This window comes from Bactrocera oleae, chromosome 6 (genome assembly GCF_042242935.1).
Source record: "Bactrocera oleae isolate idBacOlea1 chromosome 6, idBacOlea1, whole genome shotgun sequence".
NCBI classification, from domain to species: domain Eukaryota; kingdom Metazoa; phylum Arthropoda; class Insecta; order Diptera; family Tephritidae; genus Bactrocera; species Bactrocera oleae.
The window spans coordinates 37,349,664-37,862,078 of record NC_091540.1 but is presented as its reverse complement, the minus strand read 5'-3'; the positions used below and the strand labels follow the sequence as shown (position 1 = coordinate 37,862,078).

The 512,415-nt window shown below is 35.7% G+C and overlaps 11 protein-coding genes, 4 long non-coding RNA genes and 1 other non-coding gene across 32 annotated transcripts; 8 read left to right on the top strand and 8 right to left on the bottom strand.

The window, feature by feature from the left end:
* Window positions 1–15,761: 15,761 nt before the first annotated feature.
* On the top strand, window positions 15,762–22,843 carry LOC106619228 (uncharacterized). The gene is made up of 2 exons (XM_014237246.3): window positions 15,762–17,013; window positions 22,131–22,843. Exons 1-2 carry the CDS (start codon window positions 16,023–16,025, stop codon window positions 22,664–22,666), a joined length of 1,527 nt encoding a protein of 508 aa, XP_014092721.2. The 5' UTR covers window positions 15,762–16,022; the 3' UTR covers window positions 22,667–22,843.
* Window positions 17,852–18,007, top strand: LOC118681698 (U1 spliceosomal RNA). The gene has a single exon (XR_011397221.1). It is a non-coding gene; the product is annotated as a U1 spliceosomal RNA (small nuclear RNA).
* A 24,007-nt stretch (window positions 22,844–46,850) lies between the features above and the next one.
* Window positions 46,851–277,166, bottom strand: RhoGEF64C (Rho guanine nucleotide exchange factor at 64C). 5 transcript variants are annotated; one of them, XM_070112194.1, is made up of 9 exons: window positions 275,698–277,166; window positions 234,903–234,952; window positions 194,974–195,081; window positions 102,294–102,390; window positions 98,772–101,922; window positions 52,765–56,564; window positions 52,049–52,444; window positions 49,207–49,434; window positions 46,851–47,909 (listed from the first exon to the last, which is right to left on the bottom strand). In XM_070112194.1, exons 5-9 carry the CDS (start codon window positions 101,911–101,913, stop codon window positions 47,778–47,780), a joined length of 7,698 nt encoding a protein of 2,565 aa, XP_069968295.1. In that variant the 5' UTR covers window positions 101,914–101,922; window positions 102,294–102,390; window positions 194,974–195,081; window positions 234,903–234,952; window positions 275,698–277,166; the 3' UTR covers window positions 46,851–47,777. The 5 variants fall into 5 exon arrangements, with proteins under 5 accessions (XP_069968295.1, XP_069968294.1, XP_036220514.2 ...); XM_070112193.1 differs by lacking the exon at window positions 234,903–234,952 and adding an exon at window positions 138,564–138,612; XM_036364621.2 differs by lacking the exon at window positions 234,903–234,952.
* On the bottom strand, window positions 240,005–241,165 carry LOC138857804 (uncharacterized). Its single transcript, XR_011396999.1, has 4 exons — window positions 240,718–241,165; window positions 240,580–240,654; window positions 240,346–240,517; window positions 240,005–240,267 (listed from the first exon to the last, which is right to left on the bottom strand). It is a non-coding gene; the product is annotated as an uncharacterized lncRNA (long non-coding RNA).
* LOC138857815 (uncharacterized) lies at window positions 242,194–243,235 on the top strand. Its single transcript, XR_011397012.1, has 2 exons — window positions 242,194–242,564; window positions 242,626–243,235. It is a non-coding gene; the product is annotated as an uncharacterized lncRNA (long non-coding RNA).
* On the top strand, window positions 269,039–269,812 carry LOC106619234 (uncharacterized). Its single transcript, XM_014237252.3, has one exon. The coding sequence runs from the start codon at window positions 269,240–269,242 to the stop codon at window positions 269,615–269,617; it is 378 nt and encodes a 125-aa protein (XP_014092727.2). The 5' UTR covers window positions 269,039–269,239; the 3' UTR covers window positions 269,618–269,812.
* A 24,850-nt stretch (window positions 277,167–302,016) lies between the features above and the next one.
* Window positions 302,017–445,303, top strand: axo (axotactin). Of its 9 annotated transcripts, none has more exons than XM_036364562.2 (20): window positions 302,017–302,241; window positions 340,552–341,193; window positions 341,280–341,532; window positions 345,584–345,803; window positions 349,846–349,981; window positions 352,020–352,304; window positions 357,056–357,586; window positions 358,833–359,029; window positions 375,729–376,594; window positions 384,771–384,985; window positions 385,152–385,551; window positions 399,970–400,217; window positions 400,318–400,788; window positions 401,596–401,796; window positions 404,588–405,199; window positions 416,684–416,865; window positions 417,195–417,485; window positions 417,560–418,043; window positions 419,785–419,954; window positions 444,429–445,303. In XM_036364562.2, exons 2-20 carry the CDS (start codon window positions 340,569–340,571, stop codon window positions 444,969–444,971), a joined length of 6,930 nt encoding a protein of 2,309 aa, XP_036220455.2. In that variant the 5' UTR covers window positions 302,017–302,241; window positions 340,552–340,568; the 3' UTR covers window positions 444,972–445,303. The 9 variants fall into 9 exon arrangements, with proteins under 9 accessions (XP_036220455.2, XP_036220450.2, XP_069967249.1 ...); XM_036364557.2 differs by having other exon boundaries at window positions 302,017–302,420; XM_070111148.1 differs by having other exon boundaries at window positions 302,017–302,688.
* On the bottom strand, window positions 372,907–373,692 carry LOC106622846 (uncharacterized). Its single transcript, XR_001330968.3, has 3 exons — window positions 373,496–373,692; window positions 373,222–373,438; window positions 372,907–373,150 (listed from the first exon to the last, which is right to left on the bottom strand). It is a non-coding gene; the product is annotated as an uncharacterized lncRNA (long non-coding RNA).
* A 989-nt stretch (window positions 445,304–446,292) lies between the features above and the next one.
* HDAC1 (histone deacetylase 1) lies at window positions 446,293–449,265 on the bottom strand. Its single transcript, XM_014237061.3, has 5 exons — window positions 449,089–449,265; window positions 448,396–448,508; window positions 447,402–448,333; window positions 447,042–447,343; window positions 446,293–446,983 (listed from the first exon to the last, which is right to left on the bottom strand). The coding sequence occupies exons 1-5, from the start codon at window positions 449,129–449,131 to the stop codon at window positions 446,919–446,921; spliced, it is 1,455 nt and encodes a 484-aa protein (XP_014092536.1). The 5' UTR covers window positions 449,132–449,265; the 3' UTR covers window positions 446,293–446,918.
* Window positions 449,266–451,819: 2,554 nt separating this feature from the next.
* On the bottom strand, window positions 451,820–466,864 carry LOC106619071 (uncharacterized). 3 transcript variants are annotated; one of them, XM_036364468.2, is made up of 5 exons: window positions 465,220–466,864; window positions 464,943–465,086; window positions 464,699–464,884; window positions 462,226–462,401; window positions 451,820–459,546 (listed from the first exon to the last, which is right to left on the bottom strand). In XM_036364468.2, exon 5 carries the CDS (start codon window positions 459,473–459,475, stop codon window positions 458,021–458,023), a length of 1,455 nt encoding a protein of 484 aa, XP_036220361.2. In that variant the 5' UTR covers window positions 459,476–459,546; window positions 462,226–462,401; window positions 464,699–464,884; window positions 464,943–465,086; window positions 465,220–466,864; the 3' UTR covers window positions 451,820–458,020. The 3 variants fall into 3 exon arrangements, with proteins under 3 accessions (XP_036220361.2, XP_036220354.2, XP_036220344.2); XM_036364461.2 differs by having other exon boundaries at window positions 464,947–465,086; XM_036364451.2 differs by lacking the exons at window positions 462,226–462,401; window positions 464,699–464,884; window positions 464,943–465,086; window positions 465,220–466,864 and adding an exon at window positions 459,699–462,193.
* dre4 (SPT16 homolog, facilitates chromatin remodeling subunit dre4) lies at window positions 451,863–456,413 on the top strand. 2 transcript variants are annotated; one of them, XM_014237057.3, is made up of 9 exons: window positions 451,863–452,003; window positions 452,132–452,395; window positions 452,463–452,762; window positions 452,819–453,996; window positions 454,063–454,929; window positions 454,999–455,267; window positions 455,331–455,478; window positions 455,691–455,804; window positions 455,995–456,413. In XM_014237057.3, the coding sequence occupies exons 1-9, from the start codon at window positions 451,935–451,937 to the stop codon at window positions 456,167–456,169; spliced, it is 3,384 nt and encodes a 1,127-aa protein (XP_014092532.1). In that variant the 5' UTR covers window positions 451,863–451,934; the 3' UTR covers window positions 456,170–456,413. The 2 variants fall into 2 exon arrangements, with proteins under 2 accessions (XP_014092532.1, XP_014092531.1); XM_014237056.3 differs by lacking the exon at window positions 455,691–455,804.
* A 409-nt stretch (window positions 466,865–467,273) lies between the features above and the next one.
* Window positions 467,274–490,909, bottom strand: LOC106619078 (transmembrane protein 134). 2 transcript variants are annotated; one of them, XR_004976772.2, is made up of 3 exons: window positions 490,159–490,909; window positions 468,284–470,286; window positions 467,274–468,223 (listed from the first exon to the last, which is right to left on the bottom strand). XR_004976772.2 is itself a non-coding variant. In XM_014237058.3 (2 exons), exons 1-2 carry the CDS (start codon window positions 490,335–490,337, stop codon window positions 469,935–469,937), a joined length of 531 nt encoding a protein of 176 aa, XP_014092533.1. In that variant the 5' UTR covers window positions 490,338–490,909; the 3' UTR covers window positions 467,274–469,934. The 2 variants fall into 2 exon arrangements, 1 of the variants encoding a protein (XP_014092533.1); XM_014237058.3 differs by having other exon boundaries at window positions 467,274–470,286.
* Window positions 474,100–477,723, bottom strand: LOC138857781 (uncharacterized). Its single transcript, XR_011396960.1, has 2 exons — window positions 474,613–477,723; window positions 474,100–474,394 (listed from the first exon to the last, which is right to left on the bottom strand). It is a non-coding gene; the product is annotated as an uncharacterized lncRNA (long non-coding RNA).
* A 653-nt stretch (window positions 490,910–491,562) lies between the features above and the next one.
* HBS1 (translation elongation factor EF-1alpha (GTPase) HBS1) lies at window positions 491,563–494,118 on the top strand. The gene is made up of 5 exons (XM_036364430.2): window positions 491,563–491,661; window positions 491,744–491,847; window positions 491,915–492,676; window positions 492,755–492,907; window positions 492,967–494,118. The coding sequence occupies exons 2-5, from the start codon at window positions 491,796–491,798 to the stop codon at window positions 494,049–494,051; spliced, it is 2,052 nt and encodes a 683-aa protein (XP_036220323.2). The 5' UTR covers window positions 491,563–491,661; window positions 491,744–491,795; the 3' UTR covers window positions 494,052–494,118.
* Window positions 494,119–494,604: 486 nt separating this feature from the next.
* Window positions 494,605–496,820, top strand: Rap1 (RAS oncogene family member Rap1). The gene is made up of 2 exons (XM_070111554.1): window positions 494,605–495,218; window positions 495,304–496,820. Exon 2 carries the CDS (start codon window positions 495,692–495,694, stop codon window positions 496,244–496,246), a length of 555 nt encoding a protein of 184 aa, XP_069967655.1. The 5' UTR covers window positions 494,605–495,218; window positions 495,304–495,691; the 3' UTR covers window positions 496,247–496,820.
* Window positions 496,821–497,837: 1,017 nt separating this feature from the next.
* LOC106619068 (CUE domain-containing protein 1) lies at window positions 497,838–503,552 on the bottom strand. The gene has a single exon (XM_036364481.2). The coding sequence runs from the start codon at window positions 503,289–503,291 to the stop codon at window positions 502,410–502,412; it is 882 nt and encodes a 293-aa protein (XP_036220374.1). The 5' UTR covers window positions 503,292–503,552; the 3' UTR covers window positions 497,838–502,409.
* Window positions 503,553–512,415: the final 8,863 nt, after the last annotated feature.

Sequence of the window (512,415 nt, the reverse complement as noted above, 5' to 3'; positions counted from 1 at the left end):
GAAACAAACTAACTGATATACATATTTATAAAATCAGTTTTGTTTGATAAGGATACATCAAGTAAACATAAAGAAAAAAACATTCTGTATTACGAGCGTCTAAAACCGGTTGGAACCATTAATGGGTAACGCTGCCGGTCATAAAAGCAGAAAACAGCGCAGTAGAGTATCACAAATTGGCTTGAATTATTTTTGGACACCATGCCAGCACAGGTCTATTGGGATGGGTTTAGATGCGAATACCTTGAATAATACTACAAGTATTCATGTTTTTTTTTTTTAAATAAACGTTCAAATTTTGGAAAAAAACCCGCATGTCAATTATTCTATGTCGACTGTTCAATGATGTCACAAACAAGCGTTATGTAAACAGTTAAAGAGAGAGGGAGAGGGAGGAGAAACAACTCCTCCCTGTCCTGGAGTACTCAGCGGGAGCCGGTGCTTTGCAACAATTTTTTGCAGATTTTTTTTCAACAATTGTTGACAATATGAATAACTATCATTTCATAGCAACAATTGCTTTTAATATTATAATTTAAAATTATGCTCTTGCAGACTTTTCTGCCATCAACATCAACTAAATGAGAACATTTTTTAGATTCGCATCAATGATTCTCCGGATGCTTTATTAGATCAATATCAAGTTATCACATATGTATACGAGCTGATTTAACATAAAAAATATACAAATTTAGTAAAATGAAACTAATTTTTTCCCAAAAACAAAAACAAACAAAATATAAATAAATAAATTGATGGATTATGGGGTCCGCAGCCTATATCCTCCCCGGGCCTCGGTTTTTTCTACGGCCCTGTATGTAATTAAATATATTTAGTAGTTTTGCTGTACAAAATATAATTTAAAGAGTATAGAAATAAAATAGAGAAATGATTTAAAAGTGTAAAAAGAATATGGTATTTATGTAATATATTATATTAATGATTTCTGGACTTTGACTCCAGTGCCTACCGTGCATGACATTTATTTTACTTTTTGTTTCCTTGTATGATGATGAAAGTATTGTATTGACTAATAAAAATATTTTCATTAAACGCTGTGGTAATTGAATACATGAGTAAATATGTGCGTGATATAAAAATGTTGAATGTTGTCAGTTGCTGCTGAACATATGCATATGTATCTAAGTATGTGATTCGTGTATACATATGTATATGTGTGTAATATTAATGATTTTTAAAAAACTTTTCAATAAACATATTTACATAAACTATATGAATGCCAATTAAATACCTTATATCTTGGGTTGCAGCTATTTTGTCGAAGATATATACATATGTACAAATTTGTATATATATCGTGACTCAAAGCCTTAATTTCTCATTACCGCCCATTTATACATACAAGTACATATATATATACATATGTACATATGTACATACAGACCAGAAGCTGATCTATTATTGATAAGTGGGGTTAAAGATTATTGCATACAGTATGATATAAGGAAAAAAGCCATGGCCAATGCAAAGATATGTTCAAATTTTATTTCTAAAATTCATCACAATCAACTCCACCAAAATATTTTCTGTGATTTCATGTATTTTATTTTTATTCTCTTGCCACAATAATTTATTCTATAAAACCTCAAAACAACCCCAATAGAATACATTTTTTATTACCTCAAAGAGATGATGATGTTCGGTAGCAAAATAACATACAGTACCCCGTTTCACTCACAACAAACAATAACAAATATTCTGTATTATTACCGGAAGATCCCAGTCTACAATGGCGCCAGCTAAATATTACATCAGCGAAGTTTATAAATGTCCACGTCGAGAAAAAAGCAATGGCGGTTCCTGCCCTCAAACTTATACACAATTATGGCCATGTGCAAACAAATATACTTGCATATACGTGCATATCATATTAAATATACTCGTATACTCAAGTGTATGTACATTTGTGCCAGTGGCTGTAAGTATATGATCACATAAAAATTTGTGGGCATATTTATTCACATAACCATATGTAAGTGCGGGTGTATGTCTGAATATTTGGGAGCGTGTTAATCCTGCGCATGTACCACCTCGCAGTTGCGCTTGAATATACATACATACATATGTACTGCATACGTATAAAAAGCCTACCCCTATGAAGTTATGCTAAAGTATGTGTGAATGTTGAATATGTAGAAGAGAAGATATTAAAATCTGTGGAAATTCACCACACTTTCATTGTGTTCCAACTTTTTTACTCTCATAAAGAGAAACAGTCACATACACCAATACATATATACTACATATATTAAGACTAGAAAGTTTCCGGAAATTGTTGGCCCACAATTCCGCACAAACGCCTCAAAATGCTCATATAACTTTTTTCCTTTTGCTACAGAGTATAATGAACGGCTTTAAGACCAAAACCTCGTTCAATTCCATCATTCAACCACCGTCTTTACCGGATTTGGCATCATGCGACTTTTTATTGTTTCCAAAACTCAAGTTACCACTCCGTGGAACCCGTTTCGAATCGAATGATGCCGTAATTCGCAGAGGAAACTGAAGGCGATCCCGGACCCGGACACGGACCTACAAGACATGTTTCGATGATTAGAAAAAGAGGGGACATATGTGTATCGCTTCATATTTTAAAGGCGACAAAATAAATATTGATGAAGATTAAAAATTTTTCGTTTTATTTGCAAACTTGGAAACTTTCTGGCCTTAATGTATGTACAATATAATTTGTGCCCTCTAGAGAATATTATATGAGAAAGTCGAAATGGTCGAAAACTTTTATATACAGCCCTTCTAGTTTTCAACATTATTAACACAATTTTTCAAAGTAAATTACATAGTATTTATTATAATATATGTAAATAAACGATTACTAATTGCTAATAATTTAACTCAGTAAAATTAGTAATTTCTGATATTACTTAACGAGAATAGTTAGATCAGTTTTTACTACTTATTTCAATAACATCTTGTCCGTTCGAAATATCAGAGTTCTCCACTCCCAAACTTTATTTTATAAATATATTCACTTAATTAGCCCAAATTTTATTTTTTTTATATATAAATCACACCCTATCGCACTTTGGAAAAACAGAAATTTTTTATTTTCTCACAGGGGACGCAATGTTTTTATATTCTTCAGGTGTATGCATCAGTAGCGGTGCTCTATTTTAAGTTTGCTATGTGATTAATAGGGTTCTATCTGCCAGAAAATTGTTGTCTAAAGCTTTTGCCAACATATGAAACACCCTATAAGTTTTAAATCAAAATTCTCTTGCTCAAAAGCCTTAGGATATATTTTATAAGAGCTGTCTTCGATTCGTCAAGCGTTGGAGGCTATCGTATACAAGCATTCAAAGTAAACGGACAGCACTTGTGGTGCAACTCTGCACTATTTCTTTTGATGCATTCGCAACTATGTTACGATTCTTTCTTGGAAGAATTACTCCTTTCCGTGTCTAAAAACTTTTGTTTTGCCTTTAGTTTTCAAATCAAAAAGAAAAATGTGTATATTTTTATTTCTGACAATAATTTGTACTTGGAGCATTTCAAAACCAGATAAGCTAAATCCAGTAAAACTGATCTAAAATATGTAAAACAAAACTTGGTAGCACTGAAAATAGCGAGTACATCACTTTAATGAGATATCCGGATATTCTCTTGTAAAAATTCAACTCGATAATTTTTTGGTTGCTTTAACACATACATTTTTTGATAAGAGAGCAGCGAGGACGATAGCGAGCAGAAAATTGGCGAATCGAAGATAGCTAATAATTAATTGTAGAACTTTTTAGAAGAGTTCTCCTTGAGTTTGTACTCGAAGAATTTTTTTAATACGGCACTGTAAATTTACTTACGTTGTACATACATACATGTCAAAGTATATATCCATGGTATTTGCGGTAGCTGTATGTATACATATATATAGGTATATAATATATGTATAAACGTATATACTAGTGCATATGTATTGCTAACTTAGTGGATGAAGCGAAAAATGTGAGCTAATTTAAGAGAAACCAAAACAACTTTGGTGGAGATTGTAGATGTGACTAGAATTTTTAGAGAATTTCAAATTCCTTCTTAGCCCAGTATAAAAGTAAACTAAGCTAAAATTAGCATGATCTTTCATTGAGTAAAAAAAAATTCGTACAGTAATGAATTTGTAAAAAGATCGGAGAGTCTCCACTGAAATTGCATTATTTGAATTAAAAAGTATTTTCACAACCAAAAGGAAAATCCTTGAACGCTTATTAAAAGTGTATCGTGAAAGACTTGATGTATTTATACACAATTTCCCTTTGAAGAAGAAAAAAATTTTGAGTCTTACTTTGAGTATCATTCGAAATTTCTAAACTTAAAAACATAATTAACTGTTACTATATTATCAGAGATGTGAAAAGAGTCTGATAACTAGTTTTATCGAAATTCATCTGAAACTCAGTTCGTATGTACATTTTCAAATGGTCAAACATATTCCACATTCTTTTAAAATATCTCCCCAATAATACTTACACATATAAATTAATTTTATATGTGTAAGTATATGCATACGTGCTCTTGTCAAAATTTGTACGACTAATCTTTAAAAAGAATAAATCCGGATTACTCTTTTAAGGATACAATCAATTACAATTAGATATTAAATAGTCCCAAATGAATATCTTAAGGGTATAATTGGAAATAGATAAGCTAAATCTTTTTTCAACTGAATGTTACCATATAAATACAAGAAATTGATCTTTTTGTAGGATTTTATTTTCATATTTTGTAGGCTGTCGAATTCAAAAGGGTAAAAATACTCTCTTCATAGGACAGCTCGAACAGAAGGGAGAAGCTGCTACCATATGAAAAGATCTATAATGCTATTGGTTACTTTGGTTACTTTGTGACTAATCACAGACTGATCCCGGACCTATCGCATTTTTTGCAGGGTATGCCTTTGTCGTGGATATTATCACAAACCATACGACTAAATGACGAACGCCAAAATACCTTCAGCGCTCCATGCATTGTGTCTTGGAACTCTTGAAATCCAAATCAAGAGCTAAACACCCCTAATATTTGTGGGTACATTAACACTAATGATGATTGAAATGTGCTCGATGGCGTTCTGCACCTTCCACAAAGTCCGCCATGCTATGTGGCACGCATACATGACTTTAAATATACAATAGAATGAGTGTGTGTATGGGTATGAAAAAGGTGAGAGCAAGTTTTGGATGTGTATATACTTTTATACTCGAATAAATTTAAGTAGCTACCTACATATAAGTATATCTATTTTTTCAGCTTTTTTAATGTAAACTTAAATTTCTATTTACGATCTTATATATAATATAATTATCTTATCCAAGAGTTAAATTATGAATAAGCTTTATGGAATGTAGGGAGAAAATAACGCACAATAACCAAAGTGATCTGGTTTCTGAGGGTAACTATTTCTTGAGTAAAATTAATGAATCTGAGGGGGGATGTATTTTAAGAGTTCCCTGATGTAAAAACTTTTCATAAAAGTGGTTCTCTTACTTAAATATGATCAATGCATCCGCTCTGACGCGAGAAGTTATCTCGAAATACTTGAGCAAACACGCCGAGGCATCATATAACCCTTGGGATCATCTTCTCATAGTAACCTAAGGATTACCTTTATAAGAAGCAGGAAAAAGTGTTGGGAATCATTTAGTGAACATACAAGTATAAAAGCAATTCACTTCCAATTTCTTTTCTTAACTTTTATAAAAGCTACCCATACCATTATATACGTCCGTATAACGGTGTTATACAAAATCGACAAAGGACAGTTATTTCAAAAGGTAATCAGACGGTTTCTAATTCAACACGTTACGAACATGAAAACTGTTCATAAAAACCAAATTATCCGTTGACCAAACCAAAGTTCTCCACAAATGTTTGACACTTACCATTTTTATACAATTTACATTTCTTGATTTAATTTAATAACGGTTGATGAATTTCATAAAAGGCTTATCAGATCAGAAGTCTTTCCAGTTGCCTATTTACAACCGAAGCTTCCGCTTGCAAATATATTTCTAAAACAACCTTATTTCAATTCCGCGCAGGAGACACCAGACAGGTTTAGTTAAATTTTTTATTTGGAAATATCAGATGTCCATTATCTTATTGGATCCAGTTTAGTACAGAAGCGATTGAATTTAGGACTGTCCATATTGCAGTCATACCTATATTGTATTGTAGCTACAAGTACGGCTGCGACATCCATCAGTCTTCAACCACTACTTGGCATATTCAATGTCTCATCTCATCAAAGTTGACCCGGACTGTCAAAAAACTACATTTTGACATATTTTCATACAAATATTTATTATCACCCTCAAAATAGACTCCTGAGCCAATACAAGCGTACCAACGCTCGATCCAATTTTCAATATAGTTGCTTTATACCTCGGCTGAGATGGCCATGATCGATTTTTTCGATTTATTTTTGGCGCACCATTCTCTAGATTGTTGGACAATTTCATCGTCATATTCATAAACCTACGTCTCGTCACCAGTTTGTAATAGTTTGCTGAATTTAGGGTCTTTTTTGAGCTAAGTTTTCAAAAACTTCACGAGCTTCATTGAATGTTTTGTGACACTCAAATACTTCTGTACTTCGTCTCTATAAAAAACTTCTGCATCATTTAAAATGTTTTTGTGTAGGCCTAATTCGGAAAGACAAAATTTCAATCAAACTTCACAAGAACAAAAAAGAGGTTACACCCGTCAAGGAAAATAAATTATGAATTCGGGTTGCGCGCGCAGTTTATATGGATCAGTCTGGGTCAATTTTGCATAAGAATGATATACGTATGTGTACGTATTTCACATTATTCGCCCTTAGTCAAAACACCGCTATCACTAATGTGTCTGAATACTCTTGTTTGTCAGTGTACATTAACTGTTATTAGCTCGTTTATTAAGACTTCAAATAAGAGTAAAACATTGTTATAATGTTAATTTTATAATTTTGTACATACTTACTTACAACTAATAATTGTGGCTCACATCAAACACTTTTTGAATGTGTGGGTGGAGCTTAACGGCATATTGTTATGCATTTTTGCACGTATTTATTATAATTACATACATACACACATACTTGTATATGTAATTACATTTTACGGTTAATCATAATTTCATGGCTTTCGCTTTGCGGCCGCCATATTATTGCGATATTATTATATACCGTTATTGCTATATTTATAGTGAATCGCTTGTGTGCGAAGTAAATGAGCGAGAAAACATGAAACAACAATTACAAATATGCTTGCGTTTGTTGTATTTGTCCGAACTCGACAATGGTGGTGGCTCTTGTGTACACAAATTTTTCAAGGGAAATGGCGGCTGCGACGCCAGTGTGTAGGTGTGGTGGTGGTGGGTGGTAAAAACTGCCACCATGGACAAGCATGTACATATGTATGTAAGCTTTTGACCGGTGCAGCACTGGCATATGCTGGTGGGTGGTGGTGAAAATCCCCGTCATGATTATGATGTTATTTATCATCCTGTGTATATATGTATGTACAAGTATGTGCTGGCATTATTGGAATCCCTTGCAGCAGCGAGGGGTGCAAATTTTGTGGCACATCTAAATGGCTCGAACACTGAGATTTGCCGATGGCCAATTTTAGAACTCAGTCGAAAAGGATATCCAGCTGTGTTAAGATGTGCGGTAGTCGTGAAGGAGATTAAGGGATATTTTAGTCAATTAGAAATTCATTTGAAAATGCCGACGGAAAAATATAACTGATGTGAAATGTATTATATGTGATATAATCCTTGCTATGTGAAGACAGCTAGAAATAAAAAATTAAGAAAAATTGACAAAAACGGATATACCAAAGACAGCGTACTGGATTATAAATATACTTCTTTGTATTAGAAAGTTTTCACATTTCATAAATTTGTGGAAACGCGTTGCTTTGAGCAAATAAAAGCGTTTAATTGGCCGTGGTGAGTGTTTTGACAGTGAAATAAAATTTGGAAATTACTGAAAATGCAGATTTTGAAAATGTATCGCTTGATTGCTCAAGCAAAATAGCATTTACATATACCCATTTAAGATATTGATATTATATTTATTTCAAAACTTGTTCGCAGTGCAATTGTTAGCGACTTTTTAGACTATACAACATCAAGTTATCAGTTCCCACTATTCCGTGGTGGTATGCCAGGTATTCACCGAAATGTTTGCCTATTTTATTTGCTTATTTTATTTGGAAATTGTGATGTTGAACTGTAGATTCCTGACTGAATGAGGTAGGGTTGGTAGGAATGACTGAGTTCGGGTGTAACCAAACATTTCATAATTTTGCAACTTGCAATGAAAAAAGGTGGGGGAACACCTTCAGCGTTTATATCAAACTAAGGAAAGTATCGCCGTGATACACTGTTGTTAGAAAAATATTCTTTCTGAATTTCAAGTATATAGGGGCTAAGGAAAATGTAGACCTGATTTTACTTATTTTTGGCTCAAGTTATAGTATGATTTCGACAATTTGTGGACGTTAAATGAAATGCCTTGAGGGCAATATTTGTACAAAGTTTTATTCTGAAATCTTTATTGATGTTTGATTTGTATACTGTAAAGTGAAAGAATCAGACGGAATTTTAAAGTCTGTTATATAGGAATTAGACGTGGTTGTCATCCGATTTCGCCTATTTTTGCAGTCTAATAGGAATGTTTGGGTAACCTCACATACCACATTTGGTTGAAATCGGTCAATTAGTTTCTCAGATATAGAATTTCACCTAAAGGCCAGATCCTAAATAGCCCTCCTCTAACATCCTGGTTGTGAAATTAAATGATTGTGGCTCATTTATTCAGTGAGTTTTAGTACTTTTAGCAGTTTTCAACATAACCGTTATATGGGGAGTGGGCGTGGTTAATATCCGATTTTCCCATTTTCACAGAGTTTAAAGGGGTGACAAAATTACTTCTTCTCAGGAAGCTTTGTTGATATTTCTTAAGCGGTTTGAAAGATATGTACATTACACCCTTTAGGGGGCGAAGTCAAGCCCACTTTTAAAAACTTTTAGCCCACAGGTGTCCCTGACTATACATAACTCCATATCTAACTCGATTAGTTTTAGGTTATACAAGCAATTGTTAGGTGAACAAAACTATTATACTCTGCAAAAACATGTTGCAAGAGTATATTGTAAAAATCACCATTCTTCACTAATTTTTTCGATTGGAGGATGTTAAAATTTGTATTGTCACATTCTACGAAAAAAATAATATATAGTGTCTACCAATAGGGATGACGTTATTTTGACAGCTCGTGGCGGCCAAGTTTGTTTCGATACTCATCGAAAAATCATCTTCTCAGATCAAGCTCATTTTTGGATTAATTTCTACAAAAAAAAAAAAAATTGTTGCTATTAGTGAGTCAAATCTCCGTGTGGTTCGAAAACGCAAATGCAACTCCAAAAATTGACCTTTTGGTTCAGATTGTGGTATGACGGCATCATCGGACCTAATTTTTTTCGAAATGAGGCAGGAAATGCCGTTATCATCACCTACAAGTATTGTAACACTATGCTTACCGACTTTTTTCCCGGAATTTGATGAAATTTGCGCGGACGATCTCCATTTCCAACAAGATGGTGCGCCGCTTCATGTTTCACGTCTAAACATGGACAAATTGCGTAGAAAGTTTGGCGACTCGTTAATTTCTCTGAGGTTTACGTCTCTGCTCTACAAAAATTGTCTATATAATTTTTCGATTGAGTTAAGCATTTACGAGAAACCCGTTTACGGAAAACCCGTCAGAGATCATTTTGTAAAGAAATATGTTTTCAAATAGTTGGAACCGAGATATGAATTTTCGTCTCCGAGCATAGGGAAAAAATTGACAACGGTGAAGCGGAGGACCTTCCCGTTACCATTAAAAGCTGTTACTTGAAGAGCCATTCTTAGAGGTGTCTACCAACCATTTTTTCGGAGTACCAAACGGATAAAAATCGTTTCTTTATACCACCTTAATGTATATGTTTAGTAACATGGATGTACGGTGTCAATAAGAAGAGCTGTTTATATAAACACAAGTGTACATACATTAGAGTATAAATATATATTAATATAATTGACCATCTTAGTGACATTATATTAAGCACTAGTTTACATTTGGTCAGACCAAGGTGAACGTGTCAGACATCTTCATTTGTCCAATTCCTGCACTGAATGAAATCCCATTCATACATTCACTTATTTACTTATTCACTTAGTCATTTATTCTCTGCACATTACCGGTCACTTCATAATGGGATTTAATTACAATTGCAGGCTTGCAAACTCGAGTGCCACATAAGCCGAAAGGTATTTGCACCTCGACAAATAACTTCCTTCAAGACGTACTCGTATTAGGCGAACATATGGGTACAAAAGACATGTGTTGCTGGCACATAGTACATATACTCGTACAATGTACTCCTACATATATACATGTATTTATAAATATATATGTATGTATGCATTTGCTTGTTAGTGTAAGAGTCGTCTTAGATATTGAGGAACTAAGAGTCGCATCTTCAAGCAACTTGTGTTTGTGTTAGTGCACTTGATGTTCTCTATGTATGTTGTATACTATATGTGACTTTAAGACTTATTTACACTTGGTCATTGAAGAATAGTAGAAGCTTTTTATTAAAAATTTAGTTTCGCTTTAATTATTTTAGTCTTTATTCCAGTTTAAGATTATCCGTAGTGCGACGACCGCTTGAGAAAAATAAGTTTATAATATTAAACTTGACATTGTTTGGTGCTTGAGTTCAAACCCACTTGATGTTAGTAATCCATTAGTAATAGATATGCGTTCCAAGCTTAAGTCCGATACGAACCTAATGCAAGGAAAGATAGCTAGTTAAAGAGGGCATGTTATTAAACTTAAATCGTCAAAACTGTGTGGTCTTGAAGTTTAGATTGTTAGTTATTATTATTATAAAAATATGGGGACAATTTTTAAATTTGTTGCATGTGTATTTGGCGGTGATTTAAGTCCATTATGAGAGGTAGGCGTAGCGAATGTTGAATTTTACATAAAGGGTTTTATAAATCAGATTACTCAACAGAATAGAGATTTTATCTGTTAAACAATAAGTCGGGTTTTATTCTCAGGAGCGCAAAATTAATATTGAAATATTTTTTTCAATATGGAGCTATAACACCGGCGGTGATGGATGAACTAGTGAGAGAATTACGAGAAAAGTTCGTAGTTGGTAGGATTATCTGTTCGGGCCTCATCGGGAAAACCTTTTTTTCTTCTAGCTTTCAAAGAAGTTCGCTGTGATTGAGGTGTTACAAATCGGATATGTACATATATTATTATATTATAAAAAGTTCAAGCCTCAGCATTAGAAATCTACCATAAAGCATGAAATAGGTTTAATTATGGTATGACCTGCTTATTTGTTTAAGATTTCAAACATGAGTTGGAGTCGAAACATTAGTGTTTTAGGGTGGACGTCTCAATCGGCCATCCTCAACCCCAGCAAAAATATCTGTATATTTTACACCGAAGAATTAAACAGATCCTTAAATAAATAAACACAGAATTTTTCATTGCATTCAGGTTGCTTGGAACAATATGTCCAAGGATTAAATTGAACGCATTAAAGTTTCTGTGCCTCGTTTCTGATTTCGACAATAACGGATATGCTGTAGATTATTAATTTTATTTAACAGTTTTTGATTGTAACTTGAAAAAATGTAGAAAACGGTTGGCCTCAAGGGCCTGCAACTTCCCTCTAATTTCATACGCTAACGTTCAAATTTCGCTTTTTTCACTGCTTTTGAGCTCTTCTAAATTTTTCGTTTTCGATATCTAGCAAGTAAATCAACCGATTTCGACCCGGTTTGCGGCAAACGATGTGTTTCTTCAAGGTTTAGAACTGATTAGTTTTTGGTGTCGAGCGGTCAAGTCGTTTGGAAAAAATTCGAAAAAAACGATTTTTAAAAATTTTTATTTTTGAGATTTCTCGAAATCTACTGGTCCGATTGGGTCCAAACTTACACGAAATTCAAGTGCAATGAACCCTTTGGAATGCCGTTTAGCTTATTCAAATCGGTTGAGCAGTTTAATAGTTATAAGAGGGTCACATACATCCACACACACACACATACATACAGACATACGGACATCATCGTAGAAATCTTCGGGGAAGCTTCCTCGACCCTCAGAACGTCGAGATCTGTTGAGAACTCGATTTTTGCAAAATGGGGTGAAACCAATATCTTCCCGATTTTTAGAAAATTTTCCATTTTCTTAGCGGGTTAACAAGAAAGGTAAATAGTATACTCGTTTGAGATTTCTTTGTGGATTGACTGATATTTTCGGTAGAAGGTCAACTATAGGCACTGGGGTCCACATATTTAGTACTTAGGGGCTTGAGCAGTTTTGGTTCGATTTAGACAATTTTTAGTCACAAGGTGGCATACTTTAATCGCATTATTCACGCAAAGTTTTAACCCGATACAGTCATTGTTGCCTGATTTGCATAGTGGAAAGTGAAAGATTCAGATGGAATTTAAAATGGTGTTATATGGGAAGTAGGCGTGGTTGTAGTCCAATTTTGCCCATTTTCGCACTATGACATAGAAATATGAAAAGAACGTATATACCGAATTTGGTTGAAATCGGTTAAGCAGATCTCAAGAAATGGGTTTTCATCTAAAAGTGGGCTGTGCCACGCCCACGGTCTAATTTTGAACACGGTTCCTATAAAGTCATCTCATACCATCCCAGAGATAAAATTTAATGTCTCTGGCGTGTTTAGTGCTTGATTTATCGCGCTTTTAGTACTTTTTAACAGTATCGTTATATGGAAAGTGGGCGGAGTTGCCACCCGATTTCACCCATTTTCACACTGTAGGTAGAGGTTCTAAAAATATTTGCTTCCAGTGAATTTTGTTATTATTGCATTAGCGGTTTAGGAGATATGCACATTAAACCTATTAGGGGCGGGACCACGCCTACTTTAAAAAAAAATTTTAACTGCAGATGTCCCTCCCCATAGTGATCCTGTATACCAAATAAGAGTCTTGTATCTTGTTGTGGAGCTTAGTTAATGCAATTTATTTGTTTTATTAAGAAACATGTCTACCAAGTTTCATAAAGATATCTTAATTTTTACTCAAGTTACAGCTTGCACGGCGGACAGACGGACAGACGGACGGACGGACAGATTTCAACTCGTCTCTTCATCCTGATCGTACATAACTAAGTCGAAAATAAAGATACAAAACTGTAATTTGCTGCTGTGGTTTGGAAATCTTTTAAAAGAGGGTTATGTTAAAAACTACGAAAAGTGCGATAAATCAATAACTAAATAAATGAGTCAGAGACATTCAACAAACAGGATGGTTCAAGAGAGCTTTATAAGAGCCGGTGGCAAAATTGGACGATGGGCGGGGCACCGCCGATCTTTAGGGGAAATCACATATTCCCTACTTAACCAATATCAATAAAATTTGGTACGTCCCAATATCCTGACATTCCTATGTTACAGTGCAAAAAGGGGTGAAAGCGGGCAACAACCACGCTTAGTTCCTATATAACACAACTTAAAATTCTATCTAATTCTTTCACTTTCCATTATACAAATAAAGCACCAATGAATATATTATAACTAAACTTTGCACAAATAGTGCTTTTAACGTATGCCATCTCAAGTCTAAAAATTGTCAAGATAGGACCAAAACTGTTCAAGCCCCAATATACCGAATATGTGGACCCAAGTGCCTTTTAACGGAAATATCGGCCAATGTGTGAGCTATATAAATTAAATTGAGAGATCGAGAGTTCCTTATAACAGTCTATCTTTTTGCCTTCCTTGTTTCTTATAACAGTATTCTTTCTGTGTAATCGGGTGAAAACTGGCCTTAGCATTATACTTTACACCTCATGTATTGGTCAATATGTGAAGGTATAATAATGAAACTCAGAGAGCATATCTTTCTGGTAATGATATATTGTTATTATGTGGAAACAAGAAAAAACGTTAACTTTGGTTGCACGGAAGCTATAATACCATTTACAAATACAAAGGCTCCTTACAAAAACTTGATTCCGATCGCTCAATTGGCCATCATATAAGGCAGCTATATGACTATACCACTTTATACCGATCGTTCAGTTAATATGGCAGCTATATGATTTAATGGTCCGATATCGTTCCGACAAACGAGCAACTTCTTAGTGAAAAAAGAACAGGTGCAAAATTTCAGATCGATATCTTAAAAACTGAGGGACTTGTTTATATATATACAGACATCGGACATAGTTATGTCTGTTCCGTCTGTCTGTGTATATACGAACTACTTCAGCAGTTTTAAAGCTATCCTTCTGAAATTTTGCACCTGTTCTTTCCTCACTAGGACCCCTATAGCATATAACTGCCATACAAACTGTACAATCAGAATCAAGCGCTTGTATGGAAAACTCTTTCATTTGACGAGGTATTTTCACAAAATTAGGCATGCATTGTTGCCTTAGGCAACAATTCGGTGCAACCGAAATTACCGTTTTTTCTTGTTTAGTATGAAGTTTTTTTCAGCATTGCAAGAGTATTAAATGTTAAGTTACACCCGAACTTAGCACTTTCTTACTTGTTTTAAATTTAATTTTCTTTATTTGTTTTAAAAGTTTTTAAGTGTTAAAAATTCAAAATGTTTAACCAAAGGAAATTTCGGGCTATAGACTCAAAATCTATTTTGACTTGGACTGGTCCCTTTTTGGTTGGATTGCTAAAACACTTTTTTATGCTCGTGGGAAGTTTTTCTGATCTGTCAATTATGTTTTGCAGCTGACACGTTGTACCAGTTTGTAGTTTGACCTTGAGTGTATGTATTAAAAACATCAGATAATAAGAAAAAATAGAAAACTGTGAGACGGAGGAACTTCCTGTTACAATTAAGAGCTCATACTTGGAGATCCATTTTTCGAGGCGTCTAAGAATCTAGTTTTCATTGTACGAAGCGAAAAAAAATTAATCGTTTTTATTGACTCACCCTAGTGTATTATTATATAAATGCGTAAACTCCACTCTCTTCATTTAGCCAAGTGTATTATGTTAATTCCCTTTACGTTTCTGTGCAAAGCAATTACACGTTTGTGCACTATTGTGAAAAAATTCATTCATAAAACACTTCGATGCGCCTGGCTTAATTTGGAATAGTCGTATTTTATTTACTTTAACCTCAAACGGTGTTAAGTTTCAACATTTGTTTAATAGAAGAGAGAATCTTAGTTCAAATCTTCTGGCAATACGAGGGTAGATCTAGAAAACACAAATTTGGTTGCTAAAAATATTTTTGCATTAAATACGTACATATGAATATTAAATTTATAAAGTAAAGTGGAGTTAATTGTTTTGTTTTTACTTTGTTTGTTTTATTTACTTTGCGTTTATAAAAATTAAAGCAAATAAGTATATTTAAAATTTTTAATCGTCTTGATTATTGGAGTTGATTGAATTATTAAGAAAGATAATATTATATTAAGGTTATATTAAAATAATATTTTTTTTGATTTTTTTAGCAAAGTTTCTGAAGCAAAGCCATCTTCATTTATCCAAAGTCGATTTAAGCTCATAAAAGAGAACCACTAATGTGTACTTCAATATATATACTCATATTGATACATACATATTACATATCATATTACTATAGCTCTTTAATCGTGCAACACCGCTATAACATTTTTCATTCACTAAATTTCACTAGGCTTTTTCTTTTGTTTCGTTTTGCGCCTAGGTTCAGTCTGCCATTTGTTTTACAGCCGCCAAGTGCATTGACCACAAAGCTATACTGTGACACAAGAGAGACAAAAACGCATTTTTGCATAGCGACACATCTGCCACTTCGTCTACGCACGTGTACAATCTCAGTGGGCTCTGCGAGGTCCGGCATAATTGCTGCGTTCAAACGCAAATGTGTCGTTGAAGTGGCAGCAACAACGTTTCAGAATAGGGCAACTCCAAGTAGCTTTCAGGTGTTTGGCATTCATAATAACAGCATGTTGCAGAATCCTTCGAAATATCACCCAAATCCGTTTTCCCACTTATTGGCATTGCATAGTTCTCAGGCTGTGGCAAATAGCAACATCAGCACCCATCAAGCGCATTTGGCCGCGCTACCGCCAGTCTTTGCAACGCAGAGCCAACTTCAACTCCAACATCAGCAACAGCAGCTACAGCAACAACAACAGCAACACTATAATAACATTCACTCGACAATGACGGGTACTAATCAACAGCACAACAATGCATTTCTGCTACAAAATCATCCACCACGTGAACAACAGCAACAACAACACACAAACTACCCACTGCTAAATCCAACGCAAAGACGAACTCAAGAGCTGTTGGACACGACGAATACCTCCCTCGATATGGGCAAGTCATTCACGATTGCCGCCATTTTGGGCTTGCAGAAGAGCGCAATGGAGAACAGTTGCAAAGACTACAACAATGCAATCAATTTATCGCTGAACAGCAATGACGATGACGTCGGCAAAGAGTCTAGCGTTGGGCGATCGGCGCAAAGCACTCAAAGCAAACATTTCAGCGACGAGGAGGTGGACAATAGCGAGCAACAATCACAACAGTTGCAAGCGACCAATGACGCAAACAATGCCACCAAGTCGCTTAAGTGCGAGAGGATTACCAATAATATGTTTCATCGAAACGCCGGCCACTTCGATTGCAATGGCAACGCTGGTGCAGCGCTGATTCACCGTTATTTGCCTATTCCAGTCTCGTCTAAGCAAACAACGGCAGCAACATCGTCGTTTGTGGCTGCAGCGGCGGCAGCAACACAACACCAGCATCAACATCAACAGCAGCAGCAACAACAAAATATTTTACTGTCGCATGTCCGTTCAGTGGCATCAGCCGCTGCCGCAGCATCAGGTGGCACATCGTCCGCGCTTCAGAGCTTGCAGCAGCTGCATCAACATCACGCTCAGCAAAGCTCACTGAATCTCCAACGCGAAAAGCATAAATCAGGTAAATAGTCGTAGCTTTTTATTTGAGTTGGTTTTTGACTATAGAACTGCATTTACCACCTTTTACGGTTTTTACTTTTTGTTCACGAATTTTATGTTCGTACTATTATTATTATGACTAATAATAATAACATTGATGGCCGGTCAAATCCTTTGAAAAGAAATATAAAACTTGTCACAGATAGTCGAAAGCGATTTATGATTTTTAGATCCCGAAATTTTCTTATTGAGTTCAGAAAAGGTTGCGTTAAACGTTTAACGCGCAGTGGTTAGGGTGTATGACGCATCCACTATTGAGCAAAGAGAAATAAAGAGAGAGAGAGCTATACGGAAAGTGTTGATGGCTAAGTGAGTGATAGCTTAAACACAATACGGGCGACGACGAATATTCGTCGTACTCGGCGACGCCGTCGGTGATTAGAACACACGCCTGTATATGAAAATTAACACAATGCGCGACGTCGGAGAATTTCGCCCACCATGACCATTTTTGAGATAGAGCTATTTCTAATTTTATCGTCGTTCGCGGTGGCAAAAACGGCATAACCATATCAAAGAAAGATTATTTTCAGTAATAATCTTAATAATTTTCAAAAACAATTTAAGAAAATGTCTATTTAATGTTGTGTTTAAGATATAAAGTATCACACACATACCATACCTATCAACAAAATTATCAAGCGCTTTTGTTCAACCGTGTTTAGCGCAGCATAGCAAGAAATTCCGAATCATTACTAAGATTTTCGTTCCGCTCTTCTATTAATATCTCGTTATTCTAAAATTCTCAGCTACTTTAAACAAGTTATAGTATAAGAGGCTGCTTGTGTGATGAACAAAGCATACTTACCTGGCGTAGAGTAATCATGAAGGCGATTCTTCCGGATCGAGGCTTACCATTACACTTCGGTTGAGTTGACCTTTGCGATTATTCCTAATGTGAATAACTCGTTCGTGTAATTTTTAGTAGCCGGCAATAGCGTTCGCGCCGTCCCGACTTATTAATACAATTTGTATGGTTTTGGAAGAATTTGGCGAGTTTTTTCAACTAGAGAAATTAGTGCGGTATACCAAATTTATTGATTTTTATATAAAAGTAAACAATATTTCAAGAAGAACCTAAAAGAATTTATTAACAAATGCAAAATTCATAATCGTACACCCCTAAGTGAAACATATGGCATAAATATAAAAAAATAAAAAATTTGGGACTTATGTGCAGTAGATAGCAAATTCAACCCCAACGTTAACAATAGTACCAAAGGAAAAGAAAACGATAACAAAAGAAAGAATAGTAAAAATATATGTTTTAATAGCTATTTATCTATCACCAAATACTTCATATCAAATTATTCAACGGAAAAGCTTTGTTGCCATTATCGAATTTGGGTTCACAAGCTCCGGACGAGGTTATTGGTGAACGTATAGAATATTATGAACAGCCGGTAATTTTTGTGAGTGATTTTAATGTAAATTTTTCATTGCCGGAAGCTGCGCCATCACAATTCCTCAAAGATAAATTCTCTTTAGAAATGATTAATGATAGGAATAATCCAACGACAAAAGGGGAACCACTATTGATGAAGTTTTCGGCAGATAAATTAATAAAATAGAAATTAAACATTTCTTCCTTATTTTAGCTATTATATTGTTTGTCAAGAAAAAAAAAAATTTGTATTTGCCAAATTTGCAAATATTGTGTCAAATAACATTGATATCAATCTTTTCATGCTTCCAATGTGCCATCCTGAAGTTTCACTTCTTCCGCGCGGAGGGACTCCAAGCATCCTGTTATTTTTATGTACAGCACATTTTTGCAACAAACCGTCCTAAGTAACCCTCTGCCTTTAAAACATGATCCACATATTTTCTCCATATGTGATTTGAGTGCAAACTCAATGCTGGCCACCCTAGTCCGAGAATTTTTCAGTCGCTAAAAATCCCTGATGACCTGTGCCATATGACCAGTCACCGCTATAAATATCAGGACAAATAAATAAGGAAGCAAACGGCATAGTACCATCAAGGTCCCAGTGCTTAAAACTCTATACTTAAAATAGATATATATTAAATCCAACATATGGTGAAATATTTCAGAATTTACCAAAATTTACAGAATGTATTTCAAACAGTAAAAAAATAGAAGCAATGCAACTAGAACTATTGGATTCAAATTCTGATATCAGCAGACTTCGTTAATTATAATATAACAAATCTTTAGGGTCAACAATGTTGTATTATTTTTTTTGGGGTCGGAATATTTACCTTTACGAGTTTAAAAGCTTTCATTGGCTATTTTTCTGCTGCTTGTATTGGAATTATTTTAGGACGGATAATAACTTTCATATTATTGTATCTAAAAAGTTACTGCGCGAAATCCTAATGCATTGAAAATTTGTATAAATATTTATTATAAAAACTACATGTTTTTAAACTGGTTTGAAGACATCGTCGTTTGTTCAGAAGTGAAAACATTTTCATATAAATATTTTTCGGAGAGCTCTTTTATAACAATTTTTTTAATAAAAACGAAGAAAAAAAACTCTGTTTTGTGCAATTTGAAATTATTCTTTTTCCTTGTCTTGACGACATTTATTAACGATTTTTTTTAGTGTGGTTTTCAATGAAGTAATATTTTTGTCTTTTTGACATCTGTTACTTGTTTCATGGTCAATTTGATTTGCCATTTCATAATGAACAGACTTACTCCGGAACAACGTTTGAAAATCTTGCAAATACAATATTACCAAAATAATTGTTCGGTTCGCTCGACAAATCGCGCGTTGTTACCAACATTCGAACGACATAAACGCTCAGCAGAGTCTCTAATTTGAGCAACCACGGTTTTGTATCATGTTTACTCTAATGGATAATACTCATTCTAAGAGACGCCGTACAGTACGCTCCGTAGACCCCATTGCTGCCGTAGAGCAGAGTAACGAAGAAGACCTAAATGAGATGGCCAAAACGAGATGACTACCGATAACGTTTTTAACATGAAAATTTTGTTCAACGATTATAATCAACAAGCTATTGTTGAGGAGCCGTTACATCCTCAAAAAGTCTCTGTTGTGCTCTATAGGCAGAGGGAATCATATTTTTTCAAAAAATTAAGCCATAATGTTACAGTCAATGGGGAATGCTATAAAGCCATGATGAATGTCTTTTTTGTATCTTAATTGGAGGATGTTGATGTGGACAATCTTTGGTTCCAACAAAACGGCGCTACAGCTATTGAAGTAATTAATTTATTGGAGGAAATGGTGGGGAGCGCATAATCTCGAGTCAAGGTTCTGTAGCCCTAGACTTTTAACGCATTAGAAGAGATTAGATAATGCTCCGGTTATTGCTGACATACGGTCCCAATTGCTGTAAAAAGTGGGCGAAAGTTTACCCTTGTCCGAAATCATTTTTAAAAGATAATGGCAAACCTTTATCTTTATAATAAAGCTAAAGTCTTGGCCATATCAACACCATCAATTACAGGTTGGTTGAAAAGTGTCTGCTCTCACCAAGAAAAAGCACTACTAGCTGCAAATATATTTTTTCTCAAGTTGGTACATCTGTCGTGAGAACACATGCAAAGTTACAAGTCATTCTAGCAATTAATTCTTTGTTTACAAGTCATTTGAAGTTGACGTGTCAGAGTATTTTTTAATATGGAAAAATTGAATATCGCGAAGTCATTATATTCTTTGTTTTGAAAGGTTTAAATGCAAAGGAAATTTGTGAACAATTGTTAGAAGTGTATAAGGAGTCTTCATTTTCCAAACGCACCGTTGAATTTTGGGCTGGTGAATTTAAACATGGCTATGCTAGGCTTGAAGACGATCCACTCGAAAGACGACCAAAAATCGCAACCACACAAGAAATCATTGAGTTCATAATATTGTAAGTGAAGATCCAAGTTTGACTAAGCGGGAAATTGCTAATGCATATTTTACATGGAGAATTACAAATTAAAAGGCTGTTTGGAAAGTTTTTCTAAGCCTATGTGGAGCGTTTTAAGTAGAATAAAAACGATTTCTTGCGTCGTTTTATAACTATGGATGAGACTTGGATCTACCACCATGATCCAAAATTGAAATAAGAACGTTTACAGTGGACTGAAGCTGGTTGTTCAGCTCCAAAGTAGGTAAAATCACAACGATCAGCAAAAAAGCTTATGGCATCAGTTGGGATACAAAAGGAATTTCGTTGATTGATTATCTGCAGAGAGGTAAAAATATAAACACTGAACATTATTGCAGCCTTTTGGATCAGCTGGATGAAAGAATTCGTGAGAAAAGACCTGGTAATTTTTCATCAAGACAATGCACCTGCTCACAAAGGTGTTCTAGCAATGACAAAATTCAACAAATTAAAGTACGAATTGCTTAAGCATCCATCGTATTCACCAGATTTGGCTCGTAGTGACTACTACCTCTTCAGAAACCTGAAACAATTCCTTCGTGGAAGGCGTATTTCGTATTTCATCTAGAAGACGCTATTACAGCCGTAGACGGGTATTTTGCATAGCTTCCGGAAAGTCATTATAGGGATGTCATAAAATTATTGTAGGATCATTGGAATAAATGTATTGAAGTTAAGGGAGATTATATTGAATTAAAAAAAATATTTCGTACCAAAAACAGTATATTTTCATTTTGAGCGCAGACACCCCATGCCTAAAAAACATTATTTATAAGTTAATTGCTTTAAATATTATACGTTATTTATATGGCAGAAAAGATTCGCATTTCAAAAAAGTACTTTTTTTTTGTTTATGATCTTAAATTCTAGTGGTCCAAGAAACCAGTCCGAGTGCTTTTGTTATTAAAAGCTGATGATGAATTTTGAATTTATTTTTATTACTTTTCTAGAAGTTTATGCCCCCGTGCTTGATTCAAATAAAATTTGGTTCCTGGCATTCCAAATAACTTGCGGTTTGGTACCTTCAATACATTTATTAATGTTAATGAGTTTACATTTCCATCTCGAGAATCATAGATAATCTTCATATGTTGGTGAAAACATAATTTTATATTAATTTTTTTCAATCCCGACTTTTTTTTTGCATATTCGTATAAACTGTTAATTTTTTAACCGAGATATCTTACCACCTTTTCGTTATAATTGCAGAGAGTAATGGAAAAAAATCTTCTATGAAAAACAAGCGTGTTCGCACAATATTCACTCCCGAACAGCTTGAGCGATTAGAAGCTGAATTCGAGCGGCAACAGTATATGGTCGGTCCGGAGCGACTTTACCTAGCACACACTCTACAGCTGACAGAAGCACAGGTGAAGGTGTGGTTCCAGAATCGACGCATTAAGTGGCGAAAACATCATTTGGAAATCACACAACAACGACTCGCTCTCCTACGGCAAACGCAATTGCCGGGTACAGCGGAGAACTTGAGCGCTGGTATTGCTGTTGGGACACCTATATTGGCCAATAGTGGCATTCCGAATGCCAACACCATGAATTCAGCCAACGATGCGCGAACTTCGTCTCCGATTAGTTGTGGTGTTGAAGATCCCGATGAGCTTAGTAAGCAAGGTGAGGAATTTCATTCTTTAAGCCGTGGAAGTCACTCAAGTTCGGAATCGGATCTCTCGATATGTAATGATTCCATTGATGCCGGCAGTGCGGTGGGAGGTATAGAGGATACATAAGACATGTGATTCGGCACCCGTTGGAGGCTGTATATATTAACTATTAAATATTGAATTACCCGTATAGCTTAGAATATAAAATATGTATGCATAATGCTCGTATTTAAAGGTTTGCGAAAATGTAGTGAAACTGTTGTGTTGTTTTGTTTTTCTAAAACATTTTCGAATGGATATTAAATAAATAAACATATATTTTGTAAATAAAGTAATTTAATGAAAGCAGAATATACTTAAAAAAATAATTATAATGTATGATATTATGTATAGAATTATAAAATAGAATAACATATCGAAAGCAAACAGATATCAAATATAATATTATTCATATCTTAATTGCAAAATAGGTATTTATAAATCAGCACGATACGACCACCTCGTGAATTTAATTTTCAGTAATTTAACAAGTTTTGGCTTTGAAAATAGGCTGTATACTTCGATATTTGATTGATTGATTGATTAATTTTGAGGTATGCACCGCGACCTACGGTCTATTGTGCCCTCCCCTAAGTCATATCGTGTCATCTAGGCCCAGCATATTGATAAATTCCAAAATTCTGCTGGGTGCTAGTGAGGCGATACAATCCCTGTGTGGAAACATGGATCCCAGGGCCTTGATTCTGCGTCTGCAGACTGCTGTGCAGTTCATCAGCAGATGTTCGGGGGTTTCCGGCTCTATGTCGCAGAACCGGCAGTTTGCAGAAGAGGCTATGCCCATGTTAAAGAGATGCTTCTTGAGCCTGCAGTGGCCGGTGTAGAACGCTACCAGTAGCCGGAATTTGTTTCTTGGGAGATTAATTATGGCATTGAACCGCTTGAGGTCGTAACCCCCCATTAGCAGTCTGGCATGGTGCATGCCCTGGAGTTGTTGCCAGTGTATCTCCCTGTCTGATCTTTCCTCCCTGCGGAGGAACTCTTTGATGGTATGTGGACCAACCGCTAAGTATGGTTCCGGCCCTACCATTCTTGTAGAGGCTGCAGAGCTAGCTAACTCGTCGGCTAATTCGTTCCCAGCTATACCCCTATGGCCAGGCACCCAAATAAGGTGCACTCGGTTGTGCTCAGATAGGCTGTTCAGCCGTTCTATACACTCCATCACTAGGAGAGATCTGACCTCATAGGCATTGATCGCTCTTAGTGCCGACTGACTATCGCTGAGTATAGCGATACTTTTATTGCGATAGTTGCGCTGGAGATTTATTCCTACACACCGACTTATAGCATAGACCTCGGCTTGGAATATGCTAGGGAAACTTCCCATGGGAATGGAGAGTTTGGTGTTTGGCCCAGCGACCCCTGCACCAATCCCCTCCTCCGTTTTCGACCCGTCGGTGTACCACTTGATGGTGCAACCCTTTAGCAGCAGGTCTAGTGCAGAGTCCTTCCACTCAGATTTGCTGCCAAGGGTTACTTGGAACTTCCTGCTGAAGTTTATTCCTTTGGTAATGCTATCCCTTGGGAGAAGGGCTAGTGGTATTTCCTCACTTAGCTCTTTCATCTGCTGGGATGAGATTACCTTCCCTTTGCCAGCTCCTTCTGCTGTCATTTGGAGCAGAGTTCGTTTGGCTGTCTGTTTGATTACCAGGTGTAGCGGTGAAAGTTCTAGCATGACCTCCAGTGCTGCGGTCGGACACGTTCGCATTGCTCCCGACGCGCAGATGCAGGCAAGTCTTTGCAGCTTCGACAGTTTAAGTCCTACCGAAGTCTGCGATGCTTTCGAACCCCACGATACCGCTCCATACGTGATAATCGGTCTCACAATCATGGTGTACATCCACCTGATAGTCCTTGGGGAGCACCCCCAGGATTTTCCAGCAAGTCGGTTGCACACCATGAGTGCTTTTGTAGCTTTGGTTAGGGTCTGGTCCACGTGCTGATTCCATCGCAGTGTGGAATCCAGCGTGAGTCCCAGATACTTGACCGTGCTGGACATCTCAACCACTCTGCCGTCCAGGGATATATTCCTGAGGCCTGGCAGTGACCTCCGTCTGGTGAAGGGAATGATTGTAGTTTTAGCGGGGTTGATGTTTAAGCCAACCCCCCTACACCACCCCTTTGCCAGTCCCAATCCCCTCTGAACGATATCGCAGAGTGTGTCTTCAAATTTTCCCCTAGCTAAGATAACAATGTCATCCGCATATCCCTGACAGCGGATTCCATTGCTAGTCAGCCGCTCAAGGAGGTCGTCTACAACTAGGCTCCAAAGTAGGGGGGCAGTAGCACCTGCTCCACCTGTTGCAGAAAAGCTGGAAGGATTCCATCCGCACCCGGTGACTTGTATTTTTCAAAAGAGGCCAGAGCCCACTTGATGGAGTCTGCAGTGAAGAGCTGTTTAGCGACTGTCCAGTCCAAGCGTGACGGCCTTCGTTCGACCATAGGTCGAGTCTGGTCTTCATGAATCGTCTCCGGGAAATGCGTTAGTAGAAGAGCGTAGCTCTTTCTTCTGCGCTGGACGTATAGGTCCCATCAGATCGTTTGATCGCTAGTACTGTGTCCGTCTTGCCTCTAGCCAGAGCCTTATGCAGTCTAGCTGCCTCTGGGGTAGAGGAGACGCTCTCACAGAACTTCCTAAAGCTCTTCTGTTTCGCGGTCCTAAATTGCTTATTGTAGGTAGTTAGGCTGCATCTGTATTCCTCCCAGTTTCCGGTGCGCTTAGCCTTATTGAATAGCTTGCGCACCGTTTTTCTCAGTACTGAGAGTCTACTTGACCACCAGGAGCAGTTACTGCTCTTGGCGACTGTCTTTAGGGGGCAGCTGCTGTGATAGGCTTCTGTGATGGATTGGTTTAGGGCAGACAGTCTGTTCTCCAATCCAAAAGCCGTTGCGCTTATATCCAGCTGCTCCCTACTGCTAACATTTGTTTTAAGCGAGTCCCTGAAAGCGGCCCAGTCCGTGTTCCTAGGGTTACGCTTGGGAGGGAGTTGCCCGACACCCATCCCGAGCACGAATCTTATGATACGGTGATCCGACATGGAGGGTTCCGATGATACCCTCCATTGTGAGATCAGCCCCATCTCAGACTCGCTGCTGAGAGTGATGTCAAGCACCTCCCTTCTGGCACTAGTTACAAAGGTGGGTTCGCACCCCACGTTTGCTATACTTAAATTATTACTAACTATAAACTCGATAAGAGACTCACCCCGTGTGTTGCAGTCCGTGCTGCCCCATTCGATGTGGTGAGCATTCGCATCGCAGCCCATGATGAGGGGCAGTTTATTCCGCCTGCAGTGCTCTACCAGGTTGCCGATTGCCTCTGGGGGTGCTATCGGAGTCTCCCCCGGAAAATAGGCCGCTGCCACGACGAAGTCCGCTCCTTCGTCGTTCGTGGCTTGTACAGCGACCAGGTCCTGTGTAAGGAACTCTGAAATACAGAAATAATCAATATCGTTCCTAAGTACTATGCAGGTTCTGGGTCTCGCACTTGAGAGGTCCCAAATTACCTTGTTTGACTTCATTTTGAGGCCCCTGACCTCTCCTTTTCTGACCCATGGCTCCTGGATCAGTAGTATGCCCAGCCCATCGATCGGAAACCTGCTCGCGATAACCGCCGAGGCTGACGCCGCGTGGTGCAGGTTTACCTGGGCAACTTCTATTCGCGGACCCACTACAGGATCGGCTCCATGAGGAACTGGTCCTCATTCTCACCGTCCTCCGCGATGTCTCCCGCCAGGTTCGTGAGCCCCTCCAGAAGCTCCTGAGTGGAGGGTAGCGCCCCCCCTTGCTCGCCCGTCTTCTCGGAGGGGACCTTCACCAATGTCTCGGCAGTTGCCGCCTGCTTTGACGTGCTTGCGCAGGGATGAGTCGCAACCTCATCCACCTGCATTTTTTCCCCTGCATCGCACACGGTGGTCGGCTTAGGCCTAAATGGCCTCAGGACCACCGAGCTGAACTTGTAGTTCAGACGGAAGCTCACCTTCCTGACGAATTTGTACGATTCGTCATCTATGGAGAGGTTGAGCCTCCACCCTGAATCCTCCTCAGTGCTGCTGGTCACCCGCCAGGCCGATGTATTGAGGCCATTGTTCTGGTTGCGGATGAGCCCGAGAGCAAATTCGTAAGGCTTGCCTGCGTATCTGGGGAGGAATACCGTCATGCTATGCATGGGCGGAATTTCGTCCCCCTTTTTCGCGCAGAGGATGGGTCCATTCCAGCCTGCCAGCTTGGGAGCGATCTCCCGCAGCCAACAAGCCGACCTTTCATCCTTGCAGTCAACCTGCAATATGCCTCCCTTGAAATAAACCCCATGGAAGGAGGCTTTGTATCCAGCCCCCTGAATACCTCCTCCATGAGCAAATCCATACGAATGCCTTTGAGGGCATCCGCATACCTGCGCTGTCCCTCCGCTACCCGGGGGGGATTTGGGGCGGAGCGGTTGCCACCAGTCGCATGAGCCACGTTGCCCCTCTGCCGCTTGGTGTTGGGCGGCTCCTGTGGCGTCAGCTGTCCACTTTTTCGCTTCGCCGCTTGGGTGGTCGAGGGAGCTGCCCTTTCGCAACCTCGGCCTGCGGGCTGAGTTGCGTTTACTGGGCAGTGGCCTCGATTGTTGCCATTGCGTTTCCTAGTGGCCGCAGTATTTCCACCCTTTTGTTTTCCGGAAGCCGGGGAAGTGCTGTCACCTCTCACCCTGTTCCGCGCTAGGTCTTCTGCTACCTCCGGAGTTCTTCCCTCCTGGAGGTGCCTCAGGTACCACTTCATGCTGGCAGCGCTCATACCTTTTCTCCTGGGATCGTCCTGTCCTCCCGGACATCCCGTTGGTGGCAGGGGGGGTAGTCTGCCTCCCCTCTTCCTTTTCCGTTTAAGAGCCCGTTGCGACTCCTCTGCATCCGAGCAGTTGCTCCTGCTCGAGAGAGTCTCCGTGGGGTTCTCTTTTGCTTTTTCCGCAGCGGTCGCAGTCGAAATCGCCTGCTGAACGCCGCTGCACGAGGGCATGTCATCGTCGTCGTCCCTGGCATGCTCCTCGAACAGCGCTCGCTCCTCTGGCGAAAGGGCGTCCAGGAAGCTGAACTTTCGTTTAGCCCCTGATTCGCCCTTACCTGCACCGCTGCCCTTGTCGTTGCCGTTTTCCATGGTCGTTAGCTGTTGTTGTTGCCGAGATCCGTTTGATTTTGTTGTTGTATGGTTTTTATTTTTGTTGTTCATCTTGTTCGTCGACGAGGCGAGCCGTCGGGTCAGGTTTCTGTATGGGGAACAAAGAGTCCGCCGCGCCAGAGCCCCTTGACGCGGTAAGGCCACCGTTACTTCCCAATGCGGCCCGGTGTTGCAGCTCTTGGTTGTCGCACGCATACGGCCTCTGACAACCAGTGTGAGGGTGCAAGCACCGCTCGCACCAGTTGGGAGATGCCGAGGATGCCTGCGACTTAAGCCCCTGCACCACGGCAAGGTGCCTGCCATTCGCAGAGGTCGATATTAGTGCGTTGATACTAGCATTGAGCTAGACATTTATTACGGAATCTAATCTTACTATCAGTGGCAAGTATTTAATTTATGATTAGACTAGTTTGGTTGTTAGGTTATAGCGGGATTGCAGGAAATTGTAATGCTGATTAGTTTTGCAAGGATAGGGAACATGCATGAGCGTCGCTGTCTCCTTGCGGTTTACTACTGCGGTCACTGGTCGACTGCGTAAGTATGCAAGATCCTTTTTTTTTTTTTAGAAAGTTCACAAAAGGTCTAGTGAGCTTCTCCCCTCAACAAGGTTCATATGTCCACTATTTTAGGGGTTCTAGCTCGACATTGTGTAATAGGAGCTAAAGCGATAAGATTAAAAATATCATTGGATGCCTTTTGTTTTTTGAAAGAATACGAGTTAGAATTATTTTAACACCTCCTTCTTGAGTGTCACGATTTTGCGAGATCAAGGCTAAAAATACCTTCCGACATTTAGTTTAATTAGTGAGAAATAAAATACCTAAGCAGATTTGTAATCTGCTCAAGACTCTTAATTGAGATTTAATATCATATTATAGGGGATTTTCTGGTTTTTCAATGAACTATCCATCCTTAACAATACAAATCTGATCCTCAATTCTTTGGGAACAGATAGCACCTAATCTAAGCAGCTAAGCTTTCTTTAGAAAATCAAGTAGTCATTTGGTAAGATTGAAAATTTTACCGTATGCCAGTGCAAAGGTTGCTTAAAAGAGGATAAAAAAGTACCATCATCACAATACATTCTTCTCGAATGTTTCGTCTTTGCTAGATTAAGTCTAAAATAATTAAATATTAAACATTAGATATCCCGACGAAATAGCGGAATAAAGTACCTAATCATATTTAAGATAGGTTCAAGGCGCTTTGTCGAGAGTTAATATCCAAATACAAGAGCTTTTATCTTCACAAAAACTTCACTCAGCAGTCAAAGTGTAATCACCCAAAATCTTGGGGAATCAGCCATTTGACCTAGCTTAACGAAATCGAATAATAATGGTATAAGATACTAGGGAAATCAGTTGACGATTTAGACCATATGGAATATCTAATTTATATGCAACATCAGTAATACAGCTTTTCAAACACTCGCAGCTCTCTTGTCAAAAAATTTACAGTGAAAGCAACAACAAAGTTTTCGAATTGTGTTTAACACAAGATAGTAAGCGAATACCTTTTGAAAGTTGTATAATAGCTTTCCTCAAATACCACAACGGTTTGCTTCACATATTTTATACCAGTTTTACTATTGTGAATGGCTCAAATAACAAGAATTCATATTAAACATATGTGTATGTATATCAAAAGACTTTTATTTTATAGTAATCGTGAGACGAAAACAGTAAATTATGTCAAGAGAAATGGATATGTCGATCAGATCAATATGAAGACTTATTCGATATGATCTCCACATGAACGCCTAACGTCGGTCCACTGGTTATTTTCTGACAACGTGCTTGAAGCAAATTAGGCTCAACAGATTCAATCAGTTTCTTTAGTGGTACGCGGTCAATGTCCCTTTTAAAAATGAAAAAATTTACGAAAAAACTTTCAAAGGCACAAAAGTGTTCTTTCAGGGGTTGAACGTGGTCACCATCCAGTTGCTGTAATTATTTGGTGGGGAGTCTCCTGTAAAGGATGCAGAGAATTGGATCTTCCAGCAATATTCTTCCACAAAAATCTGAAGAGTCTCAAAAAACCGAGCAGCAGTTTGAGCAGCGTCGGATCATAAGTTGGTATACCTCAAGGTAAAAGTTGTATCCGGACACATTGATTCATTCTTGATTTGTATACTGGAATCAGATGGAATTTAAAATTGTTTTACTTGAAAAGTAGGCGTAATTGTAGTCCGATTTCGCAAATGTTTGCACTAGAACATAGGAATTTTAGGATATATAGCATACGTTCAAAATTTGGTCGATATCGGTCGAGTAGATCCCGATCTAAATGTGAGTAGCGTCACGCCCATCTGCTGCTCCTATAAAGCCTTTTGGTATCATCCTATATTGATATTGATTTATCGCGCTTTTAGTGTTTTTTAACAAAACCGTTATATGGGGAGAGAGCAGGGTTATAATCCGATTGCATCTATTTTTGCACTGTCGATAGAAGTTCTTAAAATATTTCTGCTAAGTGAATTTGGTTATTGTAGCCTCAGTGGTTTAGGAGATATGTACATTTAACCTTTTAGAGTGCGGGGTCACGCCAATTATTTCAAAATGTTTAGCCCACAGGTGCCCTATGCTACTGCAACCTTCTGTAGATAATTACAGTTTTATATCTTAATTTAGTGATTAGTTATGGCATTTTATATGTTTTCGATTAATGGCGTTTTGTGTGCGTGGCTGTGGTCCGATTAACACCATCTACGGATGTTCCTTTTTTGCCAAGGAGCACGTATACCAAGTCATTAAGATATCTTAATTTTTACTCAAGTTATTGCTTGCACAGACGGACGGACGGACAGATAGATTTCAACTCGTCTCGTCATTCTGATCATTTGTATACCAAATGTATCCCTACATCTTACTCGATTATTTTTAGGTGATACAAACAACCTATAGCTGAAAAAACTCAATAGCAACATGTTGCAAGAGTATAAAAAGGTTTTGTACTTTGTAGCTTTTAATGTGGCTTTGTATAAGGAAAATGCTAAGCAGTGGTGCATGCCGAAGTAACAACAGTTTTGTAAGGGTTACACAAGCACTGTTCTGAGAATTAACGAAGAATGCGAAAAGCGTACATTTCCTTTGTTATATTTGGAAGCTTTCCTAATAAATAAGTTGGTGTAGCTTTAAGCTCATGCTTTATATGCTAAAAAAGCTGTTGCCCAAAAGGGTTTTATGACTCATATTGGATTCTTTCCGGAAAAGTATTTAGGACTGGGAAAATATACCATAGGTATTATAAATATATGGCTATAGAAGAAAATTTTCTATAATAAAGAAATATTGGGGGACTTATTGAAAGTGTGTCAATGCTACATCAACTGTGGTTGCTGGCCTCGATAATTCTGATTTCTTCTGCAATATAAATCAATTAATGCAGTGGGTACAATTTGTTCGATTAACAAATATACCATATATAACCAGCCAGTCTAGCCTAACTTAACCTAAATATGTATAAATTTCAATATATACATATATAGACTAAAAACACTGTACACTGCATAAGAACAGTGTGTTAATTTTATACTCCCGCAACGTGCAAAGTGAATAAGGTTAGATTTTGAATATCAAAAATATTGTAATGACCAAACTTGTCATAGAGATAGAGCGTATATTTATGGAATTTGAGTATTGCAATGCCTCAACAAGAAAAAACATTAATTTTGGTTGCACATACTACTAGATAGCTATAATACCCTTCGGATGTAAAAAAGTTTCCTTACAAATATTTGATTCTGATCGTTCAGTTTATAGGGTAGGTATATGCTATAGTGATCTGATCGAACAGTTTCTTCGGAATTTTCATTATTGTCTTAGATAATAATCTATGCCGAATTTTGTGAAGATATCAATAACGGCCACACTACTGAAGATATCAAGCTAAAATCACACCTCCTAACCATCAGCTAGCAACGTTTTTCATTACCAGTGCAATCATTTCGTAACTATTATTTCGTTACTTTCTATATTTATTAATTAAATATTATCCGAAATGAGTGCCGATGAGGACACACCACGCCTACCGAAAGCTTCCATATTCCTGAGAAACAATTCCAGCCCTGCGACAATACGTGTTCCAAGCTTCAACCAAGACAGACCAGCCCTCCCAACTAGAATCACAGTTCCGCAATCACAACGTCACGAACGAAGTGGACAAATTCGACCACACAATCCCGTTGATTGACATTTTAAGTCCACCAACCGATAAGCCATATCAACGTTTAAAGACCGCACTAATTGCTTGCTACTCAAAGTTGAGAGAAACAAAAATCCTACAACTTCTGGACGGTGAGTGTCTCGGCGACAGAACGCGCTTCCAACATCTTCGAAGTTTAGTTCCAGACGTAGAGCAACAACTCGCTCACATCGCGAAATATCTTCAGAAGATTTTGGACATCCATCAAACCACTGGACGAAGAACGTACACATAATATCAACAAAAGCAGATCGGTTTCTCTTACCATGTAAACCAGCAACACCTGCTAGTACCACAAACAGTTGGACAACCTGGTTGCAAACAAGCGGCAAAGAAAACAGAGAGACGTTAGCGGCGGAAAGCGCCTCTCTTCCACCATCGTACCGCCTCTTCATCACGGACCGCAACTTACACACGCAGTTTCTAGTGCACACAGGTTCCGAAGTTTCAGTTTACCCTCACAGACGAGCAACAAATACGAAAGTGGCGACCGGCTACGAACTCATCGCAGTTAACGGAACACCGGTTAATATTTACGGTGTCGTAACAATTATTTTAAATATCGGCCTTCGCAGAGCGCTAACATGTCGCTTCATACTGGGCGATGTATCCAACCAATCATTGGTGCCGATTTACGCTTACATTACGGCATCCTCGTCGATCTCGAAAATCAACGACTCATCGACGAAACCACTTGACCACAACAACCAGAAGCGTTTTGGGTTTGGCAGCTGCTTGCCGAATACCCTAAGATTACACGTCCCGATGGTGAACGCAAACAAACTTCTTACACAACGCGGCATCACAAAAAGACAACTCCTATCAGACAGCCCTTGATCATCACCTCTACATCTCGCGCTCAAACAGAATGGCGAATGGCGCCCATGCGGCGATCTTCAACATATACCAGATCTGTACCCAGTTCGATGCTTAGTAGATTTTACCGCAAATTTACACAAATAACATTTGCGTATCGTCTTTCAGCGCCTTCAGCACTAAGGATTATTCATCAACAAAGCAGAAACATGCCTAGGTCTCAAAGATCTCGAGTTGCTAGGGCATACTATTTCCGCCCATGGTATAAAACAACTTGCAGAACGAGTCAAAGTCATCATCGACTACATTCGTCCTTCAACAATCACCAAGCTACGCAACTTCATTGGTACAATAAATTTCTACCTCAAATTTATCAAGCACGCAGCAAACGTACTCGCGCCACTCAACAAGCTACTCGAAGAACCTAAAATTAATGGAAAAACTCCAATAAATTGGACCACATCGTACATATCGGACATTCTATATACTGTGACATATCCACAGGTACTGCAAGTCCGTTCGTTCCACAACAACTAAGACGGCGAATCTTCGAGACTCCTCATTCAGTCGCACACCCAGGTCGTCGAGCTACAAGACGCCTCATCATAAAAATATACGTTTGACCATGAATCAAGAAGGATTGCATTACCTGAACCAAAGCATGCATTCAATGTCAACACAATAAAATGTCACGCCATACAATTTCCCTCATCGCAACATTCCAACCACCTTCGCGTCGATTTTAACGCATTCATATAGACTTGGTTACACTCCCGCTTTCAAAAGGACACACCAAATGTCTTACAATAATTGACCGATTCACACGCTATCCAGCAGCTGCACCACTTATTGGCGGCAGAGTCGACAGAGTAGCACATGCACTCATGCAAACTTGGATATCCTACTTTGGAGTTCCACTGCGAATAACAACAGATCTTGGAGTACAATTCGAGTCAGACCTTTTCAGGAAACTCGCTAATCTCCTCGCTTTCAAACATTAACGAACAACGAGTTATCACCCACAATCAAACGGACTTATCGAACGCTTTCACCGACAGGTTAAATCATCTGTTCTCTGCCACAACGACAGTTCTCTTAAGACTACAAGCTGCGTTTAAAGAATACATCTAAGCCACACCAGAAGAAATAGTTTCAGGTGAGCTAGTCCGACTCTCGGGATATCGAAAATTCAACACACGTTTTCATTCGAAACGACAAAGTCAAACAATCATTTTCATCACCATACGACCGACCTTTCCCAGTCATCGAGCGATACAAAAAATCTTACAAAGTGCTACTATATGGAAAACATGCACACATATCCATCGATCGGTTAAGCCCAGGTTATCTATGTAGTGACGATATCGAACATCTACCGTCTGGATAAAACTTCTACAATACAGCTATCAGCAACACTAATCCAGATCCTTGTACTGCAATTCATAGAAGTCAAAAAAGAGTGCGTTTTAAAAATTCTTCAAAAAACAAAGAAATCATACAGTAATTTTCTATTTTCTCCCGCAGGGGAGATATGTGACGACATTCACATTAAACATATCTTTAAATTTATGCAATTCATGCATTCACAGGTTAAGATTAAGTTCATTAATATTTGTATAACTAAGGGTTAAGTTATCCTACATTCTACTCTACATTGTTATCCTAAGAGTTACACTTTTGTTATCTCTCTTACATACATTAATTAAGCATTACATATTGAGCGCATCATTACTTGATGTGCGTTGAATTCACCGTTACCTAAAACGCATATAAGATATTAAATTCTAAGCTAAACATGTCAGTTGGATTCATTGTATAAATCTACAAGTAACCAATCCTAAGATTTTCACTAATACACATGCAAAAATATCCCATTTGGTACGGGTTGCCGCAAATATTCTACTATATAAGTCACTCTACTAATATTCTAATAGTATTATACAATGGTTGGATTTTGGCTATCACGTCGCCAAGGCGTGTATTAATCAACGAATATACCACGTATATACAACAAAATCGGTTCTTCGATATTATATTGTTTAGTTGGTGAAATCGATCTCTAAATTACCCGAGGTCCTCTATACTCTTTATAGTGATTTTCGAAATTATCGTGTGCATACTTCAATATAAAAAAAAATTAAATCAGTTCATGCCTCCACTTATATATATACTCAATCGTTCATATCAGTTAATGCCTTTGATATTTTATTGAAATTAAGCATATCTTTATAACTTTTTGTTACATAAGTACAATTTTAAATGTGTTGACTTCATTCCTTAAGGCTGAGTTTTTATCGGATATATCGGTGATCGTATTTATCGATCAATATGTTAGATATCGTAGCAAAATTAAGTGGACATAATACTTTAGGTATATACTATAGTTTGAAACCAAAAATGGGTTTTTCCTCGGAATTCGATGAAATCAACGCAGACTATCTCTATCTCCAACAAGACGGTGGGCCGATTGATGTTTCACGTCTAAACATGGGCACATTGCGTGCAAAGTTTGGCTACTCGTTAATTTCGAGAAATAGCCCAGTCAAAGTACCGCGAAGATCGTGCGAATTAACCCCTCTAGATAATTTTCTCTGGAGTATGTTAAATCAAAGATTTACATCAATCAACCAGCAACGCTCAAGGAGCTCGAAGACAACATTCAGCGCACTTTAGCCAAAATTCCAGCCGAAATGCTGCGCCGTGGTGGCTAATTGGTCGACATTTTGTTCAAATGGCATAAAATCTGCATAAAAAAAACAGAACCCATTCTGAAAAAATTTTGAGTGTTTTATTTCATTTTAACTGTTCTTGTTGCGATATGCTGTATGATTCATTTATATATGTGATTATGATCTTATTTCATTTCTACTTTGGTTACGATATCTTTATGGGAGATATACGTTTCTTCGAAAGCATATTCATACTTATTTTTTATTCAAAACATTTAAGTTCACATATTTATATCCTTACCCACCGTAATCCTGTGCCGAATTTGAGTTTTAATCAATTGAAAGCTTTGTGGCGCATATCTGAACCTTTGCCTATTTCCTTTTAGCTTTGCAAGCACGAAAAATGAAATTCGGCAAACTTTTATACATAGACAAGTTTTTATTTCAGGGGAAAAGCTTAAAGATGGAGCTTAAACTGTTACTGAGAACTTTTGTCCAGCCCCAGGGAAAGTTGCCGCTGCTATCACTTAGACTCAACAAATCTCATTTCACCCTATTTTCTGGGTGCTTGTATTGCGACTTAATACTCTTGAGTGCTTTACCTTGAAATCATTGACTTCACACGCATGTCCTTTACTTGTGACTCTTTATTCCGCACATTTGCTCAGAATATACATATATATGTGAAGAGAGAAAACAGGAGGGGGTTTACACGAATACGAATGACATACTGAACTCGTCAAGCGGACTTGTTTCGTAAAGAGTTTCGCGTCAACAGACGTATAAGTGCAAGCGCATAATTGTGCCATGCCTCAGTCCTCTAGATAAATCCGCGAAATGACATCGCAAAGCTCTGGTCATGCAATGATGGCACTACCAGCGGTAGTCACGTGCTGTGTTGACCGTGGCGAAGCAGCAGCAGTACGAGCGAACATGACCTTACTTAACCCAGAATGCAAATGGGCGCCGTTGGCGTTGCTAACAAAATGAAGATAAGCGGATGGGGGTTAGTTGGGGCGAGCTGTAGCGTGGGAGCAGCAATACCGTTGTTTTAAATGAACTTATAGATATACCACTCTATATACAAAAATATGTTGTATTTAAAGGGTTCGTGAGCAAACTTTATGCGCCGGAATTGGGGTTGGTGGGACCTGTGTGTTTTTGCGGCTTTGTAGCGGCGCTGCGTCGTGTTTCCTTTGTGGGTACTGGCGAGTTGGCATGGTATAAATCGGAGCTGTGATGTGTAAAATATGCGCGACATGTAATCAAATCAATGCAGAAAGGCAGCGGCATGTCACACATAATGTGTGACAGACAATCAGCGAATTGTCTGAATGAGTGACTGACAAAATGACAAGAATGAAGAGAGATGCACGCATATGTCAACATTCGTACGAGGCGGGGGATTGGGAATATCTTTTGGAATAAAAATACTTTTTTGCTGCAGGGGATTTGTTGAATTAGCGCAGTGTAATTTCGATTATTGAAACAAATAATCAATTATTAACGTAGTAATGTAAGTAGGTTAACGGTTTTTTCTATTGTTGAAGGGCATTATTGATATATCTCTGTATTACGGAATTTCACTTATTTTATGATAGTACCGTATTGAATATTGAAAACGGAAAGAAGTCAGCTGACTATCCTAGCAAAATATATATTTGTTCTAATGCTTTCCCTATCAGTCTGGTGGTTAAATAAAACCTCATAAAGTCATGATAATTTTATATTTATGAATAGATTTGTACAAATTTGCTCTTTTAAGTTTCAGTACATTTCTTACAATGATTTAAATATTGCACAAAGTATTTCGCAGCGCCTGTATTGTGGATCAAGATATCGTAAACGCACTGTCAAACTTTCACAATAGCAGTAAACAATGCCTTTCTCTCTTTTCATACATAGAAATTTCTTTCCGGTATCTCTTTTTAAGCATTTATATTTGTCTATAATTTTGAAATTTTGAATTGGCTTTGGAACTACGACTCATCGCCTGATATGTTTGTTTTATGAGAAAAAGAAAGTTTTTAGTGAAAAATAATTTCATAGTTAAAAATGTTAATTAATTTGACTTTATCCTTACGAATTTCCTTTTGGTTTCTTACTTTTTAGTTGAAGTGCTGTAATTATTAGAAATTAAACAAGTAAGGAACAATCTGTTGTAACCGAACATTTAATAGTCTTGCAAAAAATTAAAGAATGTTGCGAAAGAATTAAATGTTCATTGTTCAATGAAATCGTGAATAAATTACAATCAAATTTGGTATCTCCTTGACTTATATTGAAGGCTATTACCTTAGACTCAGTTTTATTGCTATATATTAGTTCGTGTCAGCCAAAATTATATTAAAAACACAATGAAATATATATATATATATATGTGATATTAACCCGATCGAAGAGGCTAAATTTAATATATTGAGTAGATGTGGAAAACCTCAACCAGAGGACCAGAATTCATTATGTTAGGGATATGAAGATTATACCAAGGTATAGACCAATTCCATTCTAATTCAGCGCTAAAGCACATACTTTTTAAGAAAACTTGTCCACTTAATTTCACTAAAATATCACACATTTTGAACAACCTAAACGGTTGAAAGACAGGTGGAAAGACGGAAATTTTATGGGGTATAAAAAAATACTCACTGACATATTTGGCATAAAACTTAAAAGAATAACGAAAATCATTATAAGAAGTATATGGGTGTTGGGTTTAGTATTGAACCATTGTACCAATTTTTGCTAATAGCACATATTACTAACGTGCCACCGACCAATAAAATGCTCCCAGGGTTTCATTAAAGTACTTCATATACCAATCCCAATCATATGGAGTGAAGTCAGCCGGATGTTCGAAAACCCAGATATTAGTTATATGGAGATTGCCCAATTTTATAAATTTTAGGCCCAAAGATACATTGAAATGAGTAAAACACGCTCTTAAAATTTTATTGAAATAACTCACTTATTAACCGATATATGCAATACAAAGTCACCCGGAAGTTCGTTTGTCTTTATATAAGGAAGTATAGACCAGATTCAAACTATTATCAGGAAAGAATTCTCTCCGAAATTCAATTATATATCTCAGACATTGACAGATATTTTCGGTAAAATCGGCAGGATATCAAGACTCCCAATAATCCGAAATGGAAATTGTTTAGTGATCCTTAAGGAGTAAGAATTTAGTTATAGCACTACGAGAGGATTTTTGAAAATCAAATTTTTACAAAATGGTGGTTTCGTTATTTCCTTGTCGTTTTGCCGTTCAGAAGTTTTTAAAAATATAAAAAAGAGTTTTTTAAAAAAATCCTCTCATAGTGCGATAGTATAATATATTTCAAGTAAATCGATTGAGTAGAACTTAAGATATCATGCACACCGTTTCTAAAAAAGTAGTTCAGAGAAAAACGATTTTAAAGCTCGCGCCGAGCTGCCAGTCGATTTTGTTGGCGCATCACAAAATGAGCTGAAACTCCGAAAATAATTGAAATTTCAAAAAATCTTTTGCAAAAGTATGAAATGTTTGTTTACATCTAAACTCAGCCCTTCTTTACTTGTTAACAGTACCGTTATATGGGGTGTGAGCGGGGCTATCATCAGATTTCATCCATTTATAGTCGGTAGGAGTGCTTAAGGAATTTGTTCTGAGCAAATTTGGTTATTTTAGCTTAAATGGCTTAAGAGATATGAACATTAATCCTATTAGTTGGCGGGGTCACCCCCATTTTTTCGAAATTTTTAGCCCATAGGTGCCTCTTGCTACTACAATCCCTTGTGCCAAGTTACACTTGTATATCTTAATTTAGTGCTTAGTTGTGGCACTTTATAGGTTTTCGATAATTGTATTTTGTGAGCGTGACAGCGGACCGATTACGCCCATTACGAACTCGTCCTCAGTTTTTTGCCAAGGAACACGTGAACCAAGTTTCATAACGATATCTTAATTGCTCAAAAAGTAAAAGTGGAATTCATAAAGAGAGAAAATCTTCATTATAAAAAAAATTAAAGCAAGTAACTTTTGAGTTCATTGTTAAAGCCTCTTTTCGGATGGTAAATTCTCATCTCGAGAGTTTTTTGATGTAACAAAATAAGCTCCAGTTTTCGGACTTTCAACCACGTGGTTGGTGCTTGTTAATTTGTGCTCAGAGAGTGAATACGAGTTTTGGTTCCGTTCTTTGGCGAGAAAATCACTGCCTTAACTATGGTCAACGGTTAGCAAGACTGAGACGTGACAGAAGAGGTTTTGTGAACCTGAACGATCTGATCATTCGGTAATGTAAATAATGTTTTTGGTCGTGAAAGAACCGCATACAAAAGTGTGTTCCATATATAACTAATGATAATGTTTGATGTATGTTATAATAATTTAAGACGTTAGGCCAGTTTAGAGGCGAAAAAATGCTAAACTTTAATCAGTTATTATAGGAGTAATAAAAAAGGAATACATTTTTTTCTTTCAGGCTTCACCTCACTGCGGTCAGCTTTTACAAGACGGCTTGTACTGGTAATTATGGGAACTCGTGCTATCTCTCACGAATTGAAAAAACGAGCTCATAATGTATCTACTGATGATAATTAACTTAAATGCTTCGACGATACAGCAAACTAGACACTATTCTTCCAATTGAATAATGTTTAAGACCCTTTGGTGTATTTAAAGCCGAAAAAAATTGTTTACATTTTGAAAATTCTAGGCTGGCTTAACGCCTGACAAAAATCGACTTTACAGTAATTTTATATAAATCGGCACAGGTTTGCAGCGATCTAGTTTTCTTGCACAAAAGTGATTCCTCTAAATCCTCCAAGATTTTGCGATTATTTGTAGTACTAAATAATTTTTTTAAATATAGTAAGTGTAAAAGACTAACCTTGTCACAAGAGTTTTTAAATTAACCTTTTGAACCGCAGCACTGTTACTCGACATTTTACAGTTATAGGAATAGCTGTCTGTATGTTTATGCTGCTTGGCAGTAACTTCGAGAGCACAAATTCGACACAGCTTCAACGTATTTGGTACGTTTTATTTTATCTGGCACAGTTTCAATTCCTCTTTGTTTGCCCCCATTTCGACTATTCTCCCAAAATGTTCAAGATGGTTGAACAGTAGAAATTGTATGAATTTCGAGTATTTTTTCTTCGATAGCAACACGATTACAACTTTTGTTTGTCTCATGTCCGAGCAGATTGTGATCGCTTTGAACAAGTGAGCATAACGGTACAGGGCGAAGGGCGAATGGTTGCTATGGGTGCATGAAACGAGCAGCAGTTTGAACAGCCAACAACAACAACATGAGGCCCCACAGTTGTAATGCAGCGTGGTGCCTTTAGTTTTTTAGCAAGAGGTTGGGCATTTTTAGGCACTTCAGAATTGCTGACATTCAATGTGCAACGGTATTGGTGTGGCCTTCCGGGTATGGTGTTCGCATTGGTAACTACACTAGTTAAATACCGTAATGAAGTCTGCTTGTACAATATAATGTTCCATGTTTGCCTTACGTGCCTGGGATGTGTTATTTTCATTTCAAATTCATGCAACTGGCGCTCCTGGCTGCTACCAATGGCGTTTTATGCAGTTTTTTGGTATCGCGTTCCAGTTTTTCTTTGGATTTCCGGTTGAGTTTCTTCTTCTATATCTTGGTTCTCGGTCTTGCTTGGATCTTAAGTCACCAGATGCTTGTGCATATGTTCATTTGGATGCATTCACGTTTTGTTCGCCAACGTGTATGTGCTTAGGTTTTCATTTTCTCTCTACTAGTGTAACACCGCAAAAAAGGCGAAGGAAAAAATGGAATAGTAGAACATAGGAAATTATAAAAGTCGAAGTAGGTATAAAAATCAGTATAAATAAGCTAATATTCGTATAACATAATTGCATTCAAGATACTTAGTTTTTATTTGCGAAATTTGACCGAGTTGGAATTTTTCCTCGTCATCCTCCTGTGTAGTAAATACGTAAATATGTATGCACATATGAAGTTTTATTTATTAACAGTCTCCTTGAAAAGTGCTCTAAATTATATATTTACTGATTGAGTTGTTGTAGAAGTCAAACGGAAAAGATAAAGTACAATATACTCATAGTAATTCAACATCTATATAGATCTAGAGCGAGACCATCTAAGTGACAACTTATTTTTGATTGATTTAGACTATATTACAACAACTACAACATACAACATACATATAGAAATTTAGACCAAAAACTATATCGCACAAAAAAATCGATAATTTTGAATTACTATTTATACTAAATTAGATCAACTAAATTTTTAAACGGTGCGGTTCTCTTCATTTTACTTTATAGTTAATCCCTTTAAAGGATTTTGTTTGGCAGACACTGTTTCTTAATCTTGATTACTTATATAGATGGGAGTGGGATGCCAAAAAAATTCCCTGCCAAGAAATTTCAAGTCAATAAAAGTTTTAAATTAAAATCTACTGAGATTCGTGGCATTCTATTTAATTGCTTGCTCTTGTCTAAATATCCGATAAAAGATAAGTGCTGCGCCGTTTTTTGTGATCCGTATGTTGGCAGTGGCAAGACCATTACTGTAAGTTGCAAATGTCACCATTTTCCCTTTGGAATTTTTTTACATTTTATTTTCGCGTCGTTGTCAACACAAATGTTCCGTTGAAATGTCCATTTTGTGTAGAGCTCACAACAAAACGAAGCCAGCAACAGATCCAGCAGCTGTCCAGGTAGGCAACTAACAAGCAAAGAGCCTTGCTGATGACAGCCGGTGTTGACAGGAGCAACCGTAATACATACAAAAACAAACACCGAGAGTGTGAGCAACAGTTGTGAGCGACAATGTTTGCATTTTCATTTGTTGTAGCTTTTAGCTTTTACGGCAAGTGCAACAATTTGTTATGACGCCTGAAAATGTGCAACGTGTTAAATGACATTTATGAATGTTCAAGTGAAAAAGACTAGGGAGTGCCGACCATTCGTTTGGTTGTTAATACCCTCAGTGGTGATGCAGCTACACTCGGTGCCCCGCTCTGGATTACCATGGATGATGTGAGCTTGTTTAGCTGGTTTCGGTAAACAAATCATTTGGATAAATAAAAAAGTCAATAACACAGGCTGTTCACAATTCGGAGATACACTCGTTATTTTCAAACTTTTACGGGAATTCAAAATTCGTTGCATGTTTTGTCATGCACATACTGTATTATTTATGATTGTAACCGATGAGCTACGGTGGGTTAGTATTTAAGCGTTTTATAGCACGTACAAACATGAAAGTTAATTTAATGGCATAAGAACTCTATTTATAAACAAGTAAGGAAGAACCATATTCTGGTGTATCCGAACAAGCAATACTCTTGCTTCTATTTCTTGGGGAAATACTTCAGGTGTTGGTAAAACTTTATTTTCAAAATGGTGGCTGGAATTGTTTTGGTCTGATTTTGGCAATTGCTGGTCATAAGGTGGCACACCTCAAGGCCCTATTCGTGCAAAGTTTTATTTGGATTACCTTATGGTTACATGGGGAGTAGGTGGGGTTATAAACCGATTTCACCAACTTTCACAGGATGGGTAGAGATGTCAAAAAGATTAGCCTTGAGAAAATTTGGTTATTATAGCTTGAATGGTTTAGGAAGTATGTACATTCAACTTTTTAGAGGGCGGGGCCCCGGGCTTTTAAACAATTTTTTTTTTCAACCAATAACAGCCTTGTATTTTATTGCGGAGCTTAGTTATGGTACTTACAAAATCGTGTTGGGAATGGTAGTAAATATTTATGCATACTATATACACAAACCATTTACATGCAAAGTTAATGATTTACTGCTACATTAAGGAGTTAGGAGTACTCAGAGTTTTTCAAAAATAATTTTTTTTTTAACTTTTTTGTAAATATCTTGTCTTAGAAATATTTTTTGAAATTAATCCGAAAAATAATTTCCAGGTTATTCGATAATTAGCAAAGAGTTCTTTGGCGCTCTGGAACGTTCGGAAATCTTGAAACAATTTTCCTGAAACTCCCATTTTATTAATTTAAAAAAAAGCCTTTAATCATGCTTTAAATTATTTATTAATAAAACTAATGGTTTTTGTTGATTTTAAATGAATCTCCAAGGATTAGGATTGTAACCGCAAGGAGCTCTGGTTGAAATTGGATCAACCCAAACAGCTATTACTTATAATTAATTTTTTTTTTAATTTTCAAGTCGAAACCTTATTTAACGATGCTATGTTTTTACTATTATAAAAGAAAATAATTTACTGGGACAAAAAGAATTTTTAAAATTGTATCTTTTTTATCTCTCTCCCTTAAATTCAGAAGATGTACTTTGACTTTACTTTATTTATTTATCATGTAGCAAATTTTGGTATACGCTCACTTTTCTTTCGAGAATCCACGATACCACTGATATCCCTTATTCCCAATTAAAGTTAAATTTTGGAAAATTCAAAGAGTCTAAACTTTATATACGGTATAAGGTGGAATCTCTTTAGATTAATTAGATTAACTTTGTACTAAGTGTGAAGAATATTGTTATCAGACCATTTTATGTAAAAGTAAATTGCATCCATAATTACTATTTAGAGACTCTTTTAGAAACTCTTTTAATTTCTCGAAATGCGAGTAGACTTTGTTATACGATAATATACATATTTCACTGTGATCGGATGCACACATACATAAATATCTTTTCTTGGCAAATAATAAAGCAAATGCACATAAGATTTATAACGAGAACGAACTACATTAAGTTTAACGAAGTAGACGAGGAAATGGAAGTGAGCGTCAAATTTTAGAAAAATACAAGTAAAACGGAGCAACGAATAATGTATTTTGCATTGAGAAGGCCAGGAGCTAAATTACAGGAGCAGAATAGGAAAGGGAGTACAGAGTACAAAAATAACTTGAAGAAATTTAGAAAAAAGCATTAATATTAAAAACCGGTAAGGAAGGGGTAAGTGCGGGTGTAGCTGAACATTTTATACACATGAAACTTGCAAGGATAAAATCCTGAGAAATTCCTTCAATTAATTAATTTTATAAATATCGGGTTTTCCAATAGGGATGATATGATTTCAAAGTAGATTTTAACCTCAAAATTGATATTAACCAAACAAAACAATCCTGATGAACACAATCTATGAGCAGTCATTAAAGCATAAGAACCACAAATCCCTCAAGAAGTTAAAGTGGTATCCGTCTTAGTGGTGCGGTAAACTAACAAAACTGTCGATTCTTGTGCGAAGAAAATCCACAAATTATTCATGAACAACCATTATATTCACCTATATTAACAGTTTGGTGTGGTTTTTGGTCTGGTAAATTCATTGGTTCGTACTTTTTTCGAAATTAAGTTGGTTACTGTCAATGGAGAGCGGTATAGATCGATGATAACTAACTTTTTATGGTTGCAATTGGAAGAAGTTGATCTTAACAAAATCTGATTCCAACAAGACAAGGCTACTTGCCCCACATCACTTGCAACAACCGAATTATTGCGAGAAAAGTTTGGAAATTCGAACTTGTGATTTAACACCATTCGACTACTTCTTGTGGAGTCATTTGAAGTCATTGGCCTTTAGCAATAAACCAGAATCTCTTCAAGCTTTAGGAATCAATATTGAATATGCTATTCATGATATACTACTTTATTTAGTGGAAGAGTACTCGAAAATAGGGTTTATCGAATTCGTTTCTGCAAAAGAAGTCGTATACGCCATTGGAATGATGTTACGTTCAAAACTTAATTGTATCGATTGTACTTCGTATTGAATAAAAAAACATTTGAGTTTCCTTCACTCTTATTAGAAAACCCTTTTATATAACTCATATACTGGCCGACATATTGAGCATTGGGTTTTTTAGATAACGCAAATCATTGTATGTGGTATATGAGAGTTTGCATAATTTGTATACCAATATCACATATTTTCGGCATTAAATTATATTATGTACAATATTATCCTTTTAGTTAATTTTGTTAAGATATCAATAATATTGACCGATATATACGGTATAAAGTCAATCAGAAGTTTGAAAATCTTATATTTGGTATATGAGAGATAGGGATAGTGTTGAACTGCTTTTATGCATTTTTGCCATTACCACAGAAAAAGCTGATCACTGAGTTTCATTAAAGTATTTCACATACACATATTGACATCAGATAAATATTCTCTCTGAGTTTCTATAATATGGTATATTCCACAGATTGACAGATATTTTCGATAAAAAGTTCGCAATAGTAATTGGGGTCCATATATTCGGTACCTGGAGGCCTGAACAGTTTTGCTTCGATTCAGATAATTTTAGGTCATAAGCTGGCAGACTTCAAAGTCAGTATTCGTGCAAAGTTTTATTCCAATACATTAACTGGGTCTTAATTTGTATACTGCAAAGTGAAAAAACCAGATAGAATTTAAAATTGTATAATATGGGAAGTAGGCGTGGTCTCCCATTTTCATACTGGGGCATTAGAATGTCAAAATAATGCCACCTACCGAATTATCATCCGATTTAATCCTTTTTTACAATGTCAATAGTGGTGCTTAAGCGATTTATACTGAGCGAATTTGGTTATTATATCTATATTGATTTAGGAGATATGTACATTAAACCTCTTAGACAGTGGGGCCACGCCCATTTTTTTTTTAATTTCAACCCACAGGTGCCTCTTGCTACTGCGATTTCTTGTGCCAAATAACAGTTCGTTATCTTAATTAAGTGCTTATGTTTTCGATTAATGACGTTTTGTGGGCAAGTTTCATTGCAATATTTCAATTTTACTCAAGTTACAGCTTGCACAGACAGACAGACGGACGGACGGACAGACAGTCACTCGGAATTCAACTCGTCTAGTCATCCTTATCATTTATATATGTCTAATCCTGTATATCCATCTCGATTAGTATAATATTAGGTGATACAAACAACCGTTAGGTTAACTGTAAACCACGTATAAACTTTAGTATGACTCATACAACCATCATCATAAGTTTTTAATTAATTTGTGTGTCTCAGCCCTTTCGTTTCTGAGATATCGCTCTAAAATTGTGAACATGTCCCTTTCTTACAAAGAAGCTGCTCATTTGTCGGAACCGCTATCGGGCAAATTATCAAAATTAAAACTACTTCTGTACATTGTTAAGGGTATTATTGTTCCTTTTTTAGAATGTCTGTAATTTTAACATCTGTTATCCGATTTACATGAAGTTAGGTGCAGTTATAACGGTCGGAAGGCCACGAAGCTTCACACTATCGAACCAGTATCGAAAAGTTTTAAAACCTTTTTAAGAACTGCAGTTGGAGATCATCCTCCATATTATTAAAGGATTAAGTCATAATTTCATTAAAAACGTTTTTTCGTTGTAAGACGATTATAATAATGTTGGCAATGCTTCAACTTCTATAAATAATTCGCTTAAAAACACCTTATTTTTTATATTTGACGGTTTTAAATCATTTTATTGTTTCGTCATACAGGTTATATATAGTGTGTGTGTGTATGTGTTCTGGAATATTTTTATATTTTTGCGTAGAGAATAATATAATGTTAGTTTGTTTTAGTATATGTATGTATATGTAAGTAAATGTATATATATACATATATATATAAATATAGTATCAGCTTTTATATGCATGCAGTTACATAGTTATAACGGTTTATTTTAATACAATGTTTCGTTAAATTACAGTTCAATTTTAATTTATTATTGCTTCTGTAACATATGAAGTAGAATGTACATACATCCTCGTAAATATCCATTATTCTTAATATACACAACGGGAAAATCGAAATTTTGCAAATCTAAAACCAAAATTTCTAAACAATATCTTAAAACTTTGTAATCACTAACGTCTTTACGTACAGAAACACACAAACAATATTCAACAAAATTGATTAATATATGCATATTTACATATTTATTGTCGCATACTAGATTCCCCTAACGCGGCTGGCTACTAGAACTATAAGAGATGTGAGAAATGCTGAACGCACATTCTATTTAAAATAGCTAATAACTTTTAGTCTACAAGTACATATTTCATAACACATCATTAATTTTTTGAAAAACAAAAAATGCATCCGCATTACCTAAAACACAAAAAATCGACTTATCAACTTCTTTCAAAATAAATTTACCATATTAACAATTTTTGAGTTGTAATTTTCGTATTTTGTTTTGCTCTATTTTTTATATTTTAATTTTTTAAATTTAACGGTTTTTATCAGCATTGAAATTGCTTCGTTTTTAATCTTTCGTTGGAAAATCGCGTTTTTCCTCGTACATTCTAAGCTGGTTTTCCCTCAATGCTGGGCTGCTAGTGAAGTGTTGCTGTTGTTGCCACTCCATCGGCTTAGTTGCGCGCCAACATACCGTTAATCATAATGTTGGCCAGTGCATTGCGTCGTTTGCGCCATGCGCCCATCCCCTGTGCGTGGAACTGCAACTGTGTGTACCATTGCTTCGTGCGAACACCATCCTCGGCCTGAAAGTACGCAGCAAATTAGTTGAGTGGTAGTTTGTGTGCGACATACATATAAGATATGTAGGTTAAGGAGGTACTAATAATTAGTTACTAATTTTTATAATAAATATAATACATTTGTGTTTTTATTGCTATTCTGAAATTGAAAAAATTTAATAAAAACTTCTTAATTGGATTCGATTGATTGGGAACTTAGATTTTGCTTTAGAAAAAGGTTGGACTAATAAAGTAACTGCATTTTTAGTCATTTTGCAGAGGTTTAATAAAGTAGAGAGAGTCATTCTTAAGACTATATCCTTGTCGCTGCTTAGTAGAGCAAACACAGCTAAAAGTTGTTTTTCGGTAGATATGTGGTTTTGATGCCGAAATAAAATGCATATAATATATTTTTGCAGCAAATGGGAACGTGTGTCAGCAATAACGGGCCGGTATTTTCTTCCAAGGCGTCTATCGTCTAGAGCTTATCTGCGTAGACAAGTGTAGACCGCCGATTCAGGCACATAAAAGTAATCAATCATTGCTTTAAAGCGTTTCCTATTGACTCTAACAATATGGCCGGCTTAATTTTTTAAGAAATATGTACCGCGAATTTCCTCTGCCCATACAGCACACCAAACAGTGACTTTTCCAGGATGTAACATTGTCTCAACAATGGCTTGTCATTACCCCAAATGCGACCATTTTGTTTATTAACAATCCCATTCTACTACAAGTAAGCTTCATCGCTAAATACATATTCTTATGAAAATCTTCTTGCACCAGTTGGATTTTGTAAGTCCTCAAACTAAGATCATTTCGCAAATTCTCCCATAAAGTGTATGGATACAGCTCCGATTGTTACGCGCGTTGGCGGACTCATTCGGGTCTTCTTCGATACTCTGCACGGCGCACGGCTGATGCGGAATTACCAACTCTGCTGGGCAAAATATAATAGAAAATAGCAAACCAAATTGAGTATAAATCAGGTACAGCAGTCAAAAAGACCAACTCCGAAAAAAGTATTGCCTCATTGAAAACCACAAGTCTGAAAAGAACACCCGTTATATTTTTATTCTAGTCACTTTACATAATAACGCTAATATATAAAATTATATGCAGCACAAAGGAGTCGTGTAATACAATATTATTCTTGACGTCATAAATTCCTCGTTCTTTACTGCCGCTCTTCGTATCTCTTGTACTTATACTGTATCTATACATTTTTGTTATTTAACTTTTCAACTTTTTGTGCTAAGCATTTATAACAGCTTTATATATATTTACATCACCCATATATTGTATTTATTTGAGTACTTACTTTAAATATGAAAGTGTCCTTCGATGAGATTTCCTGTATCTCGAAATATTCATCCCAATCCGCTTCGCTGCACACAACGCATCTATCCAGATACAATGGCTCACGTACCAACGTGTAACGTCCGCATTTTTCCTTTACCACCAGCAATGAGGCCTCTCGTATGCCGGTGTGTTTCGGGAAATTCAGTTTATCTGACATAACTTTTTCTGCCTTGTAATTGGCACTTGGCTGCGGGCATTGACGGCACGTTGGTGGAAGGTGGGCAGACATTACGTGGCATATGGGGAATGCAGTGTCGACATTTCGACCAGGGGACATGTGGTAAAAATGAGAGAGAAAAGAAAAAAAATCGAAAATAGTGAAAATCCTGTAAAATTTTATTTCAAAACAAAGGCAAAGAGTGAACTTTAGAACTCGCCACACACATACGCCTATTGCACACAAGACATGAAGGCGTTGGTTTTGGGCGCTAATACAACTGCAGTTCGGAGCTGTTGGCTTTTGTAAATTTTAAAACATGCTCTCAATGCGTGAGTTACACACTCCAACGTCGCGACAACCGAACTAAAGGAATTCGCTGGTCTCCACACTCATAGAAAATGGTGGATGGTAGGTGTGGAACGCGCGTTTCTCCACTTCATTCGGTCTACTATGCTGCATGTGGATTTATATACTTGCGCACTTTTGAGACTAGTTTGGTCCATATATCCTTGTACTCATGTAAAAATTTGCATACCATCGCAATACGTGAGGGAGGGGACTGTGTTCATTTATGTAGCTATTGTATACCTATGGCTGTTGGCAGAGCTGACATTTGTTAAGCCATTCGCGTTTGTTACTAAAATCAATTCACAGGATTGTCGGTCTGATATTTGAAAAGCGGCTTTGTAATAAAATTCATTTCCGCTGCTTATCTTTGAAATTTTATAGTTGTATAAATGAGTTGTTCGAACAGTCGAATGAGCACACCAGTTTGACGTTGAGCGTGGTTGATGTCGTTACGAGCGTACGTGCTCATGCAAATAAAGCTTTTGTCAGACTTTCGACACGTTTAACGGATGTGAAAGTTTGGCTTTTGGCGTGCAATTGTTGCTTTGTATTTTTTGGGCTTTTAGTTGAAATGAAAAAGGATAACAAGGTTTTGCTTTCAGTTATGTTTGTAGATAATTTTGAAACGATTAATTCTAACTGTTTCATGAAAGAATTGTACCAGAAGTTCTGACCAGCTCTGTAAAATTTGTTCACACTTAGTTGCTGTTTTATTTCCCTTGGCTTGTGGGTTGGTACTTATTCCATGAAATAATATAATCTTAGCAAACCTTACAGCATCAGCTGAAGAGATTGAAACAATTAGTTGCATTAAAGCTGTTTCTAATGGCTTTAATAGTAAAGCATAAATACTGAAATTCGAAATGAAGTGCTTTTATATTTTAAGAATTCGAGAATGTACTCTGTTAATTATAGTTTTGATGGTTTATTTTATTCCGCTATTATATTTGGACATTATTTCTACGCTGTAATCGATAATAAAAAGTCGACTTTTCCGATTCAATTTGTAATCTCATGCAGTAACTTTAAAACTGTTCATATGTTTTCAAAACTGTGTTTATCACGAAATAATATTAGCTCAAGGAATAGTAAAGCAACTTTATTTCTCATGTTGCACTAATCAGAAATTATTTGGCTTAATGAGTAGTTTGCATAACTTTTACAGTTTCAGCAGTAAAAATAGAATTTCATGTGGGAAAGAGAGAGAGAGGGAGAGCTCTGGAGATTTCGGCCGTCGGATGGGCTCACAAAGATTTAATACTGATATTTTATAATGGTTAAATCGAAGTCCTACGGAATTTCAATAGAAAATTGTGGTCTCAACGCCCGGCTAACATTATTTTGTTCTTTAAAGCTGTATAGACTTTCTAGATCGGTTATTTGGTTACCGAAAGAGGTCTGAAAGCTCTGAAATCGTATTAAAATGTTCAATCAGAATACATTAAAATTAAATTATACTATATCTTTGGTCCGGGTATTAATGGTGGTAAGACCAAAAGGCAAGGACCTCATGAAGATATCTCGTCAAATAAAAAAGTTTTCCATGCAAGCACTTTTCCAGTTAATATGGCAGCTATATTATATAGTCATTCGATCTATACAGTTCCTACCGATATTGCATTATTGCCTTAAATAATAATCCATGTACAATTTCGTGAAGATAACTCGTTTAATGAAAAAGTTGTCCATACTAAAAACTGAGGGATATATACAGACAGACGGACAGACGGACGGACGGACAGACAGACGGACATGGCTAAATCAACTCAGCTCATCATGCTGATCACTTATGTATATATTTTATAGGGTCGCCGACGTTTCCTTCTGGGTGTTACAAACTTCGTGGCAAATTTAATATACCCTGTTCAGAGTATAAAAATGAACAAAGACTGGCACTGGCAACAAACTCTTAATTTCTCTTATATTTTTTTAAAATGTGGAGGTATAAAATGTTAATTTTCTCCCTAATTTACAGTAACCTTATTGACTTAGTTATATAATCACTTTCTTTACCTACCCTCAAAGGCAAATTATTAACTGGGGTTGTAGCGAAACTGTAATACCCTACACAAATAAACAAGTTTTCTATACAAATATTTGATTTTGATCGTACAGTCTCCGACATTTCAAATTCAAATTGATATTGCTTATGATAATGGGTCAATTGCGTTAAACAGAGCCAACTCAATTCACACGCATACACACATACAATTATTGAGCTTGGTTTAAGGGTTAGTTGACAGAACGCAGGTGGCTGGGGATTGATAGGAACAATGCATTTAGCTATTCTCACCTTGCCATTCGTAACGAGTAATGCATTAACTGGCGTCAGTTTGATGGTGCGAGCCTTCTTCCAATTACTATCTGTAGGTTGTGTGTACAACAGTTTGCCCTCCATGGCAAAACGTACTTCATCATGATTCCATTCGAGAATATCGATGGCCATTTTCCGTAGTTTTATATTGATCATATCGATTTCGCTGGAAGCACGTCGATTAGGACTCGATGACGATATGCGGCGCCATAGTTTGGTTGGTATATCTTTGGCTTCCTGGTTGATATGGTTAAGGTGCAGTTCGATTTTCTCTTGTGCCTGCTTTAGTTGGTCACGTCCTTCGAGATGAGCCGGTGTGACTTTGTAGAGGCGAGCGAGTAAGAGCGGATATTTAGTCACACGTTGTACGGGCACCTAGACAAAGATGAATGCAATCGATAAACGTGATCGTGAATATATTTTTGTTTGCGCACACACAAAGGTGTATGGGAAAAATAGAAAAAGAAATACATGTTTCTGAAATATGCTTGGAAATGTGGTAAGATAGTTTATATGAACAATGAACACGTGTGGTGTATACCATGCACAAATCGGTCACAGCTTAATTGATTTAGGACTGGTGTAAATATTATGGTTAATATTCAACTAAAAATTTTAACTAAGAAAACCAAAACACAAGTAAAATGTAAAGTGAAAATGCTAAGAATATTTAAGTAGTAATCTTTCCCACTTACCATGAGGAACGAATTAAGATTCATGCGACGTAAGACGGCGTTCTCCATTTGAGAGACCTTGAGGAATATGCGGAGTAGCTCCTTTTCCTTTTCAAGATTGGCCAGCAGCAAACTGGCGCCCGCCTGTCGCACACAGTAGCTCTCGAAGGCGTGCAACATCTGCGTGAAATCGAGGAATATCTTACCGATGTTCACTGTCAGCAGATCGTCGTCGCCTTGCTCGAGAGCAATGTCGAGTGCGTCGCGCATACGCTCCGCCAGTGTTTGATTGTTCTCGAGCAATTCTTCGGTATTCAAGAAGATTGCAGAGAGCTGCTCCTGTGTCAGTAGACCGGCGACCAGCATGGGGTGACAAAACTCCTCTAAAATAATTTGTAAATCACGTCCATACTTCTCCTCTGTTTCGACAATTTCTGTTATAATCTCTTTGCGTTCCACACGCTTTTTGCCGCATTTACGACAAACGAGTGGCGCAAACATAATGCCAGAGTCGGTGACTTGTGTCTCAACAGGACCATCGCAGTCCTCACACAGGTGTACGGGGCAGTCTTTGGAAAGCTGTGCATTAACTGTCGGCAGAGGGTTTTGATATTTACTACGTGAGCTTTTGCTAGTCTCTGAGCCGACGCCAGAATCGTTGCGTTCAATATCGCTGGAGGCGCCTTTGTTGCGTTGCAAAAGACTTGGATGACTGCCGTTGCCACAAATGAAGTTGTTGGTTGGCGGAGAGAGCGAGCTCATCGTACTTTGTGCATCTTCGCTCGAATCGCTCAAGATTGAGGCGCGTGAACTGAGATCGCGCATTGTTTGACGTTTACCGAGCTCGCTGAGTGTGTCACAGGCTTCTTCTTCTATAATTATGGGATTAGAACAACTCAGCGGATATTCGAAAGTTTCTTCACGTACTACACCACGTTCTTTAGCATCCACAAGGTATGAGAGTATATCATATTTTGATGCCCCTTCGAAGATTGAACGCGCTGCCTTCTTCTCCAAATCGGTATCGTTGAGTGGCGGTGCGCTTAATGGCAAGGGTGGCGGTACATCATTGATTTCCTCATAAATGGGATCGGCGTTATTGCGTATGGACTCGTAGTGATGACTCCCTATATCTTCATCCAAATTGGTAGACATTTCTATTTCTGCTAGTGTGGCATCGACCAGCATCTGATAGAATTTTGAACGCGTATTTGCGGAGCTTATATCATCATCGCCTGGCGTTGTGATTTCGCTAGAGCAGCTCTGATAGCAGTCGGACTCGTTAGCGTCGAAGTCAAACATTTCATAGTTATTGGCCGAGGCAAAACTGTTCGCAGAGCTAATGCTGCCACGATTTGACATGCCATCTTCATCTTTGGTGGGTACAGTGAGGTGGGTATTGTTGGGTGTGGAAGGCACATTCGCTGCTTGCGGTGCAGATATCACGGAATGCTGTCGCTCTTCCTTGATTTTCTGCAGCGATATATTGATTAGGCGATTCATGTCATCATTATCTTTGGTACCAGTCATATCTACTGTGCTACGTGATTCTTGCAGTCGTCTCAACGAGTTTTCGATAAGCTCGGCAACGGTTTCGGTTTCTAAACCGTCGGCAACCTGACTAAGCATTGGATCTTCAAGCAATTTCGTAATGAACGAAGTTTTATTTTGTGTTGTAGATGAAAACATTGTTTTCGGCGTATTTGTCTCGCCAGGATTGTCATTCAACAAAATTGCTTTGTCAGTTGTAGCTTTGGTGTCTTTCTCGACAACAACCTGCTTGGCAAGATTTTTCATTTTTTTATTTCTTACGGCATCTCGCGTAGTTGACGCTTCGTTACGACCGCAAATATGTGGCACCAGATTTCTTTTCACAGCCTCAACCGGATTACGCAAAATTTTTAATAACTCCTCTTCGTGTGATAGTGATTCGCCAATATTTGCCTTGCTGGCATCAGCCTCAGGAGTTTTCACACTAACTTCAATATCCGAACACAACTCTGTTTGCTGTTGTTGCGGAAGGTTTGTCGCCTTTTCTGGCTCGTAATCCAATTTAATTAAAGTTCGTTCGTGTTTCGGTATTGAACCATTACTTCCGCCGCCACTACCACTGCTGCTCAAGCTGGTGATCGAGCTAGTCGATGTTGAGGATGTCGAAGATGCTGAGCGTTGAAGGTTTACTTCTGTAGAGCTCTTAATTGGTATAATAGCCCGTCCATTGCCGTTTTCAGCTTGTCGACTCAACATCGTATTGATTTTATTGTGCTGATAAATCAACTCCTCTGCGACACTGCGAGGACTACTGACATTGATAGTGACTGTGTTTGATGTGGTCGTAACTCTAAGTCCACCATAATTGCTGCCAAGTGCAAAATCATTTGCCGTGTCCCTCGTGATCGTTTTGGCACTGTAGTCAGCCACCACCACTGAAGATTGATAGAGTGGTGTGCTGGCATCGTCGCAACTTAGATTCATCGTTGAGTAGCAGTCATCACCGTTAATTAAAATTGAAGTTTTCTTCTGTGCAGTAGACATAGTGAGGTCAGCCGCTTCACCGGCGAACGTTGAACCATTCGTACCATTATACTGGAAGCTGTAGTGCGGTGATGTGGGCGACTGATGTGATTGGCCTGCCCAAAGGTGTGGTTGTATACTAAATACATCGTCGTTGTCGGTGTGACTTATTTTGAGACGATGAACTTCCGAAGTGGTTTTGGTTTTGTTGAACGGTGCAAGGCGTACAACAGTGCGTTGGTGTGGCGAGGTATTAGCGGTAATGTAGGCACTGCTGCTACGCGGTGTTGTTATCGTGCGAACTGTGCTCTCCCAGGCGTTAGGAACATATTGCTTTTGTTGTTCTTGCTGTGCTTTTGTTTCACGACTATTTTGTGTTACCATTTGCTGCATGCCACATTGTGCGTTATCTGAGAGGCTTTCAAATGCCAGCTGCGTTTGAGTTTTTGCACACACTTCTTGTTCTTGCTGCTGCTCCTCTAATCCGTTTGTGCTGACTTTGGAGAATCGTGAATTTTTTTCTGCGCCTGGTGCATTATTTGCTTTGTTGCCCGTCGGCTGCTGGCTTGTTGCAGGCACAAGCGATAGCGTCGAAATATTTGCTTGGCAGTTTTGTGTCGACTCCGCGGTAATTGTGGACGTCTCCGTCGCCATTAGTGCAATGGCTGGCATGCCGTCTTTTGTGGCTGGTATAACTGCGGCCTTGTTATTGCCAGCTCTGTTGTCGTTTGTGGTGGCGGTCGAGGTCGTTTGAGGAGCAGCTGTTGCTGGTGCATCAGCTACATGGCTGCTGGCCGTGCTGGATGTGGGTGTGGGTGGCGGAGGTGGTGGCTCGCGCGGACGTGCAAATAAATCTCGGCTATCGTTGCGGTGCAGCTTGCCGCGCAATGCCATGGTATCTTTAAAACTCAAAATGGCCTCTTCGCGGTAACTTTCAGTTTTGTTGTTTTTATGACTGTTGTTGCTGTACTTGCGTTCCTTGCTTGCGTTGCTCCTTCCGGCACAAGTGTCTGCCGCAAAACGCAGGTCACAATTTGTTGTGTGGTCTTCTAGTTGATAGTCGTTGTTGTTGATATTGTTGGTGTTTTTCCCGCTGGCATTGTCAGCGCGTATTATTGCTTGTGTAGTAGCACGTGGGTGGCGTTCGCTTTGTGAACGTCTGATGTGGGGATCTCGCAATTGTGTCGCTTGTGGCTGCTCAGCTTTGTTGGCGCTTTTCTTGCTATTGTTGAGCTCCCCATCTTCAACCAGGTTAGCGTAATGGGCAGTTTCCCTGGCGGGTACTTTTGCCGTTGCAACATTGGCGCCTGAAAGTATACAAAACAAAGTAGACGTTGAGCAATGACTGGCGGAAGAGTGAGCAGATGGAAAATTATAAACCTTCCAATGCTTGTAAGATAAAAAATAAAAAGTATTTCTCAAGAAGGATATATAAATGTGTTAAAAGCACCATATTTCGCCGAATATTCGTGATAAATTTAATGTTTCAAGCTCAAGTGGCGTTTTTCGCAGATATTCCTAACATTATTTCCCATTTATGCGCGACCTTGCGTTCAACGTTGAAGCGTCGGCGCCTAAGCACAAAAGATGCAGATTTATTTGTTATCACGAAATTTTGCAGTAACGGCGCCAAAAGACAAGCTATCCACATTCTCTTCTCATACAGATACTTTCTCTGCGCAGAGCAGACCCGCATTTCGGCTGGCCTGCGTATGTTTTCTTGTTGACAGTCGCTTTATGATCGTTTCATAGCGATAAGGTGTTTTGCGGTATACAAGTATGTGATGGTTTCCTTGATATTACTGTATGTGTATTGCAAGTGATATCCGCTTACTTTCACACTATGTGCCGACTATTATGTGCATGAAATAGGGTGATTTACGTCGAGACCGATAAGAGACCAACGCATTAGACGTAAAACTAAATATATATACATAAACCTTGAATAAAAATATTTATTTATTCAATATTTAAGAGTATGTAAAGTATACACGCATTTATATTGTGAAGAAAGTCAATGACGTATTTCCGATTATAATTTGAATTCATATTATTGTGACAATTTTAGTTATGGTAGCATCATGTTGTCGTCTCAATACCCTCATTTCTCATATCGGCCATAAGTGCCTTGGTTACCCGGTCGGCATTGGAGAATGTCGCCAGGAACAAGCATCGAGAAAAAGGAGGTAGTAGCTGAGATTGCCAAGAGTTTGTATAGCTGTCCTTCGGAAACATGACCGACAAAGATAAACTCATGCGGTGTCTCTACGACGATCTGTACAGTAGTATGGCAAGGAAGGTCAAACTTCTATGAAACAATTTATCGGGTTGCAAAATTACAAAAATCAAGTGTAAAGCTGTAGATCTGAAATGCACGAAGTTCCTACTGACATTCGATAATAAGAACTGTAGGAATGATCACTGGTCACAGCCTGGTGGCAGCGCGCGCATGCAGAAAGGGGCTGAGTGATCGAAAAAATTGTAGAAAATGTCAAGAGCAATGCACCAGGGAAACAATGGACCATGTATGGGTTAAAGGAAGATTGAAAAAACCCAGATATCAAGAGTACTAGACTTGCGTTTCGGTGCCTTTGCTTATACTTGATTTATTGATTTAAGTTTCAAATAACTTCATGGGATCCAAAATGACGATGTATGGCAAGGAGGGGTACTTAGACAGCGTTCTGAAGAAGTCTCTGAGGTATAATTTTTATACCCTGAACAAGGTATAGTAAGTTTGCTACAAAGTTTGTAACATCCAGAGGGAAATGTCGGATACCTTATAATATGTATATATAAAGGATCGGCGCGACGAACTGAGTCGATTTAGCCATGTCCGCCTGTCTGTCTATAAACTGAACGATCAAAATCATGTCCCTAATCATCAAAATCAAATTATTGTATGGAATGTTCTGGGAAGGGTATTATAGCTTCGGTGCAACCGAAGTTAACGTTTTTTCATGTGTGATTTCAAGCGTGACACTGCTCATTTTCCAATTTTTTAACTATTCATATTGAGGTTACTCAGTGAAATGCAAACAGTCTTCTAGGGTTAATTTAAATGGCTCTTATATAAGATATATGAATTAAAGCTGTCGGGAGTCTGGCCCACATAAGCTCCTCCCTTAAGTTACTCCTTGTGCCATATGCCATTTTAATGGTTTAATTCGTATGCTTTAGTTCTGTGTATTCGCTTCCACATTTAACTATTTCTTGCTAATTTCGATGAGTTGGCTCCAAAGGTGATATTACACATTCAGACGTAGAATGATGTCCGCATTCTGCTTCTAGGTATGTATGTACGTGAGTGTGCTTGTGTGGGTGCAGCATACCATACTTTACGTGTATTCTCGTTGTTTGCTTCATTTTCCTTTTTTGCTTTTATTTTCCTCGCTATTTGACTACTTTAAGACGAGCAGTCACGTGCTGATGCCGAAAATCTTTTATGATCCTTTCAAAAATTCAACACAGCAAATAAACTTTTAAGTTCACTCGAAATCTTTGCACTGCTCCGGTGTTAGCGTAGCATTTGTATGTTTGTTTCTTTCACTTTTCTAAGCAACTTTGGAGGTAGCACATCCAGTTGCAATATCGCTGCCACCTGCTGTACTATTGCTCTTAGCAATCGTCATCACCGGTGGTGTTACAGAAATTCATATTTGCATAGTAAAAATTTAATCTTATCTGGAAATTGTAATGTCAATATTTCCACGAAATTTTTTATTTGTCAATAAAAAGCGAACGGATTGCTAAATATCTTGCTTCTTTAATAACATTTGATTGTGAAGTGTGGAAAGGAAGTGGGGTGCATAAGTGGGAACGGGAAAACGATAAATGGGTAAATGAAATTGCGAGTTCACTCATATCGCATTACACTTGTATTTTTTGTTTTTGTAGTACACGGGAGCGGAATAGTAAAACTTTGATTTTCTTAGCGTTGTAGATAAGTATAGTGAGCGATGAAGAGGGATGAAAAGTTGTTGCAAGAAAAAATAAAAGATAAGCTGAAAACTTTAGAAAATTTCTATTGAATTTTTGATCCATTTGAAGGTTTTTTCGAGTTAGAATTTCTTTATGCACCCGAAGTTTGTTTATCAACGATAACGAGTTAAAAAAAAATTATTAAAAAATTCGTGATTCTAACAACACCATTAGAGCTTTTCTTCTTTTTTTTTGGGGTAGGCGTCTTAATGCAGTTTGAGGACTTCTATTAGAGGTAAATTTTCGAACACCCTCGCTTACCTTATGCAAACAATATTAATTGACATAAATCGTTGACTCGTATCGTGCGGACTAAACTTAAATGCTAGAAAGACGGAGCTAGTATTGTTCACTAAAAAACACTGTACTTCTAAAGTTATGTCGCCATTTTTTTAGGAAGATTTCATGGATACCAAACTTGGACGCCAGGGTGAAGAATGCAGCTAACGCACTTTACACCTGCAAAAGTATGGTGGGGTCCAATCGGGGATTAACGCTTCCGGTAGATCATTGGTTTTATACAGTATTTGTAAGACCGATTATGACATACGGTATATTGGTATGGTGGCTAATAATGGAACCGAAATACGCGGTGAGGCCTATGGAAAGCATGCAAAAAGCAGCTAGTATATGCATCAGTGGAGCTCTTAAAACAACGCCAAGTCAGGCACTAAACATCATTTTACATTTACTGCCAATAGACTTGTTTTGTAAGCAACCTGCAGCGAAGTCAGCTCTTAGACTGAGGGAATATTTTTAAATAGTCGCCTGTAATAAGGGGCATTCTAAGGTACTTACTAAGTTACCATTTCTACCCACTACCACAGATTCTGAAATCAATAAAATTGAAACCAAATTCGGTCCCCAATATTGCCTTACCTTCTAGAGAAGAGTGGGAAAGAGGCGAGGTGGATAGGGACGCATCTATACGGATGGGTCCAAACTAGATAAGCGAGTGGGAGGTGGTGTCTTTTCAGCAAAATTAGAAACCAAAATCGTATTCCGTTTATCAGACCCCTGTAGTGTCTTTGAAGCGAAGATCAGAGCAATCGTCGGAAAGCCTTGTTGTTCTGACAAGAAGTGTGCTCACAACAAGGAGTATATTTATATATATGGATAGCCAAGCGGCTTTGAAATCACTAAAGTTTCCTAAGGTTTCATCAAAGATAGTGAAAGAATGTCTTGATCTCTTAGTGGACCTAACATCCTATTTTACGATAAGCCCGCAATGTTATCCAGGGCATAGTGATATCCCTGGTAACTGCGAAGCAGATAAACTAGCCAGAACAGGCACCACTCTACAATTAGACTCACTTATATATTATATATTTATTGACGAACATGTTATAAATTGACTGACTTGCTCAACGAGCAGGCAAACGTGGCATGAATGGAACATGGGCCGCATATGCCGACTATTAAAATTCATTATTAAATACATAAGAACTTTAGTAGGAGTGCTAACAGGTCACTGTCTAATTGCCAGCAGACTAGGTGCACCATATAATAGCTATTGTAGAAGCTATCAGGAGGTTACTATAAAATATTCTCTATGCGAAAACAGGAAAAGAATTGCAACTATCGGTCGAGAGTTTCTTGACGACGTGTCAGAGGTTGCACAAATAAAACTATTTGTACTGATGAACTTCATCAGAAGCACGGGGTGGTTCAGAGAGGAGAAAATATAATGAGGGAAGAACGTTAGTCTCGGTGGTATCACAATTGGGCTACTATAGGCATAGATGCGTCGTCAGACAGCCACTCTACCTACCTACTTACTTATCTAGTTTTAGGTTTATTATTGCAAACTGTAACGCCTTATATAATCTCTTATACTTGCCGAATCTCGTTTTGAAGTTTTTTTTTCTATTCTTGTTGCAACAAACCAGAGCGTACCGCGCTTAAATTTGCCTGTAGACAAAGCGCTTTAACTCAACTAACCTCCCATTTATTCAGCGCTCAGGTTATTCGTGCCACAATTCGCACGAACATGTTTTCCCTCAACGTGCAACACTTTAAACCATTTTCGCGGATAGCGGCTATCTAATAGTATATATACATGCGACGCTACATACATTACCTGTGCATATGTATGTGTGTAGATGCACCACATCATCTGGTCGTTCACCAGGTCGCGTCCTCTCATTTCGGCCTTAAGCAGGCACTTAGTGGCCGACATAAATCTGTGCACCAAATCCAAGCAATTAAATGTGTCGTAATTCAGGAAAGGATAGTCCCACAAAAGCAACACAAATTGTAACACAAGAACCAACAACAAAAGCAGTCTATGTACACGGTCCAGAGAAGTAATAATAATAAGAACATAAACAACAACAAAACATTTAAGCATTAGCAACGTTGACGTGCCCTCCACGATGATGTTAGTATTTACTACCACAACCTCAGCTTTCTATACGTTCTCTTTTCAACGTGGCTTGTAGGAGTCGTTTTTAATGTTCAATAAAATTATCTACTAATACTCAAATATAAAATAGAAGCACGAGTGTACGTAGGAAGGTTTGTCTCCTTATAGGTATATATAAGGGTGGGTCAATAAATCGATTGTTGAGTTTTCATTTTATACTCTAAGATATTGGTTGTTAGACACTTAAAAAAAGGTCCTCCGCTTTTCGGGTTCCTATTTTTTCCTTATTCATGAGAAGAAAATCCATATATCAGTTTCTACTATTTCAAAAAATATATAGTTTTTAAAAAAAAAAACATTTTTCTTACGAAAAAAATCTATGATATAATTTTTGTAGAGAATTCAATCTCCTACAGACATACGAAACGAGATATTTTTCTTCAAATATAATTGTAGTTAACGAAATATGGATTTTCTTCACAATAATAAGGAAGAAATAGAAAACTGAAAAGTGCAGAACCTTCTTATTAATATTATTAATTTTTTAGAGTATGAAGTAAAAATTTAATCGTTTTTTTTTACCCACCTTAATATTAGGTCAAGTAAAAAGTTCGTTCGGTTTACTAGTGTTACGTGTCGCATCATGTCATACTATACGGCGCTGAAAACGTTAATCGCGCTAAAAGTTTGTCTTTGACAGTTTGTCGATTGAATTACTCAGTTCGTTGTGAGCGCTCGTCAAAGATGGACACCAACAAAAAGAAAATTCGCTATATTTTACAATTTTTCTTCGATCAAAGCGAATGAGCAGCCAAAGCGACTGAAAACATTAATTTAGTTTATGGGCCCGATACTGTAAACGAACGTGTAGCACAAAAGTGATTTGCTAGGTTCCGTTCAGGTAATTTCGATGTCAAAGATGCACCACGCGTCGGGAGGCCTGTCGTCGAGAATTGCGATAAAATCATGGAAATAGTGGAAACAGACCGTCACGTGAGCACCTATTTAATTGCTGAGGAACTAAAGATAAGCCAGAAAACCGTTTGGAACCATTTGCATAAGCTTGGATTCAAAAATAAGCTCGATGTTTGGGTGTCACACGAACTAACGCAAAAAACATGATGGACCAAATTTCCATCTGCAAATCGCTGCAGAATCGCAACAAAATCGACCCGTTTCTGAAGCGGATTGTGACTGGCGATGAAAAATGGGTCACTTATGACAACATAGAGCGCAAACGGTCATGGTCAAAGCTCGGGGAAGCGGCCCAGATGGTGGCCAAGACCTGATTGACGGCCAGGAAGGTTTTGCTGTGTGTTTGGTGGGACGGGCAAGGAATCATCTACTGCGAGCTGCTCCCCTATGGCCAAACGCTCAATTCGGCCCTCTACTGCCAACAACTGGACCGCTTGAAGGCAGCACTCATCCAGAAGAGGCCATCTTTGATCAACAGAGGCCGAATTGTGTTCGATCAGGACAAGGCCAGGTCACACACGTCTTTGGTGACTCGCCAGAAGCTCCTGGAGCCCGGTTGGGAGGTTCTAATGCACCCACCTTATATTCCGGACCTGGCACCAAGTGATTACCATCTTTTACTGCTCATGGCGAACGCGCTTAATGGTGAGAAGTTGGCCTCAAGAGAGGCCTGTGAAAATTGGCTCTCCGAGTTTTTTGGCAATAGGGACGCAGTCTTCTACGAGAGGGGTATAATGAAGTAGGCATCTCGTTGGCAATAAGTTTACGAACAAAACGGCACATATTCGACTTAAATCGGACAAATGCACACAAAGTTATCATCTTTTGAAAAATCAATAAAAAAACGAACGAACTTTTTACTTTACCTAATATTATATTATATATACGAATAAATATTAGATTTGCATAAATAAATAGAAATTTAAATGTTAATAAATACATTTAGCTGTTCGTTTGATTAAAATAAAGCAAGCGAAGGGAGCGGCGATTATTGCAACAATAAAACAACCAGAAGAGAATCCATAGAAATCCGTTTAATTATTAAAAAGATTTACATGTGGAGGCAGCAACAAACTAAGCGAGTTGAATTCGATACAAGAGAGCATGCGTATACTTGTATAATGTGGTAGAACCGCTAAAACTCCACGGATTAAACTTTCGTTCGGGGGCAGCTTAAAAACTTGAGTTAGTACAAGCAATAAATACTCTACTGTTCCTTATGAAGTGATTGTTTACCAGAAAATAAAACTTCCTTACCAGAACGGAAACCCATTCCCAGCGTTGCTAAGCTCTATGGTCAGATAACTCGGTAAGTGCAATGAAAGAGCTTGTTGAAGTTCAGAACATCTCTTGATCGGAAGCAAAAACTATCCTATGTTCAATATGATCACAGAGATTATACTCCTAAGTTCTACACTCGCCAAATTTTAAAAATATAATATATGTAACGCGTGTTTCTTTCGAGGTATAGAACTTTAAGTTGGCATTACTGTTCAAGATGGCGACCGACTTAACAGCTGTAAAGTGATTTATGCTCAGTTTGGTTTGGCAATTCATCACGAATAGACTCACGCCTGAACAACGCTTGCAAACAATGCATTTTTATTTCGAAAATAACGGTTCTGTGCGGAATACGTATCGCGCACTACGTTCATTTTATCGTATGAAGCGATGAAGCGCACTTCTGGTTGAATGGCTACGTCAACAAACTTCCGCATTTAGAGTGAAGCTAATCCTCAAGTGTATGTCAAAACACCGTTACATCCAGAAAAATTTACTGTTTGGTGAGCTTTATGGGCTGGTGGAATCATTGGTCTGTACTTCTTCAAAAACGATGATGGCCAGAAGGTTACAGTCAATGGTGATCGGTATAGAGCCATGATTACTAACTTTTTCATTCCTGAATTGAACAACCATGATGTCCAGGAGTTGTGGTTCCAACAAGACGTAATTTAACGTTTATCTATCGGATAAATAAAATTCATGTCAATCGAATAATCAATCGTTGTTTTATTGGAATTTAATGTTCTATACCTCTAAAAAACACCCTTTATATACTCCTTAAAGCTCTAACAACGCCTTAGGTTATATGAAAAAGAAATTCAAATCCATATACTACGAGTATATTTAAAATAAAACTAGAATTACAAATGCCATTACAATTAATTTAATTTTCCCACACATCACTTGCGTGAACTTCGGAGCATTGGGAATTACCATTGCCAAACATTCTTGTGAACTGGAGTAGAAGTTTTAAATGGAAAAATGGAATTGCCTGAGCAGAAGTCGGTGCTATGTTCAGCTTTACAAATTTATTTACGGTAAAGTTTTGTATTAAGTTTGTAGCACAATTTAACGGTGCCTACAAATTATTATGCCACTGCAAACGAAATAAATTTCGGCACTGTACGCACCCCAAGCTGCTTAGTTGAAGGCTAATGAATTTGTCTTGGCGAGAGAGTGTGAAATGTAAGCAACAACAGCTAAGCATTTCCACATACCAGCAGGGTATAATGATTAAGAAATACTCAGCAGTTGGGAAAGGATAAAACGAATTCGGTGAATAATATCAACATACGTATTTAAATATGTATTTTTGTTGGATCTACACGGGTTGCAATAGAGAAGTCTAAATAATTTTATATTAATTCCAGTGGAAATTCTAATGTTTATGCTGGTCAACTTGCACCCGTTCACACATGAATATTCACTGAAACGTGTGAGAGTGAAAGTGTGAAAATATTTTTGCCTCAGCAAGAACTGCGCTAGCGTGTAAAATATTAATTGGCTTTAAAACACTGTCATGTTGGTTAGTAGATTTTGAAAGGATCATAAGTGTTCTTTCCCATTTGTAGCCGGCTTATTCTTGACCAGCGGCAGCCAGTTAACGAGCGTTTGAAATATATTGCTGTAATGGCCAGACAGTAGTGAATGGCATTGTGTGAGCACATTCTCATGCTAGATGGGTAAAGCATTAGTATAGAATAAACGAAAACTAGTGTGAAAGTATCTAGAATATAATGTGTTTTAGTTAAATGTGGATAAAATAGATGAGAAGTGGTTTTAAAAAGTACCTTAATATCTTTCTTAAGTTTAATATATCCAAGATAGTAGTGAAATATTAAATGGAAATGTATAACTAAATCTAAATCGTTAATATACGACGTGGTAGTCTAGCCGAGCGGGTCACCGTTCACCAAGCAATTTTTTTCTAATACATAAATTTTTAAGTTCGTGATATCTGTCGAATGGAACGTCCGAATCAAATAATTCAAAACGTTATATAAAGATATTGAATCAGTCTTGTTAATTTTGATAAGGATTAAACTTAGGTACAAAAAAAAGCTTTAAAGAGGCTGCATTTTAATTTTTTGAACAACAGAACACTTATTGTGACATAACTATAACAGTTAGACATATGCTGTCACGACATTTATTGTAGATAATTATATGTTCTGCACAGTCGTAGTACTTTATTTTGTTCTATAACCAATAGTATTCGCAGCGTACATTATTGGCGCTTTACTAAGTATCCCTAAATGATTTGAAATATATGTTCACCAGAGAGAATGTAGATTTCCAGCGGTAAATAAATCAGATCCGTCAAGTAGTTTCGGAGCCTATTCAATTCAAACAAACAAACAATCAAATTTCCTCATTATACTCTTCGTATAGATAAAGTCAATTAGATGCGTGAAACCTATAATGTTGGGTATACTAGCAGGAGAAAGAGGTTTGATCTGATTTCATCCATTTTTAGTACTAAATTTTATTGCGACCAAGAATCTCACTGCTGTGGGGCAAAAATTATTATTAATTTATCTAATGCAAAGCAAAACAGATAATATCATATAATATATTCCGTGGGTGTGGTTGTAATCCGATTTTAACCATTGTATAGAGGAGACATAAACCATATTTGTTTTAAAATGCTGAGAGATGAATGCCGAAGTTAAGTTTTGTGAACTATGTAGTTTTAGAAGAGAAGGCGATGTGAGTTCACTACATAAGCGTCTACTCGCGTCGAAGAGCTTCCACTGTCGGGAACACATTTACTATATGAAAATATCCAGACACATGCATATACAATATACAAGTATCAGAAGTTTGTGTGTGCTGCTGACTAACAAAATGCAAACGGAAATTCAATGCTCGAGGGGCATGGCTTATGGCTAGAGGGGTGCGTCTTTTTGGACAGTTTGCCAGATTTGCGGAATATTTAAAGGTTGGTGCGATTGTATGGATGCTTATGAGTAAGTGTGTGTGTGGTCGTTGTGTAAATTGCTGGTTGTGGTTTTGAAAACTACCAAACACTGTATGCGTTGTTTTGGGGTGTTTGTTCTCGAAGCCTTTGTTCTATGTTTCAGCAGCGTTAAATAACAGTGTTAATGACGTTGAAGCTTCCAACTAAAATTCAGGCGTTCCTTCAAACATTTTATCCTTGTCATATTTGTATACTTACATATATGGCTTAGAACGCATGTGTGTGAATATGCTATGGCTTAGTGCTTAGCATGGACGGCAGTTTTTGTTCCGCTACAGTGGTAGTGGAATGGAGCAAAGCTTCCCATATTTGACGCCTATTTGTCTTAGAAATTTGTACTTTCACTTTTCATGCACACACAAGCATATATATATGTATGTGTTTATATGTATATGTATGTATATGTAAGGTGGATCAAAAAAACGAATGCTTCTTTTCGCTTGGTACTCTGAAAAATTGTTTGATAGACACTTCTTAGAAAGTTGAGCTCTTAATTGTAAGAAATTTACTACTCTACAAAGACGGTATCTTTTTATACTCTTGCAACATGTTGCTACAGAGTATAACAGTTTTGTTCACCTAACGGTTGTCTGCATCACCTTAAACTAATCGAGACAGATATGGAGTTATATATACATATATGAATGTATAAATGATATGGATGACGCTACGAGTTGAAATCTGGGTGACTGTCTGTTCATTCGACTATACGTCTGTCCGTCCGTGCAAGCGTTAACTTGCTTAAAATTTGAGATATCTTGATGAAACTTGGTACATATGTTCCTTAGCACCCAAGGTAGGTTAGTGTTGTAGATGAGTATAATAATCCGACCACTGCCACGCCCACAAAATGCATAAACAAAAACTTATAAAGTGCTATATTTGAGCTGCAAATTAAGATACAACACTGTAATTTGATCCAGAAAATTTATAAGTAGGAACTCCACTTGACGCCTTAACACGAGGTTTAGATGTTTATGATTTTCCGTTTTTGAACCTTTGACCCAAGCTTCTTTTTTTAGGAAGGGAATGTTGGCTCCTATTGGAAATAGAATGCCCCTTTCCGTTTCTTTGCTTCGGTCCAATATCCATTATTGCTAGTCGGGGTTCTTTCACTCAATCAAGTTCGATAGCCTGCTATTGATACTTTTGGGTTTGAACCGAGTCACTCGTAGATTCGATAGGACGCATGGAATATTGATTCTTTGAATGATAAAAATATTTTGCATGAATTTTGAATATCATTTTCCTATTAAAGTGCTGAGCCTACTAGAAATTGTTGTCAATCAATGCCTTTTTTGCAAGGGTTTTAAATTCGAAGACCTGCATGACCTGTTTTAATATAATATTTATCTCTCAACTTGGTTGCAAGAGCTTTATTTATTCACCGAAAAAATGCAGATTTTGATCTGAAGAAAACATAAAAAATGAAGTTTATAAATCACATGTATGATATAATTATCTATATTTATTTTAATATATATTTAAACTAATATATATTGATTTGTATTCCATTTTGTCAGTTCGCAAAGCTCGGTGACCGGAGTACGTACTCATTATACCCTAAAAGGGGTATATTAAATTTGCCTCGAAGTTTATAATACCCACAATGAAACGTTGAACCGTCTTTTGATCTTATTTTTATTTTGGACCCTTATAAGATATAGTTGCCATACAAACTGAACGATCGGAATCAAGTTCTTGTAACGAAACCTTTTTATTTGATGAGACATCTTCACGAAATTTGGCATGAAGATACATTTTTTGGTTCTTACATATAAAGTTTTGCGTTGAAAGCAAACCGTTATGCATATATGGTAGTTGCTATAAGAAATACATCTGTGAAGCGTATTATAGCTTTGGTGCAACTGAACTTAACGTTTATTTTTTTGTTTTTAAAATTCACTTGACAGCTCCAGTCAACTTAACTGAAATGAAATGGTTCCAGGAGCATAATATAAATCCTCTGACTGTATTTCAGCCATAAAAATATGCTTCGAAGCGAGCAATTCGGTTTGGTAGGTAGGTGAATGGTGATTAAATTTGTTGGGTCCAGCAAATAAATATACCATAAATGACGGTTGATTGTCACTATATTCAAAGAAGGGAACGTTAAAGTGCATTGCAATGCAAAGGAAACGAAATAAAGGGGTTTGATAATTAAAATAAAACAATGACAAGCCAGAGAGCATATAGCTATATTTTTATTATATATGTATACATTTATATTGTTTCAAAAAGTATATGTATGTGTTAAACTATGTAATTTTTTTATTTATTTATTTATTTATTTCCCAATTAAATATACAGTTGAACTACATATTAAACCCTATAGAGACAAAAAACAATTGCCTGTTTATAGGGTAGGGAAAAGATAAGCCTAGGCCTATCGTACATGTATAATATTACTATAAGTATATGAATATATGAATGTATAAATGTATAATGTCACTCCCTTTTGAGTGTTTTAAATAGTTTTTCATTTTTAGTTTCTTATAATTAAAACTTTATTTTAAATGACTCTGTGTATCCAATAACCACTGTTTCAATTTAAATTTATTCGGCTTATTTATAACATTGAGGTTCTTATATTCAGTCGGCATTAGATTGTAATATTTCAAAGCTACATAATACGAATTTTTACTATATTTGTTTTGTTGACTTTACACAGTTTTATATTTTTATGCCTTGATCTTCCCTCATAGTTGATATACAATATTTTACATGCATTATAGAAGTACAATAAACTATTTATTACAAAGGTTTGTTTAATGTTTAAAGGTGAATTTTGTCCTAAGTCAAGTTTTTTTAGTATTCTTTGTTGCATGGTCAAGAGTGGCTGAATTACATTTCTGTAAGCACCCCCCCACGCTATGATGCCATAGTTTATTATGCTTTCAAATAATGCATGGTATAACATTTTTAAGGTCTTACTTTCCATGATTTGTTTTAATTTATGAATTATAAATTCGAAATATCTGACTTTTTTAATTACTTCTTTTACATGCATATCCCATTTCATTAGGTAATCGATGTTTATTCCTAGATACTTATAACTGTTCACTCTTTTTATTTCTTTGTTGTTTATATTTAATATTAATTTATCTGGGATATTACGTTTGTTACCACAGAAAGTTATATATACTGTTTTATCAACGTTCAGAGATAGTTGATTATTTCTTAGCCATTTACAAATATTTGATAATCTAATATTCATCTTTGTTTTAACATCATCCCAGTTTTTATCAGTACATAATATAGCAGTGTCGTCCGCATATGAAATAATTGACCCTTTTTCTACATATTTAAATATATCATTAATATACAATACAAAAAATAGTGGACCTAAGATTGTACCTTGAGGCACACCTATTTTTAAATATTTATCACTACTTACACTATCTCTATATCTAGTTACTTGAGTTCTTTCACTCAGATAATCTTTTATTAAGTCAAGTGCTATCCCTCTTATACCATACTTTTCTAATTTACCTAGTAGTATCTTGTGGTTCACTGTGTCGAACGCTTTGGCTAGGTCTAGGAAAGCTATTGCAGTTTTATTATTTTCATTAAAATTTTCATATATGTAGTTAGTAATATAAGAGTGAGCATCTGCTGTACTTTTGTTCTTTAGGAAACCGTATTGCTTATCTGAGAAAATATTGCACTTCTCCATGAAATCGTATATTCTTTTATGCATCAGCTTTTCGAACAGTTTAGCTATATTAGATATCAAAGAGATCGGTCTATAGTTACTAGGATTATCCTTTTTACCTGCTTTGAAAATCGGTACTATCAGCGCTGATTTCAGGGCTTTTGGCCAAATTCCTTTAGAAATACATAGATTAAAAATGTATTCGAGAGGCTGACTAACCCAGAGATCTAAGTTTTTTATTATCTTAGTACTAATCTCATCTCTTCCACCCGCTTTGTCTTTCATTTTATTTATAGCTTTTAAGATTTCATTCACAGTTATCGGTTGTATAAAAATCGATTTACTATTATGTGGAATGCTATTTGACGCATTGTTTATTATATTTTTATCTAACCCTATATTATTAGCTAATTTGATGCCTACTTCACTAAAAAATTCATTCAATGTATTTGCAATATCTTCCGTAGTCGTTACTATTTTATCGTTTATATTTAGACATTCAATTTTAGTCTCAGTTTTTTCATTTCTACCTAACTTTATATTTAAGTATTGCCACAGTTTTTTACTATTATGCATATTTGAGCTTATTAAATTTTTTTCATATTTTATTTTAGCACATTTAATGACGTTGTTTAGCATTTTACAATATTGATTATATTCTTTTTTAGTATTTACGTTATTCTTATCTAACTTCCATATATTATATAAAGTTTCTTTTTTATTACAAGATATAATTATACCCTTCGTTATCCAGTTTTTTCTTGGAATATCGTCTTTCTTTTTGTTTTTGCCGCTATTTTTTACTATAGCTTTATTTGTTAAATTCTTTATTTCATGTATCAATGTTTCCAAGGCTTGATTTGGATCGTGTATTTCTAATATATTTGTCAAATCAGTACTATGGCTTAGTGTATTTAGTTTTTTATAATCTATAGTCTTCTTGTAATTAGTTTTTCTTTGTTCGCTTTTCCAATCTATTGATATCAGGATTGGATAATGGTCTGTAAAGATATTCGTATATGTATAAGATTTTATATTCATTATTGACGATTTAACAAATATATTGTCTATACAGGAGCCTTCCATGTTTTTAGAACTAGGTCTGGTAATTCCACTAAAGTAAGGAATATAACCTGCTTCTAATAGATTTGTTAAAAATGTAGTAGAATTATTATCAGATTTCAGTATATCAATATTAAAATCTCCAACTATACAGTGGTTTTTTATTTTTTTACTACGGACTAAATAATTGTAGAAATCTTTAATAAAATTTTCTTTTGTTATATCATGACTTCTGTATAATCCTGATATTTTAATATATGAATCGTTTACAGTTTTAATAGTAGTTGTTAGTATTTTACAGGATCCTATCTCCTCTGTCTTAGTTTCTTGCATCAGAGACGATTTTACGTAGATAACCACTCCATCGGCTTTGTTGATACTTCCTTTATTATAGTATGTTTTATACATGTCTATGTTATATAAATGATGGAACTCTAGATTCCATGTTTCAGAGCATACAATTACATCTGGTTTAATATCCATATTTTTAATCAACACTTCAACATTACTATGGTTAGATTTTAACCCTCTGACATTTAGGTGTATTATATGCATATCACTTGGCAACAATATTTTATTCAACTCTTGCACACTATTCACTTGTCTTTCTATATTATTTGCTCCTTTATATTCACTAAATTCTTCCATTTAAGTCGCTCAATAAAAATTATTTCCTGATTGCGCTTGAGGATAAAATAAGTACTTGACCCGGTATTTTACCTAGATATTTAGGTATTTTTGGTAAAGTAGGGTAATCTGTTTCTTTCATGAGTTTTTGAATTTTATGCTTGATATACTCACAGCCTGATGTATCATTTGGGTGATGATTTGTGCATTTGTTTTGCTTATACTTCTTATTATAGAAGTCACAATTTAGACATTTCAGTGTATTTGAATTACAGGCACTTGTTAGGTGGTCACCAGCACATTTTAGACACTTAGGTTCATTTTTGCATTTTTTGCTGTTGTGGTTGATCTGTCCACATTTGAAACATAGGCTTATGTTAACAATGTCATACACCTTACAACATTGGAAACCGACAAATAATTTGTAATTATTTTTGACAATGTTTTCATAAATCCCAGGGGAGACTTCCATTATTATATTTCTCTGTTTTCTAGCGTTTCTGTAGTCAGATATTAAGGAGAAACTATCACTAAGCATAAATGAATTTCTGTTTTTTATGTCCTCTTCTATTTCTTGTATACTCATGTCATTTTATACATCATGTATTTTCACTCTAGGTAGATTGACTGTTTTTGCATTTATATTATAGTCCTTATCCATTTTTTCACTTAATAGAGTAGTAGTTCTTGTTACATCTATTTTATTTTGGCATTTAATCGTTACTTCTCCATTCTTGTTAGCAAAAATTTTTTTAATTGGAACTGCAATATCAACTAGAATCTTATTTCTTACATGTTCCATAGTTTTAGTATTATTATTATTTTTGGCTTTTACAATGATATCAGGAATAACCTCTCTAGTGCTGCTCTTATCTGTTTTAACTTTATCAGCATAACTGGTTACATCTTGGTGCATTATATTATTATTTTTGCATGCAAGTAATTCCTGTAGAAGCGCATTTTTATCTTGTATTTCTTGATTGAGCTGCTTTAATAGCTCATTTTCTACTCTTAGCAGAGCTAGATCATCTTCGATTACTGTGTTGTCCAACAATAATGTATCCTTGGTAAGACTTGAGGTAATGCTTTTGTTAATATCTTCCTTACATTTTTCTTTTTCGTATAACTTTATTCCTGTAATTAACACTCTCGCCTCCTCGCTCAATTCAATGTTTACATTATCTGTGTCTGAGGTTATGTTACCATGGTGCTCTGGACATACTACGAACATTTCACTTATAAATTTGCCTTTTCCCTTGGACAACCGAATAAAGTCATTAACATGATATACATTTTCGCATACTAGACAGATTACTATTTTAGGTACTCTCAAATTTGAGTGACATTTAAAAACTTTACCGCTCTCATCCGCGATGTCAGTGTCGCCCGCCATAATGTTGGTAAATCTGATGTATAATGCACTGTTAACAAATTCTCACAACGTCGATTCGCTGAGTTTCACACCGTTCAAACTCCTTCTTAACACCTCTTTAACGCGGTCTTTGCTTTGTGTACAAATTTCTATACATACGATTCTACTCGCGCAAAACCTGAATTCACATACGAGACATAGTTTCGAACCGATGCAAAGTACGAGGAAATTTGACAATTCGACAACGAAGAATAATGTTATAAAGATAGACGAAAGAACGTAGTCTTTTTGCCTATTTGAAAATTTCTTTTAATTGAGTTTACGTGCAAATTATTGCAGATTTCCACTTAATTCAATTGTACAATGTCACTTTCAAGTTTATTCAGCACCTTCTTATGATTTCACAGCACGTTTGACCATAATTCAATGGTATTTAGCAAAAGATCTCGTCTCATGAGCGAACATGTGGCCGACTTGCTTGCTTGCTTGCTTGTATATATGCGAAAGCATAGTTTCAGATTTAATGCTTTTACTTAGCAATTCTTCTAGAACTATTGGTACATGTTAAAGGAAGTATTCATATACTAACATTCAAGGCTGATAGAGACATTAATGCATCAAGTGAACTGATTTGTAAAAACTTTTCAAACACTATAGAGACTAGAACTCAAAGTTAGTTTTACCCGAAAAGTGGCAATTCTAACTAAACTTAGCTTTTACTAGCCTAATCTAGCGTACAGTCCTACACGGAAAGAAGTCTCTTGTACAAGTATAATTGCTTATAGAAGTAATACCAGTGAAGAATCAAGTGCGTTACATTACCAATAAATATAGTAATTTGAACTAACTGGGTAAATTACATATTTTTAAGTTAACCCGGATTATTTCACCAATAATAACATTCAATGCTTTTATACTCTCTTCTTCGTCTTGGTACTTATCCTGATACCAGTACTTTATGCTAGTATTACGTTCATCATTTTACCATTTTTCTTGCCTTCATATCCTTGTATTTATTTACGCACCTTAACTGCATATGGTCATACTCGTAAACTTCATCAATTACTCTTAAGCATAATATATGTTTGTCACTTTTAGTGAATTTAACACTCAAACAAGCGGACACGCATGCAACATATCCTTATACACCACATTCATACACACATACAGCGAACCAAAAATAAACTTGTTAAGAGAAATGTTTTGACTTTGAAAATACTTTTGTCTTAAACTATATTAGCTTTTAAGCTGCAACTAAGAGTAACAATATGAGAATCTTATGAATTTTTCGTATTTTTATACAAATTTTGATAATAAATAAATTTTGATGTTAACGTTTGCAAAAAATTTACATATCTAATTCTTAAGCAGCCAAAAAAAACTTGAAGACTTATGTTGGCAGCACTTAAAATGCAGTTATCAAGTAGGTACCGTTATTTTTGTCTGGTGATGGAAGAAAAAATTATGAATAATGTTTGTTCAAGCAATATTTAAAAAAAAACCCATACTCTTGTTCAGTAAATTGTTGGTAAATTCAAAAAGACTGGTGAAGTTGGAAGACATGATGGTAGTGGAACGCCCCGGATGAAAGAAAAGTTGCACGGAGTATCAAGGAATATCCCAAAATATCCGATTTCAAAACTCCACACTCAAACAATTTGGAACTTCTTGATTTTACCCGATTTTAGAGCCTATACACCAGAAACAACCCCAATTATCGACAATTAATAGTGCGAAACATTTACTATATTTCCAAGAGTATATCCAACGTGATAACGATTACCTAGGAGTCCAAATTTAATATATTAACATAAGTTTGTCGGCAGGTAGGAGGCTGCATTGGGTGGTGTGTGGTGCGATGGGGGCAAAAGCGGTATAGTGAGAGCAAATGGCGTCGGTAACCTTGTTTACATCGAAGGGATTATGTAAAGAATGGAATATTAAGTAATATTTCAAAATAATTTGGCTCCATCCGCAGCTCAACTGAATTTTAATGGTGGCTACGGCTTTATTCAGGATAACGACCTGAAGTATTCTGCTTTAGTGGAATGGTTGTTGTATAACGAGAAAAAAGATGCTGCCACACCCTCCTCGGAGTCAAAACTTCAATCACATTGAACACCTGTGGGTCTATATGGAGAGAAACTTACGAGAGCGCACAGCTAATAGCAAAATTGAGGTTAAGGCTGCTCTTCAGGAAATATGGGCAAATGTACCTCCAGAACTTACACAAAATTTGGTGCAAGGAACAAGGTATTTATTTTACTGTGTGTTGAAATGCCAATTTATGAAAAATTTACAAGTTTTTGTTTTTGTTTTCGAAAATGGAGTTATTTTGGATTTTGTAATATTTTGGAGAAAACTGAATTTTTAAAAATAAGTTTCAATTACATTATGAAAACTAATAAACCGCCTTTTTTCATGCAACTCATTGCATTTGGATGCAACTCAAAAGTTTTAATAGTTTAGGAGATAAGTCACTTCAAAGTCAAACAATCTCCCTATACAAGTTTTTTTGGTTCACTGTATGTACATACATACACTTGGTATACTCGTATGTCATGCACTGCAAGCACAATTGGCGTATGCTCCAGTAAAAGCTTATGTATATATTATATTAAGACATTTTTTTTTATTGCTGTAAGCTTACTTTTCTGTCCTATTAATAGCATTATGCTCTAATACATTCTTTCTTCATTCCTTTTCTCTCTTTTGCAGGACTCTGACACACGCCTCCTGCGTTTTATGTGCCATTAATGTCGGCTCGAATCATTGTTTTATCGCGTGAATGACCTTTAAGCATATATTTTTTTGTACATACATACCTAGCGTGCATGTATATTTGATACGTGGATGTTATTTTGAACTATTCTTTTACTGCAGACAGCAATACAATAGGGAAGTGTGGTATGGACTAGTTCCAAACGCTACGTTGATGTGTTATATTTCCTCCTTCCTGAAGAGTGCGAATACACATGACGGCGGTCCGATTAGCAATCAGTTTGCAAAAGAAAAGCGAACATTTTGGAACAAACGCGTTTATTGCTCAACATGGTCTTCTTTTAATTTGAAGATTTGATCCAGTTATTGCCCAACTTCCAGTCTGAAAAATCGTTGGCTTTTAAGGCGGTAATGACCTTCTCATTTGACTGAAAATTCTGTCAGGTGTGTCACTTTTGCAAGCTTGAAAATAAATCAAAGTCGCATGACGAATACCTGAAGAGTACATTAAATCGGACAACAGTTCGTACCTAATTCGACTAATTTTGTCTACAATTGTATGTAAGAAATAGCAATTCCTCTACCCTGAGCAGGGTACATTAAATTTTCCATGAAGTTTGTAACGCCTTAAATCTATAAATAAAGGCGGCAGAGACATAAAATTGGTACGAAAAGTCTTCATGGGAACCGATATCAAATTCGGTAGATAATATAAGCCGGACATTCTTACGTTACGGTGCGAAAATGGGAGAAATCAGACCAAAATCACGTCTACTTTCCCACGTAACACAATTTTAAATTCCATCTTTTTCTTTTACTTTCCAGTATACAAATCAATAACCAATCTATGTTTCCAGATATAACATTGCCTGAATAGTGCCTTTGAGGTGTGTCCCCTTATAACTAAAAATTGCCCAAATCGATACAAATTTATTCGAGCGCCAGATACCGAATATGTGGACCACAGTTCCAACTGCGAAATATATCGAAAATATCGGTAAATCTGTGATATATATTATATAAATTCGGAGATAGCCCTTTTAAGATAAAAGTATATCATGTCTATCAAAAATGTGTTAAATCGTATCGATAATTCCTTAAGTCCTCATATACCTAATAAAAATATTTTTGAACTTCCGGTCGACTTTATACCGCATATATCGACAAATATGTGAGTCATCTTAATAAAATTGAGAGAGTTATACCATATATTTATAAAATTGCTTAAAAATATGTCTTCGATTATACCTGAGTAATGTCAAAAGTCTGTGCAATCAGCGCAGACCTCGTCTACCCCCAATATACCTTATACAGTGATTTGCGGTTTCCCGCTTTGATCTTAGCAAGTTGCAAGAGTGTAAAATGTTTATTTAGACCCGAACATAGCCCTTTCTGACTTCTTTATATTTCATTCATACTCATGTAGAGTTCCCTCATTAACATAAATAACAACGTTATAATTCTTATATGTGTATTAGTAACATTCAAATATGGACTGGCCCTCTGTTTGCCGAAAAAGCTTTTCATTTGTAAACTTGTTTTGTTATTCCTGAGGAGAATTTGTACATTTTACAAACATCTACTTATCTCTGTGAGTGAATGTAAATACAAATATATGTGTACAAATATTAGGGTACGGTTTAAATTAAAAATAAGCTTATTTACGTAAGATAAAATTTTCTAGGTCAAAAACTGAAGCTTTAGGAGGCGTTTGCCAAAAGAAATCAACTTGGGAATTAACGGACATCCTAATGAGTATATGTTGTTGATTGTGCGCTCACCTAGGAAATTAATAGCCATATGCATTTTATGCTGCGCTATATAAATCATGCAACACTGAAGTGTGTCTAAAAACCTGACCGTAAATTTACGTTTCATTCAGTAATATACTCGCACGCAAATATAAACCATTTCTAACACGAACACACACAGACGCATGTGTTGAAAAGGAAAGCGTTTTGTTAATGCAGTTGAAATGAATGTTTTAGTGGGTACTTTATATTTTATTTAAATACATATTTATATACCTATTGTTGTTTACATTTAATTTCAAACTCATATTTTATTTAAACTCACTGAAGAGAGCTTTCATCAAAGCGCGCGAAATCAAAGCGCGTTACCACAAATCGCCCAATATTGATTTCTCTTTTATTTGAGCTGCAGTTTACATTGTTGGAATATAAAGTTCGCATAAACAATTGAAAAAAATTCTCGTCAATTCAAATTTGGGAATTTGTAGGCGGCGCCTGCGGTTGCGATAACAATTGACTAATAGTCAATGTACAACAAATTTTCAAATTTTGAAAATCCAAATGGCTCGCTTGTAGACCACAAGCCACAAGAACAATTTCGTATTTGAAAATAAATGCACGAGTAATCCGCTAACGCCTCGTCGGCACTGAATTTTTAACTATATTATGGGACCGTATATATTAAAAGCTTATATGCGATATTTGACCGATTAAAAGCCAAGAGTTATTTTAGTAAATTTTATTTTTTTTTATTTGAAAAATTTATGTAAAAAGATATACAGGTTTATAAACTACTATATGGGAAAATCATTGAAAATATAGATTTTTTGTTCTTCAGTTTACAGGGATTTTGTTGCACTGAAGCTCATGGTGTTTAAACGCATAGTTGCCACTTTAACCCAACTATTTGATATTAAATACCTTAAAATAATTGCTGCTGGTTAATTTTGAATGAAATAATCCTTTCAAAACATAGCGACAGTACCTAATTGGAACGATTCCGCCGAAGTGCTTTTATCAATCTCATATCTCCTTTAAATGGCGCACAGGTAAATACAAAATGATGATAAAAATCAATCTCATTCATCTAAAACAAACAACTAAACAATATTCAAAGGATCAATAAATGAATTATCTGCGAATTCATTACGGAATCATTTTTTTATTTCAAACCCGACTCCACTACAGTTTCGGAAATCGCGATGTTCTGCTTCATTTAAAGTAGTGTTGAAGCTAGAGATAACGAAGCAAGCCTTTGACTTCCACTGTTTTTTGAGAGTTAGATCGACATGGACATTCCATAGGACTCTTAGTTGGATTTGGCAGAACCCTGGGGTGATGGTAGAGGTATTCTGTCATCTATGTATGGACACTCTGAAGAAATGGCTGGCAGGTTAATAATTAGGCCGCCATAGCTTTGTAACTCAGATAACCTTGAGTCCAAAAAAGGCGAATATTTATCCGGGAGGTGGCTAGCAGCTGTGAGTGGGGCCCAAACAATTACAAATAGGAATAACAACAAAAACGATGTAAAATCAGACGAGGGAGAAGTAAGTCGAGACCGAGCTTCATAAAATTGGAGAGTGTAACCTGACCTAAGGGTTAGGAACCTCTATATTCGCTTTAGTGTCTTATTTATACTAGTTGCAAAAGATCGTTGCAATTTGGTTGAGAACTAGGTTAGTTATTTTTAATGAACACATAATTACATAAAATATAAACAAAGATAGATTAGATTTAGAGGTATGCACCGCGACCTATGGTCTATTGTGCCCTCCCCTAAGTCATATCGACTCATCTAGCACCAGCATGTTGATAAACTCCAATATTCTGCTGGGCGTCAGGGAAGCAATGCGATCCCTGTTTGGAAACATGGATAAATGGGCCTTAATTCTGCGTCTGCAGACTGCTGTGCAGTCCACTAGCAGGTATTTTGGGATTTCCATGTTGCGGTGATGCTCATTGAGCCAGCAAAAATATATTACGAGGTGAGGCTACTAAATAACGAGACTGCTTACAAAAAATGGTTTAATTACAAAAATTATGGTACAATCGAACTTTCCCCCGCAATATACTCCTTTTCCCTCGCCACACACTGCTCCATCCTTTTTTTCCACTGCTTAAAGCAGTGTTCGAATTCGTTATTTGTTAGGCCTTTCAGAAGCTTCGCCGTTTTCCTTTTCACCTCTTCCATCGACTCGAATCGGCTTCCCTTTAGTGCGGACTTGATTTTCGGAAACAGGTAGAAGTCGCAGGGTGCTAGATCAGGGGAGTAAGGAGGGTGCTCCAGCAATGGAGTACCCCTAGCGGCCAAATAACGCTTAACAGAAAGTGCGTTGTGCGCAGATGCGTTGTCCTGGTGCAGAATCCACGACTAGTTTTTCCACAACGCCGGCCGTTTCTTACGAACTTGTTCGCGCAGTGTTGCCAGAACTGTCAAATAGTATTGTTGGTTCACCGTCTGCCCCTCTGGAACTCATATTTTAAATAAAAAATATGTAATGTTTTTAGGATATAAAAGGGTAAGTTTATACCAAATTGCATAAACATTTTTGTTTGTAAAAGATATATGGTACATAGAAACCTCAAAATTTGGTTATTTAAATTTTTTACATAAACTTAAGATTATGTGAAAAAGGTGTAAATGGACTCGTAGTTTTACCGAAAATCGAGATTAAAACACTTTTACTCTTAAAAATTCAACCACCCCATCTTCCCTTCAACTTCCCGACCACATATTGCCTGTAAATTATTTATCCTTTCATAACTATAATCTTATCTTCCTGTTCCAATGGCCTTCATCATATTATGATTTTGCATTTACTTTAAAAAATTATCGACCCTGGCCTACATGGTTTCCCATGAGCAAAAATGATTCACAATAATCCATACAAACTGAACAATCGGAATCAAGTGTTTGTATGGAAAACTTTTTCATTTGATGATGCAGGAAACTATTTTACCTAATCATTTATCTAGTTTAAAAGCCTAGGTTTGTTTTTCAGAAGCAAAATTCGATTTGGTTTTCTAATGAGAATACATCCGACGAACTCGTTTAGGCATTTTCGAAGAGAAAATAGATTTCTGCATTATTTCTGTTATCAGTTCTGAATTTAGGTAGGCAAAACAACAAATTAGCGTAAATACCCGAAAAGGCTCGTAGCAGTCATTATTTTATAAGAATATACTTGTATATTATGATGATATTTCGAAATTTCCCAGATTTGGGTCGAGTATAACATATGAGTTTGGTGTATCCTAGTAATTCTATGCATATGTAATTTACGGCACATAATTTCTGCATCGAATATTTTAACGATTTGAGATAAAATTTGGTCCAAGAGATTCCGAACAGTCTGCTTTCCAATAATGACAGTAGCGAACGAACAAAACCTCTCCTACCAACTGTCAGCAGTCATAGTGCAACACTCGAATATTATATTTTATTCTCTATCCTAACATGCACATTTGAGAATAGGAATGAGTTGTTGCATGTCGTGCAATACTTGTTGATAGGTGCCGTTTCAGACAGGGATGCAAAAGAGTCTGATCTTTTTCAAATTTTCTTTTGGTGTCGCTCTGGGCATTCACACGGTCAAAAAGAGTCCAGCAACTCGAGTCTAGTTTTTCTGCATTCCTTTTCACAAAATGTTCGTAAATATTTGTGCGGTTCGACTGCGCAACACCGCGCAACACTGCATGCTGCGTATTTCATTTGTATGTTGAGATGATGGTCACACATTTTGCTTGCAATGAATTACCATGAATATGGTAGAACAATATGCATAATACAAGTACCTACCCGCTAAATAGTTTCAAAAAAATACTAAAGACGGGAATTCCCTAATCCACAAGAATGTATTGAATATCCGCAACTAATATTTTCAAGGCCAAATTTATAATAGCAATTTCCTAATCTTTAAGTATTAAAAACTCATAATTTCTTTACTGCGTATTAAAAATTCATAATTTCTTTACTCCATAATCTATATCTTAATTTTCTCCTTATTTACAATTTGTCATAATATTTCTATTATTCTATGCATACATATTTACATATTACATACAAAAATAGATAACAGAACTCAAATTTGCGATCGAATTCATTTGAAACCGAGCGCTCTTGCAACCATTCAAAGGATTTGAAAGTGAAAAGGAATGCTGAAAAGGGTAGCAGCGAGCTGTTACGAACAAGAACACAAAGCGTGTCACCCGAACACGAGTGGCACGGTCCCTTCGTCTTTCCTCGTCGTCCCCTCACCCACAATAAACTGGTTTGAGACTCTTTTGCGTCCCTGTCTGAAACGGCACTAGTTGCGGTGACGCATTCGAAGTATGGGGCAGCTCAGTTTTTCATTCACATAAACGCATACATTTGTATATATATATAGATGTAATAGTGCTACAAATAGCTCAGTGCAACGGAAAATGCCAGTGCTTGTTGCAAGTATTATTGGATTTGACAATGTGGAAAGCGCATATGAAATGCTAAGACTATTTGGATGCCGGTTGCCACCAAATGGCTTTGCTGTGTGGTTGCACAGATAGGAGTGTACCTATATTTATATGGTAAAACATACTTTTATGTGTGGATGTGCATTAGTTTGTACGTCGTTAGACGTACGTGAGCGATTGTTTTTCTATTATTGTTGACAGGCTATTTTATTGAGGCTTTAAAAGTCTACCCGTTACTGGCCATATGTTGTTAAGCCGCGATTTCAATCGCCTCGCATAAACATTTTCGTAAAAAAATAGAAAACGCTGAAAAGGGAAAATGTGAATTTTTTTATTTCAAATGTAAAGATTCGAGCGTAGTGTTTAACAAATACCTCACATGATGTGCTACATGTTAATGGGAAGTACTTGGAAATGCCTATAAATGTCAATCCCATGGCTTACCTCAGTTAACTTTGAGTTTAGGAGTTACAAAGCACCAAAATATTTTAAATTCCCTCAGAAAGTGTTCTATTATAATTTTTTAAGGCTATATCAGCAAAGAATCAACTTTCAAAACTTTTAAAATTTTCTTTTGTCTTTATCTCGGCTTATAATAATGTTGGGTTTTTAATTGACTTTACTTGTACAAAGATGGATAAGTGAACAAATCATTTTCTCAATATAGATATAGTAAGGCAAATAAGGTTCACCAAGCGACTTTAATTTCAATATAGAAACATATTATTCATGAACTTTTTCTTAAATGATGGACGTCTTAGTAAGCTCTTAGTTTTCTCTTTCAAGCTTTATTTAACATGTATTTGAATAAAAAAAATGTGTATTGAAATTTTGATATAAAACGGTGGCTACTGGCCCTCGATTGGCGATTTTAGGAACTCATGCGATAAATATAGAACGGGATCTTAGTCGATCTTAGTCTACTTAAGATTCCCGAGTATCATTTATATACATATGTGTTCCATATATTAGGGTGGGCCACAAATCGAATGTTTGTTTCTGGCTTCGTACTCTGAAAAATTCGTTCATAGACACCTCTAAGAAAGGCTCTGCAATGAGCTCTTAATTGTAACGAGAAGGTCCTCCGCCTAACGGTTTTTCATTTTGTTCTTATTAACAGATAGAAAAATTCTTATCTCGCTTCCAACTACTTGAATAATATCTCGTTCCATAAATTCTGCAGTAAATTGAATTTCGTATATAGGATCTCTGACGTTTCTTTTTGGGTATTGTAAACATTAATCTAACACTATTCTCTGAAATTTAAAATACTTTAAATCGAAAAACTGTGTGAAGGGTATATTCACAATGAAAGACACATCGCAACGCGCAAAAAATGAATTTAATGCTTCAAACGGTGCTTTAGCTGCACAGCTGACGCCTTCCGTTGCAGCGAGATACTACAAAGTGGCTGTGAAATTCCAGCGTGCGAATGTGCCACATGCGATGAATGACGGTTCAAGTGGCATGATTTCAGCCAACACAGTGCTGCATTGGCAGCAGCAACAGTAACAGCAACTACAACAGCAGCAGCAGCCGCATCAACGACAATGTCATTCACAAAAATGATGTTATTAAAGTAATTTGAATGCTAAACACAGCAAATGATGAGACGCGCGCGGTAAACCATGTGCTGCCACATGACACTTTTTGTTGTTGCTGGTATTCGGTGTTAGCTGGTTTTGTTTTGGTTTTTGGCATTTGGCTTTCATCCTCAACTGCGGGCATATTTGGCAATTTGTTTGTTGTCGGTATTTTGTTTTGTATAGCATGTTTTTGTTGCAAGAAAATAATACCATTTCAATTGCACAAATTCGCTTTTTGCGAAAATAAAATAAAAGAGGAGAAAAATACCAGCGGAGGGAAATAATATCGAATGCTAAGCGATTGCAACGCTTTGTAGCTCGCCGACTGTTCGCTGATTATAAAATTCCAGCACATTTTGCCCTTTGCTTTATGGCACTGCTATGGCAATTACGAACTGCCAAAGCGTTTGCTCACTCTTATCCCTCTAACGATATCCTCTAATGTGTGTACGAGTACAAGTATGTACATATGCATGTATGTAAATATGTGTTGGTTGGAATTTGACCTTTTGACATATGCAAATTAATGCGAACCACAGCAGCAGTCAATCTGCGAATGTTCACGATAGCTGTAAGCTGTTACCTATGAGCTGAGTTTTTTCAATTTATTTCTCCTAATAGCCCCCTGGTCAAAAGGATGTGTTGCGGTCAATGCTGGATTTTTCATTTTCTTTCACACAGCTCCTAGTTACAACGTCACCACAAAAGCTATTCCTTTTGATATATACCTATTTGTTCTATTTGCTATATCTTCCATATGAATTCCCCCCTCCACTTTGCTATGCATTGAAATTGATTTTGTTGCCTTCTGCGGCATCATTGATATGAATTGGTCACTTTGCAAGACATTTGTGATTCCCACATTATCTGCTTACGACTGACCAACAAAACAAAATATGCGCAAACGCAGCCGCAGGCAGCAATTATATATTCGAAAATGTTACCGCAAGCAAAGTGAAATAAGAATAATTGCAAACTGTAGACAAATACAAAGTAAATCGAAAACTCAATTTTTTATCATGCCACTTGTTGTTGCCACAATTTTCACTTAGCCTCATGTGCCTGTGGAAAGTGCCGACAAAGTTTAACAATACTACGCAGCGCTGCAGAAATTGGTTTACTTTTTAGTTGCAATATTTACAGTTTCCTACTCAGTTCTTGAACTCGAAATGGATCGGTGTGCATGAGATTTATTTTAGTTCTAGTTAGTATGGCAAACAGGAAAAGAAAATGTTGTTTTTGGCAAAAAAATACAGGTTTTTGAATGGTCAGATCAGTAAAAGCCGAAATCGATTTGCCAAAAAGACAAGACATACATATATGTCAAATAACTATATTTGAAACGACGATTACAAGGAGAAGGTTCGTTTTATAAGGGTAGGTAAGAGAACATGATTTCGTTCCTTCCCAAAATTAAAGAATTACTTCGCACTGGGAGTCACAACTTTCTACACTTATTAAACTCAAGAGGTTTAGCAAGACCTTGATGACGTTGTGTCTGATCTGTTTGAAATACCCTAACAGGCCATGAACAATTATGGCTGATTCATTCTAATGGCAGATTCTCAAACTGTCACCATCTCATAAAGGTTCGTCAATGAAAGAACTCGATGTTATACCAGAAAGTGCTCTGAGTATTGGAAGAAATAGAAAGTTATATCTGCGAAAGGTAACTTTGAAAGAGGCTATAAATTAATTTATTATTCAATTCATTAACACAACTGTAATTAGTTAACAAGGGTTGCTTTTGAAATTTAGAACTATTCAAAATTTATTCAATTAGAATTAGACAAGAAAAACGTTAATTACGGCTGAACTGAAGCTAAATTACTTCTTACCAAATAAAAAAGTTTTCCATATATTGTAAAAACCAGAACATGTTAAATTTTGTGAAAATATCTTGTCAAAAAAAAGCTTTCCACACAAGAATTTGATTTGATGGTATTTCAAAAACTGAGGAACTATTTCGCGTATATACAGACTGACGGGCATGACTAAATCGACTCAGTTCGTCATGCTGATCATACATATATTTTATATCGGGTCTCCGATGTTTCCTTCTGGGTGCTACAAACTTCATGGCATACTTAATATACCCTGTTTTGGGTATACAAAATATACAAATTAAGAAATATGCGAACTGGTAAAATATTTGGCTTCATTTACTGCAATAATTTTGAGTCGGAAACATTTCTCGATCAATAATTTCCTTACTGGTTTTCTTTCCCCGCCATCATGTCAAGCTTACTTGCAACAAGTAATTTCAGATGCTGTAGAAGAGATAACAATAACATCAAACTAGGACTGCGTTTTTCATTGCGCCACAACAAAGTTTACAATCAATCTACATTTTTTTTTCTGTTGCATTGAATTAAGGGATTCTGAAAGGGCGGAAACAAGAGTCTGAAATGAAAATTGTTTGCCGGTAGACCAAAGTCGGTAACAGTCATTGACATAATCATATACACATGTATCAATATGAGCACATACATGCATACATACGTGCTTACAAATATTTATGTATTGTATTTATATATAATTGCTCTTGTGCTGTGCTTATGCTCTTTTTGCACTATTCACGTCAGGGATTGGGCAGTTGGAGAACAAGTAATAAGCGGTCGGCTTGAATATCAATGTATTTCACGGGTGGCGTGTGGCGCAACTAAAAGTAGAGGCCGAAGGTTACTTTCAGGGTTTTTGCAGTAACTTCACTCAGCTACTGTTTTAGTATTTGTTTTTTGTTGGAAATTTACAAGTTTCGTGGTGCTTGTTGATTCCTTTCAGATCTGTTGTTTTCTCCTATTTGTTCTTGTTGGTGCTTGTGCAAGTGATGTGCTGCACGTTGATGCCATGTTAAGGAATGCAATTTTCATATGAATATCCAGTGTGCAGTGAGCCTTGCAACACAATCACTGTTGTATGAGAATTGCAATGCAAATGCAACAATGCAACAATGTCCAACTTACCAACAACACCAACTTACCATGAGAAGCGCTCGTTATCAATTTGAAGGGAATGAATTTATCGTAAAACAAGTAACAACGTTAACTTTGGTTGCGCCGAAGCTAGAATACCCTTTAGAAATAAAAAAGTTTAGAATACAAGAACTTGGTTTTGATCGATCAGTTTATATGACAGCTATATGTTATAGTGCTACGATGTGAAAAATTTATTCGGATATAGAAGTATTGCCTCGGAAAATAATCCATGCGAAATCTTGTCAATTGGAAAAGTTTTCCAAGCAGGTTTTTTGATAGTTCAGTTTGTATGGCAGCTATATGCAACTGAGGTGCGATGTCTACGGATCCGACAAATAAGCAGCTTCTTGACGAGAAAAGGGCTTGTGAAATATTAAAGAGCGATATCTCAAAAGCTGAGGGACTAGTATATTGATATATACATATTACGACCTTTCCTTCTGGATAATAAACATTTAATATAGCCTGTTCAGGGTATACAAATTCCCTATTGGAATTTATTTTTTGTCACGATACTGCAAAATAGTACCTTATTATTCTTTAGAATTGTACAAGGCTAGCCAAAGCAGGTTTTTCAAATTTCATAAAACTTAATTTATAACCTAAACAGAGTTTAAAATTCTTGGCTAAAACTTATTTACTATACGTGGTTAAATCTGAGCTTCGGGTGTGGACCATTCCGACTATTTAGCAATCGTGAGGAATATATCTGTGTGCAGTGTTGCACTAAAAATAGGCGTACTTGTGCTTCAATTTCGATCATTTACAAACAGTACCACGGAAAATTATAAGAATATTATAAACCAATGGAATCGGTCTAGTAGAATATCATGTTTACGGTAGAATTCAAGCTTTAGGTTATGGAATAATTTGCAGAAGACCTCGTTTTCGGGACCACTTCGAAAAGAAATTGACGGATAATTCAAGAATTAAATGTCAAAAGTCAACGGTATTTTTTTTGATATTTATAGAACAGGTTTAAATGCAAAGTGCAAAGGTTTACATTTACCAAACGAAGCATGTTCATATTTTTCATTCTTTACTTTGTAATATTTTTTAAAAGAAACCAACCAATCCAGTTATTGGTGCTTAATTTCGTAATTCCTTTTCGAATGTTATTTCACTCATTATTTGCTTTGGTTTTTGTTTTTTTTTTTTGTGTACAAAATCTCTTTGTATGCAAATCTCTAGTGCTGTTCTGGTATTAACTTTGTGATTCAGATTTAACGCTGCCGAAAGCCAATTAACGCAGCACGCAGAGTTCTGGCAGAGTTTTTATTATTCATTTGTGTTTTTTATTTATATTGATATTGCGTTTAATTTTGTTAATCCCCAATAGTGTGTTCTGTTCTGCGGGGTTAAAGCGGTTGCATTATAAATAGCGCATCAGCACCGATGTGCCGCTTTCGAAGTGATGGCCCAAAGCGTGGTACAGGCCGTTAAGGAGACTTTGCATACATTGAGTTAAGGGAAATTAATACTTTTGTATTTGTTATGTGCATACAAATATATTATTAGTATACGCCATATGTACTTAATGATCTTGTTAATTAATATGCACTAAAATATGCGCTAATTTGTGTCAATGTGTTCTGCAGCCTAATCGGTTACTATGAGATCATTATACCATGACAAAATATCAAGATAGATTGGTAGGTAGATAGGAGGGCAGCCACCATGGGCACCCGATGGATTCCAAGTGTTTCATATCTGTGATAAAGCTGCGCATTCACAGATAAAGTGAAAACTGTTTTTTTATGTTAGTTTGCAGCTGCGACAAATATTGTTTAGGGCAGAACGATTTTTAGCGCCTGTTCTCCAAATGGACAATGCGCAGTTTTTGTAACTTTAAATGTGTATATACATTTCCTCGACCTTATTAACTCAGGCCTTATCTACTTCGCTATCTTGCATTTGGTTATAAATTTCCTTCTGTTCTGATCTATTTGTTCATATTGTGCATACAGCTGTCTTTTGATCGTTCGTAGCGGATATGGTATTAACTCTGCGTTGGATTCGTTTAGAGAGGCTCCTGCCTTGACCAACGACAAGGCCAGCAATACCGCCTGAATATCTGACTAGGTATATGGTTGCTTTTGCATCCTGTTTTAGTTATTCAATAGAGATCCATAGGCCTTCTCAATGCCTATTATTTCCGCTTGGAAATACTTGTTGAAATACTGGCTGGGTTTGGTAGACGAATAGAGAAAGTGAGACATTTTCGACCCGTCGATATAGATTGAGATAATATTCTCCTCTCTTATTAACACTCTTTTCTATTCATGTCCAGAGGATATCCACACCTGGAAATAAGTGTTGAAATCCAACCATGGGATGGAAATAAGATGCTCCAATAAGTTCATGCCACCTGCTTAACCTATATGTTTTATAAAAGTTATACGAAGGCCTCAAATATTAGGTAAAAGACTAATGTTAGATGTTTAAAAAATGGGTTAATGTTAGATGTTTAAAAAAAATAAAAAGTAGTTATAAAGCAACAGAAAGAAACTATGCCTATGTATTGTATTTATAATTCTTGCCTAAAGGCAATTATATTCCTGCTCGAGAAGAAAGTTTAAAATACGTTGTGTTCAATAATTTGTGGTACTAAAACTATTTCCAATTATATAGATGATATGATTAGGATCATCTAAGGAGTACTTTTTCAAGTAGGGTGCAATCTTTTTACAGAATTTTGTGCAGGCTATATTCGGACACATAAATGGATGTTTGTGTATTCGTAAAAATGAGTAATAAAAATGCCCCCTTGAAGTTGTACTAAACTGTAACGGATTTCTTATTAACACATTTCATTTTGGTGTGTTGGTAATAAATAAAATTATTTTTAGTTTTACAAACTCTTATGCATGCAGTTATTGTGATGCTTCTGATGCTGTTATGGTTGAATTTCAGCATTTATGTCAGTTTTGGTTACATGAATTTGTTCGTTTTAATGCAATTTGTTTTGTATAAACACTTTTCCATCAACATGCTAAACGCTTTGCTAGTTTTCTGGAATAGTTTTCGAAGGTTTAGTGAGTGAATGAAAATTATAAAAAAATAAGGATTTGCAGCACTTGATGTTGATATGCTGCGACACATTTATTTTTGGAAGTTTTTGTGGAAAATAGTAGATATTGTATAAAAAAAGGTGTTGCATAAAATATTTTAATCTCATACATAGTGAATAGCACTTTCTTTACAGCAGTGGAGCTCTCACACAACAAAATATTGCGCCACCACGTCACCACGCCAGAAACAATTTGGCTATAAATGCGGTGAATTAGAAAATATTATATGTGAGACATTTTTGATGGCTCAGCTAATTCTACAAAAACTACTATAATTTATAAAGAATACTATTTGATTAAGGCAAGGTCACTGGTCCAGATATTTCATTTTACGGTTTTATTATCTTTATACGCTGAACAGGGAACGTTACGTTTTTTACGAAGTTTGTAACACCCAGAAGGAAACATCGGAGACCACTCTATAATAATATATTATATTATATATGTATATAATCAGCGCGACGAACCGAGTTTATTTAGACTGGTCCTCGAACAAGTCCCTCAGTTTTTGGGATATCGCTCTGAAATTTTGCGTCATTTTCTCTCCAAGAAGCTGCTCATTTTGGAGTCGCCTAAATCGGATCAATATAGCATATAGCTGCCATACAAACTGAACGATCGGAATCAATCTCCGATCAAAATGAAGTTTTTGTATTGAAAACATTTTTATTTGACGATTATTTGCAAAAGCAACTTGTATGAAAACTTCTTTATTTTTGAAGGGTATCGGTACAACCGAAGTTAATTCAGTTTTCGTTTTTTCTTGTTTCATTGTTAAATATATAATGTCAAAACCCACCATTGGATCACTGCGTTGCAGATGCTATTCGTGGTGGCTTTTTCTTTACTCACATACCGACGAGGGATATGTGGATGGAAGGAGTCGCTGGAGAAGAGGCGCAGTAAGCTTTCTCACGGATGGATCGAAGATAGGAGGGAAGGATAGAGAGGGAGTTTTCTATAAGGAGCTCTCCGTTCATTTTATCGCAAGAGTAGGAGTTCTTACTGTGAACATTGTAGACATTCATGCGGTAAAGCTAAAATCTATCTTGTCGGAGGTTGTTGTACAGAGAAAGGCGAGCCTAGGCGAGGCTGTGGTTGAAACGTATCGGCAGCCTTGTTTTCGGAGAACCAGAAGACTTTGCTAAAACTGACATTAGCCAGCTTAACAAATATGTGATAGGCTTAAAGCACTTGGCGATTTCTGAGGGTCTTATGATCAATTATGTAGGAGTTTTAAGTACCACAACGGACCGGAGTTCTAAGCTGTCCAAGTGAGATTCCAGTTTCGGATTGACCTCTTAACTTAACCTAAGTAATCATTAAACAGGTATAAGCTACTAAAAACTTTTGTTCTAACCAATTTCTAAATGTCTTAAAGAGAATTCATCAAAACTAACAGTTCACAGATATCACACAAAAGCTGGGGGTATATTTTAAAATCACTCATTTTATTTTCTTCCTGCGAAGCAAATGCTGGCACAGAAATAAGACGTGGTCAGATTGCAAATGTAGGTGAAGTAGAAATGTAGCAGATAATATCGAGGGCAATCTTGGGCGCAACAACGGAGTAACAGTAAGGAGAAAACATTGTAAATAAGCGCCATTACATTATGAAGAATTGCAAAATACAGTGCATTTAGAAAAAATCTAGTACGAAATGATATCTATATGGACAAATGTGAAACGGGGGGAGTGGGAGCGTTAAATGCAGGCAACCGCAGTAGGGACGGCAGCGACTTAATGTTGCTGTGCAACAATGTTTGCTGTTGTATTCGCAACGGTAACTGCGAACTGCTGGTCGGATGCTTCTGCACTGGTCAGTTGGTTGCGGTCCAGTGGTCAGTGGCTGGAATAAATGAAGAGAGCATGCATAGGAACCCTTGGCCTTATTTTCGTTGCCACTTGTAACTCTTTTTTATTTTTTATTTTAATTTTTATCTTCACAAACTTTTCATATACTTTTTCATGCACATGTGACTGTATCAGTGCGTGGGTAATTCATTTTGAGAGAATATTTAAATGGCTGCACAGCGCTCTTCTGCTCGAAGTTATTTCCAGAGCGATTTTTTGCTGTCTGTTGGCATCCTTTTAATGCACATATGTACATAAATATGAGTACTTGATGCGATTATGGTAATTTTATTATTTTATATTATGAATAAAATATGCAAATATAAATAAATCGGAGAAAGGGAAACGGGAAACGTTGAGTACAGTTGAGGTGCGGAGCGTGGAGTGCAGTAAAGATTTAAGAGCAAAAGGGGCCACAAAGAAACAAAAACTTAAATTGGGAGCAACCATAATGGGTTAGCAATAAAAGTGTGCCAAAGTGTAGAAGTTGGAGTATCCAAAAATTAAGTTTTGTTTATGGACACGCCCATGCCATGTAAAGAGGAGTGCAATTCCATGTAAATGAACTACCTGGGAATTGTGTCCGCCGGGAAACAGTGTATATGACATATATGGAAGTTATATACATACATATGTTACATGTGCATAAGAGCGCATTTGGAAAGTGTGACAGTATTTTATTAGTTTTATTTTTTTTCAATGGTAACAGATGCAGGACTAAAGAGAAAACTGAGCGTGGAGACGTGAATTGGACGCCCTAACTCTATTTAAGGTCCACAATTTATTGCAGCAATTTTAATGCAATGAATGCCCTTCTCACGTTCACAGTTTTAAACTAAAAGTAGAAGTTAGTTGTAATGCATTTTATGACATTTCAAAAGTAGTTTAGTTTTGTTTAAATTAACTTACACTAGAGAACAAAGAACCTGTAGGGATTGCAATAACGAATTTATTCTAATATTCAAATATATAAAAGTGGGTTGAGGATGAGCTGCTTGCGCTTGAAATTTGACTTTTGTGTAAGCAGTATCCGCAGCAGCGGTTTAACTTCCACGAAATCGCGAATGGACTATCATCAAATTCGGTATTTAATTGAGTTATATTATAGGTCATATATTCAGTTCGTTTTATTGCTGTATTTTTTTCCTCGTCAGTGAAAATGATATTAAAATCATCCTCAAATGAAATATGTGATATAAACTCAACCGAATAGGCTCAGTTAAATATATTGAATTGAAGTGAAAAATTAATTAATTTTATTAAAAATCACACATTTTGACCAACCTAAACGATTTAAAGCCAGGTGGAAAGTCGGAAATCATTATGTGGAAATATATGTATGCATTAATTTTTGACATTGCTCTGGTATATTTGAGAACTTATTTTCAATCAATTTCATAAATATTTATATGTAGCAACGTCAGCCGGACGTTTTAAGATCTTGCCTGTTATACTTGTATGAAGACTAAGGCAGGTTTTTGCCTGATTTTATCCGTTTTAGGCTGAAAGATACACTGTTATTAAAAAATCATGCTCTATCAATTTCAAATCTAGCACAATGGCCGAAATATGTGGTAAAAAGTCAACTGCGGTACGAAAATCTTTTATAAGGTATATGGGGGATAAGGGAAGTATTGACCCGATTCAATCAATTTTTGAATAAGAGTATATTATTATCAAAGAAACATTTTCACCGATATTTTCGGCAAAAAGTCAGTCATACACACAAGGGTCCACAGATTCTGTATGTGGGTGCTTGAACAGTTATGAACCGATTTTGACAATTTCAGACTTGAGACTGCATACCTCAAAGGCACTATTTTTCCAAAGTTTTATTCGAATATATTAATTGGTGCTCGTTTTGTGTACTGGAGTCTGAATGAATGATGAAATTGTGGGATTTTCTTTGATTTCACCTATTTTCCCACTGTAACGTAGGCATTTTGGCATATCACATATCGAATTTGGTTGAAATCGGTTGAATGACTTACTCGAAAGATTTTCCCTTAAAGGCGGGCGGTGCCACGCCAATCGTCCAAACTTTACACCGGCTCCTACAAAGTCCTCTTGAACCATCTCGGGTGTAAAGTTGTATGTCGCTGAAGCATTTAGTTATTGATTTTTCACGCATTTAGCAGTTTTTGAAAAACTTTTGTATGGGGAAAGGGAGGGGGCGAAAAAACCAAAATTTGCTGACACACATCCCAGCTGAGGTTTATAATAAGTGTAGAAGTGAAGTATAACATACAACTTGTTTGCTTATACTTAAACACTTGGTGTTTAAGTCTTTACGTTTTCATGTCAAACACATGTGTTTATGCTGAAATCTGATTTGAGAGTTGTGAGCAAAGGAAATTCAATACCTCTTAAAAGCACCCTATAAACATACATATAAGCTGTTTTATTTTGGCCCCATCAATATTATTGGTTACTTCCTTGCCCTGTCCACATTTGGCGCTTACCCATCCGTTATCCGAATAACTGCTCCTTTTGCAAAAAATATAAGTGGTGTTAATTGTGCAACTAATTTCATAAACTGCATAACTTTTATTGAATTAAGTATGAATGCGTGACTATGCACCTTCTGACTGTTTCCGACATTTGCTCCAACTGTCAACACCGGCAGATTTGTAGCCTTTGCCAGCAAACAATCATGCAAGCAATTAAGTGTGTGTGGCTTGTGGCATGTACTGTGCGTCGGCATGTGGCAACTCCTTGAATCTATATATGTACATATGTGCTTGTGATCACGCGCAGTATGAATGCAAAGTTTCGGCTTGTGCAACAATTAATGTATACGCGCATGCCGCACGCTGCACAAACAGTTCAAAGCTTATGAAGTGGCTTCGTCTATTGTAGAACCAACTTTTTAATTTAATTAAATTTCAAGTATGAAAGTCTAGAGAATAGACACCAACTATTTTCTTTGGCGGTACAGAATGCGCAACATTACCCACACAATTAGGAAAGCGGCTATGAGGCACAATGCCATGGGGCACAAATCAGCATAATTGACTCAATACATAGCTCTTTCTCATATACTCGTACGCCTGTATGTGTGTGAGTCTGCACATGAGGAAGGAAATTCCATAGTTGCTAACCAATTGTAAACTACTCACACGCATACTCGTATGTGGCATCGGGACAAAGTTCGCGTAGTCGCATACGTATAAACACAATTTGCACATTTGCAATACATAATGCGATTATATTACGTCTTAGGGCATGCAACAATACCTCCGTGTGTGCACACAGCGCGTGCTTGTCAGTTTTGGCTTGCCTTTGCGCGTGTGGAAATTGTCAACCACTGCCAAATAGATGGTAAATTGCAACGTGTTGTGGCGCCTCCATTCGCACTTGGATAACCGCTCAGTACTGCTGGCAATTTCGATGCGTACGCATTGTATGAGGTTGCTACAAACACTTGCGCATACACACGTAAACACATATACAAGTACATACTCTTATACAATATTTATACATATGTAAGTAATATGCTTGTTCGCCTACTCTTATTTCTTTGTTCTTTTTTTTCTATGGCGTAAATCGGTGCCCAAAGTTGCTCATTTGTTTTTGTTGCTTTGCTATAAATGCATCATTGGAGACTTTTAAAACGACTTGATTTTTACTACAACCAAATTGTTCTTATTTTCATTGTTTTTACTACACAAAGGTATTGGTCTAAGCTTTAGCCTAATTTAGATTATAAACAAGAAAAAACGTTAGTATACATTTATAAAACTATAATACCCTTCACAGGTTCAAGTTTTTCTTACAAGATCTTAATTTCGATTGATCCGTTTGCATGGCAGTTATATGCTTTAGTGGGCCGATATCGACGGTTCCGACAAATGAGCAGCTTCCGTGAAGAAAAGGCCAGAGAGTTTTTTAAGTGTTGAGCTCTAAAACTGCTCCGCTACAGAAAAAAAAATTTCAACAGCTAAGGTTTATAGTTACGATTGTAAATTGTTACATTTTCATTTATTAAGAGAAAACAATAAAGTCTTTTAAATTTTGAAAAGTGATCAGATAAGTCAAATGTGCTGGAATGAGAATTAAAATCATGACATACCTATACGTAGGAATAATTCGTTTAGTTCAAAATTTGATTTACAGAATTTTAACTCTAAAGTTCTAAACTGCCTCGAAAAGCGAACCGGGATATTACATTTAATTTCACCAAGTATTTCCCTACGACTAGAAAGTGTAGGTAGATTTATAAGTTTTAAACGACTAGTGTATGAAGGTAGACTTACCCTACATGGCTAAATACAAGGTGCGTTCCAAAGTAAACAGTAATAAGTAAGGAAGAGCTAAGTTCGGATGTAACCGAACATTTTATACTCTCACAAAGTCAAATGGTATACTCGTTTGAGATTTCTTTGTGGATTGACTGATATTTTCGGTAGAAGGTCAACTATAGGCACTGGGGTCCACATATTTAGTACTTAGGGGCTTGAACAGTTTTGGTTCGATTTAGACAATTTTTAGTCACAAGGTGGCATACTTTAATCGCATTATTCACGCAAACCCGATACAGTCATTGTTGCCTGATTTGCATAGTGAAAGATTCAGATGGAATTTAAAATGGTGTTATATGGGAAGTAGGCGTGGTTGTAGTCCAATTTTGCCCATTTTCGCAATATGACATAGAAATATGAAAAGAACGTATGTACCGAATTTGGTTGAAATTGGTTAAGCAGATCTCAAGAAATGGGTTTTCATCTAAAAGTGGGCGGTGCCACTCCCACTGACAAAGTTTGAACGCGGTTCCTATAAAGTCATCTCATACCATGCCAGATATAAAATTTAATGTCTCTGGCGTGTTTAGTATGGGGAATGGGCGGAGTTGCCACCCGATTTCAACTATTTTCACACTGTAGGTAGAAGTTCTAAAAACATTTGCTTCCAGTGAACTTCGTTATTATAGCATTAGCGGTTTAGGAGATATGCACATTAAACCTATTAGGGGCGGGACCAAGCCCACTTTAAAAAAATTTTTTAACTGCAGATGCCCCTTCCTAATGTGATACTTTGTACCAAATAACAGTCTTGTATCTTATTGCGGAGCTTAGTTATGGCAATTTATTTGTTTTTGATTAATGGCGTTTTGTGGGTGTGGCAGTGGTCCGATTACGCTCATCTGCAATACCAACCATCTCACGGTACCAAGAAACATGTCTACCAAGTTTCATAAATATATCTTAATTTTTACTCAAGTTAGAGCTTGCACGGACGGACGGACGGACGGACAGACAGTCACCCGGATTTCAATTCGTCTCTTCATCCTGATCATTTATATATATATAACCCTATATCTAATTCGATTAGTTTTAGGTAATACAAACAACCGTAAGGTGAACAAAACTATTATACTCTGTAGCAACAGGTTGCGAGAGTATAAAAAGTAACAAAGTAAACTCTATTGGCGCCATCTATATGTCGACTAGTGCCTTAGAATCTGCTATCTTTTATCGACATCCAGTAAAAATTTCATGACATTTCATCTATTGGAAGTGAAGTTATTGCATTTTAAGTGTCAGTATGTTTTTGTCATCGGTGCGAAAATGAGCTTCGAACAAAGAGCCAACATTGGATCGCTATAACTGATGAACCGTATCTTCTTGCAAAGTCATACTGACTCTTATATGATCTGTTAAATTTCTTGAAGCATTTTTTGTTTGGTAAACGACAAGACTCGCTTTAAAAATGAAAGGACTGACTCGACTATTAAATCTATGGGTCTATCTACATATATGCTCTACTGAAAGCTTTGCATCAAAACTAGTAGATTATAGAAATTTCTAATTTTGTTAAAGGTCGGATCAGAGTAAAGGGGAAAAGTAGTGGTTCTTAATAGTCGCTAACATAGACATATTTTTGATGATTATTTCGCTGATATACAACCAATTTGCTTTCATATAAAATATCTTCACATTGACACCAACTTTGTTAATTCGTTACTCGTTATTCGACACCCTTTTACGTGCATTTTGTTTTTGTAAAATTAACAGATTATCGTTCTACCGAGGAACGAAGTACCAGTGTCACAAGTTTGATAATATTTTCGTTACTTGGAAACATCAAATCAGCTGTTGCTTTTGCGTCGTTGCATACAAATTTCATTTGATTCATTGCGAAAAAGTACATTTGCTACTCGCTATAAAATAATATTAGACAACTTTTTTCAAAAGTAAGTATTTAATAAAGTGGGATCCTGATTAACATGTTCGGTGTGAATACCCCTTATACTTTTCTTAGCAATTCTTCCTTCGCCAAGTTCTTTAATCCGAAAAAATAGTTTAACGCTATGTACTTCTTTTGATATTGTACATTCATACATGTGGCAAATAAAGACGTTTGCATTATATGCACCAGCGGTTGAAAATAAACTAGTGTGTAGCGATTCACTTTGAAGTTTTACTATCTCGATAAAAAATCGGAAGCTTTGCGTGAATGTCATCAACTTTAGCAAAACAAACAACACAAACACAAAGCAACCATTCTTCCGCAACTAAGTCGCACATATTGGTCACTTCCGCTGCTGTGCGCAATATTCAATTCGCGGCATGCCACACCGCACGGCGCATTTATGCCATTCATGTGTTCACTTATGTATATAGCAAGTAAGAGTGTGCTTGTTTTGTTGTTGCTTTTTTATAAGCCCCAAATTACGTTTACAGCCGAGAACAAAGTCAGCCGGCCTAGCGTGCTAGAGGAAGGCGCTGATGCTGGCAAACTTTATATCCATAATTAAAAGCTAACAAAGCGGTGAACATAAAAATAAATGAACTCACCGAGCTCCGCTTTTAGCACATCATCAGTGGCAGTGGATGCCGTGGCTGTGGTCAAAGCCACTGTACTGCCCAACATAATGCTGTTCATATCGTCGTCAGCGCTGTCGTCGTGCGCATCCTCGTACACATCCTCGTCGCTGCTCTCGTTATCGTTGTTGTTGTTGCCCTTATTGACGGCGTCCGGCTGGCCAACATCGCCATCAGCGTTAGCAGCATCATCATAATCATTATTTTTGTCACTGCGAATGACATGTGACACGGCGGCAGCTGCTTGCACTGTTGCTGCGGCAAGTGATTGATCGTTTGTGGCTTTTGTTGTTGGCGGTAATGTTGTCGATGATGTCGACGCTACCGTTGCTGCCTTTATTGCTGGTGATGAATGCGTCGACCTGCCGGCATTTTGTTGAGTAAGCAACATTTTCGTGCCACTAAATGACATAGTTTTCTCGTCGGCGTTGCAACTTTGTTGTTGACTGCCGCCGCTGGTGCTGTTTTTATTATTGGTAGCGTAACTGCTAGCAGTGGTGGGGCCATCGCTGCCTTCGCCACTAGTTATGGGACTTAAATCCTCATAATGCATTGAGTCTGTTGCACTGCTGGAGGCTGCAGCACGCTTTTCAATGGCTGGCTCATCAAAATTATAGCCATCATAATCGTGCACAGTATTCGCAGCGCTTTTGTTGTTGCTGTTAATGTAGCTATTGCTTGCTTGAGCAATCACTTGCGTTACAAAATCGGAATATTGCTGCAATTCCGCTAGCAATGCATCCTGTTTTGGCAGCGTTAGTGACAACGGCGTCGATTGCCCGGGGGGATGTGTTCTTTCGGCTTCGGAAGTATTTTTCAAACGTTGTAAGCGTTGTTGTTCGCGTTTTCGATTGTAGTACTCGTAATTGGTCGTGGGTCTGGGCGATTGATGGCTTGTATCATCCAACTCTTTGCCATCCTCTTTGTCAGATGAAATCTCCTGCATTTCAGCAACCTCAGTGGCTTCATCACTGCTCGCCATGTCACAGTCTAGCGCATGTACGATGCGCTCTTCTTCACGAAACTGCACTTTTTTTCGTGTCTGTGGAAGTGGAATGTAAAATTGCGATTTGGTCGTGGGCGAGGGGATCACTGTGGCTATGTGGCGCTGATTACTAGGTGTCATTGCTTTTGCGCCAATGCTGGAAGCGCCAACGGGTAATAATGTTTGCTGATCCTTGGCAATTGGCGAGTCGGCACCGCTCTCCGCGGTATTGGATGTGGGACGCTTCAGTATCGACTTGATGTTTTGGTTTGGCGTGAATGTCAATACCATAACACGTTCGCCATCTGGTGCGAGAGCAGATGATTTACTAGCTTCATTCTTTGTTCGGCTGTGTTCTGCTTCGCTTTCAGCACTTTCACTCGATTCAGATTTGCGTAGACGTGGCGGTTGACTTGGTTGTGTGGGTGTTGGCGTAGTGGAGGAATCTTGTGATTTTCTCTGCATTTCATTTCGTTTGAACTGCTGTTTGCTCGTAGATTCTTTCGTCGTATCAGCGACTATAATGCTCTCATATCTGCGTCCATCCTCGTTTTGTTTGATTAATGATTTGGTTGTAGATTTGCCACCCAAGCTAATGCGTTGCCCGGCAATTGCTTGAACATTATTGTAGTTGCGTTTACCATGCATTTCTTCGTCATATGAGCTGCTACCATCTTCCTCGCTGATGTTTACACACGTATTTGGCGCGGCACCTATGCGGCTCTCACGTCGCAATACCGTTGTTTTATTTTCTGCCTTTGATTTTGAAGCGCGTAGCGTTTTAGCTGCTTGATTATTGCTGGTGTCAGTCATGCGTGAAACGCCAACTACCAGGTTGGAGGCAAATGGTGGTGCTTCCTCGGAGAGTGCCGCATCTGCCACATTAAAGTCGTCATTTGGTGGCATGAACTCATTATGTGAGGCAGATTTGGCGCTGGAGCTGGCAGTTAGGGTGGATGGCTTACAGCGTGTTGGCGTTGTGATTGTTGTTGTGCCACTACTAGAAGATTGGTTGTGTGAGATCAGATCATATGGATTTACATTGCAGCGTAATATGGAACGCCGAGTGGCATTACCCTCGCTACTGATTGCCCCGGAGGCATTTAAAAGCGTATCTGTGTCCTCCACCAGCCAACAATCGGGTTCCTCCCGTATACCACCATTGGACACATTCTGCTTATGGTACAACGTTGGCAACTGACCACGTTTACGGCTACGTCCACGTACGGGACTTGCACTTTTGCCACGACTACGCAGTTTATCTTTATCTCGTGTGCTACCCGTCGTATCGCGTCCACCACCACTGGTGCTACTGTTGCCCGGCTCGGGTGATAGCAGACGCGTTCGTCGCATTAAATCATACGGATCTTTTTGCGGGTCAAGTATAGTGGGACGTGCTTTTTTCGAAGTGCTTACTACGCGGACGGTGGCAGCTCCACTGCTACGCATTTTTGTAGTGGAAAGCATACCGCCAGCTGCGAGACGCATAGTGCCACCGATGGGCGTCAAGGGTAGGCGTGAACCTTTACACTTTTTACATACGCTCGCCTTCTTCACATCGCGTTTAGTGCCGTTCAAGTACTCGGGGCACGAACAAATGACCACCGCCAATGGTTGCATGTAATTGCCTGGTGACGATGATGCCTGTGGCATAAAGTGGTGGTATGAAGGGCGCGCGGGTATTCCGCGGACGGTGCCATAGATCCATGGCTCTGCGTATTTCATGGAGCGTGAGAGAGAGCTTGGTAAATACTCATAGCCGCCATTGACACCGCCAATACCGCCGCCGCCACTGACGCTGACCCCACCATTGCCGATGTGATAATCACTAAGTTGAAGTGTTGGTAAATGCATAGTTGTTGCTACTGTCTGATATTGCTGTACGTGTACTTGGTGGCGACCAAAATTATTTGCATTATATGCTGAATCTTGTGTTATTTTCGTTTTTGTTATTGTTGGTCTTGCTGTGCCTGACGCAGCGGCTATGTTCTCCAATTGATGTAAGCCTGTCACCGTCGCGCTAGACTCCGTGAATGTGCTTGCGGTTGTTGCTGATGTGGCGTTACTGCTCTCTGTGGTTTTCGTAATTTTGAGCCGTTGACTCCAGGTTTTCTTTGATTTGTCGTACATCGGCAAATACTGAAAAATACAAGAGAAAGAAAAAAACAGAACGAAAGTGAAATATCAAGATTTTGTGATTGCATTATTAAGGGTTCGGTGTAAGAGGCTTTGCATTGCCAAGTAATTGGCTGCCATTAATTTGTAGAATAACTCTTATTTATTTGGCATAAGGTAGTTGTTTCGTACTTTGTTTGCAATTTTGTACGTGCCGAAGGTTCAGTACGTGGAAGTGTTACAGCAAAAGTGGCGAGAGTATGACTGAGGTGTATATGGTTGGCCCCAAGGGCAGGCATTGCGAGTAAGTTGCGGCCGTGCCAGATTTTCTTTCTGCCGCCTCGGTTGCAACGGCTCAGCTGCCAATTGCTTGAATGAAGATTACCCTAGCTTACCTTGTTGTTTTTGCACACATAATCTCAATTGGAAGGGTTCTTGCAACTTTTCCCCGAGTTGTTGCATTCAAGTAAATCACAATCCAATAACAGTGAACTGAAAATGAGATAACCAAAACAAAAAACTTTAATAATACAGGAAAGATATTGAAAAGTAAGCTTGCAATAACAGAAAAGGAATGTGATTAAAGATTTTTCTTTTGTCTACAGAATTGTAATTTGCAACATTGTAAAATTATATTAATATAATATAGTACTTGCGCTTCCAATAAGCGGCTCAGCCGTACAGTCAAGGTAGTCAAGGTAAAATTACTAGAATACGGAAGAGAACGAGTAGAACGTCACTTCCGCAATCTGGGAAATTTTATATTCCCTGTGTAAAGCTAATATTTTGTAAATGCAAATATAATCAAGTTGCGATTATTAAGAAAAAGTTTTAGAAATATGATACTAGGTGCAGATATTTTACTTGAATGCTGGAACGACGCATATTGAATTGGCACAATCGGTTATAGGCAAGTTTCTTATTAAAGTAATAATACACAGTTATTTTTGCAGTTAATTTTTTGTTTCTTGACTAGCACATTGCTAACATTCTTCTGAAAAGGTTTATTTACTTGATCACAAAAGGGTATTTTAATATGAGTAAAAATATAACTGTATCTCACATCGTCTAACCCAGTAAAAAAAAAATGTTATACTAGATTAAACTTTCTTTTTATCTGTTTAACTGTTTAACTGTTTATATTATTTCAAGAAAACAGGAAAATAAAAACAAAACAAATATACATTCTGGAAATAAATGATTTATTGGTAAATATCTGTGACAGTAAAATTTAAGAAGCTGTTAGTGTTATCAAAAGTTTATTGGACCATTGATTAGCCCTCTAAAAGGCTGAAAGACGACACTAAAACCCCGAATTTCGATTTTTGTTCCGTAAATTAAATATATTGTAGAAATTATTAGTATATTAAAAGCATTTTTACTAAATGAGTTGCCGATATAGGGTTATACCGAAAGCTGGTATAATACCTTCGGTAAAAAAGATTTCGCTTATTATACTTTCGCAACATGTTGCTACAGAGTATAACAGTTGTTCACCTAACGGTTATTTGTATCTCCTAAAACTAATCGAGACAGCAACATGTTGCTACATAGTATAATAGGGTTTGATCCCCTAACGGTTATTTGTATCACCTTAACCTAATCGAGAGAGATATGGAGTTATTTATGTATATATAAATGATCAGGATGACAAAACGAGTTGAATTCCGAGTGACTGTCTGTCCGTCCGTCTATCCGTGCAAGCGATAACTTGAGTTTAAATTAAGATCTTGATGAAATCGTTGACGTGTTCCCTGGCACTCAAGAGAGGTTGATACTGTAGATGGACGGATCCATTGCCCCACCCACATAACGTCATTTATCGAAAACCTATAAATATCTAATATAAATAAAATACCACAGAGGTGTCACAGAGGTGAGGCGCGCATGTGGGCTACGGATTTTTAAAAGTTGTTGTGACTCCACCTCCTGATAAGTTTAATGTATGGTATACTTATATGCCAAGCCATTCAAGCTATATCACTAAAATTTGCACAGGAAAAATGTTTCGACTCTACATTACTACTGTGTAAAAATAGGTGAAATCGGCTAATAACCACGCCCACTCCCTATATAACGGTTAAGAAATACGTCAGAGGCATAAAATATTACATGCAGGATGGCAAAAGAGGGCTGTAGCCCTCACTTTGGTGAAATCACATATCTCCAGACCTACTCAACCAATTTCAACCAAATTTGATAGGTGCCATTATAAGCTCATTCCTATGTTACAGTGCGAAAATGCAAGTAAAATCATTCGCAGACTATAAGGTGGCTGCATAAGAATCTCCGAACCAAGCTTCCGGACCTTCTGGTGACTCACTATCGAGGTGATCTTCGTTATCCTGAGGGAACACAATTCCTCTCGTATTGGCCAAGGCCAGCCGATTCTGGGTTATAACTTGCTTCAGACAATCCTCTTATTCATAGTATATCTCAAGTCAATCACATCAATTAGATAGCAAAACCATCCTGACCGTCAATCCTGGCTTGGGCGCCGTTTGCGTCGGCTCATTGCGATTCGACCAAGACCGTTCCCATTTGATGGTGTGGTAAGTGACCCTGTTTTCGTCATCAGTAACAATACGCTTCAGAGATTGATCGACTTTCTTCCGATTCAGAAGCGATGTGCAGGTGGAAGTTTGGTCCTTTTTCCGTTAACTCATGTGAAACCCATACATCGATTTTTTTGTGCCATGTTTATCTCCGAAACAGTGCTTAAATGCCGCTTAAAATGAAATTGAGGCAGTTATAGCGGTTTCCATTCTCGATGAAAATGTTGCCTCATAGAAAGGCGAGAATGTAATGTTCCTTTAATTTTCGCTGTGCCCAGTAGTTGATTATTGTTTGATGTTGGCACTTTTACACTACATGTAAAATACGATGTTCAGACACAACATTAAAAAAAAATTTAATTTTATTTATAACAGGTAGAATATCCGTGTTCCAGTATTGCTCGTCACTGTATGTGATATAAATTCAATCGAAGAGGCTAAATTTAGTATATTAAGTTGATGTGAACTTTAACTTTATAAATTTTATGAAAACGTGCTCACTTAATTTCATTAAATATCATACATTTTGACCAACCTAAACGGTATAAAGTCAGGTGGAAAGTCGGAAATCATTATATAGGGTATATTGGGGACAGAGAAATGAAAGGGCTGATTGCATTAATTTTTGGCATTGTTCAGGTAAACTTGAAAACTTATTTTCCAAAAATTTTATAAATATATCAATATGAGCATATACATATATGGAGTAAAGTTAGTCGGATGTTTCAAAATCCTGGATATCAGCTATGTGGACGCTAATGCAAATTTTCTTCCGATTTAATCCATTTTTGACACAAACTGTTCTTAGTAAAATACACACTCTCAATTTCATTAAAATAACTAGCAGATTCGTCCACATACATACATATAATATATACACCTGCGGCCAAGTACAACTTACGATTCAAAATTTTCAAGTGTTAAGCATATTATACCAGTCCATTTTGCGGTATAGAATTTTTTTTATTTAGAAATAAGTGACAAGGCACTATTTATCAAAAATATTAAAAATTAAATACAAACATAACATAAAATCGAACGCTTTTGTATAAGCAAAGAAAATATATTTTGTGTTTTATTGATTACGCGAAATTATTATTTTCATTAGGTAAAATCCTGAAAGAACGAAAAATCCGAATAAAATTTAAAAAAAGCATAGGTGTAATATTAAGTCAAGTCAAGTAAATTTCGAAAATCTTTATATTAGGTATATGGTGGCTAAGGGAAGCTTTGACCCGATCAACCCATTTTCGACGCAATGTTATATTATTATCAAAACAAACATTTTCCCAGAAATTCTGGGGTCCGTTTTGGCAACCTAGGAGGCATTATTTATGCAAAGTTTCATCTGAATATATTCATTTCTGCTCTATTTATGTCCTGGAAAGTGAAAGAATCCAATTGCGCTCATTTTCGCAATGTAACATAGGATCGTCAGAATAAAATTATTTACTAAATTTTGTTGAAACTGGTCGAATAGGTCCGGAGATAAGTTATTTCACCAAAATGCCACACCCTTCGACCAATTTTCCCCCCGGCTCCTATAAAGCCATAATGTATCATCCTTTGTGTAAAATTAAACGTCCATGGCGCGTTTAGTTATGGATTTATCGCGCTTTTAGTAGTTTTTAACAACACCGTTATATGGGAAGAGAGCAGGGTTATAATTAAATTACATCCATTATCACACTGTCAGTAGAGGAATTAGAGTTGTCCTATTTTGTTATTGTAGCTTTAATGGTTTAGGAGATATGTACATTAAGCCTATTAGAGGGCGGAGCCACAAGCATTTTTTCTCTGTACCAAATTAGAGGTTCTTGTCTTAATTTAGTGCGTAGTTACGGCATTATATATGTTTTCGATGGCGATCGAATGGCGTTTTGTGCGTGCCAGGGGTCCGAATACGCCCATCTACGAACTGGTCCTCATTTGTACAAAGTTTCATTAAGAAATATTAATTTTTACTCAAGTTATCGCTTACACAGCCGGACAGACGGACGAACATACAGACAATCACTCAGATTTCAACCCCTCTCTTCATGCTGATCATTTATATATGTATAACCCTAATAGGTGAAAAAAACGATTATACTTTGTAGCAACATGTTGCAAGAGTGTAAAAATAACTATCAAAAACGAAAATAAACATCGCCTCGGTAACTCCCACCCTTTTGTTTTGTGAAGGGCAGAAAATATTGAACTTTTTTCACGCTAGAAGGTAACATTCTAAGAAAAGAACACGAAACTTTGAAATTTTCTCCCCAAGAATCTGCTCGTTTGTCGGAACGGCCGATATCAGACCACTATAGCATATAGCTGCAACACAAATTGAACGATCCAAATTAAGTTCTTGTAGGAAAAACTTTTTTACTGGACGAGATATCTTCACGAAATTTTACATGGATTATTTCTTACAGTAACGCTACAATATCTCAAGAAATTGTCCAGATCGAATCAATATAGTATATAGCTGCCATACAAACTGATCGCTTAAAATCGAGTTCTTATATCGAAACGTTTGTCTTTGTGAAGGGTATTATAGTTTCGGTGCAACCGAAGTTACGTTTTTACTGGTTTTGATATAAAATTGTGGTTGTTCTAGTATTTCTTTGTCTGAATAGGAGTGACAAAATATTCACTCACCACTCATTTGCAGCACCATCGCCTATAAAAGGAAACGCATGTCTAGCAGATATATAACGGAATCAATTCACCTTAATCAGATAAAATAAATACATACAACTCTAAATCTATCGAAACTGCTTTATGGCCTATTCTAATATAATATTTTTTTGTTAATTTAAATTTATTCGGAAAATAATCTACAATAAATCGTGTTTTTCGCCTACAAATTGTATTAAGTGATGGGCTAAAGGCATGCAGCAACATGAACTTGTATTTCTGAAGTGTTGTGGTATAAACTCGAACATATATTCAACAATGCAGCGAGGAGAGCTAAAAAAATTAATAAACAAGAAAACACGTTAACTTCGGTTGCACCGAAGCTATAATACCCTTCACAGATGCAAATGTTCCTTCCAATAACTTGATTCAGATTTAATTTCGTGAATCGGTAATAAAAAATAATATTTTTTTCCATGCAGGCACTTTACTTCGATCGTTCAGTTTTAATAGATTATATTCTCTTCAATTTTATAAGATTATATTCTTGCTTTAGAAAATAACTCATGCCAAATGTCGTGAAGATATAATGTCAAATAGAAAAGTTTCCCATACAAGCACTTGATTCCGATTGTTCAGTTTGTATGGCAGCTATATGCTATAGTGGTCCGATATTGGGCGTTCCGACAAATGAGCAGCTCTTAGTGAGAAAAGGGCAGGTACAAAATTTCAGATCGATAGCTTAAAAACTGAGGGACTAGCTCGTATATATACAGACGGACGGACGGACAGACGGACATGGCTAAATCAACTCAGCTCATCATGCTGATCATTAATATATATATTTTATAGGATCTCTGACGTTTCCTTCTGGGTGTTACAAACTTCGTGGCAAACTTAATATACCCTGTTCAGGGTATAAATAGTGGAGGTGTAACGGTGATATTAGCAATAAGAGAAATAGTAAACTAAGCTGCAGCAACTGCAACAATGGTACGCAGCTTTTAACAAAGTTTTTGAAGTGTTGCATGTAGAATGTACTGTATAAAAAGAAGAAGAAAAAAAAAATAAATGTAGCGTGCTACTACAAACAACAAGCAACATAATAAATGTTGCAGCGATTCAAAATGAGCAGGGAAATTGTATTACACGATGCGGGGTCGCGGTACAACAGCATCAAAACTACAGAGCCCACACTACCAACATACTAACAATAAAAACACCAAAAAAACGGTGAGCTTTGCCTAAGTGTAAATGACAACGAAGCGAATAAAAGAGATAGAAAGGAATCCGACAAAGAGAGCAGAAATTGGTAAAAATTATATGAAGCAAATAGAATAAGGGAGTGAAGACGAACGAATAAGCAAAGTTGCGTATCCTGCATTTTGATTAATATCCGGCACACAGCTGCAAGCGCGTACCAGCTTCCGAGTGAGTGAGCCTTAAGTGGGCGACTGCTGGAGCATTGACAACAGACGGCAACCATAGCGGTCACCCACTATAGCATACAGCGCGCTCACAATGGCCAAAGCGTGACCAACAGTATCTTGTTGCATTGTATACACACAAACAACAAAAGCAACCAGATGCACACACAGCCACCTCTTCCTAGACGGGCTACGCGGCTATAGAGTGAACCCAATATGCCATTCATACGCAAACAAAAGAAAACAAAAAACAGTGCGAAGAATACTTGTTGCCAGCGGTCATTCGTGGAACTTTATTGTGGCAGCAAACTTGGTAAGTACAACGACAACAGCACTACTTTGATGTGGGAGTCGTTGAATAGAAAAATGACGGAGCATGCATATATACCTATAAATTGCTATTAAAAGACGTGTTGTAAGAGCAGAAAAACATAACTGAACATTGCTCCCAATTCTGGGCCAACATGTAGCTACGTGTGCTCCGGCAGTTGTTTACCAAGTTTGCGCCGTCATGTAAGCGTCCAAGGAAGTTTTTAAATAAAAGAGAATAGAGAAGGATCGAAATAAAAAACTTTTCGTTTGTATTGAATGCTGTCGAATTCGAAGCAAGAGGGAGGAGAAGTGTGAGCGAAAAGTAAGTACAATGAAATTCGTAGAAAAATTGTAATAAATCGAAAGTCCAATTTCAGCAACTGCAGCAGCGGCTCTCTCAGCTTCTATATTTGTTATGAGGCTATCGTTATTGTTGTTGTTCAACACTTTCAGTTCAACGTTATGCATGCGTGGCACATGAACAAGCGAAATTTATCAACGAGTTGCGGTGTTGTTATCAAAGTGGTCAAACTTTTGGGGAAGGGCAGCGAAGAGAAAGTAAATAAGATGAACTATAAATATAACGAAACCAAGTCTAATTTTTTGCATTTCTAGGTCGGAACTATTAGTCTTAAGAGCAATAGTGTAACTAGTTCCACTTGAAATATGATATTTATATGTCTATATTGAGAGTCTAAAAGTTTTTTCATTAGAACTATGGGTTACATACAGTTACAATTTTCAAAAAATCGATTTTGTAAAATTTTATTTTCGTAATGAACATATATTTAGAATACACATATATCAAATATTCATATCGTTCCGGTAAATATTTTCGAAGTGACACGCAAATTTGAAAAGACGTTTCAGAGTGCTTGGAAGTACAGAGTCCAAACTTTAAACTCGTTTTTCTCAAAATGGTGTTTTTAAACTCGGTGACCAACATTCTTAAATATATGTTTTAGTAATTAATCGAGTATTTTTTTACTGCTATAAATGTTTTTGTTTTTATAAACAATTTAAGGCCGAAATTTCGGTGAAAAATCGATTTATTTTATTTATTTTTTATTTTATTTTTTTTACTAATTACTAGATTTAACATTACTTTAACGAAATCTGCCACCGCAAAACGTCTTTTTTGAGAGGAGCTCCTAGAGATCAGCTGTAGCTCTTTCCCAAATAAATATTTTTACTGGTACTAAGTATTAAAATATAGTTAAAAGATACCATAATATGTGTATACATATTTAGATCAAATTATTTCAGGATTTTATCAGAAAAACTTCTGGAAAATTCACTTTTTTTCGGTCTTCTAAATGTATATAACCCCATAAAGAAAACACTTTTAAACAAAAAAGCCAAAGATAAACTAACATAGTGTTCCGAATGATTTGATTTGGATCGTTCAGTTTGGTCGGTGAGCTATATGGTATAGTGGTTGACAGCGGTTCTGAAAAAATGTGCAGCTCTTCGAAGAAAAAAGAACGTGTGCAAAATTTTAGATCGGTATTTCACAAATTAAGGGCCTATTTCAAGTATATACAGACTAACGGACATGGCTAAATCAACTCAGTTTGTCATACTGATCATTTAAATATATATATGTACATATATTTTAAAGGGTCCTTGTCGTTTCCTTCTGGGTGTTACAAAGTTCGTGTCAAACTTAATATACCCTGTTCAGGGTATAATAATCAAAAGTGAGATATCAACGACTAAAACGCATAAACAAGGAGTACAAGAGTACCCAGATCCTTCTGGGTTCTACGGTTTGAAAATTAGTAATGATTCACGACATACAAGTAAGTTATCTATTTCAGGGCAGCAAACTTCTACAAAAATCGATGCGGTTTGGTAGTTCGATCCACTCAGAAAATACTTTTACCAGTTCAAGAACTGGTTTATGATTATCTCTGAACTGCGGTTCGGTTCGGTTCCACTGGTTAATTTTTTATACTAATTGATATGAAAATACCCATGTATACATATCCATATATACGTACCAAAATAAACGGCTTCGTAATTGAGAACAAATTCGTATAAAATATATATTTATTACACCTTTTTGCGTTAATTCAAAACGTAGTATGGAAGGTACCAATAGTTATTATTATATAGTACATATTCATATGTAGCATGACTAAATGTAGACTGCCAATGCAAAAAAATTTAATGTAGAGTTCTGGAATCTCTTCTTCGAAATTTCACGAACTTTTTCTGAAACTTTAAATCTTTAATCACTTTAAAAATATGCCAAGCTTCTGAGAACACAAACGCGATTATTTGAAATTACAGTGATAAATGACATCTCATGGCGTTGCATGCAAGCAAATTTGTGGCAGCTTTTCATAAGGGTTGTATTTGTAAACATGTCATGTATTATTTAACTTAAAAATGCTTACTAGGGACTTTTATTTTGAACCGAATCATTTTTTGAGTCATTTCCGGTTCAGTTTTCCCATTTTAAAATAAAAGGGGTTTGGTTCGTGGTTCTATTCAAGGCCAGTAAAAAGAGGCGGTTCGGTTCGGATTAATCGTTAATTAGGAACAGGGTTCGCCATCACTTCTTATTGAATGTTAATATTAAATAACTCAGAGAAAATCGTTTTTTATTTTCAAGATAATTTTATTAATTTGCTTCTACTATTCTTTGAATACAACATTTTTTTTTTTAAGTAGGGGGAAGCATCGAAAGCCGAAGTGCGGAACTTTAATCCGCTAAACCTAACCTACTCCCAACTCTAGAGTCTCCCACGGAACCACCTGATTAGGTATTGCTTCGTGGGAGTGATAAGACATTTAAGTCTCCTCCATGGTACGGACTGACGGACGCCTAATATGTTCCATATGTCTTAGCTTTGACATGATTGAGGCTGCCGCTTCGCTGACAGCTTTGCAATTCTCATTGGACTGACACATAAGTGTCGTCAAGTTTTCCACCATAAAACTACCACCGAGTGAAGTTTTAAGTTTTTACCTTGTACTCGAAAAGCGAGGGCAATAAAATAATACATGCTCAGGTCTTCTATGCACTCTGTACACATCGGACAATTCGGACTAAAATCATGATGGAATCTGTACAGGTAGCTTCTAAAGCACCCATGTCCACTTAGTATTTGGGTAAGGTGGAAATCCAGGTCCCCATGTCGTCTAGCTATCCACGGGTGGATATCCGGTATAAGTCTGTGGGTCCACCGTCCTTTGAGTGAGGTTTGCCACCGCTGCTGAGATATTGATAAGCTTTTGACTCTCTCTGCTCTTTTGACTCCTATAGACGACTCTGGTAACATGTATACACGCGCGAATTCGTCACCCTGGATGTCAATGGGCATCATACTTGCTATTACTTCAGCAGCCTCGCTGGATATCGTTCGGAAAGCACTGATTACTCTTAGTGTCGACAGCCGGTGCACTGTGTTTATTTGTTTGGCATATGCTTTAATGTTTAACGTCTGGATCCATATTGGGGCCGCATATAATAAAACCGATCTCATTACATGTGCAAGTAAAAATCGCCGACTGGAACGCACGCAGCGTTTATTTGCCATCATTCTTGATAAGGCGTTGAGGGTTTTCCTTGCTTTACCCGAGGTGTATTCTAAATGCTCCCTTAATTTAAGCTTTGAGTCTATTATTACTCCCAGATACTTTAGATGTGGCTGTGATTGAATTTCACAATCCCCTATGGTGAGAGATATTCGTTCCTCCACTTTCCTAGTACTTATTAGCAGGACTTCTGTCTTGTGCTCAGCCAGTACTAAACTCCTAGAGGAGAACCATTGCCGCAGACTATTGACGCATTCATTGCATTTGCTCCGGAGGTCATCAAGATGTTTAGCCACTGCTACCACTATAAGATCATCCGCGTATGCGATTAATTTTACGGCTTCCGGTTGGTTTATTCTTAGCACCCAATCATACATCACAATGAATATAACATGCATAGTTGCCACATTACTGACCAATGCAAAATTACATCTGCTTAATGCGTTATCCATTACTTTTTCGATTATTTCGGATGGTAGACGATTACTGTCTTTTTTGTTCACATAGGTAGATATCGACTTCCACCGATTTTTTTGTTATGTTTAAAAAAATATGTCCCAATGATGGTTTTTTATTAGCGCTATGTTAATGAGTATTTTTCATGCCGTAGTACTAAAATATTAAAAAAAAAATTATTTTCTATTTCAAAAAAAAATATTTGCTGAATAAAAAAGTACGTAGACTAAAGCTGTAAAACAATCATTAGATATTCAGTCAGAAACGAAAACTGATATTTTAACAACAAGTAAGGAAGGGTTAAGTTCGGGTGTACATATGTAATAATTATCATAAAGATATCTAAATTTTTACTCAAGTTATCATTTGCACTGATAGACGGACGGAGAGACAGTTAACCGGATTTCAACTCGCCTCGTCACCCTGATGATTTATATACGTATATATCTCATCTTATAACTGCATATTTATTTCAATTACTTTTAGGTGATACAAACAACCGTTAGGTGAACAAAACTATTATACTCTGTGCAACTTGTTGCGCGATTACAAAAATTGACGTTTATACATGTTTAAATGATTTTCTCGTTGCTTTGATGTAGTGGTTGGAACTGCGCCTTACAAATCCGCGGGTTTTGGGTTCTGTTTTTAATAAATAATTTCGAGTAAAACCCATTAGCTATTCGGAGTCTTTGTAGAACTTGAAGTCCTCCTTAGAATAAAGCAGGATATGATTATGGTATTTCTCCACCTGCATATGTCACATAGCCCGATTGCAGGATGAAACTTACTTTCCTGGCCATAAATTAGAAAAGATCGATTATTACTTGAAAAATTCTGTGTATTTTCGAGGCACCAACGCGATAAGAAAAATCCTATTGAGGTCCATAATTATTAACCTAAAACCTTTTTAACTAAAAACACAACTTTCATATCTCAAACTTTGGTGGCTTCAACTTGTCCCCCTGCGTTTCACTGTATCGTTACGAGCAAAAGTGTGCGCTGAAGTTTTATAGAAGAACATGCAACAACAGTATTCCACCACACCTATAGGTCAGCGAAGGATAAGAAGCACATACACAACTACAAAAAAATTGTGTGCGGAAAATGCTCTTCGTTAGTAGTGGCGTCACGCCCAACTCCCCGCAGCATTGTATTACGTATTGTATTGTATTATGTATAGGAATCTGCTGCCACTGGTCACTTGCTTTTCACTGGCAACCACTTACTATTTGCTGCTTGGCACCTTTTGCGCAATTGAGCTAAATACAATTTGTCATTGTTAATTCACGTTTATTCTGGAGTATTGGTGTGGCACGAAAACTTTCTCAAGCTCTCACAAGTGAACAAATAAGCTGACAGCATTGCCATCTCTGCAGGCAGGTAGCAAATTGTATATATATATGAAAGTGTGAGTCTATGTCAATGCAGTACTTGCAACTGCCTGCTGATATCAACTTTTACTAAAGTTTGGGCGCTCTACAAGGGTGTTCACACTTAAAACACAAATTTTCTGTATGCTTAATTTGTCACTTGATTTTTTACTTGACCTTGTTGTTCCACACGTCGGTAATAGCTACTTGAATGGCTGGGATATCATCATAAAATGATCCTTTTATTTTGGTTTTCAGTTTTGGAAATATAAAATAGTCACATGGTGATAGATCAGGTTAATACGAAAGGTGATTGATGAGAGGAATCCGTTTTTTAATCCAAAACTCGTTCACTTTTTTGGACTGCATTTGACTCATGTGAAACAAAACGCGCACGCGCCTTCTTTTACCCAAATCTTCAGTTAAAATATTCCAAATAGTGTTTTTATTCGCATTTGATCTCTTAGCCAACATTCTTGTAGTAAAATTTGCATCGTGACCAATAATTTCACGGAATTTTTCTACACATTTAGCATGATTACTAACTTCTTGACCACCCGGCCTTTGGTCGTCATTCAATTCCATATGACCATTCTAAAATACTGTAATCCACATATGCACTTGAATACGACTCATACAATCATTTTTATATATACATATATAAACATTTTTTATATGAATTCGTATGTTTCTGCGAATTTTTATACCCTGAAAGGGGTGTATACTCGTATTAAGATTGCCACGAAGTTTGTAACACCAGAAGGAAGCGTCGTGGACTCTACAAAATATATTTATGGTATAAATGATCAGCATGACGTCCAACGGTTTGTACTAGTCCCACATTATTTGAGATATCGATCTGAAATTTTCGACATGTTCTTTTCTCACCAAGAAGCTGCTAATTCGTCGAAATCGCCGTATCGGACTACTATAGCAAATAGCTAACCGATCAAAATCAAGTTCATGTATGTAATCTTTTGTATTTGGTAGGTTATTTTAGCTTTGCTGGAACGGAAGGTAACGTTTTTTCTTGTTTTTTTTTCCAAATTCAACACAATTTTTTATATTTGCTCTGTATAAAAATTGAACAATTGCACACTTTTATCGAAATTGCTGTAACATGAACATCTGTCAGCCGCTTTACTTGAAGTCAAGTGCATTTGAAAGTGGATTAATGTACCGTTTTAATGCTGTTGTATGTTGTATTATTTAAATATAAAATTCGGTTATTTTTGGGACACATCTTGTATACAATAAGAGACAGCAACAATCCACCGAGCGAATTTCTGATGTGAGAAAAGCTCTTGAGCCATCCAATAGCAGCTTTTTCATTCATTATTTGGATTGTTGTGGCCTAACTATAGCAAAACTACAGAAAAGGAATTGGTTGCTGAAACGTGATGAATAATAAAAAAAACTTTGTTTTTGAAAATTTCATATCGGTCAGCTCTAATGGCTTAAATTCAAGATTTCTATTGTTGCTTATGCTAATGTTAAACTCATTGTTGTTCCTACATTTTTGTTGCTAAAGTTTCTACAAGATCAACAATTTCAATAAATAAATATACTTGTTTTCCGCATTTGGATGCAGCATGGCGAGGAGACAATGCTCTAATTGTTGCTGATTTCATTGCGCCTATGCTTTTAGCTGCTATCAAATTCTGTTCTGTCCGTCGTTGCGTGCAAGGCAAATATGTATTTTCTCTGTTGTTATTGTTGTTCTTGCTATAGCACACACCGCTGTCATGTCACTAATGACTGTTGCGTTGCAAAGAATATCGCATTCAGTTGCAGGAAAGAAGAAGGCAACTTTGTTGTTGCTGCTCTTAAAGATGTTGCCGATGCGCTCGTTAGCATAGCCTGCGGCGCCAGTGCATATTACACATACATACTTACCATACAGACGGACAAGTAAGAATGAATTTGAAAATAAGAATTGCCATCAGCTCACTCCTTGTGCCCATTAATTTGCAGCGCTGTGGCAACTTACGTAAAAAAGGACGAACTGGCAGCATGTTGCATGCGGTTTGTAGCAGTTCCCTGTCAGTGTTGCCACCATCGCGGTGTGCCGCAACCGCAATAATAACGCTGTGTTGGTGTTTGTGAATCCGCTAGCATGCGTATAGGTTTAGGTGCGTTTGTGTGGTAGGGCTTGTTTGCTTGCCAACTTATTTATTTGCTTCTTTTGCATTTCTTCCTTTTCAATTGCTCCTACTTTTGAGTTGCAGCAGTTGCCACTCTTGTTGTTGTGTTTTATAGTAGCTCATACTTATGCAAGCGTACTCGCACGGCCCATAATGCAACAAAGTTTAACTTGCAATCAACGTAGCGTATTTGCGTAGGTATGTATGGGCAAAAAATTATGTCTTTAATTAGTTTGGAAAGTGGTTGCATCACTGCAGCGTCACTCTAGAAGGAGCACAGTGTATTGCAATTGATGAAATTTCAAAAAGTAGATTAGTAAAATATGGTTACTCTAATTGCGAAACAATACTACTTTCGCCTGAACAGTCGATTTAGTCATTTCCGTTCGTCCTACTAGTCGTCTCTCTTGATATATGCAAACTAGTCAATCAGTTTTCAGTTCAGATTGAACCAGTATAGAATATAGCTATAATTCAAAATGACCGATCAAAATCTAGATAGGGTCTTCATAAAAAATCGTTTTTCCTTATTAAGTAACCTTAATGCGACTTAAAGGTAGTTTATACCAAACAACGTGTCTAGAAAAAACTAACAAACCGATTTCCAGATTTAGTTATATTATATATATAGCTGCTATAAGAAATGTACCTGCGAAATGTATTATAACTTCGATGCAGTCGAAGTTAACCTTTTTACTTTACAATCTTCTTCTTTACAATTTTACTTACATAAATTTATGAAACTATTCAGTCGGAGTTATCTCTATAACCGGTCGGCAGAAAACCCCCACTGAACCCTCCCCGAGGGTGCCGACTGGTAATAGATACCACAGTTTCACGAAGTAAGCGGGGACGAGCTGGTAACAGAGCGCCCCTGCCGTAGACGTGAGGAATCTAGCTAGGGTCAGACTTCTTACCTGCGTGTTCGATGTTCCTCAATAGCACAGCATACAGGTAAGGAGCCTTACCATGGTCCGGGGTACTATAAAGGGCTGGATCAAGGTGTCATGCGACACGCGCCAAGGATCAACCTGGCTTGGGGCCCTTAAATAGCCCAATCTCAAACGGAGCTTACGGATACCTGGCGCCCTCCGTAATATGATAGCCTTACTTGCGTAGCGGGGGCTATGCGCAAGCGGACACACTTTCCCCCACATTCGTGGGACCATTTATGAACCTAAATCTAACAAAAACAAAAACAAACATACAGGGGAGCCCGGATCTCTACCAAAAAATCCGGAGGTAGCTAGTTGCTCCCATAAAGGAGCAGCGTTTGCAATGAGCTCGGCAACAATCAGCAAGAGGACAGGAGCGAAGCTTGGTCCCGCAGATAAGGTAGGCACAAACAAGGGGGCAGAAGCTAAAGCTGGCCCCAAGAAAGTAGTAGCGCCGCAGGCAGCCAGGCCCAAACCCTGCAGTCAAAACACGACTGTGAAGTGAGGGGAGGGGGGAGATGCCAAACGAGGCTGCTGCTGGAAGTGCATCTGCCAGAGAGGGGCTCGCATTCAATGTTCAGGACCCGGCAAAGGCAAGGTATGCGGAGAGACGACGCGCCGCATACCTATTGAGGTTAGTAGAGTGGCAACCGCCAACCAAAGAGGAGCTAACCAAGGAGCTCCTAGCATCAATTGACTGCGCGAGGGCGGTCATACCTAATTTTAAGCTGGAACCTCCAGTAAAGGCAAAAAGCGACAGAGGTCAGCTGAAGAGGCTAAGGCGAGGGCGGTCATACCTAATTTTAAGCTGGAACCTCCAGTAAAGGCAAAAAGCGACAGAGGTCAGCTGAAGAGGCTAAGCCGTCAGCCAAACGACCGAAAACAAAGGGTGTGACGCCCGCAAAAACATTTGCAGAAGTGGCCCGGAACCGAATTGTCATTGGCGTTCTGGATGAGGGGGACCCCGAAGGAAGAATCCCCAGAGCCCAATGGAAATGGGTGCAGGGTGCGCTGACAAATGTGGCGCTGGAAGTGCTAATAAGCAATCCAGGTCCGCCACCGTCATGCACAGACGCCGGCTGGTACCAAGGCCAGATTAAAATGATTGCATGCGATGACGAGAGATCGGTCGCACTATACAAAGCTCCTATAGCCAAGGTAGGGGAGGTATACCCGGGCGCAAAACTGATAGCAGTAGATAAAAAAAGACATACCATCCAGACCAAGGGCAAGGGTATGGATCCCGGCTACACCATCACAGCCGGATCAGATTATGCAGCTCTTAAGAGCCTGCAACCCGAGTCTGCCCACGGAGGGGTGGAAGCTCGTCAAGGCATTTGACGATAGCGTAGCAGAATCTGACATGGATACCAAAAGGGCCACGATGCAGATTGTGCTATTACTAACAAAAGAATCCATCAAAACGCTGGCGAAAAGTGGCGGGGAGATAAACTACGGATTCACGAAAGTGAGGATTACACCGTACAAGTCTGACGCCGACGCTGCAGACCATCTAGCATCGGAAAGCGAGACATGCGAAGTAGAGGAAGATCCTATGGAGTTCTCGAGCGATGTAGAAAGTATAGAGCAAGGTAAGTGTTCTTCTGAGTCTGAGCTTGCTGCCAGACTCTTAAACTTGTATACTGAGAGAGAGCTTTTAAGCGACTCTCAGGAAGACTACTAGCTTTAGCAGCCCTAATTAACCGCGTGGCAATAGAACAGCCTGAGTTTGTCCTCATTCAGGAGCCATGGGTTAATGGAGGACGTATTTGCGGACTGAGGACACCGAGCTATAATTTATTTATGGCTAATAGTCAAGGTAAAATCAGAACCTGCATAATGAAATACAAAGAAAAACCTTAACGTTTTTATATTACATCATTACAGCAACAACAACACAGTAGCAGTTAGCTGGAAAACGAGCACATGCAGTTATCGGCTGGTGTCGTGCTATATGCCGTACGAGGAAGAGCTGGTGCCCCCTCTGATGGTAAAAGAGGTGGTAATTCAGTGCATGATCATACTTGGATGCGACTCAAACGCGCATCACACAGTCTGGGGCTGCTCAGATGTCAACGACAGAGGTGAGTGTCTCTCCAATTACCTACTAGGCACTAAGCTACTGTTGTGTAATAAGGAAAGTACGCCAACATTTATTACAAGAAACCGACAAGAAGTACTGGATATCACACTTGTGTCGGAAGTACTATTTGACAGGGTAACCCAATGGAGAGTCCTCGAAGAACATTCCTTTTCGGATCACCGATATATTGAATGTACATTAGAAGAAAGGGCCGATAGAGGCATGGACTTCAGGAATCATAGGAAAACGAACTGGCAGGTGCACATGCAAACGCTGGAAAAACGTATCCCTATGATTCCGCCGTTTCAGCCTAATAGTAAGGAGGATCTCGACATCCTCGCTGATCAATTCACTGAATCTTGCCGGAAAGCACTAGAAGTGGCTTGTCCAATAACACGAAGTAGAGGTAGAATTAGGCCACCCTGGTGGTCTCTCGAACTTAAAAAGTTACAGAAAGAATACAGAAAGCAGTTCAATTTAGCTAAGCAATCCCAAGGCGAGTCAGCCTGGGATTATTACTACAACCTCCTTAGGTCATACAAGGAGGAAGTTAGGAGAGTTGTAATAACATCGAGAACACGGCGGAAGCGTCTCGACTAAGGAAAATAATGGCAGAGTCTGTGCATAGTATCGGTTATCTTCAGAAGCCAGACGGCAGTTGGACGGTATCCAGTGAAGAGTCACTGGAACTACTAATAGATACCCACTTCCCAGGTAGCTCTGAAAGCCAATTCAGTGCATGATCATACTTGGATGCGACTCAAACGCGCATCACACAGTCTGGGGCTGCTCAGATGTCAACGACAGAGGTGAGTGTCTCTCCAATTACCTACTAGGCACTAAGCTACTGTTATGTAATAAGGAAAGTACGCCAACATTTATTACAAGAAACCGACAAGAAGTACTGGATATCACACTTGTTTCGGAAGTACTATTTGACAGGGTAACCCAATGGAGAGTCCTCGAAGAACATTCCTTTTCGGATCACCGATATATTGAATGTACATTAGAAGAAAGGGCCGATAGAGGCATGGACTTCAGGAATCATAGGAAAACGAACTGGCAGGTGCACATGCAAACGCTGGAAAAACGTATCCCTATGATTCCGCCGTTTCAGCCTAATAGTAAGGAGGATCTCGACATCCTCGCTGATCAATTCCCTGAATCTTGCCGGAAAGCACTAGAAGTGGCTTGTCCAATAACACGAAGTAGAGGTAGAATTAGGCCACCCTGGTGGTCTCTCGAACTTAAAAAGTTACAGAAAGAATACAGAAAGCAGTTCAATTTAGCTAAGCAATCCCAAGGCGAGTCAGCCTGGGATTATTACTACAACCTCCTTAGGTCATACAAGGAGGAAGTTAGGAGAGTTGTAATAACATCGAGAACACGGCGGAAGCGTCTCGACTAAGGAAAATAATGGCAGAGTCTGTGCATAGTATCGGTTATCTTCAGAAGCCAGACGGCAGTTGGACGGTATCCAGTGAAGAGTCACTGGAACTACTAATGGATACCCACTTCCCAGGTAGCTCTGAAAGCCATACTGTTGAATATACTCAAGACAGTGGAGCAGAAATAGACTCCACTCTTATAAACATAGTATCAGAAAGCAACGTACGCTGGGCAAAAATAGCTTCAAGCCCTTCAAGTCGCTCTGATCAGGTCACTGTCTAATTGGTAGACATGCCAGCAGGCTAGGTGTACCTTACAACGAATATTGTAGAAGCTGAAGAAGAGGACACAGTAAAACATCTTCTATGCGAATGTAAAGCTCTATACAGGAAAAGAATCGCAACTATCGGTCGTGGATTTCTTGACGACGTTTCAGAAGTTGCTAATATAAAATTGTTTATACTGATGGGCTTCATAAGGAGCACAGGTTGGTTCAGAGAGGAGACGATAGAGTGAGGGAGCAGTAGTCCCGGTGGTATCACAATGGGCCTCCCATAGGCAGCCACTCTACCTACCTACCTACCTCTCTCTATAACCTGAAATATTTAATGTAAATCAGTTGACATTCCATTGTTGAAATCAAATACGAAGTATTCCATGCTCACTATAATATTTTTAATGAGTTCTCCATCTATTTAAATAGTCAACACTAACTTGAAACTAAATGTGATGTCAAGAAGTTGGCGCTATTGATCAAAAAGCCGATCAATATAATACAAGCAATTTTCAATACAGTGATAATATTATTTAGGAATAAAGGCAAACACGTTATTGCCTGTATAAGAATCTGAAGGATTGTACTTAAGGCTTCATTTTGAGAATGATTCATACAAATATTTGTCAATGGAAAAAATACTTTTCCATTTGGACTTTTACTCAAAGTTATAATAATGTAATGTAGATGGGCGTAACCGAACAACTGCTATGCCCACAAAACGCCATTAATCGAAAAGCTAAAAATTACGATAATTAAGCCGCTAATTAAGATACAAATCCGCAATCTGGTACAACGAATCACAATAAGGAGGGGCATCTGTAGTTTGAACATTTTTTTAAAATTGGGCGTGGCCCCGACTCTAATAGGTTAAATGTATATATCTCCCAACCTTTTCAAGTTACATCACCCAAATTTGTACAGAATATATCATAAAGATTTTCGAACTTCCAGTTGACTTTATATTACGTATACCGGCCAATGTGTTAGGTATTTTAATGAAATTGAGAAACCGTTGAACACGAAAAACTTTCTTTAGCCTCCTGATATTCAAGATTTTGAAACGTCCGGCCGACTTTACATATGTATATGTTCATATTTATATACCTATTTATAAAATTGCTTGAAAATGAGTTCTCAATTATACCTGAGCAATGTCAAAAATTAATGCAATCAGCCCTTCCATTTCTATGCCCCCATTAGTTTTAGTACAGTTTTAGCTGACGGGAAGTAAAATATATGTACGCGCATTTATGTATAAGTGAGTCTATGAGCTGTAAAATAAGATAATATGGTATCAAGTTTGATTGTAATCCATTCACCATTTCGTCGAAGTTGAACCTATCGCTACATTTCGTAATATAAAATTTTGCCAACACCTGTAGGTATTTCCCCGGCTCCGATCCTTGCAAGTTTCGAGAGTATGCAGAGCTCAGTTACACCCGAACTTAGCCCTTCTTAGTTGTTACAACTGATACTTCAACAAGAAAACTGGATTTTTCAAAATATCTCCACAGAATTTTGGAGTTTTTGTTTATCGATGCAAATATTCTCTTTTACTTTAGGGCGGTAATATTGTTTTCATAGGCGGATTTAATCTTATTAATACAAGTATTTTAGGGTTATACCCACTGTATTATTTTCTACTTCTGGCTCCTTTATTGTTGTTGTATGGTAACATGTTTTTGATATTGCTAGTATGTCATTTAAGTTTGTCGCAACCAATGCTGCAGGGATCATAGTTAAGAGCGCGAGGCTTTAGAAAAGAGAGAACTGTGAACCCTGTTGACAATGGAGCGTGAGAGATAGTTCAGCCAGTGTAGCTTGGTGACAACAGCCACAGCGGTAGCATAATTGCTTCAGCTTATTGCTTGCGAGTACTTCAGCTTTTTAATTTGCTGCTCTCTAGATATTTCTTATGTGAGTGAATGCAAATATGTCTCATTTTAAAGCCGGCGTAAATAATTTGGAACACAAGCGTGGTAGTTGTTAAGGGATTTATTGCCGGAAAGCACTCGTTTACATAATTTATATAACCGACTACCATTTTCTATTAGCCGCTGCCTATACATAAGTATTTAAACAGAGATATGTATATATGTACAATGTATACATATATTCTATATATGAGAAAGATATATGAACACACAACTCGCACATACAGCATTTTAGTATTTCGTAATGTGTAAAGAGAACGAAGTTTATATAATATCAAATAAAACGAAAAAATATATAACAAGTAAGGAAGGGCTAACTTCGGATGTAACCGAACATTTTATACTCCACATATTCAGTACCCAGGAGCTTGAACAGTTTTGGTTCGATTTAGACAATTTTTGGTCACAAGGTGGCACACACAAACTTGTACCCCGATATAATCATTGTTGCTTGATTTGCATACTGGAAAGTCATCTCACTCGCGTGATTTATCGCGTTTTTAGTATTTTTTAATAGTACCATTATATGGGGAGTGGACGGGGTTGCCACCCGATTTCACCGATTTTCACACTGTAGGCAGAGGTGCTAAAACCATTTGCTTCTAGTGAAAAAGGGCGCGGGACCACGCCCACATAAAAAAAAAATTTAACTGCAGATGATGTGATCCTGTGGCCCAAATAACAGTCTTGTATCTTATTGCGGAGCTTTGTTATGGCAATTTATTTGTTTTTGATTAATGGCGTTTTGTGGGCGTGAAAGTGGTCCGATTAGGCCCATCTGCAATACCGACCGTCTGACGGTACCAAGAAACATGTGTACCAAGTTTCATAATGATATCTCAATTTTTACTCAAGTTACAGCTTTCACAGACGAACGGACGGACAGACAGTCACCCGGTTTTCAACTCGTCTCCTCATCCTGATAATTTATATATGTATATATAACCATATATAATATTTAACTCGATTAATTTGAGGTTATACAAACAACCGTCAGGCGAACAAAACTATTATACTCTGTAGCAACAAGTGGCGAGAGTATAAAAAGTCGTCAGAGTCATTGACAAGTGACACCCAGCAGAAACCTCGGAGACTCTACAAAATTCACATATGTATATATAAATAATCAGCTTGAAGCCGGTTTACTACACTTACGAAATTTGACAAAGATTATTGACAAAGGTAACGCTAACGAACCGCTGTAGCATATAGCTGTCATAAAAACTAATTGATCAAACTCCCGTCCTTGTATGGAAAACTTTTTTCCTTGACGAGACATCTTAACGAAATTTAGCATGAACTTTGCCAAAGACATCGCTACAGTCTCTGAATAGTTCTTGGTTTATTTCTGATAGCAAAACCGATTAAATTGGTTTTCATGAAACCGAAGCTCAATAAAAATTCAGTTCAGTTGGAGAAACCGAAAAGAAAACTTAATCTAAACTCTCCGCTGGATTGTTTCAAATACATCCCATAGCTATTGTGTTCAACGGAAGTTCTTTATTGGATTGCCAAGGCAATGTGGTTCTGTTCGCAAGAAATGTTTTAAAATTTTTTGCTTATAATGGTCACCTTATACAATATTTAAAATAAAAACCCATCCATCTTGAGCTTTCAATCCAAAAAGAGACCCCCAAAATATGCATACCCTGTTATATGTATAATTCAGTATTAATTATATTAATTATAATATTTCACTTAACATCTTTAACCTGAATTTATTTCTTTCCAAGCCATATATTATGTTTTTAATATTTCTGGATAATAAACCACATACCGTGCTCAAAGCAGGTTTGGATTGCAACTATGTGACTTAATATTTTCCCATGTATGCGCATTTATTTATAAATTACGTTTATGAAAAACTGTTGCAGATGAAAAATCACACGGTTTTATATGATTGGGGGGTCTCTTTCCTGTGGCAAACTTTTCATACTCGCGTCGTTTTTTTTCTTTGCGTTAGGGTTACCAACATGAAATTTTATGCATACCAAAGCTATAATTTCAGGTACCGGTGGTGCACTTCCCCTGGTTCACTTGAATTTGATTATAACCGACCAACCAAATATACTTAAAACATGCAAAGTGGTGCGATCAAAGTGCGGGAAAAGTAACGAAAATGCTCTTAGCCTTACGCTAAATTTGGAGAAAGCACAATTTACCTACCCGATTTTGAACGTTCATATAAATAATAAAAATTGTTGTTGATTTTCTTTTTTTTATAAAAGGCAAAATATTTCGGAAAACATAACCTGCCCTAATGTCATCGCTTTGAGTGAATTCGATCTGCTGTTGCACACTGCAGGAATGTCAAGTGCTGTATTAATATTTCAACGCTGCGATGCATGTTGTGCATTAATGTGATTTAAAGCTGTAGTGTGGCATGCCGCACAACACATATGACCAATTCAATATAATGTTTTTTTCATAAATTACTTTACCTCGGTGCGCGTTGGTGGTACGCTGATCTCATTGGCTGGCCCACAAATCAGAAAATTTAAATATGACTCTTTCACAAATATTTATATACCTACATATGGTATAGTAGGGTGGGTTTTACAAAACTAATTTTTTTTCAGCTGGTATAGGTTATTATTCACCTCCAAGAAAATCTCTCCAAATACGAGCATTTAATTGTTCTTTTTGAGTTTCATCCTCATCTTATTGCTAGTTAAGGAATACACAAGTATAAAGTGGCGGGCGGTCGGTTGTGTTTACTGTTATTCAGAAGAGTATAATATCAATTTGTAAAGTAGGTGCAGTTTGGTTTTATACATACATATATAATTAGGAAAATATTCGCACTTCTGCTGGTACTGCTACTAAGTTCATATGTACATATGGCAACTATGTGCTATAGTGGTCCAATTTGATAAATTGTTCCGAGATTATGCCATGGATGATGACTTGTAAAATAAAAAAGTTTTTGATACAAGAACTTGATTTTCATGATCAGTTTATATGGCAGCTATGTATATCCTATAAAGGTTCGATATCGGCGGTATCTTTTTTCCTAAAAAAGAGCATCTTCTTGGGGAGAAAAAGGCGTGTGGAAAACACGGATCATATACTCAAAAAGTGTGGGAGTACTTTACGTACATATAGACAGACGGATAGACGGACAGACAGACATGGCTAAATCGGCTCAGCTCGTCTAGCTGATAATTTATATATACCCTTTATAGAGTCTCCGATGTTTCCTTTTATGTTTTACAAACTTCTCAACAAAACTAATATACCGTGTTCAAAAGAGATATAGAATGAATTGAAAAAGTCAACGAGCTACAATATTTGAACCTATTCTAAGAGGAAAAAGAGTTATATGAATATTATCATGGAAAGGATTCCAAACATTTTCTTACGCTTTTGTTATCCTAGGTTTTATTTATATATTATATGGGTACATGTACATATATATATTTATATAAATAATTTGTGCTTAAACTTTGTTAGATATTTCGTCGAGTTTCATCTCTTATTTTATGCGTTAGGTCGCCACCAACCGGTTAATTGTTTCCTTTTTATTCTTTTTTTCGGAGAAATGCTCGGGGATATTCGCTGTTGCTTGTCAAATTAGAAAACACTTTTTTGGTAATGGCCAGAGTTAGGATCGATACCGACCTATAAGCAGTATACCCCCTAACGGTTATATGCATGTAAGCAATTATCCCAGGAGCTCGAAATAATACGGAAACAGGACCAAGGCGACTTTTAATAAATTCATAAATTAAAAAAAAAAAACTGTAAGCTATATATACCATGACACGCTTTAAACAATTGTTAATGGTTGCTGAAATATTACACAGTTCGCTATAAGGCTTTAATTAACTGCATTGTTGATTCTGCACATTTTAGTAATTTCGAAACATTATTTCTATCTCGACTATTTTATGACTCATTCTCATCCAACTTTTGCTTGGCATTTTTTCAGATATTTGCTTTGATAGGAAAGTTCGATGCATGCTTTTATATGAGTGTGTTCATATTGAGGCGAGGAGCAGCAAAGCGAAGAAAAATGTTGGCCAACTCTCATCCTTTTACGCTTTGCCAAGCAACAGTCACAAGAGATGCAAGCATTCATTCGGACATACCATGCTTTCTTCGCTTCGTTGTTAAAGTATTAATTGTCAAGAAAAACGAGGAAAGTTGTATGTGAATGGGTACCGTAATGACCAATCGAATTCGAAACAATCCTTAGGGTTACATAACTATTGTGTCCTGTGTAATATTTTGATTAAGTATCCACTAACATCACTTAACTAAGGACTTAGCTGATTTACCTTAATTACGAAATTTACTATAAAATTAATAAATATTATACCCAACAACGTGTGCTGATTGCCTTTAAGCTTATTTCAGCATTATATTGATCAATACAACTACTTGTCGTCTGCAAATGTTTCTAGTATATAACCAACGTTACGTATACAAACTTATATATGAATATATAAAATATTTTGGACAATTAGAGTCTCTGGAATTTCTAAATTTGCCTTGCAGCTCAGCATTGTGAGTTTTGATAGTTGGATAGGCTTAAATATTTTTATTCGAAATTTGCTAATTTTGCATATACAATGAGCAAATTTGTGTAAATAAATAGCAATTAATGTTGTAAATAGCAATTTGGCAGGGTCAAATATCTAACAATAATTTATGCAAATCGAAAATAACAATGAACGAATTGGTGTTCATGCGGCATTTTGATGTGGCATTGAAAAGCGATATAATAGATACAATGTTCACGAGGGAATGCGAAACGTACATACATATGTATGTATATGTAACGTATAAGTATATATATATGTATGTATATGCCATGCTCTGAATGTCAATATAACAATACATACTTATACGTATATATATATATATCAATTTGGCATATTAAGAGAACTTCGCACATCGTAGAGAGGTCAAATGTCAGATTCAAGACTTTTGTGGCTTCACAAATTTAATAACAAACGATATTACTGTTAGAACTTTGACAGGCATTTGGCCGTCTTGTCGTCACAGCGGTGTACCCCTAAATTAATCAATGAATACGAGTGTGTGGGTATAAATTGCAACATTTGTTGAATAAATAATTAAATGATTAATTCATTTACAGCAACAAAATACATACATTTATGAGTACTATCGAAAATCTAAGGCAATTTGTTACCTTTTGGAAAAAAATGCTTGCACGATTATATTGCGTCAATGCGGGATTCTTATCTAGTCATAAGCAGTGACCCAGCCTTTAAACTTGAATATTATTCATTGGACCTTTGGTTGGAGGAGTCTCCCACTTAATAATTTGCAATAGTTCCTTAATTTAAACCCAGAAAATTTAATTGTTCATCCGTAGTTTAATAATTTGAACTTATTCTCTCTTGTGAAAACACCCTGTTATTGCAAAATGTATGAGTATTTTGACAAAACTCTGAAACACCTGTTGGATAATGGTTTAGACTAATCACGTCCCTCGATATCGGACAATTATATCACATACCTCCCATACAAACTGAACAATCAAAATCCAATTCTTGTATGGAAAACTTTTTAATTTAACAAGGCATCTTCACGAAATTTGGCATAGATTAATACCATCGCTACAATCTCCTAGCATATTCTTCAGATCGGACCAGTATAGCATTAAGCTGCCATTTAAACTGACCGACCAAAATCAAGAAAAAAATTTTTTATACTCTTTTATGCTATAATAATGCACCTCTGTATTATAGCTTAAGTGCAGCCGAAGTTGACGTTTTCTCTTGTTCTGTGATTATTTTCACATGCTAAAAGAACTATTTCTAAAATTTTGCTTCGATATTTTTATTGATTGTTTGGTGTATATAATGTTTTCAATTAGATAAACCGAAATTATTATCACTATTGCAAATGCAATTATCGTGATATATGCGTTTATATTGAAGTCACTTGGACAACAACACTTTAAACTGTGTACGAGTATCTGAGAGCTTCGCCAAAGTGTTTAGAAAAAATGTGATTTAATGTCAACTCGAGCGGGCGCCTGTCGCATAAAGCATAGATGCAGATTTGTATTTGTAGGCATAGAAAATTTGTGATATAAAAATAACACGACACAAATGTAAAAGACAAGCAAATTTATCGCATGCTCGACTTAGGGCACAAGCACTTAACGTCTTTGCAAACTTAGAGTAAACAAAGTGTTAATTACTTGCCAACCAGATATGAGTACAGTCACACATGTATCGTACGCTTTTTGCAACTTTGCATTTGCACGGCCGCATGATGTGTGTTTGCTTTGTCAACCAGCGTGTAGCGAGCATTAGCCGAAAGACGGTGTGAGTTCACCACACATCTCAGACAAGTTCAACAAGCTTTAAGCCCCGTTAAGAGGAACGACGCGACGCGCAATGACACAAACTTGAAATTTGTCTCGCTGGTCACTGCCGTCACCTGTCACCTCACTGTCACCGTTCGTTGCGGTTTTTGTGCGTCATAATAAATAATACATGTGAAAATAGCACCTGTAATTTAGTCTCAGGCTGGGATAAATATGCTTTAATATTAGAAGTTTGTGTAAGATATGTGCGATGTAAAGGAAAAGTTGCAAATTTCCATATCTAAACGCTATGGATCTTGGGTGCTTTTCAGCATTGTGGAGCAATCTGTCGCAATATTTGTCAATGTCAATGACAGCAGTGAAAACAACACAAATTTATGAAGATAACTTACACAATAACGAATAACGAAATCATAAGGGAGCTGTGGTAACTCGTGGACCGATTTCACACCATTTCGGTAATATTGACCAATATGTAAGGTATAAAGTAAACCGGATGTTTGAAAATCCTTATATGTATAGGTGAGTCCGAGCGTGAATCCGGGGGCTTGAAAAGTTTAGATTTGATTCTGACAATTTATATGTGATACTGAATTTATACAATATGTGTTGCTGAGGCGAAGGGTTTTCCTAAAGGTGTCACGCCATATGTTAGTATGTGAAATTTAATGCTTCTTATGTAATTATTTAGTGAGTTATCATACATTTAGTAGTTTTCAACATAACCGTTATAAGCGTAGTAAGTAGCGTAGGAAGTTATTCTAGAAGTTCTTGTTCTCATTTAGTTTGGTTTATAAGGCTTTAGATTTATACAATTAACTCATTACCCACCATTTCTTAAGATTGATGACGTAGACTTTTCAGAATGGATGTACGGTTACTTGCATGTCGATGAAACAAGCAGACACAGTATAAGCTTTCTAAGTTTAGTTCCTTTGAGGGGTTATCTGTCAACATATCTTTTGGATCTAATGAACTACCAATTAGAGAAGAAGCATTCTCCTGCGAGAAGTTATATTTTGGCAAAAACACTGCTTTTGACCGATTGTACAAGTTTAATTACATAATTTGTTTTATGTTGAAAAATTGCTTTCTGTCATTTCGACCCAGTTCTTGTGAAATCCATTAATTTCAAAGCTTTGCAAAACTGGCAGCGGATTTAAACTGTAAAGTACCATTACTGCTACTTAAAATTGCCCGTAATCGGAAATATCTGCCTGTTTTAAATATCGCCATTCCTTTTTCTTCAGCTTCGTAGTTTGTCACTAAAACTTTTCCAACCTCAAGCAATATCCAACGTTATTGTTGCGGTGTGGGGCAAGTCATCAGAGAGTGGCGCTGCGAAAGTGGGCTGTTAAATAGACCAGCGGCCAACGCCAAAATGTTTAATGCACTTTTCTTTCGAACGGTGACTCAATCGCGCTTCAATCGCTGCAATCACTGTTGTCATAACTTCGATTTTTGGATTTTTTGCGCAGCTGCTCGTGCTGTGCAAAGTCAATCGAGCCAGAGGGAAAAGTTGATAACGCGAAGTAGGGTAAGCGGCGCGACTAGTGAAGCGTGGAAAGGAAAGCGCAGCGTTAACATTTTAAAGTAGTATGTATGTTTTCGTCGTCAAATGTTTTTCTTTCAAAATTTGCTGCTTTGATTTTCACTTTTTCTAACATTTTACCGCGGCTCGAAGTTGTTCGGATGAAACTTTAGCTAACAGCTAGTTCGTCGTACATACAAACTAAAAGAAATTAGTTTGTGCCATAAAGGTTACCGGTCGATTTTCTAGATGTCTTCATAACAATAGATTTTCGCCATAGTTTGTGAAACGTTGAAAGACGCTGTTAGTGTATTGGTGCATCGCGTATACGCCCTGGATTACAATATGCTCATTCAAACATTTTAAAGTTTTCTCCGGTGAATATAAGGAATGAAAAAAGTATGTTTGTTTCACGAATTATTTTAAAATTCTTAAATGCGTTTGAAACTGCAGTTAAACATAAAAATGATCCCTTTCCTAGTATATCAAGTTTACCAATAGGAATGATATGACTTCTAAGTGTCGTTTCGGTCTTTTTAATATGTTATGATCTGTAATATTATTTATTACATTCGGTTATGTCTACAATTCCATCATATAAAGATAAACACAAGAATACCGTTTACAAATTATTCACTTTTATTATCAAAATAATCGTTCTCCAATTGCAACTTTTCGTGCGCTTTTGCCGTTTTATGGTCGTCTGAGCGGTGAGGTAAGTAAACAAAACTGTCGATTCTGGAGGGAAATTGATAATTTGGTGTGGTTTTTGGTCTGGTAGAATCATCGGTCCGTACTTCTTTCGAAATGAAGCTGGTTATTGTCAATGGAGAGCGGTATAGATCGATGATAACTAACTTTTTATGGTCGCAATCGGAAGAAGTTGATCTTGACAAAATCTGCGAGAAAAGCTTGGAGATTCGATAATTTCAAGAAATTGTGACATTGAATGGCCTTCAAGAAGTAGTGATTTAACCCATGACTACTTCTTGTGACGTTATTTGAAGTCATTGGTCTTTAGCAATAAACCAGAATCTTTTCAAGCTTTTGAAGTCAATATTGAACGTGATGTTCATTACATACGACTTTATTTAGTGGAAAAGTACTCGAAAATAGGGTTCATCGAATTCGTTCCAACAAGAAACAAAGAAGTCGTGGAGGCCAGTTGAATGATGTTATGTTCAGAACTTAATTGTATCGACTGTACTTCACATTAAATAAAAACATTTGATCTATAGATTCAGAATGCTTTTGAGAGCTGCGAGGGCCCTTTTGATAATGCCTTCCATGAATTTGATAATGCCTTATATGAAATTAGGTGCACGTCTTTTTCTCGCGGATATCGGACCACTACAGGATATAGCTACCATACAAACTGAACAATTAGAATCGAGTTATTATATATATATATATTTTTTTTTATTATTAAAACACCCCTTTGCGGAATTTATTTTATAGCAATTTAGTAAATTAATACTAATAAACTATTTGTTTCTGACTTAAATTTATACGGTTTTAAAATTACAAAATGCTTATCCTATGATATTCATTTCAGATGTGTAAATTTATACATATGTATGTATTATAGTCACTATTTTGGTGAGACCTGAACAATGATTATTTTATTTATATTTTATTTTATTTCATTTTTTTTATACAAGTCTCGCTACAGTACTCGCTTTAATCTTCTGGTAAGGCCCTCATTATTAAGAAGCTGGAGAGCCTCAATGTTGATATGTTGTTGGAGTCGTTGTTCATGACTTTGAGCATACTTTTTGATGCCGTTGTACAGTTTCTACATTCAGATCCATATGCAAGTTGTCATTACGAATGTATCAGGGTACAATAACAATACCACGAGGTTCCAAGTTAGTATAGGGAAAACTTTTTTATTTGACAACGTATCTTCACGAAATTTTGCATGGATTATTGTCCAAAGCAACGGTACAATCTTCGAAGTAACTGTTTGTATTTGTTTTACAAATTGGCCGATCAAAATCAAGTTCGGTGCAACTAAAGTTAACGTTTATTTTTTTATAATTTTTCCCCTAAATTATAATTATCAGCCTAGAGCTCTGAACTTATGGTATATGGCAGCTGGCTGACCCGAACATTGAACCCTGCATATCCTAACATGCACCTTCCATCTAACAGGAGTTTTTCAATTTTTAATGAGTCCATTATTGTAATGCAAAAGGTGGGAATAAATCATAAAGTTCTGTTCTGATTAGCTGTTTTATTTTCACCCATTTTTATTCATAATTTGCTTAATATTCTACGCATCTATGCTTTATTAACTGTCTTTTCACTTTATATATATAATATGTATGTAGCGCTTCAATCTATTTTTCGTCATTCAGAGACAATTCACTTTTATGCGTTTGCTATGGAAATGTGGCACACCATCACCAGCTCAATTAGAAATGAAAGTCTCCTAACTGCACAATATCCTTCAGCTAATTCGTGCTCAATGGCACAGCAATCAACGGTGAAAGAAATGAAAATTAGTTAAAGTATTTCTTAGTTTTCACTTAGTTGCATGATTCGCATAATTCCTATACTGGAAATTACATTCTCATTCAGTGTAAAGGAAATGAAGATTTTCTTGTTGTTTTAGCGGCAATAAAAACAACAACAGGATGCGAATCGACAACGCTCACGCCACACACCCCGATTCCGCACTTTCTGCTTGGCAGCGTTTTACTTTGTGCACGCTCAAATCTTGAGCTTTGCATACTGATTGAAGTCGTCCCGGATGAGCGGCATTTGTGGCAAGCAGCGCTAGAGATAGGCGCCAACCTCTGGGGCATGGCATTGTCTATGCTGCAGAGAGTGCTTCTACGAAAACAAACGAAAAAAGCTCAAATTTAGTTATTAATTTTGAATAACTTTTTCAAGTGGCCAAATGAAGCTCGTCGGCTGCTTGGCTCTTGGCTTCATCAGTGGTCTGTCTTCGGCGTATGTATATATAGAGCGTGACATGGTGGAGTGGCGCTCGGCTCGTGCTGCTACCGCTGCATAACAAATGTGGAAAGTTTTTAAAATTAAACAGCGTTTGCTGCTGCAGTTTAAAACTTTGTCCTTTAACGTACACAAAAGTTTGCGAATCAGAAAAGTAATTTGAAAATTTGTCGCCTCCACAATGCGCATTCCATCGAACATTCCGGCGCTGTCGCTTCTGTCACGTTTATGCCACTGCGCTCTCCAACGCCGCACTGGTTGGGTTGTCGAGTGAAAAGAGGAAATGCATTTCGTAAGTCAAATTGTCGTCATTGCGCAGGCCGCACTTCCTCCTTCGACAGCCTGTTTGGACAATGTGGGTAGGTGTGGCATTCATACTGATTGCAATATTTTAACTTGTTTGCGGTTGAGTGCATAATTTGGTTCTATTTGATGCAACAAACAAGACGTGACACACGATATTGGTCAATGCACAGCGACCAGCGTGAAAGAAGACCGTTTACACCGTTAATTTATTTGAGTAATTGTCATTATGCCTATGGAGCTCACAAGATATTACAAGCTACTATAATTTAGCATTGAAAGAGTGTTTTTTTTATTGAGCAGTTTTCCTCAAACTTGATCGAAATTCATATGTATTGAAAAGCAGATGGTCTATAGTTCTCAAAATAAGCCTAAGTTTTACATTTAATTTTGTGAGTGAGGAGTGTATTTGAATGTACGGAATAAATTATTTTAACATTTATACACAAGATTGCATTTACTGGTTCAATCTTCTGTTCGAAAGGGGGTCGACGGGAGAATTTTTTTTACAAAAAGAGGAGAACTAAATTATTTATGAATAAAAAGTTGCAAAAATGTCAAAAAAAAAATACTAAATAATGTTACTGTGAAGTTACAGTTAAAATTTTATTATGGATACATGTGATGGTCTTCGAGTGCTATCGTCGCCCAATTAAAAAAAAAACCGTTTTGAGAAAAGTTTAACGGATTGAACCAGAGAGACATTTCTTCACTACTAAATAATATTTATCTCATTTTGAAATGTTTTTTAAACCAAAAAATGGGAGTCGAAAAAGTAAGAATCGATTTTCGTTTTGAATTCTAGTCTAGACTTATCTTTTTATCAGGAAGGCAAAATCGCCCGCTGAACCCTTCACGAGCGTGCCGACTGATAATAGTTACCAGAGTATCGCGATTGCGACAGAGGCTGACAGAAAACAGTTAAAGGGTGTTCGTTGCTCCTCAATAGCACAACATTCAGATATAAAGTCTTACCATGGTAGCGGGTACAAAAAGGGCGGGATGAAGGAGTCATGTGACCCGTCAATATGTTACTGATTTTAAGTAAATTTTTTGGTAGAATAGAGCTTTCATTTTAGTGAAATTAATAATGGTTTAAGAAAATATTGCAAAAAAAGATATGAATAGCTCGTTGCTCGGCCGCCCTCTCTCGTTCTTTGCCTGTAGCGATATACATATGTATGTACTTCAGTTTATTCAAATCGTGTGGCAAATATAGTAAATGGTTTTTGGTAAACAATTATTTGAAAAATAATTTTCTGACTTCGACAATTCTACTTGTAAATTGCCAAATTCAACTAAATATATTTAGTGATTTCAGTGTAAAATATTTTTTGATTAAAAGTGTTCTTAAATGTATATATATATTTTTCAAACACTCTTCGTTCATTATTTAATCTCCATTCACTATTACTGTTAAAGCAAAATGTAGCAAAATCGGTACATGTACACATCCATTTTTTGCTTATGTAGTAAAAAAAATAAATACGATCATTAAATTAAATAAAGTGGCAGGTGTGGCATGCAAGTAACAATACATTCTGCCTCGAGCGACGTCGTTTTTTCAAATCAGTTGCAACCTTAAGCAATGCTAAATCGTCAAATATTTTATTCGAATTGCCGGAAGATAAGCGAGTTCGGTGTGGCTGCGCAATAAATGCCACGGAATTGACTTGCGAGCTCGTAAAATAGCAAAAGTCGAAGAACAGTAAATGTTAGAGAAAAATTTAAAAGGAAAAGTTGACTTCAGAGCGACAACGAAAACAACAAAAACAACAATGATCAACAAAAGCAACGTGCATCGTAACATGCAACGCAAGACGTTCAGTCGATGGCGAGGCAGAAGGCTTACGCGGTAAATGCGGCAAAGCCGCAGACAGCAGTCAAATAGTGTGACGTTGCAGCAGCTGTGGTTGATTTGCGGATTTAGTTTTCGTTGCACTTGAACGATTGCGACAACAACGACAACGACAAATTTGTATATGGTGTAGTGGTGAGTGCAATCGCCGTGCCTGCAGTGGTGTTGGTGGCCGCGGAAGAGTGTTGCAACAATGGGTTCCGGGCTGTTGCATTTGTTGATGCAATGAAAATACCAACAGAAAGACAAAGCCCAAAATCCTCGATAACTAAGGGGTGTAAAAGGGAAATAAGAAATAGAATCCGCTGGGCAGAGGAATGTGCAACGCGGAAAAAAATCGAAAATCAATGTAACACGATGACTGAAAAACAGGAAAACAAAATAAATAAATTCGCAATGTTACAACTTTTCAACGGAGTGAGCTCGAGTGCCGATAGCAAATCGTTTATATCCTCACAATGGCATATATTTTTCTGAAAAATTCGCATTGAATAGGAACGTGCTACATACGTGCATACAAATAGGTAAGCGTACTCACACAACCCCAAAGCTCATTCATATACATATCTTTGTGTGTGTGCATATTTATGTATTTTGATATGAGATCAGCAATCTGTGATGTTTAAAATTGTTGCTCTTCATTTAGCATGACAGCTTGCAACAAATAGTGGCCGCGTCTATCGATAAACTTCCACCATTCACATTCGCTGCACTCGAAACTCGTATCTTTTATCGTTCTGCCATTACATATTAAGCACTTTTTATGGCACATCAGCCGCTGCAACACTGCTCAGTTGCGTTGCATTTCGGCATGGCGTTTCCAGCCGTTTAAATTGCTTATCGGATTTAAAGGCTTTTTTCTGGTGCGGTTTCCATGGCTCGTTAATTTTTCAGTTAGGCCGTTGGGTGGCCGCGCTGAGTTTGCTACAATTATGGACTCGTAAATTTGAAATAAATGCAAAGTGTGCAGCAGCAGTAAAGGAAGTGTGCAGTTATTAAACTGATAATTGGAATAATCAACAATTTGGCTTGCTAGCTGAGTCTGAGCTGGGTAATATATCTGACACACTTCGAAAAATAGAAATGTGCATCGGAGAGGTTTATTAATAACTAACATCAATAATTTGCAACTACAGTGAAACCTCGATACTTTGAACTGTAAGTAGACTTATATAACGATGGTCTTCTAATTTCCTTGGAGAAGTGAACTTATGGTGGCTGGCTCGAATTCTAACCGAAAGGCCCAATTTTCGACCACTTTTTGTAGGGCGTCAAACGTCTCGGGCTTCTCTGAGTAGACAATTGACTTCACATAAACCCCCAGTGGTGTTAAAGTTTTTTTTGGATCAATGATTCCTTCTACGCATATGGCACACCAAATAATGGCTTTTTGAAAATGTAACGACGTCTCGTTAATATACTCATTCAATCAAAAGTGAGCTTCGGAATCGGAATTGTTAGGCGCGTTGGTAGATGGACTCATTCTGGTCTGATTCGATAAGTCCACAAGCAATAGCGTCTTTGGTGCACACTGTACGGCGTCTCTGAGGATGCGCATCAGCTACTAGAGTAAACGTGTTGTGAAACTGATCCATGGTTGAACGAATTACCGACTCTACTTGCAAACGCTATTCCGGAGTAAGTCTGTTCATTATCAAATGGCAAACAAAACTGAGTATGATCCATATAACAGTTGTCAAAAAGATCAACGAAAATATCGAAAAAAGTATTGTCTTATTGTAAACCACACTCTTAAATTACTTCACTTTATTTTGTTGATTAACGAGCGTTCTTATTTTCATACTATATGCCTTTTATTACCAGGAACACGATTATAACGAATGATTGAAGAGCATTATTCAAAATCAGGAAAATATTATGTACTTGTGGTATTTACACACCTAAAAGGACTAATCGTCGTGGAGGCCTGACTGTGCTGTTTTCTTCATTAAATGCTGTGTTTATTTTCTGCAATTAGTTTGACTTTAATTGCAACACTTAAAATAAAATAATCAAAGCACTGCAGCGTTATAACTTTCGGAATCTTTAGTTAATGCTGTTGGTGAAAACTCGGCAGCCATAAATCACTTTCATTCTGCAATGAATATGAGAAGCACTTAATTTAATGTTGATGAAAGCCAAGTCCGTTGTGGCACCTAAAACTCATATATATTTGATCATAAGACACTCATAAATCGACAAAGTGCTTTGAGCAAATTTGTTGAGTTAGCTAATGTCAGTTTTTGCTATGTCTCCTAGTTCGCCGAAAGTTCGACTGCCGAGGTGTTTCAACCTAGGTCTTGCAGAGGCTGGGGAATGGAGGAGAATGTGTCTCGATGTTTCCACAGAACAGACATACTGAGAATTTCGAAACCTATTTTAAAGGGGTTCCCGCTTTTTTAGTGAGATTATGGAGGTAATTAATCAGCTGTTAAATTAAGAGTTTTTAAAGACCATGATTTGTTCAAAAAGTTCGTCATGTCGATATATATCGCAAAGATTCTGTCTTTTAACTTAATTTTTGCAAACTTCTTCAGTAAACATCGTCAATGGCCGATATATTAAAAGCTCTCCTCTTGAATCACGTCTTCCTATGTAATTGTTTCAGTACAAAGAATATATAGTATATTGTTGCATATATATCTGACAAACCTCTTTATATGACTCATGTTTAGAGTTGGTTGTTTCCGCAAATGCTCACCTAAAATGAGAAAATTTAGAGAATTTAATAAAGCAGATCCTTTAGGATGTCTTAATATGTTGCAAAAAATATTGAGTATCTGTTTCATCATATAAGTTAAAAAGGTTAAACAAAACCTTCATTATTTGGATTAATAATATTACAGACTTTTGAGTAAGATATCTTACGTTCATCTCTATAAAAAATCATTGATCCGGCTGATATTATTGTAAGAGAAGGCTTGCAATCCTTGCGGTCAACAGAGGATGGTGATGAGTCGATACATCGAATTTCACTCATACTTTCTGACTGTAACAGAGAGAGAAATGTATTTTATATTTATATATTTATCTAACGGGAGAAAACACGAATAATGCCAACGAAAGTTTAAAGTCGAATATAGCACAAATTAACCCGACTATTAAGATAAATTAATTTAACGCAAAAAGTATACTTCAAAAGCCGGTTGAATTAAATTGAAATTCGCATGGCGAACGCACAATTGGCTATTCAACTTGAACTCATTGAAAACATGAATAAACAAGCTTTCGCATCGGTCAAAAGCTCATTTCGGGCGCAAGAGCATCCGGTTTTCGATCAGCCTCGGGCACGTAACGAGTAATTTGCAATCGTTATTGTGATTTTGCCAATGGCGGTAAATAAACATTCAAATATATAATACAGATACATATATGATGCGGGGGAAATTTTGCGCCAGTAAGTGTCATGTATGAAATAATTATATGAAATATTGATATTACATAGATTAATACATAGGTATGTAAGATTACATAGATTAATACATACGTACATAGATTAATACATATGTAAGTATATAAGTGACATAATATTGTATACATAAATTTACATAATGCGCGATGTTCTTCAATCTTCAAACTCAATCCACCAAATTTAGAAGTGAAAAATAAACGAACTAGAAGCGTATTCAAGTATTATGTCATCCCGGGGTTCGATCTAGATTCCGACCAAAAGCAGAAAAATTGTTTTAACAGTGGTCATCTTTGGCAAGCAAGCCTCCGAGCGTATCTATGCTACAAACGAGTTTGTAAGAAAACCAATTACCCGCCAGGAGCTGACTTAAAAATTGTAGGTTTTATTATTTGTCCCCACAATGGTGTATACAGTGTATGGAAGAAGCTCTGGCAACCCTAGGGGTGACATATGTTTTCTTTAAAACTAAAGGATTTTAATTTATATAGCAGGCGTTTTTTTAGACGTGTGGTTATCAATGAGGCAATATTTATTTCGAAGTTGGTCGTTTTGATAGCTGTTACTTGATTTATACTCAGTTTGGTTTACCAATCGACATATTCGCCTAGCAGGGTCGGTAAGTCGAGCAACCGTGAATTGGTTTCACACAGAGTTTACGCTAGTGGATAATGCGCATCATCGCGCCCAACATTTGGAGCTGTGTCACTCCACTTTATGAAAGATTTGGCGGGCTTAAAAAATCCAATTCGTGCAAGAATTGAAGCCGAGCGACTATCAAGCAGGTCGCACGTTCGGTAAATGGGCCAAAAGGAATGGCCACCGATCACGATTTTCACCAGAAAGCTCACTTTTGGTTAAATGGTTTTGTTAATAAACAAAATTGTCGCATTTGGATTGATAATAATCAAAGAACGTGCAATTTAACACCGCCGGACTATTTTTTGTAGAGATATGTAAAGTCGCTTGTTTACGCAGAGAAGACCAAGACGATTGACTCCTTCGAAAATAATATTCGGCGCGTTATTGGTGACATATGACCCTAAATGCTGTAAATAGTGGTCGAAATTTTGGCTGCTTGTCTGGAATTTATTTGCGACGGTCACTTGTCCGAAATCATTTTTAAATCATAATGACAAACTCTTCTCCTAAAAAAAAATAAATTCTTGGCCATAACATAAAATTATGCTTTTTTATTTATTTTTGAAAATCACATGTCTATAAAAATGCCCTTTATATAGTTGGTTTAATTGCCGAAATCTACGTAATTGGTGGCCATTTTTATTCTGTTTGCTATAAATATAGATAGTCTAGCTGTACTAATTAACAAAATTAAATAAAATGAAAAAACAAATGATTAGCCTAAGACGCCTTTACACTAAACTAAATTATTTTTTAGTTGAATTTTTAAATGGTCTTTTATTTATGAGAAAGAGACGTATTTTCTAAGAATAATTTATACCGAATAGTCTTAAATTTAAAGTGATCATGACGTCTAGTACTTTTTTTTGTTGGTTAGCTTGTTTAGAAAAATCAAAAGAGTTAAATAAATATTTAGTTAAGAATTAAAAAAGAGTCGACCGGTTAGAAGGGATTTGTCTTTGACAGTTCAGGAGAGATCAAGAAAGATCAAAGCTGCCCACAGTTTACTCTCCTATATATATTATATTTTGGAGTTGTGCATTCTTATCCGCGGTGTGTTTATTATAATATTTGTTGAATGAAGATATTATGTATCAGTTTTCTAGACTGAATCCTCAAAAAACCCATGATAACATGCTTACTCCCTGTAAATTTGGTTACCCGGTTCTCCCACGAGCTCTTATAATGAAAACTCGTTTCAGCTAATCTGAGCTTAGACTTTTTTCTTTTTTTTTACAAATAGAATCTCTCGTATGTGTTTTCCGCGTAGGGGCATATCTTTCTTTGTTGGCCGCCGTCAACGGTGCCACCTATTATTATGCCATAATATTGCAGTAAAATGTAAGATGATCACACACAAAATTGCACACCACACATTTTACCTACCGACTAGATTATTTTATTGCAAATTTAATCATCATCGCTATCTTGAACTGGTTGTAGTCATTGCTATTATAACCACATTTAGATAGTTTTATAAGCCGGTCTATCGGTCAGTAGCACTATACAGTGGGCAACCACACAACGAATTATAATAAACTACAACAACGACGTTTAAACTGGTTAAGTATTGTGCGAAAAGAAAAAAACGAAAACGCAGCGTGCAGCAACAGCAAAAAGCACTGCCGTTCAAACAAATTGACGCACGGCTGCATCGGCAGCTCGAAATGCTACGCATGCCCCTTGGCTTGGTGTCGGTCAGTGAGACAAGGCTGGCAGCTGGCAGATCAGATAGCCCGTTAAACGTGTGGCGGCAAAGTAACAACCAAACATATTCGTAACTATCATATATATGTGTGTTTATGTATGTGTATGACATTGTATATACGCATTTGTACAAACACATTCACATTGTTTAAGCCGTTTACGATTTTAACAGCAGTTTTTGGTCATTTGCAACATTTTGTTGAATCGCTCATTTTTCCAGCGGCAACGTTTCGACAATCTAGTTTAACCGCAATTTAAGAGCATCATCAATACCGCTGCCATTCTATTATTCTCAGTATTATTTTCAGCATATTACTTTGAACTTCAGCTCACTGCTAAATGCACGTACGCACACGTAAGTTGTAATGTTTTTGTTGCTATTTTGTTTTTCTGAAATTCAATTAAATATATTTTGCGCTTCATTATCGCACATTCCTACATGATTTGGCATTTCAATTATAGTCCATGGAGTTCTTTTTTTGCCGCTACTTTATGTACTAATTGAACGTGTGTACTAGTGAGCAAGTGAGCAGGTTCCTTCATCTCTTTTTTGTGTTTGTTCAGCTGTTAATGTGGTCATTCCCCACATGATACTGCTATTCATGGTCCTTTTAGTTCATGGTGCTTTGTGAAATTAATTTTATAAAATTTACACGATTTGGAACACTTCTAGTACTATTGGTTTGTGCACACATATTTTTTAAATGGTTTATAATGCACCGTCCTGTTGCGGGTTTCACAAGTTAGCCATAACCTTCAATAGTTTGACTAATTTGTGTAATAATATTTCTATATGTTTGTGTTGTTGAGAAGGCGCGAATCTACATGTTATGTTCTCCATCTTATGTTCTCCATTTTCAGATCCTGATTAGGCTCTATACAACTGTGTTATGAACTGATTTTCCTAAAACTCGGTACTATAACTCTGAAAAAAATAGTGTAACTCGCCAGATGGCGCTGAAGTCGCGATATTTCTGAATTCGAATGAAAATTGTGATTAATCTACTGGATGCTTTGTAAAACAACTACTATTTGTTGGGCAGAATCCGAATCCATAGATCTACAAAACGGGCTAAAAGACAATATTTATACCTTTTATAAAGTGCGGCTTAGAAACTACGATAGCAGGCGATATGACAACTTACGAGTGTTATAAAATTTTGGTGGAGTTGGAAGTACTAGTAATCAATTAACCAACGCAATTCTAGAGTTCGATCGTTATGCCAAAATAAAGAAGTGAAGGGAGCAAATGACCGATGGCCGTGGATTCAAACGTTCGAAAATTTACCGTTTCTGATGTACTTCTTCAGCAAGTTTATGTGAGAATGCCAAGCTATGAAATTTTATGTGGAAAATTATTGCGATAGATGTTGCCATAATTTTAATTCTTATACAACCACGAAAGCGATCACAATTAGATGGTTTAGGATTAGCTGACCATTCGTCCCGGTTGGTTGGGACAATTCCGACAATTACGGATTACGAGTTAAGCGTCCCGGCCGTCCCGTATATTAAATTTTCAATGTTCAATGTTTTACTTTTCTGTTCAAGCAAAACATACCATTCGTTGAGCATTCAGAGATCGTTGAATATGCTCTGACACTACCAAAAACATCGGCACCAGTGGAACACATATTTCCCACCATTAACAGAATGTGGACATACGGAAAGACTCGCCTACAAGTCAGCACCGTGAAATCTATTTTATTTGTGAAGAATAATTTAAAATTTTCTTGTTTGGAATTTTTCACTCACTTAAAATCGCATCCAGAGCTTCTTCGAAAAATCAGTCAACAAGAGAAATAAGTCAGACCGAAGACTTCTTCAACGATTTCAGAAACACTGTCCACTTCATCAACTGAATCTTTTAATAATGTTTACTACTACTTTACTTTCTCTTTTACCATTTCCATTCTTTTTGATTAAAATTGTCTTACTCTCTCACCTATTATATGTCAAAAATTTCAGTGAATAATAATATGGAAAAAATCGATGAAACCAGAACACCACTCATAGTTGAATATTAAATCTCGATATTGGGCACCTTGAACGTGTCGCAAATCTGCTTCAGAGTTCTATTTTTATTTCTGCTAACATTCGTGAATGTCTAAATATATGAAAGCAAGGGTTGTGTGATATCGCAAATACGGTGCAGCACGGGACAGGGCGAGAAAAATATAATTACTTTGCCAGAATATATTGGGACTATAACTATATGATATTCGTTCGGTTTGACAAGAGATAGTCTAACTTGACTATTATTTCATTGTTTTAATATTCCAAACATGTGTTTGAAACCTCTGTCTGTCCTTGCTTTGTGTTTTTGCGGGAAGTTCTTCCCCATTACTTTAATATGAAGAAAACCTCAACCGATCATCGTATTTTGGCAAGGAAATTTGATGCCATAAGAAGTTGAAAAACGATTTTGCATATCAGAGATGCTGCTTGACCGCTACAAAAATAAGTAGGACTACGGTTTATGGTACATCGGAAAGGGTTATCAATAATTGGTTTGATTTATGCCGGCGCAGTTCTTTTGGGATGGAGTCCACAAATTGCCCGAATGATGAGAAATTGTTATGGTTTTAGATGAAAAAAACTTAGCTAATGCTAGTTATATATAATATAAGATTCTGTGTTATGTAGTTTTATGCTTTTAGCGTTATATTAGATTTGGTTTGTTATATTTTTTTTATCAAAATTGACTTCACATTGGTGTTAAAGTAAATTTTTTAATATCTGGTGGCTTTTAAAATCTTTAACAAGGTTTAGTTGTTTTACTCGTTCATTCTGCTTATTTTGTTTTGCGCTCACCATTTAATAACTGAGAACACTGCTGCCAGCGAAAACATTCTCTTTTGCTGTTATTTACGGTGTTTTCACCTGAAATTGCAGTGTCAAGAACACCTGTTCGCCTCAATTGTTCGCTGTCCGTGCAGTTTTTGTTCTTTTCAAAAACGATTTTTTTACAAAAGCGTGCACAGAATTCGCTTTGAAAGTGTTTGCAAAATTTGCAGTTTACGCACACTCCGTCTGTGTGTGTTTTTGTTCTGCTTCTACAACTAACATGGTTGCATGTGCGAATATCTGTAACATATACATTTGCAGTGAAAAATTTTTTGCAAACAGGAAATGCATCAGTTTACAGCTAGAAATTGATTTAAAGAAATCTAACAGATCAGAAAAACGCCGTGCTTTGACTTATTTTATAATTACTTTCTAATAATTTATTTTACTACACTAGTGGATTTGTGTTGTAATCCACCGTGGATTGCTTTGCTTTTTTCTTAAACTGATACGATCGTTGTCTTATATGTACTTGAAGTTGCTTAAATGGAAAAGAGGCAGTCGGTTGATTAGTTGTACCCGTTTTTTTAAATCGGTTACAAAGTGATCTGTAACTAGTTTTATTTACTGCTGGGATACATACACACAGAGTGTTTCACTTGGCTTTGTATTTACTTAAACCCTTTTCTATTACAATTCCATCGCTTCATTACTCTCCTGCTGCCAATGTTTGTTAACTGTTGTTGGTGTTAAATGAGTTAATGCTGTGTTGTTGTCTTAGCAAAATTTTTTTTAAGGACCTTCATGGCTTTGTGCGGTAAAATTCTGCCGTTCTATAGTTTTTGGCTCTCTGGCAAGCGAAATATCAGAACTTAGTGTTCATTCTCCCCACTTTTTTGGCATAGAAAACATGCAGAAATTCTAGGGAAATAGTCATAGTCATGCAAGTATTAGTATTTGTTTTGTGTAGCGAGTGTGTTCAGAAAAATGTGGTTGTTTGGACAAAATAGCCGTGGGATACACTTTGCTATTGAGGTGCAGAAACAAATAACAAAGCGGTATAATTGAATGGGAAAGTTGAGGAATGTTCTGCCTTTGCCTATTTAACTGTACTGAAAATTGGTGCTTTTTGGAAAAAACAGAAAATAAGTAGTTTTATGATTACACCATACGGCAAATTCGACTTTTTTGGGTATTGGGTCAAACCAATTTTTACGAAAGATTGAGTTATGAGTAAAAGAGTTCCATTATTTGAAGTTAGCCTCTAAATATGTAGAACCGTTATAATAAGTTACAAAAATGGTGTAATCGATCAGTTGATGTCTGTGAAAGTTTGTGGTTGAAGAGACATCTTTCGAGCGCAGGTGATAAAAAAGAAGTAGATTTTCACCATATGCTGTTCCACTGGATGACACCTTCAGAGGCGTAAACTCAAATGTCAAGATAACAGATACATACACTTATATGTATGCAATAGAATGAAGATCATAACACTGATGAGAAAAATAGCATCTAACATATATGTATATCACTGATTATTTTTACCATCATAAAATTTTAATAAACGAACTTGTAATGTAAAAGTGGGTCGAAATTATTATCAATGGTGAATAGATATCTTGTAAAATTAAGGGATTTGTTCAGGTCATGGAACAAAATTTAAATTTGAAATTTAAAAATTTAAAAATTAAAAAACAAAGTTTAAATTATGAAATTGGAATTTTTGATACCAAGTCAGAATTAAAATTGATAAAATGGTTTTTAGTTAAAAATTGGAGAATTAGAACTCGAAGCACGCAAGTGTGATATAATTTAAACTTAAAAAACACATTTTAGTTTAATTTTAATTATAAACTCGGAATAAACTTTTTTTCAATCCGGTATTTGGTATTAGAAATTAAAAATTATTTTTTATTAAGATTGTCAAGATTACAAAGAAAGATAAATAATTGTTTAAATGTCAATTCTTAATGTCCATGCGACTTCTGATTCCGCGACATTTTGCAACTAATCACACAACGCACAACATCATACAACACATAACAACACAATGCTACACCATACACCACCTACACCACCTACAACACACCATATCACCCACCAACACAACCACATACCACCCCTACATACAACCACCCAAATTATCAAAAGGGACTAGTCAGACCGGGATGGGCTTTATTTTCGATTTCAACCATGACCTATAAGGTTCGCCATTTATTCGTTCCCGCAACGTGGTTTTCGCCGTATAAAAGATTTAAAAAACAAAAAGTTGTTTCATTTCAGTGCAAGTGAGTATAACACCGCACGCAAGGTGAAAAACAATAAGTGAGATCACCACTTAACTTACTTTAAAACTTTATTCAGCTGATAGCATAGTGAAAAAATGTTTCCCTTGGTTAAAACGTTATGTCAAAGATTCGTGTAAGTCGCATTTGCATTGCATTTTTCAACCCGGACGACGACCATGGTACACGGAGTTTATTTCACGTATTCCCTTGAAATTTTACTCGTGGTATATGTACGCGTCAATAAGTTAATGAAACGTCAAACTGAAATTTTGCGCTCTTCTTTGCAAGAAGCTACTCATTTGTCGTAACCGTCGGACCACTATAGCACTATACAAACTGATCGTTCAAAATCAAGTCCTCATATGAAACAATTTTTTATTTGACGAGATATCTCGGAGTGGATTATTGCCCAAGGCAGCGTTACAGAAGATAAATATCTACATAATATATATTTCTTCCTATTAAGTAACCTTAATGCCGTTGATGCGTTGCATTTTTAGATTTAGTTAAACACATAGTTATTAGAAGAAATTAATATATTTTCCTGTTGGTTTTTTGTTTTCTTGTGGATATCACGATTTTGAAAAAGGGTGGGAGTAGTACACACTCAATGCTTAATAAAGCTTGAAAGAGAGAAATTTGGATATTTTTTCCTTGTTCCCATAATAAATAATCAAAGTTAGGTTATTTTTATGGGCTTAGAAGCAAGAAACATGACAACATTTTTTCACAGAATATATATTCTTGATTTGTTATAATGTTTAAATAGTTAAGAATTTGAATTACTAAGGCCACCTTTCTTGCCATAAAATGCTATCCAATTGTTTAAGAAAGAAGTAGAGTCTTTAATTATTTTTAAAATTTTTGTTTGTATGGGAATATATTTCACGAACGATGTGTCTAAATATCCATTTAAAAAAAAAAAATTTAAAAAACAAAACTACCTTGCCATATTTTATAATATTTCTCCATGAAAATTTAATAGAATACTCCTTAAATTTCGTACCATAACGTCCCATTGGTTTTTAAATATGGATTTTAAATATTTCTTTAAAAAACTCATAAAAATGAGCCTTAAGCAGACACTATTTAAAATTATTGCATTGTTTAATAATATTAAATAAAAGTGCGATTTAGAGAAAAACACCAACCAGACAACATTCACTACACAAAGTGCTTTCAACACAACCACATTTTTCAGCTGCCACAAAGCTTATACATATACTTATCTACGAGAGGGTGAGTTATAAGCCTTGTGAACATAAGGGGCCTTTAAGGCGCAGCCGTCAAGCCGCTTTGTTCATAAGTCATACCATCTCACCACCAAGCAGCAAAATTTAATAAAAAAAAGTGTAGTAATAACGCCAAATAACACAGCGTCTGCGGATTTAGGTGCGCGGCAGCTTCCCACACAATTAAGTGGCGGGGCAAAGCATTGTCCTTTCGCTGTCACTTACTGCATACCAGTTCGATCGTTCGCGGTGTCATATGTCTCTTTAGTTGTTGTTGTAGTGTGCTTGATTGTGTATATGCATGCGTCGTAATAGCACTTGCTTCATTTTGTTGTACAATTACTCGAGGCAACAGCGGTGGCGCATAATTGGTGCATTATGAGTCATACGTGGAGCGGCAGTCGAATTTGTAGTTGCAGTCTGCAGTCTGCTGTCTAGTAAACGAGAAACATGCCGATAAGTAAAATTTAATGCGAAAGAGAAACATGTTAATATTAAGTGTGTCTAAGTGGCTCGTCTTTTATTTATATTTCGGCGAAGTATGGCAGCGCGGTTTGTGGTTTTTGTTTGTTACCATTTCTATTCTCGGAACAGGGTTAAGTTTGTCACAAAGTTTGTAACACCCAGAAGAAAATGTCGGAGACCCTATAAAGTATAAATAAATGATCAGTGTGACGAGCAGAGTAAATTTAGTATTGTCCGACTGTCTGTATATAGGCGAACTAGTATCTCGGTTTTTGAAATATCGATCGATCTGAAATTTTGCATACGTCCTTTTTTCCCAAAGAAGCTGCTCTTTTGTCGGACCATTATATCATATAGCTGCCATACAAACATTATTATTCAAAACAACGGCATAATCTTAGAAGAAATTGTTCAGAACGGATCACTATAGCATATAGCTCCCATACAAACTGATCGATCCAAGTTAAAGCTTGTATGGACATTTTTTTACTTGTTGTTAGTTAACGTTTTTTTTTTTGTTTAGTTGTATTTTGATTAAAGCTTTGTTGGTACAAAGCTTTTTTTTGTATTAAAATGTTTACTTTTTGAAGTCTTTACTTTGTTTAGGCAAACTGCCACATTGCCACATATGTTGTTTTTGCTCATTAAATTTGCCAATTATCTTACAAGAGTAAATCACATACATATCTACCATACTTACATAGTATATGTACTAATACATAAATGTGTATAAGTATATGCACATACTTTACAGTTGTATGACCGTTCAATTGCAGCTTACAACAAGTGTTGCATGCCACTTGTGTTGTTGCTGTTCTCGTATTATTTAATTCGCGTTTTCATCATGAAAAATGTGAGTAAACATTTTGAACTGGTTTTGCCTTTACTCTCCCATAGACGCTATACTGCATTTCGTTGAGTTTTTCTTTTGCGTTTACCATACATACATATGTACATTTGTGTATATTACATGGGTGGCACTGCTGTGAAAGGAAAAGTGCGCACTTGTTTATTTTAATTTCGCTGGCGTCACTCTAATCGTGTGGTATCACATGTCTGCAAGTGTCTCTAAGCAGTCTGCGTCAGCCGTGGGTAAGCAACGGCCTGCCCACCTGTCGCAGACACTGCGTCCCCTCTGGCGGCTGGCCACAGCCAACCACCAGCCAAGCGATTGTCCAATATTGCAGCGATCGATATGTTGCATCCAAACTGGGTTAATGACACTAGCTGGCGAAAATGGCCAATTCAAAATTCACTTTCATTGAAAATACGCTTGCTGTAATAGCGCTGAGCGCTGATTGCCCGGGCTGAAAGTGAAATTGTTTGTATGAAATGCGGTTATATTAAAATTTTGTATTGCATAGGTAATATGTGTTATTGGAGAAACAGCGTCATAACAATCGGGTTTTCATTTTTTAGTTGCGTGAAATATTACTTGCTATACATGCTACATGGGTAAACATTTATTTATACCGTTTCGCATTTAGGGGCGCGGTTGCATTTGCAGCGTTTTAGAATCGCTCAAAAATTCCATTTAAATTTCGAAAAAATATATTTTGTTTTTGCATATTTCAACAGTTTATATCTTTAAAAATAACATTCGAAGTTCTAAAAGAATATCTCAAATCTTTTTTTTTAATTTACAGCTTTCTGAATCAGCTTATTTTCAAATTTTTCAAATGGGCTGCAGTTGCAACTCAAACACAAATCATCCGGTTGTCCAAGCTCATTTTAAAAATTTTTGTTGTAGATGGTTCACCATCCCATTCACTTCCATCAGTAAACTGTACCGATATCTGGGTATTTGGCGACTTATTATTTTTAAGTAGTCCATGCCAATTACTTTTGAAACTCAAAGGGAGATTTTCATTCAGTAAAATAGGACTGTAAGTTTTGTCTCCACGTTTGATTTAATAAAAAAATATTTGATAAAAAAATTGATATACTTTAAAATCTTCCTCATAATTTTTCGTAAATTTGCGGTAAGGAGAGTGAGGATCACGTGATGTTTGTATACGCGAAAAAAAGGCACAGAACCCTAATCATGACTGGAAAAATAAATTTTTATACTAAAAAGCCGCCTTATGATCAAAATAAAAAAACTACAAATATCTTAAAAACAAGAGCACATTCAATACTTTCATGATGAGATTCGTAATCTGGATATATATATATATCGTTTGTAGAGCTATTATTTATAACAAAACAGACAGTAGCAATTTAGAATTTTCAGATAATCAGCTTACATTTAAATTTTTTTTTAATAAAAGGTAAGTTCGGATGTAACCGAACATTTTATACTCTCGCAAAGTCAAATGGTATACTCGTTTGAGATTTCTTTGTGGATTGACTGATATTTTCGGTAGAAGGTCAACTATAGGCACTGGGGTCCATATATTTAGTACTTAGGGGTTTGAACAGTTTTGGTTCGATTTAGACAATTTTTGGCCGCAAGGTGGCATACTTTAATTGCATTATTCACGCAAAGTTTTACCCCGATATAATCATTGTTACCTGATTTGCATAGTGGAAAGTGAAAGAATCAGATGGAATTGAAAATGGTGTAACATGGGAAGTAAGCGTGGTTGTAGTCCGATTTCGCCCATTTTCGCACTATGACATAGAAACATGAAAAGAACGTTATGCACCGAATTTGGTTGAAATCGGTTGAGCAGATCTCAAGATATGGGGTTTCACCTAAAAGTGGGCTGCGCCACGCCCACAGACTAATTTTGAACGCGGTTCCTATAAAGCCAATTTATACCATCTCAGAGATAAAATTTAATGTCTCTGGCCTGTTTAGTGCTTGATTTATCGCGCTTTTAGGAGTTTTTAACAGTACCGTTATATGGGGAGTGGGCGGAGTTGCCACCCGATTTCAACTATTTTCACACCGTCAATAGAAGTGCTAAAAACATTTGCTTTTTTGTTATTATAGCATTAGCGGTTTAGGAGATATGCACATTAAACCTATTAGAGGCGGGACCACGCCCACTTTTTAAAAAAAAAGTTTTAACTGCAGATGACCCTCTCTAATGTGATCTTGTGTACCAAATAACAGTCTTGTATCTTATTGCGGAGCTTAGTTATGGCAAGTAATTTGTTTTTGATTAATGGCGTTTTGTGGGCGTGGCAGTGGTCCGATTACGCCCATCTGCAATACCAACCGTCTCACGGTACCAAAAAACATGGCTACCAAGTTTCATAAAGATATCTCAATTTTTACTCAAGTTAGAGCTTGCACGGACGGACGGACGGACGGACAGACAGTCACCCGGATTTCAATTCGTCTCTTCATCCTGATCATTTATATATATATAACCCTATATCTAATTCGATTAGTTTTAGGTAATACAAACAACCGTAAGGTGAACAAAACTATTATACTCTGTAGCAACAGGTTGCGAGAGTATAAAAATCACAAAATGTTTACTCTAATTTAACTAACTCAATATTCACTTATATTTCGCCTTTAGCCCTTAAGCTTATCTTAATCTCTTATCAGCATTACTTTACACGGTCAATTGGCAACTAGTTTGCTAAACAATTTTACTTTCAGCAATTTTTCGATCAGCCTTAATTACATACAACATAATCGCCTCAGTTCTCGATCTTGGTCTCCCTTTTTTGTCTAACATTCATATCTGACATTCTGACGCCGCATTATTAATATTTTTGCTTACATTGTGTAAACAGCGATAGACATTATTAACTGATATTTAACTATTTGGCCTTGATTCCTAAGCTCAGTCGATGTTATGAACCAAGGCTTATCATTCTAATGTAAATTTACTTTATGCTAAGATCAACATAATATAAATTCCATTAAATTATCTATGTGATCCCTTAAATTATTTTGGAGTAAACTACAATACTAAAACAGGGCATTGGCGCATTGAATAAGGAAGCAAAGGAAGAACAAAATATACAAATGCAAGCTATTTTTATACTCTCGCAACCTGTTGCTACAGAGTATAATAGTTTTGTTCACCTAACGGTTGTTTGTATCACCTAAAACTAATCGAGTTAGATATAGGGTTATATATATATAAATGATCAGGATGAAGAGACGAGTTGAAATCCGGGTGACTTTCTGTCCGTCCGTCCGTCTGTCCGTCCGTCCGTCTGTCCGTCCGTCCGTCTGTCCGTCCGTCCGTGCAAGCTCTAACTTGAGTAAAAATTGAGATATCTTTATGAAACTTGGTAGACATGTTTCATGGTACCGTGAGGTTGGTATTGCAGATGGGCGTAATCGGACCACTGCCACGCCCACAAATCGCCATTAATCAAAAACAAATAAATTGGTATAACTAAGCTCCGCAATAAGATACAAGACTGTTGTTTGGTACACAGGATCACATTAGGGAGGGGCATCTGCAGTTAAAACTTTTTTTAAAAAGTGGGCATGGTCCCGCCTCTAATATGTTTAATGTGCATATCTCCTAAACCGCTAATGCTATAACAACGAAATTCACTAGAAGCAAATGTTTTTAGCACTTCTATTGACGGTGTGAAAATAGTTGAAATCGGGTGGCAACTCCGCCCACTCCCCATATAACGGTACTGTTAAAAACTACTAAAAGCGCGATAAATCAAGCACGAAACAGGCCAGAGACATTAAATTTTATCTCTGAGATGGTATAAATTGGCTTTATAGGAACCGCGTTCAAAATTAGTCAGTGGGCGTGGCACAGCCCACTTTTAGGTGAAAACCCATATCTTGAGATCTGCTCAACCGATTTCAACCAAATTCGGTGCATAACGTTCTTTTCATGTTTCTATGTCATAGTGCGAAAATGGGCGAAATCGGACTACAACCACGCTTACTTCCCATGTAACACCATTTTTAATTCCATCTGATTCTTTCACTTTCCACTATGCAAATCAGGTAACAATGATTATATCGGGGTAAAACTTTGCGTGAATAATGCAATTAAAGTATGCCACCTTGCGGCCAAAAATTGTCTAAATCGAACCAAAACTGTTCAAAGCCCTAAGTACTAAATATGTGGACCCCAGTGCCTATAGTTGACCTTCTACCGAAAATATCAGTCAATCCACAAAGAAATCTCAAACGAGTATACCATTTGACTTTGCGAGAGTATAAAATGTTCGGTTACATCCGAACTTAGCCCTTCATTACTTGTTACAGCTATTTAAATTCCCTGCTGTTGCTGTTGTAACACTCAGAAGGAAACGTTGGAGACACTATAAAGTAGATCAGTGTGATGAGCTCAGTCGATTTAGATATGTCCATCTGAGCATTAGTCTTTTAATACGCGAACTGGTGCAGCCGAAGTTAACGTGTTTTTTAAGAAGAAGAACTTTCAAGAAGCTGTTTTGTCAAAAGTCTTCAGATACAAATCTACTTGTATATATTGTAATAAACAAATTAAATAAGTAAGCAATATGCTTTCCCAACCTTCAAAAAAAAAATTTATTTAATGATGTTGCCACTTGCCTCTACTACAAATATTTTTGTGGCTGCAAGTACTTCAAATATAACTTAGAGCATGGAGCCACTCTTAAAACAAAATATTTTTTTAATAAAAAAGTTTAATGTGATACGAGTATTAAAACTAGTATGTGATATGTGTTATGGCCAATATACGATTATGAAAAATAAACTCATGTGACGTTGCCACCTGGTATAAAATATATTTTATATTATATATATTTTATATATATACATGTACAAATTTAAAATAAATGAGTAACAATTAGCATAACGCTATATAATCCTGAAATATAAATGGTTTATTAATATTCTTCAAACGCCTTCAACTTCCGAGAGGATCAGTCATTGAGTTCCTTTTGAACTTAGTTCTTCCTATTAGCCCTTCGCGCTGTTTAGCATTTTTAATATCATTTGAATAATATTGCCATATTTCTAATATTCCATTTGATGAGTTCATATTTTGCAATTCGTATTTCCACTTTTAATTTCGCTTTTATTTGAATTTTTTTATCTTGCAGGATAGTATTGATATTTGCATAAGTCGGTTGTGCGTTGCTCAATTTGCCAACCAAACTTTGACATCCTTACAAGCCTTTAGCTCAGTTGTTAATTGCAGTTGTTAATTTGAATTAAAAGCAATTTGTCTGAGGAATTCAAATTTGTGTGCGATTAAAGCACATTTCCCAAGCGGCGTGACGCGGATGAGAGTGGCGGCAAGTCCACTAAAGTTGCAGAAACACTAAACCGTTAAAATAGAATTCCCCAGCAGATAAAACAATGGGCAACGACCAACTCGTACGGCAAACTTAATTAAGCAAAAGTGCTACAAATAGAAATAGTCGTATGAAACAAGCTGTGCAACGGAGCAGAAAAGCACTAAATGCAGAAAATACATCAACGCTGAAACTTTTTCCACTTGAACTTCTTTCGTTTTGCCTTTTCGGTGTCTTCGGCAAATTGTAGCGTTTCAACGCAATGCAACGCTGGCACTCGCTCCTATGTGTGTGTGTAAGGAAGTTGCTGCAATCCGAAATTCATTTTTATTACAGTTACAATAGCTACCTGCCTACTCACACGCACATACACACAAATCAAGTTGATGGAGAATATGCGTAACAGTTAAGTGCCCGACAGCTTTACGACGGCAGTTTGGCGCCCTCGGCGGCATATCTTTATGTGTGTGTTACTATGTAAAAGCAACTGTTGAATACTTACGCTTGCAAAGGATTAGTCAAGAACTTTTAAGCAATCGCAAATGCTAAATGAAACAGCTCAGCAAAAAGGTTGACAATTACCTGTAAGTAAAAAGAAAGGAATAAGAACCAGAGATGACTAAGAGACAAAGTAAAAAACTATGATGAGCATGAAGTTCGTCCTAAGACTGCAGTTGCAAAGACAGACCTTACATGTATACTTAAAAGTAGGAATGTTGCATTCGAGTGAAGAGCAAGCGCCACAAGAAGCATACCAATATGCGCGTATTTATGTATTTGTGCTTATGAAATCTGCGTGATTCGTATTTCAAGGCATTAGGCTTATAAAAGCGTCGTTAAGTAAGCCAGCAAACAAAGCGAGAAAATGCAGGATGTTACAACAGAACTCATATTTGAAGTTTAGTAAGAGCTTAGCCGCTTGCTTAAAGGCGTATCTTTACATACGAGTATCAAAAAGTATACGTGTGATTCGTTGAGATATTGCTAATATTATGTAAATTATATGGTATAGTGGGAGTATCGTTCACGTGAAAGTACATAAAGTTTTTGAAAATGATGACACAGTTTAATCCTTATCATAATAATTATTTACAATAAAAAAAAAATTATTTATGAAAAAACCAGACAATACTTTAACTTCGATTGTACCGAAGTTATAATACCCTTCACAGATTCAATTGATTTTGATCGGTCAGTTTGAATGACAGCTATATTCTATACTGGTTTGATCAATACAATATATGTGATGGCATCGATACTAATATTTGCCAAATAAAAAAGTGTTTTAAACAAGGACTTGAGTTGGATCGGTAGCTGTTTGTTATTGTTGTCCTATATTGGCGGTTCCGACAAATGAACAGCTTCTTGATGATAAAAGGACGTGTGCCAAACTCGAAATTCGAATTCATGTCGATATCTCAGAAACTGAGGGACTCGTTCGCGTGTGTTCGCGTCCAATGAATATTTATATATATATACTTTATAGGTGTTACAGACATCATGGCAAACTTTATATACCCTGTTCAGGGTATAAAGTTAAAAAATTTCGTTGACAAAATTCAACGCTTGGTACAAAAGTCATACTGTATACCATGTATGCTACTTTACCGTTATCAGTTTTATTCTTTCTTTTTGACTGCAATAACTCCACGAAAGAAAATATCAATTCATTTAAATTCATCCGTTGATAAAGGATAGAAAGGTGAAGAAAGAATTTGGTCAAAATTCAAAAATTTTAAACTAAGGTTGAACAACAGTACAGAATATTGTAAAAAACTTCATTACCATGCTACAGAGCGGCAACATGATTCAGGGGCGAGGACAAGGGAACGCTACTGACCACATGGTCACCAGAAGAAGATTCAGGATGCGAAAGCATCCCAGCAGAAACGACTTGTAGGGGAACCATCTCATAGGATAATCAACATCAACTTTCGAAAATACGTCGACGAGATACTTAACACTCCTCTGGTAGCACACTTTTAAAGTTTCTCTTCATTGTACCTGCCCAAAACAATTGAAATATTTTTCTAAATATTTTGTCAAACTCCTTTATTTGTCGTCGATTCCATTTAAGAACTTGTTTATATGAATCGAGAGATGATGCGCCGGTTGAAGCATTACACCGTTTTATCAATATACAACAATTTTTTTTAGCCGTTAGTAATTTAGGAAGTTATCAATATCTGTCAACCCCTTTGATTTTCGATACAATTTTACTATACACTTCTGAGAAGAATTCTGACTTCATAGTGAATTAATTTGCGTTGCTAGTCGAAAGATCAATTTACTTCGGGTGTCAAGAATTTTGTATGCCCATATTTCTAGAGATATCGTTATAAGTGCAATGAAAATTTCGGCAACCGATTTCTTCTAACTAAAACGTAGAAAAATATTAAAAGTTAGTGTTTAGAAGCGCAATAAAGACGATGTTAAATAAAATATTAATGTCTTTGAAAAGCTGATTTCTGCCTTTGTTGTCAGTTGTATAATTATGTGGAAGTAATGCAGAAATAAATGTTTTTACAACTAACGATGTCCAAATTAAAACTGGCCCAGTGGCTTTTGCCTGTTCTCAAACAAATCACCGAAGCAGAAACTTATTTTGAAGCAAAACTCAAACTGAAACGGAGAAACAAAAACGAAAAAAAGAAAATTTCCTTAAAACGAAACGAACTTTTCGGCTTGTCCCATTAATCACAACTAAAACCAACTTTTGAAATAAGCATACCCTTGAAGGTGTGCATTGAAACCATGGATGTAGCTCAAAACACCGTTTTTGTTATTGGTCGGAACATTGATCGAAGGAACGTCCTATGTACTATTATAATTTAAGTAAATCTTACAATATTTGCAACTTGTGTAGGCCGTTAGGGCACATAGCGTGATTTAAAATAATTTATTACATAAAATTTTAACAATTAGCGAAATGTGGTTATTTGTAAATCTATATTATTCCATTCACCTAAACGCCACATTCAGTTGTTGTAAACAGAATATGGACTATATACATATGTGTGGCTGTAAGACAGGTTTGTATGTAAGCGCCACAACTATTTTAATTTTTGTTACCACATTTCAGTGAAATTTAATTAAATTTAAATTGATTACAGCATTCTTTAAAACACATACTTACCGATATTTATAAACACATGCACAACATTGCCTATAAGCGCAAGTAATTTGATTTCATGAGGTAAGGTGTATTAATAACTCAACTACATTGTAATTATATACATATACTTATCAGTATGTATTTATTCGTAAATGTACAGTTACATATGGAAGTATATTTACATATAGCTGTGCATTAATGTGTTACGCGTCGATAACAACTTAATTACTCTACAAACACATGTCACTTCAATTTATCGAACAACAGGAGTCCATTGTGAAATTAATGAGTGCACCGGTAAATAAGTTAAAAGTTTGAAAAATGTGAGTAAAATAAATAGTCAAAGGATGTATTGTAGCTATAGTTATACATACGTGCTGTATTTACTTAAGTATGTATTTTCTGTAAATTAATTATTCACGTAAAATATTTAAAAAAAATATTACTTGTAAAACCAAGAAAAAACTTTAACTTCGTTTGCACCGAAGCTATAATCCCCTTCACAGTTGCATTTTTATAGCATAAAAGTATATACAAGGTATTTATTCGGATTTGGATTGGTTAGTTTAAATGGCAGCTATAAGCTATAATAGTCGGATCCAAACAATATGTTTGGAAATTTCACCAATGCCTTGGATAATTGCCTACGTCGACTGATATCTCAAAAATTTAGAGACTAGTTCGCGTATATACAGACAGACGGACAGTGCTAAATCGACTCAGCTCGTGGTGCTGATCCTCAATATATGTTTATACTTGTATAGGATCTATGTACTAACAAGAACGAGCTGGTGTTAAAATGAAATAAAACACTCAAATATGCCATTTATGATTTGAACAAAACAGCAAAGTGGCCATCACGGCTTGGCATACTCCCACCTGTTAACGCCTTCGGTATTACGGCTGGAATTTCGGCTATAGTATCTTCGAGCTCATTGAGCGCTGCTGGTTGATTGGCGTAAACCCTTGAGTTAACATACTCCCTGAGAAAATGATCTAGATGAGTTAAATTGCAAGATCTTGGCGGCCATTTGACTAGGCTATTGTTGGAAATAGAGATCGTCCGCGTCGATTTAATCAAATTCTGGGAAAAAAAGTCGGTCAACATCGTGTTATTTCCTGAAAGAAATACGGCCGATGATGCCGCCATACCACAATCCGCACCAAAACGTCATTATTTGGGGATGCAATTGCCTCACCCCAATAGCGACTATTTTGGTTGTTGACGAAGCCATTAAGCCAGAAATGGGCCACATCTCAGAAGATGATCTTTCGATGAACGTTTTTTTCGAGAACGTTAATTTGCGTAATAATCTTGGATAATTTCCAAGGGTTGTGCCACGAGCTGTCAAAATCACGTCATCACTATTGGTAGACAATGGACTTTATATGTTCTCTGATTTCTCATTCTAAAGAAATATAACAACTCATAAATTAAATATTTACATTAGGTACTTTTGCTATCTATGCCAGTTGCTTTACTATATACTCGTAAATGTATAGAGCGAAAGTATTTTTGAATTCTGTCTGTTGTTTATGGATGATCGATTTTAAAAATTTTAAGAATGTTTTTATTAGAGATTTTTGGTCAGCCAATAGATTAGGTTTAGTTAAGCCCAACAGGGATCTCACTTGATCATCTAAGAACGCTGGTCCATTGTGGTACCTAAAACTCTTTTTTAATTGATAATAAAACCCGCCCTCGACAAAGAACTTTGAGGCTATCACAAATTTGTTGTGACGGCTAATGTCAGTTTCGGCTATATCTGCTGGTTCACTGACGGTAAGACTGCTGAGATGTTTCAACATCAGTCTTATAAAGGCTGGACGATTAAGGAGAAAGGGCCTGAGTGTTTCCACTTCGCCTTTCTCCGTACAACTTGCCTTAGGGTGCCTGCAGAGTGGACGCTCAAAGCCGAGCCGAGCGCATTTACGCATTACGCGAATTTGTGCTCTGTTCGGCTTTCAGCGTCCATTCTGCAGGTACCCTTACTGCATGAATGCATATTGAACAATTTCCAGTTAGAACTCCTACTCTAGCGGCAAGACGAACTTTGCTAAGGGCAAGGACATCTCTCAGCTCTCAATATTAGTCTTACATAGATATTTGATTTTATAAGTAGAGGTGGCAAAGTTTTATCGATTCTAGTGAACAAAAGATGACACTTTGTATTGGTGAGAAGAATACAGTGAGTTATGTACACTTTTTCTGAAATATAATATGTAAAATACAAATCGTATATCATTCATAGAAGAATCTTCCACGACTCAAAGCTGCATTGTGGAGTACAATAGGTTCTTTTTACAGTTGTGGACTCAGACTTTGTTGCAATGTTTTTTTTTTTAAATTTATCTCTTAATCGTTCACCTTTATATAAATTGTTATAATTATAATTTATATAAATTTTCAATAAACAAAACCAGGAAATCAGAAATAAAAGAAAAATATTTTATATAACGTCTTATGGCAATGGGAAAATGAAAAATAATTGCCATACAACTCCATTTTACGGGGCTATTGGCTTTATAACTCAATAATTTGTGAATTATTAAAATTATTTTCACGTTGACCATAAAGATGCCACAACCTTTGAGAAGGTGTTTATGTTCAAACAGTCCGGATTGTACTATATAGCTTTGTTTCGAGATAGGCCCAAACCCAGCCCTTTTGCATATATTTCCATTTTCTCCACAGGCACGATAAGGAACACTTAGTTTTAAAAGGCCACTGGTAAGCTAAGTATTGATAACACTAGGTTTCATTAGTAATTTCTCAATAATGTTTTCTCTTTCATGAAAAATATCGCTTATAGTTTAATATAAAAACCTAACGATTGCTCTCCTCTCGACAAACCGACGCGAGGGGCGTAATGTGCATACGAGACCTAAAATTGCTCAGCTACAGAAACAAAAATTTCAACAGCTAAGATTTAAAATTTAGTTATAAAAATATGTTCTGATTATATTTATGAAGAGAAAGCAAGCATATGCGTTTTAATTTTGAAAATTGAGCCAGAGAAATTGATACAGAATTTGAGAATGAAAATTAAAATCTTGACAAAATATTTAAATTCGTATAGTTAGAAAAACTATATTGTTTATGGTCTTATACTGATTTCGCTGGGTGTATACGGCGGAAAAATTCATTTAGTTCAAAACTTGACATACAAGATTTTGACCGAAAAGGATATTAAATTGAAAAGCGAACGGGGATATTAAATTTCATTTCTGACAAGAGACAATAACTGCAAACTGAATGACATATGAAAGTTTTAAAAGTTTTAAACGACTGGTGTATGGATGTACCCATCGGAAATTCCCTATGGCGAAAATATTTATTTACCAACTTTTTTTCCACAACTACAATTTTATCTTTCATGAAATACATCGAAAAGCTTTAATTGAAGGTTTTTTAATTTCTCTCACATTCAACGCGCGAAGGATGCCTAATTGTTCTGGCTTCATTTATATATTTACATCGATCTGGAATTTTTCCAACAACTATTTTTGTTGCTCGTTTAAAAAATATTTACCGATTTACACGCGTTCAACATAAGTAATATAAGTAAGTGGGAATGTATGTGAGCGTTGACAAATATTGCTTTTTCACGAAAATTCCGATAAAACTTCAACAATACACCCAGGGCCTCATCAGCTGTAATTATGCGAATGTGTGGGTGAAAATGATTAAAGTGACGGCAGGTGACACGGCAAGAGGCCGAGAAATGTCACATTTTCCGCCATTGTTGGCAGGCGAACAGAAGTCAGTTGCCTGCAGCATGTGATTTATGCACGGGTTGCGGTGGCACCACGCACAACTATACACACACGCACACATGTACTTTGACATGCACGCCGGCGTGGCAGTTGCGAAGAGCAAGCGTAAAATCAACGCGTTGGAACATCCTCACGCGTGTTTAATTTAATGAGAATTTCTTCTCTTCATTCACACGCGTAGATGCATTTATAAATTAACCTTTAACAGCATTTTTTCATCAATTTTTTCGCACAAATGTGCACATTTGTTGTTGCAATTTCATTGACGAATCATTTGGAAATTTCAACATTATGTTTAATATATGTACGTATATATTTGCATATATAAATGTTCGACATACTTCTGCATACGGCTGCATAGATGCAGGTAACATATGTAAGTGTTGCATATAGCAGCTGGTGTCCATCATGGCTGCCAGGCTACAAGTTGGCCGAGAGTGAAAATTTCCTGGCAGGAGTCAAAAACATGCAGATCATTGCGTTGCAATCAGGATATTAAATAACTCAATGCAGAAGCTTGTCGGTCAGCTGGCTAGTGCGTTCGTTCATTCTTTATGTTGCGGTAATGTTGCCATGAATGCCATTGACAGCGAACATTACGAACAGTTGATGGTCGACGCGGCTGGAAATGACCTTTGGCGTCACTAAAAACAGCCGTAAATAATGGTTCGGTTCACACAACTGCGCCGATTGCAAATAGTTATAAAATTAAAACACTCATATAAATTATTGTAAATATGTGAGTATACACGTGAAATCACTCTGAGCAGCGGGTAATTAATTGCAGATGTTTAAAGTTTTATACATTTACTTGAATTTTAATTTTGTAGCAATAAATTCAGTTAAATAATTGTTTCTGGAAGAACTGCATAAATATAAATATAAAATCGTATACACATATTTGTGTATAAAAACTTTAAAGTGCCAGCACATTTACTTATACACACATACTTGTATATGTTAAAGTATTGTATGTGGGGTTGAACCGCTCTGAATAATTTTTTGGTAAGAAAGGTTTTCGAGTAGTTTCGCACGAGACAATGCGAACTAAAGCTGACGAGTTTGCTTTAGATCGTGCATCCGTTGGAATTTTATCACCAAGACTATGGGAGAAGTGTTTTTCAAAATAAACTACATTTGGAAATATTTAAGCTATTTATTTTTATTAATATGCTTTTATTAGCTTGGGTTGTTTGTATGTAATGGAATCTTAGAGCTCAATTTGCACCGGTTTCCAGAAGTCTGATCAACTTGAAACTTTGCAGACGTGTCAAGGACCGATGACCATGCAATAATTTGATAACAGTTTCTCATTACTTTAAAGGTGGGCGTAACCCCGCCCCTAAATGTTTAATGTATGTATCTTAGCGGTTCAGAGCTAAAGCCAACTCAACCAAATTTGACAACACTGAGAGGTAGTTCTTTTAGCCCTTTTTCATACGCTGTGAAAATGGCAAAATCAGATAATAACCACGCCTACTCCCCACATAACAATTATGTTAAAATGTACTAAAATTGCGATAACATTGCATTAATTTTCACAAACAAGATGGTAGGGAAGAGCTTTATAGGAGGAGGTTTAAAAATTCCTTTAAAGCGTGTTTTTTTAGATTCTTAAATTATAATTTATTTAAACTATTTACTTTATAGTTTTTAAATCAACAATATCTCTGTAAACCACAACCTATTTAAAATATGTACGTATTTTTTCGATGTAAAATTAATTATACACTTATATGTTTTACTTTTATATCCACTAACACTTCACTAATTCGTGTTTAGACATTTATTTTATATCATATGATGCAAAAATAGCTTTAATTCAATATTTAAATCATCGTTCAATTCTATTAATTTCGACAATAACAAAAAGTTTGTAAATATCAAAATCCATTGTTGCCATACAAATATATTTTGCAAACATGATTAAGCCTCGAAAGCGTGTGACGGTATTCTAAAGTTTTCCCGAGTTTGCTAAATAGCCAGACGATGCCAAATCAGGCGAATATGGTGTTTGCTGAACATTATGAGTCGTGTTTTGGCAAAAAAGTTGTGAAAAACCAATGTAGTATGATAAGGTGCATTTGAGCGTTTTTGGCATCAATCGAGATTTGACGCGTTTGAGACTAAAAACATTCTTCAAAATGGTTTGGGCTGAAGCAAATGATATTCCAACACTAGCGAGGTCTCAAAGTATCAATGTCTGATTTTAAAGCACCAATTCTTTGATTTTTTATATGATCCTCGTCGGTCGTCCAGAGCACGGCTCATCTTTAATGCGATCTTGGCCAGCTTTGAACTCAATGTACCATTTCTAAATGGTCTTTGTTATATAGTTTGATCACCAAAGGCCTTCCGCAACATTTTGAACTTGTCTGTACAAAAATATTGGTTTCACATACAAAATTTGATGCAAGTCCTTTGCTCAACAAAATCAACCATTGTTAAAATCGAGAAATCACGTGTAACTCGGATATAAACAAATCTTTTGACACAGAGACCTTTGGCAAATGTTATAGACAGTCCAATCAACCAAACAAAAAAATGTATCTGCCGTTCTGTTACGCGGAAATTTTAAATGACAATTTCTACTTACTCTTTGATTACATTAGTTCATATGAGCCCAGAATAGATTTAATTCGAATTTGGAGAAGCAGCAAGCATAATCAATCCATATCGACTTGAGTACGCCTAACGAGGCAACAAACGATCTCGAATGAAGTTCAAGGCTTGTTACGACAAAGCTTATATTCGTTGAATACGATGGCTTAAGGGGCACACCTAGTGTGACAGCCTTTTGAGAATTAAAAAACACTGTATCGATTGTTTTAAAATTTGGAGGATATTTTTGCCACTTATCATTTTTATTACAATATTCACTATATATATTCACTTTTTCATTTATAGGCAATGAACTACCGAACTGGTAATGTTTCCGGCTTTCTCCGTGAATGAAATCTACAAACAACATTCTCTACTAGAAGATTTTGTCCCTACAATGACTGTTGAAAACAACACAAAATTTACAAAATGGCGGCATTTCTTATTTTAAGAAAAACGTTTTTAGGGCAACCTAAACTGATGAAGCTGATTAAAATGAAGGACTACACTTTAGAAGATTATAATTCAAAAACTATTTGAGGCTTTTTTTGTTGTCCTAGATATCTTAACAAATTTTTAGTGTCCATACCACGAACTTATTCATGAAAATATTGAATGTGCTCTTGTTTTTAAGATATTTGCATTTCGTATGTTGTGATCAATTATCGGCTCATTAGTAATAAAATTTATTTTTCCAGTCATGATTAGGGTTCTGCGCTCTTTCTCGCGCTTATAAACATCATGTGAAACCCCACTCTTAGGCTATTTAGCGAAAATATGCGAAAAATTGTGCGGTTTAAAAAAAATTAGACGTGAAGATATTTAAATCTACAGTCTACTAAATATCTACTTTTACTGAATGAAAATCTCCAAAAGTATTGTAGTTCGCATGCTCTCAGAAACAATTGATAGACGAAATTTTCTTAGGTACCATAAAGCACCAAATTATGAAGAAATTCTTCAAAATATGCCGACAAACTTTAAAATTGTAAGAGCAAATATGAGTATCAAGTTTGACGACCACTATATCTGCAATCTGCACTATATCTGCAATCTAGACAAATTTTCGGGCAATTTAGGAATTTATACTGAGAAACAGAGAGAAAGGTTCCACTAGAATATAAAATGATGGACGAAAGGTATCAAGGTCGATGGTATCGTCCCATCGTGGCATTATATGAATATTGCTGCTCCTTAGAAAGAGGCTGTCAACTGAAAAATTTAAAAAAATACTCATAAAAGGCTTATAATTGAAATGTAATATATGTTATTGACATTTGCCTCTGTTTACTTCGACGTATCCTTGTTTTGTAAAAGAAAACTGATGGTACAAATACATATCTGCTATTTTGTTTCATGTTTCCTGATGTTTGTAATGTAAAACAAGAAAAAACTTTAACTCCGGTTGCACCGAAGCTATAATACCCTTCACAGAACTTGATTTCGATCGTCTAATTTGTATGGCAGCTATATGATATAGTGATCTAATCTGAACAATTTCTTCGGAGATTCCATAATTGCCTTAGAAAATATCTCATGCTACATTTTGTGAAGATATCTCGTAGATAAAAAAGTTTCCCATGCAAGAACTTGATTCCAATTGTTCGGTTTTAATTGCAGCTATATGTTATAGTGGTCCAATATCGGCCGTTACGACAAGTAAGCAGTTTCTTAGTGAGAAAAGGACAGGTGCAAAATTTCAGATCGATAACTTAAAACTTATTAACTAGTTTGTATATATACAGACAGACGGACAGACAGAAATGATTAAGTTTGCCACAAAGTTTGTAACACCCAGAAACGTCGGAGACCCTATGAAATATATAATGTCTGTCTGTATATACGGCGTAAAATTAACAAAATATATTAATTTGCATGCCCGAATACAAAATAAGTTTATAGCTTTCGCTGCAGCCAATATACTCCATATAATATCTGCCGAAAATTATCCGAACATTTTTATTGATTTTTTTGATAATTAGTAGGATTTATTATTTCAATTAATCGAACTAATTGTAGATAGAATAATGCGAATATAATAAAATTTTGGACGCTACTCCATAAAACCTTACTGTTGCTTAAAACTTAAAAGATATTGATTGCCTATTGTACTTGTATTAGATCGAAGTCAGGAGGTGCTTTATACTTAAAGAGTTCCAGTTGTATCACTCACTGAACGTGTTTCTACGCAATTTTATGAAAATAACTCACACAAAAACGAAAATCATTAAATGTAGTGCACGTAGACCGATTTTACAGATTTTCGAAAATGAACTATAGTATATCCATTATTATAAATTCACCGAGCTTTACTGAGATATTGATCGAAATATGTGGTATAAAGTGGGTATATTGGGGCGGTGTAAAGTACTCACAGGATTTTACTTATTTTTAATATAAGGCAAATTTAAATTGGAAAAAGTTGCTATCTAAATTTCAATAATATACTATTTTATATATCACATATTGAAAAATTAAATTTTATTTTCATTTCTCATTAGAGCCATTCACAATAGTAAAACTGATGTAAAATATGCAAAACAATGCTTGGTAGCATTATCTCTTAAGCGAATTCAACTCGATAACTTTGTTGTTAATTTTACATAGAGATAGCGATTAGAGAAATGGTGAATCGAAGGCAGCTAAAAGCAAATTAATTACGAAGTTTGAGCGAACCTTATGTATATAACTAAAAATATTAACGGTTTTCTATTACATATTACTTATTACTTAAATGGTACTCTCACAACATATTACTAGTATAATAGTTTCTTTATGTAACTGTTGTATGTAAAACCTTAAAATAGCGTCTGATTAGCACAGCTGTAATATGCATAATTCAATACGTATTATAAATTTGAAGCCAAACGTCATATCATTCCCGTTGCGAGACTCTAATCCACCGCAGTAATTAAGCAATCATTTACCCAGGGTTCCTACTAAATAGACTAATCAATGTGCGTGTTGAGTTATTGACGCCATCATTTTCACGTTTAATTTGGAAATATTAAAATTTGATAACAACTACAAATTGATTATCTAGCTGACTACTAATTTATTATATAATAAGTTTTATTAAATAGAGACCAGCACTTACTTTTTTTATATCTTATAATTTAGGCATGTCCGTCTGTATATACTAGAACTAGTCAAGTTTTTGAGATATCGATCTTTCTAGCTGCAATACAAATTGTTCGATCAAGTCCTTGTATGGAAGATTTTTTTATTTGAAAAGATATCTTCATGAAATTTAGTACATATTCTTACCCAAGGCAGCGCTACAATTCCGATCTGACCACTATAGCATTTAGCTGCAATATAAACTGACCAATCAAAAGTAAGAAAAAGTCCTTTTTATACCCTTTAATGCTATAAGAAATGCCTCTGTGAAGGGTATTATAGCTTCGGTACAGCCGAAGTCAATGTTTTATTCTTGAGGGACGTAATACATATTATTTCGTAAACCAAATGGCAATTTGATTCAGCAAACAAAATAATGATAATGCGAAAAGCCTTCAAACACATAAACAAACGTAATTAAATATGTTTTCACTACCTAATTTTCACACTTATAAATATCAAATAATATTTATGCAAATATTTTAAAAAGACATTACATATGTATATGTAGGTACATACATACTCGTATGTAAGTATAGTATGTATGTACGTATGTGTCAGCGAACACAAAAGCAGCAACAACAACAACAAAAGTGTTATGAAATATGGAAAAATTAACGGCAATTGCATTGTGATGCCTGCTAAGATAAGCGCTGACATTAATTTCCGTCCGACATAGCATAACGTCAGCATCCGCTCGTCCGCCCAGCTTTCATGTCGCCAGCGCTTTGCTGGCCAAAGCAAAGGTACAAAGTTTCACGTACACAATTTGCCGTTTCGGTTGCTTTGCTCATTATGTACCTGACGTTGACTAAAATTCATCGCTGACATGCGAGCAAGTTCACGTTGTGTGGCAGCTAATCGCTGGCATAGTGTTTTTGTTATAGTTAATACAGTGCGCTGTTCTTGTTGTTATTGTTTGTTCGTGTCGCGGCCAATAAAGTGATTAGCCGTCGCCAAGCAGCGCAAAATGGCGCTATCGCACAGCGTGCTGCAGAACGGCGGCAGCGTTATAGCATTAAGAGCAATTTCCAATTCAAATGCCCACACATACGCATGCACATATACATAAAATACTTATTGTGCGACTACCGCTGCTTACGTGCTGTGGCTAGTATGTCGCATCATCGCCTTCAGTGTTGTTGTTGTGTATTATTCGAATAATGCAGAATCAGTCATCAAAGTGACAACACATTCACACACACATGTGTGTGGATGCATTCACGGCAGCGGTAGTTATTGGCCGCACACCAGGGGCCATTATCTATTGCGTGCTAATGCATATGCTTCTATCGCATGCGCACATTAAACGCCACATAATACGACAATATGCTACATATGCGTCGACCATTGTGTCACACACACACATCCATACATATGTACATACATACATGAAAATGTAATTTCAAATTGCGTTGACTGCGGAACCTCGAAAATGTGCACAATGCGAACATGAATTAAAAATTCGCAAATCTTGCCATTAAAATACATAGTCCATTATCCATGCATCGCACAGAAGTTTACACGACAGGTGAGCTTTGGCTGTGGCAGCGGCACAGTGGGCCATTTACACATTTCACTATTTAAAATAGTTAAGGATAGGGGGCAATCTCTGTTTAAACAATAACTGGTTATGTCTGACACTAAGAAGAAATTTTGTTTATAACAAGGGACTCCATTCAAACAATGCCGCGCATATGGGTGTAAGAAATCTACAACTAAATGAAATGTAAAACATAATATCTGAATATACCTATTTAACAGATATATTATATATCTATATCTCGTACATATACATGTATATCTACGTCAACCTGTTTAGGTTAAGAGCATCTTGAACTTATTAGCATAAATCGTATACAAGCTGAAATAACAATAGAGATAGAGTGTTTTATGACTATAGAAACAGCTTTTATAGCAATATGAAGATATTTACAGATATATTCAGTTAAAATGTGGTTTATTAAGTCTCGATAGAAATTTATTCCCACATTTTTTGTTTTAGAGCTTTATCACTCCTCAGTGCATCGATAGCTCTGCAGAATATGATCTTGAGTGGTAGTTACTTTTTCATACTCCTATATTTGGATAGAGCTGATGGACTGCAAGTTAAAGATCTGTGGAAGGGTATAAAAGCAATAAAACCCTATTTCTGCGATTTCCGCTAGCGGACAAGATATTTATTATAACTGATCCTTCTAATATACAATATTTATTGAAACAGCCTGATATCTTTCCTTCTAGAAATATTTATGGCTAAATTTCATGACTGAACATATTGATATATGATTATAATACCTGCGCCTTAAGATACAATCAAAACTGTTAACTACACCAAGTTCAACACTCTGTTAAATTGACAAACAAAACCACAGTAGTTCGATATTTGTATTTGACTTTATTTACTAATACAATAAAAATGTAGTCATACCCTATAGGCATATAGGAATTGGTCGAAAAATGCTAGACTTCCGGATCCGGTATCCACCAAAGTATAGCGACATTGTCCGTCGTTTACCATTCTACATTTGCAACGACGTACAGTCGGTTAAATGTATTCATACGCGAGTTCCAGTTTTTGGAATTAAGGCTAAAGTAACATTTTTTTTAAAAGATTGGTAAAATTTAATTGTAGACAAATTTTTAAAAATTTTATTTAACTTTGTACAAAAGAAAAAAAAAACAAGTAGAAATGTTAACTTCGGTTGCACAGAAGTTTCCGCACAGGGTCTTGATTTTGTTCGTTCAGTTTGTATGACAGCTACATGCTACAGTGGTTCGATACCGGCAGTTCCACCGTTTGCACAATTTCAGATCGATATCGAAAACAGAGTTAATAGTTCGGGTATATTCATACAACGGACGGGCGTACAGACAGACGGACATGGCTAAATCGACACAGCTCTTCATGCTGATCACTTATATATTTGTATATTTTATAGGGTATCCGAAGCTTTCTTCTGTGCGTTACAAACTTCGAGGCAACTTAACATTTCCAATTTGCTACACTTTACTTTCCCTTTATCTACTATCTTATTTCTGACTACCTTAAGCCGATTCACTGCTATTTCCTGCAGGGAATGCATAAACGTGAGTGTATAAATTAATATTAGCATGTGAACAGTTTGCTGTGAAATTATTGCTGAAATGACTTGGGCAATAATTTTGTAAATATTGTTGCCGGATTTGCCATTATTTTTGCATTTATTATGCTTTTCGCCTTGTTTTTATAATACCGTTTCAACTCAGTTTTTTCCTTTGTAGTTCGCACTGACGTCGGAAGCGAGACGACGATTGTTGTGTTTAGCACACGAGGCTTTCGCTTTTAATTTAACTCTGTTTGTACCAATGTTGTTGTGTTTCTTTTATGTCTTAAATGTGTCTTCCTTGTATTACTTTTCGTTGTTGTCGTTCACGAGCGATGCAAAGTTTTTGACATTTGCCTAACTTCCCACAACATTGCCACCTGCTTCACTTCATATTTGTTTTCCACTTTTGTTTGCTGCAGCAGTTTTTAAATTAATAAATTTTGTAAATAAATAAATATTTTTAATATATTTAATTTTTATTTATTTGGGTGTAATTTGGCACAAATATTTTTAACTGTATGTAGCAATAATCCAGAGGCCTGTCTGTCAACATGTTTCTCGTTCATAAATATTTATGTTTATGCTTTTTATTAAAAATTAATTTTTTGTAGTATCTGCATTGTTGTTATAATTGCCGCCGTCAACATTAATGCTCAATTTCGGTTGCTTGTTATTCGGTTGCCGGCATGGCGTGTTAACGGCGTAATGAAAGAAAAATCGCAATAACTTCCCACGCGCCTGATTTTGTATAAAAGCGCCGTTACACATGTCCATGTGCTTATATGTACATATGTATGTGCGTGTGTGTGTAGATTCATACTTGTAGCTTTATAATTGATTTCGCAGTCATGGCACATATTTTCACAGCTCAATTTCGCTTTCAACCGCCATACAAGTGCGGCTGTGTGTTTGTAAAAGTTTTTGTACAATTATTGCGTAACTTGCTAGACACAAGAGGAATATTTTCTTTGTTTTTGGTGATGAGTGCTTTCTACACTTTTCTGTTTTCGTTTGAATGATTTGTTCGTTTTGATCATCCAACGTTCCTTTATTATATGGGGCAGACTGCTAGATGTTTCGCCAATCTTTTAGTTTTAGTTTAGATGCTATCCGATCAAGAGGGGTTCCAATTTAAGCTTTATATTCCAAAAATAATTTTTTTTTTGCATAAATGTACATAGTACATATATTGTATGTACGTATCTATATTATTTTGACTTGGTGTATTATAAAATCAGTTTCCGAAACTCTGAACTCGCTTTTCTCGAAACGTGTTTTCAGAGTGTGTGAGAAAAATCTCAACCAAAGGGCTAGAACGATCGTTTTGAAAATTTTTTACAACTTTCTTAGATATACATATTTGTCAGATAATGATAGAAGGAATAGACTTTTTATAATAATCCCGTTTTTTTAAGTGTAAAAACGATTATACCGACATTTTGTCAAAAATTAAAATTTTGACTAGTTCTTCGACTAGGTGATTCATCTACAGTAATAATGTATTTTTTGTTTGTTTTTGAATTTGAGATAATTTTAAGCAGACAAATTTTCCTCACCGCCAGATACCAGTTTTCGGAGGTCCTTTAGATCGGCTACTGGATCAAAGAAATCCAAAATGTTTCAAAATGAATTACCGATTATTAAAGTTCATTAAATTATGTAAATGGGCATTATTTTCATTTATTTAATAAATAAAATGTCACTAAACCAAAATCACGAAAAAAAACTTTTTTCTGTCGTGCAAATGGATATAACACATTTAGACGACTTTGTATGGAAGAAATTCACTTGGCGGATTGTAGTTAACTGCAGGGTGGAAGTGGTTATACAAGGTGCGTTCCAAAGTAAACAGGACTGTAAAAAAAATATAGAACAAATGTTTTTATCGGCAAAATCAATTAATTTTATTCAAAATAGTCTCCTTCTGCTTAAATACAGCTTTTTGCACGGTCCAAAAGCATGTCGAACGAGTGTTTTAGCTCGTTGCCCGGTATGACCGCCAGTATGCCGGGGCAAGCCTTTTGAATGGCCTCCACGTCTGCATAACGCTTTCCTTTTATCGTCAAATGCATTTTTACGAAAACGAGAAGTCGCACGGTGCCATATAAGGTGAATACGGAGAGTGGTTGATTGTTAAAATGTGATTTTTGGTCAAATAATCGGCCACAAGCGTCGATCGATGAGACGGCGCATTATCGTGCAACAAACGCCAACTTCCATCTTCGCGATATTCAGCCCGAACACGTCGAATATGGCGCACCAAACGCTTCAAAACTTCCAGGTAGAATACCGCATTAACGTTTTGGCCTGGTGAAACAAATTCTTTGTGGACAATATCCTTGGAATCATAAAAACAAATCGGCATTGTCTTCACTTTTGACTTCTCCAGGCGCGATTTTTTGGGGTTCGGCTCATTTCTCATTTATGTTCTTACATCCACTTTGAAAACGTTGAAACCAGTCATGCACTCTCCTACGGAATAGAGAATCATCGCCATAAACTTGTTTCATCAATTAAAATGTTTCGGTAAAAGTTTTACCAATTTTAAAACAAAATTTAATGTTGACGCCAGTACAGTTTACTTTGTGACTTTTTTACTGTTTACTTTGGAACGCACCTTGTATTAAAGAACTATTGTGATAGTACTTTTTTGGGTTTTTAACTCACTACCCATCGAGTTGAGGGCTAGAATTCAATACAGTACAGTTACTTCGCCTGGGAAATCTTTAAATATGAAAATATTTAAATTTGATAAGCAAAAAATGTTATAGTATTAAATATGGTTTACAGACATGAATATACTTAAAACCACCATTTTTTAAATTGGAAATAGTATAGTGATGCACTAAGCACAACATGTTGCTGCAGAGTATAATAGTTTTATTCACTTAACGGTTGTTTATATCACCTAAAAATAACCGAGTTAGATATCGAGTTATATTATATATATATATATATATATATATAAATGATCAGCATGACGAGACGAGTTCAATTCTCAGCGATTGTCTGTCCGTCTGACTGTCTGCGCCAGCTGTTACCTGAGTTAAAATTAAGATATCGTAATGAAACTTTGTACACGTGGCAAAAAAGAAAGGACGAGTTTGTAGATGTGCCCTAATGACAATGCGAAAATGGATGAAGTGGGACTATAACTCCGCCCTCTCTCCATATAACAATATTGGTGAATGCTACTAAAAGAGCAAAAAATCAGTAACTAAATGCTACAGAGAGGTGAACTTTTACACCCGGGATGCTAAGAACGGGTTTTATAGGCACCGCCAACATTTAGATGAAAATCCATATGTAATATTATCGGGGAAAATGTTTGTTTAATCACACACAATATACCCTTTTGTCAAAAATGGTTTAAACCGGGTGGATTTTCGAACTTGCAGTTGACTTTGTTCCACATATATCCGCCAATGCGCTAGTTAATTCAATGAAATTGAGAGACCGTGTTTTTCTACTAACAGTGTATATTTGTGCCTAAAATGGGTAACTTGGGCAAAAATTTGCCTTAGCTACCATATAACTGATATTCACGAATTTGAAACGTCCCGCTGACTTTACTTCATATATAATATACCATATATTTTAATTTATATATTTATAAAATTGCTTGAAAATAAGTTCTCAAGTGTAATCAGCCCTTTCTTTTCTCTGTCGATAATGATTTTAATATAAATTTCGTTAACAAGAACTAAAATATAGTAATAAAGCTATGTGAGTCTATGACCTTCAAAATAAGTTAATATAATACCAAATTTGATTGCAATCCATTCATGATTTCGTCGAACAATGAAGTTGAATCCTTTCGAACTTAGCCCTTCCTTACTTGTTAGAATTAAAATAATTGCGATCCGCTGTTGAAGCTAACAAAAAAATTAATTCCCAAGGTAACCTACTACAATTCGCCATTCGATATTATACACTAATGTCAGTGCTTCTTCCAATCATCAAAACACTTCGCAAACTTTATTTTTGAGATAGCTTTTAGCTCTTTCAGCGATTTACATCAATTTTTTAAAACAACGGTCTTTTAAGGTTCTCTTTACTTTTTGAAATAGAAAAAAGTCACACGGAATCATGTCTGGCGAATATGGAGGCTGCGGTGTGATTACAGCATTGTTTTTGGCCAATAATTTACGAACAAATTATTTGATCCATCGCCAAGCTGATGAAAACACTTCGTCTTTGACATGATTTTAGTAAATCTTGGAATTTTTTAAATAGCATACCAATTAAATAAAATCCTTCAGTTTCTTTTTACTCAAAGATAGTTTTGGACTCTTGGTTGTGTTTCGACACAAGAGAAGTAAGTGTCTTATTCTAAAGCAGATAATTATACCTAGACGATCTTGTACAAAAAATAACATTGTTAAAACATGGAGTTATTTTAGTAATTGTTTATGATCAGAGGGGAGAATGAAGGCCCGATTATTTAACGAAGCATAATGATAAAAAAAACCTATATATGTGAGAATAATATATATATATTTTATATGAAATATTTTGCGTTTTTAATATTCAAAAGTGGAGTTCTTAGCAGCATGTAGCTTATTGTCATTAAAAAAAGAAAGTTTGCGCTATGTAAGATACATATTTTTCGAAGTCTTGTTAAACAATAATTTGCTAACATCACAAATTTTCTGCAAGAGAAAAAAAGTTCGCGGCCAGTGAAATACTGACAATTATTTTCAGTCACAACTTATGTGGCACAGTCATTTTGCGCAGCAAATACAGTTGCGATTCTTGATTGATTTCGCATTAACTGTTTTAGTTGATAATTGCCTATTTTGTCCAATTACAAGGCAAATATGGGTCGTAGCTCAGGCTTCCACAGTGTACAAAAAACTAATAAATGTGAAAATAATTACCTCGAGAACCGTTGGTTGGAGAGACAGAGGAAGGCAAAGTGGTCTTAATAATTGAAGCACTTCCATTACTGAGTCATTGGCTGTTATGGTAGGTTTGGCAGATCGATGAAGAAGTATGGAAAGAGATTATAATAAAAAATATTAACTTTGTTTTAATGTGCGGAAATGAGCGAAAAGGGCATTAAACGCTGACAAATAAGAACCACGAAAACACAAATGTTACAGTCAAGAAACTTATCGGGTGTAACGAACTCTGAAATATCTATTTCTAATTCGATGAGGAGGCAAGCACTTCAGTTGCCGCCGAAGATGTGCGGAAGATGCTTTTTTGCTTTGTTTTGACATGCTTAAGCGCTTAGTAATTATTGCCCACACTCATCCAAAACCATACAAATGTATATAGAAAGAGATTTAAGGTTTCTTATAACCATATTTAACTCCATATTTATGTAGAACTTAATTGCCGCATTGCATGTGGTATGCTTCCGAACAAATATATTTAAATGTGTACATACATATGTACATATGTAGATAAGTATGTGTAATTTTACGTTTGAAATGACGCTGCCGTGCCATGAGTTTTTAGTTTTGCCTCTTTCTTGAATGAACTTCCCCCAGTAGGCGAATAAAAGGCGCTCTATGCCCAAAAGAAGTGACACGAAGACTGAAGATTGATAGCGAGCGCCGAGTGTTTTATTACATGCAAATTGAATTTTTGGCTAAATAAAGCGCAAGACGAAGTAAAGGAACTGCAAAGTGCACAAATTCAATTTAAATGCGCCACAGCTTCCAGAAAAAAGCCGTGAGAAATGCTCGTAATGCGGATAGACGTAGCGCATACGCGAGCAGCTGACGACAACTTACAAGTTGTCTGCCACACACACACACACACACGAGAAGCTGCATAGAGCTACATGCAGCTGAAGGATATCCACTATATATGCAAGAGCTCTGGCCTCCATGCGCCACCATCAAGCGCCAAATAGACAACATTGCTGCAGCGCCACCGCCGCTTATGTCACGGAGTCAAGCGCGACGCATTTAACCCTTTACCCTGCCATTCATATTTTTAACGCCAGCATCCAAGCATGCAACACACGCCGGCACTAAAGCTTCTGCAGCTAAATGAAAGCGTAAAAGTAGCCGAATTTCAGCAATTGAATAAGCAGCTTGCAGCTAGCCTGGCCGGCTGGTTAAATCTGTTGTTAGCAGGCCTTAGCGGCATTACCTCGTTCATTTTATTGGTCTGGAAGCGCAAAGCTCATAAGTGCCAGCAAAGATTTATTATACAAATGCGAACTCTTCTGCGTTAAAGGATGAAGCTCTGGACTGCCGGAACTAAATTACTCATAAGGTTATCAAATTTGCAAATTTTTAACTGCTAAATAATATATAATTTATTAACAAATTATGTACAGCATCTGCGTATCAATTTAGATGAACTATTAAGATTCATATCTTGTTTTAGGGAACTAGATATAAATGCAGGTTTATAATAATCCTAGAAAGATTCGGAAGTGAAAAAGAATCATAATTAAATGCCGTTTAAGTTAAAAGTTAAGAAAACTGCATAATAATTCATTCAGCTGATCACTGGTGGAAGCTATAATAACCAGACCACCGCAGCTAGGTGTAATACCCACTGGTGCATTTTTTTTTAACATAAACGAGTATAAAAAGATCTTTATTCTGATTTTGATCCATCATGTTGAATATCAGCTATAAGCTATAGTGGTCCACTGTAAGCAATATGTTCGGATATTGTAGCGATGCTTTGGATAATAATCCATGCCAAATTTTGTGAATACAGCTTGACAAATAAAAGAGTTTTCTATACAAGGGACTAGATGTTATATTGTCCCGATATCGGCGGTTTCTACAAATCTGCAGCTTCTTTTGGAAAACAGTACGTGTGCAAAATTTTAGGTGCATATTTTAAAAACTGCTAGTCTCTCAGTTTCGCGTATACACAGACAAACTAACATACATGTTTAAATCGATTCAGCTCTTCACTCCTGTCATTAATACCATGTATGTTACGTATGTATAAACTTTGTCGGGTCTCCAACGTTTCTTCTGTTCAGGCTATAATTATATTTCAAGCGAAACTAGTTCACTGTTAGTCATTTTGTGGGCTCGTCTTTGTTTATTAATTTGATATCAAACCATTTAAATGATGGCGCAAACTTTGTTTAGATTGAAACTCAACTCGACTTTGTATTGGCTGACCATAGACCACTCAGATGAAAGGTCTCTATAATCTAACGATTACAGATTTTTTATACACATAATCTCGTACTTTATCAAATACCAGTGATAAAGGTAAAGTACTGCAGTCACCTCCTTCATCTGTATCGTAAAGCTTGTATCACATATCGTCGGTCTTCAAACATAGAGGCGACACACAGTCACAACAACAAAAATGCTATACAACTGCATATTTAACTACAATAACATCCCACACGTACTTTTAGCATGCAAATAACTTACTCGGCTCCAGTTCAACGCCATTCGCCATCTCTGCCAACCGAACGCAACGCATTGGCCCCGCAGTGACTCGTAAATTTGTTTTAGTACCATTTTGCTTGCTCTATTTTTGCATCTACTTAAACTCCCAGACACTTCCCATTCTCATTCGCTTCCATTTCCCTTTACTGGTGTGTTTTTTTACTTTTTACTCATATTCCGCTGCATCGGTTCATCCTACGTGGTTGTGGTCCATCGGTTCATCCTTTTCGCGTCGCATATCGTTCGTCAGACTTTTAGCAACATCTAATTTGATGTGGTATATGAAAATTACCGACGTGCACTTCTTTTCGCACCCGCCCATGTCGATTGCCCTTTTGTGGCTTTTGAGTAAGTGAAAAATTTCCACGACATGAAAATTTGCAACGCAAATGTTGCGCGTTCCCAAGCGAAGCTAGCCTTTGCAACATTAGTTTCCTCCTTGTTCGTACCTCAAAAGAACGGCCCACCTGGCAACCCACTATACTGTTGGCTAAATACTAAGATTTAATGTAAGCAAATAGGCATCAGGAGAATCGTTGGCAAATTCATGGCTCCACTTATTATATTGCGTTCTTATATAAATTGCAAGAACTGTTGCTTGGTGCTTCTGATAAGGACATCAATTATGAGACTGATGTTGATATCTCAGTACTAGTAGTTTTATTGTTTTTGTAACCAGAACCCTATTAAGTATATATTTGTATCATTGATCTTCTAGATGAGCTGTGTCGATTTAGTAATTTCACTCTGTCTGTCCATCTGTATATACGTGAACTAGTCCCTCAATTTTTGAGATATCGATCTGAAATAATGCACACGTTATTTTCTTCCCAAGAAGCTGTTTTTTTGTCGGAACTACCGATATCGGGCCTTTATAGCATATATGTATGGAAAACTTTTTTATTTGACTAGGTACCTTCCCGAAATTCGGCATAGACTATTTTCCAAGGCAACGTTACAATTACCATACAAGTTCTTAAGATCGGACGATTGTAACATATAGCTCTATTCACAGTTATCAAACAAAATTAAGATTAAGATAACTTTAAAAAAAGCACCAATCCTCGATAAGCTTAGAGCGAAAAAGGTATCATGATATATTTGTAAAATAACCAGGACATGCTACTAATACGGGAGAGATACACTTAATACTTTCAAATACACTCCAAACTATTTAAAAATTGCTTAACCACACTATTGATTGTATCGAACTAATTCTTTGGGTGACGTGTTATAGTGAAATTAAGCTGCAGCGTGCTTCTTGTTTGAGGTGAAAGTTAGGAGGTTTCAAATGCTCTCTGCGGTCCGTTACAATCATGAGTTAAAAACAATCTTTCTTCTAAAATTTTTCGTTTCCACGAAACTAAGAAGAAGAACCTGTTTTTTTATTTCTCCCATCATCCAGATAAATTTATGAAAATTTCTTAACATATTTTTGGGATGCTCAAGTAGTTTATTCAAAATAATTGTGATCTCTAGATTTAAAAAAGATAATTAAAAAATCGCTGTTTTATAAATAATCAACCAGACTTGTTAAAAACTGTCGCACTAAGACACCCAATAAGGCATCTAAAGCTGCCGGAGCTGGTTTTCACGAGAAAAAAGATAAAGAAGTTATGGTTGACCTTAGCAGTCAGAACTACACATATCAATACTCGTATATATACATATATGATCTAAAATATGTATTGAAATCAAGCCCTGTTATCTTGAAAGTATTAAAACGGTACCCACAGGTGGGAGAGGAGAAATCAGGTGTGGACGATGAATTGAAAACTGGGCTGAACTCCATTTTAATTCTTAGCGCGAATTGGCGCTTACTTCCGAAGCAGTGGAACAGCTCTCGCGCCATACTGGAAGAAACTGAATGTACGGTTATATGGTTCATCATGAAGAGCAAGATAATAGATAATTCAAACAGAGTTGCTGTAACAATTTTTTTACGTGTTGTCAAATATTACCACAAGTATCTTATCAATAGTTGTTCATTTATTTTACAAATATATGCATATATTTCTCCAATCACATAACCAAAGGCGCTAAAATATATCTGAATTTGCATTTCCACTATTCCATGCAAATTATTACGCACATAACTGATTTCTGCGATTTACATAATACACACATAGTATGTACATTGAACTAAATTATATACAGGTAAAACGCTGACAGGACGTGCATTCAACCGAAAGATTGCCTTACAGTTAGTGCAACAGCTGTTGCCAACTGCTTGCAGCGACTACGACCGACAACCCGTAACTTGCCTTATTGAAAATACTTGCAACACTTTAATAACAACAACATCAAAAACATTATCACCATCGACTGGGGAAGGCTGAACTAGTACAAGCAACTCTAAATCCAGCCTGTGACCAAGTATTAACTAGTACTATGCAGTTTGCGTACTTCATTTCACCGCAGAGCAGCTTCTAGTTGTAAAAAGCGCGAAAAAACGGCAAAATGGAAAACCAGTTTACGACCTTTCCCTCCATTTACATGCATTCCCTTATTGACGGTGGTCAGGTCAGCCACTCTTGTGCAGCGCGGAATAGTTTAATGTGGCAACACCCGGCGTTTTCTTGTCGCACCTTGGCGAGCACCGCAAGCTCGTTGTCGTCGCTGTTGCCGCCGTTTTTATTGCCATTTACTCTTTCGTGTTTTTGCTCAAATCTGTTGTGCTGTTCCTGTGCCGGCTTGTATTTTTGTAATATATGCTAAAACCGCATAAAAATACGGTTCAATGAAAAATTGCCACCGGATCGGTTGCATTCGATTTTTCCGCTTCGCTTTACTCATTTGTTGCTTCACTATCAACAGCCCAGCCCGACCAGCTCTGCTCGTTTGCAACGCTCTATTGGTACATATTTGCATGTGATTTTTTATGCGCTGTCGGCTTTATCGCCTTCCTCGCGGAGCTTCGTTTGTAACAGAGTGTGCGTTAGTGTTAGATAAAAAGTGTTCAGTGTTTTAAGTGTTCGAAAATGTGCACGCGGAGTTTTAATACTCGTGTATTATTATCTTTCATTAAAAATAATGCTAAAGTTTTGAAGCAAAATTGTACAGATTGAGGCAATGCAATAGCTAGTATATAAACGCACATATTTACCATGGAGCAGTAAACCATTCTAGGATTTTTAATGAATTTATTTGCTGTTTTTTGGCTTAACCTATTTTCTTCCTCATTACGTATACGCATCGTCGTCTTTTAAACAAATTTTATTTGCCGTGTACATTTTAATCAACGTTTGACAATTTTAAGTGCCATTCAAAATTTGTCTGACAAACATGTGTCTACATATCCAAGTGTGGGTATCAGTGTTTTGTAGGGGTTTAAGATATAGACTGAGTGAAAGCCTAAGGTTATACCTTCTGAAAAAGATATTCTCGGAATACTTCACACACACGGCACATAGAATGTTTTTAAAAGTAACTCAGTTTTTGAGATTATTTCTCCACAAGAAGCTGCTCATTTGTCGGAACCGCTGATATCGGACCACTGTAGCATGTTGCTGTCATACAAACTGAATGATCGGAATGATTAAGTCCTTGTATGAAAAAATGTTTTATTTGACGAGAATCTTCACGACATTTTTGAATGGATTATTGTCCAAAGCAGCGGTACAATTTCGAAAGAAACCACTTTAGCCTGTAGCTGCCATACAAATTGATCAATCAAACTCAAACCCTTGTATGGAAAACTTTTCGATTTCACAATATATCTTCATAAAATTCGGTATGGACTATTGTCCAAGTCAACGGTACAATCTGCGTACAGCTTATTCAGATCACATCACTATAGCATTTACATAGCTATAATACAATCGATCGATCCGAAATTGGCACGGATTATTGTCCAAGGCAATGGTATAATTTCCGAAGAAATTGAACTGACGATTCAAAATTGAGATAAACATATTTTTATACCCTCCAAACGACTTCTGCAAGCTATTTTGGGAAAAGTCTTGAGTTAAGCGGCGGACAGTTTTTTTGCATTCAATCTTAAATAAAAAGCTTATGCTGGCTTTATCTTGTCACCTCTTTGGAATTCTGGCCTGGCTTTTACCGAGCCCACCTCATTTTTTTTTGTGTATAAAATATGTAGTGACTAAAAAGGCTCAAACTCACATCTGCCTATATACTTGTACTTCAAGCTTTTAAAGTGAGCATATCGATTTACATGCACGCATTAATTTTTAGTGCACACTACTGTAAATACATACATACAGTATATGATATACACATATTTATTTTTTTGGACCACTTAACACCTTACCTTTGTTGGATCTTTTCACTTTTATTTGCTTGTTTTATCAAGACACACAAATAGACTTTAAAGGTCAACTTCCTTTCACTTTGCGGCGTGTCGTTCCAGCGCTGTAGGCACAGCAAAATGAAAAGAAAAGCACGAAAATAAAAAAAATCATGCAGTAACAACAATAACAAATCAAGATAAGACGACACGATGGCAACAAATTAAAATGTGACAAGTTTTCGTTTCGTTCCATTTCGTTTCAGTTTAAGTGCAAATTGCAGTTAGCTTTAATATTGGAGCTTTTTATCTTTACTTAGCTGACTGACTTGTTCGTTGACTTATTTAAAATGTATTGTAACTTTTATTTCCATTTGGGACTGCTTGTGGCTTAAATGTAGACTCTTACAAGCCGCTTATATCCGCCCTCTGTTTGTTTGCGGCTTCGCTTTTGGTTGTTGTCTTCAATTGCAGTTGGCAGCTCGAATGGAGTAGCCGCTCAGCAACGGCAAGTGTTAACTGCACTTTCGTATGTGATAAAGCGGACTTGCTCTATATTTATATAGCCTTGTATGTGTGTGTATATATTCTATATACATATACAGTTATTATATATGTATGATATGTGTGAGCGCATAGAATATGACTTGAATAAGTACATTGCTTGACATTCTTTTCTTGGTGGCGCGTAAACGCCTCCAAAGAAATTCCAGATCAACTAGCTCCGTTTGCTAGAAAAGTTGTCCGATTCAAGCTGCTGCAAGTTAAGGTAAAGGTTACCTGTAAATAGTAATTACCTCGAAGTAAGTATTAAGAAGAAATAATGTGTCCCAGCCGAACTCTTTGAGCTGTTGTTATTAGTTCTCCAATGTTTTTGTTTTTAGCAGCTACAAGCATTTAAGCAGGCTACTTAAAATGGTTGATATATGATTTAAATTAATTTTACCATTTCAAATACATGATTTAAATTCAAGTCCATACGCAGGAATGGATATTTTGTTCGACTTTGTTTTTATATTATCGGAGGTTCCCTCTTTCCTCTCTATACGGTCTACTACTTCCCTTGAAATTAAAGCATATAATTATAGCTGAGTCGCATTTGATTCATTACAAAATTTGAGGTTTGACAAGCGATTACCGGTGTTAGGAAAACAATTGCTTTATTATATCATGAACAGGGTATATTTAGTTTGCCACGATACTTGTAACACCCACAAGTAAACGTCGGAGCCACCTGCATCGGACTGCTATAGCATATACATAGCTGCCATCCAAATTGAATTATTATTCTAAGGTTTTGGTCCAACAAAAAGTTCCATCGTTGTTTGGGAAGAGGCAAGGTGGAAACTTCTAGACACTTTCTCAACAAATTTGTGACAGGTTTTGTCAACTGATAAGAGTCTTAATGATCAACACTTAGAAGTTCTTGGCGTCACAAAGTATCGACGACTTTAGCTGTCGAAGCGGGATCGATAGCGGTACATGTCCAGTTAAAAATATTAATATTCTCAATGTGAGTGCTCTTAAACATACATTTTCTAGGAAAATCATAAATGAGCGAGCTGTTTTTAATATTTCGTGTATATTTATATTTAATTTTTGTAGTCAAGTACTACGGTTAAGAAAAAAGTAACTATTTTATTATTTATACAGCAAACAAATTCATAGGCTTCATAACTACTCGAGCTGATTTATTTTGTATGTAATCATTAATTGGCTTTCAATATATTGAAAATAAGCAAAATCGATTTGCTGGCATCGCTGACAAATAGTGATAAATCATGTGTAAAATACTAAAAAATCACAAACATAATGAACGTTATTTACCGTTATATTAAATTCAATTGACATCCAATCAAGTCTGCACTTCTCCTTTATCAATTGTCAACCTATGCATTAACGCTTTAATTTAATACTCTTTTCAGATCAAAGCCAATGTCACAGGTGTTTTTTCCAGTCTTTTGTAGTTTCAATCATCTCCTCGATTGGCGAGATTTTATTAAACTCGTACTTACATACTTATATATGAACATAAATACATATATGTATACATACATTGTTGTTGTTATGTTGATGTGTATGTATATACTCATTATAAAGAATCCTTGTTGGAATGCGATTTCGATAAGAGTAGAATATTATCGACATCCTAGCAGTGAAATTACTAGTAACAAATTATTTTACATTTTAACTAGTTTATCTAAATACAAGTCCAACTAGCCTACTGATTATCTTATCTATCATACAAGAAGCTGTGTAATATTTGATGAGTAGATATTCTACGACGTATATGAACTCTTCCTCCATAAAAGCCTCTTTGCGAGATCGCCAAGGTTTTAAAGAATATCCGACGCAAGGTGAACCTAACAGAAGCAGAATTAAGATCAAAGGGATCCGCAAAACAAGAGTCGGACCGATATTACTAGAACTGGAAAGAGGGAAAACTACAAGGGCCAGCTTCTGCGAGGTACTCAAAACCATCCTTCAAGAATCTGCAATAGTGGCTGACCTTAAACCAAAGGCTACTATTGAAGTCAGAGACCTCGACTCTCTCACAACAGAGGAGGAAGTCGAAAAGGCTGTAAAAGAGTTACGACGAGTTATTGCTGACATACGGCCCCAATTGCTGCAAAGAGTGGTCGAAATTTTCTCCTTTCAGCAGGAATTTATCAAATCATTTCTAAAACATAACGGCAAATCCTTATGTTTAAAATAAAGCTTAAATTATATGCGTTTTATTTCTTCTTGAAAACCACATGTCTAAAAAACACACCCTTTAGTTAATTTCTATAAGAATTATGTATGTATGTATATACATATGTAAATATAAAAGTAATAAATATGTATTTTGCATGACATTAATTGGCAACAGTTACTTTGAAGCTGTAACTAATTGTTGTTTTGAGCGAAACGCAATGGCACTTTTGTTTTTATTGTAATTTCTAATATTTTTTAAGCAAGTCGTTGTTTTTATTTTTTATCATTGTCAAGTTGATCAATGCGTTTTTGTTTTCGTATTTTGTGTGGTTGCTGACTTTTATTGCGTAAGCTTTTTGACAACCTTGAGTGACAAATTGATACGGCGATTGCAAAGAGTATTTACAACGCACCGCCCAAAACACTATGTCACTATGAGCGAATAAATTAGTGCAAATAAATGTGCGTATAAAGTGGAAATAGATTCAAATAAAAACAGAGAAACGAAAATAATGAACATGTAAGCTTTCAAAAAGCAAGCAAAGTGCTGATATCGGCAAGCAAATGGATTGAGGGCTGCACTTTTTGACAGTTAACAATTGACACGAGTAATTTACTAACGTTTTTTATTCACACTGATTTAATGGGTTTGTCATTGTCGGTGTAATTGAAGAGATTTTCAGACTTGGAACACTTGTCTTTAATGTGTAATCTTCTATCAACATTGAAAACCTCAATTTTCATCCGTTTTCAAGTCGCTGCTTTGACATTATCGATTGATTGACTCATAAGTAAAATATGTATTCGGATTTACACATTTTTTTGAAAGTTGGTTTCTTTTCATAATTTATACATGAGTAAACATTAAACTGTTCGTATACTAGACTGACAAAGAGCAAACTAGATGACCAGAACCATGTTAAAACTTGAGCGTTCTACCACTATTCGCCACGACTATTCAGCGCTTAAAATGATTTTCAAAATAATCCATACTGATAGAAACTCGGCTCAGTAGTCAAAAGGAATCAAAAGCATATATAACTCGTACTCACTTAAAAGCATTTGGTAAGAACTTAAAATATTATGCACCAGGTTTCATGATATCAGTTTGAAGTACGCAAAGCTACCAGAAAGGATTATAACAACTAACGGAGAAAGAGAAACGGATGTCACCTGTAGGCATTTGGATTAATGACGAAGATGATGTCGCTTGGCGCCCGCAAGGAAGCAGAATCACGGCCGACCAAATATAATAGGGCCACAACCCTCAATCATGTGAGATAGAGGCTCTATGCTCTACAGAGAAGTAGTATTGGTTAGGTTTGTAAATATGCTGATTTTTTGTGAGGCGAATAATCCCACTTGGACAGCTAGAGACACCTGTCCATTGTGATGCCCAGAACTCTTAGGTATGGATAAAAAAAAGCCGTCGCATATATATAAAGCGCCTAGAGTCAGCCACAAATTTATTGAGCCAGCTAATATCTACTCCATACAATTTACCGGGTTCGTAGAAAGTATGGCAACCAAGATGTTTCAACCTTAGTCTGGCGAAAGCTGGATAGTGGAGGAGAAAGCGTCTAGATGTTTTTACCTCATCTTCATCACTGCACACTGTCAGTGAGCTCAAGGCGTGTATCCGCAATGGTTCAAGTTATCAGGGATGCAATTAAAGTGAGGGAGAATTTGGAATGCCCCTCTCTGGAACTCTTAATGCGCCAAAGAGAAGTAAAAAGGAAAAATTATGGTGCCTAACAGTTTTCATTTTTGGAAAGGCTCGAAACTTTGAAAATTCCCAATAGTTCTTAAATTTATCGCGTAAATAGCAATTTTGAAAAGATCATAGGGTTGTTTTTTATATATATGAAATTATTATGAAAACAACACCAAGCATCATATAACATTTTTCAAAGTATTGCCAAGACTGAATATAGGGAAGTCCCCAATGCTCTAATACTGACGCCGATATCGGCAATGGCACCGAATATACCCGCTGTAATATATATTTTATACTCTTGCAACTTGTTGCTACAGAGTATAGTAGTTTTGTTCACCTAACGGTTGTTTGTATCACCTAAAACTAATCGAGATAGGATATAGGGTTATATAAACATATATAAATGACGAGACGAGGTGAAATCCGGATGTCTGTCTGTGCAAGCTGTAACTTGAGTAAAAATTAAGATATCGTAATGAAACTTGGTACACGTGTTCCTTGGTAAAACAGTAGGAACGAGTAGGTGGGCTTTTCAAGAGCACTGCCACACCACAAAACGTCGTTAATCGAAAACCTGCCATAAATAAGCAATAAATTAAGATGTAATTGTAATTTGATACAGGAGATAGCAGTAGCCAGGAGCACCTGTCGAGTAAAAATTTTGAAAAAGTGGGCGTGAGATCGCCCTCTAATAGGTAAACCATTAAAGCTACAATAACTAAGGACAATTCCTATTCCCCCACCGAAAGTGTGAAAATGGATAAAATCGAATTATAATCCTGCCCTCTCCCCATGTAACAGGTTTATTAAAATTTACTAAAAGTGGGATAAATCAATAACTAAATACGTCATAGACGTTAAATTTTGCATCCAGGATGGCACAAGAAGGCGTTTTAGTAGTCGGTGTCAAAATTGGATGATAAACGTGGCATCGTCCACATTTAGGTGAAATCACATATCTCCGGACCTACTCTACCAATTTCAACCGAATTCGGTACATACCATTATCTTGATTATCCTATTTTACATTGTGGAAATGGCATATAGCACAATTTTAAATTCAATATGATCCTTTCACTTTCCAGTATACAAATCAAACAACAATGAATATATTCGGATTAAACTTTCCACAAATAATGCCTTTGAGATAGTCCATCTCGAGTCTATCGGACTATAACTATTCAATTCCCCACATACCGGAAATGTGAACCACAGAACCTATGGCTGAATTTATGAAAAAATATCGGTCAATCTGTGAGATATGTTGTTGAAACGCAAATGCTTTTTGGCACTAATCTATCTTTTTGTCTAAAATAGGTTGAATCCGATTAATACTTCCTAGCTTATATAAAGATTTTCGAACTTCCATTTGACTTTATATCATATATATCGGCCAATGTGAGAGTTCTTGTTATGAAATTGAGAAAACGTGTTTTTTAATAACAGTGTATTTTGTGCCTAAAATTGTGCGAAAACGAATAGAGTGAGACCACATATAACTGATATTCAGGATTTTTAAATATTCGGCTCACTTTACTCCATATATGGTATGTTTATATTCATAAAATTGCTTGAAAATAAGTTCTCAAGTATATCCTTTCATTTCTCTGCACCCAATATATTCTATATAATGATTTCCAAATTTCCACTTCAAACCGTTTAGGTTGATCAAAGTGTGTGATATTTTAATGAAATGAAGTGGACACGTTTTCTTAAAAGTTATAAAATTATATTAAATGTTTGGCGCACAATATACATGAAATTGGTATTAGTCTAAGCCTCATATACCTAATATAATGTATTTCGATTGTTTGGTTGACATTTTTTACATCAACTCAATATATTAAATTTAGCCTCTTGTGTTTATACCACATACTTATATCTCATTTCAGTACGACGTTTAAAATAAGTTAATATTATACCAAATTTGATTGTAAGCCATTCGCGATTTCGTCGAACAATGAAGTTGAACCATTTCGCTACATTTCTTAATATTGCCAACACCTGAAGATATTTAGCCGGCTTTGATCCTTGCAAACTGTGAACACTTAATTTTCTGCTTTTTTGATTCTAGTACCTTTTATATTGGCATTTCATTTATTGTTCTTCAAAATGTCCAAGAGAACGGATTTTTTACCCACAAATCGAAGCCTAAAACCTTTTTCTAATTTGCTTGATTTTAAATCCACCGAAAGAGGAATTTATGAAATATGTACTAACTTACATACATACTTGTGGCTGTTGCCTTTGGTCCATAAACACTTCCACGCTTTCTTTTTTAATCACAACAAAGAAATTATACAATGGTTTGGTTTGAGAAATTTACGACTTTAATTTTAATTAATTACGATTTTATTGCTTCGCTAAGAGATGCTGTGGCAAAAAACATAACCTTTAAATAACTGAGTCAGTAGCAAACCAGTTTCAGGCTGTGCGAATAGTTGCGGAGAAGTCGTGTTTCATCGACCGGATTGGCAGGCATGACAACAAATTGGTGGAATGACCTTCTGATACAAATCACTGTTAGTGTGTGTGTGAGTGTGGGCATCATTGTACCGTTAACGCTTTCATTATATAACATAAATTTATGCCAACAACTTGTGACGTCTGTTTTATTCTTGTTATTATTAATGTGTCTAGTCTCGAACGCTGCAGGGAGGGAGGGCTTTAAGTAATATTTTACCTAACGATCTCTAAGGCTAGATATTAAAGCATTAAAGAAGAATTCGAAATTAACATTATTAAAAGTTATATATATATATATACTATAAAATAAATAAAAAATATTATTGCAATAACAAGAAGCGCTAAGCACTTTACAATAAACAAACAATTTTTTTATATTATTGTAAATTATGAGGTACGGATACCATTTAATTTGCTTGCAATTAAAAGGCAAATTACTTTGTACAGCAATTTTCCAAAAAAAAATTAATAACTCAAGTACTTTTATTAAAATCATACGTTGTCATATTTAATCGCCAATGATTTCCTCAATTACGCAAAGGATACGCTTCGAATGCTGAGGTGTATGCCAAGGCAGGATGTAAATAATTGCACTTTTTTACTGTCAATTAAATTATAAATATGGAATATTCGCAATGGGTGAAGGAAATTATAACCGAACGACGTTACATACTAACGAAATGATATATATATATATACATATATATATGTATATATGTTGATTATCGGCAGTTTTTAGTACCATTCCGCTATTTGTATTAAGGAAGTAAGGTCATTCACACATATTTGTATCTGCTTATATAATGGAAAGGTCTTGTTAAAAAAAATTGTATTGTATTTATAAAATATAATGAAATGATGAAAATTTATTAGCATTTTTTTGTGTAACAAAGTTTCGAGAGGCTTTTTAATTTCACTCACTTTTTGCTTAAACTCAAGTGTACTCAATATATGCATGTACAATACATTGACAAGAATAATTAATTTATTCTCGGATCATTGTGATCCGCTTGCTTTAATTAAAGACTACCCGAATATTGAAGCTTAGTTTAACTCAGCATAGTTGTTATTGAGCTTGGTATGTTGCAATAGAAATGTAGCCGCCAGCATCTCTTTGAAATCGTAAAAATTTCGAACCAAATTGTAACTGGCAAACAGAGGATTTTCAATGAGCTTGTTTTTGGGGCTTTTAGTTAACAATAGCTTCCTCTAATACCTAATTACATTCAGAAAAATATACTTTTATATATTATAATTTCTTACTCTACAATGAGTTTGTTTAGGGCACCAGATATTCGTTCCGGATTCAGTAAACACTAGCGCCTTATACAGAGTGATAAAACGATATAACTTTTATTTTGTTCGTTAGAAAACAGAAGCTATGTAATATTATATAAGGACTTATAATAATGCCATCTTTTTTAAGTATAATTCTAAAAAGCTAAAGAAATACTTCGTTGGAACTTATGGTTTTTAGTACTTCTAGAGAGTTTACAGTAAATATATTTCTGGAAAAGGTAAGAGATTACAAAGGACGGCTGATAAATAACTAAATTTTTGAGGGAGATTGCTAGCGGGAGATTGAGTCTCCATTTTTAAGACTCCTGGCAATGTTAAATTTAAAGAAGAAAAAACGTTAATTTCGGTAGTGCTGAAGCTAAAATACCATTCACAAATAGAAGTTTCCAGAACTTCATTTTGATCGGTCAGTTTATATCCCAGCTATATGCTGGATTAATCCGATCTAAGCAACGTGTTCGGCTTTTCTTAGATATCTTGACAACTAAGACATTTTCATACACAAACTTCATTTCGATCGTTCAGTTTGTATGGCAGCTATATGCTATAGTGGTCCAATACGGGCGGTTCCGACAAATGAGCAACTTCTTGCGGAGAAAAGGACGTGAACAAAATTTCAGATCGATATCTCAAAAACTATAGGACTAATTCGCGTATATATAGACATATGGATAGACAGACTGACATGGCTTAATCGACTCGGCACGTCACGCTGTTCATTTGGATATATATTTTACAGGGTGCAAACTTAATATACCCTGTGTAGGGTATAAAAATAAATATAATTAAATACGCTATTAATAAACGTTTACGAGATAAGCATCTCAATGTCAATCCAAATAGACGCCAAAATCGATCTGTGTAAGAGGAAAGAAGAACGATATAAACGCTAATGGCTTAAAACGGCAATTTGTGCGGCCTCATCAGCACCACAATATCATTTACTTCATCCACGGTTAACTTAACTACATACAAAGGAGACTTAGTTATAATTGAAATGAGAAATAACCAATAACAAAAACAATAGCCTTGGCTATAAATACTTTCATTTTTGTTCATAATTAATGATGAAATCGTTACCAGCGGAGCTTGTGAGAAGAACAAGATCAATATAACAGCTGAAAACAGTGAAAAATACAAAATAAATGCCCGATGACCCTCGCCTTCGAACCGTGCGCCGACTGTGCCTTACAGTGCACGATACTCTTAAAAAATGCCCGCCCGTAATCGCACATTCGGAACAAAAAAAGTTGCTGGCAAACAGTTATTACGACTGTCTGTCAGTCAAAGTATTTATCAACCCGAGTATCCCTGACTATTTGACCGCTTGCCTCAGATAGTTGCTTTTACTTTTAGTTAGCTCTTTCTGGCCTTTTGGCGCCGTGAGCTCTTGACGAAACATTACCGAAGTGCTTTGATTAGTCATATCGCACCGTTATATATATATATACTCATAATTGATATAGTAAGCTACAATTTATTCATATTTTGTGGAAGATATGATTGTTTTTATTTTTGTAACGACTCGACACCCACACTTCATTTCGCTCGCATCGTAGTGAGAAAAGTAGTGCACTATATAAAATACATATATGTAAATATATAAGTACTATATAAATATATTTACATATGCATGTACGACAATTCGTGTATGCTTATATCTTATATAAATATATATGGCTTATAACGGAAGAATATACAAATATTTGCGATACTTAAATAAGTAAGGTTGTTTATGCACAAGGGCATTTATACATACACAGTATGTTGCTCACAGTATGGTTGTTTTGTTCCTCTAACTTTTATTTGTAACATCTTTAACTAATCAAGATATATAATATATAAAATGAATTATGTATATCAAGTGATAGATAAAAAGAGAAGTTGAATTTTGGATCTCTGTCCGACCTTACGTGTGTCCATGTATATGGTATATGTATGTGAATGTCTCACAAACTATGAAAGCCATATGAACCGAACTTATTGCGGACACATCTTGATACCACGTGAGAATGAGAAGGCAAGTTTGCTAACTCGTTAAAGAATCACGTCAAAAGCATTAAATTTTATGGTAAAGGTGGTATGGAAAGATATAAGGGTGAGTCGATATAAAAAAATTACAATGGGCGTGACATCGGTTAGTTTTAGCTGAAATTCTTTATCTCAGCAACTACTCGACCAATTTCAATCAAATTTGTTGCATAAAATGGCTGATTTTGACAGAAAAAATCAATTAATCTTAAAATATATTGGTAAAGTAAAAAGTTCGTTCGGTTTTTTATTGATTTTTCAAACGATGATAACTTTGTGTACATTTATCCGATACGCGCAGTTTTGTTCGTAAACTTGTTGTCAACGAGATGCCAACTTCATTATACCCCTCTCGTAGAAGACTGCGTCCCTATTGCCAAAAAACTCGGAGAGCCAATTTTCACAGGCCTCTCTTGGGGCCAACTTCTCACCATTAAGCGCGTTCGCCATGGACAGGAAAAGATGGTAATCACTTGGTGCCAGGTCCGGACTATAAGGTGGGTGCATTAGAACCTCCCATCCGAGCTCCAGGAGTTTCTCTCTTTGATCAAAGATGGCCTCTTCTGGATGAGTGCTGCCTTCAAGCGGTCCAGTTGTTGGCAGTAGAGGGCCGAATTGAGCGTTTGGCCATAGTCATAGCTCGTGGTAGATGATTCCTTGCCAATCCCACCAAACACATAGCAAAACCTTCCTGGCCGTCAATCAGGTCTTGGCCACCATCTGGGCCGCTTCGCCGAGCTTTGACCACGACCGTTTGCGCTCGATGTTGTCATAAGTGACCCAGTTTTTATCGCCAGTCACAATCCGCTTCAGAAACGGGTCGATTTTGTTGCGATTCGGTCCATTCGGTTTTGGAAATTCGGTCCATCATGTTTTTTGTGATAGTTCGTGTGACACCCAAACATCGAGCTTATTTTTGAATCCAAGCTTATGCAAATGGTTCCAAACGGTTTTCTGGCTTATCTTTAGTTCCTCAGCAATTAAATAAGTGCTCACGTGACGGTCTGTTTCCACTATTTCCATGATTTTATCGCAATTTTCGACGACAGGCCTCCCGACGCGTGGTGCATCTTTGACATCGAAATTACCGGAACGGAACCTAGCAAATCACTTTTGTGCTACACGTTCGTTTACAGTATCGGGCCCATAAACTAAATTAATGTTTTCAGCCGCTTTGGCTGCTTTTTCGCTTTGATCGAAGAAAAATTGTAAAATATATATATAATATATATAGAATGTAAAAAGATATTAGGTATGGATATTCTCAATCTTTTACTCTAAACTCTTTACAATCGTATCGTAGTTTTATCGATTGAATGGGGTCTATACTGGTAAATTTTAGTAAAGTCATCACACCTAAACTTCACAAGTCTTTCTAGAAGATTCTTAAGTTTTAAAAACTATATATAGGTGTTTTATTTTGAGCGTTAATTCAGCTCTCTATATGCCTACACCTAATCAGGGCCGTAAAGAGGAAACCGGGCACAGGGTTGATCATAGTACAGTATTGAAAAAAAAGTCTGAAAAAATTGTTGCAGAACATCGGGTCCCCCCGGTGCACCTAATATATAATATTATATATGTATATAATACATACATTTATATTTGACCTCTCAACCAAATTCATTCAAAATGGTGTTTTTAAAAGTTATACAATTATATATAAAAATACATGTATATTCTTCCAGAAGAATCAACCCACACTGGTAAAAAATGATTACTACCTGTGTATTATAAAGCCTCCCAAAGACAAAACATTTCCAGCGGACAGGTATCTCGATTTTAACATAAAATATATTGTTATACCGAACTAAGTAAACACCTGCAGGTAGATATTCAACACATCCTAACTGAGCGTGTCGAGCATATAAATTGAAAGGATTTTGAGTCCCAGTTATCAGTAGTTCCTTAGCTTTCAAAGTGCTTTACTCAAATCGAAAATATGACGATAAAAACAGAAGGAAAGAAAAAAGTAAAATGTTCACTGGAGTGTCGTATTCATTCCTATAGACAATCTCTGAAAAAGTTTACTGTGAACGCCACCAATTTAATTCAGAGCAAATTGTGCCTTACAAAACATTTATTTAAATATAATGCTAAACATTCAGGAATTATCGATTTTCAAATGGTGAACGAAATAAGGCGAGAAGCGGAATATATGAATAAGTTAAAAATTGAAGTCCAACACCTAAAGGTTAAACAGGCGAAAAAACAGCTGAAGAAACTCGAGAAAAAGAAGCTTACGATCATGGAGGCCGCATACCTATAATATTGCGATTAAAGCGACTTAGCTCTGAGAACTATATATTTTAGGAGACAATAGTTTTTACTGTACATATAAAGTATTTCACTAAAATATAGTACTAATTTATATTTAGGGTTATGATAAAATTATCTATTAGAATAGGTATTAGAGACAACTGCGGAAATTAAAATCAAAGCAATCTAACATATTCGAGTATTTTTTATTACAGTACATGGAATAATTTATTGAAATCAAATGAAAGATTGCGGAGACAATTTTTATGCGTTACAAAGATAATACTCTAAAAGGTGAAAATTACTTAACAAACATTAAAAGCATTGTAAAACAGCTCCAAACGAGCCGTTGGGAGTTTCTGTCATGTCTTCGAAGGAATTTTTCAAAAATCAATAAATATTTTTTTGGTTTTTAAAAGATTTAACTCTTCAAAACCACGATTTGGTTACTCAAGTTTACTTGTAAGTTCAAAAGTTTGTAATATTATATATTCTGTATCCACATCGTGCGTTAACTTTTGTTCATAATGCGTATAAATTTCCATTCACTTACCTTTCAGTTTCTCAACGCGGCTTTGCCTTCTTTCTCAGCTCACTTTTCGTTTCACTTATTTTTGGTTTATTGTAATACCGAGTTATGAAGTATGAAACTAATTATTTGCTGCAAAGAGAATGTAAAAATAAATAGATAATGAGTTGAAATGATGTTATAAGAAAGCAATAAATATATACTTGCATGTATATAATTGAGGAGTTAATTTCGTAAAATAGACTCCATGTATTTTCTGTCATAAATACAGGTTGGTTGAAAAGTTTCTGCGCTAAAAATGAAAAAATAACTTCAATAAACTTATTCCAATGATCCTCTAATAATATTTTGCAATCCCTATAATGATTTCTGGAAGCTATGCAAAATACCCGTCTACGGCTGTAATTCGACGAAAAACGCTTTCCACGAAGGAATTACTTCAGGTTTCTGAAGAGGTAATAGTCGCTGGGAGCCAAATCTGAATACGGTGGGTGCTCAAGCAATTCGTACTTTAATTCGATGAATTTTGTCATTGTTAAAACTTCTTTGTAAGCAGGTGCATAGATGAAAAATTATTTTTTTGCTGCTAACTAGGTCTTTTCTCACCAATTTTTTCATCCAACTGATCCAAAAGGCTGCAATGATATTCAGAGTTTATTGTTTTACATCCCAAAAAACTAGTGCCATAACCTTCTTTGCTGATCCTTGTGACTTCACCTACTTTGGAGCTGAACAACTAGCTTCAGTCCACTGTAAACGTTCTTTGTTTAATTTAGAATCATGGTAGTAGATTCAAGTCTTATCCATAGTTATAAAACGACGCAAGAAATCGTTTTTATTCTGCTTAAAATGCTCAAAATTATTCTGAGAAATTTCTTTTCCATCCAGGTTTTGTTGAATTGTTAACGTGTGCGGCACTAACTCTCCAAACAGCCTTTTAATTTGAAATTCTCCATGTAAGATATGAAGTACTCGTTCGTCTAAGATGCCTATGGCATCAGCGATTTCAAGCTTAATCAAACATGGATCTTCACTAACAATATTATGAACTTGCTCAATGATTTCTGGTGTGGCTGAGCTTTTTGATCGTCCTTCGTTCCTTCAAGCCTAGTACGACCACGTTTAAATTCATAATTCCCAAAATTCAACGGTGCATTTTAAAGGTGAGGATTTCTTATACATTTCTAACAATTGATCATAAATTTTCTTTGCTTCTAAACCTTTCAAAACAAAGAATCTAATCACTGCGCGATATTTAATGTATTCCATATTAAAAAAATTCTCTGAAACGTCAAATACCAACTTGAGAAAAAACAAGTAAGGAAGGGCTAAGTTCGGATGTAACCGAACATTTTATACTCTCGCAAAGTCAAATGGTATACTCGTTTTAGATTTCTTTGTGGATCTTGCCGCCTAGTTCTATGTTGACCGATATTTTCGGTAAAAAGTCAGCTATAGGCACTGGGGTCCACATATTCATTACCTAGGGGCTTGAACAGTTTTGACCCGATTTAGACAATTTTTGGTCACAAGATGGCATACTTTAATCGCATTATTCACGCAAAGTTTTACCAAGATACAATCATTGTTGCTTGATATGCATAGTGGAAAGGGAAAGAATCAGATGGAATTTAAAATGGTGTTATATGGGAAGTAGACGTGGTTGTAGTCCGATTTCGCCCATTTTCGCACTATGACATAGAAACATGAAAAGAACGTTATGCACCGAATTTGATTGAAATCGGTTAAGCAGATCTCAAGATATGCGTTTTCACCTAAAAGTGGTCTGTGCCACGCCCACTGTCTAATTTTGAACGCGGTTCCTATAAAGTCATCTCATACCATCCCAGAGATAAAATTTAATGTCTCTGGCGTGTTTAGTGTTTGATTTATCGCGCTTTTAGTTTTTTAACAGTACCGTTATATGGGGAGTGGGCGGAGTTGCCACCCGATTTCAACTATGTTCACACCATCAATAGAAGTGCTAAAAACATTTGCTTCCAGTGAATTTTGTTATTATAGCATTAGCGGTTTAGGAGATATGCACATTAAACCTATTAGAGGCGGGACCACGCCCACTTTAAAAAAAGTTTTACCTGCAGATGCCCCTCCCTAATGTGATCCTGTGTACCAAGTAACAGTCTTGTATCTTATTGCGGAGCTTAGTTATGGCAAGTTATTTGTTTTTGATTAATGGCGTTTTGTGGGCGTGGCAGTGGTCCGACTACGCCCATCTGCAATACCAACCGTCTCACGGTACCAAGAAACATGTCTACCAAGTTTCATAAAGATATCTCAATTTTTACTCAAGTTAGAGCTTGCACGGACGGACGGACGGACGGACGGACAGACAGTCACCCGGAAACAACAACCGTTAGGTGAACAAAACTATTAAACTCGTTTTTATATCCACACCTGCAGCTGTGGTTGTTACGGAGCATAAAACAGCTCTTAGCCTATTTTTAAGAATGTTTCATTTACGAAATCGCTCATCAGATCTCTTTATTCACTTTCCAGGTTTTAAAACATTTTGTGAGTGGATGACACTTCTTGTAGAAATTTTGATTTCTTCCTTCCTTCCGATTTGCAACTTTTTGACCCCAAATATTTTCACTTTTTATACTCTCCCACATAACAGCATTTTAAATTCCATCTGATGTTTTCACTTTTCAGTATGCAAATCAAGCAACAATGATTATATCGGCGTAAAACTTTGCGTGAATAATACGTTTAAAGTATGCCACTTTGTGACAAAAAATTTTCCAAATCGAACCAAAACTGTTCAAGCCCCTAGGTACTGAATATGTGGCCCCAGTGCCTATAGTTGGCCTTCTACCGAAAATATCGGCCAATCCACAAAGAAATCTCAACGAGTATACCATTTGACTTTGCGAGAGTATAATATGTTCGGTTACATCCGAACTTAGCCCTTCCTTACTTGTTTCCATTTAAGTTATCTATAATTTTCATTATTTTTCTTAATTATTCACTGTCAGTACGGGAAATTTCAAGTAGTACATATATGATGAGTGAAATATAAAATGGTAATTTATCGGTGTCAAATTTGCTTTATGTTGGTTTATTACACAAAGGTGGCTGCTTAATTTTGCATTTTTCGCTTAACTACAAAATAGAAAAACTAACCGTGCATCGTGCAGTGGTAATAATTCCATATTCTTAAGTAAAGTTTTGTGTAATAAATAATTAAAATAAACCAGTTTCCTCTAAGTAATTATTTATTATCTTACATTTAACTGAAATCAATTTGACACAGGACCTGAAGCAATTCGGAATGAAAACATTGGCGCATTAAAAGTGTGACTTTTTTTATTTTTCTTATAATAATATAATAAATCTTATATATTAAACCACATTTAATGACAAACGTTGAATTTCGTTTATTAATTTACTTTAAGTTACGTCACTGCAAGAGTCGTAAACAGAGTTATGAAGTCGCCAAATATTAAAGTCGAAACCGGGAGCTTGGGCGACTCAGGCCATTGGCGACAAATTATATGTGAATGGTTTAAAGTTAATATACTAGACCAAAGCAAAGTCATATATTTTATAGAGGTGTTATTTCGAAAATTTTTAGAGCAAACAGACCTTAAACAACAGAGATCGATAAATTAAAAGGGCATTCTTCAGCAGCGATGTATGAAGCCTCCGTTCAGTTGAAGCTAATTTTCTCTGCTCGTTACAAGTTAGTCGAAAGCGTGACGAAATCACACAGAGCATAAATAAACGGCATTAGAATTTCCATTGTGTGAGTGACAGAATTTTCACTTCACCCGACCACCACTTAGCGTCGCGTTGACAAGTACAAGTACGTCAGTTCGTAAATTCGGTAAATTGCGAAAGCCACCAGTGGCAAATGCTAATTGTGCGCCCCACTGACACCAAATCGTACGACCCAGTTGCGTTCGGCAAATGCTTGTAAATTCGCATGTGTGTTTTTGTATAACTACACTACTACTTAAGACAAACAGACCAATGAAACTATCCAAATAAATAATGATAAACCGCAAAATAGAAAACTCACAAAGAGACACGGGAAAATCAGTGACAAAAGCGTAGCTGCCTCAATATTGCGTTGAAAAGCGGAAAATGCCATAAAAATCGAAGTGAATTATCGTCACTGCGTGTGGGCTCCAATGACTAATACTACTTACACATACGTCATCTATTCCCGCGAACCACATTCTGTGTCCGCTCATATAAGACCACAATGCAGCTTTTCCGGTTACGCCAGCTGCCAGGAGCGTTCATTGGTGACTTAATGTCAATATGCACATGCATAAGTTACTCAGAAGTAGATTTGTTGGCGCGAAAACCGGGAAGCAAAACGAGAGCCCGGTTATAACTTAGTAGTTTATTAAATATATTTCGTTAAAATTATATGCGTAAGGTTTCTAACCCAAAATGTATGATAATGCTTTCAATAGAGGGGCGTAAATAAGAATATAAAAAATAAAAAGAGGACTGGTACACCCCACATAAGCCAAACGAACTGTCAAACTTTAGTAGTAATTGCAAACAAAGCTTTCCCTTACTTTCGTCTATGATGTCACAAATCAATGTATTTTCTTGTAGAACACTCACAACAAAAAAACATGATGTGTAATGTGAAGAAACTGTCGTAAACCTTATTTATATAATTATTGAGTCAAAGGCAAGAGATTCCATTTTCAGATATTTATACGAAAGCGTTTATCTAACTTAATAACGCGTCTTGAAACCTGGTAGATTTACAAGGTATTCAACAGGTAAGAAGGCATCGAAGTTATAATACCCTCCACAAATACAAAAACTTCCATACAAGAACTAGATTTTGATTGATCAGTGACTATATGCTATAGTGGTCCGATGTGAAAAACTTATTTTGAAATTTCGGTATTGCCTTGAACAGTAATACATGATTAATTTCGTGAAAATATCTTGCCAAATAAAAAAGTTTCCACATAGGGACTTTTGGTCCTTCAACTTGTATAGAAGCTATATACTATAGTGATCCGATATCGGCGGTACCAACAAATATGCGGCTTCTTTGGGAGAAAAGATATCTCAAAAATTGCGAGACTAGTTCGCGTATATATAGACAGACCGGCGGAGATGTGTATAACTTAATATATCCTGTTCAGGATATAAATATAGGTGCCCAGATTGTCTATATACATATGAGATCTTTGCAAATCTCTCCCGGATAAATGAAGATCAACTGTGAACGTTTTCAATGGGCTACTAGTTAGAGAACCGTAGGAAGAGCGAGGTCCCCTCTTTATCAAGAGCAAAGCTTAAGAAAACTAAAATGCTTCGGAGTTATGCATTTCACCATGCATAAAGTGCAAAAAGAAGCAAGTTGATGTGTGTTTCATCTAGCAGCAACACTCTTTAAGCAAACGTTTTTTACGCCGCATCTCCACAGCCAATGTACATCGCTAACCATCTGTCAAATGCATTGCCATTGAGGTTGGCAATGTTCTTATGTGAGCGTTTGCTATCATGAAATACTCTCGAAATGGCGTCGGGTAGGTACATATGTTAGAGGTGATATAGCGCTTGTTTGAGCTCTAGAACGTTTTTTTTTTGGATAACAAAATTTTTGAGGATGACAAAAATTCTAAAATCTACCTTTTTCTGTAAATGTGTAATATGTAGATTTCACATTTTAAGACTTAAGTAATTGTTGCGTAAAGTTATTTACCAATTCAAGAATTAAATATTATGATATGCTAACAATTATCATTGCAATATTAACCATACATATGTATGTATTTAATTACTATTTTCCATGTTTTGTTAAAATTTAAGTTTTGAATACATATTACTTTGCTAAATTGCAGTTTACGCAACAAAACATAAAACATTGGCATTTCATCTTTGCTGGCATAATGCCACCGAAGCTATGCATGTACATGTTGGCTCTTTAAAATTTGTGTGAAAATGAAAACAGCCCTGTCAAACCACAAAAATGACAGTTCATTGCTAGCAATGTATGGCATGAAATGTCTCCATTGGCAATATTGCCAGCAATTCAGAGTTTTAGCAATATTTAATTGCCTGTCGAGATGCCCCTTTAAGCAGTTTGTTATTTTTCCAACAGGGCTCCTACTCCACCTAATACATGCACACACACACACAAGTAAAAACAAATAGAAAAGCAAACGAGACACTTCTGTCGCTTGTTCTTTTGTGCCATTTTACGTTGTGTTAGGCCAAGCTTTGCACAGCCAACGGTCGCTACGTTATGCGGTTTAGTCGGCTGTGCGCCTGGTCCAGCCAGCGTGTATCTAACAAAAATCCAAACTGGTCGGCTTTGTCTATGTGTGCGCATACGTTTTCTATTCTTTTCAATTGAGCTCTCAAGTGGGTGTGTGGATGTGTGTGGCTGTTCAGAGTTGTCGAAGTATAAGTAAATGCAGACAAATGGCTGTTAATAATGCTAGTTAGCTAGTTAGCTGTGCTATGAAACGCGTGTTGACTCACATACAAGCATACTCATAATGTGCATGAATGTATATATGTATATATAGGTATAAATATGCCGGTATTTATGTGCTTATATAAGTTCTGCCGTCATTCTTCCGTCGCTATTTATTAGAAAGCCAACTAAAGTCGCTAGGCCGGTTTTGGCTTCTACAAAAGTTCACAAATGTTAAATTTGACATTTGCTTTGTTAGTGTGCGCCTATTATTCTAAGTATGTGTATGTTGTATGTGTAAAAATTTGCACACAATTCATAAAATATTAAATTACTCAATCGCTGCCTGGAGCATTAATGAATTTTGAGCTTAAGTCGGAATTAGCTCCGAAATGCACTTGTTGGAGTTTGTTGGTCTACTAATACCAAGTAAAACGAATTTTCTTAATATACTAGGCCTTGAAGGGTATTAAGCGAACACATAAAATTGCGCACTTGCATAATATTGTGTTTTAATTGCGAAAACGAATTTGATTAATATTCTCAAATCACTAATTACAGTTAAGAAAACGCAGAAACCCCGAGTCATCAATTAAGCTGTAGCCTTAGCTTCATCTGGAGCGTCGCAGTTGGCAAAAGCAAAAAGATTTTGAAAGCCAGCGTTTCGTCAGCGCGGCACTTGTCATTGACTCACGCGTTGTCAATCGCCGTCGATTCGCTACATTTTAATAATTTGCATACAAAAACAATTTATAAAAAAAGAAACAAGCACATGCGCGCTTAAAGCTACTTCTTGATTTTTGAGGTCTATGATAATGCGCGCTGGCTGCCGTTTTAGCTGACTGCAGCTAGTCCCGCTTACAAAAGCCTGCACTCCGCTGCCAGCGTTCAATCAAAACTGCTAAATATTGTCAAATCGAGTTGACCAACTCGTGAAGGTGTACCAGCTGCCATGGCACCGCAAGATTAAGTTCAGCTACACAAAAAAGATGAAGAAGAAAAATTATAAAAAAATATATGACCTACATCGGGTTTCTTTAAGTTGATAACTTACGCTCGGCGTCTAGCATACGCAAATGCTGCTGGCGGCCTCTCCCACACCGCGCATGCTGACCAAAAACTCTGTTGCGCGACTACACTTATTTAGGCTTGGTTTTCTGATCAATGACGCGGTCTGAAATTGACCAAGCAGAGCGTTTTTATTTTAGGTGTGAACCCGCGACTTGGCTGTAACTTTCAACCTCTTCATAACTAGTTTATGTCATGGGTATATAAATTTTGTGGTTAGTTTGCTTTCAGAGCGGTCGATTGATTGGACGCCTACGCGCTGTAGTTTTATGATTCACACGCTGCCATGCGCTTTGGAGTAGCGTCAATTCACGTCCACTCATACACAGACACACGCACATACATAAGAGGCGCAGCCATACAAATATGGAATGTGAATGGTCCAGCGATGCAAATGCACCTAAATGTCCAAACAGCTGTGAAGGTCTTCCAAGTTGTTGTGGCATTAAATGAAGTTGAAGTATTTATGGACTTGTTTTGTGATCTTTTCGATCATAAAAACTGTATTGAATGCATTGTGTGCGCACTTGCGGTGTTGCTGCGTGTGGTTCGTCGCTTAAGTCTTTTGTTTCCCTTAAAGACAAGTGCATACGAGTATACATATGTATGTATGTAAACTTATTTATAATAATACACACTTATATACTGGGCGTCTTTATTGTGTGTGGGACTTAAATGCAAATACAACTGTTTCACAAAACTTGAGTTTCATTAAATAGAGAATAAGTAACTGAATGTTGAATCTGGAATGTTGTGCCCTGCAAGACGATGTGAGATTTATGCATAAGAAGTACAAAGTTTGTGTATTAATAAATTCATATAATTCCAACATGAGCCCAAAACATTTGATTATTTATAATTATTTATAATCAAATTTTTAACTTCCCGCTAAGAAAATTGAAAATTTTCTAAAAATCGGGAAGTTATTGGTTTCACCCCATTTTGCAAAAATCGAGTTCTCAACAGATCTCGACGTTCTGAGGGTCGAGGAAGCTTCCCCGAACATTTCTACGATGATGTCCGTATGTCTGTATGTATGTGTGGATGTATGTAAGCCTCTTATAACTTTTAAAAGGTTCAACCGATTGAATAAACTAAGCGGCATTCCAAAGGGTTTCATTGCACTTGAATTTCGTGTAAGTTTGGACCAAATCGGACCAGTAGATTTCGAGAAATTTCAAATCTTTTTTTCGAATTAATTCCAAACGACTCGACCGACCGATACCAAAAACGAATCAGTTCTAAACCTTGAAGAAACACATCGCAAATCGGGTCAAAATCAGTTGATTTACTTGCGAGATATCGAAAACGAAAGAAATCACCAAAATTGATTAGTCTTTGAGAAATTTGGGAAATAGTTTTATATTAAACTCCCATTAAACTTTTGAGCTCGAAGATCGGGAAGTTGCGGGGATGGCCCTTAAGGCCAACCGTTTTCCACATTTTTTTTTATCAGTTTGCTCTGTTGTTGGTTTATGAAATATTTATATGCAGATCGTTGAGTGAAAGATCGGAAACTGAAATTTTGAAATTTTGCGAGTTTTTTTATATATTTGTTTTATTTTTCATATTTTCAGTAATGTCAAATGCGGATTCTGTAATGCTTAATGATATAATGCCAAAGGAAGTTAAAAAGGAGAGGCTAAATTCGGGTGTAACCGAATATTTTATGCTCTTGCAACTTGCTAAGATTAAAGCCGGGAAAATACCTTTAGGCGCTGACACAAATTCATTTTAAAAATTTTGCGAAATAATGCAAAGTTAATTGTTCGATAAAATCGTGAATTGATTACAATCAATTTTGTATCTTATTAACTATTATTATTTAAGTCATAGGTTAAATTAGTTTTGTAATTTTTTTAAATTCATCCTCAAATAAGACATACCTGACACAAACTCAATCGGCGAGTCTAATTTAATATATTAAGATGATGTGCAGAACGTCAACCAGAGGATCGGAATTAATTATATTAGAGATATGAGGTTTGGACCAAGGCCTGAACCAATTCTATTCATGTTTAGCGTTTAACCACATAATTTTTAAGAAAGCTTGTCCAATTAGTTTTACAAAAAAACATCACATATTTTGACCAACCTAAACGGTTTAACGACAGGTGGGATGTTTGCACAAACTTCTGACAGTATTCAGCTATACTCGAGAATGTATATTCGAGAAATTTTATAAATATATAACTCATACATAAGGCTCCTAGAAAGCCCTCTTGTACTATCTATCTATATACATATTTATCGTAGTTTTAGTAGTTTTTAACAAAACCGTTACAAGAGGAGTGGGGGTAGGGATATCAAAAGGATTTGTCTTGAGTAAATATGGTTATTATAGCTTAAATGGTTTAGGAGATATCTACGTCAAACTTATTAAACGGCGAGGCCACGCCCATTTAAAAAAATACCTTTGAACATTCCTCATTCCTGCACATTTGAAAATAAAATAAACTAAATTTCTTTCTCTTTATAAATAAAATCGTAAAAATTTATTATAACGTAGTTTTAAATTTTAGCTTTTGAAATTTTTGTTATCGAATAACATTTTTGGGCGAAATTTGATGTAATCATTCATTAGTTGCTATCTAAGGTATAAAGATACCGATTATACCCATTTTAATTTTTTTTAGTACCATTTTTGTAAAATCAATGATATTTTAATTCAAAATAGGTCTAAGTTACTACTTCCTTGCCACTAAATGTCTTTCTAGAAGAATAGAATGGATATAAAAATAATTTTTCCATAGCTCTTACTGAATGTAATACTTGTTTCTTGAAGGTTAGGTTTAGCTTCAAACGATATGTGTATGACACACCCTATCCAGCCTACCTAGACATGTGCAAAATTTCGGAGTGACATCTCGAAAACAGAAGGACTAGTACGCGTGTATACAGACAGACAGACAAATAGATGGACATGGATGGCTCAATCGACTCAGCTCGTCACGCTGATCATTTATATATGTATGTATATAGTAATATACCCTGTTCAGGATATTAAACGCATTTATGCTGCTTAGAAAATATGTAAACAGTTAATTAGAGAAGTTTAAAGTCATATCTCACGTTCCTAGGAGCTTATATTTCAAAATTTTGACAATTATATTAAAAACTCCATATAAGCCAAAATGTCTTCAAATGTTATCAAACCCAGTTATAGAAATATTTTTTTGAAAATTCTCAACTTTATACCTATCTTAAAATAGAATTTCACTTCGGATAAGCCTACTAAGTACATATGTATGTAGCGGATTCAATTACAAATATATACAAAAATCCGTAAGTGTGTACCAAGAACCTAAAAAACGGGACATCCACCTAAATGTTTAGTAGTGATATCTGTATTGCTGTTAAGATTTATTCTTCTCTCTCATAAATTCACTCAATTCCTACTTTTGATAAAATATAATACCGTTAAGTCATGAACTCTGAGTTTCTTTTGTGCACAGTCATTTCCTTCTAGTTAGCACAACAAACATGGACAAACAAAATCTAAAACGCTGACGCTGAACAAAATGCAATCAGCTCTTGTGTCATTTAACTTAGTTTGCCGAGTTATTTAAAGGTTTCATTGGCTTTTTGCCTCTGCTGCTCCATTATGTTTCGTATTTTGATTTCCACTCATTTTGTGTCTATTCTATTTACAGTTTCTTTGAGTTAACTGTGGCTTGCATTCAATATCCGCTATGCCATTCAGCTATTCGTCACTGGCAATCATCGCTCACCGCCAAGTTTTCAACGACCTGAAAGCTGTGGTACGTTTCAAATCTTTTTTTCCACATTTTACTGTTTCTTATTTTCTTTTTCACTACTTTTCTTACTCACTATTGGCCTGTTTTTATTATATTTTCCTTTATATTATTATTTTTTAGGTAATTGATGATGTTTGAAAACTTCTAAACTTTAGTCCATTCTCCCCGCAGTCATTTTGTATTTTTTTACTTCTCACATTATTCAATGTTTCCTGTAGCGCGCTACTATAATGTAGCGTAATGTAAAGTTTTTGTATTTTTTAAGCTAATTATTGTTTAGTCTAAAGAAATGCACCGTTGCACATTTGCAGCGCTTGTGGTCCATTAATTTGGCGAGAAACAAAAGATGTTAGCAATATTTTCCCGACAACAGCGCCCCGTACCCCGTTACCACTACTCACGCACTCAATTGGTAGACATTTCCTCAATGCACTGATAATGACTTTTAATAAACACTTTGGTAATAAACCAAAGGCAGTAACAACTTTAGTTGGTGTGCGCCGAATGCTTGGCACCGTTAGCTGCCCGTTCAGCGGCAACAACAATTCAAGAATTCATTAAACACGCTTGTGTACTATAAATCATTCTTGAGGTCATCACTCTGCGCCGATGCAAAAAAAATTCAAAATAATCAAAATAGTTTTGAAAATTAAAATCATCAATGGCAGCGAGTGCATTGTGTGCAATTAAAGTAACAGCGTTGTGAATTGTGAATTGGTTTTGCTTGATGAATTTCGAGAGCCGCCGTTTCGTTGAGTTGTTAATTTGTGATATCGGATTTCTTTATATTTACACGTACATACATATGTATATGTGTCGGTACATAAGGTAAAAGCTCAAATAAGCATATTTAGATACGCATTTGCATGCTGCTACTGTGTTTCCCTACACTTTTATATTTTATATGAATATGTCACTGTTATGTGCAATGCCGAGCAATGGCAGGGTCTTTATGGCCTGTCATTGTTTTATTTTAATTATCAAACTTCTTCATTTCATTTTATTTGCATTGCAATGCACTTTAACTTTCCCTTCTTCGTTTACGGTGACAATCAGTAGTCATTTACACTTGTTTGCTGCGCTCAACTAATTTCTTCACAATTCGCCTACCCACCAAGCGAAATTGTTTGCTTCGAAAAATGTTCGATGGTATCCATATCAGAAATGCAGGTAAAATATTAATATTTCAGTTCAGTTAAGTGGAATATAAATGTATAAGTGAACTTCCAAAATAAAACTGTAAAAGCAACGATACAAAGATATAATTTTTTTAGCTGCAAGACCTCTACAACCACGAGGTGTACACGAGTTCTTTGCAATGTTGTTAGCGATTGTTTGCTGGGTTCAATGCATTTCCATTTCATTCGTACATTTTGTGTGTGCAATATTGTAGGGAATGATATGAAGTTATAGGCGTGTATATAAATACATAAGTGCATATGTCTTTGCATACATAATTATTTTTAATTTTTACGTTTGTTTACAATCCACCAAGAGTGAAATGTCACACAGTTTACGTGACTTCGATTTGCTGACATAGTTTTTCCCTTTCTTGGTGCATTTATTCGCATAATAATGACAATACTAGCGACCGCCATCAAAACATCATAAACATTACAATGCAGTTACAATACTAGAAACATAATGCGCAAGAAAGAAGTACGTTTTTAATAAAAAATATCGTTTTGTGTGTTTCAATTAAAATATCGATGGTAATGCTGAAAAAATCTTTAGCATACTTGAGGCCGTTTCTCAAGTAACCTCTGAAATCATCGTCACATTAATGCCATAATGAAAGCTTCTTCTTCTAGAAACATCGGGGAGTTGTTACTCAACTGATACACTTTTTAAACATGAACCCTTCTTTGAATTCGGCATTATCAACTTAAAGATTTGAATTTTTTACTAAAATTCAGAGGCTGTTTTCAAGTGGTCTTGGAAAGTTGCTTCATATTGCATGTTGATGGGGATCCTAATAAAGTTTTGTATCACTCGCTTTATAAGCGACAGAAAAACAGTTAATCGAAATTTTTGTCAATATCAGAAAGCTAAAACTCGTTGAAATTATTTGCACAAAAAATTGGAAAAATTATGTATATTTCTGTTTTCACACAGTTTGTCAGAGTTCTAAGCATAACGGTATCTTAAAAAAATTGTACCAAAACAACATTTAATGTCTATCTATAAATTTAGCTGGTTTTAGTGGTTTTAGCACCAAAAAAAATTCAAGTTTTGACCAGGAAAGCTAATCGCTTGCCAAATCATAACTTCCAATGCGAAAGTTTCAAAATCTTAATGGCGTCAGTACTTTCTTGAATTTATCAATATTATGATATGACGAATTTGATTGTTGTCGCATAAATAAGGGCAAAATTAAATCTCATGGGAGAACTATTCCCTATCTACTTATAATAATGGCCAATTAATTTAGAATAGGAATTTTTTATCTCGGTACATGCTGTCCAGCCGGTATATTGTCAGCCCTTGTCGTTGGAAAACGATGTATAAGAGAGGAATTTTCATAATAACTGTTGGGAACGTTCTCTCCAATGCTCATAAAAAGATAAAATATCTTCGAATAAAAACATATTTGTTATTGGCAATTACGGACGAAAATCGATTATTTCAAGTCGGTTTTTCTCACATGGCATCACTTTTATGTCTATGTATTTTTTTGGTTTCGCTTGGCTGTCAGCAGATGGACCTATGTTCTTCATAATGGTGTTTAAATTTTTTGTCTGTATCTTACCGTTAGACCCTGGTTAGGATTGTTCAACCCGCAACTCTAAAGTTTTTAGCACCCAGAAGAAAACGTGGACGACGCAATAAAATAGATATAACAAGTAAGGAAGGGCTAAGTTCGGATGTAACCGAACATTTTATACTCTCGCAAAGTCAAATAGTATACTCGTTTGAGATTTATTTGTGGATTGACTGATATTTTCGGTAGAAGGTCAACTATAGGCACTGGGGTCCACATATTTAGTACTTAGGGGCTTAAACAGTTTTGGTTCGATTTAGACAATTTTTGGCCACAAGGTGGCATACTTTAATCGCATTATTCGGGCAAAGCTTTATCCCGATACAGTCATTGTTGCCTGATTTGCATAGTGGAAAGTGAAAGAATCAGATGGAATTTAAAATGGTGTTATATGGGAAGTAGGCGTGGTTGTAGTCTGGTTTCGCCCATTTTCGCACTATGACATAGAAACATGAAAAGAACGGTTTGCACAAAATTTAATGTCCCTGGTGTATTTAGCTATTGATTTATCGCGCTTTTAGTAGTTTTTAACAGTACCGTTATATGCGGAGTGAGCGGAATTGCCACCCGATTTCAACTATTTTCACACCGTCAATAGAAGTGCTAAAAAGATTTGTGAATTTTGTTATTATAGCATTAACGGTTTAGGAGATATGCACATTAAACCTATTAGAGGCGGGACCACGCCCACTTAAAAAAAAAATTTAACTGCAGATGCCCCTCCCTAATGTGATCCTGTGTACCAAATAACAGTCTTGTATCTTATTGCGGAGCTTAGTTATGGCAATTTATTTGTTTTTAATTAATGGCGTTTTGTGGGCGTGGCAGTGGTCCGATTACGCCCATCTGCAATACCAACCGTCTCACGGTACCAAGAAACATGTCTACCAAGTTTCATAAAGATATCTCAATTTTTACTCAAGTTACAGCTTGCACGGGCGGACGGACAGACGGACAGACAGTCACCCGGATTTCAACTCGTCTCTTCATCCTGATCATTTATATATATATAACCCTATATCTAACTCGATTAGTTTTAGGTGATACAAACAACCGTTAGGTGAACAAAACTATTATACTCTGTAGCAACAGGTTGCGAGAGTATAAAAATGATCAGCGTTATGAACGGAGTCGATTTAGCCATGTCCGTCTGGCAGTCCGTCTATCTGTATGAATATATGCGAACTAGTCCATAAGTTTTTGAGATATTGATCTGAAATTTTGCACACGTGCTTTTTGCTCCAATAAACTGCTAATTTTTCGGAACCGCAGATATTGAAACACAATAGCTTATAGCTGGCATAAAAACTGACCGATCAAAATCAAGTTCTTGTATCTAAACTTTTATTTGTGGAGGGTGTGATAGCTTCGGCGCAACCAAAGTTAACGCTTTTCCTTTTTAATATTTTATTATTATTCATTCATTAATGCTAAATCTGGAGAAAATTTCAGTTGCTTAAAAAATCATAACGTTTTAGTAAGGTAAGCCGTTACTAAGAAATATTTAAATACATCATATATAAATATCACTTAACAACTTAAATGTATGTGTATAAAGATAAGTGGAATGAAATGGCGTCAAATGAATATGAAGACAAAAAGAAGCACTCCATGCATGTCCAGTATGTGTATGTGCAATTCAACAATTAAAATGTATAAAATGTTGAATGCGATGTTTTGTCTACATATGTGCAATTGCCCAGTTGTGTATGACCTAACTCGAAAATAGCGACGAATTAAATATGTTTGCGTATGCTCGGCCGCATTTAACTAGTGTGTCAGTGTTTGAGTACAAACAATTCCAGTTAAACAATTATGAGCGCGATAATATAACCAACTCCAGGCAGCCTGGTCCAAAAGCTTTTATTTTATACAGCAACAACCATCATAACAACATTCATCATGTATGTTGCTTTTCACTGCTTGCGCCAAGACACGCCATGCATTTGTTGTTGCTTTATTATTATTGTTTTAATGACCATCTTCGTTAATGGAACCAATGTTTTAGCCACTAAAGAGCGAGCGCCGCAAGAAAGTTAACAACGCGCCGACACACACTCGCTGACAGCGGCGGGCGGCCACTGGTTACTTGTGTCGCTGAGTTCACAAACAAGAGATGGACGAAAGACGAAACAACATAAACAAAATTAAATTAACATCAGAAATTTGAAAAATTGACGATAGCGAAAATAAAAGTTAAACAACACCGAGAAACGCGTAAACGCCCACGAGCCGAGATGCGCGCACGCGCTTTCTATGTTACAACAAAAGCATTTAAAAAGCAACAAAAACACTGCGAGTGTTGACAAGTTCTCCGTTGACGTGCCTTGTTTGAGCATTTCTAGCGCGTTAACACACAAAAACAAAAAGAAGAACCTACCCACACACACACACCAATACACATACGCCGCGTTGTGCTTTACAACGCCTTCCATATTCCACAAACTCGTACGCACAGTTGGTGTCCGATGGGCTTAAGCGCGTCGCCTGACGTTCGCTCTAATCACGAACGTAAACGGTAGCTCATTAACGGACGCCTACTTCGGGCAAGCAGGCGTTTACAAACCAAGCCGCATATCTACGTGTATGTCTGTATGTATGTGTGTAGACAACTGCGTCAGTTCCAAAATACCCATGCGAGTATTCCCACTCTGCGTCGCGGTTAGTGGCACTCAAGCATTTCTACATATGTATGTGTATAAGTGTGTACTCGTCTGCGAGTATGCCAAAGTGCCTGCATTGGTCTGTCTGGCTTTTAAGACGCAAGCCAGCCGCTTATTTGCCATCAAATCTCAATTGAATTTTCACTTTCGGTTGATTTTCGAACTCTTTGTCTGTCCATCAGCAATGTGTTGGCATGTTTATAATGAGGATAAAGTCAGCGATAAGAGCCACAATAACAAACCGTTATTACGATAAAAATACATACAAGTATGTACAGACCGACATACTTAGGTACCCAAACATGTAAGTGGTCTGGTTCAGGCGTGTCTATTACAGACGTGTGGTTTTTGTGAGACTTCGTCGTTAACACACTTCTGACCTAGTTTAATAACGCCCACATAGCAGTGCGTTCACATGTGCTCAGACAAACGCACACGAGTTAATTAAAATTATATAGAGCATAGTAAAAATGTTTGATGGCTTAAAATAAAAAAGCCAGCCTACCTTTCAATAGTTTATGTTTTTTTCACCGGCGCTTGCTTCTTTTACCTAAGCTTTTTTGTGAAATGGATTCTTGCTAGAGCTTATAGATTATGGTCGGATAAAAAAGTATTTTTTTTATCAATTTATTGAATAGGAAATTACATACCGCTGCTGTATAGATTCAGTTCTAAGTTGTGTTGAGCTGATCAAAATCCAGCCCTGGATGGAAAACTTTATTATGTGACAAAATTTCTTAATTTTTCATGGGTTATTGTCGAAAACAATGGTAAAATCCCCGAACAAATTGTTCAGATCGAACCACCATAGCATATATCTGCCATATTGTAAAAAAAACTTTTTATTTGTGAAGGGTATTAAAGCTTCGGAGTTTTTCTTTTTTTAAAACATGTGAATTCAATTCTGCGGTTCTAGATTGCCTGGCAAGACCAAGTCACACTAATATATAATATTAAATACCTACAAGGAGAACCAAATCTAAGAAATCAGCTTTCAGTGTATAACACTTCTTCAAAGTTGGGTAGCACCAACAGATAAAGGAAATGCCGGTTTTGCATAAATTACAGAGCAGCTAGCAAGAATATGTATATTCTTGGATTTCTAGTTTATCACTCTACTGTCTTCTATTTTCACACTTCGGTATATTATAGTGTTAAATGTTGCAACGCTGCAACTGTGGATCTATACATATTTATTGGTATAATTGACTGTGCCTTTCGGCGCTCTCATTCAGTGCAGCAACAATGCAAAAGAAGCGCTCGGTTTGTTGCGCTTGCGCTTTGTGCGCGTTTCGCAGTAAGACTCCAAGCTACGCGTAGTCTTTTTGCGCTGAAAAATAAAGGAAAAGTAATTGAATGATAAAAAGTGCAATTTCTTTCCATCATTTTGTTTTTGTAGAATTTAACTTGAGCTGTTTTGCTTGAAGCCGATTATACTATTTCACTTTTAATATTGCCGCGACACGTTCTCTTTTCCATTTGCTGCATTCTCGGCGCGTTTTCCTCCAATACTTTGCACCATTTCAAATATTAATGTACGTGTGTGTGTGTGTGTGTGTGCGACTGCAGCAGTAGGAAAAGGAGAAACAAACTCATGTAAACTGCATACAATGGCGCATATAACAAATTCCTTTCTTTTTCATCAAGTCAACTTTGGGCTGCTGTCTATTCCACATACACGTACCATTGTCATTGTCAATGGCATTGATTTAAATTCTCCATCTCGATTTTCTTGATTTCCTCTTTGTGCTCGTAATGACATCGGTGTTTGTAGGCAAGCAGAATTCATTATTCTACAGCGTTGTTGACTTTCGCTTTACATTCTTCCATGCCAGCATGTTTATTTATTCGTTGTTTTTGTTGTTGAGATAAAGCGGATATTTTATTGGGTCCTTCGTCGCAGAAAATCAAATTAGAAGAGTTATTGAATTGATTTTATTGAAACTAAATTCCCACACACTCTCTTTACAATTCTATTTTACTCTCAGAGAGTAAGCTCTTGAAGGAAACGATAAATTGTTTATGTTGAATGTTGTGAATGTTCACAAACGTCGTATTGAGATATTATAAAACAATTGCTTCAATGGAAGTAATATTATTTTGTTGTTTTAAAAAGAAAAGCCATCCAAAAGTAAGGTTATGTTTAATACGTGATATGCTGACAACTATTATATTTGATGTCAGTTCTAGAAAGATACCATCAAGTTCTTCAACTGTTTTATAGTCTAATAGCTAAAGACACACTTGCACGTAATATTAACAAGTAAAGAATTTAACGAAGTGCCTGATTTTAAGTCCGAAGAAAGTCGTAGTGTTGTTAGGTAGGGAATGATCAGATGGATCCTTAATATTCGAATTGTTTATAGTAATATCCAATTTCTTTATTTTTTATCTCAATCATAATACTTTTGTTAACATGCCAGAGCAGAAGAAGGAATGTTGAAACAAACCCAAAATTTTCTTAAACAAATACCAAAAATATTGACTAAAGCATAAAAATATTGACAAACCGCATGAGTTTATTCGTCGTTTTGTAACTAGTTATCGAAACATGGATCCACATAATTGGGCCATAGGCGATAAGTTTCTATACTTCAACTAGTAATCAAAGCTTGTTAGGTCATATGTATCAGATCGATTAAACATTAAAACAAGAAAAAACGTTAAATTTGGTTGCACTGAGACAATACTCGTAATACCCTTCACAAATATAAAAGATTTCATACTAGAACTTGATTTTGATCGGGCAGTTTGTATGGCAGCTATACGCTATAGTGATCCGATATGAACAATTTCTTCAGAGATTAAATCGTTGCCTTAAGCAATTATCGAGCCATTTATTGTGAAGATATCCCGTGAAATAAAAAAGTTTTCCACACCATTTTGTTCGTTCAGGCTGTATGGCAGCTATATGTTAAAGTGGCTCGATATTGGCAGTTTCGACAAATCAGGGAAAAGAACGTGTGCAAAATTTCAGATCGATATTTCAAAAACTGAGTTACTAGTAAACTAAACGTACAATTATGGCTATATCGAGTCAGCTTTTCATGCTGATCATTTATATTTATACACAATAGATATCGTGGCAAACTTAATATACTCTACTCAGAGTATACAAATGGATAAACCTTTCACAATTCGACCACTGCTTAATAATTTTAAGACAGCTGACATTTAATGGTAATGATGTTATATTTCCAATACCCTTTTACCGCACAATTCGCGAAAAGATCATCTATTAATGAACTTATTAGCGCTGATTATGGCTTCCCGCTTCGCAAACTGTATATGAGCGGTAAATATTTCATGTCACAAAAATATTATTTTACTACTGCTAATTTGCACTACTTTATTTCCATTTTAATTTTAAGTTTTTCATTTGTTATTTCCTTCTGAAGTGGAGACTGTAAGCTCTCCTTTTTATCGCTTTCCTTTTGAGCACACTGTTATTAGTTTGTTTACATTGTCCGGCGAAATTGTTGTTGTTAACCTTTCCAATACTAATATTTCAACTGTAAATGTGTTAAAGCAATAATACTGCTATTTTGTTGTGGCTGTTGCTGTTATTGTCGCTGTCAAGCCGTGACGTTGACCAGTCAACGACAACAGCGCCCTCGAACCTTTCGCCGATCCAGCTTTATGTGCGAACGTTTTTAAGCCTAATTAACTTTCTTACATTTCGTGCCAGCCTTTACTAGTTAGCGTTCTCGGCCATTCGCGCATTGTTTGTGTTTCCACTTGACCGTTGCCGGCAAACGCTGTGCGCAATGGTGTCGACCGAGGCGGCATTGGCGGCTACGGATGTGGCACCGTGGCTGTGCAGCTTTCATTGTTATTATTTGACGTTTTTACTTCTTCCACACAAATTCACCTAAGCTACGGGCACGTCAGCGGTGGAAGCCACCATATGGTGGTGTAGTGGGGCTGGCAGTAATAACAACTGTCGACAGCACCGACTGCACCAACAGCGCACAGTAATCTCGGCGTGAGCAGCAAAAATAACAACACCGTTAAAAACATCAGCGCAAAGCGATAACAACAGCCATGAACAGTGGCGTTAGCAACGTCAGCAGTATTGACGTGATGGGCACCGGCTAACAAGGTGAAAAGTAGGTGAATGCTAAAGCAGCAACAATGCCAGCATACGACAGCAAGCTCAACAGCAAGTAAAGCAGTAAGTACTTGGTGTGGCAGTTATGGAGAGTGTGTGTGATTGTTGTTTGTTTGTTTGTAATATGCGTCAAGTCAGTGGCAATAAACAAGCCAAGAACAGAATGCACAAATACTGGCAGGGAAAACAAAATACAAGTAAAGCAGCAATGAAGCAAAACTTGCAGGAGGCTGTCACAAATCGGCGGCAGCAGCAGACACTCTTACAGCAGCAAAAACAATGATAGCACAAATAAAATAACAGAGATCTTGGCGCATAAACAACCGATATGAATATGATAATGAACAGTGTTATTTGTGGCATGCACCGGCCATACCTGATAAATATGTATGATGATAAAAATGATCATAATGTTGATAATAATGCTGACGATGTGGCTGACGTTGCGAAGTTGCTGCTACGAATGCCATTGAAATGCTTGAGACTGCTGCCGTTGTTTTATTTGGCTTCTACACACAGTCATACACACACACAAATCGGGCACTAGCTACCGGAACTTGCTGCATAAGAGAAAATAAATTGAACACCTGTAATAAGCTACCCGTTCCGAAGGGCCACGAAGCTAATGATTATACCGGAAGAAGAAATAATTGTCTATGAATGAAAAGCAGTAAAAAATGAAAAAAGGTACAGCTAAGTTTATCTTTTGCCTTGACTTACAAAATGAGACCTTGATCAAAATTTAAACGTACAATAGTAAGTCAAATTTCAGATTGACTACTTAGACAATTGGCAGAGGCTAAGTTAACATGGTTGACAGCAAGAACGTGCTCGTTTTCTACCAGAAATAATGATAAGTAGACTTTGTGGCTAATATTCAGAGGGTATCAATGGCTGTATGGGGAGAACAATAAAAACAGAGAGAAAAGCACGTACCTGACTCTAGAGTCGATGATAATTAAAACTGTGTCTTCTCCGGGTACAGTTGACGGATGTTTACTGACTGAGCTATTGAATCTCTAGTATGTTTCACATTGACAAGAAGTGTATAAGAAACATGTGGTCGGAACACTGAAAAAGCAAAACATTTGCATTTTCCTCTCAAAAAAACACTTTAAACCGTATCTTAAAGCTAAAAAAGTTTAAAGTTATAACTTTACAGCTGAAGAGAATTGTGTCTACTGCATAAACATGAAACAATGTTAGCCTATAAAATCCAATACATGAACCCATTTGCGAAGCCATGTTACCTTTGGCAGTATAGAAAATTTAGAAGTAAAGTGCTCTCCCGATGAGCAAAACTGAGATTTTTTATTAGAGGCTTAAAATGTGATGAAATTAGAGATAGCGAGGAAGGCATAAGATGGAATGGTGAGCTGTTTCACCTTTATTATATTCGAGTGGAGACGGAGTCTATATTTCCGAAAGTATATAATAAAGGCCAGATGGGGTTGGTAGAGGAAGAAAAACAGAGAAAGCAAAGAGTCGACTGGTATTCTCTTGTAAATGAGACATACGGCCCAAAGTGCTTTGTGCTAAGAGTGGCAATAAATAGGAAGAATATTTTAAAATCGGCAATTCCTACCGATGCCGATCAACGTCAACCGAATTCTAACTATTGACAAGTACGTCTTTTCTTGAAGCGGTTAAACTACTTTGCTTGAAATTTAAATATCTTTCGCTGGGACGTTTGAGAGTTATGGAGTCTCTTTGGAGTAAAAAATTAAGCACTTAAATTAAAAATAAAAAAGTCCAACGCAAACCTGTCAAGGTTGAATTTGTGAGAATTTTATGATTGTTATATTATTACGTCTACTTAATAAATATAGCTGTGAAGTCATTCCACTAAAACGGAAGCCACAAAGTACGAGTGTTATAACAAAATACAAACAGACGTCATGACTCTACTTTTATGCCACTAAGGCTTCCATCTATGCTAACCTCGTGATTAGCTGTTGGCAAGTTAATTAAGCAATCCCTTATTTTGGGAATATCTTAAACCAAGCAGACTAGCCTCGAGCATGTCTTCACGTATATCTGTTTGTACTCTTGTCTGAGTATTTAATAATGCGCCGCATTTTATACTGGTGACGGACGAAGAGTAGAAATAAAAGTAGTTAAGTGCTAACAAAGTTAAAAAGTAATGTCAAATAAACCTCGTTTCCGGGCGTTAGTTATCTAATGTTTTGAATATTCCCAAAATTTGTTTTATAAGCGACCTAGTAAAAATTACGAATTCGCTTTAAAAAAGAGTTATTAATTTAATTTGTTTAAGAAAAACCGAAAAGTTTTACGTCGGTGCCAAAAAGCCAAATGAAAACATATTTCAGTTGACTTCTGCTGTGTTGTCGTTTTCATTAAGCCGGAAATCTGTGTCAACTGGGGCGGAAATAAGCGTTCAAATTTTTTCTGATTGTTAATGTGTGTGTAGCTGACGGCTTGCAGATCTAAATTATTTACATAATTCCATTTTGTTTATTTCAAAATTTGCTTGTGCTTTGAACTCGATCCACGCCCGCACTTATGCCATGCAACATATAAAATATTATTTATATATGCAGGTGAATGTTTGCCAAGGCTCTTAAATTGTAATACAGCATTATTTATTGCTTTTATAGGAACATTTCGGCTTGCGGGATCACTATTTTCGAAGGTTTTGCTACTCTTTTTAGCAGATTTTAACAGGTTTAAGATTGAAATATTTGTATGTTGTTTCTCCAATATATTGACTTTAGTAAATAATTTCAACAAAAGCAGCAATACTGCTTTTTTCCATTAGGTAATGATTTAGAAGAAGGTTTACTTGCTGAATAGTTTCAGAATTTCTACTGAAATTAAATATGTATGAGTGAAAGGCCTTAAGTTGTTTTAAAGCGGTTAAAAACTCGAATTACTCGTATTTAGTGGAATCTTATTAGCGCTGATAATTACAGTTTATAAAACATACTTCGCTTCTGAATACAAAATTACAATGTTTGTTTGTATATTAGTGTACTTGCTAATACAAGTAATAGCTGACCCTCCATCAAATCGCTATCTACATAGGCCAGTCAAGCAGCTACAATCAATAGTTATTGTTGCTCGTTTATTTTCTTTAATTTTAACTTTAAGTATTTAACGGTCATAAGACTTCCTAATTGAAGAAATATTTATCAGAATTTTTAATGAATTTCACCAAACAAAACAAACGTTAGCGAAAAATATTTAAATAAATGTAAACTGCGAAACTCTCTGTCTAGAAGGGAGCTTCCAGCAAGTCATGCAACCATGCAACGCTCTAATATAAGGTGCCTGCTGGGATTTGAGGTGCTGGAGCGGTGGTGAGTTCCGATTAGGCTTTTAGTTGCACAAACGTTCGTAAGCGACGAATCACGAACTGCTAGCAGTAAGCCTTTGGTGTGTAATTGTAAGCTTTAATAAAATATAAAAATGTTTTATGTAATTGGCTATATAAGCAGTCACATGAGCTTAACACAAGCCAGACGCTCATCAACTGGCACGTGACATCGAGCTTCTTTCGTTACCTTCATTTATTCGGCGCATACTTGTATGTATATGTATATGTGGGTTACCTTTGCACAATTAAATTCATATTCTTATAAAGAATGTGTATCTGTAGAATGCCGCTTTTGTTCCTTTTGTCATTAACTCACGCACGCCAAACAAGAAATCAAGAAATTTATAAGAACAAAGAAAACACCAGCGTAGGCAGCTGGCATAGCTCCGACAACTAGTTTCCACCGACAACTTGTATTTGTTCAAGGGAAAAGTACAAGTTCTACAATACATAATTATAAATTTAGTTTCCTGTGCCTCTTCTTGCTGCTTGCTCACTTAGCTTTTACTTCGTATAACTTTTGCTTTTCCATTGCTTTGTTATTTAATTAAAAGTTCAGTATTGCATGTGTGGTGGTTTCACACATTGTGGCACACACTTGTACGAGCTTATGGAACCAGTTAAACGCGTGTTTCAAATTCCCCATATCAATGCAAATAAATACAAAAACTTAAAACTGCATATCTCACTTAAATACAGTTTTAACTCCGTATATAAACACATACATGTATGCATGCGGTTGAGTGTGTTTGCAGAAATACTTGTATGGAAATGTGAAGGCCTTTTCGTCAATGCAAATTGCTCAGCGCGAAGCAAGTATAGTATACTAAATGTCACTTATACATAAGTCTAATTCTAACTTTGAAGTTAGCGTTCTATGGTTTCTATCCCTTCAAAGTGTCGTCAAAACATTAAACCACGAAGATAGATATTTTAGAAACTTACCCTATACTGTTCTGGTTTTTCCACAAGAATTTTATTTTTTACAGTTATGTGGGTCTTCACTTAGAGCGAGACTAAAAGAAAATTCCAAACAAAAGATCCCGTCTGTATATATACGTATATACTTGTATAATAAATTTGTAATACATAAGAGGAGATTTCGTATACACTTACAAACAAATTATATATCAACTAAAAATCGAAGCTTATTCTTCACAAATTACAAAGTTGATCAGCTACAAGGAGCGTTCCAAAGTAAACAGGACTTTAAAAAAAAAGACAGAACAAATGGTTGTATCGGCAAAATCAATTAATTTTATTCAAAATAGTCTCCTTCTGCTTTAATAAAGCTTTTTGCACGGTCCAAAGCATGTCGAACGAGTGTTTTAGCTCGTTGCCCGGTATGGCCGCCAGTATGCCGGTGCAAGCCTTTTGAATGGCCTCATGGCATTTTTCCGAAAAGGTAGAAATCGCACGGTGCCATATCAGGTGAATACGGGGAGTGGTTGATTGTTAAAATGTGTCAAATAATCGGCCACAAGCGTCGATCGATGAGACAGCGCCTCATCGTGCAACAAACGCCAACTTCCATCTTCGCGATATTCGGGCCGAACACGTCGAATATGGCGCTCCAAACGGTTCAAAACTCCAAGGTAGAATACCGCATTAACGTTTTGGCCGGGTGGAAAACCATTCACTTTTGACTTCTCCAGGCGCGATTTTTTGGGTTTCGGCTCATTTCTCATTTATGTCCTCACGACCACTTTGAAAACGTTGAAACCACTCGTGCACTCTGCTACGGAATAGACAATCATCGCCATAAACTTGTTTCATCAATTAAAATGTTTCGGTAAAAGTTTTACCAATTTTAAAACAAAATTTAATGTTGGCTCTTTCTTCGAAGCTCATTTTCGCATCGATGACAAAAACATACTGACACTTAAAACGCAATAACTTCACTTCCAATAAATGAAATGTCATGAAATTTTTACTGAAAGTCGATAAAGGATAGCAGATTCTAACGCACTAGTCGACATATAGATGGCGCCAGTATAGTTTACTTTGTGAGTTTTTTACTGTTTACTTTGGAACGCACCTTGTATATAGGTACTATAGTGGTCGGTGGTTCCAACAAACGAGCATATTCTTAAAAAGAAAAGGACGAGTGAAAAGTTTCAGATCGATGTCTTAAAAACTGAGAGACTAGTTCTCCTGTATACAGACGGACGGACATATTTTACCACTTTGTCAAAAAGTTTTCCATACAAAAACTATTTTCTATAGTGATATAAAAAAATTGTTCGAACCATTTTCTTAATAAAAATAAAAAAGTTTTCCTTCTTTCTTTCTCTAAACTTGATTTGGACACACACAGGAACAGGTGGTAATCACTTGGCGCTACGTCCGGGCTATATGGTGGATGCGATAAAACCTCCCATCCGAGCTCCCGTAGCTTCTGACGAGTCATCAACGAAGTGTTTGGTCTGGCGTTGTCCTAGTGGAACACTACACCCTTCCTGTTGGCCAATTCTGGACGCTTCTGGTCGATCGCCTGCTTCAAGCAATCCAGTTGTTCGCAGTAGATGGTAGAATTAAGCGTCTGGCCATATGGGAGCAGCTCATAGTGGCTCTGAATCATCGAAACCATTCCTCCGCGGTTCGAAGGGATAGAGTACCATCCCCCAAAACACCATTAATCTCACGGAACGTTTCTCTAGCGGATTTGCCTTTAACGAAGGAAAACTTTAAAATATCGCGAATTTCGGCGTTAGTAAACTCCATGTTTACACGTCTATAACTGTTGAACGCAATATCCAAACTAATCATGCATAGCGTTGTTTTGTAGGTTATGTCAAGACCTTTCAAATTATGTATAGTGTTGCCAGATACGAGCTCTGTAGCGCCTTGTACATAGCCGCGAAATTCAAAAGACAAAAAAGCGGAAGGGAGATATTTGACAACCTTATATATTATATATAGACAGACAGACGGACATGGCCAAATCGACTCAGCTCACTCGGCTCATATTTTATACATGTATATATTTCATACGGTGTCCCACGTTTTTTTCTGATAATTCCCCCAAAAAACTCAAAAGGCGAATATTTTCAATACGTTTTTTTTATACCAAAAGAAAAAAGGAATAATACAAAACCATGTTTAAAAGTCATCTATTTCATATCAGTTTTTACAATAACTTACGATTAGGGCTATATTTTAATCACGTGAGTTTTCCTATCATAATTTAAAAATATTCGTCCATAACCTCGAATGCTTTTGAAAAATAAGCATTAAGCGCAAATTAAACAAATGTGTAGAGTGAGAGAAACAATCATTAAAAGCAAGCTACATATTGCAGCTGTAATGCACTAAAGATTAAACATTTAACTCATTGTAAACTTATTTTATATTGCATAATTCTAAACCATTTTCAAAATCAAATAAGGAAGTTCTAACTTCGGGTGTAACCGAACATTTTATACTCTCCCAACTAGCAAGGCTCAAATACCGGGGAAATGCCTTCATGTGTTGACAAAATTTTATATTTAAGGAAGTATTGATACGATTCCACCCATTCTTGACACAAAAACATACTATTATCGAGAGTTTCATTTATTTAGTTTATTATATGAATTTCAATTATATATCTTACATATTGCCCGATATATTCGGTAAAATGTTAACTATAGGCACTGGGGTACACATAATCAGTACCTAGGGGCTTTAACAGTTTTGGTTAGGTTTAGAGGTCACAAGTTAGCGCACTTTTAACGCATTATTCACGCAAAGTTTTACTCCGATATAATCATTGTTGCTTTATTTGGATAGCGGAAAGTGAAAGAATCAGATGGAATTTAAAATGGTGTTATATGGGAAATAGGCGTGGTTGTAATCCGATTTCGTCCATTTTCGCACTGTAACATAGAAATATGAGAAGAATGCCACATACCGAATGTGGTATGAATCGGTGAAGCAGATCCCAAGATATTGGCTTTCACCTAAAAGTTGGCGGTGCCACGCCCACTTTATAATTTTTAACGCGGTTCCTATAAAGTCATCTCATACCATCCCAGAGATAACATTTAATGTCTCTGGCGTGTTTAGTGCTTGATTTATGGCGCTTTTAGTAGTTTTTAATAGTGCCGTTATATGGAGAGTGGGCCCCGATTCTCACCCGATTTCATCTATTTTAACATTGTCGATAGAAGTGCTAAAATCACTTGCTCTCAGTGTACTTTGATATTATAACTTTAGCGGCTTAGGAGATATGCACATTAAACCTTTAAGGGCACGGGACCACGTCCACTTTTTAAAGCAAAATTTAACTGCAGATGCTCCTGTGATTATGTATACCAAATAACAGTCTTGTTCCTTATTGAGAATCATAGTTATGGCAATTTATTTGATTTTGATTAATGTCGGTTTGTGGGCGTGGCAGTGGTCCAATTACGCCCATCTGCAATACCAAGCGTCTTACGCTACCAAGAAACATGTGTACCAAGTTTCATAAAGATATCTCAATATATCAACTTGATAGCAGCGCAACCTACAAAGGTACCAGGTATTAACTTGAAAAAGATATAAAGTGTGGTAAAATCAATTATTTTTGCGTTATCATAGTTAGAATTATCAGATTTACATAAAATATGCAACATTTTCTTCGATAACTTGTTGGAATTTTGAAAGTCATTTCATAGTGTCACTTTATTTACTTTCTTGAAACGGAATTTTTCACCAGTAAAATCATTCGCCATAGAAAGGAGCAGGTACTAATTACTTGTCGTTAGGACCAAAATATAAGGTCGATGCACAAAAATATTCCAACCAACCGCCCGGAGCTTCTGGAAAGTACTTATCGATGTGTGTGACTTCAAGTTGTTGTAGTGGAACACAATTTCTCACCTATTGCCCAAAGCTGCTCACTTATGGACGATAGCTTTCTTCAGACGGCCTACTTTTGCACAGTAGACGTTTGAAATAACATAATGACTATAGGGGAGAACTAGGGTGAGCTCATCACCAACGACCGTTTTCAATTGACGTTGTCGTAAGTGACCCTCTTTTCACCACCAGTGGTTATCCGATTTAGAAATCGATCGATTTTTGTTGAGATTTAGCAGCGATTCGCAGATAAAAATTCGGTATATGAGATTATTTGTATTAGTTCGTGGGACACCTATAAATCGAGCTTCCTTCTATATCCAGCCTTAGTTAGGTAAGTGCCACCATCTCTTCTGACATGTTTAGCTCCAGAACAATTTGAAACAGTGCTTACATGACTATTGAACTCAACGATTTCTATGGTTTTATCGATATTTTCGACAATTGATCTTCCAGTGCGTGGTGCATCTTTGAAATCAAAATTACCGAAACCAAAATTGCGCTGGATTGATTCCTAATATAATATTCTTATCTTTCTAACTCCATATTGCGTAACCTACAACGCGAGAAACAGTTTACTAAAGTCATCTATTGGAAAATTAATGAATTTATTTTTACTATACTTAATATTTTAAAAATTATTCATATTAAAATTGCATTGTATCACGGTTTACATTTTAAATAAACTCTTACAACTTATATTAAAACGTATTAAACCAACTTAAGTATAAGTAACTTGGTCCATTGAATAACAGTTCTCTCAATAATTGTATATTTAGAATCGTTTCCTGAACGCGACATCGGCAATAAATGCTTTGCATTACATGTTTATAAAAACTAATTGACTTTGAAACTTTATATCCTCAGAACTGTGCTTTATTCATCGCTTAGTACCTAAATTACCATAGAAATCTAATTGTAATAAAAAGTAAATAAAAATAGTGATGTCGATGCTATCAATTTTCCTTTGATAAAATTACTAACAAAGTGCACCCACAAAGTTGTCAATATAAATTAATAATTAAAAATATGAATTCTGTTGATTTATTGAGACGTTTTATCATAAACTAACTAGTTTAAGGGTAGTGTATATTGCCATATCTATTTTAAATCATCCCATAAAAGCAATGATCTTTTTGAGTACGAGTATATTGTTCTTGTCAGCAATTCATAATCTTTTTTATTCTAATTCTGAGCTCAAACCTACTGTTAGACAGACACGACAATGTACGTCGGGCAATGCAATATAATATATATTTTTCTACCTTGAACAGGGTATATTAAGTAACACATACATACAACATAAGGAAACGTCGGAGACCCTATAAAGTATATATATGTATATAAATGATCAGCGTGACGAGCTGAGTAGATTTCGTCATCTCCGTCTGTTTACCTGTATATATATACGCGAACTAGTCCCTGAGTTTTGAGATATCAATCTGAAATTTTGCAAGTATGCTTCCTTCAAAAAGCTGCACATTTGTCGGAACCGATATCGGAAAACTAAAGCATATGGCTGCCATACAAACTGATCGATCAAAATCAAGATGCTGTATGGAAAACTTTTTTATTTAAAAATATATCGTCACAAAATTCGGCATCGACTATTTTCCAAGGCAACGATACAATATCCGAACAAATTATAGAAATCGGCTTACTATATCATATAGCTGTCATACATACTGACCGACCAAAAGAAAGTTCTTGTAAGGAAACTTTTTTCTTTGTGATAAGTATAGGTTGTAACCGAAGTTAACTTTTAGCATACAATGTATTCTAAACATTTTTCACCTACACCCACTATTACAGGTCGAAAATGAGCCACAAAAATTCCTGCTATGGAAATTTCCCGTTCGATACCTTTTTATGATTTTTGGGAGAAGCAACAATTTTTTTAGTTGTCACCTTGTCATTTAATCCAAACGATTGTAAAATTCCCTTTGCTAATACGCCATGTGCTGCCGACCGTCGAACGAAAGTCAACAATTAAACAAAAAAGTAACTAGCCAACGGTTAGTGGAACATAAAGTAGTAAATTCGAGATATAACAATACATTTTAGCCAGTAAAACGAATTTTGTGCCATCATATTCCAATACTAACACCTAACGACATATTAAGTGGGTCACACATAACTGGGGAGAGGATTAGCATGTAGTGTTGTAACGGTTGCGTACAATTTATGCAGCTTAGCTCTAAACCAACAAGCTACTCAGGCAACCAGTCTACATATGTATTTATAAGTATTATTATCTGTATTGAAATGTATGTGCGTGTGTGTGTGTACGATGACATGCAGCCATGCAACCTAAACGCTCACTTATAAGGTCAATTAACAGGATGCTTGTGGTATGTATAATGGTGTCGTTGTTGAGTTGCTGATGGTAGGGCAGTGGGCTCTGCGGTCTTAATATGTAGCGGTATTAAGTGGAGCAAGAGCAGCGCTTAGCTGCTGACAGGCAACAGCTGGCTGCGAAAGTTCAAGCAATTGATGATTAGAAGGAGCTTTTCACGCGCTTAATTGCAAATTTATTTAGCTGCGTTTGTATATGTGCAATATGTGAGTCCTTGTTAGTCCCAAGAGTGGTAAATCTGCGGTAAGCGCTTAATAGACTTGTTTACACGTGTAACACTATGCTGGTAAGTCAACACGTAATCGCTATAGATTGCGCGGGGCATCAACACAATACGAAAATGGTTGTATGGATCCATAGTTCAGCGTTATGTGATTTTGTGCACCTTAATTTCCTTTAATTTGAAACTGTTTCGATAGGGAAAATGGTTGAGGAATTAATAAGCAAGAAAATATACATTCTTATAGCAACTACATATATATAACTAGATCTGAAAACGTAACCAGCCGACGGTTTGCATGCAACAAAAATATATTTGCTTGGTCCTTCTAACCACGTTGCTATGAACAACAAATTGTATGAAAGTTTTGATCGGTAAATTTGAAAGAAGCTATGTGCTATAGTGGTTAGATCTGAACAATTTGTCGGATATAGTAGCGTTGTCTTGGATAATAATCTATGCCAAGTTTCATGAAAATATCCCGTCAATGAAAACGTTTACTTTCTATATAAGAACTTAATTTTTATCGATTAATTTGTATGACAGTTATATGCTATAGTGTTCCGATATCAGCGATATCGGCAAATTAGCAGCTTCGTTGGAAGAAAAGGACAAGTGAAGAATTTCAAATCGTTATCACAAAAATTGAAGGACTAGTTTACCTATAAATGGACCGACAGACGGACGGACATGGTTAAATCGACTCAGCTCGACACGCTGATTATTTAAAGATATACTTTATAGGGTCTCCAACGTTCCCTTACTTACAAACTTCGTGGCAAACTTAATATACTATGCTCAGCGTATAAAAAAATAAAATAAGTATACACGCTTAATAATACTACAACTAAACTGCCGCATGCAAATCGAGATTTCTATAGAAAATACCTTAAAAATTTATTTGAAGCTAAAACAATGTCAAACTCGAAATATTAATATCTGGAACAAATTATACTGCAAACGTAAAATGTTATAAAACGTACGAAGAGGAGGATATTCTTATAGTAGGGTTGATAAATAAAGGAAGTAGAATAGAAATACCTCCGCCAAGCCTTGTCACCTTTAGTTACCTTATATATGTAAATATATAAATAATTATTTCAAATCTTAAGTTTTGGAAATAAAAAAAAATATTTTTAGGTGAAACCTGTTAATTCAACTCGCTTATTTTGTTGTTGCCTTCACATGTAATGTTTTTGAGACACAGAGATGTCAGAGCAGAGAAATGGCGAATTTAAGGCAGCAGTTAGAAATGACAACACTCAATTTGCTTTAGATTCTATACTTAAGAATATATCTGAATTTCGATGATTAGACTAATATGAAGCATCATACAACTTCTGTAGAAGGTTCCGAAAGTCAAATGTTAAAAAGTTTGTATCGTTTCAGTAACGTCGTCTAAAATTAAGCACTGACAGGTGGATTCTGTTGTACGACCGAAGAAATATAAAACAGTAGAAAAGATCTAAAGAAATTTAGAAAAAAATTCCATCATAAAATTAATTACTTAATTCTTCTAAATTTAATTAATAGGCAATTCACAAGCTTTGTATTATGTCTTAGGTCGTATTTCAATGGTCTTTAAAATACGACACTTGTGAGCACCCCTTACTCGTTTTATGTCATATTGTGTAATATTTCTACACTTCACCAGCTGATAGTGAAAAATTAAGATTGCATATATGCAAATAATATTGTACAAAAATAAAATCAAAGCTTCTTTATGTGAAAACTTTCTTTATGTTGGCTTTAGACATTTAAAAGTTAACAATTAAAAAAGTAAACAGATACAGCTGATAAAACCATATAAGATAGCACACTCAAAAAATATACCTCGCAGTGTTGTATTTTTCGTATTTTAATTTTCCATGGGAAACAACAACAGTGTTGATATGACAGTCATAAAAAAATAAGACAATACGACGATATGGCACAATATGACACCTTGTAAATACCCGAATAATATAACACAGATATTTTAGAAAAAACTGATTAAGGATAAAAATTAGCCAATCAAAAATATTTTTGTGCACCGCGTACATACAGAGTACAAGAATTTGAGAATGCGATACAAAATAAAAGGCAGAAAATTGTCCTACTCAAGTTGTTGCACTCGTGTAGCTCGTGTGAACGCAATGGGCGACACCTAAAAAGAATTTGCCGATAATTAGCGACAACAGGAGACCTCTCCTGAACGCATTCTATGTATAAAAATATACATAATACAATAGAAGTCATTTAGAGTACAAGAATTAGAGAGTAAATTAATTAATGTTAATTTCCAACTGCTGGGTGAGAACTGGTTTATCAGCTTAGACCATTAGTTTCACATACACGTCGCACAAAAAGTCATATCAGATGTCTGACCCCTTTTTTTAAACGAATCGGTTATAATAGTTCCTCAAGATAAAATGATGGGTTTTGGGTATGTCCGTTCCCGAAATTATCTTATCAGTGGTTCATCCACACGCTCAGTGTAAGCTTGTACTGGATTAATAGATTGATTGATTGTCAATGTATGTTAAATATATATTTATCATACATGTGGATTCCGCCCATTAGACACCTCAATACAGAAGAGATATTTTAATGCCAGTACTGTCTAGTACTGCAAACCGATTTTATATTCGTTAGTGGTACCTGACTTCTACAATCCGTTTAGTCTTTGTCCAAACCTTATGATCCTTTTCTGGAAAAATGAAGTAAATGACGTACTGACACATATTCATTTGTAGTAATGTGCGTGCCTTCAACTAATCAGTAAAAGCATGCAAAAGTACAGCGAATTTAACGGCATGCGCGACATATGGAAGTGGCATGAATGCCTCGAGGTACAGTTATTCATTTTTGAAACAATGGCTTTGGTGGCAGTGCAATCCGTAACTCTTGGAGGGGTTCGCAGGGAATATGGCAAAAAAAAAACGAACGTTAAGGTGTAAAAAAGGTAAAATAAATCGCCAAAAACAAGCATTTTAAGCGCCATATATTGCTTGGAAATTTTTTGTGATATTCAAATTTGATGTTCGGTTAACGCTGCACACGCACACCTCGCCGTTATGATTGCTGTTCCAATTGCGTGATTTTATGATGAACAACTTTAAGATTTATTACATTATTTTCTTGTTTTTGCACAAATGACCGACAAGACATGACAAGCAACGGATGTAACACTTACATGTGTGTATGCTATATGCCTTATGCAATGTTTTAAAAGATGAGCAACAAATGGTGAACGCACAGACCATGGAGTACATAATTAAAATTAAGCAGAAAATGGCAACGGTTGAAATAGTGCGGGAATAGAAAAGATTTTGAAGAAGGCATCATGTGGTATCGCGTGCCAAAATAAAGGTAACTTTTGCCGTAATACAACTAATTTAGCATAACAACGAATATAATCCAATGCAAACGAGCGTGCGCAATCATAGTAGTGAATATACAGCCATGGGCATTGATATAGCGCACCTCTTTGGAAGGCCGCTATTATTGTTTGAGATTTTAACTTTATTTTAGTGATAGTGATAGCACATTCATTTTTAACTTAAAGACAAAAAAAACCGTTAAATTTGGCTGCACCGAAGCTATATAATCCATTTCTTATAGCGTAAAAGAGAATAAAAAGATCTTATCTTGATTTCGATCGGTCAGTTTGTATGGCAGCTTTATGCTAATCCTATCCGATTTCTTGGGAAGAAAAAGATGTGTGTATATCTTCAGATCGATATCTCAAAAGCTGAGGGACTAATTCACGTATATCTGCCAGCGTACAGACAGAAGAACATCGGTAAATCGACACTGCTCGATACGTTGATCATGTGTATATATTTTTTATAGATATTCCGAGATTTTCTTCTGGGTGTTACAAACTTCGGGACAAACATAATATAACTGTTCAGGATAGAAATATGTCTATATGAAGGATTGATAAGTTTAAGTTTTCGTATTTCCACAAAAAAATGGATTTTCAGCTTCCTAATGTTTTTACTAAATTCCATTGGGTTTCAAATCTTTCACCCTAACTTTTCCTATTAAATCGTTCAAAAAATTATCTATGTGAATAAGGTTGAAGTTTGGTGCCGGAATGGAATTTCATATTTAAAAATGAAGAAATAATAGCTCTAAATCAGTTAATAATTATTATTTTTGCAGTCTCATAGAAAAAAATTTAGCTGCATTAAATCTAATGAACATGAATCTATTGTATTCCGACATAAAATCAAGAAAACGATCCTCAATATTTCAAGCTAACTTTATCGCATCAGTATGTTTCAAATTACTGCCTTATACAGTATTAAATTATTTGCACGAAAACGCCATTCAACTTTGACCTCTACTACTAGCTTCATTCTATATTTATGTTTATTGAGAGTGTTCAAGAGCACTTAAACGGATCAAGTAAACAAGTAATTTCTTGGAAAGGTCGGGTTTTCTTTTCTACAATAAAAATTTCATTGGAATTAATTATATTTAAAAACAAAGGACAGGAAGGTCTAAGTTCGGGAGTAACCGAACATGTTATACTCTCGCAAGGTTCGGAAGCTCAAAAATATTTATATTAGGTATTTGGGCTAAGGGAAGTATTAACCCGAATTTACCCATTTTTGGCACAAGGGCACAAAAATATTCTCCCCGAATTTCAATACTAGAATTCATAACCTAACCGATATGTTCGATAAAAAATCAGCCATATTTACTGTTGTCCACATATTTAGTGTATGGATCCTTAAAAAGCTATAGTCTGATTTCGACAATATGGGCGTTAGTTTAAATACTCTGAGGGCACTATTTGTGCAAAGTTTTACCCTATTAACTGCATGATGTTTTGATATGTATATCTGCAAAGTGAAAGAATCAGATAGAAGTTAAAATTTTGTTATATAGGCGTGGTTGTCAACTGAGTTCGCCCATTTTCACAATTAATCGTTTAAAGGCGTTTTTTGGGCGTGGAAGTGGTCCGATTACGCCAATCTGCAATATCGACCCCCCTTTGGTGCCAGGGAATACGTGCAAAAAGTTTCAACAAGATATCCCAATTTTTACTCAAGTTATCGCCACGGACAGACGGACGGACAGACAGGCAATCACTTGGATTTCAACTCGTCTCATCATCCTGATCATATACATATATATATATATATATAATTCTATATCTATCTCGATTAGTTTTGATGATACGAACAACCGTTAGGAGAACAAAGCTACTCTTATACAACATGTTGCGAGAGCATAATTAAAATAACATGGAAACAATTATGTAATATTTATGACCAAAACAAAATTTTAGTTTTTGTTGTCCAACGATATAGTTAACATTTTAACAATTAACAGAAACCATTATGATCTAAGTGGTATTGTGAAAAGGGGAAATCTGAGCAAATGTATAATATAAGAATATATACAGACCGCATGAAACAACGATAATAGTTAGTAACAGTATAGGCCATAATTAAGTTACCCTATTTCTCTGTCTGCAGCTGTATACTCACTTCACTGCCTATACGATATGACTAGCAAAACCATGAATAAGTATTTACGATATCTTCATGACTGCAGCGACGTGCGTAGAATGATTTCGGTAGGTACGCGGTCCAAGCCAATTGATAGGGCACGAGTCTTGACGGTAGCTAATCGGGGAATTTTGTGGAGCATTGTTGAGCAAAATTGCCTTTATCTGGCAATACAAGAGAATAATTTTAATACACATATGGAGATATGCAAACTTTAATCACGGCTACTGTTCGGGAAATAAAGTTGCACCATGTCGCTTCAATTTTTGCTGGCACAGTGCTGCAACTGAAATTAGCAAATGATGATCGCACAAATCGCAATGTACTATATATTTAGGTATAAGTAATGGGCATAAGAAAGCGTTATATGCATGTAGTTTGTGGCATGCGGCAAGCTCCGGGCAACTTGCAATAACTTGAAGGCCGTAATTATGCAAATGATCTCATTATGAATACAAACAAGAGTGGGCAACACGCGTAAGTTTTGTATATTTGGATGTGCATATGCAATTATTTATACCTAAATATGCATGACTTGGTAAAACTGTTTCCTTTGGTTTTTTATGGGTATATATATTCGGCAAGTGGTACATATGTATGTATAATTTACAGTTAATTTTGTTTTTTTTGTGCTTATTTTTATATAAGTCAAAGTAAGATCGCTCCCTTCACAAACTAAAAGTTTCTATCCTTACCTTAGGGTACTAACCTTAACTAGAACTGCCAAAGTTTCATGACATTTCATTCAATCGTTATCAAGTTATTGGTTTCAAAGTGAGCTATTTCCGCTATTACGCCTTAAACAGGGTTTTAAGTTTATCACGAAACTGGCCGATTCAAATCAAGTTGTTGTAAAAAGTCTTTTTATATTTGTGAAAGGTATTATATCTTCCGTGCAATCGAAGTTTACGTGTTTCTTGTCTGTCAGTATCAAAATGTTAGCGAACCGCCTCTACAGATGCGTTCCTCTAAATGAAGCTTATATCGAACTTACTTTCACTCAATAACAAAAAATACAACAGCTTAAACCCATGTGAAAATAATATTAACAATAGTGCTGTAGCTGTTTATTGCTCGAAAATATATCTAAGGGCTTTAATTAATTGCTAAGAGAGTAGGCCATCCTGCTCAGCGCCTTATGAAGGCAAACGTAAGAGTAAGAAATGCATATGAAGCATTGACTACTCCCTAAAACACACACTAATGGGAACATATTTGTTGTTGTAGTGATAATTATAACGGTATTATAGCCGAAAACACCCACAGATGAACATATATATGTACATAAACAAAAGCTTCTACAGCTGGGCCCTTCAAAAACACGCTTAGAACGGAAACGCCAACGGACCTATCCGTAAAGCAAAGTTTTTTGACCACCATTCATGCGAACATCAGCGAGCCGTTCGTTCGTTTGTCCATCAAATCGTTATGCAGCGCCACGCCTTCGCAAACGGTGCATCGTTTCTCCAGCTTGTTTAATGCACACGCATGAAATTCTCTTAAAGTGCATTCTTTCAATTATGTCGCTGCCGCCCAACTCTTTTCAAGAACATCTCTCCACTTGTGTACACGTCTTCAGCATGCGGTTTGTTTGCTCAGCCGCTTGACTTGCCACATGCAACATCAATGTAAAATCCACGACAACAAAGTTCGTTGTCACCGCCGCAGCCGCGCCAACTCGCCTCGCATTAACGCTTCGTGCAACTTCTTAAACAACAACTTTGTTGATTTTACGATATGTTTCTGCTTTTTGTTGTTGTTTTTTTTATATATTTTGTTCTTGCGAGTATTTTCCTTCAGCACTCAATTATTCTGCTGTTTATCCCGTTGCCTTTGCTGGCGATGTGGTTGTGTGTGTACTTTGGTCTGTTTTTTTGGCTTTAATGCTATTTGCGGTTGCATTTGTTGGTGAAGATGGCAGCTCTTTGTTTGTTTGTCCCAATTCTTTTCAGTATTCCATGCAGAAGAGACGAATGCACGCTTCTCTGCCGACATGCGCGAGTTTTGCTTTGTGCCCTCTTTAATGAGGAAAAGTGAAGATGTTGCCGCGCCGTCTGACATACATCTACACCCATTGTACATATAAACATTCATTGATACTCATTGAAATGCCAAATGTGTGATAGTATGTATATGCGCGATCATTTGCTCACATATGCATTAGGGAGTCCGCTATTTTCAAAGTTGACATTTTTTGCAAGGGCCATTAAGTTTTAGTTGTTGCCCCAACAATAAGGATTCAACGTAAACAAGATATTTACTTATAATTTTATTTTGCATTAAGACAACTTCAGTAACTGATCATTCATGTAATGCCATGTCGTATTAGACCAGTATAGAATCCTTTGAAAATAGTAAGCATTTAAAGAAATTCATAATGCGTTGAAACCCATTGGAAACGAAAGATAAAATATCAAAATTGAAAGGAAAAATTATATACGGGCGTGGTTGAATTTTTAAGGGTTAAAAATGATTTATCTCGATTTATGGCAAAACTACGAGTACTATAGATAATAGTTATATGGTAAAGTTGTAGGTAATGAAAAGATGTACATCTTGTGTATTAACACTCTTTTCATATAACCTCAAAAATAAAAATTCAAATAACACAGTTTTTGGGGCTTTTATTTTTATCTTGTACAAAAAATGTGTTTCTTTCACGAAATTTTATGTAAACTTACCTTGCTATGTCCCAGAGACACTGTATTTTTTTCAATTTAAAATATTAAGGACAAAACCGCATTTCGATTTCAAATTAGCTAGATGAAATAAAGAGGCAGCTTTGAATCGTTTAAACTTAGGAATTAACGGACACCCTAATATAAATACATACATATAAATAGGCAACAAAAGCATGCAAGTGTATGACATAGCTGGCATTCATATGAGAATGTGTGTGTGTAAACATTTATTTGTCATACATTTACCTTATATGTCCCAATCTTGAAGAGTTCATCAATCCACCGAAAAAACATACCTGCAAGAAAATTTAAGTAAATATGACTTTAATATCTCAGTAAGACATGAAAGTATTTAAATACATAGTACGTTGCATAAATAAGTATAGATATGTTTGTATGCCGTAAATATTTCTCTACTATAGACGAAGATTGGGAATATTGCTCGTTTTTAACACTTAGCTCTTAGTCCTTTGTAACGCTCAACTATGTCACTCTTCCGGCACTCTTTACTTTCTCCCACTCCTTTACGAAGGCGCTCCTAACCTTCGTCAAATATATTCATATTTGTGCATATCTAGTGGCTAACACGACATACTCTGTACCGCCCAACTGTCAATGCATAAATATGTTATGTATGAATATTTGAGCTGAATACAAAGAATCAACAAGTCCAGTCGTTGTTGAGTTATAAGCGTCAACAAACACGACTTTGTTTTATCTACACATATATGTACTTATACTTGTACTACATACATGTATGCTTGTATGGAGACGAAAAATAAAAGTAAACTTTTAGAAATTTCTTAATGAAATGTTAGCGTTGAGCTCGAGCTATTATCAAAAATATTATATATTATCCAATATGGGTTAACGGTTTAATTTACCGTTTCCTGTTTCAGAGGAGATAACGGTGAAGTATTGTCAACTTAATCGAAGAGGATGGGTATGGTATATGGTAAGTATAAAGCGAACCAATACTTAAGTTAGTTTTTTTTTTTTGAACATTCTCCATAGCTGTTAATGAAAAGCAACTAAATAGCCAGTCAATTTTTTTATACTCTCGCAACATGTTGCTAGAGAGTATAATAGTTTCGTTCACCTTACGGCTGTATGTATCACCTAAAACTGATCGAGTTAGATATAAGGTTATACAGATATCTTTATGAAATTTGGTACACATGTTTCTTGGTACCGCAAGGCAGTTGGTATTGCAGATGGGCGTAATCGGACCACTGCCACGTTCACAAAACGCCATTAATCAAAAACAAATAAATTGTCATAAATAAGCTCCACAATAAGATACAAGACTGTTATTTGGTATACAGAATCACATTAGAGAGGGGCATCTGCTGTTTAATATAAACATTTCAAAAAGTGGGCGTGGCCGCGCCCCCTAAAAGGTTTAATGTGAATATCTCCTAAGCTGTTAAGGCTATAATAACAAAATGCACTTAGAACCAATATTTTTTGCACCTCTATCGACAGTGTGAAAATGGGTGAAATCGGGTGACAACCCCGCCCACTCCCTATATAACGGCACTGTAAAAAACTACTAAAAGCACGATAAATCAAGCACCAAACACGCCAGAGTCATTAAATTTTAACTCTGGGATGGTATGAGATGACTTTATAGGAGCCGCCTACTCTTAGGTGAAAACCCATATCTTGGGATCCGCTTAATCGATTTTAACCGAATTCGGTATCGTATTACAACCACGCCTATTTCCCATATAACACCATTTTAAATTCCACCTGATTCTCTCCATTTCCATTATGCAAATCAAGCAAAACATATAAAGAAGTCTCAAACGAGTATACCATTTACTTTGCGAGAGTATAAAATGTTTAAAATGGCATATATAAATCAACATGAAAAACTGAGGCATTTAAAATACAGTATAATTTCACGACGAATATACTAATAAATCCGAATTTTCTAAAACAACGATTTTAAATTTCAACGTCGGTGCTTTCAATTTCTTTCTCTTTCATTTTACAAATTCTAACACAAATTTGAGCACTGGTCCCACATAATTTCAACAAAATAATTTTTAAATTCTGTGTAGTTATTTGCTTATACTGACACAAGTAGACATACGCAGTGCAAAATCTGGTTAGAGTAGCCAGTCCAACTATACCGGCAAACTACCATACAAACAAGCATCCTTACGCAAAAGGGGTGTAAGACTTCGAATCAACAGCAGCAACAGAATATTAACCATTTAGAATTGCACCACATAAAAATCACGAGTCCAGCAAACTTATATTCGCTCTTTTTATAACATAAACTGAGCGAAACGTCAGAAATTTTATAAAATATATATATGAATGTATATATAAAAGATCAGCATTATGAGCTGAGTCGATTTCGCCGTATCCGCCTGCCTGTCCGTCTGTGTTGATATGCGCGACCTGGTCACACAGTTACCGAGATATCGATTTAAAATTTTGCACACGCCCTTTTCTCATTAAGAAGCTGCTTATTAGTCGGAACCGCTAATATCGAACTAAAAGTTCTTACATTGAAAACTTTTCTGCGTCGCAACGATGCAATCTCCGAAAACATTATTTAGATCGGGCGACTACAGCAAATAGTTTCCATACAAACTGACCGATCAAAATCAAGATAAAGATCTTTTTAAACCCTTTAATGCTATAAGAAATGTCCCTGATAAGGGGTATTAAAGCTTCAGTTGAAGTTAATATTTCTATTCTAGCAACATGTTGCACAGAGTATAATAGGTTTGTTTACCTAAAGGTTTTTTGGATCACCTAAATAGTGATAGATATGGAGTTATATATGTATGTATGTATAAATGAGCAGGCGGACGAGACGAATTGAAATCCGCATCACTGTCTGTCCGTCCGTCTGCCCATGCAAGCGATAACTTGAATAAAAATTTAAATATCTTGATAAAACTTGGTACATATGTTCCTTGGCACCTTGGTATTGCAGATGGGCATAATCGCACCACCTACAAAACGCCATTAAACGAAAATATATAAAGTGCCATAACTAAGCACATAATTAAGATACATAACTATAATTTGGTACAGGGAATCGCAGTACCAAGTGACACCAGTTGGCAGAATTTTTTTTAAAATAGGCTGCGGCTCTGCCGCTAAATGGTTTAATGTTCATATTTTCCAAACCGCTGAAGCTAACTTCATAAATGCCTCCTTATCGGTCAACATGTAAGAAATCTTACTTTTAATTAAAATATAATATATGTACACCGAAATCCCATATTTTATCTTGCGAGAAATAAGATATTCGGTTACAACTTAGCCCATCCTTACTTATTATTGTTTCAAATGTATTCTATTGTATTGTATTGAAGAGCAATAAAATATCCAAACTAAGGCATTTTAATGTTATGTCATTAAAGAATATGCCTCAAGTAATACAACATCCCTCTCGCTAATATTTAAACTTTAACCTCCTTTTTGTTTATAGAAAATCAATTAATTCTATCATTGACCGGCACATGTCTCAAAAGTAGGCGTATGCGGGTGAAATCGGCCGTGCCACTCATCCGCCTGCGCTATAAAGTCATAGCCATATTGCAGATATTATCTATAACGTAGAGTATACACATAGACTTCATATCGAATTAATACAATGTACACATGGCCATAAATCAACAATTATCATTGCATTTTCTCTTGCCACTTTCTGCGATAAAATTAACGCACATAACTGTGTGTGCATGTATATTGTCAACACACCTTGTGGTGTTTACTGTTGCAAGCTTCGCCTGAAGATAGCGATTTTTCCATTTTTCTATTTAAAAAATTAACGCCAACAATGAATAAGCAATTTCTAAATGAGCTGCTGCGCAACAACAACAGCCATACAACTTTTAAGTTGGTGGCAATGATAAAAAGTTACTTTGATATCGTCACAACAACATGCCACATGCAAGTGGACATGTACGCATTGGCCAATGTGACCACTTAAGTAGTGGTGCCACACAAGAAACCGTTAAACAACATTTTCTCAATTGCATTTGGAGAATTTAGCTGGAAACGATAGCACTTGTCGCCTAGCAGCAGGTGTTTCATACCCAGTTGTTATCATGGCACGTTTTCGCCTCTTTGTTATTCTTTTTTGTTGTAATTTACAATAAATGTGCACCGCCGTGGTGATTGGCTGTTGATTTTTGTTAATTTTTGCTAGAAATCAGTTACAGTCAAGTTATTGAGAAATAAGATGCTTTGCTTGAGTGACAACTGTCAACAACTGCAACATCCGCAGCTTTGTATGTGTGTATGTACGAGTATGTATATATGTACAGGTTGGTTGAAAATTGAGTAGAGTAATGATAAATGGCACCACTAGCTCCAATTCTTGAGCTATTGCATAGCTTCTATCGCGGGCTTTGAGAGCGGCGACCTAATCAAGAAATTCCGTAACGGAAATAAACCTAACACGATTACAAAGTATACGCAAAATGTTTGCATACTTTTAGGTTACTCTTCGCATATCTCAAGCGGAACAAATCAAGTGAAGAGCAGGGTGATTTAAATTATTATACAATTACAATTTTTTTAATAACAAATAAAAATATTGAATTTAATAGAAAATTGAATTAATAAAAAATAAATTACACATTATTCGAAGTCATAATATACGTAACATTATTATTATTTTTGTAAATAGATACCCCACGTTTTGGAACAGTATCTCTTTTGAACAATCCAATTGAATTTAGGCATTTCAATCGGATTATCAATGGTGATAAATTTTCACTTATCTTGGCTGGAGATTTCAACATCAACTTCGCTGATAAAAATCAGAGTGGTTGCCAACTTTTCTTTCGGAAAATTTGAATTTGAAAATGAATAATAATCCACAGGAGTCCACAACAAAATATGAGACCACCATTGACGCTGTATTTTCCAGATATTTAGTGGATATGAAGTCTCAAACTTATGTTTCTTATTTCAGTTACCATAAACCCTTTGTTTCAATCAGCGATTAAAAGATGCCCAATCTCTCTGGAAATGACAGCGCAATTGCTAAACGTCAAAACCTCCTGAACTCAGGCAACTGTCAAAGTTCAGAAGGTCTGACGTTTAGCAATTGGAAAAAGAGCGACAACCAGATTTAAATCCTACAGAAAAATATGTGAAGAGAGGATTTGTTGCTGCTGTTGAAGAGCACTAGCAAAAATTAGAAAACAATGAAAATGAATGAAAACTTGAAATTGAAATGTATTTGATGAAATTTTTTGTAATTCCATTCTTAGTAGTATTAATTTTCAATTGAATATTATAAAATTCATTTGCTAATAGAAGGCTAACACATTTGGTTTTTTAAATTAAGTATTGAAAGTTCAAAAGTCAATTGTTTTAGTATATTACAAATCACAAAAGAGAGTTTAAATAGTTTCTGCATATATTTAACGGATACATGTATAATAATATTTAATCTAAATAAATGTTGGGTATTTTAATTTGAATTCCCAAAAATTATTATTTTGTCCGATCTGGCTAAAATGGAAAATGTTATAAAAACGCTTATTTCGAGGCGCCTTCACACTGGAATAAGTTGGGTATCCCTTTATCCCTGGTTTCAATGATAAAAATTCCTGAATGGCCTACATACCTATATTGTAAGATAATAAAAATATTTTAAGCAATATTAAGTTTTCATTTATTCAATAAAAGAAAAATATTTGTTTACTTATCGGTCACCACGCTCAAAAAGTGTAACTTGAATTAATATCAAAGAAAAACTTTGCATTAAAAATAAATAAATAATTGTAATTGCATAAGTTGATAAAAATGCTATGCAACGGCTTTACCGCGGCAGTCCCCGCATGCCACACTTATCTTTTTTTCTCAAGTTGGTACATCTGCCATAAGAACACATACAAAGTTACAAGTCATTCCCTCAATTTATTCATAGTTTACAAACCATTTAAAGTCGATGTGTCAGATTATTTTTTTAATATGGAAAAAATTGTATGTCGCGCACTGATTAGATTATTTGCTTTGAAGGAAAAAAAGAACAATTGTTAAAAGTGGATAAGGAGTCCTCACCGTCAAAACTCACCGTTGAATTTTGGACTTGTGAATTTTAACGTGGTCGTACTAGGACAACCAAAAACCGCAACCACACCAGAAATCATTGAGCAAGTTCATAAAATTGTTAGTGATGATCCAAGTTTAACTAAGCGTGAAATAGCTAATTCCATAGGCACACGTTAACAATTCCACAAAAACTGGATCGAAAACAAATTTCTCAACATAATTTGTAGCATTTTAAGCAGAATAAAACCGACTTCTTGCGTCGTTTTATAACTATGGATGACTTGGATCTATTACCATGATCCTCAATTTAAAAAAAAACCTTTATAGTGGACTGAAGCTGGTTGTTCAGCTCCAAAGTAAATGAAGCCACAACGATCAGCAAAGAAGGCTTGATTAGTTATGTTGAGATATTCATAATTCTAAAAACCAATCCTAGAATTTAGTAAAAAGTATGGTATTGCAGACTTCAAATCATTATCATCTTGTTACCATAAATAAAATGCAATTAAATTTTTGAAAAATTACCACATAATAGAAATTTCGAGATGTATGCACATAATCCCTCGACTGTCCTTGTATTCACACTACTTATTTTATGTATGTTCACATAAACCTTTTCAGAAATAATCCTTTGTTTCAAGAACTTACAGACATACAACAACTACAAGGAGAGTACAAAATTAAAATGTAAGAACAGGTAGTCGAAACTTGACGTGATTTGGAGACCTTATTAAGCCTTTTCATTTGTATTCAGGTAAAATTATGTCACTGAAGCAAAAGGTTTGCGCTAGGATGATAAAGGATGTGAATATAAAATCAGTGACCGTTTAATTTACGGATCATTCAGTCGGCAGATAATGAAGGTATAGCAGCAGTATCATAATTCATACTCAAGTAATATTCAACCTCAGTTTACACAAAAATGGGTAAAAATATCGAAAAGTACACACTACCCTACCAACTGTTTCTTTATAACGAGGAACTACGTCGTCCAAGCCCCAGAATAGTACGTCGCATTAAATCAAAAGTGGAGCTAACCGAAAAGTTAATTAACGAAAACATGAAAAATCTCGACAATTATGAAGGCGCAGATTTGATGGTAATAAATCGACAGGTGGATTTTAAGGAGGAATTAACGGCGAAAATTGAATTGATTAAGGAGTGTCACAAACGAACAAAATCACAAAAAATACAAAGCACTTGGTTATAGAAGTAGGGTATTACTTTGGTGAGATGACTCGACATATTGTCTAATTTTTAAATTCCAGACGAACCGGTTTGGATTCCTGCTTGCCATTAAACTCCAAACAGCTCTTATTTAATTTGTTATATAGTTAAGATTAATTAATTATTAAATAATTAGTTCATTTTGGGATATGGAATATTACTTCATTAATTTAAAATAATTTTGTGATAGCATTACAAGTTAAAGTTATTTTATTTAAAAATATATACTAAGTTAACAAAAAGTATTAATTTTTTATTTCTGGGTATGAAGTAATTGGCGCATTACGAAGATGGATAATTTTTAATAACATCTTAAAAAGAATGAAACTTACACTAGGTCCAGGACCAATGGACCACAAATGGCTGAAGAAAACTCAAGCCAAAGCCATTCAGTTCGAAAGCTACAACACAAATCAAGTTTGTTCAAAGGTACTAATTTTTCAGTATTATCTTAGTGTATGGGTTCCACACGACTTAATACAAAAAAATCTTCATGGACCGAATTTTCATCTGCTTAATCGCAATAAAATCAATCAATTTCTTTCATCGGATGGTTACTCGCCACAGTCGAACGGTGGTGAGCCCGCGCGTGTGGTGACCTCTTAATTCGGACCTATTCTGTCGACAATTGGACAGTCTGAAGTAAACAATCGCCCTAAATTATGTACACCACTAAAATTTAACTTATTTCTTTTGATGTTAGCTGACGTAGTAACTTCACAACTGGCGAACAACTTTTGATGATAAAAAAACGCTAATGATACCTAATAGTGTCTCCTGTTTATTGTCCAAGCTCAGCATTCGGCGAAGCAACCATTCAAAATTGTCACGCAAAATTCTGTACAGTAATCAAGAGTACCGAAGACGATAACCACAGTGGAGGCTAAAAGCATCAATTCCGACAGTTAGTTAAAATGAAAAAACTTTGCTAAAAGTGGATATCTCGAGATCTCACATTCGACGATTCTTCTGAATCCAAAACATTGACCAAAAAAAGTGTGCCAAAAGTGACTATATTTTAAGATGCGGATGACATAATTTTTATCGACTACGTTTCAAAATGGCCTGTTATCGGAGAGCGTAGAGAACTTCTTGTGTAGGTTTGCTTCGAACCTTAAATAAAGTTTTAAACCGGGGGAAGTCGTCTCACAACGAAGGTTCTTCTATGTTCTTTCCTATAATAAAGCGTTATTGGAATGTAAGTGTAAATGAAATATCGACCTCGATTCATATAAATCATCCACTTCTTTATATTAGAATGAATATAGCAAAATCTTTATATTAGAAACAGGAAATAAATCAAATCTATAAAATTCTCTAGAGTTCTGTTAAGTTGATATGGTAATTTAATAACCCCATACGATTCGCTAGAAAATTTCTTCAGATAGATCGATGATCCAAACTTATTTTCTACTGACGATCACCTAGCCTAACCGAAAAACTTACCAACGAGTATTGGCCAACACGCTTCTGTGGCTTACTTTAATGTTGGTGCATTTTCGTCTGCTCAACTTCAATTGCTTTCGGTTTGTTCTTCCATTTAATTAGAGTATCAATTGTGAGAAATTTCAAAACGATGCAAAACAAACCGAACGGATGTTGCACATTGAACCCGCCTATCGATGGATGGTGTGGTTGCATCAATTGCAAAGATGAATCTCGACATGCAACTGCATAAGCATACCCAAATACACTCAAAATACATTGTTACGTGTGGATATGTGCGAAAAGTATTACAACCCCGAACATGTCAAAATTCACACCGCACTACTTTACCCCCGCCTTCGACGTCACCGTCGCCCTCGCCCTCACCACAGTCCAGTCTGTAGTGCTTTTGCGATTCATTGCAATGTTTGATTGCAATCGTCAGTAATAACAATGGCAACAATCGCAACACACAGCCCCTCAATATCAGAAACAATGACAGCAACAACTACATACAATGCAGGAAAAAACAATACACCATGGCTTGCAACTCAAGTACTCAGAGCTGCGGTGTATATGTTTGCATATATGCATCAGTGGGTGCGTGTGTGTGTTGAGAGCTAGGGTATTAAAGTCTACAATGGCAAAGACTTCAACTGCAGCGGCAAAGTGTAGCCCCAAAGCATGTAGTTGCTATAGTTGTGGTTGGCGTAGCTATACATGTGAGTATAGTTGTTGTTGCCGTACGCTGCAGAGTTGCATGAAAAATGGATCTGCTCCAGAAGATTTCAGTAATCTCATTCGTCACACTTGGTTGCTCAAGTACGAATTTATGCTTTTTTCTAATATATTTTTAAATTGTACCAGTACAAGTAGTTCTCTGGCCGGCTCAGCCCGAGTGCAATACCATTGGAAATACACACATATAAACGTACGTAATCAAGTATTTTCACATATGTAGGTATATGCAACGATAGGTAAGCCACTTGTAGCATTGCCACTCACCCCGACCCCTTCAAGTAAGGGGCAGCGTGAAAAGTTGATTCGTTTGCTTGGCTGATTTTCGAAGCCCTAGAAGAATTATGAAGTGGAAAAGCTTGTTGGCATACTCAGCTAGAATACAAATGCAGGGAGGCTCTTGGATACACACTCTTACATATGTATGTATAGGTTCAACTTGAGCTATTTGCTTACACTGCCACTTGTTTGGAACTTAGAGCATTGTGCGGTAACTATCGGTATTGTAATTGTTACCACCTCCGAACTATCAGCTTAGTAAAAACGCTCACCACATCAACAGACGCACATGTGAATGTAGCCAATTCAAGAATGTTACGCCAGAGTGCACAGAGCATGATATCTGCAGATGAGGTTTGGCTATTTTTATGCATACAGCCAACATTTGGGCATTCGTAATACATCTTGCCACTCGGTGTCTTTATTACCTTACTTTGCGGCAATTAGTACTTTCATGCCGATCACCTGTGTTGAAACTAATGCCTTTTTTGTGTCATGCTGCATAGTTATATAAGAAGCCACTGCTTAGATTTTATTCACAGTCTTGACTTCCCCTCAACATTCTACTTTTCATTTCATAATTTGAGAGTTCTTAGCTTAGAGGGTTATTTCGAATCGGAATGTTTTATTTGATAGCTGTTTTGTAAAGTTTGATTTTATAAACGCTTGAGAGAGCAAGGTAACTTTCAATACCAGCCATTACATTAATTAAAAATTTTAATTTAGTTATGTCCAAAAACTAACCTAAATAGAAGATAGAATAAAATTGAATTTCTATGCAAATAAAATGTTTCTTGTAGCGTTTTCTTTTGTCGATGAAAATGTTGCAACATTACATAAATGCTTCATTACTTTTTGTAAAAATTATCAATTTTTTTACATGATAAAATGAAGAAAGCAAACCAACTCATTCGCAATTTTCATTATCCAACTATAATCAAAAGAAAAAAAATCCTGAAAATATGTTGAGAAAAGAACACACAAATTTTATTTTCCAAGCATATGTTAGACCAAAATAAATGCAACATTTTTGTGAGAAAAGAAAACCTTATAATTTCACAGCCGATATGCATTAATCTGAGAAGTCTTTTCTATCATCTGACCAATAAATACAAGGTGTGTTTAAAGGAAAAGATGAATTTTGAATTTTTTTGAAAATTACTTATTTATTCATCAATATCTATTTAGCTCCCTTCAAAGTAATCACCCTCGGATATAATACACTTGTTCCAACGCTTTTTCCAATATTCGAAACGCTTCTAAAAGGCGCTTTCTTCGATTCTGACTTGATCTCATCAATTGTGGCAAAACGCTTTCCTTTCATTGGTTTCTTCAGTTTTGGCAAAAGAAAAAAGTCGAAGAGAGCCAAATCTGGTGATTCCGTTGGTTGAGGCATTATTACGGTTTTGTTTTTGGCAAAAAAATCACGAATAAGCATTGATGTTTGAGCTGGTGCATTATCGTGATGTAGAAGCCACACGTAGTTCACAGTAGAGGATTGCCAGTAGGTACGGTTATCGATAGTTGGAGTATATATAGAATTTTACTACACTCTTCTTACCTTTCAGGTCAAGCTCGTGGATATAATAGTAGACCCTAAACGGACCTCGGTTTTAACCGGCAAGTTTATAAATTTTCCAGTAGATATTCAAGTTTTAATTAATAGTTACATACGTTAAATCGATTTATCACTTTAAGTTGGATCCTCATGTTATAAAGGCGAAAAAGAGGAGGTAGAGAAACTTCTGGCAGAGCGACTGACTGAAAATATGATTCGATCCCAATAGGTGTATAACTGGCTAAGATAATGGAGCCCAATAGGCTTGATTAAATTTAGATGGAAAGAATGGCAAGGGAACAGCGAGGGACGGATGATGAACAAAATGTACTACAATTCTTATGCGTAGAGCTAACCGGCAAAAGCTTTCCTTGTCCCAAGAAAAAATATAATCTATAGGAGACGGTGGTAAGGGTTTTATACGTAGACGCAAAAACTGGAGGGGCACGATCCCGCATGAGGTGCATTTGAAGCAAATAGGTTGAATCGTGCATAACGTCTGCAATATAACGGTATCTTTTGAAGATTGTCCAACCGACAAAAAAAAATAAACCTCTTGGAAAAAGTCAAGCTGGTTTTGAATACCTTCGCTAAGGGTATGGTCAACGTCATACTACGTTGGTGAGTTAGCAAAGTAAAATCATATGGTAGATCTAATCTGGTGTGGATTGATTTTTCACATCGGCTGGTTGTAGCAAATTATTTAGAAAAGTGAAAGCTGAAATGCTAAAGTATTGAATGAATTTTTTGTAAAGCCAATACAATTATTTTATATCAACCTAGATTACTTTGATCAATCTTTGTAATTATTTGAAGGGCACCATACCAAATAGTTATATTTACGTTTAAGTTAAAATTACCTTTACCATTACAACTATTTTTTATTTGCAACAGATTTATTGTCTCTATTCATTTTAAAGGTTTTTAAAGCTCATTGACAATTAGTCCGAATCCAAATAATCACAGGGGATTTTTATACCACCTACTTTAATTAGCAGACTAATCCGCAAAGCGCGCTTCATTTCTAGCTTCTGCTAATGAAATTAACAACCAAATTTCATCTGTTAATCCTGTATTTTATAAATGTATATAAATGTGTGTCTCAATCATATGATTACACTCGATGTGTGGCAAGGCGAGCGAAATTGACTAGTATTGGGAGGTAAATTTATCACGGGCGGCTTTTAAAGTCACACTAACAATGCGAATGAGCTCATTTATGTGTACAGTATTTCCTGAATAATTGCTCTCTACCAGTGAATTGAATTATACAATTTTTTGTACAACCTAATTTTAGTTTTTATACCCTCAACAGGGTACATTAAGTTTGTAACACTCAGAAGGAAACATCATATATTTTATAGGCTATGTAAAATGTATGTTTTTATAAATATATAAATGATCAGCCTGACGACCTGAGTCGATTTAGCCTGGCCCGTCTGTCGGTATATACGTCTCTCACTCTTGCAGACATCCTTTTCTTCCCACAAAGCTGCTTATTTCTCGGAACCGCGGATATCGGAACACTATAGCTTGTAGCTGCCATACAAACTGAACGAGCAAAATCATGTCTTTGTATGGAAAACCACGGCAACGGTTCAGTAAATTGTAAATTGTTCAGATCGGACCACTATGACAAATAGCTGTCATACAAACCGCTCAAAATCAACTTTAAAAAAAAAATCAAATTGCAACTAAAGTTACTCGTAACGTTTTTTCTTGTTTAATTTTTTGACCGATTAGAAAGTTTCAATAAACGCGGACGAATTAGGTGGAGCACACTGTACCTATTACTATGATAATACTCTGGGGTTAAACGTACATGTGTTATAATACTATCAGTTTGAATTACTGATTTATTATTGCCGGTGATGTTAAAATCTTCTGTACTGTTGTGGTAGTCAGAGCCATTCGTGAAGAAATGAGGATGTTAACGGCAGAGCATTTGTGAGCTGATAATTTATAATAATACTAATACAACACAACATACCATATTTACATATGCAATTTGGTAAATCGGAATGAAATTTAAACCAAATGTAATACGCCGAAATGAAGCCGTAAATGCAACACAATTGAAAGGCGTCGGAAAAATCAGCCGAACCGTGCGCGAACTAGTACGAGTGTACATAACTGCGTACCGTGTTTTGTATATTTACCTATGTATATAATATATGTATATACCCGTATATACATTTATATGATAGATATGTATTTTGGCTTGCCATTAGGCATTTGTCGAGGTTAAACGGTGGATTAAAGAGTGCTGTTGCCAGTTGAGGCCGCCAATTGTCGATAGCGGTAATTAGCTAGCAACTCATTTTTATTGCGTGGAAATTGAATGATGGGAATAACAGTTTTAAGTATGCATTTCTGTTACTCAGTTTAATAAAAATGCAGTGTATTTGCATGAAATCGAAACGAAAGTGACTTTAGTTGACTACTGTGCTCCTTTTTGGCCGGGGTAAGCCAAATTATGAGGTGTTCAATTGGATTAGTAGTAAAACTGCCAACGAAACATTCAAATTACCGTTATTTAATGGCATTATAAATAGTAGAGAGTAAATTGAAATTGTATACACAGGCAGACGGACATAACTCAATCGACTTATCTCGTCATGCTTACCATTTATACTTGTATATGTACTTATATATATTATAGGGTCTCTGAAGTTTCCTTCTGGGTGTTACAAACTTTGTTGTAAATTTAATATACCCTGTTCAGGGTATAAAAACAATTTGTGGAATAGACGTAACTACCATATATGTATATGTTACATATGTATAACACAACAAGCTCTACAGATTTCCCAATTATACACTTCAATAGCATTAATTATTGTTTGCAACTCGCTACTGTTGTACTCCTGCATTTATGTGCTTGCGTATATTGTTAAGCTACTCGCTGATATGCCGAACTTAGTGCGATATTCCCACACGCCGCATGTACAAGTGTATACCGACTCACGCACGCAACAATGTTGCACGAACTGCCGCGTAGTCAGCGCTTCGCTGCCGCTGTGTCGGGCACACCAAGTGAATGGCTGATTGATGCAGGATTTGGTGCACAATTGAATAGCAAATGCTAATAAGCATCGGTACCCACACACACACACATACATGCATACAATGCTAACTTTTCGCTTAACAAATTGAAAGGCACGAACACAAAAGTGCTGTCTTCGGGGATTTCATAATTAAGAACAACATGTTTGTGCATAATGACAATTATAATGGCTGCCGCCGCACTTGCAACTGCCGCTGGTGGTCGAAATTGAGGTGAATTTAAATACATTAAAACACTTACATACGTCATAACGATAGTCAGTTAAGTGCGTAAATTTAAATGTTCATTAATTTAAATTTTTTATAGTTTTTTTTCTGGTTCAATTTCAGTGCTCAGTGTTACACCTTTGGCTGTGAATGAATTTTGCATTTTGCGTTGCATTAATTGGATAATGCACTTGTTATTGCATTGTGATTATTTCGTAACTCACATCCGGCTGTGCGGTAAATGCCCGCGTCCCTTGTGGCAAGCATTATTATTTCGACGCTTGTTTGTTTGAGATTTGTTGACGAACGGATTTTGATCGCGTTTTTGCGCTTTGCCATCCACGTCGCCGCTAGCGGTAGCTGCCTGACAGGCCGCGGCACAAATTGCAAAGCAGCAGTAAAACAAAATAGGTGAAAGTACCGTAATTCGAAGCCTGCGTCGGTGTAATGCGTTGCAATTGCACTTTATGCAAAAGAAAACTATGAAAAAAAAAGAAACAAAAACGTCGAAAATATTTAACCAAAACAGCTTTGCGAAAAACATTCCGAAATGCAACAAAATGCCGCAACAAAACAAAACCACACATGTGTACGAAAAAATAGCAAAATAGCATCAGCCAGGACAATGGTAACAGCAAACAGATTAAAATCGACGGCTTGCGAAACTTTAACAATCAAATGGAAATATGCAAATAAAGGCAACCGTTTTAAATAGGAAGTAGCAAATGCTGAAAAGCGAAATAATACGACTCTATGAGAGTGTTATGTACTTTTGGTGCTGGCGAAGCAATGCGAGCGCGTTTAAATTATTGTGGAAACTATAAAAAAACAAGAAAACCCGTAATCTTCGGTTGCACCGTACAACAACTTTGATCGGTCATTTTGTATGGCAGTTATATGTTATGAGCAGGTTTTTATTGACAGACTGGCGGACAGATGGACAAATCGACACAGCTCGACACGCTGATCATTTCTATATATAGGGTATAAAGGTATTCAGGGTATAAAAATAGTAATAAAATCAGAAGTAACAACTAAAGGAGAAAACAGCAAACTACTAAGAGTAGTTTGTTGTCGCGTTTTTTTACAAAATATTATAGACTTATAACTGAAAAATCTATCGGCCTATATAGACCAATAAGTGTAATCTTATTCCTTCTGAAGACACTCGAAAATATTCTAGATGCCTACATTAGAGACAAGCTTTCATCGGTTAGCTTATCCGCTGATACTACCCATATTCACTAACCTTAAATATAGAGAGAGATCTAGAGCATGAGGATATTACACGAGGCGTTTTTTTTTTTTTTTTGATAAAAGCAATGTCTCTAATGGCGCCATCGTGAATAGTCTAGAAGCAGCCCGGGTAGAGCCCGCTATCATAACATGGATAAAAGTACTACTGAGCTGCATAAAGATTAATACAGAATGAAACGAAGCCGGATTTATCAAATCAACTGAGGATCGAAACAAAGACCTGGAAGTTATTTTGGACAACAACATGGAAACTCAATGTGGAAGTGAGGGTGAAAAATTCCAGTGATGCTCTCTAGAGTGTTTTAAATCACTATAAAAGAGAATGAATGATGTTTTTAGCGCTTTCTTTTTGTTAAGTTGTCCTTAATTACTATGCCGAAAATGCGCAATTTGTCAAACAGTTTGCTTGCAACAGCTGTTGAAATCAGTCGAATGTTAGAAAAGGCTTATGGTAAATCTATTCTATCGAAAATCCAAGTCTACGACTGGTACAAAGGCTTTATGGATGGTCGAGAAATCGTCGAAGACATGCCTCGTTCCGGTCGTCCTTCGGCGTCTACCACTGACGATAACATAAAAAAAGTGAAGGAAATCGTGATCGAAAATCGTCATTCGAGTGTTTGAGAGATAGCACGTAAGCTAAACATCGGCCGTGAAGCAGCTAGTTTGATTTTGACCGATAATTCGGACATGAAACGCGTCAATGCTCGACTTGTTTCTAGTTGTGAACGATTTTAAAACTCGTTCAATACCATCGGCCGTAAAATAAAATTCGTCGAGGGAACTGTAGGCGATCCCGGATAGTGCCTACAAGGCATGTTCGATGATTGAAAAAGATGTGGCATATTTGTATCGCTTCAGAAAGAGCATATTTTAAAGTCAACAAAATAAATATTGATGAATATAAAAAATGTTTTGTTTTATTCACAATTTCCAGAAACTTTCTAGTCACAAGGTACGTCGATAGCCAAGCGGCAATTAAAGTAATAATCTCTCATCGCATTACGTCAGAGAATATACTTAGAAACGAAATATCCGATAAGATTGCCAAAAATGTCAACCGCTTGATTACCGAACCAGTTCAGGAAGTCGCTAAAATTATACACCATGAAGTTTCCGAAAGAGATAAAAGACGGATCAAGGTGAGATGGAATGCATTAAGGGAATTCAGGATCACCAAGCTCATGTGCAAGGAAACGAAAGGAAAACACACATGCTTCTTTCTCACACGGCCTCGAAAAGATTGCGGAACGGTTGTTCGCCTAGTCACAAATCACAACTTACTGGCATTACATTCGAGCCGAATGGGCATTATTAACCATGATGTAGACAGTGCAGAGAAGCAGGCATAAAAGTGACGCTGGAACGCCTCCTCTGCTTCTGTCCAGCCCCTACTTGAACTTGGCTTAGATATCTAGGAGCTTCGCAGTTTAAGGAACTGGATAAAGTATTAGAATTAGATATCAAATAACTATTAAACTTTGTAAAAAGCGTTGACGTGTTGTACGACGTAAACTTCAGCTAGTCATAAACTGAGCCTCCATTTGGCATTGTAAAAGACCGGTAGTGTTTGTTGATGTTTAAAGTCCAAAAAATCAAAACCTATCGCTACGCTCTGTTTGCCATTTTAAATTACAAGAAAAAGTATAGTACCACGACGCTTTAAATGTTAAAAAGTGATGTATGGACAGTCTTTAGCCGTATAAAAATTTGGGCCATTCCAGACGCGTCGATCCGTCATGAGAACGGTACTAATCTTAGTTTACACATACGACTGGAAAAATATAAATACGAGTATGCCCATAACAATTAAGCTCACTTTTCAGATTATTTCGCTGGGTATTTATTAAGTGTTCCCTTTTTTAGGGCCTCATTTTCCACCCAAGTGCGGCCGAATAAACACCGCTCTTTTTGAATCTGTGCCCGAGCTGTCAAATTCCTTTCATATTGAGAGCCGTAAAAGATATCCGTCTCAACCGACTGATGACTTTGAATTCACTGATATTGTAGTTTCTGAAGACGAAATCGCAAGTTCCTATTATGGCCTTTATTACATTACGAGATTTCTTCCCTTTCCTCTTTTGTGAAAATAGAGCCCAAAGTATCTTCTATTCAATATAACGCAAAGCTAGTTAAGTTAAGCTAATACAGTGCAATCGTCAATCTCTGTTTGTGGTAATTGTTATCAATCAGATGGCACTGGATTTCGACGGAAGATTCTATAAGCTTATTAACAACCTAATTACACAGAAAACAGTATTCATTATTATTTTGAAATTCGCTTACTTCAACTTGGATATTACTAAATGTATATCAGATGACATAGTTATTATCTCTTACGACTATTTCTGCAAATATCGGTATTTGTATTCGTTATTGTTGTTATTAGAGTAGTAAACTAGTTTCTATTTAAAGACATGATCAGGCCATATGATTTCAATGTGTGAGTGTGCGCAAGTAGTCGGTTGCATGTTACATGCGGCAAGTTTTGTTGCTATGATGTGCTAAATGTGCATGCGGTTAGCTTCATTACATCGCACACTGTAACCGCTAACCGCACGTCTATTTCACCTCTCCGACTGCTAGTATTTCATTTCGGCTGCAACCGTTGTGTTGCAGCTATCACAAACTGCCTACACAGTAATCACTTCGTTCCTTTCACCTTTGTCACCCACCTTTGCGTTGTGATTCCTTGAGCTCATTTTGTCACCGCGAATGCTTTTGTTGTTGTTTTCAACGGCTTATGTTGTCGTGAATACACAAAGAAAAAAATTTCGCTTAGAGAGAATACACATTCAAACAATAAATATATTTGCTCGTATGTTGGTTGGTATATACGGTATAACTAAGTGCAGCTTTAACTTGGTGGACAAGTATGCATTATATTCCGAAAAAAAGCTGAGTCGTTATATATTATACATATAATTGTAATATATCAACTAGACCTTTTTTTATTTATTAAATTGAAAACGCAAAAGTTGTATATTTCAATAGAACACTCAAAATTTCCTGAATAATAATTAAAACAAGAAGCAAGTAAGTTCGGGTACAACCGAACATTTTATACTCTTGCATCTAACAAGGTTCAAAGCCGGCTAAATACCTTCTATAGGAAATATGGGGGGCAGAGAAATAGAAGGAAAGAAGAACCAATAATTTTTGGCATTGCTTGAGAACTTATTTTCTAGCAATTTTATAAATATATAAATGTAAACATATGCATGTAGTAAAGTCAGCCGGACGTTGAATACCTGTTATGTTAGGGCTAAGCCAAGTTTTTGTCCGATTTTATCCATTATAGGCACAAATATACACAATTATTAGAATACCACACTCCCTAAATTTCATTAAAATAACTAGCACATTGACCGCACATTGATTATGTCGTATAAAGTCAACTCGAAGTTCGATAATCTTTGTATTAAGTATATGGGGGCTAAAGGAAGTATTGGCCCGATTCGGCCCATTTTTGACACGAGGGTAAATTATTATAAAAGAATCATTATACCCGAATTTCGATAATATATCTCACAGATTGACCGATGTTTTCGGCAATAAGTCAGCCACACCCTCTGGGATCCACATATTCGGTATGTGGGGGCTTGAACAGTTATGGTCCGATTTTCGCAATTTTTCGACTCGAGATTACATACCTCAAAGGCACTTTTTGGGCAAAGTTTTAACTGAATATATATATTGGTGCTTAATTTGTGTACTGGAAAGTGAAAGAATCATATGGAATCTAAAAATGTTCTATGTGCTAAGTAGGCGTGGCTTAAGTCCGATTAGGTTAGTACCGAATTTGGTTGAAATTGATTGAGTAGTTCCGGAGATATGTGTTCCCACTAAATGTGGGCGGTGACACGCCCATCGTCCAATTTTGACCCCGGCTTCTATGAAGCCCTATTTTCCAATCCCAGTTGTAAATTTTAATGTCTGTGAAACATTTAATTAATGACTGCTTACTTAAAGCGTTTTATAGGTTTTTTATTAAGGGCATTTTGTGGGTGTAGTAGTGATGCGATTACGATCTACCAACCTTTTTTGCCAAAAAAACACGTGTAAAAACTTTCATTACGATTTCTCAATTCTTACTCGAGTTACAGCTTGGACGGACACACGTACGGTTAGACAGTCAACCGGATTTCAATTCGTCTCTTCACCCTGATCAATTATATTATTATTATATCAAATATACGAACAACCGTTATGTGCACAAAAATATTACACTTTGTAGCAACATATTGCAAGAGTATAAAAACGTTAACTTTGGCTGGACCGAAGCTAAAATACCATTCACAGGTAAATTTCCTATAGCATAAAAGGGTATCAAAAAATATTTTTCTTGATCAGTTTGCGTGGCAACTATATGCTATAGTTGCGTGATCTGCACAATTTCTTCAAAGATTTTGGTGATGAATAGCTATCTATGCCAAATTTCGTCAAGATATCTTGCTAAATAAAAAAGTTTTCCATACTAGGAATTGAGTTGGATCGGTCAGTTTATATGTTAGATGTATGCTATAGCTATCCAATATCGCCGGTTCCGACAAATGAGCAGATTCTACTTGTTCCCGTATATACAGACAGTCAGACACACTAACAGCCAGACATGACGTAATCGACTCAGCTCGTCATGCTGATCTGTTATATTATATATGTATATACTTTATAGGATCTCCCACATTTTCTTTTGAGTGTTACGAACATCGTGACATACTTAATATACCCTGATCAGAGTGTATTAAAATCAGTAGTAATTTTTATTTGCAAAAAAAATTTGGATGAAAAGTAGTTTTAATGTTAAGGTTAATACAAAAAGGAAGATATACATATGTGTTAACACCATAAAAATTCTAAAATTTTGTCATGCATGCAATATTTATTTCTCTCTGTGCTCATTGCAAGCGATGTGAAACCCAAGGACATCATCTGCATGCGATATATTATATTTCGCTTGACTTTTATTACACCTTTGCTTATTTTGCGTTCAACTCTTTCATTTCAATCCGAATCGAAATACGTATATGTATGAATGGTAAAACCTCTATTATATATATTATTGTACATAAACATATGTATACATATACAAACTTCTACCGCTATGTATACATAAGTTCAGCTGTTTATTCTGTTTGCCACCTCGTCGCTACTCTACAAGCGTTAACCCGCTCTAATATGTAGCAAACGATTTTTTTACTCACATGTGGACATAACATATATATTATACAAGTAAAATACATTTGGTGCTTAACCTTTATAAATAAGCCTTCCAAAGGATACAGCAAGTCAAGCACTGAAATACTCTTCTTTGCAAACAATCACGATTCCGCTTAATATGGCAATAATGAGGAAGCGATGTAGCGATTAAAATCATTTAATTCGCCATTTGTGCAATTTCAATATCTAAAAGTACTTAAAGTACACCGTAATGATTTTCAAAGGTTGAATAAACTGAACTAACAGTCATATATTAGTAATGTATATTTAAACTGATGTATTAGTTCGTGTATACTCAGACAGCGGACATGGCTACATCCACAAAGCTTCACGCGGATAATTTATACATATGTATATACTTTATAGGGTTTCCAACGTTTATTCGAGGTGTTACAAAATTCGTGGCAAACTTAATAAACATTCCATTGTATAAAACTTTAGTTAGCATAAAACAATATCCGAAACTTGAGAGCTTTTTGTAATTAAAAATACTCGACCAAAATTCGAAAATGTTGCTATAGCAGGTTCTATTTTTCAATATTATGAATAATAATATTTCAGAAAAAAGTTATCAGTTCGAGTTCGATGATAAAAATCTGTTGGTTATTAGGAATATAAAAAGTTTCAACGTTAAATGGTTCAAAGGTCTTTTCACAGCTGGTCACTATTATTAAAAACCAGTAAACATAATGACTTGACATAAAGTTCTTTCAAAGCCCATTTAAACATAATTTTAATTACCTATAAATTTCAATAGATATATTTATTCTGATACTACATAGAAATATTCTCGTATTATCCATCTAATTTTTCCCAATACGTTGTTTAATAAAAGTCAAACTTTTGGCTTTGCCACAGCTTTCATTCTCCCTAATCATAAGTAATTTTCAATCACACTTCTTCGCATATAAAGTTTCTTTTTTTCTATTCTCCTCATCTTGATACCACTTCGCTTGTTGAGTTGATATTTTAGCTGTCCTGCAAAATCTGTTTCTTGTTCTGTATCGAGCGCCATTTGCAGATCGCTTGTATCCGAATATTTTTGGTTATACGTCAATAATTGCTGTGTCAGTAGTAATTTGCTCCTGACCAAAGTGACGGCACCTGCCGTACATTTTTTGAGCGATTGTCTATATAAATAAATACGATACTGCAGTGAATATTTCAACTTCTGGTCCTTCGGTAGTTCTTCTGTTTTTATCGTCATTTTTTAGAACGATAATAGCGCCTTGAAAGCTAGTGAACCTATGATGACTGTAGCTCGAGCGTCCTCTTTATTTATAGGTTGAAAGTTTAATGAGGATACAACTTTTCGCGCAGGTAATTATATGTGTACTGATTTGGGAAGACAATGGTAATAATAAATGTATATTTGCCCTTGAAAAACTATTATGCTTGAATATTGAAATCACTCAATTAATTGTACAAAAGGAGAGCGATAAACTAGAGCTTGTTTAAATGTTTACCAAATGTTTATTCCAAAAGAAAAATTTCCAGGGTGGGTCTTCTATTCCCATTATCATTATTGTAAATACAAGGCGAACGGAACTCGGTTCGTTGTTTTTTTTTTTTTTTTTATTGGCATTTACATAGCGGTCTTAATAATTAAAAGAGGATTTTGTTACTGATGCAACAGATCGTACTCACTGGTTCGATACGTCACAATACTCGCTACGTTTGTACTTTTTCCACCGGTCTCAAAACTCATGTTGAAACGCTGGAGACCCTATAAAATAAACATGTAAAAGATCATCGTGACGAGCTTAGTCGATTTAGCCATGCCCGTCCGTCTATCCGTTTAACGTGCCCTAGTCCCTCAGTTTTTGAGGCATCGTTGAAGTTGCTCATTTGTTTTGTCAGAATCAACAACTATACAACTGTATCATATAGCTGCCACAAACTGACCGATCGAACTCAAGCCCTTGTATGGAAAAATGTTTTATTTGAAAAGACATCATCACGAAATTTTGCATAGATTATTATCTCGGACAGCGCTATAACCGTCGAACAAATTGTTTAAATCGGATCATCAGAATATAGCTGTTATACAAGCTGCACAATCCAAATGAAGCCCTTGTTTGGAAAACTTATTTTATCTTCATAAAATTCGGCATGGATTATTGTCCGAAACAGTGGTACAGTTTTGAAACAAAATTTTTCGATCGGACCACTATAACATATACGGCTTATACAAATTGATCCATCAAAATTAAGATACAAATTTTTTATACCCTTTTATGCCACAAAAGTTGCACATGTGAGAGGCATTCTAGCTTCGGTGCAGCTGAAATTATTCAATATAAATTGGATTTTGTGCAATTGCCTCCAGCACCATCTAGTCGCTTTTTTTCAAACTAACATTAGTTTAGAAATATGGGAACGTACTCACAAAAAATGTATCTATGGTATATCCGCGGAGGAATGAACACTTGTGTTACTGACTTCCATAAATAAAAATTGTGTATACATCTAGAATGGCCCGAACCATTATAGGGAAGATGCATACAAGTACATATATGTATACCCCATTACATGAGACGTTATAGTCTTTCATCACATTAGTATCCTCCCTTCTTTCTTAATTTTTTTTAGCTTTCCATGTATTTTTTACATCACCGAGTGCTAATTAAAGAAAATCTCCAGTGCATATATGAATACCATTGAAAGTGTTTGTATTATATCATTGTGTGGGGTTTCCATTTTCTATCATCCTCATCGAAAAAGTTCCTTCAATTACTGCAAATAATTGCTATATCTGACACAAATTAACATTTCAGTCGAAAACTGGTATTCATTATTAATGGCATTACTAACTCATTTCGTGCAAGTTAAACACGTTTCGTTTAATGTGAACACAACAACACCACACAAAAACAATTTCAGCGAAAGAAAATACAAAAAGTATTAAAATTATCGTTTACAGCTATAAGCGATTAATACCAAATTATATGCAAGATTAATACCCAATAATAAAACGAATGTTTTCTACAATCTCAAGCGAAATTCAACTTAGGTTGCTGGATGTTTGAATAACGGGTTGTAATCATTATATTTGTATATGCAAGAGAGCCAAAAGAAAAACAAAATAAAATATGCTTAGTTAAACATTAAAAAACGTCGAGATTGAAAAAGAACCAAAGAAAATAAATAAAAGTAATAAGCAAAAAGCAAACAGCAAACAGCGAACAACCAACGGCAAAAGTGCTAGTAAATAAGTCGAATGATAGTATACTATAAAACAAAAGCAAAGCATAGAAACCGAAAAAATTTAAAAGTTGTTTTCATTGAAACAACAAGATACAAAAGTAGAAAAGCAAAGCGACAGCAACTATGATGGCAACAACAACAATGGGACGGCGGCGACTTTATCAACAATGCACGTCACCGTATGTTCGTGTGCGCTTCATAAACAACAATAATGATAAAACTTTTACGGAACAAAACAGCTGAGCTTTGAGTACAGAACGACTATTCGAACATTGTCGAAACATTTTTGAACTATATAGACAGAGGCAACTAAATAACTGACTTCCAAAACAAGTTTAAAATGTGACTAAATTGAAATGAACAGGACAGAGAAGCAACACACCAACACACGCATAACGAAATGGAAGCTTGTAGAGGGGAACTGAAAACTGTTTCCTCGTCAATTGTATAAAGTTGGACCGAGGAGCTGGAGTACTTATACTTGTAGATAGCTTGTGTGTGTTGTAATAACGATTTGATTTAGTTTTGTTTGAAAACTGTAACTTTTCTACATGGATTTGTAAATATGACGCTCAAAACCGAAGTGTTTCGAAATGCTGGAAAGAGTAGGCGCAAATCGACGCACACACGACACACGTGTTGAAAGGCGACTGCATCCCAAACAAAAAAATTTATATTTCAATATTTCCATATTCGCCAACAGCAACGCTTAAATGACCAAACTTGGGGGCGAAATAAAAGCAAAAACTTGTGGACATTTCGCAAACGCAGCAAAATATGCGAAATCGCGAATTTTTGACAATTTGCGAAATAAAATGCGAAAAATATTTCCCATTTAAAGTCTGTGCGTATTCACAGTGAGTTCGACTTATTGAAAAATTCAAACAAAGGCGAAGCAGCAGTACAAATACATTAAGATTTTAAATTAAATGTACGAGAGGGGGACCTCATTAATCGATAACATCTGCAAGACAGAGCGACTAACGAATTCCAGTTTTTCGTTTTCTTTCAATTTCTTCTTATAATTATCGGCGTTAGTCACATGAAACTGGTATGTCGCATAAATTAGCGGCAAAAATAAAAACAAATTGAATCAGTTATAATTTCAGCTGTGGCTAGTGCCAAATTAAGCAAAAATAAATTGAAAGTAAGCAAATGAGTATTCAATACAGAATCTAAAAATGTAACGCTTATTTGGTTGTTGTTGTTCGGCATATCCTTAAGGATTAAATGCCACACCCATACATGCTTACGCAGGGTAAGAAAATAAATTTAGAAATTTATATCGAAAATTTGCATTATATTTACTTAAAATAAAATTATGTATAAATTGGATTGCGATATGACGACTTAGTGCAAAACTCTTCTGGTAAATACGGGTATATTGCAATGTTTTTTCCATAAGGCCAGTTAAAGCAAATGTCGAAATATGTTCGTATCGTTAATTTCCAATAATAATAATTGATATACAAAATCTGGAAAATAATTTCCTCCATATTTCAATAATAACAGGTACGATATTAAGCCATGTGACTGTTTAATATATAATATTAGTAGTAAAAATAAAATAAGCTCTGAGACTCTCGAAGGTTTTGTGATTTTTAATACAAAACACTTATGAGACGTAACTACTTCAAGCAAGCCTCGAATATTCTAACATTATTTTCTTTTCGACGATTTGATCGGTGAAAATTTGTATCTATTGACTAACACAGTGGAGTGAGGAGGAAAAACCTATCCTATGCCCAGAGATATCATACCTGGACACTGATAACTTCTCACATGCATACATACATATTTTATATAGTTAATTATTAATTGCTGCAAATTAACAGAATTCAGTTCTTAATGTTAAACGTATTCTTCTGTAACGTAAATCAAATTTTCACATATTTCTGGTATAAGCATCGGTATACAAGAAAGATAGTTTCCGTTTCTTAATAGTAAAGCTTGGTGCGACTTTATTTAGTTTTCATTTGCCGATCATTATGTTGTAGTAGAAGACGCAGGTTTGAATCGTAATAATAAAGATACATATTCTGAAGTGAGAGTTTTGAATTTTAAATTAATGTTCTTTCGATATTAAGTCTATATAAAGTGGAAAAAGAAATATTTTAAATCAAAAAATTACAGCTTGTTTAGAACAAAAAAGATTACCTCACTCCGAATTTCTTGGAAGAAAAATTACAAACTAAATTTTATTATTTATTTAAATTTTTCAACTAAATTTTGAGGTTATGTGAAAAATGTGTTTAAACAAAAGTTGTAAATGTGTTGTTATAAACTCGTCCAATATTGCTCAGGCGGTAACAGGCTGAACCAAAAAGGAGAAGAAACACTGGAAAACTATTACTTTCTCAAAAGCTCGATAGTAAATAGGGAGAGACACATCTCCTACTACTAGGTTTCTTTTTACTCAAGATTTACAGAAAGTACTTTGCGGCTCATATAAAATCACTAAAAACAAATATACGTCCAATATAGGCATCATATAGAAAATCTAGATTTTTAAATAATTAACTATTATATTTTAACTGCTAAGTAGGACTGCTGCCCCTGTACTATACAAAAATGTTGATATAACCTCAAATAAAAGTCCGCTTTGAAGAATTGCTAAATGCAAATTGAAGTGAACGCCTTGACCTTAATAAAACCAATAATCCCAATACCAGTGCACTACGAAATGTATCATTAAATCTTTGAGGCCTGTTGTGTTTGCCAAAGGTGAAGACTATCACTAAAAAAACGCAAAATAGACGGCGAAGAGCAAAACAGACAAAATACGAGTGAATACAATAAATAAAATAGCATCATCGCAATGTTGGAAAACTATTACAACAAATGTTTGTTGTCGAAAGAAATGGATGAGATCGCCAATGATCGATGATTTGCTTCGCAAACGATTGTGTACAACTCAGAAACACTTGTAATACTCATAATTACGCACATGAAGCCGCTTTAATGTACCGCTTCAGCGAATTCCGCGGAGAAGATTTTGCAAACAAGACAAACTGACAACTTTAACTTGCAATAATCCATTTAAGCAATAATGTAATTCAATTAACATAATGCAAAATGAAACAATAGTATTGTGTCACAACAACAACACGTTTGCCTCCGCTTCCTCCGTTTCTTCTTCGAAATATTTAATCATAATACAAAACGATAATTTTGCACATTTCCTATTTCGTAGCAATGGAAGACAAAAGATTTGGTCTCCTAATCCGTTAAGCACGAAATCGAACACGGCTTAACAGTAGCAATTAGCACAACAAAGAACAAAGTAAAGTAATCTCTAGCTGGAAAGAAGCAGAGAAACAAAACTCAAAAGTCGTGAATTTAAAAACTGACCAATTAAAGGCATTAACTAATCGCTAAAAGAAAAAAACCGCTTGTACTTGTACACATTGTATGTGTATGGGTATGAGTGCTAAGCGCGTCACTCCGCTGTACCTCCAGCTGTGTCTGGCTTCGGCTTCACCTTTTGCACCGAGATTTTTAAAATGCTTTTAATAGCTTAGCGATTGCCAATTGAATCCGCAATGATGGACGCATTCATAAACACACAACCACACACGCATATAACCTATGCGGCTCATATCGGCTACTCCAAAGCGTAGTGAAGTCGCTCAATAGCTAAGCTTTTGGCTTTATTGTTTGGCTTCGAAGCTAATTCATTTTTCTGTATTGCTTTGTCTGCGTTCATTTCCTTTGTTTTTTTATTTTTTTTTATTTACAATTATGCGGTATACACACAGACGTATGTAAGTACCGTTTGTTGATAGCTGTGTTTATGGCCGAAGGCGCTTTTTGGTTGTTGCTTTTGACGTTAAGTCGGATCATGTCAGCCGGATCAGCGGGCGTCAGCGATTCTAGCACTTTTGACATTTCCATAATTATGCTCGCTTCTGAGCATTTGGCGCACTGGCGCCATTTAAACGCTACACCTAGCAAAAGCTAATATTTACACAAGCTCATGCTACTTTGAAATTCATAGAAATTAATTGAACCACCTCGGGTCATAGTGGCGAATACCATTTACTAAATAATTGCAATCCGTTCGAAACTAATTTAGACCGCTCAAAATTCAATAGATTTCATTATATTCAATATGATTTGCTCAAGAATCTCAGTGACCGCAAAGTAAATCAATTAGAAATCCGTTTTAGCATATCGAAGATATTTTAGCTATTTTTTTTTTAAATAGCTATCGTTATTAGGGGAGGGAGCTCAACCCTAAATGTGGTGGATAAATGCTAAATATGAGAAGACAACGTTACTGTAACGGTAGCTGCTATGATTTTTCGTGCAATAAATGGAGGATTATGGTATCAATCATGGACCGACTCGACGGTTACATTTCATTCTTTTTCTTTTACGAGGTAAAATATTGTTCGCTACAATGCTAAGCGTGAGTGATTAGCGAACAGAACAAGCTATACCACTTTTATATATAATTTTTTCGTAATTTGTCATTTGAGTCATACAGTCAAGATCAATCAACATTTTACGCTGAAAAGTCCTGCTGCGTACGTAAACCGCTATCGATTAAAAATATATTCTATCTTCTTTAAGTCCGTGTGCACTTTGTTTTCCATAAATCTATTAGTGTTCGGCAGCTCTTTTTTACGACACCAAGAGTTTGTCGATTCGGTTTTTGTGCGCAGTTTAGATGGATCTATCCAAGTCAAATTTGATCTTCAGTGCATGTAAAAACTATTTTTTTTTTGTTTTACACTACTTGGTATGCATACTCTCTGGTATTGAATTCAACTTGTTAACTTTGTTGAAACTTTCAACTGGGGAATCGAAGGCGGCTATGTGCAACAATAACGTCAGAATTTATTTGATCCTATTTAGTTATAGGTTCTGTGCATATTTTCTCAACTATTAGATGTAATTTGGGCTTCACTTATCTTTGTATACAATATCGTAACAGATTAAGTACTCCGAGTTATTTATTCAATGTATATACGTTTTCGATACAAATATCTGAGGCAGCATATTCATAAAATATTCATATTTATAAAAAAAATTATCAATTTAATTTCGAAAAAGGGTCTAAAATCCGATTCCAAAGAGTGAATAGTTCAAAGGCTGACAAAGAAAAGAGGAACTATAATAATATAACACATATGGAGTAGACAGATTTTTAATCTACATTGACTCTATATTTAATAATAACAAATCAATAGATTTTATAGTGCTCAAAAGACTATGATTTCTATGAAGAAATTAGTAATTTTAGAAATGTTGGTGGATAATTTTACAGAGTGTTCACTGAGCTTGTTTAAAATAAAGAATCTCTTCGCCAGAACTTTATTTAACACGAAAAGCAAGTTATTATTTCAATTTGCCCATTTGAAAGTACGTTCATAAGTTAGCTGATGTATTTTCCGTGTTTTAGATATTTGCCTTAATATTTTAAGATTCGCAATCACTATCCATTAAATAAATTTATAAAATATTACTTCTTTATGGTTTATATACTAAGTACTTAGGGTTCTCTGGGATTTACAAGCAAACATTATAAAGTTTTTTACCAACTTACAAAGTTATATGTAGAATAATTCTCAATATACATATGTACATATGTGCAAGGGTATTCATACAAGTATACAAGTATAATGCATATATTTATAAATATACATATAAATACATTACAAACTTAATGAACTACCAACCATGAAAACCAGTTAGCGCAAAGAGCAAAGGCAACAGATGCTAGTTCGACAAGAGCTTAACTTAAAGCTATAAACCAACAGTTCAAGTGAAGGCGCTGTAGCATATCGATACTACACATATGTAAGTATGTATGTAAGCACTCGTATGTGTTGATTATTATGCTTAAGTTAAAATCAAGAGAATAGAAAATGAAAACAAACTCTGCGTAATTTTCGAGCAATCAAACATATTTTGTAATTTGTTTCCCTTTCAAAGGTAATATATAAGTATACATATGTATATGTATATATGGTATGTTACAACAATATATTACACTTAATATTACCAAAAAATACATACGTGCGCTTCAGTGAGTCCATTAATGCCTTTAACGCCCTTTCTTATTAATTGTTTGCATATGCGTTTGTAAATATATTTAAGAGCTCACCAAAAAATAGTTATTTCAATTCTTCCAACATAATTTAAAACTGAGAAATAAATATAGGTAAACAGCTGGGTATACTAAGGAAAGGCGCATCAGTGAAAGTTTTCACACCGTAACTACACATAAACATACATACATCATATACTATACTATATAGTATATACGCTCTCAACTATTATGGTAATTTGTTAGGCCAGCTGTTGGAATTATGAGTTTCTACCTGACTGCTGATTCACACACAAAAAACCACACATTTCTACAAGCATTTGAAGAAAGTGCGACCGTCAACAAACCTTCGGATATCAAAATTTAAACTGCAATGAGAATTGTTATCTATGTATGTGTGTTTGAAGACAAAAGCCAACAAATTTAGGTGGAATGACAATAAATAAAATTTCGCCTTTGTTTGCCTAACAAAGTTAGTGTTGACAGTGTTAGTAGACGGTGTTCGGCCAGCCCTTGATTAAAAAAATAAAAACAAAGTAAACGTGCGTCGAGACCCTTTTGAAGAAGGTGATTCCGAAGACTGGCCCAGTAGTCGGCAGTTAAATTATGAATTTCGGATCCCTTTTTCTTTAATCCTGGAATAAATTGTGCAAAGTTAAAGTTTTATGGTTCTAGACAATCCCAACTCCTTAAATTAGCTGTGATTATTAGAAAATGAAAAAAAAAAACGATTTTGACCATACATTTTTTTTACTGTTTATTAAATTTTCTAAAACTAAATACATTGCATGCAAAACGGACTAGTTCCCCACACTAAAAGGAACCACTTTTTAACTGTTTACCCTGATTGCCGCTCGCTCTGCGCTTCCTTCTCACTTTTGTGAAGATTGCTTTTTGGACTCTGCTTTGCTGCAGTTTTCATGCTAATGATTTGCTTGCGCAACTGCTCCTTGAATTGCAGCTCTCGAGTGATGGCCTTCAAATCTGTGTTGCTGCATTTTTGAATGTTTTGTATATTTTCTGTGATGAGGCGCGTTGTCAGCACCACTTTCGATTTGTTTAGACGCAATGGCTGCTGAGTTGGTCGCCGTAGCTCCTCTAAATGCATAAAGAGGTCGTAGGTGAGCGAGGTACTGGAAGTGGATTGACGTTTGGTGGCCATTGCTAAGGTTTGTTCTTGTTTACTGTCAAAAGTAATGATGTTAGCTCTTGCTTGTAATTTTCGGGTTTATTCGTTGTTCTAAGTCCTTTTGCTTTAAGAAAAGAATTGATAATGAGATGTTAAGGTATATGTGCCCACAATTTATACCATCTTCGTTCCGCCAAAGGATATCTTACTTTTTAAATATACCTGCTATTGAATAATTAACGGTGATTTGCGATGACGGTGTAGTGGTACACAACCAATAACTTACATCTACGTTTAAGATATATGTATATATAATATTTTTCATAGTACGTAAAAATTTGTTTGTTAAAAGTGTCCCCAGATACCGAATGTGGTTAGCTCAATGCCCAGGGATGACTGAAATTAGTTAACTATCTTTTCTTCAAAATAGTCTACTTTCGTCCTAAAACACGAATAAACATCCTCCATCCTGACATCTCATCTTAACAAATTTAAGTCCAAACAAGTTTCATACTCTTACAACTTGCGTTTACTTTACGACAGAAAAAAGATGCTCTCTAAGTTTCATTAAGGTACCTCACTTACCATCATCAATATATAAGGAGTAGAGTCAGCTGGAAGTTTAAAAATCCTAAGTATCAGTTATATAAGGGTTAGAGCAAGTTTTCACTCGATTTATTTCATTATTTTATTAAAATAAGTCACAAATTGGCCGATATTTTCGGAATTAAATCAGCCGCTCCTTGCTACTGCGGTCCCCTTTCCCAAAGTGCTTAGTTATAGTATTTTATAGGTTTTCGATTACTTTTTTAGCTAACAGTGGCCCGATTACGTCCATCTTCTCACGTTTATCTCAAGGAACACGTGTACCAAGTTTCGTTAATTTTTACTTAAGTTATCGAATGCACAGATGAACAGACGGCCGGATGGATGAACAGACAGACAGTCACACTTGTATATATTATATATAACTCATAACATATCTATCTCGATTATTTTTAGGTGATACACACAACCGTTAGGTGAACAAAACTATTATACTCTGCAGTAACATGTTGTCCAAATATTTTCTCGCCTTTGAATCTTACAATTCCCTTACTTGTTTGTTTTTACCTACATATATAGAGGCTCGCTGCTCTCTGTATAACGGGAGCACTAAGAACCACTCCAACGGCTGCAATAGAAAGGTTACTCAACCTGCCTGCTAATGGCATTGCAGTGGAAAGCTCGGCAGTGGAATCAGCTGCAAAATGGGCGGCGTTAGATAAATTTTCCACAAGAACCTTCGGACACAGCTCGACGTACCGGGAAAGGAAACATCTAATAAGATTGCCAAAAGTACCATTCGTTTCGCTACGAAACCAGTGCAGGAAATACCAAGTCGCTAAAAACGATACGCAATAAAATTTTCGGAAAGCTGACAGACGGATCAGCTTTAGATGGAATGCCTTAAGGGTATGCAGGATTGCTCAGATCATGTGCAACAACCTCGAAAAACTTCAGAACAGTTCTTGCCCTAGTCACAGGTCACAGTTTACTGGCATCAGCCCTATGGGCATTATTAACGATGACACATGTCGAAAGTGCAGGGAAGCACACATCAGAGAGACGCTGGACGCTTCTGTCCAGCCTTATCTAGAAATGAGCTCAGATATCTAAGAGCTACGGAGTTCAAGGGACTGCATGAAGTATCAGAATTAGATATCAAGTCTCTATTTATTTCGCAAAAAGCGTTTACATTCTTCAGGAAGTTAAAATGAACCTCCAACTGGCATTCAAAGCACATGTAGGTCTATGTGTGGCCTGACAGCCAGCCAGTATAACGTAACCTTACGTATTATTTATTTTCAGTAGCGATGTTCATCAAGAAATAGTGCAGTTGGTCGTTCATTGTAAAAAAATATGATACTATTTTTTGACATTTACAAAGACCTGGTTTTTAACTCACATTTTCTTTTTGTTTTTTGCCCATTTTCTTCATCTTCGTTCTACCATGCACTAGTGCCTTTCCTTCGTCGTAGACTCCAACAATTTTTTTTTGTAATTTTCCCTTTCAAAATCATTCATTTGCGTTATTCTACCGGAAAGGAGATTGAAGTACAGTTAGCACCAAGATCAATTAATTTCGTATGCTAAATGAACCAAAATATTTACATACTTGTATGTATTTACAAGCCATGTAACAAGCACACACATATGTTTTGCCTTCACCTTTTCACAGTTTTGTGTTCAATGTGGGGATATCCCAATTATTGCCGTTTAGTCTAAAACCATTCCGTGTAATGAAAATATTTTACAGGCCTTTATATGTCATTGCATTCTTCGGGCATTTCAATTGTTTCGGAAGTGTTTCAAGGCCTTTGCATTGTTGCCGACAGGTCTAAGCAAAATATTTGCAAATGAAATACTTATACCCCACACATACAAATGTTTGTTTTGCGGATTACGAATAGCCAGAATCCTGCTGAATGGCAGTGGCCACAAACCAAAACAATGGAAAAATATTGACATGACTTCCGCTCACCTTTTAATCCACCTAAATTCCTGTTTAGACACGACTGTCAGGAGCACATTGTTCGTGTGGCGACACGGCGCTGATGGTAATTGCCATTTTCACGGAAACGCGAGACGGTCATGCTAGTAATACGTGCCTCAATTTCTACGACACCTTTGCATAAATGCCTATGCGTGAAGCCTTTTGTTAGCTAAAGTAATTTTCGGCTGCTGCGCCGATGCTGCGCTCTAGAAACGCCCAACATAAAAGTATTTTAGGCTCAAGAGGTCTTTTCGCGCAAGGATACGCGCAACCGCAACAGAGCGCAGCGCGCGGCTGAATTGGAGAGCGCAGAAAACACAGGTGTGGAAAAATTCAACAAAAGAGGGCTACTGCCAGGCTTGATACACACAAACACGGGTACAGTCGACAAGCTACCGGCGGCCAAGGTGCGAGTATAAAAGCGCACAGCATGCGAGCAAGGACTCATCATTCGTTTGTTAGCCGCTAACGTGTGCCTTCGGTCAATGACTGTATCAGCCAGTCGACATATAAACAAATATTTGTAAATAAAATTATTAAGTATTCATCTGAAAAAGAATATTTGTCCGAAACGAGTGAGCCACTACTTAAACTTAACCACTTAACCTAAGCAAACACCGACTTCACCAAACCAAATAAAATGGGTTCCTTAATGCGCAAGAACATCACCAGCAACAACAGCAGCAGCAATGCCAAAAACAGTAAAAATAAATCATCAGTGCACTATCAACTCTTTATGTATCAGGAGGAGCTGCGCCGCCGCAATACACGTGGAATAAGCGTCGCCAGATCAAAGATATCTCTCACTGAATCCCTAATCCAAGACAACGTGCAGAATTTGCACAACCGCAGCGATGAAGATCTGCGTATCATAAGCCGAGAAATGTCATTCAAGAAGCATCTGCAGAAGCAAGTGTCACGTTATTCAAAGCTGATTAAATTGGCAATGAGCGTAGAGAGGAAGGCCGTTAAAAATTCTACGACTATTAGCACAGCGGTGCATTTAAGAGTTAAGTAGTCGTCGTCTAATATTTAAGAATATCTGTTAGCTAAGTACCGCTGTGATTATTAATTGTATTTTATTTAATTTTAGATTACATATTTATTACTTTATTATTTGTAGGTTAGAATATGAATTAATAGTGTTAAAGTCTTTAATATAAGCTGGTGGAATATAACTTGCAACAAGTTCAAATACAATAGTATCTTTAAAGTTAGTTTTTAATAGTACTTGTAGAAGTTAGTTTTCTTCGTAAAATTATGTTTACAACGTTCTAATTGACTCGTCTACCGCTATGATAATTGACGTAATCTAAGCTGGCAGGCTATCGCAGTAAAAATAACGTTCGTTACTTTCTGTCAATCCTTAAAGGTAAAAACTCCGAATGAACACCATATCCGTTTTGTATGGAATAACCTAGGATCATATTCATCTCAACTGACGGTCCTTGTTCCAAGAAAATGTCACATCTGCTAATTTGAAAGCATGTGAGTAACATTGTATTGCCTAACTAAAAGTAGATTACAATGAGTGGAGAGTATTTTTGTATTTGAAAAACATAGTATAGTACGAACCGAAATTATTGAAACTTGTTCTTTGCCCGATAAACTAAGACAATTGAGTAATTTAAGAGTTACCAACAAAGTAATTGTAAGGAAAATAGGAAATTCTTGACTTTAAAACCTGAATTCAACTTATATTGGGAAAATCAATTTTTTTTTTAATTAATCCGCACTATGCTCGGGGAATAAGACAAAGCAGCTATCGATTTTAGTAATTATCCTTGGGGTTTAGTTCTATTGAGTATAATACAGCAGGCTCAAAGCTGGGCATTCGCAATGTTCCAGCGCCACATCATCCTTCTCGCTTGACTGTCCACTCGAAGGTTTATTGACTTGCTAGTTGGAGTACCTTCTGTTATACCAACAATTTCGACCTGAAAGACTGAATTGTGGTCATTTAATTTGAAGCTAACTTCTGCGTATTACAGAAGAAGCGCGCTCCTGTTGCTATTACACCCTTTGATCCGTCGGTGAATTTGTAGATTTCGGCGTTAAAACTATCTTCCACAGAACTATCTTCCACAGGTCAATTCTTCTCTAATGGGGAATAAAAACGTTGTATTTAATTCTTCATTCATCTCTGTTTCTCGGGCGCATTGCCACTTTACCCAGAGTTCATTAACCAAGACGAGTAAAATAATATGCCCGTAGTGACACCGAGTCTCATGTATTGACCGGATATTGACGACAATCCGTATATTATAATTGTATGTTAAATTACTTACAGCTAGTAGTCTGTAAGTGCTAAATACTGTGTTTAATAGGGGACTCCGAACAGAATTGCCCTCTGATTTTAAAAATGCGTTTTCGAAAAAAAAAATACGTTTCAGTTTCAGTTGCTGAACTCGAACGCTTCGATTGGAACATTATAGCAGTATTGAATAGTGATTTATTATGCTCTTTTTTAGTAAACTCCAGACTGGCCTAACTCCTTATATAAAAAAAACTGAATTGGCCGCAAATAATATCATGCTCGAGCGGAAAGTTAATCAGCTTAAATCAAAATAAATATATTTTCTAACCTCCAGTGTAGACACAATTAAGATTGACATAAGCTTAGAAAACTGGCGTTAAGGATATATTTTTTCGGAACTCACAAATTTATGGCATGAAATCTCTGGCAAAGAATGAAATGACACATTTGTAATAAACATTTTCGGAAAAATTTACTAAATTGAGAAAATAAATGAGTTAGTCCATCCAACGTGTTGGTCACGACATTTAGACTTAGTTTGAGTAGAATATAACATGAATCAAGTTCTTTGTTTTACTTTTGGTAATGGTCATACTTCAAGTTAGAAAGTTTCTTATTGATAATTTTTAATTGAAAAATTATAATGTAATGAGAGTTTCTAACACCGTTCCTCTAATATTTATAATATCTTTATTACACTTCATATCTAACAACAATTTAGTTTTCTTCATACTACGATACTAATTAAAGTATTTACTGGTCTTCTTTAGTTATTACTTTTAACGCCTGAGCCAAACGGCACCATCTAAACGATCACTACAATCGGTAACTTTTGCACGAGTATAGCTTCCACTCCGCCCAAAGCGGTTCATTTAATTACACTTAGGTACTGTAACATTTACTCATTATGGCAATGTCTCGAGCTATCTATAGACGAGTGGACGAGTATTCGCAAATAAAACAAAAATAAATAAAAATTTATTTGCAGATAATGACATACATAAAATGTAGGAGTGGAAATTCCTGTTCTTATCGCAATGCCGCCACATTTAACAAGCCAAGCTGGCGAAGAAAAGACATCCGTCAGTCGTTCGAATGATTTGAGTTGGTCACAAATGCCTGCGAGAGATTGTAAATAAGCCAAATAACCGGTAAAATGGTGGAAGTGTTTAGGTGACTAGCACTGATCAAGTCATATGAAAATGTACATATGTGTTTAAGAATGTAAATGGCACATTGTATTGCAGTCAAGTGTGTCGATGAAGATTAGCAGAAAGCTGTACTTGTGGAGTTTTTAAATGTTTAAATTCAATTTTTTCGCGGTAATTATGCAAATATTTTGTTAATACATTGGTTTTCAATGGATATGTTATGTTAATTTTATCTCTGCATTCACTAATCCACTGTGCGTTCCCAAATGTGCATATAGATTTTTCAAATATAAATAGTTACGGTAAACAGAGAGTTGGAATACAATGATATTTGGACCGAATTTGTTTGATTTGGATAAACTTTTTGATAGTCTGGCTGTAGATTCTTATCTAACTATTCTTAGAAGACTAAAAACCAAAGAACTGAACACTTGGTTTCTTACAGAGTTTTTTCCGAAAACTGCAAACAAGATCACAGAAGCTTTATGAGGATCACAGGAAGATCTAAAACCTTTTCTAATGACAATATCAAGCTCCATCCATCAGTTCCCAGATTGAAAGCAGTTACTTCTGAGGTCAAATAGTAAGGAAATATATCGATATTGTCTATCCATAGATTATATAGGTTAGGTTAAAAGGTTGCATTTAACAGGGAGAACACACGTCGCAGCAATACATCTGCCGGCAATGTCTTCATTGACTAAAAGATCTCACCTTTAAAACAAACTACTTACACAGACCGTTCTTCTGTATTTCATAAATAAGCGTTGGCTGTTTTCCAGAGCAACTTTAACACAGAAAACCTGCATTAAAAGCGCACTCAAAGAGCCGGCTAATAAGTTCTCTCCGAACTTGGCTGCCTTTAAAACTCCCTAAGCGCCTTAAAACGCGTAATATGCATGGGAAATATAAACCTGAGATTATAAGCTCTGTTTCAACCATAACAAAACAATCGTAGAGTGTGAATGCCCACTAGGCAATGCAAGGATGTCTGCTAGGTTTAAAATATGGAACGACAAGCTATGTTATACACACCATAAAAGTAGAAATCTAGTAATACTATCCGGTTGGAAATACTGAACCAATGCAAAACTAGGAGAAGCTGTAGAAGTGCATCATTCTGTTGCAAGCAACGACGAGATGCAAACCAAAAACCTAAATTGAAGCCACCACAGTAACAACAACATCAGCATCAGCAAAATTGCATTTCAACGCAGAGCAGCGACTGCAATAGACGCTAAGGGTAAATACCGATTTCGGTTGATTGGAGCAGCCAGCCAAGCTGCCAAAGCGCACGATGGCGATGAGAAGGCAGCGAGTGAGTGCTCAAGCGTCCCATTCCCACGAAACGTGATTTGTGTTCGTTCGTGTTGATAGTTGTCGTTGGGCGCATAGCTTTTATTGTTGTTGGTATCGTATCATATTAATATGGTTTTTCACTAGCTGTTGGTGCTGCTTCAGAAAAAAATGTACGTACATTGTTGTTGTTGCTGTTATTTGTTTCTTATTACCATTTTTTTAGTGTTGGCTGCCTTTGTCCTTCTCTTTTCTATCTTCTATGTTACATTGGTATTTTGTGAAAAAAAAATCGCTTGGCATTTAGCTCGTACCATCACCTTCACAAACGCCATCGTCGTTGCTGGGGCTTGGGCGTCGCAGTCAAGCGGTCGTTTATTTGCGACTATTTGTGAGCGTCTGATATTAAGTATTTCCGAGCAACGCCGCGTTACAGGCTTGCCGCCGCCAGAATGCAACTTAAAGTTCAATTTTGCACAAGTGTGCATTTACGTACGACAAGCTACTTGGGTCCATTAGTTTTGGCTTTAGATTCCTTTTAAAGTTGCAGCTTCTACAAAATCTTGCTTTGCGAAAGAGGCGCGGCTTCAGTTGTCTGCGAGCAAATTCAGATGTTAGAGCGAAATGTTTTGACAAAATACCAGTTTTCTTGAATATTCTAATATGTTGAAGAGTTACCGTTATGATTAATATATAGTACTAATATATGTTAAATTGTATGGAAAACTTCTCAAAAGTATATATTCAAGTATTCATTCGGCAAAGTGTGTTCGACATTCTGTTTGCATCAAAAGTTGTAGAAACTTCTAACATAACCTGAAAATGGTGTCTTCATATGAACCAAGAAGAAAAAAGCATTGGAAAAATAGTAGAGAATGGAGTCGCTACCTCATCTTGGAAGGAAAGAAAAACCGAATAAATCCGAATCCGTTGGACGAGGAGATTTTAAGACAACCCGCAAAATTTCTAATGAATGACTTCAAGTTGGTGTGTGTTCCAAAAATAACCGAACTTTTTGGATATAGAATACATAATGCCAAATAAATTTGAAAGTTATTGCTTATTCAATTTAGGTTGCATTAGGCTCAATACAACGTTTGGAGCGATTAACAAGCGCACCTCGGTTACGGCAGCTTGAGTAGCTGGGATATCATCATAAAATGCTCCTTTTTTTTCAGTTTTGAAAATAGAAAATAGTCACATGGTCATAGATCATGCGAATACTGAGGGCGATTGATGAGGGAAATCCGTTTTTTCATCAAAAACTGATTCTTTATTTAATCCATGTAGAATTCAACGCGCACAGGCCGTTCTTACTTGTATTTAATCTCTCCGCCAAAATTCTCGCAGTGAAATTTGAATCGATACCGATTTTTTCACTAACTTTTTCCATCAGCATACGGGAAGAAATGTAGCGTTGCTTGAGGCCGAGAAAAAAGCAAAGCAGCATTTTGAAATTTGTTTAAATAAGAATTAAGTATTTACATAAATGGTTATCTTATTTTTAAATGAAATGGAAAATTATCTTTTTTTTTAATTAACAAGCCATTAATCGAATATAAGTGGCTATACTTTGAGATATAAATTGTTTGTATCTTAAGAATTCAGATAAAAAACTTTCAAATTAAAGAAGATGCAAGCAGTTTCGAAACTAAATTACAAATATTTGTTCAACTGGTTTTGCTTGATATTGAAAAATACCCTTTGAGTTTTACAATACATAATATAATATTGGTAAAAGACTAAACTGAAAATGTCTATGAGTTCTTGGGGATTATGGGAACGTCGAAAGATTGGCTCTACGTTATTTTGACCTTTATCCGGTATTTTGACTTCCTGCAGTGCCTTGATTATATATTATTTTCGTATTGCAATATTTTCACATTTGAGATATGTTGAGTAATTCCGAAAGTAGTATGAACATACACAGAAATTTAAGATTTTTATACACTGAGCAGAATATATAAAGTTTGTTACAATGTTTGGCAAGCTGAGTCGATTTATCCGATATCGGACCACTATAGCATATAGCTGACATAAAAACTCAACGATCAAATACATGTCCTTGTATGGAAAACTTTTTCATTTGACAAGGTATCTCCACAAAATTTGGAATGGCTTATTATAATTCTATTAATTATATATTAAGTAAATGTACAATCTCCGAAGAAATTGTTCAGATTGGACTACTATAGCATATAGCTGCCATACAAACATATCAACCAATATCAAGATAAAGACCTTTTTATGCTTTGAAAAAGGGTATTATAGCTGCGGTACAGCCGAAGTTGACGTTCTTACTTGTTTATATCAGAAGTTGGTCCCATTTACTATCGCAATTTTGAGTTTACTCCTGCTATTTCGTATTGTCTTATTTTTTTGCATTCCACTTACCTTATTTCAAGTTAATCCAATCTCCTGCTGGATTACTCAATTCTACTACTGATATTTTATACAAATAATGTTACAAAGTGTAAAAACTAGTTTCACAATATCCACAAACATTATGTTTTCTTTATTTCCAGCACTTCTCTATTAACTTCACTATGTTATAAATTTTTTCGTAAAAACTATCATATATTGTGTAAGAATTGTGCATTATAAAGATGAGCTCACACTTATCCATGCATTTTTATTGATTCCGTTCAAAATACAATCAACACTTTTGCACAACTATTCGAACTTTTTTCGCAATTGGCTTTTTTCTCGTACAATTTTTTTGCAACACTTCCACTTTTGCTGCCGATAGACGTTTTAATGACATTACTTTTTCAAAACTCCATTGCATAATTTATTTATGCATGCAAAACATTAACCCCCATACACTACACACCGAGTTGAATTAGAATTGCAAATAGATTTTGATGCTTTTGCCTCACTGATTGGCATTTATGCATGCCCTTCTTTCGCTTCTTTCGCGGTCCGTTCACGCGCTAGCACAGCCGTGTGATCTCGCTAAAGAACCACTCGCGCAGCTGCGCGTCAATGTAGTATGCGCCTGCGCCGAGCACAATTGCCAGGCAAGCGAAATCTAGCGGACGTTGGTATTTGTGCAGATTGGCCAAGACAGCGCACGACACCAATATGCGCAATGCGAAGACCACTGTGGCCAGCATCACCAGCCGGTTGCAACAGTTTGAATGCAAGCGAACCGCCCTGCCAGCCGACAATTTTCAACCCAACTAGGTGACGCTCGATGTTCAACGTTCAACGTTCGACGCTAAGCCGAAAATGAAAATGAAATGCAGAATGCAGAATGAAGAATGAAGAATTGCCGAAATCAAGTTCGAGCTGGGTTTTCACTGTGCGAGCGAATGTGTGTTCGTACACGACGATCGCGACTCTGACATTTTTTTTCTGTGTTTTTCTGTTTTTGTTTTTTACCTGAAGTTAGCAATGCACTCTTTCTGGGTTAAAGTTGGTTAGTTGGTTTGCCATAGGCTGCAATTACTGGCGTATTTAACCACACGCGATCATGCATATACCACAAAGTTGTAATTTTATTGCACTGCACACGCCACACGTTTGATTTCAATTCGGTTAATCAAATGATGAAAAGTGGAAAACTATTAAATGGCTCACTTACTAAAATGGGACACCACGCACAATAGCAGCGACGTATAAGAATCGGCAAAAGACACCGCTAAGTCAAATGCTCGGTTTGCGTACGTTTGTTCACCCACCGTTACACTTTTGCAAATCAAGGCCCGATATGGTACACTGGCTCGAACCGGAGCTTACGATGTGCATACGATCTGCACGTTCAGCTATCACAACGGTTAACTAACGAATGCTTTGGCTGTCCTAAGTTCTCGCGCAGTCCAATTCGGAATATGATCGCCACACACAAAGAGCCGCTCAGATCGGAACCAGTTGGCTGGCATACTCCAAATTCGAATACAAAAGCGAATGTGCACGCAGCAGAGTGTAGCGTTCGTGTGTTGCTGTCGCAGATAAAGCCAAAAAAGCGCAAATGGCCAAGAGAAAGGCTGAACACGGTGAGATTGTAGGTATTTGTTCGTTCCGATTGGGACGGCGAGTTTGTGGCTTCACTCTTTCGTCTCTTTGGAGAGATAAGGAGAGAGATAATTTGGAAAATGTGAGAGCGTACGCGCACATTAACTGAGAAGTTATAATTCTGGTTTGTTTGCAAACATTTATCTTCACACATTTTCACTGGTGCGTGTGAGTGTGTATAATTTTTCTTACTCTTGCTAACTGTAAAATATCAAAGTTTGTCCATTTTAACTCGTGACTTTGATCGCAAGCGACTGCACTAAGTTGCTAACTAGTCTATTGACGTTTTTATTTACAGTGTACATTTAATAGTTATATTACATATATCAATATGTTTCCTATTTTTTCAACTTTATTGTGTATCTATTTAATTTTAAACCAAATCTGACTCTTAGATATGCTTTTAAATTTTAACCTATTTTTAAAGCGGTATTCATGAATGTTATGGAGCCACAAATATTTATATAAGTTAATACCAGGATTACGGTTTTCAATTCCACTCAGTTGAATTGAAGTTAAAACAATTCAACTTAAGGTCAACAAAACTCTTTTTTTGGTTTACGAACTTGGTGTTGTCAACCTAGAAATTGAAAATTCAGATAACATAGAACAGCTGAAAATTTTTAAATGAAAAATCAAAACAATTGAATTCAGTTATTGCTCACGAAAAGGTGAATAATTTTAAAAATGGACATTTGTTTGTGATGTGCTGCACATACGAAAAAGCTTTTGGGATCCCTTAATTCCATTGGAACTTCTTAACACCACGTAACCCAAAGTATCATTAAAAATTTACCACTATTAATCTTATTTTATTTTTACTGCTTCCAACTTGTAGCTTTCCTCTTTCAGTTTTGAAGTTTTTCTTCATGAGCTCAACAAAGTTTTTCACCTTTCTATGTATTTGTACAAAATAATTGATTAAAATAGTTTATATATATATGTATGGTATATAAAATAGTTTTTACGCCATTTCCCATTCTTTTTTTCTAATTTTCCTAAATAAAGGTATGACGAATTTTAGATTTAAGAAAACTATTGTTTTCGTTATAAAAACTCATATATATTGACCTTCAAGCATTTTAATGTTCAGTAGATTTCCACCAACTATAATACATGGATTATGGCTTCTAATTCGGAATTGAAACATAATTTTTTTCTGTGGCGAAGTACACTTCTCAATAAAACTCCTTTAACATTTTGCTCCTGAGAGAAAGCTCAGCAAGAGATATGTTAAGAGTTGTGCACTTTTTGTCTCTTCGTTAGTATTATTTAATTTGCTCCACACTGTCCGGAAGTTATATTTGTAGATAAAATCAGAAAACAATTATATCCAGCTCGTATCTCCATCTATATAATGCATCATTAAAACCTCGAAAAATGTGTTTATACGAGTAATATTGGCCTATAACTATATTTGTGCGGTTTGCCAAGAGATGGCGTAACTTGATTATTATTCCATTGTAACAATATTCCGAACACAGGGAATCTACTGTCCTTATGTGACTTTTTCAGTAGTTTTCATTTATTAGACAGCAACAACAATAATTTTTTTTCACCCAAATATGTCGAGCAGGCTCTAGCTCAACATGCCAAGAGTGGCCTGCAGGATTTAAAAGTAGTGATTTTGGCTTGGAAGAAGAAGAACGTCCGGGGCTGCCAAAAGCAAAGAGATGAGAAACTGGAAGCATTTCTAGATAAAGATTGCTGCCAAGTAAAATAATAGATCGCAGTTTTGCTTTTGGCTTTGTTTTTTTATGATGGAATCAACAAATTGCCAGGAAGATGGGAAAATCTTAAAGCTTCATATGGACAATACTTTTAATAATACTATTGAATATGTATTTCTATATCTAATAAACGTTAAAATTTTGAACATTTTTATACTTCATTCTCTAATCAAGCATGTGAAGAATATGTTCATACTTACCCAACTTAAGGATACCACACACCCGCCTACTACCAATATTATAGTTACACTGACACTCGGCGCAGTCGAAAGAATTATAACCATTGTTCCAGGGTGCAATGGATCGCGAAGAGATCGGAATATACCACACGTCAACGTAGAAATACAAAATTGACGGTCGAAATACCTAAAAGTACTTCAAAACAAAGCAAATCCCTTGGGAAAATATCTTCTAACTCATCGAAGTTGTAACACCTCCACAGAAAGTAATTTCATGTCTTTTAAAAAGTGATATGTATGTATATAAGTATACTTAAAAGATTTTCGAACTGTCCCATAATATTTCATTACAATATAAGTCAATAACTGAAACATAAAAAAAACCAACGCTGTCTAAAATTAAATTCAGAGATTACACACAAAACGAGTCTAGAATAAACGGATACTACCATATTTTTAAAACGTACGAAACCTGAGTAGCCCCAATATTTAAAAGAACTCACATTTTTGCGCTAATCAGTGAACGATCGTTAAACGTAAGCACAGATTTATTAAAACCAAAGCTATGGTAATTTATTGTTGTTTTAAATAAAAGGGAGGGTAATGTCAGTCTTCGACACATTTTAACTAGCACTTCATCGAAATATTCATTTGCTTCAGAGTTCATAAATTTTCTTTAGGTAATATAAATAGTTATTTGCATAATATAAATATTTGTATATGGTGATATATATCACCTATTTTGTGGTCTGTAACAAAACCAATACGCTAAATGTTAATGAAGAAATGGCAGCCGCAATAATGAATGTCTGCGTTGCTAGTTTCAACTGATTTGCTAACTAGTGTTTTGCTTTCATTGTCAATTTCACAATTGGCTGCCGCTTTGTTAGTCGATAGTAAGTGAACTAAAGAGTGAAATGTGAAAATAATTTATTTGTTGCTTTACGTTATCTGTTATTTATTTGTTATACGCTTGTTGACGTTCTTACTTTTAACTATTAGCGCTCACTCCAGCTAGTTGTGACCTACTTTGCGGTAAAGAAAAGCGCGGTTGTTAGCACGTTTATTATTTAAAAAATATTCGTAGATTTATACATATTTAAGTAAAGTGTTATGAAGAGTGCGACCTACCTGACTTTTTTTTTAAATATAATATATAATCACTCTCGTTTGAACTAGATCAATTGTTAACGAAATATAGAAGATTAGGATTTAATCTGTATAAAGTATCAGAATGGTTCCACCAGACTAATGTAAGCTTTTATTACCTCCTGGAGAATAGTCAAGGCATATTTCTGTAAAGAAACCAAATCATGTTACCTACCGATTGTAATACCAGAGAATGTTGATGAGTAGAGAAGGAGCAAATGTTAGCAGTACTAAAATGTTAATTGCTAAGAAGGAACATCGAAACGCGCAAGTTCGAAAATAAAATGTCACCACAGCTGTCAATTCACGCAACGAACTACACCACTCTATAAGCAAAATGTATATACATACATATGCGCAGAGGTTCTTTGATATGCGCATAAACAAAAATTGAAATAATAAAAATGAAAGTAATTTACTTCCGACAAGAAAATATAAATAATGAGGGAAATAATATGAAAATAGAATTAAAATATCATTTAATAAAAAAGGAATATAAAAATAAAAAAAGAGTATAAAAAAATATCTGATAGGATTTGAACTTAGGCAAAATATTTCACATTGCAATAAAGAAGTCTGCTATACAAGCAGCACCACAGACAATATTCAAGCTCTTGAGTCTAATCTGTGAATTCAAACAGCTATTATTGTTTACTTGCTTCAAATATTCATATGTCCATATGTGAATATTCTTGAAATTGCCTTCTTTCATTCGCATGTCCAAATATATTTGCATATATGTACACATATGTACATATGTATGTCCCTCAATATGTCTTTCGCAAAAAATCAAACATTCGCACAAGTGACAAAAACACGTAGACGCACCAGCATCGGCCAATAATATTCAAGCAAACTCGCGGCTTATTTTCTAAGTATTTTATATTACAACGACAACAAATTCATTCATAAGGAACGTGCGCTGCTTCAAAGCAAAGTGCGTTCGTTCTAACTCTGCGCCGCGCTATTTTTCCTATGCGCCTGGTAAACCACATTTGGTTTTCATATAGAATTCCTACGCAAAAGTTTATAAAAAATGAATGAATGAAATTGAATTTTGAATGTCTTCAGTAAAATTGAAGAAGTTTCAATTTTACAACTGATCCTACCATTCCCCTCGCATTTGTATGTTGCCCACAAGCTGCTTCCTCACAACATTTGCTAAAAATCAGAAATTGAAGAATTTGTCTGATGTTCACTTCAGAAAGGAGAATTGGCAACATGACCTATTAGCGAGTTTAAATAATATTTATATTTTTGCATATTATTCACTATATATGGCATTAAATTAAAAAAATTATATAAAATTGACATGTATATGAAATCATTAACTACTTCTATATACTCTAAGCACACTGCATATAGTACTTTTATATGTTTACTTATTATCATTATTTCATAGTTTGTCGATTTAGCCCATTTTATCTAAATACGACGCTATGAAAATGCAGCCCAATCGGTAATCACAATATTTCAAAAGAGCATAAGTCAATTTTCAACAGCAAAGCCCTGCAAAAAGGACAAACGAGACAACATAGCCGATCGACATTGTCGTAAAATTGTTCATTGAAACAAATTTTGTCAACTCCGCCACGATGCGCAAAATTCGGCGTCAATATGTATGCGAGCTCATATGTATATATGTATGTTTGTCGACAAAATCGTCATTTGGTTACTTTCAACAACACAATGTCTGCGCGAACTCGCCGTTATTTCGTTGGCTTGCCACTATACACAGAGGCGTTCTAACTGAGGACTCTTAGTATATTATTATGTTGCTTAATTTGTATTGAAAAATACTGATGCATTTATGAATTATTTTCGTACTATAATATATATTATATATATATATAAATACACATAAACGCATACCTATAATCGTTTTTAAACTAAATTCGATAAATAAAATATATATCTGAAATAATTATGTGGCAGTGCGCCCCAATCCCTCCTTGCCTGCGATCGGTCTACTCGCAAAAAGCAAAAAGTGTGGACAAAAGTCATTGCTTGTGCGGGGCAAGAAGAAGCAAGCATCAGCACACGTGTACTCATGAATGTATGTTTGATTATCACATTTGTGTAAATACGCATAAATAAAGGAATATGCAATAAACCCAAACATATGAACATATTTTCCTGAAATATTTTAATTATCTCAGGAAGTTAAATATGCTATTAAAGTAATTGAATTATGGTATGCTTAGATTCCAATTAATAAAATAAAAATTAAATAAAATGTCAGTTTCATGTATTTTACGATTCGAACGTATATGCTCGTATTCGGATTGAGCTTAACTCCTTCACGCCTACGACCTAAGCCACTATAGAAATGGAAACGCGGCCGCTTAGCCACTGTTTTATTGTTATCTTTTGCTTGATAAGTATATTGCTTACGCAACGCATATACAAAAGTTGGAAAAATTGCATATCAAAGGTTATTTTATTATGAATTCTGGGGTTTTTGCCAGTAATCCTCCTTTTTAATTCAAAAGGCTTTTCATAATTATAAATTTGTCATATCATAGAAATTGAAAACATAAATCTAAATAGGTATGCGCAACGATTTTTCATATAGGAATATTCGTTGTGTCTATTTATAGCATTTCGCATATTGTGTGGTGTATTTTTCTTTTTCGAAGTTATATTTTTCGATGTTCCCTCATCTGGAACTACAAATTAGTACTCAAAAAGTTTTCATTTAACATTTGCTCCTTCCAGAGAATGTTGATGAATAGAGAAGGAGCAAATGTTAAATGAAATCTTTTTGAGTACTAATTTGTAGTTCCAGATGAGGGAACATCGAAAAATATAACTTCGAAAAAGAAAAATACACCACACAATATGCGAAATGCTATAAATAGACACAACGAATATTCCTATATGAAAAATCGTTGCGCATACCTATTTAGATTTATGTTTTCAATTTCTATGATATGACAAATTTATAATTATGAAAAGCCTTTTGAATTAAAAAGGAGGATTACTGGCAAAAACCCCAGAATTCATAATAAAATAACCTTTGATATGCAATTTTTCCAACTTTTGTATATGCGTTGCGTAAGCAATATACTTATCAAGCAAAAGATAACAATAAAACAGTGGCTAAGCGGCCGCGTTTCCATTTCTATAGTGGCTTAGGTCGTAGGCGTGAAGGAGTTAAGCTCAATCCGAATACGAGCATATACGTTCGAATCGTAAAATACATGAAACTGACATTTTATTTAATTTTTATTTTATTAATTGGAATCTAAGCATACCATAATTCAATTACTTTAATAGCATATTTAACTTCCTGAGATAATTAAAATATTTCAGGAAAATATGTTCATATGTTTGGGTTTATTGCATATTCCTTTATTTATGCGTATTTACACAAATGTGATAATCAAACATACATTCATGAGTACACGTGTGCTGATGCTTGCTTCTTCTTGCCCCGCACAAGCAATGACTTTTGTCCACACTTTTTGCTTTTTGCGAGTAGACCGATCGCAGGCAAGGAGGGATTGGGGCGCACTGCCACATAATTATTTCAGATATATATTTTATTTATCGAATTTAGTTTAAAAACGATTATAGGTATGCGTTTATGTGTATTTATATATATATATAATATATATTATAGTACGAAAATAATTCATAAATGCATCAGTATTTTTCAATACAAATTAAACAACATAATAATATACTAAGAGTCCTCAGTTAGAACGCCTCTATGTATAGTGGCAAGCCAACGAAATAACGGCGAGTTCGCGCAGACATTGTGTTGTTGAAAGTAACCAAATGACGATTTTGTCGACAAACATACATATATACATATGAGCTCGCATACATATTGACGCCGAATTTTGCGCATCGTGGCGGAGTTGACAAAATTTGTTTCAATCAACAATTTTACGACAATGTCGATCGGCTATGTTGTCTCGTTTGTCCTTTTTGCAGGGCTTTGCTGTTGAAAATTGACTTATGCTCTTTTGAAATATTGCGATTACCGATTGGGCTGCATTTTCATAGCGTCGTATTTGGATAAAATGGGCTAAATCGACAAACTATGAAATAATGATAATAAGTAAACATATAAAAGTACTATATGGACTGTGCTTAGAATATATAGAAGTAGTTAATGATTTCATATGAATGGCAATTTAATATAAATTTTGTAATTTAATGCCATAAATAGTGCATAATATGCATAAATATAAATATTATTTAAACTCGCTAAGAGGTCATGTTGCCAATTCTCCTTTTTGAAGTGAACATCAGACAAATTCTTCAATTTCTGATTTTTAGCAAATGTTGTGAGGAAGCAGCTATATATATATACTATACACAGAGGCGTTCTAACTGAGGACTTTTAGTATATTATTATGTTGTTTAATTTGTATTGAAAAATACTGATGCATTTATGAATTATTTTCGTACTATAATATATATTATATATATATATAAATACACATAAACGCATACCTATAATCGTTTTTAAACTAAATTCGATAAATAAAATATATATCTGAAATAATTATGTGGCAGTGCGCCCCAATCCCTCCTTGCCTGCGATCGGTCTACTCGCAAAAAGCAAAAAGTGTGGACAAAAGTCATTGCTTGTGCGGGGCAAGAAGAAGCAAGCATCAGCACACGTGTACTCATGAATGTATGTTTGATTATCACATTTGTGTAAATACGCATAAATAAAGGAATATGCAATAAACCCAAACATATGAACATATTTTCCTGAAATATTTTAATTATCTCAGGAAGTTAAATATGCTATTAAAGTAATTGAATTATGGTATGCTTAGATTCCAATTAATAAAATAAAAATTAAATAAAATGTCAGTTTCATGTATTTTACGATTCGAACGTATATGCTCGTATTCGGATTGAGCTTAACTCCTTCACGCCTACGACCAGCTATATATATGGAAACGCGGCCGCTCAGCCACTGTTTTATTGTTATCTTTTGCTTGATAAGTATATTGCTTACGCAACGCATATACAAAAGTTGGAAAAATCGCATATCAAAGGTTATTTTATTATGAATTCTGGGGTTTTTGCCAGTAATCCTCCTTTTTAATTCAAAAGGCTTTTCATAATTATAAATTTGTCATATCATAGAAATTGAAAACATAAATCTAAATAGGTATGCGCAACGATTTTTCATATAGGAATATTCGTTGTGTCTATTTATAGCATTTCGCATATTGTGTGGTGTATTTTTCTTTTTCGAAGTTATATTTTTCGATGTTCCCTCATCTGGAACTACAAATTAGTACTCAAAAAGATTTCATTTAACATTTGCTCCTTCTCTATTCATCAACATTCTCTGGTAATACTGTCATTTTTAGATTTAAAAGCGACTGCACTACAGTGGTCGTAAAAGTTTCGGATGTTAAAACATTTATTAATCGGTTTGTTTGACAGCTATATGCTTTAATAGTCCGACTTGAACAATTTCTTCGTATATTGTATTGTTACAAAATAATCCATGCCAAATTTTGTGAAGATAACTCATCAAATAAAAAAGTTTTCCATACAAGAACTTGATTTTGACCATTCAGTTTGCATGGCAGCAGTATTTTATATTGTAGTAGTCCGATATCGGCGGTTGTGATAAATGCGCAGCTTCTTAGGGAGAAGAGGACGTGTGCAAAATCCTAAGATATCTTACTAGTTCGCGTATTTACAGACAGACGGTCGAACGAACATGGTTAGATCGACTCATTTTGTCACGCTGATCATTTGTATTCTATCTGGGTGTTACAAACTTCATGGCAAACTTAACCTACTCTGTTCAGGGTATAATAACTAAAAGGTGTTATATAAGAGCAACTACAATCCATTTAAAGTGTAAAGTTGATTGACGTTAAAACAAGATCAATGAATTGACATTAATTAGAAGAAGAATCGGGGCATTTTAATATTATTAATATTTTTTATTAAAAAAGTTTTAATTATTTAAAAACTTATGTAATTAATGCATATTTTTATTGAATTTTTTGGGGAGTAAAATTATAAATCAACCCTTACAAAATTTCGTTAATGTCACAAAATTTACTTAAAAAATTTAATTTTTGCGTCATGTTGTTGAAATAAGTTTCTAATGAACTGACGTCACGCTTGCTAACCCAAATCAGAGAATGAGCTCCTTCTCTACTCATCAACATTCTCTGCCCAAATCATCCCAACCAAAGCAGAGAATGTTGATGAGTAGAGAAGGAGCAAATGTTAGCAGTACTAAAATGTTAATTGCTAAGAAGGAACATCGAAACGCGCAAGTTCGAAAATAAAATGTCACCACAGCTGTCAATTCACGCAACGAACTACACCACTCTATAAGCAAAATGTATATACATACATATGCGCAGAGGTTCTTTGATATGCGCATAAACAAAAATTGAAATAATAAAAATGAAAGTAATTTACTTCCGACAAGAAAATATAAATAATGAGGGAAATAATATGAAAATAGAATTAAAATATCATTTAATAAAAAAGGAATATAAAAATAAAAAAAGAGTATAAAAAAATATCTGATAGGATTTGAACTTAGGCAAAATATTTCACATTGCAATAAAGAAGTCTGCTATACAAGCAGCACCACAGACAATATTCAAGCTCTTGAGTCTAATCTGTGAATTCAAACAGCTATTATTGTTTACTTGCTTCAAATATTCATATGTCCATATGTGAATATTCTTGAAATTGCCTTCTTTCATTCGCATGTCCAAATATATTTGCATATATGTACACATATGTACATATGTATGTCCCTCAATATGTCTTTCGCAAAAAATCAAACATTCGCACAAGTGACAAAAACACGTAGACGCACCAGCATCGGCCAATAATATTCAAGCAAACTCGCGGCTTATTTTCTAAGTATTTTATATTACAACGACAACAAATTCATTCATAAGGAACGTGCGCTGCTTCAAAGCAAAGTGCGTTCGTTCTAACTCTGCGCCGCGCTATTTTTCCTATGCGCCTGGTAAACCACATTTGGTTTTCATATAGAATTCCTACGCAAAAGTTTATAAAAAATGAATGAATGAAATTGAATTTTGAATGTCTTCAGTAAAATTGAAGAAGTTTCAATTTTACAACTGATCCTACCATTCCCCTCGCATTTGTATGTTGCCCACAAGCTGCTTCCTCACAACATTTGCTAAAAATCAGAAATTGAAGAATTTGTCTGATGTTCACTTCAGAAAGGAGAATTGGCAACATGACCTATTAGCGAGTTTAAATAATATTTATATTTTTGCATATTATTCACTATATATGGCATTAAATTAAAAAAATTATATAAAATTGACATGTATATGAAATCATTAACTACTTCTATATACTCTAAGCACACTGCATATAGTACTTTTATATGTTTACTTATTATCATTATTTCATAGTTTGTCGATTTAGCCCATTTTATCTAAATACGACGCTATGAAAATGCAGCCCAATCGGTAATCACAATATTTCAAAAGAGCATAAGTCAATTTTCAACAGCAAAGCCCTGCAAAAAGGACAAACGAGACAACATAGCCGATCGACATTGTCGTAAAATTGTTCATTGAAACAAATTTTGTCAACTCCGCCACGATGCGCAAAATTCGGCGTCAATATGTATGCGAGCTCATATGTATATATGTATGTTTGTCGACAAAATCGTCATTTGGTTACTTTCAACAACACAATGTCTGCGCGAACTCGCCGTTATTTCGTTGGCTTGCCACTATACACAGAGGCGTTCTAACTGAGGACTCTTAGTATATTATTATGTTGCTTAATTTGTATTGAAAAATACTGATGCATTTATGAATTATTTTCGTACTATAATATATATTATATATATATATAAATACACATAAACGCATACCTATAATCGTTTTTAAACTAAATTCGATAAATAAAATATATATCTGAAATAATTATGTGGCAGTGCGCCCCAATCCCTCCTTGCCTGCGATCGGTCTACTCGCAAAAAGCAAAAAGTGTGGACAAAAGTCATTGCTTGTGCGGGGCAAGAAGAAGCAAGCATCAGCACACGTGTACTCATGAATGTATGTTTGATTATCACATTTGTGTAAATACGCATAAATAAAGGAATATGCAATAAACCCAAACATATGAACATATTTTCCTGAAATATTTTAATTATCTCAGGAAGTTAAATATGCTATTAAAGTAATTGAATTATGGTATGCTTAGATTCCAATTAATAAAATAAAAATTAAATAAAATGTCAGTTTCATGTATTTTACGATTCGAACGTATATGCTCGTATTCGGATTGAGCTTAACTCCTTCACGCCTACGACCTAAGCCACTATAGAAATGGAAACGCGGCCGCTTAGCCACTGTTTTATTGTTATCTTTTGCTTGATAAGTATATTGCTTACGCAACGCATATACAAAAGTTGGAAAAATTGCATATCAAAGGTTATTTTATTATGAATTCTGGGGTTTTTGCCAGTAATCCTCCTTTTTAATTCAAAAGGCTTTTCATAATTATAAATTTGTCATATCATAGAAATTGAAAACATAAATCTAAATAGGTATGCGCAACGATTTTTCATATAGGAATATTCGTTGTGTCTATTTATAGCATTTCGCATATTGTGTGGTGTATTTTTCTTTTTCGAAGTTATATTTTTCGATGTTCCCTCATCTGGAACTACAAATTAGTACTCAAAAAGTTTTCATTTAACATTTGCTCCTTCCAGAGAATGTTGATGAATAGAGAAGGAGCAAATGTTAAATGAAATCTTTTTGAGTACTAATTTGTAGTTCCAGATGAGGGAACATCGAAAAATATAACTTCGAAAAAGAAAAATACACCACACAATATGCGAAATGCTATAAATAGACACAACGAATATTCCTATATGAAAAATCGTTGCGCATACCTATTTAGATTTATGTTTTCAATTTCTATGATATGACAAATTTATAATTATGAAAAGCCTTTTGAATTAAAAAGGAGGATTACTGGCAAAAACCCCAGAATTCATAATAAAATAACCTTTGATATGCAATTTTTCCAACTTTTGTATATGCGTTGCGTAAGCAATATACTTATCAAGCAAAAGATAACAATAAAACAGTGGCTAAGCGGCCGCGTTTCCATTTCTATAGTGGCTTAGGTCGTAGGCGTGAAGGAGTTAAGCTCAATCCGAATACGAGCATATACGTTCGAATCGTAAAATACATGAAACTGACATTTTATTTAATTTTTATTTTATTAATTGGAATCTAAGCATACCATAATTCAATTACTTTAATAGCATATTTAACTTCCTGAGATAATTAAAATATTTCAGGAAAATATGTTCATATGTTTGGGTTTATTGCATATTCCTTTATTTATGCGTATTTACACAAATGTGATAATCAAACATACATTCATGAGTACACGTGTGCTGATGCTTGCTTCTTCTTGCCCCGCACAAGCAATGACTTTTGTCCACACTTTTTGCTTTTTGCGAGTAGACCGATCGCAGGCAAGGAGGGATTGGGGCGCACTGCCACATAATTATTTCAGATATATATTTTATTTATCGAATTTAGTTTAAAAACGATTATAGGTATGCGTTTATGTGTATTTATATATATATATAATATATATTATAGTACGAAAATAATTCATAAATGCATCAGTATTTTTCAATACAAATTAAACAACATAATAATATACTAAGAGTCCTCAGTTAGAACGCCTCTATGTATAGTGGCAAGCCAACGAAATAACGGCGAGTTCGCGCAGACATTGTGTTGTTGAAAGTAACCAAATGACGATTTTGTCGACAAACATACATATATACATATGAGCTCGCATACATATTGACGCCGAATTTTGCGCATCGTGGCGGAGTTGACAAAATTTGTTTCAATCAACAATTTTACGACAATGTCGATCGGCTATGTTGTCTCGTTTGTCCTTTTTGCAGGGCTTTGCTGTTGAAAATTGACTTATGCTCTTTTGAAATATTGCGATTACCGATTGGGCTGCATTTTCATAGCGTCGTATTTGGATAAAATGGGCTAAATCGACAAACTATGAAATAATGATAATAAGTAAACATATAAAAGTACTATATGGACTGTGCTTAGAATATATAGAAGTAGTTAATGATTTCATATGAATGGCAATTTAATATAAATTTTGTAATTTAATGCCATAAATAGTGCATAATATGCATAAATATAAATATTATTTAAACTCGCTAAGAGGTCATGTTGCCAATTCTCCTTTTTGAAGTGAACATCAGACAAATTCTTCAATTTCTGATTTTTAGCAAATGTTGTGAGGAAGCAGCTATATATATATACTATACACAGAGGCGTTCTAACTGAGGACTTTTAGTATATTATTATGTTGTTTAATTTGTATTGAAAAATACTGATGCATTTATGAATTATTTTCGTACTATAATATATATTATATATATATATAAATACACATAAACGCATACCTATAATCGTTTTTAAACTAAATTCGATAAATAAAATATATATCTGAAATAATTATGTGGCAGTGCGCCCCAATCCCTCCTTGCCTGCGATCGGTCTACTCGCAAAAAGCAAAAAGTGTGGACAAAAGTCATTGCTTGTGCGGGGCAAGAAGAAGCAAGCATCAGCACACGTGTACTCATGAATGTATGTTTGATTATCACATTTGTGTAAATACGCATAAATAAAGGAATATGCAATAAACCCAAACATATGAACATATTTTCCTGAAATATTTTAATTATCTCAGGAAGTTAAATATGCTATTAAAGTAATTGAATTATGGTATGCTTAGATTCCAATTAATAAAATAAAAATTAAATAAAATGTCAGTTTCATGTATTTTACGATTCGAACGTATATGCTCGTATTCGGATTGAGCTTAACTCCTTCACGCCTACGACCAGCTATATATATGGAAACGCGGCCGCTCAGCCACTGTTTTATTGTTATCTTTTGCTTGATAAGTATATTGCTTACGCAACGCATATACAAAAGTTGGAAAAATCGCATATCAAAGGTTATTTTATTATGAATTCTGGGGTTTTTGCCAGTAATCCTCCTTTTTAATTCAAAAGGCTTTTCATAATTATAAATTTGTCATATCATAGAAATTGAAAACATAAATCTAAATAGGTATGCGCAACGATTTTTCATATAGGAATATTCGTTGTGTCTATTTATAGCATTTCGCATATTGTGTGGTGTATTTTTCTTTTTCGAAGTTATATTTTTCGATGTTCCCTCATCTGGAACTACAAATTAGTACTCAAAAAGATTTCATTTAACATTTGCTCCTTCTCTATTCATCAACATTCTCTGCCCAAATGTCTTGTGCTGACGCTAATATTAATACAGTGACTAACAAACCGACCTATCTGTTTTTAGTGCCGCCTTAAAGTATGCTGAAGAAATAGATATAAACTAAAGAAATACAGTAGACTCTACTGAGTTGAGCCTATACTTTACTTTTATGATTTATTATTTAAAGCAGTATTCCGAATAAACGAATACATTAATAGTCAGGCTAGATCGCTATATCGAATTTTTCGCCAATTCGAGTACTCACTAAGCGAGGTATATTTTCCTATAAAAATGAGTAAAGAATCTGAAAATTGTAGTATAATACATTGTTTATTGAATTATTTGTATAAAAAAAGAAAAAAACCAAAAAGGAACAATTCAAAGCGCTATTGCATGTTACCTTAAAGAAGGTTATGTGCTTAAAAAAAATGAGATTTAAAAAAATTGTACATGCCTATTAAAAAATTAAGTAATGTCGTTTGTTTCATTGGAATACTAAGATTAAATTTGATAACTTTTTCCTGAATTCAGTCAATCAATAAGTTGTATGAAATCGACATTTTTCTGCTTTGGCCACTGGATACATTGTTCGAAAATTTTCTACACCTTTATGTTTAATTTTAGGTATATATTATCAATTTCGTCGTTCCCTTCCACTTTATCATTAACCTCATCGGAATCCTGTATGCAATTTTGTTCAACCCTGACTTAGAATAGAAGCCGCATATGTTAAAAAAAAAATATTTATTTGAAAAGGTCTAAGCCTTTATCGTTATTTACATTTAGAAAAACCGAATTCAACAATTTAACTACACTCTTTATTGCCAAAGTATTATAATCTGGGATTGATGATGAAATAGGAGTAACATCCCCTGTAACAAAACTGCCCTGCTTTTACACTTAGTTGAAAAGAAATACAAAACATAAAGAAACATTAATAAAGTAATTGTTGCTTTTGAATTTTTTTCATTTTTGTATTCTGTTTTCACCACTATGTTTTTTTTTCAACTCTTCACATATCTTCTTCAGGTTGTTCGCTAAACCGAGTACTGACAAATCCCCGTAAAATCAATGTAAAAAATTTGCTTATTCGTCATAAGCGGTTTTCGTTAAACGAATATTCGTTATTTCGGAATAATATTGTATAGTGTTTGTTTCATTTGGTGGTAACAAGTTTTAGAAAATTTTTGTAAGAAAATTAAATATGTCTGAAAACATCAAACATTTAATTTTTAATTTTAATTACTGGACATTTTTTGTTTGTAATTAACCAAACAACAATTAAGTAATTTTTTTTTTCAAAAACCTGCAAAAATTTTTCTTTTGAAATTCTTTAACAAACACTGGGAAACAAGAGGTAACAATGCAGTGCAATACATATCATAAGTTATTTTTTAGTTAAATATACATATGTGTATGTGCGTACATATGTATATATTAGATCAAGAATAGATGTAACAAACATTTACCCCAATTACATTAAATATATTTTTCCAGTTGAAAATAAAAAAATTGTGTATATCGAGTAAAAAAGTAATGATAATTACGAAACGTTCAAAGCCAAAAAATTAATTTATAAAATATACCAGAAATAAATCGCCAACTTCACCAGTCAGTTATATGTATGTATAAATGTATATATAATTTATATCTAAAACAACAATATCGTTACGGAGAGCTAGATGATTGAAAATGGGCTTAATAATAATAATGGTTTTCACTAGGATTGAAACAATTAATTAAATAATTAACGCCATTGAAGGCAGTAAAATTTGAGACACCTGGTAAGACTTCAATATCATCATGAACAAATGGAGAGACTAAAGCAACATCACTAGAAATAATCTCACCATAAATTAAAATACTGAAACTGTGCCGATTTTTAAATTTGGAAAACCATTCATCATTCATTCTTATTCTAATAACTGAAGGTTCTAATTTGTAAACTTCGACTATATACTTGTACAAGGTGCGTTCCAAAGTAAACAGTAAAAAAGTAACAAAGTAAACTCAAGTGGCGCCATTTATAGAATCTGCTACCCTTTATCGACTTCCAGTAAAAATTTCATGACATTTCATCTATTGGAAGTGAAGTTATTGCGTTTCAAGTGTCAGTATGTTTTGGTCGGTGCGAAAATGAGCTTCGAACAAAGAGCCAACATTAAATTTTGTTTTTTGTGGTTCCTATAAAATCATCTCATGCCATCTCAGAGATAAAATTTAATGTCTCTGGCGTGTTTAGTGCTAGGTTTATTGCGCTTTTAGTATTTTTTAACTGTACCGTTATATGGGGAGTGGTTGGGGTTGTCACCCGATTTCACCCATTTTCACAGTGTAGGTAGAGGTTCTAAAAACATTTGCTTCCAGTGAATTTTGTTATTATAGCTTTAGCGGTTTAGGAGAGATGTACATTAAACCTATTAGGAAGCGGGACCACGCCCACTTATATAAAAATTTTAAACTGCAGATGCCCCTCTCTAATGTGATCCTGTGTATCAAATAACAGTCTTGTATCTTGTTGCGGAGCTTAGTTATGGCAATTTATTTGTTTTTGATTATTGGCGTTTTGTGAACGTGGCAGTGGTCCGATTACGCCCATCTGCAATACCAACCGTCTTACGGTACCAAAAAACATGTGTACCAAATTTCATAAAGATATCTCAAGTTACAGCTTGCACAGACGGACGAACGGACAGACAGACAGTCACCCGGATTTCAACTCGTCTCTTCATCCTGATCATTTAGATAGACATACCCCAATATTTTACTCGATTAATTTTAGGTGATACAAACAACCGTTAGGTGAACAAAACTATTATACTATGTAGCAACATGTTGCAAGAGAGAAAATTTCAAAAGGATCAGTGCAGTAGTTTTGAATATATGAGTGGTACTGACTTGTGCGTCAAAATCTGTAAATAAACATGAACAAATCTGATGTAAAACGCTCATAACTAACCAAAACTATTTTCCTCTACTTCGGCATTGATTGCCTTTCTTCTTATACACTTCTTATTGCATAATATTTGCTACATTTCGTTAAAAACGTGGCACAGCATAAGATTATGTGTAAGTATAGCGTATTTACTTATGTGAAACATAGTATTTCTATAGTATAGACTTGACAGTTCATTATTATATTAAGACGAATGTTTGACTCGGGTGGAGTAAATTACAAATTAAAGTCTTCAAAACTATCGTACTCAAATAATTATATCTCACGAAATAATTATTCAACAGCTATCCAATTTATACAAAACGGAAGGCTAGATCTAACTACGAAACAATTCAGTTCACATCTAGTGGCGGCCTATTTCAGAAGGCTACCAACTTTTTGCCTGTCTATCAGATATTTATACTGTGAACAGGGTATATTATTGGAACACCCCCGAAGGAAACGTCGGGGATCCTATAAAGTATTAGTATAAAGGATCAGTGTGACGAGCTGAGTTGGTTTAGAAATATTCCCCGGTATATACGCGAACTACTCCTGCAGTTTTTGATTTATCGTTTTGCACACTTCGTTTTCTCTCGAAGAGGGTTTTTTAGCTCACTTGTCAGAATTGCCGATATCGGACCACTATGACATATAACTGTATTCTTGTATGGAAACCTTTTATATTTGACTAGATATGTTCACAAAATTTGGCATAAATTCTTGTTCAAGGTAACGATACTACAATCTTCGAAGTAAGTGTTCAGACCCGACCACTATAGCATACAGCTGGCATACAAGCTGACCGATCCAAATGAAGACATGCGCATGTGAGGGTTATTATAGCTTTCCTGTTTTTAGGGACGACATTTGCTTGAAATTGAAGCAATTAAATATCAAATTCAACTTTGATTAAATATTCACACATTATCCAAAAGGCATACCAACGTAGAATTGCATTTAAAATTTAATTAAATCTCGCACAATTAATTGTAGATTGCGCAAAACCACAAAACAATGACAAATAAATCTCTTATATATGCTTTAGTCAATCGATGGACCGCCAAATGGTAAATAACGCAAATCAGAAGGATTACAGGGAGCTGGAGAGGGGTTGGAGCCGCGCGCCGCAGACGTTAATTGGAATGCCAATTACAAATTATGTCAACGCAAGAATTAAAATTTTCACAATTACACCTTCGTTTTTTCATAAACACAATCAACTGAAAATTAATTGACAGTGTCAGCATTGACATAAGCGGGGGGTAGGGCCTGCCGGCGATTACCATGCAAATCGTGGAAATACTATATAATTGGATACAATTGGTCGATATGCAATGAGGCCAACAAGCAAAACATTAATTACAATTCGAATTTTACGGGAGCAAATTCACCAAAATGCAACTACATTCAAGGTCGAACTCAATTACCAAACCGGTGAAAATTAACGCAAACGCTTCGGCAGGCTTTCCACGGCCAAATCAAGTGCCGTCGATTTTAGCATGCAAATCTGTGTCGCTGCCAAAGTGCAGATGTAAAAATTATCAGGATGCCAACAATTGCCGAAGTAGTATGCTCGCAGTTGCTAAGATGCGAACGCTAATAACCCAGCCCCCAGCCTCTGTGGTACAGTTTCTTCTGCCAACTTCCAACAAATAGTTTCAAAGTGGCGAGCGTGTAAGACTAATTAGCGACACTTTGTCGATAACTTGAGCATTTAGCTAAGTGTTGTTGTTGTAGCGAAACTCGAGCTTTATAATGTGAAAAGTCAAACAAAACAACAATATCTTGCTTTTCTAAATATTTTTAATTATTAAGAAAATCAGAAACTACTGCATAACTTATAATCGTTCACGTTTTCTTATGAAATCGAGAAACTAGTTAATTTTCCTAATTTTGTTTTTCATACAAATAAATAGCTAATAGATAGGATTTAAACATAAATGTCTCAATCGTTAACCAATAAGGTAGACACCGTAACCTGAATTTATTCATTTATACATATACTGCATACAGAAATCTTTCCGAAAAATATCTTTGTAAATTATGACAGAGTATTTAAAATGTATTAATAAAATTTTAGTAACAAATTTAGAAAGCAACTTATTGTCTTGTATTAGCTACGTTACGAATATACCGACATAGTTAACATAGTTGCTTGACTCTAAAGAAAATACTTAGATTTTCGATACTGAGCAAGGTAAAAAGGATATTATTGGTTAGCATGATACCAATAGTCACTGGTCTTTCTGTGCAGCAGCGTATGGAAGAAGACTCAAATAAGTTCGTCATTGCGCGCAACAATTGAAGCTGTGCCAATCCACACTATGGAAGATTTTGCGCAAATATCTTGATTTGCGGGCCTACAGCATCCAACTAGAATCGAAGCCGAACGACCATCAAGCACGTCGCACGTTCGGTGAAAGGGCCCAAAAAGAGATGGCCACCGATCCAGATTTTCACAAGAAAACGTTGTTTAGCAATTAACCTGACTTTTGGTTGGCTAACATCCGCAAAAAGTCACTGTTTATTGTGCTCTATAGGCAGAGGGAATCAGTGGTCCATATTTTTTCAAAAATGATGCCGGCCATAATGTTACAGTCAATGAGGAACGCTATAGAGCCATGATTAATTGGAAAATTGGGCCTCTCGAGTGGAATTCATTCGAGCCAGCAGCGGCGTTCACTTGCTCGAAATCATTTTTAATCCTTATCTTTGTAATAAAGCTAAATTTTTGGACATAACATTAAATTTCATGATTTTTATTTATTTTTGAAAATCACATGTCTAAAAATAACACCCTTTATTGTGAGTAATAGATTTAATTAGTTTCAAGGGATTCTATAAAATCGGCAGTAAAAATTGAGCAATTTCGTCAAATATAAAATTGGTTGACTGATATATATAAAATACCTCTAGAATCTCTAACCACTACCGTTATTTGTTACGAAATTATTGCACTTCTAGTAATTTTGAACAATACCATATAGGATGAGGGAATAATAGGGGTCATAAATCAGCGCCTCGACGCTCACGAGTACCTTGAGTAGAAGTTATTCTACACGACACAAATATTGATATATGTCTGATGTCCGAAACGCTTTTTACGAGCCATTCATTTTTACAATTTCAGTTAAAATGCACAAACATCCATTATTTCTTACTGCTTTGTATAGTCCGCCTAGCTATAGTATATAAATTTATTTAAAATATATGACGGAAGGTACACCATAGGTGGGGATTTGAACGCAAAACACACTCTTTGTGGACTTCGTTTAACTACAACGAAAGGCCAAGAACTTCTTAAAGCTCTACAAGCAGTTGAATGCAACATTGTTTCCACAGGTAGACTCACTTATTGGCCTACAGATAGTAGGAATTTACGAGACCTTCTTGACTTCTTTATAGCCAATAAACTACCGAAAATCAGCTTAAGTATTAAAATTAGCTCAGACCTAAGCTCTGACCATTCACCAGTCTTACTAACCCTGTATGAAAAGTTAATAATTTCGGCCGACACGCCTACGTTATGTAATAAACATACTAATTGGTATAAATTTAAGAGTATACTGAATAAAGTCGACTCAAAGCTTAAGCTCATATCGGGAGGTACTGACTGGACTGTGAAGTTGAATATTTCACAAAAATAATTCAAAATGCTGCGTGGAAGAGTACACCAAATATTCGCGTCAAGCTAAGTGGAAACAAGTACCCAAAATACATTTTAAAAAGTATCCATAATAATAACAGATAACAGCAAACTATGTCCTCTGCTCTCAAAACGGAGCTTAATAAATGTTCAGCGCAACTAAGGACACAAATTAAACAGTTTAAAAATTATGCACAACTTAGCTGATAAATCCACTGAGTATTCTCTCTGGAAAGCTGCAAGAAATATGAATAAGCAAATAAAACATGTCACACCAATAAAACTAAATAAAACTACATGGGCCAAAACGAATGAACATAAAGCTGCGGTATTTGCAAATCATTTGAGAACCACATTTACGCCCAACGATGGATATGACATAAATTGTGAAAATAGTTGGTTGGATCCACACATCAGCATTTCTCCAGTTACTAGTAAAGAAGTTAAATATCTTATAGGGAACACATGGCTCAAAAAAGCACCTGGGTTTGATTTAATAACCGGAGTAATATTACGCAATTTACCAAAGAATTGTATAAAGAAACTCGTAAACATTATAAACTGTGCATTATGCCTCAGATACGTCCCATCGCTTGGAAAAGTGCCTGAAGTCATATAGGCCAATACCGCTGTTGTCAGCTTTATTCAAAATCTGTGAAAATGTAAACATTTCATACCAGCACATCAATTTGGCTTTCGTGACCACCATTCAACAATTGATCAGGGCGCCAAATTGTAAATTATGTTAAATATACAATGGGAAAAAAAGTTTGTTTGTTCGGCAGCCTTCTTGGACGTGTCTTAAGCTTTCGACAAAGTTTGGCATTCAGGTCTGCTGCTCAAATTAAAATACATGTTATCCAACCAATATTGCGAAATAATTGCTTCCTACTTAAAAGATAGGTACTTCAGCATTAAACAAGAAGATGCATACTTAAACTTGCAACCGATTGAAGCGGGTATTCCCTTTATTTGCTTCTTACTAGTGACATCCCTACTGACCCAAGGTATGTACCAGCGCCATTTGTGGATGACACAGCATTGTTAGCAGCTGGAAAATCTACCTCAGTACCTACTCGACGAGTGCAGACAGCAGTTAATGCAATTATCAAGTGGGTAGCTAAGTGGCGCATAAATTAAACGACTCCAAATCAATTCACATCGACTTTACATTGAAAAAATCGGCATGTCGTCCAATTTATATAAATAATACTCCTATACCACATCATAACAGTGCTATATCTAAGCTTTACTGGCTTGTGAGCTTGATATGAAATTTGCTAAACTTTACCACCTAATTGGCAGGAGATCCAGTTTATCAGTCCAAAACAAGTTGTTAATATACAATACAATCAAGTTCTAAAGCCATTCTGGGCCTAAGTAGCTCAACTATGGGGTTGCTTAAGTCAAAGCTGTATTGCCTGCATTAAGCGCTTTCAAAGTAAGGTTCTAAGGACTTTAGTTAATGCTCCTTGGTACGTTAGATCTGCTGACCAACACCGTGATCTAGGCGGGAATTCAGTGGTAAATGAAATAATCAAAATTGGAACTAAAGCTTAGACAGCATGTTAATGAGGAGGCCTCCAGATTCAGCGAAACTGCTGGGCGTGACATCCGGTTGAAACTCAAGAAGCCTTCCGACCTAGAAGGGAACAATTGCAACAAATGTATTTCATTAACATGTAGACTTAAGTTTTATTTTATATTTTAATTAGAAAAGAATTGTTTGTTTGTATTTTGTTTTTATATTAGGTCAAGTAAAAAGTTCGTTTGGTTTTTATCTAAGAGATGGCAATATTTTCCATAGTACTAGTGTTGCGTGTCGCATCATGTCATACTAATCGCGCTAAAAGTTTGTCTTTGACAGGTTTTCAATTGACTGACTCAGTCCGTTGTGAGCGCTCGTCAAAGATGAACACCAGCAAAGAGAAAATTCGCTATATTTTACAATTTTTCTTCGATCAAGGCGAAAAAGCGGCTGAAAAAATAAATTAATTTATGGGCCCGATACTGTAAACGAACGTGTAGCACAAAAGTGGTTTGCTAGGTTCCGTTCCGGTAATTTCGATGTCAAAGATGCACCACGCGTCGGGGGGCCTGTCGTCGAAAATTGCGATAAAATCATGGAAATAGTGGAAACAGACCGTCACGTGAACACTCATTTGATTGCTGAGAAACCAAAGATAAGCCAGAAAACCGTTTAGAACCATTTGCATTTTGGATTCAAAAACAAGCTCGATGTTTGGGCGCCACATGAACTAATGCAAAAAAACATGATGGTTTGCCTGTGTGTTTGGTGGGATTTGCAAGGAATCATCTACTACGAGCTGCTCCCCTATGGCCAAACGCTCAATTCGGCCCTCTACTGCCAACAAATGAATCGCTTGAAGGCAGCACTCATCCAGAAGAGGTCATCTTTAATCAACAGAGGCCGAATTGTGTTCCATCAGGACAACGCCAGGCCACACACGTCATTGGTGACGCTACAGAAGCTCCGGGAGCGCGGATGGGAGGTCCTAACCCACCTTATAGTCCGGACCTGGCACCAAGTGATTACCATCTTTTCCTGTCCATGGCGAACACGCTTAATGGTGAGAAGTTGGCCTCAAGAGAGGCTCTCCGAGTTTTTTGCCAATAGGGACGCAGCCTTCTACGAAAGGGGTATAATGAAGTTGACATCTCGTTGGCAACAAGTTTACGAACAAAACGGGGCATATTTCACTTAAACCGGACAAATGTACACGAAGTTATCATCTTTTGAAAAATCAATAAAAAACCGACCGTAAACAAAAAAAGATGTTTATAATAATACATACATATGTATATAAGTAGGTACGGAATACATTTTACTAACGCAGCTATGGAAATAATTAACAACTTCCTAACTAGATTTTTTACGTAGCACAGCGGAGTCACGGTAATTGCAAACCTGACGAGCTGGAAAGAAAAGGCACCACCGCTTTATTCGTACCTTTTACGATTTGAATCGGTCTCGAGGTTCTTTGTCGAATTATAAGATTTGGTTACAGGAGTTATTTTTTTTTTGACTTCACAAAAGTATGTATTTATTAGATCTAGTGCGAGAATCAATCCACCTAAACTAAGTTAAGTTACTTTTAAAAACAACTGATTTTATTATAAAAAAAACTACAATTCATCCATTTTTTTTTTTCAGTGTATCAACTGTTCGCACTGATGACGTACTGGGGATCACCTACCAACTGATTTCATTAATATTTTCCTTATGTCTGCGTCTGATAAAATAAGCCACAAGTGCACGATAATGCAAGCGTTAGGCTCAGCTTATCGCTGTAAGCTGTTGCTATATATGTGTATGTCTATATACTCACATATAATATACGAATATACATAAGCATATACACAGCATGAAAATAAGTATGCTCCACCTACACAAACATACACTACCAAATAAAACTCCATGTATATGTGTGTGCGTATGTGAAATCAAAAGTAATTTATTATAATCCACAATCAGCAAGTGGTTCACTTACCTCGTTCATTCATGAAACGCAAATATTTTTGTCGCATGCGAGAAACCGGCGAGTATCGCAAATTTCTAACGTATCTCCAGCTAGCTTTTGCCTGCGTGCCATTTACGCTCCGCATAGTCCACCTCTCTCACGCATTCATACATATGTATATGTGTGTGTACACTGCACCTCGATTTCAGTTAAGTTTGACTGTTTTTTCGGGGATTCAGCGCGATCGGACGTACCGTGAATTATCAGTTGCGGTTCTGCGCTGCGTTCGTGCGGTTCGTCGTGTTTATCATATAGCCACAGGTGTTTTGGGCATTCAAGCTCCTTTATAGTTTGATAAAAACATACTAAAATACATACATACATTTTGTTGTTGTGTTAACTCTAATTATAGTGTACTTTAAATGCACTTGGAAGCAGCAAGTATCCTATCAATCCTACGGCGCTCCGCAGGAGTTTAAGTAATAGTGTGTATCTAACGGTGTTTGTGTTCTTTCATTTGTCATACAGCTTGACATTGGTGTCATATTAAATATTTAATAAATGGAATAATTGTACTTAGAGCCTAACATTTTTATATTTCATTAATTTGAATGCAAGTTAAGTGCACTGCGTTTAAAATAGTATCTGGTGTATGAAGATCGCAGTAAGTGCGCTGAATAGAGCACGAGCTCTAAATAGAAATAGTTGACAGCTCTGCGAATTAAAGTATGAAAATTTAATGCAAGCTGTATGTGTTATTCAACAGTGTGATCTCAGCTAATTATCCAATGGAATTATTTGTTTCGATAGCAAAAAAAATATACATATTATTTCTTTATGTTTTATGTTTCGAATATTTATAATGAAAGTATAATCGCGCAGCTGTCAAAATGATTGATAACTTCTTTATTTCTATTCTACCATGGATGTTCGTATGTACCGAAATTTATTCGTTGTGCTAAAATAATTAAATAAATGTATTTTTATGTTAAGTGACACGTCTCAATATTCAGCAAACATGACTTCATTCAATAAAATATAAATTAAAATACAGATTTTCGAAATCGAATTTTTCTTTCGTCGTATAGTTAAAACTTATATTCCAGCCGATCTAATACACCATACATAATTTCACACATTAACAGTGAAATCGTTTCTCTATTTGGAGTTATAGCTGTAATGCTAGCGAAAAGTAGACATTAACCTACATTTTTATTATACTTCGGAGACATACAAAGTATATATGTATATAAATGACCAGCATATGAGCCAAGTCCGTCTGTCTGTCTATATATACGCGAACTAGTCTCTCAGCTATTAAGATATCAGTATGAAATTTTACACACATCTTTTTCTCACCAAGAAGTTGCTCTTTCGCTGGAACCGCCGATATCGGACAACTATAGCATATAGCTGCCATACAAACTGAACAATCAAACACAAGTCCTTGTATGGAAAAATCTTTTATTTGTCAAAATATCTTTACAAAATTTGACATAGGCATCGCTACAATCTCGGAATGAGATCGAATCACTATCGTATATAGCTGCCATTTAAACTGACCGATCAAAATCAGAATAAAGATATTTTTATACCCTTCTATGCAATAAGCAAAGCAAATGTGAAGGGTATTATAGCATCAGTGCAGCCAAGTGAACTTTTTTTCTTATTATATACTCTAATGATATAAAACTCCATCGAGATTTTGAGCAACATCCTTTCCTTACACCTGTACTCGACCTTTTCAATGTCATTGATATAGATTTTCCAACCAACAGCAAAAAATGCTGGAAGCTTGTGTGGTTATACTTGTATCTCCATTATTATAGGCTTTTCGTTTTGCTTTGCTTTAAAGAACTTTCGTTCGTTTTTTGTTAATTAATTTGAATATCTAAAGTTTTAGTATATTTCTCATTACATTGTCATAAATTAGTTTTTGCCAAACGTTTCCTCGACTATTCATTCATGTTTGAAAAATGTTTCCATATACCTCAAGAATTTTGTAAAAATTTCAATGAAGTTTGTTCGAGAAACTTGGCTGCGGTAAATTTATATGATTTCCACTATATGTTCTTAAAGCCAGATTGTACGTTGGGAACTATATTAAAATCTCCCCTGAGAGCTTTAAACAAATCTGTTTATAGAAAGTAAAAAAAAAAATGTTGAATATGCATTGAACATACAAATATGTTCTGTGGAAGAATTTCATTTTAAATTTGCATGATTTTATCAAATTGGTTTCAACTGGACAATTGTCATATGTATAGGGATAAAAAATAACGAAACGCTTGCTCAGACGCAATTTATAGCATGCCTACAATTCTTATTCACGCTGTGCTGATGACAATTTAAACGAAACGAAATGCATGTGCATTAAGGAGAGTCGATTCTAACGGTGAATTCTTTTTGAGAGCTGCGATACCTTAAGAAATAGCGCCACAGTTCAAATACAAATACATATGAATTAGACAAAAATACAATAAGAATAGTAGACACTTATGACAGAGAATAACAACACTAGAATAAGGAAGGACTTATTACATTACTATGCACAGCAGAATCGTTATTATACTTTAGTTTTGACTGGGTTAGATGGCTGATCCCTCAAGCTAGCGGGGGTTCACACTTAGGCTGCTATGTACAGTCCTTTATGAAGCCAGATAAAGAAAACTCCCAATAGTTGGATATCAGCTATCGACAAAAGCGCCTTGAACCAATCACAAATCTGCTTTCACTTGTATAACTTTTGACATTTTATTTTAACACTATTCATTTGAGATATTGGCTGATCTTCACTAATGCAAATATGTGCTTAGGATGTATGAAGTGTCGGATAAGTTTATTAGTTTAGTTCAAAGTGCGGCGCATTTTAGATCAATCAACGCTTGCAAGATGAATGCATAAGTGTATTAAGTTTCGACATAAATCACGAAAGAACATATGACACAAATTTACACGTTACATTGTCAGCGAGACTGTGCATCTCTCGTGGCCTCACAAGCTAAGATGAGTTCATTTTAGCGTACTAAGGTTCTAGAAGAATGACCATATAAAATATGATTTTAATTCTATCGAAATCTGATTTATGCAGATATACCATACGTGATGCTCATATATGTTGGAAAGAACTTATTTAAGTATCATACTTAGATTTTTACATGGTGCCGGAATAAAGTACATTTTATTCTCAAGCGTGCGATATATAAGTCGAATAGTGAGGAAACAAGTGTTATTATTTGCAATCAAGATTAATGTCTTTATTATAATCGGCCGCTTGGAAGTACTCAGAGCGGCTCTATGCACGTAGACACACACATACAAGCGCTTAAGTGCATACATTCATAAAGCAAAGAAATTCTTGAAAGCAAACAAAAGAGTATTTGAATGATATATTCTTAATGTGCACACCTCCACTTGTGTCATGTGACATGTCAGTTTGCTTAACTCATACCGCTCGTTTAACTCATTGTGTATCTGTAAGTCGGAGGAAGTGTTAATTAAAGCTCTTTTTTTTCAAATTAAAAAATATGTAAAAGTTCAGATTGAAAGCAGCGTCAGTAATTGGATATAAATCACAACATCTAATTGGCGCTACAAAATATTATTTTAAATTGATAATTCATATAGTTAGAGTTGTTCACAATTAGAAATGAAATGGAATTTGTCGAAAGACTTTCTCCAATACTCTTCAAACAAGATTTCATATAAGATAGAGTGTCAGCATGGGCTGCACTGCTGGATCTTTTCCTCTACATATACGCGAACCAGTCCCTCTGATATCGATATAAAAATTTGCACACATACTTTTCTACTCATAAAGCTCCTCATGTTTCGGAAACGCCGATATCGGACCACTATAACATATAGCTGCTATACAAACTGATCAATGTAACACAAGAGCTGTTGAGGAAAACTTTTTTATTTGGAACGGTAGATTAGGTTAGGTGAAGAGGTCGATCCGAACAGAGATTTCGATAATTGATCTTAAGACTCTTCTAGTTCACTGAAGGTAAGACTGCCGAGATGTTTCTACCTCAGTTTTTCCCTCATATCGGTCACAATCAATGCGCGCCCATAATGGAAAAAAACGACGAAGTTTCGAGCAGCGAACTAACTCCATAGTAATTGAAAAAGAGTCAAAACCAAAGTTCTGATCATGATTACGATGTATATACGTGAAAAGTGTCTATATAAACCAGCTTATCTGTTATATATTTCATTCTATATGTACAACTTGAAATCTAACAACGAACCCACTTAATTTTAGATATACACCATGGTACAAAATTCGAAATTAATTTATATACCGCTTTAATCGTAAGGTAGCCACAATACTATATTCCTGACTAATAATCAGATTTACGTAGTTTTAATACAAGTATAGGTTATGTTTGTTAATTCCAAATTTATTGAAATGAAGTTTTGAATAATCAGCAATAAAAAAATTTAACCACACAAAGTGTAATAAAATTCATATTGTTTAATACCAGAAGAAATTCCGATATTTTTAAGAGTAGAAGCTGGTACCGTTCATGAATATATCTTATCTTCGTAATTATATAATGGTAGAACAAATAGGTACTTAAGTCAGCCTGAGAACAGGCTAATTAAAAGTAATACTGACATAATATTTATATATTTTTGCTTTGTTTTGTAGTATTTATATTGCGCTTTTTGCTTCCGCCCTCCACCCGCCGAAGCATGCCATAAATGCTGATAATGGCCTGGCTTTCCTATCTCTAACTTTATTGACAAAAATGAGCAAGTATTTACACTTCTGGTATTGTTTGCATGTTGGCTTTGCTTTAGCATGAATTTTGTATAATGCTTCGTCAAACATAGGTGCTTACATCCGAAACGTTAGCCGACTACATTGCGTAGTCCAAGTAGGCCAATAACACCAACTTTATTATCAGAATTTCTGCGTCATATTTGTTCTTTGAATTTTTGTCTATTGCTTTCATTTACTGAAGTTGTTAATTTCGGGAAAATTTACGCATAAATTTTGTGATTAATTTGCATACGCAAATTACAATTGGTCTTTTGCGTCAAATTGCAAAGACAAATATTTTTTCTTTAATTTACACTCAAATTGGTAAATTGTTGTTGTTGTCAAAACATAACTACCGATATACCGACTTTGCTCGGTACATATTTTAGGATGGATAACCTGAGTACCCAAGTGTGAGCAGTAAGTCCATTGGGTAATGCTTATATTGTATTTTGCTCAATTCGTAACCCTGGAATTCACATCTTCTGCTTACGCCGTCAAGTCAAAATAATACAATATATACATATATACATTTATGTATTTCAACAAGCACAAGAGCAAAGAAGTGGCGACGGTTGATGTATATCTGGAAAAATCCGAAGCATCTCAAAAAAACTCTCGGAACAATTAGCACTGAAGTCCACTTTGTTTTTCATTAATTGGATATTTAGTTACACACTTTGGTCAAAAACTTCAAATAAAACAACCAGCGGATTCGATAAACCTGACACATGGTAGTATCTATAGACATAGTTGTAGGCAAATTTGTCTTCAGAAATATCTCGTCTCTTATATAATATATTGTACTTAATAACTTTGCAGTAGATTAGTTTCGAGGTATGCACCGCGACCTATGGTCTATTGTGCCCAACTTTGCAGTAAGTGTGAGGAGAAACAAACAATAACTTTTCATTTACTTTGTGATTGGACGGGAGGCACTACTTTAGGGCAATCGGATCCCATCGAATGATAATTTAGTTATGAATGGATTTTATAGAAGCTTTTTCATACCAGAAGTACTCTATAAGGATTGACCTTGCCCGAGTAACGATGATATATATATGCAAATATATATTACAACTTTTTTATGTCATTAATATATAATACCTGGTGCTAATAACAATGACAGCATATAGAAGTAAGAAAGACTAAGATCGGATCTAACCGAATATTTTATGTTTTAATTGAGATATCTTCTATTAAGCTATATGAGGTATTAACGCAACCAAAAGTACTGAATTTAAAATATTGAGTATATGAAAGAAAAGTAACTGGAGGCGTGTCTACCTTCATAGCAGAGGTTTTCGTTTATTCAGCTAGTAGTTAAATAAAAAAACTTAATTTCATTTAAATATCGAACAGATTGACTTAAATAAAATATTTAAAGTCAACTAGAAAGTCAACAAATTGTTCCGATTTAAACGCCACATGGACAGACAATTACTCTAATATTACTCTAATAACTTATCTAAGATAAGTCCCATATCGACCGACATATGTGCTCACCTGCAAGTTCGACAGGTCTATTTTCGACAGAAGGGAACATTACTACCAGGAAAACATTCTCTAAGAATTGAACCGATATTTTAGATATAAGGTCACACATAGGCACTGAAGTCCATGTATTCGGTATCTGGGGGCTTGAAAATTTATTGTCCGACTGCAAGTATTTTTAATTGAGAAATGACATACCTTCAGTTCCTGTGATATCATCCAAGAGAAAAAAGGTATAAGGAAGAGCTAGAAAACTTGTCCTTAGCAAGTTGGGTCGATTTTGCTTTGTGGTTTGTAAGATATATACTTTAATCCTCTTAGGGGTGGGACAAAGCTCACGTTTTACAGTTGTTTAAACCACGTTGTTTTAACCATTCGATTAGGAATAATAATAATGATTGTAATAATGTGTATAATTTAACTCGATTGCATTTAGGTAAATTATTATACACGTACGTACACATATTTGCATACTTGTATTTGCCCAGTACTTTATACGGTGATTGATCTGTTGCCGGTTCTTCCCTTCAAAGCGGCAATTTTTATACATATTAGAATATATCTTAGTTATGTCATACATATTAAAATTCCTGCCTTAAGAGAATCTAAATTGAGAACGTGAATTTAGTCGTACATTTATAGCAACAGTTTAATAAATAATTTATACAAGAGTGTTAGAAAAAAGGAAATTTCAAGCGGAGATAGTTGCGTAAGCCCTTACAAACTTATTCATGATATTTTAAGACTATCCAAAATATTGGACTTTGAGTTTTTCTGGACAAAAGCAAATATTTCCTTCGCTGACGGCATACAAGTCCTTTCATATGTATGATTTATCGATCAACTTCGTCGAATACTAACCTTAGGCCTTTTAACTTTGGTTATGTTAGTAGTAAGCACTAAGTGCAGACCGCAACAGTTGCCAACAAAAAAAGTTGCCTGAATCAGAATGTTGAGCTTTTCAGATATATATATGTTAAAGAAAGGTGTGGCAATAAACTAGAAAGAGACTAGAAATCTTCATATTGGCTTTTTTTTCATGTTAAAGGAGAGACTACTACTTAAACGAAAATAACTTATGAATATGCAACAAACAATATTTAAAAGCCATTTAATTGTCAATAACTTTGGCTTACTTGGTGTTAGAAAGTTCTAATTGAATTCAGTGATCAATAACTGAATTGCATTGTTTTGAAATTTCAGTTGTTGAATTATTTATCAAATCTTCAGTTTCTAGGTTGCCAAACCAATGGCTGAAATCAATTGAAGTTCGTAGTACCTAAAAGAGTTTGGTTAATATGAAGTTGAACTGCTTTACTTTCACTCAACTGAGTGGAGTTTTAACCCGTATTAGGGTCATTAATTTAATTAAATAATATATGAAAATATATTGAAAAGCGAAAAATTTACATTAATCAGATATTTAATTGATCAAACAAATTTTTATTAACTGTCACACATTTTTAATTTAAACATTTTAATTCAAACATTTTAAAACTACAAAATATATATAAAACAACAACAAAATTTATGACAACCAATACTAGTTGGTAACAAAGCCATTCACTGGTTTGGTTAATGACTTCACGAATTAATGTATTTTTATGTCCCACGCTCTCCAAAAAGTAACGGAAGGAAGCTGTAAATTCGAGCATTTTTGCAACAACAGCCAAAAAGTCTCAGCCCAGCGAGAAAAAACAGACTACCCCGAAACCTAACCTAACAACAAACAAAATGGAGCAATTTTCTAATAAGATATTAAGTTGTCAATTATCTTCAGGGAAATTGCATCTGAGTTTACAATTATTTTACCACAAAACTAGTCAATGATCGTCCGATCTGAAAATGTTTGGATATTATAGCACTATCTTGGGCAGTAATCCATGCCAAATTTTGTGAAGATATCATTGGTGTAACAATTGTTAATTAAAAGCAGTTTTCCATACTCGAACTTAATTTTGATAAATCAGTTTTTTATGACGGCTATATGTATGCTTTAGTAATCTGATATTGGCGGTTCCTACAAATGAGCAGCTTCATGGAGAGAAAAACATGAGTGCAATATTTCAGAGTGATATCTCAAAAAATCAGGGACTAGTTCCCGTATATACAGACAGACGGACAGATGGCCAGATGGACATGGTTAAATCAACTCAGTTCGTCACGCTAGTCATTTTTATACATATATGGTATATTTTATAGGGCCTCCGGCGTTTCCTTCTAGGTGTTACAAACTTCGTGGCAAACTTAATATATCCTCTTCAAAGTATAAAAACAACTTTTTAAACAGGTAGGGAAATGCTATTAGCAAAAGATAATTGGGGTATTATTGTAAAATTTTGTGCATTTGCTGTTACATTATTACACTCTGTGTCGCGAAGCTTTATAAAAATATCCAAATTTACCTAGTCTAGTACTTAATGGGAGTTCACTTTAACTGATGCGGGTAACACAGGCGGATTTTTCCTCTCTATATATGTATGTAAGTACATGAGAACGAGCCTTGGTTGTTTACTATTTTATTTGCCAACGAATAAATTGTCTGCTAAATAATGCAAATGTTCCCATAATAAAAGTGTAATCAACTCCAGCTCAACTAACGACAGTTATCTCAAGCGAGTATAAGTTCATTTCGCAAACGTGTATTTCTATTCGTAACCACAAAATTATATTTGACTATATTTTTAATTGGTCATATTCATGTGATACCTACTTACATACATATATAGAATATTGTTAGTCGTGCACTCTGTCACTGTCACTGCCGCTGTCAGTGTGTACTCCAGTACGTGAGCTTCGTTAGTGCCGTTTCAGACAGGGATGCAAAAGAGTCTGATCTTTTTCAAATTTTCTTTTGGTGTCGCTCTGGGCATTCACACGGTCAAAAAGAGTCCAGCAACTCGAGTCTAGTTTTTCTGCATTCCTTTTCACAAAATGTTCGTAAATATTTGTGCGGTTCGACTGCGCAACACCGCGCAACACTGCATGCTGCGTATTTCATTTGTATGTTGAGATGATGGTCACACATTTTGCTTGCAATGAATTACCATGAATATGGTAGAACAATATGCATAATACAAGTACCTACCCGCTAAATAGTTTCAAAAAAATACTAAAGACGGGAATTCCCTAATCCACAAGAATGTATTGAATATCCGCAACTAATATTTTCAAGGCCAAATTTATAATAGCAATTTCCTAATCTTTAAGTATTAAAAACTCATAATTTCTTTACTGCGTATTAAAAATTCATAATTTCTTTACTCCATAATCTATATCTTAATTTTCTCCTTATTTACAATTTGTCATAATATTTCTATTATTCTATGCATACGTATTTGCATATTACATACAAAAATAGATAACAGAACTCAAATTTGCGATCGAATTCATTTGAAACCGAGCGCTCTTGCAACCATTCAAAGGATTTGAAAGTGAAAAGGAATGCTGAAAAGGGTAGCAGCGAGCTGTTACGAAAAAGAACACAAAGCGTGCCACCCGAACACGAGTGGCACGGTCCCTTCGTCTTTCCTCGTCGTCTCCTCGCCCACAATAAACTGGTTTGAGACTCTTTTGCGTCCCTGTCTGAAACGGCACTTAACAATTTTCCCTCCCTCGTGCGTATTTTAAACAGAATGTCATTGGTGTAACAATTGTCATTAACACTCGTTAATTACACATCTAAATACAATGCAAATAAACCTACGAATGTAGAAGTATTTGTTGATACACATGACAGTGGCCGAGGCGGTAGCAAAGAACAAATAATTGTCGTAAACATTTCCCAAATGCCAAATGAGTTATGATCACATAGCTGGAAATAGGAAGCATTCGTGCATGTGAACAATTGTTGGTATAATGTACTGTAAACTCTTTCCCATTCGCATTTGTCGAACTCATTACAACTCTTAAGCGTATATTCACTTGTGCCTCGATGTTAGCTCGTATAGTACTGGTCCGCAGTGACTATGGAGCAAATTTCCATGGGATTTCCATGATTTTATTGATAGTGATATTAACGATGCTTATTTCGATTTTATTCAATATCATGGAAAAACGTAGCTATATTCTATAGTGCGCCGATATCGGCGGTTTCGACAAATACAACCCCAACTTCAGGGGGGAAAAAGGAAGTGTTCAAAGTTTCGGATCGATATTCCACAAACTAAGGAACTAGTTCGCGTATTTACGTTGATCACGCTCTGAGGTTTTCTTCTGGGTGTTGCAAACTTCTTAGCAAACTTAATATACCTTGTTTAGGGTATAAAAAGTAGTATTTATTAATATTAATTTAATAACATTAAGTTCTTATCCGTAACCTTCATATGAATTTTTGTTTAAAACAGTGCATTGTTATTACGAAGTATATATTTAGGGACATTAATTTCTTCCTAATATAGACCAAAGTTTGAAAGCATTAGGAAACAAAAGATAAATATCAAAAATTAAAGGAAAAATAAGAAAAAACGTTGACTTTGGTTGTACCGAAGTTATAATACCCTTCACAAATACCAAGGTGCCTTACAAGAGCTTGATTCCGATGTAATTTCGTGAAGATACCTTGTCAAATGAAAGAGTTTTCCATAGAAACAGTTGCCGATACAAATACTTGATTCCGATTGTTCAGTTCGTATGGCAGCTATATGCTATCCGATATCGGCCGTTCCGACAAATGAGCAGCTTCTTAGTGACGAAAAGACAGGTAAAAAATTTCAGCAATTTCGATAGTTTAAAAACTGAGGGACTAGTTCACGTATATACGGACAGACAGACAGACGGACATAGCTAAATCAACTCAGCTCATCATGCTGATCATTTATGTATATATTTTTTAGTATATACGACGTTTCCTTCTGTGTGTTGCAAATTTCGTGGCAAACAGTCATTTTGCGACTGTGATATTAGTGGCTGAGTTTTGCTAATTTTGGGTTGCTAAAACCGAAAATGATAATAAAATTTCATATCACGTAGGATTGTTTGTGTTGTAGTCAAGGAGCGTAGGGGTCGAACCACCACGATTTACTAAAATGAACCCAAATTCGTTATCAGGGCACCTCAAATTTTGATACTATGTGAAAAAGTGGTTAAGACAGGAGATGTAGATCTTTTCGTTATCCACAACTTTGTCACATTACTGTTTTCTATAGGACTCGCAGTTTTGCGGGAAATCGAGATAAACTCTTTAAAACTCAAACACGCCACTTCTCTACCTCTTCCCGACCACAGATCGACCATGAATAATTCTTCTTTTCATTTAATTTCCTTAAATTTTTACCATATTCCAAGGTTTCTGCACTGTCCTAATATTTATGTGTGGTGTACGTTGATATAAAACGAAATAGAAAACACTTGCTTTAAGTAACTTCTCATATTGCCTTACGAACTGTAATTTATGACACATAGTCAGTCGTATATGTATACCAAAGCTTTTAATTAAACAACCACATAAAGAAATCATGATGAAATAATTGACAAGTCTCACGTGACAAAGACAACAAAACAAAACCAATTATTATGAATTTTTTTCGCTTAAACAAATAAAATCTACTTATCTGATCTTAAAAACCAATTTTTCCTTGCATAAACTTTATTTTAGTGCTTCCGAAATTAAAAACAAAAATTGAGAAATATGCACCTGTCCTGTGCTGCAAAATGGTGTTTTTCTAATTGATTTATCTGAAGCAAGTATATGTAAAGGGAGCACTTATTTCTCTTATTTATATTTTTCCTCACACTTTCGATTTCTAGTAAAGACACGTTCTGCTTTTTATGTTAGTTCCTTCCAATGTCAGTGTTATATATATTATTGTGCTTCCCGATACAAATGGAATAGTGCAATTAATTGAGACTGATTAAGTTAGATTGGGTAAGATTAGTCTGGCACACTCATGAGCCACAAATAGACCATTTTTGGTCCTAAGCGGTACCAAATGGAGTCCTTAGCGGTACCGCTACGTAGTTCATGAGGAGTAACAGTGCGGAAAAGTGCACAAGAGATGCTCCCATTGTTTCCCTGATACCTTTCTATTAGCATTTCCTGCAGTCTTCTCGACCTGTTAGTTTCATTTTGCAGTCGTGCGCCGCCACCAGACTGTGAGCAGTATGTATTCCAATCATGTTCTAACAGTCTATTCTATCGAGTGCTAGTAGAAACTTTAGGTTTGAGACTTGTAAAGTTCAAGTAGAACGACCCGACGTTATTCAATCGGGAAATGCACGATATTTCTGACATCTTCTTAACACTTTTTTGTGTACTTCTCCCTGAGTTTACAGATTCATTTCCATAACTTTAGGCGACCGCTTCTAAGGAGTTTTATTTAGAGCAAAGAATCTGTAAACTTTCGACCTTGATTTTGGTTAAATGTATTCTATTGTTTTTCGAGTTTCACAACGAAACTATTATTATAATTATGCCCAGGGTAGATTAAGTTTTCCACGATAGTAACACCCAGAAGAAATGATCAGAGTGATGAGCTAAAACGATTAAACTAAGTCTGTCAGTTTTTGAGATATCGATCTAAAACTTTTCAGAGGTCCTTTTCTCCCCAAAAAGCTGCTCATGTGTCAAAACCACCGATATCGAATCACTATAGCATATGGCTGCCATACAAACTGAACGATGAAAATCAAATTCTTGAAATCTAATTTAAATCCAATTATTATGATCTTAATATCGTTTATGATTAAGTTCTTCGATAATTAACTTTCCTTAAGTATGACTTTTATCAAATATTATAGTAGATATACTCAAAGCGATAACCTTCGTAGAAGCTCCAGGAATATAGGTATATGTACATATATAATAATAGCGTCGACAATACGCTTTTCTTAATAGCGCGTTTCAAAAGTCTTAGAATTCTCATAAAAATTTGCTTTACATATTTTAACTCTGCGTACTTAGATCTGACTTACTAAATATGATAATTATTGGAGCTATGTCAATTCTTCATAGTATCAGCTGATTTTCAGTTACAGCTTGGCACTTTAAGTTATTGAATTATTTATAGCAAACTTGTTTAAGATAAAATTGGTTTCCAAAAATTTACTATATATGTATTATTGTATTTGTACGTCCATATATTTTTGGTACTTCCAGTTGAATTTTTACTTCTCAATAGGTAGAAAATATAATCAAAACAAATTGCGATAAGGGTAAGAGGCACGTAAGAAGCAAACAAAAGAGACGAAACGAACTAATTTATACATATTTACACACACGAGTAGGTCTGTAAATACACGGGATATATAAAAAACCGTTGATAGTAAAATATTTTCTACTCGCGCCAAAGTTGATACAAACATACACACACATTCGCTGTTAGCTCGTCGATTGTCAAGCTGATCACATGAGTACACCACATAAACACCTCCGTACATTGAAAGAACAAGCAGCGCTGTCGTCATCAAAGTTGCTCGTCACTGTCGGCAACACAGCAACGCACACATAGTTCGCTCGCCGGCCACAGCGGCTGGCGCATTCACCGCCGTCGGCAAGTTCGTACGTGACAGAGGTAATGACACATTATTTAGTGGGCCTTAACTGGTTGCCAACTGGTTGGTTGAAGCACCCCCTTATAGACCCTCAGTACTTGGTGTCTTTTTTTGTAATTGCAAACAAAACGGAGTTGATTAAACGAGAGAGTGTAGCCGTAGAACTCCCTCACGAATCAGCAATCATTTGTGAACATGCCTCAGAATATGCAATACAAGAAAAAGTCTATTTGTTGTTGTTGATACTTGTTGATTGCTGCTAACATTTCACTGTTAGCGACTCTTTGACATTGACGTCTAAATTTATATTGGAAATCTGGAAATAGCAAAGTAGGGGTATTAAAATATTTGTTGTTGTCGTCTGCGCTGTCATTAGTAGGCTATGGAAAATTTGTACATACAGAAACCACTATATATACTTATTATAATAGTCATAGTCAGAGTCATAAAATTTATTTTAGTGCTTTCGACATTAGAATCAATATTTATAAATCCATTCGCCGTAAGCCCATGTGTCAAAATTTCCAAATAATTTATGGTATATAGCCGAGACTGAATATAAAACCGGGGCTGGTTACTACAATCATTATACCCTAAACAGGGTCACCGTCGTTTCCTTATGAGCGGGCTAAACTTCGTGGCAAACATAATATACTCCAGGATATAAAAAAAATTACTTTATGCGTCAGAAAACGATTTAATCCTCACCATAATCATGTTTGATATTGGCATATTTTGTTAGAGGTTTAATATATTTATTAACTTCTTTGTATTCGTAAAAAATTATAAGTAAGGAGTCAACTTCCTTGAAGAGCTCCTGGGGATCTAATTCATGTTTTATTTAAATTAATGTTAATGTTATTAATGTTAGGTTATGCTCAAGTTTATATTATTCTTTAATTGGTTTCTCCTCCTGTAGTTGAGAAACTGCATTCCAAACATTATTCACCAGTCTTATTCTATTAAAAGATTTCCGCCAAGCTTTGTTTGTTTTAAATATAACTGACAACCGCAGTTTAGTTACTGGGTATTTACTTGTAGTTATATCTATAAATAGATCAACGCAAAGTCAACATCAGTCACTTATTAAAGACTCTACATCCGTACGTCATGCTCTGATATTCGGATTTTCAAATTCCGAAAATTCTAAAGCGACTAAAACGATAAAACTATTGCGATTTTATGACGACACAAATATTGTACAATATCAATGTGCTTTAAACGTCCCATATCAGGTATGCACAGAAATAGTATACCTTATCTTACAGAAGCTACAAAAGGCCTTCAATAATAATAATAATATAATATCATACGCAAAAATATTTATTTTTATATACAAAATTCAATTAATTATTTTTTTGAATACTAAGTAGAAAATGTCTAAATGTCTCACTTTAAGTACTTAGTTATGCCCATCCCCGTCATGGTATCTTAATGCGCTTAGCTTATCTCCTACTCAATACTGGGCATTAAATCAAATGTTTCGAATATTATTCAACTTTAAAAGTATTTGATAATTTCAACTGGCAGACAATCCAATTAATCGCCATAGATTGTTTGTGCCTTCTGTTGTCTGTCGTCCGATCAGCGTTTCTAATTCAATTAATCATTGACGCTTCACTTCCTCCGGCGTAGCGGAAAATAAAAAACAAATTCGCGTTAACAATTGCTGATAGCTTTTGTGTTCACTTAATTATCTTTATTAAAATGATTATTAATTGGACAGCGATTGAAATTCGCCGACAACCTCCCACAAGCTTCCAAAGCACACATACAATGATGACCTTACAGTATATACATATTTATAACATCTACATATATATACATATTTGTATTTAGTTTAAGTTCGCGAATGCCTCTTTGAAACCAACTGCATTTTACAGCTGCGATGTCTTGGCGCACAAAAATTCTTTCAATTACTCAGATCAAAGTTCAAGCATTACTCAAACATAAAAGAAGAAGTAATGAATATTTTACGAACGTCGAAATTTCAAGCGACTTCGTGTATTCTTGCTGGACTGCACGAGTACTATCGGGGAAACGATTTAGTCAATGCTTTAAAAAAAGATAAGCACGTTGTGTTTCATGAAGGTTACTCACTATTCGTTACACCTGTTAAGGGAATGATAGGTTTAACCGTAGGTAACAGTTTTTCTTGACCTTAATACGGTTGATCAGTACGAGATTATCCATTAAAAGTGGAACCCAGTAGATATACATCTCAGTTTTTAAAGGAAAATAGCAGAGGTTTCGCCACCTTCAGACCAATGAGAACGATGGAATGAAATCCCACGAAACATTGTCGTAGTTAAGCTGAGTAATCTAAGAGCTTTTGGGTCTATTGATCCGGCTCATAGGAGTTTTGGGTACCACAACGGACCGGCGTTTAAGCTGTCCAAGTGTGATCCTTCTTAGGATCGACCTTCTAACCTAACCTAACCTAACGTAATCTAAGACAAGAATATATATATTTTTTTGTGCTTATTTCTCGGTCAGAGTAAAGAGTTTTCAGACTATGTAGCATAGCCCTGCCAATATCACGTAAAGAAACACGAAGTTCAACTTAGAATCGGGTGTCGGCTTTATCGTTCCCTTTAAAATGTAGACATAACCGGGCTTTCAGCTAGCATGCATTATTCATTTCTGCAGCCCTCATGACTCGTCAGTGAAGCACATTAGCTTGGAAAGACTTTTGTAGCCAGAGTAAGCAGAGATATTTCTGATATTAATAATGTAAGAAGTTTATTTGTGACACTTTCAAGAAAAATTCTTCTTGCCATCATTGATCAAATTTGAGGCAACCACATCTTAGAAGAGCACCATAGTCACGAACGTTTAATGAACCCGCAAAAACAATGAATATTCCATTTACTTACTTCAATATAGTTAGTTGTGAATGTATTTGTGCTGGCTATGCACAATTTATGGCGACATTAAAGTGAGTGTAATTTTCCAATTTCAATCCATTTAATTCATAAACCCACCGAGCACCTATAAAGATAATACCAAATGCTTGCGTATGTGTATTTATATATCGGGTGCGTGTGTATGTAATTTAAATCAACAGCAATGGGCTACTAAACGGTAGCAGTGACCCAAGTCCAGACTACTTAAACTAGATAATAAACAATTTACCACTTAAATACACACACGCAGCAATAGACGCTACAAATCCATTGACCGTTATGGGAGAGAAGATTTCACAATTCCCACCAAACCCATGATACTGAAATCTACACTTCTCTTTAATTGTAATGCGCTGCATAACTTATCGATGCCCTAAATCAAGTCTTACTCGAATTGAGGCGGGAATCACTTAAAGGAATTGCAACTTCTGGTAACAAGGACTTGGGCTTATTATTGAAACCTGGATGCATATTTTAGGGTCAGCTCTTCAAATTACACACGTCTATCTAGCTTAATGGGAGCTTGGAGTTAATTATAACATACATATATAACTCACGGTCTTTAAGCGTTTTCAGTTTTGACTAAAAAATTAGATAAGCGTCCGTACATATATAGAGGTTTAATAGGATATATCCTTCATGAAATCGAACTAAAAAAATTGGTTTCAAGTTATTTGTCAAAGTTTGTCACGTAGTTTGTAACAGCCAAAAGAAAGGGTCGCAGATCCTACACAATATACTTGTATATATAAATGATCAGTATGGCGAGATCAATCGATTTAGCCATGTTCGTCTGTCTGCCTGTATATATGCGAACTACCTCACTTTTTGAGATATCGATCAGAAATTTGGCACACGTCTTTTCTTTCTCCAAGAAGCTGCTCATTTGTCAGAATAGGATGATATAGGAATTGCTAAAATTTCCGAAGAACTTATTCAGATGAGCTCTCTAACCTTGCAAATTTATCCCACCTCTAATTTCAGACTCATATAATATGACATTCATCAAGAAAAAGCTCGCTGTTAACTGGGTATTCCATATAATAGTTGTGGGTGCGTGAGCGCATAGTTGCAACAGGGGCACACCCGCCTACGCCACAGGCACCCGGATATCTACTGGGTTGCCGCTATCAATGGGCAAGGTACAACATGTGTACCTCGCTCTTTCGCTGCCGTTCCTGAGAATTGCAAATGTGTTTGTTTCTGCGCTGCTTTGTTTTTTTGCTTTTGTTGGTGTCACTGTCGTTGCTGGCGGCTTGTGGTACTGAAATTATAGCATTAGCTTATAAATACTAGACACGCTAGCCAACCAACGACCGAACTCACTAACTAACTAGTAAACTTACTCCACACACAAACACTAACCATTCACCAACACACACCAACATCCTCACACAACGTTCGAGCAAAGTAACGGTATGGCGCAACAGCTGAATTAAACCGCTGCCGCACCACTTAGCTCCTTAACCACATTCAAGTAGTCAACGCTGATGCATTCAGCTATTTAACCATCGAGCCACTCAGGCACCACTTTTCCAATTCCGACAAATTTAGTCGTATGTCGGAGGTCAAACGGAGCAGAAAGCGACACTTGAGCAAACTAAACGAACGGGAACGCAAAACGGCTCAAAGCAACAAAAGCACACACAAAGTTCACGGTGTAGTGTGAAGAGCGCCAAGTGCTGAGCGTAGAGTGTCCTTAAAGGATATGCAATCTGCTGTGTTGTTGTTTTAGCATAAACACCCCCACACACACACACACATGTGCACACAGCGGGCAGGCAATTAAAGTCTGTTGTGCCATAAAATTCAATGTGAATTAAAAAGTAAAAATGAAATACTTAGCAATAACAGAAACAAGTGCATTAAAATGAAATAAAATTAAATACAAAATAAAAAGAGAAAAGAGAAAAGGCAGTGAGCGCGCAAGGTGGAAAGTGAGTGAAAATAAAAATAAAATGTTGGTGTGATGTCATGCGATTTGCGCGCGCACGTCAAGGACAACGCGCAAAGGATACGCGGCAACAAGGCTAAGTCCTTGTACATATGCATATATGTATATGTCTCTAAAAATGTATGTGGTCGTGTGTAAAAGTATGCACATGTAAACTGGTGGATAAACGCTGTCAGGGCGTCTAAAGTGAATGAAAATTTAATGAAATGTCGCTAATGTGGCACGTTAAACTCAAGTAACCCAATCTCTTTTAAATATGTTAGTAGTGCTGTGTGTGAGTATGTATTTTGCGAAAAGTTTCATCCAGTGTAAATAAAGAAGATTTTGTGAGGTGGCTCTTATGACAAATGGAATTTGCCAAGCAAAGTCAAGTTTGCCTTTATATGTGAGTATGAATGTAGGCATGGATATGCGTAAAAGTTTTGCATACTTCCATACTACATGTTGTCTTCTCCGAAATGTGCTTTGGATCAATAAGCTTGAATGCGTGTGCGAAACCAATAAAAAAGTGAAAGTAAAAGCAGTGAACCAAAAAAAATCGTTTGCGTTTCCAAGTGTCCTCGCTTGCGCTCTCATCACTGCCGCTGAGTCCTGCCAGCATTAAGTGCCTAATCAAAGACAAATTAAATTGCGTTTTTCGTTTTTTACTCACGTTCTGCGACGTGCAGGACATGCGAGTGCCAATGAGCAATTATACACTTGGGTAAATGTTAAGGGCACCCTGTATTTATGTGCCGTACCCACTTTTCGACGTTTATGCCGTTAATGTGTTGGCGGCTGTGTGTGGTACGTAATGCCATGTGAATGCGGCAAACGCTTAAGGACGCTTCTGCTCTAAAAATAAAGTTTTGCTGGGCGCCACTGGCACAACCCTTGAAAGTGCATAAATATTTTGTATACATATGTGTGTACACAGTGTTTGAAAAATGTTAGCATAAAAGTGTCTACTTTTACCTGTGCAATCAAGAACGCAAACACACCAATTAGTTTGCGGTGAATATTCCGAGAAAGTAATAAAATATTGGTGCAGCTTTAAAACGCGCATTCAAAGGTAATAATTACTGGAAAACTAGAAACAATAAAATGCAGATTAACGAGAGCCAATAATATGAAAATATTCAAAAAAAAGTAAATATCTTAATTATGTATAAACACGTAAGGAAGTTCTAAGTTCAGGTGTAACCGAACATTTTATACTCTCGCAACTTGCAAGGATCAGAGCCCGGGAAACTTCAGCTGTTAGCAAAAGCTTATATTAAAGGAAGTATTGATATGATTCAACCCATTTTTGACACAAAAACATACTATAATCGAGAGTTTCATTTATTTATTTTATTTTAGTATTTTCAATTATATATCTTACACATTGACCGATATATTCGGTAAAAAGTCAACTATAGGCACTGGGGTCCACATATTCAGTACCTAGAGACTTGAACAGTTTGGTTCGATTTAGCCAATTTTTGGTCACAAATGGCATACTTTAAATGCATTATTTACGCAAAGTTTTACCCCGATATAATCATTGTTGCTTGATTTTCATAGTGGAAAGTGAAAGAATCAGATGCAATTTATAATGGTGTTATATGGAAAATAGGCGTGGTTGTAATCCGATTTCGCACTATAACATAGAAATATGAGAAGAATTTTATGTACAGAATTTGGTTGGAATCGGTTAAGCAGATCCCAAGATATGGGTTTTCACCTAAAAGTGGGCGGTGCCACGCTATTACTTTAAAGTCATCTCATACCAACCCAGATTTATAGCGCTTTTAGTATTTTTTAACAGTGTCGTTATATGGAGAGTGGGCGGAGTAGCATTCCGATTTCACACACTGTCGATAGAGGTGCTGAATACGTTTGTTTTCAGTGAATTTTGTTATTATAGCTTTAGCGGCTTAGGAGATATGCACATTAAACCTATTAGGGGCGGGACCACGCCCAGTTTAAACAAACATTTTAAACTGCAGATGCCCCTCTCTAATGTAATCCGGTATACCAAATAACAGTCTTGTATCTTGTTGTGGAGCTTAGTTATGGCAATTTATTCGTTTTTGATTAATGACGTTTTGTGGACGTGGCAGTCATCCGATTACGCCCATCTGCATTACCAACCGTCTTACGGTAACAAGAAACATGTGTACCAAGTTTCATAAAGATATCTTAATTTTTACTCAATTTACAGCTTTCACAGACGGACAGACAGGCAGACAGTCACCCGGATTTCAACTCGTCTCTTCATCCTGATCATTTATATATATATAACCCTATATCTAACTCGATTAGTTTTGGGTGATACAAACAACCGTTAGGTGAACAAAACTATTCTATATCTGTATCAACATGTTGCAAGAATATAAAAATACATATATTAGAGTGGGTCAAAAAAATGCTTTTTTCGCTTGGTACTCTGAAAAATTGGTTGATAAATACTTCAAAAATGTCTATCCAAGTATGTGCTCTTAATTGTAACGTGAAGGTTCTCCGCCTTACAGTTCACTATCTTTATACCCTGAACATGGTATATTAATTTTGCCACGAAGTTTGTAACACCCAGAAGGAAACGTCGGAGACCATATAAAGTATATATATAAATGATCACCGTGACGAGATGAGTTGATTTAGCCATGTCCGTCTGTCTGTCCGTCCGTCTGTATATACGCGAACTAGTCCCTCAGTTTTTGAGATATCGATCTGAAATTTTGCACCTTTACTTTTCTCACAAAGAAGCTGCTCATTTGTCGGAACCGCCGATATCGGATCACTATAGCATATAGCTGCCATACAAACTGAACAATCGGAATGAAGTGCTTGTATGGAAAACTCTTTAATTTGACGAGGTATCTTCACGAAATTTGGCATGTATTATTATTTAAAGCATTTATCTAATCTCCGAAGAAATTGTATGGATCGGATGACTATAGCATATAGCTGCCATATTAACTGAACGATCGGAGTAAAGTGCTTGCATGGAACATTTTTTTATTTGACGAGACATCTTCACGAAATTAGGCACGAGTTATTGCTTAAGGCAACAAATTATTCTCCACAGAAATTGGTCAGTTCAGATCACTATATCATATAGCTGTCATACAAATTGAACGTTCGGAATCAAGTTCTTGTAAGGGGCCTTTGTTTTTGTGAAGGGTATTATAGCTTCGGCGCAACCGAAGTTAACGTTTTTTCTTGTTCTTATCATCAGATAACAAATTTCAAATCTCGCTTCCAACTACTTGAAAAATATTTCGTTTCATAGATTTTGTAGGAAATTTAATTAATTTTCCGTAAACCTAATCGTTTAAAAGATATTAACGATTGAAGTTTGATTATTTTACAGCAGATTTGTTTTTTATATTCTTCCAACATGTCGCTACAGGTATAATGGTTTTGGTCACCTAACGGTTGTTTGTATCACCCAAAACTAATCGAGTTAGATATAGGGCTATGTATATATAATATAAATGATCAAGATAAAGAGACGAGTTGAAATCAATCTATCCGTCCGCCCGTCTGTGCAATTGATAACTTGAGTAAAAACTGCGATATCTAAATGAGACTTGATACACGTTTTCTTTATCAAAAAAGTGCGGACGAGTTTGTAGGTGGGCGTAACCAGACCCCTGCTACGCCCACAAAATGCTATTAATCAAAAACTTATATATCGAAATAAATAAACCGTAAATTAAGCTACAAAATCGTAGTTTCTTACATTTTCAAGCTTTTAGATAACTCTATACCACATACATATATCAGTCAATGCGGAAGTTATTTTAATGAAATTGAGAGAGAGTGTTTTTCTAATAACAGTGCATCTTTCTGCCTAAAATGGATAAAATTTTAATATAAAATTATAATAAAAACTTGCTTTAGCCCTCATATACCTGGTATTCACGATTTTGAAACGTCTGCCTGACTTTACTCTATATATAGTATATGCGTATATTTATATAAATAAAAAATTGTTTAAAATTAGTTTTAACGTAAACCTGAGCAATGTCACAAATTAATGCAATCAGCCCAATGATTTTAGTAGAATTTTCAATAAAATCAAGTAAGTATATAACCTTCAATATAAGTTAATATGATACCAAATTTGATTGTAATCCATTTTCGATTTCGTCGAACAATAAAGTTGAACCTTTTTACTACATTTCCAAATATGAAGTCTCGCTAACACCTAAATGTATTTCTCCGGCTTTGATCCTTGCAAGTTGCCCATTTTCGCACTATGACATAGAAACATGAAAAGAACGTTATGCACCGAATTTGGTTGAAATCGGTTAAGCAGATCTCAAGATATGGGTTTTCACCTAAAAGTGGGCTGTGCCACGTCCACTGTCTAATTTTGAACGCGGTTCCTATAAAGTCATCTCATACCATCCCAAAGATAAAATTTAATGTCTCTGGCGTGTTTAGTGCTTGATTTATCGCGCTTTTAGTAGTTTTCAACAGTACCGTTATATGGGGAGTGGCCGGAGTTGCCACCCGATTTCGATTTCCCCTACCTAATGTGATCCTGTGTACCAAATAACAGTCTTGTATCTTATTTCGGAGCTTAGTTATGGCAATTTATTTGTTTTTGATTAATGGCGTTTTGTGGGTGTGGCAGTAGTCCGATTACGCCCATCTGCAATACCAACCGTCTCACGGTACCAAGAAACATGTCTACCAAGTTTCATAAAGATATCTCAATTTTTACTCAAGTTAGAGCTTGCACGGACTGACGGACGGACGGACAGACAGTCACCCGGATTTCAACTCGTCTCTTCATCCTGATCATTTATATATACATAACCCTATATCTAACTCGATTAGTTTTAGGTGTAGCAACAGGTGGCGAGAGTATAAAAATACAGTAAATTCAAAAAGGAGCTGGGCAAAAATGTGTTCACAATTTTTGAAATTATTTATGCTTATAAAAAGTACGTGCAACTTTTCATCGCCCTCAAATATTTTAAAACAGCAGAGTTGTAAATAACTAACAACATCCAGGAATAAACAAAAAGTGCCTAAATACAAATGTGAAAATTATTTAATACAAGCTTATATCTAAATATACAATACATATGTATATGAATGAATAATTAATAAAAGCAAAATCATGTAATGGAAAATGACATATACATATTTTACACACTAGTGACTAGTCCATGGTTATATGTATGTCATTTGTGCTCTCAACAACTCAACGCAAGTGTTTTATTTATACAAGTACTCGAAGTGCCTCAGCAAATAATAAATGTAAACAAGCGCTTATTTCATAAAAACGCAACTATTCAAATCTGCGGTGAGTCAAGTGTCCTTTGCTCTACAAGTAAATCTGATATTAGATTGGACATATGAAAATGTGCTTACAGCCGTGCAAAAAGCGATGAGTGCGTGACAACCACTCGATTGGTTGCGTCAAGTGAATTCATTGAAAAGTTATTATAAGCTTTTAAACTAAAAGAAGGACGTAACTGATTGTTCAGATGTTTATATGGCCCATTCGCAGAAAACAAAAAACCATTTAATGGAGTGTTATGTTTCTGCTCTTCAGATGTTAAACTCTCGCTCTCTGTTTATTAAAATATCTAAAATTGATTAGAGACAATTTGATTTCCGAATAGCTGTCTGTTCATCCGTTTTAATATACAAGCGATAACTTGACAGCAAGTCAACTAACGGTAAAATCATACTTACCCAGAGAGCTCCACCAAAGTTGTTACCGTTTCTATAAATTTCTTAAGGCTGTGGGTATATTCAGCCTACATAGCAATCTACGCGATTCAGATTACACTATATCACGGACTAATTACGTGAAACAAGTATCGCCAATATCTGTCACAGTTGAGACAAAATCTCCTAAGTGTATCTGCATTTTTTGAATAGCCGAGCTTTTCTCGTACAATAAACTTTGACGATTTTTCAAAATTCGAAAAGTCGCAAGAGTTATTGTTGTAAAACTTTATTTTAACAAGTAAGGAAGGGCTAAGTTCGATTGTAACCGAATATTTCATACTCTTGCAACTGCAAACCTTATCGAATGCCTGGGATATGTCAATAAAGGAAACTGAACAATACTGCTTCTTTTCAAAAGCCGATCTAATGATAGTGACGATTCTGTGTACCTGTTCAATAGTACCGCGATTAGCTCGAAATCCAAACTGATTTTCAGAGATTATTTGTCGCTCATGGAGGAACGGAGCTAAACTGTGGAGAGGAATTTTTTCGAACACTTTTGATAATATTGGTAGCAAGCTAATAGGTCTATACGATGTAATTTGACTATCGTCTTTTTCCCGCTTGGGAATTATAACAATTGTAGAAATCTTCCAAGATGGTGGGAAGTAACCATTTCTTTACATTGCGTTAAAAATGATTAGTAAAATTCTTATAGCACAAGTGAGTGAATTGATTATCAATAATCCTGTAATGCCATCTAGCCCTGTCGACTTTTTCACGTCGAGGCTTTTAAAAGCGGTCTGTACCTGAGAAAGCCGAAATTTGATAGGTACGTTAACAATATTACTTATGTTTGGTGGACTGATATAAGCATTTGTAAAGACCTTCTCTATTTTGTATTTTAACCAGTCCGTGTTTCTGTTTGGGTAGAAATGCAACTGTTCACAGTGTATGAATTGTTGTGCGTGGTGAGAATTGTAGGTGAGTGATCAGATAATAAGTCGTATGATGAAATAACTGTCTACTCGTTGCGTTTAATGCTTTTAACAACTGCTAAATCTAAATGAAATCTGGCCACTTTTTAAAGTCTGTTGTCCAGTAAGTCGGTGTTCCGCAAGAGACAACGTCAAGATTATTTGAAATTACTGTATCATACATATTATACATACTTCCTCTAGGGCTAATGCGTCTAGACCCCCAAAAGATATGTTTATCGTTGTAGTCACCAGTTGTAATAAATTTGTGGCCAAGCGAAGCAAAAAACGTTGAAACCTGACTAGTTCAATTTTGTGTTTGGGGGGGAGGGGTCAGTAAACAAATGAAATTGCGATATTTGAATCTAATATGTTTATAGTTGTGGATTGGATAAATTGTTCTTTAAATTCCGGCATTGGAGAATGCCTCAAATTTTTCTTCACAATAATGGCGCTACCACCGCATGCTCTTCTACTTGGATGCTTAGTATAATAGGTTTTGACCGGTAGAGTGTGTTTCCAAAACCAGAAGTATGTCGATATCTTCTGTGTGCAAAAATTGTTCAACTTCGTTTATGTTGGGATAGCCAATTCTCGTTCCAGTAACATATTTTCAGTTAGTAAAAGCAAGTAAAACGTGCAGAAGCATGTTTTGAGTTTTCATCATCTCCTGGAACATACTTGTAGATAGATAGCCAGATTTGATTAGAGGTATGCATCGCGACCTATAATCTCTCGTGCCCACCCCTAAGTCATATCCCCCCAGCATGTTGATAAACTCCAGTATTCTGCTAGTTGCTAGTGAAGCGATGAGATCCCTGTTTAGAAACATGGATCCCAGTCCCTTAATTCTGCGTCTGCAGACTGCTGTGCAGTCCACTAGCAAATGTTCTATGGTTTCCGGCTCCATGTCACAGAACAGGCAGTTTGCAGAAGAGTCTAAGCCCATGTTGAATAGGTGTTTATTGAGCCTGCAATGGCCGGTGTAAAACGCGACAAGCAGCCGGAATTTTTTCCTCGGGAGATTGATAACGGCTTTAAACCGTCTGAGGTCGTAACCCCCCATTAGCAACCTCGCATGGCGCATGCCTTGTTGCCAATGTCTCTCCCTGCCTGCTCTTTCCTCCTTACGGAGCAGCTCTTCAATGGTATGTGGACCAACCGCTAAGCATGGTTCTGGTCCCATCATTTTTATGGAGACTGCAGAGCGGGCCAGTTTATTCCCGGCAATACCGCTGTGGCCTGGCACCCAAATAAGGTGCACGCGGTTGTTGTTTGATAGGCTGTTCAGCCGTTCTATGTACTCCTGCACTAGAAGCGATCTGACCTCATAGGCAGGGATCTCTGTTAGTCTCTCTTAGTGCCGCCTGACTATCGCTGAGTATGGCAATACTTTTATTGCGATAGTTGCGTTGGAGGTTTATCTCTACACACCGACTTATAGCAAAGACTTCCACCTGGAAAATGCTAGGACAACTTCCCATGGGAATGGAGAGTTTGGTGCTTGACCCAGTGACCCCTGCACTAATCCCCTCCGACGTTTTAGAGCCGTCGGTGTACCACTTGATAGTGCTTGCCCTTAGCAGCAGGTCCAGCGATGAATTATTCCATTTCACCTTGCCGCCAAGGGTAACTTTGAACTTCTTAGTGAAGCTTACTACTTTGGTAATGTTGTCCCTTAGGAGAAGGGCTTATAGCATTTCCTCTCTTAGCGCCTTCATCTGCTGGAACGAGATTACCTTCCCTCTGCTAACTTCTTCTGCTGTCATTTGGAGCAGAGTCTGTTTGGCTGTCGGTTTGATTACCATATGTAGCGGTGTGAGTTCTAGTATTACTTCCAGTGCTGCAGTCGGACACGTACGTATTGCGCCCGACGCGCAGATGCAGGCAAGTCTTTGCAGATTCGACAGTTGAAGTCCTACGAAATCTGCGATGCCTAAGACACCGCTCCATAGTCGGTCTCACGATAATGGTGTACCTTCACCTGATAGTCCTTGGGGAGCACGCCCAGGATTTCTCCGCAATCGGTTGCATACCATGAGTGCTTTCGTAGCCTTGATTAGGGTCAGGTCCATATTCTGCTTCCACCGTAAAGGGGAATTAAGCGTAAGGCCTAGATATTTGACTGTTCTGGCCATCTCCAACACTCTGCCATCAAGGGATTAATTTCTGAGGCCTGGCAGTGACCTCCGTCCAGTGAACGGAATGCTTGTAGTTTTGGAGGGGTTGATGTTTAAGCCAACCCCACTACACTCCCTTTGCCAGTCCCAGTCTCCTTGTACGATATCGCAGAGTGTGTCTACGAATTTACCCCTAGCTAAGATAACAATGTCATCCGCATATCCCTGACAGCGGATTCCATGGCTAGTTATCAGCTCAAGGAGTTCGTCCACAACTAGGCTCCAAAGTAAGGGGAATAGCACTCCACCCTGTGGGCAACCTCTTGTTGTGCCAAGACGAATTTTGGTATCTCCTACTGAGGTTTTAGCTACTCTAGTGCGCAGTATGGCTGCGATCCATCTGCGTACTGGTGCTACCACACTCTCACCAGTGCTCTTGACACGCTTTCGTGAGACGTATTATCAAAAGCACCTTCGATGTCAAGGAAGGCACATAACGTCACCTCGCCCCCATCTAACGAACTCTGCATCTCTGAGGTTAGCTGGTATAGAGCAGTATTTGTTGATATTCCTGATCTGTAAACATGTTGCTTAGCATGAAGCCTTGAAGCCTTCAGCACCTTCAATCGTATTTAGTGGTCTATGATCTTTTCAATACTCCTTAAGTAGGAAGGAAGTAAGACTAATTGGCCTAAAGGATTTCGCCAATGAGAAGTCTTCCTTTCGACCTTGGGTATAAAGATCCCATTTGCAGTGCGTCATGATTCTGGGATATATGCCAGCGCTAGGCTATCCCTCATCAGCCGAACAAGGTGGGGCAGTAAGACCTGCTCCCCCTGTTGCAGAAATGCTAGAAGAATGCCATCCGCACCCGGGTACTTATATTTTTCGAAGAAGATCAAAGCCCACTGTTTTTTCTTTTGTTGGTCTACAGGCATTTTTGGAACTTAGGAATTTTCAGTTTATTTTAATTATTAGTGTTTTATTTGGCAGCTCTATACTTCCCCAACAAATGAAACAGGAGAAAATTACTGCATACTTGTAGGCTGACACGTTTTAGATGTGATCAGCTGTTTTTTGTTTCTCGCGCCAAAAGTAAGGTTTATTTTGTTTTTGTTGCTCTATGCAGGAAGAATTACACAAAGATTGTTTTTAATTTATAATATTAACAGTACACTTCAGGTGACCAATGCTAAATCCTTACTGCATGTACATACTTTTCTGACAACTAGATTCGCCCAGAAAAACGCACAAAATTACGGAGCAAATTTATACACGACCGCACTCAGTAACAGCTTTTAGTTTAGTGAAAAAAATGTTTTTTAATAGGAATTTTTCATGCCTCTGACTATACCTAACACTTTATGCGGTTTATGAAGTCAATATGAAAACAAATAAAAAAAAATACTAAATGCATTCACGACATGTTTTCAAATCGAACGTGTTAATCTGGTAATTCGTTAAAACACTTAACTGTGAACATACTTTTTGCTCTATCTCAGTAGTGTGGTATATTTTGTTCAAAAACAATTGACTCAATTTTAATAAATACTTACTTTTGAAAAATCATCCCTAACATTATTTTATAGTGAGCAGCAAATGAACTTTTCAGGCATCGACGCAAAACAAACAGCTCATTTGAAGTTACCAAGTAACGAAAAATTGTCAAGCTTCGTTACTCGGTAGAACCATAGTCCTTTAATTTTACAATAACAAAATGCTCGTAAAAACTATTTTTATTGTTTATTTTATCGTAATAATTTTTTCGAAATTATGTATAACTCCATGTCTATCTCCATTAATTTTGTGTGATACAAACAACCATTAGTTGAACAATACTATTATACTCTGTGCAACATGTTGCAAGAGCATAAAAATATAGATAAAAATTCAGAAGTTAATATAACCCTTTGAACCATTTAAGTCTAATATCCATATTAGTTATAAACTTGAAGGTTTGAAAAATGTTGATCTCGCAATAACTCAAAGTAGCGGTATCTAACAAAATTAAGAAATATAGGTACATGTATTCTTTGCATAATATACTTCTGCTCCTTACGATTATTTTGTAAGCGTACATACATATATGAAACCTTCAAAAAAAAAGTATCGAAATGTCTTTACATCATTCATTTCGGTTCCTTTCTAAGTTTACTCATTCGAAAAACGATTTCAATCACTTATTTATGGTCATAACTCAATATCATCTTCTTTCAAAGTACCTTTTAAAAAAATGTGCTTTTATTGCCTAGTTATTATCACTGATATGGTCAAGGTCTTCAAGGTTTCCAAAATAAACGTTCTCTAATAGAAAATGAAGTGAATGCATTTTACACAAATGAGCAATTATCGATGCCTCACTCGCAAACTGCCACAAGCTATAAGCAGAATGCAATATGCCAGTCATCTTAAGTAATGCTACCTACCACAAAAAAAGCTTTCCTACTGAAAATCAAAATCATTAGTTGACTCCTGCTCTTGGCCGCTTAACGTGTGGTTTACGAACATCGCTGCCGATTCACATCATCATCAGTCAACGTCCTTCAAATGCAACTTGCAAACTCAGCTTCACTCATCTCATGGCCACCAGAAACTAAATTCGACTCATCGCCAACTCGTGATTGCAATAGAAGTACTCAAGTGTAACACACAAACACACATTGCACCTTTGCTGGTGCTCAGCAACACTTCTAAAAATTTCTTTCGAAATTTCCAAAAACATATTTATGTACATATGTTTATATTTCCACTTTCAAACGAACATGATGAAATAATTTCCACATACACATATATTTGCCCTAAATAACCGTAATGCAATTTTAATAGAAAAATGTCAAGAATTGAGAATAACTAATGTTTTCTGCTTTGCTAACTCGTATTAAATGCCACACCAAATGAACATATGCTACGAAAACTTACAACTCAATTACCTGGGAAGTTGATGAAAGCACTCTGTGATTTTGGCATGAATGACATTAAACGGAATGCGCTCCTGTTAACTGTGATATGAGTATAAATTACACTGCTCCACCAAAACTGTCAGCTCCATTTGGTGCTTCATCCAGCTGGGTTCCAGCAATGATTCATGCAGTGATGATTTTTGCAATTATTGGGGAATGAAAGGTGTAACAAATTAACGTGTATTAGGGTTAAGATATAAAAATCAAGGAAAAATAACAAAATTGTTTTGAACATTATAGAGTTTTTCTATAGCCACAGTTGAGGTTCATCAATATATACAGCGATTAAATTTTTCATTAAACTCTTGCAAGAAAGTGCTTCCAGGTGCGATGACTTGGTTTTTGAGACTTTATAGTGAATACTTCTTTACTCTTAAATTGCACTAATGAACAGCGAACGAAATTACCGATGCTTTGTTGGAATTTATTCATAGATTTCATGTAGCTACTCCTTCATTCAAAACTGCTGTTAACTAATTGGCGCAGGTTTTCAGTCCAACTGAGGTCTGGAGATCGTGGTGCCTAATTGAAGACTTGCAAGGTATTGTAGAAAAACTACATTTTTACTTTTGCCAAAAAGTTCTTAGGAGCGTTGCCGTCGTATTTTAAGATATTTTCTCCAAATATGCAAGCTTCCTAGGAGTCGTGTTCATCCGACCATAAGCTCTCATCACTTTCCCCAAAAGCTTCTGTAGTCCTGCTACCCTAACTTCTCATAATGCGTTACCAAAACAAAGAAGACACTCCGATTAGGATTTACTAGCCTTTTGAACTAAGACCGTTTGCTCGTATATTAAGGGGTTGCATAAATTTCACGGTTTCAAAACATCCCAAATGTTCAAGTTGATCCCAGTAATAGCTTTTGAGTTTTTGTTTACTCGTATAGTAGTCACTCAAAACTTTAAACGCGTTTTTCTCGAAACTGTGTTTTCAAAGCCTGTTGTCAAGATTTCTCGCAAGCTACTCAACCGGGTCTTCGAGATATAATTTACAAGGTATTGAACGAAGGATTTTTTTGTTCAGTTACAACTTAAAAAAAAACAAGTAAGGAAGTTCTAAGTTCGGCTGTATACTGAACATTTTATACTCTCGCAACTTGCAGGGATCAAAGCTCGGGAGTGTACTTCAGGTGTTGACATAGTATTATCGAGAGTTTCATTTATTTATTTTATTATATGCATTTTTTAATTTTTTAAATTATATATCTTACACATTGACCGATATTTTAGGTAAAAAGTCAACTATAGGCACTGGGGTCCACATATTCAGTACCTAGGGGCTTGAACAGTTTTGGTTCGATTTAGACTTTTTAGATTTTTGGTCAAAAGGGTGCACAAGGTTATGTACCGAATCTGGTTGGAATCGGTTAAGCAGATCCCAAGATATGGGTTTTCACCTAAAAGTGGGCGGCCCACTGTCCAACACGGTTCCTACAATGTCATCTTATACTCTCTGGAGTATTTTTTTATTGATATATCGCGCTTTATGTAGTCTTTAACAGTACCATTATATGGGAAGTAATCGGGGCTATCGTCACATTTCATCCAGTTTTACATTGTCGGTAGAGGTGCTTAAAATATTTGTTCTGAGCGCATTTTCTTATTTTAGCTTGAATGGTTTGGGAGATATGTACATTAAACCTTTTGAAGGTCGGGGCCACGCCTATATTTTCAAAAGTTTTAGCCCACAAGTACACTTTTGCTACTGCGATCCCTGTGCCAAATTACAGTTCTATATCTTATTTTTGTGCTTAGTTATGCCAATTTATAGGTTTTCCTTGAATGGCGTTTTGTGGCCGTGGTACTCATCAGATTACGATATCTCAATTTTTACTCAAGTTACAGCTTGCACAAACAGACAGACAGTCACTTGGATTTCAACTCGTCTCATCATCCTGATGATAACCCTATATCGAACTCGATTAGTTTTATGTGATACAAAGAACCGTTAGGTGAATAAAACTATTGTACTCTGTAACAACATATTGCAAGAGTATAAAAATTACTAAAAGTGCGATAATTCACTGAGTAATTGCGCCACAAGCATTAAATTTCACAACGAAGATGGTTGAGGGGGGCTTAGTAAGTTCAGATGTAAAAATGGGTTAAGGGGTGTGGCACCACCCACCTTAATGTGAATTCCTATATCTCAGGAACTACCTGACTCGTTTCAACCATATTTGGTGTGTAAGGTTATCCAAACATTCCTATTATAAGCTGTGAAAATGTGGGCGAAATCGGATAACAATCACGACTATTTCCCGTAACGCAAGATTTTAAGTTTCATCTAATTCTTTCACTTTACAGTATACAAATCAAATATCAATAAAATTATTAGAGTAAAACTTTGCACAAATAGTGGTACTCAACGTACTTAATCCTACGGCCAAAATTTTTTGAAATTAGGCTATGACTTTTCAAGGACCCAGACACCAAATATGTGGACACCAGTGTATATGGCTGATTTTTAACCAAACATATCGATCAGTCAGTGTTTTCTAGTATTGAAATTCTGGTTAACAGCATTCTTTTGTGCCTAAAATGGGTGAAATTATGTAAATACTTTCCTTAGCCCCCATATACCTAATAGAAATCATTTCGAATTACCGGTTGACTTTACATCGCATCTATAGGCCAATATGTATGAAATTTTAATGCAATTCCGAACGAAATTCTAATTATAGTGTATCTTCTTACCTGTAACGGTAAATAATGGATGCAATACTTCCTACTTTTATAATACAATATAATATAAACGAAAATCACGTATATCACTTTACCTTGAGAGAGTATAAAATATTCGGTTGCACCTGAACTTAGAGCTTCCTTACTTGTTTTTTAATGCATAGCCCCTATATTCCAAAATAAATTCCATGAACCATTTATATTGAAATCAGTTTACCTAAGCTGAAAAAATTTAAAGTACAGGGCAAAATATGATACACTTGAATATATCTGGAGCGATCATTAATAAGATTTTGCAAAATAAAACAGTTGGGTGTTTTCCACAAGCGCAAGTAAGGCGGTAAGGACTGGTAGCTGGGTTTATATTAAGTAACACATAAATCACTCAAGCATTGAATGCCGTAGTCAGAAACTTCACTCAGATTTTAATTTCCTTTTAATTATACTAATTAACAATTTGGCAAACTTTTGCTCCCATATCTGCATAAGTAAACGTACATATGTATATACTTGTATAGAAAGATATTCAAATACTTCTGACACTCAGTCTCAGTCTTATAAAATATTCTCTCCAGCTTTTTGTCAGAGTTATGAAGAGATTATAATAACGGATATATAATATATATAAATACACAAATGTTGTCTCGTTAGTGTCATGCACACATACTATTACAATGTAGCATTCAAACAATTTGCGACAAAGCCTCTAAGTGCAGTCATTCCCTCATGTAAACTCTCCACGCGTGAGTGCCTACCGCGCTTTAATAGCTCACTGCATCATTTTAATGATGATTTCAGAAAATTAACAAACCTTAGCGCTTAGATACATAAGTACTTTGTATAATGGCACAAATGTTGAATAGATACAGCAAGAATGATATATATTAGTAAATATTGTGTAATTATTAACGATAGATTTTGTTCTTCAATATGTTCACTTATGTAACCCAGGGAATAATTATAGTATCGATATAATAACGATAGATATATTGATATGATTTCAACATTTAGTTTATAAATATACTCTCGCAACATGTTCGAAAATGGAGGATAATAAGTTTGCTCACCTAAACGTTGTTTGTAACTCTTAAAACGAACAGAGGTAGATATAGAGTTGTAAGTATTGGTATAAATGATCAGGATGACAAGACGAATACCAAGAAACTGTCTGTCACTAATTTGAGATGCGGGTAAGGGGGAGTAGGGTTTAATCGTGCAAAAACAGGCAAGTTTTGAGAATTTTTTTATGACGACACAGCTAAAATCTCTTTGTTAAAACCAATGATACATTAAAGTATGATATTCGAATAATGTTATGTAGAATTTTTACGTAGAAATATGAAATTGCTAATGTAATGTACTGTTGTGTGGTACGAAATATATTTTTTTATTCAATATAATCTCCCTTAACTTTAATACACTCATTCCAATAATCCTCCAATAATTTTATGTCATCCCTATAATGACTTTGCAGATGCTCTGCAAAATACCCGTCTACGGCTGTAATAGCTTCTTCATTCGACGAAAAACGCTTTTCACGAAGGAAATGTTTTCAGGTTTCTGAAGAGGTACTAGTCGCTGGAAGCCAACTCTGGTGAATACGGTGAATGCTCAAGCAATTTTTAAAACACCTTTGTGAGCAGGTGCATTGTCTAGATTGCGATTTTATTGTGCTACAAACCAGGTCTTTTCTCACGAATTTTTTCATCCAACCAAATCCAAAAGGCTGCAATAATATTCAGAGTTTATATTTTTACCTTTCTGCAGATAATCAATCAACGAAATTCCTTTTGCATCCCAAAAAACTGATATTTGCTGATCGTTGTGACTTCACCTGCTTTGGAGCTGAATAACCAGCTTCAGTCAACTGTAAGCTTTCTTATTTCAATTTAGGATAATGGTGGTAGATCCAAGTCTCATCCATATATATATAAAATATTATTTCGATAAATTTTTTGTTGAATTGTTAACGTGTGCGACACTAATTTTCTAAATAGCTTTTTCATATGTAATTCTCCATGTAAGATATGAAGTACTCGTTCGTCTGAGATGCCTATGGCATTAGCGATTTCAAGCTTAGTCAAACATGGATCTTCAGTAACAATATTATGAACTTGCTCAATGATTTCTGGTGTGGTTGAGGTTTTTGGTCGTTCTTCGTTCCTTCAAGCCTAGTACGACCACGTTTAAATTCACCAGCCCAAATTTCAACGGTACATTTTGAAGGATACATTTCTAACAATTGTTCATACATTTTCTTTGCTTTTAAACCTTTCAAAACAATGGCTCGGAAACCAGAAATTAATTGACAGAATGACTTGTAACTTTGCATGTGTTATCACGACAGATTTACCAACTTGAAAAAAAAAGTTTGGAGCTAGTAGTGCTATACCTTGGTAAGAGCAGAAGCTTTTCAACCAACCTGTATGTCGGTTAATGTGTGAAGTATCTTCATAAGCTTGCGTGGAAACAAGTTCTCCCGTATACTAAGGTAAAATCAAACGTTAATACAATCAGTCCAGACCTTCCTTAGCCCCATTATACGCCGATATAGCGATTCCCGATTTTTCAACTGACTTAAAACCCTTTTACTTGGTTAATATGATCTATATATCTATATATAATCTGATTGGCGCTGATAACAACGAAATTGGTGTAGACCTTAGTCTAAATTTTCTTTGGTTTTCCTATCCGCCCCATATTTTAAATTTTTTAATTTTAGTTGAAGCTGAATATCGAAAACGAAGCAAAATAAAGTGATGAATCTAAGTAAGTTTACGTCCTATGAGTTAATTGACACCGAATATAATTGTAATCCGATCAAGGTTTGGTCGAACAATAAAGGTTGAATTCTTGATTAACATATTTTAATTGAATTATAAAATTCTGGTGTCACGGTGTTTGTTGCCAACCTCCTCCGAAACGGGTGAACCGATTTTGATGAAATTTGATGTACTTATCGGGTAGGTCTGAGTTAAGGGTTACTATTTTTTATTTTATTGGACAAAATTTTTTGCTTTTATTGTTTCACGATTCAGCATTAAAAAGATACATGCAATTAAAAATTTTCATACTCGCGACATTTATATTATTCTGTTCCATACACACATCCACAAGATAGTAATCAAATATAATATTATACAAGTAAGGAAGGGCTAGGTTCGGATGTAACCGAACATTTTATACTCTCGCAAAGTCAAATAGTATACTCGTTTGAGATTTCTTTGTGGATTGACTGATATTTTCGGCAGAAGGTCAACTATAGGCACTGGGGTCCACATATTTAGTACTTAGGGGCTTAAACAGTTTTGGTTCGATTTAGACAATTTTTGGCCACAAGGTGGCATACTTTAATCGCATTATTCACGCAAAGTTTTATCCCGATACAGTCGTTGTTGCCTGATTTACATAGTGGAAAGTGAAAGAATCAGATGGAATTTAAAATGGTGTTATATGGGAAGTAGGCGTTGTTGTAGTCCGATTTCGCCCATTTTCGCACTATGACATAGAAATATGAAAAGAACGTTATGCACCGAATTTGGTTGAAATCGGTTAAGCAGATCTCAAGAGGTTAGGTTTTCACCTAAAAGTGGGCTGTGCCACTCCCACTGTCTAATTTTGAACGCGGTTCCTATAAAGTCATCTCATACCATCCCAGAGATAAAATTTAATGTCTCTGGCGTGTTTAGTGCTTGATTTATCGCGCTTTTAGTAGTTTTTAACAGTACCGTTATATGGGGAGTGGGCGGAGTTGCCACCCGCTTTTAACTATTTTCACACCGTCAATAGAAGTGCTAAAAACATTTGCTTCTAGTGAATTTTGTTATTATAGCATTAGCGGTTTAGGAGATATGCACATTAAACCTATTAGAGGCGGGACCACGCCCACTTTTTAAAAAAAAGTTTTAACTGATTGTATGCCCCTCCCTAATGTGATCCTGTGTGCCAAATAACAGTCTTGTATCTTATTGCGGAGCTTAGTTATGGCAAGTTATTTGTTTTTGATTGATGGCGTTTTGTGGGCGTGGCAGTGGTCCGATTACGCCGATCTGCAATACCAACCGTCTCACGGTACCTAGAAACATGTCTACCAAGTTTCATAAAGATATCTCAATTTTTACTCAAGTTACAGCTTGCTCAGACGGACGGACAGACAGTCACCCGGATTTCAACTCGTCTCTTCATCCTCATATATATATATATAACCCTATATCTAACTCGATTAGTTTTAGGTGATACAAACAACCGTTAGGTGAACAAAACTATTATACTCTGTAGCAACAGGTTGCGAGAGTATAATAATATGCCCATTAGGTGTCTCCCGTTGTCACTTCTCAACCAGCAAATATAGTGTATTTAACATTAAATTTTTGTGCATCTCGAAAACGGCGAACGTGTATGCACAGGCAATCCAAGGCAGACTGAGTGCTTTTATTTGCGACTGTTGTTGTTTAATGCCACCAAACCATTGTCATTTTAAGATATACGTTAATAATAAACAACAGTATAACACAATCATTAGAACTGTTTGCTTGCTGAAGCAGCATTAAAATACACAGGAATACAAACTAAAATTTTTTTTTGGCACAAATGCATGCTGTCTAAACCTCACAGATTGACCGATATGTTCGGTACAAAATCAGCCAAATGCAATAGGGTCGAGATATCTTGTGCATGAGTCCGTTAAAAGCTGTAGTCCGATTTCGACATTTGTTGGGCGACCGTTAAACACCTAAAGGACACTACTTTTGCAAAGTTTTTTCACGATATATTCATTGGTGTTTAATTTGTACGCTGAAAAGTTAAAGAGTCAGATTGAATTTAAAGTTGTGATGTATGGGAAGTAAGCGTGGTTGTCATCCGATTTCGCAAACGTTTTCAATTAAAGGGGCGGTGCCAGGCCCATTGTTCAATTTTTACACCTGAACCTACAAAACCACTCTCTACCATCTTGGTTGTTGAATTTAATGCTTCTGACGCATTTGTTTAGTGAGTTATCGTACTTTTAGTAGTTTTCAATATGACCGTTATATGGGTTATTTTATGAAGAAATGCTAAAAAGACTTCTTCCCAGCAAGTTTGGTTGATTTAGCTTTAGCGGTTTGGGAGATATATGTATATGTACATTAAACATAGGTATAAGGGAGCGGGATAGCCCCAAACATATAATATAAGATAGCGGTATGGCCCCCACTTTTAAAAATAATTTAGCCAACAGATTTACAGATCTGGAATTTTGCACACTTCCGTTTCTTTCCAAGAAGCTTTGTCGGAACCTCCGATATCAGACCACTATAGCATATAGTTGCCATACAAACTAAACGATCGAAATCAAGTGTTTATGTAGACAATTTTTTCATTTAAGGATAGTTTGGATGGATTTTTGTCTAAGGCAGTGGTGCAATCTCCCAAGAAATTGTTCAGGCTTCCGCTAATCATCATCTCGTCAACCTCATGATTTTGATATATCTATCTCTAGAAATTCGACTAAAGTTGAGAAATGCATTGCGACTGTGTTATTGAGCCTAAATCTATATGTACAAGTATATATACACCGATTGTATTAAGGTGTTACAAACACCCGTGGGGTGTGCTAACTATTGTATTTTGTTTCTGTCTCTGTAATGACATAAGTCTGAGATTACATGTTACCTGAGGATTTAATTTAATAGTACCTGCATATTTGAAGTTATCAGAAACCTCAATAGTTTCTATGTGTTCCTTCATTAGCTCGGCATTTACCTTTCAGTGTTTATAATGAATTTTCACCATTCCAGCAAATAAACTCAGCACAATGCGGTCCAACATTGTGATGGCGCGGCGACACCATCACTGTCTCCTATTGCTTTTACTCCTCACGCAAGCGTTCCTAACCTGGAGTAGCGCCGCCGCCCCATCAAATACGCTTGCATCACAAACTGGCGCTGGATTAAGCTCCACTAGCGGCAACAACAATGCTAGTGGCAACAGTGCCGTTAGCAATAGTAATATAAATAGCAATAGCAACAACAATTTCGTGGGAAATCCCAATGTGAGCATAAATAGTGGCAGCAATATTGCGAGCAACGGCAATGTTAGCGGCAACTCTATAAGCAGTAGCGGCAGCAGCGGCCTAGGCGTCGGCCCAGGCAGCAACAGTATCGATTTACTCAGTGCAGCTGGCACAAGTGCGGTCGGTATCAGTATACCTGGCGGCAGTGGCAACAGCAGCAACATTATTGTATTGCCTAGGGAGAAGTTGTACGAGAAGTGCACTGGGCCAGGAGATCCCGGTCCATGCAAGCAATACATTTACAAATGGCGTTACGAGCCGCTCTCCAACGAGTGCACCACCTTCATTTGGGGCGGCTGTGATGGTAACCCTCAAAATCGTTTCAATACAGAGGCTGAATGCTTATATCATTGCATTGGGGGACCGCGTAAGTAAAAATAAACAAATGGAGCGAAATATTTTAATTCAAAAATACCACATTTGTTTTCTTTTTCTTTTTTCTTTATTTTGTAGATACATTGCCTCCTTTCCTACGCTCCACCACCAGTGAACCTAGCACCACCGAGTCAACACAGCAGTTGTCATCCAACACTGTGGGACCTGTGTATGGCGGCGGCGATGCTTCAGACTCCAGCCCTGTACCTTTTGATCAGCGAGGCCCAGAACTAACGTTTGCCGAAACGGGCCAGGAGAAAACATTCGTCTTTGCCAAGAATAACACATTCATCCAAATGGACGGTGACATTATACAAACATTTCAATTAAGGTAAGATTAACAAACGAAGTAATATATGTATGTATAACTTGTACATACAAGTATATGTATATTTAAAGTAGACTGCGTACATTTATCGGAATTGTCTTGGTTTTACTCTAGTTCATTTAGCAGTACTCGCATATTTGGAACCACCACCATCGTTCGTACATAGAATTAGTTTTTTCAGGGATCTACAAGTTGTTGGTGTAAGAAAAAGATCGACATGATAATATTTTTGATGATATTTTAATTTAAGGAACCAATGAAGTATTTCAATAATTTTATGGTCTAGTAGAAATTATTATGCTTTGAATATAGCTATACGAGATACCAATAAATTATTAACACATGCAATTTAATAGTATTCTTATAATATTATATCTTAATACACCGCAAATAAACACAAAAAGATGTAGGTAATTTATTGCCAAAAAGATCGACATGATAATATTTTTGATGATATTTTAATTTAAGGAACCAATGAAGTATTTCAATAATTTTATGGTCTAGTTGAAATTATTATGCTTTGAATATAGCTATACGAGATACCAATAAATTATTAACACATGCAATTTAATAGTATTCTTATAATATTATATCTTAATACACCGCAAATAAACACAAAAAGATGTAGGTAATTTATTGCCAAAACTCGATGAAACATCTACATCTTCTCTTAACATCTATCTACCGAATATGACGCTTTTCAAACACTGTACCACACTATATAGGATGTACCATATATATAACGGGTGTTTTTATACTCACGCAACATGTTGCTAAAGAGTATAATAGTTGTGTTCACCTTACGGTTGTTTGTATCACCTAAAACTAATCGAGTCAGATATAGGGTTATACATCTATAAATGATCAGGATGAAGAGACGAGTTGAAATTCGGATGACTGTCTGTCCGTCCGTCTGAGCAAGCTGTAACTTGAGTAAAAATTGAGATATCTTTATGGAACTTGGTACACATGTTTCTTGGTAGCGTAAGACGGTTGGTAATGCAGATGGGCGTAATCGGATGACTGCCACGCCCACACAACGTCATTAATCAAAAACAAATAAATTGCCATAACTAAGCTCCACAATAAGATACGAGACTGTTATTTCGTATACAGGATCGCATAAAAACTACTATAAGCTCAATAAATCTCGCACTAAATACTACAGAGACATTAAGTTTTATCGTTGGGGTGGTATGTGATGACTTTATAGGAACCGCGTTCAAAATTAGTCAGTGGGAGTGGCCCCGCCCACTTTTAGGTGAAAACTAATATCTTGGGATCTGCTTAACCGATTTCAACCAACTTCGGTACATAACATTCTACTCATATTTCTATTTTATAGTGCGAAAATGAGCGAAGTCGAATTACAATCACGCCTATTTCCCATATAACGCCATTTTAAATTCTATCTGATTCTTTCGCTTTCCATTATCCAAACAATGTGACCAAAAATTGTCTAAATCGAACCAAAACTGTCCAAGCCCCTAGGCACTGAATATGTGGATCCCAGTGCCTATAGTTGACTTTTTACCGAAAATATCGGTCAACAAAGAACAAGGTGGCAAGATCCACAAATCAAACTAAAACGAGTATACCATTTGACTTTTCGAGAGTACAAAATGATCGGTTGCATCCGAACTTAGCTCTTCCTTACTTGTTCAGAGTTGATTTTTGGCAGCTGTTACTCGATTTATTATCAGTCTGGTTCGCCATTTCATAATGAATAGACTTACTCTGGAACAACATTTGCAAATCGTGCAACTTTAAAAAATAATGGTTTGAACGAAGCCGAATGACCATTAAGCGCACCGCTCGTTCGTTAAAAAGGCTCAAAACGAGATGACCACCGATACCAATTTTTCCAAGTGTTCTGCGATGAAGCTCACTTTTGGTTGAATGGTTACATTGTTAAACAAAATTGTCACATTTGGAGAGCTGATAATACATAAGCCATTGTAATTGAAATATTTAACTAAAAAAATTTTAAATGATCGCTGCACTTTCCGGAAAATTTAATGAATATCAACCAGACTATCTTAATGTCTGTTTCTTTCAGCATTTATTGTATTCATGTATTGAAAAACCATGTATGGCATTTCAATTCAAAATTTATATTGTATATCTGTATATAAGTATTATGAATAAGATATGAATACATTGGGGAATAAACTAATCTACAGCTTCGAAAATCCGGCTGCTCGTGCCCATGGCTCAGGCCTTAATCAGTCATCTCTACATATGAACATATCCGTGATGCTGAGCACATGCAAATGAATCTAGTAGCAAATGTTATAAATTGTTGTAGGTTCTTATGATTTTTAGGCAAGTGGCAGGCTGCAGGCTACGAAAGAACAGGCTGCTTCCAAGAGCATTCATAATGAGTGATTACAGAATGAGTTTCTTGATTGCTTTCCCTGCATTGTGGTGGTACTTGTGCAGTATGTGCTTGAGTGCTTTGAAATACTCGCACACAAATCTTATTTAAGTATTTTAAATACATTTTGTTTACTCACATGCAAAAACCAGCTGGCAATCAATCAGCAATCAGCTAGCGTTTGCCCAACTTATAATGAAATTTTGCATCTCCTGCGTACAACATATGTTTACGAATTGCGAAGATTAATAAGAGTTAGTACTCAAACCACTTAGTAAAACTCGATAAACCTCAAAACTTATAAGAATTATATTAAACTATTATCTGTTTAACTTATACCAGATGAAAATTTGGCCTTAAACTAAACTAATTCCTAAAATATACACAATGGTCTTAGTTTAGGAAGTAACGTAGAATTTTTGAGTCTGCTTTGATCATTGTCAATGGTATCGAGCTATAGTAGCTAAAGTGCCGTTACATAGTCCATTAGGAGTAGTCATCAATTTGGATGCCAGCGAACGGCGCGAAATTTAATAAGCTCTGTGGCCTCACTAACGATACCTGTTCCAGTGTTTTACACCGTGGAGCCCCAGATGTTGGAAACGTTGCCTTGCCAATGCAAGACAAGTGCATAAGTGATACTCAATTTTTTTTCTGGTGTCTTGCCTTTGGCATTTATTGCAACCTTCTCGTTTTGTCAGCCTCATTCTGCAGATGTGAGCCGCCTCCAGACTGTAGTCAGTATGCAACCATGTTCCTACTACGAAATACAAATATATCGAGTTAATTCATGATAAAAAATAAGTATGGGTGCCTTGAATTGTAAAGCTAATGAACTTCTGAAGAAAGACACAACTCACTATCAGCAGAATGGGACCAGATCGGAGATAGGCTGATAGGTTGGCTTGTCGTGACTTGGTTAGTGCTTGTCAATTACTAGCTCTTCCGCAGTCACAAGGAACTTTTGACCCTAGATAAAACGCATAAATACTCTAGTGAGCTCTTCGACTTCAGAAAAGTTCGCCTTTCCATAGTTGTAGAGGTTAATGGATCCAAATCTTACCGAATGATGTTTGTCCAAGTTGTTTAGAAGAAGAAGAAGTATAATAAAATCCAAACTTCCCTCTTGACTGGACGAGGTTAATGCTAACTAGCCTTCGTCCACACACGTTCAGATTTGTAAAGAATACAAGGCGCTTTTTCGACACATGGGATCCAACATTAGTATTTTGGCTTAACAAATTACTTACCTTTAACTGTCCAAGTATGATTTCCCAGCTCGGATCATCCTTAGAACCAAAGCTAGCCCATTGTTCATCATTATTTTTTGACTCTTTCGAGTTCTTTGCAATACTTACAGTTTCGAAAATTGGCTTTCCATCCGTATCTTTAAAGAAAGTTATATTCCCAAAACTACTTAATTTTCGGTCCTAACATAGTAGTCTTTTTGAGTAAGCTGAAAAGCCCCCAAACTTATAGGAAATACTTGTATTGATATAAAAATATGCGCCGAGCTTAATATAATAAGCTTAATATAATAAGTTACCACTGAAAGATTTTGAGATACCATTAAGCTTCACACTATGAGGGATCACAGGAGGTTAATACCAAAAATATTTAATAAAACAAATACATATGTTCATAATTTACAACATTTCCTTCTGTATATATTTATAGACTTTGTCGAGAGATCTCATTTCAATTTCGAACGCGTCTACCACATGGTCTACTCGTCTATCATAACGTAAAAAATCCGGATCGCATTAACTTAGACCCATATGCACTGTATGTAATTGTAGAGAAGGGGCAACTAAAAGTGGTGCACGTTTTTGGAAAGCACTCGACGAGCGTTACCGTGGGCGAAGGACTCAATCGTGACGAATGGCACAGTGTGATGGTAAAATTATTATATATACGTATTATTTAAATCTATAATTTATGTATTGCTGTATTAAATGTACATATAAGAGTACCTTTTTTATATTTTTATTGCAACTGGAAACAACTTCAAACAATTTTATAAATACATAACTCACACACTGACTGACATATTCGGCACAAGGTTTGTTAGAATAACGAAATTCATTATATGTAGTACAGAGGAGCTTGGGTAATTAGTGGACCAATTTCCCATATTTTTGGCATTAAAGTAAAGTAAATCGAATACTATATTTTCAGTTAATTTTGCTAACATATTGGCCGTTATATACTGTATAATGCAACTGGAAGTTTGAAAATCTTGTATTAGGTGTATGGGTGATATGGGTGATATGGGTAGTATAGGTAGTATTGACCAGATTTTATTTATTTTTGGCATTATCACATATCATTAATAGAATGCTCTCTGAGTTTCATTAAGGTAACTCACATACATTCACCAACATATAAAAAGTAAAGTCAACCTGTTGTTTGAAAATTGTGTTATATGTGATCTAGGACAAGTTTTTACCCCATTTTATCTATTTTAATCACAAAAGTACATTATTATTAGAAAAACACGCTTTTTCAACTTCATTATGATAACTCACATAGGTATGGGGACTAAGAGAATTATTGATCCGATTCAATCCATTTTTGCTATACAGGCTGCATACCTGCTTGCACAAACGGACGGTCGGTTAGACAGTCACCCGGATTTCAACTCGTCTCTACATCCTGATCATTTATATATTATATGTATACATAACCCTTTATCTAACTCAATTAGTATTAGGTGATACAAACAACCGTTAGGTGACCAAACTACTATACTCCGTATTAACATGTTGCAAGAGTATAAGCATTAACTGTAGTAGATTCGTTGTCTATAAAGGTATATCAAGTATTTCTCTTCTTCTCTAAGTATTAAAATCATTATCTATCGCAAAATCATCACAATCCCCTTTGCTTTCTACAGTCTCCCACTTATCAATCACACATTTTGGCATTGATTGTTGAAAGTGACAAAAACCCTGCTGTCCCGTACGATCAACCGCCAATGTGTGGCAACAACATTACTCACCGTGGAGCATATTTACATACATACATATTAACTCATATCCAATCCCGTGAAAGTTGGAGAATTTATGAGTATAGCTTTCATCAAGTTCTACTCGGTGAACTCTTGAAAAATGCCGACGATAGTCATTAATAACGTTCCCGTTGAATGCATTTTCTTGTTACACTTCTTTTTGGGTTTATTTTAATTTTGCTTCGAACTTTTTTATTGTTCCCTAAACCTGCGCTGCAGAGTTCGAAGAAAAGGAAATACAAATGAATGCAATTTTGGAATTCATCTACCATTGATGCCAGTTCAATCATTCACAGTTGTGAATCTAAGGCAAAGGTGTTGTTGTATGTGTGTCTGTGCGATTTGCCAACATACATTGACGCCGCTTGCACCGCAAAATGCACTTAAGGTCACGTCGGACATTGCAAGTAAATTACTCTCAACTTGAAACTTATGAAATTCATAAATTGATTGAATTTTATCTTTCTCATCCTTTTTTTAACGTCATGCAAAATTTGAACAGTAAAGTCCCTGAAATTTGTTTCTGCACACGCTGACCTTTAGCAAGTAAATTAATTTTCAAAAGTTGATATTCACTTTCGAAAAGTTGAAAAATTGTAAAGCCTTTACTGCTGTTCTGTTCATTTGCTATATTCTTATACTTTTTATGAATCTAAAATATCAGAAACTGGGGAACAAAATTTACCCCATACCTAGGTTCGCGCGCCAAAATATTGGCAACGTTAACATCACTTTGCCCGCCATGAAAATCTTGAAAAAAAAGTTTGATGTTGGAAAGCTCTACAGTCAATTTTAAAATTTTTGGGTAGCTTAATAAAGGTAAATTCAAACAAGTAAGGAAGAGCTAAGTTTGGGCGTAACCGAACATTTATTACTCTTACAACAAGGATCAAAGCCGGGGAAATACCTTCAGGTATTGGCAAAACATTAGGTACATTAAAAAATGAAGCGAAAATATTCAACTTCATTGTTCGACAAAATCGTGAATGGATTACAATCAAATTTGGTATCATATTAACTTATTTTGAAGTTCCACTTAGTTTTTTTTACTATATTTTTCCTCAAATGAGACATATGCGAAGACTTACGCCTGAACAACGTTTATAAATGGTATAACTTTATTACGAAAATTCACGTTCTATAAAGATTGTGTTTCGCACACTTCGCTTAACTTATGATTAACAAAATCGACCTACTGGGTGTACTTTTCTTAACACCATCACCCATCTTGAGACCCAACATTCATTATTGGATAATATTCGACCGAAAATACCACGTCCAACACGCAGTGAAGAAAATATAGCGGCCGTAGCAGAGAGTGTACACGAAGACCGTGGAGAGTCGATTCGGCACCGCTCCCATGAACTCGGACTGACGTATGGAACGACTTATCGTTTTTGATGTGGAGATCTAAAATTGAAAGCGTGCATAATACAGTTCGTACAAGAACTGAACGCTCGACCTTTCCCAGCGCTGCGCTCTATGGGATCTTGAGAAGTTCCAAGAAGAGCTGACGTTTTCGCGCCAAATTTTGTTCAGCCATAAGGATCATTTCTGGCTCATCAAGAGCTGCCATTTCATTTAGAAAAAACAGCGGTTTGGTGTGGTTTGTGGGCCAGTGAAATCATCGGTCCATATTTCTTCAAAAGTGATGCCGGTGAGAACGTCACCGTCAACAGCGACCGTTATCGCGATATGATAACCGACTATTTGGTGACTGAAATTGAAGCTGGTAATCTCGGCGATATTTGGTTTCAACAAGACGGCGCCACTTCCCACACATCGCATTATTCAATGAATTAATGAGAGAACACTTCAGTGAGCAGATAATTTCACGTTTTGGGCCGGCCGATTAGCCACCAAGATCGTGTGATATCACACCGTTAGACTTTTTTCTGTGGGGATATGTAAAGTCTAAAGTCTATACGGACATTACCGCTTCGATTCAGGGCTTGAAGCAAAACATCACGTATGTCATTCGCCAGTTACCAGTCGATTTGCTCGATCGAGTCATCGAAAATTGGGCTCAACGGATGGACAACCTGAGACGTAGCCGCAGCCTGCATTTCAAAAACATAATATTCAAAGAATAAATGCCAAAGAATGTTGTTTCGATCGATAATAAACATTCTCCAAAACCAACTCCGAAAAAAGTATTGCCTGATTGAAAACCACATGTATAAAAAAACACTCGTTACGTTATGCTGCATCTTATATATTTTTCACTTAAGACATTATATAATTTGATATAACTGAATAATTCTTCCGTTTGGGAAGGGTTGAACATTTCATTAAAAACAAGGGCCTTAAATTTACAATTTTGCCCAAAAATAAACCTTATTTCTGTTGCATCTAGAAAATGTCATTACTCAAGTTAACTTTTCGTAATCAATTATCAACAATAAAAAGTACTTTCCCAGACTACTTTCCAGGTCTTCATAAAAATAGTAACAATTTTGAACAACAACATAAGTTAAAAAGTACTTTTCCACGTCACATCTGACAATACCTTTACCCACCACCTTCTACACATCCGTACGTTTGAACTTTCACTGATTTGTAATCGCTTAATGCATATATGTCTATCTATGTGTCATATTAATACCCACACGAAAGTTGTCTACGCAGTTTCAGAAATCTTAAATGAAATAATTAATACAACCTCATTCTTTTCGAGTTTGACCCTGTTTGATGCCACCTTTTAACCACAAATCAATTTCTTTCTATGTCATTCGATTTGATTTATCTTAGAAATTTCATATACGAGTATGTATGTATTTTCATACCCACATTCGGCTTTTGCCAATGCTCGCAATGAGCCAAACATTCAGAATAAGTATCCTATCTACAACAAGTGTGTGCGTGCTTGGATTGTCTCAGGTCATTCAACAAACTAATGCTTCTTCTTTGTTGTCATCGATCAATGTAGGTACGCATCGATGTCCATGGGGCAAGATTGATTGCACGCGTTGACAACAGTCAAGAGGAAGTTTACCTGAAGGGCTTGAACCACGACACTAACTATGGAGTGTCGACGAATCTGCCGTCTGTGGTGCTGGTTGGAGGTGAGTTCTTTGTATTTGCTACATCATTTTTTAGCTACAATAGACGTTAATCGTTATTTAATATATACCTCATATATCGGCATGGCTCTTAGAAGAAAAGAGCTGTCCAGAATTGAAAATATATGTGTAAAAATATTGTATATAATGTGTCATTAGGGGCAATGCGTTACTCAACATAAAGAGAGCGCTTAAAGATAAGGTTTCTGGGTTCAATTAGGCTAGGCATTGAGGCTGATCGTCACTACGGAGACCACAGGTATTACACTTAGACAATTAAATCTCACTCCTTCTTAATAATAATACCAATATTTAAAAAAAAATCAATTTATAAAACGGAGTAAATTACTACTTGAGATACAAATAAAAACTCCCTCTGTGTTCACGAAACAAGTACGTGGACAATAGGATCTCATATATCCAGTCCCTATCCAAGCATTCCTAGAACATTAGTTTACAGAGGGTATCTATGTTTCTTAATTCTTTTATTTTAGGAAACTCTTATTTAGATATATACGTATAACGAGATATATTTAGCCCTACCTGAAAAATAACTGTTCGTTCCTCAGCGAGACACTATAGCTCAGATTATCTTCTGCCGTTAAAACGTAGATTTTGCCATTAAAAAGAAAAATATGGTACAACATCGTAAGGGCTTCTCGATAGAGAACGGATAGGACCATTTAACAAAGCTTCCTGTTCTGTGAATCTCGATCAATTAAGTGACGTCAATCCATTCATTCGGATACGATTAAACATAATTAGTTCGGTTTTGAAAAGATCTGCAGCAGAATCCTGTCAAACAAAAAGTTAGTTATCGACCAAAAAATAATTATATAACTAGTCTCATTCTGAAATCACTAATGTAGAACGACACGAGAATGAATAAGGGACCGAAGCATTATTAAACAATAGAGTACATAATTCTCCAACTGAGAAAGAGTTAGTTCTCATATCGAATTCTTAAGCTGCCAAAATGAAATTGAGGTTGGCGTCTTTTGGCTTTTCAATCATGCAAATAGATTTTGACGAACTCTTCCAGATAGAGCATGTTCGCCATAAACTTCCACGAAAATACGATAATTTTCGGCAAAAGTGTTCTTTATATTAAATTTATGAAGAAAATCTCCCCGCAAAAACACTTCTTATGGCACAAAGCTCAACATATTTGAGTGAAAAAAATTTAATTATGGTGTTAATTCTTCATTTAAGTGACATATACTGAGAAAGACGCATAATGACAGTAGCTTTCCAACGCATGTTCGGAATATGGGAACAATGGGATAATAGTCAATATATGATATATTCTAGAAAACAGCACAAATACAATTACAGATCCAATAGAAATTCAAAAATCGTTTATCACCTGAACTATTTTTAACATGTTTACTCTGGAAGAGTCTTGTAGGCTTCTCCTACAAAGGATGTCATAGTTCCCGCCCTTATAACAACCACTTATCAATTACGATATCCCTACTGTTTTCCAAGACTTAGTTGCCCTGTTGTTGAGTTGGTAGTAAAAAATTTACAATACTATTGTACTTAAACTAGTATTCAACAATAGTCTTACTTTATCGCTTTAGTGCAATTCAATATCTGCATGCCAAACTTACGCAAATCCATGTACATACATACACACACTTTTTATACACTTCCACACACTTTCGCAAACACTCCCTTACCTGTATTCTAACCTCAGTGAGTTGTAAAATAATATTATTTAAAATGTTTTTTTTAACTCTTACATGTTAATTAATCTTCATTATGGACATGGAAAACACAACCGCAACAATAAAACAACAACAATAACTATATGAAACCAACTTTAATCGCAAAACAACCATGGATCAAAATGGCCAAAACTTTGTAAATCACCATCGCCAACAACAAAAACCAAATGTCATAACCACAACAACCCAAACACAAAAACATAATAACCTGCTGCGTTTTTTTACTCAACACCTGCTATGTGGTGCACGCTGGCGTATACGTAACACGCACGCTTGTCTGCAAATGAACACACACGAACCGGACACCGCAGGTCTTTCATCGGAGGAGAAACTGCATGGCGTCAAGTATATCATTGAATCATTCGTGGGCTGCATTCGAAATGTGGTATTGAGTTCGGGGAAAGCAGCATCCGATTTGCTGCCCATCGCACCTCTGGTGGCCACCAAACATGAGAACGTCAATGAGGGCTGCTCCGACAAATGCTATTCCAGACACAATTTATGTTTTGTGGGCTCCCGTTGTATTAATCACTATTATGACATTTCATGCGATTGCTTTGGCACTCCCTACGAAGGCGAGCACTGCGATATTTACAGTAAGTATCTAAATATTAGTAAACGTTACAGTTAGACATAAAAAACGTGCAAAAACCATGAAAACAAATCACAGCAAAGAGTTTGTTTAATGGAAATGGTTTACATGAGTAACTGCAATGGGTGCTTTATGAATGTGAGTGCCTCCTGTAGGAAAATACGAACATCTCTTTCATTGAAAAAGGTATTTGAAAATTTAAATTCAGTAATTCGCATAATTTTTACGAAAGTTTGGCTTAAAATGGTCTGAAGTTTCAGATGAATTCGCAATTGAAAAATAATGATTCAAATTACTATGTTGCTTAGTGCAAGTCCTTCGCTTCAAGTTCTTGCAAGTCCTTTTAAATTTACTTTTGCTGATTGATTGTAATATGCTTCAAATACTTCTTTTGAACTCATTATAAACATGGCTTCTATAAAGCTTTTTTGAACACCTTCAGTTTTCTAGATATTTTGTAATATGTATTCCCTTTAAATTTGTTCGTTAGGCGACACATTTTTCATTGATCTTTCAAGAAATTTTTCCGTATAGATATTATACAAAGTATTAAAATTGTAATGATTATCACCTAATCCCAAAACTGTTCAGAAATGATCCCCCAATACATCCCAAAAATCCCAAATGATTCTTAATAGTCCCAAAATAATTCCTAAAGAAAGTCAAAGCGATCAAAAAGTTAAAAGTCCAGACAGGTTTGTTTTATTCTAAAGGGAATGTCCCTAGGAGTGTGCTTAAATTATCTAAAGAGGCGGAACAGTACACTGACCTATTTAGGATTGTGGCAAAACCAGCTCATGCTCTCAAGTATGTGCGGTCTAACTTGCAAATTCCGATAGTAATAATAAAGAAGTAAGGAAGGGCTAAATTCGAGTGTAACCAAACACGGAAAATTCATTAAGGTGCTGGCAAAACTTTATATTAAAAATTGTTGCGAAAGCATTCAACATTCATTATTCGAAGAAATCGTGACTAAATTGCAATCAAATTTGGTATCTTTGGTATCTTATATTGAAGGTCATTAACTTGGACTAAATTTAATAGCTATATTTTAGTTCGCGTCAGCAAACATTTTATTAAAAACATCTTCAAATGAGATACATGTGACGACAAGTCGACCAAAGAGACTTACTTATAATAATATAATATATATTGAGTTGATGTGGAAAACGACTACCAGAAGATCGGAATTAATTATATTAGGAATATGACGTTTAGACCAAGGTATAGACGAATTTCATTCCAACCAAATTTTTTATTTTAAATTCTTCTCTATTTAATTTCATTAAAATATCACATTTTGACCAACATGAACGGTTTAAAGTCAGGTGGAAAGGAAAAGACGGAAATCATTCTATGGGGTATATTGAAGGCAGAGAAAGCGACGGGCTGATTGCATTAGCTAACTCACATACTGAACGACATATTCGGCATAAATGTTGTTAGAAAACGAAAATCATTACAGTTAGCGGTAGTATTGACCCAATTTTATCTATTTTTGCCAATACCACATACTATTAATGTGCCACAGACTAATAAAATTCTGGTAATAGTTATATAGGGGCTAGGTCAAGTTTTCGCTCGATTTTATTCATTTTAGGCACAAAGATACACTGTTATAAGTAAAACACGCTTTCTCATTTTCATTGAGATAATCTGTCACCCGGAAGTTCAAAAATCTTTATATTTATATTTATATTCAATCCATTCTTCACTTTGAGAACTACAATTATCAAGAAAGGACTCACTCCGAATTTCATTTATACATCTCACACATTAACCGATGTATTCGGTAAAAAGGCAACTATTAGCACTGGCGTCTAAATATTTGGTACCTACAGATTCGATTTTGAAAACTTTTGGTCATAAGGTGGTACACATCTCGCCATATCTATCTCCATTAGTTTTAAGTGATACAAACAACCGTTAGGTGAATAAAACTATTATAATCCGTAGCGACATGTTACAATTTATGTGCTTGGTGCACTTTAGTAATATCCAAACCGTGAAGTTTATGAACTAACCCGAATATGAGCAGTTTATCAGCCATATATGTATATGGCCCAATTTTCAATTTTAGATATATTTTCTTGTTCTATCATTTTTGGTGAAGTTGTAGATTGTTCAATTCTGGCGGCACTAATGTTCTTGCTCTACGAAATAAAACAGCAATTGAAAGTTTTTCGAAAATTGTCAATTATATCAAGTGTCATAGAAGAGTTTTAAAAAATTCAGTTGATGGATAAAATTAAAAACTAATAAATTTCTGTTCCATAAATTTCGTCAGAAGCTCAAATTGCCCAACACAACAAAAAAATCACCGCCTTAAGAAATCATTTCCAAAAACAATATGATTGCGGCGCTTTAGATTTCGAAATATTTATATTCCTTCAACTTATGTTTCGTTCAGTTGTTTCGCAAATTTGAAATCAAAGTATCTCGCGTTAATCCACATCAGACCTCATTTGAAAATCATCACCATTCTTCAACGAAGTCAGACGCGATAAATCCTCATACAAAATGGGTAAAAGAACTCGAAGCCTCTTTCGCGGTTCTTTCACTCAAAAATTAATGTATAAGCAACACAAAGAAGCGCTCAGCAAAATTTCCAGCGCCGTTGATATTGGTCCGCCCCAAATCAAAAAGGATGTATATCTAAATATAAGAGGCATGCGTAATGACAAGTACGCCTTGAGGCGTATCATTAAAGAAAATATAGAGCTTCTGGAGAGACTCAATCAAATACGACGCACACACGGCCTGAGCAACAGCTACAACACGCGCAAGCGTATTTCACAGACCAAGCTACAGCATCTGTTGCGACGCATTGATGATATTGAATCGGAGAACCAGTTTCTAGGCTGCCGCCTCTTGCGGGTCAAGCCTATGCTGACGAAGTCTGTCATGCCGGTTTCGGCGCGCAGCAGCAGCCGAATTAAGCTTGAGAGGTCGAATGTTAGTCTGAAAATTCGTGAGAAGTTGCTCATGGACCAATTGCTGCATCCAAAAATTTTCTTAGACTTGGAAGTGAAAGACATCCGGCCATTAGGACGCGTTGTTATACAACTATACACAGAGGCATGCCCCGAAATGGTGTTGGAATTTGTACGCACATGCTCCGAAAATAAGTCGGAGTTGTTCAAGCTTATACGCATTTTTCCCGGTTTGTGGCTCGAGGGAGAGATCACTGTCAAAAATGGCGTTCTGAGCAAATCCAATTTCCAGCATGAAATGAACATGATAAGACACGACTCCGGCTCTGGCATTCTTTCATTTGCCAAATGTTATCTAACTCATGGCTTTCCATATGGACTGCTTAATTTTACTATTAGCTTTAAGCCCATGCCCGTGCTTAATGGCGAGCGTGTAGCCTTTGGTGAGCTAATTGCTGGCCATCGAGTAATGGAATGCACCCAGGACTATGGCACAAAAAATGGTAAAGTCAAAAAGGAGATTCTAGTTGTACACAGCGGTCTGAAAGCTTATATCGACGTCTGACATTCAAAAAATGTATTCTTACTTGTAAAACAATTTTATTGTTTCTACTCTGCTGCCGTTTTATGTTTGTTGCTGTTGTTTTTGTAAGTCTGTATAAATAAAAAGAACGCAGACAAGAAACTTCAACCAAGTTTTAAACGTTTTTCTCCTTCGACAGATTTAACGATAGCACAAGTAAATGACTTCGAACTCAGAATAAATCAGATCAGTTGCAAAGCTGACCCTAATATTTCGCATTCGCATGACAGCATCACTCAAGAATAAATCTATAATAGTGAGAGATGTGCAAACAGCGGCCTTAACAAACTCATATACCTGCTATCATGCTCCGTATTAGTCGTTGTATTTATTCGCTCATTAACACTCTAAGAAAACTGTTTGTTTGATATTTTTATTATCAAACGACTCAGATATATCAGAATCTATGTTGAACTGAGTACTCTACCATACCGACCTTGTTTATACAAGTTTGTGGAGATAGAGATATCGTAGAATAAGATAAAACAGGTATACCTCTGCTTCTTCTTCTTCTTTGGCACTATAATCGTGGGCCGTTTTGGGCCGAGAACCCAAAACTTTGTCAGTTGCCTCTATCGTTTGCGAACTCACGCCAGTTGTACATTCCGAGCGAAGGCAAGATCTTATCTTCTTTGGTACTCAACTCTCACGCGGACAACTCCAAAGATGTTGGCATAGAATGTTGGTCCTATTTATGAGTGATGCAGTTCCCATGATGAAAATAATCTTTGACCTCTAATTACTTTGTCTTACCCTCGTTCACCTAAGACTAACTGCGTTGTTTTGTTTTTTTCTGTTGTTAAGTCCTATGATGTCAATGTTTTCTGCGTATGCGATGCCAGTTATCTCTGTACACCAGTGACATTGTTTTTTAGAGTATTGTAGATAGTGCTACTGCGGTTGAGATTAGCGTCGAGTATCACTTTTTCTAACATTATATTGAAGAAAGCACACGAACGGGAAAGTCTTTCCCGATTTTGACAGAGCTGATGGTCGTGCACAATTTTATTCTGCATAACCATATGACTATCGCAGGGATACCAAATGTAGACATGGCGTCGAGGAGCAACTCCGGACAGTGCTGATAAAAAGTGGTAAAAGTAATGGTATCAGCCAAATACAAAAAAATAATATATATTATATTTAAACTCTTAATTACTAGCACATATCATATATCACTTAGTTTAATAGGCATTTATCTAAGTTTTATTCATATTAATATTTTCTCCACCAACACAGCCGCAACGATAATGACTCTACGTGGCTCCAGCTATGTCTCGTATCGCATTTACGACTGGAAAGACCGAGTGCATTCCTCGAACACCCGCATCAGCCTCATGTTCCGCACACAGTTCGACGATTCAGCGCTTTTCTATGCTAGTGGCGAGTCACTTAAACATCAATACATCGCTGCCTCGATAAAAAATCAATCAATTCATGTGGAAATGGATTTCGGAGATAACGTGCTGTCGACAGTGCTCACTGATGAGTTGACACGTAGTAATTGGCATAATTTAACCATTCACCATGAACGACGCACAGTTCGCATCATACTTGATCAGCAAATGAAAGTATTGGACATACCAGCGACATCAAGCAGCAATCTGCTATTCGATCCCGAAATTTACTTCGGTGGCGGTCCGGATTTGCACAAGAAGAAGGGCTTGCATTCACAGAACAATTTCGTTGGCAGCCTGAAGTATGTCTACTACAATGATGTGTCAATTTTATATGAGCTACAAAAGAGTAATCCAAAAGTGCACTACCACGGTGAGTGAACAACAACAATGTTGCAAATTATATTACTGTTTTATGTTTGTAATTATAATAAAATTTGGAGATCGCGGGAATTCAGTTTATTCTGATTCCCATTACTTATGACCCTTGAGTACGCGTGAATTTACCCGATCACACGCCAATTTCATGGGAAATCATGTGTCTCTCTTTGAAAAATTCATAAAGCGCATAAGCCAATTATGCCATTGCTACAAGAAATTGCCATTTCCGCTAATATCCACATTGTTTGGAAATATTTCGTCCTGGTGCAAAACATTTCGCTTAATATATGTTAAATCGCAGTCTTTAATATTTTCATCATGTTTTAAAAAAAAACTGCTGATGTCAAAAATTAGTTCGATGAGTTGAATAAACAGAATTGTAGCAAGCCATTGTTGAGACGTCGTTACATCCTCAAAAGTTCACTGTTTGATGTGCTCTATGGACAGAGGGAATCACTGAATTGAAGGTTGTTGATGTGGACGTCCTTTGCTTTCAACAAAACAGCGCTACATGCCATACATCCAACGAAACAATTTGTTTATTAAGCACATTATCTCGTCTCGTGGACCTGTGCCGTAGCCTGCAATTTAACACCACTGGACTATTTTTGTGGAATTCAGTGAAGTCTCTTGTCTACGCAAATAAGCCCGAGCCGATTGACGAATTGATATAGAATATTCGGCATGTAATAGCTGATATACGGCCCGAATTGCTGCAAAAAATGTCAGCAGTCACTTGCTCTAAATCATTTTTAAAATATCATGGCAAACACTTTTCTTTTTATGCATTTATTTCGAATGATTGGCTTTAAATTTCTGAACCAACAATTCACAGATTTTCTAAACTTTATTCGTCGCAGCTTTTGTAATATTTCTGCATTCATGAGAATTGAAACCCGGCACGTGCAAATATGCAGCCTCTCTAACCTAACCTAATGCTATACAGAAAAACAGTTCGATATACTTGTGTGTATTAGCTGAGTAAAATATTGTATTTGATTATTTGCAACGGAACTCACAGATCAATCATGAAACGTACTTATTTCACCCGCTGTTGTCGGTATCCTCGCATAAATCACACTTTAATTGCGAACATATGCACAAGCGTACCAGGGTATTACGAAAATTGCTCGATTAACAGTCTAATATACAATTTCCTATGTGCATATTTATGTAACTGTATGCGAGTGCAGTGAAATATATGATATATTTGTGAATTGACTATTGCTACTTTCTAGGTGTCCTCGAGGCCGAATTCCTAGAGAACGAAGTCAACGTCATACCCATTACGTATCCCTTCGCAACATCTCACATTTGGTGGCCCATAAATCACGCCGAAGAATTTAATATTAAATTCGATTTCCGGAGTAGTCGTACAGCAGCCGTATTGGCATACAGTGATGTGACAACAGCATCCGGAAATGGATTTTGGGAGGTAAGTGTCAGTGCAACTACTCGTGCAAGTATATGTAGGCGTCCATGGGACGGCAGAGAAAACATTTCAACGAAATATGATTTCTAAGAGGGTTTAGTGTGCGTGCATATGTTAATGTATGTGTAGCTGAGGGCCTGAGGGTGCATGTGGGTGTTGGCGTGCAGAGCAGTGCAATTGCAGCACACAACAACGAAATTTCCTAGTTTTCGTTAAAATGAATTCTTAAAAGCTACAGGCATACGCATATACATGTTCATATGTATGCTAAACATATCCATATGTATATAGCGGTGTAGAGGGCATGGGGGCACATACGTTAAGCATTATGGCGTACGTGTTCATGAATTTGGCTTGCGTCGTTCGGATAAGCGCCTGAGAGGCAGTGACAATTGCAGTTCACAGCAGTTTTTACATTATATCGAACGCATTGCTTTTTGGCGTTGTTGTTGCCTAGCTTAATAATGCCGCTGTCAACTGCAAGACGAAATTGCTATGCTGTCGATATTGCGGAGAAATCATCGAGGCGTTTGCAATATGCCAGCGCCATCCCTTTGAAATATTACAGGAATTCCATTCATTGCTCGCATATTTCACCGGCTGCTGTAATCGACAAATTACACCAATAAAAATGAAGCGAAATGAGTGTGCATATTTGACTTGGCGAAGCATCAGTGTGATTTTTATCCAAATTAAATAGGTTAAATCAAATTACAGGCAATAAGGCGAAGGACACATTTGACAACTTTGTTAAGCTGCGCATTGATTTCATTTTGTCAAGAAAGCTAAATATTCTTCGGAAGTCTAAAACTGACAACTAATTTTATGGAATATGATATATGTACATAAGAACAGTATTAAAAGAAATAAAATTTAGTAATGCCAGATTTATAATATTTCATAAGACTTTACTTTAATAAAACATTTGGCAACACTAGAAATGTGATATTTAAAATTAAAAATATGTTAAAAGTTACTTGACTTACTTTACTGTAAGCCTAGTTTAACATTAATAAATTCATTCTTAAAAGTATGTACTGCCTTCGTTAAAACCATCGGCTATTATTTCACTTGTATAAATATATTCCAGCTGTAATGACTTATCTTGCAAATTCACTCATATAAATTTCTCCTTTATGTCCACATACTTAGTACGGGGTGAAAAGTTATTGTTCCGTACAATGTGAATTGTGCGCTTGTTATGGCAGTACGTTTTTATTGCTTCTGTACCCCTATGTATGGTATTAATTCCGATTCTAGCCGATGTAGCCAAATCGTTTCTTGAAATGCGTTCACTACTGATGGTAGCTTTACTCCAATTGATGACAATGCTACGGTTCGCTGTCTGTGCAATGACCAAGATATAGCTGCACTATGCATTACAAACACGTACTTAAAAGTTGACCGCCTTTGATCAAGATCTTCTGTCCAGTCAGCATCGCAATAACCAAATAAACTCTGAGCCGATTTCTGAAATACGATACCTATGTAAACTGTGCCCTTCAAATACTGCATCACACGCTTCACTGCGAGCCAATGAGCTTTGCCGGGGTTTTGTGAAAAACGGCTGAGCAATTTGAATGCGAATCTGATATCGGGCCGAATATTTTGTACAGCAGACTACCGATTGCCTCCATATATAGAACATTCTCCATATCTCTCTTTGCTTCTTCAGATTGTGTACAAATTTCCACAGTTAGCTTTTGCGACAAATCTAATGGCGTAGCAACGGCATTACAGTCGATCATTCCAAACCCTTTTAGTATACTGGGTATATATTCACACTGATCAAATTTAATCAGCTATTTTACCTCATCTGAACTCGCATGACAAGTATGGATGACGCTAAACTTATGTTCTTTATTTAAAATTTTGATGACAATCCGCCATTAGAGAATACCAAAACGTCGTCCACATAAATTGCTACGTACACCATGCTCACTCACACAATAGTAAATGCATTGATAGGCTTCCCTCCGTTTTAGCCTCAGACTGACGAGTACCGCATTCAATTTATTGTTCCAAACTTTGTTTGCTTATTTTAGATCATAAAATAATTTTAGTAGAAAACAAATCCCTTTATATCAAATAAGCACACCTCTAGCATTGCGCTTAGTTTTAAAACCACACTTCGAATTTATTGCTCTTTTACCTTCTGGCAATTTCGTAAGCACTCAAGTTTTGTTTGAGTTTGTTTGATCTCCTCTTCCATTATACGTTTCCCATCACCTGCTTCAGGACTAATCAATGAAATTTCAATACTCACAGGGTCATCAGCTTCAGATCCAAAGCTTAACAACAATTTCCCTTTTGCCTTGTTTGCAATACGCTCCTATCGACGAACTGCACACTTGTTGTTACGCTGAGCAGTTGCTTCGTTTTCATCAGGATTATCGTACTCACTTTCCGTCACATTTAATGAACCTCGTCGAATAAATGGGAAAAACCATTTTCTAGATTGAACCCTGTAATCCACCTATTGGTTAAGTCACAAAAAATAGACTGATGATAATAAAAGTTTAATGTTGAAGACCTTGTTTATGTGGGTAGTAATATTATTAAAATAAACAAATTATGACAGCTGGATATCATATAAAGAGCTTTAGAAGGGTGATGCGAAAAAATATTTGTGTTTAATTGAATTTTATTTGCCCGTCAAATATTTTGATATTTATTTGATATTTTCCGCGTCAGGGTAAATATTTTGTTGGTAAATATACACCTTTGCGTTTACCATTATTGTTGTAAAAGTAATCTCTCGTGCAACAAATATTTCGCAATTGCATTAGGAAATAAATATTTGCAAATTATATTATACATATACAAATTCATATTTATATTTATACGAATATATTGTAAAATTAATTTAATTTCAAAGGGAAGACGATAAATATGTTTTTATTGCCGAAAAATTTAACGTTATCGCCAACATCACCTAGGACCGCTTTCTTAAATACTGTTTGAGCATATATACTCATATATAAGGTCTAGTAAAATAAATCTATTATTTTAAATTATCTTAAACTTCTCTTGCGAAAAACAGGTAGTAATTACTTGATACCAGGTCCAAACTATATCATTGATGATAGGAACATCTCAACCCAGTCCCCGGAGCTTCTAGCCAGTCACTATCGATGTATGTGGCATTGTCCTAATAAACATAACGCTTCTGCTATTCGCCAAAACTGGCCATTCCTCGGCATTTGCTTACTTCATACAGTCACAGTATAGGTCTAAATTAAATATTTGGCCTTTCCTGCCTGCCAATCCCACCCTTCCTGACAGTCAATCTGGACTTATTCACCATTTGCGCTGGCTCACCACGATTCGATCACTACTGTTTTCCATTGCAAATATACGTGGTTTGGCTGTATATTTCGTGATCTTCCATCAGCTGAAAGCAGTTGACTGTATGGGTGTTTCCAGATGAGCCGATTCTAACTGAAGTTGTTCGCGCCCGAAGAATTTCCAACAAAATGGTTGCCGGTTTTTTTTTTTGGAAAAACTGAACATGTCATAATCATACCACCAGAACAATGCAGAACAGTAAATTCTGAGTAGTACACAACTATTTGGCTGTCAGTTGTCTTTCAAGAAATCAGGAAGGCCAGCCGCCTAAGACGTATTACTCTTCACCACTGCAACTGCATTTCTGAGAACATCGATTTGATGCGTCATCTACTGTACTTGGCACCCATTGACTTCTTTTTATTCCCGTACGTAAAAAATAAATAAATATAAATATTTTTTTTTTGTTCTCTAATCCCGAAATATAAAAGGCAACCCTAGTTTATACATAAATGATCAGCATGATGTGCTGAATCGATTTATCCATGTGCGTCAGTCTGTCTGTATATACGCCAACTAGTCCCTCAATCTTTGAGAAATAGATCTGACATTTCGCACACGTCTTTTTCTCACTCCAAAAAGCTGTTCATTTGCCGCAACCGCCGATATCAGAGCAATATACAAGTAGCTGCCATACAAACTGAATAATCGGAATCATGTGCTTATATGGAAAACTTTTACATTTGACAAGATATCTTCACGAAATTTGGCATGTATTATTATCCAAAACAACGGTGAAATCTCCGCAGATAGATTATCCGCGATTAGATCGGATCACAATAGCATATAGCTACCATACAAACTGAACGATCAAAATTAAGTTTCTGTAACGAACAATTTGTATTTGTGAAGGCACCGAATAAGTGCAACTGAATTTATCGTTTTTTCTTGTTTTATAATATTTTACAAAAGGATTTATATGTTGATAATTCTCAGTTAAAGTCTATATTATGCAGAATAAAAGATATTAAACTAATGTGACAAAGTATTAATGTACTTTTCATTTATTTTTGTATTTTTCATTTCTCAAGAAACGCATTAAAAAATTAACTGAAAATTCATATGGTAAATGAAGCTATATTCGAACTCGACGAATTGCCTATATATCGTTATTTTTCTATATACCGAATACGTCAACGTGTCACTAATATGCAAAATTTTTGCTCTAATAACAAAAATATCCGCAACAAATAGTTTGAAATTCGCTAATGTCACGATTTCAAGCACAACGGTATTTTTTCGAAATCATGATTATCTCACCAATTTATCTTGTATTTTCTGAAAATTTAACAGCTATAACCGTAAATTGGCATACATGTAATTGCTTGTAGGTAAGTGTATATAATATTTATATTTACTTTTTTACCTTTCCATTTGCAAATGACCCAAATATGCAACAGCAGGCATAATAGCCTTCAAAAGCGAAATTGTGACATAAATACATACTATCAAAATCCCACAATCATTATACATACCTATACCTTACCCATTTATACTCGTATTTATGTGGGTGCATAAATACATACTTGTATATGTAAAAAATATATTTCTGTTGGTTAAAATGCTAGTTGCTAATACATAATATTCCTCGAAACGCAAATAATTTTCAGATATAAAATTTCTAATTTCTGCTTTTTTACAAGTTTTCGATTAGTATAATACATTTCTTCAGAATTTGTAGACAAATTATATTAAAAACAATAAAAAATGTTAACATCGGTTGCACCGAGACTATACTCGTAATACCCTCACAGATACAAAAGATTCCATACCAGAATTTGATTTTGTTCGATCAGTTTGTATGGCAGATATATGCTCAAATAGTCCGATCTGAACAATTTCTTCTTCTTTTGCCTTAAACAATAGTTCGAACCAAATTTCGTGAATATATCTTGCAATAGCTTGATTCCAATTGTTCAGCTTGTATGGCAGCTTTATCTTATAGTAATCCGATATCGGCGGGTCCGACACATAAGCAGCATTTTGGGGAGAAAAGGACGTTAGATCGATAACTTAAAAACTGAGGACTAATTCGCGTATATACAGACAGAGAGGCATAGCTAAATCGACGCAGCTCGCCATGCTGATTAATTATTGGGTTGGCAACTAAGTAATTTCACTCATAGATGACTTCAGTTGAATTTTTAGATTTGCTGGCGTGTAAAACACATTTTGTTATTTGATAGTTGGCAATTCAGCTGTCAATCAGTAAAAAAAAGTTTTTTGATCGGTTGGTAGTTTTCGTTTGGCGTTCGTTGAAAATGGAAGATCAAAAGAAACATTTTCGTCATATTTTGCTTTTGTATTTTCGCAACGGGAAAAGCGCATTACAAGCTCGCAAAAAATTATGTGCTGTTTATGACGACGAAGCCATAAAAGAACGGCAATGTCAAAACTGGTTTGCCAAATTTCGTTCTGGTGATTTTTCACTCAAAGATGAAAAACGCTCTGGTCGTCCAGTTGAAGTTGATGACGACCTAATCAAAGCAATAATCGATTCGGATCGTCACAGTACAACACGTGAGATTGCAGAGAAGCTTCAGGTATCACATACATGCATTAAAAATCACTTAAAACGACTTGGCTATGTTCAAAAACTCGATACATGAGTTCCTCACGAACTGAAAGAAACGTATTTAACGCAACGCATTAACAGCTGCGACTTGCCAAAGAAACGTAATGAAAATTATCCATTTTTAAACCGAATGATAACTGGCGATGAAAAATGGGTTGCTTACAACAATATCGAGCGGAGCAGGCCAGGTGAACCAGCTCAAACAACATCAAAAGCTGGTATTCATCAAAAGAAGGTTTTGTTATCAGTTTGTTGGGATTATAAAGGAATTGTCTACTTTGAACTCTTACCACCTAACCTTCTGTTGTCTACATTAAACAACTAACTAAATTAAACAATGCAGTTGAAGAAAAGCGGCCTGAATTGATAAATCGAAAAGGTGTTGTATTCCATCATGACAATGCAAGGCCACACACATCTTTGGTCACTCGGCAAAACTTATTGGAGCTTGATTGGGATGTTTTGCCACATTAACCATATAGTCCTGACCTTACACCATCGGATTAATTTTTGTTTCGATCTTTACAAAACTCCTTGAATGGTAAAAATTTCAATAATGATGATGATGTCAAATCGTACCTGATTCAGTTTTTTGCTAATAAAAACCAGAAGTTTTATGAACGTGGGATTATGATGCTGCCTGAAAGATGGCAAAAGGTCATTGATCAAAGTGGGCAATACATTATAGAACAAAGTTATTTAGTTCCATGAAAAAATTGTCTTTGATTTTTTTTTTTAAATCCACAATTACTTAGTTACCAACCCAACATATACATATAGTCGTATACTTCAATCGTCATTTAAGTACGGTCCGATTTGGTATATTATTCTTTTACCATAGGACATAAGCACACTTACAAGTAATTTCATTACTCTAATTTTCATCGTGTCCGAAATATTTATATTAAAATCAATCTAATTCATTCAAATGTGAAGTATTTTATATACCATAAACTCTATCAAAGGGGTTAAATTTAATATAGTGGGAATATCAAGAAAAGGTTTTAGCAAGTTTTGTCGGTGTGGTCAAAATATCTTAAGTTGAGGCTTAGTGATAGCACTTGTTATGTTTTCGATTAACGGCATTTTGTGCCAAGGCACACATGTACCAAGTTTCAATAAGATATCTCAATTATTAGTCAAGTTATCGCACACAGACAGTTACGCAAGTTTCAACTCGTCTAATCAACCTGAGCATATATGTGCGAGTTGAAACTATGGTGCGCAGACATATATATATATATATCTGTCTATCTATCTTGTTTAATTCTAGGTGTTACAACAACCCGTTAGATAACAAAACTATTTTCTCTGTTGCAACATGTCGAGAAGGTATAATTACTATCAAGTATATAACACCTTGTACACACTTAAATTTTCCATTCATCTTTTTAAAACGGCTTATGTATTGTAAAAAATTTAATAATGTTTTAAGAAAATCACTCCGATTCATGAACAGTTTCTGCGGTAGTTTATTTAGAACTGATTAATAAAGAAGAAAGGTACAATTTTTATAATGAAACAATACTTCAAAATCATTAAGTATGTATAATAACGTCTTTACATAGAGAGAGTGAGAGTAAGATTAATTATAGCATAATTAATGTTGGCCATGGTAGGTTTGAATTCATGCTATATTTTTTACATGTATCGAAGCATACCCTTTCAGAAAAATGAAAGCACTTTCCTTCCTCTAGATAATATCATAACTTTGGCATACCTGGACGTACCTGTTCTAGTTGTGGACCTGCGAAAAGGTTAAGGCAAGGTTTAAGGAAGGTGGTACCTGTCCAATTCTGTAAAAGACCTCTATACTTCGAATACTATATATTTTACCTGTCCTCCCTCAATAAAAGTTTGTCCATTTGACTAGATCAGCATCAGTCACGTCCTGTCTTTAGAAACGAAAACATAAGATACAATAGTTAAAATGTCCACAAAGAAATATTTTCAGAAAATTCATAAGCCCACATTGAGCTACACTCTATTTTTGCATCTGATGGAGTTAAAGATCCGCAAGAAACGTTTTCGTTCCTGTTTGTCGCTGATAAAATCGAAACTTTTAGTCACTGACACACTAATCTCACAAACAAAAAATCGAAATAATTTTACGGATTTAGAAACTCTCAGACAGGAGCGGATTTTTAGCAATCGTTTGAAATTGTCTATGTTACGAATCTTATCGCAAAAGAAATCAGGACCATTACACAGAGAGGATAAACGAGCGAAAGTAGCAGTAATACGACGAAGAGATGATGACGATGAAGTAAACCACTCTAAGCGACAGAAATTAAACAATATCCCAGAGGAGATAGAAAGTACGGATTTTAAGGGGAAAACGAGTTCACGGAGAGCTTTATTTTTCTGATTCCCTGTATTCAACTAATAGTGTTTAAGAAAAATTTTGTTTTTATTGTGTATAAGATCTGAATTATTTATTAAAATTTGATACAAACTAATATAATATAAAAAATTTTAAACATGAAATACTAGCATAATTCACATAATAAAGGGTTTTCCAATGGCATGTTCACCGAAATTGACAGTTTGGTGTGATTTTTGGTCTGTCCGTACTTCTTTCGAATTCAAGAAGAATTCCACCGTTACTGTCAATCGAGAGCGGTATAGATCGATGACGGGACTACGTGTCACACAGCACGTGGAACAGCCGAATTATTACGATAAATGTTTGGAGATTCGATTATTTCAAGAAATTGTGACATTAAGTGGCCTCCAAGAAGTTGTGATTTCAAACCATTAGACAACTTCTTGTTGTGTTATTAGAAGTCACTGGTCTTTAACAATAAAACAGACACTCTTCAAGCTTTAGTATTGAACGTGCTATTTATGGCATACGACTTGATTTATTGAAAAAAGTACTCGAAAAACATTTGAATTTTCTTAACAATTAGTGTGTTGCTTTTGTTTTAAATCATAAGGCTGTTATTATAAAACCCTTTGCTTATTTTAAAAACTACGAAATTTTTGGGGTAAATTCGCAAGCTTGCTAGGTATTTTAGATTGACCTATTACTGTTTTAAAAACCAAGAGAAGAGAAGATTCCAAAATTAAAATTGTAATAATAATTTATAAGATTAAATATTTATATGTTATATTAAGTAATGGTTTGAATTGGGCTGGAAACCTTAATTGGAATCCGAAATCAATACAAAGATGTAGATCTAAATATACGTATTAGATTAAATAAATGATAGACTTGTAGGAATGTTGAATTATTTTAGACAACTTTTTGAATAAAGTTGCTACCTGACGGAAAAACTAAAACTGAAAATATTTCGGAAATGTTCAGGAATTTAGATAGATTTTCTAACAGAGTTGCCATAAACAATATTATGTAGTCACTAACATAAGCGTCAAATTTTAAAACTTGTTATTATGTTATGAATGCAAAATCGGTACTGGTTAAGCTGTTGTTAAAGTTTGAATTGTTTTCCTTTTTAATAGAACAAACGGCTTCTACCTGAAGTATTATACTTTAAGGGTTTCCCGATTTAACATAGTTAAAACACCGAAAATACCTCAATAAAGCGGATGAGAAAACTTCAACAAAATCGGGGTATATACCTAACATAACATACTTGTTGAATTAGCCTTCTACTTTTCTTTATTGTCCATTTAGGTGACCACAGTTATGAGAGCATTCAGCTCATTTCCATCCAAAAAATTGTCCGCAATTTAAAAGTACCAACAAGTTCAGTATTTAAACGTTGCGAGTACCATCTTTTATTTTTGTCCTTGTGGCAAAATCACAAGTGAAGAGATAAAAGACAATTCCATCTTAGCTTCTAGAGGTTTTGAATTATAACTCTGTAATAATTTCATTAATCATTCGTAGTATCCTCTTACTGGACCTAATATACCAATTTCAATTCGGTACTTACCTTGACATTACTATGCTCCAGTGCGCCTACTTCCCATATAGCACAATTTTAAATTCCATCTGATAATTTTACTTTCCAGTATGCAAATCAAACACCAATGAACGCATGGGAATAAAACTTTAGCGGAATGGTGCGCTTAAAGTTGGCCACCTTATGACCAAAAATTGTCAACATCGGACTACAAGTGTTCAAGCCCCCGGATACCAAATATATGGAATGAAGATCGGTGAAAGTATGTGAAAAGATGAGAGAAATTTTGCATCAATCACAAACTGATGTTTCCAGACATAAATTGCTATTACCTTAACTTGTTGATCAATCACTGGGACATGTTGTCGCCTGTCATGGATTTGCGACGTCGTTTTTTCCAAGTTTTTGAACTTTTGAAGCTTTTCCGTTTGGCGTTCTGCTTGCCTTGTCATAGTTGAGTCTCTTCGGGTTATTCATGTGTTCAAAATGTGTGCTTCCTTTTGTCATCATGTTATTATTAGCAGTATTTCTTCACTCTATTTTAATATTGTCGCTTTCGTTTGTGAGGCTAATTTGCCTAGCATATTCCTCCAGCTTTCGTTGTTCTGCCTCTCTTTTGAGAGAGGCGTCCACTATAATTTCCTTTTTCTGTGCCTTACTCATTTGTTGCCAACTCATCATATGTTGCATTTGCAGCCTCAAACGATCCGAAAATAATTGCTTCCGATTAAGTATTTGGATTTCACGAGATCTCGGCCGATGCACCTGTGCTATCACCTGAATAATCAGCTTTTCTGTGACGAAAAATGTTGATCTTGGTAATCGCAAACAACGGTTAAAATGATCACCGCGTCTTTTCATTTCATTACGGTATAAGAAGAGTTACTAGATGTGTTGGTATAAACATTTCTGATACTGCGATGTGTGTATTTGTATTGTAACCATTTCGTGTTATAGACTGTTCAATGGCAATTTATCACATATTGATAATTGTACGGTACTTTGCTCTAGCTTTTATAGCATTATCATAGAGGGCCTCTGGTAATATTTTTTTACCTACTTGTTGAATTCAGGTAGAAAGGTTATTTGATCTATTATATTCAGTTAGTTTTCTTAGTTATTAATTTATTCGGAACTGTATTTAAATTTATGTATGTGGTGTGGTGACTGTTGCAGTTATCACACCGAATAGGTAAGTCCCTCTAGTACATCTTATATAACGATCATTTTGAAAGCATTTTAAAAAGTACTAAATGCACTCAGTAAATTAGTGCGTCAGAGGCACTAAACTTTACACCAAAGATGACACAAAAGGGTTTCATAGTGCTTCCCTTAGTCCCCATATTTTCTAATTTCCGCCGGACAATATGTATAATATCTTAGCAAAATTAGCTGAACGTATAATATTAGATGTACTATAGTTTAATATTGTCACGATATACGCCAACTTCCTTATGCTATATGGTACATAATGATTTTCGTTATTTTAGCAGACTTTATGCTGAAGATGTTGGTCAATGTGTGGATTACCTCCATGAAATTCCTTGAAACTTGTCGTCAATGGATTCTCCGAGCTCCTTTATAAGCTTTTCCATAACGACACCTCTCTGTATACCTTGCTTTAGCTGGGTCCCCGACCTTAAGAATAGGCCATTCTTTGGCATATGCACTATCAGCAACCTAACTTTTGGCATCTCCTTTCCCTTCCCTCTGGTTTTTTATTGTTGCTATTAAGTTGGATCATTTTTAGATCTTCGAGTGTTGGGGAAAATCAGGTCCGATGGCGCATAGTTCCCGCTACGCAAGTATCTATCCCGTTTCAGACTGCAAAATTATCCTCGACATGATACATTGATTCAGCCCTTTTATATACCCCTCACCATGGTAAGACTTCACCAGACTGTGCTATTGACAAAAAACAAACACCCCACTATGTTATTTAGTCAGACCTTACCTTCTTACTGCAACAGGAGCGAACAGTTTCTAGTCTGTCCCTGTCACAAATGTGGTATCTACTACCAGTCGTGCGCGGTACAGCTGGGGATTTTGCCGACCACATTTTTTACGATGATAAATAATGAAGAATCCATTTGATGTATTCAATTTATTAAAAATTTCATTAATAAGTGTAAAGTCATATATTTTTTATAATTTTTCATAGTATCCGTTTATGGGATTAAAAGTTTAATCAGCTAACAGGCAAAGAGGCTGGTGGCAAGTGAAATTCAGTAAATAAATATTTTTTGCTTAATTTATTAACACAATTACTTAACTACATCAACTTAACGTATTTACACATATTTTTAAAAAAATATAAAAACTATTTTAGTACTGATCAAAAGTCATTTATCAACATTGATCATCAGGTTTAATATGCTGAACCATCTCGGTTTTCATGAACTCGCTCCCATCATCTAATTTTTGCCGTTTGGCACAATTTCCTTTTTCACTTTCATTGTCTTGTGAGTCCAGTTTCCCTATAGCGATAGCTGCCTGCTTGATTTCCATTCTCTCTTCGGGCCTCATCTCTTTCCAAGCTAGCATGTGTTTAACTTTCTTTTTCAAACGATTGCAAAATAACTGCTCCCGGTTGAGGGTACCTAAATCGTCCAAACCTCTCTGTTGATAGAGGTGCTTTTTCGTTTCTGAGATGAGTGTATCGGTGATGTATAACTTCGTTTGAACCAAACTTAACATTTTGGCGAACCGTTTGGCACGACTTCTCAATTTATTTCGGTGTACAAACAACATATAGCTCAATGTTGGTGCTTGGTCAGTCTCGAAAACTTCTTTTGGGGAAAGTGGCATCACTTCGTTTGAGGACATTTTTAGAACTTACTAAATTGAAGAATACTAAAGTACGACAGGTCTGTTCAGCACATGAGTTGTAAGCAAAATAATATTTTTGAACAATGAGCTTCATCCTTTATAGTATAATTTCGAAGGTCAGGTTCTTATCCATGAAGTTGTTCAAAATGTCGCAGGTAGGCTCTCGTCTTAAATTATAAACAAACCACTTGGCAAATTATAAAGTTTTCAACCAATTTAAATATATGCAGTACCTGTACACGTATGTACTTGTACAAAATGAATAATATTATATGTACGCCACCTTCCCAGGGTAACAACAATTTTAGGAATTTTATTATCTGTACATAAAAAAAAACTTTCTAACTTGGGGTGCAACCAAAGTTGGTGGAAATACCTTCAGGTGCAAAACGTCAACCAGAGGATCCGAATTCACGCAAATTTAGAAATATATAACTCATACACTGACCAACAAACTCATCATAAGGTTATTTAGAATAACGAAAATCATTATTTGCAGCACATTTTTATACCCTGAACAGGGTATATTAAGTCCGCCATGAAGTTTGTAACACCCAGAAAGAAACGTCGAGGACCCTATAAAATATACAAATATAATATATAAATGATCAGCATGATAAGCTGAGTTGATTTAGCCATGTCCGTCTGTCGCGTTCAGATCGGATTACTATATCATATAGCTGCCATACAAACTGACCGACCGGAATCAAATGCTTGTGTGGAAAACTCTTTCACTTAACGAGGCATCTTCAATAAATTAGTCATGGAGTATTGTCTAAGACAACAATGTAATCTTTGAAAAAATTGTTCATAAAATACTTAAAAGCTAAATGGTTATTATTTGCTGCTACTGTTCCCTTGCTAGGTCAGAAGGCTTCTTTCGTTTCAACCAGATATCTCGCACAGCAGTTTCGATGAGTCTGGCAGACTCCTTATTAATATGCTGTCTAAGCCTCAGTTCGTTTCATTTACCGCTGAATTCACGCCTAGATCAAGTCCTTAGTGAATTGATTTATTTTTAATTTTTTTTTTACATTTATTTAATTTACTTTTCATTTTACACTCTATACGGTATAAAGCCAACCGGAAGTTTGAAAATCTTATATGGGGTATATGGGAGGTAGGTGTGGTATTGACCAAGTTTTATCTATGTTTTTCATTACTACATATTATTAACAGAAAAACGTGCTCTCTGAGTTTCATTAAGGTACCTCATATACCATCACCAATATATGAGAAGTAAAGTCAACTAGATGCACCGTTATCCGAAAAAGCCTTTTTTTATTTTTTAAGAAAACTCACACATTTGCCCATATATGTGATCCAGAAGCTCGAAATTTTTTCTGCGTTGTTCCTTTTCCAATGGCTCAGGTAATGAAGCTTACCCTTTGTGACAAACGAATCCAAAATGTAAATTACGGAACTTTGGCAAAGCTGGACGTGCCTGCTCTAGTTGTAAACCTGCGAGAATGTTAATCCAAGGTCTAAGGAAACTGGTACCTGCGCAATATTTCAAATAGTCCCGAGTAATGAAAGTGAAACTTTCCATATGAGAGCGTCGCAATACTCACATTTATTATTTTATCGAGCCAATAATGAATAACGGATAACTATGATATTCAATTGAAAGATCATGTTGAAATGCATTATGGTTAAACACAAACCAATCCTTCTGCATAAAATTTTGATGGCGTGTAACCTGAATTATTGGGAAAATAAGGTGTCTCGCCTGCAATTGTTCTTGCGATTCCATCGCTCTTATAGCTGTCTGTTGCTCATCTTGCCTTTCTAAATGAAAAAATTAAATGAATAGGCATTTCAGCTGAACACATTTTATTGCCCTACTTGCTGTTGCCTTCCTAGCTCTCCATGAGCGGAAGATTCTCGATTTCGTGCAACTTTAACTACACGGGCCCGTGACGAACTTCTGAACGAATTTGATTTATGCTTGAGTGACATTTTTTGTTTTGATAAATTGTAAAAATTTTCAACAAACAACAAATATATATTTTTTTAGTTTCAAATTTGTGTACAAACAATCAAATTTGCCAAAAGAAATTTTTCAATCTATAAAGTCTATAATTTTTTTAATAATAATAATCACATGTCCTTTTTCATATCATTAAAAGTATGTGTACAAAGTTTCATTATTACCCGTTGAGTAGTTGCGGCGTGAAAGCATAGCAAACAAACTTACATTCACATTTATAATATTAAATATACCTATATACAAGTAGTAAGTACTGTATTCATATGGTCCACCATGTCGTATAAGCAACAATAAATTGCTCAGGTCATTTGAACTTTTAAACAACGTTCATAGAATACAAGGTTACGACAACTTTGAAATCATATGTGTTATGATGAAGTTGGTACAACTTGGTTGATTGCCATAGGCTTTTAAATATGTTTATGTTCTTTAATCTTTGAAGTACAATAGCTTAAAATATTAGCTGTAAAACACTATAAACCGATAACTTACTTGTTAGCAATTAATAATAATTTGTATCAGCGATGTTATTAAGTAATTTTGCACTTAATAGATTTCTTTTGGTTTTCAAAATTATTTCAATTTACACATAGCAACTCTAATTGCCTGATGATATTTGAAAGATTGACATATTTAAATGCGGACGCACATTGTTAAAAAAAAATTAACTTGAAAATCAATTTCTACACATTTTCTTCATAGATGAAGCGCCTTTCTTAAATGTTAGAACCTTAAATTTTGCAAAAATAGTTTTAAAAAAGTCGAAACGAGGATAAAGCGTACAGCTATCTATTACGACGCAAAGATTAGTCGATATTCAAAAATCTTGAACCTCCACTAATTTTAAAGTAAATAATTTCAATTGGTAATATGACGAATAATTTTTTTTTTTTTTCAAATTCGTTCCACTGTAGGTATGACAATGTTTGTTTTATGACCTCAACCTTCTATGCTATGAACGTTCATTTTTAAAGGAATGTATTTATGAAAAAAATTATGAAAACCTTTTTTTTTATCGCGGAAATTTTTTTATTAGAATATTACGTTTTGAAAGTTGTAGATTTTTTTTGATTAATGCAAAATATCAAAAAATTCCATATTAAATATATGGGAAAAGTAAAATGGTTTTGGCAATTTTTTATGTTGGATCCTTATGTTTAGAACCATAACTGAAACTTCAGGAAACGTTTACAAAAACTCAATTAACTTGGGAAACAGACACCCTGATGCTTACATATGTTCAGCTTCATATAGGTGCGGTATGGAAATAATTATGGAATATGTCTATTAAACTATTTTGGGACAAAGTTGGAACCTATCCGGATATATATTATATATATAACACGCTATTATTCTGGGAAACGTTCAGTCGGTTATTATTTTATAACACAATTGCCATTTTAACTCAACAAAATATTGCAAAATTTGCTTCAGACATTAGAAACGTTGTTCGTTTATGGCTCAAATGGAAGAACAAACATTATGTATGTTCGTATGAATTAACATAAACTTATTTAATTGAAAGTTATATAAATGTACAAGGCAAACTTCTTCCTTATTGTAGTTAATGAAAATATATTAAGATTAAGATTAATTTTGTGAATTCCAGTATGCGATGGAGTTTTTGAGGGCAAAGGTCCGTTATTATTATTTACATGTATACGCATACAAACATAGTTAAAATTCACTTAGTGCAAATAATATAAAATAAATTGGAATATTCACTTATTAAAAAAATAATTTTCCTTTTTCATTTCACGCAACCCAACACTTCACGAACTTATTCATCTTTATTCACCATTACCAAACAACACACTCACACACCACTCCACTAAACGTTCGACATCCGTTCACACGGAAATGCTACCAAACGATGATAATGGCAACGGAAATGCCAAACTAAATATCCGCCGACCCTACTTTCCGCAACGCCCCTACTGCTGTGTCGGAAATTGAAAAACACAAAATTGGAAAATGCAATACCACAACCACCTCCATCAACGCCGCCACCAACTGTGCTCGCGTGCTTAAACGCAACGATACGGCATCACACGCTCGCTAACTTTCGAAATTTATGCTTGCACACAGATACGCCTCTCCTCGGACAAACTGAGTTTTGATCTAGTGCCCGATTTGGGCAGCAACCTCACCCACTCTACAGTGATCAAAGTGAATAGAGCCACCTCTTGGCATTCCGTTGAACTGGACTACAAAGCGGGCGAAATCACATTCACCGTTGACTACCATCTAACACAGAGTCAAATGTTTGGCTTGACTTTTAATATCGGCGACAAGTTAATTATTGGCAGCAGTCTTAAGTCGGCCGCCTCTGGGCTGGTCGGCTGTATACGGGACATTGAAATCAATGGTCATCTAATCGAGCCGCGACATGTTGTGAAGACAGAACGTGTGGTGGGCGAGGTTGCGTTGGATAACTGTAACTATATTGATCCGTGCAAACGTCCGAATACTTGCGAGCATGGCGGCAAGTGTTTCGTAAAAGATGATCGTGTCACATGTGACTGCAAACACACCGGCTACATTGGCAAGAACTGTCATTTCACGAAATATCGCAAGACTTGTGAGGAACTGGCCCTACTCGGTTACACCAAATCTGATGTGTACCTCATCGATATTGATGGAAATGGTGTATTTCCTCCTGCGCATGTTAAGTGCGACTTTCAGAGCTTGGAGAATGCTACCAAAACTATTGTCGAGCACAATTTACCAAGTCAAGTTGATGTTCGTTCGGCGAGCGAAAATGATTTTAGCTACAACATTCGTTACCGCGAATTTTCGCCAGACATGTTGCAGGAATTGATCTCACATTCATTATATTGTACGCAGTACATTAAGTACGACTGCTATAAGGCACCGTTGGAGCTGCACTCTGCAACTTGGTTCACTTCGTCCGCGAAGAATCTGACTGTGGATTTCCTCGGCAACGCAAAACGGTATGTTTTATATAATAAGTGTATACAATAAATTCTGAAGGAATAGTAATTTCCTGGATGGGTGTTCAAAGAAAATGGTGAATTTTGATTTTTCGCGGGGTATGTATTGTACATTCGATTATCAATATTTTGTTTTTGTTATAATCGGACACATATGTTTATCATGTGCTTGCATTAGGAGCCAATTTCGTTTTGTAGTTTGTTTTTGACAACAGAAAAGGTTAGTCACGTTTTTGTGTGCTCTTCGATTTTTGACTGGAAAGAAATGGATCAAAGAATATGTATAATAATAAAATAGAATAAAGTGCTCCAAGGCACTTGAAATGTCGACTGTGGCATTCGCTGGGTCCGCTTTGGCTCAAAAAAGTGGTTATAAGTGGAACAAACGCTTTACAGAAGGCCTAGAATGTTGATGACCCGGAGGTGGGACCACGTCAACAAGCGAAGAAAACATCGAAACAGTGAAAAACATTGTTCTCGAAAATTTTCGAATGACTATTAGGGAAGTGGCAGAGGATGTTGGCATAATAATCGGTTCATGCCATTCAATTTTCTCGAATCCAAAAACAAAATCGTAATCATGCCTCAACCACCGTACTCACCAGATTTGGTTCCCTGCGACTTTTTTCTATTTCTAAAACTGAAGAAACCATTGAAAAGAAAACATTTTGCCACAATTGATGAGGTCAAGTCAGAATCCAAGGAAGAGCTGATGGCCATACATAAAAGCGCATTTCAGAAGTGCTTCGAGGATTGGAAAAAGCGTTGCCACAAGTGTATTATATCCGAAGGGGATTACTTTGAAGTGGACAAAATAGATATTGATGGATAAATAAGTACTTTTCAAAAAAATTCAAAATTCACTTTTTCCTTTGAACACACCTCGTATTAAAAAGTGTATGCCTTAAAATGGCGAGGGATTAATTTCAATATATAGTGTCGTATTAACTTTTTCTTACTTTTTTGAAGCCCAAAGATATACGCTGGCTATTTAAATTGAAAAAATTCACTTACTCACTCCGTTCTGATACTTTCGCCAAACCAGCCCTTTAAACAGCAAACTAGTCATCATAACCACCAAATAGTTTGACTTTGTTTTAGCTTTTCCACTGAGATTTTAAATTATCTCTGTCTCCTTAAAATGCCTAAGGTACACATTAGTAATTCCTCCTTACGTTTAGAAAAAAGAGGAATTGCATCTCTTTGGGGAGTCTGTAGTATTCACACTTATATGCCAACGACCCATTGCATTAACTGATTATACCATTCAATTTTATTTCTTCTTATTTACACACATTTACCTTCGAATTCATGAAAGCCTGGTTAAAAGAGATAGCTCATAATTTTTAGAGTCGGCTGCAACCAATCTCAAAGGCCGTAATTCGAGGTATATGCCCGGTTTTCGCTGAACACGAATAACAGAACAGAAAAAGTGATATTTGTATCTTATGACATCTATTGTGATCATCATATGAAGGAGAAAATTTTGGTATCTGAAGAACTCCGTCACTAAGTACATTCGTTTACACTAGCAAATTACGACCGAATCCGAATTCACATAAGAACTGGACATTCATCAAGGATAAGGTTGTTAAAGAATTTCTCCATGACTGCCGTGAACACTACTTAGTTCTGCCATAAGTTCTGTTACAAGTTCAATCTGTTATGTATAAATGAAACTGCTTATTACATTATTAAATGAACGATGTGCAAATTTTTTACATAATGGTCACTCTTTAAATTTCCGTGAGGTATTCAACAAGCATGTTTTCCAACCCTGTAGTGCAATGGATTCAAATTTGGACTTCCAGACGGCCAATTCATTTCGAGCTATGAAATCAGAAATATTGTTTTTAAGCCACTGATAGATGGATTTTTGAATTGTATGCTCTGACAGAATTTTCCTAGAAGATCCAAGGCTCTGCATCGAAAAGAGTATTGCATAACTGCTTTGTCACTCTTTTTAAAAATCATGCTGATCAACTTTTGCTCCAGGCTTAGCCCCTTTTTCGCGGAAGTAAGGAGTAACTTCTTTACATAACATTTTTTGCATCTGCAGCAGTTTTTGCGTAGATTTGTTGTTCTGCTTAACCCAACGATTACCCTCTTCCTGCCCAACCCACGCGATTGGCGAAGTCCGCATACGTGCGGAATTAGCCGAGTCAGAGAAGGCAAGGACGTTTTTTAAGTATTGAGATCCAAACCTGCTCAGCTACAGAAACAAAAATTTCAACAGCTCAGGTTTATAGTTACTAGTTACAGAGAAAGCAATAAAGTCTTTTTAATTTTGAAAAAGCAGTCAGATAAGTCAAATGTGCTGGAATGAGAATTAAAATCATGACATATACGGCGGAATGGGTCGATTAGTTCGAAATTTAATCTACAGGATTTTAACAGTAAAGGTCTAAACTACCTCGAAAAGTGAACCAGGATATTATTTTCCTACGACTAGGAAGTGTAGGTAGTTTTAAATATTAATACGACTAGTGTATGGAGGTAGACTTACTCTAGAATCCCATCAGAAATGCCCTAAGGCGAAGAGTACAAATTTTTGTTGAACAAACTCTAACTTGTCAGAATTGATTTGGTAGCTAGGGTCATATACTCCCAAATCAACGTTGTTAAAAATTTGCTCTAGACTATGGTGTTTTATTAAGTTTGTTTTGTTTAAGTCTGTTTGCAAGAGACACCTGTCATCAGTTGAAGTGTATGATATAAAAAACTTTACGTCGCCGGCGTATAATGAATTTTTGAGAATTCTATTGTATTACAGAAGAGATATCGTTAATAAACAACAAGCAAAGAATTGGGCCAAGATGACTACCTTGCGGAACACTTGAAGAGACTTTAATTGTATATAGATCATCTCGAATAAGTCTTGACATTTTTTTCATAATTTCAAATAATTTTCTGTTTTCTTATTGGATTTTTGCGAATGATTTCGCAACGATTTTTTTTTCTTCCAACACCTGTAGAAGTTTAGGAAAAACGATCAATAGTGCGGTTAACAAACAATCTCGAAATATTAAGATTTTTAAGAGCTCACAAATTTCACATGCTCCCTTTTCACACTTACTCATTATTCCGCTCTTTTAACTTTAGTCATCATTTTACGCACAATCGACTACTTTTTGGCACTATTTGACGAAAGACATTACATTTATATATGTACAAGGTGCAATTCAAAATTATTGGTCGCCTTGAAAATAGTCTCCGCCTGAATACAACGTTTTGCACGTTAAAGAAGGTTTTCGAATGACTTTTTTAGGTCATTTGTCGGTATAGCGTTGAGGATGGCGGTCGTCGCCTTTTGGATGGTATCAACGACAGCATAGCGGTTTCCTTTCATGGCCAAATGTACTTTTCCGAAAGGGTAGAAGTCGCACGGGGCCATATCAGGTGAATACGGGGAATGGTTGATTGTTAAAATTTGATTTTTGGTCAAATAATCGGCCACATACGTCGATCGATGAGACGGCGCATTGTCGTGCAACAAACGCCAACTTCCATCTTCGCGATATTCGGGCCGAATGCGACGAATACGTGCTACCAAACGCTTCAAAACTCCAAGGTAGAATACCGCATTAACGTTTTGGCCGGGTGAAACAAATTCTTTGTGGACAATACCCTTGGAATCATAAAAACAAATCAGCATTGTCTTCACTTTTGATTTCTCCAGGCGCGATTTTTTGGGTTTCGACTCATTTCTCGTTTATGTCCTCACGACCACTTTGAAAACATTTAAACCACTCGTGAATACGGCTACGGGACAGACAATCATCGCCATAAACTTGTTTCATCATTTGATGAGTTTTGGTAAAAGTTTTACCAAGTTTAAAACAAAACTTAATGTGGGCTCTTTGTTCGATGCTCATTTTCCGACCGACACTACAAATGTAATGTCACATGTAGCGCGAATATGAATGAAATTGGTTTAGACCTTGGTCGAAACGTCATATCCCTAATATAATCAATTCCGATTTTCTGGTTGACGTTTGGCAAATCAACTCAATATATTAATTCAGATACTTACATCTCATTTGGAGATGATTTTAATATAATTTTCCCTAACGCGGATATATTTAATTTCAGCACCCTTAACTGCAGTTTCGCACATTTTTATACCCTGAGCTGGGTATATTAAGTTTGCCTAGTTTGTAACACCCAGAAGGAAACGTCAGAGACCCTACAATATGTACACGTAATGATCAGCATGATGAGCTGAGTTGATTTACTTATGTCCGCCTGTCTGTATACAAACTAGTCCCTTAGTTTAAAGCTATCGATCTGAAATTTTGCACTTGCCTTTTTCTCACTAAGAAGCTGCTCGTTTATCGGAACGGCCGATATCGGATCACTATAGCATAAAGCTGTCATACAAACTGAACAATCGGAATCTAGTACTTGTATGGGAAACTTTTTTATTTGACGTAATATTTTCACGAAATTTGGCATGGATTATTATTTAAAATAATAATGCAATCTGCGGAGAATTTGTAGAGATCGGGTGACTATAACATATAACAGTCATATTAACTAAACAGTCGGAGCAAAGTGCTTGCATGGAAAACTTTTTCATTTGACGAGATATCTTCACGAAATTGGGCATGAGCTCTTGTATAAGGCAACAATGTAATATCCGCAGAAATAGTTCAGATCAGACCTCTATACATACAAATTGAACGATCGAAATCAAGTTCTTCTAAGAAACCTTTAACGTTTAGGGTATTATAGTTTTGGGGCAACCGAAGTTAACGTTTTTTCTTCTAAAACTTTATGTCATATCAAAAACTGTAGCGAAAAAATCAAACATTCATTTTTCGAAGAAATCTGGAAAGGAGTCGTAGACTCACTTAGTTATTACTACCTTTGGGTGTCCGAATATTAATATTAAGATCAACCTAATAAACTTAAGGGAGATGTATATGATATAAACGCAATCAAAGCTAAATTTAATATATGCGGTATATAAGGAAAATATCCACAAAAGGGTGGGAATTAAGCTATAATATATCCAATATTATACTTTTACTTAATTTTGCTACGATATCTTACACATTGAACGATATATTAGATGTAGTAAAAAGAAATCCATTATTTTTGCATGACATTGAAGGCTTTAATTACCATAGTTAGAATGATCCAATTATTTTTACTACACTTAATATATGATATAAAACCATAAGTTTTAAATATATATATTTATATCTTATCAATTTTCTCATAAAAGATATATGTGATCTAAGGAATATTTTGATTCGATTTAATCCAATTTTGGTATTATTTGGTATCATTAGCAGAAATGAGATTTATCTCTGTACTTCATTAAGAAACCTTACTGATTGACCAATATATAAGGTATAAAGTCAAGCGGATATATCATATAATAGGTATATGCGGTTTAGGCAAGAGGATAAACTGTTATTACAAGTACAAAGATATTATTTCTGAATTTCATAAAGATTTCTTACATATTGACCGATAGATATGGTATAAAAGCGATCGGAAGTTTGAAAATATTTATATCAGGTATATGGGGCTAAGCTATTTGTGCGAAGTTTTATTCTGATAACTTCATTGATGTACGATTTGTATAGTGGGGAGTAAAATAATCAGATGGAATTTCTAAGTTTGTATATGTGAGGCATTTTCACTGTGGATAAAAGAAATGTTTAGGTAGCCTCAACAGATTTCATTGAAAGCGATTAAGTAGTTCCTGAGAGACAGCATTTCACTTAAAGGTGGCAGTGCCACGCCCCTTGTAAATTTTTTACACATTATCCTAAACAATCCTTCCCTACCATCATGCTGTTTATTGTTCGTGGCGAATATATTCAGTGAGTTATCGCACTTTTAGTAGTTTTCAATGTAAGCGTTATATGAGGAGTGGGCGTGATTATTGTCTTATTTTACCCATTTTCGCATAATGCTTAACGAACTTCTTCTCATCAAGTTTTGTTGTTTTAGCTTCAGCAGTTGGGAAGATATATATATTAAACCATTTAAAAGCAGGCCACGACCACTTTTAAACATTATTTTGCCCAAAAATTTCTCTTGCTACTGCGATCCCCTGTACCAGTTACAGTTTTGTATGTTAATTTCGTACTTAGTTATAGCAATTTATATGTTTTCATTTAATGGCGTTTTGTGGGCGTGACAGTGGACCGATGACGCCCATCTGTAATTCCTCGTTGCATACATTGCGGGAGATGAAAAGTATATTCCCAGAAAGAGAAGAGAGCATCTTCTGTACTTCTCTTTTCAAGACTTAAATCTTCTGAATGGTAGCGAGTGATCAAACAAACTTGCCTACAACTCAGAGGTCACATGACCATTTCAACAATATTGACAATAGTACAGTTTGCTGCCACAACATTTCACTACCAGCATAGGTCGTAATTTAATGTTTGCTTGACATTTCTAGGAAAACAAGCATTGCACAGTCACGCTAACTGACATCAACACAGACAATAGAACGGACAACTGCACAGACCTTAAGCGCTAGTACTTGATTATTAATATAAACTGACTGCGCTCCAATTTGCGTCTTGTCACTCATGCTGCAATGCCCGGAAAGCACTGAGCGACCATTTGACTTGACTTTGTGAATGCACTCAACCTTGCGCCCAAACCCCCTTCCCGCATATAAGCACCCGGCCACCGAACGACTGCATTCGTTTCTCCATTTCACTCGCAATATGTTTACATACTTACATGAGAACATGCATATGTATGTAATTGCATGCGAATTCATGTGTCAAGCAGCAGAGAGCTATCAACAGCAGAATGCTACAAATAGTGCCAACACTTTTCCATTCACTCAGATGTCTCCGCTGTTGGTCATCGTGAAGCAGTCTATGAATACGAGCGAGTAATTTCTGTCAGCAATGATGCGAACTAGAGATGATTTGTGTACTGACTCAACACGCAACAATACTAATAAACACACAACTCTATTGGATAATGACAACAGTCGTAATCACAATTGTAATGCCAACACAGAAAGTGGCTGCGAGAGTATGTAAGAGAATGACAGCGGGAATAATAACGTGACACTTGACAGACATTGTAAAATTGCATAAGGAAATTACGAGATTAGCAGGGAAATGTACAACACAGTCACTCAAATGTGATATTTGAGTTTGAAGGGTTGTATGTTTGACGAATAAAGTTAACCAATAATTTATGCAATGGCTTTCTTAAGTGAATTTCCTTAAATCTTCAAGAAGGGATAGTCTATTTGAAAGGGTTAGAAATTAAGTTACCATATTTAGTGTTGTCTGTGAAAATTAGAAACTGTATAGAAAGGCAGATTTTTTTATGGGCTTTATGAGTTTAAAACCTATATAGCTTTTAAATATCGTGAATCCTTAGCGAGGTCTTAGACCAAACTTTAATAACTATATATGAAATAATTGGCTGTTCGTTTAAGAATGAATTTTTCAAAAGTTTAGAAGAAAAGAAAGAAGGCCTCTATTAGAACTTCAAGAAAATGCATAACTCTTTTAGAAGTCAAGCCTTTTAAGAAGTAAATAGTCTGTATTTTTGACGACATGAAGTAAAGTCGTCGAGACTACAAATGAATATAAAACTTGCTAAATTGTAGATTAGGAATGTACAATAGAAAAACTTACAAAGTTGACCTTTTCAGTAAGCACAAGTCTTTAAAACTTGGCTGGTGAGCAGGCTCAGTTATATATCCATCTATGTAATCAGTTTAATTCCAAACTATAGTGGATTATTCTGAGCTCTTACTTTCCCGTTCATACCCAATTTGTGGAATATTTATCATAAAAATTAAAGTAATTTATTCGATGAGAAACACATTTAGTAAGAGAAAGCATAAATACACCTCCAATTAACTTTTAAAATCATCTCTTAAGAGATATTTATTATTTACGAATGGAAATATATAATAGCTCATCATATTCATGTATACAAGACTATGCAAAAAAAAAATTTAGAGAAATTAAACTCGACGTACTTAAAATAAGGCAAAGTCAAATAACACAACCAAAACTCTTTTCCGACTAACTAAGAAATTGATAGCTTAACAAAATTAAGTCCCTATCTTCACCAAAACAAAACATTCTAACTTTTCTATGGTATGGTATTTTAAACTAATTTTATTTTTATTTCTGAAATTTACATGGTGATTGCAATCTCTTATCGGTAGTGGTGCTTGTCCCTGCTCTATCAATAAAACATGTGTGGATCCAAATCAATCATGCAACTGTGATGTGAAAGAAAACAAATGGTACTCCGACGAGGGCTACTACAATGAGCCGCACAGTCTTGGCATCACGAATATGTACTTCTTGCAACAAAAAGACCTGGAGGAGGACTCACAGGGACGTATTACGCTGGGGCCATTAGAGTGTGTCGAAACGAGTAAGTTATTGGCGAGCTTTATGTGTGAGATTATAAACCTTACGTACCATTTAAATATTACGATTTAATTTATATTTTATACGCTAAGTAAATTTTTGTCTTATATGTGGAAACCGAATGTACTCTCTTAACTCGCTATATTTCTTTGCTTTTCCACCGCTCCCAGACACCCAAAAGTATGTTGTTACCTTCACCACATCACAGTCGTACATCGAAGTACCTGGCTGGAGGAAGGGCGATATTGCCTTCTCCTTCCGCACCACCGGCGAAAAAGCCATTCTGCTCTTTCAACCACCCATACGTCCGAACCATCCATCCTTTATGGTCGCACTAACCGGCGACTATCAGCTGACATTCAATTTCACCCTCAGCACAGGAACAACAAGAGAGCTGGTAATTAACTCGCATCGCAAACTGAATGGTGGTGAATGGCATAAGATTTGGATCGACTACAATGAGTATCACGTGCGCTTTATGATAAATACAGACTATCAAATGGTTGATCTGCTGCCGGAAGAAGAATTCGGACCATTCGAGGGCAGCATGTACATCGGTGGCGCCACAGCGTAAGTAAAAACACACGTTTTGCTTAAACAAACTTTTGTCTTCACATTACTATTTTCGAAATATTGACCAAAGGTAAAAACTTAAACGGTACAGCTTCAACGCTTGCATCTTGCATCTTCTACACCGATATTTTTTACTGGCGACCGAAATTATTATACTCTTATTGATTTATTACAGCCATTTTTATTTAATTATTATTGCGAAGAATAAGAGAACCGGAAGGGAAAACAGACGCACAGGGAAAGTAAATATGACGCACTCATTTTGAGAGAACACATACATACTTGTACGTATATAAAAATAAAACTGCTCATATGAACGACTACAAATGGCTCACTGTGGCAGCGTAGACGTTAGCCTTGCCGTTGAGCACATCATGATATGCCAATTTGGATTTATAGATTTAATTGGAGTTATAATGTATGCCATTAACTGTGCGCTTTTTCAGTCAAAACTGATTTACGCAAATGTGGCATGCGCCCGGCTGCAAATTTATAGGCAAACTGTAAGTTGAGGGAAGTAACGCTAGCAATGTTACTTCCCTGAAATGCACATTCAGCCCCGGGGAAAAGGCTCAAATCAATCACCTTAACAGCTCCTTAATTAACAGTGAACACTTTTACAACCTTTTTACTATTAATCAGCTCAACTTTTCACTACCTTAATTTTTATTAATAGCACTCATTTGCGATGGCGGCGGCAACTTCACGTCCTGCACATTGCTGCGAACTTGAATATCCGAGAGTATTTGCGTTCACTCATAATCCACTTCAAACTTAAACTACATCTACAGTGCTATTTACAGTTATATCAGTATATATTTGCATTTACTATATATGTATAGAAATGTATATGTATACCCTGTAGGTAAATGCATTCGGCAGACTCAAAGCTTCGTATAAATATTCATATGTAAAGAAGTTAAATTTTTCCTCTCATTTGTGTTGCCATTCCCGAGGTTAACTAACATAGTACTTCCAAGTTTTTAAACCGATTCCAAGAAAAGCTTTTTAGCGACGAGGTCCCTAATAATGGTAGTACGTACTCGCAACTACTTATTCATGGAAGTCACTCACAGCGACTTATATCTCCGCAAATAACGACCATCACACCAATAATTCACAGCTTCAATTGATATTTTAATAAATCTTACCACATTATTGCCCAGAAGTTATGATCTACTACATTTTCTTCTTTTTTATTTCGAGTGATTTTTTATTTTATTTTCATGTAATGCCTAAAACTATTTATATATTGTATCTCAATTAGTTTTATTATGTAGATATTACATATATTATGTATATTAAAACCATAAGAATAACAGGCGAGTCTGTCAGTCCCTCCGTCGGTGCAAGCGCCAATTTGAGCAAAAGATTAAGCATTTTGATGGAACTAGATACACGTATTCGTTATAACGCTGCAGATAGGGGAAATCGGACCGTTGTCAGGCCCACAAAATGCCGTTGAACGAAAAATTGTAAAGGGTTATGACTAGGCCTAAAATTAGGAAACCAAACTGGTATATGGTAGATAGGGGAATCTTTATATGAACTATATTTGCTGAAAACATATCCACCGCGTCTAATATACGACAATGGATAAAATTGGATCAATACTTCTCTTAGCTCCCTTATACGTAATATAAGCGTTTTCCAACTTCCTATTGGCTTTACAATGTATAACGGTCAGAGTTTTCTTAACAAAATTACGGGAATATATGTTTATTAAACTATTACGAAATCGCAAACCAAATTGAGTATAAATCAAGTAACAACTATCAACAACACACCCGTTATCTTGCTGCTACCCACACCACTTTCTGTTCAAACGTGAATCAAATTATCATCGTTAGTTAAACATTTTCCCGGTTGATGTATTTATTCTCACGACTGTTTACCCGATCATATGTATAGGACTGTGCGTTCGCTCTTAATTGGCATGCTCTTCTTTGGTCCTCGATGTGGTGATTTAATTCCGACAACGTGTAAATAAGTGAGTCAATCAGGTAATCAATGTATAAGTAATAAAATTCATTGACTTGTGCAGAGAGAGAAAGATAAAATGAAAGAGAAGGAGAACATTTCAATCACATTTCATCTGAAAAATTTTTAATCGAAAATCGGGATCGGTCGTTATCTCGTTTGAAACCCACCGTTGCTACTTGGAAAACGTACGAACCTCTAAATAAAGTTGCTAATCCATAAAATTAAATATGCGAAATTTTAAGATTGACCTTTTTATGACAAGGTTGAAAAACTGGACAATGGTCGTGGCAATTTCCTCTTTAAGTAAAAATTCATACCCTTCATCCATTTTAACCACACTTGGTTCTCGAGCTTGCTCTTTCAGAATATATTTTTATACTCATTCAACATGTTGCTACAGAGTATAACAGTTTCTTCACCTAACGGTTGTTTTAGTATAGAAGATTGCAGTGGCAAGAGACACCTGTGGGTTAAAAAAGGTTTAAAATTGGGCGTTTCCCCGCCTGCTAAATGGTTTAATATACATACCTTTCGAACCGCTTAACCTAAACTTAACTTTCTAACAAGAAGTCCTTTTAGTATTCCTTCATGCACTGTGAAACTGGGTAAAATTTGATAACCCGGTTATAACGGTTATGATAAAACTACTAAATACGATAACTTACTGAGAAATTGCGCCACAAGCATTAAAATTCATTACCAAGATGGTAGAGAGGGGCTTAATAAAATGTGGGCGAAATCGGATAACAACCGCGCCTACTTCCCATATAACAAGCTTTTAAATTACATGTCATTTTTTCACACACTGCAGTATGCAAATCAAACGTCAATGCAGTTATCAGAATAAATCTTTGAACAAATAATATCATTAAGGTACTTCCTCTTACTCACAAAAATTGTCGAAATCGGATTATAACTGCATATGTCTAATATTTTACCAAATACATCGATCAGTCTTTGAGGTCTGGTATTGAAATTTGGGAGAAAATGTTTATGAAGACAACATGCCCTTGTACCAAAAATAGGTAACATCAGGTCAATACTTCCTTCAGCCCCCATATATCTAATCAAAATATTTTCGAACTTTCGGTTGACTTTATACCACATCTATCGGTCAATATGTAAGAATTCTTAAGGAAATTCAGAAAGACACTCTTTCTAATAACTGATATCAGGGCAATACTCTCTCTTGTTTAATTTTAAGATTTGAGAACAGAAATTCTTACGAATGTATAAAAAATTGGGTTACACCCGAACTTAGCCCTTTCTTACTTGAAAAATTCCTACGACACGTATTTTAATTAAAATTTCAATTTCTATTTATTATTTAAAAATATGAAGGAATGAATGTTACTATCAATAAAATTTGTTATATGCAAATCATTAAATCAAAGTTTTCCGATCATCTAATCAATATGTGTAATTTCCCTAAGTTCTGGCTTCAGTCGCTTAGCACTTACTTCCTCCTCATCATCATCTCTGCTCCTCTTTGTCTCTATTTTGGCTGTGGCTGTTACCACGACACCCTTCTTATTAGACAGGCCTGATCGACTTTGGCGCAATATCCGCAACATGGACAGTCTTAAGCGTTGGCGGAATATTTGTTCCTGTTTGAAAGCTTCTAAGTCCGTAAAATTTTGTTGCTCTTTCGTGTGCGAAATTAGTGTGTCAGTGACTAAGAGTTTCGATTTTATAAGTGGCAAACAGGGAGCGATAGACTTCTTACGGATCTTTAACTCAGTCAAATGCAAAAATAGAGTGTACCCTAGTGTGAGTTTGTGGCTCTTTTCAAAACGTTTACTGGTGAACATATCTAACGTATCTGCTTTCGTCTCGAAGACGATTTTGAAAAGAATGTTCATTTTGCTGAAATGCTGCCGCTTTTTATAAAAGAAAACTACTCACTTGATGACAGTTACAGGTATAGCGTACAGGTAAAAAGGACGCATTGAAAATGGGCAGGTAACAAGCTCACTCTTAAAAGAAAAGCAGGTAAAAATTTTATATTTTATATCTAAAATAGTAACTAGTATAAACTTTATACCGTTCTGCAACAAAAATGTCGTATGGATGTTTTCATACATATGTATTTAAGTGTTCTGAATAACAAAACAAAAACTGAATCAAGTAAGGAGGGGTCGCGTGTAGCGAATATTTTATACTCTTGTGTCTGCAAGGAGGAAAGCCGGAGACTTACTTTTAGGCTTTGACAAAACTTTATATTAACACTATATTTAACATAGAGCATAGTATTATCAGGAAGGGATTTTTTCACAATAGGAACGGGAGTAAACATATTCGGTATATGTGGCGATTGAATTGTTATAATCCGATTTGGCAAGTTTGAGTGGTTGATGGCACATCTTAAAGGCGATGCATTCATTGGTGGAACTATTAGAGCCAGACGGAATTTAAAGTTTCGTTATATCTAAAGTAGCCATGGTTGATATCCGATTTCACCCATATTTGCGCTGTGACATAGGAATTTTAAAATTATGTTATTTAATTTTGGGTGAAAAATTTTGTGTCTGATGCTTTTATTTGTTGAGTTATCGCACTTTCAGTAGTTTTCATCAAAACCGTTATATGGGGAGTAGGCGGGGTTACTCAAATTATCGCTAGCGTGGACGGAAGGACATATATGTTATAACCCTATATCCATCTCGATTAATTTTAGCTGATACAAACGACCGATTGGTGAAAAAAACATTTATACTCCGTATCAACATGTTGTAAGTCATAACTAAATAGGTACAATTTAATTTTTTTTTATTACTTTTTAAACATTGAACGTCCTGTGGAAGCTAAATTAATAATAAACTTATTGTAACCTGAATAGATGCGCTCCGATAGTGTTGAGTGGCGTAGTACGTCTTGGTTTAATATAGTAAAATGTCGTCTGTGCGGAAGTGTTTGAATTCATCTGACAGTTTCTGTTATATTTGTGGCGCAAATATAATATTGAAGCAGCAACTGAATATTACGGACTTTGTAGAAAAGTATAGATATTTGGATCAAATCCCAAAGGCAGCAACGTACTTTTGCCGGGAGTGTCTTCCTCCTGGTTTAGATATCATGAGAAATAGTTCACTTCCTAATTTGCCAAAAGGTCATTTAGTAGAAACAAAATGACTTCATAAATTTCTTCTACCAGCGCTCAACATAAAGCTGGGATTGATGAAGCAATTTTCAAGGTCACTCCTTAGAGATGGAGATTGCTTTAAATAGTTAGTATCAAAGTTCCCAGGTCTCTCGGATGCAAAATTGAAGGAAGGTGTTTTCATTGACCAGACATTCGACGGCTTATGAATGATTCATCACAACCATGACGGATCCTCAAAGCGAAGGGCCTTTAAAGAAGTCAAAAAGAAAGTGAACGATTTCTCAAAGATATTAAGGATATGAATAAAGACACCAGGGAATATGGAGCGTCTCAATTATAGCAGACTACTGTTAAACGCTTCAGAGAAACTTCCCAGATGCTTTCTATAAACGAAAATGTACCAAAAGGAGTATTATGTTGGAAAAGAAATGTGTTTAGTACTTAATAATTAATGTATTTCAGATAATTTGTTGCTCTGCCAATTTAAATGCAAATTTTAGGATACACTCTTAATGTCCGCTTAAGAACCGCATCACTATAACCGAGCAACAAGGTTAAATGAAGCGCGCCGCCACATGTTGCTGTCAAGGCAAAATGCGCACACATTTTTTGGCAACGGTAGCGTGGCTTTTAAATAAAGTAGTTGCGAGTGCAGCTACGGCACGGCATACTTTGCAAGCGGGTTTTGAGGTGTATGTATGCACAAGAGTGTGTGTGTGTGCGTGCATCGTTGGTTACACGGTACGAGGGTACGGCACAGACCTGCTGCAATGCGGTCCTCACTACTACCGCTTCCGCTTTGCGACATCGTATACGTGCCCTTTTGTTGTAATTGTTGTTGCTGTTGTTGCCAGCTTTGACGACAACGTCATTGTCGTTAGCGCCATGCCAATAGCTGTCACAGCATGAAAGCGCTTAATTGCTTGTGATGGCATTAAATAAATTTTTAATTGCTTCGCACTTTTCATTCACGCTTCCGACGCTCCCATGGGTGCCGTAACTACGACTTCCTCTTATGCACATGCATACTTTTTGAATGCATACACTTGCACCATCTATATACCAAATGTACATGTGTATGGGTGCCCTTTACTGCTCTTTTATACTGCTCCTTGATGAGTCGATCGTTGGCCGACATTGTGTGCTTTACTTGTGCGATTCATTTTGTGTTCTCACTTGATTGCTATTGTGTCACTTAACATGATGCACGAGTATATATGTATGTATGTGAGTGCGTGTGCATATCGAAGTTTCTCCATTGCAGTTCAATCTGTGAAGGTTACGTATACGCTGCGGCGGCACTGTGTAAGCACTTCCTCATATGCATACAATTTATTTCGCTCGAGTAATTTGATTTTATAAAGACGGCTTCATTGTGTATATTTGAAGAGAGTAAGAGGATTTACCGTTACCCTTTTTTATCATATAATGAACAGATTGTACAATTGGTAATCTTAAATGTTAAAATTCTTAAAAATAGCTAACCCACTCATTATTATTGTTTTATGTTTGTATGGTATATAATAACTACACGGTGCACCACTATAGTACTATTGTTAATAATTTAAACAAGAAAAAATGTTAACTTCGGCTGCACCGAAGCTATAATACCTTTCACAGGTTCAAGTTTTCTGGAAATAACTTGAATTTCATTATTAACTTTGTATGAATGCTATATACTATAGTAGTCCGATATCGGCGGTTCCAACAAAACTGCACCTTTTTAGATAGAAAATAATGGTCGATATCTCAAAAACTGACAGACAGATGGCTAAATGGACTCAGCTCGTCACACTGATTATTCATATACATTGTTTAGGGTCTTCGACGTTTACTTCTGGGTGTTAAAAACTTCGTGGAAAACTTAATGTACCCTGTTCAGGGTATAAAATCAATGATATTTTTTCACCAGATATTATTTTATTTCTGTTTTATAATGTTTCTGTGATGTCAAACAAATTTTAATGAATTTCGGTTGATATAGCGATGATTGCAGCACAAGTGTTTACCTTGAACTCACCAAGGGTCCCTGGCCAGTCTATTTCAACGCTATGTCAGAGAGTTACTTTTTGTTCTTGCAGTGGCGTTTCATAGATCTTGAATCAGTCTTCTGTTAACTAAGTATTTCAAATTTCGTTTCTTTTTGCCGTCAGACAGTGTAAAATTGACCTTGTTGCTCAGAAAAGTTCGATCTAGCTTAAAATTTTCGTGAAAGGAGGTCTCCAAAGCACAAAACCAATATGTTGCTAAATGTCAATGTTTTCACATCATGAAAAAAAATTATACATTCTTTAAAAATAAATTCGAAGCCTCACAGTTAACATAATATTAATTTCTTAACTTTGAACATCAAAACCATTCCACGAGACCAATAATTAAGTTGAGGCGATGCTCTGCGACAAACCGAACTCTCGCTGCCAGTGGCGGATCCACGGTGGGTTTGCGGGTTTGAACATTCCTTGTTGGCCGGGGAAAGCCAAATTCGACATTTATTTTCGTTTATTTCTGGATAACATTTGAAAAGCACATATTCTCACGAAACATGTAGAAAATATCCGAGATTCATCGGAAGTCACTTTCATTCCTTTTTAAAATTTCGAAACTTTTTAAAAAGTTCTTGAAGGATTTCATCTTCAGTTAAATTTATACTTTTGTGAATGTACAAGGAAACAAGATCGAAAATTTTAATGTTCTTTATTACGTTTCCAGCAATATATTCGCAAAACATAATTATTATATTACCTACTTTCATTTCATCCCTAGAGAAGAAAATGTTTGTACATATTATAAAAAGAATTAATAGTATAAGTCCATATTTTCATCAACACCTGCTGGTTCCACCAGGTTCTCTTCCAGATAATAGCAGTTTTTCAAACAGCCCCTTTCAGAAATCCTCATAAAGAGGCAATCAGAAAGCTTTTATTGGCGAACTCCTTCAACATCACCGGAGAAACCCGCCTTATGGGTATAGAAATAAATGAAAAGGAAGATTAGTGGGGTCGGGAACACGGTTCCCATAAAATCTACCTAATACCATTCAGCTCCATTAATTATTGCTTGAAGCAATTGATGTTAGAATAATATACAGGCGAACTACGCAATAACTTCGAGGTAATGTGGGTAGTATAGTGGTCGCATTAAAATGCCAATAGTTCTAGTGTAAATCCATTACTACCATACCCTAGGCGTATCTTCATTTGCAACAGGTTAATTCAGTAACATGAAGTATAAATATAAACCCCTGGAATTATGATCTCTTTACCAGTAGTGAAATGTTGTGTAGTGTTTGTAAATGTAGAAGTATTTACCAAATATTTAAAAAAATTCCATGTTTTACTCTGTTATCAGACGCTGTTGCATTCAAGCATACTTGAATATGCAGACAATCAACATTTCTTGTTTGATGACTTTTGAAGTTGTTTGGGAAGAATTGAGAATCTGTACTTTGCGTCACCTTTCGCTTCTTCCAAAACCAATCACACTAACTACAGGAGCATGAGAATAAATGTGAATCCAATTAACTAAGCAAATATTGTGTGCTTTTAAAACATTATCATCAACATGGACTCTTTGTCTTTCGAGTAGTCTTTTTTCTATTGTTTTGAAATAATTTTCGTCGCCATTTGCTTTTTTACCGCTTTGCATAAATGTCGAAAAATCTCAACTATACAAACAATTATTTGTCCTTCTTGCCAGCTTTAAAACATACGTACATGGAGATATATTTGCATAGAGGAGTCAGGCTATTGCTAATGACTTAATAGGATGTTGCCGCTACGGTCAGTTGGTTTTGGCTGAGCAGACTGTCGAAAGTTGTTGCTACTTTTTACACACACGACCTTTGTGCATAAAATGCAAAACTACTCGAACATGTGAGCAAATATATTTCCTCACAATCACAAATAAGATGAAAATTGCTTTTCCAACGGCTTTGTATAGGGTGTTTTTTATTTAACTATTAGGCACTTAGACGATTGATATTGACGTAGATAACCCAAATTTAGCGAACCATTTTCTTATGGTGTTTACCTTAGTTTAGCATTGGCCAAATGTCATGTCATAAATGTCAAACACGTGTGTTTACTTTGACAGCTGGTTTGACAGCTATCTCTCTAGAAACTTCTATACCCCTAAAAAAAACACCCTATAAATATTCCACATTTGCTTGTTGAGCTGCATTCTAAAGCTAAATCGTTGACAGCAATTTGATGGCAGCCTAAATTTATTTACTTCCACTGTTTATTTGTAGTTTTTGGGGCCGTAAAGCTTCCTTTTCTATTACTACTGTTTGTCAGTGAACTATCTGCGTAGCTTGTATCATTCTGTAAAACGGCAAAACAGTATAGTTTTAGCTAATGTAGTTGTAATTTTCCTTAGTGTTTATGTTTTTATACTATATTATATATACATATTGCACATAGTATAATAGTTTTGTTCACTTAACGGTTATTTGTATCACCAAAAAATAATCGAGTTAGTAGGGTATATGTAAATAGAAATGATCAGGGTGACGAAACGTGTTGAAATTCGGGTGACTATCTGTCCGTGCAAGCGATAACTTGAGTAAAAATTTAAATATCTTGAAAAAACTTGGTACATAAGTTTCTTGGCATCTTGGTATTGCAGATGGGCGTAATCGGACGACTGTCACGCCCACAAAAGGCCATTTAACTAAAGCCTATAAAGTGTCATAACTAAGCAGTAAATTACGACACAACACTCTGTGGTACAGGGGATCGCAGTAGTGAGGGGCACTTGTCGACCAAAAATATTTTTAAAGTGAGCGTAGACAGCCCGTGGTTAAATGAACATATCTTTCAAACTACTGAAGGTAACTTAATTAAACTTGCCTGGAGAAGTCTTTTTAGTACTTCTTTATACACTGTGAAAATAGGTAAACTCAGATAGTAACCACGCCCACTCCCCATATAACGGATATGTTGAAAACTACTAAAAGTAGGAGAACTCACTGAATAAATGAGCCACAAGCATTAAATTACACAACCAGGATGGCAGAACAGAGCTTTATAAGAGCTGATGTAAAAATTGATAACAGCCACGCCCACTTCCCATAATACAAACGATTAAATTGGGTTTGAATCTCTTACTTTACAGTATATAAATTAAACATTAATTAAGTTACCAAATTAAAAGTTTGCACAAATAGCGCTCTCCAAAAAATGTCGAAATTGCACTATATCTTGTGCCAAAAATGAGTAAAAGCAGGTCAGCACTTCCTTTAGCCCCAATATACCTATCATGAATATTTTCGAATCTCCGGTTCACTTTATACCCCACCGGTCAATATATAAGAAATCTTAAAGAAATTCAGTAGGAACCTCTATGTAATAACAGTGTTTCCACTTTCCGTTAATGGATCAAATCACGGCGATACTTACCTTAGTTTGATATAACGTTTTGCCAAAACCTGAAGGTATTCATTTCAAAATAAATTTATATAAGCTCTATATTTACAAACATTTTGGGTAATCTATATATATATATACAATCAGGGAAGTTTGCACTGCTTAGAATTTTCACTATAATCTAGCACAGAACTGCAATCTAAATCTCAAATGTATAAAAACCATAATTTTACAATTATTACGTAGGTTGCCTTTATATTTCGGGTTTTGGTAACCCTGGTGCTGAAATCCAGCAACTCACTGCTTTATAATAAAGTTTGACATTCTTGAGCTTATACATACTTTTTCAAATAGGAGCGTTATTTGTGTTGTTTACAGTAACAGTCATCTTGGTCAAAAAATGGATTTAAATTGTAAACATTTTCGCGCGATTCTTTTTTACAACTTTCTATGTGGATTAACTCATCTACAGTGCATCAATGAACTTAATTACTATATGGGTGTTTCTAGATGAGCCGAATCCAACAAAAGTTGTTCGCGCTTGAACAACCACTAGAACAACGCCGAACAGTAATTTCTGAGTAGTACGCAACCATTTGTTTGCCATTTGTCTTTCAAGAAATCTGGAAAGCCTACCGCCGAAGCCGTTTTACTTTTCACCACGACAATGCGAACTCACATCAACTGAAACAACTTCATTTTTGAACACTCAAAACATCGATCTGATTATTCATCCACCGTATAGTCCTGACACCGAATGACTTCTTTTTATTCCCGTGCGTTTATTTAAGAGGTCAACGTTTTTCGACACCTGAAGAGGAGGTTAATGAGTTCAGAACGTATGTTTTGGAGATACCTTAATCAAAGTGGCAAAAGTGCTTCGACAACTGATTCAAATGTAGACAAAAATGTATAAATTTTAATGGAGAATATTATGAAAAACAATAAAGTTATTGTTGATGATTAATATTTGTTTTTGTTTTCTAATCCCGAAATATAAAAGGCAACCCTGGTATAAGTGATAAATGTAATACTCCCAATGGGTACAAAAATAACTGTCCAAGATTCATACTTGCAAGGATATTATTAATAATTTAATACCTCACAAACGACGATGAACAGTTCAGTCTTCAATCGTAGGCAAATTGGTATTGCAACCACGATTGTTAACAATTCTTACGAACTCCCCAAATGAAATAATAGAAGAATAGATATTATCTGTTGCCAACACTTTTACTATAAACAAACAATAACAACACATACAGTGGTTTTCTTGCTCTAGATATAAGACCGGTTTTGGATATATTTTTGCTCACAATTCATGACATTATCAATGATTTGTAAGATATGTTTTCGTTTTTTTAAGTCTTTATTTTCATTTTATATTACAAAGAGAAGAAAACATGAAACAAACTAATTGTATTTATAATGTCAGTTTCGTTTTGAAAAATAGAGATACATCGATGTGAACAGTGAGAAAAATGTCGGAAAGATGTGTTTTATTTAAAAAAAAAAACGGCTTTTATGAAAATTTCATTTAATATTTTCCAGTTGATAATCTCTTTCTAAGGACCACTGATAATTTTTCATCTAGAGACGATCCCATCAACCTCGATACTTCCCTCTTGTCACTTTCAGATCCTGGTGGAGATGATCACCCTGTTACTCACTATAATTTCATAAAATATCCGAAACATTTTTCCAGATGATTACGGAGGTATTCTAAGAATCTGAAAGTGTCAGCATAATTTGGATAATTTCTTCCTAATTTTGTGCTTTTCGGTTACCTAGGAAATTTTCGACTGTCAACACAGTCTTTTTTAATATTAACTCTTTCATTAATTGCTGTATTTGAGGATCGTCAAGTATTCCATCTTTCAAATTTTCCATACTAGCTTCGAAGGCTTGCTACCAATGTAATCAGAACAATATCCTTCCACGTCCAATGCTTTGACAAATTGTTTTATGTAGGTATATCACTCCAAACTTGATCGCGTATTAAATCACTGAGTTCATTTTGAGAAAAGAACTTTAGCTTAGAAGTTTTGCCTCCCATTCACTTCTACTGGAGGACTGTACCAATTTCGGGGACTTTGGCGACATTATTGTTTCTAAGTGTGTGCGAATTACTTTTGAAAGGAATGCGAAGTTTTCTTTGAATAAAACAGGACATTTTGTGGACTGTAAGTCTAGAAAAATTTACCCGCGGTAAGGCATGCCTGTCGTAAAAGGCGACTAAAAGCCAAATCTACTATAACTATTAATTTATTTTGCCCAGAATTATCAGCATAGTAAATGATGTCAGAAATAGTGCTATAATACTCAGCTTGAACTGATATTATAGACTTTAAATAAGATTCCAAATAAAAAGACATTTGAAGTTCAAGCGACAAATGTCACCAGTCATTGAGTAAGGCGGAGCTCAACTGGCAGTAGTTTCGGCTACACAGTCTGACCGGAGACTCAACTCTGGTACCACGGGGAGCAGAATGCCGTTGGACTTCGGTTCAATCTGCTAATTGGGTTCGGCCCTTTGGGGAGTATCGTGGTGGCTGTGGTTTAAACCTAAATGCTGCAAGAACTGAATTTCAGTTCGAAAAAATAAGTTGCACAAGCAACTGGGTTCCGTACCCGAAAACGGAAGAGGTTTTAGGTCGGCCTCGAATCTTACCAAGATGGTCGGTGTGCCCCTACACACTGGCCACTCGTAACCAAATTAATACTTGCAAAAAGCTCGTATTATTTGCGGCGCTTATCAACGCATTGTTTTGATACGTTGTGCTTTGGAGCACCGTGAGGTAAGGCCATATACGGCAGGTACTCACGTAAAACCCACCGGACGTTGTAAGTCTAGATATCTCCACTTTTGATTTTTATTAAAACCTTACAACCTTCCGCATAATTCTTCTCATATTTTGGGTAAGGAGCGTGAAGCTGGGGATCTCGTGATGTTTGTACGCGCAGAACCTTAATCATGTCTGAAAAATAAATTTTATTGCTAACAAGACTATAATTGAATAAGATATGCCATAATCATAAAATCAAGAGCACTTTCTATACTATAATGAATAAATTTATAATCTGGGCATTTTAAATCATTAAAATTTGCTAACATATCCATATATTGTACATATATTGGGCAAAAGTTCTAAAACTGCTACTTACATAGGTAATTCATAATTTACGGGAAGTGTAGACGCTCCAGTTCTTGTATTGGTATTCACTTACCAACTTATTTTTAACTTTTATTCTCGAGAATTTAAATATGCGACAAGGATAAAATAATAAATAACTTCATATATCCGATCCTCGTTCATACATTTTTAGTGTTCCACAAAGCGTGGGAGCACGCCTTACTATTTCCTAGAGTTTTCGAGATGCTGTTCCTATTTGAGACCTCTTAAGCATCTTAGATTTATTCGCCCCTAATCTGCGGTATTTATATATTGTATATGTCAATGACTAAGAGTTTCGGTCTTATTGGTGGCAATCACGGAGTGAGGCATTGTTTACAGATCTTCAACACTTTCAGGTGCAAAAAAAGAATGTAGGTCAAGGTGGGCTTGTCGGTCTTCTCAAAACTGGTGTCGTTTGGTAATTTAAGTACATATTCTTTCATCTATAAAGATTTGAATCAGGGTTGCACCGATGTCACTCGTTTTTTTTGTTTTGTTTGGGAAAAACGGTTTATTTTACAATATATATGATATAAATATTTATGCACAATATAACTAAACCGGAACTTTGAATGAAATTAATGGCAACAACACATTTAAAATAGATAAAATATAATATTAACTCAAAAAATCTAAGAATGGCACTCCTAACTACAAGATACATTAGATTAATTGCCTACTTTGTTTGGCTTTAATATAATACGCTTTAAACACTCTTATAACTTCCATTTTGACTGCTTTCGTTTCATGCCAACAACACTACCAACACAACCACTTGACACGTCAGTGACCTGCTGAAGAAACTCTCTGTTAAAGCTGGCCTAATTGGTTGCTTCCGCGGACTAGTCGTCAACGGCGAAATACTCGACATTTACAGTTATATGTCCGTACATCTTTCAGAGATAATTAAAGACTGCAAGCCTTCGTGTGTCCCATCTCCGTGTAAAAATGGCGCGCAATGCAAGGAACTATGGAGTACCTTCCAGTGTGTGTGCAACAACCCTTGGGCGCACATCGGTGAATTCTGCGAGACAAGTAAGTGTGTTGTTAGACTCTTTGCTAACTGGAATTAGAATAATTTCGAAATTTAAGCGCTTGTTTGAAAACTATCTCATTTCAACTTCTCAATTTGCAGACATCAACGAGAAGGCACTCACCTTCATCACACGTGAGTCGTTTTTGATGCGCAATTACATTAACACACCCGCCGCTACGCCGCCCTTCCTGCCGGCCGCCTACTCCATCTACGGTATCAATGAGGAACGGGACATTCTTAAAGGCATCCTCGCACAAGACATTCTCATAAACTTACGCACTTACGATGCGAATGCGCTAGTCTTATATGCAAATGATCATTACAACAATTTCGTGCACTTGTATATTAGCTCCGGTCGCGAAATTGTCTTCCTCTATAATTATGGCGATGCAATTGTTAATCTGACTATTGTTGATGTGTCCGTGAGTAGCTTGAACAGCATTCAGGTGGCCATTGAGCGTGAGGAGCAACGCACCACGATGCACGTGAACGAGCAGAGCGTAAGTGTTGACAGAGGCATGCTGCTATTGGATGAATACAGCAACAAACCGTGGGTCAATCCGGATAAAGGTAATTATATCAATTTGTGGAGCATGCGATTTCGCCTTTGATAAGACAGAAGCTGAGAAAAAAACTACGACTGAGTGAAACCCTAACAGCTTTATTGAAAATAAATTAACCAGCTTAATTTAAACAAACGCTTCTCTACTCAGTTTTGAAAATGAATTATGATTACTTCTTCATTACTATATAGTGGATTGTTTGAGAAAACAAACATTTTTTAAATTAGAGAGGTTTTCAATCAAGGTGCTGACTGTAACCATCGGGCCCATTGAGATTATTGATACGATTCCTCACGATCCCACTAACCTGTAACGGCAGATGCTTTCTGTTTGCCCATATTAATCATTTCCCATATTTCTTCTTAAATTTTCTAACAAGAAATGAAACCGAAAGAGTAACTGCTTAACACATTTAATTTTTCAAACAGTATACATACCATACCAGTTTAGTGTTTCAACCATAATTTAGTTTCGCAAGCGGAATTCATGTGTCTATTTAGCATCAATTGTCTATTTAATTTCCCTTATTATCTTGCGCTAACCCAGCATTGATTTCGAAATCGGACTGAAACAATAAAAGACAGCTGATTCAACTTAAAAGTGAACTGGGCTCTCAGCAACAACTCTATTTGAACAATACTGGAAGTAATTTCGAAGAACGAAATTCTGAAACGTAAAACGGAAATTCATTTGATTTTTAATTCAAAATTTTAACAAAATATATTCCACCGACTCTCTCATTTTTCATCATTCTTCATTTTATGGGACAGAGATTTTCATTTAACATATTTCCTATCGTATTCATATTTTGCAGAGGTTCTCTCACCACACCGACCACCTGCACCGCCAACGGAGTATTTCCAATTCAATATTGGCGGTTATGATCCTGCGAATTTGCTAAGGCCCAATCTGGACGCTCCGGCGCTGCAGGGATATATTGGCTGTGTGCGTGGCCTGAAAATTGGCACAAATCTAATCGACTTGGCTGACATCAACGAACGGAATATATCACCCAGTAAGTATACAGAAATGCAATTTCAACACAACTGTACGTGTGTATGTATGCACATAACTGTGTGCAACTGTAAAACTAACACAAATTACACTTGGCGCTTTGGTGAGGAAATTCAATTTAAAAAAGTCACATACAAAACTAAGCGGAAGAGATTTTCACTTGCGTGTGGCTACAGCATCGGTTTGGTGCAATCGTGCAAGGACATATTGGGAGTATAGTTTATGCCAAACATATATGTGTCTATACGCATTAGAAGTAGTAGTATATCGTAGTATACTTGTGGGGTTACATCGCTAGGAATTAGAAAGTTAGGACGGGTTAAAATGTAAAAAAAAAACAAAAAACAAATGAGACTAATATTATCTACTTCGCAGACAACAGTACTGATAGAAAAGTATTCAAATATAAACAAGTTTAAGAAAATTTTTATTACAAGACGTTTAGGCCAAAAATTTGGAGTTTCCAAACTTTTTTATCCTCGTTATCAACCAGGTCATTTTCAATACACCATTTTTCAGTCCAATAATGTCGATATTATTAAATAAAACCTGAAATTATATTTTTAACGAAATCAGAAGACATAGTCACTTTTTATAAAGCTTTATATGCTAATAATTGCCTCTCCGATTAAAACCAAAATACTGTTGTTTAAACCTCCTTCATTGACGATAGACCTTTTTCCTTTTCTTCGAACAAAATCGAAGATGAATTTTGATTGATTGATTATCTATTTGAAATTTGATTGATTATCTATTTGAAAATAAGATATATTAGGTCGTCATTAGACCAATCTTGACATAGAACCAATCTATGTAAACTTAAGTGAGTCATATTATCGAGGAAACAAAACCACACTATTTTTCCTTTGAAATGAGTTAGGCATAAATAACCGCGGAATAAATACCAAACAAATAGCTGAGTCTAGGTGGACTCAATCCCTAACTTGCTCAACAAGTAGTCAAACGTGGCATGAATGAAATAGGAGCCACACATGTCAACTGTTAAAATTCAAAAGAAACGACATACGAACTCAAGTAGGAGTGCTAACGGGTCTCTGTGTAATTGCCAGACATACCAGCAGACTGGGTACACCATACAATGACTATTGTAGAAGCTGTAAAGAGGTAGAAGAAGAACAGACTATTGAACATCTATTCGAATGCAAAGTTTTATACAGGAAAAGAATCGCAGCTATCGGTCGAAGGTTTTTTGACGGAGTCTCAGAGGTTGCACAAATAAAACTTTTTGTATTGATAAATAGGTGCGTCGGCAGACATTTACTCTACCTACTTTAGAAGGCAACCATTTGCCCTTAATCGTTATTGGCCTTGTTATAGGTACTCCTACTGCTAGGGAGTTAAACATCTTGGAGCTAAAGAATTGACCAATATAGGGGTATCTCTTGAACTATTTCAAGAGGACAATATACAACGTCCCATTATGGCTATCCATAGAAGGCATTCTAATGTAACTAGATTCAAGTAGAACGCCAAGTGGTTCCAACCTATTGATGAATAGGAATAGCATAAAGTAAGAAGACCACACGATACCATCTCTCCAACAATAATTTGCCCAATAGTCCATCAGCAATCCGAAGAAGCAAGCTTTTTTACTTTTAAGAACTTGTTTCGGTCAAGAAGTCTCCTGTTAAGACTACAAATTCTTTCTAATTGCATACTAACCGACCAGAAGACGATCTAACTTAATGTTTGTATATATATTCTATTTCTATATGGGTTAGTTAGGATGCTCCCAAGCGCATGTCTGTAAGCCTTTTGGTATGTTTACAAACATATGCGAGTGTCCTCTTTATAGTCATTACTGCCAAAGATTAATGTCAATCGGATAAGCTGAAGTAGCGAGTAACCGCAAAGGCACAGAGCAGCAGTACATAGATTTTCAATATACCAGTACTAGTAAGTTATGTTTTAGTATTAGCTGAATATTGAATCAGACCTACAGTGTTCGGCCAAAGTAAGAGCTAACCAAATGCCAAACGTTCTGCGACTGACCAGAAAATTGATTTACTCTGATTTATAGCGATTCCAAGTTAATGGAAAACCGCAAAAAACTAAAAGGAAATCGAAGTCGCAGAGATATACAACACTCCAAAGCTGGCTTCCTAAGTAAGAAAAATGGATATAATTCTGTAAGGGGCACAAGTTATTTAGCTTAGATAGGACATGCCCTCATCGAATAAAGTATTAAAATAATGTAGCTATCAGACCGATTTTTTAAAGTTAAGCGCTAAATTTTGTGAATTCTAACATTGTACCGTTACCTTAGGCAATAGTCCATGTCAGATTTCGTGAAGATATCCCGTTAAAATGTTCTCCATACAAGTACTTTATTTTTATCGTTCTGTTTGTATGGCAGCTATAGTGGTCTGATATCAGCGGTTCCGACAGACGCTGATCATTTATATATGTATGCATATATTTTATGGGGCCTCCGACGTTTTCTTCTGGGTATTACACACTTCGTGGCAAACTTGATATATACTGTTCTGGATGTAGTAATATGTATACCCAAAATTTGAGCTACCGAAATACGTTCTTAATGAAATGCAACAAATGCAATTCTCACTCCCTCAGAGAAAGCTTAGACTTGAGTAGAAAAACGTCGAAAACAAGAATTAGGGTAAATTAAAGCTAATACCTCTAATGGAAATATAACAAATGAATCCAAAAGAAACAGTAATTGAATAATAAAGCGAACTTTTAAAGAGTATTTACATTATATTTCGCATTTTCGTAATTCTATTTTTCACTCTCTCTTTCTTCCCTAACAGCCATGGAAGGTGTGCTGGCCAATTGCCAAATCAAATGTGATGCCGAACCTTGCAAAAATGGAGGCATATGTAAGGAGAATTTTGCCAAACAGGAGTCAACATGCGACTGTGAACACACCAGTTTCCTGGGTGAATTTTGTATGGAGGAGAAGGGAGCGGACTTTAGCGGCGAATCAACATTGTTGCGTAAATTCGAGCTTACCGGCAAGGTGGACTACGTACGATTGCAATTGGCATTCTCCTCGTTTGATTTGCGGCGTGCCAACCGTGTGATGTTGTTATTGCAGCCGACCGGTGATCGCAGTTATTACCTGATGGTAGCTATTAACGCTGATGGTCATCTAGTATTCGAAGAGGACCGTGAAGGGCCGGCTGTTGGTGCGCACATCGATCGAAGTTTTCTGAATAATGCACGCCACTCCATCTACTACATACGCAACGGCAGTGAGGCCACTCTGTATATTGACCGCGAAAAGGTGCCATTGACAAAGATACAGACACGTGCTCCGGTGCCAACGAGTGATGTGGGTGGAAATCGTGTACAAATTGGTGGCATCAATACAACAGATGCGAGATTTGCTGTGTTCAAGAGTTATAGCGGTTGTCTGTCGAGTAAGTAGCTATTTAAGGCTTCTCTTTTAAATCACATACACATGCTTTGATTGGTAAGAACAAATAAGTGGCACATAAAATGCCTTTTTTTTTGTCTCTTATAATTATTGTCCAGTCATATATTTTGTTGATGGTTTTGGTAGCGTGAAAGGCTTAAAAGTTAAACTGAACTAATAGTTCAAATTAAGTGAGAACATTTATTGGGAATAGCGTAAAAATAGTTTTATTATCAACCATTATTTAATAAGGGCAATTTTTCTCTTCCCAAGTTACTTCTTAAATTTCTATCCCTTCGCAATATGTCTTCATCGTCATTTCCTCTCCCCTTCATTCTAATTTTAATTATAATTCTTATACTGGGTTTCAAATAATGCATACAAATTGAATTAACATTTGAATTAAATTTTTTTTTATTTTGTAATCCCGAATACGAGATTAAAATATTGTGAAACATTCAACATTCATTGTTCGAAGAAAACGTGAATAAATTACAATCAAATTTGGTATTTTCTTGACTTATATTGAAGGCCATTAACTTAATTTTATAGCTATATTTCAGTTCGCGTAAGCAAAAGTTATATTACATAGATCCGCCCCCTAATAGATTTAATGTATATACAATATCTCCCCAACTATTCAAGCTATATTATTCAAATTTGCACAGAGCATATCATTTCCACAACTCTTGCGACAGTGTGAAAATAGGTGAAATCGGATGGTAACCACGCCCACTCCGCATATAACGATAGTAATAAAACTAAGGGAGCCTCTTACCTTCAAAATAAGTTAATATGATACCAAATTTGATTGTAATCCATTCAGCACTCCGTCGAACAATGAAGTTGAAGTTTGGCCAAAACCTGAAGGTATTTCTCCTTCTCTGACAAATTGCAAGAGTTTGAAACTTAACACTTTCATAACATATATCACTGAACGACATATTCGGCATAAAACTTGTTAGAAAAACGAAAATCATTATATATAGTACTTAATTTTATAGCTATATTTCAGTTCGCATCATTATATATAGTACTAGGCGACCTCCGCTGCGCTCCGGGACGCTCGCTTCGCTCGCTCGCCTACGTCCGCCCCCCGCCGAGCGCGAGCTAGCACGCTCTTATGTTAGTTGATTCTCGACAGCAGCAGAAAACTTTTATATATAATAGAGAGATATGGTAGTTGTACGTAGTATCGACCCGATTTTATTTACTTCTGCCAATGCCACATACTAGTAAAATGCAATCTGGATTCAATCAAGGTACCTCACATACCATCACCAATCTACATATATGGAGTAAAGTCAGCTTTATGTTCAAGAATTCTGATATAAGTTACATAAGGGGCTAGGTCAGGTTTCTCCCGATTTTATCCATATCAGGTACAAAGGTACACTATTATGAGTAAAATATGCTCTCTCATTTTCATTGAGATAACTTATACATTGGCTGATATATGCAGTATAAAGTCACCCGGAATTTTGAAAATTTTACATTAGGTATATGGGGGCTCAGGGAAGTAGAGACTCGATTCAACCCATTTGAGATATGCAGATATACTATTATCAGGATTCTATCCGAATTTTAATTATATATCTCACACATTGTCCAACTGCGCCCAGCATCCTTATTTTTAGGCAAGGAACATGTGTGCCAAGTTTCATCACGATATCCAAAATTTTATTCAAGTTACAGCTTGTGCGGACAGACATACGGACGAATGGACAGACAGTCACCCTGATTTCAAATCGTCTTGTCATCCTGACCATTTATATTTATAGAACTCTATGTCTATTTCGATTAGTTTCAGGTGATACAAAAAACCGTTAAGTGAACAAAACTATTATACTCTGTAGCAACATGTTGCAAGAGAATAAAAATTTAATTTTTATCCAAAAACTCCGATTTCTTCTGTAACTTCAATTTCAGCTAAAAGGATCAATCATATATTTTAAAATGTATATACCTCCATCTATCAGAATAGGATGCTCTAGTTAAATTGCTTTTTTTTAGAGCAGTTAGAGAGATAAAACTTTGGATTTAATAATTTGATAGTATTTAGCTAGTTACAAATAAGGAACTTCTAAGTTTGGGTCCAGCCGAACATTCGCAATTTGCTAGGATCATATCCGCTAAAGCATTTACAGTACTTTGCAGGAGTTTATATTAAACTAACCACCTATTTAAGAGGTTAATAAAGCACTTAATATCCTTTCAGTTTCGCACATGTTGACCTAAATAAACTGACTGAAAATCGAAAAACACATTATTATGTATATGAGAGTTAGGTATTGACACGATTATACATAATCGTTTTCTGCACAAAGGACGACAATTTTTACTAACAGATGACATAAAGGGTTAAATAGGTTTCCTCGAGCAAAAAAATACTTCATTGAAATCTTTTATCCAAACTTAACTCAAAACTCGGCCATTACGACGTCAATTCCAGCACTCCCTCGGAAAAAACTTGTAAATTATATCGAAGACCTATATAAAATTTCATTAAGATCGATTAAGTAGTTCGTGAGAAATCCTGACAACCAAGTTTCAAAATCCAGTTTCGAGAAAAACGCGTTTAATGTGGAGGCTTGAAGAGTCGGTTTTTAAAGGCATCTTCATTTGAGCTTGTAAAGTGAATGAATGATATGGAATTCAAAACTTTGTTGTATGGAAAATATGCGTGGTCCTCTAATTATGGGCGTGGTTATTTAATTATACCCTGAACAGGGTATATTAAGTTTGGCACAATGTTTGTAACACCTAAAAGAAAACGTCAGAACAACAAAACAAAATTATTACAAATTTATTATCAAAGGGACAACGCGAGTACATTTTATATTTAATATTATATCTACATCCTCAGATCGCATGAAAACTGCATAGTACATTTGCACTACACCTATAATGACGCCATACGAAATACTTAAGGTTAGGTTAGCGTATACAATTAACCCTCTACTGTTGAGTCATATAAAATCAAGACTTTTGCTTTAAGTACAATATTAAGTGGTATTTCGGCGATAATTCGGATTTTCCCGGCTGCCATCTTTTTGAAAAGATCCAAAATTAAAAAGTTTTGAACATGAAATGGCTAATTTTTTACACTCACTTCATTCAATATGTTCTTCTTAACTGTATTTTCTGTCAAATTTGTTTCTTTTTTTTGAAAACCATTTTAGTTTTAGGGCACCCCATTACAGCTTTTATTCATGGCAATAATTTCAGATTTTCCAGGACCCTGATTTTCTATGCTAATGTAGAAGTATCTGTTATAGTTTCGTATTTTTTACAGAAATTATTATTGCGTATCAACAAATTATACCTAAATATATATTACAATAACTTAACTTAACGTTCACTGGTTATTTACGAGTATATCCGTTCGACCGTCCAAATTATTTGTTGTGTTGTCTTCGTCAGAGTTTTGTATTCCTCCTTCATTGATCTAAGTCTCAACCAGAGCATATATGCATTAATTGTACATATGTATGTACGTTTTTATTACATATAGTATATTCATATGTTCAACTGCTGAAGTTGTCAAGAGACCGGGTATAAATTTCCCGGCAATGCGCTATTAATTCTTGAAGCTTCGCTAAGCTCCTGATGAGGGGCGAACTTGACGGTCCAAAGTTGTTGCGCTCTGTTTCGCCGAACGCACAACACGAAAGAAAAGTGCAGATCCATTGAGCCATGGCCGCTTTTAGCTGTGTTTTCCTAAGCGATGTTGTGGTTATATTGCTATGGGCTTCTGATACTTGATATCCATTTACGCATATACGAGTACACATACCAAAAACAACAACCACTTCAGGAACTTAAGAATATGTATGACTTCACTTCATTCTGACAGAGCGCCGCTACAGAAACTTTCATGTACATACATACTTGTACACATGTAAGCGTAGTCGAAAGCTTTGCTCAACTCCATGCGTGGTTTTAAGGATATAAGCATATGTATGTGTTAAACTAGACTTTTTTCAACTTTTGAGGGTCATCAGCGCGGCAAAAATAAGAAAAAGTCAATACTAAACGTCCATCGTCTGCTCGATGAATATAAGGTACACGTGTGTGTGTGTATAATAAGATAGTAGTCCAATAAGAAATAAAAACACTTGAGTCAAGTTTAAATCTATGGTTTTTCTGGCACTCCTTCCTTCATATCCGCTCTCCGACACTGACCCGTTCGCTTTCTTAGATTTGTTGCTACATCATGATGTACGTTTATTACCAACGCCGTTAACAAAAACCTTCACAGCTATAAAAAATTGCATCAACTGAAGACCCCGCAATGAGTGTGACGACACATAACGAACACGTTAACGTAAATAAAGAACCGCTGTCTCACTATTAAATTTATTGTCAACACTGCCGCTTTTTAATGACTGGTTTACAGGAAACTTGAATTGCCTTTTGAATTTAGTAATTTAAAAATTAGTAGTACAATCTCATTTAAAACAGAAAATTTTAAAGATTTGGTTGATACATTTGGCTATTGGCAACTAAAATTTCTGCAGCTTTGGTGGCAGAAGAATTTTCAACGCATATGTATGTAAGTTCGTAAAGGAGAAATCCAGCAAGCATATTTAGAATCTATATCTAAAGAGTTTCACAGTATCTAGTGCACTCCCTACTATTTTCAGTTATATTAATTCTATTCTCAGCACATTATTGCAAGAAAAAAGTAAGATATTAGGTCAAGTAAAAAGTTCGTTCGGCTTTTATCTAAGAGATGGCGTTATTGTCTATAGTACTAGTGTTGCGTGTCGCATCATGTCATACTATTCGCGCTAAAAGTTTGTCTTTGACAGTTTTTGGATTGATTTACTCAGTTCGTTGTGAGCGCTCGTTAAAGATGGACACCAGCAAAGAGAAAATTCGCTATATTTTACAATTTTTCTTCGATCAAAGCGAAAAAGCAGCCAAAGCGGCTGAAAACATTAATTTAGTTTATGGGCCCGATACTGTAAACGAACGTGTAGCACAAAAGTGATTTGCTAGGTTCCGTTCTGGTAATTTCGATGTCAAAGATGCACCACGCGTCGGGAGGCCTGTCGTCGAAAATTGCGATAAAATCATGGAAATAGTGGAAACAGACCGTCACGTGAGCACTTATTCAATTGCTGAGGAACTAAAGATAAGCCAGAAAACCGTTTGGAACCATTTGCATAACCTTGGATTCAAAAAGGAGCTCGATGTTTGGGTGTCACACGAACTAACGCAAAAAACATGATGGACCGAATTTCCATCTGCAAATCGCTGCAGAATCGCAACAAAATCGACTCGTTTCCGAAGCGGATTGTGACTGGCGATGAAAAATGGGTCACTTATGACAACATCGAGCGCAAACGGTCGTGGTCAAAGCTCGGGGAAGCGGCCCAGGTGGTAGCCAAGACCTGATTGACGGCCAGGAAGGTTTTTCTATGTGTTGGGATGGGCAAGGAATCATCTACTGCGAGCTGCTCCCCTATGGCCAAACGCTCAATTCGGCCCTCTACTGCCAACAACTGGACCGCTTGAAGACAGCACTCATCCAGAAGAGGCCGAATTGTGTTCCATCAGGACAACGCCAGGCCACACACGTTTGGTGACTCGCCAGAAGCTCCTGGAGCTCGGATGGGAGGTTCTAATGCACCCACCTTATAGTCCGGACCTGGCACCAAGTAATTACCATTTTTTCCTGTCCATGGCGAACGCGCTTAATGGTGAAAAGTTGGCCTCAAGAGAGGTCTGTGAAAATTGGCTCTCCGAGTTTTTTGGCAATAGGGACGCAGTCTTCTACGAGAGGGGCATAATGAAGTTGGCATCTCGTTGGCAACAAGTTTACGAACATAACGGCGCATATTTAAAAACCCGATCGAACTCTTTACTTTACCTAATATAAAAGATATCTACCTCTTCATCTATACTGCTATTATAAAGAGGAAAGATGTGTGTATGTTTGTAATAAATAAATTCCAAAACTACTGTGCCGATTTCAAAAATTCCTTTACCATTGGAAGTTTCATTCACCCTAAATAACAAAGGCTGTATTTATTGCTATAAAAGGTTAGGGATACTAACTAAAACTTAACTCTTAAATGCCTGGCGGGTTCTCCAGGAACCAACCGTTATTTTTGTAAAATTGTCATATATAAACATGCATTTTTAAATATTTCATAACGTGACATGATGCTTAGATATATTTGATAGTTCAGTCACCACTTGTGTGTGAGCTTTATAGTCATTTCCGTTTTGACTTGAGTAAGACTGCATCGGAAAAATAATTTCCAGGAATTGTATTTCAAGTGACTAGTGCAAAAGTAATAGCACTTAATTAGTGCTAAAAATTTGGAGTCTTCATCGTTATTACAATTAAATTTGATGTAAGGGTTTATAAAAATTTTACAAATTTTAATTTTAATTTTAAGAAATAAAACTTAAATTATCCCTTGAGGAATTATCAGGTCTCATAGTACGCACGTACGCAAATTTATTGCATAAAATATAGTATATCTCTATGTTTATCGTCACATCAAATTTGTTTTCTAAATTTCCATACTAACTAATGTATCTGTTATCAGTTTACTAATAATTTTAATGTAATTTCAATAAAATATTGATTTTGGTTATATATTATATATGTACATAAAATAAGCACCTAGTGTTTCCTCAAAGAACCAACCAACAAAACACCCTGTAAAATATAAAAGAATAATTTTTAAGAAAAATCGTAGAATAAATGTTGTTTGTAACCGACAATTATAATACATATCAACATTTTTAATGAATCGGAGTTATCAGGCTTTTAAGAGTTAATTAACGTAACCCAAGGTGTAAAAAAAGTACCCTTAAACGTCTTTGGTCGCATGCTCTGAATAAACTATTGATGATAGAACAAAAGTATGTTCTCTATCTATCTATCACTATCCAATTTGAGGATTTTCATCAAGTGTGAATACAATAATACACCAAATAACTTTTAGAGAAAGTAAACTTTTGACCGTACTGCAATGAAAATGTCATAGAATTATAAAAATGAAGCGCTATCAGAACAGCACAAGAAGCAGAAAAATATATTGGAATTGAAAATGTTACATTTTCACATATATATGTTTAATAGTATAATAATCACTCTTAAAGTTGGTTTAATAAATGTATTACCATATTTTATTTATTTATAATATTATGCTATAATGGAAGGTCTTAATCTGTATATCTCGTGTAACATAAAAAAATTATTAGAATAGCTCCAGTGTTATGAACAAGTTCAATCATAATTTGAGATGAGTGCATAATGGCTCACAAATATTCTCGAAGCATTGCACATAACAATGCAAGATTAAAATGGCAACGATGAAATTACTAAAATTCTGGCGACAAATCGGTTATTCTTCGCTTTTATTAATTCAAGTGTTAAGACGATTTGATTGACCATTTCTGTACTGTGGTTCACGACAAAAATTTATTAATTAAGAGTATTTTCCTGGAAATAAAAATGAATTACTTGGATCATAACATGTTCAATAATCGGGCTACAATAGCGGCCACAAACATAGATGTTGACGATATTTATTGTTGCCTGGTGATCTGATGTATTTTAAATCAATCGCTAATTATGTGGAGGTAAATGAGAATTGTTCACCTATTATTCTTTAGAGTACTTTGAATCGAACTCGAATATGCAACGGTACACGCTTGATAATAAAAGAGATTACAGGAAATTTTATTAAAGCAACCATTATGACTGAAAAAAATAATGGAAAAATGGTCATGTTGACAAGTATTCCAATGGTACTGTACCGCCTATAATGTTTTCGACGTTATTCATAAAAAGCATTTACTATATTGAATAGTTTATAATAATATAATTTATTATACACTTATACCTTAGTCATAGCAACGCGTGTTCGGGGCTTCTAGTCTTATATGTAAGAAAGACATGAAAATATGCATAGTTATTCATTTATTCCTGTAGAAGGTCCTTACCTTTCTTGCAAAATCAAAGTCGATTTTGTAATTAGATTCGATAAATATTGAGCAAAACTTTACCCTATGATTAGACGTAGGACATGTCACCCGCCCTTTTCTGGTCTTCTGCACCGTTATATGGTACACTATAACTACTATGTACAGTCGTTATGTTATAGGTAAGATAGGGTGCTGATTTACCTCACCCCTCACATATCACATTACAATCGATTCAGTAAATTTCCGGATTTTGACAATTTTTATACTTGAGATGGTACATCTAAACGGTACTATTTGTGCAAAGTTTTAACCCGATATCTTTATTGGCTCGCTATTTCTATACTATAAAGTGAGAGAATCAGAAATTTAAAATTGTTTTATATGAGAAGTATGCGTAGTTGTAGACCTAATTCGCACACCGTAATATGGGTATGTCAAAATAATATTATAAGCCCAATTTCGTTGAAATTGGTAACGTAGCTCTTAAAAATAATTAAACGAGGATTTTAATAGGACGGACAGACTGTCCCCCGGATTTAAACTCGCCCGTTATCCTAATCGTTTATATAGTTATAACAAAACTATTATACTATGTAGCAACATGTTGAGAGTATAAAAAGGGGCGTAGCCGGGCACGCCGGGTACAGCTAGTTCGATATATATGTATAATGATTCCATTAATGTTGGCACAAAGTTATTTTATTAGACTATCTCACATATCAGTGCGCTCCGAAGACGTAATTGCTGCTGTGGAACAAAGAATTGAAGAAGACCCTAAAGAGTCCATCCACCATCGCGCGCAACAATTGGGGCTGGCTTACAAAATCCAACTCGTGCAAGAACAGTCAATGGGGAACCCTATAGAGCCATAATTAATGACTTTTTCGTGCCTTATTTGTAGGATGTTGATGTGGATGACCTTTGGTTGTAACAAGATCGCAATATACAGCCAACGAAGCACTCGATTTATTGAAAGAAACTTTCGATGATCTATACTAGTATTTGTGGGGTTATGTGAAGTCGCTTGTTTACGTAGATAAGCCGGAAACGATTGACGCTTTGGAAAAAAATATGCGTCGCTTTATTGCTGACATACGACCCCGATTGCTGCAAAATGTGGTCGAAAATTCAGACTCTCGTCTAAAAATTATTCAAGTCGGCCGTGGCGGTCACTACCTCGAAATAATTTTTAAAACATAGTGGTTAACCCTTATCTTTATATTAAAGCTGAATGCTTGGTCATAAATTGTATTATAAATTAAAGTATATGCGTTTTATTCCTTCTTAAAAACGACATATCTAAAAAACAACTCCCCTATCTTTTCTTGATTCGATCAAAATTCATACGACAAAGGTTCTCAGAGTTCTTAATCAAATTTTCATACTAACGTTTAAAATTTAAAAAACTTGAAAAAAACTTAGATTTAAAGCATTAAAGCACTGGAAGCATTATTGGCAAATGCTGTCTTCAAACTGAAAATGACGCATTTTTTATTACCCACTTCAATTCGGAAGAACTTTTGGTTTTCGCATCATGTTTAGAAATGAGCATTACAATTGAGCTACTAGGTCATGTGATTTGATATAAACAGACTATTTCTATTTTTGTTTGGTAATACTAAATACTTGTATAGCAGATAGGATTGAACAGTTAGAAATGGAATTGTAACGGTAGGGTAGTCTCCATAAGACGCAGTCGCTTATGTACGAAAATATACCAAAAGCCCTAAAATAAGCGAAACAATAAAGCAAAATTATTAAAAAATTTAATTTTTATAGTTTTTGAACATGTTGTCACAGAGTAAATTAGTTTTGTTTACCTAACGGTTGTTTGTAACACCCAAAACTAATCAAAATAGACACATTTAGATGAAATCACATACATCAAAACCCATTCGACCAATTTCAACTAAATTTGATAGATAATATTATCCTGACATTTCCGTGTAACAGTGTGGAAGTGGGCGAAATCGGACTATAACCACGCCTATTTCCCACATAACACATCTTTAAATTACATCTTATTCTTTCACTTTCCAGTATATAAATCAAGCACCAATGAATATATCGTGCCATCTCAAGTCTAAAAACTGTCAAAATGGGGCCATAACTCAAGCCTCCTGATACCAAAAATGTGGACCTCTGTGCCTATGGCAGACTTTTTACCGAAATTATCGGTCAGTGTGTGAAACATATAATACAATACAATTTAGAGAGAATCCTTTCCTGATAATATCATACTGTATGTCAAAAATGGGTTGAAGCCCCCATATTTCTAATCTAAAGATTTTTGAACTTCCGACTGGCCTTATATTACATTTATCGGCCAATATGTGAGTTATCTTAATCAAATTTAGTGAGCGTGTTTTTCTAATAACGGTGAACCTTTGTGCCTAAAGTAGATCAAATCGGATGAAAACTTGCCCTAGTCCTCTTATAACTAATCTCAGGATTTTCAAAGATGTGGTTGACCTTACTCCTTGAGTATTGGTGCCGGTATGTGAGGTACCTTAATAAAACTTAGGTAGCTTTTTTTTTTTTTGTTGATAATATTTAGTAATGCCAAATATATATAAAATGGGTTCAATACTATCCCTATCTCCCATATATGTATATATCGGTCAATGTGTAAAATATCTTTGCAGAATTTACGGAACGTACAATTTGGAATTATGCCAAATACTCGTATGTCGGTTAGTGTGCTTCAAACTGTGTTCTCGAGAAATAGGTTATTTAAAATGTGTAATATTTTAATGAAATTATATTATTATATAATGGTTTAGCGCTAAGAATGAATGGAGTTTGTGTAGACCTTGTTACAAACCTTACATTCCTAATATAATAAATTCCGACCCCACGTTTTCAACATCAATGAAATATACTCTTAAATTTAGCCACTTGGGCTGAGTTTATATCACATATTTCTCAATTAAGGATAATTTTAATATAACTTTAGCTGACTTGAAGTAAAATAGTGAGTCTATGACCTATAATATCACTTATTAAAATTCAAAATTTGATTGTAGTCCATTCACGATTTTGTCGAATAAAGAGTAGTAAATTCTTTTGCAATATTTTTTAAATGAAGATTTACCAACATCTGAAAGTATACGTTCGGTAATACCCGAACTTAGCCCTTCCTTACTTCTTGTTTTTTCTGTAGAATTGTTTTCGATCCATCCATCCTATCTCAAACAGTAATGAGATCATGCGATTTGTGATTTAGTAATTCATGTTGGCTAATCTAGTTATTTCACAAAAACTTTTTACTCAAGGGAACCTAGCGAGAGAAGAGAAATTACAATTATTGAAATATGGCGGAAATCGATAATAAGCCAAATTATGGCAATATTGATTTCTAGCAGTAAATTAAGTGTAAAATAGCATTTGTACATAAATACTGATGTTACCCTTTTAATTAAACGACTTGCCTCCTCAGGTGATTTCAATGAATGCATGTGATTATGTAATAATCACATAAACCCATATGTACGAGTATGTGTGTTTTACTAATGCAATATTCTATCGCCAACAGATATTTACATACAAGTGAATAATTATGTGATGAAACCGCTGGAGGAATACATGCTCTTCACCAAGTCAGGCGCCGACAACATAACTGTTATTCACCCGCAGGGTCTGCGCAGCGCACAGTGTATAGCCAAATTCGATATTTCGGAGCAGCCATCACAGGAACCAATGGTCAACGTGAGCTCGGTAAGTAATGGCCAGTGAAAAGAGAAATGGAAGTAGACACCCCTCAGGAACAGCAGTCATTGAAGCATAAGCAACAGTAACGGCAATTTAACGAGATTTTCAAAATGACAATAACACAAACAAAAGCCAATAACCCCACTAAGCTATCAAAATTGCATAATTGTAATGGACCGTGGTGGCTAGTTTTAGTTGCTCTGGTCCGTTCTTACCTTGCCGTGTTGTATGTAAATTGAAGCGTAGATTTGCATATGTGAAAGCCTGCTAATGTCTGATTGCGTAGCATATTTCCAAAGGTCTAGGTACTCATGAAAACATATTACCTTTTGCAGAGCGTTGAGACTTGGGTTGAGGATCCACCGCAACGCGTCCTTTATGTTGCCAAATTCGGTTACGACGTATCGGAGAAGGAGGACTCCACGCAAGTGGTATTCATAACGCTGACGTCGCTCTTTGTGATCATAATCATTTGCTGCCTAATAGAGGTATACCGTAGTCATCGCGCCTACAAGAAACGCATCGAACGGCAGACTGACGAGGATATCATATGGTCCAAGGAGCAAGCGACTAAAATGCATGAATCGCCAGCTGTGGCGGGTACACAGTCTTATGCCTATAAAGTGGTGAGTAGCAATCCAACAGAGACGAAGACAAAAAACTGTAATTAAACCGAAATTAATATATTTTGCACTTGCAGTTGCCACAGGATGAAAAGAAGTCGGGAAATGGAGCTCCGCTGGTGGGTATTTTGAAAAATGGTAGCGCAGCTGGCGCTGCATCAGCTTCAGGCGCAGTAACGCCGGCTAAAGAGAATGGCAGCACAAAGAAAAACGGGGACATACCACTGGGTCAGATTGACGCGCGAATCGATGAAGAGGATGAAGATGATAACGCTGATACCGCAAAAATAGAGGTGGACAAAAGCTTAGATGAAGCCATGGAGACAGACCAGCCTGAGAAACAAGTGCATGGAAAAGAGATTAGTCAGAAAGACGCTGAGAACATACTTGAGAACAAAACAACCAACGCAATCGAAAAAAAACACGAAAGCAATGCTAATGGAAATAAGAATCCCAACGAAAAACCGATCGACGGTAAAGAAGACACAAAAGCTAAAGATGAAAATATCGAACCGGCGGAACAAGATAAACTCAACGCAACGACGCCGAAGCAAAATGCAGGCATGTACAAAACTTTCGGCAAACTTGCATATTTTTGATAAAAATATAAATTCTGAGATGTAGCATATAAAGAGCTCACTATCTCAAACGCTTGTCTGCCTATGCCTGTTTCTCCACTTCTCCGTTCGTCTGACAAATCTACGTCAAGTTATCACAGACATTTTTTTATGCTTTTGTGTTGTGTTATAAATATATGAACTTGTAGTGGCCAGGGAAGCTGTTTAATGCTAGTAACTGATAAAAGCCCTTAATTTAATCCTTAAACAAAGTTATAATAATTTTTTTAATAATTGAGTGAGCGGCTATCAATTATATATTAACGAACAAAAATTTTAAAATATAAAAATACAAAAAAAAAATATTAACTTCGGTTCAACCAAAGCTATAGTACCCTTCACAAGTACAAAGGCTCCATAGGAGCACTGGATTCCGATCGTTCAGTTTTTATGGCAGCTATACGCTATAGTGGTCTGATCTGAACTATTTCTGCGGAGAATACATTGTTGCTTTAAATAATAACTCGTGCCTAATTTCGTGAAGATATCTCGTCAAATAAAAAAGTTTTCCATACAAGTACTAGATTCCGATTGTTCAGTTTGTATGGCAGCTATATGCTATAGTGGTCCGATATCGGACGTTCCGTCAAACGAGCAGCTTCTTAAAGAGAAAAAGACAGGTACAAAATTTCAGATCGATAGCTTAAAAACTGAGAGACTAGTTTGTATATATACAGACAGACGGACATGGGACATGCTGACCATTTATGGACATATATTGTAGGGTATCCGACGTTTCCTTTTGGGTGTAACAAACATGGCAAACTTAATATACCCCGTTCAGGGTATAAAAATTACATGTAAAAACAACAACGAATTTATCGAGTAGAATTCGTACAAGACACTATGCGCATACCTCATTAAAGTGGTATAACCGCTATCTTTAATGCTTCCAAGTTTTGTTTTGCATATTTTACATCAGTTTTACAAATGTGATGATAAACGAAAGTACAAATTTAATTTAATTTTTTTATTTAAAAAACTTAGGACTCAAAATCAATTATAATAGTTCATAAAAAAAAAAAACTAAGGTGTTACTAAAACGTTTTTTGAAACGAAAACAGGAATTTCTAAACCAAGAAAGAATCTTAGTGTAATTGCGAATGCTAGCGCAAGATTACACCACAAGTGCTGCCTGTTCGTTTGAACATTTCCTAGAGTTGGTTCGATTGACTACTCTCCAACGCTTGGCAAATCGAAGACAGCTAATATTGATTAAGAGTAACACAGTGTAATTTCACCAGAAATGAAAGTGGACAAAAAAAGAGGGGAGAGAGAGATAATTGACTGAGTAGAAGAAAAATGTATTATTGAATATGACTGATTTTGAAAAATGGTTTGAGTATACCAGTCATAGATATTCATATCATTGGGCACGAAAAAGTCGCAGGGAATGTAGCCAAAAGTATTAGAAGAAGAATTCGAAAACCGAAAACACAACCTTGCATAGTCAAATAAGAGAACTACATACATACATAAAATAGTGTAGAAGTTTATAGTCAGAGCTTTTTTGTTGTTTCATAAAATCAAGACAGTAAATATTTTATTTCACTTTTATAACATGTTTACTGATTTTTTTATATTTATTATGTTTTATACATGCTTAAAGTTATTGTTATCCGCAGAAAACGATTACTCAGTTACGATGAACAAAATAACCAATTTTTCTCTCCTTCTAAACTTAGAAACTGGCCAAGTAGCGCCCAGCACCGAGACCCTTTCTCCAGCACCACAGCAAAATCCAGAAAAAGAGACTCAAACGCCTGCCCAAATAGATGGCGATTTAGTGGACGGGCCACCACAGCAGACAGCTCCTGCGCCTACAAATGGCTCAACATCGAACGGTCACGGCACGGTAAGCAAGCGATATAGTTCTGGTTATAAGGACGGTGCGGGTGTTGTGCAAATCGGTTTAGCACCGCTATGTTCCATCAACGAAGCCGATTTTTTGCTTGAGACATAACTATACATACACAACTGTACATATCACTTGCATATTTATGTAAATACATGCATACATACATACATACATATCACGCATGTTTATTTGCTTTTGTATTTTATTACTTATTACCGCATTTTTATCTATAGCATAAGCACACAATTATACTGTAATTATTATGACCACATAATAAGTAAACACGGCAGAGTCGTCTGAAATAATCATAATTATGTGTATTCCTTCATAAAATAATATATTATTTATTATTTCAATACAAACAAATTTTTACTTTAAAGTTAAATTGCTTTTGAAAAGCTCTCTGCTGTGTTTGCTACCGATCTATCTAAATACAAAATGGAAATACACCTACATGTATAAAAAGTTTCGTACACTCGTAAATATACGAACACACATCCATAGATATTGTACCGTTACATTTGGTTTGTGTTTGTATCACTGATCGAAGTTAATCCATTTCTTATTTATACTAAAATCGACTTTGAGTAAAATTACTAACAGAAGAAATCAAAGCAAACTATGAATTAATCGATACAAAATTTGTGTAAAAATGAGCTCTGAAATATTTCTCAATGAGCGTTGCGAATAAATTTTAGTTACGAGAGTAAATAAAGGCAATAAGGATGATAAGGAAGGATTAAATATATAATGCATACCAACATACATTTTTAAATGGCTTTCATCGCTGTGCTTTCAGTTTCTCATACTTGTATATTTTGTATCGTTTATTATACAATAGTAGTGATAATTTGTATATTTTCTGGTTAAGTTATATTCTAAATATTTAGAAGAATTGTTGTTTTGTTGTAAGTAAATATTGTTTAAAACGCTTGTTGTTGTAATTTCGAGCCGAACAATACCGATGGGATCTTCTACCTTTAATTTTGAAGAAGGCTTAATATTTACCGCCTCCCCGCGCTCTGCGCTGTTGCAAAGTTGATTAACTAAATACGAATAAATATTTTAAGCTTGATAGAATTTTAAAATAAATTTCATCGAATTCTGCCTACAATTTAAGGTTAAACACATATAAGCAAAGACGGAGAATGAGTTTAAAATTCGCCCTAGAATCTATGAAGATGGATAAGACGTTTTTATATTCTCGCAACATGTTATTACAATACTTCTGTTCAGCTATCGGTTGTTTGTATGGCCTAAAACTAATCGAGATAGATAAAGGGTTATGTATACCATATACACACAACGGAAACCGGCGGACTGTGTACATTCGATAGCGAAATTTTGTTTTTGTTATAATCAGACACATATATTATCATGAACTTGCATTAAGAGCCAATTTCAATTAGTATTTTGTTTTTGACAACAGAAAAGGTTAGTCAATGCTTTATAAAAAGTGTTACAGTGATCGGATTTAGTTAAAATATGCGCCGTTTTGTTCGATGATCTGTTTCCATCTAGACGGCAACTTCATAATACCTTCCTCGTAGAAGCCCCCCTCCTTATTTGCGAAGAATTCGGACAGCCACTCTTTTGAGTTCAACTTCACACCACCAAGGGCATTCGCCATGGACAGGAACAGGTGGTAATCACTTGGCGCTACGTCCGGGCTATATGGTGGATGCGATAAAACCTCCCATCCGAGCTCCCGTAGCTTCTGACGAGTCATCAACGAAGTGTGTGGTCTGGCGTTGTCCTGGTGGAACACTACACCCTTCCTGTTGGCCAATTCTGGACGCTTCTGGTCGATCACCTGCTTCAAGCGGTCCAGTTGTTCGCAGTAGATGGTAGAATTAAGCGTCTGGCCATATGGGAGCAGCTCATAGTGGATGATTCCCTTCCAATCCCACCAAACACACAGCAAAACCTTCCTGGCCGTCAATCCCGGCTTGGCCACTGTTTGGGACGATTCACCGGCCTTCGACCACGATCGTTTTCGCTTGATATTGTCGTATGTGATCCGTTTTTCGTCGCCAGTCACCATCCGCTTCAAGAATGGGATGAGTTCGTTCCGTTTCAGTAGCATATCGCAGGCGTTGATTCGGTTCAGAAGGTTTTTTTGCGTCAAATTATGCGGCACCCAAACATCAAACTTTTCTTTGTATCCAGCCTTCTGCAGATGGTTCAAAATGGTTTGGTGACTAACTCCCATCTCCTGGGCGATGTCACGAGATGCCTTATGCCGGTCTAACTCGATGTATTCCATGATTTGATCGGTATTTGTCGTCACAGGTCTTCCGCCGGCTGGATTATCCATGGTGTCGTTTTCACCGGCTCTGAATCGTCGAAACCATTCCTCCGCGGTTCGAAGTGATAGAGTACCATCCCCCAAAACACCATTAATCTCACGTAACGTTTCTCTAGCGGATTTGCCTTTAACGAAGGAAAACTTTAAAATAGCGCGAATTTCGGCGTTAGTGAACTCCATGTTTACACGTCTATAACTGTTGAACGCAATATCCAAACTAATCATGCATAGCGTTGTTTTGTAGGTTATGTAAAGACCTTTCAAATTATGTTTGGTGTTGCCAGATACGAGCTCTGTAGCGCTTTGTACATAGCCGCGAAATTCAAAAGACAAAAAAGCGATACCTTCCTACCTTATATAAGTGATACAAGCGCTCTACAGAAGGCCGAGAAAATGTTGATGACGATGAGCATCCCGGAGGTGGGACCACGTCAACAAGCGAAGAAAACATCGAAACAGTGAAAAAAATTGTTCTCGAAAATTTTTGAATGACTATTAGGGAAGTGGCAGAGGATGTTGTCATATCAATCGGTTCATGCCATTAAATTTTCTCGAATGTTTTGGGCATGAAACGTGTCTAGGCGAAGTTTGTTCCAAAAATGCTAAATTTTGAACAAAAGCAATGTCGCAATAGTATCGCTCAGGAGGTCAAAAACAAAATCATAGTCATGCCTCAACCACCATATTCATTAGATTTGGCTCCCTGTGACTTTTTCCTAATTTCCAAAACTGAAGAAACCAATGAAAGAAAGATCTGATGGCTATACCAAAATTCTCATATCAGAAATGCTCCGAGGATTGAAAAAAACGTTGGCACAAGTGTATTATATCCGAAGGGGATTACTTTGAAGGGCATGAAATAGATATGGATGAATAAATAAGTACTTTTCAAAACAATTCAAAATACACCTTTTTCTTTGAACAAACTTCGTATAAATGATCAGGATGACGAAACGAGTTGAATCCGAGTGACTATCTGTCCGTGAAAGCGATAACTTGAGTAAAAATTGAAACTTGCTACAACTTGTTGTGGGCTGAAAATTATTAAAAAGTGGACATTTCCCCGGCTTAAACACGTTTAATGTACATATTTTAAAAACTGTTATAGCCATTTTAACCTAATTTACTCAGGATAAATATTTTTGGCACCACCTTGAACTACCAATGTGCAAATGGGTGAAATCGGATTATAAACACGCCCATTACCAATATAATGGTTATGCTGTAAAATAATTAAAGTGTAATAACTCACTAATAAATAAGTCACAAGCATTAAATTTCACAAATTAGATGATACGAAAAGCCTTCATAGGAGCCAGTGTAAAAATTAAACATCGCCTCCATATACAAGGTGCGTTCCAATGTAAACAGTAAAAAGTAACAAAGTAAAATCTAGTGGCGCCATCTACTTCCAGTAAAAATTTCATAACATTTCATCTATTGGAAGTGAAGTTCTTGCGTTTTAAGTGTCAGTATTTTTTTGTCATCGGTGAGAAAATGAGCTTCGAACAAAGAGCCAACATTAAATTTTGGTTTAAAATTGGTAAAACTCTTACCGAAACGTTTCAATTGATGAAACAAGTTTATGGCGATGATTGCCTATCCCGTAGCAGAGTGCACGAGAGGTTTCAACGTTTTCAAAGTGATCGTGAGGACATAAATGACGATGAACATGTGGACGAGCCGAAACGTAAAAAATCGCGCCAAAAGTGAAGACAATCCACTCGTTTGACATGCTTTTTTTTACAGCAAAAAGCTGTATTAAAGCAGAAGAAGACTATTTTGAATAAAATTTATTTGATTTTGCCGATAAAACCATTTGTTCTGTTTTTTTTTTAAGTCCTGTTTACTTTGGAGCGTTCCTTGTATGTACTTAACTAAAGGATTGTCAAAATTACGCTTGCCTATATATCATATACTTGTATATCGGTCAATATGTGAGGTATTTTGATAAAACTCAAGGAGCATCTTTTTCTGGTAATAATATATCTTCATTCTATAAATGGGTAAAGTCAATACTTCCCCCAGACTCCATATACCTAATATAAGGGTTTTTAAATATCTGGTTGACTTTATACAGCATCTTTCAGTCAATATGTAAGATATCATAATGAAATTTAAAAAAAATCTTTTTCTAATAACAGTGTATCCTTGTGCCAAAAATGGATCCACCCATACCCCTCCTGATTCTATGTACTTAATATTATGAATTTCAAATATCCGCTTGACATTATACCATGCAGATTAGTCAATATGTAAGATGTTTTATTAATCTAATTATAATGCCAAAATTTAATAAAAATGGGTAATACTACCCGTAGGCCCTATTTACACAATTTGTGAATTGTCTTCTTAAAATGAAAACATGTTCCAAATATACCTGAGTTATGTCAAAAGTTAATGCAATCAATGCAGATCTTTAACTAGCTCGAATATACGCGATATATTGATTTCTATCCATTTTGACTTTCCATCTGTCATTAAAGTGTTTATGTCGTTGAATATGTGATATTTTAGTGAAATTAAGTGGATAATTTTTATTGAAATAATGTGGTTTAGCGCTGAATATGAATGAAATTTATCTACTAGGAGATCTTGGTCTTCTGGTTGATCTTTTCCTCATATATCCCATATATTAAATTTAACGAATTCGATTAACCCAATTTTCGAGTACATGAATACCACGTTCAATAGTGACTTCTAAAGCTTGAAGAGTGTCTGGTTTATTGCTTAAGTCTAATTGTGTTAAATGGCAACTTCTTGGTGGCCATTCAGTGTCACAATTTCTTGAAATTATCGAATCTCCAAACTTTTCTTGCAATAATTCGGTTGTGGCACGGTTCTTCCATTTGCGGCCATAAAAAGTTGGTTATTATTGAAAGAAGTGCGTACCGATGATTGCACAGACCAAAAACCACACCAAACTGTCAATTTAAGTGAATATAATAGTTGTTTATGAATAATTTGTATATTTTACCCACACCAGAATCGACAAATAGCGAGCACAGGTGAATGATTGTTACGACCATAAAATGGCAAAAGCGCACGAAAAGTTGCAGTTGCAAAACGATAACTTTGATAATAAAATAGGATAATTTGTAAACGTTGTTCTTGCGTATATCTTTCCACGATGAAATTGTAAATGTAACTAAATATTGTACAATGAAAAAATTGACAGATTATGACATATGCATTAAAAATGGCCGAGACCACACTTAGAAATCATATCATCCCTATTGAAAACTCGATATATTATATGTTTTATTTGAGTTAATTAGCTTGATTTAAAATGTATAAAAAATGTTCGGTTACACCCTTCCTTACTTACTTCTGTATTTTATGTTGGGTTTAGTTGGGGAAAACTAATTCACCTGTATCAGGAAACTAATGGAAAAATAAAAAAACTCTTAGATGTAGGTAACTTGATTTAAAAGGAATCAAATCCAACTTCTTAACTGAATTTTCTACCAAAGAAGTATATTTAAGAACAAAAAATGATAGAGACAAGATATGGTATGATACGACATAAACAAAACCAACTCTCGAACTTCTATAGTAAATTTAAAAAACGTGTTCCCCTTCTTTTGTTCATGTCGTCACGAACCAATGTATTTTTGTGTCAAACGAACTCTTAAATAAAAAACGAGGCAAAACTGTCAGTATTCTTATTTTTATCTTCCTTGACAAGAGCCCTCGGCATATATTGACTTTAATTATTCAGTAGTAATTCAATTTGTTCAATTATTCAGTACTATTCCAGCGAGTTTCTATATTCTCAATTTTTCTGGAACAAAAAATATTGTTTTTCCATATCTGCTTTGTACAATCGATTGTTAATTCTACGCGTACTCTGTTTTCAGCATTACAATGCCACAATTGCCATGTAATTTTACTTTGCTGAAATGTCCAAATATTTAATACACAACAAGGTCGCACTTCGATAACTTTCATACCACCTCTCACACCTGCCTTTCTGCAGCCACTTTTCACTTGAGTGCATAGCTTCACGGTGTTACGGTTTAAATTCATTGAATTATCTTTCATTTACTTTTTGTTACTGTTTCCCCCTATACTCTCAGTAGTATTTCAGCGCACACAAATGAAAATGCAAACTTAAATAAATAAACAGAAAACTTTGAAAGAAAATGCATTCCGCTATTATTTGGTTGTCATCTATTTAAGTTGTTGCTCTTTTTATGTATATCCCTGCAAAAATGGATTAATTTGCTTTTTGTTGTGCATTTCGTTGTCATTTCTTGTGTCGTCTTTATTATGGCCACCTTTTGTTCAAGTTTTGAACACTTTCGCATTAACAGAATTACAATGGCTTGATTGCTTCACCCAGCTCCTAACGTGTGTGGATGTATTCCTTTGTTGTATACATTTGTAGAGAACTTAATATAATATGGATAAGTGAATTTTTATACTTTTCGAAATGTACTTAAAAGACTTTGAGTTTTTGACTTCATATTTAAAACTTGTATAAGAAAATTTGTTAAAACTAATGACTTCTACGTCATTATAAATATTGATATTAACATTGCAGATACATTATAAAAACTTTAAGGCATACCATCACTATCTTCATTTAAATTTAAAATCGTTGGTTAAGTGAGCAGACAATTGAAAGGGATGCATTAACTCGCTTGAATGGATACAGTTTTGAGCGTCTGAAACGTTACATGATACCAGAGCAAGACAAAGGCCGATATTGGCAACTAACTGTTGACTATGATCTAGATCACTTGTATATTTTAAATAGTTATTTTAAAACATTTGTCTAAAAATATTTGTGCATTGTTATCCTGAAATAGATTTGCAAAAAAACTTGTTCCGACTTGATCAAATATGTAGGTGACTGGAACTGACCACTTTGATGTATTTGGGGTTTACCTTTGTTCAATTTCCATGAAAAGTTTAAAGTGTTTATAGCTAGAAGGACTATACAATAGACACGAATATTTAATTATACTTCCCTCATTATTCGAACTAATAACAAAAGTTTTAATAATAATGTATTGTTACTTTTGAGTAAATCGCAAATAAATGTTTCACTAATATATACATAGCTATGCTATACCCTAAGCCTCCAATTTCCACACTTATAAAACATTTTTAGTTAAACTTGACTCAATCAAAACTACAGTATGCAATCAGCTTTTTGTTTAAATAAAAATTATATGGTATGTAAGTATGTAATCTTAAAGTTTGTCTCTAACATTCGTCATTGCAAAGTTTTGCAAGTTAATCGAGTGCATCATTTACAAATGTGCGAACATTTTTACATATTTGCATATACCAGATTATATATGATATAGGTATATATAATATACCATGAGCATATTAATTATTCAATTAAGTATTTCGAGCTGTGTTCTTAATTTCGATGAGCACACGAAATATTCAAAGTATTTAATTTCTAATATTTAAGGCATTAGATGACAGATTTATTATCCGATTTTCTTTATACTTCAGAGTCAGAAATTAATAAATCGACAAATTTCAAAGGGTGCAAATATTGTAGTTATTGACATGAACCCAAAAAAAAAATGTTTTCTCTAGATACCTGAAAATATCGTCAGGAATTTAAAAAAACAAAAAAAAACGTTAACTTCGATTGCAACGAAGCTATAACACCCTTCAGAAGTATAAACGAATTTTTACAAAAACTTGTATTGGTTAATTTTTCTGACAGTTATATGTTATAGTGATCCGATCTGAACAGTTTCTTCGGAGATTGAATCATTGCCTTGGAAAAGAACCCATGTCAAATTTGGTGAAGATATCTCGTCAGATGAAAAATCTTTCCATACAAGCACTTTATTCCGATCGTTCAGTTTCTATGGCAGCTATATCCTATAGTGGTCTGATAGTGGCGGTTCCAGCAAACGATCAGCTTCTTGGGGAGGGAAGGACGGGTGCAATTTCAGATCGGTATCTACTCAGCTCGTCACGCTGATCATTTATATATGTACTTTATAGGGTCGCTGACGTTTCTGTTTGGGTTTTACAAACATCGTGGCAAACTTAATATACCTTTCAGGATATACAAATTCTGGAAAAGTTTGAGCTCTTAATATTAATATTTACAGGTGGTGCCTTGTGATTTTAGATTTACCATATAAACAACGCGGTAACATATTTGCACTAATACTTATTCTTCTTGAAAATTTAACCATCTGCACAAAAGCTGCCACATGATTTTTTTTTGCTAAGTCAACTCGTTCAAAAATTATTCGAGGTCAAAGTTTATTCTTCATAAAAGATAATTTTTAAAATTGTTTACATTATTTCACAAAATAATGCCTGAAAGTCATAAAATCTCATAAAATCTCATATTTTTATGACTTTGGTTTTTTTTTTAATCAGAAGAGTAGAAACAATGTTATAAAATGTATGGCTTTTAATTTAAGTTGACTTATCCTTTTCCAGGATATACATTTGTTTGCATGTGAGTAAGTATTTTATATTGAATTGCTCCAAAAAATAAATCTTTCGATTGAAAATATTTTAGTCTCCGTAAAACTCCAAAACAACCTAATGATGTGCTAATTCCATTTTATTTACAAAATAAAACTTTCCACAAAAGTTGCGTTTGTTGCGGTTTCTGCATTTAATTTGGTTTTGGATAAATAAGGAGAAATATGTTACGTTAAATAAATAGTTGATGTTACTCATGTAATATATAATATATGTACTTACTGGCGACGCGGTACCAACTTTATTTGATTTTAAAAATTAAGCCAACAAGATTTTTTGTAACTCTAAGACGGAGACTAGTATATGTTAATTGACAAGCATATTGATATGTATTCTATTCTACCGGCAATGCTTTTTAATCTCAATATGTTGGTAAACGAAACCCCGCCAATGCTACTAATGTGACTATTTTCGAACACAATTTTCATCGTTTCCTCAATGTTGTCTTTTCTCCTGAAAGCTTTTATTCAACTTGAATTTTCATTTCAAATAGTAGTATTTTGTTTAAAATTGGTAATATTTGCCTACAGTGGTCTTGATTTCCTGAATATAATATCGTTTTTGGATATATTTGTACTCACAATTCATGAAACGTCAACGATTTTGTAAGATTTGCTCTCGTTTATTTTGAAATCTTTATTTTCATATTGCATCACAGAAATCAGAAAACATGACATAAAATAACAGATATATTCATAATGTCAATTTTATTTTGAAAAATAAGGATACATCCACGGTAAATAGGGAGAAAAAGTCGAAAACATATAGATATACAATATATATGTTATATTTCAATAAAACAATTCTTATGAGCATTTCTTTTATAATTCTGCAGTTAATAATATATTTTTAAGAACCACAAGTAATCTGCCATCTAGTGACGATCCTATCAACCTTGACATCTTTCTTTAATCAATTTTAGATCCTGGTGAAATCATTCATTTGCTCCATTTTCCAGAGTCATAACTTTAATATAATATATTCTGTTTCTTTCATTATTTTTTGTATTCAAGAACCATCAAAAATTCCACCTTTTAACCCTTCCATACTAAGTTTCGGATATTTTCCACAAATGTAATGAAAACAATGGAAACAATGACGTTGAAGAAGTTCAATGCTTTGCCAAATTGATTTATCACTTCTATAGTACGGCGATCACGTTTTAAATCACTGAGTTCATTTTGAGATAAAAACTTAAGTGTACATTTTTCACCCTCCCACGCACATCCATTGATAGAATGTACCGATTGCTGGAATTTGATTATTGTTTCTAAGGGCAAACGAATTACTTTTAAAATACAAAAAGAAATTTTTATTGAATAAAACAAGGTATTTTGTAAACTGCAAGTATATTTACCTCCACGTTTGATGTTCACTTAAAACTTGCATAGTTTTTCTCATATTTTCGCTAAGGAGCCTGAGGGTGGGGATCACATGATGTTTTTATACGAGAAAATGGTGCGCAGAACCCTCACTATGTCTGGGAAATTTTATTATTCGTACTAATAAGCCGATTATTGATCAAGAGCACATTCAATCACTTTCATGAAAAAATTCCTAATCTAAGCACTTGTCAACATAAAAGTTAGGATAGGAAAAAAAAATAAACACTAATTGATAAGGGAATTCAAATGTTTTTTATTTAATGTGAAGTACAATTGATACAATTAAGTTCCGAATAAAACTTCATTCAAATTGCCTTCACGACTTCTTTGATTCTTGGTGGAACGAGTTCGATGAACCCAATTTTCGAGTACATGAATAGCACGTTCAATAGTGGCTTTTGAAGCTTGAAGAGTTTCTGGTTTATCTCTAAAGACCAAGTTGCAATTGGAGAACAATTATTTTGATAATAGAACTGAATAATTTGTAAACGTTGTTCTTGGGTATATTTTTTCACGATGAAATTGTAAACATTACTGAAAACAATGAAAAAAAAATTACAGATCATGACATACTAAAAATGGCCGAAACGAAACTTAGAAATCATATCGTCCCTATTGGAAAACCCGATACATGTACGACATGTATGTATATGTATCCCTAAAATTTAGTATATGGGTAGGTGTCTGATATTTGCTTTTGGAAAACTTCTTTCGGATTCTTGGTCCACATAACCTTCTTGATTACTTAGCCAGTAGCCATTTCGGAAAATGTTTAACTCTTTTACAGTATTCTGCTGTCGTTAATAGAAAAATGTCAGGAGGGTTGAAATTTGAAAAATTAATCATTTTAAGTATAGTTCAAGCGGTTAATCCCTTAAAACTTGTTTGAAACTTGGTATATTATGACATGATAAAAGTCAAATAATAAACAGATTCTAAACCAAATATCTATAAGCCTCGACTGGAATGGTTTTTAATACCATCAGCGCATATTATTTTTTCGGGTTTGGCTCATTTTTGGAGCGTCATTCGCTAGATTTTAAACAGTTTCAACGTCTTATTCATAAACCCAAGTCTTGTTACGATTACTGATGTATTTAATGAAAGTGTTTCTTCTGCTATCTCTCTGATGCTAACACGACGGTTTTCAAGGAATTTTTTCGTTGTTTCATCATTAACAGAGGTAGATAGACGATTCGCATGAATCAAGTTTTCGATGACTACACGACCTTTACTGAACGCTTTGTGTCACTCAAATAGTTGTATTTCTGATAAAGTGGAATCTCCAAAATACTTCTTCAACATTTTAAACGAATCCGTACTCATGACTCCATTCGAAACATAAAATTTCCAGCAAATTCGTTATTCAATTTTTTTTTAATGGTAAAAATCGCTAGACAAGGTTCCAAAAACACAATAATTGAAATATGTATATCAAACTTCACACAAACAGAAACAAATGTTGTAACAATCTAGAAAACAAATTGTATCGAAGCGGTTCGTATGCACAGTTTAAATAGGTGTTATTATTCTATTATAATGCATGGGAGTGTATTGTATCATTCGATAACACTTTAGGATCGAAGGGCAGCGAGCGAGGGCATGAAAACAACTAATGAATATTTATTATTATTATGTTGTAAATATTTACTGTTTAAATATAATATATGTATATGACTGCAAACTCAAATACTTGCTCAACAAACCGAAACTGTTACTTATATCTCTTCGTATTATATGTATGTTATCTCTTCTGCAATGCATGAAAGCCAATTAACGGCATAACGCACAAATATAAGTATGTTACATATGTAAACTCGCACAAATGTTCGTTAACCGCTATTTTTTGGCAAAACAAATGGAAAGTAATAACGTTTATCTGAGAAGAGATTAAAGCTCCGATAAGTTTACTTGCATTCAAAGCATGATTTGCATAAAAGGAATTACTTTTTATCGATACAATAACAACAAGTGTCTTTATATCGCAAATGTTATTTACATATGTATTGACAGCGAAAAACCGCGCTGCTCCAACCACAACATCAACAGCCAGTGCAACCCAACGCAACACGCATCGAACGCAAGCCGTCGGTTAAACGACAAGTGTCCTGGGGACCTCCGACGGTGGCAAAAGCGGATGCGGAAACACTCAAACTCACCATAACAGCACCCGTCTACAAACAAAATGGCTACTACGACAACACAAGCAACAATAAAAATAATGCAAATAGCGCGACAATGACATGAAATTGGCGGGAGAGTAGTCGCATACACAACAACAGCAACTACAAATGATTTAAAAAATACATAAAGGCATTAAGTAAACTGGTATAAATAGTTTCATACAATCGCATCATCGCACATTTACATACATAAATAAGAGAAATAAGTGGAAACAGGAAGTCATAGAGATATTATATGGTTTAAAATAATTAAGATTACTGCCGGATATCTGGCGCACTTGGAAAAATGTGTTAGCTCGCATAAGGAAGCTTATGATCAATTAATTTTTTACAACAAAAAGTAGTTTTACATTTGACTTTGGTTCGTATTTTACAATATAACATTATCACAACTTATACACAATAAGACCTAGGAATACATATGAATAAGAATACAAATACAAGTATGAGTATATAATTTCAAAAAACTAAGAACAGGAAATGGAGCCCGCATTACTCTCTTCATATTGACAGCAATAAATTTATAAGCTCAACAAAATAATTAAGCATTTTCATCCTACTCGTGGCTTTAAGCTTCCCAAGTGTCCAAAATAATGCTGAAAGATCTTCATGATGTTAGAGAACGAAGTAATGCCACACTAGAATTCGCATTAATTAAAAGCGCAGCATTTTATAGCTGCTCTACTGCTCACTCCAGTCATGACTAAGAAATCTTGATATTTGAAATTTATTCACACTTCAAAATTTAAAGGACATATTAAGTTGCCTTAACTAGAGGTTAAAACTCGTTCGTTTTGTGAAAATACTAACTACAGTTTGAATTTTTTACTCGGAGAACCTGGAGTCGCACGAACTGTATCGAATATATCTCTAGACAATATATGATATAATGAAGATCTGCAAAATTTGTTTAATAATTTCAAAAAACCAGTGACTGATAACGGAGAATTAAGATGCTAAAAGTAAATATAGGGAAAGGTGAAATTCTAAAAATGAATCATCAACTACTAATATAATTATTTTCAACTGAAATAACTCATTTTTCCATATCAATTGCTCTAAAGCAAATCCAACATAACTTTTTTTCTCTTAAGGTATTTTATTTTTCAAATAATTAGTTTTCATTAACTTGCGTATTCATTTAAGAGTGGGAGCGTTTGTAAATAACATATTTTTTTGTGATATTTGACTTTAATAAACGAAAAATAGAGATGAATTGATCGCATTGTAAACATTTAGCATCTTTTCAGATGTTTTAAATAAATATCATTACAGTCTCAAAGAAATACTTTCGTTATAATTTAATTATTTGATATTTGACGCAGAGATCAATAGTAAAAAATTGTATTTAGCTACCATTGTTTATTGTTGTTGTAAGTATTATTAAGGCAATATTCCAAATATGATCATTTTGTTGGTATAAAACACGGTCCCTTCGTCTTTATTCGTCGTCTCATCGCCAACAAAAATGCGGTTTGGGCGACAAAAACTTCGTGAACCGGCTCTTAGTAAATAAACGCTAAGGGTATTCTAAATATTGTTCTACCACATTCATGGTAATAAATTACAAGCAAAATACAAGTATAAGACCAACGTACAAACGAACTATGCAAAGCGTAACCGAGCCCCACAAACATTGGCGATAATTTTATGAAAAGGAATGAAACTTGAGTTGCCGGACTCGTGTCACTCGTGTGAACGCACTTCTACTCTTTCGGAGCTCTACTCTACATTAATGGCTTTAAGACAATAAAAAACCCTTATCACCGTAATTATAGATGAAACCACATAATCGTTAATGAACTCTCACCACAAAGCGAAACTTTGAAAACATTAATTTCGGAAGCATTGCTTTTGATTTACACCAGCCAAAAGATATGAAGCAAGCATTGAGTCAAAGCGAACCACTTAACCAAGCCACCATAATTGAATTTACTGTCATGTCTGTGTTAACACCAGTTTTTACATCAAATGTAAGGATAAAAAGAAAGTACACTCGGCATTAATTAAAATTCGTCGTACTTCAATGGAATCGCCATCTGAATGAGCAGTGATGCTTAAAATTGCTCATAGTGATATCTAACTTATCATTAAACAAGAAAGCTTTAAGTTACTTCTTTCTGAACCTGCAATAAAAGCAGTTAGTTATCGAGCTGGTAGTTAGTGTCTTGATTCGTGAAAAATGTGAGAAAAAGTTGTATATGAAATGCAGTTGTAATTTTTCAATGAAAGGTTTCAAAAAAGCTCTTTCTCTAAAAACATTAAATTCGTTGAAGTTTCTTCGAAATTTTCTAGAAATTTGCACAGCAATAACTAATTATTAATTAAACTACGCCGTTAGATACGAAAACCGTGATTTCATCTGATGTATGTTGCCATTTTAGTACTTTGCATTCAAATTATGATCAGAATCTTGTTTGTTTTCATGCTAGAATTGGAGGAATACCGAATTTTCTTGAAAAGTCCTAATTTTTACTGAGTTATTCATTGGGCTGATAAGTGAGACATGCAATCTATATTTAAATATTTAAATTTTTTTAATTAAAAAAAATAAAATAAATAAAACAAATCTTTCCATACAAACACTTGTTCCCGATCGTTCAGTTTGTATGGCATATATATGCTATAGTGGTGCGATATCGGCGGTTCCGACAAAGGAGCAGCTTTTTGGAGAGAAAAATATGTGTGCATTATTTTAGATTGATATCTCAAAAACTGAAGGAAGCTTCTAGTATATACAGGCAGACAAACACAGCTAAATCAACTCAGCTCGTCATGCTGATTATTTATATATACATACATATCTATATTTTATAGAGCCTCCGACGTTTTTTTTTTTGGTATTACAAACTTCGTGGCAAACTTAATATAGCCTCTTCAGGGTATTAAAAGTGTAAATTTACGGAATTAATTGCTTTTTAATAATCGGCGATTTATTTTGAAAAATTTTGGATTCCCGTGTTCACGTAGCCGATCTCCAGCGGTGAAGAAGGTTTTTCTACTTAAATTTATTTCAAACCCCTAACCCAAAAAAAATTATAATAACTAAAGATGAATACAGGTAATGATCGAAGTACAAGAAAAAATTTTATTTTTTCACAAAATGGCACAAATGATTTTTTTTTTAATTCGTTTGTTGCGAAAAAAACTTCATATCAGAGAGGCTTGAAAAATCGAAATTATTATCAAAAATCGGATTCCTTCGATCATTCGATCGGTCCAGCCGTTTCAGGGAAATGTTTCTCACTGGTTCTAAAAACTTTCGGAGAATATTTAAAATATATTGGTTCTGGCATCCGTGTTCATTACAATAGGTACATTCCATAAATCGTGGATATATCCTTTTTATGGCACTATTGGAGCAAGGCCTTGTTCAGATAGTTCTTTGATAAATAAAAAATAATAATAATAAATTTTGTATTTTTCAATTTTATTGGTTTTTAAGTTGCTGGTAAATCTGCTTATTTATGGAATTTTTCCCAAATGGCATTTTAAAATACTCTCACACACGAATATTCGTAATTAAATGTCACTCAATCCACATTCATTCACGATTCACTCGCACAGCAATCATCACTCCATATCGCACACACACACAGTTTGAACCTGCCGAGACGAAAGACGTAACGCATCAACACCTCACCGGCAAGCATCACGGGGCGTGCGAGAATGGAGCCAAGCAAATTTGCACTATTAAATTTTTTTTATGAAAAATACTTATAATGAGCTCCCTTTCCGAGAACGTATGATTTTAGCTCGTGTGTGTATGCGTGAGTGTACATACATACACATGTGTGTGCATACGAAAATTCATCTCAGCAACATTATTGCGTTGTTGCATTCAATGCGCAAATAAAAAATTAAGTACTGAACGATTTTCCTCTAGACTCACCGCATAAATTTTAATTAAATGTCACTCATACGCCACGCCGAACAAAATGTGTAAAGTGTGAATATGCCAACATTAGGAAGGTTCAAAGGTCATAAAGAAATATTTGTAAAATTTGTGTTGTAAGAAATCACATGGAGTGTAATTCTCTTGCAAAATAAAATTATTACATCAAGCGCATTGTTCTTTTGTACTATTGAACAAATACTGTTCTAGTATTTTTTTGAATATGAATTCGAGCTATAAGAGGTAAAAAATCTCTTATATTGACCAACATTAATGTAAGTTCATTTCCAAGTACATACTTAGTATGTACCGATATAAGAAAAACTATAATAGAAAGATTATACAAGCATCTGTTTATTTAACACTAATTTCTAAATTTATAAGACCACCTTTCTCGCAAACATTCCTTTTGTTTTACATAGAAACGCGTACCATCACTACATAGGGCCTGGTTTTGACTCTTGTTCCCACCAATCTCAGAAATTTGTATTTAATAGGTGTCGCGCTTTATGGCGTCACGTGATTGCAACCCTTTGAATGTATTTCTATATTCACCTTGAAGTCAACTATAACTATAAATCATTATATACATTAATTGAAGGCTGGTGATAATTGATGATTGGACCGATTTCACCCATTTTCGGCACAAAGCTACAGTACATCTAATATATATGTATGGTCTCAATGAACCCATAGCTCATTCTTCGAAGCGTATTCCTCAATTTCGAAAACAAAAAAAGCCACAGGGAGCCAAATCTGACGGCGACTGATTAACGTATCTTGCTTTGTTTGTTCAAAAAGTCAATCACAATCAGGCTACGTCGGAGCGGTGGCAAATATCGATGAATTTTCTGTTCACAAATCTTGTCGTTTACGATGAATTGCTTCACGTACAAGTATATCTCTCAAAATGGCCAAGTTGTATTCTTTATTGACCGATTGACCTATGGAACGAGCTTGTGGTGAACCACATCACGATAATTAAAGAAAACGATAACATCAGCACGACTTTTGACCGACTTTGACGTGATTTTTTCGGTCCCATTTTTAAAGAGCCACTAGATGGACAGTTTGGACGTCACATTTATAAACCCACCTCTCATTTGATGAATGCAGGTTCCTCAGCTCCAAATGTGTTGAGTTCATCCATAAGAGATGTCTATCTCTCTGATACCAACACGACGAAACTCCTTATTGAATGTATATCGCTTTATTGTTTTTAAACAATCAGCGAGTCACTATCCATGTGTGTGGTTTGCATGGTCTTGATTACTTCAGACTCTACAATTGTTGACAGTACAGATCCGAATTAAGAGTTTGGCGCTAGAGGAGGAGCTCATAGTAAATGATACCTTGGCGATTCCAACCAATCTCACTACAAACCCCTAATGAGAGTCATTTTTTCTTGAAGTTGTCGTAATTGACCCACTTTTAATCACCAGTAAATATCCCTTAAAAAAATTTAAAGACTTTGTTGCGATTAAACAGGGACTCGCAGATGGAAATTCGGTTCATCAAGTTTTTTGCGTTAACTCGTGTGGCACCGATAGCATTAATATTGATATTGTAACCACATCGTTGATCAGAGGTGTATTGCATATATATTTAATATATTATACATGTAGGTACATAAATGCGTATGTGTATGTATGTTTAAATAAGCAGAAATTTGTTGTGAGTTGGTCGCAAGTGTGACGAATTTATACCATAAGTAGCATGCAACATGCCACAGTAACTGTATGACTGGAAGCACATGTTTCTTTTGTTGTAGCTGCTGTCAACAACGGCGCTACAAACAAATTCTGTCTTGTCAACCCGTATTCTCTGCCGTTTCCATGGATCCCAAAAATGTAAAATTGAATAAGAAAGAGAAAAAACTGTAGACACTGCATTTTATTATAACTGTAAAAGAAGTAAATCAAAAACGTTGTTTGGCAACTTAAACTTAATTACTGCCACTGCAACATTGCTTACACCACGTGCTTGTGGATGCGCAAAGTTTTAAAGGTCACAGCAGCGGAAATTTAACTAGCACTACTTTAACTTTTTGCAAATAATTGACCAACAAAGTTGGTTGCCTGGACTCCACAGCCACACACGCATACTTGTACACTATTGTATATAGGAGTACATAAGTGCATTGCGGAAACTTTTGTTATTACATTATCATTTTTATTTACGAATTTATTACATTAGTGCCAAAATCATAAATACTCGTGAAACACACACATAAATAAACCGATTTCCTCCTCTCCTCGTCTCCCTACAACGAGACCCTTAAAATTTTTAAAAACTCTCTAAGCATTCCAGCAGCAAAAGTTTTAACATTTAATGCGATTAACATTTTTATTTCTGCCTAACATTGTTTTAATACACTCTCTATGATTACCACGAGTTTACACCTAAAAATTTATATCTATTAATGTGCGTGGACGTACGATATAGTAAATATCTGAAGTAAGACCTTGATTATGTACTCCTAGAACTTCCTATCAAGTATGGAGCTCAGTGCATATATAAAAGATGAGACTTCCCAGTGAATGGCTATAAGCAGCTATATTCCATAGTTGTCCGATATCAACGGTTCTGTCAAATTAGACGCTGTTTGAGGAGAATAAGTTTCACTTTCAGATCGATATCTCAAAAACTGAGGGACTAGTACCAACATGATTGCTCAAGGAAATATGGTGGAAGAGGATTTCTAGTCCATAAGCTCTTTTGAAATGAACTTGGAAAACGAAGAATGTATGTGTTTGTTTCCATGCTAATTCGTTCGTTGTTTTAGGGTTCGGGTTTCCGAGTATTTATTAATATAATATTTAAAACATAACTGCAAAGATTTCACATTTAACATCTATTACAAAATTGGTCGTAATATGTAAGCTCATATTTGTAAACAAGTAACGAAGGGTTAGTTCGGGTGTAATCGAACAATTTATACTCTAGCAACTGGCAAGGATCAATGCCGGAAAATTACATCAGGTGTTGGCAAAACTTTATATTAGAAAATGTTGCGAAAGAATTTAACATTATTTATTCGACGAAAGGTTGAAATAGTCCGAGAGCCAGGTGCAAATTTGGTTAATTATTTCTTCTCAAGAGATAATTGGTGATACGCATCAGACAATAGTATCATAAAGCCTAATGACTGTCAGCTGCGGCACAGTGGGGGATGAGTTTGTGCAGCCTCCCACGCTTGAAGAAAAAAAAATACACTCATTTCCTCTCGGCTAAAAATTTATCAAATTATAGCGAACCTAATATCTCAGCTGACCTTCACCTTATCACCTGAGGGGAACTTGGTCATATATTTCTGTTACTGGCTCTTGGACTAAAAGGATTACAAATCATATTTGGTATCTTATTAACTTGTATTATAGGTCGTAGACTTAGTTAGTCTCATTACTTTAGTTTGCTTCATATCCGAGATATTTGTATTAAAATTAATCTAGGAGGCTAAACTTAGTATATTGAGTGTACGAGGAAAGCCTCAACAACTGAAACGGAAATCATTATATTAGGGATATTATATAACATTAGGTGCTAGTAATATATAAATCAAGCGGATGAAAATCCTTATATTAGGTAAATTAAAAAGTTCGTTCGGTTTTTTATTGATTTTTCAAAAGATGATAACTTTGTGTACATTTGTCCGATTTAAGTCAAATATGTGCCGTTTTGTTCGTTGACTTGTTAGAACGAGATGCCAACTTCATTATACCCCTCTCGTAGAAGACTGCATCCCTATTGCCAAAAAACTCGGAGAGCCAATTTTCACAGGCCTCTCTTGAGGCCAACTTCTCACCATTAAGCGCGTTCGCCATGGACAGGAAGAGATGGTAATCAGGTCCGGACTATAAGGTTGGTGCATTAGGGCCTCCCATCCGAGCTCCCGGAGCTTCTGGCGCGTCACCAAAGACGTGTGTGGCCTGGCGTTGTCCTGATGGAACACAATTCGGCCTCTGTTGATCAAAGATGACCTCTTCTGGATGAGTGCTGCCTTCAAGCGGTCCAATTGTTGGCAGTAGCGGGCCGAATTGAGCGTTTGGCCATAGGGGAGCAGCTCGTAGTAGATGATTAATTGTCAATCCCACCAAACACACAGCAAAACCTTCCTGGCCATCAATCCGGTCTTGGCCACCGTCTGGGCCGCTTCCCCGAGCTTTGACCCCGACCGTTTGCGCTCGATGTTGCCGTAAGTGACCAATTTTTCATCGCCAATCACAATCTGCTTCAGAAACGGGTCGATTTTGTTGCGATTCAGCAGCGATTTGCTGATGGAAATTCGGTCCATCATGTTTTTTGCGTTAGTTAGTGTGACACCCAAACATCGAGCTCCTTTTTGAATCCAAGGTTATGCAAATGGTTCCAAACGGTTTTCTGGCTTATCTTTAGTTCCTCAGCAATTAAATAAGTGCTCACGTGACGGTCTGTTTCCACTATTTCCATGATTTTATCGCAATTTTCGACGACAGGCCTCCCGACGCGTGGTGCATCTTTAACATCGAAATTACCGCAACGGAACCTAGCAAACTACATTTGTGCTACACGTTCGTTTACAGTATCGGACCCATAAACTAAATTAATTTTTTCAGCCGCTTTGGCTACTTTTTCGCCTTGATCGAAGAAAAATTGTAAAATATAGCGAATTTTCTCTTTGCTGGTGTCCATCTTTGACGAACGCTCACAACGTACTAAGTCAATCAATCGAAAAACTGTCAAAGACAAACTTTTAGCTTGTACTTGTAAAATCATGGTTCGATTTCGAATCGCAAAGTTTTATTTCGATAACAACATTGGCATTCAATTTATACGCTGGAAAGTGAAAGATTTCTGGTGGATAATCGTGTTTGTATCCCGATTTCGATCATTTCCACAATTTAATAAAAGAAACTTGGGCGTAAACTTTTATGTCTCTGACACATTTATTTACTAAGTTATCGCACTTTTCGTAGATTTCAACATAACCGTTATATGGGGAGTGGGCGTGGTTATCATCTGATTTAAGGACTTTCTTTTGGCAAGTTTGCTTGAATTAACTAGGTTGAGTAGTTTCTGTGATATGCTCATTACCCTTTATATGTTTTCTCTTAACTGCACTTTGTGGGCGTGGCAATGGACCGATTCCGCCCTTCTGGAATACCTTGGATGCCAAAGAACACATGGACGGAGGGACAGACAAAAAGCCACTCGGGATTCAACTCGTCTTGTCATCCTGATCATTTTTATGTATATAACTCTATATTTACATATTTCGATTGAAAAAATAACTATAGCAACAAGTTGCAAGAGTATATAATATAAATATTTAAAATTTGATGATTAGATCAAATAACCTCAACAAGGAGATAATTCGTTATATTAAGCCGACAGATAACATATCTCAGTAACAATGAAACAATTGACCTAATTCCGATTTTTTACTAATTCATCTTATAAACTAGTTATTTTCAGACTAGTTATATTTCTGTTGCGAATTTCCAGTGGTAAACTGGTATTATTCCTGTCAATTGTGAGACCTATACTATGGTACTTATACTTATAGCAAGTACTTTTACCATTACATATATGTATGTAAGTGCATTTGTATTTACATCTATGTTATGAAATACTTGAAACCATTGCCCAAGATGCTTGAAAATGATGGCTTGGTTATTTAATGTAGGATGTGTAGCGGAAAAATGTCACCAAGTATTTCACTGTTAAAGCAGAAGCTATCAAAAGTGAACAATATTTGAAACAGTGGCCTTGTAACTGTACTATTAGTCTTTGTAAAGAAAGAAACGCGCAGCAGAGGGAAAGTGAGCTGACCTTCAAAAGGCAAAGGATGTGTGATTCTCAAGTGACATAATGGCATTCACATTTACGACATTTTTTATAATGGTTATGTATGTATGTATGTACGCAAATTTGTAAATCTCTTGTTGCACTAACATGTGTATTGTTGACGGTAGTCATGGAGCACCTGTTGTATTGACTGTGAAATGGCGTCTTTTCGCTGCGCCAACTACTATTCTTCCCACTATCTTTCATTCGAATGAATCTCAAACGTTTGCTTTATGGAAGATTCACTTTATTTTCACAAAGAATAATTAAAATTTCGTAAGTAGGTGTAACGAAGGAATATATGTACATATCATTTAACTGTCGAGGGGTTGAAAATATGTCCATTAAATTGTCATTTCGTCGATATAACACAGACTTTTGAAACGTTTTCCCATTGGAGATGTATTCTTCCCATAGATAAATATTAATCTTAACCAAATGTGCCCTCATAAAGACGTACTCAGTACATATAGATCAATTTTGTCAGTTATTGGAACAAATCTTCATGCAAAAGGTAGAAAAATTTGTATTTTCAGTTAATTTCTATTCCACCTTTCGTTATTAATTCTAGTCCGATTCTTCTTTTGTTACTTCTTGTGGATAGTTGAATCCGTAGTACTTCATTATAGTGGGTGCCTAATTTAAAACAATATATCCCGATAGTAGGGCTACTACTTCTGCGTTTTATATGTACATTAAGCTCGCTTAGTCATCTTTATGAGACACTTCATGAATCTAGACTTAGACAAATTGACAAGACCACGACCCTTTACATTTTTGAAATATTAATTAGGTAATCCTCCACCAATTCTCTCTCTATCACACCTTGTAGCCGGAGCCCTGAGTTGCCTCTTCAAACAGAGTAACCGCTTCACGGCTGCAGTGAGTATATTGTAGCAGATTAAACCATTATATACTACAGACTTAACTCTGCCATAACAAACCTCTGTGTACAATCATGATCCATATCTTTAACCTGGCTCGTTTAAATCTACAGAAAATACTTCCAGAGCAGTCCTTAGCTGAATAAAATCCATGTCCATTCCAATTACTTATGTCTGACAGTCATGGAAACGAGCCATTTCAAATCCCGTGAAAACATGGGTGCGTTCGAGCAACGTAATAATTGCAGCAGTACAGCTACTGTGTTGCATATTTGCTGGTACTCTGCTGATGTGCAGACAAAAATTTCGTGTTGCCAATTATTTGCATAAATTGCGTGCAAAAAATGACAGCAGAACGTGATGCTGTTGCAAGTGGCGTCATAAATTCACGCAGAACGTGATACTATGACAAATTTGTAACACTGCCGTCGTGATTGCCATCTCGAGCGCACCCCATATCATATCCTAGATTTGATCTTTTGGTAGGAATATAGCATCGACAAGCTTCATGCCCAAAACATAAAGCTAAATGTGTTGAGTCAATCCATAAGAGATGCTGAGATCCTCTGCTATCTCTCTGGTGCAATTACGGCGATTTTTAAACACTATTTTTCTTTTTTATATATCTTTCGAGGTGGATAGACGACTCGCATGAAAAAAGTATTCGATGTGTTCACGACCTTGACTGAATGCCTTGCGCCAACTAAATACTTGTGTTCGTAGTATAGTAGACTCCATTTCCATTTGGCACACAACATTTCAAGCAAACTCCTTGACATATTGTGATCTGAGTCTCCGCATGACACTAACCACCTCTTTGCATGCCCAACAAACCCCACTCATCTAACACCCCTCTCCCTATGGTCCGACCCCGTCGAAACAGCTCGTTTCCTGGGCCTTCCGCTAGATGACCTCGACGACAACGAATCTAGAATTTATCACCCAAACGGGGATTATATAATCGTTACAACAACAACAACAACATATTGTGATCAAACTTCCCACGAACATGAAAAAGGTTGTATCAATCCAGGAAAAAAAATGTTATCGGTTCGGTTTGTGCGCGCAGCTGAAATGGATCAGTCCATTTTTACATACATACCTACATATATGTAGGTATACAGGACTGGGCAAGTAGCTAATTAAAAAACCTATAATTTTTGCAAATACTTCGAAATCATTATTTCTATTTATTATTTTTGTGTATATATTTATTTCGTTATGGTACAAAATATTCAAAGGTAACGATTTATTTTTTAAAGCTTTCCCGCTATTTTTTACATACTTATGTACATACAATATATCGCTTCTTTGTGCTGTTGGCAGTATTGGTGCTAATGCATTTCCATTATTTAATTAATTTTTTAATTTTCTCTCTTTTCACATTCTTCTTTGCACACTTCCGTAAAATTCGAAACTTATCATTCATAAAAAACAAAAAAAAAAAATCAAAATTCAATTTCAAAAGCAACGTTAATTTCCTATACCCCCTTTCCACGACACCCCTCAGATACCGCAAGAGCAACGAAGCAATTCATCAGAAGCCAACGACAGCTTACCAAGCATTTCCAGCCCTGATGAGCCACCCACGGAGGCCTTACCCTACGAACGCGCACAAACGACTCCGCCCTACAGCAGTAAGAGCCCTAAGTCAAAGAAACGTTTACTGCCATCGGTGAGTTTCAGATTTCAGAAAAATGAAGCGAATGAGAATGGTAAGCCAAGTCCAACAAATGGTGTTGATTGTTTTGTTGGTTATGACGAAGCGAGTCCTATGCTAACACCGACCACACCTGCAACAACGCCCGATAGTGCTGCTGCACCAAGTACTTCGGCACGGGCTGACAATATCGAAGCAGCCCCCGCTCCCACTGAAATTGATAATGTGCCAGTAGTACCGTTCCGCACAAAATCCAATCCCCGTCTGCAAGTTAAGCCCGCTTTTATAGACGACACACATCGACAATTCTGGAATCCAATCAGTTATTTGGGCGGACCTCATCTTTTGCCTAAAGACCGGAATAGCATCATTTCGGTATTATCGCTCGATTAATGTTGAAATATTTTAACAACGGGGTAAATTGATTGTTTTGACACAACTGAGAACGATGTTATGTTAGTCTTTCCTAGTCCTAAACTATAAAAGTAGATAGGGATGTATTAAACGTATTCTTAAGTAAACTGACAGTTTCAGGTACGTACTTAATAGACATTATGTAACATTCAGTGACCAAAGATGTTCTTATTTTTTAGAGTATAAAATTTGTTATTGCTGTTAATGTACGCAAGTGTATAAAAATTTGTTGTACGTAGTGTTATTAATTAGTGCAGTAAGTGAAAATTGAAGGAAGAATGAAATATTAAAGAAAGATTTTAAAAAGTTCAGCTTATTCTCTTTTAATAAGACAGAGGGGTAAGTATTTCAAAAAAAAAATGCAAAACAACAAAAGAAATGTTTTTTCACCACCATCATGAACTTCATCAAACACAAGTTAGGAAGGTCTAAGTTCCCACGACAGTCGGGTTTAAGTAACCGGAACGGACCCGGATTTCCTCGAAATTACTTCACGAATGTTTTCTGCCACTACAACAACAACAACCACAAGGACTAAGTTCAGTTTTTAAAGCTCCGAACCGGGGTAAATTTTCAGGTATATGCAAAACTTTATGTTAAAGGCTAGAAGTATTGAATCGATGTTATCCATTTTTGGTATAACGACATATTACTTCCAGAATGGCCTCTGTCTTTAATTAAGGATCACAAATTTGCCGATATTCTAGGTAAAACGTCCGCCATAGGCACTGAGGTTAATTAACATGTTTGTTATGTGGGGACTTGAAAAGTTATAATCCGATCTCGACTCTTTTTGGACGTGAGAAATAGATATTTTAAATAAACGATTTGTTGATGTTATGCACAAAATTTGTTGATTAAGTATTTCCTGAGGTATAGAATTTCCTTCAAAGAGTGCACCGCCGCCGCCGCCCATTGTCCAAGTTGTAGACCGGCTCTTATAAAGCCCATAATTATCATCCTGATTGTGAAACTTAATGCTTGTTACTCATTTATTCAGTAAGTTACGCACTTTCTGCAGTTTTCAACTTAACCTTTATATGCGAAGTGGGCGTGGCTATTATCTGATTTCACCTATTTACACATTTGCAGTGTTATAAGAAGACTTCTCAGCAATTTTGGCAAAAAAAAACTTTAGTAGTTTGTAGATATGCATATTAAACCTATTGAAGGGCGGGTCTACTCCTACTTTTTAAAAAGTTTTAAATCACAAATAATATAAATGCAGTATTTTACTCAACAATATTAGCTAAATTACAGAAGTGAGTGAATTGTCAACTATAAAACAAAAAATCATGAGTATAGTATATATCCACTTATAAAACACTCAGTTTATTTTCACCAATTTCATTTTGACTTGAAAAAATTCAAGTTACATGCAGGCTTAGTTGTTTCCTATTTACGTCGCATTCTTATATTTTATATAAAAAACGTGTATATTTTACATTCTTGTTAGTTTAATGACAGGTGAACGTGTTTATGTGCCTCATTCCACGTACACACACATCAATAACATATAAATACAAACATTTACGTTAGGTAAAAGCGTAATTTACTGATATCAATTTCGAAGCAGCTAGTAGAAATAATTTGTCGAGTCACAAACACTCAAACAAAAAATTTCTGCTCCTCATTGAACGCTGGCGTAAGTATCTCTTGTAAAAAATACATCGGCATGTAAAAAGTTTTACTATTGCATAAACTTAACTAACTTACTAGGGTTTTGAAGTTATTAAAATTAATTTTCGACGGCAGCGTATCTTTTTCAATTCCACTATCCTTTAGCAACAAATTCCTTCCGAACACATCACTACCGCCACATATTGTAAGGATAAATGAAAGAAGTTGCTAAAGATGTTAGAAGATTTTAGGTTTAAATTTCGTTGACCGCTGTATTGGCTTCTATAACCAATTTCGACCGCCACGTCATATATTGTTTTCTTTCTTTGAGTCTTCGGCTTTAGGAGTATCCTCGCCTTCATTTGTGTCCACTGTAAAAATCGGTTATTTAAAAAATTAACTTGTCTAAATATAAATATGCTTTATTACTTTTATCCTTGTCATCCTTATTATCGGAATTTTCTGTTGTTGTTTTGCTATCCTTTTCAAGACGTGGCCGTTTGCGTTGGCCTTTATATGAACGATTATCACGACGACCTCCTTCACCTTCATCTTCTGAATCTGAGAATTCATTATCAGGGTCAATGCGCTTATCTTTGTCGCTCTGAGTTATTCGTTCATCCTTGTTCACTTTGTCTTCATCTTCAGACTCATCATTTATAGCGTCCTCCGGTATTGTCTGGATTTGTACTCCAGGAGCATGTGGCAGCATTCTCAGATTTTCAAATAGTCTGAATACAAAACATCAAAAGAAGATGTTTATAAACTAAATACATAAATACGATTTACCTATTTTTGATCTTTTCCAAATACTCTGATGTATTCTGGTTGGTCATATTACTCGGACTAATATGCAATTTGAAATCAGGTCCAAAATATTCAAAGTAATCATTGTACGGCAGTTCGTTAGCTATTTCAACACCCAGTGCAACAGACGTTTCATAAGTCCAACATCTTGACACATTACGAATAGTATAACCTCCACCTCCGACCATTAGGAAGGGCAAATTATATTTTTTCACAAATTCCACACATTTTCCGTGCCCCTTAACAGTCAAATTGAAACAGCCAAGGCGGTCACCTGTTAAGGAATCAGCTCCGCACTGTAGGACAACAGCGGCTGGTTGGAAGGTTTCCATTACCTTAGAAATTATAGGTACAAATATCGACTCGTACGCCTCATCGTCCATACCGTCACGCAATGGAATATTTACTGCGTAGTACTTGCCTTTACCTGCACCAATATCTCGCAAATCACCAGTGCCAGGAAAATATTCTCCATATTTATGGAAGCTTACAGTCATCACGCGATCGGTAGTGTAGAAGGCCTCCTCCACCCCATCGCCATGATGTACATCTATATCAATGTATAATACGCGCTGATGATATTTTAAAAGTTCCAAAATACCTAGTACAATATCATTGACATAACAGAAGCCGGAAGCCTCAGATTTCTTGGCGTGATGAAGACCGCCGCCCCAGTTAATACAAATCTCTGATGCTTGTTTATTTAGCTTTACTGCAGCAGCAACCGACCCACCTGCAGACAATTGGCAGAACTCATAGAGCCCGTCAAATACAGGACAATCTTCGCCTACATTGAATCGCTGCATTTGTTTGTTATATTCCGACATATTGTCGGGGCGTATAGAACGCAAAAAACGTACGTATTCATCTGAATGAAATTTCGTCATTTCATCGGCTGTTGCTTTATGTGGTCGCTGTTATATATGTAAAGGGTAATGTGTAAAATGTATTAAAGCTAAACAAATATCATACTCACATAAATTTCCATTTTGCGATAGAGACCATAGTTCAGAAGAAGATTGTGGGTCATGCGTATGCGATGAGGTTTCATTGGATGGCCCTGCCCATAATAATAGTTACCGATATCGCCTAAAACATAGAAAATACATTAATATAATACAGCAATAAATAATAATAATATTATCACATTTATTTTCGCTCAAAATTATGTTTTGAAAACAAATTGAACTAAGATCCAAGCTGTAGTATTAAGTACATTTGTATGTAGACACAAAAAACGATATTGTTTTGTAAAATTTTACGTATAACATGAAAGTCTGTTTGTGCATGTCTGAGCACACTTTTCAATGTGTAACTCGACCGTAGTATAACAAAGAACGCCCGGCGAATGTTGGCGGAATACGTGCAATTGCTAGCAGAGCGCATATATGTACAATACATATGTCCAACGAAAGTATGGTCGTTTCGTAAAGAGTTTACTGAAAAGAAGCGCCAGTGTACAGTCAAGTTAAAACTGCCAATTTACAAAATTTCGCAAAACAGAAATCTAGCTATAGAAAAGTAGCACTTGTCCATTTTTTACAAAAACATGTTTTATATTTCACATGTATTTGCTAAAAATTTAAATGCCGAATCTGCTATCCAATTACTTTTTAAGTGTAACATTTAGGAATCTTAAGCAAACAAATTACATTTCTTAACAACTTACTGTCGTAGTAATAGCAAACTCTCTTTTTGCTGTGTGATTGCATTTTATTTTCAAATATTCTATAACTATCACACACTTAATGAATATATTTTAGCAAATTTTTCTATAACTTCTCCTTTTTGTTTATTACCGCGTTGTTAAAAATTTTTCGTTAAGTGAGTAACTGCAACAGAAACAGCGAACGCTTCTTTGTACGGCGAAAACCTCAAAATGCTCGCCGAAGAGAGCTATCACTAGAGTTGCCACTTGAACAGAATTGGCTAAAGGTGATGTATTTGGCTGCTGGTTCTAATGGCCAATTCACATAGAACTTTTGGTTCGCAATGCGTCAGGAATTGGTTTTGACAAAAAAGCTCGATGTACGCTTTGGTATGAGTACGTTCACATAAAAAGTTTTCACGCAAAGCCAAGCAAAATGTTGAGCAACTTTCATCTTTTGACGCTTTGCCAAGCAACATTCGTCATAAGAGAAAAAAGCTTTAAAAACATAGATAACTGCAAGACAGCGAAATTTTCTTGTCGGCAAATGTCGTCTTGTAGCTAGTTTCTTGAACACTTTGAAGACGGCACTACCATATCAAACAGCTGATATACACAATTTCGTTGCTGCTGTACTAAAACCTGTCACTTCAATAAAATTTAAATATTATAACGGATTTCTCGATAAATCGTCTACCTTGTAACTCACTCTTGAATTCGATCAGTGGATTGTTAAATAAAAGTCCCAATTTAATGGATATGCACTTATCTTACTTTCCAATTAAAACAACTTAACACAACAACGTTATTCGAGTCTGAAATATATTTATGTATATAAATATGCTATTAACGTAATTGAACTGAGATATGCTTAGATTCCAATTAATAAAATTAAAAATTAAATAAAAGTTAGGTTTCATGAGTTCTAGAATTCGAATGTATAGGTTCGTATTCGGATTGAGCTTAACTACTTCAGGCTTACGACCTAAGCTACTACAAAATTGGGAAATCGGCCGCTTAGTCACCCCTTATTATGCGTATTTCGACAAATGTAATAAAAATAATCACACATACATTCTTAAATACACGTCCGCTGATGCTTGCTTCTTCTTGCCCCGCACAAGCAATGACTTTTGCCAACACTTTTTTGCTTTTTGCGAGAAGCAAGTTGAACGATCGCAAGCAAGAAGAGGTCAGGGGCGCACTGCCACATAATTATTTCAGATATATATTTCATTTATCGAATTTAGTTTAAAAACGATTATAGGTATGAGTTTATGTGTATTTATATATATATATAATATATATTATATTACGAAAATAATTCATAAACGCATCAGTATTTTTCAATACAAATTAAGCAACATAATAATATACTAAGAGCCATCAGTTAGAACGCCCCTGTGTATGGTGGCAAGCCAACGAAATAACGGCGAGTTCGCGCAAACATTGTGTTGTTGAAAAAAACCAAATGACGACTTTGTCCACAAACATATGTATATACATACATACATATATGAGCTCACATACTTATTGACACCAAATTGTGTAAATCGTCGCGGAGTTGACAAAATTTGTTTGAATCGACAATGTCGGTCGGCTATGTTGTCTCGTTTGTCCTTTTTGCAGTGGTTTGCTATTGAAAGTTGACTTATGCTCTTTTGAAATATTGCGATTACCGATTGGGCTGCATTTTCATAGCGTCGTATTTAGATAAAATGGGATAAATCGAAAAACTATGAAATAATGATAATAAGTAAACATATAAAAGTACTATATGCAGTGTGCTTAGAATATATAGCAGTAGTTAATGATTTCAATTTTATATAAATTTTATAATTTAATGCCATAAATAGTGCATAATATGAAAAAATTAAAATAATATTTCAAATCGCTAAGAGGTCATGTTGCCAATTCTCCTTTCTGAAGGGAACACCAGACAAATTCTTCAATTTCTGATTTTTAGCAAATGTTGTGAGGAGCAGCTGAAACTTCTTCAATCTTACTGAAGACTTCAAATTCAATTTCCTTCATTCATTCATTTTATAAACTTAAATTTCGCATTTGCGGTAGGAATTCTATATGAAAACCAAATGTGACAGGATGGTGAAATATTATTTTCGAACTTGTGCGTTTTCGATGTTTCCTCATCGTAATTAACATTTTAGAAAAGCTAACATTTGCTCCTCCTCTATTCATTTACGTTCTCTGTTAACATTCTCTGGTTGAAGTTTGGAAAACAGTGTAGCAAAAGAAATTGCCATCTTCGAAAACAACTTTTGCTTGAAATTTGGCGCGAATTCACATATTCGTACAAATTACATCGAATTCGCCACTATATGTGAAAGATTTGTCAGGGTTGTAACGAGGGAAGCCAATAATTTAACGGGAATATCAATGTAACATTGAAATTTTACATATTGTAAAAATATATTCAATAACGCAAAAAATTTAGAATTTCGGACTGCAGTCATTTTGAAAAGGCCTCTATAAAATGATATAGGAAATGTAGTAAAAACATTATTAGAAGTACTATTTCAGTGCTATTACATACAACTCTTATATTCGCGGCGAATTTTCTTTTCACGCTGCTGTTTTCTTCTCAACAATTTTTAGCAGACGCGAGTTGTCTGGAGGAATTTTTGCATAAATTTGCCGGCATTTTTGCTTCATTTTTTTAGTGAGCATAGTGTTAAAATCAGTAATACGTAGATATATAATTGTTGACAATAATCTGTGAATTTGCTTGCAGTTCGCGAAAGTGTATTTCACCACTTTTGTTTATCATCAATTTATTCTACATTCATTTCTTCTATTTAACAAACGTGCTGGTAAAGTGAGCGCCCTCAAGGATCAGCAGCTGCAAAATGTCTAATTACGTTTTAGACAAAGACACGTTTTTGCGCCGAATTAAAAGATTATATTCGGAATGGCGGGTTAGTATATAGAGCATGATCGAAACCATGTGAATTGGGCACATAAATATGTGTTGATGTATTTATGTAAATACATGTATATAAATATGAATTAACTAAAAGTATACATATGTACTTTTTAATTACAGGAGCCAACACTTGCACATGATGATATATTGAAAAAAGTGGACAGCATCATGTGTGTTGTGGGTGTTGATGAGGATATAGTTTACTCCAAGTCGCGGGCGCTGGAGATATGGCTGTTGGGCTATGAACTAACCGATACTATATCTATATTTACTAAAGACTCCGTATATTTTCTGGCAAGTAAAAAAAAGATTGAATTTCTAAAGCAAATTGAAAATTGTAAGGAGGATGGTGTTCCTGATATTAAACTATTGCTGCGCGATAGGGTAAGATCATTGATCATATATTTCGCATTTTTATTCGGATTAAGACAGCCATAATATTTTGCTTTAGAATAACAAAGATAAGGATAACTTCGACAAGTTAAAAGAAGCAATGAAATCATCGAACAAAGGCAAAACGTTGGGAGTTTTTGCAAAAGACTTAGCTTCCAGTGAGTTTTGTGATTCTTGGAAAGCTGCTCTAAAGAGCGAGAGCTTTGAAAATACAGATGTGGGTGCCGCATTAGCGTACATTATGTGCACCAAGGACGAATCTGAAATTAATAATATTCGAAAAGCATCACTTGTATCTGTAGATATATTTAACAAATATTTGAAAGACGAAATCATGGATATTATTGATTCTGATAAGGTACATTAATAATATCTGTTGTGAAAATTGTAATTTAATTTTATCTAATTTTACAGAAAATAAAACATTCTAAACTGTCAGAAGGTGTTGAATCGGCTCTTACAGACAAGAAATACGTTTCTGGTGTAGATACTTCAGTTTTAGAAATGTGTTATACCCCCATCATACAATCTGGTGGCTCTTACAGCTTGAAATTCTCGGCACTAAGCGACAAAAATTATTTGCATTTTGGAGCTATTGTTTGCTCCTTGGGCGCGCGATACAAATTTTACTGTTCAAATATATCACGCACTTTTTTGGTGAACCCCTCTGATACTATGCAAGATAATTACAATTTCCTTGTTAACGTACAAGAGGAAATTTTAAAATTATTGAAACCTGGCGCCAAGTTGAATGAAATATATGATACCACAGTGGAATATATAAAAAAGGAAAAACCAAAACTTCAGGATAACTTTACTAAAACCTTTGGGTTTGCTATGGGCATAGAGTTTCGAGAGAACTCAATAGTTATAGGACCAAAATGTCATGCTGAGGTGAGGAAGAATATGGTATTCAATGTGAACGTTGGTATAGCAAACCTCACCAATACAGAAGCTTCTGAGAAGGAAGGCAAAACATACGCCCTATTCGTCGGCGATACTGTGCTAGTAGGTGACACAGCACCGGCTAACATAATGACACCTTCGAAGAAAAAGATAAAAAATATTGGAATTTTTATAAAAGATGATAGCGAAGAGGAAGATGGCGATGAGAAAGAAGAGGTTAAAGAAGACAAAGGCTCGGAAATACTGGGTAGAAGCAAACGCAATGCTGTACTTGAAAATAAATTGCGTACGGAAACGAACACGGAGGAAAAACGGAAGCAACATCAAAAAGAGTTAGCTCAACTTCTCAACGAAAAAGCGCGCGAACGGCTGGCCAAACAGGGCGAATCTAAAGAAGTCGAAAAAGTACGAAAGAACACAGTCTCTTATAAATCAGTTAGTCAAATGCCACGAGAACCTGAAATAAAGGAACTAAAATTATATGTGGACAAAAAGTATGAAACTGTCATACTGCCAATTTTTGGCATACCAGTTCCCTTTCACATTTCCACAATCAAGAACATTTCCCAATCGGTAGAGGGCGAGTATACATACCTACGTATTAATTTCTTTCACCCAGGAGCTACGATGGGTCGAAATGAGGGCGGCCTGTACCCGCAACCAGAGGCGACATTCCTTAAAGAAGTGTAAGTTATAGAGTTTCAGCAAGTGCCTTATATATTATTTATAAAAATTATATATTTTTTCATTAGCACTTATCGCTCTTCTAACGTAAAAGAACACGGCGAAGTAACTGCACCATCAGCTAATCTAAATAACACCTTCCGTCTGATTAAAGAAGTTCAGAAGCGATTTAAGACGCGTGAAGCCGAAGAACGGGAGAAAGAAGATCTCGTAAAGCAAGATACGTTGATTTTATCGCAGAATAAGGGTAATCCAAAACTGAAAGATCTATACATACGTCCAAATATTGTAACAAAACGTATGACTGGTAGTTTGGAGGCGCACACAAATGGATTTCGCTACGTATCGGTGCGCGGTGATAAAGTTGACATACTCTATAACAACATTAAAAGTGCTTTCTTTCAACCCTGTGATGGTGAAATGATAATTTTGTTGCATTTTCATCTTAAACACGCAATTATGTTTGGCAAGAAAAAGCATGTCGATGTTCAATTCTATACAGAGGTTGGCGAGATCACAACAGATTTGGGCAAACATCAGCACATGCATGATCGGGATGATTTAGCAGCTGAACAGGCCGAGCGCGAACTGCGACATAAATTGAAAACGGCATTCAAGAGTTTCTGCGAGAAAGTGGAGTCTATGACCAAACAGCAAGTTGAGTTCGACACTCCGTTTCGTGAATTGGGTTTCCCTGGCGCACCTTTTCGCAGTACAGTTACTTTGCAGCCAACTTCGGGCAGTTTGGTGAACCTGACAGAGTGGCCACCATTCGTTATAACACTCGATGATGTAGAATTAGTGCATTTCGAACGTGTACAATTCCATCTTCGAAATTTCGATATGATTTTCGTTTTCAAAGATTACCAGAGAAAGGTTGCTATGGTAAATGCTATTCCAATGAATTTGCTGGATCACGTGAAGGAGTGGTTGAAGTAAGCTTTAATATTATATAATTATATTATCTTAAGTAGAAATTCTAAAACATCATATCTTGTGCACAGTTCATGTGATATCCGTTACTCTGAAGGTATACAGTCCTTGAATTGGGCAAAGATTATGAAAACTATCACAGACGACCCGGAGGGCTTTTTCGAGCAAGGCGGTTGGACGTTCTTAGACGCCGATTCGGGAAGTGAAGATGAAAAGGAGGAAGAGGAATCTGAAGAGGATGAGGCTTATGAGCCTACTGATATCGAATCTGACGAAGAATCAGATGAAGATGATTCAGAATATTCAGAGGCATCTGAGGATGAGAGCGATGATAGTGAAGGTAAACAAAAAATTACAAACAAATGTGAAAAATTTCGTAATAACTAATTACTTGGTTTTATAGAACTTGGCTCTGATGAGGAGTCGGGCAAGGATTGGTCAGATTTGGAGCGTGAGGCTGCAGAGGAGGACCGCAATCAGGAGTATACTGATGATAAACCCAATGGCAAACATTATGATTCAAAGAAGCACTCGAAAAGTTCAAAACACAGGTGAATAATCGAAATAAAGGCCAAACTTACATTTAGATGGGTTGTTGTAGTGTCAAGAATCGTCCAAAGCGCATAAAATTAAATATTAAATTAATTAATTAGATAGAATTTTATTTTGCCCCTCATTGATGTCTTATTGTTTAGCTAACTATCTTAACCTAAGTACTTATAAATATTTAATTCTATATTTTGCCAACATCACTTTACTGCAGTCGCAGAGATCGTGAAGTGCAGCTTCGACAGAGTAAAAAGAGTAAAAGTACTGCCTCAACTTCAAACTCATCACATTCAAAATCTGCCAAGCATGCCAGTTCGAGCGGGCATAGGTTTGTTATTCGCCACAAATGCAAATTAAACAAAACACACTTCGAAACTTATTTTTCTAAAATTTAGAAATTGGCAAGATTTAGATCAGATTAACAACATCAAAATTACTTATTTTATTAATCACCCAACACTGCCAGTTTATTTCTTAACATTACATTGATAAATTTTTTTTTAATTGCTCAAAAACAGCTCAAAGGATAAACATCATGATCGCAGTCGTGATAAGCATCATTCCTCATCGTCGTCGCACAAGGACAGGAGCAAAGATAAGGGCAATCACCATAGCAGCAGTAGCAACAGCCACAAGCGTTCGCGCGATGATAGTCGAGACCATAGCCACAAATCTAAGAAATCGCGTCACTGAGCCAGCACACAAGCGCAGGAGCGGTGTAAGAAACACAATTAAATAGCCCAAAATGTCCCACAGAATGAATGAATACTATGTAATGCACTGTTTGTTTAGTGTCTACTGTCCGATTATTTTGTATGTTTTGTTTGTCTCTAAAATCAGCCAGTTTAATTTCAGAATGTATATTAGCTATTAACAGAGATTGAAATTTATAAACATTAAAAATAAGTTTGAATATAAATAAATATTCCATTTTTAATTCTTGTGTCCTTTCATTTTTCCTTTTGATTACAAAAGCGTCTCATGAATACAAGTAGTTACAGCTGTTTACTTTATTTGATCTTCAATGGGATATCAAATATTTATTGTAGCGAGCATAGGTGATTAGCGCAAAAACAATAATTTGACGGTAATATTTGAACATGATGTCAAAAATCAACCATTTTGCTTTCCTGATATTTTGATATAAGGTCTAGCAAACAGAAATCATTAATTTTTCAAATAGACAGTTTTAGCTTAGCTTTAGAGTGCACTTGGGCTACTCTTTCTGACGATAGAAAGATACGATTTCATACTAAAAACAACTTCTCAGATAGTTTTGTGATTGCTTGGCTCAATATTGTTTGAGCACGCTTAAAAATGGATACCAGCAAAGTGAAAGTGCGCCACATGTCTTCAATAAAGGCGAAAATCAAGGCAAGGCTGAAAATGTGAAAAGTGCTTATTGTCTTGATACCGTAAAAGTCAATCATACACAAAATTTCGTCGATTCCGTTCCGGTGATTTTGATGTCAAAGATGCACCACGCTCTGGAAGCTCAAACGCTTAAATTTATCGATACAATAAAGTAAATCGCCGACGCCTACCGTCAGGTAAGCACTGTGTCGATTGTCCAGGAGCTAAACATGGCACAAAAAACCCTTTGGTACCATTTAAATAAGGCTGGATGCAATAAGAAGCTAGATGTATTGGTTTCACATAAGTTAACGCAAAAAACCCAATTTCACAAGCGTATGGTTATTGGTGATGAAAACTGGGACACTTACAACAACGTCAAACGCAAACGGTCAAAGTCGAACCGCCGTGAGAAAGCATAAAAGCTGGCCAAGCTAGAAACGTGTTCCAATGTTTGGGGGTGAAGAAAACAATAGTCCAGAAGCAACCAATAGGAGAAGAATTGTGTTCCATCAGGTCAAATCCAGGCCACACATTTCAATAGTGACTCGCTAGAAGCCCAAAGGGCTTGGTTGGGAGGTTCCTATAGATCCGTTTTATAGACCGGCCTTCACACCAAGTGATTAATACCTGTTCTTGTCGATGGCGAACGATTTTGCTTACGAGAAACTTGTGATAATCGAAAGCCTCAGTTTTTTGCCAATAGGAACGAGTATTTCTATAAGAGTGACGTTACCTGAATTTATCCTCAAAACGACAACAAGTTACCGAACAAAATAGTGCATATTTGACTTAAACCGAATAATTTATACTTTTACTTTTCATAACTAATATAAACATATGTTTTCCAGTATTAAAACAGATTACTTTTTTAATTTAATTTAAATTTTCTACAATTAAAATATGAACGAGAATACATAGGACAAAGCTAAAGATAATCCGACATTAACAGTTGCGTAGTTTCACCAAGTACAAAAACCAAATTCATTGTGTTTGGTTCCGTTTGCTCTCCTGCTTCTATCCACTCCATATCTCTGACTCAAACATGATTTCACTAACCCAAGACTATTACTATTTTCAACCTTTTGAAAATCGATAAATTGCACAATAGGAGGAGATTCTGGGTAATTAAAATAAGCTCTTAACAATACACTATTCAAAGAGCTGCTATCATGATCATCACTAGTGATTTCATTTCCGCTTTCCACTAGCATTTCGCACTGCACTATTGCCGCCACAAGCACCAGAGCCACCGCCAAATCCAGCATCTAGACTGCGGTGTTTCACATCAAACATGTTGCGAGTCTTATTGATGGGGAAGCGCATTTTGTTGCGCAACCATGTGGTGAAGGCCCGTTCATTGTCATGCATTTTGCGCATCTCTGCATCGTTGGCCTTTAACGTCTGCTGCAGTACATTACGCTGTTGCCGTTGCATATTCTCTTCGCGCACCTCAAGTTGTTGGCGACTCAGGCCGTATTCTGATAGATATCCTGTATATTTGGGTAGTTTCTCAGGTTGCGACAAGTGACGCCGATATTCGCAACAGGTACGGTAGTTTAATTTTAAATCGGTGACTTCGGGTGGTGGTAACTGGGGTCGACGCGCACGAGATGAGGCGCTATGAACACTGCTGCAGCCATCTCCATCATGGCTTGTTGTGCCGATGGCATTACGAGCTAGTGACTTACCACGGAAAGAAAAGCGTTTATTTAGTGGGGCGAGTAAGCGTCGTGATTTGTTAATGGGTTTGAGGCGACCACTGCTCAAGCGTTTCTGATCGAAATCATCGGGAAGATAAGACGCAACTATAATTGAGAGGTCATCGTCATCGTCGTCATTGTCACAACCCTCCGTATTTGTCACATCATTATTCGAGAAGTTGGATACTTCGTCGGCAAGCATTTTTGTTTTGCTTTCGGCTTCGTTTGTACTCGTATCTGCATCAATATCGTCTACATCAAGGTCGCTATTGTCCTCATTAATATCGAATGTGGCAGCGCTGCAGCACTCTTCTTCTCCATCGGAAGTTAGGAGGTTAGTCAGACTTTTATGGTCCTGCTCTTCTTCATTTGTATCGGGTGGATCTTCTTCGGCGCAATCAAATGTACGCATTTTTACCATGCGACGCGAATTGTCGATTGGTATATTTATTGTACCTGGTATTATTTCCTTATTTTCCATCTCCATTACTACAATTTCCTCACAAATCTCTTCCACAATATCATATTCGACATCTATCTGAGGGGTTGACTCAGATCCTATTGGGTTTGAGACATCCACTGTTGACTCTTGTATAATTGTTGCACCCACTTGTGTCACATCTGTTGAAAGAAGAGCTTCTGCGACACTATGGTCTGTCGTATCTGTCGCAGCCACTTCTGTATTAGTTGTTTCTTCGATAATCGTTTGATATTCACAAATAGTCGTTAATTTTCTATCGAGCTCCTTTGCCTCGGCAACTGCTTCCTCGAATTCGCGTGTAAGTTTCAGTGTTTCCAAGAGTGCATTATCCTGTTCGTAAGTTTCTAAATTAGGTGCAAATGTCACTTTGCGTAGTGGGACTCCAGCCCCTGGTTCTGTTGATAAATCTTCAGCGATATCGATGGCATCCATACAGACTATCTTCTCATTAACTTCCGTCATTTCTTCAAATAATACTTTGTTCGCTTCTTTGATTTTCTCCGCAATGTTATACTCGTTGACGGGTTTAAGGACTAAAATTATATTTATGTAAATAATTGTATGTGAAAGATAGATTGTTATAGTTTCGGCATAATAAGCTCGTTAGTTTAGAGTTGTCTATATTTAAGCTTCAAATCTTCACTCAATTAATGAACTATCGAGCTCGTTTAAAAATATTACTTACAGTATACCTCACAGTCTTCATCCGACTCGTTCGATTCATGTTCAATTGAACTTAACTCTGTTGCCATTATGCGATTTACAATTGACCCGTACAATTACCGTTTCACAACAATGTCGTTAAATTTTTAATGAATTTGTTACAAGCTACTGTAAAAACACAGACAAGAATATCCACCACTAAACTAGAAACATTCATATGTATCCGTGCTCTAGGGTGATCGTTAGTTTTTGTAAGCATTCTACCTATCACGATACATTTGCTCGACGTGACCTATTAATATCGAAAGGCTTTTACGGCCTACACCGTTCTACTACATGGGTTGAAAAGTCTTTGAACTAACCTTGATCTCGATAATAGATTAATCCAGTAATGAAAAGGATTTTTGTTTATTAATTATTTTTCGGTACTCGAGGTAACATAGATAATGAAAAGAATGTAGAATTTTGAATATAAACTTATTTAAAAAGGCAAAACGGAATTGTTGAATTGACCGATAAGTATTTTTAAACAAGGTCAACAACCAACCACCTTAGTGGTATAAAACAATGACCGCCACAATCTCGTGACTTTTGTATTCCATCAAATATTTATAAAGAATAGTTTGCATAGGGCGGCTGGCCAGCCAAATGTTATTTGACATTCGAATAAACTGGTAGTACAAAAAACGCTATATACTATATACAATACATACATACATCACTTAAGTATATATGTATATATACTTGTAATAATTTCTTCAAAACATAATACAAATTTTTTGACCATCACACAAATATACTTGTAGAACAGAAATTTCACTTTCTTGCTCATAGACATTAAAAATTGACTGAATAGTAGTCCGCTTTCTGGACTCGTTCATAGTTCATCGAGCATAAACACCCACACTCGATTTCTATACTCGCAGTGCATGAGCCAAAGTCGTACCGTCCGATTGTTAATACCCGAATACCACTGTTCACTTAATTTGATGTGATCCATAATTGGTGAGCTTGCCTCTTCATGCAAAACTACGGTTTGCAGTAACGTTTTATTTCTGTCATTAACACCGTGCAAATAAATTTTTTTTGCCTGTAATTCGATGGTTCCGTGCCAATTGCTTTTGCGACTTTAGTAAATTTCCATTCTCCCATTCAAAGTAACGGTATAACTAGTTGGTTATCAATAACAGCTGAGAAATATTATGCTTGTTATTCTCTCTGTCACGTATACGACCTCTAGTTCTGGGTTACTCGGGAGCATTGTGGTTTTGTTGAATCAATAATACAGTTAATCTAATGCTACTGTTAAATTTTGTAGAAGAAAGGGCTTTGTCCCTTAATTTCAACATGTTGCAACAGAAAGTATAATAGTTGTGTTCATCTAACACCTAAAACTAATCGGGATAGATATAGAGTTATATATTACATATACCATTTGTATGTATTTAATGTTCGGGATGACGAGTAGTTGAATTTAACTCTACAATAAGATGAAATAAATTTATTTGTTACAACGAAACGCATTAGGGTGGAGCATCTGTGTTTTTAAAAATTCTGAAAAAGTGGGTGTGGTCCTGCCCTCTAATAGGTTTAATATTATATATATATTTCCAAAACCGGTCAAGTTAAATAAACAAAATTGCTTAGGACAAATCTTTCGGCCCCCCTCAGACTTAAATTAAAATTAAGTTTTGCACCTGAGACGATAAAAACAGGACGTTATAGGTCCCGGTATCAAAATTGGACACCTTTAGGTAAAAACCCATATTGCAGGACCAATTCAATCAAATTCGTTAGATGCTATTATCTTGATATTCATATATTACGGTGTGAAAATTGGCGAAATAGAACCACAGAACATACTTCTAACGGATATAATACTAAAAATTGAGTCTAAAAAGGCTTTTAAACTTCCGATTGACTTTATACCGTATATGCTGGCTAATATATGAGATATCGTAAAGAAGCCAATTTGTAAGATATCTTAGCAAAATTATGTGAACATATAATATTGGTTATACATATGTAAATATGTATTACAATTTAATTCAGAAAATGGTTAAAATTGGTCAACAAATTACCCGAGCTACCATATACTACATTTATTGATTTACGTTAATTTAGCAGACTTTATGTCGAATATATTTGAGTAAAGGCACAAGTTAACACAATCAGTCCAGAACTATACCCAATATAATGATTTACGGCTTTAAGCCGTTTATGTTGGTCAATTTATGTGATATTTCAAAGTTTTCATAAGCATAATGTGGTTTAGCACATATCAATGAAATTGGTCTAGAGCGTAGTTAATACCCTTATCCTTATTTAAATAATTTCCGTTTCACTGGGTAATTTGTTTTTCATATACCCAATGTATTAAATCTGGCTTTTTTGGCTGAGTTTTTATCACATGTATATCATTTGAGTTAATTAGTTGCTATTTATAATACCAATATCTCAGATTTGAAGCAAAATATAATGAGACTAAGTTGGTCTACATCCTGTAATAGAATTTAATAAGATATCAAACATGATTGTAAGTCTTTCACCTTTTTGTCAAATAATGATTGTTGAATTGTTTCACAACATTTTATACTCCATAAATGATCAGGGTGACGAGACGACTTGAAATCCGAGTGACTGTCTGTCCGTGCAAGCGATAACTTCAGTAAAAATTGACATATTGATGAAATTTGGTACACAAAATATTCCATTAAACGAAAGCCTGTAAAGTGTTATAAATAAGTACTAAATTAAGATACAAAACTGTAATTTGGTTCAAGGGATCGCAGTGATAAGGGGCTCTTGTGTCATAAATGGGTAAATCTACATATCCTAGGCCTTTAGGAGGCCCATTGTGATACCACCGGGGTATCACTCTACTGGTTCCTCTCTGCACCACTCCGTGCCTCTGATGAACTTTATCAATATGACAAGTTTTATCTGTGCAAAATCCCAGAGGTCGTTAAGAAACCTTCAACAGATACTCAGTTACGATACTTTTTCTATATATAGCCTTACAATCGCATAGAAGATGTGTAATGGTCTTCTCCTCTTCTACCTCATGGCAGCTTCTACAATAGTCATTATATGGCGTTCCTAGTCTACTGGTATGTCTGCCTATTCGACAGTGGCCTGTTAGTACTCCTACTAGAGTTGTTATATCAATCCATTTAAATTTTAATAGTCGGCATGTACGGCCCATATTCCAATCCTACTCCGTTTGCATGCTTGTTGAATAGGTCAGGGATTGATTCTATCGAGACTCTGCTATGCTTAAAATATGTTTGTCAATTAAATATCTACAAGTAGCCAGAGGCATATATATTCCCTCCTTTCCGGACTTAAGTTGTATGGTGGTGCCTGTTCTGCCTAGACACTGCAGTGGTTGGGAAGACTAAAGGCGATTTTGGTATCTAGTTTAGCAGAGAAGACACCGCCGCTCACTCGGTTATCTGGTTTGGAACCATCCGTATAGATGCTTATTCGTGCGTCCTTGCCCCTTCCCACTCTTCTCTGAAAGGGATGCAAATATTGGGGATCGGATTTAAATCGAACTTTGTAGGATTTCGAAAATCCGTAATGGGAACTTTCTAAGTATCATAGAATGCCCCTTGTTACTGGCAACTAGTAGAGATGATTCCCTCGGTGTAAGAGCTGCATTCGCTGACATTTGCTTACAAAACAAGTTTGTTGGCAGTAAGTGTAAAATTACGTTTAGTGCCTGGTTTGGCGTTGTTCTGAGAGCTCCACTGATGCAAATTTTGGCTGCTCTTTGTACACTTTCCACACGTCTTACCGCTTACTTTCTTTTCTGTTATTCGCCACCATACAAATATGGCTACGGTGGCTACACGAGGCGTTAATCCCCATCTGGGCCCCACCATTCTTTTACACGTGTAAAGTGCTATAGCTGCTTTCTTTACTCTAGCTTCCAAGTTTGGTTTCCAAGAAAACTTCGTGTCCAAAATTAGTCCCGAGTAGCGATGTCTAATCTTCTATCGTTACCATTTAAAAATGGCGGCACGACTTCTGGAATACTGTGTTTCTAACACATATTTTTTTCATTGTTAGGATTAAGAGAAGTGGAGATAACACGCCTCCTTAGGGTGTACTCTTTCGGACAGATCTGTACATCGTTGAAGCTCCCAGCCTTGAAATAATTGACCTGTCCATGAGCATCTGTTCATTTAATTTCCGGAGAGGCTCAGAGATGCCCAAATTTTTAAGCGCACTTTGTATGACCTTTGGCTGGATGTTATTGAAAGCGCCTTTTATGTCTAAGAAAGCTACAAGGGTGTATTCTTTTATCTCCAGAGACTTTTCAATCTCTGCCACCGCCGAGATTAGTGTCGTTTCTATGAATTTTCCCTTGGAATACGCATGCTGCGAAACTACCATTTTTACTGGATTTAGTTTGTTCCTTATGTATAACTCTATTAGTCTATCCGACATTTTTAAGAAAAATGCGGAAGGCTAATTGGTCTGAAATCCTTTGGATTAGTGTGTGAGCATTTGCCCGCCTGTGGTACATATATCACTATGACTTTCCTCCATAATGAGGTAATATAGTTTAATTGCAGTGCCCCTTTAAGAATGTTTGTTGACCAGTTTATTATGTAGCTTTGGGACTTCTGTAACTGAGCCGGGAATAAACCGTCTGGTCCCGGCGATTTGTAGGGCTTGGAGCTGCTTATCGCTCAATAAACATTACTGACTGACACTGTGTCTACAGGAGGCAATTAGGCTTCCACTTCACTGCCCAGTGTATACTCCATTGTGTGGTTTTCGGAGCTGCCTGGGAAGTGAGTATCCATTTGCAGGCCTAAAGACTCTTGAGTGGATACTGCCCGGCTGCGTAAACTTTCTGTATATTCTTAAGTACGGGAGACCACCAGGTGGACCTTATTCTTCACCTACTACGCGTTATTGGACAAGCATCCTCTTATGCTTGTTGACAATAATCTGTGAACTGTTCAACAAGGATGTCTCTTCAAATATGCATTCAATGTAGCAACTCACCTTTTTCATTGATATACGTGCTGCTCCATAACGTGTGATGTGCATTGAAATCGCACCCAAGTATAGTCAAGAACCTGGATGCTTCGTGGTACCTCTACTTCATCATACAGCATGTAGCATAACACCAGCCGGTATTTTCTGCTGCCCGTCTCCCAGCTCACTGCTGTGGTATCTTAATAATTATAGCTATGTAATAAGAAGACATTAAGCTTTTTATTAGCCATTATACATGTCCTAGCTTTACCTACACAGTTTGTCCATGTATAAATTATAACCCAGTGTCCTCAATCCGCAAATACGCCCTCCATTAACCTGTGGCACCTGAACGAGGACGAAGTCGGGCTGCTTTACTGTCATGCGGTTAATTAGGGCTAGAGAAGCTAGTTTGCTGTGGTGGATATCAATTTGAGAAGACGCATTAATAATTGTCTTCTCTGCGTCTTCTTGAGCGTCGCTCGAAAGCGCCCTCTTAGTGTATAGTTTAGAGAGCTGTCTTCAAGCTAAGACCTCGAAGTACTCACCTTGCTCAGTGTTTTCCACGTCACTCGAGGACTGCGTTGGATCTTCCTCGTCTTCACATTCCGTTTCCGATTCCAAGTTGTCTACTGCATCGGCGTCCGACTTGTAGGTCATGACCTTCACTTTTGTAAATCCGTAGTTGATTTCCCCGTCACTTTTCGACAGGGGTTCTAAGGATTTTTTTGTTAACAACAGCAGAATCTGCATTGTGGCTCGTTTCGTCTCCATACAAGATTCAGCTGCGGGGTCTTCGAAGGCCTTGACAAATCTCCATCCCCCAGTGGGCAGATTCGGGTTGCAGGCTCTGATGAGCTGCATTATCTGGTCCGGCTGCGATGGTGTTGCCGGGATCCATACCCTAGCCCTTGGTCGGGATGGGATATCCTTCTTGTCTACCGCTACAAGCCTGGCTCCAGGGTAGACCTCCCCTACATTGGCTATTGCGGCCTTATATAGCTGGACCGATCTTTCGTCGTCACAAGCTATCATTTTAATTTGGCCCTGGTACCATCCGGCATCCGTACATGACGGGGGTGGACCTGGATTGCTTAATAGCACTTCCATTGCCACATTAGTCAGTGCGGCTTGCACCCATTTCCATTGGGCTCTGGGGATTTTTCCTTCGGGATCTCCTTCATCCAGCACACCAATGATAATACGGTTCCGGGCTACATCAGCAAATGATTTTGCGGGCGTTACGCTCTTAGTCTTCGGTCTCTTGGCCGACGGCTTAGCCTCTTCAGCTGACCTTTGTCTCTTGGCTGCCACTACTGGCGGTTCCAGTTTAAAATTAGGTAGAACTGCTCTCGCGCAGTCAATAGAGTTTTGGAGTTCCTCCGTTAGCTCCTCCTTGTTTGGCGGTTGCAGCTCTACCTTTCTCAGGAGGTATGCAGCACGTCGCTTTTCCGCATACCTCGCCTTCGCTGGGTCTTCGATTCTAAAAACCGGCCATTCTCTGGCTGACGCACTAGTAGCAGCAGCACTTTTGGCTTCTCCTTCCTCCCCCTGCTTAGCAGCCAAGCTTTGGCTACAGGGTAAGGTAATGGCTGCCTCCAGTGCTGTCCCTTTCTTGGAGTCAGCCTTAGCTTCCGAGCCAGTGCTTGCCTTATCACCAGGACCAAGCTTCGCTCCTGTCCTCACGCTGGCTATTCTCGAGTTAGTAACGAACGCTACTCTTTTCTGAAAACTACCACCTCCCTCCGGCTTTTTTATAGGAGCTCCGGACTCCTTAAAATTTGCATTTTTATTTTTGTTGATTTGGCTCATATTTGGACCCACGAGTGTAGGGGAAAGTATGTCCGCCTGCGCATAGCCCCCTTTACGCAAGTAAGGCTATCTTATTATGGAGGGCGCCAGGTATCCGTAAGCTCCGTTCGAGACTGGGCTATTTAAGGGCCCCCAGCCTTGTTGATCCTCGGCACGGGTCGCATGACACCTTGATCCAGCCCTTTAAGTACCCCCAACCATAGTAAGACTCCCTATCTGAATGTTGTGCTATTAAGGAGCAACGAACACCCAGGTAGGAAGTCTGACCTTAGCTAGATACCTCACTGCTACAACAGGGGCGAGCCAGCCCGTCCCTGCTTACGTAGTGAAACTGTGGTATCTATTACCAGTCGGCACCCTCGGGGAGGGTTCAGCGGGGGATTTTTGCCGACCACTGAAGCTAACTCAACCAAACTTGCTGCGAAAGTCTTTTTAGCGTTTCCTTATGCGAAAATGGAGTAAGTAAAATAATAACCACGCCCACACCCCCTTTAATGCCTATGTTGAAAATAACTAAAAGTGCGATAACTCACTGAATAAAAGAATCTCAAATATTAAATTTCACAGTCAGGATGGCTGGGAAGGTCTTTACGGGAGGGCGGGCCATGTGAGATATCCTATATCCTATTTCCTATATCTCCATCCATTAAAATAGTTTCCCATCAGAGTTGATTGGGTTTTCTTTTAACCTGTTTTTATCGACACATATTTTGATTAGCTTTCCGCTGATTACTGAGAATATTTAAATTATACTTTACCTGTTTTGTGTCGAGGGAATCAGAAAACAAACTTTTGATTTTACTTTAAATAAGAGTCGAGATATTTATTATCGCTTATTGCCTGCATTAAAAGTGTACATTATGTGTTATATATTGTATGTATATATAAATCGATATAAAAATTTTAAATGAAATAAAAAAAATATTTGCCAGAAATAGTGGAGGGACATAGATCGATTACCTAAATACTAGGATATTGATAATTAGTAATTAATAATTAAAAGTAAATATCGCAAGTACTATGGTTTTCACATTTTCACATTTTGCAAACATGTATTCCGCTATAGTTTCTTGTTTTCTACAACCATTTCACTGCATTTGCAGAGAGCTAAACTTTTTCACAATATATTTTTCATGCAAGTGCAATTTTGACACCATGTACATGTACATGTATGTATACCATGTAGGTAAAATAAAATGGATATATTAAATTCTTAATTTGTGGGGCTTGAAGAAAAATGGAAAATTTGTATAAAAAAAAAGATATAAGTAAATTTTTTGGTTTTCTTATTTTTTAGCCTTATGTAACACATTCGATTAAACCGTTTTCTGCTATTGCAGCTTACATACTTATGTAGTTAGTTGCTCCAAAGCCTTATCGATTTTTATTTTATTATTACTTATTATTAAATGTTCTGACTTAAGCTAATTATGTCGTTTTTCTTTATTTAATTTAATTTTTTCAATATTTTCGAAATTATACAAAAGTATTACAAAAAGAAAGTCTTCGCATTATACACACACATGCATTCCCAACAATACATTTTATTATAAGTATTTTCCCAAACAAAACATTAAAATAAACAACTCTACGAATTCATTTAGATACCATGGAGATTTTGATATTCCAGTAGTAAATATCAATTTGACGAAAGTGCGGACTTGTAAGGAGAACAGGCGTTTTAATTGCAGTTGGGCTAAACAATCGCTGTAAATCAAGCTGATATTACGTGGAGTGTTTCTGCAAGCGAGAACGTTTATAAGTAGAATGGATAAAGACCTTGAAACAGCATTTATTTACATCATCAGTGATCGAGATAGTGGCGGGGTCTGGTACAATTCCTCCCGGGTCCACAGTGATCTGGAGTTTTTTTTGCACATTTGCTTCTCCAACAAATTATGGATCAGGGGATCCTCTCCTATATCCTACCCGGGCCCCTGCTTTCTCTCTACGGCACTGTATATCATAGTATAACTTTTTTCATAACAATATGTACATATGTATGTACGTATGTATATAAAACATTTAAAATTGCTTTTTAAACGAAATTAACTTTCAGTTAACAGTCAGAACAGTTTTAAAAAATCAGTTTTATTGAGTAATTGTAAATATGTTTTCGCTGAAAATTGATTTTAATTTTACTCAAGAGTTGCTTTCAAAAATGTGCCTCCAAAAGTGTCCACTCTGTGTATTTCTAAATTTGTTACGTAAATTTCTTTAAAATGTGTGTACTTTTTAATTCAGCATTACGCTTAGATGATATTATAATTCTTAATTTTTAGTGGCGTGCAGGCGTTCTTGTTAACTTTTTGCATATTTTACATTTAAATATTTCTTTTTTGAAAATGTTACAATTGAATCGTTTGGCCACTGTTAATGCATTGATTTTTATATTTTTATTTAGATATTTCGCAGGATTCTATGCAAAATTTTAAGACGACTGTATTAAATATCAGTTTCGTGCTTGGATTTATTACAAATGTAGTTTTGTGTTTTGTTTAGCCACTTCAGTGTGACTACCGCCTAAAGCTCCTTTAACAGTGAGTGGCCCCCCAAACTTCCATTGTATTTCACTTATTTTCAAATTTTCGTTTTACATATGCAATTTGTAGCCATACAAGTTGTATCGAATTTCTGTTTACACCTAGGTCCACAGCGATAAACAACTAAATACAAAATTATTTTCCAGCGACTAGGGAAATTTAGAAATTTGTACGTAATAAAAATAAAAGAGTGACATTTATTGTTTCATTGCTTTCTACGTTTTACTATAGTATACCGATTATGCAATATCAGAAGCGTTTATAGTATATTTTATCTGGATACTAAGATGAGTTAGAGACGCAGCTTTCTAAGTCATATAAATTTGGCGTGCACTTACCCGCCAAGCCGAAGTAATGTACGAGTACATATATATGTATATATGTGTGAATTTAGTCAAACTACACATCATCAAAATGACGTGTGTTCGGATGATTCGGATGTTTCTAGACAATTCGATATTTTAGTGTATTTGCCTTGGAAACTGCCTTGCTCCACGAATAAGTTAAGATGTAATGATGATGTTGTGATGTTAGTAATAAAAAATCAGTTACTTGTTAAGCCCGGCGGATACTACAATATTTCCACCGTAATAATAGCTATGTTTGAATAATTCGACTATGCCGCCGGTTAACACACAACACCAAATCTCTAAGACGACAAAACATCTCTGTATGCAAAGGATAATGCCAAGCTCTGCACGCAGGATAAACATACATACATGTACATATGCATATGAGAATATGCAACTCGATGCGTATTAAGACATTCTACTATCAGTTTTATCATTGTCATGGCCAACGTTTTGATTAATGCCATCACCCATGTTGTAGTCATCGGCGTCGTTGTCATATTCATTGTTGTCTACCCATCTATGTTGGTAGTCGACGGTGTTGGAGTCGACATTGTTTTATGTAAACAACGGCAGGTGGTAAAAGTCGAACCCTCTGTATCCCTTGGCTGCTAGCCAAATGTAGACGACATGGTAGGCGCCCGGTATGAAGCAGATTAGACCGGCGACAAAGAACACCACACCCTGCGATGTGTTCGCCGGATCTGCGACAGCGAATGTGCCGAATACAAAGAGGCCAGTGCCGACAATCAGCAAGGTGACAGCCGCTAATACAGTTCGCCAGTTTTCGCGCACCTTCGGATGCCGCCAACAATATGTGTTTGTCTCCTCTGTGGGTATGTTGCCATACTCCTGGATCAGCGAGTCACTGTCACGCGATGTAGTATCCTCTGCGTATTTGGTGTAGTTTCTGTAAAAACGTAAACAAAATACGAAGGTCTTAATTAGAGAAGAGTAAATATAAGCAATAAGATATGCATATAAATGTAAATCGTATAAATACTCATACATAGGCATATCCCAAATAAACGTATAAACTCAGACAGCTCACAGAAAACTATGCGTGTTACGCGATAATAACGTCCAAAAACATCATAATAATCTAAATAATAAAATTTGAATGACAATATGACTATGAGAAGAGCAAAAGGAAAAGAGAAAATCGCCGACGTGCTGACTTATCTTACCTTATCTCTCAAAGGATCGTTACATATGTCTTTCTAGGGTTAACTTAGGTTAAGAGGTCGATAATAACAGGGATCTTACTTGGCACTTTTTAATACCGTTCTGTTGTGGTTTCTAAAATTGGGCATAAAGATCCTAATAGATAGACAAAGCGGTTTGAGCCGATCACAAATTTGTTGAGGCGGCTAATGTAAGTTTCGGCTGTCTCCTCGTGCGCCGAATGTATGGCTGCTGATTTTTTTCAACTTCAGTATCGCAAAAGCTGGACAATTTCTTCCATAGAACTTTGACAATTTGCGTCCGACTGAAGCTTTATAGCATGAATGCCTATTGGACAATCCAGTAAAAACTCCTACGATGGCGGCAAGATCAACATGTCTTTCTAAGTAAGCCGACTTTTGTTAGACGGTTTGTAATTCCCATATGTAGATACAAAGGTTCAAATTCGTCAGGTGGAACGAAACTATACAAAATTTCCTTCGCTTTTTAGTTGTATTACCTCTTCATTTCCATATTTGTAATGATTGAAAGACGCTGGTGCTAAAACTTACACTTGTAATTCAAGAAACACTTAATTTTTGTTTCTGTAATATTTCGGGCATCACAGCCAACTTCTAAAGGTTCTAAGTTAAAATCTTAGTCAAGGACGTTTTATAGTAAAATAAGAATGGTAAAAATTTGTAGAATATATATTTTATATACATATATTTTATCAAAATTCCAATAATAATTTTTGGTTTTTACAATAACACTCAACATTTGCCAAAGAGTTTCGATTACTCGCCATAAATCTCAATTCCATCGCGGTTAACGCACGAAAAAGGAAATGGCGATAACTACAGGTTATAATTAATATTTCGTATTTTCTTCAAATATTTTAGCCTCCTTTAAGCAAAGTTATTCACATAATAGAGCTAACAGCTTCTAATTGCTTAAATATTAATAATAATATACAAGTACTATTATATTATATTAACAATACTATTGCTTGCAACTGGTTAAATCTCGCCGATTATGCGATAAATCTCGTATTTATAATATATGAATCTAATAACAACTGATAATATGCCAACTCTTCAGCGTTCACATAATGACATAACTACATATGGTACACTCTCCAGTGTTCACAAATAAATTATCGTTTACATATTTTAATATGCACTCTTTTGAATGGCAAACAACCGCGGTAATTAAATAAGATGATGGTTTGTTGACCTATTTTGGTGTAGCAATGCAGTCGCGAGTATCGACATGGTGTACTCACACTACACAAGTATAGCCGACCAATGTCCACAAATCCGCAACGCTCAATCAATGTTTACATTGGCAAGTAAATAGAGAATATGCTAAAATGATGGATGCCAGTTGTTTTCTAACTTCCTTGCAATTGCTATATAATAATAAAATATTGTTGGTACGGAAAATGAACATGGACTAGTCCATTCATGCTGCTTACGTAAGCGGAATAGAAATTTAGGTTAGTATTACCTTCTTTGATATTAGGGTGACGTTTGTTTTATGCACGAAACCCATCATCGTCGTGTTATCATTAGACTCAAAGCAGCGGCTCTTAACATCAGTTCCAGATCTCCAAATTTATATTTATGGAAAAATGGTTTAAGGATTTGGACGACCCAGGGCTTTTGGTCTTATATTTTTTGTTTTGATTGTAGTTCTCGGAAATTTCGTGGTTTTGGTAATAAATCGACACATTTCCATGTAACCACATTAAAAAAATTAAATAAAACAAAACAAAAAACCTTAATTTCGGTTGCACCGAATAAAATATATACCCTTCACAAATAATTGATTGGTCAATCTGTTTGGCATATATATGATACAGTGGCCCGATATCGGTGGTATCGAAAAATAAGTAGTGGGTATGAAGGGAAAAAGGACATGTGCAAAATCGATTTCTCAAAAACGGGGGACTAGATCGCGTATATACAGACAGGAGGACCTGGCTAAATCGACTCACTCGTCACGATGATCATTTACATATATATATATAATTTGTAGGATACCCGAAGTTTCCTTCTGGGTGTTACAAACTTCGTGTAAAGCGTAATATACCATGTTCAGGGTGTAAATATTCCATTTGGTAATTTTCTGTACAATATTCATAACACTCATTTCAAACCGCAAATTTTCTTTCTGATCATGGAATATTTCGCAAAGTGAAGAGCAATGGTCACGAGCGTAACTTTCGGTAAATGCAAAAATCTTAAAAATACTTTTAATTTATTGGGACTAATAACTACTTTTTAGCCACAAATCTTATATACTTATTATGTGAAAGTTATTGTCTTCTGATTTTATTAAAGTTGCATTGGTTAAGTCGTTAGACAGAGAGTGAGTTGCGAGGTAGGCGATTTATCGAGAAATCCGTTACAATGTAAATATTCAAAGATAGCGCAGGGTTCCAATGCAAGTACTGCTAACTTGTTTCAAAAACTGGTGTTCGATTCACTTTTCTCCAACGCTTGGCGAATCGAATACAGCTAATATTAGCCTTCGTTGGGGAATCGCTTTAGGAAATTGTTTTCAAAAAGTCGAAATCAATTATAAAGATATGTTTTTTTTTTCTGCCACGTTGAATTTCGCTTAGTATTTTATTTTGTTCTTTTTCGCACGAATATAACATTTCCTTAGTAATATAATTTCCTAAGTGTTAGTCATAAACTCAATGATCACAAAGACTGTTACACAGCCTACGCAATCGATACTTTCGAGCTGTAGGATGGTTGCGAATTTCATCACTGGCAGAAATGTAGGCAGAAAGGCAAAATTAATACACGAATGCAATAGGCGGTTATTACGCACATATTTAAAACCAATATGACGAAGCACATGTCGTGATCTTTCTTTATTTTTATATACAGTAAAGCATGAGCAATTTTGTAAATTTTTTGTTGGTAGCCTTGGTAAGTATTTATTATTAGTAGTATATTTAAAACTCAAAATAATGAGATATTCTGATGACTAATCATCTAACAATATTTTTGCAAATGCTGCCCAAGCTTTTCCCATTAGTTAAAATGGAGTTATAAAAGAAATAAGCCAATGCAACAGTGACGAATAATTCAGGAGATTAATTTTTGAAAAATTTTGTTTATATGCAAATGCTTACATACATATGTATGTGTAAAATTTCTGATGGCTTAAGTTTACACAATAATTGAATAAAAGCTTACGTATACATGTTGAAACATTTTTATGAATACTGCAAAAATATTTATTCCGGGTTAACCTTTCATCTATCAGTGGCTACCTTTTATAGCCCTTGTTTTATAGTCAGTGATAAATTTTGACGTTTTCGTCTGTATATACAAATGTTCGTATGCTTGTGTGTACATTATTTATTTATTTGCTTCTGATTTCACAGATAATAAAAAGCTTCGGGGTTAATGACATCAATATTCGGTCGTTAGCACATCGATTCAATTTATGGACAAAGAAATCAGGAAAAGATGTGGAAATGTTTTTGAGATTTGCAAATTGCTTACATTCGAACAAATACAAAAGGAAACAAGTGTCATACAAAATTAGTTGCTTAACGGTACAACCATTTATTTATGTGTATAAATATGTATTTTGTTTTTATATTTTAATTAATGCAATTAGTTTCATAAACTCCAACATCTTTACTTTTTAGTTTAACAGAATAGCATATTTTAAAATTTGCAGTAGTCATGCAATACAAGACATATCATGTGCGTGAAATTTCAAGACCCTAGCTCAATAATTAAGCTTGATATCCTAATTTTCGCAGTGGCGGAAAGGGAGCGTGGCGATACCATAACATAAACTTGAGATGTGTGTTCTACAGAGACCTGGAGCGAAGTTAGCAAAAACCTTCATGAGAAATCTGTGATTCAACAATGAGTTTCTTTTTTCTGCTCAAAAATAATAATTATTTATGATTTATTGTAAAATTAATCAAAATTAATCATTATCGATGAAGAAAATAATAAAAATCAGAAATTAAAAAATCGATGATGTTGTTGTAGTAGTTATCAAATCTCCGCTTAAGTGGTAACTTAAACCTAACTATTTGTTGTTGTCATCGAAGTCATCTAACGGCAGGCCCAGGAAGCGTGATGTAACTTGCTTCAGTATCCAGAACGAGGTTGTGCTAGAGTCACTCTAAATTCTCGGAGCAACTCGAGCTCTTCATCTGCTATGTGTGGTAGTTAGAATCTAAGTACGCCATTCACTAGGAGGGAGTCGGTGAAGATGTTGATGGCTACACTGTGAATGACGGTCAGTGCGTTTCTGAAGTTTGTTGCGTTCGTAGTCTGGTCGGTGTACTGTTTTGCGAAACATACCAACAGAAACTGCTTGGAGTGGAGTGCATTGTGTTCCTTGACCGGAAGCATACGGGCCTCATTATGTTGGTATTCGACAGGAGACATCAAGAGGCACCCTGTATTTGTACGGAGAACAGTATTCTGACACGTCCGAAGATTCTTCGACTGCGTGTCAAGCCTAAAATATTAGGTTTGCTGACAGTCGGAATTTTAACGCCACCGACTGTGATTTTAAGATCTAGTCTGTACTCCTTCGTGGCAAAACTGCTTGTGAGTTGCACGGTATGTGTAGTTTCCGCTTTAATTCTTTCAATGTATTACAGTTTCAGTAGCCGTCACTTCCTGGGTATTTTATGGCTTATAGCGGATTCACATACCACTTTTGCAGCTCTTTGCTTTGACAGATAAGCTCAATGTATGCTTTTGTATGTGTTCATTCACATAGAGGCGAACCAAAGCAAAGCGAAGCAAAATGTTGGGAAAGCTTATCTCTTGACGCTTTACCAAGCAACAGTCGACATTTTTATTAGAGTTAAAGTATTTCATAAATATTTTATTACATAAAATGTATGTGGAAAGTTTACTTATATTTTACAGATTTTATATCGTTGAACAGAGGAATACTGTACTCTAAGTTAAAAAAACGTTAAAACCACTACAAATTATATCATATTAATAACTGAACTTGACTAACTCTTGAAAATGTTAACGATTCTTAAACTTTTATTCCAACACGATTTTCAAAATTGTCTACGGCAGGCACACCTACACAAACGCGAATAATAAGCGAATATTTGTTAACTTGCATGCTTCATATTCATTTGTACAGTTCATCTTCATTTTCTTTATGGTACTTATAATCGTATTCATGCATGACAGTGCTTATTGTAGTCGGACGAGAAATAATTTCCGCCAAAGATCACGTTTAAACTTGTTTTAATGACTATTTAGAAGCTTGATGGCGTCACTAAAAAACAGTATTTGGCAAAATTTACTGTCTTTGGAACAGTTGTAGGTTATTTATGGTATGTGTTCAGCGGTTTCTAAACACCAACTCCAAGACAATAAATTCTGGGAAAAATAATATCGCGCTTTTTTGAGATATACATACATATGTATGTATACATGCAAGCCATAGGGATGTTTTCTCAAAAATATTTAATATGTAAATATTTATTAACAAGTAAGAGATAATTTTTTATTACAGAAAAATATGTCTTCTCAATATCATTAAGATATCCAACAGACTGTCTGTTTGTCCAGCTGAAAACGCCTGACTCTTTTTTACGAGTTAACACATTTTTAGTAGTTTTCAACATAACTCATTATGTATCTCGATTAGTTTTAAGTGTTACAAAATAACCGTTAGGTGAACAAAACTTTCATACTCTGTGCAACATGTTACGACATACTACACTTCATCCCGACGGTAGCAAAAACGAAAGCCGAAAAATCTGTTGATCGATTTTTCAATTAAAGTAAAAAAAAAAACACGACGCTAAGGTCCTGCATGGATGAAACCAAAACAACATAAGCTGTGCAAATACTTAACAAATAAATGCATACAACGAAATTGACAGTCCCCATTCAGTGTGCGTATAAGTATAGCGCTGCCTTAGACGTCGTGTACGATAAAGAGTATTTAACGAACGACACAATGCAGCTGCAACACCACCCTAGCACCAACAGCAACCAGAATTGTCAGCAGACAGAAAACACGAGTAGCAGCCGAAACGCATAATCACATTGTCCCAGTATATTGGATGTGCAGTGCAAGCAATGAATACATCAACGAGATCGTAAGTGCCGTCTCAAATAAGCGTGCGAGCATCGCCTTTGGGGTTTAACTTGAAAAATCTGTTGCATATCGTTGCCTCATCGTTTCGCAGCCTTGCTTACTAGAGCACTTAGCTCACTCCCTATCAACACAACATAGCGTCGCAAATGACTTCCGCTGGGCTTCACACAGCTGAACGAACTCGTCTCGGTCGTTCGCTTGCATTTCGCGGCCTCGTGCTCTGCCTTTCAACATATGAATGCTGTTCATGTCTGTTTTCATTAAAGTTTAAACATTTCGTGTGCAATATACATTTATATATATTTAAGGGGTAACTTCACAGCACTGAAAGTCAGCTCAGACCCATCTTTACACCCGCAATCGTTTCGTTTGGGCAATGCTGGTCGTTTGTTTGCATTAACTAGATGAAATGTTGCATGTTTTCTCGCTTTCAGAGTATTGCTCATGTTTGGTGGCATGTGGCATGGGGCAGGTTTTTGTGCGAGTGGGTTTCGTTGCTGCGATTACGCGTCCTACACTCCGAAGCGTTCAACAGCAAACACGCTTTTGATGAATGCACAGTTGCTGATTTTAAATTCAGTTCAAATTTCGTTCATTTCTTACACTTTTTCAGTCTGGTAAGTTTATATGAATGTATGTGTGTACAAAATTTTACTAGACAAGATCTTATGGAGTTACTGAGGATTTCAGGCGTTCAGACCACGGTCAGGTTAGTCAGCCGCTAAAAGTATTCCCCTTTACAACACCTCCTATCCTATATGTGTAGATATTAGGGTGGAGCGAAACAATTTCTTTTTTGTTTTGCTTAGCCTGAAGGTAAAATCTGTAGATTATAAAAAAAGAAAATTTTTTTAACATCTAGAGGCGGCGCGGCGCATTCAGTTTTATCGTAAAGTTTCGAGTTAAAATTTTTATTTCGTACAAATTTTTTGATAAGTGTTCCAGCAGCTGTGGAGAGTCCTCTTTCTGGCCAATTAAAAGTTATCAACTTAAAAAAAAATTTTGTGGTCATTATTGGAGTTTAAAAAAAGTCTTAAACGACAACATGCTTTCCTTAAGCGTTGAAACAAATTTTGAGTCAAAAACCGCCACATTCGGTAATTTAATGTAAATGCAAAGAGTTTAATCCAAAAATAATTTTTTCTTGTCCAAAAAAATTGTATCTTGAAATTTACTTTAAAACTGAGATGTTAAAAAAAATTTTTTTTAGAGCAATTTTCTTCATATTCAACGCTAAATCACATTATGTTCGAGAAAACATATCCCCTTAATTTGAGTAAAATATCACACATTTTGACCAACATAAACGGTTTGAAGTCAGGTGGAAAGTTGGAGATCACTTGTACTGACTCATTTTTTATTTATTGGGGTAAATATTCTTTCCGATTTTCATTAATTATTATACAGATTGAACGATATTTTCAGTAAAAAGTCAGTTATAGGTACAGGGTTTAAAAGTTATAGTCCGATAATTGTTATACGCGCAATAGTATACCTTAAGGCACTATTTGAGCAATGGAATAAGAGCAATAATTATATTTTTGTCTTTGAAAGCGAAATCTGGCGAATCTAAGATGCTGCATATGATTACTCTTCTTCTGGTACATACTACGGACCCAGGAACATTCGACACAGTGGACTTCACTGGCACTTCAAAAAACCGGCCTTATTTTGGGAGTTAAGTTAAGTTGCTTTGCTTGTTGATTGTTCCAAACACTTGCTTCGTAATTATTCGCAAGATTTTAAGTTGTAATATATAGCAACTTATTAGCATTAAACTAGGTCTTTGTTAATCTTTTCCGGAACTTTTGCACAAGGAAAATAAAACTACACAATACACGTGAATTATATAGCATAAATAGTGTTGATTAACTCTTCAAACATTCCCGTCGCTTACTTTTTGCTGACAACGTCATTTATCGACTTCAGCGATCATTGCAAGTATTGCGTTGTATCTACCGCTTATGTTAGATTGATTATACTTGTACATATGGCATTATATGACGCGAATGGGTACACAATCTCAAATCAAATCTGTATACAGCTGCGGTCACCTAATTAGCAACGCTGCTGTTTGAATCATGTTACCATTTATAAGTGGAAAAGTTGACTAGAATAATTTAAACTTTTGGAGGTTGATTATGCCCCAATTCACTGTTTTCTAATTAATATGTAGTTTGTTAATTTAATTTAATGCTCAAATAGGCAAGTAACAGGCATATTGTCATAGGAATATGGAAACATTACATCTCTCAGTATAGAAATATATTGGTGCTGATCCATATAACCCTCAATTTTTGCGCTCCATATCATTATATTATCGCCGCCGTGCTTCAGCGTGGGACGAGTGTATTTGAAGTCATACTCTTAACTTCGCCGTCGCCGAACGTTTTTCCATCTGGTGACAGTCTATTTATTTTTCGTTTCATCTGAAAATAAAACTTTTTTCCACTCTTTTGGAGTCCAATGACGATATTTCTTGGTCTTTTGGCAGTTTCAAGTGATGGTTTTAATTTTCCCCAAAAATATGCACACGAATTTTATTTGCTGTTTGCTTGGGGTATTTTTTTGATTCAGTTACGATTCGCTCGTCATCTCTATAAGAGAGCCACCATTTTAAAATTGAATCAAGCAAAAAGTTTTACCAGATTAAAGAAATATTGGTGTTAGAACAAAAAGATTTCTTTGGGGCATTTCGTTGTTATATATTTGACCGTAGCTGTATCTACCTACATATCTACAAGTATATAATATACAAGGTGCGTACCAAAGTAAACAGGACTTTAAAAAAAAAGACAGAACAAATGGTTTTATCGGTCAAATCAATTAATTGTATTCAAAATAGTCTCCTTCTGCTTTAATACAGCTTTTTGCACGCTCCAAAAGCATGTGGAACGAGTGTTTTTGCTCGTTGCCCGGTATGGCCGCCAGTATGCCGGTGCAAGCCTTTCGAATGGCCTCCACGTCTGCATAACGCTTTCCTTTCATCGGCAAATGCATTTTTCCGAAAATGTAGAAGTCGCACGGTGTCATATCAGGTGAATACGGGGAGTGGTTGATTGTTAAAATGTGATTTTTGGTCAAATAATCGGCCATAAGCGTCGATCGAAGAGACGGCGCATTATCGTGTAACAAACGCCAACTTCCATTTTCGCGATATTCGGGCCGAACACGTCGAATACGTCGCACTAAACGCTTCAAAAACTCCAAGGTAGAATATCGCATTAACGTTTTGGCTGGGTGGAACAAATTCTTTGTGGACAATACCCTTGGAATCATAAAAACAAATCAGCATTGTCTTCACTTTTGACTTCTCCAGGCGCGATTTTTTGGGTTTCGGCTCATTTCTCATTTATGTCCTCACGACCACTTTGAAAACGTTGAAACCACTCGTGCACTCTGCTACGGGATAGGCAATCATCGCCATTAACTTGTTTCATCAATTGAAACGTTTCGGTAAAAGTTTTACCACTTTTAAAACAAAATTGTATGTTGGCTCTTTGTTCGAAGCTCATTTTCGCACCGATGACAAAAACATACTGACACTTGAAATGCAATTACTTCACTTCCAATAGATGAAATGTCAGGATAGCAGATTCTAACGCCCTAGTCGACATATAGATGGCGCCACTAGAGTTTACTTTGTTACTTTTTTACTGTTTACTTTGGAATGCATCTTGTACTTGTTCAAAGATGGAAACATCAGCTTTAATAAAGTAATCCAAAGAAATGAAAGGTGTGCACAATGTAAATCCATTATGAAGAAGCTCTTCGGTGAAAACCGTAACTTTTTCTAAAGGGTATATACCACACATACATATATAACTACAACAAGTACTTTATTATTTTAGATACAAAGTTACGTTCAGTCGTACGTACAAGCGCATAAATTATCGCACGTTCCACATATCGGATGTCTAGTGGCGGCGTCTTGGCACGCTCCACCTTACTTCCGCGCTGTATAATACACACATATAAACTTTTGTATGTAGTGGAAAGTCTGACTACTTAATCGTTGCTCGATTGACTGCTAAGTACGACTCTTCTTATGTTTTTATGCATTTGAGTATTTACTTTTCGAGAAGCCACCTTACCTTATTTATATGGTTTTCTTACTGTATTATTTTACTCGCCCGGAAATATTCCCAATTTGTAAGTTTTGATACAAACTGTGAAATTTCGCATTCTGTTGTCATAACCGTTGAACTATGTTTATTGAATATGGGTACATACATACATAGACATATATGTATACGTGAAGAAGCAAATGCGGTGATAAAAAATTTGAGTGTAAATTATCCCTACTTAGCAAGCGTGGTTCATGCGGTTCAAAGAAGATGATGCTCCAAGGCTCCGTCACTTTTCAAAGTTTTACAATCATACAAGAAAACTAAATTCAAACATATTTTTATTCAGAAAAATTTTTCTTCTGTGAATTAGGGCATATGGAAAAGCATGCTATTTCAGTTTGAACAATATATTGTACAAAAAAAAATTACAGACTTCACAAATTAACATTTAAACAAGTAAGGCTAAGTTCGGATGTAGCCGAACATTTTATACTCTTGCAAAGTCAAATGGTATACTCGTTTGAAATTTCTTTATATATTATAATAATTAGAAGTAGGAACTGTTGCCTCAGTTATTTACTGACAACATCATTTATTATATGAATTTCAATTAGATATCTTACACATTGACCGATATTTTAAGTAAAAAGTCAACTATAGGCACGTGGCAAGGTGGCATACTTTAAACGTATTATTCACGCAAAGTTTTACCCCGATATAATCATTGTTGCTTGATTTGCATAGTATAAAGTGAAAGAATCCGATGGAATTTAAAATGGTGTTATATGGGAAATAGGCATGGTTTTAATCGCATTTTCGCACTATAACATAGAAATATTAGAAGAATGTTATGCACCGAATTTTTTTGAAATCGGTTAAGCAGATCCCAAGATATGGGATTTCAACTAAAAGTGGGCGGTGTCACGCCCACTCTCTAATTTTGAACGCGGTTCCTACAAAGTCATCTCATATCATCAGAGATAAAATTTAATGGCTCTGGCGTGTTTAGTATTTGATTTATCGCTCTTTTAGTAGTTGTTAAAAGTACCGTTATATGGGGACTGGGCGGGGTTGTCACCCGATTTCACACTGTAGAGGTTTTAGGATTAGGGGGCGGGACCACGCCCACTTAAAAAAATTTAACTGTAGATGCCCCTCCCTAATGTGATTTTGTATACCAAATAATAGTCTTGAATCTTATTGTGGAGCTTAGTTATGGCACTTTATAGGTTTTCGATTAATGGCAATTAATCGATGATATGGCAATGGACCCCCATGCAACGGACGCCCATGAAACATGTGTACCAAGTTTCATCAAGATGAGTAAGTGAGAATGTTAAATATAATATAAGGAGTTCTGACGCGTAAATTGATAAAATCTATAAGTTCATATGTTCAACTCGTTCGCCGAGACTAGCCAGTTTTATTTCATATTAATTAAATACATACGAGTATTGTACAATATTATCGCATTTTACCACAAATAACCGGGACAATTGATGAGCAGATTAAAATAAGAGAGGGTACATATGACAAACAAAAGGTGCACAAATGAAACAGAAGACCTAAAAGTGCCCTATACTGGTGACAACGCATACACATGTATACGGTATGTATTTATGAAATCACCTGAGACAAAGCAATGAGAATAGATGGAGAGAATGAATAATTCAACAAAATATAATAACGGTAAGCGCATCTGTTAATTATTTGTAGTGAGTCAGTAATATAAGCAATTTAGGCGCCGATAAATACATAAAAAGATCATTAAAGGAAGGGCTAAGTTCGGGTGTAACCGAACTTTTAATATTCTTGAAACTTGCCCGAATCAAAACCGGGGAAATACCTTCAGGTGTGCAAAATCTTGTTTTAAAAATAATGCAATAAAATTTAACATTCATTGTTCGATGAAATCGTGTATGGATTACAATAAAATTTGTATTATTTGAAGTTCGGAAATCTTTTAATTAGGTACTATTGCGGGCTAGAGAAAGTATTGTTCCGATTCAATCCATTATTGACATACAGGCATACTATCTTTCGAAAAGGTTTCTCTCCGAATTGCTATAATATATCTCACAGATTAAGCGGTATTTTTGATAAAAAGTCCGCCATATGCACTACCGTCCACATATTCAGTATGGAAGGGCTTAAACAGTTTTGATCCGATTTTGACAATTTTTAGCCAGACAGTCACCCGGATTTCAACTCGTCCCGTTATCCTGATCATTTATATACACTTGGCAGAAAAAATCTGCGTACAGGGTACCAACAAAATTAAATCGTTGGAAAAAATAATTGTATATACTTTTTTTAAAAACCAAGAAATTTGATATTCATTAAAAGACATTAAATATGTAGTTTTATGGAAATAAAAGTGATTAAATTTCCGACAATAACAAATAAAGAAAGCTAAACATACCGACGAATAAAAAAGCCATTTGAAAAAGTCTGCGTAAAGGGTAAATAAGTCAAGCAAAGATATTCTTCCACCGAATTCTTCTTAAAATTTAAGTCGGATACTCCCAAAGTTTTAAAACTTCCGCTGGAGGTTTTGGCATGAAATAAGCAAGTTTAGAGGTTTCTGTCGAGGGATGTCAGCACATTCCTCGTTCAGCACATCCTTGAACATATGCTTTAAGGTAATAGTGCGTTGGTGGATTTGACGTTCCAGTGAATCCCATAGGTGCCTTTTAGAATTCAAATCTGATGATTCTGGTGGTGTTTGAAGCTGCTTGGGAACACTGTAGAGTAACCAACACTTAACTATGTCTATGCTGTACGCTTCGGGTGGTTATTCTGTAGAATAGTAGTCACTTTCAAGACTTAATTCTTCCGCTTTTTGCTTCAAATTTATTTTGAAGATATTAAGGTATGCATATTTAACCATGGTGGCCTCTTCCTTAGCACCGTGCTTTACAGTATACATCAAGATTTTCTTATCGAGTACCTTGCTCGTTTTTCACGGTAAAATCTTACGGCCTTTGATTTCAAAGGCCTAAAACTTGTTTTCATTGGACAAAGTAATCTGTAATTTTTTATTATTCTTTTTATGAAAGTAAGTGTTCTTCCAACAATTCGACTGTTTTCACCGTATGATCCATTTGTTTTCATTTGGTTCTAAACCAAATATCGTTTAAAAATGCTACTTTTACGAAAACAAGTAAAACTATAACTTTCCGCCCATTTAACTACTTGTACGCAGACTTATTCTGCGCTGCGAAATGACAATTTTGTGTAAATTTATGAATAAAACTATGGTATCAGATTTTCACTGCTTGAAATTCTATGGGACAATAGACTAGTAATAAAGCACTTAATGTGATATTCTAAAATTTAGTATATAAAAGATATTTTTTAGTAAAAGAAAATAAGGCACAAGCATGTAAGCAGACTTCTTCTGCCGAGTGTATATATAACTCGATATCTATCTCGATTAGTTTTAGATGATGCAAACAACCGTTAGGTGAACAAAACTATTACACTCTGTAGCAACAAGTTGCAAGAGTATATATAATAAGTATTTAGGTTAGCCACAACATGACTCGCTGTATGTACGAGTATACGATATATTCATTTTGGAAACAATTGCTTACAGTCTGCATAGGCACTTGTAATTTTGTCGTCTTGTTTGCTCTGCAAATCCCTATCTTTTATGTATATAGTATTATTCTGATATATCAAACGAAGACAAGTTCCTAAAGGTTGGCGTCGATTTAGGCCTTAAATTACATGCTAAAATTTCATTGGTTTCTTCAGTTTTGGGAATAGGAAAAAGTCGCAGGGAGCCAAATCTGGTGAATACGGTGGTTGAGGCATGATTACGGTTTTATTTTTGGCATCCTGAGCGATACTAATGCGACATTGCTTTTGCTCAAAATTTAGCATTTTTGGAACAAACTTCGCTGCCACACGTTGCATGCCCAAAACCTTCGAGAAAATTGAATGGCATGAACCCTATACAACTTCCCTAATAGTGATTCGATAATTTTGGCTCCTTATGCAAGTACATGATAAACATATGTGTCCGATTATAACAAAAGCGAAATATCGATAATCGAATGTACACAGCCCACGAAAAATCAAATTTTGTTTTACAATTGGTAAAACTTTTACCGAAACGTTTCAATTGATGAAACAAGTTTATGGCGATAATTGCCTATCCCGTAGCAGAGTGCACGAGTGGTTTCAACGTTTTCAAAGTGGTCGTGAGGACATAAATGAGAAATGAGCCGAAACCCAAAAAATCGCGCCTGGAGAAGTCAAAAGTGAAGACAATGCTGATTTGTTTTTATGATTCCAAGGGTATTGTCCACAAAGAATTTGTTCCACCCAGCCAAAACGTTAATGCGATATTCTACCTTGGAGTTTTTGAAGCGTTTAGTGCGACGTATTCGACGTGTTCGGCCCGAATATCGCGAAGATGGAAGTTGGCGTTTGTTACACGATAATGCGCCGTCTCTTCGATCGACGCTTATGACCGATTATTTGACCAAAAATCACATTTTAACAATCAACCACTCCCCGTATTCACCTGATATGACACCGTGCGACTTCTACATTTTCGGAAAAATGCATTTGCCGATGAAAGGAAAGCGTTATGCAGACGTGGAGGCCATTCGAAAGGCTTGCACCGGCATACTGGCGGCCATACCGGGCAACGAGCAAAAACACTCGTTCCACATGCTTTTGGACCGTGCAAAAAGCTGTATTAAAGCAGAAGGAGACTATTTTGAATACAATTAATTGATTTGACCGATAAAACCATTTGTTCTGTCTTTTTTTTTTAAGTCCTGTTTACTTTGGAATGCACCTTGTATATATATCTCGCTTTTGCACTCGTCGTTTTCTCTCCAAGAAGCTGTTCATTCGTCGGAAGTGCCGATATCAGGTCACTATAGTACAGCTGTCATACGAAATGAACGATCGGAATCAAGTGCTTGCATAGAAAATCTTTTCATTTGAGGATTTATCTTCACGAAATTTGACATGGATTAAGGCAGTTATGCAAACTCCGAAGAAATTGTTCAGATCGGATCACTATAGCTGCCAAAAAAAATAAACGATCAAAATGAAGTTATACTTATTTTGGTCTCAATATTCATTTAATGAGGAGTAAACGAGTGCAAACTTTTAAAAGTATTTAGAGTTGGAATTTTAACGTTTTGACATTAATGTGAAGATCGATCCTTCTCCAGTTTCAGAAAAACATCGCCGTGAATTTCGTTTCTTGTGATGAAGAATCGAGACAATACGATTAAGTAATTGTTAACTTTCAATTTGTAAATTTGGAGACACAGAAATTTACCAGAAATGGGGTTTTCCAAGATCCTGTAAATCCCTTGTTAAATTTTCCAGAGTTGTGATTTTGAAAAGCTTAACGTTATTGTCAAATATTTATTTAATGATATATTTATTTGCAGTGAACTAAGCCAATTTGCCTCTTTATAATTAGCGCGTATGTATGTGTGTTTGTTTATTTAAAAGTTTAAACCTATTAACACATTATTTTAGAAATATACATAAAATATCAATAATTAACACATTTCTATTAAGATGTCCATACTCGCACGTACATACAAAAATATTGATGTGAACAAATCATCAACAATTGGTTTAAGTCAACAACAACAGCAATTGGCAGGGAATATATTTTGCCTTAGTTATTAACTTGAAATTTGCAATTTATTTTAACTAAACTTGAGAAAGCTGGATAAAATAATAATTTGTTTTTTTCTCGGCCATACAGAGTTGTCCGATTTCCTTTATAAGTACCTCTGATCGCCTATTTCTATGATGCAATTTTGAATTTTCAGATATGCAGTATATATCCATATAGAAAATATATAAAACAATATTAAAACGCTAACCTAAACTGCACCGAAGATATAATACTCTTCGTAAGTGCATTTCTTATAGCATAAAAGGATATAAAAGAATATTTATCGAAGCAACTACAACACGGCTACAACACCAAAAGATGAAAAATATTAGCATTTCTTAAGGGACACTGCAGACTACGCAAACCTATGCACAGAATGCGCTACGATACGAGATATCAGTGCGCATATTTTTGGAATGCGATGCTGTCACTAGAAGAAGACTGATGCATCTAGGAGTCACGCAGCTGAAGCAAAGTCACATTAAATCAATGAATCCCTTAAGCATTCTAAATTTTCAGAGAGCTTTAGGATTGAACGAAATAATAAAGAGTCAAAAGACTCAATAAACCTTCGGTCGCAGTTCATATCCTCTCCATCTATCTAGCAATGTCTATTGAGTATGCATACAAACATACAAGTATGTAGTCAAAGTTAAATGCATTTTCAAATCGATTTTTCATTGCACATTACATCATTTAAGAGGAAAAATGCAAAAAAAAATCTTAGTCAGACATATTTTGTAATTAAAGTTTAATTCCTCTAATAATCTGACTTTTAAATTTGAAAAACGTAACAGCAATAAAATTTGTATTTGTAGCGTTAACTATATATCTTACATATCATACACATCAAGAAAAAAAGATACAACTTGTAATGGGATAATAAATCTGTGAGTAATAATCGGGTTTACAAGCAAGTACAAATGTACATTGTTAAAGCGGCTTGTATTATCTACATACTTGTACATACATATGTACTTATGTACGTGCGATCGAAAACGATTGGGGTCGCGTGCGGTAACTGGAACAGTCCAGTTTTGCAATGAGACTGTTCAAAGTGCGGTTATCCAAGCAAATAAAGAATTTTTTATAAAATAAACGAGATATTTATAGAATTTTTTACAGAGTTATAAGATTATCTAACCTTTTCTTGGATAACAAAGCGTTAAAATAGATACCGTAATTATATGACATATACGAGGTCGGTTTGCACTATTGCGCCAGAAATCTACTACAGTGTAAACGTTTGTTTTTTCGCTTGGTAGTCTGAAAAATCGGTTGATAGACACCCTAAGAAAGTCTCTTCAAGTTGAGCGGTAAAGTCCTCCGTCTTACAGTTTTCACAGCCACATACAGTTGTCCAAAAAATAATAGGAGTGCCAATATGAAAAATATATTTGGATGCATAACTTTTAGGGATCACATATAAATGACGTGCAGTACACATAACGGTATATTAATATCAGAAGACGAAACAAATTTTGAATGTGATATGCGTTTGTTTCAGCCAGGAGCATCAGCGATGAACATAACATGTATATGGGTATACCAACTAAATAATGACCCTGAACATATCAGCAAGTGCACTAAGAAGTGGTGTAGAGTCAATGGAGGTAATGTATCAGTCTGTTCAGTCTCCTGCCTCCGTTCAATTGAAATATATGGATTATGGACATATTAATATATCATCAGTGGTGTGTGCAAAATTTTTGAGCATTAAAACATGTTTTTTTATTTAAAATTTAAGCATTCGTTTTGTTAATGATGTCACTCCAATTTTTTTGTGGACAACTATAATAAAAAGACAATGCTTTTCGTATGTCCGGCCAACTTTAAACACAATATCACGGAAATTTTGTGAAATATTAAAAATTGAATTCGCAATTCGCAATTACTTTTCGAAAAGAGTGTATCACAAGAGCTGTAGGATTCACCACTGAACTCTCATACTATTGTGATTGATTTTAGTATTTCTCCTCTACAATAACAAATACAGTAACATTCGATTTTCTTACGTGTTGATTAGACTTTAAACATTTTGTTACGATTAGGTGAGCTATTATTTTATTTATCGCCTTATCGAATTAATAACCAATTGAACTTTTTTATTTCTAGCAAATATGAATGTATGTATGTACGTCATATCAAGCTAAAAATAGGCTGTTTGTTTACAAACATTTGGAAATATGTACTCTGTGGGAATACTAAAACAACCTTATCGACCTTTATTTTTTTGTTTATCATGAAAGAATTAAATCTAACTAAAAAAATTTTACATGATAATATATTCTGATTTTTTTATTCTCTTAAATCCAAAAACCAGCTTTTTTGACACAAAGGAATAAAATTTGTTAAAAATGTAGTTGCTCTAAAAGGTAACAAATTCAGTTTTAATTATTTTTCCCACAGGGTGTGTTAATACGTTGTACAAATTCACAGCAACACAAGCAACTGTGATAAAAATAGTAATGCAGCTCATTGAATGCAACAACGAGAAATACAAAACAAAAACTAAATAATACATTTGTACGAAGTTGCATCTCACAATGAAACCACTTCTATTGTTGTAATTGCTATTTTACCCGCCGGCAAAGCGGTAACGAAAATGTTTACAAAACAATTGAAAACAATCATATTGACATTTAGAGCGACAAGCGCAAATGTATGTAACAATTAACGAATCATTGACATATTTTTGATTTTTGCCTTCTTAATTCATTTTATTTTAGTTGCCTATGCCCGTATTTATAGTTTTATGTTTTTAAGTGGCTATTTTTCGTTACAATTGCTTTCACAATTTAAATGGGTTTTACAATGGCGTAAATGTGAGTGAACTCACCGGATGGTCAATTAGGACGTTTATGCGGACTACTGTTCACATCTAAATTCATAGTGACGTTGGCGTAGGCGAGCGATTATAGAAAATTGTTAAAAGTGAACTCGTGCGCCATTGCCACGTTGAATGGAGGTTCTAAAATGATCCCTCGAATCATTTAGAGCGAAGTACAATTATTATATATATGTATACATACATATATATATATATATATATATATATATTTATATATACATATATATAATAATTAATATATATATGTATGTATGTATATATATATTTATTTTATATTTAAAGTATATAAAACAAATCCACACTTTTTACTCGAGGTGAAGGCTCTCTGAGACAATTTTAATAATTAGTAATCATTTCAACAAAAAAATAAGCTTAAATTGAATAAAGTAGAAAAAGATAAGTGAACTTGCAGTTGCCGCTATACCTTTTGATTGATAAAAAAAATTCATATCATACTTTGAGGATTTTACGTCACGAAATTTGGAAATCTAGAGTGAATATCCTTCATATCGGAACCATTCCAAATAACAACATAGCAAATCGATTCATTCATACCGTGGCAAACTTGATATACCTTGTTCAACGGTTATAAAAAGTAAATATTAAATATATTATATAATGCACACTGCTCAATACAGTCATGCTAATCAATCGTTTGACTACTTACAAGTAATCTTTGATCTGTAATGAAAAATTACCAACAAAAAAATACACAACTCAGCAATTTCGAATTGGAAATTAAAGAATTAATTTTTGATTCAAAATTGAATGAATCGAATGTTTTACATATGATTAAATAATATACTAAAATAGTCGTAGTTTGCAAAATTTTTTGAGTACTTATGTTATTATATGGACTAACATAAGCAATATAAGTAATAATATATTTTATGTATATATACCCACTTTGGATCCTGAATGCGAATGGATACATCGTCAGTTGAACGTTGCTTTGCACGTATAGGTGTTGATATTACCGTGGAACCATATACACGTATTGCCTCGTCTGTCTCCTCTTCGAATGCATCATGAATAGAGAAACGTTTCTCTTTACCTTGACGGTTGGAATTACTACTATTCTGCATTATATTTGCAAGATTTTAATGAGCTGAGCACAGATATAACAACTTTACGACAAAAATGATTATTTGGTTATCTAATCAAATCAGCACTTAAACAATTTTACAGGCCTTTTGTGAACTAACTCACTTATTTTATCCTTATTATTGGGAGCAAGAATAAACCACATTTATTGCACTTGATATTATTATATCTTTCACCATTTGTAGTTTATATAAATATTAAGCATTTTGAAATAAAACGCTTGATTTATATTTTAAATTTTGTCTTTTTACTTCTTATAATTAATTCTCAACACATTTTTCTTTTTCTTTAATTCCTTTTCACTTTGAAATTTATGTACTCTTAATTTTTTTCCAGCATATGCATTTTTCTGATGATATATTTTCTCACATAACGATAGGTACTTTTAACCAGACAACTTAACTTGAGCACAATTTTTTTTATAAGAGATGATTGCTTAATTATTTTTGTCGCAAGTTAATTCTTGAACAAAAATATTGAATAAATTATACTTGCGACAGTACTATCGTTTGCTTTTGTTGCAAATATTCGACTTCAATAACGAACTGATATGGAAAATGAAATGCAACTGACAGTGGAAAATGAACTGCTTGATCGGAAGAGTGTGGACGGGCGAGGAATCATATCTAAACTATTTGTAAGTACTATGATAACGGCGAAAAACGCATACTGTATATTTGAAAAGTCGACGAAACATTATAATCTGACTTTTGCGTTTTTGGATTTAGCTAATTAAATATAATCTAAACTAAATAATATAGATTTTACTCATTTCTACTAAAAAAAGTCGAAAAGATGGCTTATACCATTTTTTTAGGTCACAATAAAATTTTGTTTGGAAAAACATTAAACAATTTTTAAACCTGGGATTTGTTTAAAAAGATTTCTAAGAAAATATAATTTTTAAAATTTATATAAACTAAATATAACTCAGATTTTACACATTTTAACTAAGTCGAACAGGCGATTTAAACAATTTTTTCCGTCAATATTTAATTTTGGTTTGAAAAAACATAAAACCATTTCCAAACCTTGGATTTATTTTATAAATTTAAGTGAAAGTAGCGAGAAAATTAAATTTTTAAAATGTTGAAAAGGTAACAGTATGCGAAGCCATGCAAATATTTCAAACGTGTAAAGATATTTACGAATATATCTGTACATAATTTGATCGAAATTATGTATAATATCGGAATGGAAGTGTCGGGAAAATGTCCTCTAGTGTTGAAAACCTAATGCAAAACTGTGCCGAATAACCGGCAACACTGCCTACTGTCAGCTGTGTAGCATGCCAACTTTCTGCAGGTATTCGATTTTAGATTTGTTTTCGATGCGATGGCAAAATTTCACAAAATTTTTTAATTATTTGTTGTTACTCGATACATAGATATTATTGTGGAATTTTGATAGTGGCTGAGTAATTAAAGACCAGCATCAAAATGTCTCGACACAGAATAGTGCGGGCTATGGATTACAACGACGAATATGACGGTAAGTAAGGAATAAAACTAAATTTATTTGCTGCGGAATAATTCTCTTTGAATTTCATTTATTTTAGGTTACGATGATGTCTACGGCACCTCTGTTGATGATGATAGTTGCATATCCCCAACAGACGCGCAATGGCTATATGACAGAGCTCGAGGTCAACACAGTATGTCTGCCTTTATTAAAAATAATAGAGATATTGAAGAGGAGGAGGAAACTTTAGAAGATAGTATCTCATATGAGAAAGATCGACGAGACTCAGATAATTTTCAAATGCCAATATTAAATGATGTTGACAAAGCGAAACTTACATCTTGCATTGATGAAGTACGCAACGTGGTTGGAGATCAAATATCAGAGCGAAGAATCGTAGAGACTTCTATTAGTTTCGGTTATGATATAACAAAAATACTCGACGATATTTTAAATAACGAATGTGACAGCAAACCCAAGCGGCATAAATCCGTTAGTGGGAGTAGCACGTCAAAAAATCAAATGCTGCAGCCAACTACGTCGTCTGCAACAAAGCAAAAAACACCTGATCGTGAAATAGCTCCCAACGTAAATATCCCACCTACAATCAAAGTCACTGCCCAACCGTTAAGTGAACGAGATATACGCCGTGGTTTTGAAGTTAATTCCCCACAGCAGCAGCTGTCACCAGCCGTGTCTGGAAGAAATACTCCTGTAGATGAAGATGTGAATAAAACCATAATATCGATTAAAGTATCCAAAGAACAATCTCAGCGCGATGCTCGAAAGCTTTACGCTCAAGAAAGAGGAGAACAAAAAGCTCATTTTCATATGATAGTCATTGGGCATGTTGATGCAGGTATGTACCCATATTCTACTCGCATACTGGTATATCGTACAACCATATACTATAATTATTCTTTAATTTCCTACATAGGTAAAAGTACATTAATGGGCCATTTACTAGTTGATACTGGATATGTTTCACAAAGAGTAATGCACAAGCATGAACAAGAATCAAAGAAAATGGGTAAACAAAGTTTTATGTATGCATGGGTTTTGGATGAAACTGGGGAAGAACGATCGAGAGGTATGGTTATACAATATGAAATTAATTGTTTTATAGTCATTAATAATTTATTATTTTAGGAATTACTATGGATGTTGGATATTCACGTATAGAGACCGACACCAAAGTTGTTACACTATTGGATGCTCCTGGGCACAAAGACTTTATACCAAACATGATTTCTGGTGCTACTCAGGCAGATGTTGCTCTCTTGGTAGTAGATGCATCGCGTGGCGAGTTCGAAGCTGGGTTTGAACAAGGTGGTCAAACACGAGAGCATGCATTACTCGTTCGTTCATTAGGTGTAAATCAATTGGGAGTGGTTATTAATAAGTTAGACATGGTTGACTGGTCAAAAGGACGATTCGATGAAATTGTTGGTAAATTGAAAATTTTTCTCAGGCAAGCTGGCTTTAAAGAATCAGATGTTACATTCATACCCTGTTCGGGCCTTAGTGGTGAAAATTTATCAAAACCAGCACAAGAACCTGCTTTAAAAACATGGTACAAAGGACCACATTTGTTAAGAGTAATAGATAATTTTAAACTACCAGAGAGATCAATAGACCGTCCTTTACGTATGTCCGTGTCCGACATATATAAAGGCACCGGTTCCGGCTTTTGTATATCAGGCCGTATAGAGACCGGTGTACTTAGCATTAATGACCGTGTGTTGGTCGGTGCTAGTCGCGAGCAAGCTCAAACCAAAGCATTACAAATCGACGAAATTCCACAAACAAATGCTTTTGCAGGAGATCAAGTATCAGTGACATTGTCAGGAGTCGATATGTCTACAGTATCTGTTGGGTCCATTATTTGCGATCCTCAAAATCCAATTCCGGTGGCAAATCGTTTCCAGGCTCGTATACTTGTGTTTAATGTTACAGTGCCAATAACTATTGGTTATCCTGTGCTGCTCCATTATCAGTCGCTCATAGAGCCAGCTGTCCTTTGTAAATTACAAGCACAATTACATAAAAGCACCGGTGAAACTATCAAGAAGAAGCCTCGAGTTCTCGGTAATAACACGTGTGCTTTAGTTGAAATAGAAACAACAAAACCCATATGCATAGAACGTTATGCAGACTTTAAAGAATTAGGACGCTTCATGTTGCGAGTGGGAGGAGTCACCATTGCGGCGGGTATGGTTACGAAAATACGCTAATATTAAGGCCTTTAAAATGTGAATACTATATAATAAATGTATCTACATTGTTTTGAGGTGCAATTCACTAACTTGTTTCATTTAAGGAAATTTAGAATAAATGTGTTATAAAAGCAATGCGGAATCATAATATTTAACGATTTCATTGTTCAAAAATCAATTGGTGCTACTACAATAATAGCAAATGGCCGTTTAACTTTTTTACTGTTTGTTTTTAATTGTTTGATGAATAAAAAATTAAAATAAGTCATTGTTCCTATAGTGAGAATACTTGAAAGATTTTAAGTACATAAGTGTAACCTATAATGGAATATTGGAAAATTATATGCAAACAAAAAACGTTAAAAAATGTTTGAAACTACTTATATTATTGAGAATTTATTAAACGAACATGTAATTCAATTTAAAGTACCCAGTTCTTAAATTCCAAGGGTGTCAAATTTGATTCTTAATTAAGTAATGATTTTCTTTAATAAGACGATTAATTTATCGATATAACGCGGCTGTCATTTTTTACTCGTTACATTTATGCTGTCAATTTTCTATTCGTTAATTGTTGCAACCTTGCTCTAGTTGTGACGCGTCGTGCAAAGATACAGAAAAATTTGTGGTCGTTTTCGATGATTTTTCTTAATAGAAGTTTTAATCCTGAACGATAATTGTTTTTTAAACTGTTTCCAATATAATTGTGTTTCGTTGGCACAGTGTGTGGAAAGAAAACTTAAAAAATAATTAAGTAACTGCTGAAAAACTGCGCAGAAATTTTATTCACATTCCATTTTGTGCTTGATATTCGGAGCAGGTCAGTTGATTCGTTAGTTTAGTTTGGAGCGAGTTTTTAGACACCATAGTTGATTTAAAGCAAGACTGTGAATTTAGAACCAAAGGCGTTCGTTGAAACAAAGAAGGAACGAATAAAGAGAAGTAAGCAACAGAAAAAACAGGCAAACGCTTCAGCTTGAAAGCAACAGCGAAACGGTGCAAAGGGACGCAGTCACGGAATTTGAGTGAAATTATATCTGGCTGTGAGGAGGTGCAACCGCAACGTAATCACTAACAACAACAACAGCAACGGCAACAGCGGCTGGAAGAAAGAAGGTAAAATAGAAGGGACAAAATGAGTCATATTAGCATGATGAAGTTGAAGTTGAGCCTAAAATAGCGATTGTGAGTTTATTAATTGAACATCCAGAAACGATTTCGTTTAATTAATTCACACCCTTATTTTTTTCTTCTTTACATGATAAAATAGTTGTTACATTTCGGATTGTGCTTCCAGTTTTGGGTTTCCAATAAAGAAGAAAAAAGATTCCGAAAAGTGATAACTAAACGAACTAAATGAAAAAAACAACTTCATTAAAAGAAACAAAGTTCAATAACGAAAAACGGGCATATCCAAAATTAAAATAGACACTACAAGAAAAAATTAAGGCAATAACTCGCTAAAAGAATACGAGCTGAAATTGTTGATTGCAATAAAAAATAAATGTAAATCTACAAACCTAAAGCGTTTACGCCAACAAAGGAAATTCGTAATTACGTTATCACTTGTAGTGCACGGCTGTATATAAATTGCCGTTTTATTTCCTGTTCAGTAAATATAAAAAACAAAGTAGTTCGTCCATCCCATCACTGACACTATGCGTGAGTATAAAATTGTGGTCTTGGGCAGTGGAGGTGTAGGCAAATCGGCCTTAACCGTGCAGTTCGTGCAAGGTATATTCGTAGAAAAATATGATCCCACAATTGAAGACAGTTATCGTAAACAGGTGGAAGTGGATGGTCAACAGTGTATGTTGGAGATACTGGACACTGCTGGTACAGAACAATTTACCGCCATGCGTGATCTCTATATGAAAAATGGCCAAGGCTTTGTTCTCGTATATTCTATAACAGCACAATCAACATTCAATGATCTGCAAGATCTGCGTGAACAAATATTGCGTGTAAAAGATACAGATGATGTACCAATGGTGCTAGTGGGTAACAAATGCGATTTGGAAGATGAGCGCGTAGTAGGAAAAGAACTGGGTAAAAGTCTGGCCACACAATTTAACTGCGCCTTCATGGAAACATCAGCCAAAGCTAAAGTTAATGTCAATGATATATTCTATGATCTGGTCAGGCAGATCAATAAAAAGTCACCCGAGAAGAAACAGAAGAAACCTAAAAAATCCTTATGTGTTCTGCTATAAGACTACAATTTTAAAACAAATATATAAAAAAAATATGGTATTGATTGGAGCAAATAAATAAACAAATAGTGAGGATAAAAAATGTTTGAGTACCAAGGATAAAATTGAGAAAAACATTGATGTTAAATGTGGGGGTTTTCTAAAGTCCGCTATCGTTCTCGCTGTCTCTTTAGATATACATATAGAAATAAAAACTGGAATACATACATATGTACTTGTAATGATGATAGACAAAAAAATTTAATAAAAATTATATTCAATATAGGCGAAATTTTGAAATGCCAAGTTTATTTTGTTGTATTAAAATTAAATGAGTTTGTATTATTTTATTTTATAATTAAACTTTTTATATGAAACCAAAAGGCAAGTCTAAGCGCAAACATAAAATGAAGTTAAAGCAAAATTCCATGTGAAAGTAAAACAGTAAGAAAACAAATAAGCCGCATTGTCAAAATCATTCAAACCGTTTATACAATTTACAAACACTACTTTGCTACTATTTTACAAATTTACAAGATATCTATAAATAAGAGAAAAAAATGTATAGTTTTGAATAAACACGCTTGTAAGCTAATATGAATGATATGTATGTATATTAGGGCCTCAGTAAAGTCAAAACGATTTCTCACACGCTTTAAGGCATAAAAAAATCGGGGTAAATATGTTATAGTTTTATTTTCACACATGATTCTACGGTTGTGAATTTTTCATAATCATACAACACCTCCGGTTATTATTGCTCCCAAACTTATATTATCACTTTATTCATAAATGTTCTTTTGATTGCATCATAAAAATATGTATTTTATGTTAAAAATAATACATTATTAGCCATAACTGAAATGCGTAGGCCAAATCGTAATAGTTGAAATAACCGTTTTGACTTAAAAACCTAAGCAAAGGATATGCCAAGCAAATAACTAAAACATAAATTATTGGAAATATAAAAGAAACGGAAATGTTGAGAAAATAAGAATTTTTGCCATTTAAGGCACATAGTTATATGTACAATTCATATAGACCAGCACATTTATTGCTAGTCTTCTATCAATTTCATTTTTTTCCATTAATTAATGTTTATATAGAAATAATGTAATAGCACTGTCAGAAAGACAAAACGATTCCCATGTGCCCTATAAATATTGAAAAATCATAAGTAATCGGATTATCGTACTCGTACATTATGTAGACCACTTTTCATCAAGATCAGAATATTATCCAAGCCGAAATGAAATGCATATTGCGATTACTAGACCAACGAGCCCTTCACCAAACAATCAAAATATATAAATCCGATAGTTACCACTTTTCATTGAAAAATCATTTGATATAAAAATTAATGTTTTCTAGCATTATGAACAATTGTATAAATTTAATGAAAAATTGCAAAAAAAAAAGTTTAAATGAAAAATTATTAATTACAAACAAAATAATTTAAACAAAAGATTGAAATGGTAAAGAATTGAAACCCGCTAAATTAAAATTCATATAAAATTTTTTCTTTACAGCGTGGTATTTACAACACCCAGCAAAAATGAACAATGTATAATGACCTAAAATTTGTGAGCGGTAAAAATAAAATTAAACAATGCAATCGCAACAATATAATGTGAAATAATAGAAACAAGTGCATAAACCATAAATCAAAGTGTAACAAAAAATAATAAGAAATAGATTTATTGTCTTCTAAATACTAATTAAATGTATTACGTTTACATATAATAATAAAACAAAAAAATCGAAAACATTAAACATAAGGACGACATACTATTATTTAGCATACTTCGGATTAGAAGTTTGAGTGGTAGCTTTTTAAAAAATTTCTAATATTTTATGTGTGCACATAATAATTTATAGTTGTTTTGATTCGCAGAAGAACTATTGACACTTTTTGAATGTCGAAATGCCAATAGTCATTAATGACATTCCCATAACAAAGTAACAGAAACCGATTCGGATTTTCATCTGGCCAAGGGTATTTGTGAAATGACGTGCTAGCAACAATTACTAGGAAGAATTTCTTTGAATCCCTCAAATGCTTTTAAGAATTTTGTTGTACTACTGTTCGAGTCCGTACAAAGCTGCGTTTTGGTCGCCCGTTAAGTTCAGTATTTTAATAATGCCAAAAAAAGTATTTCTCTTTGCTGTGTTACTTAAACAAGTATGTACACAGCTCATTCCATACATTCCAGCAAACTCAACTTATAAAGTTTTAGATTAGCGAATCCATTGCTATTTTCAGTCATCGCCATTAGTTAATTTTTTGCGCCCGAAAATAACCCGCAGCCGAAGCATATGTCAGACCGCAGCTACTGAGTACTAAGTACTGGGCATATTCTCGTCTGATGTTGGTATGTATGTATGTATTTGCTTGTGTCAGCATGCTACTATATCAGCAATCGAGCCGGCCGGTACAGCTTTTCAGGGTAGGGCATGAGCAATTGAAGAAATGAAGTCAAATAGCAGAAACTAAATACAACGATGTGTGAAGACTTGTGTAGTAAGAGACACACTTTTCTATTGTTGACAACGGTCGTTGCCACTGGTTGAGACATTGTCGTAATTATCAGCAGCATATGTATGTATAAATGTCTTAGGTCATTGCTAGCATGATGAATATGTGTGTAAGTATGCCGTGTAAATATGATGACATAAAAATATAAATATGTATGTGTCTTCATCGGTATAGGTTCAAAAGATACAAGTACAACTAAAGAGTAATCCACATAACACAATGTAGTAATGAAAGCGATAAGTTGAGTTTCGAGAGGCGAATTTAATTAATTGAGCCTGTTGTCAAATTCGGTAAAGTCATAACGAATTGAAGGCGTTGAAAAATTCCAGTGGCGTGCGTAACCCAAACTTATCTGCATAAAATATATATATGTGCATAAAATATATATATTTGTTTAGATATGAAAGTATAAAACGTAAAAGAGTGTATGTTCACATATTATTACGTATGTACCATTATTTCGAGTGAACTTTCCCAATAATTCCGAGTGGTGTCGGAATATTGGAGCCATTTCTGAAGTGACAGCAATAAAATCAGATTTATGTAATATGTGTTTGAGTAAAATAAAAATATACATTTCGTTTGGAACGAAATTTGTGGTCACATCGGTGTTGCAAGAGAATGAGTATTTAAAAGACTATTTTCAAATGCTTCAAACGGAAATGTGTGAATAAAACGTGGGAAGACAATTACATATAAAAAAAAATTGCGGAAGTAAACATGACGATACAATGTAAAAAAATACAAGTTCGCACGGCGAATAGCAAAGATCATACACTACCAGACAACGTATTTTATATACATATACGTTCTCTGCCAATACTTTACTGGATGTAAGTATGAATAATTAAAAGAAGAAAAAAGTTAATTTCGGTGCAACGAAACTATAATACCCTTCACAAATTAAAAAGTTTGCCATACAAGGTCTTGATTTTTACCGATCAGTTTGATGGCAGCTTCTTATGGAGAAAAAGACGTGTTAAAAATTTCAGGTATATAAATTCAGAGGTCAGACGGACATACAGACGGAATGGGGCTCCGTCGTTTCCTTCTGGGTATTACAAATTTCGTAACAAAATGAATATATCCCGCACATGGTATAATTATCTGTTCCAATTTTGTGTTCCTTACGAATGAATATTAAGGAACAAAACGATTTGTTTTAAGTTTTTTTTTTTTACATTTATTCATGTCTGATAAAGTTTATTTATACATACATGCATACGTAATTAGTTTTAACTATGATTAGTTTTTACTTATTGTTGTTTACATTATGCAATGTGTTTTCATAATTTACTTTATTAGTATTAAGCATTTTTCATAATACAATTAAATGCTATGCAGGCGGAGAAGCGCCGTCTTGCCACTGATTTCTGCACTTTCTACGCTTTTTAATCTTTAACAAAATATTTTCTTTTCATTTTACATACAAAGGCATTAAGTTAAATTACGAATTGTGTAGGTATTAGTATGTTGAAATTATGTAATTAAATTTCACAAATTCTGTACTTTTAATCTTTGTACATTTGTTTTGGTTTATCTTTAGTTATTTCGTAGAATTTGAATAGTATTTGATAATTGAAATACTGTTATAGGCTCGATAAAAATTTTCTGTTTAAATATGTATATTTCGAGCAAAAATCGAAGAATAAATAAAAAATAATGTATTTACTTCTATTCACATTTTGACAGTTTAGAAACATTTCGTCACATTAATTTGGAGAAAACAACTCGTTTTAAAGAAATCACGGCATTTACTATATTATTTTAAGGTTTATTTTAAATCGATTTTACTTTTTGATTTGAAATTTAAAACCGATTTATCATGAAAATATACATGTAAAATATTTTGCTGCATTGCCGTTGTTGAATGATATATCTAATAAACTAATATTTGGCACACTATGTACAATATGATATGCATTTTTTGTAGCAACTAATGCAATTATTTAACTTCCTTAGCTTCTTCTATCTTATTCAATATTTAGAGTAGCATATCACGAAAATATATGTATAAACAAATTTTTTTCTTTTTTTACCTTTTTGTACTAATTTTTCTAAGGTATTGCAAGCAAACTTAATATGTGTATTTCATTTTTTTAAAATGATTTTTAATAAAATTAAAAAAAAAGAATCGAAAAAAAATTTAAGTATTCAGTTTCCATAATACATATAATGAGAGTGTTTTCTTCGATAAAACTACGTAAAATTGTTTGTCAGCTTTTGATTTTTTTATAAATGGAATTGTGACTAGCGTTATTGCTAAAGATTAAGCAATCTATTTTTTTTGTTCTTAATATATTGTAATATTATATATGTATATTGCATACATATTCGCGTTATACCGAAGATTCATGCGATATCAGCCGTATGTTGGCCTTAGATTATACTTTTTCAGCTTCAAATATGATATTGAATATATATATTTATGTATGCGTGTATCTTTGGAAGTTCGTCTTCAGACTGGAGAAAACCCAAAAAGTTGGAAAATTTAATTTTTGCTAATCATTTTCAAATATGACATTATAATTAACATTCATTTTTGGACTTGTACATTATTTTGATATTAAGAGAATATGTTCTTTCATTAATTATACACTAGTTTTTAAGTTTATTTTAATATTTAGATTATAATTATATTGTGTACATATGTATATAAGTATACACACAAAATTTTTATATACTTTATGTGTGTAGGTGTTTACGATGTTATCTATTCAGTCCGGTCCAACATTTTTCTTTACATAACCACATAATAAGCGAAAACCAACAACAACCCGACGCTTTTTTTTCAATTTTAAATCTAGCATTGTTACGAGATTCATAATTAACTATAAGTGTACAACCGTGTGCATGCATCTTCACATTCCATATCAAAAGGCAAATTATATTAATCATTAAAATATATATATTTATATACATATATATATGTATATATAGTGTAATGCTGTTAAATTTGTAACAATTGTATTGCATAACAGCATTTGCAACAAACAAAAAAAAAAAATAAAAATAAAAAACACAATTTGTATAACAAATTTTAATACGAATTGAATTGTATACAACTTTTCATTAAAATAACAAACAACAATTAGCCTTTGCAAATCTAAAACCTATTAAACTGTGTCGTTTTTATATATTTCAATTATACTTGCACTCTTTATTGCACTTCTAAACACATTATGTATCTCTTTGTTCCTATACGATTCCACTATTATTGTTCGTAATTCATTAGAGGACAAAATATTTAAAGCATTTTTTGAGAACTTAGTTTACTTAAAATAAAATCTACCATTTCAACGCTTTTTATACATTTGGAATTTGCCTTTTGTCTTTTGGAACCATAGATATATATAAATACATATGTAAGTATATATACACATTATTAGTATATATACGCTTATCGGCTGGAAAGCTTATGAGCATCACGTTAGACAATTGCAATCGCATGTAAAGCTTAAATGTACATAGAAAACAATAAATTTATGAAGATTAGCAGCAACCAAATGCGAAAGCAACTTATACACTATTTCAACAATTATTGGCTTATAATTAAAAATTAAAACATTATATAATTTCTTTGTAAAACACATAATTCCACTAACAAAGTCTTTATGGGTTTTCCCAAGCTGCCATAACTATCGTTTTTTACTTACGTTGCCCATGATGGTGATCTTCGTCGTCGCTGGGCTCCTCCTTTAGAGGCAGTGAATCTATTTGTTTGGCTGTTGTTGTTTTTTTGTTTCGTTGCCATGTAAAAACACGTGCCATTTGTAAAAACTTTTTTCGTGATACCTTTCCCATATGCTTCAAGCGTTCTTTGAAAGCTGCGTCATCTTCACCTTTTCCTTTGCCGCATTGCTCCTTTTCCAACGCATTCATAAATTCCTGATTCCATCGTAACTGATTCATAAATTCCTCATTTTGTAACATCATTGCGAATTGTTCATCTGGCAAGTCAAAATCACGAACGATTCCATCCTGTGCACTTGGTGTGATCCTTAGAAAACCAGCTGGCAATGGACCGAGCATAGGAGGATTCCAACGTCGAGTACCATGATGACCGCCACTACGTTTTGGAGTGACATTTGCAGACGATTTGTTGTTGGCACTTACCAGTCGCTGTTTGGGGGATGCACCTGTATTATGATTGGGGGAGGAGCTGGCAGCATTACTGCCACAGAGATTCAATAACACAGCATTAGCAGCAGCTGCTGCATTTTGTTGATTGCTGGGTGCAATTGTTGAACATCCGTCAGACGTATCAATTAATTGTGCAGTTGGCGGCTGAATATCTATGCCTTGTAGATTTATAAGACTCCTTTGTGGTGATGTTTTTGCGTCCAATTCATTGCGCAGCTTTTCATTTTGATTATCCGTTGACATAGCTAATAGCTGATCAATTGTGGCGTCCACAGCGCCTTGATTTGCACGCAGTACCGCTTCAATTACCTCGCGATCCATGTCTGGAAACATAGTCTTAAAATCAGACATGGCCTGCGAAAACTCCAGCTGCATTGTAGAGGCCATTCTTGTAGTTGAATCCTATAAGACAGCGGTGATAATAAGTTATGGCTTTTTTTTGGCAATTGACTAGCAAGACAAGGTATGGCAAATTTCTTGCTGGTATATTTTCAGGTAATTTCCTGAGCTTGTCAGAGTTTTTAAACACTTTTAATTATGATGGAATTAAATAGCTGCAATTACATTCGATGCAAAATACTAAGCAGCGCAAACGAAAATTTTTGACACCGATAGAAAACAATGCAATAGCAGCAGATATTAACCATTCACAATGAAAGAAATGACAATAAAGAAATTGCCGACGATTTGATGGTGAATGGAATATTAAGTAACGGAAACGAAAGCTTTACACACAAAACAATATTTAAAAAATACACCAAAAGCTCAACAATACATATGCGACTGCTATATTTGTTTGAATTAATATAACATACTACGTATTTATTGGTAAACGTTATTGAATTTTATATAGTATAGTGGAAAAACATTTTGAAATGCGCTTTAAAAAAACAGGTATAGAGTCACGTAACTTTCCACAAATAAAAATAAAAATAAATTTTATATATTTAATATAAGTTGATAAAGACTTTGCTATATTTAAAACGGTTTCCTTGTTGCTAAGGCCACTAAGTACGAAGTGCGAACCATCAGCGGGAGGAGTGGGTGCTGGGATCTATTGCTCGGTGAGATGGATTGCACTGCAGGACGATCACAGGTCGCAACTTGCTGGCATTATGTAAGCCGAATGATCATTGTTAGCGATAGCATATGCATTCAAAAGCACAACATAACACAGAGAATTGGAGCATACACCCGCCCTTGTTGTTTCTTTTAGATATCTCATTTATACGAATTTACCCCCTCCACCTGCCAAACATGCACCGTAAGCTAGCACCCGCACCTTAAAACTTCAGCTTCGCGTTAAATGTACGTTATTATTTTTAGTAACCGTTATAGTTACCGTTGACGAAATTTAAAAAGTTATTTTTGTGTTTTCTAATTGTTATTTCGCAAATATTGCGATGGATTCAAGTAATTCAGATAACGTTTGTTCTCTTCTAATGTATTTCAGGCGTGGTAATTTTCATTTTGTAGTAACGGTCCAATTTTGAAAGAGGGTATAAGAAAAACTATTTTTTTTTAATTTTATTGTATAATTATTGTTTAAACATAATTTAGTTTTGAATATTTTACATAAAAGGCTAGCTTACGACAAATATTTTAAGTGCGGATGACTGCGGATGTCCGACTTAAAGTTTTTTTAAGATTGGAAGTCCTTTGGCGTAAAAATAGTGACCCGACATTTCGCTAAAATTCAACTGCAAAATTTGCCAAATTTGGATTGAAAACTAAATTATTTAAAAAACTACCTATTGGCGTGTTATGGTGCCACACCTGAAAAATATAAGCAGTTTGAAACAACGATTTGCATATTTTAAAATATTTATCAAAGAAAAATGGTTAAAAGCTTGGCTAAACGAACTTTCGACAAATGTTGGAAATCGATCGATGGCCGGACCATCATTTAAAAAAATCATCTAAAAATTTAAAGGAGAACTGAAAAAATGCGCTCTACTTTCAGTTCGCAGCGAACACCACACTATAGGCTCAAGGAAAAAAGAACGCTTCGAAATTACTTCGAGATATTAAGGATTCTCCAGCACGTGCAGGGAAATACGGAAATGCTTACAAAATAGCAGAATCAGATCGAGCAGAAATTTCTTGTCTTACACAACTCCAAGCTCTATCAATGAATGTTTAAGCGGATTTAACAAAGCGACATTATGAAATGTTTAGAAACACCAATAAATCACTTTATCCATGCTATGATCTGTAAATCAAGGCAAAAAAAAAAAAAGAATGTTACCCACCTAGCACCTGTGGGGAAAGAAGTTTACAAAGTCCAATTCAAAACACAATTACGCGCTTATCTATAGCTCTTGAAGAAATCCTCTGTTCCCTTAACGATAATGAACAGACTTCCCTAAAAATAATTTGTAAGGGTTATGACAGATCACAACAGGCTAAATATAAGCAATGTTTCCAAGAGGCCTCAGACACAGGCTACTAAATGTTTCTGAGCTCGTTTGTTTCGCTTAGAAAAGAATGATATGGCAAAGCCCTACACCGTCGTCGTCTAGATATTGTAGACCAATAATGTTCCGGTTTGTTCTGTGGATCATCTGTGGATGTATCAAAGGAGGAAATAAGTTATGTTGAAGATGCTGTTAGAAAGTTGACGGGTACAGAAGTTAAATAATATGAGAGCAAATTTCTCTTATAACAGATATTTGAAATGACTATGGTCGATGGCAAGATGTGCAATGCTACAACTGATACCAAATTCATGACTAAGTGTTATATTTGTGGAGCCACATAAAAATATTCTATTGTAATAATCTGACTCAACAATTACAGACAAGTTCCAAAGCTTTTGAATTTGGACTATCTGTACTGCAGCATAGCCTACTGAACTACTGCAGGAGGGACAAGCTGCCTCCACCACACGGAATGGGGTAGCACAGACTGCAATACACGGGGTGAGTCTCTCTTGGAATTTATTATTGGTAGTTATTTAAGTATTGAAAATGTGAGTTGTGAACTCACGTTCGTTGCAAAGAATAGAAGGGAGGTGTTAGACATCACTTTGGGTAACGAACTAATGACTGTATTAAAAGAAGTGGTCAAGCAACTCCTTCCCAAAAGTACTCCTTGGAACACAGATTGCGTTGTCTTTCGTAATACGCTAGGGTTAAGTGTAAGAAGGGTGGGGCAGGTAGACAGAAGTGCAACGGCTTCTGGACTGTAGAGCGGATTGTCTGCGCTCAACCAGTGCATCATAGCTGCATATCACTGCGGCTGTCCCCTAAAGACGATTACCAAAAAGCATAGCTGTCCTCGGTGGTCAAACAGTCTCTCGGAACTTAGGAATACAGTGCGCAGGCTAAGCCAAGCGTTAGGGGAACTGGGAGGAGTATAAATGCAACCTAACTATTTACACTAAAGAGTAGAATGCATAGAATCGCTGAATGGCCTGTCAGGTCGTAACCAAGTGCACCTTATCTGGGTGCAAGGTAAAAAGGATATAGCGGGAAAAGAACTAACGGACGAGCTTGCCCGCTCTGAAAGCTTCCACTAGAATGGTAGGATCGGAACCCTGTATTGTGGTTGGTCCTCATACTATAAGGGAGCTGCTCCTCAAGGAAGAAGGAGTAGGCTGGGAAAAGTATTGGCGACAACTCCAAGGCATGCGCTAGACCAAAGTGCTAATGGGTGGTTACAATCTCAGCAGGGTTAAAAATGTAATCAACGTTCCTTGGAGTAAATTCCGGCTACTTGTTGCATTTTACACCTGCCATTGTAAGCTCAAGAAGCACTTATTCAACAGGGGTCTTGTGCAAACTGCCGGTAGCCGGATAATAGACTTCACAGCAGTCTGTAGACTCAGGATTAAAGTAAGAAGGAAGGGCACAATAGGCCTTAGGTCGCGGTGTAAACCTCAATTTAATATCGGCGATTTTGAGTTGAAAAATGTCGAGAACGCTTAAGAGCAGCCGGATACAGTTGGGTGCCATATGGATTGAAGTCAAGATACCTTGAAAACGATTTTGAATGTCAGAAATGCGGTATGGGCGCCATAAAAAGAAGTCGTTTTCGCATCGGATTGTGACTGGCGATGAAAAATTAATCCATTACGACAACCCTAAACGCAATATGAATTATATGTATGAGAAACCTTGCCAACCAATCAAATCAACGGCAAAGCCGAATATCCATAACGCCAAGATAATGCTCCGTATATGATGGGAGCAGAACGAACTTGGTGCATTACGAACTTTTAAGACGTGGTGAAGCCATTAATGATGAAGTTACAAAATTATTTTGATAAGTTATTTGTATTATATATTCGTTTTGTTATGTAAAAAGATGCATTCACGGTTACGGTTTTAAATCCACAGGTAAACTTAGAAGCTACAATACCAAAAAATAGTAAGCTTCAATTCGCCTTTCTCACCCTTTGCCAACTCACCGAACCTGAACCCACCACAGCATCATCTGAAATAGGTGAAATCATAGCTGAAAATCCACATCAATTCGCTCAAAGCGATCACGCATTGAGCGAGCGAGCGCTCGATTGGTGCACGTGAATCATACCGATAATACTGATTAAGGCGCCAAACACAAATACATCCCAATATTCCAATATTCGGTATTTTATATAATGTTCTAAAAAACGATTGCGGTGGTGTGCATTTTTTTTATTTCATCAATCATGATTCGCGCGAAGGGAAATCGACGCAATTTAGATGCCAATGTTTCGGTGTAAGTGTTTGGCAAAGCAAAACAATTGTTTGGTCATACATATGTATGTACATTTGCACATAAGCCGACGTGTGTTAGCATAATATTACAAATACATAATATAAATAATTAAAGCGGACATATTTATTGGCTGTGCACAGACAAGCTTATCGGTCAGACTATGTGGAGATTAAATGAGAGCGCATAAAAATGTGCAAAAATAGCATATGATGATGCAAGAATTTTCATTATTTCGCCAAGAGTGGGTGCATAGAATACAAAAATTATCTAAATATGGCTCACATATCTAATGACTATTAGTACGTGTAATTACAATGAACGTTGAAATTGTTCAGTAGGTAATTTAGGATATGTGTACAGACGGACCTTGCACATCAACTAAAATGATAACAATATCCGAAAATTAATCATCATTTTGTTTTGTATTAAAAGCACAGTGGCGTATTCGCTTTATGCTAATTGCACTTTTTGTAGTTGTGGAACTTAAGAGTATACGAGTAGTTCATAAGAAATGTATGCCTTTAAAGTGCAGCCATCTTTGTCCTTGTTTCTTTAGGCAAGTTAATATATCCAAACAATAGGGGAAATAAATTAGTTTATTCATGGATAAATAAATTATCGGAAAGTATAAAAAAGCCACATTACTGCTTTTTACCCAGAAAATAATTACTCATACGCCATGTTGGTCATTTACATTTTGAGAAAAATAGGTTCTTTAAATATAATTAAACAAACTAGTAAAATGAATATTCCATGAGTGGATGTTTGTAGCATCATTCGTGGACTACCAAAAGTAATAGAATATAAACAGCGGACCTTTGTAAATGAATGAATTGAAACAGTAAATTGTTTTATCAAGTCTCACTCTGTTTAACCATCTCTAGATATGTGTATTATTTCTTAATATTATTATAAATTGTATTGATATATATATTGTAGGAGGGTGTATCAAAAGTCGGAGTGCGGAACTTTAATCCTGTAAACCTAATCTACTCCCACCTCATGTCTCACCCACGGCATCACCGGATTTAGTATTACTTCATGGGAGAGAACAAAACATTTAAAACTCCTCTATGGTACGGACTGACTAATGCCTAATCTGTTGTAAGTGTCTCAATTTCGTCATAATTAGTCCTCATAATTTTCCAATCTTCAGAGGACTGAAACAAATTCCACTGTCAAAGTTTGCACCCTAAAATACCCTATATTTAGAAAACGAGCGAACTAAAAAAAAATAAGTGTTAAATTTTAATGCACCCTGTACGCTCTACGCCTCTGTGTCAAAAAATTGTACAAAATCTCAAGGTTGGCATGCGTGGTCAGCAACACGTATCATTGATAAGCAAGGTTAAGTATTTCGAAATTTATAAATAAGTTCCTCAAAAAGTGATCACGAACTGCAAAAATCTGTACTCAGAATAATTAAAAAATAATAAATAAATCAATATTGAATGGGATCTGCATGAATATGAACGATTTTAATCTGTTTAGAAATCGTTAAACAAATAATTTTGTTGTAAAATTGTTATAATTAGTAAGGAAATTAAGATCTTCATCAAGATATGAGCTACTATCATGAGCAATCTACCTTAGTTTTCACAAGGAAAAGATGAACATAATTTATAATTTTTTTTAAATTTGTCTGTTATTTATAACACTAATGTGCCTTACATGCCTACTCAATAATCAGGCATCAAATAGAGTAGTATGAATACCCGATACTTCACCTTTCGCCCTATCTCCTTGAGCGACAGAAATTTGGTATATATTCGTTCAGTGTAAACTGAGAGGCAGAAAGATCAGCCGATGGACTAACTATTGTATATTAACAGTTGAATTTCAAAGCTGATTTTTTCGTTAATCTTTGCCAAGTTCTTTATGCTATGTAGGCAAGGTTTTATTACGTGCAGCAGCGACTTGTTTTAAAAAACATTCAAGTCGTAGATATTTAGCTTTTCACCTGAATCCAAAATAAGACTAAGTGGATGTTTGAGTTAGTAGATAGGCGACGATTTGGGTTTCAGCAATCCTATATAGTCATATACCAATACTTTGTTGAATGAACTATTAGTTGGAGTATAAATATACAGAGTTTTAAACCAATCATGCGCATACTGCATTATTTACGTATATGTATGTATACACACAAAACGAGGTCTTGGCGTTGCAGCATGCGTCTATAGGTAAGTATGAGCTAAAAATCATCCAACTCTATACTCATTGATAAGCTTCAAAGTGTTAAATGAAATATTAGCTTTATAAGTATCAAGTGTAAAAGGGTGTGTAGATAAGTATTATCTAACTTTTTTTGCGAACAGATGATCACTAACAATCCTTTGAAGCAGTGTAGGTTTATCGTCAAATGGTTAATTTTTAAAGGACTTTGACCCACATAAATATATGCGCTCATACACATAGATAAATGTAGACACTACCTCTCTTAATTAATATAACTTTAAGCCGATAAATAAACATACACACACGTACCTACGCATACAAATCAATGCTATATACTTGTATTGTTATGTATGAATGAGTGAATGGTATGGAATGTCTGATCTACGCTAGTACTTAGTAAATGATTCCCAAAGTTTATTCACACAAATTACTGCGACCAGTAGGGATTCTAAGGTGCATTGACCCACAACTTGCTTGCTTGGACTATAAGGCCAAACAGCCAATCAAATTTATAGTTTTTGGGTGAAGGATTTTTCGAAATAATAATGCTTGATAGAGAGCAATGAATATTTTGCATAGTTGCTAAGTTATAAAGTCGTGTGAGTTTTTTTCCTTAGGTCATTGGCATCAAATCGTTGCACGAAAGACACGCGCGTGTGCCAGTATCTCTTCTCAATTTTTAATACGTGCCTTGAAGTTATTTGATCATCATAGTTTTAAGCGCTCTTGATGAAGCATTTAAAATTGACTCTTAATGGCAGATCACTGTTAGAATTCTATCTATTAAAAATTGGTAAAATCGTCTGCTTTGTTGTTCTATAAATTTCTAGATATTCCATTAAGTTTTGGGCGATTTGCATGAAGTGTATTTTGGGGTTTCTTCTATTTGTCTTTCAAAATTGTAAAATCTATCTATCTATATATAAATTACGCGTCACGCTTTGTCCCAGTATAAATCTGAGCCAATTTTAGTCAAATTTAGCATAGTGTGTTCTGCTTGATCCAACTTAAAAGATTCCTTTAAAAATTCTGTTACTTCCCTGTTTTATAAATTTTTGATGATTTTCAAACAGATGGCAACTACTTCATTTTAAGCCATTCAGGAATTACACAGAAAAAAATTAAATAATCTATGGTTTTTGATATAAATAACACTGAAGTTAAATAAAGATTACTTATCCGTTAAATTTAATTTTTTCGGTGTAATTAATATAGAAAAAAGATTTTTTATGAAGATCTTTATCTTGATTTTGATCTGACGGTTTGAATGGCAGCTGCGTACATATATGATTCAGTTGTCCGATTAAAATAATTCCGAGATTTTAACGTCCCGTTTGACTTATCTTGTGAAATGAAAAAGTTTGTTATACAAGAACCTGATTTAGATCAGTCAGTTTGTGTGGAAGCTATATGCTGTTGTCGTCCGATATCGGCGGTTCTGACAAAAAGCTGCTCCTTGGGAAGAAAAGGGTGTTTTGCAAAATTTCAGAAACATAAAAAAACTAAACTAAAAAACTTAAGGACTAGTTCAAGTTTTTACAGACAGACGGGCATAGCTGAATCGGCTTAGTCAGTCACGCTGATTATTTATATATTTATACATATATTGGGATCATGACGTTTCCTTCTGATTATTACAAATCTCGGTGCAAACTTAATATAAACTTTTCAGGGTATACACTTTTCAAAAGACGCAGCTTGGATTATAGATAATTTTCTGTTTTGAAATTAGTTTTTTCTGTCAAGTATCACCATATCTTGAAGTATTCTAAAGTAGCATTACTATACTTACATACTTAGATACATACATATATCAAAAGAGCAAGTTATTTTGACTTTTGTAAACGACCGTTAGGTGTGCATTAGAGCGTCGGATATAGAAATCAAACATTTATTTCAAGTGCGTTCCGAGTTCATGTTCTCTGGGTGAACAACTTTCGTTGTTGATTTACGTGAGTACCTGCCGGCGACGGCCTTACCTCACAGTGCTCCAAAGCACAACGTATCAATACAATGCGTTGATAAGCGCCTCAAATAATACGAGCTATTTGCAAGTATTAATTTGGTTACCAGTTTCTTGGCAAGATTCGAGGCCGACCTAAAACCTCTTCCGTTTTCGGGTACGAAGCCCAGTTGCTTTTTGCAACTTCTTTTTAGAACTGAAAGAACAGTTAGGCTGAATTTTCAGTTCTTCCTGCATTTAGGTTTCAACCACAGCCACCACGAATCTCCCCAAAGGGGCCATAACCCAATGAGCAGATTGGACCGAAGTCCAAGAACCAGAAAGTCTCCGGTAAGACTGTGTAGCCGAAACTACTGCCAGTTGAGCAACCCATTACTCAATGACTGGTGACATTTGTCGCTTGAACTTCAAATGTCTTTTTATTTGGGATTTCATTTAAAGTCTATAATATCAGTTCAAGCTGAGTATTATAGCACTATTTCTGACATCATTTACTATGCTGATAATTCTGGGCAAAATAAATTAACAGTCATAGTGCATTTGGCTTTTAGTCGCCTTTTACGACAGGTATGCCTTACCGCGGGTAAATTCTTACCCCTACCCGCAGGGGGAACTCTCTGGGTGAACAATCTTCAATTTACGTAGGTGTTTGAAATGTTAAATATA

What these genes read in the sequence shown, in the direction of transcription:
- LOC106619228 (XM_014237246.3), top strand. Translation starts at nt 16,023, where the DNA reads ATGTTGCAGAATCCTTCGAAATATCACCCAAATCCGTTTTCCCACTTA. An exon ending in ACGCGAAAAGCATAAATCAG is followed by an intron (nt 17,014 to 22,130) that starts GTAAATAGTCGT and finishes TTATAATTGCAG; the next exon opens with AGAGTAATGGAAAAAAATCT.
- RhoGEF64C (XM_070112194.1), bottom strand. Translation starts at nt 101,913, where the DNA reads ATGTACGACAAATCAAAGAAAACCTGGAGTCAACGGCTCAAAATTACG. An exon ending in TGTGCTAAAAGCGGAGCTCG is followed by an intron (nt 56,565 to 98,771) that starts GTGAGTTCATTT and finishes GTATACTTTCAG; the next exon opens with GCGCCAATGTTGCAACGGCA. An exon ending in AGGACACTTTCATATTTAAA is followed by an intron (nt 47,910 to 49,206) that starts GTAAGTACTCAA and finishes GCGTACTTTCAG; the next exon opens with GCCGAGGATGGTGTTCGCAC.
- LOC106619234 (XM_014237252.3), top strand. Translation starts at nt 269,240, where the DNA reads ATGGGTTCCTTAATGCGCAAGAACATCACCAGCAACAACAGCAGCAGC.
- axo (XM_036364547.2), top strand. Translation starts at nt 325,479, where the DNA reads ATGGAAAATGACATATACATATTTTACACACTAGTGACTAGTCCATGG. An exon ending in TTCCTCGGCAACGCAAAACG is followed by an intron (nt 376,595 to 384,770) that starts GTATGTTTTATA and finishes TCTTATCGGTAG; the next exon opens with TGGTGCTTGTCCCTGCTCTA. An exon ending in GACGCCGAAGCAAAATGCAG is followed by an intron (nt 418,044 to 419,784) that starts GCATGTACAAAA and finishes TTCTAAACTTAG; the next exon opens with AAACTGGCCAAGTAGCGCCC.
- HDAC1 (XM_014237061.3), bottom strand. Translation starts at nt 449,131, where the DNA reads ATGCAATCACACAGCAAAAAGAGAGTTTGCTATTACTACGACA. An exon ending in ATCGCAAAATGGAAATTTAT is followed by an intron (nt 448,334 to 448,395) that starts GTGAGTATGATA and finishes CATATATAACAG; the next exon opens with CGACCACATAAAGCAACAGC. An exon ending in TAAGGATGACAAGGATAAAA is followed by an intron (nt 446,984 to 447,041) that starts GTAATAAAGCAT and finishes CGATTTTTACAG; the next exon opens with TGGACACAAATGAAGGCGAG.
- dre4 (XM_014237057.3), top strand. Translation starts at nt 451,935, where the DNA reads ATGTCTAATTACGTTTTAGACAAAGACACGTTTTTGCGCCGAATTAAA. An exon ending in CACGTGAAGGAGTGGTTGAA is followed by an intron (nt 454,930 to 454,998) that starts GTAAGCTTTAAT and finishes TCTTGTGCACAG; the next exon opens with TTCATGTGATATCCGTTACT. An exon ending in TGAGAGCGATGATAGTGAAG is followed by an intron (nt 455,268 to 455,330) that starts GTAAACAAAAAA and finishes TTGGTTTTATAG; the next exon opens with AACTTGGCTCTGATGAGGAG.
- LOC106619071 (XM_036364451.2), bottom strand. Translation starts at nt 459,765, where the DNA reads ATGGCAACAGAGTTAAGTTCAATTGAACATGAATCGAACGAGTCGGAT. An exon ending in TGAAGACTGTGAGGTATACT is followed by an intron (nt 459,547 to 459,698) that starts GTAAGTAATATT and finishes ATATAATTTTAG; the next exon opens with TCCTTAAACCCGTCAACGAG.
- LOC106619078 (XM_014237058.3), bottom strand. Translation starts at nt 490,337, where the DNA reads ATGCAGAATAGTAGTAATTCCAACCGTCAAGGTAAAGAGAAACGTTTC. An exon ending in ATTCGCATTCAGGATCCAAA is followed by an intron (nt 470,287 to 490,158) that starts GTGGGTATATAT and finishes ACGTTTTTACAG; the next exon opens with AAACTACACCAAATACGCAG.
- HBS1 (XM_036364430.2), top strand. Translation starts at nt 491,796, where the DNA reads ATGTCTCGACACAGAATAGTGCGGGCTATGGATTACAACGACGAATAT. An exon ending in TTACAACGACGAATATGACG is followed by an intron (nt 491,848 to 491,914) that starts GTAAGTAAGGAA and finishes CATTTATTTTAG; the next exon opens with GTTACGATGATGTCTACGGC. An exon ending in TGGGGAAGAACGATCGAGAG is followed by an intron (nt 492,908 to 492,966) that starts GTATGGTTATAC and finishes TTATTATTTTAG; the next exon opens with GAATTACTATGGATGTTGGA.
- Rap1 (XM_070111554.1), top strand. Translation starts at nt 495,692, where the DNA reads ATGCGTGAGTATAAAATTGTGGTCTTGGGCAGTGGAGGTGTAGGCAAA.
- LOC106619068 (XM_036364481.2), bottom strand. Translation starts at nt 503,291, where the DNA reads ATGGCCTCTACAATGCAGCTGGAGTTTTCGCAGGCCATGTCTGATTTT.